Source organism: Ambystoma mexicanum, chromosome 11 (genome assembly GCF_040938575.1).
Source record: "Ambystoma mexicanum isolate Mex_15411 chromosome 11, UKY_AmexF1_1, whole genome shotgun sequence".
NCBI classification, from domain to species: Eukaryota; Metazoa; Chordata; class Amphibia; order Caudata; family Ambystomatidae; genus Ambystoma; species Ambystoma mexicanum.
In genome coordinates this window covers 859,008,758-859,585,473 of record NC_090934.1, presented here as the reverse complement: position 1 = coordinate 859,585,473, position 576,716 = coordinate 859,008,758, and the positions used below count along the sequence as shown (strand labels likewise).

Genomic DNA, 576,716 nt, shown 5'->3' with positions numbered 1-576,716 from the left:
TAGCAGCGCTAGCCAAAGTCTGGAGGGGAACCCTGATAGGCTCCACGTACTCCTCCTATGCGAGGGGAGTCTTGATATGGATTGCATCTTCCATCCCCTTCACCCTGACCCACACCAAAATAGACAATGAAGGCAGAATGGCCCTGATACAAGGCACCATAGAAGGAAAGGACCTCTGTCTGGTCAGCACCTACGCCCCCAATCACGACCCCACCGTCTTCTTTCGCTCACTATACACCCGCCTGAGCCCGAATAGTGAAGCCATAATAATATGGGGAGGCGACAACAATTGCACCCTAGACCCCCACATGGACAGATCGGACAACAAGCATACCAGCCCCTCCCCACCCGCCAAAATACTAAACTCCCTCACACACCAATTCACCCTGAAAGACCTTTGGAGAACCTAACACCCTGATACCAGAGCCTATTCCTTTTACTCCCCTCCACATAAAGTCCACACCAGAATCGATCACCTATTTGTGAGTGAGGAACAGACGGCTCGGTTCAACAACATGCAATACCTGGCCAGGGTGCTGTCAGATCACTCCCCCTTGATTACCGCTTGGACACTAACGACCCCCAGGCCTCCTATTCCGACCTGGAAACTCAGAAGCGAGGCACTGCTAGACAACGCTTTCAACGAGCAAATCAGGCAAGGCACTATAGACTACTGGCAAACTAACACAGACAGCGTTCAACACATACGCACAGCATGGGAGGCTTACAAGGTCGTGATGAGGGGAGAAATGATTGCTGCCGCCGGGGGAGCCCAGAGACATACTGCTGCCCTGCTTGCACGTACCGAAACAGAGCTGAAAGTCCTGGAGGCTACGCCATCCTCTGACCCGGCCCATATGCACAAAATAATAGAGCTTAAACAATCTTGCCTAACACATTGGGAGACGCTGGGGAAACTGAGCTACGCGAGTTACACCGCGAGAAACCACGGCCTGGGGGACAAGCCTGGGAAGCTGCTAGCATGGCTATACAAGCGCGAGACCCCAAGATCACCCATCTGCCAAATCAAGAACATAGACGGCTCCAACGCCCATACCCAAGCTGGGATTAACCTAGCGTTCAAAGAATACTATCAGGCCCTATACTCAGACCCCAATCCTCCCACTGACACGGACATAGAAGATGCCCTCGACACCATTGAGTTGCCCCACTTGGAGGAACATGTGGCGGAGTCACTGGACGGCCCCATCACTCCAGATGAGGTTGCGGCAACCATCAGGTCACTACCCTCAGGGAAGACACCGGGGCCGGACGGGCTTCCCGGGGAATTTTACAAGACCTACAAAGATTTACTAGCACCACTACTATCCCAGGTATACAACGAGGCGTACGAGGTGGACCGCCTCCCTGACTCCATGCGCGAGGCCACCATCATCCCCCTACTGAAACCCAACAAAGACAGCACTAACTGCAGCTCATACAGGCCCTTGTCCATGCTAAACGTGGGCTATAAAATACTAACGGCACTAATGGCAAGGAGACTACAGGCCGTCATCCCGCACCTGATCCACTTAGATCAAACCGGGTACGTGCAAGGTCGATCCATTACGGAAAACCTGCGCAAGCTGCACCACGTCATTTATAGCACCGAGGGCGGACCGGACAGATGCGCGGTGGCGTCCTTGGACGCCTCCAAAGCTTTTGACTCAGTCCGGTGGAAATGGATTCATGCCACACTGGCCAAGATGGGATTCGGCCCAGCTTTCTTAAAGTGGGTCAAACTCACCAACACAGACCCAACGGCCAGGGTGCAAACCAATCACACATTCTCTGACAAATGGAACCTCTCCAGATGGACCCGACAGGGTTGCCCCCTCCCCCCCTTACTCTACATTTTAGCCATCGAGCCAGTCGCTGCGTACCACAGGCAGGAGTACGGTGACGGGGGCATAACAATAAACGGGGTGACCCACCTAGTTTCCATGTACGCCGACGACATGCTCCTCTACCTTAAAGACCCCGAACACATACTACCTTACATACTGGAGACATTGAGGGGGTTCCAAAGATGCACAGGGATCCAAATCAACCACGACAAGTCTTGCCTGTACCCTCTAGCCGCCCTGTGCAACACCAAAGTAGAACACCTCCCCACACTAACCCTCAAATGGGAGCCCACCTCTTTTAAATACCTAGGCATCAAGATCCACCGCGACCCCAGAATTGAACATGCACTGAACACCGAGAACGCCAAAGCTGGCTTGATTAAATCGATGGACTTCTGGAGCAAATTGCCCCTTTCAGTCGCCGGCAGAGCGTGACTCCTCAAAATGGTAGCATTGCCGAGACTACTGTACTTCTTCACCAATGTCCCGTACAACAACCCCCGGCAATACTTCAAAGAGTTAAACAAACTCTGCAGAAAATTTCTATGGCATGAAGGAAGATACAGAGTCGCCCTAGATATAACGCAAAGACCGTATGACAAAGGAGGCCTCAAAATACCCAATTTCGAACTCTATTATCTAGCAGGCCAGCTGAAACAAGTGATCCAGTGGATGGCCGATGACCCCATCTCGGACACATGCCTATTACGACCCCCAGCCCCCCAGACGCTGGTAAGGGACTTACTCTGGATCAAGCCGGATGCAAAACAACAAAAACCATACCTAATCACGCTAGGCACCAGGATCTGGAGAAGAGCCTGCATGCTCGCCAAAGTGGCCGACCCCTTCTCCCCCCAGATCCCGATAGCCGCCACTATGTCGACCAGACCAGAAGACCAGAAAATGATCAGGAACCTATGGGAACCCCTTGGAATCGCCACCTTGGGAGACCCACTAGACGATCACGGCATCCTACCGTTCGTGGAACTGCAAGAGACTGCAGGAATGCCACCAGGCCAATTTCTCCTGCATGGAGCGGCAGTGAAAAACCTCAAGAAACTTTGGCCCGAGATAGAGACCCTCAATACTGGGCACGAGGCTATTGAGAACCTGCTGAGCACGGCAGAAGGCGGTCACGAAACCTCCCGGCTCTATGAGATCATGCTCAACAGTGCCTCGCAACAAGAGCTTAAAAGCAAGGCAAAATGGGAACAGGAACTCGGCACTTCATTCGGAGACAAGGAATGGGAGACCATAACATATTACCACAAAAAGGTATTAAGGAAGGCCCACTTTGAACTCATTCAGTTCCACATCATCCATAGGGCTTACGTCACCCCGCACGTCATCTCCAGATTCAGTAGCACGGGCGCCGTGCCCTGCCCCAAATGCCGAGAACTTTCAGTCGGAATGTCTCACATGTTCTAGGGTTGCCCGGTCATAAACGCCTTCTGGGCCCTAATCAATGAAAAAGCAGCCGAAGCAAACATCATACTGGACGTGCAATCACCCAAGGTGTGCATTCTGGGCTCATACCCTAGGAGCAAGAAGAACAGGCCCCTGAACAGGCTTAAGGAACTAGTGTACATTTTGGCTAAACGTCGCATCGCAATGACCTGGAAGAGCCCCGTAGCTCCCAGCATCACGACTTGGTGGGCGGACCTACAAAGATGGTCCACAGCCGAGACACGGGCATGGGAACTGGCGCAGCGACAACAAAGCACAGGCACCTCTGACGACCTTTTACAATGGGTGGCCCTCACTACGTCACTGTTCTATAGCATTGATAACAGCCCTTCCAGAGAGGACCCAGACAGCCAGCATTGAACCCCGTCGCGTTTGAACTGCAGCCCACTTATGTGGTTTTGGTCTAAGAAGGGAGGGAGGGAGGGAAAAGGGGAGTTAATGTAATCATATAATTGCTTCGAGAATGACACTGTGTTGTATTGTTTCATTGGAAAATAAAATAAATGTAATAAAAAAACAATGCTTTAGATGTGCACTGTTCAAATGGTGATATCGTCGACACAATGGTGTTTCGGCCTCGAGGAGCTGTGTGATGCAGCTTTTTGGGCAGGCCTTCATCAAGATGTGTGATGGAATGAATGGTCCCGGGGTCTCTATCTATGAATAACAAATGGGAAGGGGTAAGTGGAATAATGACCTCAAATAAAATGATAATTCACAAGGCTCCCGTAGGATGCTTTATTAAAAACAGGAGGCTTCCTGGTAGAGGAGCCTAGATCTTACCAAAAAACTCATCCAGTGTAAGGGTAAGTAAGAAAATCCATCATAGGTATAGATATCTTTGAGGCATTTAATGCGTCGTTGAGGGAACAATTTGTTTACCTGTAACGACATGCAAAGATCTGTAAGAGTTCTATACAGATCGTGGTGTCTTTATAGGAGTAAGGGAAAATTGGGTAGAAGTGTCTTCTAGGTTCAGAATGGTGGAGACACCCACTGTAAATCGTGGTTGCTACCCCAGATTGTCCAAACGTGACAGTATCTGTGTGCGAGAAACGTGCATGAGTTAAGGAAACTAATCTGTGAGCCAAAATGTAGGTCTGCAGGTATAATGAGGACAAAGTGCTGTGTTGGGCACTGTTACATGGCCTAGAATGAGAGCACATAGGATTCGCTTTCATTCGTACCTTCATGAGTTCGTCTGGACTAGGCGAGGGTGCGCAGCGTCTCTGGACACGAGCGTCTCTGGACACGAGCGCCTTGAAAGTGAAACTGTAGCCATGACGACCTCGGGTAATCAAACCCGTCAGTCGTGTTGATTGGTTAGGAAGTGGCGCACCCGTGGTGAGGCGTCGTCCGTCCAGTAGCCAATCGTACCCAGCCACGGGGGCTCAAGGGGGCGGACTCTCTGGACGCCTCAACTGGGAGCGAACAAACTGTGTAAAGTGAGGCAAGCGTAGTGCGCGTTAGATGCACGTAAACTGCAGGGTAAAAGGGACAGCGAGCAAACGCCTAGATTTTAGCAGAAGTGATGTCATGGAATAGGCGGAGTTTGTGTGGAGCCGCCCAATTTTGTCAAGTGTGGCTTGCAATCTGTAATCAATCTAGGCATGTAATTCACTTATGCATCATATTTCAGAGCAAACAGAAATAAATACAGATAGCAATATGTCCACGTTGATTCATGTGCACAAAAAGTACCATACAGTGCATCTTGTGACAACCAACTATGTACAATGAAAATGACGTATGGATGAAGGGTCGTTATTCCCCGGTGATACAACCTCATAATGGATGAGTTTTTTGGTAAGATCTAGACTCATCTACCAGGGAGCCTCCTGTTTTTAATAAAACATCCTACGGGAGCCTTGTGAATTATCATTTTATTTGAGGTCATTGTTCCACTTACCCCTTCCCATTTGTTATTCATAGATAGAGAACCTGGGACCATTCATTCCATCACACGTCCTGATGAAGGCCTGCCCAAAAAGCTGCATCACACAGCTCCTCGAGGCCAAAACACCATTGTGTCGATGATATCACCATTTCAACAGTGCACATCTAAAGCATTGTTATCTGTTGTTGTTATTGCATTGTGATCCAGCCTGTTTTACTGGATCATACCTATATGTATTGTTTTTTCTAAACATCTCTGGGTGCTCTATCCCCACCAACTTTATCCAGATGTCATTAAATACATTTTGTGAAAAATGATGCAGTAAGAAGTGACTGTCATATTTACTGTCATATTTACTATAATGTTGGAACTTTGTGACCTCTCACCCTGAAGTTTCTGTTAATTTAAGTATACCCACCTAGGTTTTTCAGGGCTCTGCCAGGTGCCCTTATCTTCAATCCACTTCAATTCACACCAATTCTTATACTTTGTATTTTACTTTTGCTTCTGCCACTTCTCAGCTGAATGTCTTACAGAGACCTTTGATTGAGCACATGCGCAGTGCTGGAGCACTCTGTCACGATTATTGTATCTTTTTTGCTACAGTGCAAACATCCATCAACTGTTAGGCTGTCCTTGCATCTTTCATCAAACGTGTTAATCTTTATCCTTTCTCTTTGTATACAATGTTGCTGCTTGCAACCTTGACTTCAACACAGACCGGTCTTGCATTGGTTTCCCCAACTCACCAGCTTTGTTGATCTTTCTTTGATCTTGGAGCCAAGGACGGTACCACAGCGGCTGCTGCTTCTCTCCTACCCGATCAGCTGTGCAGGAGAGCACCGGGTATCTCAAACTCACAATACAGGAGTCTACAGTCTGGTTTCTTGGCCTTATTCTCCGAAAACCAAAGGTGTCTAGAAAGTAACGGCTTTCCGCTGGAAAGGTCAAGGGTATCTCTCTCCTTGTGCACCCTTCATGGTTTGCCATCTTTCTTCCCTCGTTCAGCTGCCATCTTGAAATTACCGTTCATTCATGTGCTTTGATTCGCTCACAGTGTGCTCCCGTGCTCTGCCTTTTATCCACGTGGGGAGGTTTAACGGAAGTCAGGTGTGAATGGTTACCACTAATTGCCTGACCTTGCCTGACCATAGTAGCAGGACATATCAGGTACATGGCTCGTGTCTGAGGCTGTTTTCTCCCAGAGCGGGCTGTCCGTGTGGAAGTGTCCATGTAGGAAAAGAGGGGGTGGGCGTAGAGTTTCCATATATCCTACTGTGTAGGATGGGGTAGTGAGGGATACCGCGTCTCGCCATCAGGTGTCCCACTCCCCAAACACCCCTCACCTAGGTGAAACGGTGTGGAATTGTATAAGGAACACCGCTTTGCCACAAACCCAGCCACCCACACATTTTCACTTTTATAAATATAGATAGATTGCAGTCTGTCAAAACCAATGCTTATTATTAAAACATTTTTTAAATCATATTCCAGTGAAATAAGTAACAAATAGGCAGATGTTGCAAGATGGTGAGAAATTACACTCTGTCAACAGGGAAAATAGAAACACTTTTACACCTCCTTTTCCATTTCCCACTGTGCAGAGCGGAAAGTCAACATTACTTAAATAATCACTGGCCATGTCTGGGGATCTAGTGACTCAGTGCAGTTCTGGTATCACACGCTCCCATTGGTCAACAGAAACACATTAACGCAATTATTGCATATTTGAAAGAGAATGGGTTGAAGGTAAATCTCCTAAAACGAAAACAATGGTTTTTCGGACAAGGGAAAATAAACACTGGCATATGAAGAACTGCAACTGGCAAACAGTTCACAAATTCTGATACAGTGGACTCATGTTCACTTATAATATTAAATGGACTACCCATATAACAACCCAATATACACATGCTGTTTCAATTCTAAGAGTTACAATTACTTTCTGTCATCAATTTGGCGTTTTATTGGGCACAGTGTTGGGATAGCACAATCTAGTTTAAAATGGAAGCACAAGTATGGAAATATTGGCAACCAACATTATGTTTAATACCTCTTACACTGGTTTTACAAAAACAGCTGGAATTAGGACTCTAAATTACAAAGTACGCATAGGTTTGACATCTGCTTATCAAAACATATAACTGTATAACTGACAGCCTTGTTACAAACAAAGAAGTATGCTATTCGATAATATTGCTACAGTTTTACGTATCAATGATGAGACAATTGATACATTAAGTGTTTGCTAGGCATTTTGGGAGGGCACCCATAAGAGGTTCAATCCTTTGCTGCTAACTTCAAGGCCTGTTTAAAAAATGTTTTATCTGCAAGTATATGATATGATATGATACGATATGGCATTTATAACGCGCCTGTACACAAGTGTTTCAAAGCGCGACAAGGCAAGGGAGGGGGAACAGAGGGAAGACAGAGACAACGATCTTACTAGGCCAGGTGACATTGCGATCGCGCAAGTGCAGGGGAGGGGGATATGGGAAGTGCATGGGGGCAGGTGTAGTAGGCAATGCAAAACATAGGATCAAACATAGGATCAACAGTAAAATAAATAAGATAAATAAAACAGTAGGTAAAAGCACGGCCAGCTAGTGGCAAGTGCAGGGGTAAGTGCAGACATCAAGTGTCAAGAGCTGGTGGGGACTGTAGGATACAGGAATTGCAGGACGTGCCCGGGAGGCAGTGCAGGAGTGCAGCTGTCAGGGGAGGGGACCTGGGCCCGAGATCACAGTGTAGCCAGGTGACCTGTGCAGTTTCATTTCAGTCAGGAGTTCAGCAGGGGAGAGGAGGAGAGAAAGCAGAAGCAAAGAGGAAGGTATTGAGGTGCTTCTGGACCTAGAGATGGTTCTTCTCACGTTTCAGGGAGGCAGGGAGGCTGTTCCACAGGGAGGCCCCAGCTGAAGAAAGAGATCTACCACCAACTTGTTGCTTGGAGAAGCGACTGACCCTGAGGGAGTTGGAGGCGGATGAGCGAAGAGCTCAAGAAGGAAGATATTTAGGAAGAGAGAGTAGGAGGTACTGAGGCCCCAGGCCCCAAACAGCCTTGTGGACAATGCAGAGGGTTTTGAACTTAATCCTCGCAACCCAGTGGTTGTCCCAGTGGAGCCAGTGCAGAGATTTCAGTCCTGGAGAGATACGATCCCTGGGCTTGAGGCCAAGGACAAGTCTCTCAGTCCTGTTCTGGATAAGTTCCAGAGGGCAGAGAGTAAAAGCATGCAGATTTAGAAAGAGGCTATTGCAGTAGTCAAGCCTAGAGAGAACCAGAGCTCTGGAGACAGTGAGCTTCGCGGTGAAGGAGAGGAAAGGAAGAATAGCTCTGAGGAGGTGCAGCTGGTATTGTGACTTCTTAGAGATGTCAGAGATGTGAGGAGAGAAGGACAGAATGGAGTCGAAGATGACCCTGAGGGTTTTAGCTTCACAGATGGGAGAAGGTAGAGGGCCAAGAGAGGCTGGCGAGAGAGCGACAGGAAAGGAGGGAGCAGGTATGATGATGAGGAGAATCTCAGTCTTACTGGCATTAAGGCAGAGATCGTTGGCGGCACACCACTCCTGGATAGCGGACAGATAGTCAGAGACGAGAGATGGGGAAGAGGTGGCGGAAGGGGGCCTGAAAATGAGCTGAGTGTCGTCCGGATGTGAACAATATAGCATACAAATCATTGTGTCACCTGTATCTCACAGTCCAACGTGTTAAGGTACCAAATAATGGTATTTAAAAGAGATTAGCAAAAGTAGCCGTTCTCCGAACGGGTTCTGTAGACAGACATGATAACACTCTCATCAATTGTTGAAAATCAATGATCCTGTAGGTCGCTTTTTGGATTCGCTTATCGCTTGATGTGCTTAGCATCTTCAGGTAAACTGCACTGAGAAAGGGCGCGTGTGGTTGGCTGACATACCCTGGAGCAGACGTTGGGGGAGGCAAGAGTTGGTGTGCTGCCGTATACTGGGACCTTCTGTGCTCTCTCCCCACCTGTCACCTCACCCTGGCGTGGTGCAATTCGTTGTGGCTCACTGTGGTGCAAATATCTCAGAACCGTGCATCCTCAGGCCTTGAAACGTGGGTTCCGAGGTCCCTATGGGACCTCGAATTTTGTTCTTCATGTCGGGACCAGTCCTTCTACAACCCCATTGATGTTTTGCCGATTTCAGGTAACCGTCTCATGTGTGAATGTGCTGAAATCCAGGTAAAGCGGTGGGGTGTCCAAATGTCATGTAGCCAGTAATGTCCGGAAGGGTCCTAATAGGTAACTATGCAAACCTTGGTGCAGATTGGTGAAACAGTGTGGAATTGTATAAGAAACAATGCTTCGCCAAGCCAAAAACCCACAAACAAATTTGTACTGGTGCTGAAATTCAGGGAAAGGGTTGGGTGTCCACATGTCATGTAGCCAATAATGTCTGGAGGGGCCTGTAAGGAAGGCATGGTATCAAACAGTGAAGACAGATACAAGTGGTCACAGTTCAAGGGTGTTTATTGAACTTCAATGGATTGGTTGAATGCCTTCCGAATCCTAAATCTAAGGATGGGAGCAAGCTACGACCTCAAACAATAATAACACAGTCCTAATGGAGTCTCAATCAAAATAAAAGGGCCTACACTAATAAAACTATTGTCAATCCTTACTTCTAAATACAAAATGTGTGGGTCAACAATGTAGGCAAAAGAAATGTGTTTGAGAAATAATATGTCAGGATAGTTGAGCAGTTGGCTTCCCTTCCCTACGCTTTCAGCACGGGACAAGGCGGCGTTGGAGCTTCACACACACTCTGACTTCTTGGCCACGAGGAAACAGTTCAAAGCATAGGTATCAGCGCCTTCTGCAAAAGTCTCTCTCCCAATTATTGCAGAAGGCCTGACGTAACAAACAAACACCAAAGTTCCTTTCTTTTCAGGATCTTCACATTCACAGGTTCGCAATTGGTCTCCCTTGTTCAGGCTCAGACCACGGATCCCCCTCGTTCGGGCTCAGATCCCTTTATACCAAAAACCGAAGACTTACGATTGTGCTATTGGTTTTGGACCACTTCGATTCACGCCAATTCTTATACTTTGTCTTTTACTTTCGCTTCTGCCACTTCTCAGCTGAATGTCTTACAGAGACCTTTGATTGAGCAAATGCACAGTACTGGACCACTCTGTCACGATTTTTGTATCTTTTTTGCTACAGTTCAAACATCAATCAACCATTAGACTGTCCTCGCATCTTTCATCAAACGCGTTAATCTTTATCCTTGCTCTTTGTATACAATGTTGCTGCTTGTGACCTTGACTTCAACACAGACAGGTCTTGTATCGGTTTCCCCAACTCACCGGCTTTGTTGATCTTTCTTTGATCTTGGAGCCAAGGACAGTACGACAGTGGCTGCTGCTTCTCTCCTACTCGATCAGCCATGCAGGAGAGCACCGGGTATCTCCAACTCACAATACAGGATTCTTCAGTCTGGTTTCTTGTCTTTATGCTCCGAAATCCAAAGGTGTCTAGAAAGTAACAGCTTTCCACCAGAAAGCTCAAGGGTATCTCTCTCCTTGTGCACCCTTTGTGGTTTGCCATCTTTCTTCCCTCGTTCAGCTGCCATCTCGAAATTGCAGTTCATTCATGAGCTTTGACTCGCTCAGAGTGTTCTCTCGTGCTCCGCCTTTTATCCACGTCGGGAGGTTTAATGGAAGTCAGGTGTGAATGGTTACCACTAATTGCCTGACCTTGCCTGACCATAGTAGCAGGACATATCAGGTACATGGCTCATATGTGAGGCTGTTTTCTCCCAGAGCGGGCTGTCCGTGTGAAAGTGTTCATGTAGGATAAGAGGGGGTGGGTGTAGAGTTTCCATATATCCTACTATGTAGGATGGGGTAAAGGTGTTGCAGGGAAGTGAGGGATACCGCGTCTCACCATCAGGTGTCCCACTCCCCAAAGACCCTTGCCCAGGTGAAATGGTGTGGAATTGTATAAGGAACAACGCTTTGCCACAAACCCAACCACCCACACATTTTCACTTTTATAAATATAGATAGATTGCAGTCTGTCAAAACCAATGCTTATTATTAAAACCTTTTTTTAAATCAGATTTCAGTGAAATAAGTAACAAATAGGCAGATGTTGCAAGATAGTGAGAAATTACACTCTGTCAACAGGGAAAATAGAAACACTATAACACCTCCTTTTCCATTCCCACTGTGCAGAGCAGAAAGTCAACATTACTTAAATAATCACTAGCCATGTCTGGGGATCTAGTGACCCAGAATGCTCGGTCCTGACTGACAACCAGGAATTCAAGGCATCACTGTTTATTAGTACTGCAATACTGAAAAGTAGTTCTCATGAAAAGAGAATCCATAATTAATTAATGATGCATGTGAACACATGGCTGCTTTTAGGATCAATGTTCTTCTGCATGCTCTTAGATTGCATTTGCATGGAAATGGCTAGATGTTCCATATGAGCTGGTAATAATATTATATAACATATGTGAGGAACCAGGAATGAGACGCGGAAACAGAAGGCTTGTTGTGATTGCCATTAACTTTTATTAAATAATAATAAGGTTGGAAAATGCCTCACTATTCGTAATCTACGAGACATTTCCCTACCTCAACCAAAACTAAGTGTGTGTCAGGTGTCAAGATGTCCAAAGCAGAAATGTACTGTGTCGGAAATCATATCCTAGCCCTCACATTCTAAAAACGAACTCTAAAGTGTTAAGGATATTGTCTTTGGCTTTGAAAGTGCGCAAATGTTCAAGTTCAACAAAAGGTATAACTCCAACAAAAGTTCCAAATGGATAACGTTCACATTTCCAGGGGAATGACCCCCTTCCCCAGGTTTCTCTCCAGCAAAAACAAAAGTTCAAAAGAATTAACAAGTTCTTTATAGCCCAAGAGGATAACGCCCTCCTCTTGGTGTTGCAATCCACTCCAGGGGAAACAACTCCCTTCCCCAGGCCTTTTTCCACATTCAATATTATTCAGATCCTAAGGGCATTGGTCTTACTTGGGATTCTCTTTTCAAGATAAAACAACTTGGGTATGGGTTGCAGACTCACAAAACACCTTGTATGCTCCCCTCTAAGGTTGTCTTATTAAGTTTCTTTACACAATTTGGGTGGGGGTCCCAGACTCGCAAAACACCTGGTACATTCCCCTACCAGGTTATCTTGTACAGTTCCTTATGGATGCAAATCCCAGATCAGCAGTGTGACTGTAAACTCTCCTGCCAGGACTTTAGGTTGCAATCTCTCTTTCTCATTCAGTGCAATGGGTCATCCCCAAGCTGTTTTACTGCAAAGTACTGTGACTATGAAGATGACAGTGATTGCAATGAGGATTACTCTTTCCCCCACTCTCAGCAATGAATTCATTCTTTCAGGATCTCTTTGCCTCAGTTTCAGTGACTCATTCTTCGCTCGTGGTTCACCGATAAAATATACGTTCTTTCACTCCACTCATTCAGTTACTTGCCTCAGTATTTGCTGGACTCGAGCCGGCTTTCCCCAGTCAGCGGCACAGAGTGTTCTCACTCCTTGCGTCAGAACGAAGCCCGCCCTGGCTTCCTGTTCCCACCGCAACTTACTTCATCTTCAGCTGGCAATTCTGCTGCCAACCGGCACCGCTTCTCTACGCAGCCGGTCTGGAGCTCGCTTCTGCACTTCTCTTGCCGGCAGTGCTCTGCGGCCACGGCTCTCGGTCCCCTCTGCTTCCTGCTCTTTCCGACGGGGCAAGAGTGCTTGGATCGGCTCCCTCACTCACCACCTCCACTCGACTGCCTTCAGGGTTCCCTCACGGATTGCAACAACGTCTGTTCCGCACTGCAACCTGCGTCTCCTGTTGGTTTCCAAGTCAACCCTTGGAAAAGGAAGCTCTCCCCATCTGTCAGCAGTGGCTGATTTAAACTCAAGCCTCAAGGCTCGGAAATGTCTTGGACCAATCACATTCTTCACAACACTAGACTGCGCATTATAGTTCACATTCTTTATCATGGCAGTCCTCTTCTTCGTCTCAGTACATGCTATTTTACTAGGTGTAAAGTTTTCATAAATTCTGTCAGCAGCTTTTGCAGGATATTGTAGGTTGTTAGTACAATATGCCATCAAGGCATGTGGAATGGAGGGGATATCCCTAAAAGGAAAGAGAGAATACCATGTCTCATCTGATAGCACCTGCCCATCCTCCTGATGTGATCACCCCCTCGCATAGCCACCCACAGGGCCACATGAGGTGAGGCTACCTTCGGGAAAGGAGTGGTGACAGCATCAGATTCAACACATCCTCCACTTTTCTTTGGTTGCTGTTGGTATTCTTGTTCAGAGGAAAGGTATCTTGTTTTTTGGTGCTTGCTGGTTTGCCCTTCTGGGTGCACCAAAACGGACATGCTAAAGGATACTTCTACTCTCATATGGCATAGTGGGCGAAAATGTGAATGTGAATGTAGACCCTCCTTGGGGAGACCATTCTGTAGAAAAGGTTATTTGCCCTTTTCGTTCTCAGTGGAGGGGGTCTTGGACAGTTGGAAAATGTTGTTCCTCGCTATTTAATAATTCAACCTTTCTGGATTGTCGAATCATACTTTCTGTCCATCTATCCTGTTCTCGCTTATTCAACTCTTCAATTATCACTTGACATATAAATGGTAACACCCTTTTTTCCCCTTTGCTTGTCTTAAATTATGTTATATTTGCACAGTTTGCTTTTTATTGCCAATCTGCACTTTTGCTCTTTGTGCATAATTCATAGGTTTCATGTCTGTACCTTAATGTTGGGCCTGTTCCAACAGCCAGATTTGTTAGTATTATAACATTGGAAGGTTAAATCTATGGACATTTTTCTTCTAACACACAATGCCTGCATTATGCACTTTATATTGTTGAAATTTCAAACTTATATTTCAGCATTTGGCGTGCATAGAATATCTTACCATCTGGTTTTTTTTGCAAATTTGCACATTTCTTGCTTTGAGCACTTTTTAGCAGACCATATTGCTGCATGGGTCTGTATCAAGTATCTAGCTAATGTGGGAATTTTAGATGTGTATTGTATTGCTATTTTGCACATGGTTAAACTCATAGGGCCTTATTCTGAGTAGGGGGGAAAGGGATACTGGGCACTGGTAAGGAGTCCGGTGCCAGAAATCCCTTACCGCCCTACTACGAGATCCCTTAGCGGGTCCCTCCTTTAACGCCTGGTCTGACCAGGCGTTATGGACGGGACCCGTTAAGGGACTTCAGAGCTAATAACGGTACCGCAATTTGCGGTACCGTTATTAGCGCCTTCCCCATTCCCATTGAGGCCCATAGGGGCTTAATGGGAATGGGGAATGGCTTTTTCAATGGGGACTTACCTGTCCCGCAAAGGTCGGACTACACCGGTAAATCCCCATTGAACCATACCGGTGCCAGTACCGTTTTTGGAGGCAGTCATGGCGCAAAAAGCGCCATGACTACCTCCAATCTCGGAATGAGGCCCATAGACATGGTTTTGTCTAATATCCAATGTTTGCTGCAATCTCAACCTAAACATTCTGGCATTTGGTGTCAGAATAATGCTGTACCATTTGCCCCCACCCCCTTTTGCGTATGTGCACCCTGTATGTATTCAGCACTTTCTAGCAGTCCATGTAGCTACTATAGGATTGCATCTAGCATTTTGCTAAATATGGAAACACTATGGGCCTCATTACGACCCTGGCGGAAATGGAAAAATGATGGCGGAAATGCAATACCGCCATCGAACACCGCTCGTTGCGATTATGACCCGTCACCGTAAAGTACGATGCCATTAGCGACACCGCAGTGAACGGCAACGCTAACTGCACCAAGTACGCGCACGCGCGCCTTGCAAAACCGGAATCACCGCCATGGCGCAACGGTACGCGAATTCTGACCCTAGCGGACATGTACTGAACGCCATCAAGCACGTCGTAAAGTACCATTCCGCCATGGCGAGAAATACGGCATCGTGAACCAACCGTAAATGGCCCACTGAGTGCCTGTACTCCACTCCCTGGCCACATTGCACAACTCCTGGCAGGCGCAATGTACTCACACTATGCAACCAGTGAAATCTACAAATCACCCATGCATGCCAACGTAGAAATGCATGCAGGGGCTCAAAGCGCCCCGTGAGTGGGCATCCATGTACGGCATGTCACCATAGCCGTACTGATGCAGCACAGGCATGTGAAGGTACAATACATCAAAATGAAAATCAAGAACACATGACACAAAACAACAGTAGTCCCCCATCGCTTGCCACCAGCGCAAGGCAACATCCAAAACAGCATCCTGAGGGGGATTGCACCAGCCCTGTACTCTTGCCAGTAAACAAACCAACCATCAGCAGAAGCATGTACCACACAAGTTGGCAGAGTGACTGAGCAGCCAGGCTCATCCCAAGAGGGGCCGATGGGAGCTGCAGGGCACAGATGGCATGAATACAGAAGCTATTCCAATGGACATGACCCCAGTCCCCCTCCAACAAACGCACGCAAACACAGGCACCTGTGACCAGCCACATTCTGAACATCCCATCATTCCACCAATCGACCTGGCTGACAGGCACCAGTCGGCCAAAAGCCAATCCCCCGCCCCTGAACAGCACATCATGTAAACAGTCACAATGGCAGCCCCTATCCATGACCATACTGTGCTACGTAGGCAAACGCGGCCAGTACTGTACCACACAACTCAACTCAGAAGGCGGAACACAATGCAGATCATCTCGCAATACATACCGCCACAAATCGAAAATCGCCACATCACCTGCAAAGAATAACGCAACAAGACAAATATCGGAATACAATTTAAATGCACATCCAAATGACAAAGGCCCCACAGCAATTTGCAAAATAACACCAAAACATCCATCATCACCGAGGGCTGCATCTGCAATAATTGACCAGCTTCCACTTGTGTGACGCCCTGTACCATCATGGCACACAGGGCCTACATCAACGTTCCAAAAGGCAACATGGAAGCGGCAAGAACCGCAGGTCCGTCCCATGAGGCAGCCACTAGTCGAGCTGAAAGGCCGAAATGTTGCACCTAGCCACCAGTACAGCGTAAGGGCATGTGGCCCATTGGCGATCGTCCCATAAGATCGAAATGGTGCTCCACTGATTCACCCGAAGCTGCAGGTGTCGATAGTAAAACCCATCTGGAGGAGTGGCGTAGAGATGGCATCTGCAATAGGGCAGGAGATACCTGTCACCCAAAAGAAACACAAATTAACCGATTGCATTACGGGACTCATGATGCATTACAATCTTCATTCAACACACCAAATCCACACCCATATGCATGCTAGCCCACTCCAAAGGAATATACACACCCCTAAATCAGTATCGATTCATAACGAAATCAATCGAGGTAAATACACCATTGGCAACGTCGGTTACTGTGCATGCGTCCGTCAAGATAGAACCCATGACATGGGATTAGTAACGTGCCTAGACACAAGTGTATGAAGGCGCGTCGAGACAGGGAGGATCCGACAAGGGCAGATAGACGTAAGTCCCACTATGGCAGCCTTGCATCACATAGCGCAGGGGAAGGGGAGTGATTCCAAAAACCCATGTACATGGCAGACCCTAAATGGAATCATCTGTCCATGCATCCATTCATCATTCCCTCATCCCGCAATGAAAACGCATGAATATACACTCACATAATATGCGAAACTTCCATCGCGTCTGTGCGTAATGCAGTCTGCAAAAACCACTGTGCTCCTGGCCGGATCTGTAGTGTTGTGAAGCAAGATGGATTTGGGAACGTCCTGCCTTATCGTCCACTACGCTATTGCGCATCCCATTCAATTCATATCATTCATTGCTTGCTCGTTATGGGCCATGTCCCAAGGACATTCTACAATAGAACGTTACATTTCCAGCCAGACCTGTGGGCGTATCCTCGCCGCTACTTCAAAACCAAAAATGCTGGCCTTCGAATTCCTCACTTGCAACATTACGTCGAAAAGGCTTCTGTGAACGCTTGCATTCACAATTACATCAATGTAGTGCGGCTGTGTGTCATAATGCTAACTGGCTGCAATCACAAATGGGACGCCACGCCCGTCGGTGAAGTACGTTACTGTGCTGCATGAGGGTCGGCCATCGATCGAGCCCTACATACCACTGACTCTTCACAGGTATGTAAGCGGCTGCAATTATAGCATGTGTAACAATGGGAGCATAGCATGAAAATCAGTCAAAGTACATCACACTGCCATCGGGATTTGATACATGATTCCAATCCCAAGATGCCATGCGGCCAAATGCAGCCTTACGTGCGGGACGTGCTCGGCCAGAAGGGATTGCATCTGCCACAGATTCATTCAATCAGCACAGGTGGAGGCCATACAGGCCGACAGCACATATATAGCAGACCCAAACCCCTCCCACAACCACTCCCACTCCAAAATGCTACCGGCAGGACTAGCGATGTTGGGCCTGGGGGACCAGATAGCACTGCAAGTGCTACTACTACAAGAAGACGACGAACAACAACAGGTACAACAACCGGGCGCACAGGGGAGACGGAGGAGAAGGAGGAGGAGGAGGGCAAGGCAGGGTCAGCAAGGCCCACAAGCACTGCCACTACCAACACGCAGGCGGCCCGCAATCCCACGCCTCCGAGCTGATCCGTTCAACCTCACTGCTGAGCAGATCCACACCCTCTACCGTTTGGACCGGGACACCATAATCGCCATTGTGGACATGACACATGCTGACCTCGTGAGCATGATAGATAGCCCAACCGCCATCCCACCCCTACTGAAGGTGGTGTCTGTACTCCACTTCCTGGCCACAGGCACCTACCAGCACACAGTGGGACAGTTGCATGGCATTTCTCAGCCACTGTTCTCACGGACACTCTTCCAAGTGCACGATGCCCTCCTGAAGCACGCCGACGACCACATCACACTACCACGCACGTACCAGGAGATTACCAACGCAAAAGTGGGATTCCATGCACTTGGCGGCATCCCGGGTTGCATTGGTGCCATCGACTGCACCCATGTTGAATTGGTTGTCCCACATGCCATGGAGGTCCAGTACCGCAACCGGAAACAATTTCATTCAATCAATGTGCAAATGGTGTGTGACTCCAACAAGATCTTTACGCATTGTTGTGCCAGATTTCCAGGATCTACCCATGATTCTATGGTCCTGAGGAACACAAGAATACCACGCTACATGGAGCGACACGCAGGGCACAGATCCTGGCTACTCGGTGAGTCTCATTCCATGCATGACATCGTGGCCCATTTGATGCGTCAATGACCTTGCAGGAGGGGGGGGGGGGCTACTTAGCACTATCATTCCACTGACACCCTTTATTCGTCTCATACAGGTGATGCCGGGTATCCACTGAAGAGATGGCTCCTTACACCAATCCGGAACCCACAGAACGAGCATGAGGAGGACTACAACCATGCCCACTCACGTACCCGTGTGGTCATTGAACAGGCATTCGGCCTACTGAAGGCTCGTTTCCGCAGCCTCAGCAGGTCTGGCGGGGCACTCATGTACAGCCATGAGAAGGTTTCTAAGATGGTCATGGCATGTGTCATGCTGCACAACATGTGCATACGTAGGAATGTGCCCATGCCCCCTGACGCTGTACTGCATGCACCTGAAGATGATGATGATGATGAGGGTGGGGATGTGGAGGCACCTCAAGGAGTCCATGAGGCACAGGATGCACGTGCAATCCGACAGAGCATCATAGATGCATGCTTCTAGCAACCACGCATGGTGCCTATTACACGGAAAGGGGACCTGTGGCACTGTGTGTGTGTAGTACAGGCACATTGTGGACTGTACGCCTATGAAGGCCTCGTACGCAAATATCAATGTCCACACATGTCATTGGATGATAATGAGGTGCTGTATTGTTAATGTGATTTGATTTATACACCCTATGGACCCGCCACCCAGTGAAGCCCAACACACCCCCTCCACCCTACTACCTCCCCCCCCAACACCAGTGTCCAAATATGCATGCTGTCCGTGGGTAGACGCTATTGCAAGCCCCCTCTACGGGTATCAGGGGCACCCCTGCCCGTGGAGCGCAGGTTCCTGCCAGATCTGCGTTGGGGGCTGCCCTGGACGGAACTTGCCACGGATGATGTCTCTGCCTGCTCGCGTCCATGCATGTCTCTGAGGGTTTGTGAGAGCTCCGAGAGCACACGGCGCACAGCAGCAAGTTCAGCACAAACGTCTTTGGACGTCGCATGCAGTTCCCCCCTCAGGCTCTCGGTGCTTTTCTCCATTTGTGCTCTCAGGCTCTCGGTGCTTTTCTCCATTTGTGCTCTCAGGCTCTCGGTGCTTCTCTCCATTTCTCCCCTGAGGCTCTCACTACTTTTCTCTATTTGTGCCCTGAGTGTCTCGGTGGATGTTTCCATGGCTGCCCTGGAACCCCCGCATTCATTTGCATGGTCCTTGAGTAGCGTGGACACTTCCTGCTGTTGCTCGATCAGCAGGTCGAGGGACTGTTGCCTCTGCTGGGCCATGGACATTTGCGGTGGTGTGACAGGGGGGCTGCTCAACACATGTTGCCTTGGCACAGGACTTGTGGGGGTTGGCCAGTCGTCGTCTTCAGGGTGCCCCTGCGTGGTTTCGTCATGGTGTAGGGGATGGAACATGCAGGGGGATTGGGAAAGGTCATGGATGGTACCTACGTCGCCAGCACTGTTTTCCGTGTCGGAGCATGCTGGCATGACAGCTGTGTCACCTATGGTGCTGCTACCACCAGAGGCAGTGCCATCAGATACGTTCTTTGGGGGGACCTGTGGTGCTGGGGTTGTGGACTTGCTGGCTGCTGGGGTGCCTGTTGCAGTCCCCTCCAGTGTGCTGCCACTTGATTCCTGCTGCTGCCGTGTCTTGATCCTTGCACCTGAGGTGGAGGCTCTTGGGACGTTGGTCCTGGCCCTCTTTGCAGGCGTGCTGGTAGGGGTGTCCTGCAGCTCGTCGTTGGTATCGGACCCTGTGGTGGAGTAAAGAGGGGCGAGCGTTAGTTATGGGTCTGTCGGATTTGGAATGGCAACGTATCAAATGCATTGGGGTGGTACATGAGGCTGATTTGGGACTGGGCCTTGGAGGTGGTCTCATTTTCGTGTGGATTGAGGATGCATTCATTTGGCTGCCTGCAGTTAGGGGGTGCATGCTGCACATGTAGGGGTTGTTTATGGCATCTTGATTGATTTGTTTATTCATTCTGACTTTTAGAGGGCGCTGTCAGGGCAGAGTATGTATTGCACTATGGGGTCACATGGTACTGCACATGTTCGTGTTTTGTGGATTTCGCATTGTTTCTCTTGGCCAACCTACCTGATTCTCCGGATGTCGGCACTCCTTTCTCCATCCCTCCGACTCCCTCTATGCTCTCCATTCCTATGGTGGAGGCGCAGATATCCTCCCAGGGGGTCAACTTGATGGGCGACTCTGAACCCCCCCCGGTAGCTGTGGCGATGTTCCTGTTCGCAGAAAGTATGCTGCGTACGCGGATCCGCAGGTCGTCCCACCGCTTGCGACATTGCTGTGGCGTGCGGGGTGTTGTCCCCACCGCACTTACGCGCTGTGCCACCAGGGCCCATATGGCCTTCTTGTTGGCAAGGGCCGTCCTGGTCATTTGACTGGAGAAGACGACGGCGGCATTTTCCTGGAGGGTCTCGGTGAGCACGGTCAGTTCCTCTCGGGAGAAGTGTACCTGCCGCTTGCGATCACACGCTTTCTTGGCTACCTTTCCCATATTTATTTTTTTAACTGGGGTTGCTAACGGGTTGGGATGTGTGTCAGGGTCGGATTTTTAATGGTTGTGTTGGGATTCGGATTTTATAGTTGTGCGGCGTGCTGTTTCCCGTTCCGGCCACATGCTTTTACTTCCGTTTCCGTATATTTACGGTGCCCGTAATTTGCGGTGCCCGCTCGTTACGGTGACCGCTCATTACGGTGACCGCTAAGATGGGTGGCGGTATTGCACCTGGTGCAGCGTACGGCGGCGGTAAGGGCCGTTTTGGGGTCATTTCCGCCATCGCAGCCTTTCGGATTCCGCCATGGCGTAATGCTCGTGCCCGATGGGTCGTAATTAGCCGCACTTTGCTCCTTCGTGCAATGGCGGAAACGCTATTTACGCTGTTGCGGTCCGGTCAGTCACTTTCCGCAAGGGTCGTAATGAGGCCCTATGTCTGTACTGTATTGCTATTTTGCGCATGGTTTTAGCTGCTTTGTTCTGTTTCAACTGACAACAAAAATATTGGTTTTGCAATAACATTCTGTCTCATAGATGGAACATGCCCACACCACATATTGGATGGTAAAATTCACAGAAATGAACTATTGTAAATTGCAATGTATGCAGTATGCACTTTATATCCTTGACATTTTAGAATTTTAACCTATGTCATTTTGAATTTTCGCAGCATATTGCATGTTTTGCACATATCTTGCTAATTTGCACATTACAGCAACCAAGCGTTTTTTCAGTGACTGTGTAACTGAACTGTGATGCACTGCATATGTGCTAGTGGCGGATACCTTGTATTTTCATGGCCATTAGTTCCTCGATTATTCTTATCTACCGTACATCAACACGTTTTACAAATTGGAATGCCGCTGTGTTTACAAATTAGAATGATACATTATTTAGATATCAGCAAACAATCGGTATTGCGAACCCATGGTAGAAATTTAATACATTAGTGCGAAGTGTTGTATATTACTCTGTATTTAATGGTAGATTGTATTGATATCAACAAGGGCACACAATAGGTCTCTGACAGCTGATACACTGCAGTGCATTACGTTATAATGCTATTTGCAGCACATGATGACTATAAAACGGATTGGGTTGGTTGCTCATTCTGACATTACAAGATGTCCGACAGTTTGCTGATTTATCTTTGCTAATACCATAAAGTGTATGAAAATCACATGTCCTAAATCACCGAGTTCAGACACTATTTACTAGTCCATTGTCCATGTTGTTACCTACAAACGTGACCAAGCGGTTTGTTACCGAAAATTTGTTGTTGCTGGCATTTTGTCTCCATGGCACTAAGAATAAAGAAACAATTCTGTGGTGGATAACGTTGTGGCTTCTTTCGGATGCGGACCAGTGATTTCTACTAGTCGGTTGCTCCTTGGAATGCAGTCCATTGAACGTACTTTGGTACATGGTCTTTCTATATATATATATATATATGTTCCAATTTCATGGGGAGACTAGTCAGAAAGTTCATTCGATGTTGGTACTCTCCCAATGGGATTCTATTGTTTTTGGAGGTGATCATGTTAACTTCTTGCTTTGTTGCTTGACTGAAACTCAATTACATAACAGAATACCACAATCTGGCTGATCCTTGTTGTTGTGTGACTTTCCGTAGGCAAGAAGATTCAGTCTATTCTAATTCCCATCAACACTATTTCGGGAATGACCATCCCATTTTAAGCCAAGATATAGTTAAGCCGATCATTTGTACACACAAGCCTACTGTGGTCTGACCATTACTAACGTAACTATTGGTGTTGAAGTGATAGCCATTGGTCCTCAAATCCAGGCAGAGGACATTTGACAAGAAACGCCTTGGACGAATCCATGGACGTTGTTACTTCTTCCCTAGGAGGAGCCCCTTCCGATGAGGCCAGGGAGGAGAGGTCACTATCCAACAGTCCACCTGGGGGTGGTACTCAGTGGGTGGATCTCATGAGTCGGGAAACCCCCTATGGGATTAGTGATGACTTGCGGAGAACATGTTAACTCCACAACCCACCTTATCCTAGCCCACCTTCCTCACCCTATCGATATGGTACCATTCCCACCTTTCCAATGTGTCCAGCATAGGAAGTACTGAGAAGAGGAAGAGCAAGGACTATTCAAATAAAATTCCCCTTCAAAATATCAATGTAAAGAAAGGCGCTATCAATTCCTGGGAGACTGACCCATTTAGTAATGGGACGAGGCAGAGTAGCGACTACCCAAACATAGTTCCCCTTCCTAATACCAAGACGAGGATGAACTCTGTTAGTTCTTGGGAGACTGATCCATTTGGTATTGAGATGAGGAAGATGCGCAGAGTACCTACGAGATCTTGTAGTTCCTTTCTGAGCTAACTATGTGTGGAATATTAGTACTTGTCAAGGAGTCACAATGGATACATCACACTATTATGAGACACAGCTCTATAAACATCCTGCTCGTATTACCTCACCTAATATTTAGATGACCATGAGATGTCCAGAGCTTCTCACATAGTTCATTAGTTTTCCCACCTCCCTGGTAGGACCTTTTAACATTGTTAAGAAACTTCAAGCTTTGGCTTTAGTATTGCAGTGATTATTATTGGTAATCATCATTAGACCTAGTCCAATTCGTCATTGTTTGTTTGTTTGTTTGTTTGTTTGTTTTATTGTTTGTAATGCGCAAACATACCATAAGGTATCAAGGCGCAGCCTTTATATGAATTTGCGAAGCTTAGTTACATCAACCATAATATATACAAAATACCATGGAGATACGCAAGAATATATACAAGTGGGCACACGTGGTTACAGTGTGTGCAAGTGGCACGAGTGGGACAGTTTGGGCACCTGAGTGTGTATAGGGTCCTACGTTTTCAGCCATAAAACTACCTTGGATCGGAAGTTTTGGTAGTGCAGGTCCGATCTAAGGGTTGGCGGCAAGGAGTTCCACAGTTTAGCTGCTTTCACAGGTAAGCTGTTACCACCTATGCGGGGAGCAGATGAGTGGAATGCGTGGAAAGCACGAGGGCATGAATACATAGAACAGTTGAGTGAGGGGAGTGGTTGAGTGCGGGGAGCAGATGAGTGAGGCGAGTGGATGAGTGAGGCGAGCAGACGAATGCGAGGAGCGGATGAGTTGAATCCGTGGAATACATGCAGCGGATGCGTGCATAGAGCGGACGAGTGCATAGAGCGGATGAGTGCGGGGAGCGCATCAGTGCGGGGATCGGATGAGTGCGGGGATCGGATGAGTGCGTAGAGGGGGCGGATGAGTGCGTAAAGGGGGCGGATGAGTGCGTAGAGGGGGCGGATGAGTGCGTAGAGGGGGCGGATGAGTGCGTAGTGGGGACGAGTGCGTGGAGGGGACGAGTGCATGGAGGGGACGAGTGCGTGGAGGGGACAAGTGCATGGAGGGGACGAGTGCGTAGAGGGGACGAGTGCGTAGAGGGGATGAATGTACAGAATGGATGAGTATGCATAGAGGGGATGAGTATGTAGAGCAAATGAGTATGGATAACAGATGAGTACGGAAGTGAGGAGAGTGTGTAGATCGCTGGAGCAGATGAATGTGCAGACCTAGCGGATGTGTGCATAAAGCGGATGAGTGTATTGATTGGATGAGCGTATAGAGTGGATGAGCGTATAGAGAGGATGAGCGTATAGAGGGGATGTGCGCATAGAGTGGACGAGTGCATAGAGCGGACGAGTGCATAGAGCAGACGAGTGCATAGAGCAGACGAGTGCATAGAGCGGATGAGTAAGGAGAGCAGATGAGTTGAATGCGTGGAAAGCACAAGTGCACAGAGCAGATGAGTACATAGAGCAGATGAGTAAAGGGAGTGGATGAATGCGGGGAGCAGATGAGTGATGCGAGTGGACAAGTGCGAGGAGCGGATATGTTGAATGTGTGGTGATCACGAGTGCATTGAGCAGATGAGTGCGGGGCACGGATTAGTGCGAGGCGCGGATGAGTGCGGGGGCGGATGAGTGCGTGGAGGGGATGAGTGCGTGGGGGGGATGAGTGCGTGGGGGGGATAAGGGGATGAGTGCGTGGGGGGGATGAGGGGATGAGTGCGTGGAGGGGATGAGTGCGTGGAGGGGATGAGTGCGTGGAGGAGATGAGTGCGTAGAGGGGGTGAGTGCGTAGAGGGGGTGAGTGCGTAGAGGGGGTGAGTGCATAGAGGGAGCGAGTGCGCAGAGGGGGTGAGTGCATAGATTAGATTGGGAAAATGAGCAAAATAAGTGAATGCATAATGCGTGTGAGAGCATAAAACAGACGAGTGCCTAGAGCGGGTGAACGAGCAAATCAGGTGAATGCATAGTGTGTGTGAGGGCATATAACATATAACAGACTAGAGCGCGAGCAAATCAGGTGAATGCATAGTGTGTGTGAGGGCATATAACATATAACAGACTAGAGTGTGCGAAGCGGACTGGAGCGCATGAGTGCATCGTGCAGACCGGAGTGTGTAGAGCAGACTCGGGTGCATGGAATGAATAAGAGTGCATTGCGTGACACGCTTAGTATGGCTTGGAATGCAGGGAACGTTTGGAAGAGCATATAACCCATCATATCACACCACCACGCTTACTCTCTTCTTTACACCACCACTCAACTAGAACACAGAGATACTATGACACAATTCGGTATGACTGTTCTCATACCAACATCTGCCGCTCACTCCCCATCACTCTAAGTAAACACTGCTGGTTACACACCCCCAGCCAGGCGTTCTCCTCAGGCCTAACGCAGCCACATTCGGACCTGATAAATCCTGCCAGAACAAACACATACTTCTGATCTCTCTACCACCACCACACCTACCGCTAAAAAGCAGCTATTACACAAATACCGCAGCAGCTGCATCCATACCGGTGCTCACATGCACCTTTGACTCTATCTACTCTCTCTACTGACCTGAACTTCGGTTCCCAAGGGCGTTCAACCTACCAGCGCCTTCAGACCATACCAATGGTATATAAGGCGCTATATGTAACGCTCACCTGATTCCCGTAGAGGCGCCGGTCTTGACTGGGCGTATACCGTATCTTCAAAGGTGATGTGTAACACACGGCTGGCTCTTTGGGCTGGACCTCTGTGCACTGTATGTCTGACTCGAAGGGTAAGATGTCTGCAGATAGAAAATATGGGATTAAGGAACTGGGTTATTGAATGTCTCTCTCTTCTTCCCTTTCTCTTCTCCTGTAGAACCCCAAAGGTTAACGCTCTCACCTTAGGTAAGTGAACGCCGTGCTCTCCATCTGCCTCGGGGCAGGGTGCTGTAACCAGTTTCTTCACTGGATAAGGGGAGCAGGCCTCTTGACTTCAGAGGACTGCTGTCCGTCGTTTACTGCACAAACGGTAAGTTTCGAGTAATTCTAATGTCTTTAAAGTCTTTAGTAATGATGTTTCTTGTTTTGCAGGGTTCCGGCGATGGCGGATGACGGGCTGAAGTGAGTTGAAGATGGAGCCCGTGTGATGAATAGAAGCGCCTGGAAGCACGTAAGTAAGCGCTTGTTGCCTGCTTCACGATGCGCTCTAACTGTCTTTTTATTTTGCAGGTACAAGTTCGGAGCGGCTGCAGGGTGCCGGAATACCCACTGGGTTAGATGTGGAAAGGAGTAATGGCACGTGAGTATTAAAGTTCCCCAATGTCTTTAAACGCACCTTGTTTTGTCTTTCAGATGCGGGATGCAGCGCCGAAGGCCTCCGGAGCGTGCGAAGAGTTGGTAAGCTTTTGTCTTTCAGATGACGGAATGCAGCGCGAGGCGTTGGTGACAGCCGATGGACCAGGTAAGTGAAGAGCTGTCACTGAAGACCGTTATGCTAACCTGTTCTTTCTTGTCTTTATAGGTGTTGCTGAAGACTGGATTCAGGATGGTAAGCCTTTTTCCTTAGGCCCAGGATCAGATGCAGAAGACACGATGAGCGTTCTGCTGCAGAGGATGCAGAATAACGCAAAGCAAGATTCATCCATCGGGTGTGGTTTAAATAGCCTCCTGTAGTGCTTAGGTGTCTCCTTCCACAGCCACGCCTAGGTAAGAAAAGAGTTCCTGCTTTCCAGAAGAGTTCCAGTGTTCTGAATCTAGGGAGTGGCTCCTGCCCCACCCAACAGGAAAAGTAGTTCCAAACAGAAGAGGATCAGAGGCTCAACTGGCAGGCAAGTAAGCAGCATGGTCTGCTGCAGGTAAGTCCACCCAAGCATTATGAGCCCGGCGCTTCCAGCGCTGGGACTGGGCATATTTATGAGCCTGGTGCCACTGGCGCCAGGACTGGGTCCAAAAGGTCCCAATTGGGACTGGTTGGCACTCGGAACCTGGGTTATGGATCTGCTTCCAAGGGAGTTGGGAAAACCCTGACCTTTTGGAAGCAGAGATCATGACAGTACCCCCCCTCAAGGCCCCTCCCAAACCGGGCTTCTCTGGGGGTTTTGGCTTATCAGGAAATGTTCGGTGAAATCTTTTGATTAGGCGAGGAGCGTGGACATATTCAGCAGGTTCCCAGGATCTCTCTTGGGGGCCGTAGCCTTTCCAGTCAATTAGGTAAAATAGTTTAGATTTGGAGATCTTGGAGTCCAGAATGCTTTTGACTTCAAACTCGAGTTCTCCATCAACTAGGATAGGTTTTGGAGATTTAGTTAGTCGGGTTTGAGGTTGCACGGGTTTTAATAGAGAGACGTGGAAGACCGGATGTATCTTTATGTGCGGGGGAAAGTCCAACTTGACCGCTACTGGGTTTACTATGGTAGTGATGGAATAGGGACCAAGGTATCTTGGGCTGAATGTGCGTGGCCCTTTTAGAGGTAGATATTTGGTGGATAACCAGACTTGATCCCCTACTTGATATTGAGGGGCTTCCTTCCGATGTTGATCTGCTCCTTTCTTGTATTGTTCTTTAGCCCTTTGAAGGTGAGAAACAGCTTCCTTAAAGGCTTGGGTGATTGTAGAATGCAGGTAGTCTACTGCTGGTGTTTCAAGATCTTGGAGGGGATCCAACTCCGAGGTTCGAGGGTGACTGCCGTACAAAAGAAAAAACGGGGTTTTCCCAGTTCCCGAATGGACAGAGTTATTGTAGGCATATTCGGCTATCCAAAGGATGTCTTTCCAAGTTTTTTCAATTTGTTGCAGCATGCAGCGTAAATACTGTTCCAGAGTTTGATTGGTCCTCTCGGTTTGTCCGTCGGTCTGAGGGTGGTGACTGGTCGATAGTCTCACATCAATTTGAGCCGACCGACAGCAACTTCGCCAAAAATGAGAAATAAATTGACTACCTCGATCTGAAATTAGAACCGAAGGAAAACCGTGCAGTCGGACGATGTTTTCGAGAAATTCTCGGGCCAGAGTTGCTGCTGTTGGCAAGCCTTTGAGCGGAATGAAATGCGCCATCTTGGAGAATAAGTCCACGATTACTAGAATCGTATTGTATCCGGAGCATGGAGGTAGATCGTGATGAAGTCCATAGAAAGCGTATGCCAAGGGCGAGGTGGGATGTCAATAGGGCGTAAGAGGCCTGCTGGTCTTTCCTTTTGACTCTTGTTTTGGGCGCATACTCCACAGGACATTATAAAGTCTCTGATATCTTTTTTCCAAGACGGCCACCAGAAGTAGCGCTTGATCTTTTCTGAGGTCTTGGCCATACCGGGATGTCCTTCCATTAAAGAATCGTGATAACAAGAGATTACTTTTTTCTGTAAATCTGTGCTGGGTAGGTATAATCGTTCTTGGAAATACAATAAGTTGTCCTTTACTGCAAAGTCCTTTCCCTGCAGATGCCAATTCTGTATGTCTGCTGGAGTTACAAGTTGCCTGGCTTTATCCTTAACTTCCTCTATGGATTCTGTGGCGATTACACCCAGAATTCTTTGTTCGGGAATGATTGGTACAGGTTTAGGGTTGATCAAGTGTTCTTCCACTCCCATCCGAGAAAGGGCATCAGCTTTACCGTTCTTTGTACCAGGTCGATAGGTAATTATGAAGTCAAACTCGGCAAAGAATAATGCCCAACGGAGTTGTCTAGAGGATTGGGCTTTTGCGGTTTTCAAATATTGCAGGTTTCGGTGATCCGTAATCACAGTAACGGTGTGTCGGGCCCCCAGCAGATAATGCCGCCAAGCCTTAAAGGCAGACTTGATAGCCAGAAGTTCCTTGTCAGTAATCGTGTAATTGATTTCAGGAGGCGAGAATTTGCGGGACCAAAATGCCACGGGATGCAACTGATTGGTTACCGGGTCCATTTGTGATAGAACTGCCCCCATGGCAAGGCTTGAAGCATCAGTTTCCACGATATAGGGGAGTTCGGGGCGAGGGTGTTTTAAGATTGGTGCAGAGATAAATTTAGTCTTCAAATCCTGGAAAGCTTGTTCCGCCTCGGTAGACCATTCAAAACGTTTGTTTTTCTTTAACAAGGCAGTGATGGGCTGGACTATTCGAGAGAATTCGGGGATAAACCTGCGGTAAAAGTTAGCGAAGCCTAACATGCTTTGCACACCTTTTACGGAGGATGGTGATGGCCATTTGAGAACTGCATCGACCTTCTTTGAATCCATACGCACTCCGCCAGGTGATAATATGAATCCCAAGAATTCAACTTCAGTCACATTGAAAACACATTTTTCCAACTTAGCGAAAAGTTTGTGTTGACGCAATCTTTCGAGGACCATTTTCACGTGTTTCCGATGTTCAGATTCCGATGAAGAATAAACGAGGATGTCGTCAATGTAAACAACAACACACACATCTATGAGCTCTCTGAGGACATCGTTCATAAAATATTGAAAGGCGGCCGGGGCATTGCAAAGTCCGAAGGGCATGACCTGATATTCAAATAGCCCATACTTGGTGCGGAAGGCCGTCTTCCATTCATCGCCCTCTTTTACTCGTACCAAGTGGTAAGCTCCTCTAAGATCCAGCTTTGTATATATGCATGCTTTTCTGACTTGGTCCAGGAGTTCAGGGATCAAAGGTAACGGATATCTATTCTTAACGGTGATCTGGTTCAGGGAGCGATAATCTATACAAGTTCTAAGGTCTCCTTCCTTTTTTGGAACGAAGAACAAAGCTGAAGAAGCAGGGGACTTGGAAGAACGAATAAACCCATTTGCCAGGTATTGATCCAGGTATTGTCGAAGGTGAAGGTTCTCAGGCTCGGTGAGGGCATAAATTCTACTACAAGGAGGAGTAGATCCAGGTATCAGGTCTATCTGGCAGTCATAAGACCTATGAGGAGGTAGAGAGTTAGCCTGATCCTTCCGGAAAACATCTTGGTATTCTAGGTATTCGGGAGGTAACTGGGGAGTCTCTGAAGAAATTGCTGCCAGTGCAACACCAGGTGGAGGGTGACAAGTAGAGACACATTCTGGAAACTGGACCGTTCTTGCTCGCCAATCGATCAGAGGATTGTGTTTCTCTAACCAAGGTATTCCTAGAATAATCTGAAACTGAGGGGCCTTGATCACATCGAACATGATCTTCTCATGGTGTCCATCTTGACTTACTAGCGTCACCTCTTGAGTGGTATGCGTTACTGGCCCGGAGGCTATCTCCGTACCATCCACCGTAGTAATGACGTCCTTTACAGCCTTGGGACAAAGAGTTAGATTCATCCTCAAAACCATTTCATGATCCACATAATTGCCGATGGCACCGCTGTCGACGTAAGCTTCAATTGCATGTAATCGATCCGGATTATCAGGGCTAATGAGGACCATAGGTATCACGAAATGCGAGGTCACGGAACTGGTTTTCACGCTCGGCAAGAGGACCTCTATTCTTGTCGGGCAAGGTCGTTTCCCTGCTCAGAGTTTGTAACTTTGGTAACTGCAGCTCCTACTGCCTTCTTGGCAGGTTTCACCGGACAGTCTCGAAGAAAGTGCCCTGAGTTTCCGCAATAGAGGCATAATTGCAACTGTTTTCTCCTTTCCCGCTCCTTTTGTGTTAGAGGACCTTTCAGACCCCCTATTTGCATGGGTTCCCCGGAGTCTACTCCTTTGGAAGGAGTTGGCGGTTTGGAAAATACTCGAGCATCAAACCTGGAACGATCGGCCTTCCTGTTCTGCAGTCTGTGATCTATTTGAACGACTAAGTCTATATAGTCCGAACAATCTTGTGGGGGATTCACTACTTGGGCTAACACATCTTTGAGCTCTCCACGTAGACCTCTATAAAACAGCGTAATCCTTTTGTCCTCAGGCCATTGAGTTTCCACTATCAGTCTGTTGAAAGACGCAATATAAGCCAAAAGGTCTTGATTACCTTGTCGCAACGAAAGAAGCTCATTCTCCAAGGCCTGCCCCTGTGAATGTCTTGCGAACAGTTTTTCCATACTGAGCTGAAAAGCTTGAAAATCATGGAGGACCGGATCATCTTGATTTACTAGAGGGATCGACCAGTCTGCCGCATTGCCACTAAGGTACGAAAGCACGAAAGCTACTTTAGCTTGATCAGTTGGAAAGGCTGCTGGCCGGCATAAGAAATGCAACCGGCACTGATTGATAAATACTGCAAACCTCTTTGGGTCACCAGAAAATCGTTCGGGCGGAGCCAGAGGTACATTCCCAGGTAGGTTGATCTGCACTGGATTCATAAAGGATGTAGAAGGAAGATTTCCCCCAGATGCGGGTAACGGGGTCTGTCCGGCTTGTGACTGTAGCAATTGTCTAGCGAGATCATCTGTTCGCTCCTTGGAAATAATCAGTTCCCTTCTTAGAGCGTTCGTTTCCTGACGGGCTGCATGCACTTCTGCCCTTAGTTCCCCAAGTAACTGGGCTAGCTGGTCGGTATCCGAGGTTTCCATAGAGCCTGGACGGGAGTTTTGTGGTAGGCTTTGCGTTCTGTAACGCTCACCTGATTCCCGTAGAGGCGCCGGTCTTGACTGGGCGTATACCGTATCTTCAAAGGTGATGTGTAGCACACGGCTGGCTCTTTGGGCTGGACCTCTGTGCACTGTATGTCTGACTCGAAGGGTAAGATGTCTGCAGATAGAAAATATGGGATTAAGGAACTGGGTTATTGAATGTCTCTCTCTTCTTCCCTTTCTCTTCTCCTGTAGAACCCCAAAGGTTAACGCTCTCACCTTAGGTAAGTGAACGCCGTGCTCTCCATCTGCCTCGGGGCAGGGTGCTGTAACCAGTTTCTTCACTGGATAAGGGGAGCAGGCCTCTTGACTTCAGAGGACTGCTGTCCGTCGTTTACTGCACAAACGGTAAGTTTCGAGTAATTCTAATGTCTTTAAAGTCTTTAGTAATGATGTTTCTTGTTTTGCAGGGTTCCGGCGATGGCTGATGACGGGCTGAAGTGAGTTGAAGATGGAGCCCGTGTGATGAATAGAAGCGCCTGGAAGCACGTAAGTAAGCGCTTGTTGCCTGCTTCAAGATGCGCTCTAACTGTCTTTTTATTTTGCAGGTACAAGTTCGGAGCGGCTGCAGGGTGCCGGAATACCCAATGGGTTAGATGTGGAAAGGAGTAATGGCACGTGAGTATTAAAGTTCCCCAATGTCTTTAAACGCACCTTGTTTTGTCTTTCAGATGCGGGATGCAGCGCCGAAGGCCTCCGGAGCGTGCGAAGAGTTGGTAAGCTTTTGTCTTTCAGATGCCGGAATGCAGTGTGAAGACCTCCGGAGCGCACGAAGAGTAGGTAAGCCTTTGTCTTTCAGATGCCGGAATGCAGCGCGAGGCGTTGGTGACAGCCGATGGACCAGGTAAGTGAAGAGCTGTCACTGAAGACCGTAATGCTAACCTGTTCTTTCTTGTGTTTATAGGTGTTGCTGAAGACTGGATTCAGGATGGTAAGCCTTTTTCCTTAGGCCCAGGATCAGATGCAGAAGACCCGATGAGCGTTCTGCTGCAGAGGATGCAGAATAACGCAAAGCAAGATTCATCCATCGGGTGTGGTTTAAATAGCCTCCTGTAGTGCTTAGGTGTCTCCTTCCACAGCCACGCCTAGGTAAGAAAAGAGTTCCTGCTTTCCAGAAGAGTTCCAGTGTTCTGAATCTAGGGAGTGGCTCCTGCCCCACCCAACAGGAAAAGTAGTTCCAAACAGAAGAGGATCAGAGGCTCAACTGGCAGGCAAGTAAGCAGCATGGTCTGCTGCAGGTAAGTCCACCCAAGCATTAGGAGCCCGGCGCTTCCAGCGCTGGGACTGGGCATATTTATGAGCCTGGTGCCACTGGCGCCAGGACTGGGTCCAAAAGGTCCCAATTGGGACTGGTTGGCACTCGGAACCTGGGTTATGGATCTGCTTCCAAGGGAGTTGGGAAAACCCTGACCTTTTGGAAGCAGAGATCATGACACTATATAAATGCAAAATAACATAACATGACATAACATAACATAGTAGAACGTTTGTAGTTAGGGACAGAAAGGCAATCTTTGTAGGCTGCCCCAAAGGGAGGACTGTCTATGGAATCTGTCGATCAAATACATCGGGGCAGCGTTATTAAGGGATTTATGAGTGAGAGATGCCGTTTTTAGGAGAATTTTGTCTATGATGGACAGCCAGTTGTTCTGTTGGCTGTAACCTGTGATATGCTCTGTTCTGGAGATGCCCAGGGCTGCTCTAAGAGCGTTGTTCTGAAGAGTTTGTAATTTGCTAGTGGTGGCTTTAGAGGATCCCAGGTAGAGGGTGTTACAGTAGTCTAGGTGGGATAGTATGAGGGCTCTAGCGAGGGTAAGGCAGCTAGAGTCGGACGTTTACTTGTGTGGTAACCCACAGCGTTTACTTGTGTGGTGACCCACCTCCCCCAAGAACCCTCTTATATCTCTATTGTTTTAGTCCCCTTTGCCCAAACCCCTCCCTGAGATTATAGTCCTCTGTTAAGCATAACTAAGCCATTGCCTCATTCAGCCATGTTGGGAGGATGCACAGGATTCATGCACTGTGAAGAGGAAGGGTTGGACTAGGAGTAATGAAGATTACCCTAGGTAATCCCCACCTTACCTTCATCGCCCCAGTACTTACTTGTGATATATACCAACTGGATGCTCTCAACGGGTTTAAAGAAGCACACAAGCCACTGATGCCATGTACAACCCTACCACGAGTATATGAACAACAAAGTTCTCAGATAACAGGGTGTTGAAAGGGTACTCACACTCAGGACCACTGTTTGAAATGTACCAGCCCCTGGCCTGTGTAAGGTGAAGCGATAGTGCCTTAATGAAGGTGTTAGGGTTTGCAAACTTGGCAGACCTTCAAATCACTTGAATGGGTACCCTCTTTGCCTCTGCCTAGGAAGCAGCCATTGCTCTAGTGGACTATTCCTGGGTTATCATAGTGGTAGCCATACCCGAGAATTGCTATGCAGTGAAGATAGCTTCCCTCAGCCAACTGCTTACTATGGGGCCTGTTACCTTATAACCAAGACTATCCCTCCACCCAAAAGTTACAAAAAGACTATCAGATTTGTGTTTCAAATAGATCAGGATCGCCATCCTAACATCCTGTATGGCTGGGCCCCTAATCACCTGAACCCAAAGCAGGCCCACCGCTTAAGGAACAAGTGCACTTTTGTATGGAATGCAAGTTTATTGTACAATCATCCGGGGAGGAGCTAGATGACTCTGTAGAGTCAAACTAACCCGAGTCACCCTGAACCACATAGGTTGACACATTATATACATTTTTGGAAAAGTTCAAACACGACCCATATATTTTATTACAATCCACCCACATACATGATTGGTCAAAACCTACACAAAGAATTCCAATCTTTCTCCAATTCCTCCATTCCCATTGGTCACTGTTATCATAACTACTATCTTTAGATCATATTCATAGCACACCCTTTTTTGGGATTCATCCGTGGTAGGTCATGACATCATAACACAATTAAACATTCACATACAAACATAAGTCCAAGCTGGTCTGAGGCCTCTTAATCCTAAATGTCATTTTCACATGGTTTGCATGGCTACTTCAAAGGACATGAGTGAGAGCAGAATAAACAGGCTCCCTTTGAACTGTCTATAGTCATCTCATCTACCTTGGTTTTACTGTTGTCCTGGAACATTGTAATCTAAATGACTACCATTTCAGCATGCACGACAAATCCTGAGAAAACAATCAAAACCCCTGAGTATCCGTTACTCTGCCTCGAGTGTCACCTCACCCCACGTTTGTTGTTGGTCAAAATTCTGTGAACTACCAGGCCATAAACCCTCTGGCCAGTTGGCTAGCTGCCCATCTGCTTGGTTAATCATTAATCCTCCTTCAGCCTCCAACCCTGCAGAACAAGAATTTCCCAGTCACTAAAATTTCACTTTGTGAACTGCTGACTGCAGAGTTTTAATGAATTCATAAAAGCACACTACATATAGATTTATAAATTACCTGTGTATGTATCTCAGTGTGCATGCATGTTTAATAAATATTGGGCCTCATTACAACTTCGGCAGTAGCCATGCCCAGGTTCCCAGAGTGGGAAATTACTGTGCCATTCCAAGTTTGGAGGGCCTGGTAATTCCTCCCTCCAGGAACCCGGGCCCAGACCTTCACCATTCCCATCTGAGCCCCCATAGGGCTCAATGGGAATGGGAGAGGGAGCAAACAACGGGCCGATTATGAGTGGCCCGTTGTTTGCTCCCTCTTCCCCTCACCTGACCCGGTAAGGATGCCTGGTTTGACTTACCGGGTCTCACGAGGGGAGCTTGTAATGAGGCGGAACAGGTTTAACGGGTCCGCCTCCTTTAGCGGAGCCCATTAACCCGTTCCGCCTCACTCGTAATGAGGCCCATTGTCTCTTCTTTACACTGTGTCCTCCATGACCAGTCCCCTTCCTCTCAGGTGCATTATGAAACTCCTTGTCGCCCAGCCTCTAGGTACTTCTTCGCACCCCATATCTGGATTGTGTTTTATATTTCATTTGACGGTTTTGGTATTTATCTTTCTACGCGCCTGCAAATCTAATATGTATCAATCTTGAACACAAAGCAGCACTTAAAGTAACACATCCCATTCACATTTAACTACACTGGATACATATAAAATTACAACATTGCGCCCATTTCGCTGCACCCCTATTCACAAATATGGCATCCTCAACATGAACCCCTCTTCATGATTGGAACCTTTCCTGACCACCCTAACAATCCCGATGGCTCCACCCCAACTTCTCTGGAGAACATGATTTGGAAAAGGAGGATGGAAGGACAACCTCTTTCATGACCATTTTCATGAGGAAAGCTGGGTCACATCTATGGAAGAGAGCCTCCTCTTGAACCACCAGATAGTGGGTCTTTAGGCTAATGCATAAAGTTCCCCCAGCCAACTTGCTGTAGTTATGGCAACCAAAAAGACACACTTAAGACACTGGAGTTTCAAGGCAATGTCCTCCAAAGGCTTAAAGGGAGGCAACTGTAGTGCTTTCAATACTAAGAGAAGGTCCCCCAGCGGTAACCCTGAACCAGACACTGGCCTAGCCAGAACAAACTCTTAAACAGTGTATTAACCAAAGTACATTCCCCAGAGCATAACCCCTCAGATTCTGAAACTTCCATTATTGCAGCCCACTTGGCCCTCATGGTGGCAACAGCAAGCCCAAATCAAAACCTTCCCTTAGGAATTGCAGGATACCAGGAGTCAGGCTGTGGGCTGTCTTGACCCCCTTCTTAGTACATTAACCTTGGAACAGCCTCCAGTGCCTGTCAATTGCTTTCAAAGTAGAAAGCCTCTTATCCTTTTGAACGGGTACATCTAGTCTTCAGGACAGAGTCTGTCGCTGCAACCTCTCTCACTCAATTTCCAAGCCAGAATCCCCCTGCCCTGAGCCTGAAGGACTGGCACACAGGAGGAGGAAACAGGTGCCACTGCAATGTCCAGAAGAAGGGAAACCCAAACCCTTGCTGGGCCAAAAGGTGACGGCCAAGATGACTAGGCCGAAACATGTGTTTGGGGTTGCTGTTGGTACTCTTGTTCAGAGGAGAATTGCCTAGCATTTCGGTACTGGACTGCCCAAGTGGGTGGAACTAGACTGCTATGCAAATGGATATTTCTCCTCTGTGAAAGGTACACTGAGCTAAAACTTGGTTGTAGATCTACTCGAGTGGGCACCTTCCCACAGAAGAGGTTATTTGACCGTGTTCTTGGTAGAGGGGCTCCCAGACTTTTTTTTTTTTAACTCTTTCTTATCTGTATTGTCCCTGGTGGGGCAGAGAGGATAACATTTCAAATCACAAGCTAATAGCCAGTTATAAAAAAAAGTTGCTTGCTCGCTCAGTTCCCCACATACAAAAAACCCACCATTTCTTATTTGCAAAGAGTCAGTTACCACTAGCCAATGGTTAGTTGCAAGTGCACATTTTACGGCCTGTTGTCCCCAAAAGCAGCCTCTTCAGTTGCCATCAATGAGCGGGCAGTTAGTCTGGGCAGAATCCCATCCATTTCTATATTTTCTGGCATTGTTTTTGCCTCACCCTGCTGAGGGTATATTTCTAACATGAAGCATGGCATTGCTATCTTCTCAGGCTTCCTTCTGTCTGTGAAGATTATGCGATTGATTTCCAAAAGCACAGGCAGCCCCTTCCTCAGAGAATGTTTTGAATTGAATACTTTTTGGTTCATCTTACTTCCTTTTTGCATCTTTTTCCTTGAAGGCCATGCTTTTGGCAACCTGCTCCATCACAACTGCCTCTCATCCAAGAACATCCCTTTCGGGTCATTTTCTTCAGTTGGCCCCAATTTGCTCCTTTATGATTGAGAAGTAGATCCTGCTGACTAGGGAGCTGCAGATGTTGACAAAGAGGGGTGACCTTCTCGTATGTTTTTTTTTAGCCTTCCATCGTAATATTTTTCACCAGTTCTAGGATTTGTTTAGATTTGGGGGGTTTCTCATGCTTCCACACTCTCCGTCCTGGCAGCAGATGCAGATTCTGTGTCAGACTTTTCTACCACTTGCTCGCTTTCCCAGATGAGCCCTTTCTCAGTCTCTGCTCTCTTCGATACAATGTTGCACTGGATTCACCTTGTTCCTTTCATTCCAGCAACCGCTGGAATCCACTGCGCGTGCACTGTTAGAATAATTCACTCCCTATTCCAACATGGCTGCCCATTCCTGCACTCTTGTTCTCAGTCCCTACATCCCGGCATATTTTCCATGTCATTCCTGGCATACCATTCTTAGAAATCATGCTGCCAGTGGGTTTACAACCCTTAGCCCAATCACACTGTGGCCGCATCACCTGCTCTGCATGAGACAGGGACCATTTAATAAGTTGTAATTGGAGACATATTGGACTCGATATTAACCACTTGGGCCATGGGTAAAATCCTAATCCTGTGCTAATATGTGGAGACTTAAATGCTAAATGTTTAGACTTGGAAGGTTGTGGGAATTATGCACAGGTTATCAATAGATGTAGTCTTCCTGTTGCTAGGAGCACACCGAAAGGTAAAATGTGGCTGGATATTTTATGGTGGGCGACTCCCCTGGCAATTATACATGGGCCGTGGGGGCAAAATGCTCTGTATTTGATTATATAGCAGCGTCCGAATGCCTTATCGGACATGTTCTGCAATTAAAAATGTCCTTAAATAATTTTAGTGACCATGCGATATTAAGATTGAGTATGGAGGGAGAAGACAGGCCCGTTTTGAAGGGACCCAGCCAGGGGGTGACGTCTAACCATGCTGGAACAAGTATACGCTGGACAGAGCGAAAAATCGATAAAATGAATTTAATTTCCTTTCCAAGCCACATTGAAATTAAACAGCAGCTTTGGGGAAAAACCCCTGAGGCGATTGAACAGTGGATTACTAGCACCTGCCAGGGCCTGTTTAAGGATATCCCTACCCCTAGGATAGGGTGGAAGTCAGGTGGACAGGTGGTCTTTGATGTTAACATAAGGGATAAGAAACGGGAAATGAGACGTACCATCAGAGTACGCAGGAGACCCTTTGCGACAGGGTTGGCCTGTAGCTCAATAAAGGATGATATTAAGCAGGTAAGAAGCCGATTTCGGGTTTGGCTGCGTCGTTATCGTCTAGACCAACAGAAAGAGTAGTGGCAAAAGTTTACGGAGATAGTTTGCAATAGAGATACCTGAGCAATATGGCAATGGTTGGCCAAAGCAAGAGGGGAACAGAAGTTGAAGGTCCTGAACCCGATTTCTGGGGAAAACTGGTCTATTTATATTACTCATAAATTCCATCAGGAAGGGGCTATTGCTACTCAAATATCTCCGTACGAAAAGTCTTGCCCGCTCCCCCTCAGTCATAATATCATTAAACAAGCTATTTTGAAACTAAAGTCATCTAACACGCCAGGCCCAAATGGGCTGGCAAATGCAGTGCTGAAAAAAGACCCCAGCAATTGGGCCCAGGTCTTACTCATCCTTTTTTCTCGTATTTGTAGAACCTGCTGTGTGCCAAAGACCTGGAAGACATCTCTGTTGATACCTGTGCATAAAAAGGGTGATAGGGGATCCCCCGCTAACTATAGACTACTGTCAATGTTAAATGTGACAAGTAAAATCTTTAGTTTTGAAGGAGGTTGAAGCATGGGTAAGGGAAAATCAGATCCTTGATTACGCACAAACTGGATTCAGACCTGGATCTAGACTACACATAATATCCAGGTCTTGGACCAGCTGATTAACAACACCTCCAGTAGCAAGGAAAGCACCTTATATATTGCCTTTATCGATTTTAGTAGTGCTTTTGATATGGTGGGTCGTGACACTCTTTGGTGTAAGCTTAGAAGCATGAACTGCCCACCCTGGATCCTTCAGATATTAATAGAGCTACATAATAATACCTCAACTAAAGTTTGTCTTAATGACAATGGTGATTTGTCGATATCTATACCTATTAATGTAGGGGTGAAACAGGGTTGTGTGGCGGCGCCCATGCTTTATAATCTATACATTGCAGATTTATTGAAACGCATGTTTATTAAAGCAAACTGCCCTCCTAAATTGGGTGCGACCCCCATTATCGGCATGCTTTATGCCGACAATTTAATTTCTTCGATCAAACTCTATCTGCTAAATGAATTGGCATTACAACTGGCCTTGACTATCAATTTGGATAAGTCTAAAGTAATGGCTATCGCCCGGAAAGGCCCCACCCGTACTGGTATTGAGACCAAGTTGGGAACAATAGCAGTTGTAGAATCTTATTCTTATTTAGGCCTGGACTTCAAAGCACCGGCCAATTATAAGGGCATAATTACTAGCAAAAAACGGCGTGCTGAGTTATTAACTCTGCAGGTATGCAAATTTGCGAGGTCTACGGCAGGTTTCAGTATGGCAGGAATATTAAAACTTTACCAGCAGTGCTTTGTCCCTGCCATACTCTATGGTCTAGAGGCCTTGGCCATGCAGGATTTAAAGTGGTTGAACATTCTTGAGGGCCACTTCTTGCGGGCGGTACTAGAGCTGGGCCTGTCATGCTCAGTCCAGTACCTACAGCTTGAATTGGGCCTTATATCCTTGCGTGGGATGGCGCTACGCGCAAGATGCGTTTTTTACCTTGAAGCGCGTCTCAACCCTCTGTGTAGACTTTTGAAGCTAGCTGTGGAGAACTATGAGCTAGAGAAACATCCTCGTGGATCTAACTACCAAATGCTAAACAAAGCCCTTTTTAAGGAGATTGACTGGTGCCAGGAGAATAAATCACATCTATCGTTTATTCATATGAAGCGCTCTTTTCAAGAAAAGTTGAATAGATGGGACTGGTCCATGAACCCTGCACATTTGGCTAAACTAAGAGGATACGAAGCTGTGGAACTTGTAATCCACAGATATCGGAAACCTCAACGCTATCTGCTGCTGTGCCCGGCGCCAGAAGTGAGACATTTTATATTGTGCCTCAGGACAAATCAACTTCCGGTACTCGCGATTAGTGGGGGCCGTATGAAGATACCTCTGGAAGCGAGAAATTGCCGGATCTGCCAAAATGCTGGAGTATTGGAAACCAGTCGACATGTGTTAATGCTTTGTCCTAAACTTGGTTCTGTATATATGTGTGCTTTCACTAAATGGGTCCATAACTATGAGTATATTATGAGTATAGACTTTTGGATCAGCTGTTTAAACTCTGAGACATTGGGATTTCAGCTGGCCCTTTATAGGACGTTGACCCAAGTTAAATCATTACTGGCAATTGAATAGAGAAGAGATGAGCATATTGTCTGTTTTATGGCCTACTGTTTTTATTTCTTCAGCACCTATCCCATCCCATTCCATCTGTCTGTTTGATCAAATGTGAGTTCACCTATGGTAGAGGTTGTAACATTCGATATCTTGATATTTTGATACTTTGATATTTTGTTATATTATTATATTATTATTATTATGTATGTCAATGTTGGCATTATTATTGGTGTTTATGTCTATGTTTTTTAAGTTATGTATATATATCTAAATTGTGTAAAATCCTGATTTGGATTATATCACAATAAAGTATTAAAAATAATAATTTATACATCCTTTGCCCCCCGCTATGTACTTGACATATTCTATAGAGTTATTTGGCAGCCTCTTATCTGACTGTGCCTGCAATTTATCTGCCAGCCTGTCCTTCCTCTAAAACCCCCTGCCAAAGGAGGCCTTCAGGCATCTCACTGGTCTTTCTCCCTTCATAGTTTCACGCTCAGCTTTATTTTCCTTTCCTCTGTACCCTGAAGGATTTATGCTCCTCGCCCCCTAAAGGCTGGTGTTTCCCATGCCCCGCCTAGTCCTTGCCCTGCAAGAGTTGTGGAGTGAAAGGAACTTTTCACTTTCGTTGCTGCTTATGCCCCGCAGTAAAGGAGGAAGAGTGATACAGCTCTGCCACCATTCTGCATGGCCCTATCTAGAGAACAGGGCCTTTTCTAACTGTCATATTGTGGGTAGATTTGGAGTTCTAATTCCGAGAGAGAACAGGGGCAGGGCCTGAGAAGAGATGGGGAGTAGGGGCTGGATTGGGTGATAAGCTCGTACATTTACTGGGACAAGGAAGAGGAAGGTGGGAGCTAATGCTAGGTTCCTGCCCAGTACTGCATCGTTTCTGGCTATTTAATATTTAGTGTGTTGCATGTCTGCACCTATGTCCTCAAGGCTTTGCCTTCCAAAGCACTACATTCTGTAGAGAACAAACTGCGGACAACCAGAAAGAAATCTCATTGGCCTCTTTGATATATAAGTTTATCTGTGTATCTATTTTATTATTTGAAAATCTGCTTTTATTGGTTCTTCATGTTGACGACTTGCTTAGGTTGGCACTTTTATAACCGTGAATGTGGCAGTTTCTACTGTGAGTGGCTAATGCCACCTTTGCTCCCCTTCTCCACCAATTGCTAAAAACATTTTTTTTACACACCTTCCTCCCGATTTCTACTGCACCCCATGCAACGTAGCATTTACCACAATATGCAAAGGCATCAGCAGCCGCACAATGAAGCAGCCTTACCCACGCTGTAAAGCGCACAGGGTTGGCCCTAGGATTCGTGGGGCCCTGGGTGGCAAAGGATGTTTGGGCCCCCATAATTTTCTTAAATAGTAGCATCAGTGATATCACAGAATAAGCCTTTAATACACAAAGGTATCATGGGAAGAGCATGTTGCCATGCATAAAGTAGTAGACAAATACACTGTGGCATCCAGTATATACATGATCAATTTTAACAATATCAGAAGTGAAGCATTTTTTGGAAGTAGCAGACAGCTGAATACCTTGTACAGACTTGTAATTTTGTCAGATGAGGCATAGGGCCTCATCACGAGTTGGGCGGTAACGCCGGCGGTATTAGCCTTACAACCAAACCCCCCGTCGCTATTTGCGCTGGATCACGGGTTTGGCGGTAATATAATTCCCAATTCCCCACTGAGCCCATTCGGGAATGCCCCTTTCCCCATTGGGCTGAATGGGGAATTTTCGCGCTCTTACTGCCGGCGTAATAGCGCACATTTTTGGTGGATTTCCCGCCAGCTCAGAGCTGGGGAAAAATCTGCCGAAGCCCTGATTTGGCGGACCCTTAAATCCGGCGGTAATAGCGCGACCGCCGGATTTAAGGGTTACCACCAAACTCGTGATGAGGCCCATAGTGTGATAAAGTTGAGGGGGCACAAACTTTGGTTAAGTGGCGAAGGACGGATTTGAGATCATTCTGCAATTCAGGAACTTGAATGAAATACTGTTTGCAAAAGGTCTTTTGAAACTTTGGTTTAAAAACACGATCTATGGAAGGCATTGCAAACATATGGTGATTGTGTATTGCTAACTGAAACTAACGTCTGTTTTCTAAGTAGTTTGACAATTGTTTTTATTTTTATTGTGTGTATATTTGGTTATATTGTTCAAATTAGCAATAAGCTTTTATTTCAGATAAAGATTCTTTTGACTGTCAAAAGAATAATAGCAAATAATAACTATCTTTATCAAGTGCTGCTCACTAAAAAATGAGATGGTAGCCTCATTAATGTACCCCCTGAACCTTGATAGGAAAGGATGAGCAGGCCAAACCTGTTCACCGGGTGTAAAATAGCAGGGGATCCTATGGCAGAATGTTGCAAAGGCAACTGAGCAGATTGGGAGACTGTTGTTGAGATTTTATACGTTTAGACTTTCCTGTAAATTATGTCTTCTTTCCTATTCCTGCAGCAACATGTGCTGTAAAATGTGGTGTTTTGACATGGGAATGAGTACGGCTCTTGCGCTTCTCTCGTTGTGAGAACTTTTGCCCCCATAGTGAAAATCAAGAATATACGCACAGTAAGTGAACATATCTGAAAGTGAAATATTCAGATTCAGTTCACTTGACCTTTCCCCTTAGAGGAAAGTGCAAGAGACAAAAGAGCATTGGCCTTTCAAAAAAAGTAATCAATAGAAAAATAACCTGAGAGAGGACATTTTTCATTAAATACGCTGACCACGTATAAAAGGTGCTCACCTTTTTAACCCAGCAACATGTGGGGAAATATTCCCTAGAAAACAAAATCCCAATACGATCATGTGCTTTGGTGATCATTTTATGTGTCTTGTGGGTAAATGTCTGCACTAGAAACATGACAACCTAAGTGAAATAAGCCAAATGTTTGAGCAAGCTTGTCAACCTCAAAAACACCCAGGGGGGTTGCGTCCGCCCTCTGTTAAAAGTTACGTCGTTCACCCACATGTATCCTTTACTTGTGCCGTGAAAAGCAGCAAATGGCCACAAACAGGAAAAATAAACTGCATCACTCTCCAGATTGCAGCCTCTCTTGCCACATCCTGGGCAAATATTCAGGACTTGCTTGCCCTCTCATCGCTCCCCCTCCTCAACCCCACATCTGGCTTTCAACATTACTCTGCTTTATAAAGATGACTTCAAAAGTACACATACCATTTTAAGGTACCCATTCAAATATATAAATCATTACAGCAATATGTTAAGCAGAACGTGTACAATGGTGGCATTACTCACCCCTCTTGACTGGGAGACTTCAAATACCAGAATGCAATTCAGCAAAATGCAAACAAAATTTCCTTTGTGTTTTGAAAATGTATTTTCAAGAAGTATAACAACATTAATGTGTGATAAGGCTACCTGTTTGTGTTTGACAAATGCAGAGTTAATTTATGATGTGATAAAAATATCACATTCTACCAAAAATAAACACTTTTTGGTGCGTTAAATATGAACGTCTAAAAATATTGTAGCTAATTTAAAACTGTTTTGTTTGATATATTGGAATTGTCCTAGAAGAGAAAGTGTAGATTTAGACAGCTCACTTGTGTTTTGTGTGTGCTTTCAGAATGAAAATGCCTATTTGCATTTCTTAACACAGAAATGTTACGACCATCTCCTCTAAAACAATCACCTGTAAATCGCCTCACTTTCAAGTGCTGCTTGGATAAAGAATGTGATATGTAGTCATTAAAGGGCCTGCAGCATCTGGTGGGCTTCTGAGAACAGGTGTCTCTTTCTAGAGAGCTACAGGAGGGTGGGAGGTGCCCCCGTGGTGTGCGAAAGCACCTGGAGCGTTCCAAGTGCCGAATGGAATGACCAAATAAATTATCTCATGCCCAAATAACCAGACAGACTGAACGATTATGGCAAAATTCTACTTTATTATAAGTTCAATACACTATTGGAAACCTGACAAATAAACAGATTGTAGCTCACACACTCTCCACGCATTTCAACTACGCAAAAAGGCTTTATACCTTGATTTACGTCAGCTATGAGGTCATCCTACAAGGCAAACAGTAACAACCTATCTGGCTGAGTGATTGATTAATGAAAGTTCATATAAGTGTTAGTATCATCATTGGCTGCAATTTTCTTTCTCTGGTAGGCATGCCTTGACCAACCTCTTACTATGTAAAATACTGATAATAGTCTGCCATTACATAGGCCGTCATGATTTGCTATGCACTCTCCTCCAACCTTGGACATTTGGCTTGTTAGCAGCAAGCAAGCAACAAAACCCAGGTGCAAGGGAAAAGTGTCAGACAACTTCCCTCCTTAGCTAATTAGCCTACCATTTCTCATCAGTTAGGCCCTAAGCCAAGGCATCTTCGCTGTAGTTGACCTTGCTGACTATTCTCTTCCTCAGAACTTTAAAGGGAGTGAAGGTACATTGCTATTTTGGTCTGAAGCTGCATGAATAGGCCTTGTCTTCAGGTCTTGTACCACGTATAAAAAGACCATGATTTTGGTGCATTCTGTCCTTTTATTGAGTGCTATTTGATTCAATTATATAGGGTGCTATTACTCTCCTCAGGCTCTGGAGACTTGGTTGCTCTGTCTTGTATGTGCTTTCTGCATTTTTGATTGTTCAATACTTGGCACTAACAATTATTCACTCCTTTACTTCATTTAAGAGAAAAATGTTTTATGCACAGGGCTTATCCTCTTCGACTCCTTACGGCCCTTGCTGTTTCTACTTGCTGAGGCATCCTCGATTCTGAGCCAAACAAATATCCTTGATTCTTGCACAAATCTGTATTCCAGTGCCTGTCAGCTCTGCAGCCTTGGCCTTGATCCTCGAGGCTTCTCGCTTACTTTTATACGATTGTCTTATCTCCCTTGCATTTCTGCGTCTATACATCTATTACTCTCTTGTTACTTATCTTCTAAGTGTATATGGTTTTCTTCATCTTCGCATATATGCTTACTTCATCACTTTAGTCACATCTTCATTCTATAGATATTCATACATCAGGTTTAGTGCGCTCACGTGTCTTCTCTTCTTCATGGCGTCACTTCATACCTGTCAGACTTTACTTATAGTTCTTCTATGTCCAATGGTGTCTGCAGACTCATGTCTACTGCATCAGTTTGAGGGTACATTTGAAACGGTTGTCTCAGTGCATAACGTCTTTCAGACCTTCGATGTGGTATTAGGATGATACCAGTTGTCATGCTGTTTTCTATTGCTGTTATTTCAAAATGACAGAGGTTAGGGGGTGGGCTCAATAGATAACATATACATCTGCCTCTCTACAGTGGCCTCATGCGAGCTTCATACATGGAAGTTGAACAGCAGTTGAGGCAGACACTGGTGTCTTGCTGGGCCCATCTGACAGCTTCTGATGGCGGAACCCTGGGTCATCGCATAGACTGCCCATGCCTCGGACCGGCTCTGGCAGCGCACCAAATCTTAGCACGAAGAACCCTAAAGTGAATGTTGCTCAACCCGACCATGAAGGTCATTGAGCCTGAACCCGTAGGCCCTTTAAGTGAAGTAGCGCTCTATGGGATGGATGGTGATGCAGATTTTACTCTTACACCAATAATAAGACTGACTCAGGAAGTTGGCAAAACAGAACTGTTTTATTTGCAATTGTCTAGAACAGGGAGTACAACGGAGGTCAACGGACATTCGCTCAAGTCTTTCCAACTCACTCTCAAAGCATTTCATAAGAAATTACATTTAGACAGTGAAAACTCATAATTACTGATGTCATACTACGTGGCAAAATAAGAAAACCTACGTGAGATTGTGATTGGTCTACACAGAACATCTAGCTATACTTTCTATGGGGGATAGGATTGTGATTGGATCTCTAAGGTCAGGTGGACAGCTATACCGACCCCTAGTGCAAGTCATCTTTGATGTCATGAAATAAACAACGTTTCATTGGCTTTCAAACTATAGGGCTCTTTACTACATGGCCCTCTATGATTGGTTGGCCCGCTTGTACCCTTCTGGAATATTCCACTCGCTAGCAGCACACAAGCTGGTACCCCCGGTGCTAGAGGGTCGGACTTGACCGTGCCTCCCCACCCAATTAGCTCAACATCCATCATCACTCCTGCTGTCTGCCATTCGAATTAGTCTTTGACCTCGCCCTTGCAAAGTATCACTGCGCCTGAAGGCAGTGTGAGCATGGTCTTATCTTCATGTCTCGGTGTAGCTTGCCCAAAGTCTATTTTCATCTTGACCATGTGACAGGAGACCGTGTTTTGAGCTCCATCTTCGCATTTAACACTATTAAATTAATAAAACCTGGCACTTCTAGTGTTTTTCCACTACACCTCAACAGGAGCTCGCCTCGCTTCTCACGTCCATTGTATCTTCTCGAATAGATAACCAGTTTCTTAGCAGCCCCAACCCTTGACACCGGGCCAGACAACCTTTCTCGAATCTTCCCTCGTTGTCAGCTGTTTTCTTCTACTGCGCCACACTTTCAGCCAATCTGTTCATGGGGTCCTAGTTTACTAAAATATGTTGTGGAACATCCAAATTCTATACATATATGTATAATGGCAGCACCACCTGCAGTCTATTCACTACGTATAGTCAGCCTTATGATTACTTAGTCTACTTGTGTTTCACCATCTGTACAATTATAAAACGACTTGCATTTTCTTCAGTGCTTTCTGCACGTGCAATCTTCGTTCCTCACATGAAATGTTGTTCAATTCTTCACTTCGCCATCTGATTCTATAACGTCTACATACTCTCTTCATTGACATCTCCTCTGGGTGCGTAATTTCTGCTTCATGTGACGTCACCAGTCTTCTCTTTTATTCATCTTCACACTTCTTCCGGGAACCTCCTTTTAAAAGACTGTAATTTCTCAGCGGGTACATCATATAGGGTTTTCTCAACGCATACCTTGTTTCGGGGATTCTTCCCGGTATAGGGACCATTATTGGTTTTGTGCATGTCGCAATTTACGGTTTCCAACATATAGGCAAAATTGGGGCGGGACATCCGGTAGAGGCACTTGGCTCCTCCTCTACAAGCCAGACCAAGAAGCTCTCTAACATCACCCCATATTAAAACCCACTGACCCCACCATGAAAAACTCTGAGCCACACCAAGAAAGATCACAGCCCCAACATGGAGCACCACCAAGCTCACATTGATGAACCCCCCCAAATGAAGGATGCCTAACTTCTCCACATAACACATCAAGCTACACCTTGAAGGATACTGAGTGCCCATCAGAAGTCCCCCGAGCTGCACCTCCGCCATGAAGCACCTTGAACCGTTCAAGAGGGCGATCCCCCACATCGAACCTCAATCCCACCATCAAATACATCTGTACCCACCGTGAGGTACCTGAATATCCAAGAAAGTCAACATTCAAATTTCGATGTAGTGCCTGAATTTTAGGGCAAATATCTTGTGTGTGGTGCAAAAAAGGGAGAGGGAGGGGAAGGACAATGGGGTGGTGTGGGGGGGAGAGGGAGGCCAAATTGGTTTGTGGAGGATACAGACCATAAGTCTGTCAGTGGGGTTGTAATATAACCCCAGTACCTAGAGGCTGCATGTACGGAAGGGTGAAGAAAAGGGGCATGAAAGATTGGCACTGGTAGATCTCTATCTCTGACACATGCCGCAAACTTGTTTTTTCAATGGGTGCCCAGGCCCTGGAGCACCCACATACTCTGCCCTTACCAGAACCCCCATCGCACAGGACCTCCAGACCCAACCATGAAGCATACCCTAAACAACCCTTGAAACAAAGTGAGAGTTTTATCATGAGGGGGGCATAAAACCTATTGAGAAATGTTATGTGTGTCCCTCCCAAGTGTATTGACCTTTTAGGATGGTGTGTCCCTCCCAAGTATATCGCCCTTTTAAGAAAGGCCATGACCGTCTCATGGCCCGACCTAATAAAAGGAGAACCTGCATGCACGTGCCTCAGAACGGCTGCAGACTCCAAGAATGGATCTGTTGTCTCTGTCACTCACTTTGTGACCACGGTCCTGCAGGTCCCTGCTGGTCTGGGCCCCCCAGATCAGCCCGGTGCCCTGGGTGCAGCCCAGGCACCCACCATCTAGGATGCACCTGGCATCCGTGGTTCCCCCGGCACCCACGCCATGCCTCCATGGCCTAACAGGGTCCCGACCTGCAACCACTGTAAGTCCGGGTGACCCCGGCAAACCCAACACAGTGCTGGGCCCCCAGCACCTGTGAGGCTGGCTGTGTGCCCACAGCCGGACCCATAATAATGGCAACAAGGGAGAGGAATTCCTCCGATGTGCCCCGACCCCTGCTGTCCCTCATTTTTTGACAAAAAAGAAGGGAAATGGAAAGCTGGGCCCAGCCGCCGGCGCAGTGTTCCCCAGAAGAAGAGGGGATGCCCAGCGCCCTGCTGGCAGATTGCCCCTGGCCGCAGCCCTCTGTGAACAGAGTGCTCGTGCAGCCAGGGTGAGGGTCAGCCCGCAGCCGCTGAGGTGCCCACGGCTCCCACAAGAGTGAGAAAGTGTCCGGCTCCACCACGGCACTCCAAAAGTGGAGAAAGTGAGGTGCCCCCCGCTGGGGAAAGAAGCACAGTCTCTGCTGCAGCAGCAATGGTCTCCTGCGTGGGGGAAGTGGCAGTCGCCAGCGAGAAAAGGAGAGCGCCGGTGGTGGAGACTCCTTAACAGATAAAACTTCTCCCTCCAGAAGGAGGGAAGCAACAGTGAGTGCCGACCCACCAAGGCTCCTACATAATTCCGGGCAGGCGTTTGGCAGAAAGTTAGAATGCTCGAGGTCGGAGCGAAGACAATCAATAATCCAGTCATGCGCATGCATGGGTCACTGCTGCCAACCCAGGCCTGCACTCTCATGCTGCCGGCAACCTTCATAGGCACACCAGGGCCGCCAGCGGTAAAAGGAATAAAGTGATGCAAGTCGGGGCAGAGAAAACCTGTGGAAGGCCCTGCGGAGATCCCGGGCCAGGCGCTGAGAAAATGGAACGCTCCTTGTCAGAGATGCAGGACATGAATGTGGAGGCTAGAGATCAGCTAAGCCGGCAAGGCATGCCGGCCGTCTGGGCCGCCTGTGGTGAAGCACAGCAGCAGCTCCATGTCGGAGCGAAGTTGGGAAAATGCTCCGGTGTCGGAGCTGTGAAAGTGAAAGCCCCAGTAAAATCCCGGGCCTAAGAGGCAGTGACTAATGAGGTCCTGCATGGAGTGTGCATAATAGAATGCACATGACGATCAAAAGACCCTGTTCCCAACAGGCGGTGACCATGGTGAAGTGATCAATGTGGAAGCATGTGCAGGTCAATGCATATGACCATTTGCAGACCCCCGGCCCAACAGCCGTGAAAGTGGAAAAAAACACAAGAGAAAACTTGGGAGAAGAAGTGTGTGTGTGCTCTGCCACAGGCCCATGTGAGCCAAGAAGTAAAGTGAAAGGAAGGTTCAAACCACAAAGTGAAGGTTGCATCTCAACATGATTGCTTGTGTGCCCTTGGGTTGCAGCTCAGCATAAGTGCTTGTGCGCCCTTGGGTTGCAGCTCAGCATGAGTGCTTGTGCGCCCTCTGCTACTGGAATCGTCCTGCCCACACTCCTGCCTGGGGGTGAGAACTAAGAAGCAAGCAGACGCAGCATCCTGCCACTAGTGTCGCTCTGCCTGCCCTAACATCCATGGTCCCCGCTGATGTGGCCCTGGGTGTGGGTTGCTGCCAGCCCTTGAACTTGGATCACCTGCCTAATTCTCCTGCTGAGAAAGGAGGGTGAGTAACATGCTCCCACCCCCTGCCTTGCCAACACCCAGAGGCATTCTTGCCTGGGGGAACCTGAACGTGGCGCAGCCTAGACGCTCTGCTTCCCACGTCTTGCTGCCTGCCGCAACATCAAGTGACTGAGCCTGAACGTGGAGCAGCCTAGACACCCTGCTACCCGCGTCTTGCTGCCTGCCCAAACATCAAGGGACTGACTGAGCCTGAATGTGGCGCAGCCTAGACGCCCTGCTACCCACGCCTGTCTGCCTGCCCCAAAATCAAGGGGCTACCCTTACCCGCGCATTGCTGGGGGTAAGGATTGTCTTCTGCTGACTTTACTTGAATCACGACGAGTGATTTTAAAAATGCTTTTAAAATTGCACTTTCTGATGGTGCTTGACTTTCGTTTGGTCCTGTGTGGCCAGCATGACGTGCTTTGTGTAGAACCCACTTGGGTTCATCAACATTCTATTCTTGCCGTATGCTGCCTCCATGCTTGGAGCCCTTCTAAGATGGCCGTTGTGTTTTCATGTTCTCGATGCATTTGTTGTCCTGATGTGGTCCAGCCCCTGTCCCCCTCCCATTGGCTGCCATTGCCCCCTTTAGCCAATGGCTGCAGCCGGGAGGCGGGAGCCGGCCACACCACCTAAGACCCACAACGAAGGCCCTGTCTACCGCTGTCCACCACAGTACGCCGGATCGCCGCCCCCTGTGAGTCTCTGTGTGCCCCATTACCCCCCGTGAGTGTCTGTGTGCCCCCTTACCCCCGATGAGTGTCTGTGTGCCCCCTTGCCCCCGTGAGTGTCTGTGTGCCCCATTACCCCCCCGTGAGTGTCTGTGTGCTCCCTTCCCCCGTGAGTGTCTGTGTGCCCCCTTACCCCCCCGTGAGTGTCCGTGTGCCCCCTTCCTCCCGTGAGTGTCTGTGTGCCCCATTACCCCCCGTGAGTGTCTGTGTGCCCCCTTACCCCCCGTGAGTGTCTGTGTGCCCCATTACCCCCTGTGAGTGTCTGTGTGCCCTTTACCCCCCGTGAGTGTTTGTGTGCCCCCTTACCCCCCGTGAGTGTCTGTGTGCCCCATTACCCCCCGTGAATGTCTGTGTGCCCCCCCTTGCCCCTCTAAACTGCCTTTCTGCCCCTTACCCCCTCCACTAATCTTTCTTTTCTTTCACCACCTTCCTACACCTCACCCCTCTATCTTTCTTGCTCCTCTCTTACTCCCCCCCCACTTAGCACTTACTCTTATCATTTGTTCCCGTGACTTTTGATAGCAGCTTGTCTGTCTCCCCTCCTCCCCTCCTCCCCTTCTCCTTCCTCCCCCCTCCCTCCTCCCCTGCTCTATTAATTTGTTGCTGACAAATTTGCACAGTAGCGTGTCTTGTTATTCCCTTTCTCCCCTCTCTTATCCCCCCTTTCCCCCTCCCACCCCTCCTCTTGTTTACCTCTTGCACTACATCAATTGTCGTCAGGCATAGTAATGTTACTGCTTGTTTTGTTCTCCTTCTTTTCCTTTCCCTCTTTGCCTTATTTGTTCTATGCACTTGCACTATCAGAAATGTCGATAGGCCTATTTCGATAGTTATTTTTCACATTCTGTATTGTTTCAAGGACTTTTACTGAATGTAACTGTATTTTTCCTATGTTCCCTCCCTCCTTGAAACGCTTTGAAACACATTGTGTATAGGTGATATATAAATAAACAATCAATCAATCAAAGCTGACGTGGCCCCCTGTGTTCCCACATGCAGCTTTGCAGGCCTTTGAACTATGCCATCAATGGACCTTGACCCGTGGTAGTGATTATCCTGAACGGACACTGATGCAAAGTGAACTGGTCTCCTGCAGTCCTAGAGGTGCTCGAAGAAGACTCAGTAAACACATGTTTAGATGGTGAGCCAGGGTGTAAAAGATAAGTTTAAAGTGGTCCCACTTAAATGGATGGGTAGCTGAGCTCCCATAGTTTGTAGGCATGCTCTAAATGGTACCAGCAGCTAACAATGACGTCATTCAATGGTTGAAGTTGTGAATTCGACCATAAGCACAGGGAGTGTGCGCTCACCTGGGCTTTTTTGATTTTTTTGTATACATGAAAATTAATGATGGGAGTCAACCTCCAAAAATGTGTGAGGCCAATCCGCACACATTTTCTAATGTTCGCCGCACAACAAACACATAGTCCAGTGTACTCTGGGGGACACAGCCTACAGGAGCAGTCCTAGAGACGGGTGCATGAAAACATCCAGAGGAGAAGGGCAACACCTTCCTCCTCCCATAGCCAGCCTAATTAAATATTCAAGGCTCCATGGATCCTCCCTGTGCTATTGTTTAAGTTCTGTGTGGTGGCGGTGTTTACTGATGAGAGTTAATTGAAGCAGGCCTGCGAATAGGCCTGGTCACAGAACTTAACAATGGACAGGAAACAAACACGTCTTTTATATGCAATGGAAGCTAGTTACCACCCGCTGTATGAAGGACAGTGATTGGCATGTCTGGGTCCACTATTTACTGTAGGCAACCCCTGAACAGCAAACTCCTTTTAGAGGGCGAAGTATGTGATTTGAGGGAGACAGAAGTCTGTTCTCACCACAAACTTCAAGGGAGACCTGCGCTTTGATCAAGAGCCACAGAGGGCTCAGTTAACCAGAGAGACACTTTGATCTTCAACAGACAGGAAGATGGGTGAGACTTAGGAGTACATGTTGTCACCTCTTACCTTTCCTGTTGCAAAGCACTCTGGTCCTTACCTCACGCATAACAGAAGATTATTTGTGGGGACCCCGGATTGGTTCCTTAAGGTAGGATTAGCCCGCACCAATCACTGGGGCCCATTTGGCTTTAAAAGAGGGCTGAGCCCCTCACTTAGCAGATCATCCGACGACTTCGAAAGGAGTGAGAAGAAAAACTCAATTGGACCCTGGCTGAAGGTACAGTCTGCCTTATAGCTTCCGCCAGTGAAGGAAAGCCAGGATTTCCAAGGAGGAAGCAAGATCCCTCCCCCTAAACATCTCCCAGGGAACAGAGGGAGGTACACAGAGGGAGACACCAGACTCAGAGGACCTGTCCAGCAGCCCCAGAACCAGTACCCAGTCAGCACTCAGCATGCCCTGCTAGGTTCTGCCAGCAAGCTTCCTAGGTGGGTGGGAAGTGCCAGGGAGTCTATGAACAAAGGACAAGACCATTGCCTGCAAACACTCTCCTCAGCTTTGGGTCATCCGCCTTGAAAGGACACCACAAGCCCTGCGAAGAAGCTAGGAGGAGTACCACACAAGCATCAACCAGCACACCTCTTTAAATGACATTTTCGAGGCAGTCGAGCCCTCGAACCGCAACCGGCTGCACCACTGACTGTTGTCACGCTGCAGTCAATAAAGCTGTCTGAGACGCCTCGACCAGCGTTCCAGATCCGCCAACCAGCACAGAGACAATCATTCTTGACCATGAGTCACCGTGTAGGCCAGCCTTCAGCTGTCCCTACAGCCTTGCTTGCCGAACTGCCTGCCGCCTGATACTCGCTGCTGTCTCCCGTCTTGAACTCTGTTGCAGGAGCCGCAAAGAGTCCTGGAACCGACTTGATGCTGTCGAGCATCAAGAACATCTCAAGGACCTGGTACATTGTGGTTCTGTCCCCCTGGTCCTTCTCCGAAGGCCCCTAGTGACATTTACGACCCCTTGCTCCCTAGGTGAACAAACCAAATAACCTTGAACAGTTAAGACTGATTGCTTTACCGAATACCCTCCTGTCAGTATACAGAGTGCATCCCTTTCCTTCGTGAAGCTGTCTGTCCGCTGTGTTCCTTTACAGTATGGGTTGTATGTTGTAGTGTGCTAGAACTGTCTGTTGTAATAATAATAAAGTAGATATTTTAATACAACCTTAACTGGACAGTCCCTTTTATAATTGGGTAATAATTGTATTTTCAGTGTGTTGCAACTAACCAACGATCCACGACCTTGCAGAGATAAGCCTGCCGTTCCATCCACGTTACCGAAATTGGAAAAGCAGGTGTATAATTGGTTTGTGTTTCCAATCTGTTGGTAACCCTTCTGGTGTACTAGAGGTGTGGAGCTTATTGATGGTTTAGAAACCGATATTCATCCCTGGACCACTGGTGCCCCAGAAGATGATTCGTCACAGAAGTTCCACTTAACCCAGGTTAATAAATGGTCTTGTAAAATGTGCTATAACTGCCAACACACCACCAGCAGTTTGCCAATCCCAACTGTCACTCGCTGAATTTGTGTAGAGTCTTTGATATGTGTTATATGTCTGCAACTACCTGAGTCCCTATGTAGGTATCAGTGGTCTATCCCACTATTTGTCTACCCTACAATTCCCAAGTGGTATAAATATTGTCGTTCTGTAACACTGTAACAGGGCAATCATCCATGTTTCAGTAACATTTGTTTTGTTCATTATGAAAAAAGAGGAGTGTTATGTGTGACCCTCTCAAGTGTATTGCCCTTTTAAGATGGGCCATGACTGTGTCATGGCCAACTTAATAAATGGAGCCCTGCATGCACGTGCCTCAGAACGGCTGCAGACTCCAAGAATGGATCTGTTGTCTCTGTCTCTCACTTTGGGCCTGCAGGGCTACACTGTGTCATCACGGTCCTAAAGCCCTTGACTGCAGGCCCACACTTTGTGACCACGGTCCTGCAGGTCCATGCTGGTCTGGGCCCCCCAGATCAGCCTGGTGCCCTGGGTCCAGCCCAGGCACCCTCCATCTAGGATGCTCCCGGCATCTGTGGTGCCCCCGGCACCCAGGCCGTGCCCCCATGGCCTAACAGGGTCCTGCCCTGCAACCACTGTAAGTCCGGGTGACCCTGGCAAACCCAACAGGGTGCTGGGCCCCCTTGCACCTGTGAGGCCGGTCATGTGCTCACAGCCGGCCTCACAATATGAAGGCCCCCCCCAACCGCCCTGTGAATTCCCTTAAGCCACTGAAAAGAGGACCTCGACCACTGGCACAGAGTTCCTGAAGCGCCCATCAGTGTTCATTTGACTAGTATATTTATCCAAGGTCTTACCGGCACTGCAAACATATACACACATGTTAAAGTTTGGTGTGGTTTACCTATGGCATGCTGGACCCATGTTCTCCATCCTCATGCGGAGAAACGCTCCTTTTGCGCCCTCCGCAGACGTGTAGAAGGCGTTGGAAGGATCAATGCCAACTTGCCTGCATGCATGTGTCCAATAGCTGTCAGCTTATGTTTATAAAGCATCTGGCAGGACTGGGAATCTGAGGTAGGTTTAGCAGCCGCCCCGCCCTGGTTTGCTTTCTCCAGTGTCCTCCGGTGATGACGGGGCGCGAAAGAGAACTTCCGTCAGCGGCACGGTTCATTGCAATGTGAGGAAAGAGGCAGGGCAGGGAATGCAGGCACACAGGCTTGGGCAGAGGCGAGCCACGGGCGTGGTCCCTTTACCGTCTGTTACACGGATTCAGAGTTTAGACACATCCAGTTAAGCAGGAGAGAGTGGCACTTCTCAGCACAACTGCACCGAAGCGTGCCCAACAAACAGCCCTGGATAAGCAGGGTGAGGTTAGAAGCAAGGCAGGTGTGGAGGTGCAGCAGTCAGTTGACGAGACAAGAACAGGGGAGATGGGATGAGGAGGTATAAACTACCAGCAATCCACATGTAGGCAGGCTTTGAACATGGTCATGTGCCCACACTGACCCTTGATTTCTACCAGATCCGAGAACCAACGAGGACAATTTCTATCGGATTAAAATCCTCTAAAAATCGGTAAACGTAGCAGATCAGCAGCCCTTGGCAGGGCTTATGCTAGGCCAGAAACTCAAGTTTATACTAGAACAATCCACCCTGGATGCAGCACTATCTACATCATGTCAGTAAAGCACCCCAATATGAGCCAGCTAGAATGTCATTGCTTAACAAATCATGGAGACTGAATTCGGCTCACCAAAGCCACTTTTGCAAAGTCCAGTATGAACCATTGTGGCATTGGGCTGGAATTTTCTCACACAGCTGTGTAAAACGTTAATGTTAAAGGATATTTGTAACAGGCACTATCGCTACCAGAATGGTCCCCTGGCGCTCTGGCGGATCTGAAAAGGAAAGGGGGCGGGTGGTGAGTTAGTGGGAATGAGCGGGATGAGTGCAAGAGAGCAGTGATGTGCTGTTGGCAGCTTCTGTTTGGTTAACACTGTTCGCTGAGCTTGGGGGTGCTTTCCGGTCGGTAGCCGCTGTGTGCTGTTGTGCGAGGCTATGTGTGGTTTGTTTGTTGTTGCGGTGTAGTTAAGTTTGTGCGGTTTGCTGTGCTTTAGGGTTATGGTTGTGTTCGGTTAGAGTTTGAGAGGTGTATGCAGAGGGGTGAAATTGTTAGTGGGTTGGTTATTGGCCTCGCTATCTAGAAGTGATGTATGCTGAATTTCGACGTTCTTTCTGGATGTGGCACGTGAATATCTCTGCATTTCAATCTAGATCCGGCCCTGGCTAATATTCACAATCTTGTCCATATATGATGCGCAGCAATATTCACAATTATATCCAAATGTGGCACTGCGCCACCTTCAACATCCTGTTTCAGTGCTAAGCAAGCTAGCTTTCATAATTCTATCTAAATGTGGCAATGGCTAATATACGCTATTCTATCTGGATGTGGCACTGGCTGACATTCACAGTCCTGTCTAGATGTGACGCATAAAAAGTCACAAAGTTGTGACAGCTGTGTAAAAGGACACAGAGTTGTGATAGGCAGGTGGGGGAGGTCTGCCGTTCTGGAGCAATATTAATGTCCTGAAATTGTGTTTACTATGCTGTGGCGCACTGGGAGTGTAGCCATCAGCCAGTACAGAGCCCCCTAGGCCTCCTTCCTTCTGTGACTCGGTCGTGGCTGCCAGGGAACATCCCTAGGCAAACAGCCTTTGTTCTGGATCTGTGTGCACCAGAGCAGCAGCTGCGCTAATCCCCACTCAAACGTCAGCAGGTAAATCCTGGTGAGACACTCCCAGCTCTCCAAGTGAGCCAAGGATGATCGCACTTCCGAGTTTGAGACCTGCTTTCCAAGTCAGCCGCCTTTAATTCCTGGATCTCACAATATGCCAGATCCGGGACAGGGCAACAGGATCATCCATTCAAAGCAGCCTAATTCCTAGCGATGGCAACCCACACCCGCCTGCCACAAAGTCAAGACACAACCTACTACAACTCAGCATGAGGGCACAATCATAACGCCTCCCCTGCCCCAAAACCAAACAGAGACGCAGGGCAAGTGGTGTGTGGGTAGAAACCCATCCATGGCGTGCTTTATTAGGCAGGAGTTCATGTACAGGTGCTCCGTGTAATGACATCATAGTGTCGGGATTCTACGCTGAACTGGTGTCCTGGCTGTGCCTTTGAGGAAGTCCTTAACCTCCTCATGGTAACCTTGGCAACAGCCCGAGGGTCGGCTGCTCGGGCACTCCACTCTGGGGGAGTGAAAGTGACCCCTTACCCACGCGGTCCCTTTTCCCCTTTGGCCCTTGCCCGTTTGCATGACTATGATCACTGTTGGATACCAGCTTGACCCCACTGCCTTTCAACTGTCTTTTCATTAATGTTCACAATTGCCACCCCTCCCCCATATTTCTTACCTGTTGCATGCCCAGTAGCTTTGACAAAGGTCTTGTACTTCCGGTTCCGTTATCTGACTCTTGGCTGTACTGGACCCTTGTGATCTCAATGAACACTTTTAAGCGGATGTACTCTGTGACTCAGCCACGACTCGGAGGTGGCTGCCAAAATCAAAGAGTCTCCCCCCTCACAGTGCAACTCTTTTCTCACACACCACTAGCTCAGGGCGCACCACACCTGGGGTTAATACCATTACATTTCCAGGTTTTGATTGAGAGACGACAAGCTTTATTGTCAACGACAATCATAGCTTTCCAACATATGACGAATGCCCATGTATAGAAACAGCATACCAACCTTGGACAAGAGTACACGGTCTTCAGCAAACCAACCTATAATAATGTCCTCATATCTGCGTTAATCCTTCTTTTGGACCCTTCCATCACCTGCCCTGGGTTAAAGATTCGTGCATACTTCGGTTAGATTGCAAAACTTAGTGCACAACTAAAAACACCTCTGACCTTCCCAAACATGTCCACATGCCCAGGGCCCTGCCATCACCTGCTGTGTCCCACCATTCTGCTGGAGGACCAATCAGACCAAGCGCTCCCTGCTGCTGCAGTTAACACGTTCCCAGCTGGACCCGCGACACCTGTACTTTCTTCCTTCCCTCCCATCCCTGCAGCAGAGTAACTTTGCTGAAAACGTTGGGGTGGGGTACGCAACAGCCAAATGAAAGGGGGCCCTGTCAAATGAGTGGGATAAAATGGTGTGCTACAAAAGTTGTGGGGTCGACACGGGCCCAGCATTATACGCGTCACTAGCTCCATCCGCTCCATGAAAAAACGTTTCCAATCCTCTCACTTGGCGTCTTGCTAGAGTGGTTGCGGTCACACAATCTGATCTACGTTAAAACGCATTAGGTCTTAATATTGCTCATGTTATTGCGTATCTATCTCCCTTTTATCAGGGCCCTCTTCCTCATACCAGTACTTACTTTGAGGCCCAGCCTCCACTGACAGGAACCCTTTTCCAAATAAAACTGTTCTGCCCCTCCCACGAGGTACAATGCCTCCCTTTCCCATTCCCTCTCAGTACATTTTTTCCTGTCTTCCAGACAGGGACCGTTATCCTCTTTCTGCTGCACTTTGAGGGGCAACGTTAGGTGGCAGTGGATGAACATGGCGAGCAAGCATCAGGTGTATACCTGCCGGTTGAGGTGTAAAACTGCACCACTGGATAAGGCTGGCGCTTCCTGGGGGGCTTTGAGGTTCCCCAGCCCGGGGAACATTTATTTATTTATTTTTGGATTTGTAGAGCGCACTACAGCCCACGGGCATTGAGGCGTTGTAAGAAAATGTACGAGAGCTTGCTTAAGGGTTACAGTAAAGTGGCCCAAGGACAAAGGCTTGATGCAATTTGCTTAGTTACAGTAAATTAGAGAACATGTTCAAGGTTGCATTGCAGGATACATTACATAGCATGAGAACAGTAGATGGCAGAATACAAAATGCAGGCTTGAGGGGAGAGGCCCATCATACAAAAAGCCTAGTTTTTAAGGCCTTACGGAAGGCTGCATGAGATTCGATCAGTCACATGTAGAAGGAACCAGGTCGGCTTGGGGGGCCTGCACGGCCTCTGCACATCTTATCTTTCTTATACGTACCGAGCGGGCAGTGCAGAGTCCCGCTCAGTGAATCTGTATGGCAATGTTGTTTGCTGGTTTGCTTCACAGCTGGTAAAGAGCGGGCAGCAATGGATCCAAAAAGGGCCTGGTCCTCCGTGGTCTGCCTGGTTTATAGGTGAGCTTGCAGTATGTGGACCAAGGGGTCGAGTCCCAATCCCGCTAAGTCTGTGGACCGTGTGGGCAGCTGAATTTCACAGATTGCTGCACAGCTGCCATGGATGGGGCTGCATGGCATGGGAATTGGGCTCGACCTGGTCTGTTGGGGCCTGCCCGGTGCTCTAGGGAGCTTGTGATGAACAAACCAAATGGACAGGGCTAGGCTCTGCTCGGTCCGTGTGTGGGTTTCAGTGTTTCTGTCCCTGTGCTGCCGGCCAATGGAGGGAATCTACTCTGTCCCTGTTTGAGGTTTTTAGGTGCCTGCTAGCATGAGCAGGGAGCTCTGCTCTAGTCAGCACGGCAGGTGAGCCTGCACTTGTGCGTTGCCCATACTTATGGTGCTGCAGAGGTTTGCTGCAGTTGCTTGGGAATGTCTCATTCAGATCCTGGTGTGAGGAATTCGACTATTCACACGATGGGTGTGCGCTCACATGGGATTTTTTTGAAATTTTATATCAAATTGAATGATGATAGATCAACCTACGGAAAATGTGTGAGGCTAATCCACACACATTTTCCTATGCTCACCTCACGACATACACATAGACCTGTGTACTCTGGGTGGATACAGCCTACAGGCACGTCCCCCCTTTCATATTTAGTTGGGATCTGATAGCCAGCATTGCACCAATTCTCATTACAGAAGGGGGAGGGCCAATCCTTCCTCCTGCCATGGCCAACCTAATAATTAACAAAGGCTCCATGGATCTGACATGTCCTTTTGTTTATCTCTGTGGCTGGTGGCAGCTTTGCATACTAATAAGAGTTTAATTCAAACAGGCCCACATGGGGCCTGGCTGCAGATGCTAACAAAGGAGACAGGACACTCCAACAACCTTTGATATGAATGGCGTCAATCTGAGGCTAGCTCCCGCCCTTACTATCAATGGACAGTAACATATCATGTCTGGAACTGCGTGTATCACAGTAGTCATCCCCGCAGGGTGACCCCATTCAGAAGGTACGAGTATGTGGATTGATGGCACCAGGAAGTTTGTATCCACTGCAGCTTCAAGGGAGACCTCCTGCATTAATAAGGAACCACAGAGAACTCCAAAAACTAAGAGAGACCCTTTGATACACAACAGACAGGAAGATGGGTGGGACTTAGTATTACATGTTTTCACCCCTTTACATGTTCTGTTGCAAAGCACTCTGGTTATGGCCTCATGCATACAGGAGATTGCTGGTTAATTTGTATTTTTGTATTTTCTTTTTCTTTTATAGAGCGCCTTAAACCAAAGCGCTGCACATAAAAATTGGGACACGGTACAATAAAATTGAGTAAGCAGTTAAATCCAGAGGGCGATCACTCAGGGATGTTGAAGTAGGTGTGTTTTTAGAGAACCACGGATAAGAGAATAGACAGTGACGGAACCAAGAGAAAGTGGCAGAACAGGCCAGTGGAGAAGCAGAGAGGAGCAAGGAGTTCAAAAGATCAAAAGTGAGACTCAGCACAGGCGGGGAAGAAGACCGGAGAGGGTGAGAAGGAATATAGAAAGATATGAGTACAGTAAGATAGTTAGGAGCAGGACTACAGAGAAATTTGAAAACAAGGCAAAGAAAGTTAAATTTAATTTGAGAGTGGAAGGGCAGCCAACCAAGTGTTGAGAGAGAAGAGGACACAATAGACAAATAGAAAATTTGAAGACTGATCTTAAAGGGGCAAGACGAGATCTGGGAAGGCCACAACAGAGTTGTAGAACAGTAGAAGAGTCAAAAAAAAGATCAGGGAGGAGATTAAAAGTTTGGATGCTTGAAAAGTGAGAAACGGGCAAGCTTTGCAGATTTTATGGTGATGAAAGCCACAGGAACGAGAAGTAAGGGAAATATGATGAGAAAAGGAGAGATTTTAGTCAAAGTGGAGACCAGGATTACAAACTGTGGTTGAAATTGGGAGCTTAGAAGGTGGGAAGATTATAAAGGGAGGTGGAAGATGAGGAGGAAGAGTGTTTGCAAGGAAGAACAATACCTCAGTCTTCCCTGCATTAAGGGTGAGAAAATGAGAGGACATCCAGGATTCAATAGCGACAAGGCAAGCTGAAAGAGTGTGATGAATATCCCAGGAAAAGGATGAAAAGGATAGGAATAGTTGAGTGTTGTCTGCGTAGAAGTGATGTGATAAACCAAAGGAGGAGATAATAGCAGCGAGATGTGAGGTGTATAAGGAAAAGAGAAAGGGGACTAGAACTGACCCTTGAGGCACCCTATGATCGAGAAAGACATGGAGGTCTTGCCCGCCCAGGAGACAGAGAAAGTTTGCTTGGACAGATAGGAGTCGAACTAGGACAGAACAGGACCTTTGAGACCAAATTAAGAAAGTGACACCAAGAGTAAAGAGTGATCCACAGTGTCAAAAGTAAGGGATAGATCAAGATGTATAAGAAAAGAGGAGTGCTTGGAGTAAATGGCCGAAAGAAGAGAGTTTAGCACAGAGATCAAAGCAGTTTCTGTAGAGTGGAAGGGATGAAAACCAGATGGAAATGGAGGAAGAATTGAGGAGTCAGGAACAAATAAGGAGATTTGGGATTAAACAAGACATTCTAAAAGTTTAGAAAGATATGGTAGAAGAGAAATGGGATGGAAATTGGAAACAATCAAGGGATTGGATGTGGGTTTCTTTAGGAAAGGAATAATAGATGCGTGGGTAAAAGATGCAGGAAAAATAGACATAGAAAGACAGATGTTAAAGAAAGAGGCACATTAAGGTACAAGAAGAGGATAGACCTTGGACATGAGTACGGAAGGAATTTCGTCAGGGGCAGAGGCAGTAGGGTGAGCTTTGACTAGTAGAAGGACATTGGCATTGGAAACTGGAGCAAAGCAAGAAATGAAGGCATGAGGAGTAGGTGTAGGAGGAGGTGATGTGCCTGATGGAAGAGAAGTTTCGATATCATGACGAAGAGAAAGGACTTTTGAAGAGAAGAATTGAGCAAAGTCAGAAGCAGAAAGAGTAGAGTTACAAGACTGGACAAGGTGGGAGGAGAAAGAAGTTGTGCAAGGGTTTGGAAGAAACCCCTAGGGTGGGTGGATTGAGTGTGCAGAAGATCAGAGAAGTAAGCAAGCTTATCAGAAAATAGACATTTGTCACAGAGAACATGATAAGAAAAGTAGGAAGAGTGATTTGAATCTAAGCCAAAGACTTTCAAGTCGGCAAAGGAAGCGACGCATAGAGCGAAGGTGAGGGTATAGCCAAGCTTGAGATGGTTTCTGAGTAGGGTGAAAGACGGACAGATGATAGAGCTGATCTAGGGAGGAGGAAAGAGATGAGGAAATAACAGAAGCCACCTCATCAGCATTGAGGGCGCAAAAGAGTGGAGAAGAGGGAAGGGCAGAAGTACAGCTAGTATTAGAAAGCGTGGGAATGAAGCTTCGTAGATCACGTCAAAATAACGTTGTTGGGAGAGAGACAACAGGAGAGTTTTGAGAGGTTGGGGAGAATAGTGACACTGAGAGTAGATAGTGATCCGAGAGATAGATAGGTAAGGCTAACACCGGAGAGACAGTAAAAGTTGAGATGAAGATTAAATCAAGAGAGCAGCCAGATATGTGTGACATGGGAGTTGTAAGGGGCGAAAGAAAGTGAGAATCAAGAACAGAGAGAAATTGAATAGTAGAATGTATAGATGATAAGTGAAGATTAAAGTTGCCTAGTAATTCGACAGCAGTCGGGCTAGGCAAAATGTGAGACAAAAGATGGTCAATGTCTTCACAGAAAGAGCTGACAGGGCAGGGGCGTGATACACAATGATGAATGAGATAGAAAAAGGTTTAGCAAAGATTTTGTAAGTAAAGTCAAAGGAGGAATAAGATGGAATAGTAACTGGGGAAGAAATGGCAGAGAAACAGAAACAATATAGAATGCCGGTGCCCCCGCCGCGGCTAGTGGCACAGAAGACATGAGAAGTCAAAGAAGTCAAAGATGTGGTCACAGAGGCAGGAACAGTTGTATTGTGAGACAAAGTCCATGTTTCTGTGATACATAGGAAGTAAAAATTAAGTCTTAGAAATATGTCCAAAACCGCTGTATATTTTTTGCATAGAGACCTGGCGTTCCAAAGACCTAGGTCAATAGCGGCAGTGTTTATGGTGCCCAGGGATAAATGAAAATGTTCTTGATACAGGTACTTGTTGACCTAGCATCAGACTGAATGCTTTCTGGAGGTGTTAAACTAGGTATAGTTAGAGTCATGAATAATAAGGCTAGTACTTTGATGGAAACAAACCTGATACCAGGAGATGACTTGCCTGGATGTACTGGGGAAGTGGTATAGAGGCAGGATGGCATTGCTACAGAGTGTAGCGCGTTCTCACCGTGGACAGCTGCAGACAGAAGGGGCTGACTTTGCCCGACTTCACCTAGGCTTTGTCCACGCCGGATTTTATCACGGGATGAGAGTGAGGCTGGGGGGCGTGGCCTCTGATGTTGCTGTTGTTGCTTGGCAACACTAACCCTCTGCACTGGTAGAGCAGGTGGGCACAGCAGGGAATGCACACTGATTGCAATCCAGATGTAAAATGCAGCGCTGTGCTTTAACACACCCTCACAATTAGGCAGGAAGTTCCCAAAAGCAGCCCCACTTCACCTCGAAGGCTGCAGACAGCAGGGGCTGACTTTGCCCGACTTCGGCTAGGTAGGTGTTCCTTAAGGTAGGTTTAGTCTACACCAATCACTGTGGCCAATTTGGCTTTAAAAGAGGGCTGAGACCCTTTTTTGGGCAGATCATCTGAAGACTTTGCAGGAGTAACAAGAAGAACTCAGCATTGGACCCTGGCTGAATGTTAAGTCTGCCTTACATCTTCCACCAGTGAAGGAAGGCGAGGACCTCCAAGACGGAAGCAAGATCCATTCTCTAAACATCTCCCAGGGAACAGAGGGAGATACTGAATCCAGAAGACCCTTCAGCAGCTCCAGAACCGGTACCCAGCCAGAACACCAGTGCCTCGACAAGTGCTTCAGAACTGCCGACCAGCACTGAGACGACAATTTCTGCCGCTGAGCCTCTGGGTAGGCCAGCCTGCAGCCATACGTCCAGCCTTGCCTGCCGAACTGCCTGTCGCCTGATACTTGCAGCTGTCTCCTGTCTTGAGCTCTGTCGCAGAAGCTGCAAAGCTACCTGAAACTGACTAGACCCTGTCGAACACCAAGAACTTCTACAGAACAAGGTACATTGTGGTTCTGCCCCCTGGTCCTTCTCGAAGGCTCCTAGTGACATTTTACAACCCATTGCTCCCTTTATGCTGAAACCAGGTATCCTTGAATTATTGTGATTAATTACTATACCGGCTACCCTTCTGTCAGTATCCAGAGTGCATCCCTTTTCCTTCTTTGAAACATTCTGTCCTCTGCATTTCTTTACAGGGTGGGTTGTATTTTGCAGTGTTCTAGAACTGTCTGTTGTGATAATAATAATAAAGTAGATATTTTTATACAACCTTGACTGGACAGTCCCTTTTATCAATGAGTAATAATTGTATTTTCACTGTGTTGCAACTAACCAACGATCCACGACCTTTCAGAGATAATCCTGCTGTTCCAGGTTTATTATAATTGACTTGTGTTTCCAATCTGTTCAGATCCCTTCTTGTGTACTAGAGGTGTGGGTCTGATTGATGGTTTAGGAACCAATATTAGTCCCTTGACCACTGGTGCCCCGGAAGTTGATTTGTCACATCTGGTATGATATGATATGATATGGCATTTGTAACACGCCTATACACAAATGTTTCAAGGCGCGACTAGGCAGGGAGGGGGGAACAAGGGGAAGACAGACAACGATCCTACTAGACCAGGGAAAAAGTGCAAGGGGAATGGGGGGGGAAGTGCAGTACAAGGTAAGTAGTATAAAATAAATAAAATAGGGCCAGCTGGTGGCAAGTGCAAGGTAAGTGTAGACAAGTGCTGGGAGGAGGGGCTGTAGGGATACAGAGACAGTCCCGCAGTGCAGGGGTTGCCAGGGAGGCAGTGCAAGTGGAGAGTGGCTGTGCCCAGTACCGAGGTTGGTGAGAGTGGCCCAGTTGCAGATTCAGTGCAGTTTAGTGAAGAATTTAGCAGTGGAGAGGGAGAGAGAAAGCAGAAACAAAGAGGAAGGTTTTGAGGTGCTTCCGGAACCGGAGATGGTTCTCCTCAAGTTTCAGGGAGGCAGGAAGGCTGTTCCAGAGGGAGGCCCCTGCCGCAGAGAGAGATCTACCCCCAGCTCGTTGCTTCGAGATGCGGCTGACCCTGAGGGAGTTGGAGACAGATGAGCGAAGGGCTCAGGAAGGAAGATATTTAGGAAGAGAGAGTTGAAGGTATTCAGGCCCCAGGCCCCAACAGGCCTTGTGGACAATGCAGAGGGTTTTGAACTTAATCCTCGCAGCCACTGGGAGCCAGTGTAGAGATCTCAGTCCTGGAGAGATACGGGCCTTGGGCTTGAGGCCAAGGTAATGAGTGTAGTATGGGTTTCCAGTGTGGGAGTCCAGGGTTGTTTCAAGGGAACTCTGTGGAGCTCCTTGTTTGTAGCAGGATAGTTGGGTGTTGGTGGGCTCGGCTGTGGCTCTGTGCTCTGGGGTTTCGTGCTTGTTCATGGTAGAATGTCCCATACTGGAAGGAAGTATTCTTTCAAGTGCAAGCATGTGGAAGTGCTTTCTGAGGAGCATATGCCGGTAAGATAGCTTAGTAGGTTGAGCGCTCGCTGCTGCGATCTGAGCGTGATCTGCAGGTCGCAGGTTTGAGTCCTGGCAAGGCCATCTCAACCTTTCATACTCCGAGGTCGATAAATGAGTACCAATTTCGGTTGCGTGATATTGTATGTAAATATGTGCTCTGTAAAGCACTTTGTATTAAGGCGCTATATAAATAACACATCATTATCATTCTGGTTCCTTGGTGTCTCCTCTGGTCCTGGGGCAGACGAAGGGACATGGGAAGAGTTGCCATGCCTCTTTCAAGGGGGTGCAGAAAATTGTCCTGCAGACTTTGAAGGAAGCTCAAAACCATCCAAGTGAGTGGCTGTGTCTTCCTCTTGTTCAGATTCTTTGTCATCCAGTGGGTCTGTGGATTTGAAGGGAGGACGGTGACCCAGAGGCAAATGTTTCGATGTGGAAGGTGCTGTCTCAGATCACAGATGGCGTGGATTCCCCTCTCACAAGGTTCCTGGGTGGAGGGCGGTGATCTGAGGGTTCAGAAGTTCAAGAAATCACCCAATTTAGGATTGACACTGATTCCTGATAACAAAGACCAGGTTTTGTCAGAGTGACATGACCTGGATTGGATCTCTAGGCAGAGGTTTAGGCCCAAAAATGATCCTTTGGAAAGGGAGGACCTCTGGTCGCTAGATGTGGTGGAGATTGATCCCATTTTGGCCAGCTTGGTGGGTAGATATTCTATGGCTGTGGAGGAAGCAGCAATACGTGATCCTGTGGATAATAAGGCAGATGCAGCTTTTAAAATATCCTGTGCTTGGGCGCATCCAGCTCCGGGAACAAATATGTATGCTCTTATGGGGCCCACACTGTCTTGGGGAGGGTTTGCAGAGACTGGAATCAGCAATTGTGGAGGGGGCTCTTTGTTCACTCATTCTGGAGGACATGTATCTTAAAGTGAAATTCTTGTCAGGCCTTGCCTTAGAAGGGCTGTGGGCTCTAGCTATGGCATCTGCATATTAGAGACTGGCACTCAGAAGGTTTCCAGATGGTGACTACTTTAAAATTACCTTTTGTGGTGGCCAAGTTGTTTGGGAACCTGCTGGAAGACAAGGTGCACAAGGTTTGTAAGGCAGATAAGCATGCTAATAAACTCAGGTGTACAGCCAATCTCTACGGCCTGGGTTTCACAGGTCTGGCAGGTTAGGGTTTTCCCTCTAGTTGCAGCAGGCGCAGAAGGGGAAAGAGGAGATGAATCGGCTCTCCTCCAAATGATGTCCTCAGCAAGAGGGCAGAAGTCCTGACAGTCAGCAGAGCTCAGTTGGGGGATCACTTTGTTGTTTCTGTGATGAGTGGGACATTTAGTTGTCCGATGGCTGGCCAAATTGAATGGTGAGACTGGGGTACAACATATACTTCCTCGTACCTCCTCTGCACTTGGGATCCAATCTGACATTGTGGCCCTGGCATAAGCCGAAGAGTCTGGCATAGCAGGTATGAATGCAGGAATTGTTGGACAAGACGACCATCCAGAGGTTGTCAAGGGCCAGTATGGGTCAGGGATTCTATTTGATCTTTTTTCTGTACCCGAATGGCCCAGGGAAATTCGGCCTGGTGATAGATTTCAGTAGGCTTGAGAGATTTGTGTCCAAACTTTAGATTTGTGTCCGAACCTCCTTTCAAGATGGAGATGCTTCAGGTGATTATCCCTCTGATAGGGTGAGGGAACGTCTTGGCCTCCATAGATCTGCATACTTCCACATCCCAAAGCAGAAGCCGCATCAGCCGTTTTTTGCATCCTTTTCAGCTCTGGGCGCTCCTGTGTGGGTTATGATCAGCCCTGAGGGTCTAGGCTCCAGGTGGGGCCTTGTTGAACTTGAAGGGGGGTCATGTCTTTCTCTACCTGGAGGACTAGTTAGTGAAAGCTCCCTCGAGGTCTGGATTGAAGGAAGGGGTGCAGGTGGCATGCTCTTGTCTGACCTGTTTGGGGTCCTTGATAAATCAGGGGAAATCAGATCTGGTGCCATCACAGGACCTGACATTCATAGGGGCACGATATCGATTGGACCTGGAGTGAGTCATTTTCCCATTGGATGGAGCGATTCATCTTCAGGGGTTGTTGCAGGAATTGTGCAGAATGGAGGTGGCATCCGCTAGAATGATGCCCAGGGCACTGGAGCATATAGCATCATGTGTGTTTGTGGTGGCATGGGAATGGTTGTACCCTAGGCCACTGGTGACTCGCCTTCACCGACATTGGTTCCAGGCTGTGCAGGATTTTGAAGCACTGCTGCCAGGGTCCCAGGCTTTGGAGGGCAGTTTTCACTAGCGGTAGAGTGTTTTCCTTGGCGCAAGGACTGCTGATCTCTCTTAACGCAGATGCCAGTGGCATGGGGAGGGGAGCCTCTCTGACAGATCATGTTCATCCAAAGTTGTGGACTCGGAGGGAGAAATCCCATTTCTCCAACTGGAAGGAGCTGTTGACAATTGCCAGGGCCTTGGTAGTCTTTTCAAGCAGGGTGCAGGGGTGATTTGTGTTGGTGCAGATGGACAATAAGTCAGCTGTTGCATACGTAATTTGACAAGGGGGCACTCAGTGACTTTGGGCGCCTCAGGCAGAGTTCTGGGGACGTGATAAGAGTCACACTTGGAATCCCTGACAGCTGTCCATATTAGGGAAGTTGACAATGGCAATGCAGACCGCCTCTGCTGGGTGGTAAAGCACTGCGGACTGGCTCAGCCGGGTGTACCCTTACTCTCAGGAGATATCCCTACAACCAGTAATGTTCCTGGAGATTGTGGCAATGTTTGGGTTTCCCAGCCTGGACCGCTTTGCCTCTCTGGAGAAGGCTCAGCTTCCATTATTCTGCTGCAGGTTTCCGACCACATGGCTCTCGGAACTGAATGCATTGTTCTTGGAGTACAGAGAGGGGGAGAGTGTAGGGGTCTGCTGCATGCATTTCATCCCATTCCTTTGGTTACTGGTGTGTTGAGCAGGTCTCTGGATGGCCAGGCGAAGCAGATCTTGGTGGTGCCCAATCGGCTGTGAGAATGGTGGGTCCGTCTTCTGATGAGCCTGGTGTTAGCTCCGGTGTGGGTGCTGGGATGGTACCCATCAATGTTGAGGTCCTCGAGTGGCGGGCAGGAACAGCTTCTAATGAGGTGGTCAGTATGGAAATTGAACCACATGAAAAGTAAAGTGTAGATTTTTCCAACGTCTCATTCCACTCATTGCAGACGGCCAGCAACGCTGGAGTGCTACAATGGGCACTGGAACCATTTTCTCACCTGGTGTGATCAGAATTGGGGTTAGGCCATGACCTATTGCATGGTGTCTATAGTGCAATTCCTGTTTGCTGGTTTTGAGAAAGGCCTTGATGTTTCGACTTTTAGGGCTCAATGGGCAGCAATGAATGTGTTTTGGGAACCTTGACGGGAACCTTTCTGAAGGGGATACTCTTGTAGCGTGCATGTTGAAGAGCTTTGCCCTTTCTAGGCGTGCAGAACACTTGGGCGGGGCTCACCCTACGGTCCATCTGCTCATCTTGAAATGTCTCCAGTTACCTCGCATTGAGCTGGTGGGAAAAATTGACTTGAGGTTGTTGACAGTCAAGGCTGTCTTCTTAGTGGCTATTACATCAGCAGATATGTTGGAAGAGTTGGTCAACCAGAGGCATGGCAATATTGTGGGTGGGTGGCCAAGGGGTCTCCCTGCAGGATATTTATCCAGCGGCCACCTAGGCCACCCCAAACACTTTCATTAGACATTACCAGCTCAATGCGGCCAGTCACAAGGCCTCTGCTTTTGGGGCCGGTGCTCTGGGTGCTGGCACGCACTGAAGGAAGTGGGTGTCAGGTGTCTGTCAATAAAGTTGGTGATGGGGTGTGTTGCATCATACAATTGTGTTGTGTAGTGGTTAATATGCCCTATCATCGTATTCCTCAGAAGTTCTATGATGAGGAAAAGAGACGTGGAGGCAAAGCCTACTTTCTGGTAATCCTCATTACTCCTCGTCCTAGTCTTCCTCTTCACAGTACTTGTGGCCTTTCTCTGCATGGGATGGCAGGGCCTATGATCCTTGGTTGTAAATGGTTAACGCGAGGTATTATACCTCCTGGGGCCAGGTGGAACAGTTTTAATTTAATTTAATCCCGATCAGTGGTGGCTGGGCATCGAAAGTAAGTACTGCATCGAGGAAGAGTAGGACTAGTGGTAATGAGGATTACTGGCAAGTAATCTAGACAGGTGAACAGGGGCAAAGCTTTCTCTGCGATATTGGGGAGGATGTGATTGTGACTTTTGACCACCAAGCGATGGGGTGTACCCAACTAAAAGGGATAGTACATCGACATGTTAGGAACTTACATATTTTTATATATGTTTAATAACTGTATTCGGAGGAGGAATCAGTGCTGGAATTGAACACAATGTACTCTGGGAACTTCCCCGCCAACCTTTAGGTGGAGGTGGCGGAGGGGGGCGGGATTGTCAAAGTGATATGGACAGGGTTGAGGGGTGGAGCTAAGTGTACATGAATGTGGGTTTCCGTAAATGCCTGATGCTGGCTGCTTTGCATCAAATCAAAGTGCGTTTTGGGAATTTCAGAATGAGCACTACTTTGGCAAGTATGTCTTTGCAAATAATTCAAGCATGCAAGCCTTCAGAGCAGGTGATGCCCACTGGGCGTGGAGCTCATTTCATCAGCTACAATACTCTCTCTCTAATGAGCCATATGTACTCCTTTGCACCACTTCATCATTTGGGCTTTGGCTGCCCTGGTGAGCAAAGGATTTTTCAATGCAGCTTCATACATGCCAACATTCTGTGACCAAAAATCTGTAGGAATCTTAAAGTTTCAAAAATAGTCTGGCGAGGAGGTATTGATAGGAATAGGGCGCGTCAGCAGCCCATTGTCATTGAATGAGCCCGCCGCTGCGGGTGCATTCAATGACATGAGACGCCTGCCACGCCTTCTGCCACCATGCCAGTTCAGGGGAGCCCTTGAAAGACTCTCTCGAGTTGAGCAGGCATGGTGGGGGGCTAATGGCACCTTTTGTCAAAGGCACCTGCGGCGGAGGGGCGCATTTAGCCCGCCGCCATGGGCGCCTTTTACATCAAAAGCCTGCATTCCGCGCCTTCTCCCACTACGCCAGCTCAATGGAGCCCTTGAAAGACTCCATCTAGCTGGCGTGGTGGGGGCTAATGGCGTCCTGGGGGGCGTGGTGCCCTGGGCGGTCGCCCGGCTTGCCCCCCCTAAGGCCGGCTCTGCACTAGAGGATGCTGATCATGCTGTGCCGGGCCTCAGGCAGCCAGGCCAAAAAAAAACATTTTTTTTTTAAAAATCGGCATTTGTTGCCACTAAATCGGTAGGCGGTAGGACTGCTTAAAAAGCGGTATCCTACCGCCTAAATTGGTAGGGTTGGCAAGTATGCAGCTTGCGTGTCACAGCAGTCTCCGGGAGTGCACGTTCAAACTTAAATACTACACAGAGGAAACTGAAGTTAGGGGGGCAGAGAACGTCCTCAATAAGGGCATGAGGGCTTGTTCAAGAAAGGTAAGGAATGGTGCTCGGCAAGACAATATCGGGTCTCATTACGAGGTCGGCGGTAACCCGCCGGTAGCCGCTGACCTTGTAACACCGTTCTCGCCACCGGATATCCCGGTGCCACCGGGACATTACAAGTAGGGCGGCGGCCTGGGATGCCACGCAGTGGGAACTGTAATTCCCCATTCCTCCATGGGAATCGGGACACAGAAGCACTGGCACCGTTGCCATCGGTGCTTGGCAATGGTGCCAGTGCTTCTGTGAGAAACATGCCTGCAGTAGCTGGTACTAATGGCAGGTCAGACCTGTCGGGAGATCCGGCTCCTGCAGGCATTCTCGTAGTCTGGTGGTCCGGAAAGGGTGTCGGTATGTTGCTACTGGCACCCTTACTCGGATCGCCAGATTTAGAATGAGGCCCAATGTTTACCAGAGTGCTGCTCCATCGTGTTTCAACCCAATTCCTCCACTGGCCGGAACAAGACAGAGCTGTGTTCCGCAAAGTTTGTCTCGTCTGACCATCATTCCGTGGAGACCTGAGGAGGGGCGGACTGGCCTACAATGAACTCTGGACATTTCGCAGTAGGCCCCGGCACCCTGGGCCTTTTTTGTGTAGTTAACCTATTTTATTTCCACATTTTCTCATTGGAAAAGGGTTAGCCTTGCTGAAAATGGGTAATATGCGGCCTCTTTATTTCTAGGGCTTCTTTTGGTTCCTAGTCCACCCCTGGACTTGAGGCCCAAACCCCTGGGTAGCCAGGCCAGCAGTTTCCCAGCTCTGTTCCCAAGAAGAGGCTCCCCCCAAAAAGCATTGCTTCAGGAGACTTGCAAGACTGAGTAATGTATAAGCTCTGTGTGGAAACAGCCCACATCTATTGAGAGGCTGTGCACATTAGCAGGCATCAGGATGAGTATTGTGACAAATGAAAGCAGGAAGCTCAGTTTGCATTTCTTTCTCATAAGGGGTAAATTCTTTAGTTACTATCAAATATAAACTGATGTGGCCTTTATTATGTTCTCGATTTGCTCTTTGCTTTCATGCAAATCACCACTGCTCAGTCCATTCTGGAGGTGACCCCATCTCTTGATTCCGTTCCTTGAGGAGATTGGGAATGCGCAACCTGCACTCGAGCTCCGTCCCTCTGCGCCACCTACATCACTCTGCCCCCTGCCTGCAATAAGGTGAGGTAGGATTGCCCTGATTAAACTTCAATTTCCAGCATTGATATTTCTACTGCAGCTGCTGTGCCTTCATATTTTCCATTCTTTTGATGGATATGTCTCAGACATATTTATTTATGCTTGAAGCACTTTGAGGGAAATTCAAACCAATCGAATTTCAGGTGGTCTGAGGAGCCTGGAAATTCCAAACTTTTAGAACGATTTATGGCTGAAAAAATGAAAGCTTTTAAAGCAGAAGAGGGCAGCGTCGAGAAATGCACTTCTCTGCTTTGAAAGCTTTTATTCTTTTAGCCATAAACCATTCAACACGTTTAGAAGTTCTAGGTCCTCACAGCACCTTTTTTTCTTCTTTTTCAAACTAGCACTGCCCACACTACACATAGAAAAATACTTTATCTAAAGCAAAAGTAAGCTCTCTAGCACTGGGAAAAAATGAAACACTTTTCTGTTTCCAGCGCCAACATGTCCTCATGCTTTTGTAGCATGAGAAGGTTGCTGGCGCTAGAAATAGTAAAAACATTGTTTCCCTTTTTACAGCGCCCACCTACGCTAGAAATAGAAAGATGTTTTTCTATTTACAGCTCTGACTTTTTTCTCTTTCGAACAAGTGTTCCTGCCAGGACTAAAAGTAGTATTTTTTTCTATTTGTGAGTGGCAGTCTACACTGGCGCTTTTCCCTTCTAGGTGGGGGCCACCCACCTGGCCACGGGGATTCCTCATGGCGCTAATTGAGAGTCTAATAATTTAAGGTGCCGACAGCCGGGCAACATGTGTACGTCTTTATTCCTGTAACATCTACTCTCTACTGACTCCTCCCATTCCGCCCACCCCGCTACCCGTGCCTTCCGTCTTCCTCCGGACACACGTGACTATCTCCCCAACGTCACAACGTCACAACCTCCCCCCTTTTTTTTATAAAATGTTAACATTTAGTCCATCTTCTCAATTAGTCTACGAGCAACGTTGCGGGCCCTCTGAGGCCAACTAGGGTCACTCACCTGTCCGCGGTCGGGGCTGGGTCTGCTCAGAGAGTGAGCGAGATCCTCACCCAATTCCTCACCATCTCTGGAGCTGACGACGGAAAACGTCCTAAAAAATGGAGGAGGCAGCAGGGTAACCCCTGCGGGGTCATGCCGCCGGGAGCGGGGACCCTCACCCGGGAGGGCAAAGGACAAAGGGGCGGAACGGCGCCAAAAGCCGAATGGCCCAAAAGCCCGCGAAGGGGAAACAAAAGGAAAGGGGCGGGGCTTGCAGGATATAAGCAGGCGGGACCAGGGACCAGGCATCTCGCCCTTGCACTGGGACCCGGTCGCCGCCACCTGACAAGTGCAAGGAATTTCGTTAGAAGCCCAGCTGATCGGACCTCGGAGGGTCGGGAGAAGGAGAAACGCAAAGCGGCGGCAGGAAGAAAAGGCGAAGGACTGGCAGCTGGATCGCCCGCCCAGCAGAAGGAAGGAGGATCAGCGGCAGAGGAACCAGCAGGCGGGATCGCACAGCCGGTGGAGGACAGCCGGCGGGCGTGGAGGAGCAGCCCAGCTGATCGGGAGCCGCGGCGGGAGAAGGCGCGCTCAGCCCGGGACCAGGAACGAAGCGACGAAGGCGGAGCGGAGCTGCGGGGACCGCAAGGAACCAGCAGGCGGGATCGCACAGCCGGTGGAGGACAGCCGGCGGGCGTGGAGGAGCGGCCCAGCTGATCGGGAGCCGCGGCGGGAGAAGGCGTGCTCAGCCCGGGACCAGAAACGAAGCGACGAAGGCGGAGCGGAGCTGCGGGTGAGCCCGCCCAGCAGCAGCCGGAGGACAGGCGGGAGGACAAGGGGCCAAGGGGCAAGGAAAGGCGGCTAGGACACACGGGGCTGCAACCCGGTCGAAGACCCAGCCGGAACAGGACAGGGGGAACAACAGCCGCCCAGCGCCAGCCCAACCCCCCCCCCCCCCTTCTCACACGCAGACGCCCACGCCCTCCCTCCAAAGGAAAGAAATCATACGGCAGGCCGCAAGGAGGCAGCCGCGGGGGAGGAGCAGAGGCACCAGAACAGCCCGAGAGCCCGAGGATCACAAGGAACACGGGCAACAGCAACGAGCGGCCCAGGAGGAGCAGGAAGCAGGTGGCTGACCCATTGAGAGGCCGCCAAACAATGGATCTGGCGTCATTTATGGAAATGGCCAGGGTGGCAGCAGCAACCCATGGCCCAGACTGGATGTCCAGGATGGTGGCCCAACCTAGCCAGGAAGGGCGCAGCCAGAGGGTGGAAAACTCCCCTCTGATGTTTCAGGACAGTGGCAGCGAGGCCACCGTGGTCGAGGCTGAGATCCACAGCCTGGGGGAGGAAGAAGAAGAAGAGGAGACCCAGGGGAGCAAAAGGAAAAGGACAATGACGGCCAGGGCTAAAGCGAGCAAGGAGCAGGCCAGCAGCACCAAGAGACCACGGCAGAAGGGGAGGGCGCAGGAGGATGCGGCCTTAACGGCTCCTACACCTGCTGAGGCTCCAGGGAATCGAGTGAGCCCACCCAACACTCCTGCGACCAGAACGGTGGATGTCGCGGGTGGAGGAACAACATCCCTGGAGACGGTAAAAGGTATGGTGATGGAATGCATGCAAGCATGGGGAAAAATGGGACAAATGCCGAATGTTGTGTCCAGTACTGGTATTGTGGTAGGGGGAGTGTCTCAAGGAGGTATAGCCACGCATCCGGGGGCGTCGCAAGGGCTGGGAGGGCCTTGGTGCAGCGGTAGCACTCAAGGCTGGGCACAGTCGGGTGGACTAAGTCAATTGCCTCAGAAGAGGGGGATACCGCCCGGGGGTTTCTTATCTGTCGGGCTGCCTAGTGTGGGCCCACCTATGGTAGGCGGGCATCAAGTGCAGATGGCGGGGCTCCCTTGGGGTCAAGAATGGACAAACCAAGGGCCAGGGGCGTCAGTAAGCATGGGGGGGGCCCAGCAGTTGGCTTCGGGGTTACCTGCAGGGGCTCAGGGGATGCAGAATGAGGCAGGGCCTGGAGCGGTCTTGACAGGGGGGCTGAGCGCGGCTCAGCCGTCAACAGCAGGCCCGATCAGCGGGGAAACAGGGGGATTGTGGGGCCAGACAACCCAGTATGGGAGGCCAATGCCAGGGTTCGCACCTATGCGGGCTACGGTGAATTCTTTGGTGTGGCACATTCCATGGGGGGTCAAGGAGAGGTTGTGGAGGAAGGAATTCATTGACATCTTTGACTTGTTGGGGATCGTCCCCACGGGGGGAGGCCTAAAGGAACTGTCAGAAAAGGAAAAAGAGAAAAGGGACAGGGAGGCCACCAAGGTGGAGCGTTCCATTAACAACTGGCTGAAAGCTTATAGGATGTATATGTCAGTAATGTTGGAGAGGTACCCGCAGGATGCACTGGCGATGATAGCATATGAGCAATACGTGCATGATTTGTATCAGAAATATGGCTGCGAGGGATGGCTAGAGTATGACCGGGGCTTTAGATTAAAGATGCAGATATGGCCAGCAATGTCATGGGACGAGATGGATGTCGGGGGGTACATGGACAAAGTGGTCCCCTGCAGGGAACCCCAGGACGAGCCACTAGGAGAGAAGTCTCGGGGTGGGAGAGGCAGAGGTGGGTTCCCGCAACGGGGGAGAGGGTCCTTTCGCGGGCCCTCCTCCTGGGTGTACCGGGCAGCAGCCCACCAGGGGGAGCAAGAAGTCTGCTGGAGGTTTGCAGAAGGGTATTGCTCATACGGGAAGACATGCAGGTACAAGCACCAGAGGGGCGGTGGTACGGGCTCCCGCAAGGCCACTCCGGGAGAGGCTAAACCCAGGGATGGTGGGAAACAAAAAAATAAAGGAAACGTTGAGTGATGCGCCGACAAAACAAGGCAATACTGGGGAAACAATGAATGACAAATGTATGATTAAAGGGGCATTGCCCACACCAGTTAGCCTTCTTGCCATGACTCCCTTTCTAAATGAGTACCACAACAAGGCAGACGCAAAATTGCTATGGCAAGGGTTCAGGTGGGGCTTTAGGATCCCGGGGGCGGGTACTCAAAGGGGAAGGGAGGCGGCCAACCTGCGATCTGCTCTGGAGAAACCCGAGGTAGTAGAAAGGAAGGTTGACAAGGAGGTGGGGCTGGGGAGAGTGGCCGGCCCATTTACTAGGCCTCCTATGAGCAATCTGGTGGTATCTCCGCTAGGATTGGTGCCAAAGAAGGAAGAGGGTCAATTCCGCCTGATACACCACCTATCCTTCCCCGAGGGTCAATCAGTGAACGATGGCATCCCAGAGGAACAGTGCAGGGTGCAGTACGCCTCCCTGGAGGATGCGATACTAATGGTAAAAGCGGCAGGAGAAGGGGCATTGTTGGGGAAAGCAGACATAGAATCAGCCTTCCGTCTATTACCAATCCACGAGGATAGTCACCACTTGCTGGGTTTTAAGTTAGGGGACAAATACTACTATGACAAATGCCTCCCCATGGGGTGCGCCATTTCCTGCTCATATTTTGAGGCATTCAGCTCCTTTCTGGAGTTTACGGTAAAACGGGAGAAAAAAGGTGGGGGAATGTTGCACTACTTAGATGATTTTCTCTTCGTGGGGAGGGAGGGGACGGAAGAGTGCAGATCCCTGATGGAGGTATTTCAAAATAAAATGGACCAGCTAGGGGTCCCCCTAGCTCCAGGAAAGACCGTGGGTCCAGCAACGACATTGACATTTCTGGGGATCGAGATCGATTCAGTTAAAGGGGAATGTAGGCTCCCGCAGGACAAGGTACAAAAACTGAGGGGCTTGATTCAGGAGCTGATGGGAAAAAACAAAGCGACCTTGCGGGAGTTGCAAGCACTGGCTGGAAACCTCAATTTTGCAGGCAGAGTGATACCAGCGGGGAGGGCATTTGCCAGAAGTGTGGAGCTGAAAACTGTGGGCTTACAACATGCCGCACAGCACGTCCGATTGGGTTCAGAGGTAAAGGAGGATCTCAGGATGTGGGATAGCTTCCTGACAAGTTCCAGCGGGGTGGCAATCTGGAGGGCAGACTGGGCAAGCAGTCAGAGGCTCAAATTGTTCACGGATTCATCTGGGTCCCTGGGTTTTGGGGCTATCCTGGGTGACAGATGGTGCGGCATGGCGTGGCCGGAGGAATGGCATAAGGAAGGGGTCACGAAAGATATCACACTACTAGAGCTGTTCCCCATAGTGGTTGCATTTAAGTTGTGGGGCGGGCAGCTGCAAAATTCTAAGGTCACGCTATGGTCGGACAACTTGGCAGTGGTACAGATCATTAACACAGGGTCGTCCAGTAACCCGAGGGTGCTGAGGCTCCTCAGGGAACTCACCAGAAGTTTGTTAGAGTTAAACATTGAGGTTAGAGCACGGCACATGCCAGGGGTGAAAAACACGGCCGCTGATTCTCTGTCTCGTTTACAGTGGGACCGGTTCCGGGAGAGCTGTCCCGAAGCAAGGGAGGAGATGACCCCATTCGAGGTACAATGGTGGGGGATGATTGGGGCGATCTGACCGCATTGGTAGAAACTGCCCTGGCACCCGGTACAACCAAGAGGTACAGGGCTTGTTGGAGTCGGTTTTCACAGTTCCAGGAGGAGGTACTAGCAGGGGACCCCGGGGAGAACCCGGTGAGAGCATTCATAGGCTGGTGCTGGAAAACAGGGAAGACCCGGGCGTGGGTAAGCTATCACCTGGCGGCCATAGCACATTATGCAAAAGTGCACGGGGAGAAGGACCCCACTAAGGAGCATTACGTCATGCTGGCCATGAAAGGCTGGGCGAGGCAAAGCATAACAAAACCAGATGAAAGGCGGCCAATCGATATTGGGAAATTGCACGGATTAATTAAATGTCTAGGGGAAGTATGTAAGGAGGAATCAGAGCGTGTGCTCTTCTCGGCTGCTTTTACGGTGGCATTTTTTGGGGCGCTCAGAATCGGCGAACTGGTGCCGGAAAACAAGAACGGCAAAGGGAATGGGTTCTTGCGCGTCAGGGACATCCAAGTGGGGAGCGCTCAGGTCATCATTTATGTGAGGAGGTCAAAGACGGATCAGAAAGGAAAGGGGGCGGCGCTGACCGTACATGCCATTCAGGCGAGCAGGGTTTGCCCGGTGGCGGCAACGGCAAACTTTATGCGACAGAGGCGGCCATCAGGGGCAGAGGCGCCATGGCTCACGCACAAGGATGGGTCCGCGCTAAGCCGTTTTCAGTTCAAGAAAGTGATGTCGCTAGGTCTGGATAAAATGGGTCTGGCAGGGGGCCAGTTTGGGACACATTCTTTCCGGATTGGGGCCGCCACCTCAGCATCAGTCGGGGGACTAGGGGCGGAGGACATTAAGAGATTGGGGAGATGGTCGTCAGGATGTTTTAAACGTTATGTCAGGCCAGAGAAAGTGTAAAGATAACCATGCCGTTCCCTCCATGTCATTTACCAGCAGTGCACCAAAGGAAACTACACACAGTATGGGTGGTGGGGCACTCATTCATCTCAAGGGCAAAGGCGAGCTGGAACCAGCAGCAAGAGATCTTGACGGCAGGAGAATTCAAGATCGAGTGGCACGGGGTGCCAGGGATGAAATGGGCCCAGCTGAAAGGGCAATTGCATAAACTGCTAAATAGGCGGCGGAAGCCGGATGTGTTGGTGATACACTTGGGAGGGAATGACCTGACCAGCCTAGGGAGGGGGGTCTTGCTGAGAGACATCACAAACTCATTACAGGAAATATCGGCACAGGTGGGGGAGACAGAGATCATTTGGTCCGAGGTGATCCCTCGGGCGCAATGGAGAGGGGCAGAGAACCATTCAGCGGTAGAGAAATCGAGGAGGAAGCTGAACGGGGCAGTTGCCAAATTCTGCAGGGGCAGAGGTTTCCATCAGATCAGGCATGGCCTGATTGAGGGGAAGACCCCCGAGTATTTCTTAGCCGATGGGGTGCACTTGTCCCCAAAGGGAATGGAGCTCTTTTTCTGGAACATTTGCACCAAATTGCTGGAGTTGTGAGAAGGAATGAGGAAGGAGGGAGCCAACGGTGGGCGGGAACCCACCGGTTGGCGTGGCGGTGTTTGGGCAACCAAGCACAAATGATAGACTCCGGACGAGCCAGAAGGAAACGGAATGGGTCTTCGCTCTTCTGGACCAGCGCCTCTTGGGGGCCTAAACGGCAGGGGCGTCTGGTAGGAACAAATAAGGCTCAGCTTCCCCCCCAAAACAAACGGCGCTCTCCCCACCCACGGACCCCTGCACGGGCAGGATAGGAACAGGTACAATGGGTCGGGGGAGTTGGGGGCCTACTATACCAAGTATAGGGGGAAGCAAAGGAAATCCGGCAAGCAAGCGCCACACGTACAGAATGAGGTCACTATTGTGTACAAATACTTCTGTTGTCATGGAAATAAAACTGCGGCCAATTTTGCCAATTGAAATCTTGTGTCATGCCAATTCATGGGGGATAAAATCTGTGTGCATGCGCAAAGATAATTGGGAGTAAAGGCAAATGGACGGCTGCAGGGGTTATGGAGCTGACGACGGAAAACGTCCTCAAAAATGGAGGAGGCAGCAGGGTAACCCCTGCGGGGTCATGCCGCCGGGAGCGGGGACCCTCACCCGGAAGGGCAAAGGACAAAGGGGCGGAACGGCGCCAAAAGCCGAATGGCCCAAAAGCCCGCGAAGGGGAAACAAAAGGAAAGGGGCGGGGCTTGCAGGATATAAGCAGAAGGGACCAGGGACCAGGCATCTCGCCCTTGCACTGGGACCCGGTCGCCGCCACCTGACAAGTGCAAGGAATTTCGTTTTCCACCCACCCACCCACCCACGAAATACAAGGAGGAGGACACCTGGGCATTGCTGTCGCAGGGCACCCAGGTCAGAGGATGACAAGTTGGCGGTGTTTGGGCAACCAAGCACAAATGATAGACTCCGGACGAGCCAGAAGGAAACGGAATGGGTCTCCGCTCTTCTGGACCAGCGCCTCTTGGGGGCCTAAACGGCGGGGGCGTCTGGTAGGAACAAATAAGGCTCAGCTTCCCCCCCAAAACAAACGGCGCTCTCCCCACCCACGGACCCCTGCACGGGCAGGATAGGAACAGGTACAATGGGTCGGGGGAGTTGGGGGCCTACTATACCAAGTATAGGGGGAAGCAAAGGAAATCCGGCAAGCAAGCGCCACACGTACAGAATGAGGTCACTATTGTGTACAAATACTTCTGTTGTCATGGAAATAAAACTGCGGCCAATTTTGCCAATTGAAATCTTGTGTCATGCCAATTCATGGGGGATAAAATCTGTGTGCATGCGCAAAGATAATTGGGAGTAAAGGCAAATGGACGGCTGCAGGGGTTATTTCGTACGGGGCATCCCACTACTCAGGAACTGTTTACACGCCTCCAGCTTCTCTTGTGATGACCCCTGGCATCTTCTTGAAATGTGATGAGTTGCGGGACACCTTTCTTTTCGCACTCTCAGCAGTGATAAGAGATACCTTCACCTTGATGAGTGTTAAAGGAACGCTGATGTATGCCTGTGAGACCGAGGTTGTCGGACAATCACAATGTCTCCTGGCAGTAGGTTGCTCTCGCAGGCTTGCCTGGCTGTATCGGCCTGTTGCTTTATGTCCACCTTCGCCCAAGCATTGTGCTTCGTCATGACCTTATAATCCGCATAGCTTTCTTCCTTGAGAGTGACTTGGGGTAGCCGTGTCCTGATGCTGCGGCCACACATGACCTCCGACTGCGCTATCCCTGTAGTGCTGTGAGGGGTGTTCCAGTAGTCATAAAGCAGTTGGTATACCATCATTTCGATGGGCTCCCCAGTTATATGGGCAATGTGGACATTTCGCTTTATGTTGCTCATAAAGTGTTCCACTGTCCCATTTGCCTGTGGCCATGGGGTGTGACCCTCTGGTGTTTGAACCCATGTATTCTGCAAATGTTTTAAAGTTGTTGTCCAATTTGACAACCCTTGGTACTCCGTATGTGGTGTACATTCTATCCAGTGCTGGTATGGTGTGAAAGGCGGCTGTTGAGCTCACCAATTGGACTTCCAGAAAGCGATAATATTCATCCATTGCAACTAATATGTACCCCCACCCACTGGTGGGCCTGAAAAAGTCAATGGCAATCTCATTCCATGCTTTTTTTTGGCATTCAGTCATGCACAAGAGTTCTGGCCTGGTGTGAGGGTTTATGGGTTTATTACAGCGCAGGTGGGACAGTTCTTGAGAAGGGCTTCTACTTGTGTGTCGAATTGGGGAAACCGCACCTTTTGTCTCAGTAGTCTCTTGGTGGATACTATCCCCCTGTGACCTTCGTGGGCTACAGCTAGTATCCTTCCTTGCAGAATGACAATCCTGTTTACTTTTAGCAGCAGGCCTTCCTCTGACCAGGTTAATTCTTCTTTAACTAGAGTTTAGCTTCTGATATCTCTTTGTACTTCGGGACTAGCACCCTCTCCCGCCTGTTTAGCCTGTTTCTAGCAGCCCGATGCAAGGCACCCGAGGATGATCTGAATTGCCTGGTCGTTTTCAGTCTCTTGCACAATGTTTGGCAGGTCAACCCCCATCGGGGTCACTGCTTGCACAATGTAGTTTATGTACTGATCAGCGATTGATGGGTACGACTCAGCTGAGGCGATCCGATGGCGGGACAGGAAGCCCGTCGGGTTTTCTTCCTTCCCCGGTAGATGGACATTCCAGAAAGTATAGTTTTGAAGCTGGAGGCCATCTTGTGATCCGGGGAGGCATTTTCACCTACGGGTTCCCATATATGAACAACAATGGTTGGTGGTTGGTGACCACTGTGAAAGGTTTGCCAAATAAAAACAAGTCAAAATGTTTGCAGCCACGTACTACGGCCAACCCTCTTTCTTGGCCTGTGAGTATGCCTGTTCCGTTTTTGAGAGACTCCAGCTGGCATATGATACTATGTGTCGCTTTCCTTCATAGTCTGGGTCCACTTGCATCAGAATGACACCTAGCCCTACGGGATTGGCGCCCAACATGAGCCCTGTCTCCCTCGCGGGGTTGAAGTATTCCATGTTCGGCGCGGAAGAGCTGCGCTGTCGGATGGTCTCAAAGACTTAATGGTAAGCCCCCGACCAGACCAACAGGGCTTGTTTTTTTGTGAGAGCCCTCAGTGTCTCACTCACCGATGCAAAGTATTGAATATACCTGGTGCTGTAGCTGGTAAGCCCTCAAAAGGAGTGCAGGTCCAACAGATTAGATGGTGGTTTTGTGTTTTGTAGCACTTCTACCTTTTCTGGGTCTGGTGTCATGCTCTTGGCTGAGAACACATGTCCAAAGAAGCAGAGTGTTCCTTTTCTGAACTCACACTTATCTCTGTTGATTGTGAGATGGGCCACTTCCAGTGCGATGCACACTCTTGTCAGTGTGTTGTCATGCTGATCCTGGTCTTTCCTAAATTCCAGGATGTCATCATTGTAATTGAGACAGTGGGGAATGTGCTTTATGACATTGTGTATTTCTGTCTGAAAGATTTCAGCAACCAAGGGCACCCTGAAGCTGAGTCGCTTGTATCTGTACAAACCTAGGTGTGTGATAAACATTGTTATGTACCTGGACTCTTCACTTAGTTCGAGCTGGTGGTAGCCTTTGTTCAAGTCTATCTTGGAGAACACATTGGCTCCATTGAGTAGATGAATCAGGTTGGTGATTCTCAGGGCATGGTGTGTCTCTCTCTCACAATGGCCTCATTGGGGCGGCGCATGCTTATGCATAGTCTGATGGCATCTGAGTCTTTCTTGGGGATTGAGACTATCGGTGAGACCCAAAGGGTGGGCCCATCACAGGCTTTGTGATGTCCTGCACCAGTAGTTTGTGCAGCTCATCTTCCACCTGCCTTTGGATGTTCACAGGGATTCCCCGATAGTGCTGCATCACAGGGCGCACCTCTGGGTTGATATGAAAGTGATCTGTCTGTCCATTAGCTTTGACACACAAGCACCCACGTCACCTCCACAGGTGCCATTTGGATTGGGTGGGTTGGCTGGATACATGCCACTGGCAGGTCCCTATGGGGCACTGATGTGCTACCGTCATGGGTGTGTGGTACATGGCACTTGGAGAGGTATCTTGGCTACCCTCCCCACTGCTCTGAGTCACAAGGGCGGCCTTGGTGCACTGGCACATGGCTGCTGCGGTAGGTGGCTGCTGTGGCACCCACCCACTGCACCCTCTCGTAATGCGCAGCTCATGGGTCTGTCCACTGGGGCATCTTGAGCTAGGCATTCAATGATGCATGCACATTTGCTGGGGGAGGTAGGGTTGACTCACCTTCTGTGTTCTGCTTGCTGGCACCCACCTCTGCACTTCCAACTCCCTCGATGCCCTCCATGTTCAACACCATGCTACACTTATCCTCCCTTGCAGTGAATAACAGTGGTTTCACAGTCCCTCCTCCATTAGCCATGCTCTCCTTCTGGTGCTGGGACAGCAGTCCCAGTCTTGGCCGTCCCCGGGGACGCTGGACACTGCTGTCCTCTTCTGGCTGATCGTATGCCAGATGGCTGTCCTGCGCTGGGAAGATGTTTTGTGTTGCCTGGCCCTTAGAGTTCATCATGGTGTGCAACCAAATGGTCAGCAAGCACCACCACCTCCCCCTCACTGAAATTTGGATTGCGGATACAAGCTTGGGCAGCCTGGCCCCTGACTCTCTCCTGGGACATTCTGTGTTGTTTGCAGGTCTGGATGGCTACAGGGAACTGTGATATTTAATGGATTGTGATTTTAAAAACGCTGCCGCAGTGCTTCTCATTCCAGCCGTGAAGCGATTCCTACCAGCGCTATTAGTGCCAGTGACGGAGCAAATCACTATTTGTGCTGGGTTTTCGGCGGTAGCCCTTGTTTCGGCGCCATTTTCTGCCAAGCGCAAATAGCTTTACCGCCACAGCCAGATGGCGAAAGCAATGTTCCGACGCTATTTACGCTATGGGTCACGGCAGTAATGCTATTTCCGCTTGGCAGAAATAGCGCTTGCTTACCGCCCAACTCCTGATGAGGCCCTTTGACTTGTGGAAACAGGATTGGCGACCCGTCTTCAGTCTAGGCACTTGACCACATAGCTTACCAGATCTAATTGGTCCACATGTGTTAATAATGGATTAAAACATCTCCTGTTTCTTAACAAATGTACCATAGCGATTTTGGAGGTGCGCATAGTTTCTGCTTAATTGTTAGTATCTCTGCAGGCATCGGCTCCTTATAAGAGTGCACCAAAGTCTCCAACTCTGCTCAACTTTAAAGTGTCTCCAGTCGTCACACTGTACCTGCTCCATGTTACATCTCCAAGTTCAAACCTGTTCCTGGTTAGCTCAAGTCGCTTAATTGTCTTTTTTGGAGCATCATACAGGGACAGTGTGCATGCTCCATGTTGGACTCCCTCCAGTCTCACCATGTCTGTGTTTCATATTCGAGCATCTCGATAACACTATCTTCTCCACGTTAGTGTCTTCAGGTCCCACTAGAATGGATTAAGGTCTGGTGCTGCAGAGGCTGTGTGTTTGAGCATTTCTCTGCCTCACCCCCTGCAGCACCTCAAGCACTCTGTCTGCTTCCTGTTAGTTAGTGTCTGTAGGCTCCACATTGTATCTGATTGAACAAACACAAGTCCAATGCACAGAGGAATTATGAGGAGTCCTGGAGTCGCCAGGCATGTTGCTGCAAAGCGCCTTGCTCTACCTGGATGAAGATACAGCTCTTGCAGGCGGCCGCCCATATGACAGAGACGCGGAATGAAAAGGCCTGTATTACAATGTGAAGGCTTTTAGATTGATGCATTACACACTGTTATGTTATGTGCACCGTGTTTTGCTGTGCAGATTGTGGCATTGATGCTCCATTTGTGAGGAGCCAATGCCGTTTCAGTGCAGGTCTCTATCAATACTGATCCTTCCAGTGATTTGTTTAAGCTTGATAATAATTTGATATAATGATCAAACTATTGTAATTAATGTGGATGCAAAGAAACTCTAAGCTGCAATTTTGGTTTCCAACACACGCAGTCAGTTTATTTTCATTGCAATGTGAGAAAACCTGATAGAGTATCCCCGTCAGAGAGAATGAAAAACACGGATCCCCTTTATAGGTTTTTCTCCTAGGCTACCGAGTTGACTGAACAATGTTCAATCTGTTGTCTGCATATCTTCGCTTCTCATGAGACCACATGGGCCTTCCCCTTGCACCTCAGCACCTGTTTATCATGAAACGTATTCCCACGTCTGCCATCATAAATACGAAACTAAGAGACATATTCCTGTAACAGTGCCTCGATGCCCACGGGCTGTGTGAGCGCCTTAAAAATAATGCAAATAAATAAATCCTGGCAGTGCCTGATGGATCCTGACACTTGCTATAGGGTGTCCGGACATTTAATCGAAAAAAATTCATCGACAGGACATTTGGTCGACGTAATTTCGTCGAAAACCAAATGGTTGCATTTTTTTTTTATTTATATATATTTTTTAGGTTGTAGTTTAGGGAAAAAAAGGGGGTTAGGGGGACCCCCCCCAAAAAAAGGGGTAAAAATTAAAAAAATAAAAAATTCGACCATTTGGTTTTCGACCAAATTGGTTCGACCATTTGTCCAGTCGACCAATTTTTTTCGATCAAATGTCTGGTAACCTTACTATAGAGAAAAGCCGTATGTGTTTTACACTCCTGAGAGCCAAGCCTTGCTCTAAAATGATCCCCAGTACCAACATACATGATACATGGCTACCTTTCTAATGCCTAATTGTACAGTGGTGCGTGAATCCCTTTCTAACTTGATTTCACAATGGCGGTTCATATATGCATCTTTTGTGCTAACTCATTCCTTTTTATGCTTCTGCACACTTCCATACAGCAAAAATAGATATCTTTCTCTGCACACTAATGAAAGAATTTGTGACACTATCCTTAACTGGGTCGATGTACACTGTCCTTTATTTTACTGACCCTGCCTACACAGAGTTTTCTAATAGAAATGTACACACGTGCAGTGTGTATCAGCTGGTTTATTTCTACCTATAAAGTAGAGGACAGTCTCTTCCTTCCATGGATTCTGTGCAATTCGTTTTTTTTTAGTGGTTAGACATGTTTTTTATTTTTATTTGTGTTGGTTTTACAAAACCTTTACAAAATGAACACAAAAAAGGAACATAAAAATTCCTATAGTAACAATAAAACAATTGGTATTAATAAAACAGTTCTACTGATCTATACACCAACAGAAAAAGCAAAACAAAATCTGTAGTCAATTTTTCCATAGGCATTTTTGGAGACCTTGATCATATTTTAAGTTATTTTTGGTTGCTAAGTATCCTGTCTTTCCAGTATTTACTTACAGTCTTAGTTTTAAGGTCCTTTGCCATGGAAGTCAAAAGGCCTAATGTATGAGTCCAAAATGTTTTAGCAGATCAACTACAGAGAATGTCAAGAGAGTCTCCTGACCAGAGATGATTCTGTTCCTGAATGAATCGGAGATCAGCCCTTCAACATTTCTTACATATTTCCTAAATAGCAAGTTTCTCAGGGTCCAGGTGCCTTCGCATTCCATTAACAGGTGCCTCAGAGACTGGTCTGAGGGGTTCTCACACACTTTACATCATTTTTTTGAGTCTTCCTCTTGTCTTCTCTGTACTAGCACTTCTCCACCTGGTAGAAGGTTTAGCCTTAGCCTAAGAAAGTTATTTCTCGCCTGACTATCTGGGAATTTTATCAGGTATTGGGCTAGGAATCCCAACTTTTTGTCCACAGATTGGAAAACATTTGGTGTATTCGCATTTCTGACCTTTGCAATTGTTTTAATCCAATCAGCTCTTTCACCAATGGCTTTCACTTTCTGGGGTATGTTTATCAAGATCTCAAGTTTAGAGTCGTATTCTGGCAGAAAGTCTTTAACTTTGTTTTCCAAGTGGGTTAAATGTTCAGAACTCAAGCATTCCAGATGAGTTTTGACATCCCCATACAATGAGTTGCGATCTGCTGTTATTATCTGGCGGTAAAGTGAAGCCATGTAAATTAACTGGATAACGTTTCTTTTCCTGGTGGTTCTAATTAAGCGGTGCCCAAGGTCTTTCTCTCCTCTGAAAAGGCCCAGGTGCTCAATTTTAGGTCCTTCATTAGCTTTACAGGGTTTCAGGAAACAGAAGCCAGAAAGGCGGACAACTCCCCTTCAACACAGCAGAGTGCTAACTCCAAGGGGTTCTTTCAGGGTTCCACTTCAGCTGCCTCAAACTAAAGCCCAACCAATGACTGACTTGTTTGTCTCGTGTGGCTCTGGTTTGGAATCGAATCTCCCTCCATTCTTACGCAAGGGCAAGTTCTTCAGATTAGTGAGTTCGTCCTGAAGGAAAATGGGGAAATTGCCTCCCCATCCTACCTTCTTCCCCCTCCGATTAGCCTCTCCCTTTTTTTGCCCAATAAATTCAGAAGCTCCTGAACAGGAGAGCTGTGAAGGAGGTTCCTCATTGGAAGTGGGACTCTGGGTTCTTCAAGTTTGTCCACAGTGCTAACAATCAACCGGGCAGGCCTAGACTTCATCCTAGGCATTTCACTTTTCAATGTCTCTTGATAATTGGAGAAGTTAAACATGATGACTTCAGCACAGTGTTGAGGACGTACCCCCTAGGTATGCCAGAGGGACCGTGAAAGTTTGCGGACCTGGAGGGACCAACCCCCTCCCCAAGGATACATGGAGGACTCAGTCAACGGCAAGTTCAAACTGAGGTTTATTACAGACAACACAAAGAGGGATCAGCACAGGAACAGAAAATATTCATCCACATCATGCTCTTCCTCAGCTCGCAGGCCGGTTTTACTCCTAAATGGTGTCAGCACTTCGTCACAACCTTGGTCCTGCTCCAGAAAACCTATCAGGCCAGGTGATTGGTTACTGGGAACTCTATAACCTATACAGGGCGCTGTAGATGTTATTCTACTGGCCCTTGCATGTCAGGTGGCTGGCCTGTTCCATCCCCAATTCATTAACTATAACATTGTTGCAGTGTTGTGAACTTACCATTGATTTTTGCCTGTTGCTTCCCACCCCTTGGGTACTAAACTGTGATTGGTTAGAGCGGACGTCCCCATGTCTGGGATCTGCAATGATTCTCAGCTCACTGTGTACCTTTTCAAGGTAATGAGAACAATTATGTGTCTGTATTGTAACTTGTGTGTACCACCTTTGCCTTCTGAGAGTACTCTCCTGTCCGGCGCAAAACTTGTTGCATACTGTTCCATACTTGTTGCGGTCTGTGTCTGGCAGCCTGTGACCGGCTCTCCTTTCCCACCGCTGATCGCTGTCCATTGTCTGCTTCGGCCGCTCACGTGTTCAGAGACCACAAATTTGAGCTCTGCAGCTCTGAATTGTGAGCATTCATTTGTATTTTCTGCAGCTGGTCCCTTTGTTGTCTGGAGAGTGGAATGTCATCCGTATCTCTTGACCTTTGTTGCAAGTCCTTTCTCACACGTCATGCTCTCTGTCCAGCCTATATCAGCTTTGCTCGTCTCTTGCTCAGAGGCCTGAGACCTGCTGTACTTTTCCTAAGCCTTATTATGCGGTTTCTACAGTGTCTATGTTATACTACATCTCCATAGGTTAGTCACACTTGGCTCGGTCAGGTCCCATAGGTGATCCTGCAGTTTCATAGGGTTATTCGCGTTTAAGCAGCTGCAATCTTTGCTCAGGATCTCTTGTGCCTTGCAGTTTCTGCGTTACTGAATTTGGCTAGTGGCAAAAATAAAAGCAATGACAGTATGTATATGTATCTGTCCTCTAACTACAGAACTGTGTTTAGACCAAGCTGTCCATACAGGTGTCTCTAATCATGGCCTCCGGCTCTTCATTCATGCATGGATAGATCTGTATTTCCATTGGTTGGTATGGCTGGATGAGGGAATACCTCTCAATGTTTTTGTCAATCATAGGCCCATTAGGAACTCGTCCAAAATAGAATGGGTGATTGCAGTGTTTCCTGGCCATCTTCCTTGTCATGAATTTAGTTGGGGGGGTGATGGTGGCAGGATCCCCCACCGTTCTTCAACAGAGTTCATTCACTTTACCCCAAGGAGATTGGCTCTATGTGGTGGATATGAAGGATGCCTATCACTGGTTCCCCCTTAGGGGGCTTCATCGTCACTTCCTTCAATTTTCTTTTGGCAGCTATATGTGATATGATATGGCATTTATATCACGCTGTACACAAATGTTTCTTGGCGCCACAAGACAAGGGAGGGAAGACAGAGGGAAGACAGGACCAACAATCCTACTAGGCCTTGTGTCATTTGGATCGTGCAAGTACGACAACGAGAAGTGCAAGGGGAAAGTAGAGGGAAAAGTGCAAGTGAGAGGAGAAGGAGATGTGCAAACAGGGCAGCTTGATTCTGAGTAAGTGCAGCCAGGGCAGCGTGGCTCCATGTGAGTGTAGGAGGCAGGGGGGCTGTTAGAGGGATAACTTTGCTCAAAATGTTGGGGGGACATGACATCTAAATGAAAGAGGCCCCTGCCAAATGAGTGGGACAAAATGGTGTGCCACAAAAGTTGGGGGGGAGAAGCACCCTTGTCTCCCCCTAAAATTGCGCCCATTCACTCTGGCTCTCCATGTACGCAGAGAGAAGGCCTGCACCGCTATGCGAGTTACCTCGAAGTACATCTTGTTGTTTTACCTTTATTGCAAAAATTTTGTTGCTAGTTTTTAGGGCCATATAGGTTTATTCCTCGGGCTATTGGGGTCTTAAAATCTAGCACCAACATATAGGTTAGCCTAATAGAGATATCATCTCTGCAAGATTCTGTGTTGTGTTTCTTTGTTTTTTTATTTAAAACAACAAGCCGCACCCTTTGTGTGCCATGGCATTCCAACCACTTTTTGTTATTTCTTTTGTACGTGTGAGGTAGGGTGTGCAGGGCAGGGCAGTGTTTGTGGGTAATTTAGTAACTAGTGTTCCACTAGCAGCTTCATCAGAACGTCGGAACCATTGTTTAAATTGTCCTAGCATATCTCTGCTAGGTCACTGTCATCTGCATTACTGAAGTCTGAAAAAATTTAAATGCAAAGTCCTCTAGGAATCTGGTCATTTTTTCAATAGTTGGTCAGAGACACTTTCTCCCAATATTTGTTTATTTCTCTTTTACAGAGACATTCAAGTTTAAGGAATTTCTGTCTGAGGTCTTCCCTACTAGTTCTCAGTGACTGGAAAGCATTTGCGGTGCTCCCACGTGGCATAAAAAAGCTGCAGTGTCTTCATCTCATGCCATCGAGTATTTCCGCGATATTGCTAGTGCTTGATTAAGCTGCTGGAGGTCCAAGCTTAATATTTGAAAGTAATTATGGGGTATTTGCTTGGTATCAATGCGCTTAGTAGCGTGTATCCAGTTAGTTGTGGACTCTGCTCTTAGACGGTGCCTGAGGTTTTCCCCAAGCCTCTGAGGTAATAGGTCAAAAGAGTGCTGCCACTTCTGGTTGGCGCATGTCCTTTTGGTTCCAAGTTGTCATGTATCCCATAAAGTATCAAATAAGGTGCGAACAGTGATTGTTTGATTCTTAGATCACTACTTTATTCAAGCCAATTAGCACATGCCCATTCTGCAGTATTTAGCTGAGCCTTGAGAAGGACCAAGTGTTGGTCGAAACACATGTCGGTAGAATGGGCATGTGAATATATTTATTTTCAGATAGTGGAAAGAGGTGATATTGGATATGAGACAGAGGTGCAAAGGGGAGATAGGGCTTCTCTCCATTGTTGTACTGTTTAGTTTTAGTTTAGTTTATTTCTTATATAAGTGCAGCACGCCCACAGGCCTCAGTGAAAAAACATATAGCAAATCAACAGCATGATCAACTAGTAAAAAAAGAGCATAGGGTCCATTATTCCTACAAATAACATATACATGAATCCAGGATAATTCTCAGGTTAGTGTGGGATCAGATAGTCCGCAGGTTTACAGTCCACTATTACCTGGACAGATAGGCAATCCCTGGAAAGCTGAAGGGGAAAAGGGAAGTTGAATTTGGAGGAAACAAAACAGGTATATTTTAGGATTCATCAATCATGACCACTTCTGAGGGGAGAAGGAAAGTGAAGGGAGGGGGGTTCACAAAGTAGAAGGTAGGGAAGTATGCCATCCTGAAGGAAAAAGCTTAGAGTAATGCATATATTTAGAAAGCTTTATACCCTTCCACCTAACGAGAAAGTGGAAGGAGGGTAGGACAGATGAGATCTATGTGTAAGTAGGTATTCATGTTTTAGATTCTCATAATGTAGCCGTGCAAGTCAGGAACTCCCCTGCATAGTGTAATATGTCAATTGTCATGATAGTTTTAGTTCTTAATACTTTTCGTACTTTGAACAAAACTTTGTACTAATAGGATTAAAGGGGGTACAATTGACCCCCTATTTATTTTATCTCGAAAGTGGTAAACTGGGGAAAGTATCATTTGTATTTATGGCATTATGCCTTAAGGACATTACTCTGAGCCTTCTATAGCAGTTGGTGTGTGGTCAGGCTGTCCTTCCAAATGGATGGTTATGACTTCAAAAATGGTGGATTGGCTCGTTGAATGTGAGGGGCTTGAAGTATCCCTCTAAATGCTCCATAGACATTTCAGAGAAGCTGGCATAGCAATACTGGTGGCACAGAAAACGAATTTAACAAACAATAGGGATTTTTTCACTACACGGTGGTAGACTTATCAGATATATTTAGCAGTGGAATTGGGGGAGAAAAGAGGGAGTACCCTATTATTAAAATCAGATTTTCATTTTTATATTACACTGACATTCTCCGGGCTGTGAGGGACGGTTTCCTTTTATTATGGGGGAACATATGGAGAAATGACTACCATCAGTTTACTGTATGAAACAGTCAGACAATTTATTGGGTAGAACCTTGACCCATATTGGATTAATATGTGGGGGGATAGGGCTTTAATATGGTTCTTCATGTGTAAAAGAACGGGTGGGGTCCAGGCGGAAAGGTCTGAAAGAAGCAAAGGAATGTGATTCTATACAATTTCAAAAAGCCTGTTCATATGATGTCTGGAGGGGAGTTCATGATGAGGAAATCTGGCATTGTTTTTACTCACAAGCATATGATTCACATGCCAAACTGTATTATATATTTCTCAATGCTAGATCATTACAGTCGGTTACAGGTCCCATCATGACATGGGGCCTCATTACGGCTTTTTGTCTGGGTCCGGGTTCCCTGAATGGGGAATTACAGGGCCATTCCGAGTTTGGAGGGCCCGGTAATTCCTCCCTCAGGGAACCCAGGCCCGGACCTTCCCCATTCCCATTCGAGCCCCCATAAGGCTCAATGGGAATGGGTGCAGGGAGCTGACAACGATTACGACCGGCCCGTTGTTAGCTCCCTGGTCCCCTCGCGGGAACCAGTAAAGACGTCTGGTTTTACTAGGCGTCCTAACCGGGTCCCGCGAGGGGACCTCGTAATCAGGCGGAATGGGTTTAACGTGTCCGCATCCATTTGCGGCACCCGTTAACCCATTCCACCAGGGCCGTAATGAGGCCCATGGTGTTGGTTATGCTAAACAATTGGCCGGGGAACAGACCCAGAGCGAGATGGATTTGTAATGATCACTTGTTGCTGGATAAGGTACGGTTGGAGGAAATTGTCAAAGATAGTAGGAAATATTTTAAAGAAAATGATTCGGGTGAAGTAACCCAAGATTATGTGTGGGAAGGCTTCAAAGGTACTTTTAGGGGGATTCTCAGTAAACACGGTTCGATTACTAAAAAGCTGAAATCAGCTAAGTAGAAAGAGTTGTGGAAGGAGATATGGAGGCGTGGAAATATAATGGATGGTGTTGAAAGAATGCAGCAAATTCAAAAGGAGTCCATGAAGTCATTGGCCCTCATTACGACCCTGGCGGATTTTTTCCGCCATCGACGGACTTTTCCGCCATGGCGTAAAGTCCGTTTACGCCATGGCGGATGGCGGACTTACCGCCCCATTCCGAGGTTGGCGGGGCGGTAAGTCCCCATTGACCCATTTACCCTTCCCCATTCCCATTTCGGCCCCATAGGGCTCAATGGGAGTGGGGAAGGCGTTAATTACGCCACCGTACATTACGGTGGCGTAATTAACACCAAGGTCCCATAGCGCCATGGATTTTTACGCCCGCAAAAAGCGGGCGTAAAAGTGACCATGGCGCTTTGGGAACTCGTAGTTGGCGGTAAGGGGTCGGCGCAGCTAACGCTGGCGTAAACCCCTTACCGCCAGGGTCCTAATGAGGGCCATTGTAGTATGAATTGAAAGATTAGCAGACCTTGCGACTGAATCTAAGCTGTGCTTTGTAAAGCAGAAATATTGTGAGAAAGGAGAAAAAGGCCACCATATACTTGCCAGCAGATTGCATGCTCAGAGGTGAGACAGAACTTTAGCTGGAATCCATAATAAGACTGGGACAATAAGACTGGCTAGGACTCTTTTTGTTGAACATTCTTTTTCTTTCGATAGTGAATTGTATGGAGCCGAGACAGAGAAGGACAGGAAGATAATTGGACTTTCCTTTCAATGAGGATGAACTTAAATATGCAAATAATGGAATGCACAGGAATAAAGAGCTGGGAGAACGATGTCAATGTCTGCATCTATAAAATATATGGGAATTTCTTTGTTCCCTTCCTAATGCAACTCTTTTATGGATTTTGAGGAATTAGCCTTCAGAGGGGTATGTTGGAAGCCATGATTAAGGTTTGGCCTCAGTGGTTTAAAGATTTCTTCGATTGCAATATAATCTGACCAATATTGCTGTTAATATTAGCAAAGACCTTAGCTGATAATTTGGAAGATCGTTTACAATGATTGGTTCATGGTGAACAGGTGGGCTTCATCTGGAGGGATCAGGGTGCTGATTATGTCAGGAAGACACTTGGAAGAGTGTGGGGGCTTGCTAAAGACTTGACTTTATATGCGGAAAAACATTTGACCAAATGGAATGGACTTTCCTTGAGGTGGTTTTAACGTAAGTTGGCTTGGCACTGAATCTAAGAAGTACTGATGTTGTTTACTTACTAAATCCCCGCCTAGGTACAGAAACAGATACCTCCTTCATCCATCCATTCATGCATCCCCTCTAGTAGAGTAGGATTTTACAGTGGGAGGAAATAGGACAGTACAAGGCTGGCTCCTGACTGGAGGTGCAGCACTGTTTACAAAGGGCAACAAACACAGGTTTCATCTCTCTTCTGTGAGCAATGGTTACATGCAGGGTAAAAAAGTACAGGTACAATGTACGTTCTGGCAGCAATGTTTGTGGGCATAATACGCCCTTTGTGGTAAATAATGATTGGCACAACGTACAGATTCTAAAATATACGCAAATGGAAAAAAGTACAGAGGATGTGTTTTTTCATTGCCGTTCACTTTAGTAATGTGCAGTCACCTAATTTCTCACATGTGACCTGGGCTTTTCATGGTGCCGGACAGCTGCGCAAAAGAAGCACAGGTCAGCACTCTTGCACGCTCCTAAAAAAATGTATCACAGGCTCCCAGTACACATGCAGGTGCATTTCACAGTGAAAAGCCCTTGAAACAAAAATAAAAAAAGATTCTATCCCTGTTTGAAGGATAGAAAGAAAAATTGAACAACAGTGGTTCAAACCGCTGCTGCTGCCTTTAAAAAAAAAAAAAAAAAAAAGCATGTCACGGTCACGAATACAGGAATGATTTTGCCGAATGATTTTGCCATGAAATGCTCATCCCCTGCATCTGTTCCAAACAGGTGGAGGGAATTGTCTGTGAACTCTGACTGTACCTTTAAATATGGCAAAACACCCCTAATTTGTGCAAGTATAAAAAACAGTCAAAAGGACATTTTTTAGACGCAATACCTCTTCTTGGACCAATGATTACTGGCATATTCATCTTCATGGGCAACTATTACAGGAACTAAGCCTCCTCTGTTCACAGAAATAATGACTGATGAGCATGTTTATTGATATAGTAATTCTAATGGATCTGGTGCTAGGCAAAACAGTGGTATACATATGCCACAGATCTTGGGCTGGTGTCAGCCATTCAATATGGCGGTGGGAAATCAGACGGGGGAGCTGCAAAAAAACTCTGGTGGACCTAAAATCAAAGGTCTCCTGCTAGATATGGGGAGATGGAACACGTACACAGAACACCATCATGCAACTAGCCACTCTATGTATTTAGTATTTTAATTTTAATTAGGTCCTGGGGCCTCATTGCGGGTCCGGCGGTAAGAAATCGTAAGTACCGGCGTGCCAGTAAAAACACCCCCCAAAATCCCAACACTGCCACCCTCTGTGCCGGTGACTCCGATTCCAGCATCATGTGCCCAGTTCCACCGGCACCAGTAACTACGGTGCCGCTATTACCATGACCGGAAATACAGTGATCGCTGGAACAGGAAATCAACCGGCGGCCATTAATAAAACACAATCCATTGCAATCCTCAGAGCACAGGACTGATACACATATCCAGAGCACTGATCTTGCGAAATAAATATATCAAGGGTACCTGCAACCTGGAGGCGCAAGCCACGCTTTAGCGAGGCAAAACTCAACATGTAGGCAGACAGAATTATGGAGCATGCCGACCAACTTTTCAGCACAGACCTACGCAGACAGGCACAGCTGAGAAAAAGGCCATCTGGGAGAAGGTGGCACAGAAGGTTACTGCAGTTGCCACTGTGCAGGACTGCCATAAAAGGTGGGACGACCTGCACTTGATGGTGCGCAACCTCCTGTTGGCCCAGCGCACCCAGGGTATGGCCACCGGAGGCGGCAGTGCACCCCCCATCCACCTGCAGCCCTGGGAGGAGACCTGCAGCAGTGTGTTGCACCTTGAATCCAACAAGGGAGTTGGTGATGCGGAGGGCGGAGGCGTGACATCTGAGGAGGCTGGTGAGTACACGTAACCCCAATGTCACATCAACTTCCCTCTCCACCCTGCACACGCTAGAGTTGCCAAACACGTCAAGTGCGTTGTGCACAACACCAGTACAGCCCTGCCGGGCACCCCCCCACAACCTGGTTGCACACATCGACATACACCTTGCCCCTAAACCGCACGCATACCCCATTCACAGAGTCAACATATCACAGGCACAGAACGTTCTCCTGCTGGCACTCAGACACACATCTCCCTGCCACAGCATAACTTGTGTTGTTTACGGCTTGCTAGCACAGGCACAAAGTGACGTCAGCGCCAAGCACCTACACCACCAACAAATGACCAGTGTCACACACCAAGGAATCATGTGGTCCCCTTGTCCCATCCAGCATGACCCATGATGCCAAATTATCACTGACGCAGTAAGTGCCACAGGCAGCAGGCACATGTGCAACACATCCATGGCACAATCCGTCACAACACAACATCATACAGCTTGTGTGCCACACCCCTAACAACCTACCCAGAAATCACAAGTACACCACAGAAGTATCTCTGGCACTGCACACACCATGTAGGCACATCACACATCCACACACACAGTATCCCTGACACAAGCATGTTTGCACCATGCCATGTCCCCCACCATGTCCCTGACACAGCACTGTCATCAAAAAGTCAAAGCATTCATGCCTGTCTCATCAATCCACGCGCATCAGTGATGCCCTGCCTTTCTGACTCCCTCAGGTACATCATCTGTCAATGAGGACGGCCAGCCCAGTACATCAAGGGGCACCAGGCGTCATCGCCAAAGGACCACCACCACCTCAACACAGGACTCCACAGCCTCAACAGGCAGACGGCCAAGTGCTACCCCAGCCACATCTCTCCAGCCACTGCAGGACCCTGTGACACCTCCACCACAGCCACCACAGATCCCTGTGGCACCTCCACCACAGCCACAAGGACATTCACAAGGGTGTCTTGGGGAGAACTCAGCTGACAAAGGTGGTCCTGAAACTGGTGACACAGACTAGAGCATTTAAGAGGTCCAGCCCTTTAGTCCCATGGGCTCAATGAGCCCCCAACCTCAACCCTAGGATTATAGAAGGCCACCTGACCAGGATGGAGCAATGCCAGGATGCTCTCACATTCCTGGTGCAATAGCACCTTAATGAGCACAGCTAATTCGAGAGAGTCTGCAGGCCAGCTCCAGGCGAATTTCCATAGTTCAAATGTCACACAGGGTGAGGGAGGGCAACAGCGTCATGTGTTCAATCGCTGAAACTATGGCCATGTTGCTCGAGGCCTTCCTGGACCGAAGGCCCCTGGCAACATCACCCGCTCCCTCTACTAGCACCACACCAGGGAGTTCAGTCCAGAGCAGCCAAGGCGGCGCTCCACGTGGCTGTCTCGCCCTGCACACAGCCACACACCAGAGCATAAAAGGGGCCGCAAATAGCCCATGGACCCATAGGTGCCCTGTCAGTGACTTTTCCCAATGTACATATTAAAACAGGACAGGAGTTGGCTAGAGACAGTTGGGGAGGGGGTGTGGGGAGGGATAGTTGGGGATAGGGTGTGGGAAGGGATAGTTGGGGAGAGAGTGTGGGGAGCGATAGTTGTGGAGGGTGTGTGGGGAGGGATAGTTGGGGAGGGGGTGTGAGGAGGGATAGTTGAGGAGGGGGTGTGGGAAGGGATAGTTAGGGTGCACAGTATTAGGAGTGTAGTTATTTCACAATTGTACATATTTTCAATTCACAAAATATAGTTGGTGTTGCAAACAGAATTAATGACTGGCCATTGATTATTCTGTGTGAGTGTATTTATTTACGTGCAGTGCCCAGTGCGCTAACTGACCTTTGCCACGTGTGTGACAGGTGATTGGAAGTAGTGCTATATAAGTTCATCTCGTGCAACATGTCCATCCATGCCATCACAGTGCTGGGCAATTGCCTGATCATCATCACTGTCCTACTCAGCCTCTGGTGGGTGCATGTCTATGTCGGGGGTCAGAGGGACGTTGCATCTGATACACATGTTGTGCAACATGGCACAGGCAAGCACTATCTTACCCACCTTTTCTGGGCTGTACATCAGTGCTCCCCCTGATCTGTTCAAGCAGCGGAAGCTCACCTTCAACAGGCCAAATGTCTGTTCAATGGTGCCCCGAGTACGTACATGGGCATGATTGTATGCCTGCTTGTGGATGTTGTGTGGTTGCCTCAAAGGTGTCATCAACCATGGAATCAGGGCGTAACCAGCATCACCTGCACGGGGGCAACAGAAAGTGTACAATGTAATTCTTCTGGCAATGTCATGTTGGCACATGCTCTACAGTGTTCATTTGAGTGGACAGACAAGCACATGCAAAATGTCGTTCAGCTAGCATATGTCCTTTATCAGGTACCTGAAATGCACTATGTTCAAATGTGTGTGGGGTGTGTGGTCTGCAGTGGCACTCACTTGGGCCATTCACAGACAACATGAACTCTGACCCTTTTAGCACAACTGACACAAATTGAACTGCTGGATCTGCAATTATTGTGTTACAAAGAAACAATAAGAAGATGTCCATGTACTAGGGTACTTTTAGATTTAAAATGAGAGGCATGTGTGATTGTGCGGTGCTATCAGGAAGGGTACCTGGACAATTGGTGTGCTGACAAACGCTGTTATGTGGGTTGGTGCAGAAGTACTCTCTGTCTGTGATATGATATGATATGGCATTTATAATGTGCCTACACACAAGTGTTTCAAAGCGCGATGCGGCAAGGGAGGGGGAAACAGAGGGAAGACAGAGACAACGATCCTACTAGGTCAGGTGTCATTCAGACCGCGCAAGTGTGGGGGAAGGGGGAAGGAGAAAAGTGCGGAGCGAGAGGGGGCGTGGGGACAGTGCAGTACATGGGGTAAAATAATAAATAACAATGAGACATAGGGCCAGCTGGTGGCAAGTGTAAGGGTAAGTGCAGACATCAGGTGTCAAGTGCTGGTGGGGGACTGTAGGGATACAGAGAACAGTCCCCAAGTGCAAGAGGAGTTGCCAGGAGGCAGTGCAGGTGTGTAACTGGCGGGGAGAGAACCTGGGCCCGAGATCCGAGGGAGGCCAGGTAACCAGTACAGTTTCAGCCAGGAATTCAGCAGGGGAGAGGAGGAGAGAAATCAGAAGCAAAGAGGAGGGTTTTGAGGTGCTAATGGAACCGGAGATGATTCTCCTCAAGTTTCAGGGAGGCAAGGAGGCTGCTCCAGAGGAAGTCCCAGCCAAAGAAAGAGATCTACCACCAACTTGTTGCTTGGAGAAGCGACTGACCATAAGGGAGTTGGAGGCGTATGAGCGAAGAGCTTGAGAAGGATGGTATTTCGGAAGAGAGAGTTGCAGGTATTGAGGACCCAGGCCCCAGGCCCCTGAAGGCCTTGTGGACAATGCAGAGGGTTTTGAACTTAATCCTCGCAGCCATTGGGAGCCAGTGCAGAGATTTCAGTCCTGGAGAGATACGATCCCTGGGCTTGAGGCCAGGGACAAGTTTCACAGTCCGGTTCAGGATGAGTTGCAGAGTGTGGAGAGTAGAAGCAGGCAGATTTAGAAAGAGGCTGTTGCAATAGTCCAGCCTAGAGAGAACCAGAGCTCTGGAGTCAGTGAGCTTCTGGGGGAAGGAGAGGATAGGAAGAATACCTCTGAGACGGTGCAGCTGGTAGTGTGACTTCTCAGAGACGTCAGAGATGTGAGGAGAGAAGGAGAGTTTGGAGTCGAAGATGACCCTGAGGTATTTTGCTTCACTGGTGGGAGCAGGAAGAGGGCCAAGAGAGGTCGGCCAGAGAGCGACAGGAAAGGAGGGAGCGGGTGTATCGATGAGGAGAATATCAGTCTTACTGGCATTAAGGAAGAGATCATTGGCGGCACACCACTCCTGGATAGCAGACAGACAGTCAGTGATGAGAGATGGAGAAGAGGTTGCCGAAGGTAGCCGGAAAATGAGCTGATTGTCATCCGCATAGCACTGAAATTTGGGGCACAGAGCGGCAATGCAGTAGACAAGAAGTGCCTGGTATTGGTTGAACAGCCAGGGAGAGAGGTTAGACCCCTGGGGGACATCACAGGTAGAGATAGAGACAGAGGAGAGGAAGGACCCAAGTTGGACCTGGGAGGGTCGATCAGAGAGGAAAGAAGTCAGCCAAGCCAGGGCCTGACAGGTGATACCCAGGTTATCACAGAGACGATTTAGCAGGATGGCATGGTTGACTGTGTCAAAGGCAGAAGAGAGATCTAGTAAGATGAGGACACAGGGGGTGTTGGAATCAAGATGTTGGAAACATCTTCACGGATGTTCAGGAGAGCAGTTTCCGGGCTTCTGGCAGCTCTGAAGCCAGACTGATGGTCATGGAGACAACCAGCAGATTCAGTGTGGAGATTAAGCTGGGAGATAGCCAGCTTTTCCAGGAGTTTGCCCAGGAAGTGAGTGATGGAGATTGGGCGATAGTTAGCCTGGTAGGACGGGCCGACAGAGGGTTTCTTAAGAAGGGGGTGCACAAGGGAGTGCTTCAAGGGGGATGGGAAGACTCCAGTGGCAAAGGAGTGGTTGCCGAAGTTGGCCAGAGCAGGAGCCAGGGAGTCAATGTGGTCCTTGATGGTTTTGGAGGAACAGAAATGAACCTGTTTTGATGAGACTTTCATACATCAGACATGTCTAGAAACATCATCTGGGGAGAACAGAGGAAAGGCAGAGAAGGAGGGAGGAGAGGTGGCTGAAGAAGGGCCAGAGGAAGAGCAGAGGTTAGAGGGGGCAGAGGAAGAGAGAGAGGACAGGATGTCCTGAGTTTTAGAGATGAATTGAGAAGCCAGAGCCGTGCAGAGGGACTGTGAAGGGACAGGAGAGGTAGAGACTGCAGCAGCATTGGCCAGTTCCTTGTGGATTTTAAAGAGTTCGGCCGAGTTGTAAGATGCCACAGAGACGCGGGCTTGAATGTGGGCTCTCTTCTTGGTGCGGACAGAGAGCCGGTACTGTGCATCAGGTTTTGTGTGTTTGCTTGACTGTGTTAGTGCTTCTTGTTCTAATTCTGTTGTGGTGCATTGTAGTACATGTAGTTCTTTTGTTTATAGCTGTACAGAATTGATGATCTCATGCATGCACTGGATCTATTTCCTAAATCGTGGCACTACTGTCAAGGCCTTGCACTCAGGCATGCTATTACTATGTAGCACCTTGAGTGACACCTGTACACTTTCACGTTTAATGCACACACAACACAAAATAGATACTTCTCCGCTTTCATTTAGTAACTATATGTGTTGTACTATTGACATGAATTATGATCATTACTCTTATTCATTGTCATCCTTCTCCTTTAACCTCCATATCCAGCCCATTTGCAATTTCATGGTGTATTTGTAATTTTCGGAGTGCAGAGAAGTGGGATGAAAGATTGATTGAAGCATTCAATGTGCGCAGCCACTGGTGATGGGTGTTACACACGGCCATGATTCAACTGTGCACATGGCCTTGTAGTTAGACTCACCCAGCAGCCAGGTACGCTATGCTGTTTCCTGCCACCCCCCACCCCAATTCAACTGTGCACATGGCCTTGTATTTATACTCACCCCCCATCAGCCAGGTACACTGTTGACCGTGACGTGCCATGTACCGAAGCAGCGTGGAGTTGCGCAGCACCATGGAGTCATGGGTGGAACCAGGAAATCTGGCACAGCAATGGCCATCACACACCATCTGCACGTTCAGTGAATGATAACGTTTTCTGTTGCCGTACACAGTTTCCACAGCATGACTGGCTACAAGGTCCAAATGTGTGCAGTCCAAGGCACCAATGACGTTCGGCATGCCTGCAAGGGCATGGAAGGCTATTTTCATGCCTTTGATCTGGTCTGCTGTCCTGGGTAGACTGATGTGGTCTCGAACGTGACGCAGGAGTGCATCAATGACCTGGAACAGGACACGTGAAAAACAGTGTTGCGATATCCCATGCAGCTCACCAACTGTGTGCTTTTAATGCTTGTGGCAAGGAAGTGTAGCACAGACACTACCTTGAGCAAGGGGGGAGAGAGGGTTGAAGAGGTCTCTTAGGAATGGAGTAAGGGAGTCTGCATATGTTTTGAAGAATGTGGCTGTATAGCCGTCCGGTCCCGGCACTTTATTTTTCGGTAGTTCTTTGATTGCTCTCTCTACTTCCTCTGTTGTTATTGGTTCGTCCAGTGTTTTTTTCTCCTCCAGTGTTATGGCCGGGAGTGTTATGTCTCTGGTGTAGGCCATCTGTTCTTCTTCTTTCGGGTCCTCTGATGTGTATAATTTTTGGTAGTAGTCTCTGAAGATCTCTTTTATGTCTCTTGATTGCGTTTTGATCTAGCCATCTCTATCTTTTAGTGCCTTCACTGTTTGACTTTGTTGTTTGCCTTTTAATTGTCTTGCCAAAAGTTTGTCCGCTTTGTTTGCTTTCATCACATACCAATGCTTTAGGTGTAGGAGTTGATTTTCCACCCTTTTCGTTCTGATGGCCTCGAGCAGGCTCTGGACGTGTTGGTAAGTTCTCTTTAATTTTAGTGAGTGATTATTTTGCATTTCTTCCCTTATCTCCGCTAGATTGTTTTCCAAATCACTTTCCCATTTTCTGGATTGCTTGTCCTTTTGAGCTTTGAGTGAGCTCATGTGTCCCCTTGAATGCTTCCCAAATTGTAGTTTTTGTCATTTAGTTCAAAATAATCTGCTATTCGTTCTCTAATTGTTTCTCGTATGGCTGTATCTTGTACAATTTCTCTTGGTAGTGTCCATCGCCAGAGACTTATTTGTTTGCAGAGTTTGGGGAGTGTGATCCACAGGGGGGCATGATCTGATAGTGATATCGGGCCTTTTTCCACATCCTGTATCTCCCCTAATATGCCCATTGAGGTCCAAATATAATTGATTCTTGAGATTGTGCTGTGTACTTGTGAGTGACATGTGAGGCCTGGGGTTGTGCCCCTGACCCTCCGCCATACATCTTCTAGGGCCATCCTTTCCATATGTCGTTTTAATGACTGTGTCGGGGTCCTCTGTTGGGATAGCTTGGGATTTGAGCGATCTTCGCTTGGGTTCCATGCCAAGTTGAAGTCTCCTGCCAAAATCACTTCTCCTTCTATGAAGTTTTCTAACTTGTTCAGAGTGTCTTTAAGGAATCCGTCCTGGGCCGCTTTGGGGGCGTATAGTGTTGCGAGTGTTAGTGGACAGTTTTCAATCTGTACTGTCACAAATAGGTATCGTCCTTGTTTATCTGTTTGTGTATTTTCGAATTTGTACGTTGAGTGAGTTTGCGAATGCTATCAAGACTCCTCTTTTCTTTTCCACGTCGTTAGCTTGTATGATTTGGTTGTAGCCTCTTATGCGTGTTTGACTTTTTCTCTTTTTCTGTATATGTGTTTCTTGGAGCATTATTATCTCATATTTCTCCTGATGTAGAAGATGTTCTATCTTTTTCCTTTTGACTGGGGAGTTCAATCCTCTGACCTTGTAGGTTAGGATCTTCAACCCCATTCTTCTCCGTTTTTGTCTGGTTTCTTCAATGTCCCCTGTCTCTTTCGGGTTGGGTTGATTCAGTGTCCCTGGATGACGGTGGTTTCCCCATCTTCCCCCAACTTTCCCTCCTTCCCTCCCCCCAAACTTCCCTGAGGAGGGCGCTGGGCCCTATGATCGCTCGGGCGTGTAGACTTTGCGCCATGCCCTCACAACGCTCAGGTGTAACTGGTGTGTGGGGAGTCCTAAAACCCACTTGTGGTCTTTGGTCTTCCTCTTCCTTTCCCTTCTCCAGCTGCAGTTATGATGCAGTCTTCGGTCCTCTTCTGATTCTTTTCTCTATCTTGTCCTCTACCTGGTGTTCTTCCACTATTTCCCATGTGATGTGTGGAGTGGGTGATTGTTCAATTCCACGTTGTGTGCCTGGCTGCCATTTCTCTTACTGACGGTCTGCCACCCCCGTGGTGTTCTCCGCTCTCGGGCATTCTCTCTGCCTACGGATTGATCCATCGTGGGCACCTGGATGTTCATTATCCTCAGACCTTCCTCACATGTGGTAATCCTCTGTTGTTTGCCGTCCCAAGTGAATAAGAGGCCAAAGGGGAATGTCCACTTATATCGGATTTGCCGTTCTGCAAGCTCTCTCGTGACAAGTTCCATGTCTCTGCGCTTCCGGAGTTGCACTGAGCTAGGTCTTGGTATAGGAGTTACTCTATACCATTCATCGTGATGTGATCTATTGACCTGGCCTTTCTGAGAATGTGTTCCTTTTGTGAGTACCGTGTCATTGCGACTAGGACGTCTCTTGGGCGGGTCCCGGGCTCTCCCTGTCTGCGAGGACCCACCCTGTGGATTCTGACGATCAGTATTTCTTCTTCCGTTCCGTCTTGCAGTATATTTTGGAACACTTGTTGGACTGCTGTTCGTAGGTCTTTGTCTTCCACCGTCTCTGCCATATTTTTAATTCTTATGTTGGACCTCCGTGAGCTGTTTTCTAGGTCCTCACATTAGATCTCCAATTCTTGAGAGAGACTGGCTAGGCGTTCTTTCGCTTCCACGTATTGTTGCGTTCCTCGTCTAGGTTCTGGACAGTTCTCTCTAGTGTGTCCATTCTTTCTTCGAGGTTCCCCATATCTGTCTTTAATTCTTGTATCGCCTGTTTCATGTCTCCTTTCATAGTTTTGAATTGTGTTTGCACGGTGGCCATAAATTTGTCTTGGAGTTCCATAAACCAGGACTTCATATCTTCTTTGGTTGTCATATCGTCGTCCTCTGGAGAATTATGTGGTTGTTCTTCTTTCTCTTTGTGGGTGTTGGGTTTCGGATTAGAGGTTGGATCCACCCCCCAGAGGTTTACCAGGTTGTGGTCCTGTTTTGCCTTGGCAGTTGTTGCTAGTCCCGCTGATTGCATCTGCTTGCCCCTGGATTTTGACATGTGTGCTCCCTGGATTTGGTTTCTATGCTCACCGTGCTCTGAGAGTGCAGTCCTTGGTGTGGGATATGGCTATGGCTTTTTTTTCCCCCTTATGGGTGCTGGCGCGTGGTTTTCCTTTTATCTTGCTCCCGACCCTGGAGGTTCTGTGCTCCTTACTGCCTGGTGATGGTTTGGGAGATTGGTCCACTCTAGCCTTTCTGTTCTAGTGGCTGTAGTATCCTTATACTCTGTTTTCTCTGCTCCTAATCTTTTTATTCCTTGTCAGTCCCTGGAGTTTGCGGTCCCTGGGGTGGTTAACGCTTGTGGGGTTTGCCGCTGTTTCATTCTCTTTTGAGCCTTGCTCTAATTCCCTCCTTTATGTCTCCTTTGTCTAGGGGGAGGGTTTCCCCGCTGCCTATGTTGAATCTCCTGTGTCCTGTGTGAATTCCCTGTGCCCCGTGTGTTTGGGAGCTTTCTGCTTGCCTCGGAGTGGGGGGTTGTCTCCTTACCATGTGAGGAGTTCTTTGGTGGTTTGCTGTCCGCAGTAGCTCCTCTGCTTCTATGCCCTTGGGAGGCACTGTCCGGGCAGGGCGTAGCAGTGCTGCTCCCGGTGTGGGCCTTCACTCTGCGTTCCTGCTTGTGTTTCCCGGAGCCCTCCGTGCGGGGCCTCTGGGTCTCACCGCATCCTCCCTCCGTCGGTCGTGTGGGGGGGACTCCTGCCCGCCTTCTCTGATGCTGGTTGAGGTTGGCAGGTGGCTCCTGGGAGGCACCGGTTCACCCGCCACCAAACCTCTCCCGCCTTTGTGCTGCTTTCCCTGGGGGGGGGGGGCTGGTTATTCCGGATCCTTTCTGCCCCTGGCTTTCGGTCTCCGCTCTCCTCCTTTTACCGTCCCGGCTTCTGATGCATTCTCCAGGGGTGGGAGGGAGACGGGAGGGGTTCCCTGTTCCCCCGTCTGGGATTTCTCTTCACCCTTTCGTGTGCTGCTCCACTTTCGGCATATATCCTGGCTGTCCGGGTGGCGGGCTAGGCTGTTTGCTGCTTCGCTGCTCTGTGATCTAGGGGGCCTCCATGTCGGGCTGCGCTGTGGCTCTCACGTTATTAACAATATATTTTTCACTCTGTGTTGTGGATTGACTTTGCTCAGCTTCACTCGACTTTCTCCACCAGGGGAGACGCTCGCTGTGGACCGAAGATCAGCTTCTATAGCGCTTTAGTGTTGCGGCCCGAGCTGGGAGACGGAGCACCGCTCACACACGTCTGCCCGGCTCGGCCGCCATCTTGGAAAAAAAACCTGTGAAGCCAATTTTAACAGAGTCAAGGACATTTCCCCCCTGTTGGCAGAACCTAGTACAACTTACAATTTGGGAACCTTATGACTCCCTGAATAGGCTGTTTTTACTTTGCTAGGTTTGGCAATAGGAGCAGATGGAATGGGGCCAATCCTACTTGCTATCTTAACGACTACTGCATTTGCCGTGGGTGCACTATTTACCTTAAAATTGAGGGTCTGCAGCAGTAGGGGGAAAGCTCTTGATAGAGTCCTAACCCTTTCGGTCTATTATGGGCCGTGCCCTTTTGCTGGCAGGGGCACTAGAGATATCAGCACTTGCTCTGTTTCTGCTAGTGAGCTCCCACCCACCCTGGAAAACTCTAGTGTTGTAAGGCAGGTTACAGGTGAAGATATTCCAGCAGTTGCCAATATGTTTAAAGTCCTTTTCCCATACTCTGAGCTGTGTGGTGGACCCCCCCTTATTCCCTCCATTCCCAATTATTTTAAACAGGGATAGGACTAGTTTCTTTAATTTCAAGAGTTTGGACAGAACAGTACTGCATTGGCACTCTTTGGTCACGGGGCCCCCTCTCGGCGGACTGGTCAGGAGTGCACTTTTCAATTTGTTGGAAGGGGGTAATGGGCAGGGTGTTCTGGTGACCGGCTGGTTTTCGCCAGTTGCCACTGAACATAAGGTCCTTAATCAGTAACATGTCATGCAAAGGATGGGATGCAGAGTAACTCTTACACCAAATAATCAGACCGACCCAGGAAGTTGGCAAAGTCCAAATTGACTGTTTTAATATCAATTGTCTAAAACAGGGAGTTATAATGGACATCAACGGACGTTCGCTCAAGCTCTCAATACATTTTACATATAAACACACTTATATCCAAAAAATTCATCATAAGTGATGTCATACTACGTGGCAAATGAGAAAAGCCTACGAGGGATTGTGGTTGGCTCAAAGTGAACATCTAAATATACTTTCAATACAGGGCCGGGTTGTGATAGGAACAAAAGCTTCACTGGAGCTGATTACTTTATTGGGCCGTTAATGCAGCCTTAACACTCTCCCTACAAGGGACACACTAACCTAGCCCTTCATGATGTTCCTTACCCTAGCAAGCGCTGATGCACCGACTATGGGAAATGAGCACATGGGGGCAATTCTCACCCTATATCAGCTTACAATGCAACGATTTACACAATGTTAATAATTTTTCTTTTTTCACAATATTTTTATACAGCCATAGATAGTTGGCCCAAACATATTAAAACAGAGGCAGTTACGGAAAAGACAATTTCCCGACTGCACGTTTTGGGTCAAACTGGCAGATCACGTGGGACTCAACGTCAGAAAAAACTGACAATTTGATTGCCCTCCGTGAGGTGTGCCTAGTTGGCCCAATGCTAAATTCTAAAACATCTTTAAGACTATCAACATCACAAACCACTCTCATCGCATAATAATGCAACGGATGTTAAACTCGTTTTCTAAGGTGCATGAACAAATGAATTGTGCGGGAGTGCGTAACACATCTAAAACAAAGAATCACAGTATCTGTAACATTGATTCAAAACAGTTCTTTCTAAAAGTGCATCAGTCCACTTGTGTCACTCTGAATATAGTGATATCTGTGTTGTCTGGTCGACCGGTTTCAATGATGTCTTTCGTGTATCATATTCTTCAGGACCCATTATTTCTTCCTTACACCCAATCTGCAAGCCCCACAGAGGTGAAGTTGCGACATGTTCTGTGAAACAGAATAAGAGAAAGTCAGTTTGACTTCTCTCATATGCGGGGAAAAAGGTGTATGGCATTTCTTAGTTATTCTTATGTATAGAGTGGAATAATTTATTTTCCAATAAACTGAACAGGTCAACTAGTGACATTAAAAAGAGGCTATTTTCACCACACCCCACCACCATTGAGTGTGTGACATCATATCTAGTGTTACAAAGTCCTACCTGTCTGTCTGTTGTATGTGCGAAGGTATGGCACAGTCACTTTCAACAGTGTTGGTACGTTCAAATGGTTGGATAAAGGCACCAAACCTGGCGCTTAATCTGCAACTCAGGGGGTCTCATGTTATATATAAGCTGTTCGCATACTCACAAGATAATGAATGGCCTTATCCAGAAGTGTGCTATCTCCATATTTTAATATGGAATCCAATTACCTCACCACTCGTCAGTCTCCCTTCGAAAAGGTGAACCTCTTGCGATATACCGATCTTATGGGTAATGCCTTTTGGGATGGTCCTGCAAGGAAAAGAATGTAGAACCCAAGTTGCATCAGTAGTCCCGGACCATAATACTATGTTATGCACTACCTTCATTTGGTACATTGGGTCTGCACCGAGGATGCATCCACAGAATGCTAATTGGTAAAAATGGTAAAGTTGCTTCCCCACAATGTCCATCCCCTCCAAAAAGGGGAAATGCCTATTGCGACCCTCTCGTGCGGTAGCTCAGTCTGACATCAAATGTACCAACGGGGCTTTTTTGTGGGCTGCTCCATTGACAAACGAACCAGAAATAATGGGTCCTGAAGAATATGATACACGAAAGACATCATTGAAACCGGTCGACCAGACAACACAGATATCACTATATTCAGAGTGACACAAGTGGACTGATGCACTTTTAGAAAGAACTGTTTTGAATCAATGTTATAGATACTGTGATTCTTTGTTTTGGATGTGTTACGCACTCCCGCACAATTCATTTGTTCATGCACCTTAGAGAACGAGTTTAACATCCGTTGCATTATTATGCGATGAGAGTGGTTTGTGATGTTGATAGTCTTAAAGATGTTTTAGAATTTAGCATTGGGCCAACTAGGCACACCTCACGGAGGGCAATTAAATTGTCAGTTTTTTCTGACGTTGAGTCCCACGTGATCTGCCAGTTTGACCCAAAACGTGCAGTCGGGAAATCGTCTTTTCCGTAACTGCCTCTGTTTTAATATGTTTGGGCCAACTATCTATGGCTGTATAAAAATATTGTGAAAAAAGAAAAAATATTAACATTGTGTAAATCGTCGCATTGTAAGCTGATATAGGGTGAGAATTGCCCCCATGTGCTCATTTCCCATAGTCGGTGCATCAGCGCTTGCTAGGTTAAGGAACATCATGAAGAGCTAGGTTAGTGTGTCCCTTGTAGGGAGAGTGTTAAGGCTGCATTAACGGCCCTATAAAGTAATCAGCTCCAGTGAAGCTTTTGTTCCTCATTCTGTTTTGTGTGCTACAGTCTATCTGATAACAGAAAGGACACATACCTGGTGGTTGAGGTAATGTGTATTTTAGTCAAATCCCTGTGTGTTTAATGATCGGGTTGTGATAGGACATCTACTATCAGGCGGACAACTTAAGCCTGCCTCTAGTGCAAGTCATCCTCAACACTTATTAAGTACATAGGATACTATTGGCTGTTAAACTATAAGGCCCTTAATTATATGGCCCTCTACAATTGGTTGGCACATGTGCCATGTCTGGAAAATTTGGCTCCTTAGCAGCACATAGGTTCATACCCAGGTCCCGGGAGGTGGACATGACTTTGCTTTCCCACCCAATTAGCCCAACATCTCTCATCGCCCATGCCTTCTGCCATGAAGATTTACCTTTGAACTTGGCCTTGCAATGTATTCTCATCTCTGGGAATATTAGGGAGTACAGTCACACGCTTATCACAGTTCTGGTCTGCATGCCCAACTCCTATTTCCATCCTTGGCTCACGTGACAGGAGACCGCATTTTGCCCATTTTGCAGCAATGAATTGTCTTAAATTTGTAAACTTGGCACTCATGGTGTTCTTTCTTTGCACCTTAACATCGGATGATTCAGCGTCTAACAGTTTCTGTTCTTCAAGGATAGATAACCAGCCTTGGCATGCTCCAACTTTGATACCAGGCCAAACTGCTTCACCCTTCAAGTCTGCGATCTCCAGCTAATTCTTTGCTGCGACACACAGCTCTCGATCCTTCTTTCTCCGTAGGTTTGAACTTACGGAAATTTGTGAAACCGATGTCCAGACACTATACAATGTCTTTGCCTGCAGTCTTTTCACTACGTATAGATAGCTTCTATGATCACTTACTCTACTTGCATTGCTGCGTCTGCATATTCATTGAACGGCTTGCATTTTCTGCAGTGCATCATTCACACATGCAATCTTCTTTTCCGCATAGGAACGTTCACTCAATTCCTTACTTCATCATCTGTTTTTATAAGGTCCATACATCATCTTCTTCTTATATTCCTAGAGCGTCACTCTCAATTCTTGTGACATCACCAACTTCTCTTTCTCTCATTTTCATATTCCTTCAGGGACCTCTTCCAAGAGATTGTCTTCTCTTCGTGCATACATCTGGTATGGCTATCTTAACGGATACCTTTTTTTGAACACTCGTCGTGGTATGGTCACAACTACTGGTATCAAGCATGGTGCAGTTTTAGGCTTCCAACATACAGGCAGTATAGGGGTGGGACTTCCTGCAGAGGCATTCGGCTGCTTCTCTACACTCCCCCCTCTGGTCGAGTCATCGACCACACCTTCATTAATCTCCACATCTTTTTGCCTTCTCTTGAAGAAGTGCTTCTTCGGAGTCCAGATCTTCATCACTCCCTTCAGGGAACCGGCTGATTTGACATGTTCATCCACACTCCAGATCATCTAACTGCACTGTCCATTTGGATTAAAATAGACCCATAGTCCCACATACTTCTTGTGATTTTCTGGATACAGGAACGTCAATCCCTCAGGTGCTACGATGCTGGCCTTTATGTATCATCTGATTTCTTCATCCGTCAATTCCTTGGGTCCAAATCCGGATTCAACATCAATCATGATTCTCATTCCCACTGCTTTCTTGGCTGTCTTCTTGCACTGTGCAATTATTATCCTGATCACGCAAAATCCAAACATCACCATCACCATCACCAATATTGCTACAAGAAGCTTGAAGATGTTTGCCATCCACTGTGGAACCCATGAAAAGATAGATGCAAACCAACTGTCGTGTGCAACATCCTCTGTCTCGTCTTCCATCTTTTTATGCAGGTTCGTCAGCAACAGTATGGCCTCTGTCAAGGTCCCATTCTCATCATCGTGAGAAGGCATACATGTGCAACATGTTGGCCCGATTCTGGGGCAAACTCCTCCTTCCATCGCTGTGATCATATCTAGAGCATATCTGTTCTGGAGGGTCATTAGTTGTATGCCCCTCAATTCTTCCTTGATAGTATTGAATCCTTTTATGGTAGTGTTGATTATCTGCAGAAGCTGCCATCTGGTGATCTTTAACCATTTGGCGTTGGCCATCATCTGGATCCCAGGCATAAATATAGTTTTGAAGATTGAAGCTGTTTTGCTGAACAGCCTATGCTCATACGTGATAGCCTCATATGCTTCTATTGATTTTGCTGAGAAGTAATTCTCTCTCTTGGTTCGATTGAGAAATTCAAGCAATCTTCTCCTTCTCAAATGGGCATCTGCTTTCAGAAATTCTCCAATGATCAGGCCACTCCAAGGAATCACTAATGCTGGAACATGGATAAGCACTAAGGAACATGTTGCTCCCAATCCTTGGATAGCTTCATGTAGGCTCTGAACCCACAAGTCCAATATCGATCCATCAGGACGGCTGTCCCTGCTCCCATTCTGGAGACATCAACTGTTGTCTTGCAACCTATGTTATCGCCCACATGCTTCTTTCCTTCTCTTCGAAAGCACAAGGCCGCATTTGCCAGTGGAATCACAACCATTGGACCTGATTCATCTTCTACCCATGTCAGCAGCTTGGCATGTTTGGCCCATGACTTCAAACACCCAGCCTTTACTCTTTGCACTTCTTGCACATATTCTGGCTTTAATAGATGGACTGCACATGACATCAATCCTTCTTCCCATCCTTTCTTGGAACTCACTCGTCCATAGACTAGTAGCTGAGATCGTTCCCAGCATCTAGGCGTCCAAAGTATTTTCTGTTCTATCAGGACAGTCCATTCTCTTAATTTCTTCTATAACCACTTCATCCTGTCCTGCCCTAGGATACGTGATCATCTTGCTCTTCCATGCAAGCTCCTTTTCCGTCTGTGTAGTCTTGATATAATCATCCTGGAATGGAAATGACCATTTCGATCTCCATCGCAGAGTAGCCCAATTTCGTTGGAATTGTCCTTGAGTCATGCATGCAGCAAGATGAATAAGACATCTGGCATTGTGTTCTGAAACTTCTCTGGAAATGAAAGATTGGGCAGCATTCATGGCATAGGGTATGAGAGCGGAAACGTAACAACTCTCCTTCAATATTCTCTCCCCTATACTTCTCATGTGTTCTCATGTGTTGATACCATATGTTATGACCCAAGTGTGCTGCTGTTTCCAGGAATGTTCCCCTTATTATCTTATTATCTTCCTCTACACTTCTCCTTTGTCTCCCTAGCAGAATGGTTGCAGCCCATGGAAGCAACTCTAAAGTAGGTAATGAGCAAATCAATAATAATTCCTGGAGTGTAACGCTTACCTGAACTCTGCGGGAGCGTTGGAAGCCTCCTCTCAATGGGTACTGTGGGCGACCTGGCCGGGGTTATGTGCGGGTTCTGTTACCACAGGAAATATGAGTTCCCCAACCTTGTTTCCCCCACTCCCGTGACCCGGCCCCCTGGATGTGGTTGTACCAGCTCACCTGCATGCTATGAAGGGTGAGCTCTCCATCCTGTGCCTTGCAGGGCCGCTAAGTTCCTGGTGAAATGCTGTTGCCAGTTACTTCACTGGTGCTCTAGCCCAGTCCTGCTGTGACTTGAGGTACAGCCTCTATGGTAGTGGTAAGGTTTGTACAGTTTAACTCTTCACAAGTGTTAGGTTTATTCCTGCTGGAGGGTGGAAGCCTTGCAGCAGCCTTATAGTGACAGTGAGTCTTGTCTTTGCTATGCGCACCCTATGCGCGAAAGTCTGACTTAGTTTTATTCCCTTATGTCTTTTTCCCTTGTACAGGTGAAAGAGGAATGGTAGGCGGAGTTGGGACTATCTCCTTTTGGAATGCGCATGTTGCTCAAGGTAAGTTCCTGACTTTGGATTTAGAGCACTTTTGTGCGTGTCTTGCTGTCAAGTTTGCGGTTTCCAGATGTTGCCTTGCGGCATTCCGGCCGTCCTGGTGCAGTGTGATCTGCTATTTGGAACGTTACTTTGAGGCAGAATTCGCGCAGTAAGGTGCAGCGCGATCTGCTGATGCTTTGCAGGATGCGCGTGGAATTGGTGCGGTGTGAGCCGCTGTCTTTTCAAATGTTGTTCGTAACTGTGTGCTCTTTACCTTCTTTCCTTCCACGTAGTTGCAGCAGTGGCGAACATGGAGCGAAGAGAGTCGAAAGCCAGGAAGTGCAGGATCAAGAGTTCGAGGAAGTGTGGAATTCAGAGCCCAGCTGTATGAGTGACGGCCAAAGGATCCACAACCTGGCTGGTGAGTGTAAATTCTGATGCTGTTGGCTTGAATGTTCGTATTAATCTGATGGTGCCTTTTCTCTTACAGGTCCGGACGGAGCAGCGGTGAGCATTGAGCTGCATTGTGCAGAAACAACGCGAAGTACAGACTGAACTTTAGGCGTTGCTTAAGTAGGCAGCCACGCTCAAAGACTAGTGTTCTCCTAAGAGATGTCTGAGGCCAGTTGAATGGCCATCTTGGGAGAACAAGGAAGTGCTTAACACACAATGGTGTTAGGTGCCTGTGACTATAAGAGGTGCCAGGAATGCCAAGCTAACACCCATCTAGCCCCCCTGTGGGTACTCTAAGGACCCCTAGAGCCCAAAGGAGAAGAATGCTCTGGCAGAATGATAGTGCTCATGACAGGAGTGGGGAGGATCAAAGGGATAGCTGCCTTATTTGGACCAATGAAATAGATTGTGAACCATGCGAAACAGAAAGACAAAGATAGAAATTGAACATTCATATATCATACACCAAAATACCAATATCCACCTTTCGTTGCATTTTGAGATTGGTTGGGCTTGTTCATTACCTAAAATCACATTTACCTCATCATTGGAGACTTGTCCTTGGCCTCAAGCCTTGAGATCGTATCTCTCCAGCTCTGAAATCGCTCCACTGGCTCCCAGTGCAAGGATTACATTCAAAACCCTCTGCATTGTCCACAAGGCTTTCTGGGGCCTGGATCCAAAATACCTTCAGCTATCCCTCCACAAATACCTCCCCTCTCGAGCTCTTCGCTCCTCTACCTCCAACTCCCTCAGGTCAGTCGTTTTTCAAAGAAACAAGCTGGGGGTAGATCTCTTTCTTCGGCTGGGGCCTCCCTCTGGAACAGCCTCCCTGCCACTCTAAAACTTGAGGAGAACCATCTCCAGTTCCGGAAGCACCTCAAGACCTTCCTCTTTTCTTCTGCCTTCGCTCCACCTCTCCCCTGCTGATCTGTTCTCTCTTGGCACCGTGCATCTGGTCACCCTCTGTCCTTTGGGCCGAGGTACCAGCTCATCCTGCCACCCTCCCGCACTGCCTCCGGGCCACCCCTTGCACTGGGGTCTATATCTGTACCCATACAGCCCTCCCCTTTTTCTTCCTGCACTTATCAGACCTACCCTGTCTGCTGCCTTAAACCTAGCACTTGCAAATTGCTGGCTGCATTACCACTGTTTGTTGCCTTTATTATTTATTTATTGTTATTTATCTGTTTCTCCTCTGTGTCGCACTTTCCACTTCTCCCCCCTTCCATGCACTTTTCCCCTCCCCCTCTCCCATGCATTCTCAAAGTCACTGGGCCTAGTGAGGTCACTGTTTTGTTCTCCCCTGTTCCGCTCCCTTGCCTTGTCGCGCTCTAAAACACTTGTGTACGAGCACGATTAATATCAATCAATCAATCAATTTCTCATTTCTACTGTAATCAATTAAGGAAAAAACACTTTTACTCCTGCAGTTGTAATTCTTGCTCAATAATTGCTATTAGCAATCTTTTAATCACTGGCCCATTTTTAGGATCCTGTAAAAAAGTGCGAACATCAATGTCTCTTCTGACAAGAGAAGGATAAGCCTGTAGGATAAACACAAAAACATCAAGCATAAGAGAATGCACATGCATGTCGGTTAGAACCACAGGGCTAACCAAATAGATACTCCGTGAGAAACGAGTCGGGGTATTGCTCTCGTTTCCAATCTTCAAACTCGAAATCAAGGTTAGGCATATTCGTGATACGTCAATATTTTTCCAACGTTCATTTTCTGAATTCCTTTGACTCTTAGCAAAGAGATTTGCACGCTTGCTATAATATCTATAAGGATTGTCCAAAGTGATTCACAGTCTGCATCTATCAGTTGGTAGATTTATCATACTTCTTCCTGGTCATCAATCGAGTCTGCACACACTGAAATTCTTCTTGTCTTGCTTCTGGATTGGCACCAGTGGGAGGTACGGTCTCACCTCTGTACGGTTTAGTGTCACTTATACGAAGCCAAGCTCACCTGCCTAGAACTTTTACTGCTGTTGGGGCTATGTTTTCAACAATAAAACGACCATGGAAATGTGGCTTGTGCCACCTACGGGTGAAATTTTGAATAAACACAGTGTTGCCAATAAATAATTTAGGTGTCGATAATAGTACAGTTGATCCGGTTGCTTAATGGTTTTCATGTGTTCTGAGACTAACACCCTTGGCGTTTGGGTTGATCTGCAATGAGAGAGATGCTAGACATCATACATGTCAAATATTCATTTAATTAATTTCCTAACATTTTTGCTGTGCTCTGGGCATTACTTCGACTCCTCGATGGAGGTGTAAGAAGTGTTCTCATTCACCTCCCTGTTACTAGTTCATGGGGGGGTGAGGTGGTGGTCCGAACCATGCTGATTCGGTAGGGCATATAAAGTTTAGGGCAGGCAGTATAGCCACCCCCTTTTCAGTGTCAGTTTTATCTTGGCTATCCTTTCCTTAAGGAGGCCATTGAGTCTAGCACATATCCTGTTCGCTTACAGGTGATAGCAGAAAAAAATGCATGCTTAATGTTCAATAAAAGCCCTATCTCTTCAAATACTTAATTGACAAAATGTGGCCCATTATCATATCTCAGCACTTCACACACTTCCCTTCTTGGAAAGAATTCGCACACTAGAAACTTCCCTGTTTAAGTGGCATCATCGTCTGTATACGGACCTGCCTCAGTCCACCTGGAGAAGGGACACACCATCACTATTAGATTCATGTATCCACTACACACCTGCAGCATATCAACATAGCCAATATGTAAATGCTGAAAAGGACCATTCGGTTGAGGAATTACTCCTCTAATCATTCTCAGTGTATGCCCAGCAATAAACCTTTGACATACGATGCAGTTTAATACATAAAATGCAACGTGTTCTAACACATTTGGAATAAACCAGTCTTCTGCAATTGCTGCAGGAAGACTTTGCCTAGTTACATGTGCTGGGTAATGCAGCTGTTCAAGTGCAACCTTTAATAATGCTACTGGCATCACCGGCTTTCCAGTGCTTTCCTATCGCCATAATGCTTCTGTGGGGGATAAGGAACACCCCCTTTGCTTCCATAATTCTTGCTCTTCCTGTCGTGCACTTCTTTCAATCTCCATTTATTGGGTCGTCAGTAATTTATTAAACCCTTATTGGACCACCATAACTGTGACTACTTTCTCTTTAATATTCAGTGTATCAAAGCTTGAAATATCTGGCAAATATGCAACCCTCTTGGCTTCTACATCTGCAGATTCGTTGCAGCAAGAAATAAAGTCTGTTCTCTTAGTGTGAGCTGCACACTTAACGAATTCTATGGCTACTGGGAGATGTAGTGTTTTAATACGCCTGTCCAATAAGGATACAGGCTGCACTGGAGTGCTGACCGCACGGAGATAGCCCCTCCTTTTCCAATGCGCTAGCCCTGCGTGTACGGTTGACATCACAGAAGCAGAGTCACTGTACACTGTCACTTCCTGCCCTTCAAGCACGACAATCAGCGCTACCAATTCTGCTGCAAGCGCCGAAAAGTGAGATGGTAGTTTTGCACTTGCTACCACTTCAAATTCCCCATTCAGTCTATGCCTTATTACAGCTGCACCAGAATGTCTTTCTCCACTTGTCGGATCAATTTTCAAAGAACCGTCAATAAAGAAAATGTTCCCTTGTGGCAAAGCATTTTCTTTTACACAGGGTATATCATCATAGAATTCAATATAATTTGCACAATCATGTACATGGTCACCCTCTGTCACTGGCTAGGTTATAACCGTGGCAGGATTCACTATTTTACACCTAACAATTTTGATCGCTGTGTTTGAAATCATTACTTCATAGGCAGAAGCTATCTGAGATGTCAATGTGCCCTTAGTTTTCTCTAAGATGGCAAACAGAGCATGCCCCACAAAGAGAGTCATAGAGCAGCCCATCACAATGCTTGTAGACTTCTCAATTGCGACCGCGTTAGCTGTCAATGACTGTTCGCAAGGAAAGTGTCCTTTCATAACTGGGTCTAAAATCCCACTGTAATATGCTAAAGGTTTATACCCCAATGTGGTCCTCTGTGTAAGCACTGCAGTCATGACTGTCTCATTCATTTGCGAGAATAAATAAAATTCCTCAGCATAATTGGGAATCCCCAAAACAGGAGCAGTACAAATAGTTTTTTTCAACTCTTCAATTCTTTCCTCCATTTCCTCAGTCCATTCTATTGTAACTTTGTCCACTTGTGCCTTTTTTAAAGCTTGCAGAAGGGGTCTTGTATATGAACTGTAATCAAACACCCAGGCTCTAACATAATTACTTAGTCCCAAAAATGGTTGCATCTGTTTTGCTGTGTGCGGTTTTGCGGTTTTCATAATTGCCTCAGCCCTTTCAGGTGTCACCTTCTTTCCCTTATGTGAAATCAACTGTCCTATGTATAACACCTCTTCTTGGCAATACTGCAATTTTTCCTTGTCTACCTTGTATCCCTTGTCTGCTGGATAGTCTCCCTTGTCTGCTGGATAGTCATCAGCTGAATTGAGTCTTGTCTGCACTTCTGTAGTGCTACAAATTAAAATTTCATCTTCGTACTGTATCACTGTAATTTTCAAGATCCTGGAGGTGGTGGGGCTTCAATCCTCAGCATGGCGGTAGTCGAGGGACACAATAGCAGGCACAGGCACCCTGCTGGGCAAACACCTGTGCCCCGCCCCACAGGCTTACCATGTATTGGGACAATTGTGGCTTTCGTCCAAGACTTGGGGAGTGTTCCTGCTACGAAAAATGAGTTAAAAAAATATGGAGTCCAGAATCCTATTCAACGCTTAATCAGATCTACTGGGGCACCATCCGGCCTGGAGCTTTCTCTGGCTTAAATGACTTAATCGGCTAGGGTAACTTAGTATTGCATAAAAACTAAGGAATATTCATTATCTACATGTGTAAGTCACTGTATTAGGCTGCTATCAAGCGACTGAAAGTGGTCTATCTTCTTTGTATAGCTTTTAAAAATAGTTAAACCAAACCTCCTTTGGTATGCAGCATTATAGGGTGTTTGATGAGAATTAGTCCCTGTTTGGATGAGTCTCCAAAAGTATTTGCTGTCTCCAACTTCAACTGCTTTTAGGAGGTTTTCCCATTTTGTTCTGAAAATTCTTTTTTTTTTCAACTATGACGGTTTTATAATTTAGTCTAGATTTTCAGAGATACTCTGTATTAGCAGGATCAATAATTTTAAGTAAAGAGAGGATTTCATTTTTTGGCCTATGGCATTCACTGCTATACCACCCTTCGCTGAGGGGAATGATGTTCCTTTTTGTTGGCATTTCCTTGTAAATTCAGTGCCTATTATTCCAATGATCTATTTGCATGCGTCAAAGAGGTTCACTTGATTATTAACATTCCATTCTGATTGGATGGCTTCAATCATTGGTATTATTTATTCCGGGTTTATTCTGTGCCATTTAATACACATTCTAGGGCTCAATCCAAAGGCATCCGTGGTTGTTCAGGGTCCACTGTTAGGCATGGGGGATCGTGATCGCTATCAGATATGTTCAGTACTTCAAAATGGACTATTTTATGCCAAGATTCAAAGTTTAGCAGAACGTAATCATTTGAATACCTGACATAACATTTATTAAATGTGTGTTTTGCTGGTTGGTCGCCTTTTAGTCTCCTGTTGCTTGCATGGAGGCCAAGTTTCTCTAGCACTTCTGCTACAGGAAAGGCATATTTGTGCTCTGTTTGGGGCGGGCTGAGACTAATGCAGCTATTTCCTAAGCTTGCCCCACTCCGCAGATTATCTCATGTATAGTACCTAGGGGCTGGAATTTCACATTAACATCACCCACCACTATTATAATACACTCCTCTTTAACGTCTGCCTTCCATTGATCCCAGTGGTCAAAAATCGTTTGGACAGCGGAAGTTGCCATAGTCCCATCATGTCGATTATAAAGATTAATTAATGAAATCTGTGATTTTTGATTGGTACTAATTTTGAGCATCTGGACATCTGGTGAATTACGTTAATTCCAAACAAGTAAATCCCCCACTCCCAGCCAGGTCACAAGAACCTCACTAGAGCAAACCATTTTACCTTTACTTTTTAGGATTGGAAAGCTTACATAGCCATCGTTAAAAAGGTCTTCAATTGCCCAGGTTTCTTGGAAACAGATGACGTCCTTCTGATCTTTGAACTGGATTCAATCATCATTTAAGTTTTTCTTTAAATCCATAATGTTCCACGAAACTATTGTGGAATCGGGGAAATGTCTTTTACAGATACATTTAACAGCATACTAAGGGTATGGGCTGAGGTGGAGGGGTATCATGACCGTCAATGATTCTGGTCCAAGCTACCCCCACACTCATCTTCCTCACTTGTGAGGGTTTCTTTCTCCAAAGCCTCGTCCTCGCAGGTGTTGGTTGGGGTGGTCTCAGATTATCATTTCATGGCTTTGTCACTGCACTTTTCCCTTGCGTTAAGTGATCTGTCTGATCCAGTGGATTAATACTTGGCAGTGGAATCTTAATTTAAATAATTGTAGAGGAGGGGGGAAGGTTATACAATCAATTGAAAGTAGACCTTCAGTAATGCGTTTGTCTTTGAGCGTCACTTCTAGGTAATCAAAGCCATTTGCTGTGTAATCGCGATGTCACCCCTAATTATCGAGTAACAGCCTTTTGTTTCCCGGAGCCAGTATGTCATTTTATTCATTCAAAGGTCTGGGAGTCTCTCGGGAGGGTCTATGACCACATTTTAGTTTACTGTATCTTTCTCAAAGGAATGAAATAACCATTTGCATATCAGTCTGGTCTAACCCACCTGCGTAGTGCAGCACCAAAATGCTAGGCAATTCTCCTCTGAACCAGTGGCGTAGCACAACATCTGGGGCCCTTCCTGCGAGCCATACTGAGGGGGCTAACCTGAGAGCCATGTTGAGGGCACACCCACTCCAGCTCAGCAACATTTCACGGGTCCGGCCACACTCTGGGCCGACCTAGACTCCCAGGCCCAGAATTACCTCCACATTCCTCCTCCTTGTCCCAGTGCTTATGTATGAGGTACCTTGCCTCTTAGGTAAGTACTGGGACAAAAAAAGGGTGGGACTAGGAGTAATGAAGATTACAGGTATTTAAGCCAGGCATTACCTCCATATCCTTCTACCTCATCCCATTACTCGTGCAAGAGGCAAAGTTCCACATACACATACACAAGTACTGGGATGAGAAAGAGTCGAGCTAGGAGTAATGAAGATTACCAATCATTAATCCAGGCAAACAAAAGCACAAACACCATTCACCATACACTCACACACACCCAGCCACCCGTACATTTACATGTGCACCCTTTCACCATACACTCACACGCGCACAACCAGGCAACCATCCATACATCATGCATTCACACACATTACATTATATCACACACCCACGCCTTGCGTGCCCTCGCCCCTCACCAAGGCTCCCACTTACCTGTTACCATCCTGTGTCCTGGCACCTGTACCCATGCTGGTGTTGGTCCTCCCGACGGCAGATGCCTCATCCCGGCACCAGGGGCTGCATCACCATGGGCACCGCCATTGCCAGCCTATCGCGCATGCGCGATATGGCGGCAATGGCGCTGGTTTTCAGAATCTGTCAACCAGTCTCAAGAAAGCTTCACTTTCATTCCGCAGGCTTATTTAAGCCCACGGGTACAGCTACACAGCGCATCTTATTGCACTCCTGCAGGCATCTAGGTTCCTACTGTTCCTTATCCTAGGTTCCGGCCCCTCCTTTTCTGCCAGCTGTTAACTCTTTGCCTTTTGCCTTGCCTTGTCCTTCCACTGCCTGCTTGCCTCTCTTCTACCTGCCTTTGACCTCTGCCTTATCTTCCTGCCTCTCTGCCTCATCCTTCTTCCTACTGGGCCGCAAACTTCCCTTTCTTGGCTATTGACCATCATCTGGCTGCGCCTTTTCATCATCTTGGCTGCAAACATCTGGAGTCCTTTGGCATTTGGCTGCACCTTTTCATCACCTTGGCTGCACCTTTTCATCACCTTGGCTGCTGACGTCTGGAGTCCCTTGTCATCGTGCCATCAGACCAGCAATCCTACAACTTCCTCCAATGTCAGTGTTCGCACTGTCCTCGCACCACGTAAATACAGGGGAGGTCTATCGTGGTGTGGGGAGTTGGGTTGGCAAACCTAGGTACCAGATCCCTGGGGTTTTTGTCAAGCCGAGTCCCTACAACATATCTGGATACGTCACAACGGATCACAACACCAAATCAGGTATGAAACTTTGGAGGCACACCGCCTTTGACAGAATAAGACGTCTGCAATCCCCCGATATTGAAGCCATTCAGGAATTTAGGGATGAACTACAGAATCTACGCCTGGAAGTGGCTGCTTTGAGTCAGGAGAACACTGCACTCAAACAAGTGGTCACACAAGGACCTGCAGCTTCATACTCGGTAGGAGTAGTGGCTCATGGTTCCTCAATGAAGTATGATGGGGATACCCGTAAGCTTAATGAGTTTTGCAACCACTGCAGAATACACTTTCTTTACCGTCCTATGCACTTTCAGCAGGACAAAGCAAAGATTGGGTATATCCTGAGTAATCTGACCAGAAACGCCCTCTCCTGGGCTACCCCTTATGTGGACGCCACAGTCATATGCTAGACAGTTTTGCCAATTTTGAAAAGGCATTTGTGGAAGTCTTCCAATCACCCAACCTTGTTTCCTCCACACAGAACCAGCTGATGGACCTACACCTTGGGTCGATGGACTTGGTCACATACGTTGGCCGTTTTTGTCTGTTAGCGGCAGAAGCTCAGTGCCCAGAAGTAACTCAAAGAGCATCGCTCAAACGCAGCCTACGAGAAGAAATCAAGGACAAACTCGTACATAATCCCGAACCAGAAACCTTGCAAGCCTTGATAGAACTGTTTCTACGTATTGATCACCGCCTCACGGAGATGAGGAATGAGCGCAAACAATCAGAACCGTTCCCATTTTCTCATCCTCCAATGATGACACCAGAGTCTCCCGCGTCAAGTGGCAACTCACTGGAACCCATGCAGTTGGGGGTTATGCACTGGCCCCTAACCGAAGCAGAATGGAAATGGAGATGGAAAAATCACTTGTTTATGTATTGTGGGGGTACTGGCCATTTCCTTGGGAATTGTCCTCTGAGACCTCCTAAACCAGCAGAAAACTAACTAGCCTGTTGTCTATTGAGAGGGTGTCAACAGGCTCCGATATTCATCAATCCCACCAGAAAAATTAACCCATGCCGACTGCTCCTCTATTTGTTTTGATAGTACTCCCGACATGAAATGCCAAATCCTTTCCCACAGAAGCACTGTGGACTGCGGGGCATCCAGGAACTACATCGACCAAAAGATGGCCTTAGGAGTAGGTATACCGATCATTCATAAAAATGTCACCACATCTGTGGAAGTCATCGATGGAACACCACTGGCTTCAGGGCCCATCAAACAACATACCCAGCCAATACAATTGTATATTGCAGACCATCAGTAACTTGTTTCTTTGGACATAATTCAATCCCCGTCCTATCCTGTGGTGCTTGGTCTGCCTTGGTAAACCAGACACAACCCCTGCATCAATTGGGAAACACGCACAATCATCTTCTGCTCCAATCTGATTGCGTTGCTACCCGAAAGACGAATACCCCATGGTCGAATAATGTACCCTCTAAGACATGAAAAAGATGTTACGAACGTACATCTAGGAAAGTTTGGACAAAGGATACATTGTAGCTTCCAAATCACTGGCAGGGACCCCCATTTTCTTTGTCTCCAAGAAAGAAGGAACCCTACGACCATGTGTGGACTATCGTGACATCAATGAGTTAACCAAGAAGGATCGCTACCCATTACCATTGATTTGCAATATTATGGAATCCCTACAGAAGACAAGGCATTTCACCGAACACGACCTAAGAGGTGCGTGTCACCTTGTATCAAAGAAGGTGCTGAGTGGAAGATGCATTCAAGTCACATCAGGGCATTTCGAGTATAGGGTAATGCCCTTTGGCCTGTGCAACGCCCCGGCCGTCTTCTAGTGGTTCATGGATCATGTTTTCTCTGACCTGTTTTACAGCGGTTGATCGACCATCACGTGTATGCCAAAGCATAAAAGTATCCGTTCCACCAGTCACAGATAGAGTTTCTGGGATGCAGCATCAATCAAGACGGAATCCAGATGGACCCAAAGAAAATCCAGGCAATCCAGAACTGGAGGAGCCCACAGGATGTTAAAGCCATCCAAAGATTTTTAGGGTTTGCCCATTTTTACAGGTGCTTCATACCTGGATTCACCCGTCTCACTCTGCACCTGGCCCATTTGTTGAGTCCAAAAAACAAATTCCTGTGGGACACTCAAGCAGAACAGGCTTTTCAACATCTCAAGCAAACCTTCACTGCTGCTCCCGTCTTGCATCATCCCGATGACACGCTTCCAATCATCGTGGAATCTGATGCTTCTCACAGAGAACTCAAGGCTGTGCTCCTTCAAACTGCACAATACATCAAAGAAGAACACCCAGTGGCCTATTTTTCTGGAAAGCTGACCTGTAGTGAACAGAACTACTCGGTCAAAGAAAAAGAACTGCTAGCAATGAAGAGGTTTTTGATGAGTGGTGCCACCATTTACTAGGAGGTCCATTTCCAGTCAAAGTAAGAACCGATCATAAAAACCTGCAGTATCTCCATTCTTTGCAATGTTGCAACAGCAAGCTGGCCAGATGGGCTTTTTTCTTCTCCCATGATGATATCCACATCACTTACATTCCCGGTACTCAGAACAAGAAAGCTGATGCCTTCTCACAGTCTTTGGGCGACCAGCACAGGTATGAATCTTCCAGCACATCGAGTCTTCTAGATCCGTCTAAACACTTTGTGGGAGCAGTATTACCATACCTCCAGCGCATACATTGAGATGTGGCTCTCGACCCTCAGATGAAAGAACTAATTGGAACCCCAGGGATTGAAATCAGAGATCGCCTTGTTTTCCGTTACGAAAGTTGTATATTCCTACCAATGACCTCTCTACTACTGTAATGGCGTGTCTCCATGACTCCCAGTTAGGGGGTCACTGAGGAAAGAAAGACACATTAGAACTGATGTTCAGAAAATTTTGGTGGCCCAAGATGGCGCAACATGTTCAATCTTAAACCTGGAGCTGCCCAGTATGTCAAATCAAGAACAGTAGAACCAAACCAGTCGGTTTGCTGCAACCACTTGAACAACCTCCTTATCTCTGGCATAGAATTTAAACTGATGATTTTATCGTGGTACTCTCAGTCTCTAACGGGTGTACCTGCATTATGGTCGTGGTGGACTGCTTTAGCAAAATGGCTCATTTCATTCATCTACCCAAACTCCCGACAGCTACTCATATGGCAAATATTTTTCTGCATGAAATTTACTGTTTATACTGACTCCAGGAGAAAATCATTTCAGACAGAAGATCACAATACATTTCCTGGAAAGCCCTATGCCAACATTTGCAAATCCATCATGCCCTCAGTTCCGGCTATTACCCACAGGGTCAAACCGAATGCACCAACCAAATTCTGGAACAATACTTGCGTTATTACACCAACACCACGCAAAACAACTGGGCGCATAACTCGACATAGCAGAGGTGCCTTATAACAACACCCTACATTCAGCCATCGGACGCAGTACCTTTTTGTGCATGTATGGCCAGCATCTGAAGATTGTCCCGATGGAGACCCCTATACAAAGTGTGATTCCTTCTGCAGATGTATTGATGACCAGAATCCAGGAACAACACCGTTTGGTGGAATATACCCTCGCTCTCACCGAGCTGAGTGACAAAAGGTAGGTCAGACAGACGCAGGACACCCCCAGCCTGACTTTCAGGCGGGCTATAAGGTTTGGCTTTCAGCAAAGAATCTGCCTCTCACTAATCTACCTACCAAGCTGGCACCTCGCTTCTTGGGCCCTTTTTCATCACTCATTGCATTAGCCCTGTCTCTTTCTGTCTTCAGTTACCACCCTCTTGACGCGTGCACCCTGTCTTTCTTGTCTCCCTACTGAAACCACATTGTCATGACCATTTCAGGTGTGTTCTTCCTCCACCTCAAAATGTGATCTGTGATTCGGTACATGAATATGTCGTTCATGAGATTTGTGACTCCTGCATCAGGAGGGGACGATTGTATTATCTGGTGGACTGGGAAGGCTATGCCCCCGATCACTCCTTGGAACCGACCACATACGTCCATGACCCTCACCTGTTGCGGTCTTTTCATCAGCGGTTCCCGTGGAAACCAGGCTCCCTCCGAGAAGTAATAGCGTCACACCCCTACGCCTTGCGCCCCCTCGTCCCTCACCCAGGATCCCACATAACTGTCAACATCCTGTGTACCCACGGTGGCATCGGTCCTCCCGACGACGGATGCCTCATCCCGGCACTGGGGGACGCATCACCATGGGTGCCTGCATTGCCGGCTGATCGCGCATGCGTCAGGGCCCGGCTCCCACATTTAGCGCTTGCTTGGTATGACGGCAATGGCGCTGATTGTCCGAATCTGCCAACCAGTCTCAAGAAAGCCTTGCTTTCGTTCAGCAGGCTTATGTAAGCCTGTTGGTGCAGCTACACAGCCCATTTTATTGCACTCCTGCAGGTACCTAGATTCCTGGGTTCCCAGTTCCCCCTTTTCTGCTAGCTGTTCCAGCTGTTCCTGCCTTGTCTGCTGACACTTTGCCTCTTGCCTTGCCTGGTCCTTCCTCTGCCTCCTTGCCTCTCTTCTGCCAACCTGTGTCCTCTGCCTGTTCTTCCTGCCTCCCTGCCTCATCCTTCTTCCTGCTGGGACACAAATTGTCCTTCCTTGGCTATTGAACATCATCTGGCTGTGCCTTTTCATCATCTTGGCTGCAAACGTCTGGAGTCCTTTGTCATCTGGCTGCACTTTCTCATCACTTTGGCTGCTGACGTCTGGAGTCCCTTGTCATCCTGCCATCGGATTCCTATCAGTGCCTCCCCTGTCAGTGTTCGCACTGTCCTCGCACCATGAAAATACGGGGGAGGTCTTTTGTGGTGTGGGAGTTGGGGTGGCAAACCTAGGTACCAGATCCCTGGGGTTTTTGTCAAGCCGATTCCCTGCATCGCCAAAGCAACACATCTGGCTACATCGCAATGGATCACCACACCAAATCAGTACGAAACTTCGGTGGGACGCCGCCTTTGACATATTATATACATATACACACACACATTTACATGCACGCACAGTTAAACAAAACACATTTTCTTACCTTGTTGAATCCATTGGTCCAGGGAACGAGGCCTTCAGCTTCCTGCAGCAGGAAGCTTGTTCCTGTCATTGCAAAGGAGCTGGGGGGTGGGAGCTATGACTGCAAAAGAAATAGTCTCTTTTTGAAGTTACTCTACCTTTATAAGAAATTATTTCCGAACTGAAATAATTTCTTTATGAAGGCACAGTGACTTCAAAAAGAAACTCTTTCTTTTTTAAGTGATAGGGCTCCCCCATTCCATGACACAGAGGCATCGAGCCTGGAGTCTTTCATGTCATGAGGTAGTGGGAGCCATCGAACTTCAAAAAGAAATACTTTCTTTTTGAAGTCACTCTGCCTTAATGAAGACATTATTTCAGTTTGGAAATAGTTTCTTCATAAAGGCAGAGTGACTTCAAAAAGAAAGTATTTCTTTTTGAATTCCAAGTGGCCCCTTCCCAGGACATGTTGCAGCGAGGCCCCCCGCATAGTAGGGGCTGTGGGCCCCTGCTACACCAGTGATCTGGACAAGAGTACAAACAGCAACCGCAGACACGTGTTTCGGCCTTGATGGGCCTCTGCAGTGGGGTGAAGCTGTTCCTCTCTAAGCACAGTGAGCAAGGGGTCCACTTCCGGATTACCCTGGGTAACCTAGGGTGAAACCATAAGTCTGTAAACATTCATACAAATATCCCAGCCACTGCTGCAAAACCTCAGAGTTCAAACGTAATTTGGGATGCAGGCCTGGTGGTGATGGGCATCATTTTGAAGGTGTGACAGGGGCTAATAAAGAGGCCGACCCATTTCTCCAGTGCTGGCATCAATAGATCTGCATGTGGATTTGAGGCAAGTGGTGCTGGGCACTACTGTTTCAAGGAGAGGTGCCTACCATTAACGCAGTCTGAATTCTGTCAGCATCAAGAGTGTTATCCAGGACACAAGGTGGAGTTGCTGGTCCAGAAATAGGTCACACATTTTTTTATTATTATTTAGATCTTTTATCATGTGTTTGCGAGCATGTCTCCAGGGAAAAGCACATTTCGCTGAAAAAGGAAAAAAAAAGATCTGGCTGAGAAGTGATCTTATGGGGTCGGGTGGAAGGGGGTTGGGATGTCAGTCACTGAGCTCTATTAATGATTGTTCTGAACTGTATGAGAGGTTTCCGTGCTATTGATTTGAAACGAGTGGGCTTCATCATACTGAGAGTCAGGGCATTGGCGTAACCCCCCCCGAAAGACATGCTGAGTCTCCCTCATTCCGCAAGCTCGGCAATAGATGCGTAATGCACGCGATGATCATGCTTCTGAAGTGGCACGCCGGGCAAATTGGTGAAGGAAGCAAGTATGTGTTTTAATCAAACTTTCAATCTTATACCTAGTGTAGAAACAAGGAGGCTGCACCTGGCTACTGAGTCTTAACACCCAAATGCACTAGCCAGTCGTGTGTGTGCCTAATAATAGTATGCACAGTAATGATACCATAAGATAACATGTTCATGCTGGCTCTGTCAGTATATGCAGGTATCTCCATGTACAAACTGTCTCTTGTTGGCTTTGCCCTTAATGCCAGTAAAAGTCTCCTGCCACAGGAAGAAAATGTGCTATTGCTGATGCACAAATGCTTGCCAAAACTTTGCACCACCATATAAGAATACTCATCATGTTGACTTCAGCCTCAAATGCCATAAAACATGCATTGGTACATTAAGGTACCAATTGCACAAATGCCTCAACCCACCATGTGAGAACAGTCATCGTGTTGACTTTGCCTTTAACACTAGTAAAACATGCAATGCCACAATAGGGAAATATTTACTTGCTGACTGCACAAGTGCCCCCACCGTCCCCATGTATGAACGCACATCATAAGGGCCTTGCCCCTTTTGTGACAAATGCCATGTAACAGAAGGAAAATGTCCAGTTTGACTGCCCCATTGTGTTATAAACTCCCCACCCCCAAACCCCTCCAATAATAAAGGGTAATAAAAACCACCCTTTTGGCTTTGCCCAAAACAAACATAGCGGTAAAATGTGTACAACAACATCCATGCCCTTGCCTGGGCCCCAGCCATGCATGCACACATTCATACCCATTCACCCACCAGTCACTCATTCAGTGGTGCTTGGTGAATTCTTTAATTGGAGGGCTGTAAATATTTCTAACAAATATACCAGAGTGATGGAGCACAAACCAACCAAATGGAGCTCTGGGAAGTGTCTATCCCCACCCTGCCCCAATAATCTTTTTTGAATAATGGATTAAACTGGTTGGGTAAACAGCCAGACAGTTTGCAATTGATTTTGTAGTGTAACTGCAATCCAAAAATCCAATAGCTGCAACTGACGAACAGTGCAGAGTAGCATTTCCCAACACATTTACATGATGCCTTTACCCACAATATATGCCAGTATAAAAACATGTTCACGCTTGCTGTGCCATTGCATATCCCAAATGGCGGCACTAATGCATGCCATTATTCCCATCTAAGAATATACTCATGTTTGCTTTACACAGAAGGCCAGTGATGGTACTATAAGAAAACATGGATGGGCTGCCTTTGCCAATATATGGCAGTATCCCCATGCAAGGAAATAGCCCTGTCAGCTTTGCATTAAAAATGTCATGACACGGTAAGGAACATGTCCAAACTGGCTGCACCAAATTGCTGTTCTTGCCACATAATAATCCTTATCATGCTTACTTTATCATAGATGCCCTGTGAAAAATGCCATGACAGAGTAAGAAATTGCTAGATGGCTGAACCTAAATGCCAGTCTATCCACATAACATGCTTATTTAGTCATGAGTGGATGCCCATTGAAGTTTTTGGACTAGTGCACGCCACCCCTCACCTGCCAAAATAAGCTCTTTGGCACCGGCTCAGCACAAACACATACATACACCCATTTGTACACCATTCACGTGCTAATTCACACCCCCCCCCCATTCACCCATACATCCTACACTCACTCACACATTAGATTATTCATAACACTCCTTTGCATGCACACATGCATGCACACACTTACAAAATGTGTTGTCTTACCTGCTCAGGACCCGAATGTGTATTCCCAGAGGAAGGCATCCGCTCCACTGCATGCTGTAGCTTCCACCATGCAGACCGGAGGCAGGGAGAGCTTACTAGTTCCTGTCATGCGCAATGCGGCCAGAGCGCTGAGCGCTGCAACCGGAACATTTCTTTTGGAAGCCGAGTGCATTGCGCTCCGAGTTCAGAAACAAATGCTTTCATTTCTTTCTGAAGTGGAAGAGCATCTACTCCGACTTTGCAAAGAAATGAACGGATTTCTTTCTGAAGTCGGAGCGCACCAGGACATGCCACATTGGTTGAGAGTTCGAGGTTAAGAGATTTGACTGTGGATTTTAAACACATCCATCATTTGAATTGCCATCTTTCCAGTCAGCGAGGATTGCTGCACTCTGTTTTGCTTGCTTTACTTCCTACTGCATGACCAATTGCACGAGCCAAGATTACTGTTAAAATGAATTAAGTGATGAAATCAACCTTGTCCTGGCCTCCGCGCTCCCTGCCCTTGTCAGCCTCTGGCCTCCAGCTGCAGCATTGGCTGGTTTAGTTCGACAATGATGCAGCTGCTCTGGCTCCCTGAACACTGGATAAGGCTCGACTGGCAGCCTCGTGGGCCTGGGCCCTGTGCATACCTGCCTACATTTGAAAATCAAAATTCCTGAGATGTATGCCCCGACCACAGTCACACAAAACCCCGCCCATTTTCACATTACCCCGCCCACATGTCAAAAAGGTCAACTTTGTTGTAATGTGATGGCAGAAATTTGCAGTTCAAATTGAAATATGCATATTTCATTAAATTGCCTTTTCACAACCAAACAACCACGTTAAAATGTGCACATGTAAACTCCAAGACCCAATAGTTTTCCCTGTATTTTGCAGTACTGAACTTGGACATTTCACCTTAGTTGTTTTTCATCATGTTATGTAGTGCAGTGGTGAGTTGTGCAGCCTGCAAACCTGATGGCTGTGGTTCAATGGGGCTGAGTCCACCCTAACCTGGGCAAAAAGAACGAAAGCAAAAGAAACTCGCATTCGCATTGAAAGTCGGCAAAAAAGAATGAAAGGCGGAGCAAAATGAACGCACGTTATTTTGCTTCACCTGCATTCTTTTTGCCAATGTGCTGGAAGCGTTACAGTCATTGCTGCAGAGATAAAGCCACACTCAGTCAGGGAGTCCGAGGCGGCTCAGTCCTGCAAGCATAAAAAAAACAAAAAAAGCAATCAGTGAAAGCTGTCCCCCACCAAAATTCCTGAGATTGCAGGGTCTTACCTGTAGAAATGGTTAAAATTCCTGAGTCTCCAGCTACCCGGACTACACGCTCCTAGTGCAGCGGAATCGAATGAACTTCGGAGCGGTAAAGAGGAGGCTTAGAGAAGCAGGCCACCGCTACATGTTGCTCTATCCCGCCAGGTTGAAGGTGTTTTACAAGAACAAATCCCTTTTCTTCGAGACTCCTACTGAGGCGATGGATTGGCTGGATTTGCAGGGCCGACCTCAAGAACAGGATGCCCAGACGGATGCGGCCGAAGATAAGTAGCACGTCACAAGAGCACCCTAAGTGCCATAGTTATGACACTGGGACTGGAATATAGAATGATATTGAGCTTGTAGGAGGGGGGCTATGGTATCTGCCGGCGGGTCCCGTTGGACGCACCTCTCCTAACATAGATGACAGAGCTCCTAGGAAGCGCCCTCAGACCCCAATAATAGTTCATTTAGTTAGGTCACCGTTAGATCGGTGACGCCCTACGGGGTCCTTGTTCTCGGATACGGGACAGGTCCAGAAGTGGGTAGGCCTGAGATCCAGGGATGGAGCTGGGCAACTGTTGGGGGTTGGTAGGGAGGGGGGAGGGAGGGAGTTGTGTGCTGTGGGGTGGATATGGGGGATGGGGAAGGGGGACTTTGTTTGTAACTTGTCGGGAAAGAGCCGGAAAATTGATTAGTAGGGGGAGCATCGGGAGAAAGGTTGGGATGGGAACGGCCCGAACAGATGGCGTCGGGTAATCTCAGAGTTGTGACCTGGAATGTACGGGGCCTCAACAGCTACCTGAAACGAAATAAAGTAATGCTGTATTTAAAGAGAATGCGCATAGATATAGCCCTGCTACAGGAGACACACCTTACTAGGGAGAAGCAGGAGGTGGTTAAGAAGAAATGGAAGGGCACACTGGTAGGGGCTGCATATTCGGTGTATGCTAGAGGGGTCATCACGTGGGTGGCGCCGCATGTGCCGTTCCAGGTGCTTGGCTCCACGGCAGACCCGGAGGGTAGGATGGTGGTGGTCACGGGCCTCTTGGAAAACAAGGAAGTGCACATTGTAAACGTGTATGCCCCTAACAATGATACGGCAGCTTACTTTAGGACTCTTTACAGTAAACTAGGGCCCCTGGCAGGGGGTACGGTAGTGTGGGGGGGGGACTTTAATTGCACTCTGAATCCCAGGATGGACAGATCAAGGGACAGGGCGGGAAAAACGGCGCCGGCGGCCATATCGCTGGGAACATTATTGAAAGACCTAAGCCTAGAGGATGTATGGAGGAGGTTGCACCCAGAGGATAGGCAATATTCACACTACGCAGCGCCACATAATTTGCACACCAGGCTAGATTATATATTTGTAACGGCCAAGATAGCGGGAGACATAGTGGGAGCGGAATATAGGGCCCGAGTATTGTCTGACCACTCGCCCTTGGTAGTGGAGTGGAGACACCAACCCCCAAGACCGCGGATCCCAACATGGAGGCTCAGAACCGAGGCGTTGCAGGACGAGGGGTTCCGGGAGGGCCTACGGGACGCCATCGAAGAATATTTTGATATAAACACGGGTAGTGTACGTTCTGTGGGCACCCTGTGGGAAGCGTTCAAAGTGGTGGTGCGCGGGGTGGCCATTTCTAAGGCTAAAGGGCTCCAGGGGGGTGTAGAAAGGGAACTCCAAGCAGCGGAAAGGGAGCTAGAGGAGCTCGCGCGTTATGAAAACGCCGCCCACGACAACAGAACTAGGATAAAAGAATTACAGGCTACCTGCAGTGAACTCTGGGACAGGCTGTGCAGACTTAATTACAGGAAATATACAGAGAGGATACATGCAGGGGGCGACAAGCCGGGCAGATTGCTAGCCTGGCTGTATAAGAGTGAGACCACCCGCTCGGTGATCAGTGAGGAAAAAAGAAAAAAAAAAAAAAAAAAGAATTCCTGAGTCTCCAGGAAAAATCTGGAGGTTGGGCAGGTATGGCCCTGTGCTAACTAGCTCACACACTCGGTGCGCTCATGTTGTGGTGAAGCTGTTAAGTGCTGTGAGGGTGTTGTGGTGAAGCTGTTAAGTGCTGTGAGGGTGCTAGGGGATGGCACCGAATATCTGCCAGTGCTGAGTTTACCCACAAGCGGGGCCGGCCTTTCAGCAGGGCTGCACGGGTGACCGCAGAGGGAGCCATTAGCCCCCAGTACACCAGCTTGGGAGAGTCTTTCAAGAGATCTCCCCCAAGCTGGTGTGGTGGAAGAAGGCGCGGGAGGCGCCCAATTGAAATTAAATGCTCCTCGCTCTAAGAAGCAGAGCGCATTTAATAGGGCGTTGCGGCACCAATTGAAAAATGTGGCACCCGCCCACCCCCAGAATGACTAGGGGCTGCGCAGGGTTGGGGGGCCCAAATTTGTGTGTTGCTGCCCAGAGCGCTACAGCCTCTAAGCCCGGCCCTGCACACATGACTTCCTTACATCAGGCGGTTGCTAAATTGGCTTGGCTACATCTGAAAGGCTAATCACGAGCCCACCAACATAATAAACTAAGCCTCTCTAACATAACAAACAAATAAGAAAAACTGCCATTTTGTGCTGGCTGCAGTCATGCACCGACTCTTCTTCACTGGCAGTGTAACATTAGCACTCAATGTGTAAATACAGCAGTCGAACGCTAAACAACTCCACAATAATATGGCATTAACCACCTGGGTGGTAACGGTCCGGGGCCCCGAGTTAAAGGTCTGGGCGAAGTGAGGGCATTTAACGAGGGTCTGTTTGGTAAGAATTGGTGCAGTCACACTGTGTGAGACTACACAAGACGTATCTGCTTGGTATTAGGTAGCCCACTTTTTGGTATAGGTCTGTACTACACACGTTGGTAGTGTGACTGAGCAGCCAGGGCTTTTTCAAGAGGGGTAGATGTGAGCTGTAGAGCTGTACAAATGAAATCCGTCAATACAAGTAACCAAATAACACTTATACTTAAGATTTCAGTTATAAATAATTCTTTAACACCAGTTTTAAATAAGCATTCTTTAAAAAGGCAATTCTTTGTAACAGTTCAATTAACTTTTGCAATACTTTTCAGAATCAGTCAAGTTGGTGAATACTCTTTAGATATGCACAATTCACTTCTCCTACATCCTGAATTGACTTACATCACAAGTATAGTATTTGCATTTATATATCACACCAATATACTTTTTAGACTTCGAGTTGCAGAAAGGAAGAGTTAAGTAAAATAAAAAGGTTGGAACAGTTTCTTAAAAAGGTGAGGACTACGAAATCCACCAATGAAGTCTAGGTAAGCCTTTCCCAGCAGTAACTGTTTTTAACAAGCTGCAACCTATGAGTAACAAGCAATGCCAAAGTCAATGGATTTAGAAGAGTGCCTTTAGTGAGCTAGGACAGCCAAATTCATTTGGGCAAAGTCTAGAGTCAGATGAACTTCTTGGATAAAAGTCTTTCACAAAGTCAGATTTTCCAAGGGAAATCACTGAAGACACACAAGCAGTTAGGCCTGTGCAAAGTGGATTTGAAATCAACTCTGAAAGTTAAGCAAGTGCACATCTCAATTGGGACAGCACGACTTAAGGCAAGAAGGTGAGTACACCCAAGCCCAAAACAGTACCTCCGGTTAGAAGAAGTGGTCCAGCTGGATGTTGCCTTGATACAGCTATGGAGACCCTGGTTCCTGAGCCTCAGTCATGGGGACTAGATGGAGGATGCATGGAGGGCTCCTGCAGCAGTACTCGGGCCGGTCGTCGGCAGCAACAGGCTCTCTTCATTTCGCTGCACTTTGAGGATTCAGCGCTTCGCAAACAGCACTGATGCAGAACAAATCTCTGATTGGACTTAACTTCCTCCCTCGGTCCTGGACTGTGGTGAGGGGACTCTGGGTCAGAATTTCCTGCTTCTGGAGTGTCCTTAGGAGGCTCCTGGAGCTTTTGGCCAGATTCGTTCTGCGGCAGATATTGCACTCGATTATGGACACTCGACCCCAGGCATTGGGATTCTGTGAGAACGGAGTCAGGGTTTGCGCCATAGTTGAGTTTGTATCAGGGTTAGTTGGTCCCACTTACCCAAGGGAAGAAGTCGTCCCTTCCGGAGCTTCTCTGCCGATTTGAAAAAGGAGGTCAGCACAGCAGTAGGGCTTCACCGGGCAAGTCAAGGTCCAGGAGGTTGCTGGATTCTCTTCATGGTTTCTTTGTCAGATGTTTCTTCCAGTGGCTGACTCAGTCTCAAGTCCCAAAACCCTTGCCTTTTAAGCAAGATTTCCCTTTCATGCACAGCCTAGGCTGTCAATCACACAATAGAGACAAAGGACAGGGGAGTTTTGGGACCCCCTCTCATATCATGTCCTTCCAGACACACTGGAGCCAGGGGTGGACATCAGGACTGACGCCCACCAAAGGCTTGGCAAACAAAGGGCTCAAACCTGTCTCAGGGCACAGAGTAAAAGCCAAGAAAGGCCTCACAAACAGAAAATGTCAAAAAAAGAAGACAGGGGCCATTTTGACAAAATGGTCATCCATGGGTGCTGTATTTCAGCCTGCGGTAGAAAAGCACAACGTTAAGACAAAGTAAACCACTGCCACCAGCCATTTAAAGTAGGGGGGGTAACAAAGAATGTTACAAGAGAAAGTAGGATAAGGGGCTACTAAGTAACCTCCACCACTCCACATAAGATGGTGTGTGCTGGACCCACAAAGGGAAAAGCTAAGTAAGATCAATTTCACCTTACTATTCTTGGGAAACATAGTTCACCCAAGAAAAGGCATTGAAACCTTAAGAGAAATCCAAAAGATTTCTCAGTGACGCTGCACTGAAGGTGCTGTGTCACTATACAAAAAGCAGATGCCTATGGAGTTTGTCCGACTCCAAAAACAGTGAAACCACAAAATCCAAATCAGGCAGAACACATGAGAGTGAGAAAAAGTTCCCACTCACTCAGGAGTTAAAATTAAAAAGTCCTAAATCCAGCAAAAGAGCTGGCGGTCTCTAAGGTGGGAGGAATTTAGCAAGGAAATGAAAATTCTCCCTAACAGGGTCCCAGGACGTTACCACCCATTCCAGCCTTTGGAACAGGTGGTTAATGTAATTAGCACCCGTCCATGGGCTACGATGGGGCTAATTTAAAGTATTTTCGTTCAGTAAGCGGGTTGCCTCGAGGCATCCGGTTCACAGAAAAAAATACTGTTCAAGGATGGCTACCATGGAATGGAAAGTAGAGGCTCCGCAAGGAGCCTCTCTTCCATTTCCATGGTGACCAAAGCGGAGTGGAAGGCGCGGCAGGAGCTGCGGCGATGGCACTATCTGATGCCGCAATCAGGTAAGTTGGGAGGGGGGATTGAAAAAAAAGTGAATAGGTGGTGGGGGGAAGATGGCAGTTGGGCAAACCGCCCACTAGGCAGCTTAGAATGCGGGCTGCGATCGCCAATTTCAGCCCACATTCCCAACCACCTGATTGGCTGGCTTCTCCTGACCCGCCTCAGGGTGCTCATTTGCAGTTTGTTCACAAGCATTGGGAGATTCTGTGCTGCCTACGGAAGGAGCATTGGAAGATGCTGTGCTGCCTACGGAAGGAGCATTGGAAGATGCTGTGCTGCCTACGGAAGGGCAGTGGGCACCCTGGGGAAGAACAGGCATAAAACCCAATAATGCTTCCAAGATTAGTTCTATCGGCCCAGACTAGTCTCAGATGCAGAGAGTTACTGAGGGGAATTGCACTTTCCAAAAAACAACACCGGACCAGACCTGTGGCCACTGAATCCTGTCAAGGGCGTATACCGAGTAGCCTAACAACCATTTTGCATTGTACGGCTAGGAAGCAACACTCAGGGATGAAAAGGCCACCATCGCTGAATAGGCTTACAGGAATGTTTGTTGGCCAATCAGAATTCATCCACATCACGGAAGACACTCAGATAGCAGCTACGGGAAATTCTGCTGGTAGTGGACCAGGGCAACAAAGGCATGCTGCAAATCATACAGGCAAATCCGGGGTGATAATGCCTTCAATTTGCCACCATGCCGGTTCACAGTAATAACTACACTCAGAACCCGCAGCTACATTCCCTGATTACATGCGCTACAGCTTCCCACAGTGGAAATCAATTTCAACCACACCTGAATTTATTTATTTTATTCATAAGGAGCCTATATAAATGTGTTTCCAGGCACCACATGTTGCACACAATTACTTGAAACAGTTAAACATGGATCCAAGGGTGATCTGGGCTGGGGGGGAGTGGGACCCTGGTTGCCCCTTTAGCTGTCATGGCATTCCTTACCTGATACCTACTACCAGATCTGTTTTTTTCCTTCAGATTTGCACTACAAACTGATACAATGATCAATTAATTGAATAATGAATTCCTCCGCCCAGGAAATTAATGCATTTTAGGAATCTTATGAAGTTCATGTATTTGAATCTGTTTTCTTTTCATCTTAAACTTAGATAGGCTTTTATACTCTTATTAGTGAATAGAAGTATATTTGTTTTATTACTATCTACATTTGTGCATTGGCACTTTGTATTAATAGCTCACTGACTTTCCCAATTCTGCTACAACACGGCGAAGAGGAAAGCTAGCCTAGGTAGCCTTGACGACCAGCCGACAAAGACAAGCACTCTCACCACTGCCCCAAACAGGGAAAAGAACAACTTAATGTGGGAAACTGAAATTGTTCCCTCGGACTGTGGAGCGGAAATTGGAATTGCACATCCAGCAGAGAACAAGCAGACTCATGTTTGTACGCGTGCAGGCCCAAAATAACTCAAGAAGATTCTGATGGGAGGGGGCTGAAACAACTGAAATTGATAAGTGGGAGTACTAAAAATGCAGATACCAATGCGCACCCCAACCCAGGGCAGATAATAGGCAGTGGTCGAAGTGAGCGGGAACGGTCGGGAGCCGTGTTCTACTACTTTTATTTTTTATTGTTAACAGCTCCACTACTTTTTGCAACCATTTTCAGCATTCCGAGACTGTTCTTTATGACGTTAAAGCACACTTCGACTTTACCACCAGATGTCAGTTACACCTAAACTGAACTCTATTTCAACTCATTTGGCTGTCAAACAGCATGACTGCAACCCTTGACAAATGTGTTGTTGTGCGCTGCTCCTTTCCTTCCTACTTTGTCCCCTGCCAGAGCCACAGTTTCACTACTTTTTTGGTTCACTTCTATCACTGATAATAGGCCATTTTAATGTGCATTGCACTAATACAGCAGAAATAATTAGCCTCTATGAAAGTGCAAAAAACGATAGCCAACTTGGAGGCAAGCGCTAGAAAATCCCAGTGGACATACACCTGGCAGGACCAACCTAGAATGGCTCCTGTAGAGGACACTGCTATACCCCCACAAGAATTTAACACCAAGGGAGTATCACATGCAACAATCCCACTGTCAACCCGCTTTGACATTTCAATCACATAAATTTGGATCAGGAAACAATGGCAAAGCATTACAGACCAATACACATGTGAACAAGAAAAAGCAGGTCTCTGACATTATATCCCAAAATAAACCCAGAATAAAGAAACTCAAGGAACAGCAAAGTACTGAACGGCGAGTTCCGTCATTTGCCCCTCCAATAAGCCATCAATGTGCTGAACTAAGTAGGGAAGAAAACATGCTAGCTGGCAATGGGGACTCAGTGTTAGCAGAACTCCAGAAATTGAAAGATATTCCCCCCAAATTGAGTTCTAAGGGGCAGCCATATCCTGGCGCTACATTGGACGTAGTAGAGAGTAAAGGCCGACAGACGTGTACTGGTGACATTAATCAAAATAGTAGTCTAGCAAGCCCCTGTCCAGTGGTGGCAAAAGTGAAAGCTTCACCGACCTGAGCTCACCTTGATCCACAAGAAAAAATACTATTTATCATTGATGCTTACACAGAAAACAATGCACCTAGATTGAACCATAACCCTAACAATAGAAGCAAAAATGGGAGGCCAATCAGGAGTGAGACAATCATATTTAACGAACTTCGGGAGCAAATTGGATTCTTTAAGATTTCATTAGCACTGCGGCGGGGGGAGCCAGCCAATCAGATGGCTAAGAACGCAGGCTTGAACCCCCAGTAGAAGCCTGCATTCCATGCCACCTAACGGCCGGCTCCCCCTGCCGCCATCTTCCCCCAACCCGCCGCTGTTTATTTTGTTTCCCTCCCTCACACTTACCTTATTTCCGCAGTGGCGAGTACCGCCGCCGCATCCGCCCCTTCCCATTTCCTCTGGCAGGCTGCCATGGAAAGGGAAGGGGGGCTCCGCATGGAGCTCTGCTTCCCTTTCCATGGCAGCCATTTTGGTAAAGGATTTTCTTTCATTGAACGGCGCGAGCGAGGCATCCCGTTCAATGAAAGAAAAATCCTTTTTTTAGCACCCTGGGTTACCAAAGCGGTAACCCGGGATGCTGATGTCATAAAGCCCCCATTCCAAGGGCTCGTACAGGGGTTAACGACCCAGAGCCCTTGTTATCCGCCTGCACTTCACTCTGGCCGATAACTTGGGCTGCCGGGCCATTAACCCCCATTCCAGTCCTTGGAATGGGGGTGTCATGAACCGTTGTCTGCGTCCCTTCTGGACTTCGTGGTCCCTGACCCAAAGGTGATTGAATACAATAATCCTTCCAACATGGCCGCTTGATAAGGAACGCTGCTTGCCAGTCTCTGCGCTCCACGCTCCACGTTCTACAAAACAGACACGCCCGCGGCTCTGTGCGTCTCAACGCTACCGCTTGCTGTAGTTGGACGTGTGTTGACGGAGTTCGCTTGGAGCTTCCTTCTGATTCTTGGTTCCCGGTTCCTTGAATTCCCCTTCCTTCCGCCCTTTCCTCTGCCTTACCTCCAATCTTCCTGGATTTAAACCCGCGCTCGGGTCACGGCGTTCTGTGCCTCCGAGTGCGAGCATCATTTCTTCCTGGTCTCCGTCCTGGTCATCTGAATGTATCCTGGAGTTGGATTGTGAACATCACGCTGGAATCCGAGGACCAGCACACAGGTTTATACAAATCCCGGACCGTGAGAAATAAGACGCCACAGAAGGTTGCAAGCAAACAACAAAAACAGGTGAGAAGGGGAGAGATTTGTGACAGATTGAGACGACTAAAAAACGATACTGATACAGAGATGGAAGCCGCGGTTAAAGACCTCATGCGAGGCATGCAGGAACTAACCACAGAAGTCCAGAATCTTAAGGCTGAGAATGCTGCATTAAAACAGCTAGTTTTGTCACGTGACTCTGCAACTAAGGAAAGCGTGTTATTGGGAGGAGTAGTGGACAAATATGATTGTTCTTCAAAGACCCTACGTGCCTTCCTTGATTCATGTTTAGTGCACTTCACCTTCAAACCCTACTACTTTTCCACTCCTAGAGCAAAGGTGGGGTTTATGATCTCACACCTCACTGGTAATGCCATGACCTGAGCAACCCCCCTAGTCAATTCGGGTGATGCCCTCCTGGATGATTATGATGGGTTTGTGGAAGCTCTAAAGGCCATGTTTGATCGCCCAGAGCAGGTTTACAGTGCTCAAGAACGTTTGCCTGAATTTCAACAAGGATCCCAGGATATGCTTACCTATGTGACACGCTTTAAACAACTCATGAAGGAAGCTGATTGGTCTCAAGAAGCCAGATTCACCCTCTTCCGAAGAGGTCTGAATGAAGAAATAAAGGACGAGTTAGCCAGGGTAGCTCGCCCAAGCTCCTTCCAGGCTCTCATGGACCTTTCCTTACAAATAGACTTTTGAATTCAGGAAAGAAAAGCAGAGAAAAAGAAGTCCAAGTCAACTCCCCAAAGGGCCACCTCAGACCATCCATCTAGACCAGAGCCCACAGCTTCCCCGACCTCGGACTCAGAACCCATGCAACTGGGGGCCTTCCGTGGACCCATTACCCCACAAGAAAGGATGCAACGGATTCACACTGGTCTGTGCATGTATTGCGCTTCTGACAAGCACCTCGTGAGAGAGTGCCCTATTGCTCCTCCACGGCGTTCGGGAAACGCCAGCTCCCGATCCTAGATGGGGAACAGTTTCGGGAGAGAGATGTCTGCTCCACATCAATTCCATCCTTGAACTCTCCTGGACAAAATAATCTTGTGATTCTACAGGCCTTTCTATCACCCTCCAAGAAAGAATCTTACCCCATCCTGGCTTTAGTGGATTGCGGAGCCATGGGCATATTCATAGATCATGATTGGCTCACTACTCACAACATTCCTCATGAAACTCGAGAGACTATGCAACCTGTAGAGGCTATTGATGGGAGACCCCTGTCTTCAGGACCCATAACCCTTCAAACTAAAGAGATCTTACTCTCTATAAACCACCATCAAGAGAGGATCAAATTTGACATTATAAGATCTGCCCACTATCCAATGGTCCTAGGCATGCCATGGTTACAGAAGCATAACCCCTACATCAATTGGGCAGCAGGCTCCTTGTTTCTTGGTTCTGAACACTGTATGTCCCACTGCTTATCCCTAGATTCCTTACCAAAGTCCGCTGAAGACTCTCAAGTGATTCAGCAAAGTCCGGTCACCGTCTCTAACATCATCCGGATTCCCAAGGCCTATCAGGCCTACACAGATGTATTTTCGACCGCCATAGTTCAAGCTCTCCCTCCTCACAGACCTGAGGATTGTGCCATCGATACTGAACCTTCAACAGTGATCCCTTTCGGGAGGATGTTTATTTTATCAGAACCTGAAAAAAGGGCCCTTCGGGAATACCTGGATACTAACTTGGAAAATGGCACCATACGACCATCTAAGTCCCTGGCAGGTGCTTTGTTATTTTTCGTTCCCAAGAAAGACACCAAGGAGCTCAGACCATGTCTAGATTACCGTGGCCTTAACCAGTGTACTTTCAAAGACTGCTACCCATTGCCTCTCATCTTGGATATCCTGGAAGCAGTCAGAGGTGCCGTAGTTTTCACAAAATTAGATCTAAGGGGTACCTACCATCTTATTCGTATAAAGGAAGGTGACGAATAGAAAACAGCCTTTAGAACACCCTTTGGCCATTTTGAATACCTGGTTATGCCTTTTGGACTTGCTAATGCCCCAGCGGTCTTCCAACGTTATATGGACCGGGTGCTTTCTGATATGCTGTTCATCTTCGTCATTGTATATCTGGACGACATACTGATATACTCTAAGGACCATCTAAAACATGAAGAGCACTTAAGGGCAGTCTTACAACATCTACGGGAACATAAGCTCCTGGCCAAATTCGAGAAGTGCCTTTTCCATGTATCAACTGTTCACTATCTCGGTTTCGTTCTTAGTCCAAAGGGGATTGGAATGGACTCATCGAAGGTAGACTCCATTTTATCCTGGCCTATTCCAACTACTGTAAAACAAATTCAGTCCTTCCTGGGGCTAGCTAACTTCTATTGGAAATTTATACCAGCCTTTTCAGAGATTGTGCATCCTATTATAACATTGTTAAAGAAGGATATCCCCTTTCAGTGGACCTCAGCCCAAGATATGGTGTTCCAACGGTTGAAGTCAGAGTTCACACAAGATCCCATCCTAGCTCAACCCGAGACTGATCGAACTTTTCTTGTTGAAACTGATGCCTCCAACTACGCCATTGGGGCAGTCCTAAAACAAGAATTGGGTGACAAGCTAGAACACCCCATCGCCTATCTTTCTCACACCTTGACTCCCAGTGAAACTCATTATTCCATCCGGGAAAAGGAATTACTAGCCATCCGTCAAGCCTTCACTGACTGGCGTCATCTCCTACTGGGAGCCAAACACCCGGTACAAGTCCGCACGGACCATCGGAATCTTCAAGTCCTGCAATCCTTAGAATGTAGAAACAGTTGTCAAGCCTGTTGGGCCTTCTTTTTTGCTCAATACCAGTTTTAAATTCACCATGTCCCTGGAACACACAACATAATAGCCGATGCCTTATGCAGACGTCCTGATTATGAACCTCTTGAAGATTGGACTTTTCCTAAGATGTTTCCCCACACAATATTTGTTGCCCAAGCAATCACCCTCCTGGAGGATATTTGAATTCAAACTCAGTCCTCTGAAACCTGGAAGGAGTTTAAGAGAAACAATCGATGGAATCTCAAAACAAGGGACGGATATCTGTTCAAGGACAATCGCTTGGCCATTCCCACTCCTGGACTGAGACAAAGGATCACAAGCCTATGTCATGATACTTTTCATTCAGGACACCGTGACATCACCAACACCCTCCATCTAATACAAAGACAGTTTTGGTGGCCAAAGATGAAGGATGATATCAGGACCCATATCCAGACACGTGCATTCTGCAATCAGAACAAACATGATATAAGAAACCGACAGGTCTCCTGCTCCAACCAGCAATACCAACAAGACCCTGGGAAATCATAGCCACAGATTTTATTGTGGAACTACCAGCTTCCAGGGGCTACACAACTATCATGGTTACCATTGATTTGTTTACTCATATGTCACATTTTACACCTTTATACAAACTGCCTTCCTCATGTGAACTTGCCGGAATCTTCCTGGAACACATATTCCGGCTTCATGGGATACCCTCCAAGATCATTTCTGACCGAGGACCCAAGTACATATCCCAGTTCTGGAAACAATTATGTTGTATACTGGGAATCGAACGTGCCTTGTCCTCAGGTTATCACCCACAGACCAATGGAGCCACTGAACGTGTAAACCAAACTCTAGAACAGTATCTTCGTTGCTTCGCCACCAAGGTCCAGGATGATTGGTCACTCTTAATACCTGTGGTCGAATTTGCTTACAACAATTCAGATCATTCAGCTATCAAACCAAGTCCTTTCTTCTGTAGTCAAGGATTTCATCCTTCAGTTCTACCATCCATTCTTCCACACCCTACCCCAGTTCCTGCGGTTGATTCCTGGATTGAAACCCTTATTAATGTACACAAAGAAGAAAAGGAACACTTAGAAAAGGCCCGAAGAGACGTTAAACATTATGCTGACTCTAAAAGAAGGCCTGGACCTTCCTATTCAGTAGGTGATAAAGTCTGGTTATCCTCAAAGCTCCTTCCCAGACATCTGCGAACAAATAAATTGGCTCCCAGATATTATGGGCCCTTTTCCATAAAAGAAATCATCAATCCAGCGGCCTTTCGACTTTGACTACCAGAATCATGAAAAAGGATCCATCCAGTCTTCCATACCTCTCTGTTAAAACCATATCTTCAGCCATCTCAAACAGCTCCAAAATCTACCCCAGTGATTGTCAATGACCAGCTCGAATATGAGGTGTCCAGAATCTGTGACTCTAGGTACCGACGTGGTCAGCTACAATATCTGGTCGAATGGAAAGGATACCCTCTAAGTGAGTGCACCTGTGAACCCATGTCAAACATGAATGCCCCCAGGCTGGTTCGAAGATACCATCTTATCCATCCGGGCAAACCCAGAGGAGCTGGGCTTCAGAGGAGACATACTGTCATGAACCGTTGTCTACGTCCCTTCTGGACTTTGTGGTCCCTGACCCATAGGGGATTGAATAAAATAATTCTTTCAACATGGCCGCTTGATACGGAATGCTGCCTGCCAGTCTCTGCGCTCCACGGTCTACAAAACAGACACGCCCCGCGGCTCTGCGTGTCTCAACGCTACCGCTTGCTGTACTTGGACGTGTGTTGCCAGAGTTCGCTCTGAGCTTTCTTCTGATTCATGGTTCCCGGTTCCTTGGATTGCCCTTCCTTCCGCCCTTTCCTCTGCCTTACCTCCAATCTTCCTGGATTTTCACCCGCGCTCGGGTCATGGCGTTCCGTGCCTCCATGTGCGACCATCATTTCTTCCTGGTCTCCGTCCTGGTCATCTGAATGTATCCTGGAGTTGGATTGTGAACATCACGCTGGAATCCAAGGACCAGCACACAGGTTTATACAAATCCCAGACCGTGAGAAATAAGACGCCACAGAAGGTCGCAAGCAAACAACAAAAACAGGTGAGAAGGGGAGAGATTTGTGACAGATTGAGACGACTAAAAAACGATACTGATACAGAGATGGAAGCCGCGGTTCAAGACCTCATGCGAGGCATGCAGGAACTAACCACAGAAGTCCAGAATCTTAAGGCTGAGCATGCTGCATTAAAACAGCTAGTTTTGTCACGTGACTCTGCAACTAAGCAAAGCGTGTTATTAGGAGGAGTAGTGGACAAATATGATGGTTCTTCAAAGACCCTCCATGCCTTCCTTGATTCATGTTTAGTGCACTTCACCTTCAAGCCCTACTACTTTTCCACTCCTAGAGCAAAGGTGGGGTTAATGATCTCACACCTCACTGGTAATGCCATGACCTGAGCAACCCCCCTAGTCAATTCGGGTGATGCCCTCCTGGAAAATTATGATGGGTTTGTGGAAGCTCTAAAGGCCATGTTTGATCGCCCAGAGCAGGTTTACAGTGCTCAAGAACGTTTACCTGAATTTCAACAAGAATCCCAGGATATGCTTACCTATGTGACCCGCTTTAAACAACTTGTGAAGGAAGGTGATTGGTCTCAAGAAGCCAGACTCACCCTCTTCCAAAGAGGTCTGAATGAAGAAATAAAGGACGAGTTAGCCAGGGTAGCTTGCCCAAGCTCCTTCCAGGCTCTCATGGACCTTTCCTTACAAATAGACTTTTGAATCCAGGAAAGAAAAGCAGAGAAAAAGAAGTCCAAGTCAACTCCCCAAAGGGCCACCTCAGACCATCCATCTAGACCAGAGCCCACAGCTTCCCCGACCTCGGACTCAGAACCCATGCAACTGGGGGCCTTCCGTGGACCCATTACCCCACAAGAAAGGATGCGACGGATTCACACTGGTCTGTGCATGTATTGCGCTTCTGACAAGCACCTCGTGAGAGAGTGCCCTATTGCTCCTCCACAGCGTTCGGGAAACGCCAGCTCCCGATCCTAGATGGGGAACAGTTTCGGGAGAGAGATGTCTGCTCCACATCAATTACATCCTTGAACTCTCCTGGACAAAATAATCTTGTGATTCTACAGGCCTTTCTATCGCCCTCCAAGAAAGAATCTTACCCCATCCTGGCATTAGTGGATTGCGGAGCCATGGGCATATTCATAGATCATGATTGGCCCACTACTCACAACATTCCTCATGAAACTCGAGAGACTATGCAACCTGTAGAGGCTATTGATGGGAGACCCCTGTCTTCAGGACCCATAACTCTTCAAACTAAAGAGATCTTACTCTCTATAAACCACCATCAAGAGAGGATCAAATTTGACATTATAAGATCTGCCCACTATCCAATGGTCCTAGGCATGCCATGGTTACAGAAGCATAACCCCTACAGCAATTGGGCAGCAGGCTCCTTGTTTCTTGGTTCTGAACACTGTATGTCCCACTGCTTATCCCTAGATTCCTTACCAAAGTCCTCTGAAGACTCTTAAGTGATTCAGCAAAGTCCGGTCAACAACTCTAACATCATCCGGATTCCCAGGGCCTATCAGGCCTACACAGATGTATTTTCGACCGCCATAGTTCAAGCTCTCCCTCCTCACAGACCTGAGGATTGTGCCATCGATACTGAACCTTCAACAGTGATCCCTTTGGGGAGGATGTTTATTTTATCAGAACCTGAAAAAAGGGCCCTTCGGGAATACCTGGATACTAACTTGGAAAATGGCATCATACGACCATCTAAGTTCCTGGCAGGTGCTTTGTTATTTTTTGTTCCCAAGAAAGACACCAAGGAGCTCAGACCATGTCTAGATTACCGTGGCCTTAACCAGTGTACTTTCAAAGACTGCTACCCATTGCCTCTCATCTCGGATATCCTGGAAGCAGTCAGAGGTGCCGTAGTTTTCACAAAATTAGATCTAAGGGGTAGCTACCATCTTATTCGTATAAAGGAAGGTGACGAATGGAAAACAGCCTTTCGAACACCCTGTGGCCATTTTGAATACCTGGTTATGCCCTTTGGACTTGCTAATGCCCCAGCGGTCTTCCAACGTTTTATGGACCGGGTGCTTTCTGATATGCTGTTCATCTTCGTCATTGTATATCTGGACGACATACTGATATACTCTAAGGACCATCTAAAACATGAAGAGCACTTAAGGGCAGTCTTACAACGTCTACGGGAACATAAGCTCCTGGCCAAACTCGAGAAGGGCCTTTTCCATGTATCAACTGTTCACTATCTCGGTTTCGTTCTTAGTCCAAAGGGGATTGGAATGGACTCATCAAAGGTAGACTCCATTTTATCCTGGCCCGTTCCAACTACTGTAAAACAAATTCAGTCCTTCCTGGGGCTAGCTAACTTCTATTGGAAATTTATACCAGCCTTTTCGGAGATTGTGCATCCTATTATAACATTGTTAAAGAAGGATATCCCCTTTCAGTGGACCTCAGCCCAAGATATGTTGTTCCAACGGTTGAAGTCGGAGTTCACACAAGCTCCCATCCTAGCTCAACCCGACATTGATCGAACTTTTCTTGTTGAAACTGATGCCTCCAACTACGCCATTGGGGCAGTCCTAAAACAAGAATTGGGTGACAAACTAGAACACCCCATCGCCTATCTTTCTTGCACCTTGACTCCCAGTGAGACTCATTATTCCATCCTGGAAAAGGAATTACTAGCCATCCGTCAAGCCTTAACTGACTGGCGTCATCTCCTCCTGGGAGCCAAACACCCGGTACAAGTCCGCACGGACCATCGGAATCTTCAAGTCCTGCAATCCCTAGAATGTAGAAACAGTCGTCAAGCCTGTTGGGCCTTCTTTTTTGCTCAATACCAGTTTCAAATTCACCATGTCCCTGGAACACACAACATAATAGCCGATGCCTTATCCAGACGTCCTGATTATGAACCTCTTGAAGATTGGACTTTTCCTAAAATGTTTCCCCACACAATATTTGTTGCCCAAGCAATCACCCTCCTGGAGGATATTTGAATTCAAACTCAGCCTCTGAAACCCAGAAGGAGTTTAAGAGAAACAATCGATGGAATCTCAAAACAAAGGACGGATATCTGTTCAAGGACAATCGCTTGGTCATTCCCACTCCTGGACTGAGACAAAGGATCACAAGCCTATGTCATGATACTTTTTATTCAGGACACCGTGGCATCACCAACACCCTACCATCTAATACAAAGACAGTTTTGGTGGCCGAAGATGAAGGATGATATCAGGACCCATATCCAGACATGTGCAGTCTGCAATCAGAGCAAACATGATAATAAGAAACCGGCAGGTCTCCTGCTCCAACCAGCAATACCAACAAGACCCTGGGAAATCATCGCCACAGATTTTATCGTGGAACTACCAGCTTCCAGGGGCAACACAACTATCATGTTTACCATTGGTTTGTTTACTCATATGGCTCATTTTACACCTTTATGCAAACTGCCATCCTCATGTGAACTTGCCGTAATCTTCCTGGAACACATATTCCGGCTTCATGGGCTACCCTCCAAGATCATTTCTGACCGAGGACCCAAGTACATATCCCAGTTCTGGAAACAATTATGTCGTATACTGGGAATCCAACATGCCTTGTCCTCAGGTTATCACCCACAGACCAATGGAGCCACTGAACGTGTAAACCAAACTCTAGAACAGTATCTTCGTTGCTTCGCCACCAAGGTCCAGGATGATTGGTCACTCTTAATACCTGTGGCCGAATTCGCTTACAACAATTCAGATCATTCAGCTATCAAACCAAGTCCTTTCTTCTGTAGGCAAGGATTTCATCCTTCAGTTCTACCATCCATTCTTCCACACCCTACCCCAGTTCCTGCGGTAGATTCCTGGATTGAAACCATTATTAATGTACACAAAGAAGCAAAGGAACTCTTAGAAAAGGCCCGAAGAGACGTTAAACATTATGCTGACTCTAAAAGAAGAACTAGGCCTTCCTATTCAGTAGGTGATAAAGTCTGGTTATCCTCGAAGCTCCTTCCCTGACATCTGCGAACAAATAAATTGGCTCCCAGTTATTACGGGCCCTTTTCTATAAAATAAATCGTCAATCCAGTGGCCTTTCGACTTTGACTACCAGAATCCTGGAAAAGGATCCATCCAGTCTTCCATACCTCTCTGTTAAAACCATATCTTCAGCCATCTCAAACAGCTCCAAAATCTACCCCAGTGATTGTCAATGACCAACTTGAATATGAGGTGTCCAGAATCTGTGACTCTAGGTACCGACGTGGTCAGCTACAATATCTGGTCGAATGGAAAGGATACCCTCCCAGTGAGCGCACCTGTGAACCCATGTCAAACATGAATGCCCCCAGGCTGGTTCGAAGATACCATCTTATCCATCGGGGCAAACCCGGAGGAGCTGGGCTTCAGAGGAGGCATACTGTCATGAACCGTCATCTACGTCCCTTCTGGACTTCGTGGTCCCTGACCCATAGGGCATTGAATACAATAATCCTTCCAACATGGCCGCTTGATACGGAACGCTGCTTGCCAGTCTCAGCGCTCCACGGTCTACAAAACAGACACGCCCCGTGGCTCTGCGTGTCTCAACGCTACCGCTTGCTGTAGTTGGACGTGTGTTGCCAGAGTTCGCTCAGAGCTTTCTTCTGATTCTTGGTTCCCGGTTCCTTGGATTCCCCTTCCTTCCGCCCTTTCCTCTGCCTTACCTCCAATCTTCCTGGATTTTCACCTGCGCTCGGGTCACAGCGTTTCGTGCCTCCGAGTGCGAGCATCATTTCCTCCTTGTCTCCGTCCTGGTCATCTGAACGTATCCTGGAGTTGGATTGTGAACCTCACGCTGGAATCCGAGGACCAGCACACAGGTTTATACAAATCCTGGACCGTGAGAAAGAAGACGCCACAGAAGGTCGCATGCAAACAACAAAAACAGGTGAGAAGGGGAGAGATTTGTGACGGGGCTTAACGCCACAGTATATTTAGTTAATGAACCTGCTTAGAATCCTGGTTCGTGGGAAAATGGAGATTCCCTACTGACAAAATAACATTCATAAAGAGGTCTGGAGCCCCTCTACTTAGAATGAACACGGCCAAATAAACTGTTCTATGGGAAGGTTCCCACTCGGCAGTGTCTACAACCATGTTCAGTGGTCGAAGTGTATAAAAAGAAGTAGTGGAATTATGTGCCGTGCTGGCCTGTCCGTGCGCCCCACAAACCCCATCACCACGCCGCCTCCCGGTGAGGTGATGGGGTTTGTGGTGATGGGGTTTCCTTAAACAGCAGGCACATTTAAACAAATGTGCCTGCTGTTTAAGGAAATGTTCAGTGCAGTACAATGAAGTGCATGTTTTAACTTTTTCCTACACTTTTATTTTAAAACAAAACCATTGAGGAATTATTTTTTTTAAAAATAAAAGCATAGGAACAGTAAAACCTAATTTAAAAAAGTAGAGGAGCACCGCTCCCAGCCGCTCCCACCCACAGACCATGTTTTATTCTTCTCCTTCACCTCACTGAGGAGGCCCAACAAGGCTGAAACACGTGCCTGGGGTTGCTGTTGGTAGTCTTGTTCAGAGGAGAATTGCCACAGGTCTGGTCTGGCGTTGTTTTTTGAAAAATGGAATGTGCAATTCCCCTCAGTGAGTAACCCGCTGCATCTGGGACTAGCCTGGTCCAAAAGAACTCATCTTGGAAGCCTTATTGGGCTTTATGCCTGTTCTTTCCCGTGGTGCCCACCTTCTGCTGGCAGCACAGCATCTCTAAATACTTGTGAACGGACTACAAGTTAGCACCCGTCGGGTAGGAGCCAGACAATTAGGTGGCCAGGAACGCAGGCTGAAATTGGTGATCTCAGCCCGCTTTCCAAGCCAGCTGATGGTCGGTTCGCCCACCCACCATCTTCCCCCTACCATCCATTCCCTTTTTGTTTTAATCACCCTTCCCAACTTACCTGATTGCAGCAGCGGAGAGTGCCGCTGGCATAGCTCATGCCGCACCTTCCACTGTGCTTCGGTTTGGCCACCATGAGGGCACTTAGTGTGTGAGCTAGTTAGCACAGTGCACAGTCCCATGGGGGTGCCAGCCAAGCATGATCCAGTGTTCAAGGAGCTAGAGCATCCGCATCACTGTCGAGTTAAATACGCCTATGGTGCAGCTGGAGGCCAGAAAGAAATGAAAGGATGTCTTTGTTAAGTCACAGTGCAGTGCACTCTGACTTCAAAAAGAAATGTTCCAGTTTCGGCGCCCAGTGCTCTGGCCCCATTGCACATGGCAGGAACTAGTAAGCTCTCCCTGCCTCCGGTCTGCATGGTGGGAGCTACAGCATGGAAGCCAGCTGCTGCAGTGGAGCGGATGCCTTCCTCTGGGAATACACATTCGGGTCCAGAGCAGGTAAGAACATGTGTTTTACAAGTGTGTGTGTGTGCATATGTATGTATGCGTGCATGCAAGGGTGTGTTATCTATTATCTAATGTTTGAGTGAGTGTAAGATGTATGAGTGGCTGTGTGTGTGTGTGTGTGAATGAGTGAGTGAATGGTGTGCGAATGGGTGTATGCATGTGTTTGTGCTGGGCCGGCGCCAAAGAGCTGATTTTGGCAGTTGAGCGGTGGGGTGCACTACTACAAAAAAATGTTATGAGCACCCATCTGTGATTAAACGGGCATGTCATGTGGATAGACTGGCATTTTGGCCCAGCCATCTAGCCATTTCCTACTGTGTCATAACATTTGTAATGCAAAGCCGACAGGCTTACGTCCTTACATGCGGAAACTGCCATATATTGCCAAAGCCAGCCCTGACATGTTTTCTTATAGAACCATTACTGCCACTATGTGCAAAGCAAACATGAGCATATTCTTATATGGGAATACTGGCATGCATTGGTGCCACCATTTGGGATATGTATGGGCACAGCAAGCGTGGATATGTTTTTATACTGCCATATATTGTGGGTAAAGGCATCATGTAAATGTGTTGGGAAAAGCACCTATTTGGTGAGTTGCAGCTACTGGATTTTTGGATTGGAGTTACACTACAAAACCAAGCGCCAACTGTCTGGCATTTTACCCAACCATTTTAACCCATTATTCAAAAAAGAACATTGGGGCAGGGTGGAGATAGACACTTCCCAGAGCTCCCTTTGGTTTGTTTCTGCTCCATCACTCTGGCATATTTGTTAGAAATATTTACAGCCCTCCAATTAAAGAATTCACCAAGCACCACTGAATGAGTGGCTGGTGGGTGAACGGGTATGAATGTGTGCATGCATGGCTGGGGCCCAGGCAAGGGCATGGATGTTTTTGTACACATTTTACTGAAATGTTTGTTTTGGGCAAAGCCAAAAGGATGATTTTTATTACTTGGAGGGGCTTGGGGGTGGGGACTTCATGACACAACAGGGCAGGCAGACTGGACATTTTCCTTCTGTGACATGACATTTGTCACAAAAGGAGCCACGCTCTTATGATATCTGTTCATACATGGGGACAGTGGGGGCACTTGTGCAGTCAGCAAGTAAACGTTTGCTTTCTGTGGCATTGCATGTTTTACTAGTGTTAATGGTCGGTTGAGGCATTTGTGCAGCCAAGCAAGGAAATGGCTCCTTACTGTAGCAATGCATGTTTTACTGACATTGAGGCTAAAGTCAACATGATGAGTATTCTTACATGGTGGTTCTGAGGTTGGGCAAGCATTTGCGCAGCAGCAATAACACATGTTCTTCCTGTGGCAGGAGATTTTTACTGGCATTAAGGACAAAGCCAACAAGAGAACGTTTGTACATGGAGAAACCTGCATATACTGACAGAGCCAGCATGAACATGTTTTCTTATGGTATCATTACTGTGCATAATATTATTGGCCACACACAGAATAGGCTAGTGCATTTGGGTGTTAAGACTCAGTAGCCAGGTGCAGCCTCCTTGTTTCTACACTAGGTATAAGATTGAAAGTTTGATTAAAACACATACTTGCATCCTTCACCTATTTGCCCGGCGTGCCACTTCAGAAGCATAATCATCACGTGCATTACGCATGCATGGTGGTCCAGGCTGGGATGGCCCGTGTTTCTGTTGCCGAGCTTGGGGAAAGGGGAGAGACATGTCTCGCAAGGAGGGGAAGAGGGGGCCACAGTTTGTGTTACACCACTGCCCTAGCTCATATTGTGAAGCCCACTCCTTTCAAATCAATAGCTCGAAAACCTGTCACGCAGTTTAGAACAATCATGAATAGAGCCCAGTGACTGCCATCCCAACCCCCTTCTGTGGTGTCACGTGCCCCGCCAGTGGAAGGTCACGTGGCACACAGGAAATAAAGGGATCACCGGAACTGGCGTCAGGGCGCCAGTCCGGGTTTATGCAACGATCGAAGTGGTCTGTGCATTCTTTAGCTGCACCCAGCCTTCCCGCGCTGCGCACCAGAGGCCTATCCACCCGCGGCCTAACGCTGAGCCCGAAGCTCATAGGGTGGGACATCACACTGGCGACGAAGCGGAAAGAACCCGTGTCTCTGCAACGCACAGCCGATCGTTTTTCCCTCCGCGTGCCACCGCGATGCAGAACCGTGTATCATCCCTCCGCCTGCTACCGCGGATGACCAACTGCCTTGCACAAGGCCGACGAGCAGCAAGCTCTTCCCGACGCAACTTCCCCATCACATCACCCCGACACAGGGAAAAGATATTGGTCGACAACGCAAGTACCCGGCACGTCGGAGAATCATTCTAACTACGACATAACCAGCAAGGCCGCAAACTTTCGATAACATGTCCAGCCCGAATACCAGCCCCACGAGAGCCAGCACCGGCCCATCATCCAGGAGAAGCCTCACCCTGGACCCTCTGGATCCAGCGCAGACGACTTTCATGCCGCCGTTTGATCCTTTTACCACCGGGGCAGCTATTAGGTGGGAAATCTGGCTACAGCAATTTGAAATGCATCTAGATGCAAGAGACATTGCCATAGCGAGGAAGAAGCGCACGTTCCTCCTACTCAACATCGGAGCAGCCACCCTGCGCCTGTTTAACGCAACCCCAAATCGTGGCAACAACGATGACTACGACGCAGCCAAAGCGGCGCTCACGAACATGTTCAAGCCCGATCTCAACCCGGATTACGAACGATTCCACTTTTGTATGGCACGACAACGCGAGAAAGAGACCGTCGACAAGTTCCATGCTCGCCTTCGAGAAATGGCGGTAGGTTGCGAGTTCCCAGACGAAGAATTTGCCATCCGTCTCCAAATCATTAATGGGATATCCTCAGAAAAACTGAGAAGAGCCATCCTGTCCGAGAGGAATATAAGACTCTCTTGCATCCTGGAAATGGCGCGCCTCCGTGAACAAACTGAAGATCAGGTAGCGACCATTGAGGCCGCGATCCAGAGACTGCCGCTAGACAACCCTAGACCCTCCGAGGATATCGCTGCCATCTCTAAACACCAGAGCAGTCGCACGAAACAAGGCCGAAGGTCCAGCACAGCGCAGGGACAAGACAGGAACTGCAAATGGTGCAGAAGCCCATGGCACAAAGGTGAATCTTGCCCGGCATGGGGGTCCACGTGCAGGAAATGCAACCGCCTCAACCACTATGCCGCAGTATGTCTGAACCCGCCAAACAGAAATGACGCAGCGCAGCAGCCTGCACAAGATCGCAAGAAAAAGTTTGCACCCAGAGAATCCCGCCAACAAGAGCGAAGAGGAAAAGCAAGAGCCGTGGACGACTCCCAAAGGTCTCCGGACACGAGCAGCAGCGACGACAGCGACGACAGCTCGTCCCCAGAAACGAGAAACAAAAACAGGCGGAAAAAGTGGAGTAAACGGACACACCGAGTACACTTGATCTCGGCCGTCGAGCCGCACCGATCGCGACAGAAAAAGAGACCGTCATGCACCGTCCTGTCCAACGGAGCCCCGTTGAAAGTCGTCATCGATACCGGCGCAACAGTAAACGTCATGCAGGTGACAGCGTACTGCAAACTCCACTCGAAGCCCACTCTTCATGAGAAGAAGGTCCGACTCTACGCCTATGGAAGCAAGAAGCCTTTGCCTGTACAAGGGTTGTTCAAATCAGACTTCACATACAAAAACGCCAACCACAGAGCTCGCATCTACGTGGTAGACGCCGGATGCAAGACGCTATTGAGCTGCCGAACCGCAGAGAAGCTGGAGCTGATCCATTTCGCATTCAACCTTCAACAGGATGAGCTTGATAGCCTGCTAAGACGACACAAGAAGCTGTTCCAAGGTATTGGGTGCCTGAAAGGAAGGACCATCAAGCTCCACATAGACCCAACAATTGAACCCAAAGCAGTTAGGCATCGAAGGATCCCGTTCCACCTAAGGGGAGCGGTGGAAAAAGAGTTAACCAAACTAGAGAAAGCAGGGATCATAGAAAAGACGTCAGGGCCTACCCCGTGGGTCTCACCTATGGTAGTTGCTCAAAAGCCCAAACAACCAGACGCAGTACAAATCTGCATTGACATGAGGCTTCCCAACGCCGCCATCGGGAGAGAACGTCACGTAACACCTACGATAGACGAGCTCATTGTAGACCTCACAGGAGCAACGGTCTTCAGTAAACTTGACCTCAGATCAGGCTATCATCAACTGAGACTGTCCAAAGAGTCGAGATATATCACTACATTCTCCTCTCACCTCGGCCTGATGAGGTAAAAACGACTCAATTTCGGAATATCATCAGCTGCGGAAGTGTTCCAGCACGAAATCCGCAAAGTCATCACGGGGTTGGAAGGCACCACCAATATCAGTGAAAATATTCTCATATACGCATCAAACAAGAAAGACCACCACTAGCGACTAGCAGCAGTCCTGACAAGACTCGAAGAAGCAGGACTAACACTCAACGCCGAGAAATGCGAATTCAACAAGGATGAAATATGCTTCTTCGGATACATTTTCAGCGCTAAAGGCGTATCCCCTGACCCGTCCAAAGTACGAGACATAAAAGACTCCAAAGCACCCCAGTCAGCCTCCGAAGTGAGAAGCTTCATGGGAATGGCGACGTATTGCGCACGCTTCATCCCTGATCTCGCCAGCACGGCGAGCCCACTCAGGGAGCTAACGAAGAAGGACCAAAAGTGGGAATGGACCACCTCCCACCAACAAGCGTTTCAACAAATTAAAGACACCCTATCCGAGTCCACCACCATGGCGTTCTTCAACACAGAGAAGCAGACTGAGCTTCTGGTCGACGCCAGTCCGGTTGGCCTCGGGGCAGTCCTAACACAAACCGACATCGAAGGAAACGTAGTCCCCATCGCGTTCGCCAGCGGGCGCTCACAAAACCTGAACAGAATTACGCACACATTGAGAGGGAAGCACTAGCCATCTTGTGGGGGTGCCATCACTTCAAAGTGTACCTGTTGGGCAAACAAGCAAAAGTCCTCACAGATCACAAACCCCTGATCCCGATATTCCGTGGATCCTCTCCCCACCCGCCTGCACGCATCGAGAAATGGATGTTACAGCTACAACCGTACAACATCGAGGTTGACTATCGCCCAGGAACAGACAACCCGGCAGACTACCTGTCCCGCGACCCGCCACAGACAAAGAACAGCGCCAAGCGAAGGAGACCGACGAGCATGTCTGTCACATAGTAGCCTGCGCGAGACCACGAGCCCTGACCCTATAGGAAGTAGCCAGTGAGACAGCATCGGACGCCATCCTGCAGCACACCACTGCCACCATCCGATCAGGAAACTGGAAAAACTATCTCACGTCGATGGCTCAGCGCACCTCGGCGGCCCAAGTCAAGCTCAGGGCGCTATTCGGGATCAGGCACGATCTCTCGATAGCCCCAGAAGGCATCGTACTCAAAGGACACAGAATCGTACTGCCTGAGTCCCTAGAAGACAGGACTCTCCGCCTAGCGCACAGTGGTCATCAAGGCATAGTCAAAACCTCTGCATATCTCAAGTCCCAGATGTGGATGCCGAACATACAGCAAAGAGTAGTGGAACTAGTCGAGTCTTGCGCAGCATGCCAAGCATCCAGAAGACCAGAACACCCGGAACCGATCAGCAGCGCCCCAAGAAGCCAGAAACGCTGGGATGCTGTCAGCATGGACCACTGCACAGTAGCCGGCGAAGGGTACCTTCTCGTAGTGATAGACGAATTTAGCCGATACCCGGAGGTAGAGCACGTGCCATCCACCAAAGCGGAAACCACTATCCTCGCACTAGAGAAGATATTCGCCACGCATGGAATACCGAGGAAGGTGAAAAGCGACAATGGACCTTCCTTCACTAGTCAAGAACTACGCGAGTACTTCAACGAGGTGAATGTCAAGCACCAACGGATCACCCCAAGGTGGCCCCAGGCGAACGGTGACGCGGAAAGATTCATGGGGTCACTCAACAAGGTCATCAGAATAGCCAAAGAACAAGGGCGCCCGTGGCTAAAGACAGTGTACCGGTTCCTGAGAACACACCGGCAAACCCCGCATTCCTCTACAGGGGTCAGGCCGGCAGCCCTCATGCTGGGCGTGCCCATACAAGCAGAACTACCCATACACCCCCAGTGGATAGCTCCGGAAGCAGACATCCCCACCATGGACGCCACACAGCTGAGGCGAAATGAGCGAGAAAGCGTCACCAGACGAGCCCGCCACTGAGAGCTAACACCAGGAGACACCGTCATCGTCAAGAATCGAGCCCCGCCTAAAAAAATGAAGTCCAGCCATGGACCGTCAGTACCACAAACCACAGCATGATCACAGCCACCCGAGGAGGGGAGACAGTGACGAGGAACGTGTCCCATTTCAGGAAAGTACCCCCAGAACTGTGGGAAGAACAGCCAATACCGTCGAGGGAAGAAGCAGAGGTACCGCACTCACCCCCCGGCCAAGTAACCCCGCGAAGCCCAGGCACTCCCCGAACCTCGGGCAGTCCATGCCAGCAAATAGAGCCAAGCAAAGCTGAGACTCCCAAGATGGACGCCCCAGAGAAGAGGAACACCCGGTATCTTCTGAGAGAGAGGCCCAAACCGTCATCCCGCCTGAATGGATATGTCGTGGACAGAAAAGGCCAGCCCAAACATTGAGAAGATAAACTCGATGAGTGATAATTTGTACACAGTCGTGATGTGAGACAAGGTATGCCAATGGCCAGTTAGTAATGTATATAGTTGAATTTGTTTACACCTGTGCAAACACCTCCAAGTTGGGGAGGAATGTGGTGTCATGTGCCCCGCCAGTGGAAGGTCACGTGGCACACAGGAAATAAAGGAATCACCGGAACTGGCGTCAGGGCGCCAGTCCGGGTTTATGCAACGATCGAAGTGGTCTGTGCATTCTTTAGCTGCGCCCAGCCTTCCCGCGCTGCGCACCAGAGGCCTATCCACCCGCGGCCTAACGCTTAGCCCGAAGCTCATAGGGTGGGACATCACACCTTCCATCCGACCCGTGCGACCACCTTTCATCCAGATTTTCCTTTTTCAGAGAAATGTGCTTTCCCTTGGAGTCATGCTGGCAAAGAAATGACAAAACATCTAAATAAATAAAGACATAAGATTCATGGCCTATTTCTAGACCAGTAACTCCAGCTTGTGTCCTGGATATTGCCTCTTGATGCTGGCATAGTTCAGATTGCATTAATGGTAGGTACCTCTCCTTGAAACAGTACTGGCCCAGCACCTCTTGCCTCAAATCCACATGCAGTTCCGTTAATGCCAGCACTGGAGAAATGGGTCGGCCTTTTTATTAGCTCCTGTCACGCCTTCAGAACGATGCCCATCACCACCCAAGCCTGCATACCAAATTACTTTCGAACTCAGGGGATTTGCAGGAGTGACTGGGCCCTTTTTTGCTTGGGCACATCTTTCGGGACTACTGCGATGGGCTACGTCTTTCTGAAAGTAGGCCACAAATATGCGTGAATACTTGCAAAGGCTTCATGGAAGCTATATTTAGAGTCTGACATGCCTTTTCCCCTAGCAGATTCAGCTCGCAGGCAATCAAACGTCTGAGCTTTTTAAATTATTTACATGCATTACTCATCCTGCGTGCACGCGGAGAGCTGTTTACGCCATCACAGGACCTCTGTGATCAGCTGCAGACATTTTATGCCAAGAAAGATGGCAACGATGAACTCAACCGTTAAGGGCACGCCGTGCCCTGCAAATAGTGGGAAGGGGTTCTTACCCACACAAAGATGCGGGAGAGACGCCTTTGCCCAGCGACCTATGTGCTCTGCTACGATATGAAATGTAATGGGATATTACGTACTTGTGCGAAATAGGATAGAAACAGTGTTTGTCCCGGTCACCATTGGCTGTGCATAACTTGGAGCATAGAGCTTTGTCATTCAGTTCTAAGTTGCCCAGTGTATCTCAAAGAAAGTGTTTTAAAGTATGTTGACAGTCTAAATGACGTTTACTTAATACGTGCTGGGAATTGGGTTAAAGACTGATAAGCAATCATTCTGCAGTGAATTGCACGCATGAAGATGTGATAGCCGGCGACCTGGACTTTTACTAGGCGGGGGACTGAATGTTTCAGACAAAATGTACTTTTCTTCTCCTTGGAGGGGCCGGGGACCGGCTGTTGTCCAAGGACATATGGGTACTGCCATGATGAAAGCACGCAAACATAATTAAGCAATAAGCCCCTAGCAGGGGGGAATACTGCTTCAGGTAATGTTCCGTGGCCCATAGTTGCCTGAATCAGTAATGCCCCCTGCCCTCCTGCAAGGGGCTTATTGCTATTAAGACCGGAATACTAATAGTTTTTTTTTCAGTTGCGAGACGCCGTCTGCATTTCGCAACTGAAAAAAAGACTAAAAGACAAAAAATGGCTGTGACAGAACGGAGAGAAGGTTGTTACCCGGGACTCAAGGGGTTAACGCTCGGGAGCCCCCTCCGTTGGAAAGGCGGAGTCTGACTGTGCAAGGGGGTTATGGGGCACGTGCGCTGCGAATGCCACTTCCTTTTAGTTGTGAAAGAATAAAGAAGTTCCTCCTATCTCTCCGTGTGTGCGTCCTTCATTTGGGCCTAGATCCCTAGGCAACATTTGGCGACGAGGATCTCTCCCGCGCACCGGAGTCCTCCTCCGACGGCAGTCCGCCTGTGGTGGCCGATCCAGCGAGCCTCCTCCTCCTGCTCCACCTCCGCGCAGCACGGCACTCCGCCGAATCCGCCTTGTCGGACCTCCTCCGTCGGACCTCCGCGACGGCGACCCCGCCCGCGCAAGGACGGGCCTTCTCTCCCAGGGGCCATGAGCACCTCCAACCCGGGGTCCAGCCAAGGCTCGCCTCAACTGCCGCGGGCGGCGAAGTCGATTCAACTACGACTGCCCCCGCCGTTCACTATGACTCCGCAGGCCACCAAAGGCCCCAGATGGACCGACTGGATGGACGATTTTCGACACTTTGTGAGAGGATCCGGCGACGGGGACTCCCCCAATATGAGGGACATTTTCCTTAACCTGGTAGGGGGAGAAATAAAAACGGTCGTTAAGGCCATTCCACCCGCAGACCAGGACACTTTTCCCAAGCTGATCGGCGCGCTGGACAAACTGCTTATTATCGAAGTCAATCGGGACTATGAAAGATACTTGTTCAATCAATGCACCCAACTCCCGCAAGAGACCGTCGACGAATTCATCACACGTCTACGGGTGAAAGGGGCGAACTGCCAATTTGATGCGTTCTCGTTAGAAGAAGCTATCCGGCTGAGGGTGATCGAAGGGTGCCTCTCCCCTGCACTCAAGAAACAGCTCCTCAAGAAACCGCTCACCATGCCCGAGGTCAGTGAACTCGCCCGCATCCACGAGAGGGTGGATGCGCAGGCCTCGGCCATGGGTCACTCCAACAACGCGAAGGTGGGCTCAGGGGAATTTGTGGCCGCCATACTGCCCCCCCGTCAAGGCCCCCAGCCGTATGGACCATCCACTGCCCCGCCGATGTCAACCCCGCGGCTGCAAAGACAGTGCTACCGCTGCGGGATGTCTTTCCCCCACTCAGGGTCCTGTCCAGCCCTGTCCCAGCGATGTACCAACTGCGGAAGAGAAGGACACTTTCACTCCGTCTGCAGGGAGGGCGTCCCATTTCCACCGATGCGGCCCCAGGCGGCCCCCAGAATGCCGTTCCGCCCGCAACCCCTGCAATACAGCCAGCCGAGACCATATCAACAGGGCCTCGGCCAGAGGCGTTACGTTCGTGCGATGGACGAATACCTAGCGGCAGGATATGCCCCTCCGTATGACCAGGCCGAACAGCCCAGACATTTCACGGATGAATACGACAACCCGCCTGCAGAATACAGGCCGGAAACCCTCTGCCATGACGACCAGGCGGCGGCCTACTATGCGCCGCAGGACCACTACGACCAGGATGAGTTCGTAAACCTTATCCTCGACAACAAAGAGGCCAGGGAGGCCCCGCAGATCCCGCTCAAGATGGCGAACTGCCAATTTCAGTTTATGATTGACTCTGGGGCCACAGTGAACATCATGGGCGAACAAGACTACGTCAGGATACCATGCCCGCCACAGCTCAGTCCGTCTCGCTCCAGAATTTTCCAGTGGGGTGCCGCCACCCCGCTCCAAACGTTGGGTCAATTCACCCAGTGCCTTCTCCTGAATGGGCGGCAAGTTGATGCGACCATTCACGTGATACGGTCCCTCGCCAAAAGCCGATGCCTCCTTAGCTACCTCACGGCGTCGCACCTCGGACTGATTGAAATTCACGTGAATGTGGGTGACGTGATCACTGCCGCAGCGGCCAAACCCGGCCAGGGGTACACGGAAGATGTGATTGCCTACCATCAAACTCAATCGCTCGTCTCACAAGAAGACATCGCGGGGGCCTTCCCCAAGCTCTGCGTGGGGCTAGGAAAACTACGGGGACCCCCAATCCGGCTCCATATTGACCCCAACGTGCGTCCAGTGCCGCAGCATCCCAGAAGGGTCGGATTCCACCTTCAGGAGACAGTTTCGGAGGCGCTCCAGCAACTGCTCCGCGACGACATCATTGAGCCGGCGACGGGTCCGACGCCGTGGGTGTCCCCCCTTGTGGTGGTACCCAAGGAAGGGGGCAAGATCCGTTTGTGCGTGGACATGCGGGTGGCCAACACGGCGATCCAACGGGAACGACACCCGGGACCATGTATTGAGGACATGATTGTGATGCTGAACAGTGCCCAAATGTTCTCTAAACTGGACTTAAATCAGGGATACCATCAGCTGGAGCTCCACCCTGACTCCCGGCCCATAACCACGTTTGCGACACACGATGGACTCTTTAGATACCGGAGGCTGAACTTTGGAATCTCATCTGCCGCTGAGATCTTCCAGGAAACTATACGCCAGATCATCCGACCTATCAAAGGGGCCCTCAATTACAGTGACGATATTCTCGTCTTTGGATCGTCCAAGGAATCCCATGACAGGGCTCTACACGACACCTGCGAGGCCCTTCAGGGTGCCGGCCTCACGCTCAACATATCGAAATGCCGGTTCGGCAAAACAAAACTCAAGTTCTTTGGACATATCTTCTCCAAGGACGGCATGCTGCCTGACCCCGAGAAGGTCGAGACGATCACCAACCTCGCCGAGCCCCGACAAGTGGCGGATGTCCGTTCGTTCCTTGGCATGGCAGGATACTGCGCAAGGTACATCCCCCACTATGCCTCCATCACAGACCCACTGAGGAAACTGCTACAGAAGGAGTCGCCGTTTGAATGGACACAGGCCTGTCAACAGGCTTTTGCGGACATCAAGCAAGCTCTCGCCGAGGCCCATCGCCTCGCATATTTCAACCCACAGTGGCACACCGAGGTGGTAGTCGATGCCAGCCCAGTAGGCCTCGGCGCCATTCTGGCCCAAACCAGTGGCGCAGATGTTAACCCCAGACACGTGATTGCATACGCGAGCCGAGCGCTATCAACGCCTGAACTAGCCTACTCCCAGGCCGAGAAGGAGAGCTTGGCAGCGGTCTGGGCGTGTGAGCATTTTCATAACTTTATAATCGGAAAGAAGTTTACGCTGATCACCGATCATCAGGCGCTTCTCTCATTGTTTGGGAACCCGCATACCAAGATGCCACCGAGGATTGAAAGGTGGGGCATCCGCCTCCAGGAATACGATTACGATATCGTACATCGCCCGGGGGGCGACCTTAACCCCGCCGACTACCTCTCCCGACACCCAGTAGGGGCCCCGCTGGCACGGAAGGGGGACGTTGCGTATGTGCAATATGTGGCGGCTCAGGCGCTGCCCCCGGCACTGTCACTCGAAAGGGTAGCGGCCGCGTCGGCAGCCGATCCGACGACAGCCCTGGCGATCAGCCTCACGACCGCCAACAAGTGGAAAGATCACCACAGAGCCACTCTAGCTCACCCGGGGGTGAACAAGCAAGAAATCGAACGGCTAGCCAGGGTCCATGGTGAACTGGCGGTAAAGGACGATAACATTCTGCTCAGAGGGTGTAGGATCGTCATCCCTGCCACACTCAGGAGCGAGGTGGTTAGCATAGCTCATGAAGGTCACAGGGGAGCCGAGAACACAAAGAAGCAGCTCAGATGCCATGTGTGGTTCCCCCTCCTGGACGCAGCTGTGGACGAGTGGGTGAGGAACTGCCACGCCTGTCAGTGCACAGCCCCTGCAGAACATCCGCCCCCGCTCCAACACACTCAAATACCTGAGCACCCTTGGGAACGAGTAGCCATGGATTTTTACGGGCCCACTGAAGCGGGCGACTATATTCTGCTCTTCGTGGATGAACACTCAAGATTTCCGATTGCCAAGAGAGTCAGCTCCACAGCGTTCTCTCAAGTTGCGGCAACGATAGAAGAGGTCTTCAGTGAGTGGGGGATCCCCAAGTGGGTCAAGTCCGACAACGGACCACCGTTCTGTGGGCACGAATTTGGGACACTGGCAGAGCACCTGGGGTTCAGGCACATGAAGATCACACCACGCCACCCCCAGGCGAATGGAATGGCGGAGCGATTTATGGCATCGATTAAGAAGGCCATTCAGAGGGCACGGCTGGACGCCGTTGATACACACCAAGCCCTATGCCGCCTGTTAAGAGACTACAGAAACACTCCCCATGAGGTCACAAACAAGACGCCTGCTGAGCTCATGTTTAGATATGAAGTGCGAACTCGCATCCCGAGGAGTACGGTGCAGGCTGAGCCGGCCGACCAAGATCTCCTCCAGAGAGATGCGGTGGCAAAAGAGAATGCGAGGCGTCGCACCGATGCTCGAAGAGGAGCGGTACTGCCGGGGCTCCAGGTGGGAGATGAAGTCCTGGTACAGCAGCCGGCAAGCAGGAAGACAGACCCGAGGTTTGCTCCAAGCCCCCTGAGGATTGTTGCCATGAAAGGCACGATGGTGACGGCGGAAGATGAGAACAGGACCGTCACCAGAAACTGTCAACAGTTCAGGCCATATGCAAGGAGAGAGCCCACGGAAGGAGCTCAAAGGGCACTCTCACCGGAACCACTAATGCAGAGGGATGATGAGTGGTTTCCCCCGGAAGGGGACCCCCGGGATGTGGCCCCGAGTGAAGTAATTGAAGAGGAGCCCGATCTGGGGACTCGAGGTGAGAGGCCGAGACGGCTCATAAAGAAGCCGATGAGACTTGTTGAGGAGTGTTAAGTTATGTGTTGAGACACAGGGTGTCAAGTTGATGTTTGGACATATTGTCCGGGGGTAGTGTTACCCGGGACTCAAGGGGTTAACGCTCGGGAGCCCCCTCCGTTGGAAAGGCGGAGTCTGACTGTGCAAGGGGGTTATGGGGCACGTGCGCTGCGAATGCCACTTCCTTTTAGTTGTGAAAGAATAAAGAAGTTCCTCCTATCTCTCCGTGTGTGCGTCCTTCATTTGGGCCTAGATCCCTAGGCAACAAAGGTCCTTCTCCCTTTCCATAGCGGCCATTGAAAAAAGGAAAAAAAAGAAAAACAAAGAAAATGGCCACCATAGAAAGGAGAGAAGGAACTACAGGTAGTCCCTTCTCCCTCTTCATGCCGGCCACTCCGCGAAGGAACCGGGGGCCGCGGCGGTGAGCAGCGCATTGTTGACCAGGTAAGGACCTGGCGAGGGCCAATCAGATTGCGTGAAACAATCTGATTTTCCCTTGCTGGATACTAATAAAGTTTCCTGTTAGTGCTTGTGGTGTCGAAGCGCCATACGCGTGGGAGGAGCGTTGTCACCCGGGCGCATACATTCACGCATCCATGCAATCATATGTTGCTCACAGGGAACGGCTCAACGAGCAACGTAGAGTGATCCTCGTTTGTTTGTCTGTGTTGCCCTGCTCATTACTGCTAGAGACCCCACTGCACCACTAAGGGGCCCCACCTGCTGAATGGTTGCTGTCTCGCCATCTTCTACACCAGCAGCCCCTGACTGTGACTTGAGCCAGGTAACCCATCAGAGAAGCCAGAAGCCAGGGTACAGGGGGCTTCTGTCCCATCAGGCGAGGACACAACAGTGGTTTCCCACAGTCCTCTTCTCAGGAAAACTGTGTCGCTGGGGCCTATCAGCCTCAACCTGGATTGCCGACTTACAGTCCTCCCACGAGGGGCCTACTGCTGAAGAGTTAGCCACAAGCTGTCCTGTCTTTACCTTTCAGAGGAACCAAAGGTTTAATTTTTGCTAGCCCTCTAATTTCAGGAAACATGCGAAAAAGGCTACAAATAGAGGTGCTACACTGTGCGCCTCACCAGTACCTTCATGCATAACGCACAGAGCAATTCATAGCGAAAGAGCAGAATTCCTAGAAAAGAAAATAACCATCTACATAGCGACAAGAACGCTCAGATCAAACAATGACATCCTCCTGGAACCAAAACCATACACAAGAAAAACACGTTGAGGCTCTTCATTCTCCCACCTGGCAGCCAAAACATGCAACACCCTTCTGAAAGAAATACGTAATACAAAGGATCACTTAAGATTCAGAAAATCACTTAAAACTTGGCTCTTAGGCTCACAATCAGACAGGAAAGAGTAGAAAAAAAAGACACCACTGAAAATAAAACATGCCACAACGAGCACACATGAAAGGAAGAAGTCGGGGAGGTAGGGAGCCCAGGATATACCCACTCCCAAGCCAACACCTAATTTAGACATCGCCTAAGGACAGACACCCTAGCTGCAGACGAGGGAGCACTAACCAACAACAGACACCTGTAATGCAGGGAGCACCTACAATTCGGAGGAAAACCCTACAAACTCAGTGAGGAGATGGCAGGCAACCCCCTGGTGACCTATGAGCAACCCTAGCACCATTAAACAAAACAGTATAGAAGTCTCTCATCTGCCACTTACTTGATGTCTTGTTGATATAATTAATTCCTAAAAAGAAATGCAAATTGAATATCTGGAGTACAAGGTATGTAAATCCCAAATTTAATGTGAAATCAATTTCAATTACACGAAACATAACTCAGAGTGAACTAACAGAGCCAAATTTCCAATACATCAGACATCACTCATAGTGAACTAACTGAGCCGACGCATGTTTCGAAAAATGAATCTCTTCCTCAGGGCTTTTATCATCCTACAATTGAATCTTTTCATGAACAAAAAGTAACAGAACACCTAACATACAGTCTGATATGTGGTGTTAGTAAAGTGACCCAATTTTTGTCAGTTCCATGCAATTTGCCTAAATCATTGTAATACACCAAGTATATGTAACGGCCACACAATAATGATAAGTAGTTGATCATCATTGTCAAAATAATTCCAATTTAAAGCAGTGTCCATATGAATGAATGCATAATCGGAGAGAGGGACAAACAAACAAAGAGCAAAAAAGAAAAAAAATATGTTTTTTAGAGAGATAAGTAATCCTGAGCATCTCAAGTCACATTTCCATTGAGGCCGATGTGTCAGCTTCAAAATACAAAGCACGCAAGCAGTCATGTGGAAAACCCCTTGGTGTGTCTCCGGACCCCCATCAGCCACCAGATGAAAACAGGAAGTGTTATTTCATATTCAAACAGCTCGTGCCACTGCAGAATATAGGGGAGAAATCCACCAGGGACGAAAGGTGTGCACGGAGTCTGTTTTCCCTTTCCATGGCGGCCATCGGGAGCGGACGCGCTGGAAACAGAAGTGTTCTCAGCGCGTCTGCTCCCAAAAAAAAGGAGAAGAAGGAGAGTGGGGTTGGGAGGAAGGTAGGGAGGGAAAAAAAGCCTTACCTCAGTCCCCACCGTGGGGCAAAGGTAGCCTTTCAGCCGTGGGGAGGCTCGAAGCGGTGATGGCCCCGCTTCAAGCATCCTCTTTGGCTGAGGGGCTGCCACACCCCCGCCGGGTACAATGGCTGTGGAATCCTGGCCGAGGGATTCCCGGCCAGGTAATGCCTCAGCGAGGGCCAATCAGAATGGTTGTTTCATTTTGATTGTGCCCTCGCCGGGTACTAATAGGCAAGATGGATTCCTAATGTGACGTCGCTCGCGATAATGCGCCTGAGGGATCTGTCAGTCTCTATCGTGAAAGCATGCATCTACTGTGAAACTGCCAGTGAGTGATCAGTCACTGCTAATACTGACCGCGTCATGCAGGGCGTTTGATATAATAATCAGAAAATAGTGCTCTTCTGAAGCGGCTCTTGTATGGTCCAATCAATCTGTAAAAATGACGTAAATGAGTAAAAAACACTAGATTGTGCCTATTGATAAATAGCACTGGTATTAGCTTAAAAATGAAAACGTACTCACTTATATTACTGCAAAAACACATCTATAGAAACTCTGTGCTCATTTTCACAAAAGGGTCTGGCTCCTTGCAGTAGCAGCATTTTCTTATAAGGTTATAGCAATCGAGCCTGTGTTCCAGTCCGTAAGTATAGTTTACACTCTGTGTGACCTCTGGTCCGCACCAAACCCAGCTCGACCCAAGGCGGCGGACGGATATCCAAAGCAGCAAGGTAACAAAAGTCCCACTATCCAAACTGCTAAATCTCAACTCCCCTCTCTGCATATACCTCTCAAACGCTAAACACAACCACATTCTTGCACAGCAATCCGCTCACACTTCATACACTGTAACAACAAAACAAACCACACATAGCCTCGCACAACAGCACATAGGAGTCTAACGATTCATAAACCGCACCAATGCTCAGCAAACAGTGCCAACCGAACTGAAGCTGCCAACAGTACATCAAAAACCTCTCACTCTACCTCTGTCCTGCTACGCCCCACTAACCCACCGTACCCTCTTACCTTTCAGAGCCACCAGAGTGGCAGGGGATCACTCCGGTGGTTATAATGTGCTGTATAGACATCCTTTAACATTAATATTAACATTAACGTGCACAGTAGCAGCCCTAGTGATTGCAGTGTCTTCAAGGTTACTTTCCAGATCACAGACCTGCCATCTAAACCAAGTTTGCTTTATTCAAAGGGGTACAGTGCAAAGTCGTGTTTTTCACCTGTCCTTCGCTGCAGCCACAAGTAACAAAACGTTATTTTCTCGCATTTTTCTCTAATACATTGGACTGCCCTCATGCTGCCGAGACTTGCACACCGCTTCATGCATACACCACAGAGTCATTGCTGAGGGGCATTCTGGGATTTGTAGGTGGGGCACCAAATTAAATCTGACTACCAAGACTATGGGGAAGTGTTAGGGAGTGGGTTGGAAGGTTGATGTCATTATTCGAAGTACTTTACTAGTTGAAGTAATGTTGATATGTCCGTGTCGTGGAGTGTGCCAGGTAGGTAGGGACACAACATACGTTGACTGGAATAAACCAAGTATTTGATTTGTTGACCAACGAATAAAGTGGTTCAGGTAGGTGAGCAAGAGGAAAAAACCTTTCACTTATGAGTTTGAAAATATGTTAGTAAAAGGGTAAAAGTGGGCCTCAGTTCAGCTGTGTCAATGTTCTCTGGGGCTTTCAAAACCTCACTTCGCAACAGGGAAGACAACCCAGTTAGGAGGTAACGTGCAAAAGCAGGGCTGAGAACATGCTTAACTTTTATTTATTTGTATGTGGCGCAGCCATAACGGCCTGGAGGCATACGGGCTCCAAGACCAAAGGTCCCAAGACACAGAACATGCTTCTGCCAGTAGTCCCAAAGGAACAAGCAGAACATGAAATCTGGAACAAGGCACCCTGAGCAAAGAAAAGGTCTCTTGCAAAGTTCCTGGTTTCAGGTTATCTTGGCCCTGTTTCAATGTGCACTGTAGGACCCTGTCCTTTGTCTTTGGGTTGCAGGTTTATGGGGTTCCCAAACCAACTTCTAGAACGTTGGTACTAATGGCCCTCTAAGGGCAACGCCCCATGGGATTGGCAGAGTCTCTTAAGAAGTGTGGTTCGTGGGTGGATGTTTCCCAACACTGGTGCATTCTACCTGGGTTTAAGGCTCGCGTTTGAGTTGCTTGTTGTCACCTGACTACCCCTGTTCTAGTTTATTGGTCACTGGGGCACTCCCCTGTCGAAGCCGCCTAATTCTCAGTGAGACTGCACTGTCTCATACCTCTTCTCACCTCGAAACTCTGCCGTGGCCGGACCCAGTCCCTCGGAACCTCCTTGCTCTCAGAAGGGATGGGGCGGGGGTGGCTTTTCGCCTTCTTTCTCAACTCTATCTTCCCATTTAGCTTCTCTCCATCCTTCTCCCCGATGGTACTGGTTCTCTCCCTTCTTCCACCGGTTCCAGTCCTCCTCTCCAGATGATCGTCCCCTCACTCCAACCGGCTCTTTATAATTTCCTCTCGTTTGCGCAAAGTGCAAGCCCAGCGTGGTTATTTGCAAGCGTTGTTGGCTGTTGGCTCCAGTTTGTTGCCGTACTTGATTTGCACCTGGTGCCTTTGCTCGGCAAAGGATTAGGAGGAGCTTGGAATCCAGGTGAAGCGCAAGCCACTGCAGTTACCTGCAGGGGAGCGGAAATCTTGCGTAGCAGGAATCTTCAACTTTCAGCCATCTTTCTTGGCAGTCTTTTCTTATTATTGCTCCAGCTCTGGCTGATAAAGAACAAACAAAAATGTTCCTGTTGGATTCATATATACACATAATTATTGAAGTCATACTTAAGGCAATTTGAGATCTAGTGCCTAACAACCAGCACTATGTGGAGAATTTAACCCTGCCTATGTCTGTGGCCCTATAATTTAACACTACATTTACATCTGCTAGTTGTCAAATCTGTTTATGAGTTTATCGCAATTACCAGTGATTCATTAAGATCATTTATTGAAATAATATCATGAACAAAATCCAATTAATAAAAGAAAGACTCAGCTAATAAATCAGACATCTGTGGACAGAATAGGAAAATACATTACTAAATAAAGCATAATCAACAGTGAAATTCACGGGAGAAATTGAATTAATGAAAAAATATTTGTACGATAGATTACACCATACATGCTAATAAAGATGTAATTCGTCATTACTTCACATGTTGCGATTATTGTATCGTGACCAGTGGAACGTAAACAAATGTAATCCATCCTGACCTTACAGATATGTATCCTTCTACCTTAAGTCTGAACAAGTATGCAACATTATTGTTTCCTGTTCAGCCAGACATATTGAACCACATATAGATTTTCTTTGTACCTTAAATCTGAACAGATGCATAGCGGCAAACATTGCTTTAATCAACATATGGATTATTGTGGTGCCCTGGATCCAAATGGATATATCATGTTTTGTGTCCTTGGTAGCCTCATAGTAGAACCAACATTTTGAAGGCCTGTCTTTAGAACACCAGGTATGTGTCGAACAACACAGTAAAGCAAGCATAACAGGCATATCAACACTTGCCACTTGAATTGGTCATTGAGTCCCTGAACATGAGAGTACATTCTGTGATTCCATTGATGTTCTCTAACCAGGAGTTTAGAATCTCTGTTAATGTCGAATATTGACAGTGTCCACTATCCACAAAATGATACCATCCTCATTGTGTTGTGATTCCAAATACTGTTTAACAAGTGGTGCTTCAATATTGCAACATCGTATCTGGATCTACTAGCTGTTCCCGGCGTGTAACATATCCCGTTCTAGCATGTTTTCCTCGCACTTCAGGTCAAGATTAATGTGTATTCTGGGCTGATCCCTCCACCCCAATACACTGTCACATTTCTTTGTCATGTAAACATTTATTGTAGCCATCCTTACTTAGATCTCTGACAGGGTTACGCAGTACCCAATAATCTTGATCATTGACCCTTCAAAACCTGCAGGGTTCTTTATATCTGATCATCAGGCATTGTTTTACCCATCCATCTTGACTATGCAATTTCGACATTGCACCCTGTCTCATCATAGAATATTGTATTCCTCTTTGCTCATAACTACTTGCTGGCCTGTTTTACTGGACTGTTCTGCTTGTAAGCACAAAGTGTTTCTTTTTCTTCCTGCAAGTCACTGAGAAATCGCCTTTTGTAGTTTATCTCTGACTGATGGATAGAGATACACAGAGGTGCACTTCGCCATTTGGACAGCAGAGGGCAAACGTATACTGATATATTGCACCAGCTTAGTACGCAAACATACCTAAGTGTTTTATACATAGAGATTCTCAATAATTCTATTGTTGGCTGCTCACTTTGTTTGCCCAATGTATCTGAGGCCACATGGGCACTCAATACAGAAAATTGCATATTGTGCCTTGCAATTAGTCATGGAATTTAAAGACCAGGTACAATTCCCAGTAGGGAAAATTGTTATTTTGTTAGTAAACCAGCATACACTGCACATAATACATGGATAGGGCCCCTTGATTGGCTGTTGTTTCAGGTGTGTTGCCTTACCTGGATTGCACCTGGTGCCTGACTTTGCTCAGTGAAGGAGTATGAGGATCTATAAAATCCAGGGGACCTTGCGAAGTGCAAGTCACTGCAGTTACCTGCAGGGGAGCAGTGATCTTGCATAGCAAGAGTCTTTGAAGTGCAGCCATCTTTCTTTGAGGTCTTTTCTTCTTGTTGCTCCAGCTTTGGCCGATTGCAGAAGAACACCTGCCTATTGCAGGTATGTTACAATCTTTTGTTCCCATTCCCTGGGCAAAGCTTAATTTCCCACTTTGTTGCTGAAGCCCCATAGGCTTTAGACCATGTTGAATATTGCAACTTCTTGATATCATTTACGGTCAAATAGGTGAATGTGCACTTTATATTGACTGGCTTGGTTCCTCTGACGATTTGATCAACGCTCAAGCAAATCAGGATTCCATGTATTCCTTCATCTTTTGACAGTTTGCTGTTGCTTGTAGAAACAGGATCAGATTGTATCAGTAATGCATACATCACTAAATACTTTACCAGAGTGACTTCCAGATCATCTAAATGTGTGGTAGAATTGCTGTCTGTGCAGGATAGTGTGACCCTGGAAAGCCCAACATTAGTAAATGTACCTAATAATCAAACAGTCCTATTTCCACAGATGATTAATTTTCTTTTCTACAACTATGTGCATATTTAGAAAAGACATCTGTGCTAATTAGGCTCAAGCCAATGAATAGTTCATAGGTCGTGTTTGATTAGTTCCTCCTGCAATCCCAGTAGGCTCACTACCCTTATGAATAATTAGGTTTTTGATAAAAACGATTATATTGCCTTTCATAAATGTCCCCGTAGGATTGTTTTACTATCTTAATGTAATGACCCTTAATGGCCCTGTGAGGTCGCCCTGGTCATTCAATTTGTGCTCAGCATCTATCTCTTCTCTTAGCTTGGTTTTGGAACCACTGGCTTGTCTCTACAAGAACATTACATCAAAGGTAAAGAGTCACTCCTCCACTCAAAAACAGCTGCTTGAGAAATTACACTTAACACGTAGCCCAGAAAGTCAAACAGAATTGCATTGGATAGTCCTTCTATCGCATTAGAGCAGCCTACCTCCGTTATTGCTAACAGGAAGGCACGCTTTGATGCAGAGAATTTCTCAATACATAAGTCCTAAATTTAGATCATTCGTCCTTTACCAATGAAGTCATTCTGCACCACAACCTTTCAGCACCTGGAATTATTTAAGTGGAAAATGCTGAACTTTGGCATAGAAACTCAGTTCATCAGAGTTCTCAACCAGCCAAAAATACGAGACGGAACTAAAAAAACTAAACAACTTAAACAATTATTGTTCAGGATTTCCAGAACATGTCTGCCTTTTCGCTAAATATTGATGACAAAAAGAGAGCTGACTTGTGTGTCTTCTAATTCTGCATCTGCACTAAAACATAAATAAGAATAAGGGAAAAAGAGGGCAGGAAAAACAGTTAAAGGCATGATATCTTATCTAGACTACATACAAATGCCTACTGGTCAAGAGGATGTTTCTATCAGCTCTGAAGGATCTTTGATGGAGTATTCCCCTGTTGCTGACACCTTGAAGTCTTCTATAGATCGGTCCTCTCCTAGAACAGGTAGATTTCAATTCGAGGTGAAGGGACTTCATTGGATAACACAGTAAGAACGAGTACAGAAAGGCAGACGTTCCCATTATTTCATGCCCAAGGTCTTCACAATAAGCTTGGAAGGACCCATGTCAATAAGTCATTTTCTTCTTCATGTAGGGACTTAGGATTGCTTCTCAAAATTATTTTGTGGACGCTGTATTAAATTGTGCTACCCTTTTCCCCTTACTTGCAATGATATATTGACTTTGAGTCGAGTTTATAGACCCCAACAAGTTTGACATTGAGGTTCTCCACTTACATTCCAGACAAAGACCCCAGGGGGTATCTCACAAGTGGGCTTATTGTTGCTATTGATAATCCCTTAGGCACGGAAGTTAAATGATGAGAACAATTACATGAAGATCTGATAGCGTTAAGTCTACTTCACTTCTCATTATGACAAGGTTCTCATGATGAAGGTTCCAGACAAACCTTATTTATTTAGTTCACTGAAATAATACTTTTGATCCAGCTATATAAGTTATAAAGCACATTTTGTGTAGGAACTTGAGAACATTTAGTGGGAGGTCTTTATCTGCAGAATGTTATTTAGTTTGAAGGAGGAAACTAAAGAAGAGCTATGAATGTTGGACCATTGTTCATAAACACAGCCTAATCCTACGTGGTCTACAACACTGGGAGTTCTGAAGCAAAAACAATCTTCTTGTTTTCAGAAACTCCTAAACAGTGCAATCTATGTAGCCAGATATCTTGAGACTCTAGTCCAATTTCTGAATCTCATTGGGTAGAACATTCTGCATACTTATATGCCCCTATCATCACATGTATGGATTCGATTAAGTGGGACCGGTGGTCAAACTGGGAGGTCTCTTTTGATAGCTCAGATATTGTAGACCTAATTAATAAATGAAAGTGACCAGGGGCTGTAGGTTCTAATGGGCTCTCTAATTTAACCCTAAAAGGCAATCCCAGTGCCTGTGCTGAGATCTTGTACATCCTGTTTAGTCAGATAATGGTGAAATCAACGCTTCCACACACATGAACATATATAGTGCAGATTTATTTAAAAGGTGATGAAGCAAAACCTTTTCATTACTGTCCGGGCGCTTTACTCAATATGGAAATGTTAAATCTTTGAGTTGTTAATGCCTCATCATTTTCAAAAATGGGCAGTAGGGTCAGGTGGATTGTTTAAATTTCAAACGGGCTCCTGGAAACATATGGGCATGGATTTTATGGTTTAATCTATATTTCTTTCAAAGCCAGGCTTGTACGAAAGGTAAAACAGCGGGTTATTTAGTTTGTATTGACCTATCAGCAGTTTTTGATGCTGTAAAAAGGAGGAAATGGTGGAAGAAATTGGAGTCTTGGGTGATTCTTGAGGGTCTCCTAAAAAATGATTATATTGGGTCAGTCCCAAAGATGCCAAGGCTGACTCTAGTTCTAGTTCTCTGGGATCATCCTGATGTGCATGCCAGAAATTGAAATCGCCCATATCAATAAAGCTGGAATGCGGTTTAAGGCATGCCACCAAGTGATTGGAAAGGGCTTAAGTAAAATCCGCCAGATGAGAAGGTGGCCTGTATATCACTAAAAGGTTGAGTGTGGCCTCGGCATTAATGCCTATCTTAACCTGGATGGACTCAATACCTTCCAAGATATTTTCTGTTTTTCCCAGATTGTGAGCTGTGATTTGAAGATCAAGGCCACCCCACCACCTCGTCCCTTGATCCTGTCCGCTCTCAACATTTAGTAGCCTTCCGGGATCACCAAGTTGAGTGAAGGGCCTGCAGCACTATGTGCCCAGTTTTCAATAAAAGCACAAATATCTGTATTAGAATCTTCAGTGTGTGCTGCTATCTCAACAGCATGCTTTATGAAAGAGCGAGTGTTGAGCATAAAGCATGACATATTGTGTATAGGAGTTACTGTACATGTGTGTTTTAGGGTTTTATCCATCATATCCTGGGCCACTGGTGGACAATTTATGGCCAACAAGAGGGAGGCAGAACCAAAAGGGTGGGGCTTCTGTAAGAGAGTTCCTCCATCCGCGCTTGATATGGGTGATAACGGAACTTTCAGGGTAAAAGGGATAACCGGAGTTCCCTGGTCCCCGTCTGGGCTAGTTGTATGAGCCGCACCGGTGCTTACGCGGCTATTGCGACTACAGCGGGTAACTGTTAAAGAGGATGGCGGCGCGATAGAGGGTGAAACCGCGGTGCACTTACCAAAGTTCCTTTTCAATTGCTGTTTAGAAAGTTGCTCACAAACACAAGATTTGTTTCTTTCTGCTTCGATCGTCGTGAGAAAATCATGTTCTACGCCACTACGCCAAGACATTTGTAGTCAACAAATCGTGCAGATGGTGATTCCATCAGACTTGGGCAAAGAAACAAGCCTAGAACCGAATGATGATGAAGTAAACTTTCTCCCATTGGTACAAAAGAAGACAAACATCTTAGACCCGAAATATTCCTGCTGATCTCGATTCCAAAAGAGAAACTCATACTCCCATATGCAGCAAAAGTCCAAATATTGGTAGGAATGCCCATTCAAGGGGCCCTGTGCATTCTTCTCCAAATAAGACACAGAGTACAACATGACCAGTTGCTAATAGAGATGACCCTAGAGCTAAAAACATATCTCTGAAGCAAACAGACACACCCATTTTGACCATGAACAACAGGTACACAAGAGACCCCTTTCCATATTAACGGTCTTTAAATCCATATCCAAGTTAAAATTGATCCAGTCTCATGACATCAAATACATCCAATTTATCAATACTGTAAACATGGATACAGTGAAACTCTCGATTCCCTCACAGATAGTTAATGTATTGATATGGAGCACCAGAGACCAATTAAATGACCAGGGCTTTTATTTAGAGGTGAGCAAAGCATCGCAATTAGTTAGATGGCAAGTTACGACAGACAAAAGAACTAGCAGAAGGGACATGCCTAACGCTGAGGCATCAGACCCTCTAATAATCAACTGTGAAGGCACACATGGGCAATTTAAACATGAAGTTTACTTCAGAGATAGGCAACAATCACACCAAGACACAACGTGGTCGTGGCTCAAAAAAACTACTAGTGACACCAAACATCGCAAAGGTCATTAATGCCAGAGAATGCCAAGTCCTCTTTTGAGGAAGGCAGTGTGGAACACAAGGGGTTTTAAACACTTAATGAGACCAACTGTAGATAATCCTTTGGCCAATTCCGATATTATCGCTCTGCAAGAATCCTGGTTAACCCAAGAACCTACATGGCCAAGTTACGATATATGCTGGATTTCTGCTACTAAGCGTGACAAAGGCAAGCCATCAGCTGGCCTTCTAATAGCAATAACATTGAACGCGGATCTTGAACTTATAGCTTGGGCTTCCCCGCACCCTTGCATCCAATTGGTTAAACTACATTCACATGATCCTCTGTGCCCTTTGAGGTCCCACAGAGCCATCTTTACTAGAATCCTGCTGCTATTACGGATGATGTGTTTTTTTATTTAGTGGTCAAAATGTTAGATCTCATTGTGAATGTACTAGAGCAATACACAGTGCTCATATATCAAGTGCATTAAGCCTACTGATGCATCGCTTTCGACCAGAGCATTGAGATGGATGACCTTGATGAATGAGAGAAACTTTACATTGTTGAATGGAACAATAGATGATGACATCCCCCTCCCTCATATTTTATTTATTTGCATTTTTAAAGCGCTCACACAGCCCGCGGGCATCGAGGCGCTGTCACAGCAAGGGTTTGTTTTTTAGTTGCGTAATCGTTTTTTTTTGTCTTAGTTGCATATTTATAACACACTTAAATACCCAGAGGTTTCTAAGCGCGGACCCGGTAATGGCATAGAAATTCCTCAAATCCATTATCTCCTTAAACTCAATAAATACTATCCAAAGGTTTACTGTTATACTGATAAACGGCTAGCTGAGTGTTCGAATGGGAACTAAAGTTGTGAGCCAGAATATGCCATTTCAATGTGTTTCGGGGAGAACCTCGCATCCGATATAACAAGAATCTCAGCTTGGGAGAAAGCATTATAATATATCATAACTAGGAATGCATAGAGCGGCTTCCATTGTAGGAGTACTTGAGATTGTTACTGTGAAAAGCCTTGTCAGATATGTCATTGCATATGTATCTCGTGAACTTAGTGGATTCATTGTATTTTGGTAGTGGCAAAGGGGACGCATAGGGTAGCCAAGTTAAACTCGTACATTTAAAGCCTGCTCCAGTGATTTACTCTGATAATTAGACTGGTGAGAAAGAAATTACATCATACGTTTAAAGGACTGAAGGGTCTGGTAAGATTACAAAGTGGAATTCGGTCAAAATGTGCTTTTGTTTTTAATGGTATTCAAAGATGTTGCATATTGTAGTCTGATTAGATTCACAAAAATTAAAGCTGATCGGGTGATCTCTTCTGAAGATGAATAGTGCTGAAATATAAACGATGTTAAAAGCATAAAGAACTGAAAGGTGTAAACACATTTTAAAATGTTAATACGACAATTTGTAATCTTGTCTGTTGTTTAAAAAAAGGAACGTAATATCTCAATATTTTATTATTGTGTGCTTTTTATCTGTTTTAATGTAAAATTTGAAAGTTTATTTACAACCAAAACAAATAATTAACTAAAACTAAAAAAATACCTGCCATGAACAGGGTCCCTCTGTTTTCCCAACATGTAACTCAAAAGTCAGAAACCTTTTGGTAAACAGGGAAAGATGTTGAGAGTGAACACAAAGCTTTTCTCCTGACAAAACAGCAACTGCATAATCTCCACAAAGCGAATAGTAATGTGAGAAAAGCGTTTGTTTATGTTTTCTTTTGTGTGGGCAACCGCGTTACTTGGTTTGTTTGTCGAGCACAATTGCATATCCATGGGAGTCCCACTCTGCCCCTTTCACTTGAATGCTCTCTGTGGAAGCCTGAGAACAGGGCTTGTTTTCTGTTCTGCGCAGGTCATGCAGGTAACTTTCATTTCATACTTAATATCCACGTGAGTCCTGTGCTCTGCTCTTTACCTTGGGGGCTTTCTTTGAAAGTGATGCTGAAGAAAGACATATATATCATGACATCCAAATGGATTCAGAATGTTGAAACCCTGTTCCTTTAGGAGAAATGCATTCATTCTAACGCTGTGTATTTGGGTCTAAGAGAGCATCACATCTCTCCAGGAGTACACGTACTATGATTAAGGCTACCTGCAATAGTTTTGCATCTGACCAGCTTGCCACAGTCTCAAACCTAGTTGCGCTCTTGTCTTTAGCCTCTGTATTGCATGTGGGTGTATCTTGAACCCTGTCACTGTCTCAAATCTAACGACACTCTTACCTTAGCCACCGTTTTGAATACAGGTGTATTTTGATCCCTGCCAGGACACACGGATACGTATTGCACTCCATGTTGATGGAAGATAGCCACAGTCACGGCCACTCACACACACCTGCTATCATACACTATCTATAGATATATCGCACAACACCTCTGCCATTAGAATGCAGTTGTATCCCACAACAAAAATGTGTTCTACCTGGACACATAATCAGTCTCCTGCACTTGGATACTCTCCGACAACCTCACAGCACCCACCCACAAGCCAGCTCAACATGGGTCGCTAGCAGGGACATGGCCATCCCGATCAAACCTTCATATTGGCTAAAATGCACACACACATTCTAAAATCCTCTGACAAATCTTCCCATACATTGGACTTCGGTTCCCTACACAGCTTTGAGGCCATACCAAATGGCGAAAGGTGCTATACAAATCATAAATTACATTACATTACATTAGTGTTTGTGGATGTAGAATTGGGACTTTTGTCTGCCCCCATGCCTTAGTAATGTGAGATCCAGTGGGGGTGATCGAAATGTCTCCTGTATACCTCCACCAGGTCCAGCATCCACTAGCTTAGGACAGCCCCCAGCCTCTTTGACCTCGCTATAGATTCCCATGTTTAGGCACCCGGGATTGACATAAACAGTGCAATGCAGATTTCATTTTCTGGTGGTGTTTATTGCATTGTCTGTTATTGTATTGGCCGGGCTAGTCAAGCTGCTTTTCCGAAAGGATTGAGTGGTTTGTTATGTAATATCCATAAAGGTTTTTTTTCCGCATGTTGGTCCTAATGTAAAGGTGGGTGTATGCACTGTTGATCTCTCGTATTCATATTCGCTGTCTCAACGCCTCAGGTCGTATACCCCTTGGGCATATGCCAAGCCCTCTTCTGTGAAGTACAGCATTAGTGCCAGAATCAGTTTCTTATGTTATGTTAAACCATTTATAAAGTGCAAACTCTCACTTGGATGGGCATCAAGGCCATTAAGGCAGAGCTATACAAAGACAGAATGACAAAGCCGTAAACCACATCCAAGCGTTAGGCAGCAAAAAGCCAGGTGTTCACAGCCTGACTAAAACTGAGATTATCCTCAGTAAGACGTAGAGGCATGGGAAGAGAGTTCCACAACCGTGCAGCTGCGACAGAAAAGGAGCAGCCCCCCACACAATTGCGTCTATTAAGTTGAACCAAGTTACAAGCTGTATTGGCCGACCTCAAAAACGAGCCGGCAAATACCGGCGAAATTTCTCCTGCTAGAACTCAGGGCCGATATCATAAAAGGCACGGTGCACAATGCACAGAGCCTTAAACTTAATTCGGCTGGACCCGGGAGCCAATGAAGTGATTTTAGAGCACCTGAAACAGATGAACCAAGAGGCCCCCCTGGCAAGCAGTGCCGCTGAATTCTGAAGAATCCGCAGGCGCCGCACCAGATAGGCCAGCTGACCCATGTAAAAAGAATTGCAATAGTACAGCGAGCCAGCAACCAAAGAAGAAACCACCAGGGGGCAAAGTCCCACGGGAATAAAGGGGAGAACTTTGTGAAGAGTGTGGAGGTTAAAATGAACCCCTTGGCAAACAGTGATTATTTGAGGAAGCAGGGAAAGGGAAGCCGAAAACTTGACCACAAGATTTTTAACTACAGCAACCAGCTGGTGCACAGGGCCCAGCTCGGGCGGCCAAAAATCAGCACAACCAGAGAGATTTCTCAGGTGGGACCCAACGATCAAGACCTCAGTCTTGTCACCATTGTGCTGGAGCCAGTTGTAGCCCATCCAGAACGAGATTGCCAAAAGGCAGCGTCGGCAGCTCTCCGCTGTCGATGGCTGCACCAAATGAAGGCGCATCGGAATCTGGATATTATCAGCCTAGGCACTGGGTAATCAAGGGGTTGTAAATACTGCAGCTGTGGTACAATAGCACAAACTTTTTCCACATACTAAGAGGTTCATGACTGGAATTAGCAAAGCAATAGTTCCTCACATGCTGAAAATATTCAGTGCAGGGAGCAGCAGGGGAAGCTTTGAGGTCCAGAACAGGCACCAGCAGTGCTGATCTCTGCCGCCCCCACACACTTCAGAGTTAGACAAGAGATAGCATTAACACTTGAAAAATGATTGTGCAGCCCTAAGCAAATGGTAAATATCCTATTCAAATTGAATGTGTAACTGGACAACAAATACAGTGAAACAAAGGGTCCAAAGCAATAGATTCTTCAGTCAAAAAAACGCTTGTGAAACAGATTACATGAGTTAATGCAAAAACAAGACTGCCGACACGTGTTTCGACCCAAAACAACGGGTCATTTTCAAGGCAAGACTGTGGTGTTGGTATGATTCATATACATTCCAATACAGCAAACTATTATATAATCATGCCATAAGGATAAGAACATTTGAAATATAAACAGAATTAACAGAATTAACCAGCAGAGGAAGAAGAGGGGGCCAGAGTTAAAGAAGAGAAATGCAACCAAGAAAGAAAAAGCCCATATGGACATTATATCATGTCAAAGAGCAAAGCAACCATTTCACTGTGAAACATATTTCAAGTAAATAAGAAGTAAATAAAAAACATTTGATTTGTTACCATATGTTGTCATGCCAAAAATCGCAGTCGAAGTGTCCATATGTGAATGTCCATATAATGAAAACAAAATAATATTTAAAAAAGAGACAAAACACCATAAGCCTGAATCCTAAGTGAATAAACAAGTGATACATTTTAACAATTTATTAGTCCCATGTACACGCATAGTGCAAAGGTAACAGACTATTGTGCCAAGGATCAAAATGCTCATCCCTCATGTGCCTCATGGTGGTAAAATGTATTATTACATTGTCACCCGTGTGTGATATAAATGTTAAAATGAATAAATGTTTTACCGTATGTTATTCAAACTGAGTTGGAAAACCCAAGCCCTCCTTAGGGGCAGATATATGGGTCAATTCTAAAGTAGTTGATTCTCCTCAAGAATATAAACGGCAAATAACTGAACAATACATAAACAAAGAAACCCAAGACATGAGTTGTCTTGACAAGAGATCGACACATGACTTAAATGGGTTGTCAAAAATATCCAAATGCGTAAAAATAATGGACAGCGATACCTGAAGCAGTCTCTGTTACTGATACATTGTGGTACATTCCCAGAACATGGGAGTTTGTTCAAACGTTGCAACTGCCAAAAAAAGACAATGCATCAAAACCCAATTCCGCAGGTAAGTCGAATAACATATATATTTGTAAGAATCAGTCTAACAGTGTGATACTCTGAAAGTACTGTCAAGCCCATACCTGTAAGTTCAGGGGCTTGTTCCCCACTGTGGCCAGAGTCCAAACGCTTCACGAAATCAGTGTTGTGCAGTTCATTCCTTCCATGTGTTTAGAGAAAAGAACCTAAAAATGTGTCACGTGACTCAGTCATGTGGTTAAATTTAGCGCAAGGAATTATGGTAATGGTAGTCCTTGTATTAAGTAAGGCAAGCACTTGCATCTTGTTTGTGCCCTAATGTCTACATGTGTTAACACAACTATTAAATATTAAATAAAAGTCTAATGCATAAGAAGCTGTAATGACAGTGTGCATGCAAAATAAAAAAAATAAAAAAATAAAAATTGAAAATTGAAAAAATTGAAAAATCAAAAATCTCTGAAATGTTTAATGGCGCGAGGGACGGATGAGCAATTTGATACTGGCAAAGATTCCTGACGGTCTTGGTTGTTTAAATTTGACTAGATGTAAATACATGAAAACAAACAAAGAATAATGAAAATGCAGTTGCTGCAAGTATAGGAAATATGCACCAGCATTTTTATAAAGCATTACAAAAATACATTTAGTTCTGTGTCTGTGTTGAGACCAAGACTGGTACAACAAAGTTTGGCGATGGTGCGTGCCTCAAGCTGACGTAAAAGTAATTGGCGGTCCCCACCTCTTGGGTGGGAATGCGCTTGAATGAGCCCGATGAACTTAAGATCTTTTACTGAATCCATTTGATGACTCTGTTGCCAATGCAGGGCAAGTGGCAGCTTCGGATCTTGGCTCTTCAGGTGTGCAAAATGTTCTCGAATGCAGACTCGCAGTTCTCTTATAGTAGAACCAACATATACTTTGCGGCATACGCATAAAATGGTGTACACCACAAATTTCATTTTACAATTGATAAAATCGGAAATGTGAATTGACAAACCATAGTGGCAACTGAATGTATTTTGGATAAGAGCATATTGGCAAAAATTGCATAGAACACATTTGAAAAAACCAACAGGTTTGGGTGGAAGCCAAGTTAAAGGCTGTGCATGAGTAGGCTTTGGTTGTAAGAACGAAGGGCAGAGTTTGTTGCGCAATGTTTTGTTACGAGTAAAGATGAGTTTGGCTGTAGCCGAGACATAAGGCAAAAGGTCTGGGTCAAGTCTCAACAAATGCCAATGTTTGCTTAACAGGCGATAGAACATGCAATGGTCTTCTGAATATTTCGTTATGAACTGTACATACTCCAGACTTGGTCTGGTGGGTTCTGTATTCGTAACCAACGTCTGATCCTGAGTGAATGTGTTGATACGGTTGAACCCTTGCTTAATGCATTGACTACTGTATCCACGTTCATGGAACCTCCGCCTAATCATGCGACACTCATGTTGAAAAGCCATGTCAGTACTGCAATTACGTCTCGCACGATAGAATTCTCCAAATGGGATGTTAGAGATGACGGATTTTTTATGGCAGCAGGTGGCATGCAACATAGCATTAACTGAGGTGGGTTTCCGAAAAGTTTGAGTTTGTAGTTCACCATTCACAATGTTAATCTGAAGAACAAGAAATTCCATAGACTGAGAGCTCACATGTCCAGAAAATTCTATGCCAAAATTATTACGATTAAGATATTCAGAAAAATCAGCAAAGGACGAAGACGTCCCATTCCAAATGACCAGGACGTCATCTATGTAGCGTCTCCATACTGTGAGATTCTGTTTATATGGGTGGTCTGTGTATATGTGTTTGTCCTAAAAAAAACCCATGAATAAGTTAGCCAAAGAAGGGGCATATTTCGCGCCCATGGCTACACCTTTTGTCTGTAAATAATATTGATTGTTAAACAAAAACTGGTTATGTGCTAACGTGAAATGCAAGAAATCTTTGATCATGTAAACATGTTGACTGTGTAATGCTGAGTGGTTGCAAAAAGTGTAATCAATGGTGTGAAGAGCTGATCAATGTTTGTATCGATGTGTACAATGCTTTAACATCAAACGTGGCTAGAAGATAATTGGAGTACCATTTTAACTGATGCAAAATCTCCAATGTTTGAGTGGAGTCTCGCAGGTAGGCTGGTAATGCTGGTACAATATCCTTGATTGCAGAATCAATGTACTGGGAAAGTCCCTCAGTGGCCCATCCTAAGCCACTCATAATAGGTCGTACCTGGGGTAATGTTGTGTATGCCTTGTGAATTTTGGCCAGAAAATACATTGTAGGAATGACCGGATTAGGTCTGTAAAGGAAAGCCTTTTCCTCATCTGTCAGTGTCCCACGTGAGTGCTAGTCATTTAACAAAACTTTCAATTCAGATACCGTCTCTTTGGTAGGGTTGCCAGGTAACAAGAGATAAAATCCAGGAGTGCTCAGATGTTCATTGGCCATAGTAATATAATCTGCAGTATTTAAAATGACAATATTACCACCTTTATCAGCTTCTTTAATGACAATACTCGTATCCTCAGCAAGATTTTTAAGAGCTGTTTTTTCGGAAAAAGTGAGATTGCTCTTGGTTGACTGAAACTGGGAACGATCTATTTGTTTGTGAATATCTTGAGTGACTGCCTGATAAAAGGTGTCTATAACAGTAGCATCAGTAATAGCTGGTACAAATTTGGATCTGGGTTTGTGCTCCATCATTTCAAAATTATGTTGGTGAATGCCTAATTCCTGTTGTAAGACATTGGAGGTGCTTGCAGTATCAACATTAAGTGACATGAGAAGTCGTGTGTCTTCTATATCAGAAATGGTTAAGCTACTAAGTGATGGAGAGGCAATGTGTGGTCTGCAGATTGCAACTTGTTGATGGAAATACTTTTTAAGTCTAAGCTTACAGATAAATTTGAATAAATCAATTTGGAAATCAATAAGATCAGAATGACAACTCGGTACAAAAGAAAGACCTTTATTCAGAAGGAACAGTTCAGCGGAGGACAAGACCTTACTTGATAAGTTACAGACTAAGTGCGGAGTATCGATTTGGTTGGCAGGTTTTTGGAGCTGGAGCGAGTTTGCCTCTTGTTTGCGTTTCTCCCTTTGTCTGGCCCTTGCTCCTCTTCCGCATCCTCCTCGGAAGATGTGGCGGGAGCTGTGGTAGGTCACCCTATAGGGACAGTGAAGCGAACCATTTTGTTTGATAGAGCAGTTTGGCTAGGGATGTTGCCTTTTTTGTATCGTTTGATTTCAGCTAGAAAGCCTCTGAGTTGATGCGTAAGAGCAGGAGTAAAACTTTCCTCCCCTTTATCGGTAGCACTGGGTTGATCTTCCTCAGATTCCGATAAAACCGGTGTGGTGGTGGGAGTTGTGATTAAAGATTTGATGTTATCTTGATCAAATTTCGCCTGAAAGGTATAAACTCGATCATTGTTATAATCCCTTTCATCACGATAAAATTTACGAAATTTCCGTATTTTCACCTCATCCTGATAGTCCTTGAGTAAAGCATGCATTTTGTCATAATTTTTATCTTTGACTCTGTTGGGATTGGCCTTTTCGGCTATTTCTTTTTGTAACGCATCAATTTGTGTAGTAACACGAGCGTGTTCACGTTCAGCATGGATAACCAATAACTTGAGCATTTTCTCTGAACTGAGCGTAAGATTTTCTTTCCACTCCTGGGCTAGGTCTTGATCGTCATTGTGAGTGAAGTCCGGAAAGATAAGAATACGCAGACCTCTAGGAATCATGTTGTGCTCAATATAGTTGTCAAGTGATACCATCTCCCAATATTTATTTATTTCTCATTTGGAAAGTCGTTCCAATCAGACAAATTTATTAGACAGTGTTTCTGTAGCTTTACCATAATTGGAAAAGGCATTGCTCATGCTACCTTTAGGGGTGAAGAGTGCTACTCTGTCCCTTTCACGATTAGCAATATATTATGCCATGGTTAACCCCTATATAGGAGAATGCAACATATAGAAAAAGTACAAATACAAAAGCTATGGTAACCCTGCAAGCCTCCAAGGCACGGTAAACTGAAAAACAAAATTGAGGTGTGCCGGTGTGGTGATGCGCTGGGTTAGAACTAAATTTGAAAAGACAAACTAAAGTCAATGTGACCCTTACAAACCAAATAAGATTGGGTTGCTGCACGCAAGAGGGACCAGCAGTCACCTCAAAAACTGCTAATAGATGCAAACTCTTGAAAAATGTCACCACTAAATGATTGCGCAGCCCTAAGTGAATGGTAAATATCCTATTCAAATTGAATGTGTAACTGGACAACAAATACAGTGAAACAAAGAGTCCAAAGCAATAGATTCTTCAGTCAAAAAAACGCTGTTGAAACAGATTTTATGAGTTGAGGCAAAAACAAGACTGCCGACACGTGTTTCGACCCAAAACAACGGGTCTTTTTCAAGGCAAGACTGTGGTGTTGGTATGATTCATATACATTCCAATACAGCAAAATATTATATAATCATGCCATAAGGATAAGAACATTTGAAATATAAACAGAATTAACCAGCAGAGGAAGAAGAGGGGGCCAGAGTTAAAGAAGAGAAATGGAACCAAGAACGAAAAAAGCCCATATGGACATTGCATCATGTCAAAGAGCAAAGCAACCATTTCAATGTGAACATATTCCACCTCATTCAAAAAGTCTGGTCCACAGCTCTTCCATACCTTCTCTGGAATCAATGTATATCTGGCCCCCGAGTCTACCATCATAACCATTATAACAATGGGATGGCCGTTCACTGTGATGATTGTTCTCAGGCTAACAATTTCCTCACCTTCATCTGAAACCACAAAGACACATTCTTCTTCATCATCATAGTCACCACAAATCCAATTTGTGTTTGATGATCCTCGCCTGCCTCTACAACACCTGGCAAAATGACCCCTGCCTCTGCAGTTTCTGCAGATAATCTTCAAAGAAGGACACAACACACTGCTTGCCCAATGCGATGGGCTCCCACATCCGTAACAAGTTCTTGCCAATGTTCTTCCTCTACCTCTTTGGGCATATCCACCTCGGATCTGGTGTTCCACTTCTTATCTTTTATTCCTATATTTACCATCTTGAACCTCTCTCTTCTCAGGATTTGGCCTGTTTTCAATCTTTATTCTCCTATCCACTTGACAATAGGTTTTTGCTCCTCTAACTTCATTTTCAATAATTGCAACCATGTTTTCCACCTCTGGCTGCACAGCTCCAACCGATACCTTGGTCGACATTTCTTTCATTCTGCTTTCTAAAGGTTTCACACACTTTTCCGTATGTTCTACTTCTTTGGCCATTTTTAGTACATCGTCCAATGAGGGATCATCCTCAGCCCACAGTTTTTTCCTGACTTTACTACTACCACATTCAAGCATGAACTGATCTCTTATTCTTTCTTCCAACTGTTGATCAAATTTGCATGTCCTTGCTAACTTCCTCAATGCCGTAACATACTGCTCCACTGTTTCACCCTCTTCTTGAACTCTCTTCCCAAATTTGTATCTTTCCAGAATCGTACTGATTTTCTTTCCATAATGTTTATTCAATTTTTGAATTGCTTTCTCATACTCATTCATGTCCCCACTTTCATCTACTCACAAATCTGGTAAAACCTCATATTTCTCCTGACCAGCCGGTCCGAGACAGTGTAATATTAAATACTTTTTTCTTTCAACACTGTAATTGGTTCCACACACCACACTGGCATAGTTTTCAAATACTTAAAGCCACCTCTTACAAGGGAGTATAGGTTCCCCTATGTCTGGCATGAACATTTGAGGGGCTGGTACACCATGCATGGACATATATCCACTGCCTCTGTGAGCCGTGCTGTCTATGAATATGTTTCTGACTTCTGCTCTCCCCTATTTTCACTGTGGCTTGTGAAATTGGCTGGACTCCACCTTTCTTTATTTTACATCACAGTTTTAAAAGCAAGAAAATACTGTGATGAGTATGAGGATGATCAATGATGATTTCCTACTCACTGCTCGACTGTAATAATGTCCAGTAACTTTGTTTAACTGAGTACTGCTGCGAGGATGAGGGTGATCGGATGACAATTACTGGGTAATTTAGTGATGTACTGTTGTGAGGATAAGGGTGATCGGATGACGATTACTAGGTAATTTATTGATGCCTGACCTTATGATGGCCGGCGGATCAATCGTCACGTAATCTACTTCCCAACACTTTCAGTTACTTTCAGTAAAAAATGTGTATTTAGGCGCATGCGTACGATGCTCTTGACCTTCCCCCTTTTTTTTTTAGGAGGTTTGCAAATGGAGTCGCTAGATGTTACGCCCCTACCTGCAGTTGGGAACGTCCTCGTCGCCACTGAAGCAGGGGCATACACAGGTAGGTGAGTTGGGAGTTATTTAATGGGTAAGTACATATAGTGTACAATTAGTAATATTTTAACTGTTTGTATATATATATATATATATATATATATAGTAATCCTAAAAGGGCGTAATGTGGAGAGGAGGAACATGAATGTCTGTCGGTTTATGGTGAAAAGGTCGAATACAAAGTTTCGAAATGCAATTGTTTTGAATCAAAAGGACCGGGAAAAAAAAATCGAATGCTCGAATGCATTTTTATTTCTTTTTTTTGGGGGGGTCTCCCGCAAACCCCTGTTTTTGGGCAAAAAACACAAATTTTACCTATACCAAGCCCAAAAAAAAAATACATTTAAAAAAAGGCATTCGATCATTTTTTTCGATCCTTTTGAGTCGAACGTATTGTATTCGACCCTTTTGAATTCGACCCTTTTGACTGACACCATGTCCGTCGTGTAGCTTCCCCATCTCTTCTCCAACGGTCCTCGCTCGCTACGTGTCCCGCGGCTTCCCGTTCCTCTCACGAACCTCCAGCTGACTCCTGCATTCCATTTACTATGCTAGATGCTACATCTTCCCAGCAATGACCCACTCTCCCAGAATCTTGTGCTGGGATCTGGCCTGCTTTTCATGTTTAGCCATTTCCCTACCCTAGGGCTCTGGTCCACACTACACCTCCTTGCTGACCGCGTTTAGTGTAAAATCCCTGGCACATGGTTATATTTCAGTGTCTCATACTTCCTGCTGCCTCCCGTAGGTTCTGTCATTGTGTGAACTGGATTTCTGGAACCTCTCTGCTCTCTCATTCTAGAACTTGAACCTGTTTTCCCCCACCTCCTCATGTGCAATTGTTGTATTTACCCCTATAGTCCTTCCCTCTCTGCTACCAATGTAAAGGGCTTTAAATTCCTTATCCCTCTTGGTCTCTTACGCTTCAGGTTGTATTTCACCCACCTCCCCAGTCCCATCCTTTCTAGATGGCATAAAGTCTTTTCGAACCGCCTCACAACACTCTTGCTTTCCCTGATGGTCTGCCACCTTCATGTGTCAACAGCTCTTCTTCTCTTGATGACCTCTCTATCTTCCTCAAAGCTCCTACCAACTCTCCCCCTAACCTCCAGCTCCCTCTTCTCTCCTCTCCGTACTCCTTCCAGCACTCTCCACTAAACTCTTTCCATCAGTTCTCACTCAAACGCCCCAAGGTGTCAGTCTAGACAGGCAGCGTTTTAGAGTGCAGTTCCCCCTCCCCTTGGGTAGTGCTTAAGGACATTGAGGACACCTGTGTTCTGAGGGTTGTGATCATTTGTGATTGTACCATGTGTTGATTAACAGGTAGTTTGGAAGGTGGCTGACCTGAGATTACATAAGGCCCTGCCACCATTTTGGAGTTTAGTCTGGGGTTTGACTGGTATGGGGTCTCCTTCCCTCCCCCTTGCTTCTTGCTGCCCATGCCTATGTCCATCTGGGTTACTCTGTTCTATCAGCATGTTTGCTTGATGTTTGGAAATCCTCTATCAAGCAGGAGATGCTGCCGCCTGTTACTGTTACAATGTTTTTATTACAGGGAATTTGCAACTTTGTGAACTCTGCAACACTAGAGAAGCCGGATTTATGGGTTTTGTTTACTTTTTCACTCATGCAATCAGTCAAAAATAATGTCTTTCTTGTTCAGGTTACACTTTGTAACCGTAGGACCCTTGCTGTCTTTGTGAGTGTCTATCACAATGTGGAATGTTTCCTTCAGCCTCAGCATTGAGTAAAACAATGTATTTCTTTGCTACTCAGGTCCCTTGAAATGTTGCAGAATGATTGCATGGTTGATTGTGGCTAGGGTGCTTCGATTGCTCTCCTAATGTGTCAGTCTCATGAGAAGAAATCTCATTAGGGGGTTTGGTCATTCTCTTAGGAGTCGTCCCGGAAGAGGTATGAGGGGAATTTGTTGACCTCCCCCTTCCTGAATTTAGTTGGTCAAGTGCCTTTTTGGACAGTTGGTCGGCTTGAGATCCAGTATCCACCAAATCTGATGATTCGCAATGACCCTGCACTTGACCAGGGCATAATATCTGCCCTCTTTCTCCTTAATGGTGCAAAGAAAGTGTGAGTTATTTGCCAGTTGGGCGGTCATTTTCTTGATATTGAACTCTGACACTGTGTGCTCTTGGGTGATTTTCCATGTTGGAGTTCGGGAGTAAGAACATTTTTACATTTGGCAATTTGATAATTTGGGGGATCCTATTTCTTCCCAGATTCTTTGCTGTCCCCCTTTACTTGAAGATAGTTCTAAGAACCGGTTTGTGGGGAGGATACCCTTTCTGTTCTATATTATATGGTCCCAAGACTTTCTTGATCTGGGTCGGTCGCCATAATTATCCTGTCAAACCCAGGGTCTTTTGGGACCCATTTTTCTTTGGGAGGAATCCCTCCATTCTTGAAAGAGAAGATATCCTTACCTGAATCCTGTTGCTTGTTGGAACTTTTGTTCAATAATTCACCCCCCCCGGGCATCAGACTCGGGTGTTGGGGGATTCTGGGAAGCAGGGTTAGGTTGAGGGTTTGACTGATATCTCAGCCTGCGCCCCAGGTCATCGGTCAGTTTATGTACCTGTCGCTCCAGTTGTGAAACATTTTCTGGGTTGTAATGAGGTCTCTGTTCATATCTTTGCTGCTCCTTAAAAAGGGTATCTGTCCCTTCTTCTGGAGTAGCTCGAGTATTGGAAATTTCCCTTATAATTTTCTGTGCTGATTCTCCCTTCTCCCTGGTACAAGGATCTATTATCCTTGAACCGGGGAGAAAGAGGGGGATTCTTCTGAAGTTCTGATTCTGAGGGTACCTGTTGATAAAATGCAGGTTGGGAGGTGGAGTGGTACTTCTCTCCTGCAGGAATATTGGAGTAATTTTTCCCAGGGAAGTAGTTACCTGGTTTGCCCACCCCTTTGTGCTGGGGGCATTTACACATACCCCAGCATCGGTTTTCTACCCTTATACTGAGGGCTTACATAGGTAGAAGTTTGAGAGGGGTCATTTTTCTGGAATCCTTCCTGTCTACCATTTGACTGGGGCTGGGGTGGGGGATACCCTCTGACTTTCATTTTGCTTCTTGGCAGGAGGAGTATATTTAGCCTCCCCCCAACTCCAGGTCCAAAGAAGGAGTAGTTTTCACCTCTGCCACCTTTGCCGCAGCAGGTGTGGTAGATGCTTTTGTAGTTTTTGGAGTATTTTATATTTTCAGTGGGCTTCTGGACCCCATATATCCTAGTACCCAAACAAGGATACTACTACGCTCATGAAAATCATGCACTAATTCAGTAATTATGTATTTGGGGAGTGCATTGAAATATGTGATCACAAACGTCCTACTATTTGTGTTCACCCCTGAGAAGTCTGCGCAAATGCATGTTTTAATTCCTGCACAAACTTCCTAAGTGCCTGATCTTTCCCACACTGCAAGTTATATGCAACCTCATGGGCATCTTGTGGGTTCCTATGGGTGGACATTTTGTTTCAAAATGTCTGCCTTATAGGTGGACTATTTATAATGATTCTGGTCATCCAGTCTTCCAAACTGGAGTACTCGGGGGAGAATTTCCATTTGGCAAATTCTATGCAATTTACATCCTTTTTTATATCAAATGATGACATCATTTGCTCATAAAGATCCAAGTGCTCCCACACTAAATACTTAGCATTCTTATGGTATGGGGCCAGGAAGCATTTTATGGCCTTGATTTGTCTGATTGGGTCTTTAACATACCCTTTCTCTGTTTTGCTGTCTTTCTTCTTCTCTGCACCTGAGTCACTTCACCTTGTGAATCATTGCTGCTATTTGGACTCCATTCCCTGTCCTCTAGTTACTCCCTATCTCCGTAAGATTGGGAATACCACACAGACTCATAGGATCTGGACTCCCTTGCCTGTGCCGCTGTGAACTCTTAGGGTCACTTTCCCTGTTGTCACTTTTAGGCACAGGATAAAACAATATCTTCATCCCTCCTTCCAGGTAGCCTGGGGAAATCTCGCCATTCTCCTGAATGTATGGAGGTTTTTAATATGCCCTTCCTAGGCCAAAGCTTTGGCTTTTCTCTTCTAGCGAAATGGGCCAGGTGGTCTCTTTGTGATCTAATTTGTTGTAAATCTAACTCTTTGATTTTATCATCATAGGGCTTTCAGGGTCAGATGTACTCACCAGATTATTTTTGGTCTCCCAGTACACACTGGTCTGGCCACATTCCCATCTGTTTGACAGAGATGAATACTTTTCAATGTCATATAAGGACTGGCCTTCTGGATCCTTGTTGGCTATACCTGGGTAAGTCCAGCTGCCTCATGCTTCCCTGTTCTCTGTAAGCGGTATGCCTGAGGTCAGTTCCAGTTTGTACATAGGAGGTTGTGGTTAACTGGCATGAGGTTACTAATGGGAGGGGCATTTCCCCTTGATCAGTGGGCCCTATCCCATAACTTGATTGGCCTGGGTGCCTCAATGCCTGTATATATTTCACTATTTCAGTGGTTAAACGCTCACCCTTGATTCTCTCTGTCCTGATTTCTTGTTTGTATTCAGAGATCTGAATGTTTAACTCTGACACCAAGGCCTCAATGGTCTCGTGCACCCTTCTTTGAGCCACTAACCGATCCTTTATTTTCTGTACTTCATCCTGAAGTGCTTCATGTTCTCTCTGAGAGTCCTGTATTATGCATGCATATTCAAGGCCAAGCTCTTTCTCTTGCACGTTTCCACAATGCACTCCCTGTGATACGTCAGCTTCTGCTTGCTTGCCACGCTCCTCAAGCTCTATATTCTCTTCCCTAATTCTGGTCGGTTCCTGAGAACCTGACTGACGCTTTTCTGCATCCATTTTCAACCATAATACATTTTGGTGTTTGATCAGCTGTACTTTCTGTTGATTCAGCATATTTAAATCCTGCCATATTTGATCAAACCCCTGTTGTGAATCAATATCTTTTATTACAGATTCACTGTTTTCATGTTTCAATTAATGTATGTTATGTTTAAAGGCCATAATGTCATCCAACAACCCTCTATTGTAAATAGTATAATCCTTCAATTGACATTGAAGCTGGCTCACATTCCCACAGTTTCTGCAGGAAAAAACAACAGGGCAAATTGGGGCCTCTTTAGGCAGAAAGAAATATTATTGTCATCCCTAACCCTAGGGGTATAGTTGTACACAAAAGACGGTTATGTGTGGAAACAAGCATCGAATGGGCGGGGTTGCCCTCAATAAATAATCAAGTTTCGAAAATCCAAAAAGGACGCTAGATCGGAAAATGTTCTGCCAAATGGCAACCACCCATCAGGTCATAGATTGCTTAGAGAGGGGAAAACATTCTCTTTCATTTGTGATGACTCAAGTGCCTTATGGCTGACATGAATGGTGTGGGGGCATTAGGATTTTCATATGCTTCCTTTATTGACCCAAATGTCTCGAAATCCTTTTCATGTGGGTGGTTGTCACAGTTAAAAACTTTCACTTAAAAAAGTGGTGATCAGAGTAATCACAAAAATAGTTTGTTCAGAAAAATCAAAGTCACTTTGTCCGCACTGGAGGTGCTAGGAACCCATTGGGTACTGGGTTGTGGTCTTTAGTGTCTGAATATCCCCTCCTTGTTTTGGAGATATCATGCGTTGTTGTGGAGGGGCCAAAACAGGTCAGGTCGACCGGTTTCGATGGTTATATACAATTGAGAACCATCTTCTTCAGGACGTTGAATTTCTTTATATGATGGCACAGTCACTCGCTGTCCTCGTTAGTAGGGCAGCGTGCACAGCCTGAGCAGGCTACACAGAATCCTGTATTAGGAAACATAATGAAACATTGCAAAAGAGGGCATGAGAAACCTCTAATTGCAGTGTTGCATTGCAAACTATTGCAGAAAAATTGCAGTCATGTCTACATAGCTATTTTGCAAGGTACATGTGCTCATTAAATTAGGGAGCATGGCCACTTAGTGTTGGCTCGGGTAAAAAACCACTAGAACCCTGTGCCCAACAACACTGAGGTGGGGGACTTGGGGGAAGAAGGGGTGATTCAGTGGGGGTGCCATGTGTAGGGACGGATAACCAGAGGGAAAAATGAATGGATGGAAATGCCAAGTGCAAGTGCACGTGATGGAATTGGGCGGGGGGTGTGATAGGCCGGTGGGCCAAAGGGCTCCTACCTGGTGTAGGGCAAAACGTGCGCTGCAGAAGCCGTGGATAGACTTCTGAAACACGGAGAGATGCCGCGGTGCTCGTGCTGCAAAGACAGGAGAGACGCTTGTTATGGAAAACCGCCTAGCAGGCAGTGTGGAATGGCTCTGCTTGTGCTGAAAGGGAATGTGGCTCTTACCGGGTGTACTGGTCAGAACGGCATAGGCTGCGGAGTGATGCGTCAGGTGCCGAACGCAAAGGAAGCGAAAAGCTAAATATGCTGCTTCCGTGTATAACGCGTCAGAAGGGGGCGTGGCTGAACGCCCGGTGTGGACCAATGAAATCTCCGGGCTTGAGGGCGTGTGTGTGCACGTGTCACCGCTGGCTGCATCAAATGGCGATTGGTTTTGCCACGGATGTGTGCAAGCGGCGGGGCCTCGGAAGGTGCGTCTGGGCTCTGCTGGTGCTGGAAGTGAAAGTGGCTCATAACAGGTGTACTAGTCAGAACGACGGAGGCTGTGGAGTGATGCGTCGGGGGCCGAACGCGAAGGAAGCAAAAAACAAAAAGTGTTGCTTCCATGTGTGGCACGTCAGAAGGGGGCGTAACTGGACACCCGGCACGAACCAATGGGATCTCCGGGCTTGGGGGTTTGTGTGCACGCGTCACCGCTGACTGTATCCAATGGCGATCGGTGTTGCCACGGGTGTATGCAAGCGGCGGGGCCTCAAAGGGCGCATCTGGGCACTGGACAGAGTCCATTGCACCAGTGTCAGGAGGTTGAGTGTGAGACATCTGGCCTGCATGGTTGGTACTAGCAGTCAGAGCACGGTCGGGGGTGGGGGGCGTGTGAATGGAGAGGGGTGGAGGAGAGGGTGGGGGAAGAGGGGGAAAAAGGGAAGGAGAACACACTGACACAAGGATGTGGGGGAGGGGGTGTGTATCACCACCCCTACTTGTGAGTCCACAACTGGGGGGATCCAGAGTGGCGGAGCATTTATCTGTGTGGGCGGAGACACCCGGGCGGGCACAAAAGACAACATATCTAGCAGAAACAGATGTCAATATATCAGGCAGTGCACAAGCTGTTATACACTCCAGTTGGTATGGGCCAAGGCCTGAAAGTTCAATAAGAAAAATAAGAAAAGGATGCTCTTAGCGCAGAAAGATATGGAGACACATAACATGTGTTGCGTTCTCAATTGACTGCACATTAATTTAACATCAAAGAGTACCACAGTTGGTGAAGTGTATGCAGCGCCAGGTGGTTTGGTGCTACAACACTTCTGCCACTGCGTCAATTGAATGCACATCAAGTGAACATCAAGGAGTTCCTTAATTGGTGTACAATATATATATATATATATATACATATATATATATATATATATATATATATATATATATGCAGCCCCAGGTGGTTTAGTGCTGCAACACTGCAAGCTCTTGCCACTGCATATCTTCATTGAGGCCTCGATTGCATGTGTTCAGGCGGAAAATCCACTTCTGTTCTTGTGTGAACAACATGGCATGATAGTTGCCTCCCCTCTTAGGCCGATTAATTTTTTCAAGAATGGTCCATTTGAAGGACTCGGCTGTGTGGCCTTCTGCCAAGAAATGGGGACCATTGGTGCTGTTACTTTCTTGGTTATGATGCATGATCTGTGTTCTATCATGCGCTTTTTTACTTCACGGGCCGTCATTCCGATGTACCTTAGATTGCATGGACATGTAATCATGTACACTACCCCTCTAGTGTTACAGTTGGTGAAGATTTTTTGAACCCATGGATTTGTCCAACCAATGTCGATGGTAGTGCTGAGAGCAGTTTGAGTACACATGGAACACTATCCACATGGACTGTGTCCCATGGGATGGACTTGGTTCCATAGAACATTCTGCGTGACTCGTGCTATGGTGGCTTCTGGGCGTATTGTATTAACAAGAGTGTCTCTCAAATTGCGTCTTCTTTTGAGCGCAAACCACAGGGGTGCAATGTTTGATGTCCCTGTGTTCAGAATCGGCCATATGGATTTGATCCCTTTCTTCAATTTATTGAATGCTGGTGAATAGCTGAATACTGCTGTTATTATTTTGTCTTCTGTTGGCTTTTGATGTTGCTCAAGGGTGCATGAGCCAGGTATGTGTTTGGCCCTCTTGTAGGTATCATGTATGATTTTCATCGGATAAACACGTTGTGCCAGTTGGTTTTTTAGAGTTTTAGCCTGATTGATGTACTCGTCCGTTCTGCTGCAGAGGCGTCTGTAACGCAATAATTGGCCAAACGGGAGGTTATCTTTCAAGGATTGAGGATGGTAGCTGGTATATGTCAAAAGGGCATTTTTGTCAGTATCTTTCTGGTATGCATTGGAGATGAGTCCTCCTTCTGAGGCTGCAATAGATAGATCCAAAAAATGGGTGTGTACCCTATCTTTCTCCATCGTAAACCGAAGATGAATATTCTGTCTGTTAAGCCAATAATGGAATGCCTTGACCTCTTCTTCCCTGCCCCTGAAGATGACGAAAATGTCGTCAATGTAGCGACACCAGGTTAGCAGTTTGGTTTGAAACAGATTGGTAGCTGGATAGATATGGTGAATTTCAAAAGAATTGACATATAAGTTTGCCAAACTGGGTGCGAAAGTCGCACCCATGGCAGTACCTGAGGTTTGTTGGAAAAATCGATCATTAAACAGGAAAACATTCTTTGTTAATGCTATCTCAGCCAGGGATAGGATGACATTTGATGGTACTCCATGGAGATCAATTCCTGAGTCCAACAGATCTTTTAGCATTTCCAAGGTTTCCTGCTGTGGAATTCTGGTGTAGAGTGATTCTATGTCAATAGTTATTAGCAAATCTTGTTCAGGGTTGAAAGGTAGAGAGTCAAGGAGAATGAGCATGGCTGTTGAGTCCTTCACGTACGATTTCATTTTTGGAATCTCATCTTTGATGAAAAAATCTACATATTTGCTGAGAGGTTCTAGGATAGATTGTATTCCTGAAACAATTGGGCAGCCAGGTGTAGGAAGAGTGCCTTTATGTATTTTCGGTAAGGCATATAGGACTGGTGATCCTTGGATGTTTAGGTATAAGGAAAGCTGCTTCCCTCGGGCTCACATAGCCTTCTGCTTCTCCTTCTTCTATGAGAGGTGCTATTAGGGCCTGTATGCTGTTGGATCGTTCTGTAGGAGATGGTAGCTGGTGTTGTCGTTTGTAATCTTCAGTATTTTGGATAACGATCGCACCTCCCTTGTCCACTGGTTTTATTGTTATGCTTTCATTCCTTGCCAATGATGTTAGTGCTTCTAGTTGGTCTTTTGTGCAGTTACTATGTACAAACGGAATGCTTGCTTCTATCTCTGTCAGTTTTTTCATCAAAGCCTGTTCAAATGTAATGGATTCGGCCGTATAGGCACTTGAGGGAACGCAAAATTGTGATGGCGGTCTTAGGCCTGTGGTGTCATTTTGTGTGTTGGCTTTATCTTCGAAGACTATTTCACAAACTATTTTTGTGATTACTCTGATCACCCCTTTTTTTAGTGAACGTTTTTAACCGTGACAAACACCCACATGAAAAGGATTTCGAGACATTTGGGTCAATAAAGGAAGCATATGAAAATCCCAATGCCCCCACACCATTCATGTCAGCCATAAGGCGCTTGAGTCATCACAAATGAGAGAGAATTTTTTCCCCTCTCTAAGCAATCTATGACCTGATGGGTGGTTGCCATTTGGCAGAACATTTTCCGATCTAGAGTCCTTTTTGGATTTTCGAAACTTGATTATTTATTGAGGGCAACCCCGCCCATTCGATACTTGTTTCCCCACATAACCGTCACAGTTTCTGCACTCTCTTTGCATGTTTCTTGCAGTGCAGATAACTGAGTTTATCACTCAACACTTTCTTGCTGCTGTGTTTTCAGCTCATTTTGAAGTTGCTCAAGGAGGCTTTCTTGTTTTCATTAAAACATGTGGCTCTGCTGTGCTTTATCTTCTAGCTGTGTGAGTGCTTTGTGGCCCTGTTTCAGGACCATAGTCTGATTCAGCACGCAAGCCTCTTTATTCTGCAATCGCTCTTCAACTAATTGCGAATGGAAGTATAAATGAGCTCTCAGTTGGCCCATTTGAATCTGCTCTTCATGAACAGTTTGGGTCATGTAGAATACTGTCAAAGCTTGATGTAAAATGCCATTATTCTGCCAAATATCAGTTCCTACTGATGTGATTTCCTGTACCATTTTAGTCTGCTAGCTCTCATCTTCATTTTCTGTACATTCACCATGAATAAATAGCTTAGCTAGGAGATGCTTCCTGGCCTCATCAATTTCTACGGCAGTCATTTTAAGAATGGCTTTTTGCACCCTTCTGCACTTTCTCTGCACAGGGGCAAAAATCACCCCATTCTTGCTAGAATTCCACAATAAATGCCAAATCAAATGTCAAATCAGATTACTTTTGCATTAGTACTCTGCACAAACATATTTCTCTATACACCTCCTTGACTCTCAGGGGTCAAGTCACAGCGGTACTTTAACAACTGCATAAACCACCTTATATTCACCTCAATACGGTTACACCAGAATGAATAGCCTGTCAACTATTCACTTGACATGAGCCAAAAGGAGTAAGCAAGATCCCTGACAAGCACCTAATTTGTGGCAATATATTGAGAGACCACCCTTAACATAGGGAGTCCCTCCAAGATTTATTTTCAACCACTGCTAGATATTTTTTCCCAGTTCAATCTGTGTTATCACTCTTACGCTGATCCAGTTCAATCTGTGTTATCACTCTTACGCTGATGATACACAGATTTATGTTGGGTTAAAATAAGCACAGGAAGCTATGGAATGAGTGGTAGTTTGTGCTAGTGAAATCCAAACTAGGATGCTGGAGAACAAGCTCCAGCTAAATCCAACAAAAAGGAGATGATTGATTTTGGGTCCTGCAAGAATATAGACAATCTCCTACATTCAACTCCTTGTCCCACATTGTTTGGAGCTCCATTAAAAAAACGGAGGAAGTAAAAAAACCTGGGCTGTATATGGCAGTCAGACCTGGGTTGTAATTCACATGTAAATCAGACAGAGAAATCAGCATATTATCAGTTAAAGCTTTTGAAGCCATTGCTTCCTTTGGTTGTGAACAAAGATTGATCCGCTGTAGTGGGGACACTTACCAATGCTTGACTGGACTACTGTAATGCTCTTTTGATTGGTATTCCTAAGTATGGACTTCTAATACTACAGGGTGCTCAGAACTCTACAGTGTGATTAATGTTTGATCTAAAATAAGAACAACTGTTTCTTCCTTCAAAAGCAGACTTCACTGGCTCCCAATAAGGCAAAGGGTTCTGTTCAAGATACTGTGTATGATTATTAAGTGTATGCATAGTCTAGCACCGATTTATTTATCATCTAAGATCGTTGTGTACTGACCTAACCATACCTTGCAATCTGCTGCACAGGGCCTTCTGGTTGTTCTTCCATCCAGAACCTCAAAATGGGGGGACAGACGTTTCACTTTTGTGGGACCACGATCTTGGAATGGTCTTGCTCGTAGTTTGCAGGAAATTGAATCATTGATTGTGTTCAGAAAACAATGAAAGACCTACTGGTTCACCTAAATCATGGTACTATTGAATCAAGTGTCAAATACTGTTGAGTTTTATGTACTGTCAATCTGTGCCTAGATGCAACTTGTTGCTGGGTTTCTGTCATGGGATATGCACTATACAAATGTTCAAATCAAATCAAATTAAGTTGCCACACAATAAATCATTTATCTGGTTCAAGCTAGCCCTATCAATGATTCATAGAGATGCATTTAAATCCCTACCCCTGTGCCAACAATGAGCCAAGAACCAGAATGGGGCACAGAAAGAAAATATATTTATTTAAAGGCCAGGGTCAATGAATATTTGCACCAAATGATGACACATTCTACCTTCTCTGTGGCACAAAACAAAGCTTCAACACAAACATTTACTTTTGGGGATGTTACTTTGAAATGTCACTTTCATCCATGGAACACAGGCTAAATAAAAAGTTCCACCCTCTTTTCTCACAAACCCCTTTTATGTCAAAGTTAAACAATACCTTGGAGCATTACTAGATCATGAGCATAAGTGTTCCTTGATAAGGTGTAGATTTTTATAAAAAAATAAAAATTTCACATGCAGCATTTTGCATATACACAGGGTAATTCATAGAATCCAGCGCACAAGTAGCGCACGCGGCTGGCGCACAGCGTGCGCCTGCGATAGTCTGCGCCAGGCACGTGCGCTAAAACTGATTTCCGCGCACAGCGTATTCATGGATTTCATGCTCCCAAACCAGCCGTGGCGCAGAGAATCGCAGCGAGCCTGCAGCAGCGCCAGTAACGCCCCCAAGAACGCCCTCGCGCAAGGAAAAGCCATCAAAATCGCCAAATCATCGCTAAGGGCTGCGCTAACCCTGGACCACTTCACAGGGCAGGCAAACAAGGAAAGCAAAGCGGGCAATCTTCAAATCAGGAGTACGCGGGAAGTTCTACACGCGACTAGGCAGGGAACGTGAATTACAGGGGTACGCGGGAATTATCACACGCGAACAGCCAGGGAACGCGTATTACAGGGGTACGCGTGAAGTAGAACACGCGATAGGCCAGGGAACGTGTATTACAGGGGTACGCGTGAAGTAGAACACGCGATAGGCCAGGGAACGTGTATTACAGGGGTACGCGGGAATTATCACACGCGAACAGCCAGGGTGCGTGTATTACAGGGGTAGCGGGAAGTTCAACACGCGATTGGCCAGGGTACGTGTATTACAGGGGTACGCGTGAAGTAGAACACGCGATTGTCCAGGGAACGTGTATTACAGGGGTACGCGTGAAGTAGAACACGCGATAGGCCAGGGAACGTGTATCACAGGGGTACGCGGGAATTATCACACGCGAACAGCCAGGGTGCGTGTATTACAGGGGTAGCGGGAAGTTCAACACGCGATTGGCCAGGGTACGTGTATTACAGGGGTGCGTGGGAATTATCACACGCGAATAGGCTGGGTGGGCCCTCACAGATGTACCATGTACACCCTCCACGGCCCCTGCAGGCAGCCCACAAAACAGGGGACTACCCTGCACACCTGATCATGTCCCCCTGCACCCCCATCCACCAGGGGCACCCTCCACCAGGCCCCCACCCATGTCTCCCACCACCCCCACCCCCCAGCAGTGCAGGGGCACCTGCCAGCAGGCCCCCACCCATGTCTCCCAGCACCCCCACCCCCCATCCACCAGGGGCACCCTCCACCAGGCCCCCACCCATGTCTCCCACCACCCCCACCCACCAGCACTGTGGGGCACGTGGCCAGCAGGCAGTCAGGCAGCAGCAGATGGCAGGTGGGAGCGTGCTCAGGGCTCTGGGGGACTGTAATTTGGCCTCCTGGCCAGGAGCGTGGTCTTTCGTGTTTGAACGCGTGGACAGCCTGATAGGGAGTGATTTTGCACGTGAAAACCCCACACTTAGCGAATCGCGCGAAAACCCGTCACCAGCATATGTGCGTCTATAGTTACCTGCACGTGCAGTGTCAAAGCGTGTGATTGGTGAAAATGGATCTACACGCAGGAGTGACAAAGCGTGTGATTGGTGAAAATGGATCTACACGCAGGAGTGACAAAGCGTGTGATTGGTGAAAAGTGAGCTACACGCAGGAGTGTCAAAGCGTGTGATTGGTGAAAAAGGATCCACACGCAGAAGTGACAAAGCGTGTGATTGGTGAACATGGGGCAAGCACGTACACGCCGTAAGTGACGCTGTACGTGTGGGCCTGTATATAAGGTAGTGTAGAACACCATTTCCTTGTACGTGCTTTTCGTGGAGAGCGAGTGGGTGAATTCTGTACTTCTTGTCGTTTCACACGCGATTTACTTCACGCCGTTTCCAGTTCGTACTCCCTGTTACCTCTGACAGCTTTTTCTCTTTTTCCTCTTGTACTGGTTTACCTGGGCCTGTTCCCTCAAACAGTGTCCCCTTCTACTGTTGTCCTGTCTCCTCAGACAGCGTACACATCTTCTTTTGGCGGAGGTGTTGCCAACCAAACGCGCTCATTTTTCACGCTCTTTTACCTGGCAGACGGTGAGTCACGCACGTATCTAACTTCTGTGCTTGCCCCGTGTGTAGCCTACCCCTTCAGAGGTCATTCTAGGCTGCGTGTGACACGCATACGTTCATTGTGTTACTGGATGCCACAGCGTAGTGCAGGGTTTTCCATCAGCACACGTGGTCTAGGAGGGGTATTGTGCACGTTCCTTAACTTTTCTGGGGTGCCTGTGCGTTGCGTGACCCGTCATCTTTCCCCAGGGGTGTCATATAGCCTTGCCACTGCACTAGGGTACGAATACCATCTGGTACCCAACCCCTTTGACACCCAATTGCCCAGGACAATTGTGCACACCGACTCCCATACGCACAATAACATCAGTGCCATGGTTGGGAGGCGTGCAAGCCGTAAGGGTGGCAAAGGTGGCCGAGCCACACGTGGTGGCCGTGGAGGATCCACTAGGGGACGTGGTTGTGACTTGCAGGGTGCCCCTGTCCCCCCCAGTCTGGAGGACCAGTCAGGGACACCCATGCCCCCCCCCCAGTTGAGGGTCATGTGGCTGATACCAACCCTGATCAGCCCTTGTCGGACCAGCCCATTGTGGCAGCAGACCTGTCCGAGGGTGATCCCATTGCTGACATCCAGGTCAGCAGGTCCACTGCACGTGCACCGGTGCACATTGGTGTCATCAGGGCACGCGCATCTATGCCAGATAGGTCATCTGCTGGCCCCCGTAGCCAGGGTGTGGCTCCATCCACCCCACCTCTCATACACCCTGCCAAGACTGTGTCGGTCCTAGTTCATGCACCTCAGATCAGGCCTGACCCCATCCCACTACCCCCAATGCCTGCACCTACTCCCATGCTGAGTGTGCAATCCCACACACCCAGTACTGAGTCCACCACGGCTCCTGCCCCTAGTGTCCACAGCGGCGTAGGACACTCTGGATCCCCACCCCCTTCCAAGCGCAAGAGGAAGAGTGCACGTCCGGCACAGGCTGATGCCCCAGGCACGGCTGCACAGTCCGGCCCATCAAGGAAGCCAAGCTTCACAGACGCCGAACTGAATGCACTTGTTCAGTATGTGTCAGATCATGATAGGGAAATGGTCATCGTTGCAGGGTCCAAGACCACACATGCCAGACGCCAGGCACACTGGCAGACCATTGCTGACAGAATAAGTGCCCTTGGAGTAGTGAGGCGCACAGCTAGTGATTGCCAGAAGCGCTGGAATGACCTTAAGCGCAGGGCAAAGGATAAGCTGGCCTCAAGTCATGCCGCAACCTTGGTGACTGGAGGTGGGTCCCCAGCACAGGAAATAGAACTCACACCACACGAGTCCGTAGCTGGATCCTACATCACCGAGGGACAACTCCAAGGTGTGGGAGATCTCCCTGATTACGAGGCATCATCCGGTGAGTGCACATGCATGTGTGTATTATCCATGTGCATGGTGTGTGTGTGAAGCATTCATGTTGGGTGCCTGTCAAGGGGGTGTGTGGCAGAGTTGATAGTGGCACCCATGTGCCTCATCCAGTATGTTCAGTGCAACACCATCTGCCCACAGCACTATCCCAACTGGCAACAGTGCACATATGGCCCTACACCATGGAAGTTGCCCTTGAATTGTCATTTTGTCACTACATTGTTGCTCATACTCCCCTGTCTATTCATCTGATGTCTTACATACCATTCCTATACTTTCCCCCAGCCAATCAAGTTTCATCTTCACATGCCTGACATGCAATGATACCACATGCTAATGCGTCCTCTGTATATAAATGCCAACCAACATGCTGTCATACTGTGGATGTTGCCTTGACATCCACCTCCTACCTGTGTGCTTTGGTACCGTCTGGTTTCGAGCCCCATTCCCTCACACTCCATGCTGCTCTTCATGGTCTATCTTCCCTGACTTCTACAGTTCAGACCATCGTGCCCTACTCACGACACCTGCTTGCTAACAGTCAAATGAGGGCACCCTGCCCTCCAATGCGACCCACCCTATTGCTGCCAAGTGCATCTGAGCCTACTCAAAGCCAACTCTCACTGACATCTGCTCATACATGCCTTTGCCTGTCCCATAGACCCTTCACATGGTCCCTGTCCTCTCTCCTTGCTCCTCTTCCACCATCAATGGTGGGACCCGTTGGGGTGTACTCCTGGCCTCCTTCCAATCCTCAGAGGCCACAATTGATGTGCATGGTAATGGGAGCATCTCAGTCCAAGGCCCTTAGGCCAACCTCATTCTCCTTGAGAAATGCTACCCACATCTCATCAACTTCCTTTCCTCTCCTGCTGTCCCCCCTCCTCTCTCCTCATCAATCCTGCACTGCCTCCCTGCACCCTCCCATGATCCTTCTCCGCCTCCCACTCCAACTCCTACACATGCTGCACCTCTGATCTCTAGCACTCCCCGTAAGTCCTCCAAGGCTGTCAACCTCCTCCACAATTACACTCCTTTCACTGCGGCTGCATCAGGCATTCCTCCGATATCTGTCACTTACATGAGGTTATGCACCTTGACATCCTTGGTCTCATGGAAACATGTCTGACGGCCAGCTCTGTCTGCATCCTTCACACACTCCTACCTGATGTTCAGGAGACCCTCTCCTTGGCCCGCCACTACTGTGCAGGGGGGGTGTGCCCTTGGCTTCCCTGAGGGTATTCCTGCCACTGTCACTCCTACTTAGACCTACTCCACTCTGGAATGGCTTGTGTGACGTCTCTCTCTACCACACCTTGACATTCACAAACTGTGCGTACTGTGTCTGGGAAAACTGGTCAAATGTACTACTTCCTTTCTGAGTGTCCTCACCTCTCCTCCTCACTCATGTCCCCAGACACAGAAATCCTCTTCCTTGGTGCTGTACGCATCCACCTGCATGCTTGTTGACCCCCCCACGTGACCTTTCTGTGACCTCAGCAACTCCCTCTCACCCTCTAGACTCCCGTCTGTCCCTACTCATTCTGCAGGGCACACTCTTGATGCTCTGATCTCATCTGACTTTCCCCTCTCCGTCCATCTCTGCACTCCTCTCTCCTGGAGTGATCACATTCTCCTCTCCTCCCAGCTCACCCTCACCACCCCACAGGCAAAGCCACCCTCACCACTGTCACACACCTTCTTGGTATTCCAACCCATGAAGTGTGTGTCAGTCGAGGCTCATGCTGCCAAAATCTCCCCCCCATCCAGCTCCCCCTTAGGCTCAGTCCCATCCTGACAGGGCCCACTCCATGCTCCACTCTATGTCAGGTACACTGGATGTCTTTGCCACGGTCATGACCACCTGTCTGAAGCCCCATGCCAATGCAGAGTCCTGGCATGACTCGGATCTTGTGAACCCAGACCACAGGTGCCGGGTGGCAGAGAGGGAATGTCCTGCATCATGCTCATCCTCTGGCAAACTGGCCTGCCACATGCTCCAAAGGCAATAGCGCCTCACCCTTTTCACCAAGATGAGATCCCCAATCCAAGGGCACATATCTGCGGCATGTGACAACTCTGCAGGACACATAGAAATCTGCAAGGACCTTGCCGATCCAGATGCAGTGTGTACCTCCCCTGTCCCCTCCGAGCCCACAGCACTGCATGATTGTCTCTGTACCCCTATAGGCCACCCCCCCCAGCACTTGTCTGCGCCTAACACCATCTGCCCTTGACGTTAAGTCCTACTTACCTTGTACAGCACTTCCAGCCACCACTTCACCTTGCACTTCATTGTGCCACCCACCCCTGCACTTGCGTGACATGAATGACACCAGCACCAGTAGGATTGTTGACTGGCATCCCCTACTGCCCCACCACCCCTCAGTGCTCTGCTGTACCTTCATACATTTCTGGACCGGTGCTTCACGAATGCTATATGATTCCTTTACAGGTGATGGGGAGGTGGAATCTCATTGTTTACTGCATTTTGTTGATGTAGACAAGGCACTGTGCATCGTGGCCAATTTGGACTAGCAGATCCATGTACAACATGTTAACTTATTGATGTGATGATGCAATGTCAGGACCAGAGTGGTTGAAATCCAAAAAAGTTGCCCTCCTCTCCCTCTTCACTTGGTGGCTATGTCACATGCCATGGATGTGATGGCATGTGCCTTTGACATGGCAATCACCGGCCAATGTGTGATGGCAGTGCTAGGCAGCATGGTGAGCAGGCGTTGCTCTCCAATCTGTACATTGTATGCCCTGAGCCTCCCCTACAGACCCAGTGATGGTGAATGCATAGGAGGTCTCCCAGTCATGTGGGACATGTGTCGTAGAACTACTGCCTCTGTTGTTCATCAGCCCTTGTTGCATGCCATGGTGCTAATGCCTGTTTCCATTTTTCTCTTTCATGTCTTTGCAGGGGACGAAGCACTTGTTGATGCTGGGGATGTGGTGGTTGAGCCGTCCCAGGAGGGCAACCCGGGCCGACCTTCCACAAGTGAGGGACGTGGTGTGTTTGTGGGTGAAAACCCACAAGTGCTGCAGGTCGTGCTGTCGAGGGGTGTCTCTGGGGGTTCCTCCCCCGAGCAGTATTCAGGTGTAGACTCGGAGGATGACACCTATGTGCAGTCGCAGGTGAGTGTTCTTGGGAGAGAATCTCCTCTGTCCGACCCACCTGCAGCCGGGCCATTGCCCTCAATGGGGATGTCAGTGTCGGCAGCTCAGCCTCCGGTGGTTACGGATGCAGGGCCACACCACACAATCTCTGATCCTGTTCCTGGGGCTGCAGATCAGAGAGGGAATGCAGTCCTGCAGCCTGAGGCCTTGCCGGCACAGCAAGGCGCAGTCCGCCTTGCCCCAGGCAGGTGTGGTGCCCGTCAACGTGGTGGCCGTATGCCACCTGGCAATACCGCTTGGGTGCAATCCATCTACGGTATGGCCAACCAACAGGCAGCATCATCATCGAGATGATTGCACAGGCCATGGATAGGGTGGCCACTTCCATTGTCCCCCCAGAAAGGCTGATGGAGCGACTGGAGCAGGCTACAGAGTCCATCTGCCAGGCACACAGGGAGAATATGTTGGCGTCCAACAAGGACAGGCGGGCGGCACTGGCGACTCTGCGGGAATCACTTTCCATGGAGTCCCAGCGCCACAGGGAAGGCCTGAGGGAAGAATTCCATCACCTCAGGTCGACCCTGTTAGAGCTTGAGGCTTCATCCCATAGAAGGACAGAGGAGCAGCTGGAGCGTCTGACACGGGCGCTCTCGGCCGAGATGCAGGCAACTCGTGCGGAGGTCAGGTCATCCCGGAAGTTACTGCATGGGGACCTCCGCATGATTATAACCCAGAACCAGAACTACCAGACCCGCCTGCTTGCAGCCATGGAGGAGCAAACTCGTGCTTTGCGTGGGCTGCCTCCCATTGTCACACCATCTTCTGAGGCAGCTCCCCCACCTCCTGAGTCAGCTGCAGGGTCTGGCCAGAGCGATAGCGACTCATCTCCCACAACAGAGTAGCCGTGTGGGCCACGAGCCTATGGGGTGTTTTAGTTTCCCATGATCCACACAGGTGGATTGTGGCGTGCATCCTGTCCTCGGACCTCATAGGTGGCCCCCCCCCCCGCCGGCCCTTTCATGGCCATTTTTTCTCAATTTTCTTTTTTCTTTTCCAAGAGTGTTGCCTTGTGTGGGTACCTGGGCATACACTGTATTGTGGCTGGGCACATGCAGGCTTGTCCTGAGTTTGGTTTCGATGCTTGGGTAGCAGACATCCACACCCCTCCTGCTTCCGTTTCCATGGGCTTGCAAAGGGTGTGCCCAAGTGACAGCAAATTACACGGTGACATTGGACTCCCATGAGCTGTTGGCCAGTCCATAGTCAATACTGTGTAGACATTCATAGTGTACATTGTTGTTGCACCTAACTATGCATGATGGTTTGATATGTGCCTCTACTTACATATGTTGCTCATGTTTTGCAGGTATTTCACACAGTTCTTCACACGGGCATACTCTCTGGAGTCAGACTACATGTCGGTAGATGTGCACTGACACTTTTGCGTGGCGCCATCACTGTACATCTGGACGGTGAGGACATACCAGCAGAATCAGGTAATGAGACTACCATTGATTACATGCATTGTGTCTTGTTTGGGTGGGCTTCAGGGTGGGTTGGTGTGTAATTTGATTGAAATTACTCTTACACAGGTGTGTAGTAGTGGCTCCAGCGCGGTTAGCTGTTCAAGTGCGGCTATGTTCCATTTGGGGCACTGCTATTTGTGACACCGGTGTCATGTTGTGATGGCCAGTTTGTTTGCTCTCACATACCATGACATGGTGTCCTCAGTGGCGGGACTGTGAAGGGAATGGGTGACATGGCAATGTTGTCATGTAGTGAATCGCCTGTGGCAATGCATATTTGATTGATGGAGTTGTGTCTTTTCGTTGTGATGCATTGCTGGTGTATGTGTAGGTAGGGGTGCACACATAGTGACACTTCCATGTTAACAATCTCAGGCTGATGTGTATCTGACAGTTTATTGTCAAGTAATTTTGTGACATTGTCAGGTAGTGTCATCATTGATTGTCAGATGGTATGTGCCAGAGCAGTGTGCACTAGCCAGCACTGTGATTCCTAGGTGAAGAAGTTGGCCACCAGTTGCGTACGGGCTGCCACCCCCCGTGCCCTTTCCCCTCCCATGCGCAGCGGGCGTGCATGTGGTTGTGGATGTGGGGGCACCACCATGTCCACGGGCAGGCCCCGGCGTGTTGCAACGTTGTGCAGGACACATGCTGCCACTATGATCCTGCACACTATTCGGGGAGCATATAACAGCTGCCCGCCAGAACGGTCAAGGGAGCGAAAGCGTGACTTCAGCACTCCGAATGTGCGCTCCACTATGCCCCGTGTTGCAATGTGGGCTGTGTTGTACCTTACCTCGGGTGGCGTGGTGGGGTTCCGGATTGGGGTCATCATGTGGGGGCTGATAGGGTAGGCACTGTCCCCTGCGGAGGTGGTGATGGGTATCATTAGTGGTGTTGTGTCATGACCCAGTATCTGACATGCATGCATGTGCAGTGGCATTAATGCTCACCAAGCAGCCATGTATCTCCATGCTGGCCAGACTCTAGGTCCCGGCATAGGGTAGACATTCTGTAGATGAAGCTGTCGTGGGTGGACCCGGGATAGTTGGCATATACTGATGTGATTATTCCCTTGGCATTGCATACAACTTGCACGTTGATGGAATGCCAGTGCTTGCGGTTTCTATAGATGTGCTCTGTTGCCCTGGGTGGACGTAGAGCCACATGTGTGCAGTCAATTGCACCAAGCACTTTGGGGAATTGAGCCACACCATAGAATTCCTGGATGCACGTCCGCCTTTCTGCATGAGTCCTGGGGAGATATATGTGCCTGCGGACTGATGGCCGTGCAGTGATGATGTTCAAGACCTGGTGTAGGCAGCGTGACTGCGTGGCCTGTGACACACCACCCACTATGGCACTTGTCCGCTGAAAGGATCCAGTGGCCAAGAAGTGCAGTACATTCAGGACCTTCTGCAGGGGGCTGAGTGCTTGGGAGCACAGGGTGGGTGATGTGAGGTCATCCTCCCACTCACTGACCAGGTCCAGTATGATGTGTGCTGGAAACCTGTACCTCCCATACACCTGGTCATCAGGCATCCCGAATAGGCTGGTTCTGGGTGTGAATATTCTGGCCCTGACTCTCCTCCTCCTCCTCCTTTGGTAGCCCACTGCCACTGCTGCTAGGAACGGTATGTTCATCCTGGCATCTGGCTTGTTTATTGATAAGTGCGCAAATTAATGCCTTGCGCGTGTTCTAGGCGAGCGTGTGACCCTCGCACCCCTGGAATCTAGTTCCCACTCCAATAGCGTGTGGAAATTCCCACGCAGCAGGCATACAGGTGCGCTGACGTACTTGCGTGTGTAAGTGCCCGCGCACCCCTGAAATACACGTACATAGGCCAATGGCGTGTACGCGCACTTTCGGCCAATTACACGCGATGAAATACACGTACATAGGCCAATCGCGTGTACGCGCACTTTTGGCCAATTACACGCGATGTAATACACGTACATAGGCCAATCGCGTGTACGCGCACTTTTGGCCAATTACACGCGATGACACTCTGACGTGCAGTATTTCCACGTGTGCTCCGTCATCACGTGCTGAGTGGGGAACGCCCGTGCGGATCACGTCAGACGCGCTTACGCGGTGAGGGACTCTGGTCCAATAGAATCGCGTATGCGTGCTGACGCACTTACGCGCTAAGGGCCTTTCCTCGGATTTCACGCTGACGTGCAGGAATTTCACGTGCCAAATCACTCCGTATCAAGCTGGCCACCCGAAAACACACGGAACACCACGCTCCTGCCCAGAAGGCCGAGTTACTGCCCCCACAGTGCCCTGAGCAGCCTCCCACGTGCTATCTGCTGCTGCCTGCCTGCCTGCCTGCCTGCTGCCACCGTGCCCTGCCATTTGGTGCCTGCACATCAGCCATCTGCAGGGGTCCAGTTGCTGTGTCCACCCCTGCTGGAACTGAAGACTCCCAACTGGGATTACATCGCTCCACAGCCCAGCCCCAGGACCCAGTTGCCCACCCACACCTGCCTCTGGGGTTGCCATGTCGGGCACTTCCACATCTGGCACCAGTGGCAACCCCAGGCCAGAGGGGCAGAGGGGCACCAGCTTCACTGCCACCGAAGTTGGTGTCCTGGTGGAGCATGTCCTGGGGCAGTATGATGCCCTCTTTGGATCGTCCCGCGCCAGCAAGGAAGGACGGGAGAGGATCTGGGCCGACTGTGTGGTTGCTATCAACGCGGAGGGGGTGGCAACCCGCAACGTCCAGAAGATCAAGAAGCGCTGGGAGGACTTGAGGTCCAGGACCCTTGTGAAGGCCCGGCGCCTCGTGGAGGGGGGCCGGGGCCGCATGAGTTCCATCCAGAAGAGGGTCCTGGAACACGTACGCCCAGCGCTCCACGCCCAGGTCCTTGAGAGGGAGGCCCGTCTGGAGTTGAGCGGTAAGTGTGCAAGCATTACTGTGTGAGACAGGGCATGTTGCGGTGTGCTGGTTCTATGATACTTGCCTGTATGTGTGCCATGGGCCATGTATGCATGTATGTGTGCAGGGACATCATGGTAATGCATGTGCGACCAGTGATGTGTGACCCACATGGTTGTTGCATGTGTTGAAATGCGGCATGGGGAGCCCTATGCAGATTTAGGACATGAGAGCATGCCAGTCTCTGTACCTGGACATGGATGGGGGTGAAGGATGGGTGCTGATGCCAGGTACATATATGGTAGCCATGTCTGTGTGCCTGACCTGCGTGTCTGTGACTTGTGCATGCCATGGATGCATGACACATGTGTGTGACAATGCACAGATTCAGTGACGCACCCAACTTACCCTTGTTTCGCCTGTGTTCGTAGTGTTTGGGGCCAGATGGATGTAACTGAGGTGAAGTGTGTGCATGTGATATGCATGAGCCATGATGCATGTGAGTTACATATCATTGAATGTTTCAAGAGTCAATTGGACATGCATGGAAATGTGCATGGCATGCACCATGCCTGTTACTGTGTGTGTTTTGCCTGGACTGACCCATGTGCTGTGGAGGGACATGATGGAAGTGTACTTTGACAGGGGTGCTCATCTGCTATTGCTTCCTGTCTAGGGGACCATTTTACAGTAGCCTGATGCTTGTGTCCTTTGTCTCCCTCTACGCAGCGGCTAGTGAAGAAGAGGGCGGAGACGGCGCTGTGGAGCAAGGCGGCGGGGATGCCCCCACGGCTGCAGCGGAAGGGGTGGGTGAGCCCCCACAAGGGCCTGCTACGGCGGAAGACGGTGAGGAGCCATCCAGGTTGGTGGTTTGCACAGAGGAGGAGGAGGCCGACACTGGTGCACACATGGGGCCTGGTGGGAGCATCCCTGCTGGTGCAAGTGGTGCAGTCCAGGGCCAGGGGCAGGAGGCAGCACAGGTCACCGTGGAGGTGCCTGTGCATGTCGCTGTCCCTGACCCTGTGAGTGCACCACCATGCACCAGCAGGGATGCCCCGTCCCAGGCCCGTCCGCAGGTAGAGGGGATGTCCATGTCAACTGACTCCCCTCCACCTGCGGCCGTGGGAACCCCTGGCCGCGTGGAGCAGGTCCTGATTGGGGTCGCGATGCGCACGGCTGTGATTCGTGATGCCGTGCGTGCTTCCCGGGAGGAGCACGCACGTCATCACGAAGTGCACCGTGCCGACGTGGCCCAATTGGGATCGGCCATGTTCGGGGGGTTCCTGCATGTGTTGGCCAATCTGACGGCCCTCTCCTCCTCTGTGCAGGCTATCCACCGGTCGTTCTCCTTGCCGTCTTCCGGCCCAGATGCCACCATGGCCCCCTGTGGACCTGCCCCGACCAATGCAGCCAGCTCGGTGGGGATCCCATCCCTGCCACAGTTGGGAGTCGGAGGTCCAGCAGGGGTGGACAACACAGCAAGTGGACCCCAGCAGATGGAAGATGTGCCGGCATCATCGGGCAGGGCACGTGCACGACGGCGTCGGTGGTTACCATCAGCCTGGATGCCATCGTGCTGGCAGAGGCAGTGGCGTCGGAGGCAGCAGCGGGCTCGACGTGGGAGGCATCATGGCTCAGGGCCATCAAGATCAGAGGGGCAGGCATCGGCCGGAGGGCAGGGCAACCCTGGCATGGCGGTGTGTTCCGTGTGGGAGGAGTTTGGCCAGCGGATAGGTGCGGAGCGGCAGCGGGCGGAAGAGGAGCGGCTCGCCATGGCCAGGGCGGAGATCTCCATGCGTCGGGCATTGAGGCGGGCTGAGTGCCTCGAGGAGGCTCGCAGGGATTTTGGTGAGCACATGGGGTTGTCCCTGCGAGACCTCGGGGCCAGGACAGAGTCCCGCCTCCAGGACATTGACATGGAGTTCGAGGATGCCCTGGCCAGCATCACCAAGTGAGCTGCAGGACTAGCCCGCTGCCTTTGTATATAGTTTTTTAGTTAGTTAGTGCTAGGTTTCCTTTATTTATTTTAATTATTTTGGACCGCTCGGACAATGGCCACTTTTTTGTACATATTTTTTTTATTAGTTAGTATTAGGTTTCATTTGTGGTGTTGGGCTCATGGACCCTGGAACATTCCTGTATATATTGTTATTTTTTGGGAGATACATTTTTTTATTTTCTTATTGTTTACACCATGACGTAATGGTTTTTCTTTGATTTCCTACTACATGGTTTTGCTTTGGACAAATTCTATTGATTTTTTAATCCTTTGTTTTTTGGTTTATCATTTTTGTTCTCGGACATGGACCTTTTATTTACTTTGCCACATAGTTGTATGTTTTATTGGTTTACTTAATTTTTGTTTTTAATACATTTTTATATTATCTTACACTTGTGTTATTTTCTCTTTGGTTTCTTACATGTCATGATATGGGTTTTGACATTCACTTGCACCCATTGTGTATGTGTGTGTGACGGACATGTGTTCTTTTGCATACTTGCCTTTGGGGTTGTGTCATGTGATTGCATTCACTATGTGGGTGCATGCAATCCTTGCCTGGGTGTTTGTGCTGGGTATGCTGGCCATTACTGCCATGATTGTGTATCGTCAGGACCTGGGGCCAGGGGGACATGGGTGGGGGCCTGGTGGAGGGTGTCCCTGGTGGATGGGGGGTGGGGGTGGTGGGAGACATGGGTGGGGGCCTGGTGGAGGGTGTCCCTGGGGGGTGGGGGGTGGGGGTGGTGGGAGACATGGGTGGGGGCCTGGTGGAGGGTGCCCCTGGTGGATGGGGGGTGGGGGTGGTGGGAGACATGGGTGGGGGCCTGGTGGAGGGTGTCCCTGGGGGGTGGGGGGTGGGGGTGGTGGGAGACATGGGTGGGGGCCTGGTGGAGGGTGTCCCTGGGGGGTGGGGGGTGGGGGTGGTGGGAGACATGGGTGGGGGCCTGGTGGAGGGTGCCCCTGGTGGATGGGGGGTGGGGGTGGTGGGAGACATGGGTGGGGGCCTGGTGGAGGGTGTCCCTGGGGGGTGGGGGGTGGGGGTGGTGGGAGACATGGGTGGGGGCCTGGTGGAGGGTGTCCCTGGTGGATGGGGGGTGGGGGTGGTGGGAGACATGTGTTGGACATGGGTGGGGGCCTGCTGGCAGGTTCCCCACAGTGCTGGGGGTGGGGGTGGTGGGAGACATGGGTGGGGGCCTGGTGGAGGGTGTCCCTGGTGGATGGGGGGTGGGGGTGGTGGGAGACATGGGTTGGACATGGGTGGGGGCCTGCTGACAGGTTCCCCACAGTGCTGGGGGTGGGGGTGGTGGGAGACATGGGTGGGGGCCTGGTGGAGGGTGTCCCTGGTGGATGGGGGGTGGGGGTGGTGGGAGACATGGGTGGGGGCCTGGTGGAGGGTGTCCCTGGTGGATGGGGGGTGGGGGTGGTGGGAGACATGGGTGGGGGCCTGGTGGAGGGTGTCCCTGGTGGATGGGGGGTGGGGGTGGTGGGAGACATGGGTGGGGGCCTGGTGGAGGGTGTCCCTGGGGGGTGGGGGGTGGGGGTGGTGGGAGACATGGGTGGGGGCCTGGTGGAGGGTGTCCCTGGTGGATGGGGGGTGGGGGTGGTGGGAGACATGGGTTGGACATGGGTGGGGGCCTGCTGGCAGGTTCCCCACAGTGCTGGGGGTGGGGGTGGTGGGAGACATGGGTGGGGGCCTGGTGGAGGGTGTCCCTGGTGGATGGGGGGTGGGGGTGGTGGGAGACATGGGTTGGACATGGGTGGGGGCCTGCTGGCAGGTTCCCCACAGTGCTGGGGGTGGGGGTGGTGGGAGACATGGGTGGGGGCCTGGTGGAGGGTGCCCCTGGTGGATGGGGGGTGGGGGTGGTGGGAGACATGGGTTGGACATGGGTGGGGGCCTGCTGGCAGGTTCCCCACAGTGCTGGGGGTGGGGGTGGTGGGAGACATGGGTGGGGGCCTGGTGGAGGGTGTCCCTGGTGGATGGGGGGTGGGGGTGGTGGGAGACATGGGTGGGGGCCTGGTGGAGGGTGTCCCTGGTGGATGGGGGGTGGGGGTGGTGGGAGACATGAGCAGGTGTGCAGGGTAGTTCCCTGTGGTGTGTGCTGCCTGCAGGGGCCGTGGAGGGTGTACAGGTAATGCCTGGGAGCACACAGCCAATTCGCGTGTGGAACTTCCCGCGCACCCCTGAAATCCACGTACCCGGCCAATTCGCGTGTGGAACTTCCCGCGCACCCCTGAAATCCACGTACCCGGCCATATCGCGTGTGGAACTTCCCGCGCACCCCTGAAATCCACGTACCCGCCCATATCGCGTGTGCAACTTCCCGCGCACCCCTGCAATCCACGTACCCTGACTAATCGCGTGTGGAACTTCCCGCGCACCCCTGAAATCCACGTAGCCGGACATATCGCGTGTGGAACTTCCCGCGCACCCCTGAAATCCACGTACCCTGCCATATCGCGTGTGGAACTTCCCGCGCACCCCTGAAATCCACGTAGCTGGCCATATCGCGTGTGGAACTTCCCGCGCACCCCTGAAATCCACGTAGCCGGCCATATCGCGTGTGGAACTTCCCGCGCACCCCTGAAATCCACGTACCCGGCCATATCGCGTGTGGAACTTCCCGCGCACCCCTGAAATCCACGTACCCGGCCATATCGCGTGTGCAACTTCCCGCGCACCCCTGCAATCCACGTACCCTGACTAATCGCGTGTGGAACTTCCCGCGCACCCCTGAAATCCACGTAGCCGGCCATATCGCGTGTGGAACTTCCCGCGCACCCCTGAAATCCACGTAGCCGGCCATTTCGCGTGTGGAACTTCCCGCGCACCCCTGAAATCCACGTACCCGGCCATATCGCGTGTGGAACTTCCCGCGCACCCCTGCAATCCACGTACCCTGACTAATCGCGTGTGGAACCTCCCGCGCACCCCTGAAATCCACGTACCCGGACATATCGCGTGTGGAACTTCCCGCGCACCCCTGCAATCCACGTACCCTGACTAATCGCGTGTGGAACTTCCCGCGCACCCCTGAAATCCACGTACCCGGCCATATCGCGTGTGGAACTTCCCGCGCACCCCTGCAATCCACGTACCCTGACTAATCGCGTGTGGAACTTCCCGCGCACCCCTGAAATCCACGTACCCGGCCATATCGCGTGTGCAACTTCCCGCGCACCCCGGTATACACGCACACGTTTATTTTTTCTCTCAGCGCGTGTCTGTGTTTGTGGGTACCCCTTTGTACGTCATTTGTCCTGGAGGGCCACAGTATTGGACATTGATCATGTCTGTATATAGGTGCTATTTGTTGGCGCACCTTTTAGCGCACATTTCTTGCAGGCGCAGAGACGCTACCGCCTGCTTTCTTGTGGCGGTCGTGTTTGTGCCTGTTTGTGCCTGTGCGCTGCTTTGAGCGTGCGCTTTTTTGCCCTATTCTATTCCATGAATACGTGTTGTATGCGAGCGTGTGGGCGTTCCGCGCACTTGCCTCCTAAACTTTCCCCGTGCCGCCCACATTCTTCCCCATTCCGAGTGTTGTGCCCCATTTTATTCCCCATTCCGAGTGTCCCGCCCTGTGTTCCGCCTACTTTAGAGCTGTGCGCTGCGCTCGGAGTGATAGCGCAGTGGCCGTGGCGCACGACGTTGGTTGACCTGTGCGCCGGCCTGCGCCGCGCGCTTTTTCAGCGCACGTCCTCTGCTTTTCTTGCGCACGGACTTCCATGAATCGACGTGCGCTGGTTTCCCTGCGCTTTTCGCTAATTTTCGGCGCAGCGCACGTATTGGCCCCTCTGCGCCGGGATTTTCGGCGCACATTTATTCCATGAATCGGCCTGTTAATTTCTCTGCACACTTGAAAATCCTAGCAGTTTTGAAATCACACCGACTTTTGATAATACGTTGGATTGATAGAACCCTCCTTCCTACTTCACCCCGAAGCAATACAAAATCTTTCTGTGATCATGGTCACTTTCTCACTCTCAGGAAAGAGTGCACATTTTTCAATAGAGAATTACTCTTGGTTTCAATTGGCAACCCAGCACCAAAAAACAAGGCTTCAGCTGTATTCAGCACCAGTCTGCTTAAAGATCAGTTCTGAGGAGGGGTGACAGCTAGGATTTCGCTTTTGGACAAGGACTCCCCTTTCCTTTAGGGAAGTCTGGGATTGACAGGAAAGATAGGTGTAACTAATTGCATTAACAGACTATAGTTTCTAAATTACACTGGGCAAGAAATTAGTTAATTTCGAAGGTTAAAGAAATCAATCCTTGGTATTTGGCTATATGGGAATTAAGTTATTAATATTAAAAACATACTAAGGATCTACTTCCATGTTTCCATACCCCCATCCATTAACTAAGGAGAAGATATTAAATCAACACATCCCCACCCTTTGTTTGTTGGACAAGCTACTTCCATTGGAAACCTCTGGATTTAGCACATAGGAAAAACAGCAGTGTTTCAGGAACCTCTCTTAGGGAAACACAGGGATCTGGTCAGGTACTTCGGTCAAAGATAGCTAACAGCACTCATCCCTCTTTTTGGCTAAACTAGGTCATAGGATCCTGTCAGCTTTTAGACCTTCCCAATTGCGGACTCCCATGCAATGTTAAATCTCCATCCTGCTTTCAATAGTGGGACCCAGATGATATTAGATAGCTCTCATAGCAAGGTTAAATTCTGCCACCTTCTTTCAGTATTTCACCCAGGTGATTTATAGGCAAGTCTCCCCCTCTATGACTCATACAGCCACTTTTTAACCTCTAAGTCACACCTGCGAAATATTGAAAACAGGAGGTGTTAACTTATTAGCCTTGAATTTTCATTGGACCCCATATTGTCCACTCCTACCCAAGGTCCAACCCCTCTCTGACGATAGGCTGTTAGAGTTCTGAAACTGAAATCCTGGGAAGAATGAATACACCCACCCGAATGACCATTTACACTTTTCAGATTTTTCACCTAAAAAGTCACTATATGACAAAAATTCGCATTTTACAAATAAACATGACAACATATAACCGGGGTGACACATGCCCCCACTCAGGAGAGCCACACTGCTGGTTTTCCCCGCTCCCCCCCACATTGGGATTTACATTTGTAATTGGAGGGTGAGTTTGTTCCTGGCTACCTGCATTGACTACAGCAACCAGAATTCCCTGAGGCAACACTTGGTATTAACCAGCCACACCTGAACCAAATGCCTCCCTGAAGGTTGCAAGAGACATGAAAGCACTTGGAGGAGAAGATCAACTGGACTGTGGAAGGGATTCTAAGCTGGGAACCAGAGTGCGCCCCTTGCCCCCCTTGTTTGGAAATATATATATATATTCCGATTCGGCTAATCATGGCAGATTTCTCAAGCTGGCTCCCGATCCAGCAGGATATTGCAGGATGAAATGCACATTTCTCACACTTTACACAACAATTATAATAGTTATGAATGTGAAATGTTCTACCCAAATATCTAATTTAATAACCCACCAGCTCCCCAACTTTTGACTTCATAACATCTTCCCGAGGCTCTACGGCATCATTGTTAGTTTATGCCTGGACTAAACTCATCAGCCTTTGTTCTCTCAAAGCTAATGGTGGTCATTCTACTATTTATCTCAGAGAACAGGCCCCAATAAAATGTCTTGATCACTGCTTGAGTGTTCTGGAGAGCAACTGGCTCCTTTTCAGGAAATCAAACCTTACAGTCATGCCTCTAGCAACAGCACTAATATTGGTGAAGGTTACATTTGCTTGGGCCCATAATGCCTTTTAAATGTTGCATCTGAAAGAAAATATTGCCTTTTCAATCTGTTGCATTTATTTTTCATGTGATGCCTTTTATTTATTTTTAGTGAATTGCATCTCACCTCATATCACTGTACAAGGCCCTTCTCATGATATGTTCATCTTGGTAAGGGAACATTTTTCTCCAAGTATTTGTTTCCAGCTGTCAAATGCACACGCCTTTAGAAATTTCAGTTTCAGTGCAAAGCCCTGCTTTCCATGTAAAATCATCCTTTAATTTTCCTTGGCTTTGAATTTCACCTGCAATGCCCATTTTGTAAGTGAATTTCTGAGCCCACTGGGCACCTTAAAAGTGTTGAAGATTTGAGGCTGGCTTTTCCATCTGCCAGTGTGCCTTTCCTTGAGAAGATATTTCTGCACATTTTGGGCCTACACGGCCTTTCAGTTCATGTCATTCTGGGGCTGTCATTAAACTCCACAAGCCTCTACTTCCCACTCTACAACTGCCACTAATCAGTCACTATCCAGAGCTGGCTGACATGTAAGGGGCCGTGGCTGTACATTGGTCTATGTACATGAGGCCTGTTGTGGCTCTCGATGCCCGTATTTGGGAGTACACAGCGCTGCTGTGCTGAATATGCCAGTCTCACTTTCGGCTACACCAAGTAGTTTCAAAGTGATCACTCTAAGCTTCTCTAGTTCAACCCCAGTGTTTAGTTTCCTGCAGCTAAGAGCACTGAAACAGTGGCACTGTGTCCCGAGTATAGTTATTTTACCTTTACTCCTTGCTATAAGGTTCCTTGCACACAAGTGCTCCAGTCTCTTTATAGTAAAACAAAAAGAGGCTGCTCTGGATCGGGAAGGACTGGAGGGCTGGAGAAGCTATAACAAGGGGGTTGTCCTACCCTCTATGAATCTAAGGGGTGTACAGAGGGAATTCAGTGTACACTGATTTTTAGACCCTAATGGGAGCACATACATTCTGAGCAACCATTATGGAAAGCAGCATGCTTGCTGATGCCAAACACATGACTCAAAATTATAAAACAAATTTTTAATTTAGCTTTCTATTATAAGCTATTTTTCTTTGTGCAGCATATTTAAGTTATTTCTTTGCATAAAAATACGTGATATCCATTGATGAAAACACACACCTAGTTGAAAATTCACTATGGCAAAAATGCAAATGGCATGGGGTATGGGTTAATCATTTGTACATAAGACCAACAGCTTGTAAATCAAGTGTCCCATGTCATTGGATGTGAAGAACACACTGTGAGAGTGCAAGTAGAGGAGACGGTGAAGATAGGTCTCCCATGCCCGGCTAAAGTCTGACCTTATATTTGGTCAGACTTTAGCCAGGCATAGGAGACCTATCTTCACTGTTATCTTCACTTATGATAATGTGGGCCGAGGGTAGGCTATACTCCCCATGCGTGAGCTAGCAAAGAAACATCCACACAGCAATGGTACTGTGATACCAAAATAAAATAAAGAAAATGTCTAATCAAGGTTCCTTAAAATAAAATAGGACATTATAATCAAACTGAACATTCTTACACACTAATAAAAACACACATTTCTCACCCCTGTAAAGCAAGGCAGAGCATATCCAGACTTTGGAATGAAAAGGGGCACTCTAGGTCTGAGAACCGGGGAAGGCATGCAATAGTTTCTTGAGCAATGTGCAAGTTCGAAGTATATAGGGCCTCATTATGAGGTTGCCGGTAGGTCTACAGAAATCCACGCCATGGAGTCCTATGGGACTCGATGGAATGGTGATTTACTGCCCTTTCCGCCACCTGTAATATCCCAGTAATTCTGGGATATCAGGTGGCAGAAACGGTAGGTCAGTTCGCTGGTATTATGCCAGAATTATGGGTGGGATACCAGCAAACTTGTAAAGAGGGCCATAATCTTAACCACTGTGGCAGAGGACTTTGCCAGGCTGCAACCCAATAACGTTCCAGGCAAAACCTTATTCTGATGTCCAAAGATGATTCAACAAGTGGACCTGGGGGTTCACTCCCTTATCTAGTCCATTTGCTACAACGGATTTCAAGCCTTCTGCAGGAGTTTAATCCTGCCTGCTGTGTCAAGAGACATTTCTTGGTGATGTCAGTCCAAGAGTGCTTTGTCTGCAGTAAGTGTGGAGGGGCACAGGAAGGGTGAGGCACACGAAGTGTGAGTGGCCTAAGGAATCCCTAGATAGTGCATCCCCCCTCTTGGCTGTAACTTTCCTCCTGTTCTACTCCCTCTCCACGTTCTGCCTTACATCAAAGAGACCCCAATAATTACCACCCTGGTGTGATCTCTCCATTGTCCTGGCAAGTCCTCCCTTTCAAGCACTGATTTCTAGCGTATGCCCTGCCATCTTGGGAAGGGTGCAACCTTTCCAGAGAGAACAAAAAGAGATTCTAGGGCTTAAACCACCTTTGGGTGCAAATCAGCCCAAGATAGGGGTACAGAAAACTCTGATAGTTGAATAGGTCACTAGAAACCAGGCTGACAAAGGACATCAAAGGGGTCTGGCAGAGCAGGTTTTCCTAAGAGATCGGCACGGGTCAGCCAGAAGCATTGCAAGGTTCACACAAACACATGCACCCCCTATGCACACACAGCACTGCTCTGGTACAGCTGGAGAACAATATAAGTGACTAAACACAACGAGTACCTAATCTACTTGGGGATGGGCAGCACAATCTTCCTTAAGAAATAGAACAAGTACAAACACAGGATGCATAGAGATAATTGCCATTGAAAGTAAGATAGGAACAGCATGAGCAGGACCAGTGCAAGTGTCCCCCACCATAATGTGCAGCATCAGAAGTGGGAGTGAAAACCTTCTTCCCAAAAGAGGTGCAAGCACATGTTGGGTCATTGAACGCTTCCCACACTAACAGGTATGAATATGGCAAGTAATATAATCCAACATAAAGAGATTAAGGGGTATCAACCACAAGCATCCCCTTAAACCGAAGGGATCAACCCTTTATAACTCAAAACACAAAGCTTGTGATCTAAAGTTGCTACCTTATATGGGTGGATTCTCTTACAAAACCAAATTCATTTATGGTACTGCAAGAAACATTGCATGACAGCAGGTTTATAGAAAAATACACATATTTTATTTATCATTTGCAAAAAATGTTTTTTAAATTACTCACAATGCTAAAGTGCCTGTACCTTCTTCTACCGACAAGATGTAGAAGACACGTGCACTATTTTGTCTGCATGTATTAGCACCCTTTAACAGGTAAATATGTTAGTTTGGATACTTGTCTGTTAAGGTGTCTTGTGTTGTGCTACTAATCACACTGGGCCATACCTCATTAAACACAACTCACTCAATCACATTCCATTCATTCTGTCTTCATTCACTATCAAATTTCATTTCACAACCACAAACTGTGCCCGACATGTTTCTTTCCGCGCTTGGTGTCTCGTATCAAATACCGGGAAATTCTTCAGGGGCTTGTGTGAAGGGTTAGTAAGACATGCAACATCTAACAATGTAGCTCAATATTTAAAAACAAATAGAATTGACAATCAAAAACATTTCTTTTCCAGGGTTCTTGTTGGAGTTGCAGTGTTGTTCTTTCTCCGTGGGGTTTTAATCCCCTTTAGGTCGAAATGATGCGGAAAAGAATCTCCACCTATCAAGGAGCAATCAGCATAGAACAGGAATGTCAATAACCCATTCACGCTGCTCCATTGTCTGACAACTGTTAATAAATCACAGAAATCTTAAGTCCAAGTCTAATCACATGTTTTATGCAGTGAGACAAATCCACCTGCATCCAGTACAGTTACTACTGCCTGTGTGGAGTCCCGAGGAGAGTCCAGTCACTCGCCAGTCAGCCGACAGCTGGCAACCGGTGAGTGATTATGGATAATGACAAGGATGGTCTATTAAAGAAAGCAATTAGGAAACTGAGTCGCCGGGATAGGATAGAAGCCGGGGAACCATTGGAAAGAATGCAATCCCTTACAAGCCACATGCCAGAAGCCTCCGCCACCTCACCTATGAGCAGGTTCCTGCTGAAAACATCTTGCCTGCCAGTATTCCAGATTCTGCACTCTGCTCCAAGTCACACTGCGCAGCTTCATACAGATAGCGTTAAATCTAAACCTGTGCTCCTGAACCCGCGGGGTCACCCCACGTCAAAGTTTGTATTTCCGGCTGTCCCTCGAATGCCTGAGACTAACCTTGCAGATCTTGAAGCCCTGCTTAAACCGGAAAAGGAACTGGGTCCACGGACAGAAGGGGAATTTTACAACAGCTTTAATCTTTCCACAACATTGTCTAATTCCTCTACGGTCCACCCTGTCCCCCTACAAACCGCTACTGATGGCATTCCAGCTTCAGGCCCCACTGTCAATGGATATTTTGAGATGATTCAGGAAGACCAAGTGGTGGTTAACGGGGGCCTGTCGAAGGGGCCGGATGTTGATTTAAATGGTCTGGTTTCCTTGCCTCTAGAGAAGGGCACGGAAGGATTGAAACCTGCTTCACCCGTTGCTCTGCTGGAATATACTGGAGAGCCCAGGCCTTCACCCCAAGAAAAGTCGGGATGGGTTGGTTTGGACAATGATGGAGGCCCCTCCTTGTGCATCACACGCTGCTAACTCTCCCACTATGGAAATTGGGCCAAGGTCTCCCCTCCTACAAAAGATGGGGAAATGTGGTCTGGGACCGGTACCACAGGGGCACTTGCAAGAATGGGACGAAAGGCATTGTCAGCCAACGGAGGTTGCCTCCTTCGCTGCAAAACCAAAGAAGAGCCACCCTGCACCTGATTGCAGACCATTATTGATGACCTCCAATATGACAATGGGCCCTTCTAAACACCCTCTCTGGATCCAGAAGGAAACATCTGACCCCAGCAAGAAGGAGCCGGCCTATAATGGCCTCAGAGTGAAAACTACTGACAAATGTATTCATAAAAATAATTTGGGATACTGGGAGCAATGGGGAAATTCTAGCGGGGCTGGCAGAGTTCGAAGATTGGCGTAATCCACTGAATGATACAGGAAAACAGTTGGATCGCCTGCCCAGAAGAGACCAAGGGTTTCTTCATCAACATCATCTGTATAGCTCCGATTTAGTGTGTGTGGACCTCGGAAACCCTCCTGATGGCAACTCATCAGCGCCCCCCAAAAGACCCAATAGTTCTCCCGAGCCATACATATGTTTTGAAGCAACAGGATCCCGCAGTACTTCCGGTACCAGACGAATGAGTGGAAGGAGGGGTCATGGACAAGCCCTCTTTCCAGGCCCAAAGTCTGGAGTCAAGCATCTCGACTGAGAGGACTCAAGAAGATAATGCTATGGTCGAGCAGGAGAAACCGGTCTCAGCTGCTCTGAACAGCACCTCGGATCCCCTGTCTGCTACCAGGGGGAATTCTATGAGTGAGCGGTCGCTTATACAGCCGACGAGAGGCAATAAAATAAAGAAAACAGATAAAGGTAACAGCGACCTTCTGGAACAGATGTCAGTGATAACCATAGCCATGGTGCCATTTACAAAGCTCTATGAAGCTTTAAACGAGATTTTGAAAGACCATACAACTTGATGTTTTTCTTGGAGGGCTTTGTGATAGCAAGCGCAAAACAAGGGGATGTGACAACTCAATGTACACCATTGGGCACTAACTTGAGTGTATGCGCACGCTCGACCTCAACTTCAACCAGAGCCCTTAATGGTAAAAAAAAGCATTAAAGATTAGGCCGGGAGGGCAGTTGAGAGGGACCCCGAACTAGAGGCTCCTTGCTCTACTATGAACCACACTGTCACAAGTGATACGTTGCTGCAGGAAAAGGGATGGCACTCTGAGATAGGGGAAGAGGAGTAGAGAAACCTACAGCAGGAGGCGCTGGGCGGTCAGCAACAGCAGTGCCCGGCCATCCAAAAGCAGATGAACTGCAGCGGCCAGGTTCAGGAAAAGACCAGGATAAACAGCTTCTCGCTTTTTGTTAAACCAAATAACGGTCTGGCAGAGCAAAGTGGAAGGAGAAAAAGCCATGGCTCGCTTGGAAAGCAAAAGAATCCCATACAAAAGCCATATCTGCCAAAATGCCAATCCAAGGGAGAAAAAAAGAATAAAACAACCTGAATTGGCTGCCAATAAGGCCGATGCGATATACATAGAGGATTTGGGGAATGAGAGACTTCTAGAGAGGTTTGAACTAAATTCAAAGGACCTGAACACAACCTCCCAGGATTGGGAGGTGGATGATCCCATCTCTCTAACAAACACTTCCTCATATTCGACAAACGAGGGGATGGAAGAGCTGATAGAAGCCCAAATGGCCCTTGACACTCAGAGTGAGATGAACTCAGAATCCTCTATGCGGGTAGTACAGCCTCACACTAAGAGGAATAGTCTGTTCCTTACTTTGGATGAAAGAAGGAAGCAAGTGTTAATGAAGCCCTGTATTGACACACGAACTGAAGTCCAGATTATAATTCTTAATAGGCCACAAACAAACGAACTGGAAAACACTGCTGCGCTAAGCAGCGGTGCTCCAGAGAGTGATCAGGGGGAAGGTTACGGCCGCAGGGTCGATAGAAAGTCCATGACTAAAACCGACTAGTTTTTTCAAATCACAACCTACTAAGCGAATGGACAAAAGCCGATGCCAGATGCCTAGTGATTTATGCAGAAGGGGGTCTTATCATTGGAAACCCCAGAGGGACTGGGCCCGCTGTATTGGAATAGAAAGAGTGCTGGATAAAGGACAGGAGTGTATCCTGAATAGACATAATCTTATGAAATGATGCCACTGTATCCCGAACCCGAGACAAATAGTAACGGATGACATTTCTATTGTGGAGTTTCTGGATGAAAATCATACAGATGAGGTGTTCTTGCATCTGCGCTCTTCAATCATCAAAGACCCGTTTTTGGAAGCACCATCCAGTCTGCTAACCTTTGGCTTTGATGTAACTAACCTGAGCGGCATAGAACCCCCAAGAAAATGTAATTGCAAGTAGAGCTAGGCAACCAAGACAAACAACGAGCCTTGAGAAGATCTACCCTGAAATCCCCCAGGATAATATGAAGTTAAGAAGATCCTCTCTTACTGTGTGGGCAGATCGACCTTTGATCGGCCCAAAGGTCAGGACCACCTAAAACAAGCAGGGAGAGAAAAAACTTGGTCCAACAAATTGAAAAGAGGGGGGAAAGCCAGGAGTGCAGAACGGTGACAACTGTGGCTCGCCATTTAGCAATTCACGTCTCAAATTATATGGAAAATAATATCTAGCAGCAAGCAGAGGAGAAGGATGGGTGCCCTGCTTTCTCACTGGTGTCCTGGAATACAAGAGGTTTCACTCACCTGACAAAAAAATGTGAAATTGAATGGACTACCGCAGAATTCATATGTCTACAAGAAACGTGGCTTTGAAGAAATCCTGCCTGGATGTCTAAGTGTCTTTTATAAATCCGGCAATAACACATGTAAGAGGTCGCCCCGCTGCTGGACTGCTGATTCTGCTAAAAAATGGGTCTATGTTTGACCCTGATTAGTTTGATTAACTACGGTTCTTATTTGCAGTTGCCGACTTTAAAATCACGTGAATCTATTAATTGCAATACACAGAAGAAATTGAGATTCTTAGCTCTAATTAACATATACTGGAATCCTGAAAAAGAGAAGAGGCTCAAATGCTGCAAGATGTAGCTATGGCCCTAGATGAGGGCTACAATCTAGACAACGCCTATATTTTACTCTGTGGCAACCTAAATTCGATTTGTGAGGCGGGGACACCCATGGCCGAACAAGAAAGGAAGTCGTTTATGGGTCAAAGAAATAAAAGAGGAGCACGTTGGGTGCAAAATGATGAAATAACGTGATATGCATATGTTAAATGGAGCATTTGAAAAGGCCAAGATTTGCAATCCAACTTGGCATTCTGGAATGCAGGCCTCAGTCATTGATTACATCTTTGCCTCTAGAAGCCTGATGGGAAATATTGACTCATTGCAGATAACTTACACGCAGCAGAGTGACCACAATCTTCTCAGAGTTCAATGGTTTGTGGAGTCAGTATACCAACCCAAAATTTACCGTGGTAATGTGACGGTGGAGCCAAATGGCATAAGGCTAAGGCTCCTTAAACAAGACGTTAGCAATTTGGCCACCTTTCTGAGTTTACAACTAAAAGGAAACTGTCAACAGCCAGGTGTTATGGCAATTCAGTACTTAGCCATATTGGAAGGGTATCAAAAACCAAGGCAAAACTGTAAGTCAAATCAAACTGATCACAGACACGCATACGAATCAGAGGTAGCAAAGAAAGAAATCACCTTAAGACGAGCGCTAAAACTCCTTAAAGGACAAGGCAAGAGTCTAGCCACAAAGAATACTACATGTTTGAAGAACACCTATAGAAACTGGCTGAAAGCAAACAAATGGGAGTTAAGTATAAAGGATGCCCCGGTGTTGATGCAGCCCTGATGAAAAAGAACCATGCAAGTGAGACTTGGCCAATTATAAACTCCATGGTAAGCAGCCAAAACCATGCTTTAATAAATGGATGTCTATGGGCCTCATTACGAGAATGGAGGTAGCCATGGAGCTATTAGCTCCATGGCTGCCTCCGTTCCAGGCTCCATTACCGGGTTCCTGCAATGGGGACTTACCGGGTTACTCCGACATAGGAGGTCCCGGTAATTCCTCCTTGCAGGAACCCATCCCCATTCCCATTTGAGCCCCCATAGGGCTCAATGGGAATGGGGAGGGAGGTAATAACGGGCATATTACATCTGGCCCGTTATTGCCTCCCTCTTCCCTTCGCGGGACCAGGAAAGCACGCCTGGTTTTACCAGGCATGCAATCCGCGTCCCGCGATGGGAAGCGCCTAATCGGCGCTCCCGGAATGAAGGGGGCAGGTCCTGTACTGGCCCCCTTCATTACGGGAGCGCCAGCCTTATGAGGCCCAATGTGTCTTTTATAAATCCGGCAATAACAAATGTAAGGGGTCGCCCCGCTGCTGGACTGCTGATTCTGGTAAAAAATTGGTCTATGTTTGACCCGATTAGTTTGATTAACTACGGTTCTTATTTGCAGTTGATGACTTTAAAATCACGTGAATCTATTAATTGCAGTACACAGAAGAAATTGAGATTCTTAGCTCTAATTAACATATACTGGAATCCGGAAAAAGAGAGGAGGCTCAAATGCTGCAAGATGTAGCTATGGCCCTAGATGAGGCCTACAATCTAGACAACACCTATATTTTACTCTGTGGCAACCTACATTCGATTTGTGAGGTACGGACACCCATGGCCGAACAAGAAAGGAAGTCTTTTATGGGTCAAAGAAATAAAAGAGGAGCACGCTGGGTGCAAATGATGAAATCACCTGATATGCATATGTTAAACAGAGCCTTTGAAGAGGCCAAGATGTGCAATTCAACTTAGCATTCTGGTACGTAGGTCATTGAATATATCTTTGCCTCGAGTTAACTAAACGGAACTGCTCGCCCGACCTGTTAGCACAGATCAAAGCACTCCACATGGACACCACTGTTAGAATAAAGTTGAACATGGAAGGATCGCTAACAGATAAGTTAAAAACAGGCCGTGGAGTAAAACAAGGATGCCTGCTTGCTCCTTAGATCTAAAATTTGTGCATTTCAGACCTCGCAGCATTTATGAAAGCCTGCATCTGCATCTACCCAATAGTAGGGCAATGCGAGCTGACTCATCTTTTATATGCTGATGATCTCTTGATGGACTGAACCCCAACTGGGCTACAGAGGCAATTGAATCACCTGGAAGCGTGCAGAGAGCTGACCAAACTTTCAATCAATAAAAAGAAAACTAAGGTGATGCAATTTCAACAGCCTAAAGGAAAGAACACTTTTAATTGGTATATTGGTTGGGAAAAATTAGAGAATGTTCCGTTGTTTAAATATCTGGTCAAGATGATCTCTGCGAAACATGGCAGCCTACATACAGAAAGTAGAACTATGGGCCAATCAGGCGATAATACTGAAAAGAAGATTCCGTGCTTGTTCTTTGCAACCTGTCATTGATTTCTGTAAAGCGAAAGTGTTGCCAATAACAATCTACGGAGCAGAAGCACTAGTGTCTGTCCCTAATCAATTGTGGTCATTACTTGAAGGGATGTTTGAAGGGATGTTTTGGAAGCGAGTGCTTGGAGTACCAAAATCAATACCGATACAAATAGTAAGATACAAATAGTAAGAAAATAATTAGGCCTAATTTCACTAAGAGCAGCAGTGGACTAGATATTTTTTAAGTTTCTATAGGAAATATATATCACCAAACCTGGCTCCCTGCTTCGAAATGATACAGGCCGAATGTGTACATTGGAAGAACACACTAGGGCTACTGTGGGTATATCTGTGCAGAAAGTTACTAACCACAATTGAAGCCTCCTCAGAGGAGCTGCTGTCGAATCAAGACAAAATTAAGCAGAAACTCTGGGAACGAGATTGGATAAAGACTGGGGAGGAAGGCAAAGACTATAAACTCTTTAAACAGCTGCGGTCTGAGGAGAAATCTTATGGCCAACCACTGAGCTACATAAAGAAATTCCCAGATCCTATTTATAGAGCCAATTTGATGAGGATTAGGTTTAACCTGCTACCAACTATGGAGATCTTGGCAGCAAGGGGAAAATGTCTGACAATATTGCCTATGTGCAGAATTTGCAGATTGGTAGGATCCCGAGAAACACTGCAACATCCAATGACTGCCTGCGAGGCTCTAACGGAATTGAGGTCAAAGCATTTAGCTAAAGTCATCAAAAATTAGGAAACTTTAACTCCTGATGAATTGTGGCAATTGGCCCTATGAGGCCAAATTATTGCCATGATTGACTTTATTAGAGAATGCCTAAATTAAAAAAACTAGACCTGATGCCAGCCTCTGATTCTTTTCTCTAACTTTCACGGATAAATGGGGTGATGTCCCCCTTCAAAAATAATGGGCAGATGGAATTAATTGATGAAAGGAAACTACGATTGAAATTATGTATCTGTCTTAAGAAGTATTGGGCCTAACAGGGGTGTTTGAAGAAGAGTTCCCACTCTTAGGGCTTTTGGAGTTGAGGAACTGTCTTAGTTTGTATTTTGTAAAAGGTTTTTTTAATAAACTAATATGCAATAAAAAAAATGTTTCAATAAAGAGTGTAAAATGTAGCAGAAGAGAGTTTGTGTTAGGAAGGTCAGGACAGAGTCTCTAATTTTGGAAATGTTTGCAGCAAAGTATTCAGCTAGAACATTAGCTGTGAGAGTGGAGTTTATAGTCATAGAATCAGGAGGAGTGAAGAATGAGTTTAGGGTGCTCTGTAGCCAGGAGAGCATGGTTGAAGTGAGAATCAATGAGGGTTAGGTAGAATTCCCTTTTTGCTCTATCAAGAGTGGACTTGAGAGAGTTCAAGGCCGAGAAGTAGATTTGCATGTCCTCAAGCGAGTGGGTATGTCTCCATGTGCACAACAGCCAACGCATGTCTGTACGGATGGAGCGTATCAATGGGGTGACCCATAGTTGAGGATGCTGAGACCTAGGGGTGAAAGTAAGCAGTGGGAAGTGAGAGGAGAATGAGTCGCACAGTAGGGGTTGGAAGCTAGTTCAAGGTTTACATTTCCACAAACATGTATGTGTACACCATGGGCATGTCTGTGAAAGCTTCTCTCACATAAGACAGGGCAGGTGCAATTTGGACATGTCAAGTGCGTGCTTCCTTGAAAAAACACAAATGATCTGGGTGACCCAACGTGGTGTGCACACTCCAAATGATACTCATTCATGTGGCCAATTGGCCTTTATTGTAATTATAGAAAGTGGATTTAGGTTTTTACCAGGTGCTTTAATGCATACATAGGTTTTTTTTAGAACAATAATAATAACAGAACATACATTGTAGACAATATAGTATCTAAGAATGATACATCAATACTTTCCACGCTATTTAACAGAGATATGATTATAAAATGGCATAACTAGTCCCTCACATCATTCTGGGATCATCGTGAACAATATATATATATATACATAAAGTAAAACACATTACACAATTTACAGTGTTGACATTTAACACTGGAAGGAGAGTCGACACAGACACAACAGTGTTTCGGTCAATCAAGAGTTGATCTATATTGCTAACGAGTGGATGGCCTTCAGCAGGACGAAAAAGAAAAGTGGGATGATGTAGTCCTGTTTCCCTCGTGATCTTGGTACTTTCACAGGGTTTTCTGCAAATCCCAAATTCGGCTTTAGTATATGGGATAGGTTAGAAGGGCTGATGGCTCTCAGTGTTCCCTGTGTAGTTGTCACAGCAAGACACTAGATTATATCCCTTTTCAAACACAGTGGTTGGAAGTTATACTCTGCTCGGCTGGAGGTGTTTATTGTCCAGTCATTTTTATTATTCCTCGATACGGGCGCTGCAGGAAACGTATGCGGTTGCCTGAGTGCTTCCCACATCCATGGATATGAAAGTAGCATCTGCCAGTCAAAAGCACTATTCTCTCACAAACTGATGATGTACAACATGGGCAGGGCCAATGCAAGTTTCCCTCAACCACAGTCACAGTTGTAGAATGGACAGGGCCACTAATTGCAAACTTCCTCACAAATGGTTACACGTTCAGGCAGCATGGACAAAGTCACTGCAAGCATCCCACACTGACACAATTGGCAAATCATAGACAGAGTCAGTACGAGTTTAATTTGCAAGGAAAATGTACGCCATTGATACAGGCACCCATGCAGCCTGCTAGTTTCCATATGTGCCCATTCATATGTTCTGCCCTTATCACCCCAGTCATTGACCATGTGCAAAGATGGGTAAAGGAGTTGTGACGAATCAACTTCCAGGCACCAGTGGTCCAGGAATGAATATCGGTTTCTAAACCATCAATCAGCCCACAACTCTAGTATACCAGAAGGGATCTGAACAGATTTGAAACACAAGCAAATTATAAACATTCTTGTCCAATTTTGGTAACATGGACTGAACGGCAGACTTATCTGCACACTACGAAATACAACCCATCCTGTTAAGGAATGCAGACGACAGACAGTTTCAAAGAGGGAAAAGGGATGCACTCTAGACACTGACAGGATGGTAGTTGGTAAAGTAATAAATCACAAAAGTTCAAGGATACTTGGTTTCAACAGAAATGGGAGCAATGGGTTGTAAAATGTCTCTAGGGGCATTCAGAGAAGGACCAGTGGGACAGAACCAAAATGTACCTTGTGTTTGTAGAGGTTATTGGTGCTCGACAGTGTACAGTCGGTTTCAGGGCACTTTGCAGGTTCTGCAACAGAGTTCAAGATGGGAGACAGCTGTGGGTATCAGGTGGCAGGCAGTTCAGTGAATGAGGCTAGACCGAGAGCTGCAGGCTGGCCAACATGGAGACTCAGGGTCAGGAATCGTTGTCTCAGTGCTGGTAGGTGGTTCTGAAGCACTGGATGAGGCGTTACAGACAGCTTTGGCAAAAGCAGCATCACAACAGTCAGCAGAGCAGTCGGTTGAAGCTCAAGGGCTCGACTGCCTCAAAAATGTCCTTTCAGGCAGATGTTGGTAGATGCTTGTCGATACACTCGTCTTAGCTTCTTCACTGGGCTTGTGTTGTCCTTTAAGGTGGATGGCCCAAAGCTCAACAGAGTGTTGCAGGCAGCTGCCTTGACCTTGGTTTGATTCAGTGACTCTCTGGCACTTTCCACCGAGAAAGCTTGCTGCAGAGCCTAGCAGAGCACACTTTATGCTGGCCCGGTACCGGTTCTAGAGCTGCTAGAAAGTGATCTGGATTCAATATCTCCCTCTGTTCCCTGGGAGATATCTAACGTAGGGATCTTGCTTCCCTCTTGGAGGTGCTGGCCTTTCTTCACTGGCTGAAGATGTAAGGCAGACTCTGTGCTATTCTTGCCACTTCTTGCAAAGTCTTTAGATGATCTGCCCAAAAGAGAGGCTCAGCCCTGTTTTAAAGCCAAATGGGCCACAATAATTGGTGTAGGCTAAGCCTACCTTAATGAACCAATCCTGGGTCCCCACCAACAATCTCCTGCATGCATGAGGTCATGGCCAGAGTGCTTTGCAACAGAAAAGGTAAATTGGTAAAAACATATAATACTAAGTCCCACCCATCTTCCGGTCTGTTGTGGACCAAAGTGTCTCTCTGGTTCATTGAGCTCTCTGTGGTTGCTGATTAAAGTGGCAGGTCTCTTTTGAAGCTGCGGTGTGACCAGACTTTCTGTCTTCTGCAAACCATAATCTCGTACCTTCTGAATGGGGTCCCCCTGCAAGGATGACTACTGTAAACAGCTGTCTCAGACTTGACAGTGCACTGTCCTTGATACTGAGAGGAGGGAGCTGGCTTCAGGTTGACACAGATGCATATCAAAGGTTGTTGGGCTTTCCTATCTCCTTTGCTAATCTCTGCAACCAGGACCCTGTTTAAAGTATAGTCTATTAGTATGCTAATTATGTTAAATGATGCTACCACACTGCAGAGCTCAAAAAAAGAACAGGCCGGATCCATGGAGCCTTTGATAGGTAATTAGGCTGAGCATGGCAAGAGGAAGGTTTTGCCCTCCCCCTTCTGAGAGGACAGGGTGTACTATTGGCTGTCCTATCCCAAGTAAATATGACAGGGGGGCAGCGACTGTAGGCTGTGACCACCCACAGTACACAGTATATGTGTATGTTGTGCATAGGAAAATGTGTGCAAATTATCTAACATCATTCAATTTCATATAAAACTTTTAAAAAGCCAGATGGTCGAATTCCTCACAGGAGCCAAAGCAAATGCACCTTGCACAGAGGGCACAACATCCTCCACTCTGTTTCTTTGCTGTGGGATCAGTCTGTGGGGGGTGTTGGTGTGAAGTAGATGACTAGGGGTTGGTGAGCACCAGGGGTGCTGATACAGTCAGGACTCAGGGCTAGCTAGCCTTTTGAATATAGCCCCTGAGCCTCTATCTGGGGCTGCAACCAAAAGACCCAGCGCTATAGACCCCTTGGCCTCCACGCCCCCAGCAACGCTTCTGGTGAGCGCGACATTTGGTGGGGCTGCATGGACTCTTGGTGCTGGTAACCTAGTGACACGATGAAGAGCTGAAGGATGTGGTTGTTGCACAATGCAGTAAACCTCCATCCTCAAGTCTTCCTGCTAGCCGATACGACTTTTCCCGGTTCAGGTGCTCGACAGATGGCCAGGCAAAGAGGCTCAGCAGGAGCACAACTCATCCTTAGGACCACTAGTACATTTCATGCCAAGGGAGTTTCCAGTGCCCTTCCCCGCCTCCCCTGTATTCAGTGTCCTCCCACTCACCAAGTGGCTGCTCGGTCCTGCTCTTAAGTGACCTTCTTTTGGAGTGTAAGAGCCTCTTTTTTAATCATCAAATTACCACTTGCCTCCAAAGATCCTACCAAATAACATCCACAGCGCTCTGAGCAGTGATGTTCAGCATTTCTTGGAAAGTTAGCACAGAAAAGCAGACAAGTTATTTTTCATATAGAAGCTCTATTTAATTGGCCTGTTTTTCATTAATAATTTTCCAGGGAATGCCAGGCCAGAGAGCCCATGCATCTGTGAATTCACCCAGATATGCTGTTTGTAACATGCAAGTAACACACTTTACCAAAATAAAGTCAACGTATTCATGCCATAATTGTGAAATTGTTAAACAGACCTTCCAGAATTTTGCGGCATGAAATGGCAAAGTTTGTGGCATGAAATGGCAAATATTGCGGCACAAACCTTTATTTACTATGGTATTTTTGCAGGACAATTTTTATTAACTGGAGGGTGTAAGATTGCCACATTGCTTGAAAGAGGCAAAGTGCAAGGCTACAAGAGAGCCAGGGTATCATTATTATGTATCTTTTGTATTAATTTAAAAGGAGTCCCAGATGTCTCTGGCTTGGCAGAACAGTGTTTGATTTGGCTACATTGTTGGTTTAATGTGCATGCATATTTAATAGTATTAACTAAATTGATCAATATCAGTTGTAATGCTGGAAATATTCCCCTTCTAAGTTCTCAAATCTCCGAAAGACCAACACACCTCACCAACACACATCACACATCTCACCAACTCTCCATCACAACTTGCATTCCTGAACCTCTGTCATACAAATACTCACATGCTATGTCACTGTCAAGTCACAATTTGCACTTCCCTACCCCTGCCACACTCCAATTCATACTCCCAACTCACACCTTACACTCTCAATTCCTCCCGCAATATGCAGTCCTTCATTCTTTTGTGCTGCTTCTGCACCTTGCATCCTTTCTCCCATTCTATCGCACTCTTCCCTCATTCTTTTTCCCAATCTGCAGCTCACTGCTTCTTTCCGGCCAACCGCTTCCTCTCTGCTTTCTGGCTCACTGACCACACGCTCCCTCTACTTTCTGTACCTGCGCTCGCTCTCAGAATTCTGGGCAACTGCATCACTGCTTCCTCTGCTCTCTTGTGCACCACTTCCTCCTCTGCCCCACCGCTCTTTCACATCTCACCCATTACTCTCTCCCTCTCTCTCCTTTCCCTCTCATAGTGTGACCATTTTTTCATTTTTTAAAAATGTAGATTTTGACCCAGATCCTCAAAAAATGGGGCATTTAAAAATAGAGCCGAGGATATGCTATTTTTAGACAACCCATTTTTGGAAATGAGCAGGTCACCTTATTCTCCATTTCCACTGGCTAGAGCTGTAGCGCAAATTGTGCGCTGGCCAGCTGCCTTGAATAGGGTTCTGGGTTGTTTGACTGAAGTGTAATTATTTGCGGCCGAATTGACCGTAGTCAATTTTGCCGCAAATTGATTTGCACTGCAGCCAAACAACCCAAAATGTACCTTTCACCACCACCCACCACCTCCCGTACTTAACTGCTTGGTTGCTGCCGTTTCCCCTGCAACCCTATGGTGTCAGATCTGTCTCTAGCGTGGGTCGGATCTGACTCCGCAGGGTCCCTTTTTAGTAATTTTCTTTTTTTTGTCCCCTGCCTCCAATTCTGAGGAAGTGGGGGACACCCCTGCAATCACCAAGCCCAAAAATACTGTACATGGGGAGCGGCCGCAACACATGTTCTATATTTATAAAAATAGATTGAATGGTCCTGGCCGAAATAGGTCAAATTGTGCCATTCAATTGATTTTTTGTGGGTCAAAATGCATAGTACCTTGAATAAAAGCGCTCTCCCGACAGTGTTTTGCAAGCTCCCAGCGCCTTTCACAGTGACCGGCCCTCCAGGTGCCTGCCACTGTAAAATGCGACTCAAAAAACTGATTTTTATCCTGTTTGAGGAACAGAAATGCAAGCGACACAACAACGGTTCATACCTTTATAAGAAATGCATGACAAGGTCAGGAAAGACCATGTCATGCAGTGGCACCCCAATATCCCGTGCGCGTAGGGTTGCCTACAATTTCTGCACATTTAAAAGTGCACCTTGCTTGGAAATGTGGGATGCGCTTTTAAATTGGCAGAAACGGTCCCTGATTTGCTCAAGTAGGTGAAAAAGGGCATCTGAATGGGCGCGCGTATAAAATGTGCCCATTCAGGTGTCCCTTATAGATTGGGCTGCTCTTTTTTTGGGCGCAAGTGATGAGATGTATTAGCGCATTTCATTTTTTACATAACATTTTTTGGGGAGAACCTGGCACCCGGAGTATTTTTTTTTTAAACAGTAGTTTTTGCAGATTACATTTTTATTTTAAAAAAAGAAACGGCTGTTTTTGCAGCATTTTGCGCAAAACAGCAATTTTTGCTGCATTTTGCGGGATCGCAAAACTGCTATAAGTTGGAGGGGCTGGTTAAAGTACATATATTTAAAATGGAGAGCACACTCTGAATCAAATCAATCAGGGCGTCTGTACTTGAGAGGCGCTTATTTTAATCGTTCACGGCACTAAAAAGGATAGAAGACATGCACCACAAGCACAGTGCCTGTATTTTAAATGTAAAGGCCACTGTCAATTTTACTGCACCTGCGTGAGACCACTCACCCCTCCAGACCCACCAGGCGTGTACCTCCATCTTTTCTACTTGTGGGTTATGCACGCCCAACCATTTAACGGTATACCGTCATTTCATCGCCGCACTTTTCAACGTGGGTTTTTTTGCCGCGATTTTTTTTTCGTAAAAAAAAAACTGAATTTTTTTGGGGGGTAAATTTTTAAAAAAATGGGTTTGGGTGTTAGGGATGTAAAAAAAAGAAAAAAAGAAACCCTGCGATGAAAAGTGCGCCGATGAAATCACGTAGAACCCATTTTACTTACTAGACCCTACGGCCTGGAATCCAAACAGGCACCAAAAGGAAGTAGGCCAGCCTTCACTACCTTAAAGAGTGAAGTAACGGGACCCCTAGATTTGTGAGCACTGTCATTTACAGGAGGGCGCCCTATGTTTGCTGAAGGGCTTCTTGCAACACCCAATCACCAATTCAGCTAGATCTTCTAATTTGTAATTCACAACAGAAGAGCAAAAAGGAACTGTTTGGCTCCCTCTGCTGGCCGGCGTCCTAGACAGCAGTCCACGCACTGTGCAAGCCACATACTTCGTAAAGGGCATGCCCGAGCACCAAAGGTGTACCCAGAGGTCGAAGTGGGCGGGAGCGGTCGGTAGCGGTGCTCCCATACTTTTTATTTTTAAGTTTCACTGTTCCTAAACTTTTATTTTACAAAGAAACCGTTCTGGAAAGGTTTCGTTTTAAAATAAAAGTGTAGGAAGAAGTTGAAGCTTGCACTTCAGTGCCCTGCACTGCACATTCCCATACATAGCAGGTGTGTTTCTTTGGGGGGTTTGGATTGTGTGTGGAATGGGGTGCAAGGATGGGGTTTCAGGGGAGCAGGGCAGAGCACATAGCTTCACTACTTCTTTTCGTACACTACATTTCGGTTTGGTCGGGGGTCTGTGGGAAGGTTGGGGCTAACCCTTCAAATGTTGGGAGAGGGGCTGACTTCAGAGATTGTGGAGGAGGGGCAGACTCACTTGATTGGGGTCATCTAACTTCTTTACACATTCTAATGAGCCTATTCTAGTGCAGAGGCAATGTTACAAGCAGCTAACGCTCTCCTTCTGAAACCACACACTTAAGGCCTGCTGTGAGAATGAGCTGTGTGCTCCCCCCCCTACCCTTCCAGTAACACACCTGATATGCAAGTAGCCAGTACTAAACCCCCATCACGATTTCAATTCCGTAAACATGCATGCATTCGAATGCAGGTGCTAACAATGAAAGGTTTTAATTATTAATTGCTGGGCATTTGTTAGCTGCGCGTCTGAAGGCACATGTTATTTTCGGTGCCCTGTTCTGTCCGGCCACGGCTCTTTAGGTAAGACAATTCAAGTCAACATAGCCTCAAATTACAGTTGGGGTGCGGGATGGGGGGGGGGGGCTAAAGCCTGATATGCCCAAGGGCCATTGCGCCACAGGTGGGCACTTTCCCAACGTAGCCCCGGGCCTTTTCCAGACCTAGCAACACCCTTCAACATCAGCAAAGTGGATCATTACAATGTTTAGGCTGGGTTGGCCTGTGAGTTTGCCTTATACCCAGGCTGTAGTTAGTTAATCTGTGGCAGGTTGCAAAGAAGCATAGCCCAGCCAAGAGAGAAGTCACTGCGCATAAGAGTGAGGAGCGAAAGGTCAGTTGTTATTAGACAAATATTTCAGTTCTGCTAAAACATACATTGCTCATTAGTACACAAATCACACCATAGTAAATATCACACATTGTTAGTAGCATTGCATAACCAAACCGCATAGCATAGTGTAGCAAAACATAATGTGACATAGTAAGGAATAACCTATCCTAACAAAGCATAGGACCTCATTCAGAGTGGCTTTGTGGTAAAATAAAAGTGGCGTGAACTGCATAACACCACATTTACTGCACCTGCACATTCAGAGTTTCAGCACTGAAACTGTTTAAAACTGCCTGGTGTTGCATGGAGGAATTTTTCTCCACCCAAAACCATTATTGCATGCAGTAATTACCACGTACGGTAATTACCGATCCCCATGGAGTCCGGTGGGACTTCAAAATAAGGAATAACTGAAGTGTCCTCGTGACTCTAAATCAAGTGGACGCATCCTGTTAATGCATACATTAATGGTAATTGCATTTGATGGCATTGGGCATCATCACAACCTTGGAGATATCCCGGCGGTAAATCCGTTGGGATACTGCCAATGCAAATAGCTATTAGTGCCGGATCCAGAGGTGGTAAGGCTGTTACTCCCCATTTTTTGCAGAGTCCATAGGACTCTATGTGGCAGTAACGGCGCTATTATCGCCGGCGGTATTAGTGCTGCGGTAATAGCGCTACAAATGGGCAGAAAGTGGAGAATTTTACCTCCAGCAAAAAGCTGGAAGTAAAACTCCAACTTTCCACCCAAACTCTGGATTGGGCAGAGCGGTAATGCAGCAGAAATAGCGTTACCGCCGCATTTTGCCGCTCCATCCAACCCTGGATGAGGCCCATTATCTGAGGTGTTACCGCCTAACTCTTAAAGAGGCCATAGTGTTACAATACAGCATAGTATACCATAGCACAGCAAAACCAATATATCATTGAGGATCATATTAACCTACTCACATAAGGCATACTAATGCCTGAAATAACATAACTAAGCGTAACTTAGCTTCGTATCATAACCTGGCATAGCATGATTGCATAAACACGCATATATTTTAACAATGAGAAAATGAATATGAGATGGGTAAATCGAGGCCCCACTTCACAGGGTTGTTTGTGTTATAGAAGTGTATCTGTAAAGTGGGATGTTTGTGTTATGAGTGCCACCACTCAGTGAAGTGTGTTATAGAAGTGCTGGAAGCGGGCGACTTTGAGTGAGGTCTTTGAGTGCAATGACATGGGGCAGAATGTGTTGCAGGATTGTGTGTCTTAGAGGCTTGTTCTTGCACAATTCTGTGTTGCGTATGAGTGTTAAAACAATTTTACTACATGGAGAAGTATGAGCTATAGGAGTTCAACTGCACACAGTGGGCCTCATCACGACTTGGGCGGTAACGGTAACGCTATTAGCGCGGGCGGTATTAGCCCTACCGCCGAACTCCCCGGCGCTAATAGCGCCGGATCACGAGTTTGGCGGTAATGTAAGTCCCCATTCCCCACTGAGCCCATTCGGGAAGGCCCCATTCCCCATTGGGCTCAATGGGGAATCTTCGCGCTAATACCGCCGGCGGATTTCCCACCGGCGGTAATAGCGCAAATTTTCGGCGGATTTCCCCCCAGCTCAGAGCTGGGGCGAAATCCGCCAAAGCCCTGATTCGGCAGACCGTTAAATCCGGCGGTAATAACGCTACCGCCGGATTTAAGGGTTACCGCCGAAGTCGTGATGAGGCCCAGTGTGTTTTTGTTTGTGTGTACACATAATTGCCCGAACAGGGGAGTGGTTTTACATTTATTTATTTGTTCAAGTGTTTTACATAGTGCCACATCTCGCTCTGGTCTTGTTTATTGGACCCTGTGATTGCCTGATCTGTCCACGAGTTAATTCATCGGTTGTTCCATAGCGTTTGCCGGTTTGTGGGGAATAGTGCTTTGGCTAGCAGTGGAGTGGTGCTGGTCCTTTCTGCTAGGGGTGAAAGGTATGCCTGTGTTTCCCTGCCTGCAAAACAAAAATCTATGAGCACTTGGATTTAAGTTCGGGATTTAAGCACAAATCATTTCGGGTTTCCTGGTAACACGCCGGTTATTACGGTATATTACTGGTGGAGGAGTGGAGGAGTGACGGTAAGCTCCCCTCCCCATGGCGTCTCCATAAGATGGGATTGCCGGAATCACCAGGACCAGGTAGTACCGGTGACAGTAATTCCAGCTTTTTTCTGCCAGTAAGGCCCTGAACTACCAGCAGGTCAGGCCTGCAGATAGATTAGTGCCCCTAACGTCAGACTTGTGCTTGTGCTTTGCCAGTTCGGAAAAAATGCTGGTGCCAGAATTACACACTATTTTTCCGGCATTTTTTCAGGACCTGCTAAGTTGTAATGAGTGTGTCATCATGTGACCATGGGGCTTGCTGTAGGTCAAGCTGCACAAAACGGCCCTGCAGTGCTTTGCCTTTGCACGGTCATGTACTGGGACTGTGAGCACTGACAAATGGGGATGGGATTTCATCTGTGGCGCCCAGGCAGGGTCCTGCAACAGGCCTGCTGGAAATTCTTGAGGCCAACTAGGAACTTGATGGGAATGTCTTTAATTGTGTGAGAGAATGGCTGACACTAATTCACCAGCACCCTCTGTGTTTGTACCTGTTTACATTCAGCTTCTGAATTTCTCCCATAATATCATGCCTGGTGCAAGGCCGTACAACGCGATAAGCATTAATAAGGATACGGTCCTGCCCATGGAAGCAGCAAGCAAATCTGCTTCCCTTTTGGAGTTGGATCCATCCAGTCCCCATCCCGTTGCAGTGATTGGGGAGGAAGCCCTCCAATACTCACCTTCTTGTGCCCCTCGAAGGAGAGGCAGCAGGCTGTCGGATGTTTTGGCATGAGGCCTCAACAAGAACAACTCACTTTCTTTAATCTCTTGCTTATTAGCAAAGACCTTAGAAGGTAATTCATGAAGGATGACAATACATCCACGCTCCCAGCACCCATGCCCAAGGGCTTACAGTCAAAGGTAGTTAACCCCCACGATGACCAACGAGCGAGAAATGGGTCCTTCTCAAAGCATAAGAACGTCAATGAATCAGAAGATTCCATTCAGATGGGTGCCCAGCCTGGGGTTATTTAATTCTTGCCTTCAGGTGAGCAGACTGGGGAAAACTCAGCAGCAAATATTGTTGATGGCTTTGCTGAATCCAAGACCTCAACTATGTGGCGACTCTCTAAGAAAAAGATGCTGCGAGAGCTAGCGGCCTGCTCAAACTTTGAAGACCATCAGAGATGGGTGGCGTCGGTAAACCCAAACACTTGTACCCTCCCCTTGCCTCACCCGCAGCAGTCTAATCAAATAAAGCATAAAGGATTTGAAAAATCCTCTCAAACTCCTCTCTTCCAGTATGGTGTTCGCCAGTGTTGACAAGCAGCCCCCACAGAGGTACTTCCTGCAGGCTTGCCCCTGCAAGCCAAGCCTGTTTGGTCCGCCCACGGTTTGGTGGATGACCCACCACGGGAACTCCACGAAGTGCCTGATCTTAAACCTGGTGAAACTCCTGTTATACAAAACACACGGGCGAACACTAATCCAAATTATGTGACCTCTCAGAGTCCACAAATGAGGAAGTCACAAATGCCTAAAATCAACAACTTGTTGTGTATCAACATTTTTGTCATGGACCAAAGGAATTTTTTTGATCACCAACATCGACAAGGCAGATGGAAGTGAGTCCAGGGAAGCATTGCGAAATAAGGTGCTTGCATGGTTACGACAAAGAGCTGGGCCTGGAGTCGTCAGATCGTCGGACCTTAAAATCTTACGTAGAATCGATCCGAGTGACTGGTGTTCACAACAAGCAACTGATTGTGTATTAGTGGGTTGTGGGCTTAGCACCTTACCTCCCTATCTCAGATAAAATAAATATCTCCCTAGGGAATCTTCTATCTGCAAATTGATACTATGATGCCCCCCCCCGTTCTTGAATGGCCATAGCTCCTCCATGCTTCAGTGAGCTCCCTATGTTATCGTAATGGTTGCGGCAGTATAGTTTCTTTTCTGTTTCTTTGATGCATGTGCTGTTTCTGATATTTTGTATCTCCGGTTATGTTTTCTGTTTTATATTGTCGTGTCTTGTTCGTTCTTTATGCGCCATCATGTCTCAGGGTGCATTGTGCGCGGTATAAATGAAGTAAAGTAAAGTAAAACCTGGGGCTGAGACTGGAGTCTCCTCTTAAATATCTGCATAAACAGCCATTTGCACCCTCCTCCAGCTGGGCTGAAGTTACTGTCGCCTGCGTTAAGAGAGTAGTGTGCCGGGTTTCAATTCAGTCCCATGACCTAAAGGAACTGCCACTGGCCATGCTGGGCCTAAAAGTACAGAAATACTTTCTTGTAATTTGAAAGCACACTGAGCACTGGCAGAGAAAAGGTCAGCAGTTCATTTTCAGGAGTAACTGAAGGGACAGCCCTATGAGTGGGAGTAATAAGGACTTAGTAAATTATGAAACAAGGGGGGCCTCCAGCCACATATATTTTTATATTCACATTCATTCATGTACATTTTTAGTATTTTCATCCATTTCATTGATGGGGGCTTTTGTTAGTTAGCACATTAACAACCATGACAAAGAGGACTCTGTGTCTACTGGTATCATCATGCAGGTATAATAACACTGTACTAAATCAAGATCACAAAACATTTATCATTTAGCTTGTGAGCTTATTTCTTCGACAATTATTTCATCATTTTTCTGTTTGACTTTTCTTTTGTCATTATTCATTTGCCATTAATCATACAACACATAAAATAGTGCAACAACATATACAAAAAGGTTACCATGCAGGGAAACTTTATCCATGCTTGTGTGTACAGGACAGTAGGTAATATGCATTGCCGCCATAACCATGTGAGACAGCATGTATGTTCCAATATTACATTATAGTGCAACACAAATAATCACATACAAAAGTGTAGTCGCAACTTTGCTAATTCTGGTTGCTATTGGGAGAGTGCTCAATGTCAGACTCCTCTCTCTTGACCTCTCCTATGGTTAGGTCACCCTTCTGACCGGCATTTTGACCTCCCCGAAGTCCCTGATTTAAAAGCATAACCTCTGCAGAGAGTGAGAAAGTGACTCTTGAAAGAAGAGAGGTTCTTCATCTCATAGCGGCCAAGGAAAAAGGGTTTCATCTATGTTAAAAAGTGTTTTGTTATTAAACTTTGGTTGTGCTAGAACACTGTTAGCAGTGCAGACTGGGCAGGGAGATCGTATGTCAAGAAAAATGTTACCAACAGAAAAGTGTTGCATGTTGCATACATTATGGTATTTTTGGAGTGACCAAAAGCAGTTGAAGTGTTTAGTTTGCCTGTATATCGGATTGTGCTGTAGATCCTGTGATTTTCAGTTAACTCACAAAAGCAAATTGTGTTCTACTTATTTGCATTGAAGCCTTGTTTTGGTGCCACCGAGAAGGTGGCGTGGCGTCTGATGTTGTGCAGATATGAATTTTACATATGAATTCATAAATATATATTCTTTCTACACACTGGCTTGGTTCTTGGCTCCCCTATCGCTTAATGGGGAGAGGTCTACGTGGCGTGCTATGGTTCATACAAAGATCTAGATTGAATTATGTAACCCGGTGTACTGGTGTGGTGCTTTTGATGCGGAGGACAGGGGGACAAACTCTCTGCAATTAAATGTTGGTCCATAGATATCTTCTACAGTAGCAGAGTAATATTCAGCACTACAGGGCTCCGCGGTGAGCCTACTAGAGGGGGTGGGTGAGTCTATGCCAATGAGCTGCTGCTAAACTAGGCAGTTCCACTTTTTGATGTACAATGGAAGCAATTGTAACAGTGTGGGGTGGTATGCAAGACCGCAGACATTTTAGGGGGTGACTGGCAGTTGCGTTTCTGAGCGGGCCCCTTGACAGTCCAAATGGAGGATAAAACCGGCACCAGGCTACTGATGTTCCAATTGAAATAGACTTGTCTGGTAAAATGTGGTGGACTTTGTAGACAACTGAGAAGAGCAAATCAAGTGTTCTTTTTAATGCAGCCCTCATTCTCACTTCTTTCCTCATTTGTAAACACCAACAGGAATCTGTGGGTATGGCCTTCACATCCTAGCAATAATGAGCCCTCAGCCCAGGGTTCTCATCCAGATGTTAAACAGGCTCAAGTAACTTAAACCGGGCTCCTGTGTCAAAGCATCATTTGGCGATTTACATCCATACACAGGCCCAGCATTAAATGCTAAAAACGTGGCCTTTTGCTAAATACCCATAACATACTTCAGTAGAAGTTCATATGTTGGACTAGTGCTCAGAGGCCAAGTGTTGCAGATATGCACTCAGCAACATATATCATAGCAGATCATGGCACAACATACCCAAGCATAGCATAGACTAGCAAAGAAAAGCACACAAGAACATAGCCTAACAAAATATCAAAGTAGCAATGCCGCTTTGAGGAGCCAAACATATACTTCTCTGTTTTTTATGTATGTATAGTTTTGCCTAGTTTGCAAATGATTACCACTGTACACTATGCCTAGTTAGCACCTCATTGTTGGTTTTCAGGAAACCTGTTTAACCCATCATTACCAGTTTACATTATGCCCAGTTTTCAAATGGTCACATACTCGCTTAATAAATCATTGTTTCCATTTGGTGCATCATGGCCTATTTGCATGATGCCTACTTGATGCATCATTGCTAGTTTACATGATACCCACTTTGCACATAAATGCCACTTTCCATTAGGTTTACCATCATGGCGGGTTTCTGTTATATTCACTCACTCCATCATTGCCTGGCCCTAATTTCCCTCTCCCAGAGGTTTTACCTTATGTTTCAATGTTTGTGGGAAAGAGGAATTTCTCCCCTTGGTGGGCTAAATACACAGCCAGCGGGGATTCTGCAACCAGCGGTGGACCCAGCAGTAATTGCTGTACTCCCAGGCAACGCCTGCTATTGGCTTGCAGGCTGGCTAGGGTGAGTAAATCAGCTAGGCCGAGCCCGGCCCAGTCACCTTGCAAGCAGACAGGTCTCGGGGTGGACTCTGACAGCGCTACCCTCTGAGAATGTCCTTAAGGCACTGTAACATTGCTAAAAATGACCCCTCACACAAACCCAAGTTTACAAATATTTGTTTGGTTTGTCAGGATGGGTCTCAAGTTTTTGGCCTCCACAAGGTTCTTGTCTTCCCCATGCATTAGTGTTGTGTGGAAGTCGATATGTTTTAGGCTGACTGATGGGGCCAGAGGAACCATCAGGATCAGGAGACACCACCATGATACCATGGACCTGAGAGGACAGGGGCTGGGCCCGTCACCAGCCAGGGACATGACATGGTGGCTTCTAGACCTTGAGGGCCTTAAAGCTCAACAGAGAGGAGAACGGATAGGGTGGGCGACCTTGGTAGAAGTAAGCGGGACCAGGACCTGGAGGTGTGGGGCCTATAGAAGGGAAATAATCTCTTTGATCAAAGACTAGGAAAGAGCCCTGGGGGAACAGGGGAGTTAAGACCATCCCTCGCCCCCCCTTTTATTCACTAGGGATCACTAGATCGTGGAACCCACACCAAGAAAGGTGCAGACTCTCTGTTCCCTGGAAAAGACATCAGAAACCAGAAGGTATGGTTGGTCCAGTTGGTATGAATCCCCCCTCCCAGAAAGTGTCACCTGCTAACCCTATTGATGTCCTTTCCCCAAGGAGCTCTCAGGGAAGGACAGAGGTCACAGGATTTGTCCTACCCTTTATGAGAAACCCCTGGGGCTTCATTACCACATTAGTGGTTTAACGGCGAGAATCAGCAGGCTCATACAACAGAGGACAAAATGGTTGCAGCAGGGCCTAGGGTAAGGGCGACGACTGTGGGGTCCGCTGTACACATCCGCCCAGTATTGCACACTTAGTTTTGTGCGCAGCAAATATAACACAACTACCCTGTGTTGTCAGACTGGGGATTGGAAGGAGCGCCCACACAGATGGGCGAAAGCAGCACAGGTAGGCAATGCTATCAGGATGATTTGATTTGCTATAGCAGCCCCGAGGCATTTTGGGGAAACGGTGATGCCCTTCTTCATAGTTCACCATGTAGTGCTGTGTTGCCATCTAGGGTCCAGCAAGCTGGTTATTTGCACTGGAATTTGATGAACCAATCATGGTGCCAGGTGGAGTGTGCTGAAAGAAGTTGGCAATTTGAGGAGAGCGGTGGGTCTGTAGCATAGCAAAAGATGCCTGGAGTGTCCGCGCAGGATGGTAGGTGTTTTGAGGCTGACAGCAGTGGAAGGCAGGGAAAGAGAAATAAAAAATCTGGAAAGTTGAGCAGATGGGAGAGAACCAGTGCATGGAATGGGCTGGAACAGTGCTCGGCAAGAAATGTCTTGCCCGAGCACCGCTACTTCCCCCAGACCCAGTGGCTAGCACAGGAATGTTCCAGACCCTATGCCTCAACGAGCAGACTGCTTTCAGAAGAATCTTCTGGTCAAAGCGCAGGTTGCGCACACTTCCACAGAAATCGACCAACCAGCTCTGAGGCTGCACTTATTCAAGGCAGTTTCTAGCCAACGTGGTGCCCTGGGCGAAACACTAGAATGGGTCTCCCTTCCCCCCGACTGGTACACGTCACTCTCAAACTACACCTATATGTCCTGCGACAAAACCCCTCCTCAATATGAATAAATAATTACTATACAAATGAAGCTGGTTTCATTACATTGTAATGCAAGTACATGACAGAAGAATTCTAATGTGAAAACACAGCTGTTGCTGTCCAAGTAAATATTATTTCTGACACCTACTTTTTAGGGAAGGCCTTGCCTGAATGCGGTTTCAAACTGTCCATAGTGGCACACTGCGGTGTGACCAGCGTATTGGGGTCTGAGGGCCCACTGGCCCTGTGCTGCTGCAGGTGTTCTGTTTGTACCATCTCACTTGTATTTCTCATGGGGCAATACTAGACTAATCATATGAATTATTTTCTGAGGGAAGGCTATCATTCCCAGATCGACAGTCTGGTACACTCTGATTCTACTCTTTCAAAATACCTCTCTGAGAGTAGGAAAGGTGACAAATAGCACCAGAGACGGTTCCTGTATGTTTTGCATTACATCGCAGAGCATTTTAGGACTATAACAGTGATCAGATGTCTGTATATTGGATAAACACGTCTGTGATAAAAGGACGGTATGTGTGAATCTCTAAATTCATAACAGAGGCATGGCTTGGTGCTCACATCACTGTTCACAACAATCACCCCAACATTAAAATGTTTGTAACCATAAACCATACATACTCATTTGGACAGCTTAAGTTTTTGGATGCGAATATAAAATGGCTGCAACATCAGACACTCAAATGGGGTACAAGGGCTCTTTTGCTTCTTGTTTCTGAGGACTTTTAGGTGAGGAAGTGCTGGGTCTCAGTGTGAGCATGCCCAACTCCCAATACAGAAAAAATCTTTTGGGAATGATATCTATAGGCAGGACAGGATACAGTAGAAGAGAGACCCAATAAACAATGCACAGAAAGGCTACACATAAAGGATTGTAACATTTTTTTAATTATTTATTTATTTATTTATTTATTTATTTATTTTAGGGCTTTTGTCAAACCTTTAAAAGGAGAGAGGCAAAGTAACAAACAAAATAACAGACAAAGCAAAGTACGTCTCTTTGCATCCAGTTCGTTGTCTTGGCCACATCTTTCGTCGTCACGGAGCACTTAAGTCCATCCTCTCAATTAGTGAACAGGCTTTGCATCCAGGGTCTCCTTTAGTGCACGAAGAAAAGTGACCAAGGCATATAACACAGGTCTGTTTGAGCCATCAAACAGGGCTCTCCACCAATCGTCTCGAGAAAAAAGCTGAAATTTCTTTGTTACTGGGCCAAAAATTGTGTTTCTTTGTTGTTCTAGCCCAGAACTCGTCATTGTCAAATGTTTGAGAGTTTCATTTGTCCGAGTCATTCTGCTGGGACCAAAAACTTAGACGCTCCTTTGTAGGCAGTGCGTTGAGCCTGAACTGCATATACAAGTTTCTTGACCACTGATCCGGGAAGCGAGTTAAATATTCTGGGAGCAGGCCATATGCTCTCGCTTCTTCGGGGGCTTCTTTCATTGATCGTGATTCAGATCTTAATTTACATGTGTTGACCCAATCAGTTCTCCACATCTTCAATTTTGCAGAGTCAGGGTTTTCAATCAATCAGTGTTTGTATCAGGATATCATATGTGTCTAGTACCTCATGACACAGCACGTTCCATTGATACAGGATTGTTTGATTTTTTTCAGACTCTGAGTTGTGGAGTATAGCAATTTGTGGAGTCGGAATCACTTGTATTGTTTCCCTGAAAAGATTTAGCAGATTCCAGGAAACTCTTGCTTGGATTGAGATGTACCCAAGTTCGTATCTTACACAAGCTGTTGCAGTCCCCTTGGGGAGGTGTAGAACTTTGGACCAAAGGATGTTTTCAAGCGAGTTCCAAACCTCGTACCCACAGCCAAAAGCATTTTCTCCACCGTAGATCAGTGCCGGGACCACCTTTTGTTGCAAGAAGATAACCGTGGGTTTTAGGGAAACTTTCCCAAATTTTTTGTTGATCAGAGACGCCTGACATGCCAACTGCCGGCATTTACTTTTTGCTGACTCAACCCAGGAAGTACCATTTCTACTAGCGCTAATTCTCATCCCCAAATAGGTGGTATTCTTCACAATCCTAATTGGTTCTTTGTCTACGTACCATTTGAATTTCTTCCGGGTTCCTTTAGTGCACTGCAGTTTTTCGAAGACCATAATTTCACATTTACCCTTGTTGATGTTGAGGCCATTTTCTGTTAAATACTTTTCTGCAATGGTAAGTTTGCGTTGAAGGCCTATAGGTGTTAAATCTAAAAAGGATTATGTCATCCGCGTAAACAAGGTAATCAATGTGAGTGCCATGTATTTTCGGTGGGAACGTGGTCAACTCTTTGAAGATGTCATTGATGTCGGATATGAACAAGTTGAAGATGCTGGCAGCTAACGGACAACCTTGCTTTACGCCCCTGAATGTGTCAATTGGGGCTGATAGATTGCCCTTAAGGTCTAGTCTGACCCTAATAGAGGTGTTTGTGTGTAGTTCACGGATGGCAGCCAGCAAACTAGGTGGACAATTCCACTTGCTCAGCTTTCCCCACAGTAGATCTCTGTTTACACTGTCAAACGCTTGTGATAAATCTATTAGCGCCAAATAGATCTTAGAGTTTGACCGATGAGCTTCCATCTTCAGTAGGTTCAGCAACAGGAGATTAACGCGACACCCAACGCCCTTAACATATCCCGTCTGTCTCGGGTCTACCCGATTACATTTAGTAGACCACTCCAGGAGTTGCTGTTGGAGGAGGGTGACATACACTTTCCCTAACACATCAAGCAGAGCGATGGGTCTGTATTTCTTTGGATTTCTGCGATCTCCTTTTTTTAAAAATCGGTACGATCACAGCAGATTTCCATGCTTTTGGGGTGTTGCGGAATTCTTTTGAACAGAATTTCACAAAAATTTGACCATTCTTCTGGATGGCGTTTGATAGAAAAGTCCGTAAGCCCATCCGGGCCAGGTGCTCTGGAGTCATGCACGTTTTTAATGACTCGCAAGATGTCTTATTTTTCAAACACAATCTCCCAGTGCGTTAGTTTAGGGGGATCCCATTCTTTAGTAAACGCGTCTTTATGGAAAAGATCAGAGTAGAAGGATATCCACTCCGTCTCTAAGACTAAGTTAGCCTGCACAGCGTGTTGTGGTGCAAGATTGTTATTTATTAGTCTCCAATAATCAGCTGAGTTAGTACTTGCCATTTTCAGCAACATAAGCTCGGGGTCATCTTGTAGCATGATGGCCTTGTGAGACTTGAGCCAGTTCTTATAGGCTTGTTTAAGCTTTCGTCTTTGTTCGCAGGCATCTAAGGAGGGGGATTTTCGCACCATTCTTAATTGCCAACACAGAGTCCGTTTCCGTTTAGAAATGTCTAGATCAAATTTGTGTTTGAAGGTAAATTCAACATTTGTTAGGTTTTTCTTCTGTTCCAAGTATTGAGTCAGAAGATGAACGTATTCCAAGGTTCCAGAATTCTGCAAGTCCGCCGAAATAAGAGATACGTCATCCGTGTCGAGATATAAGCAAATTCGACCGGCTCCTGTTCTAACTGAATAAGCCCAGCGCTCCTAATTAGATCGAGTACAGGAAGTGAATTTTAAGATCGCCATGTCATGGTCACTATGAGTCATTTTTGTGACTTCACAACCATTAGTTCTCCTGAGAATATTTCGTGATATGAATATATAGTCAAGTGTGGAACTTTGGTCACCTCTTTTCCACGTCGGAGCAGCCGGGATGTCCCCTGGTGTTTGGCTGTTTAGCATCGTTAGCCCACGTATTTCCAAGCACCACTGAGTTGTCAGTTGTTCATCAAGTTTGCTTAATCTCTCCTTATTTTATTTATTTTATTTATTTACATTTATAAAGCGCTCACACAGCCCGCAGGCATCGAGGCGCTGTTACAGGAATTGTTTGTTTTTCTTAGTTGCGTAATTGTGTTTTTTTTTTGTCTTAGTTACGTATTTATAACGCGCTTAAACACCCGGAGGTTTCTAAGCGCGGACCCGGGGATCGAACCTGTTGCTGCTTCGTGTCGTCTTGCTTCCAAGACGCGCACGCTGCCGCTGAGCTATCCTCCCGGGATTTAAGAGGCTGATGCAATCAATGTTAAGATCACCACAAATTATCAAGTCATTTGAATTGACCGTTTCAATTAGGTCGTCAATAGCAGTTGTTACTTCGTCGATAAAGAATTTCGCACCAGTTGCTCCATGATTCCAATAGAGATTGATGATGTAGAATTTGCAGTCATGATCTTCTGTTGCCCCTAAACAACTGACAGTCACCACCTGGATAAACTGAGAGATGTTTGTGGAATTGACGATCCTGCAACCGGAGGATTGTAAGTTTTATAAACTTGAACCTTATCAGTAATAAACTGATGAAGCGTTTTAAACATCATCGGCTTCTAATACATGGTAAAGGGTCCACAGATCCTCAGCCACAGCCTCCTCACTATTACGTAGGCCGCAGGGGTTATTTTTTAAATAACAGCAGGCCCATGCTCTATCTAACAGAGCTGGCATTAGCATCTCTTATTAGTGCTGTCCCTCAGCTAGTGAAAATCATGGTGTGGCTGTGTAGTAAGGGCGTTTGGTCTAGTGGATGTACAATTTGAAGCAACTTCTTTGATTGCTTTATGTGTTTAAGTGTGGGTAGTGTATGGCATACTCGTCAGAGCCACATACACAAAACGTTGCAGTATGCTACTGTATGGACATTGGACGCATCAGACAAAAACAGGCATATGTGCTGTTGCATATGGGAGCACCACATAGACGCCATTAACCAACAGGCTGGTGGCTTGTGCAGCGTAGAAAATATTGCTGCACACATATCACTGCATTGATTTGCCATGGACTACTGTCTGCATGGTGACACACAATGAATTCTACTTTCCTAATCAATGTGTCAAATGAGTAAAATTAAAAGACCTTTGATGCTGAGCGGATGCATTTAGTCCCTGTCCCAAAGCAGCCACTAGAATAGTTAAGCAAGACAATGACAGTTAACCTTCACAGGGATGCGCCATATGTAACTAAAAAGTAATATGCTAAATAAAACGTGCTGGTGTGTCAAATAAAGAGACATGAAAATAAGGAAAATAGTTTTAAACTATTTCTGTGTGGCATTTTCATTCTCTTTGAGGAATGCAAAGGTTTGGTCAGCTAACTGATACTTGTGCTGGCCTGGTGAATAAAAATGCCCCAGGTTCTGTTTTTAACACTGAAATGTTAAGCACATACTGTGTAAAAACAAGGGCTTGTTAAATGAGCATTCACTTATAAACTGCCCCACTTGAAAGGCTTTAAACAAAAAGAATGAGGGGCACAGGGTGTATGACTCCAGAGCATCTCACACGCTTGTTTTGGAATATGCATTCCTTTGTTTGAATATTCCGAAAGCATTGCAATCATGCAAAAATCAGAACATCTCTTGTGCGGTTAGATCAGAGTCTGCTTTCTTGGTGATAATGGTTGCAAAAAGTAGTGGAGTTGTTAAGAGCAAAATATTTAAGTAGTGGAACACCGGTCCTGACTGTTCCCGCTCACTTCGACCACAGGTGTTGCGCCCCTTGGTCCTGCCCCCTCCTTCCCATAGGCCTGCCCCTCCAAAGAGGTGCCAGTTCCCCCAGTATTTATTTTCCATTTCCAGCACTGGAGAGAACGATAGAGGGAGGGAGAGCACAAATGCATAGTGAACTAGGAAGAACTGCAGACAGGGGCGTGGGTGTAGCCAGAATGTGGAGTTAGCAGGGAACAGCGCAGGTGAAGGGAGAAAGTGCCATCAGGGTAAAGGTGGAGTTAAAGCACAGGTAGCCCTGACAAGGGCAGTAGAAAGTAAAATGGGTGAGAACGTTTTGGATTGGAGCGGAGGGAGAAGCACAGTGAGACACTCCAGAGGAAAGGAGGAAAGACGGGAAACAGAACCTCAAAAGAGAGAGAGAGAATCTCAGTATTCAAAAAAGTGGAAATACCTTGAATAGGGGTCGATGAAAACCCATTGTGTTTGATTGAACTCTACCTCCTTTTATCTCCTTGTTAGGGAGAATTCTCATAAATGTGCTAATTTCCCTTAACCTTTTGAGACCCCTAGCAACATTGCTGGATTTTTAAGACTTTAATTTTTACCTGGAAAGAGTGTGAGCCTTTTTTCCTACTCTTTCCTGTATTTTGATGTGTGTTTTACTTTTGTGTTCTTTGGATATGGAGTTTTAGACAACTCCATAGGCATCATCTTTTCTTGTGTTACACACATACCTTCTCTGGGACTGACTACTGTCTCCCAGTGAATGTAAAGTTAAATTGACTTTGCTAGTCTTTTTAAATTGCTAGACCCAGCACACACTGCCTTACAGCAGAGTGCTGGAGGGAATACCTATTCCCTATGCCTAGAAAGCTTGTGTAGCACTCGAATGCTACCCTTTCCTCTCAGAATGGCTAGTGGCAGTGGTATTACCATGATTTTCCCGACCGTGACCGGTTTAAACGCTCCGGTAGCTAAAATCCAGCAGAGCCATGTTTTTTAAGATGGCATCTGAGCCCCCTCTGTAAAAACAGGTTTCGATCGACTTTTTTCACCATTTCTTTTTGGAAGGATCCTTCTAGTGTTTGTCTCTGCGCGCCAAACTAGGTTTGGTCCCTTTGTTAATTTGCCTTTGGCGGGCTTCAGTACTGAAGACCGCCTCTGGCGCCTGAGTGTCGGGGGTGGACAGGATGTGAGGGAGGTGCCTGTAACTCCCTGTGCTTAGTCTCCTAGGAGACCTGAATGCACTCTGGCGTGATTGGCTAGCTGACTGTCCGGCAAGGGCAGCCACCCTGCTGGGTGAGTGACAGCTAGGCTGGAATGAATGGGAGAAAACTGTTTAAAAGAGACTTTGAAGGCAGAGTCGACCACTGGAACGGAAGAACCGAAGGCGAGCTGAAGGAAGACGACTGCTGCAACTCCTGGACCATTGGTTTGCCCGGTGAAGCCCTGCTGCAGGTCCGAATAGCCTGAAACTCCCTCGACAGAGAAGCCCCTTCAAGGACGACTTCTTCTCTTGAGTTGGTGGGAACAACCAACTCACAAGCCACCTGGAAACCATCTCCATACTGAATTTTCTTCAGAGTGCTGTTGAAAACCAGATAGCCAGTCAGAAGGATACCAGTTTGTAGACTTTAAGGCACTAACACCTTAAACCAACGTTTTGCCAAGCTTGTGGATCCATCCCTGTGCAGTGCAGGAATCTCCCAACGTCCTCCTTCTTGTCTCCATGACTGAGGCCCAGGAACAGCGAGATCTGCAGGTACTGCCAGGAACAATTGCCTCAGCTACAGCTTTTCTTCATTATAAAGGTACTGTGCAAACGCGGTTGAGAAATCCTCTCTACCCCTGTGAAAGTTTGGGAAAGTTTCCCAACTTTTCAGTCTTGTTCGCTCCTAATCCGACATATAACTCTTTTTCGCGCAAACTACTTCTGAGAACATTGGCAAAGACTTAACCGTTTACTACCAGAACTGTGCTATCCTATCCAAGACACTGACCATTGACTTTGGCCCAGGCCTATTGAATTGAACTGCCTCTTGTCGTGAACTGAAACTATTTGCCCTGCCCAAGAAAGTATTTGTGTTTAATTCTTATAACTTGTGTCTTTTTACTCCCTTTCAAAGATACCGAAGTGCCATTTTGCTCCCACTTCTGGGAGCCTAACTTATTCAGAAACATATTGGTTGGGTACTGGAGTGTATTATAGTGTGATATTGAGCTGCTTATTGCTAGTGGAATGTTTTCCAAATGACTGTAAATAAATTAATATTTGTTTACCAAGAAACCTTGAGTGTTTGTTTGAAGCACTGTGATTGAAAGTCCTTTGTGTAACACCTTGTACTGCTCAGCCCTGCTACCACAAAACTGTGTAGTACAGATTTATACCAATGGTGAGATTGTGCTTACACCTGTAGTCTTAATTGTGTGTAGTGTTCCCAAAGGGTACTGCATGTAATTCCCCCTAATACTCGTTCTGCCTCTTTTTCTTAGAGCCTGGTACTCCTTTTTATTCTTTACTGCCTGTACTTCCCCAACTTTTCGCCCTGCCTGTTAAAGGGTGGTGTTTCCCTTTACTTTTCTTTCACTTCTGCTCCTCTTCCCTTCTCAGTTTACCATCTTTCTTTCATGAATCTCCTTGTCGTCCTACTAGACATATTCTCCCTTCACACCCTCTCCCTACTCGTGATCCAACAGCAACCTTCTTCTTAACCTCACCAGCTCTGATATCACATCTCTTTCTCTCCTTATTCCCCCTCCTTGGGTCTTGTCTTGCGCCACCTCCTTAATTTCTCCCTTTCTTGCCTTGGCGGCTTCACTACTGTGCTCTGCTTTTATTTCACTTTGCTCCACTCTAAACTGTCTCCCCTTCCTCGGTGTGCCTGCCACACTTGGTCCTTCTGCCTCCCCTGTTCCTCTATTCTACTATTTGGGCTATCCCTTCCCACTCTCTTCTTGGTTTCTCCAGCCTACATCCAGCCCGCCTCTGCTTGTTTTCCCTTCTCACCCTGCTCTCCACTCTTTCATTCTGCACTTCCTGTTGGTTTCAGTTCCCATCTTCTTCCTGTCTCCACCTTGTGATGTACACCCTCTTTGGTTCTCTCTTTTCCCTGTCTGTTACTTCTTTCTCCTCTCATGGCCTAGGTTGCTCCATTTTTCAGCTCACTCTGTAAAGCACCATAGAATTCCTCGCTATCTCATGTCCTCCAGCTCACAGCAGTATCTCTGTGGCTACATTGACATTGAGGTTGGCTTCTGCATTGGCGACCTCGGTGTTCCTTTTCTCTTCACACCAACTCTTGGTCTTTCTTCTCTTTTGTGGGTCTGGTACCCTCTCAGTTTGATCTAAAACCAATGCTGGATTTCCTGGAACAGATTCCTGAAGGCTGGATCCCTCATGACTGTGGGATTAGATGGATGCCTTCTCTATAGGAAGTCTGGCTCCACTTCCTGTCACCTATGAACCCGCCGGCAGTGACATGGTAAACCTGGCAACCATCTTCCGGCCAGGTCTATTACCAACACTGCAGCTTTCTGCCATGTTCCATGACCCGGGCCTTTCCACCACCACATTAGAGAGTTTCACAGGAAGGGTATCTAGCCATTATATCACCTGGAAAGAATATCTTTGGGGAAATTATATTTTTGTTCTCTCAAAATCCACCACTTTATCAACATATACTAGGACTGGAGTTTGTTTATATAATGATAGCAGTCCTACAATATGCCCCCTTTCCTGCTGTGACATCATCATACTACAAAACAGACACCATGGGCCGAGGGTGGTCCACCACTGGATTATGTCCAGGTGTGAATCTTTTGTATCAGGTTTGGCACAGGATATATTCCTGACAGTCCTGTTAGGAACCATATCGACCAACCTTTTTCGAAGTTCCCAGAATGTCTTTATGGAATGAAACATGTTGGCATATGAATTACGACTGGCGTTCAGGGTCGCAGAGTAAGAGCAACCACATGTGGGACCTATTCTCCAACCCTGTGAGATACTAATGTTCGATTGGCTCCAGATCTTCACATGAAGATGGAGTTTTCACACTGACAACAGTGTCATTTGGCATTCTTGTGTAAACACGGTTCTATCTGTTTACATTGAAAACAATTCAAGGAATACGATTTTGTCGATTTTTCTTTACTTTAATTCAATTTGCCCACAAATATATGCGAGGGGAGACCCCCGGATGCCCCACTCACTTCCTCCTATCTTTATTATCACGAATACCCACCCCCACATATATTTTTGGCCAGATTTGATTTAAAAAAATAATCAAATTCGTATTTGACGAATTCTTCCATGATGTAACCTCCTTATCCCTTAACCACATTGGGTGTCCTAAGATCTTTCCATATCATCAGGATTGCTCATTTATATGACTGTTTCTCATATGGCTGTTTCTTTATTTGCTCTTTGTGAAGTGATTTTTCTTAGTAAGATGTTGTCTTACCTTACTTTGTCTTATGCACAAAATAGTGCCTTTGTAATTCGTTATCAAGCTTGTGAAATCATTTTGTCATATTGTTGTTTTGATTTAAATACGAAGTAAATTCATGATTCACACATTTTTCATTGTGCAAAACATATTACATGGCCTGCGGTAGCGGCCATGTAGTTATGGTTAATTTGCTCAACTCATAGGAAGAGCACTTTTTGGGTGGCTTATAACTTTGCTCCCCCTGGATGAATCCTCTCCAAACTTTTGGAAAGGAAGTATATGGGCCACTCTGAATTTTTTGCCAAGTTTGGTGAGGTTTCGTCAACGGGGGGAAAAGTCTTAGGGCAGGTCCCAAAAAGAGTTTTTTTCCATAGACATAATGGGAAATAACTTTGCTCACGCCTATAGCCCAAACCGCTGGACGAATGTTCACCAAATTTGCGGCAGGAGCGGCAGCTTGGTTCTGAAAGCGTGCTTTTGTTAATTTGGTGTAAATCCGTCCAGTAGTTTATTTTTTTAAATGACCAAAAAGTAAGTAAAAAAATGTGTGATATCTGTGTCCGGACTGTGATTGGCTTGGAGGGCAATGTGATGTCAGCGGACATCGGACGCGCCCACTGATTGGATGGTGAAAAGCGTGAAGTGCGTCGGATTTTTGGAAATGCCCGCCATCTTGGATTCGCAGACAGTGGCCGGTGTCCGCGGACATCACGGTAAAACCATATTAAAAAACACAACATTGCACTTGTCAAACTTATCAAATAATCACTGGGGAGGTGAGGGGTGAAGAGGATGGGATGGGATATGGCTGGAAGAAGCAAAAAAAACGGGTGTTTTGCACTGTAAAAGTCTGCAAACAGTTTGGATGTTCGTGGACAGTCCTGTGAGGTTCGCGAAGACCTCTGCGTTACAGGGTTGGTGAAAAGCAGTTATTGGATGGCTTATAACTTTGGCACAACTTAATGAAACTGCAAACATCTTGCAATTATGTTCGCAACTTGATTCTGAATGCGTTTTTAAAGTTTGGTGGGATTCTGTCAAGAGGCGGAAAAATTAGAGGGGGGTCTCAAAATATTATAAAGGCTTATAAATGAGGTGCATTTTGACAAACCTACACTTAAGTTTGCAAAATGATTATAGATCTAGATATAAATGTTTTTGCACAGTTTTGTGGGATTCTGTGAAGAGGGGGAAAAATGAGAGGGTGGGTCCCAAAATAATGTAATGGCTTATAAATGAGGTGCTATTTGATGATCCTACACTTAAGTTGGCAAAATGATTATAGATCTAGATATAAATGGTTTTGCAAAGTTTGGTGGGATTCTGTCAAGACGGGGCAAAATTAGAGGGTGGGTCCCAAAATATTGTAAAGGCTTATACATGTGTGGCCATTTAATGATTCTACACAAACGTTTGCAAAAAGATTTTAGATCTAGATATCAATGTTTTTGTAAAGTTTGGTGGGATTTTCTCAAGAGGGGGCGAAATTAGAGGGTGTGTCTCAGCATTTTTAGATGGCTTATAACTTTGTTGCCGTTTGACGAATGTGGGCTAAAGTTTTCAGAAAGATTACAGAAACAACTTTCAATGTTTGTGTAAAGTCTAAATGGATTTTGTCAAGTGGGGGCTAAGTTATATGACTATTTTATGTACATACATTTTGACACTTTGAAAAAATAAAACATGGGCGGATTTCAAGCAAACTCGTGTAAGGAGCATTGGCAAGGACATTAAAGCAGGGTTTTGCAAATGTGCCCGTGTTTTATTTTTTATTATGTAGGTACAAAAAATAGTGATATACCTTTGGTGACTGAGGTATAGCCTGTGGCCATGGGTAGTGGCCAGATTGTCCGGGTCATGGTATAAGGTCATGACACAGACAAACTGGCTACTGGCCATGACCGCGAGGGACGAGAAATTGTGTTAAATGGCCATGTCTACCTGGGACCGGCTATGTGGTAAAGTTATTCGAAGGTAGGATAGGTTTGAAAGGGAATTGTGCTTGTGGTAATATGGTCATAGGGTTGTGAAGGCTGCCATGGCAAGGGAAGAGGTGCTGTGTATGGAGCCCCGCCTTCTCTTTCCCTGTTGGCTGTCTTGGAAAAGGATTTTCCGTCCTACAGCGGGACCCCACAGGGGTCCCGCTGTCGGATGAACAATCTATGTTTTAGCACCCCGGGTTTCCGCTTTGGGAACCAGGGGTGCTAATGGCCTTTATCCCCCATTTCAGGGGCTGCAATGGAGGATAATGGTCCCGAGCCCTCGTTATTTATTCATTTATAATGCGCCGAAGCCCGCAGACATCAGGGCACACACAGACACACTTTGCTTGGGCCGATAACTTGGGCTGCTGGGCTGTTATCCCCTGTTCCGGTCCCTGTAACGGGGGGTGAACGTCACATTTTTCCCATTAGCATAACACTAAATGCTAATAGAAATGTTGGAAAAACGTATTAAATCTATGTACTTTACTGTGAAATGTAAAGTAGATGGAGTCTATGAGATTTTTTTTTAGTTCTATTTTTTAACCGTGAAAGGTCGTTCCAAAAGGAACCTTTCTTTTGTTGTTTTAAAAAAAAAAATGTTTGCAGGAGAGCTTAGAACGTAAGGCGAGGAGGGAAATGAGGGAAGAAGCACCAAGCACTAATATGGGGGGGAGGCAGGTGGACAGGGGAAGATGTTGCACGTGTGTTACTTCTAAGGTAGTGGGCAGTGTTTCTCTTGCTCCTTGATTACAGCTTCAAACGCATGTTGAAATTTCTTCCCCCTGCAAAGTGGCCTGTTGCAGTATATACAGAGGACTGTTGTCTTCCAAAGACATGGATCAACAGCCTCTTTTATTGCTTGCAAGGTATCTGGTGGGATTTTGTGTACCACAGAGGTAGACTGTGTGGTTACAGTATTGGTTGAGGAAGATGAGATGGAGGAAAACAGCTTACTACTTTCTGAGAAAGGAACAACCGTTCTGAAAGCATTGCAGTCGGTGGATTTGGTTGGCGGCGCATGGAGTTGGTCCCGTAGGAGTACTGTCCAGGTAGTCTGCGACTGAGTACAGTGCATTTCGCTTTGGTAGCTTTAGCCTTTGGTACACTCCTAACAGTGGTAAAGAACTGGCACACCCATGATTCTATCAGGGTGCTAGATGTAGGCACTTCCTCTACCTCATCTTCTTGGTCCTCTTCATTGTCTTTGGAAGTACTGCACTTTTTTTGTTGTGAAGGTCCTGCAGCTGGTGGTGGCTCTTGGGGAGGAGGGATGGCAATAACTGATGCCATTTTTAAGATAAATAGCAGTTTTGCTAAAATTCTTCCAAGTATGTGCTGTATACTAGATTGTTAATGGATAATGAGTATGAATAGGTGTAGGAGCTGTGCAAGGGAAATTTTGAAGTTGAAAGTTCCTAGATCAATAGAAAATGCAGTTCCGAACTATCTTCGAAGCATGGATCTGATCGCGAAGTGTGGACGCGTTCGCGAACACATCATCATGCGACGCACAAGCGTTTGGTCACGTGGCACCGTCCGGAAGGTCCGTGATTAAGTCAGACGTTCCCGGCCGTCTATGGACGTCTACGGACGCAAAATTAGTTGAAAAAGTTGCCCAAAGTGTATAGAAGTGTTAAAAATGATGCTAGAAGGTGGGAAATGGCAGGGTTTTAAGGTGAAACTTTGTACATTGGACATAAATATTGCTATATTGGGTAAGTATGATATCAGTAAATTGTAGGACAATAGCATACACTGGTAAAAACCCATGAAATTCACTGAAAAATCTTTGTTAAAGGGACGTTACAGTTAAGTTGCACTACTAAAAACCTATGAAATTCAATGAGAAAACTTTGTTAAAGGGACGTTATGGTTTAGTTGCACTAATAAAAACCTATGAAATTCAATGGAAAAACTTTGTTAAAGGGATGTTATGGTTATGAGTAAAACCGAAAAGCCCCAGAAATTCACCAGTTATGGTAAACTAAGCAACCATAACTCGCTCCACCACCGTGCACTGCTAAGTCTAACACCCAGGACATCAAAGATGACATCACAAATGTCATTGATGACATCACTGATGACATTCCATGTGAAATTAATTTTGATGAAAAGTCCCTATAAGGGATTGTGTTTATATTGTTGGTAACATGATGTCAGGGGTGATCGGGAGACCTATTATGAACTACATAATCTATTCAAGAATGTACTCATCTAAAATCATTGTATTGGAGTGTTGTTGTTAATACACAAACCTAATCATATATAGGCAATGACTGCAGCATGCACCATAGAATTAGAATATTTATAATCTTGTAATTTTGGATAGTACATTAATGAATGCTACCTCATCAGAGTTTTGAGTAATGTTAAACATGTAATAACTAGCTAACTATTCAAGACTTACTACACTTGTGCTAGTACAAACAATACATATGAAGAACCACAATGCATACAAATCAAAGGCACAAACTGGGAAACTAAAGTAAGGAAGAAAGAAACAACATCATCAGAAAATGTTGATAACATTAAAGTTTATCTTCATGTATACAAATGAATTGTGTGTTTGAGGCCTGCTTATTTCCCCATGTATATGCACTATGAGCTGAGACCAAACCCTAAGGAAAGTACTTAAAGAACATATGACAAGCTTAATGTCTAGTTATATAGCACCTTTGAAATTTTAATATTCTGCCTGTCAGTGAACAAAACCACCTGGCCAAAATGTGTCAGTGAACAAAAACAAGTGGCAGAGATATGTGATGTCATCAGTGATGTCATCAATGACATTTATGGTGTCATCTTTGATGTCCTGGGTGTTAGTCTTAGCAGCGCACGGTGGTGGCGTGAGTTATGGTTGCTTAGCTTACCATAACTGGTGAATTTATGGGGTTTTTCGGTTTTGCTTGTAACCATAACATCACTTTAACAATGTTTTTTCATTAAATTTCATAGGTTTTTATTAGTGCAATGTAACCATAACGCCCCTTTAACAAAGTTTTTTCAGTGAAGTTCATAGGTTTTTACCAGTGCATGCTATTTTCCTACAATTTACTAATATCATACTTACCCAATATAGCAATGTTTGTGTCCAATTTACAAAGTGTCACCTTAAAACTCTGCCATTTCCCACCGTCTGGAATAATTTTTAACACTTCCATACACGTTTTGCAACTATTTCAACTAGTTTTGCATCCGTAGACGTCTACGAACATCTGACTTCACAGCGGACCTTCCGGAACGTGCCACATGACCATACGCTGGCGCACGGCATGGTGACGTGTCCGAGAACCCGTCCTCACTTCATGATAAGATCTCTGCTTTGCAGACAGTTCAGAACTGCATTTTCTACTGATCTAGGAACTTTCAACTTCAAAATTTCCCTTGCACAGCTCCAACACCTATTTCTACTCATTATCCATTAACAATCTAGTACACAGTACATACTTTTAGCAGAACTGCTATTTATCTTAAAATGGCATCAGCTAATGCCATCCCTCATCCCCAAGAGCCATCACCACTGCTGTAATCAGGGAGCATGAGAAACACTGCCCCCTACCTTAGAATAACACACGTGCAACATTTTCCCTTGTCTACCTGTACACGAGGGCGGTGTTTTCCACTGACAGGCCCATAGGTCATTGCTCACCCTCAAGTACTTTTATGACAAGATAGCTGCACCAAGTGATGTATGGGGGTGCAGGATTCACTTACTCCAACACGACTCAATAACGAGGACTCAGTAGTTTGGCAAAGGGAAGTCAGTTTAATGACAAGTACATCAAACAGGGAAACAATTGGAAATCAGCATCATGGCGATCGCCTGTCTTGATTCAACTTCCTCGAACTTCAGTTGAACAGCAACTTTTATACATAAAACTCGTCATCACTGATGTCTAACTCTACAAATTCGTCATGCAATATAATTGGTTAGGAAAGGTAACTTAAGTATAGGTGCTATATCTGTATATGGTAACAGAGGATGCGGATTGGATAACTCTTATCGGGTGGGCGTCTACGCCTAACCCTCTACATCACGCGTGATAGACGTCACTACAACTACGACGTCCTATTGGTTCTACTATCTATAGGACCCTAGATAACTTGGTCCACTGTGATTGGGCAAGTTACACCCCTAGACGTAAATCTCTATTTTAATTAGAAGCATGCAGACTGCACACCCTGGTGCCTAGTGTCCCAAGATTCACCCTGCCTCCCTTCCATCAATCAGGGCTTTAGAGCTATGTGTCAATTAGTTGGCTGGGTATGGCCTCGAAACTGTAGCCTTTTATCTGGAGAAGTTATGGCACCCTTGGATCTGGGTGACATCAGACATTGGTAATTCTTCACGCCTGACTGGTCACATGTCTGTTCACCATGAATCTGCTTCAGTTTCCAGCTTTTCGTGTATTTGATTCTCCTTTAGCCTCGCCACCTGCCTGGGCCCCTCTTATCTTGACCTTCACTGGGCTGGCTGGTATGCTCTGAAGCTTCGATTCTCCAGCGTTGCCACTCTCCCCCTTTCCTTGGGGGGTTGACCTGGACTTCCCAGGCATGAGCTGCTCTTTGTTGAGTTTCGATTCTGCTCTCCTTTCTGGCTTCAGCTGGAATATGAAACCTGGCCTAGTAGGCCTCTGCCCGCCTGGACATACTTCTGCTTAACAAAATGGAGTCGCACTTGTTTAATGTGCCTAATTGAGGTATATATACGGTTGGCGCTTGCCGCTCTATTTTTCTACTAAGCATTTCAGGCAGTATCGTTTTCTTAGCTTCTTGCGTTCCAAGCCTATTTACACATGTTAACTGGTTGGTTACTTTCATCTTGTCTCATCACAACATTTCCTTATGGTTTAACATCATCTCTTTCCTGTGTCCATTACATCTATTTTTCATAGCTGCTCGCACTGGCGTGCTATCCTTGATAGCCTTTTCGTTCATTCGCGAGTCTGTCCAGGCCCTTGTGTCATTTCCACTGGCCCTCCATTAAGGCTCTTTGGGTCTCTTCATAGACCATCTGTAGGTACTCTTCATTTCGTCTCAGCTGCTGATATGGTTGCTTAAGAGGGTATTGTGCAGACCATGGCTGTCTGGTTATGGGCTCTTCTGATGTACACTCGGCAGAGTCCCAGCGCAGCTCTCTGTTGGTTCATTTGCTCCTCATACATCACATACCTTGGCGAGTATGCTCCTGGTACCTCGAAATGGGGGGCAGGGGTGCAGGCCATGTCTGGGACCTCCTCTACACTCCCCCCTCTGGTCGGTTCATCAACCACTTCTGCTTCTTCTTTTATATTTATTTCCTTAGACTCTTCATTGTCTTGTTCATCGTCTTCAGGGTTTGTACATGAAGGTGTGAATGTGTGCGTCTTTGGAGTCCATATTTTTATCACACCCTTCAAACTTCCTGCTGTTTTTACATGTTCATCTTTATTCCATGTCATTAGCTGACATTGTCCATTTGGGCTGCAATAGATCCATTTCCCTTCATACTTTTTTCGTTTCCTGGGATATGTAAACTTTGTTCCTTCTGGCGCAAATTCACTGGCCTTCACAAAGTCTCTTATTTCTTCGTCAGTCAGATCTCTGGGCTTCCATCCTGGCTCGACATCGACCATTATTTTCATCCCAATGGCTTTCTTCGTTGTTTTCTGGCACTGTGTGATGATTATTTTAATAACACAGAATCCTAGCAGTATCATTGCTGATAAGGCCCCCAGAAACTTATATGTCCTCTTCCATTGTGGGACCCATGAGAACAGGGCTCCAAACCAGCTGTCATTGTCCACCTCATCACTTTCATCGAACATCTGGTTCTTTAGGTTTGTCAACATACTTATGGCTTCTGTTAGGGTTCCATTTTCTTCATCGTGCGATGGTATAAAATGTGCAACACGATTCTCCGATTTTTGCGCAAACACCTCCATCCATTGCTGTGATCATGTCTAGTACATATCTGTTCTGGAGGGACATGAGTCGGATTGCTCTTAGTTCCTCTTTGATCACGTTAAATCCCTTTATAGTAGAGTTGATGGTCTGCAATAACTCCCATCTGCTGCAACCATTTCGTATTTGCACCAACTTGGACATGGGGCAGGAGTAGTGTTGTGAATACTGTTGGAGTGAGGCTAAACAGTCTGTGCTCGTATGGGATTGCATGGAATGCTTCTTCTGATTTGGTAGAAAGTAATTCTCTCTCTTCATCCGAGATATCAGTTCCACAGATCTCCTCTTCCTTAGATGAGCATCTGCTTTCAGGAAACTGTCAATACTCAGGTCATTTTTCAGGATCACTAGTGCAGGAACGTGGACATTCCCTAGTGTGCATATGCCTCCCCAATTTTTCGTCAACCTTATGTATGCTTTGGATCCACACACCCAGTAATGGTCCATAATTACTGCGGTCCCTTGCGTCATTCCTGGGGCTTCAAAGATTCGTCCGCAGTTTTGATTCTCTCCCATCTTCCTTGTGCCATTGTTTCTGAAGCATAGTTTCAGGCTCTCCAGTAGCATTATCTGCAGGGGTCCCCCTCTATCTTCGACCCATTTTAATAACTTTATTAACTTTGGCCATAGGGGTTTGCACAGTTTTTGAGAGTTTTCTATTGCTTCCTTGCAGGCTCCAAGGAACATCCATGCTCGGCATATTATTACTCCTTCTTCCCATCCACCAGGGGAACTACTGTCCCCCAGATCTGCTTTTGGCCTCTGTTCTTCCAAATTTTAGCCTCTTCTGCAGTTGTTCCTTGAACGTTCAGTCTCGGGTTTATTTCCCATCTTATTCCTGATCCTTTGACGCTAGGGTTCTCGTATCTGATCACGTGATTCCTGGTGTGCGCCCTGTTTCTTGTTTTAATATCCTGGACGTAGCCATCTTCATCTGGGTAATCCTTTTCATTGGCCCATATCAGTGAGGCGTCTCTTCCCATAAATTGCCCTCTGGTGTTGCAAATTGCTACGTGTGCCATACAGTGTGCTGTGGGGACATCAATTTCTACAGCTACGAAGATCTTGGATTTTCCCATGCTGTACAGTAGGAGTGCACAGACAAAGCATTCTCCTTCTGATTTTCTTCGTCCTACTTCCTTCATGTGCTGATACCATATGTTATTTCCGAGATGGGCTGTGCTGTCCAGGTAATCGTTGAGTGCATTGTTATCTTCATGCGGGCTTCTCTTGATTCTCAGCTTTCTTCTGTAGTTTGCTATGACTATGTCTTTAAATGCGTCTGTGCTGCTTTTCCACTCTGGGTGTCTCCGTGGAGCCGGTTGCCTTGGCTGTATCGCTGTGGTAGGAGAAGGTTTTGTGTTCCTTTCCTTCCCTTTTGTAATTTTTTATAGACTTCCTCTAACCACCATTTGCTCACCAACTTCCCAACGCATGGCTGTGTTGTAGGCCTGGTGCTTGTTCCTTGTGTTGGAGCTGGCGTGCTTGCTATCACAGTCTCTGTAGTTTTATTTCTCAGCTCCTCGTGCAGTTTCTTCGCTATAATTATGGACGGGAACAAATGATTTATCAGCAATTGTGCCTTCTCTGGATTTCTTTTGTGATTACTTTTGAGGGATTTTGCGATGCCCTCTCTCTTTGGGTTTTCGCTTGGCTCCTCTTGGTTGCTTCCACTATTTTCTGGAACTGGTTGTTCGGTAGGCAGTCTCTTATTTTCTGTTGCCATTGTTCGAGGTTCTGCAGCCATTGACATTTGCCCTTGTTTGTGTGCATTCAGTGTGTGCGTGCGTGCAGTGGTCAGCGCTACATTCTCATTCACTCCGTGCTGACCCTGTCTCCAGCTTTTCTCTTCATTCATCACCTCGAGTGTGTATGTACCACTGTTAATTACATTCAATTTGAGTTCATTAACTTTACCATCAGCTTTCCTTGGAACTGGGATACCTATATAGGGTCTGGGTGCTTTCGTGGGACCCAGGCGTTCATTATCTGGCAGGTGCACTGAAATTGGGACGCTTCGTGCACCGATAAAAAATGCAGTTCTCATAGTCAAAGACAGAAATACAATGATAATTACTACGCATATACACATTATAAACTTGTATGATAGTTGGCAGCATTTCCTTCCAGAGAAGCGGGGGCGCCCCTCTGTTGGTGGTAAAACCAAGTTACTGTTCAGGGTTCCCATCTCGAACATGAGTCTATTTTCAGCGTTTACTTCTTTTATTACTCTGATTTCGTTGCTCAAAAGTTTGTGAATTTCTAAAGTGACGAGTGCTCCTCAAGTGTCTCCCCTCTTACAAGTGATGACGGTAGTCTCTGGATATAGAGTATAGTTATTTTGCTAGACTATGGAAAAAGGTTAGGCTATCATCTTTGGCACGTCACATTCATTATGCATATCTACGATAGGTAAGATCCCGGTGCAGTCCTCGAATTTGCTTTGGTCCTGAGGACCAGCTGGAACCTATTCAATGCGAAGGAATGAAATGATGGAACTGCTAAACACCACACAAAAATAAAATGTCGTAAAAATAAAAAATAAAAAATAAAAGTAACCATGGAAAAAATAAGAATAACAAATAAGAAAAATAGAAGAAAAAATAAAAGCAAAAGAAAAATAAGATGGTGAAGTTCTCGTTTCTGCCCTTCTCGATCTGTCCCTCGGCAACAAGATGATGAACTGTGCCTCTATCGCCTCGATCTGTCCCTCGGCGGTCAGTCGATGAATTGTGTCTCTATCTCCTCGATCTGTCCCACGGTGGAAAGTCGATGAATTGTGTCTCTATCTCCTCGATCTGTCCCACGGCATAGAGTTACTGAAATCTCCATAAGTATTCTCGCTGGAAAGTGGACAGCTCCACCTGGAGCATTATGCTGTGGAGGAGTGTGTCCATGTGTGGGATACTGGCTGGATCTCTGAGGAAGGTGATGACGTCAACATCTGCAGGCCTTCCCACCATTCCCGGATAGTCTGTGACTAGCCTGAATAGGACATTATGGGCCAGCTGGGTGTCCTCGGGCGATAGGGATATGTGTCCAGTTTTGCTGGGTCCTGATCACAAGCTTTTCTTTTGACTCGAACAGTCTCTGCACTTTCCTGTTGCGTGGATTGCCACTAGGTAATTTAGTTTAGACCGCAGCTGTTTCAATTGCGCTAGGTTTCTTGGGTCTCTGATTAAAGTGCGTGTGCCCGTGGTTCTTCCGACAAGTGCCGGACACTTCTCGATTATCTGAAAGAACAGTGTGAAGGTGAGGTCATCAATGTCTACCGGCGGTGGAAGCATGTGTGTCCTTTTCACCGTACTCGGGCAGTACAATGAAGGCTTCCGCGACGACAGTCAGTAGTTCCCAGATTATTTTCTTGTTAGCAGGATCTTGAATAAAGTCTGTGACACTGGTTTCTCTCCCCACGAGTGATGGATATGATATCACCAGCAACTGGAAATATGTGAGCACATCCCACTTGGGATTTCTGCTGGGAGATACCATAAGTTCTGAAAACAAAGTCTCGACATTGGTTGCTTCAGGATGCTGTGTTACGCTCTCAGAAAATATCTTATTAGCAGTCTATCAGAGTCTTGATTCTTTATACTACTTGAGCGTGACGTGATTTCAAAAGTTCGTTTTATCAATGTTGTTGTGGCTTTGTATGTGTAGTTCTCTTCTTCACCCCGCAACTGTAGTGCACAGAGTGTCTGTATTATTGTTCTTTATCACCTTTCTCTGGTTTGAGGAAATGTCTTGTTTAAAAGCCACAATTTAGAACAGAGTTCTTTTGCCTTTATTTTGCTGCTCATGCGTCCTTCTTCCTCACCATGGATCTTGTCTGCACGTGCTGAGGTTCTTCCCCGTTGTCTGTGGTTTCTTCGTGGTTAGATGCAGCTGGAGGGCTTTTCCCCATATATGGTTTAATGTCATTTAGGAAGAGCCATGCCCTTCTTCCCTGAAGCTTGGCGGCTGAAGGGGTGCAGTCCTCCACGATGAAAGGGCCATAGAATCGTGGCTCATCTCACCTTTTCTTCGTAAAGTTTCTTATAAGTACAGCATCACCAGGGAAGACGAGAGGTGCATGTAGAATTTGCGCGGTGTCTGTTTCAGCACTTCCTGTTGAGTTTTGTGCTGCGCTGCACCCTTTTCTGCGTCGCTGCAGCTGGCCTGAAATGACAGAGACGCTGGATGTCATACAGTTCAAGTAATCCTGCATCTCTGTCCCCAAGACCTCTTTTGTTGGCTGGGCATCACATCTAGCTCTATCTTGGGGGGCAAGAGGGGTCCTCATTCTTCTGCCCGTGACTATCTCCTGCGGTGTGAGATGATGGTCGGAACCAGGTTGGTTCCGAAGTGCATACAATGCCAGTGGTAGGCATTGCAGCCATCCCTTTTTTAATGTGAGCTTCAACTTGGCTATCCTCTCTTTTAGAAAGCCGTTGAGCCTCTTACATATGCCATTCCCCTCCGGATGATACTCCGACGAGAACTTGTGCTTTATCCCAAGCAACAAGCTGATTTGCTCGAACACTGAATTGACAAAGTGAGCCCCATTATCTGACCTCATTACCTCACACACCCCCCATCTAGGGAACACTTCCCTCACCAGAAATTTGGCAGCACAGGCAGAGTCTGGGTGTGTACAGGGACCTGCTTCTATCCATCTAGAGAATGGACACACCACCACAATTAAATACCTGTACCCATTGCACACTTGAATCATGTCGACATAGTCGATGTGCAAGTGCTGGAATGGCCCGTTGGGCTGGGGGATAACTCCTCTCATTACTTTTAATGTGTGCCCAGCAGTGAATTGCTGGCAGATAATGCAGTTCACCATGAAGAATGCAACATGTTCCGCTAAATTCGGTGTAAACCAGTCTTCTGCGAGTGTTGCAGCGAGATTTTCTTTTGACATATGTATAGGGTAGTGTAATTGCTCCAATGCTACCTTCAGTAGGGCAACAGGCATTACTGGTTTACCAGTGCTGTCTTGCCTCCACAATCCGTCAGAGGGGCTTAAAGAGTACCCTCGACACTTCCATAAATTCTTTTCCCCTGGAGCTCCATCAGCTGAGTCTGCCCCATGTTGCTATAGGCCTCTGGTGTGGCTCGTGATACCATCGTCCTCTCATGGGTACGTGCCACCTCCACGTCCACGCGACACGAAATCTGTCCCTTTGGTGTGGGCGGCGCATTTCACGACCGCTATGCCCACTGGGAGCTGTAGTGCTTTTAACAGCCTGTCCAATAAGGCTGCATGTTGTATTGGCGTTTTGTCTGCTCAGAGGTAGCCCCTCCTTTTCCAGCGTGCTAGACCTGCATGTACGGTGGATGTCACATAGGCAGAGTCACTGTACACTGTTACTTCCTGGTCTGCATGATTTTCGATGGCGAGTATCAGTCCCACTAGTTGTGCTGAATAGTGAGATGGTATCTGCGCACTGACGAGTACCTGAAACTCTCCATTTGCCAGGTGTTTCACCACGGCCACGCCTGTGTATCTTTGTCCATCCTGTTGGTCGATTCTTGATGAAACGTCAATGAACACGATCTCACCACCTGCCAGGGCATTTTCCTTCACCCTGGGGATTTCATCATAGAATTCCTCATAATTCGCACAGTCATGTACAGGTTCTCCCTCTGTGACTGGCTCAGCTATGAACGTAGCTGGGTTTACTGTTTTGCATCGAACTATTTTGATCCATGGGTTAGAGATACTCACCTCATAGGCGGATGCTCTCTGAGATGTCAGCGCGCCCTTTGGTTTCTCTAGTATGGCGAATAATGAGTGTTCGACGTACAAAGTCATGGAGCAACCCATCACAATGGATGATGCCTTCTCGATGGCGAACGCGGCAGCAGCTAGATTTTGTTCGCATGGGAAGTGGCCTCTCATAACCGGGCCCAGACTCCCTCTGTAATACGCTAAGGGCTTATACCCCAGCGAGGTTCGCTGAGCGAGTACCGCCGTCATAAAATTGCCATCGGTGTGTGAAAACAGGTAGAATTCCTCTGCATAATTTGGAATCCCTAGAACTGGGGCCTTACAAATCGCCCCCTTGAGTTCTGCAAACCCCTTCTCCATTGCCTCAGTCCATTCAATTTTTTCTTTTGTCGCCTGTGCCTTTTTTAGGGCATGAAGCAAGGGCTTGGTATACGAGCTGTAGTCGAATACCCATGCTCTGACATAATTGCACAGGTCTAAGTAGCTTTGCATTTGTTTTATCGTGAGCGGTTTAGCTGTGTTCATGATAGATTCAGCCCTTTCTGGGGTTACCTTTTTTCTTTCATGTGAGATTAGCTGGCCTATGTATAGCATCTCTTTTTGACAGTATTGTAACTTTTCCTTATTAACTTTATATCCTTTCTCAGCCAAGATAGTCAGTAGCTGGACAGAGTCGCGCCTGCATTGTTCCTCAGTGATGCTGCAGATCAGAATGTCATCCACATACTGCAAAACAACACTGTCTACCGCAATATTGCTTAGGTCCATTTGCAGGACTCTGTTGAAGATGGACGGAGACTCACAATACCCCTGTGGCAATCTTGTGCTTTTCAGACGCATTTGTCTGAAAGTAAATGATGTCAGGTTTTGCGAATCACGGTGCAACGGGATTGAGAAAAATGCATTTTTCAAGTGAATCACTGTCAAATATTTTGCCTCAGTGGGTATGTTGCATAAAATTGTGGATGGATTAGGGACTAGAGGGAACTCGGCTTCAACAATATCGTTTAATGCTCTTAAATCTTGGATTAAACACCAAGACCCTCCTTTCGATTTCTTGACGGGGTAAATCACTGTGTTGCAAGGTGATTCTGACGTCACTAGGATGCCCTGCTCCATCATGGCGGCAATTGTCTTTGTGATCCCTTCATCCGCTTCTCTAGACATGGGATATTGTCAAGCTCTTGGTAAAATTGCTCCTGGTTTCAGTTTAATTTTTACTTCACCTGCCCCCTTGAGGAGGCCTACGTCATAGGGCACTGTAGTCCAGACTATGACAGGTACTTGGGCCATGTCATCTTCAAAATATTCTGGACGTATCAGTGCCAACATTCTCTGTGGAACCTCCCATTTTATAATTTTGACCCAAAATATGAGACTCACTTCCACCCTTGTCTCTTCTAGGTCATGGTGTTCTTCGAACAGATCGTCATCGGTGACGTCAGTCACTTGATACCCTTCTTCGATGGCGATAATCGCGCACCATTGTCTACCTTCGTCATCGTATCCCTCGACCAATACCACTTTCCCTCGCACTGCGGCAGATTGTATCATTAAGGGAAATACTTGTCCCTCTTCTTCATGCATCGGTATTCTTGGTCTGAATAGGAACTCATCAGGTGTCCTCATAGTTCTATCTGTGAGGCCTGGCAATCCCACCATGAGCACCCGCACGCCATAAGCAAAGACTTCTGGCTCTAACGGTATACCTCTCATGGCTATACGTCCTGAGTATGCTCTAATCATTTCACACACGTTTGAATAATGCATTCCTGGAGTGGAGCACACTATACCATTCTCGGTAAACGAGATTGTCATATTCAACTTTGTCATCAAGTCCTGACCCAGGATGTTTACTGGGGTCTGACGTGAATACAATAAGGGCACATTCATTTCTCACTCTCCTACAGAGCCTGGGAGACTATCCGTAAAGGGAACTCTACTGTGAACTCCCGTGAAACTCTGAGTATCTATGGCCTCACCGGACAAGGAAAATTTGCCTTCTCGTATGCACGAGCGCGTTGCACCTGTGTCAACTAAGAAGGAATATTCTTTACCCCTTATGACGACATTCACCCTAGGTTCCCTATTAGGGTCTGGTGTCACTGATAGGATAGAGCACATCAGAGTCCCCTGTGAGCTGTCATATTTCATGTATAAGTTTGGCCCATTGTATACTTGTGGATTCCCCCCATTTCCAGGGTTGACTCCCCCTCCTGAGTTAGAGCCCTGAGGCATTTGCGGCAGTGCCTGTTGGGATTGTCCCTGTGGCAAGTTCCCCATGTTCAAGGGTTGATCCTCTTGCTGCGCACTTTGCTGAACTGTATGATTCTGTGCACCGCCTTGTTGTGGGACGGCAAATAGATTCACCATGCCTGTTCCCATTCCTTGGCCATTCTGCCACATGCCTTGGTTTCTGCACAAACATGTCCTGTCATTCCACACAGCCAACACACTGGCGGTGGTCGAGCCATCTGTCCATCTGGCGTAGCTGGACTGCCCATCTGCGCATTTTGAAATCCACCTTGGTTGATCTGAAAACCTCCCTGGTTACCTCGAAACCCTCCCTGGTTACTCTGCCATCCTCTTCCTCCGAAACCCCTACCCCTCAGGTAGAATCCCGCGCTACCCTGGTTATTTTGGGATGGGTTAGCTGTTGATTGTGTGCTTGGTTCAGCTGGGCTCGTCAACATGGCTCCCTCGAGAGCATACTTTGAGAGTTTCTTTTGCACCAACTTCGCCTCCTCACCCTTACGAGTTGCCTCCTTTTTTCGTTTTTTTTCTTGTAACAATCTACAGCAGTGTGCAATTGTCAACTGTATTTCGGCCCAAGGTTTAGCTTCAACACCCACTAATTTCTTGAGCTGTTTTTGCACCGGTTCGGGCAACCCTTGACACAATATGTGGTAGAATACAGGGATAGATTTTGTCCAAGACTCATATGTTTCGAGCACCCACACGTCTTGAAAATTCTGGATGTAAATCAACGGATCTTCTGACTTTCATTTTTCGAGTCATTATAGCTCCCATATCAGAAGTGTCTGGGTATAGCGTTCGTAGCGCTTTCCACACTGCTGCTCTACAATTGTTAAATGGCGCTCCATCATGGAGGTGTTAATTATGGTTACCCTAGGGTACCCTGCCTGCTTCCATAATCATCTGCCCTTTCACCAAGTATGGCGATCAGGAGGCCCTTAATGTCCCCTATAGCTAAGGTGACACCCCCTGTCATTTTCTCTAATTCATGTATCCGCTTCCCGGCTCCCGATGTCAGCATTGGAAGCTTGTTTTTCAGGTTTTCTCGATCCATGTGTGGCCATGGAATATATTGTGGTCTTGCTCCCCTCTTTTCTAGCAGCGGGAATTGGAATGCGCTGTCTTCCTTCTCTCTTCCCATAGCTCTCCTGTCTAGCACTGGGGTAGCATTCTCGCCTTGCCGTCTACCTGGCAATGCCCTCAATCTGTCTGCATAGGCAGGGGCTGATGCCCCCCTCTGAAGGGGTGTTCCTTCATGTTGGCCGGACTGTGCGGCTGACTTCGGTGTCCTAGTTGCGGAATCGCTGGCGTCTGACCATCGTACCCCTCGGTCCCTTCAGAGCCCCTTTTTGCACCGTCTCCCTTCTTCGTGCGCCTCATCCTCCATTTCTCCACCGGAGTCAGATTCTGAATACTCCCAGTTTACACAACTCCTTGCATCTTCTTCGTTCTGCCCAATCTCCAGCCTGTCTAGGGACAGACCCCTGCTCCCTCTACTTCGAGTGACATCCTCAGTGTCATACAGCTGAGTGCTCTCTAATCGCTCGTCTTCCCTTCCCCCTTGGGAAATTTGTTCCAGCCCCATCTCATCATATATTTTATCAATCGTTTCCCCGATGCTTCTGGTGTCAAAGTCATCTTCAATATTTGTCCCACTTGTACCTTGCACCGAGTCGTTCACAGGAAAGAATTATTCTATGTCTTCCCATTCTACAACAGGATTGGGTTTTTTAACTTCCCGCTCCAAATATTCAAGATCCCGCGCCCTCTGTCTGCGCTTATGTTCTACTTCCACATCTATTTCCTTGCGCTTCCTCGCTTCTTCTCTAGCCTTATCTACTTCCCTCATCCTTTCGTTTCTACGTTCCTTTGCCCTTCTAATTTCCTCATCTTCTCTTCTCTTCACTCTCTTCTCACGTACCCTTTGCTCTTCTTGCAACCTTTGCTTATTCTGTTTGTGCTGGTCATAGGCTGCCTTCTGTTTGCGATCGAGCTGTTTCTCTTGCTCTTCGCAATATAGTTGCTCTCGCCTCAGCCTATCCTTCCTTCTTATCCTTTTGTCTCTTATTTCCATCTCTTTTTCTCTCTCCCTCCTTTGCGTCTCATCAGACCTCTCTCTCCGTCTCACATCATCACTTCCTTTTCCATCTAGTTTCAACAATATTTGTCCTCCCATCCATTCGTTTTTTGCGAATGCTGTCTCATCAGTTCTGTCTCCACTTCCTTTCCATTTCTTTCCCTCTTTCTCCTTAATGAGAGGTGCACAACTCTGTGCCTGGTCCTTCCTTTCATCATCGCATCTCTCCTTGTCCCTCGGGACTGCGGAGGCAACATTGTTTTCCTGTTCTTTTCCTTTATTTTCATCACTACTGTACGTAGGCGACTCATATGCGGGATTGCTATACCCCGTGGCTGTCTTAAGTTCTCTTAGCGGGTAGAGTCCCTGTGACTTACTTCCCTCGATGACTGGCTCAGGCGGGGCTGGTGGCGCGGTAGGCATCTCACCCCCTCCATGCTTACGTTTAATATCCAGTCAGTGGGCGGTTCTTCCTCCTTCGTCTGTTCGAACATTTTCCAAAGTTCTAGAACAGCGAGGCGTTTCTCTAGTTTCTTGCCTGCATATGTGGCATGCAGATAAGTCGTCATATGCTGTAAGACGGCTTTGGATAAAGACCCGTTCTGTGGCCAGGGCATAAACATTTTGCAGGCGTACCCTTAATCCACTCGGCACTGTACTTTTTAAGCTTAGATGCATGCTTGGGTAGCTGCTTGCACAAATGTGCGAGTGGGGTAACCTCCTCCATTCTCAATTTTGTCACCAACGACATTTATGCGGTTTGTTATCCTTCCAAAAGTATGAGCGAGCACCAAATACGCAAGCTCCAATCCAATCTTTTCCCGCCAAAATGTTATATTATCAATTTACTCAAAACCATCAATTCATTGGCGATTCCCTCTTAGTTACAGAATCGCATAAAACCGAATTTCATTTCAAACAATCAACAATACAGTTCTTTTACATTTGACGTACAACAGAACACATATGACAGACACTTCACAGACTAGACGGACACCAGCTGGTCATACATATACCTGCCTTCTAATCAATACCCCGACATGGGGTTTAAACGGACCCCATTTGTGCCGTCTTGAATCGTCACCGTAGCCTAATCGTCCCCTATTATGTGGGCTCTGGGTTCACGTTTCTTCTGACCGCTGTATTAAAGCGCAGGAACAAGGCGAAAGCTTACGTTTTTATCTCAGGTGCCCCCCTGGTATCCTCTCGTTTTTATCTCAGGTGCCCCCCTGGTATCCTCTCGTTTTTATTTCAGGTGACCCACTGGTATCTACTTTTTATCTCAGGTGTCTATCCCGGTAACCATTTTTATCTCTTATGCTCGAGTCATTACCCCTTATTTATACACAGTCTTCTCTACTTCTGACTATTTTATTTTTTCTCCGCCACCCACCGTTAGCTTTCCCTTGCTTGTTCTAATGCCTACAAGACATTTGCCAAAGTAACGAGTTTATTGTTTCACTCACCGCTCGTATCTTTTCCTCTCTGGTGCTTTGGGATCACCGCCCCTTCCTCTTCAGCCTCTTGTGGTCTTTTTGTCCGATTGGCTGCCCGTGGGAATGAGAAGGGTTATGCTTGGAAAGGCGGGTTCCTTCAGACCCACTGCAGATTTTTTATGGACTTACACTATCATTGTCCACGGGAAGCTTCTCAGTCTACTCAGCCGGAATGGCAAAAGGACTCGTGATATTGCCGAAGGCCTAGAGTTACTTCGTGCCGTCCGTCTATAGGTGTCTTAGAATTATATAATCAATAAACAATAATCGATGGCCGAAACATCCTCAGGCTACCAAGTGTACACGAGGGCAGTGTTTTCCACTGACGGGCCCATAGGTCAGTGCTCACCCTCAAGTACTTTTAAGACAAGATAGCTGCACCAAGTGAGGAATGGGGGTACAGGATTCACTTACTCCAACACGACTCAATAATGAGGACTCAGTAGTTTGGCAAAGGGAAGTCAGTTTAATGACAAGTACATCAAACAGGGAAACAATTGGAAATCAGCATCATGGCGATCGCCTGTCTCGCTTCAACTTCCTCGAACTTCAGTTGAACAGCAACTTTTATACATAAAACTCGTCATCACTGACGTCTAACTCTACAAATTCATCATGCAATATAATTGGTTAGGAAAGGTAACTTTACTATAGGTGCTATATCTGTATATGGTAACAGAGCATGCGGATTGGATAACTCTTATCGGGTGGGCGTCTGCGCCCAACCCTCTACATCACGCGTGATAGACGTCACTACAACTACGACGTCCCATTGGTTCTACTATCTATAGGACCCTAGATAACTTGGTCCATTGTGATTGGGCAGGTTACACCCCTAGACGTAAATCTCTATTTTAATTAGCAGCATGCAGACTGGACACCCTGGTGCCTAGTGTCCCAAGATTCACCCTGACTCCCTTCCATCAATCAGGGCTTTAGAGCTATGTGTCAATTAGTTGGCTGGGTATGGCCTTGAAACTGTAGCCTCTTCTCTGGAGAAGTTATGGCACCCCTGGATCTGGGTGACATCAGACATTGGTAATTCTTCGCGCCTGACTGGTCACATGTCTGTTCACCGTGAATGTGCTTCAGTTTCCAGCTTTTCGTGTATTTGATTCTCCTTTAGCCTCGCCACCCACCTGGGCCCCTCTTATCTTGAACTTCACGGGGCTGGCTGGTATGCTCTGAAGCTTCGATTCTCCAGCATTGCTGCTCTCCCCCTTTCCTTGGGGGGGTTGACCACCACTTCCCAGGCATGAACTGCTCTTTGTTGAGTTTCGATTCCGCTCTCCTTTCTGGCTTCAGCTGGAATATGAAACCTGGCCTAGTCGGCATCTGACCGCCTGGGCATACTTCTGTTTAACAAAATGGAGTCGCACTTGTATAATGTGCCTAATTGAGGTAGATATATTGTTGGTGCTTGCCGCTCTATTCTTCTACTAAGCATTGCAGGCAGTATCGTTTTCTTAGCTTCTTGCGTTCCAAGCCTATTTACACGCGTTAACTGGTTGGTTACTTTCATCTTGTCTCATTGCAACGTTTCCTTATGGTTTAACATCGTCTCTTTCCTGTGTCCATTACATCTATTTTTCATAGCTGCTCGCACTGGCGTGCTATCCTTGATAGCCGTTTTCATTCATTTGCGAGTCTGTCCAGGCTCTTGTGTCATTTCCGCTGGCCTTCCATTAAGGCTCTTTGGGTCTCTTCGTGGACCGTCTGTAGGTACTCTTCATTTCGTCTCAGCTGCTGATATGGTTGCTTAAGAGGGTATCGTGCAGCCCATGGCTGTCTGGTTATGGGCGCTTCAACAGGTACGGCTCTTCTGATGTACACTGGGCAGAGTCCCAGCGCAGCTCTCTGTTGGTTCATTTGCTCCTCATACATCACATACCTTGGCGAGTATGCTCCTGGTACCTTGAAATGGGGGGCAGGGGTGCAGGCCATGTCTGGGACCTCCTCTAGACACCTACCCCTCCATATTATTGTTTGGTTCCTCTTCCCTCATTTTGCTCCCCACCTTTCGTTCTCAGCTCTCCTGTCAAAAAAAATACATAAATCAACAAAAGACATATTCCTTTAGGAACCACCTTTCACAGTTAAAAAATAGAACTAAAAAAAACATGTATAGACTCCATCTACTTTATATTTCTCAGTAAAGTACATAGACTCAATAGGATTTTCCAACATTCCATTTGCATTTTGTGTTATGCTAATGTGAATATTGTGGTGTTCATCCTCCGTTCCAGGGACTGGAACGGTGGATACTGGCCCAGCAGCCCAGGTTATCAGCCCAAGCGAAGCGAGGGTGGATAACAAGGTCTCTGGACCATTATCCCCCCATTCCAGCCCCTGAAATGGGGGATCAAGGCCATTAGCACCCTAGGTTCCCAAAGCGGTAACTCGGGGTGCTAAAAAAGAGGATGTTTCTTCCTACACCGGGACGGATGGAAAATCCTTTTCCTAGATGGCCACCATGGAAAGGGAAGGCGAGGGTTCCATACAGGGCCCCTCTTCGCTTTCCATGGCAGTCTGCAGAAGGCAAAAAGAGAACCCTATGACCATATTACCACAATCATATTTTACTTCCATTTCATATCTATCCTAATTTTGAATAACTTTACCACAAAGCCAGTCCCAGGTGGACGTGGCCACTTTAATCCTATGTTGTGTCCCTTATGGTCATGGCCAGTAGCCAGATTGTCCGGATCATGACCTTATTCCATGACCTGGACAATCTGGCCACTGCACATGGCCACAGGCTACCACCCAGTCACTAAAGGTATACCGCTATTTTTTGTAGCTACATTATGACACTTGTCAAATAATAAAACACTGGCACGTTTGCAAAACCATGCTTGTAGGTCCTTGCCAATGCTCCTTATGCAAGTTTGCTGGAAATCCACCCATGTTTTATTTTTTCAAAAGTGTCAAATATATGCACATACAACCGTCAAATAACCTAGCCCCCACTTGACAAAATCCATTCAGACTTTACGAAAACATCTATATCTAGATCTATAATCTTTTTGCAGACCTTTGCGTAGATTTGCCAAATGGCACCACATTTATAAGCCTTTACAATATTTTGGGACCCCCCTCTAATTTTGCTACCTCTCGACAGAATCCCACCAAACGTTGCAAAAACAGGGATATCTAGATCTATTATCAGTTTACCAAATTAAGTGTAGATTCATCAAATGGCACCTCATTTATAAGCCTTTACATTATTTTGGACCCTCCCCTCTAATTTTGCCCCCTCTTCACAAAATCCAACCAAACTTCGCAAAAACATTCACATCTAAATGTATTATCGGTTTCCCAAATTAACTGTATATTTGTCAAATGGCACCTCATTTATAAACCTTTACATTATTTTGGGAACCCCCCTCTAATTTTGCCCCTCATGACAGAATCCCACCATTGCATACTCACTCAGAATCAGGTCAGAAATATACATGGAAAATGTCATGCAGTTCCATTAAGTGGGCCAAAGTTATAAGCCATCCAAGAACTGCTTTTCACCAATCCTGTAATGCAGATGTGTCCGTGAACTTAACAGAACTGTTCGCAGACTTTCGCAGCAAAAATCACTCATTTTTTTGCTTCTTGCAGCCATATCCCATCCCATCCTCCCATCCTCATCACCCCTCACATCCCCAGAGATTAGCTGATAAGTTTGACGAGTGCAATGTTGTGTTTTTTAATATGTTTTTACCGCGATGTTCCGCGGACACCGCTCTATGTCTGCGAATCCAAGATGGCGGGCATTTCCAAAAATCTGACGCACTTCACGCTCTTCACCATCCAATCAGCGAACACGTTGCATGTCCTCGGACATGACGCAAGCCGATTAACCAACATAGATATCACAAATTTTTTGTGAGCTATTTTTTGCTTGTTTTAAAAAAAACTACTGGATGGAATTTCACCAAATGTACAAAAGCATGCTTTTGGGACCAAGCCGCTGCTCCTGCTGCAAATTTGGTGAAAATCCGTCCAGCGGTTTGGGCTGTAGGCGTGAGCACATTTTTTCCCCCATTCAGTCTATGGGGAAAAAAAGACATTTTGGGAACCCCCTATAACTTTGCCCCCCCCCCCCGGATCAAACCTCACCAAACTTTGCAAAAAAATTCTGAGTGGGCCATGTACTTTTTTTTGGGAAAGTTTGGTGTGGATTTGTCCAGGGGGAGCAAAGTTATAAGCCGCCCAAAAAGTGCTCTTCCTATGGGTTTAGCAACTTAACCATAACTACACCGCCACTACCGTGGCCGTGAATATATATATTGTGTGAGAATTGTTAACAGCCTCGGTTATTGTTTTAAAAAATATGGCCTTGTGTAGCATATTGGTAGAGGCCCCGTATCGCCCTCTTCTAACTTCATTGTGCACACTTGGACCATTTCACTTGATCCCCTTATTGGTAGATGTGTACATCATCACAGCACACAATAGTTTATGAGTGTTGAGCACTCGCATCTTGGTACCAAGTACAAGGGGAAATCAAGCCTTCTTGGACCAGATTTGGAGCAAAGAATTGCAAAGCAGCTGAGAACACCTTTAAACATAAGGTACCGTTTTGTGGTACATCGTTGCTAGATTTCTAAAAGAGACATTTACATCTCAGGAACTGAGTGAACCCCGCCCTCTGCGGTATCCTTTGTAATCAGTCAGCCCCTTACCCCATCTTTCCAGGCCTGTTGAAAGATCGGGGCTCTCTGAGGCCCCTAAGTGAAGTCTCACGGGTGTTACCTTTTCTTTGCAGGGTTTTCCTCTGTTGGCGCTTTTGGATGTTCTGGGATCTTGAATCCAGTATAAACTATTTCTACTACCTGGCCTTTTTTGTTATAACAATTGATACATGGGCCTTATTTTATTAATGCCCTATTTTGAACCTTAGCATCTTTAAATTTCTCGCACTGGGATTTTTGATGCCTATATTCTCCCAAACCTCTAGTCCAGTTAAGTCATGAACACGGCCTACACTACCTTCATGTGAGCCAAGGGCAATAGAAGGAACTTTTTCTAACTGCTTCACAGCAAGTTGTGTCTGGAGCCATTCCACCACTGCACGCATCTGCTTTTTCTCTACCTTCCCCCAAGCCCAACACCACAACTAATGAAGGCTCTGAAAACAGGCGCAGTGTGGTTACTGGGCTCGCTTCAGAGTTCAACACAGGCAGCAGCAGGCCACGCTTCCTCCTGAACAGGAGCTCAGAGGAGGTGCAGCATTAAAAGCAGTGCAAGCTTGAATGACGCCAATTCAAGAAGTACACGGCACAAGTGGCTGCAATGCAAACTTCCTGCAGAGTGAACAGGTACAGGGGGAGGCTACAGGGCTGTGTGAACAGCTCTTTGCTGTTTGTTCCATGTAACGCGTCACCTGCAGCAGAGCACACTTGAGCTGTCGGCACATTAAGGTGTGGAGACAAGTCTGTGGAATCCAGGGCCCTGACCTGCAGGGCAATGAAGCACCTGCAGGTAATTGCTCTTCGGTGAAGTAGCTCTATCTGGAATAGGAGGAACGCAGGGAGTGATTCCGGGAATAAGTCTGCTAGTTCCCAGGGTGTTGTGCTACTTCTTGTGAAGTGGAAGCTGTGGGAGCCGCTTTTAATGTGTGGCGTTTTGGGGGCAGTGGTAACTTCTGATCATCAGTCAGGTGGCCTGGGTGTCCACCGAATGTGACTGGCCGTCTCCAGCCCTGGCGCCTTCGCGGAAACGATCATGTGACACGCGGCTGTCGCAGTCCTGGCCTAGCGAGTCTCTCACAGATGCTGCAGTGACATGTGACTGACTCCTCCCCAGCCCCACAGACTTTTCAGGAGCAGCAATTTTAGAAGCCGACACAAGGTCCCAGTAAATGTAGTAATCACCACTGTGATGTCCTGCCACGAGGCTTGTCCGGGAATCCTATTGTGCCCGCGCCTGGTGAAACTGGTCTTGACTGGTGGAGAGGGAAAGGAAAATGGGAAGGGGGAGAAAAGAGGGATAACAGGAGCAGATCGCCTAGAAGTAGAGAACTTACAGGAGTCGGGAAGGCTTGTTTCCACAAGGATGCGTGGGCCCTCACGACAATTATTTGAGCAATTGAGGGTGGCAGCGGTGAACCTCGAAATGATGGATGTTTTAAGCGGTCTACTTGCTCTATTAAGGTACCATCAGTGGCGTCACCAGGAATCAATTTTAGGAGGGGCACAGAGGGGGCCAAAGGCAAAAGTAGGGGGGGCACAGACAAAAGTAGGGGGAGAGCATGGTCACTGCTAGTCGAGTAAAGGGGGCACAAGGGGGGGCACAGGGTTTCACAGGGGGGGGGGGCCTTGGCCCCCCCAGGCCTACCATGCACGTGTGAGTGGTCATGTGGTGGACGTGATATGTGCTCAAGTGGACCCTGGAAGCTGTGGAGTCGTGGGGTTCTACACATTGTCCTAGAGCTGCCTGGGTTTGCTACTGTCAATCCCAGCAGAGCCCAGAGTTGGCATTATACCATTATGCACAGGTGAGTACGAGGGGGAAGCGATTGGGTGAGCAGATTAAAAAAAAAAACGGGACAGGGCAATTAACATAAAAGTAGGACTAACTTTCGACAGCAGCTGTCCAGGCACTACAATTCAGTAGCGGCTGAGGGAGACGTGGGATTAAGTGTTACTGTTTGAATAGACACATTATAATTATTTATCACAGACTACCACTATCTTAAGTTTTTAAATGCAGCATTCCTGCCAGCCAGCCACGAAGACCAACTACCAATAACGGGGACCTCTGAGTTTTCCAATGGAAAAAATAATCTTGAGAAAGGGGGACTGAGCACCCAATTCCAGGACAGTCACGGCAAAACAGGGACGTCTGGTCACCCTAGGGCAGTAAGTAGAGCCTAGGCAGAGAGGAGGGAGAGTATGAGCTCTAAGGTCAAGTCCGACAACTCCGAACCTGATTGGCACCCTAGGGTTATGACCAGTGGAGGCAAAGAACCGCCCGGCGTGTGTGGTGTCGGAGTTTAACCAAATGGGTTGAATTTGTCATAGGAGTCCTTTCCAGACGTTCTGAAACAACCAACCTGGCACGTAATGCACTCTTCCCCCAGCCTTTCACATGGGACGGCACCAGGGCCTTTCAACTTTTTCGGTTGAAATAGTTCTCAACCCTCAGAGGTCCCCCGCTAATCCCAGCAGCTGCCCTTACATTAGCAGTCTTATGGCACAGCATCATCTTCTTAAACTCGCACAGTAACATCATTAAATGTGCGGTCCCTGCGCGCAATTGACAGACTGCCTTTGCTGCTACGCTTAGGCTTTCACCTCGCCCTCATTGCATTTTTGCTCTGGTTTCATCAATATTGGCCCCTTGCTGAGAGAGCAATATATAGCTTTTCAATGGACATTTACTGTTTCAGCACCCCGCTGGCTGCCTGTCCCGTGAATTATTTGCCCCCATTAACTCCTTGCCGCATTCCTTTGTGTCTATTATAATGTAAGCACCCCACCGGTGCCTCAGATTGTTTTTCCCACACGTAGCGAAGAGGCCCCCAGATATCATGTTAAACTACTCTACACACTATCTTGCCACCATTCCACCTCTGCTCCTGTAACTCTCTCTCCAGTGGTATAGTTCCTGAGCTCATTCTCAATGCCCATTCAATGTTTGGCCTCTCTTCTCAGCCTGAGTTATGGACCAGCACCTCGCCCAGAGATTGCAGCATGCAGCAAGGCGCAAAGGTGGGACGGTGATGGAAATTTGGAGCTCTCTGGAGACTGTTATAAAGTCATAGAGAGACCAGGTAAACTATGGTGAAATCCCCGGGTGTAGAAAAAAACCCTGCAGACTTGAAGAATAGTAAAGACTTTCAATTCTTATTACAAGTGAAAAGAGGGATGGACATCACCAAAGACGGCATCAGGACCGTTCAACCATTTCAGTTGAAAGGGGCCTGTGGGGAGGCTCTCAGCAACTGCCCCAGTGTTGGCAGTCAGCAGTCTTATGACACAGCAATATTCGCCTTTCTTTCAGGACTTTAAAATGTTGCCTCAAACCTACGTGGTATTTTTTTTCTCTGCATCAATCCCTTGCTGAACAAGTACTTCTCACAAGACAGCCAGCAAACAAGGAGCTGTGAGAATAAGCATCCTGTCCAGGAGACTTTTAGTGTTTCAGATCCTGCTTGGCGGCCATCTCGTGATAATCAACGGCTATTAACCCCCTTGTCTCCATTATAATGTACGGACCCCACAGGGCCACTGCTGCCTTCGAGTTTTGTTCCCCGCTCTAAGCAAGGGGGGCATTCAACTATTCTGTTGAAATGGACCCTCAAAGGCTCTTCTGCCGGCCTTGGGCATCACTATCTCTGCTTGCACCGCTGGCGATTGGGCCGGCTCTCACCGGATCTGAGATCTGGCACCGGATGTGTAGCTGGATCTTGGGACCCGGCCAGAGTCATCGCTGGGGGAAGAAAAGAAGAAAGCGCCCGCGAGCAAACTAGCTTCCTCTGGTGACCCTGTGCAAAGGGTCACAAGAGGAAGTTACAGTACTCAGCCACAACCCGTTCCTCGGCTACGACCCAGTTTATTTATTTATTTATGTGTGCAATGGTTGTCGGGTACATGGACCCGGATTATTTATTTATGCCATGTTTGTCGGATACCTGTATCCGACAAACATGAATCAATCAATAAATAAATAAATATACAGGTATCCGTCAAACATGGCATGAATAAATAATGACCCCTATTAACATTGGAAAATATCACACATGGTGCAGCCACCCAACTGCTTTCAGAGGGGAGCTGCAGGCGCTGTGCCAGGTGTGCTTCAAGTAAATGAAAACGTTGCTTATGGCGAACAGAAATCACCCTGTTTGAATGGTACCCAAAGGGGAGATTTTTTTATTTTTATAAAAAGGCATGCAAATTGTGCATTTTAAAGAATATTTAGGCAGCAACACAGTTCGAAAGTATTATCCGCACAGTGAAGTAGCTCATCACCAGTGCCATGGAAGTGGTTTCAAGTGGAATTCATATGTTGTTTGAAAAGGAAGCAGCATGAAGGAAATAGCTCCGTTTTAAACTATTATTTTGGACATTTCCTTTTTGATAGGTCAATTGCCGCTCCGCTCCCCCCTCCACAATTTTTTTTCCATTTCCACCACTGATCTCTGCTCCGCCTTTTTTCCGCAGGCACAGTCTCGTTCACACCGGGTGCCGTCAATATACGCCACCTTTTTGGACATGCTTACGGAGGTTATGTGCTCACTGGAGATGCTTTTTAACATAACACAACTTTCTTTAAAGCGCCTGCTGTTAGAGTGATGAGGAGTTATAATTTAGGAGTACATGCTCTCCCCAATAACGGTGGTCGTTTTATTGGCTGCGACTGGCGTAGCTGTGAACTGGGCCCATGTAATCAGGATCACCTTTGTCCATTTCTTACCTTTGACGAAACAGCAGCTTGCATGCTGGGATATGCCGTTTCACGTGTTCCATTATAAGTACGGGCCTGCAAGTCCCTCCTTGCAAATCACTGTTGCCTTCAAAACTAGTGCCGGGCATTTGTGATCCAAATAGCATGCGGCCAATTGGCAAATAGTGGTATGAACTAGGGACATGTAGGCTTTGTATAAAGTAATCAGCAGGTGTATTAACCATCGGAAATATTTAGCTAATGCACAGACGAAACATCTACTCTCTCTTTACTCCAGGACTTCCTTTGATTATAACAATATTTTGCGTTATTTCTTTCGGCTATTGAAACCCAGAAGTGGGTGTTTCTCATTGTATATGTTATAAACGCGCTACGATGTCATGAAACTGCAACAAAATCAAAGATTGCTTGCTAAATTTATATATATGGCCAGTTTATCATTTCCCGTTGCAGAACTTTCTCTTGTACATACGAGGGCGCTGTGAGACCATACATCTGACCAGGAACGTGACTGACACTGTACGCTACTTTTTGGCGCGAGCCTTTGGGCGCATGCTGTTTCGGCGCACCACTTTGACCGCAGCGACCCACTCGGCGCAGCCAGAGTGGTGTGAAGGCCTATTTGACGCAAGGGTCGTTTGGACGTGGCTCACATTGCATCCATGTCTAATGGATCTCTTGCAAATTGTTAACACACAATTTGGTACAGATTATTTCTTTGTAAATGTCCCACGTTCACAGGTACCGTGCTGCACACAGCCTGTGCCCATGTGAGATTTGCAGGAAATCATTTGCCGCTTATGGTGCGGTTTTCAAAATAAGCTGCAAGGCCAGCTGCTAAATGATCACATTTAGCAGCTGCACCTGAATGCTGTTCTCTAGAACCAGGCATTTGTGATGAGTCTTAGGTCCTGTGTGCTATGAGGGATGTTGGATTATAATGCTCTGAAGATTTGTGGCACCTCCTAACCCTTCTGTAGAGATGTTTGCTACCTCTGTCATCCGTCAGACTCATACCAGTGCCTCTCTGGTACCAGATCAGCCAGTGGGACTACCAGACTCCCGACGACCAGGAATCCCACAATGCATCTAGGCTGTTGTGCGTCAGGAGCTCTCCCTACACCGTGTGAGCGAGGCTCACAGACTCCCTTCATTGTTTGTTTTTGTTTTCATGTACATGTGTGAGGCGGGGAGAAACAGTATGCAGACAGCCTCCTCAAAACACAGACTTGAACCCGTGAAAAGCACTGATGTTACCAGCACACTGATTGCCGAGTGCCCTACCATGGGTACCCACCTGCTATTGTTTAGTGGCTGAACCCCATCCCCTTTAATTTCGTTAAATAATCTTTCTTCCCAACAGCGGGGAGTTTGGGGGGGGGGGGCTTCAAGACGTCACCAGCCGCACTTACAACTTCCTAGCAGAGTGTTCACCAGATGTCCCCAGCCTTTGCTAAAGGGTCCTCCGCACCTTGCGATGCCACCATCCATTTCAAATGCAGCCTTCCTATTGGCCACTTCGTTAAAGCCCTATTCAGGTAAACGATTACCGGGTAACTCATCTCAGGCGCACATCATTGCGGTGCACGCTCAGTGCAGCTTAAACAAACACGCCTAACTCATTAAAGTTTATAGTTCACAGGCTGCAGACATGTGTGCAGGTAGTTTTGCCCAAAAGTTCAAAAACAGAAAGAATTTTCAAGAACGTGAAAGTTCCTTTTCTTAAATCCAGTCCTAAAATAGTTGGTTTTGGAAGGTTGGGGGGGGGAGCATATTTCCTTAAATATTTGAAGTATTGGTTAATTAGATAGAAAGAGGCGGGTCTGATTCTGTTGCGCCAATTGTCTTCAATTTGATACCAAATTCTTTTGTCCAAAGTCTGGATTTCATACAGATTTGTATTTGTTTTTGTAGCGATTTCTTATCTCCTTATGAAGTCGCTGTAGTTTTTCATCGTGAGTTTTATATTGTTATGTTATGTTATGTTAATGGTATTTATATAGCGCACCGTCACCAACGGAATTGGTCCCCAGGAGCTCTGGCGGATCTGTAAACAAGAAGGTGGGATGGGTTAGTAGGGTGAAGAGGGAGTAGGATAGTGAGAGGAGTGGTGTACTGTTGGCAGCTTCAACTCGGTAGACACCGGGTGCTGAGCTTTGGTGCGAGTATTGGATCGGTGTCAGTCCGCGTGTGCTGTTGGTGCGGCTTATGTGTTGGTGTGGTGAAGTGCATGCGAGAGATGGTTGTGTGAGCTTTTGAGTGAGATAAGTATGCACAGAGTTTGTGCTTATATTGGTTAGTGGGTTATATGACATTTTAACATGCTAACATTCATAGTACTGTCTAAGTGTAGCATCTGCTGACCTACATGATTCCGTCTAAGTGTGGCACTCGCTAACCTTCACAATATTATCTAGATACGGTGCAGGCTAATGTTCTCACTTCTAAGTTTGGCACATGCTCACATTGAGAATTCCAACTAAGTGTTACTGGCTAGCCTATATCCCGCCAGATTTACCAGTGGGAAACCAACACATTCATAATTACCCCCCAAAGCATCTAGGTTCACTCTGTGCATTTTATAAAAAGTAAACCCCAGCAGTGACACGTGTGACACACATGGAATCCAGGCTCTGCTGAACAAGTGCACAGCATGGGGTCTTAGACACTGTTGGAAGCGGTAAGAATGTGCCAGAGTCTGGCAGTCAATACACAGGCAAGACTCCAACACATTCATTCACTCATTGTATCTACTGTGCACTGATTAGGCTTCAAAGTTGTACATTTAGTTACATTTCTACTTTGCTACATGAGTTATTCATTCACTCATCTCAAAGAGATCGGGTTGTTGATGTGGTGACGCAAATTTCACGTCACCGCGTCATCACGTTCATATATAAAGCGGCCATTTTTGCATTTGTGATGCCGAAATGCCGCAAAGAAACGCTAGCGCGTAGAAAGACAGCAATTTGAAACTCAAAAGGTAAGCCATAGGCTTCAATAATAATACATTTGAGCAAACTAATTATTAAGAGCTGCTCATTTAGCAATACACATGAAATAGCTAGTAATTATGGTTAATATAGGGATTAACAAATCTGGCATTTCTTTTACCCCTCCCCCCCCTCTTAGTAACAAGAAGGGAAGATGTATCCAATTTAAGGAACTAATCAACCCAACCATGGAGACAGCAACATATGTCTTCTAGCACAGCTACAATATATCTATAAAGCCAAAAGAGTACAGAAAGAAAAGATGATTTACACATTTAATTAATGAGCTCTTTAAGGTAGGATTTAACGATATTTTATAAGATACTTTTGAAAGTTAACAATGAAAGAAATGACCACAAATGTCATTGCACGCAACAAATCACAATAGCTACTCCTAATTCTCACACAAACTCATATATATATGTTTAGTAAACCACAGGTGCAAGTGTCATTAAGACAGAGTCAAAGCTCCTCCTGATGAATCGCCTGACTACATAAGACGGGCAAACACGTGTCGAGGGACTTAGAGAGGAGTGAATGAATAACTCATGTAGCAAAGTAGAATGTAACTAAATGTACAACTTTGGAGCCTAATCAGTGCACAGTGGATACAATGGAGTGAATATAAAACTCATGATGAAAACTGCAGCGACTTCATAAGGGGATAAGAAATCGCCACAAAGACAATTAGGAAGGTGTATCAAATCCAGATTTTGGAGAAAAGAATTTGGTATCAAATTAAAGACAATTGGTGCAATTGGCGTGACAGAATCAGATACGGCTCTTTCTTTCTAGATAATGTTTTCCAGGCACTGGACAGCCTCAATGCCATAGGGTCTGATGTTGCAGCCTTTTGAGCAAAGTAAAACATCTTTAAATTTGCAAACTAATCTATCAGGATTCGCCAACTGTTGCAAAAAGGCTGTACTTGCTCGAGGCACAGGAGTGGCATGAGCCAACTACCCCCACTGTCAGTCTGTCACAAAGAAAGGTGTAGCTCATCCAGGACCATAAAAGCTGTGCACTAGCAGCACTAGAAGCTGGGCAAATACATTATATCTTCCCCGGTGCTAACTGGTAACTAGCAAATGGTAGGAAATCTACCAGAGGCACAGCAATCAGCATGCCGTGCTGAATAACCACAACCAGAGATGGAAGTGTATTATAAATCAAATTATACACCGTACCACTAGTCCTTATCATTTTTAATGTGTAACTTTACGTCAAAGGCTGAAGAAGAAACGCGTCCGAGGTGGTCTCTCTTACTCCTGAGCCAGTTATAGAATCGGCTCAGGCCAGACATTCAAGCACTGCCAGTTTCCCAACTCACGGCGAGGCAGACAAAGACATAGCCAGCCTCATTACAAGTTTGCTGGTTCGGAAACAACAGTGCCGGTAAGCTTACCGGCAATGTTGTTTCCGGATGCACAAACTACGAGTCTGCTGGGGGGTGCCGTTTCGCCCGCCAGATCTTCCCTGGTGGCGAAGCGGCACCCACCAGAAGACTTTGACAGAAGCACCGGATCTGTTGCACACAGTGCCGCTGCTTCCATCCTCAGGATTTACAATTACCAGCGCCTGATTTGCTGGACAGCCAGAGTTGTAATGCCCCGGTATTTCCGGCAAGTCAGGCGCCGGTAAATCATCACGGGTCAGCGTCTACCTGCCGGTTTAACCGGCATGGTTACCGCCGGACTCATAATGAGGGCCAGCGTCTGTGGCTCTACAGGGGGTGTAGGTGCCGAGGTTGCAAACTTTTATCAGTGTCACTGTGGGAGAGCCTTTCATATGCATGATGGAACAATACATTTCCAACTCAAATAGCTTGCAAAGCGCCGCAAATCTGTGATATTTAAAGTCACTAATGACATGTTTTGAACTACATCATGCATAACAACGAGTTGGAAGTTTGCGACAAGCAATCTGCATATCTGTCTTCGTTTCTTACACACACAGCGTCTGGTATTGCATGTCTTTCATCACTGGAAGTACAGTGGGGTTAGGTTGACTAGATTTTTCCTGCTGGCCTTCTCTTGCATTCTGGGACTTATAGTTTACCATTCAGGGTGTCAACATTAAAGCCAGAATGATATTCTTTTGGGCTAAGCTGTTGTTATCAGGATTGACATGTTGTCATGTGGCTTTATTATGCGATTTGTGTTTTTTTGTAAGTAAACTCTGTAAGTCATTATTACTGTGTAGACTTGGAATACCAACAATTTGAGTCAAAGTGTGCGATCCTACACCCTCGGCCTCACACCAAAGCCCACCATTCTCTTCCGCCCCTCATCCCCACTTCAAACCATTTCGATACAATATGCTTCCATGATCGGGGCGGCGTGGACATAGAACTCATTACTTCCTAGCTAGTTCTGGCTAGTTCTGGCGATCCCTTTGTTCGGCTGCATAAACTAAAATTAAGAAAGGGGAGGCCTGCCACTTGCATCATTTTTCAAAAATTCTAGCCCCAAAATCGTCAAAAGGCCAACTATGAGTTTGCTTGCTCTGACATTAATCCGTCCAGCCGATCTGTTTTTCCTATTATATACATTCCTCACAGCACAGATGTTATTCCCCTCTCTCTCTTTTGCCTGCGAGACTAATTCAGCTGCCATGGAAAGTAGGAATGCTTTTATGATTATGGGAAAAATGAGCGCAAACGCGGGAAACTGCGCTGAAGCCGCCCAGATGCGTGTTTGAACTGTTAGTTGAATGCCTCGGCTCCATGTAATCTGCCTGCCACCACTTTTTCACAATGGGCCACATTTTGCATTATTATCAATCTGACGAGCAGACATTCCAAAGGTTGCACTTTGGTGTAGGTATTTGCTGCATGGACTGCTCTGGCTGGAACGGGTTCGCAGGTTTGCGCTGCACCAGTGTGGGAAACTGTGCAGGACATCTCAAACGTGCACCAGGGCACAGTTAACCTGGTCCCCCCGTATTGCAATAAATAAATAAAGATACATAACACATGTGCGAGGCGGACGTGTGAGTCAGGCAGAGCTTCTCAGGGGCTGTCAGGGCTGGTGGAAATGGTGCCATTGAGGAAAACTACCGGTTCACAGATGCCCCATAGGAAATCAAGCCAAGAGTTCAGCACAAGAGCAGTAGGCGGGGCAAGGAGCAGCGCGAAGGAAAGGCTGAGGGCCAAGCGAGACTAGCAGGGAGGGGTCGCTGACCAATCAGCAAGCGCTTCTCTCCACCCTCTCACCCAGGCATGCACAGACCAGTCTACAGGGCAAGAGGGCAATGCCCCGAACCAAAAAGGCAAAATGCTAGTGTGGGCCAATTTCTTTGGACAAAGTGGGCCACTTTTTTGGCCAACATGGGCCAGTAACAGTTTAATGAGTTAATTCACTATGCGGCTAGTAGTTTGACCATTGTTGCTTAATCAATATTCTTTAAATTGCACAATTTGCTTTATGCTTTATCAAAAAATCTCCCCTTGGCCGGGTACTATTCAAACAGTGTGTCACAAAAGGAATGAATTGCAACTGGGAAACTTTTTCGTTGGTGCCCGAGACAATTGTATACCCAGCCCAGTCCGACCCTAGACTCCCTTGTCCGCGTAGTCATATAGTGCCTGCCATCGACAGTCCACCTGAATCACCCCCACTTACTTGCTGGTGTGACACAGTCATGTCAGAGTCGAGTAGACGTCTCGTCATCATCGACAAGGAGTGCCAGCCCAGTGGTGGTGGTGCCAGACTCGGGCCCCTGCCCGAGAATCAGTGTGCACGTGGACCAGCAGTGGGTGGCCACTGGCCCAGGAGTCCACGGCTGCCATGACACAGTCTGCAGGCAGCCGCCAGTGCCAGACACCTGACCTGACCCCAAGCAAGCCAAAGTAAATGGTGGCGCGACTCGAGTCGACGTCTCCTCTCCTCCGGCTAGAGCTGCTGGCTGCCTGCTGCTGAGGCAGGTGAACTAGTGACAAGGTGTGGCGGGCGGGTGGCCGTGCGCTGCGGTAGTGACTGCAGTGCTGCCTCGCTCCTGTGTGCGTCCAAATTAAAATGCCCAGGTGGCAGGCCCAGCCAATAATCCACCCACCACACCCCCACTGACTCAATTGATTCAACTGACCTCTCAGTCTCCTGCTCCAGGCAGAGTCCTCCTCCCCTCGCAGACAATTTAATTGGCTCGCTGCTGCCTGCTGCTTGGCAATTTCCCTGGCCCCAGGGCACTCACACAACAATGTTGCTTTCAACTTTGCAAGTGCAACAACAATTTGTTGTTGGCACCTGCAAAGTTGAAAGCAACTTGCAAATGGACAGTGTCTTTGTGTGCAGTGTGTGAGGTGTTACCGGAGCGGCCTGCCACCTGATTGGCACCAGCCACGTCATCGCCAGCAGATGCCATTGGCATCCAGGCCACTGAGGCAGGCCAGCGAGCACGGCCCCTCTATCATGATAATTCATCAAAGCAAGGTAACCAACGTGTGTCTGTTACCTTGCTTTGATGTCTGCTGCAGCCATCAGCCAGAGAAGAGTAGCGTACATTACTTAAAGTAATGTAAGTTACAAAAACAATATTGCACCTAAAAAAACTGGCCCATGGTGGAAAACGGGCCCCCAGGTCCTCAGTCGTTCGGCCATGGGCAGAATGACCAATAACCCAGTCTACCTGTGCTAGCCAGCCTTTTGGTTGTAGCCCCTGAGCTTCTATCCAGAGTTACACAAAAAAAGATCCAGGGCAAAAGCCCCTCCAGCCCCTCCCTTGTGACGCCTCTGCTTTCTAGTGAGTGACATTGCAGTGTCTGGATTGAAAGCTGTACTGTCTGCTGGCGATGCAGCAATGGATAGAGGAAACCGGGCGGCCCTTCTCTTGCTAGCATGCCCTGATGTCGTCATTCATTGCTTACACTGCTTTACAGAACTCATTGGGATGTCACCAGCCACTGCTATCGCTGCCTTCCCTTGTGTTTGCCATTAATTATGCTGACCATCCAGAAACCGGGCTTTTGTCATCCTTGTATTGAATGTCATCACACCACTGTGCACGTGTTTTGATGAAATAACTGTTGTTGCTGTGCTGGGCCAGGAAAAGTTTTTGTTTTTGTTTTGTTGCAGACAGTCATATCTGGTATTGGACCAACATGAAAAATACTAAAGTGTCAACATCTATTATTATTTATGTTGGCCTGATGTAAGAACTGACATCTGACAGCAGAAAGAAGGATGTTTGTATAAATGCACCCCCAAAGACAGGTGCTGTCATTGCCGGCGCCAAAACATCCTTGTGCCAAGAGGTCTCTGTGTCATGCTGGCTGCGTCCAACAGGGCCCGCTGAAATGGGACCTGCGGCCAAACAGCCCCACCAGAACATCAGGCGCTGAATCATAAACGCCCTGCCCCGTGACTTTCACATTCTGCGCCACGCTTTCGGCGCAGCTCCCCTTTAGACTACCCTTTTGGCCACAGCAAACTGCGCCCCTGAACAGTGCTGTTCATTTAAATATATTGGGCCTCAGTATACGGTAGGCAGTAAGGGTTTACCGGTACCGGTAAACCCTTACCGCCTTACTACGAGTTCCCTTTGCGGGACTCGACCTTAACGGCTGGTTTTACCAGCCGTTAAAGTAGGGTGCCGCAAAGGGACCTCGGTGCTAATTACGGTACCGCAATTTGCGGTACCGTAATTAGCACCTTCCCCATTCCCATTATACCCTATGGGGGCAAAAATGGGAATGGGGAAGGGCCTTGGTGAATGGGGAATTACCGGCCCCGCTCACCTTGGAGTCGGGCGGTAATTCCGCCATCCACCAAGGCGGACATGTTAAAATACCGGCAGCAACCATGGCGCTAATAGCGCCATGGTTACCGCACAACGTGTAATGAGGCCCATTGTCTTCCGAAGCACTGAAAAATGCAGTGCTTTGGATAACATTATATTTGAGCAAACACTAGCAGCTCGTACATGGAGCTCTATGCTCCATGCATAAATAGTTTACAGACACAGCAAACTATTTGTGAATGGAGCGTTCAGTAGAAACACAGTTCCCTGTGCCCCAATGGCCACGGCTAACAGGGTGCGTCTACAAGGGACCTGCACCTAAGGTGCCGTGCCAAAACGGCCTGGGCCAAAAGCGCTGCACCCTAACACAGACTACAGGGCTGGCAAGAAGGGCCTGCATTACATCTGTCAGGAAGGAAACAAAATTTGGCGCACCTACCCCTTCTCGGCACCAACACCCTCCTCCACTCGGGCATTGGTGCCCTGCTGGCGCTGGGGTGCATTTTATTACAATAGGGTGCCTGCCACGCCTTCACCCAGCACGCCAGCTCAGGGGAGCCCTTGAAAGACTCCCCCTCTCCCCCAGGCCAGCGTGGCAGGGGGCTGATGTGGCGCCCTGGATGTCGCCCTGGCCATCCGGCCTTAAAGCCGTCCCTGCTGGCTAGTATTCTATCCACACAAGAACCACAGTTCACAACCAGGGAAATGTAAGTGCCCTGGGGACGAGGGGAGGTGCGTTTTGACTAGATAGCAGTGGTGATAAATCTGTAGAGCAGTTTCCCCATCACACGTGCCTCCTGGCTGAAAGTCACGGGCTGTGGGCAAGCGTCCTTGCGGCCCTAAAGCATTATTCCCTTAAACCTGTCAAAAAGTAGGTCCTCTGGTATTCTGGTCCAACTGGAAGTTGCCGTTCACTCATGTTGGGCTGGACCATTGAGATATTTGCGAGCTAGCATGATCATTGTAAATCAAAGTAAAGTTAAGACCTGGCATCTAAATTATATGATGTAAATAGTGGTAGGAAGGGAGTTTCCAGGCAATATGGCGCCCACTGCAAACAGCTGCAAACAGCTAAAATGTCACCAAATCATCCCAATTGAGGGCCCCGCCTACTCCCATACTGCAAACTCAGCCACTGCGCGAACACTCCCAAGCGTCACACTCAAGACACGCGTGCCCCACTGACCTCAGGCACAGACATGGCAGCAGATGCAGCTTCCAGTGCTACAGGCCCAAAGACCTGGGGAGTGGGAGTGGCAAATGAAACTATGCATGCAGCATCCCTACTTCTGCTGAGACAGAGCAACTGCTACCCAGGAAGCACTGCAGTGTCCCACTCACATCACCCTTCTGTCAGCAACGGACAATGGGCCGCACGTGATGATGCCATGTGGGAGACGGGGACAAGCCAACTTCTGGTGCACACCACACACATGATTAACATGAAATATGAAAAATGTTGCAGTCAATAAGCCCATGCATGACTATTCTGTGTGTGTACTGCCGAATGATGTATTGTGGGCTCGAACATATCCTGACATTTTTCAGATGTTAGCCAGTCAGATGACGGTTGACATAAATGACGTCGATGAGAAATATATTTTCAGGATCTCATGAAAACCAGCCAGAGAACCAAGAATAGTAATGATAAGAAAAGGCAGAGTTCTGACACTTGACCAGGCAAGCCACCACCAAATAGGTAAGATACAATTTCTCCAGGCAAAAATTTAGCCTGACGTGCAGTAGGTGGCACCGAGACCCAGATGGCGGTGAGCACATTACAAGACTTCGATTGAAATTACACTATGGTTACTCAACCGTAGTAGCTCTATTGAAAAAGGACTGCCTGAAGAGGAACTTGACTTGCTTAAAAAATTCATTGTTCCAACCGATATATCTCCAGACATGAAGTTTCCAGCTCTGCCACTGCAAATAGTCTGTTTCTTCCCATCCCTTCTCCTCTTCAAGCCCATCCTTGCTCACCTGGTTGCCTCTCATGCAGCCCTCACTCCACCTACCTTTCCAGTGTCTACTTCTACTGCTGTCCTCACTCACATTTCTTGCCCTCTGTCCCCAATCTTGCCTCCCCCGCTTGCATTTCTCTCTTATTGACCTTCTATCCATTCCCCCTCCTCTCTCAGAGAAGGAGTAGGAGACAGTGAAGGATGAGGAGACTGCTTATTCAGTGTCTCTCCCCATCGCTCCACCTCCTTTGGCCCTTCTCCCTTTTGTTTTACACATGCAACTCTCTGACCCTCCTGTCTCTCTCCTGCACATTCGCCTCTTGCTTTCCCAGCCTACCTCTTATCCGCTACTCCACTCTATGGACCTGGCTCTTTTATACCATTCGCTCTTCCCTTCACCGCAGTCCCACTCTCATTTTATCTATCACAGTCGGCCCCTCCCCTCCAATCATCTCTCCAGATCTGTCTCTCACCGTGACCTGAATCTGTGCTGCTTTCACCCTTATCTCTGGGTTTCTCACACCTCAACCAGTCCATTTTCCTCTCAGCGCGACTGAGTTCCTAATTCTTCCCCTTGTCCCCTTGTTTCCTATATATTTCATCACTTTCCCCATCTCTCCCTTGCTGTTTCTTATTGTTTTTCCTTCTTTAGTTTAGAACTCATTCTTCAGCTCATCACCACCTCCATATTTCCTCTTTTCTTTCAGACCACCCTTTCCCCCGTTGGTGCCTTCCTTGTACATACTTCCTCCCTTCCTGAATGGTGAAATCGGGTACTCATACAGAACTTAATCAGAGACAATGGGCTTGTCAACATGAACATTTGCTGTTATTGAGCTCCACTGATTTGTCTTGTATATCAAAGCCTTAAAGTTTTTCTTTTTTCTGTTTTTGTACCATGACTTCTGTTTGTAAACTGAATAAAGACAAATAAAAAAAAAAAAAAAGCCATGTCCGCCCTCCTGCCAGGGCATGAAAGCCATATAAAGCATCAGTCCCTCTTTGGGTTTGCCTGATGCAGGGGGCTGCGTCCCACCTGCCTCTCCAATGCCCCTCCTACTCTGAGAAGGAGGCAGCCACCCACTTTGCCTGCTCCTAGAAATATTCCTGAGGTAGGTGGGATTAGTGGGGAACATTTGACATGGTCCGGGTGCCTCCTAACTGAATTTTGAGAGCTGACTATGTCTTGGAAGGACCAAGAACTACCTTGCAAGATAAAGAGGGTTTGTGGCTATTCCAACTGGTGTACAGGCTAGAGCCTGAGGGGGCTAATCAAATGCAGAACCAATAACAGCCGAAGAAAACACACGCAAAGGCAGTGTCCTAAATGTGAATGCAGTTGACCTTCCTTATATTGGACAGGGTGAAATAGCATATGAGATGGGGTACAATATTAGTAGGGTGGGATACCTTTCATCATGCGCTTCAGTTGACAGATGGCCCTGCCCCTTTAAAACACACCTGAAACCCTATACATTTGATTGAATGCCTATAAATGTAATGCCCCCCAAAAATGTATATACAGTTTATATAAACACAATAAGAACACCGCTGTAATGTATATAACATTTGATAGAGAAGTATCCAAAGCCCTGCAAATTGAATTGAACCCCAATAAATGTGATGATCCCCAGAAACATTATATTCATTTCAAATGAATTTTAATTACATTTGATAAGAAGGCCAATTAGCTTGGTATGAAAATGTGCTATAGATTCACCAGGACTGCAATATATTCAATTGAACCCCAATATATTTGGTGACCCCCAAAACGTTTGTATACATTTATATGAATTTTATATACAATTGATAAGAACCCCAATACATTTAATGACCCCCAAACATGTTTAGATACATTTAATATAAATTGATTGAACCCCAATACATTTAATGACCAACCAATTTTTTAAAATAAATTTGCTATAGATTGGTTGAACCCTGATAAATGTGATGACCCCCAACATTTTTATATAAATTCAGTATACATTTAATTGAACCCCAACACATTTAATGATGACCCCATTTTATAAATATAATCTTGATATAATTGATTGAACCTCAATAAATTTAACGACCCCCCCAAAATTGTTTATATAAATGTGATGACCCCTAGACATTTTTTTATAAATTCAATGTAAATTTGATAGGCACCCAAGAATTTGATATAAAAATACAGCATTGAGAGAGACCCTATGGGTTTGATATTGAACTATAAAATAAAAAAGCACACATGTAATACAAACTATTGCTATCATCTGACACATTTCACAGCAATATTTAGGTATTTGGTTGCCGGCCACCATGTTCAGGATGTTATACATATTTGTGCAGACTTTCTATATCAGTGTACAACTGAATTTATGTATTTCACAAAAGATCAATTCTCTTTATAGTGATATATAACTTTTCCAACTGTTGTTCTAAGGTATAGCTGTGCATAAATGCGTGGGTCTAACAGTATTTAGAGTATGAGGACATTTTTTGTAGACTCGTGTAATAAGTGCATTTTAGATGTTGCTGTAATCAACAGAGCATGTTAAGTTTTACAGGGTGGTGTACACTAAAAAAAAACAAAAAACAGCTCAAGCTAAGGCGGAGGGTCAATGGAGGGTCGCATGAGACAGCACAATTGTGATCCCCCAACCCCACTGTAAGCCATGTAGACTCAATCTGATAAGCTTTTAAGCTTTAACAGGGAGTTAACATAGCCTTTAAAAGGCAACTTGGAACTGTGGGGTGGCACACTGACAAGCAGTGTCAATGTACCATGGTGATATCTCATTCCTCCGCAGGCCCCTCCCTCTGGAATGGCCTCCCTGCTCCTTTCAGACTTGAGCCGGATCTCCTTAAGTTCTGAATGCTTCTCAAGACCTTCCTTTTCTCTTCTTCCTGCCCTCTCCCCCTCCCTTGTTAATGTCCCCATCTGCCTGGCTGCCTGGCTGCCTGGTTCCTACAGAGTCTTACAGGGCACAAGACCCCCTTAAGCCGGTCTACCCCTATACCTGGCCTCCCCTAAACCCCCCTCAACCTACACTTGCCCTTCTGGGCCCCTCCCCCCGCTCTAGCCTGGCTGGGTCTGCACCCTTATAGCCCTTCTAAGCCTTTACCTCACACTTAGCTCATGGAGCATCCTCCCCCTGCACTCTCTGCTTTCCCCTGGCTCTGTCCACCTGGCTTCCCCTGGCAGTCGCATTTTCTCCAAGGCCTTCCACCCTGACCAGCACTTCCCCCTCTCTAATCTCCCCTGCACTTCTTTTTGCTGCACTTGCACGATCCAAATGACAAAAGGCCTAGTAGGATCGTATTTGTTTTGTCCTCCCTGTTCCCCCATCCTGTTGTCTTTTTGTGCCTCGAGACAAATTGTGCATACGCGCATTATAAATACCCAACAAAAATAAATAAATAACAATGAGCTGGACCCTTTCCTTGAAAGAGCAACACCTTATCCGAGCACAGGACACAACCCTCTGCTGAAGTCCAGGTGGAGATAAACAGCTCCTCTACAGGACAGCACTGCAAAATTTGACCGGCGACTGTCCAGGCTTTAAACCCTCCAGGTTGAATAGGTAAAACAATAATCCTTAAAATAGCCAGAGACCCAGTGAAGTGTTATTCATCTGTAGCTATATTACATTTTTAAAGACAACTGTTTTATTGACATGTTGAGATCATATTTTTAAAATAAATCCAAACCTTCTTTGTCTCTTTAGACATTGCAATTGCCGGACAGAGATAGCAGCCAGCTTGGGGTCTGTGAAGAGATAATAAGCCTTGGGAGCCTTTGACCACTGTGCATGACGTAAAGTTGGTGCATGAGTACAATCAAGGATTGATAGCCCCCTGCTTCACTGGACATAGCTGTAAAACACGAGCACTACATCCCAAATGGACAGCCCGTGTGAGAGAATGTTCCCTAAAACAGACATATGTTGTGCCTTATGTTATTAGTCTGTAGTCTATAGCAATTTTAAACTTTTGAAGACAGCAGTTTTATAGACATGTTCAGAGCGTGTTTTGAATCCAAACTCTCTTAAACTCTTTTAAAGTTACAATGGATTTCATACTTGGAGCTGCACAGCCATGAAAATATAGCCAGAAGTCATGTCTTGTGTTATTAGTCTATAGCACTGGTATTCATGCTTTTACTGCCATATCTGCTTATATTTTTTATTGAAAGCACTCAGATGGAAGAGCCTTGCTATTTTTACACTTTTAAAAACAACTGTTTTATAGACATGTTCAGAGCGTGTTTTAAATTCAGACTCTACTAAACTCCTTTTAAAGTTACAATGGATTTCATACTCAGGGCTGCACAGTCATGTAAATGTAGCCAGAGGTCATGCCTTGTGTTATTAGGCTGTAGCAGTGGTATTCAAACGTATTTATGCTTTTACTGCCATATCTGATTATATTTTCTATTGAAAGCACTCCGTTTGAAGAGCCTTGCTATTTTAAACATTTGAAGACAGCTGTTTCATTGACATGTTGAGGGCGTATTTTAAATCCACATTCTCTTGTACTGTCTTTAAAGGTTCAATGGATTCCATTTGTGGGACTGCATGGTCATCAGTGTTGGATGGACAGAGTGAGGCTAACACCATGAAAACAATCCTAGATCTGTTAAAAGAAATCGAAGAGCACCCCTGGCACCTCTTGGCTACAGCTACAGTCTTTTTTGAGAATTTTTTTTTGACACATCAAGGGCCACTGGAAACGTGCCATCCAACAATGGATCAGAGGGCCTTTTTAATGGAGACTGATCTGCATCATGGTAATGCCGCAGTTCGCAGCCTTGCTTCCTCAAGGGCCACTGGAAACGTGCCATCCAACAATGGATCGGAGGACCTTTTCAATGGGGACTGGTCTGTATCATGTAGACGCTCCCTGTTGTAGCCTTGCTTCATCAAGGGCCACTTGAACCTGCATGCCTATAACGGATCAGAGGGCCTTTTTAATGGCGACTGATCTGCATCATGGTAATGCCGCAGTTCGCAGCCTTGCTTCCTCAAGGGCCACTGGAAACGTGCCATCCAACAATGGATCAGAGGGCCTTTTTAATGGACACGTATCTGCATCATGGGGAAGGTGCAGGTCACAGTCTTGCTTCTTCAAGGGCCACTGGAACCTGCATGCCTATAACGGATTAGAGGGCCTTTTCAATGGGGACTGATCTGCATCATGGGGAGACTGCAGGGCACAGCCTTGCTTCATCAAGGGGCCTTGGAACCAAGGTTTCTACAACAGATCAGAGGGCCTTTTCAATAGGGACTGATCTGCATCAAGAGGCATGGAACCGGGCCCCCTACAATTCCACAGGATGACTTTATGGGAAGCACTGATCAATGTCCTATGATCAAAATACCCAAACATTGTAGATCGACAGTTCCTTTGCACATACAACCCAATACTGGATGTGTGGGATTGGGACTGCTAACAATGCCTGTGCCATCATGTACGATAGCGTATAGTTTGGGCTTAAAATGACACTTCAAGAGCAATTAACAACCTCAGGTTAGACTGGAGCTGAAGAATGAGCTGGTGTGTGTAGATACAAACGCTGTTTTAACTATCCAATCTCACAAAAGACACATGCCTCAATCCCCAGTACAGAACGATGTTACAAATGAACATGTTGCTGAAGTAGGGGCAAGGTCTAAAAGGACAGGCTTGAGCCGTAAAAGAAATAAATAAATGCCTAGCAGTGGGGCAGGAGGTGTTACTCTGACAATCAACTTCCGGGGCACCAGTCGTCCCGGGATAGATATCGGTTTCTAAACCATCAATCAGCCCCAAACCTCTAGTACACCAGAAGGGATCTGAACAGATTGGAAACACAAGCAAATTATAAACCTCCTTGCCCAATTTTGGAAAAGTGGATGGAACGGCAGGCCAATCTCCGAAAGGTTGTGGGTCGTTGGTTAGTTGCAACACAGCAAAAAAAATACAATTATTACCCAGTTATAAAAGGGACTGTCCAGTCAAGATTGTATACAAATATCTACTTTGTTATTATCAAAACAGACAGTTCTAGCAACACTATGAAATACAACTGACTTTGTATAAGTATGCAGAGGACAGGCAGTTTCAAAGAAAGAAGGGGATGCACTCTGGATACTGACTGGATGGTAGACAATATGGTAACTAATCACAGCAGCTTAAGGCTACTTAGCTTCAGCACTGTGATGCTGGAAATGCCTTATGGAGGGACAGGGCCTCCTGTCCTTGTCTTGCCACTTCTCTGTGTGTGTTCTCTGTATGTTTTCTGCCACTGAAGTCCAGCCTGGACCTCTGGCAGTGACAGCTCTTCATTTGATCTTTTAGTGAAGAACATGCATGGGATACCCTTATGGCACCCATGGATGGGGGTATACCCTTGTGCACCTTATGTGTGTTTTCTGGGCACCTATGTAATGCCCAAAGAGCATGGTATGGGCTGGTGGAAGATACATGCTGACCTGGCAGTGTCCTCCATTTTTGGGACACCCAGGCCCTGCCATAGGAATCAATGGATTCCTGATAGAAGGCAAGGGTGGCCCCTGTGGCCTCTTGGATTCTATTGCCTTTTACCGTGTTTCCCAAACACCTGGGAAGCCCTGAGTCTGTCCCTTTCTCCTAAGTGACTGTTGGGTGGAAACACCATAGATGTCTCTGTTGTTCGTGACCGCTGGAAGCTGTTGCTGCCTACCACCCAGAAGAGAGGGAACCCTGGCATAGTGCTGCCGGACACCCGGAGCTGGGAAAGTTCCAAACTGCCTAAGAAAATCTCAAGGGACATCCTCACCATCACCAATGACCACATTTTCCCACCAGAGAGAGTCCAGGGTGGCTGGAAGAAGAGGAAGGTCTGTTGGTGGATTACCCACCAGTAGAAGCTAAGGAAGACGTCCCAAGGGTCCAGACTTGCTGAGGGTCCGAGGACCACTCCAGTGGTGGAGTCCAGGTTGCCAGAAGTTGTCCAGACTTCTGTGTTGCAGCTGCAGCACTGAAGAACCTAAAGACGGAAAACCGCAATATTCCAAAACCCGACACCAAAAGTGACCTATACAACGGTCACTGCCGAAAGTCATTGAAGAGTCCCAGGGGTCTTACTTTCATCTGCCAATCCTTTAAGGAGCCCACAGCAAGTTTCACCTTCATAGGATTTCTACAGTCGGAGAAATAGTCGACCAAAGGAGAGCACTGCGAAGAGCCAAACTGCTGACCTTCAGAAAGACTTTGGTTCCTTTTTCATTCTTGGACTGAGCATCTCAGTGGCTCCCTCTTCCAAAGGGGGTCCATCCTCAGAGGGAATCGTCGAGTAAAGGCTAAAAACTCAGCCACTTCACCTGCAAAGCACCAAAAGTACTTTGACGAGGAAGAGCATTTTCTAGCATCAGAAGTCGTCCAGGGGTCCCAGATTCATCTTGGATCCTGCTCTCCGGTTGCCTCTCAGATACTTTGGGGGTGGTAGAACCTTTTAAAAGAAACCACAAGATTATTGAACATTGTTGGACTGGGCTTTAAAAGACACCATAAGTTACTCCCTAACCTTTGCCTTACAGGTTGCCCAGGTGGGGGGATCCTCACTCAGAATGACTTGTCTAGTCTAAAGAAAGCATTCTGCCACTGTTAATAACTAACCCGCCTTTCTTGCCTATTATATGCTGTTATACCCAACTGAAGAATCCGCCTGCCTATTTAAAACTGTCTTCGCTTAGTGCATCTATGACTGGATATAAGTCATGTGTGGTACCACATAGAATGTACATATGTATTATTCTTTGATTAAGTATTCCAAGAACAAAGTTTTATTATTTATTTGTATATTTGGTTAAGTTAGCAAACCTTATTTTATATGAAGAAGCTGTGTCATCACCTAACATAGCGTGTGGACATTCCTTTGTGTGGGCTTTGGCGAAACACTGTACTTAAGAACCAGCCTGCATCACCTCCTGAAAGCTTAAGCCTGGCTGCTCTCCACGTTTTACCAAATTGAGAGCCTTGCTGGGGTGTTCTGTGCCTTTACCCTACCATGTAGAGGGCAGATGTACAGATACCCCCTCCAGTCTTTACAAGCACAAAGGGAGCAATGGTTCTTAAAATGTCTCTAGGGGCCTTCAGAGAAGGACCAGCGGGAGAGAACCACAATCTACCATGTGCTGTGGGTGTGCTCGACATGGGCAAGTTTGTTTCAGTGTGCGTTGCAGACGTCTGTTACAGAGTTCAAGATGGGAGACAGCTGTGAGTATCAGGCGGCAAGACAGGTCTGGCGAGCAAAGCTGGACAAATGGCTGCAGTCTGGCCTACACAGCGGCTCGGGGTCAGGAATCATTGTCTCAGTGCTGGTCGGTGGTTCTGAAGCACTGGTCGAGACGTCTCAGATGTCTTTAAGCGACTGTGGCATAACAACGGTCAGCGTTGCAGTCGGTTGCAACTAAAGGAACTCGGCTGGCTTAAAAATGTCCTTTAAGGCAGAAATCGGTAGATGCTCTTCGAGGCACTTCTCCCATCTTCTTCACTGGGCTCGTGTTGTCCTTTAAGGTCAGACAGCCCAAGGCTGATGAATGTGTTGCAGCAGCTGCCTTATCCTTGGTTTTGGGCTCAGAGACCTTCTGGCACTTCCTACCTGGTAAGCATGCTGCAGAGCCTAGTAGGGCATGCTGTGTGCTGGCTGGGTACTGATTCTGGAGCTGCTGCAGGGCCCTCTGCATTCAGTATCTTCCTCTGGAGGTCCTGGCCTTCTTTCACTGGCGGAAGATGTAAGGCAGAGTGTACCTTCAAGCCAGGGTCCAATGATGAGTTCCTATTGCTACTTCTTGCAAAGTCTTCAGATGATCTGCCAAAGAAAAGGCTCAGCCCTCTTTTAAAGCCAAACCGGGCACAGGGATTGATGTAGGCTAAGCCTACCTTAACAAGCCAATCCTGGGGCCCCATCAACAATCTCCTGTATGCGTAAGGTCAAACCAAAGTGGTTTGCAACAGAAAAGGTAAAGGGGTGAAAACATGTGATACTAAGTCCCACCCATGTCTGTTGTGGATCAAAGGGTCTCTCTGGTTAATAGAGCTCTCTGTGGTTCCTCCTGATAAAAGTTGCAGGTCTCCCTTGAAGCTGCTGCAAGACGAGACTCTCTGGCTCTTGGAAACCAAATTCCCATACCTTATGAATGCGGTGTCCTTGCGGGGTGGACTAATGTAAACATGCAGTCCCAGATATGACAGGTCCTGCCATCGATACTGAGAGGCAGGAGCTGGCTTCAGGTTGGCACAGTTGCATATGACATTTTGTTGGGGTTTCCTGTCGCCTTTGTTAACCTCTTTAGCCAGGACCCATGTGGGCCTGTTTGATTTACCCGCTGATTGTTAAGCGAATTTCTGCTACCAGCTGCAGCACCCAACAAAAGAGCAGGGCGGATCCATGGAGCCTTTGTTAGTTAATCAGCTTGGTCATGGCTGGGGGAAGGTTTGGTACTCCCCCTTCTGGAGATGCATCGTGTACTCCTACTGTCATATCCCAACTAAATGTGACAGGGCGGACTATGCGTTTGTCATGTTGTGAGAATAGGAAAATGTGTGTGGATTAGCCCCACACATTTTCTGGAGTTTGATCTCTCATCTTTCGATTTAAATAAAAATGTCAATAAAGCCCAGGCGAGTACACACCCACCGGATGGATGATCAAATTCATCACAGTTAAGCTGGCAAACAGCATCGCTATGGCCTATGCCAATGCATCTGGTCTTCAGGCTACAGCAACAACAGACGACTGCTATAGCCGGGCAATGGCACAGCCCAAGTTGTGCTGATCATCGATGATGATGATGATGCTGTGATAGAATGTAATACCCTCACTGCTAAAACACTGTCTACATTATTAACTAATGGGCAAATTGTAACAGGTACTGGTTGTGAATTATACAATAATATAGGTAACTGTTAAGATCAAATTATTGCACATACTGTTTTCAATGCCCCAATGAATCCATCCAATAATGTCACCAGACCCCAGGCCAATCATTCACCAGCACAAATATGATCTATTTACCAGTATGAGCCTGATCGCCATCCTTATGAAAACGTCAGCCTGTGGGAGGATATGGGTGTACTTGTGGGAGCTTGCAATAGATCTGTTAATGAGGGTGTGCAGTTTGATTGTGTAGATGCAGCACTGGGTGCTCTGCAAGTTGATGAATTACAACCCTGTATTAATATGTTGACTCAGGAAGTTGTGAAATGGCTTCCAATCTCTTCAAAATGACCCCTGGAACATTTGTCGATGACCTGAGTACAATTGCTAAACACACAAGTGCACATAATGATCATGATGTTGAAATGCAAAAAGCATCTTATCAATGATTCCGATTATGTGTGTGAAAACCCTGATGCTGCCCCCACTGACATTCAAGATGTTGGGGCAGTCAGTATCACCATTGTAAATGACACAAATGCGTGCTTTGATCATGATGTTGAAACTTAGAAGAGCAGTGTTAATGATTAATGTCGCAGAGCGGATGTGTGATAACCGCCAGGTGGATCAAACTGGCATTCAAAATGGCCCTAACTCTAGTATTATCATTATAGTTGTCACAGCCGATGTATGCGGAAATATATCTGTCACATGTGCGGGACCCAGTGCAGTGCGAAATGATATATGATCTGATATATGATATATGATATGATATGATATACACAAGTGTTTTCCCCCAGCTTCAGAGAAAAAAACATGTAGACAACCCCACTTTAAAAACAGAGCTATACAAATATGCTGGCTGTGGTGAAAACCTTGAAGCTCTATTGTAAAAGTAAATTGTGGGATCCTGAAATAAGGGGTTATTTTAATATGAAGAGCAGGCAGTTACTATATTAATACAAAAAATACAGCTCGATGATAGCACTGTAGCCTTAGTGGAGGGGTGTTGTGATGCATCCATGGTACCGGAGCTCAACTATCGTAATAGCACAACATGAATGCTCATAATGTGGAACATAGCATACTATAATAAGTACAGCTAAAACAGTCCCCGCAAAGATTATGAGAGAAATCAAGGCTAAACAAGACTCTCTCAAAACAGCAAGCGTTCTTGCAAATTACAAAAAGAGCTTTCAAGACCTTGACGCATCCATGAAAGATTTCAAAGAATTTAATCTAAACAAAAAGGTGCTTAAATTGAAAAAAGACCTTGCAACATTCTCACAAGAAAGGGTGTACCAATACATCACGGAAGCCTACTATGAGGACCAAAGTAAGTAAAATGGGGTGACAAGCGGACAACAATTTAATAAACTCTCCAAGAAACAAGCCTTTACTATGAGCCCTAAGCCAAATAACTGGACTTTTTTGAGTGGACGCTTGGATGGCAGCGGACCAAGTACATCAAGTGCCAGTGGATCTACGAGTCATCTAACCAAATGAAGTGTGGGCTTTGCAGATCCAAATAATGTCAGCAGCAATGGAAACCAATTCCCTTTTTTTCACAGGGGCAAGGCAAAACAAGGAACAAAAGCAGAGGAAATTGGCAAACACAATGGCAAAACCAATCACCCCGAATTACACAGAGTCAAGGCCGCAGATGGAATGCACCACGGGTATGATTGAGACAACCGGAAATAAACCATCGAGATCCAGAGAATATCGACTACAGACACCTGCATGGACAGATGATGGGTTGGATGCAACACTACACATCCAACATAAAGTACATAACACTACCAGGGGGGCGTGGCTACGAGGGCCATGTAGGAGGACGCGATCTGGAGGAGCTCCCGAGTTCCTGAAATGATCCTGGCAAAATAGTGCATAACAACATGCCTACGACTGCTGAAAACACACATGTCGATGTGTGAACGGTCTGACTGCGCTTGGTGAACTTTTCGAAGGCATGGGAGGAACGGTGGTGGAGCTTTGTGCAAAAAAGATAAGGAGCGCCGGAGTCGGAAGACGAAACAAAATGGCCGATCAACGACCGGAACAAAGGAAGGAGCAGGCCGCACGGTGGTCGGGCGATAGGAGCGAACTGTGTGCGCATTTGTAACTTGCACGGAACGCAGGTCCTCTGGGTCATGTCTAATAGAACAGTGAGACCGAAGGCGAAGCAGCCCACGTTGGACGACTTCGCCAAGACGTCCCCTGGTCCGGAAAGTTCCAAGAGCAAGGATAAGTCGCCTAGGGGAGGCATGCCTGCGACGGGTACTAACCAAGAGGTCCTGGCTGCGATTGCGGACTTGAAGGCGGCCTGGGAAGCTAAGCTTGAACTGGCCGTAACTGAGCTGAAAACGGCATTGGACCTTAAGGTCGGTGAGGTGCAGGAGGAGGTGAATTTACTCCGGCAGGCCGTCCGGTCCTTGGCGGAGCGCACTGAGACCCTCGAGAAAGAGGTGAGCCCGAACACCGCGGATTGTGCCTCCCATAAGGCCGAATTGCATGCCCTGGTGCAGAGAGTGGGCAACTTGGAGAACAGGGCGGAGGAGGCGGAAGGACGCGCCCGACGGAATAACATTCGCATCGTGGGCCTGCCAGAAGGATCGGAGGGCCACGATCCCACGGAGTTCATCGAATCTATGCTGTTGCAGGAGATACCCGGAGGAGCCTTATCTCAAGGATTCGCGGTGGAACATGCGCATAGAGCTCTAACAAGGAGGCCGCCACCGGGAAACCCGCCTAGGCCAGTAATTGCCAAAATCCTTAATTACCGGGACCGGGAGAGGATACTAGAACACTTCCGCAAGGGAGAAACGATTACACGAGGAGTGGCAAACATAACGGCCTACCCGGACTACCCCCTGACTGTGCAGCGTAGCCGCATGAACTTTTGGACGGTAAAGCGGAGATTGAGAGAGGCGGGCCATAAATATATGTTGCTGTATCCGGCGAAATTGAAAGTTTTTCATAAACACAAAACTTTGTTTTTTGAGACTCCGGAGGACACCATGGGATGGCTCGACACGCAGGGATGTCCCCAGGAGCCTGACGTTCGGACGGGAAGAGGAGATGGAGGAGATAAGTAGTGCACGAGGAGGGTGCTACAAGATGGTGTGGAATAGCTCTCTGGGACTTGATTATAGTCATTTGAGCGGCCTTAGGCAGAGAAGGTCAGACTGTTGCACAATATATTATAATATATTATGAGCACTGTGACTATTGCTGTATTTAGGGGAGCCTTGCAGAGCGGATCTCCTTACCCCACTTAGTAACTTTAGTTAAGTGGCCATTAGGGCGACTTCACCCTACTGAGCTCTGGGCATTGGTTGGTGCTTGCAGGGCTAGATGTGGGGGTGCCTGAGTTCCATGGATGGAGCTGGGCAGCAGTTGGGGAGTGTGGTGTTGGGGAAGGGATGGGTAGAGGGTGGGGAGGGAAGTGGGGAGTTTGGGGTGTGTATAGTTATGGGGAGTTCGAGTTTGTACATGAGGCTACAAGAAAAAGCCAGAGGGCTGTTTCTGTATCGCGTGGGCAGGTGCGGATTTGCTGCACAGAAGGGGGGAGGATACTTATGAGCTATGGGGGATCTTAAGATCGTAACGTGGAATGTCAGGGGACTCAATAGTTACTTAAAGAGGAACAAGGTCATGATGTATTTGAAAAGACAGAAGATTGATATTGCACTGTTGCAAGAGACGCATCTGACTCTGGAAAAGTTGGAACTGGTGGGGAAGAAGTGGAGAGGTACTGTAGTGGGCTCTCCGTATTCTGCCTACGCTAGGGGAGTGTTGGTCTGGGTGGCACCGCACGTTCGGCTTCAACTTACACAAGAGGTGGTGGATACGGAGGGGAGGATGATCATATTGAAGGCACTGGTGGAGAATAAGGAGGTGTGCATTGTAAATGCGTATGCCCCCAATCAAAACACGGCGGCATATTTTAGGACTCTGTGTACCAACCTGGGTGCGTGTGTGGGTGGGGCGGTTATTTGAGTAGGGGATTTTAATTGTGTGCTGAACCCCAGGGTAGACAGATCTGATGATAAGATTTATAGGCCCACCCCAGCGGCCAGGGCATTGCAGACACTGCTCGACGAGTTCGGGCTGGCAGATGTTTGGAGGCTGAAACATCCTAATGAGGAACAGTATTCGCATTACTCAGCCCCGCAACAACTGCATACAAGACTTGATTATTTTTTTGCCACGCCAGATCTGGTGGTAGAGACCACCCAAATAGAATACAAAGCGAGGGTCCTGTCGGACCACTCGCCTCTGGTCCTGGGATGGCAGTACTGCCGCCCCAGAGCGTGGATACCGACGTGGCGCCTCCGGGCTGAGGCGCTCAAGGATCCGGTCTTCAGAGAGGATATCAGGGACGAGATCACACATTATTTCGAAGAGAACGCTGGCAGTGTGGATTCGGCGGGCACGCTCTGGGAAGCCTTTAAGGTGGTATTGCGGGGTGCTGCCATTGCTAAATCAAAAGGCCTGCAGAGTGGGGTCCTAATGGAGTTAGGGGAAGCTGAGGATGAACTGGAATGGGAACTCAATAGGGGAGGGGGGGATGCAGAGCCAGTACTTAAACTACAGCAGCGGTGTGCAGAACTTTGGGAAAGGCTCTGCAACCTCAACTATAAGAAGTATGTTGAGAGACAGCATGCAGGTGGGGATAAAACGTGCCGTCTCTAGGTGTGGTTATACAAGAGTGAAACCCCTAGGCCCCCGATTAGGACGATAACCAGAGAGGATGGAGAAGTAGCGAACACCCAAGAAGGAGTCAATGAGGCATTCTTAGATTATTACAGGGCACTATATGAGGACAAAGGGGGGGGGCAGCCGAGAGGAGATAAGGGAAACTTTAAGAGATATGGGATTACCTAAGATTAGTGCTGAAGAAAGAGAGGATGGATGCACCGATTACTTTGGAGGAATTGGAAGAGGTGGTGAGGCAGCTGCCCACCAGTAAGACTTCAGGTGTGGACGGACTCCCTAGCGAATTTTATAAAGCATATAGAGAGGAGGTACTCCCCCCCATGCTAGAAATGCTTAATGAATCGTTTGAGGTGGGCATCGCTTAGAGAAGCGATAATAATACCGCTCCCTAAGCCCAACAAACCAGGGCAAAGCTGCGGCTCCTATAGGCCCTTGTTAATGCTGAACCAGGACGGCAAGATATTGACGGCGGTCCTGGCCAATAGATTGCGGAGAGTTATTAGTAAATTGATACATCCGGACCAAACAGGTTATGTCCCCAACAGAAATATAACCCACAACCATAGGCGACTCCACCGGGTGATTGAGTGGGGGAGCAAGAGCGAGGGTGAACTGGCGGTTGTGTCCCTAGATGCATTCAAAGCTTTCGACTCAGTGAGGTGGTCGTGGTTGCTGGAGACCCTGAAGGAATACGGGATGGGGCCGGGCTATGTTAGGTGGGCGAAGTTGCTGTACAGTGAGCCGCTGCCTAGGGTACGTACAGGAGCGGTGATATCCGAGAGGTGGCAATTTAGCAGAGGCACCAGACAAGGATGCCCCTGGCAGTGTACCTTCGGCAACAATATGACATGATAGGCATTGAGGTAGGGGGAGAGAAACACCTAATATCCCTGTATGCTGACGATTTGCTATTATATTTGAAATATCCGAAGGAAAATCTTCAATATATTCTGGAGGTAATGGAAAGGTATGCAGAACTGTCTGGCATAGCGGTGAACCCCCAAAAATCGAGCATGTTCCCATTGGGTAGAACCCTCCCGGAGCGGTTGCCAGTGTTGCCGATACCATGGGCGGTTAGTTCCTTCCGCTACCTCGGAATAGATGTGTATCACACGGTAGAGGAGGAACATTTGCATAACACCGAGGTGGCTGTGGGAAAAATCCATATAAGCATGAAGTTTTGGGAGAAGTTGCCGTTGGCGATGATGGGATGGGGGGCGATGCTCAAAATGGTGGTCCTACCCAGGCTCTTACATTTTTTCAGCAATATTCCGTACATGATACCTAAGAAGTTTTTTGCCAAGCTGATAGTATGTTCAGAGACTTCCTATGGCATGGCACTCGGAATAGAGTGGCGCTATGGAAGTTGCAGAATTTCTATGAAAAGGGGGGTATTAAGCTGCCTAATTTTGAGGCCTATTATGTAGCTGGTCAGTTGCAATATGTGGTCAAATGGCTCTCTGATGAGGTAACTCCCGAATTTAGGCTGTTTGGACAGGACTGCACTCCGTTTTACCTGAAGGAAATTATTTGGTTGCCTAGGTCAGAAATAAAGTAGCGCCGGGAATGATGTTGCTGGGGTGGAAGATGTGGCATAGAGTATGTCGAATGATGGAGGACCCGTACCCGTGTTCCCCGCAGGTGCCGTTGGTTGCTTTGGCAGGGGAAGACAAACAACTAAGGATGATAATCAGGACCTACTGGGAGTCGGTCGGGCTGGTTACATTGGGGGATGTCTGGCAAGAGGGGGCCATTAAGGATTTTGAAGGACTAGGGGAAGAGGCGGGCTTGCATGGGGGGCAGTATGTCACGTATCTAAGGCTGGTGCAGGATATTCACAAAATCCTGCCTGAGACTGTATTGACGGAGGAACCAGACACCACTATGGGGACAATATATGACATATCAGAAGGAAGGGGGGCATGAGATCTCTAGATTGTATGAGATGGTGATGACCCGGGTTGGGAAGGAATTGACGCATTTGAGGTTGGATTGGGAAACAGAGGTGGGAGCACAGATGGAAGATGGGATGTGGGAGCGTGCTATGGGATACCACAAGAAGGTGTCAAGAAATGCCAGATTACAACAAATACAGTTGTATATAACGCACAGAGCTTACATGACCCCGATGAGAATATCGAAGTTTGTAAATGCGGGACGACAAGCGTGCCCAAAATGCGATAAGGAAGATGCTGATATGACACACATGTTTTGGTCTTGCCCAGTGATTGAGAGTTTCTAAGGAGAAGTGGCGCAAAAACTAGCAGACAAAGGGGTCACGCTCACTACAGATACGGTCTGGGCCTGCCTGTTGGGAGGGTTTCCCAGACCACAGAAACTTAAACATGTTGGGAAATTGAAGAACTTGGCATATGTGCTCGCAAAACTAAGGATTGCCATGGGATGGAAGCAGTGCCATAAGCCACGGGTGGAGGTATGGTGGCGGGATTTGCAGAAATGGGTGGAGTCTGAACAGTGGTTTGTCAGGAGGCATGTAGCAAGTGTGGGGAAGAAGAAGTGAGTACCCTGCTGGCATGGAGAGTATTAATAGCAGGACTGGTTGGAACAATAACAGATTCTGCAGTCTCAGAAGGAGGTGATACCCTGCCACATGCAGCAGATACGGAATGAGAAGGACAAACAAGCTCTTGAGGGGGGAGGGATTGGGAGAGCAGTGGTCTTGACTAATTGATGTTCATGTGTTTGTTGCAAAAAGCGCTGCCAGTTTGGTTTGTATTGTTTGTTTGTTTTAAAAAATAATAAAAACCGTTTAAAAAAAAAAAGTACATAACACTACCACCCCGATGTCTTTAGTAACTAGTCTATCGAAAATCACACTGAATCAAGATCAGTATAGGATCCTTACAAAAGGCCTGTCCTATATACCGACGGTGACTCATGACCCCTTCCAGACTCGGATTGAGATAGCACAACTTGTTAGAAAGATTTGTCTCAAACTATTTTTTAAAATAATCAACCTGTTAAAGAGAAGAGTGCTACGAATCCTAAGAATAAATCAACCTTCTATGCTCCACCTAACGGAATCACCCCTGAAGCTATCACTTTTGAAAAAGCTTTATTAAATAAGATGGAAGAATTGGAATTTGACCAGACAGATGTTTATAACAATTTTTCAAAATAGGACAAGATCGCAGTACAGCTGTTGACTGACAATGATGATATTGTCATAAAACGCCCGACAAAGGCTAGCCACAGTTATCATGGACACTCTGAATTATAAAAAGATGGTTATGGATCTTTTGGGACCTCACAATAGTTACACACAACTAGGCAGTGACCCCACGGAAAGTATACGCCAACTTGTCACACTGATAATAGAGGAAGCAGTGGCAGAAGGACACAGCAGTAACAAGGAATATGAATTCCTTATCCCCAAAAAACCTAGACAGCTGGAATTCTATGCCTTACCAAAAATACATAAATGCTAGATTCCCCCTCCAGGTAGACTAATCTTTCGGGTATAGGATCAATTCTTGAACCATCATCTCAATTTTTGATTTCTTTTTAAAACCAGAGGTCACAAAAATGAGATTGTATCTCAAAGACACAACTGCAGTTTTGCATCTGTCTGTCCTGATTCGCAGTTACTCGTAACTTTAGATATAGAGTCTCTGTTAACTATGATACCGCAAATGGCAAACCTTCAAGTTATTGAAAAAGTGCTTAGAAATATAGACCCTCCAGTAACTACACCAGTTCCATGAATCATGCAACTAGCTGAGATTGCTTTCACTATGAACTACTTTATGTACGAAAAGCAGTTCTTCGAACAAATATCTGGGACTGCGATGAGTGCTACCTTTGCACCTAGTCTGACAAATCTTTACGTGGCAGGTTTAGAGGAGAGACTCATCTACTGTGCCAACAATCCCTGGTCTCACAAAATTGATCTGTGGTCAAGGTACATTGACGATTTACTGATGTTATTTAATGGGAACGAGGAAGACCTCAATCCCTTTATGAACTGGCTAAATGATCAGAGCAGGTTCCTGACTTTCACACAGACACACAGCAGAGAGTCTATTCACTTTCTGGGCCTAGATCTAAAGGTGGCAAATGAAGAGATTACAAGTATGGTTTTTAATAAACCTGCAGATCGGAACTCGTTGTTACTCTTTAACAGTTACCATCCATTGAGTCTCAAGAACAACCTTCCATTTGTACAGTTCCTCCAATATCAGAGGAACTGTTCCAATGTGGTTGACTATGAAAGACAATCCAGTAATTTGGCAGAAAAATGTAAATGCCTGGGTTACCCTAAACACACCATTAAACGAGCCCGAAAAAGAGCCAAACATATCCCCAGGGACATCACTTTAGAACAACATGGAAGGAGATTAGAGACCAGCGAAACTATCACAGCAGTGTTTAGTTTTTCACCAATGGTGAATACAATCAAAAAAGAAGTATTGAGACTTTGGCCCATCCTCAATGTAGGAGATTCCCAGCTAGAGAAACCTAGATTTGTGATCAAAAGGAGACGCAATCTACAGGACTCTCTAATTCATACATATAAGGAGCCAAAAGAACAGGAACAAAACACCTTATCGAATCAGTCACCACCAGTAGGTCATGCACCGTGCGGTCAATGTAGCACATGTGAATACAGTGACATCAACTACAATTGACATTGGGTGTGGCGATATCCATGGAACCAAACAACTTTTACCAACTGCAACAGAAGTAACATAATATATTTGATTACGTGCCCATGTACACTTTGATATGTAGACATGACAACACGCCCCATAGAGATCAGACTGAGGGAATATCGTTCCTGCATTCGGACCAAGAAATTGACGGCCCGACAGTCGAGCACTTTATCTTAAAACATCATGGTCCAACGGATTTCACCTGTACCATTATTGAAAAAGTAGTTGTACCCAATAGGAGTGGTAATCTATATAACTTATTGTATAGGAGAGAACAATTATGGATTTTCCGTTTAAAGATGGATACATTTGGCCTAAACGAACAGACCAGCTGGCAAACCCTTGCCACTCTCTGAACTATTTGACTAGTAGACGAACCATCGTCAAGTAATCCTGTTACGTCATAACAATACCTCATATTCATGTACAAGCGATACACTCTTAGAACCAATGAGTCCTAAGGTGACTAGCACGACATGCGATTAACATCAGTGTAACGTGAAATACTGATCTACAAATTTCAAGGAAAGAAAGAGACTAGCCCGAGCGCACTCATCACCCCCTATCTGGTGCGTTTTACATCACGTAAACCATACAAATTGATTATGGCCCATGACGATGCAAACTGATTTTAACCTGATGCATGTAGAAGGACACTGCGAGATAAAGTTTTATCGGCAAATAGAGAACTGTCTTTACAGCACAGTGTAATTTGTAGCATACCCCTACAACAATGTGAACCACTCCTGCAAGACACCAGGAGTAGTGTTTAAACAACATCAGGGCATAGCACTTATTGAACCAGAAGCCTTCGGGATAGGCAAACAATTCCTGATATAGATCCTTGAGAAAGAGTCCGTGGCCCATAACGAGGTAAACTAATCAGTGCCTGACGTACGTAATGTACACAGAAGGATGTCTTGAGATACAGTCTTTTTGACAAATATAGAACTGTCCTTATCCTACAGTAACAAGAACCGCTGCTGCAAGGCATCAGGAGCAACTGTCATAGAACATCAGTGTTTAGCACTCATTTTATCAGAAGCCTAAGGGAGAGCCAAGTATGTATACCCCCATGTGTTTGCCAATATAGTTTCTCTAGATAATGCTTGCAGTTACCTGGCAATAATGATTGCATTCATCACCATGCCATGGATGGCAACATGAACATTTAATTTCGGATAACCATCGAGCCGCAGCAATTTGCAAACACGTTTAAAATTAAAATAAAAAAATGTCACTGAGCGGATCTGGGTGTTTAGAAGTGACAACAGCCTGAAAGAATGGCATTTAGCAAAACAGGTTGTAAACATTTTATGCTAGAGGCAGCCACCCCAAGATGGAGGTGATATGCCCACTGTCAAATCGATGTTTGACTTCCGTGCTCACGCATGCTTATAGTGCGCTATGAGAAACACGGAAGTACCGCTGTAGTTAATGCATTGACACAGGGATGCCTTATGTTCGGCGGCGAGACACAGCAGATTTTTTTCGTTCGAAGGAAGAATCCCTCCTTTCTGATTGTACCTGCAAAAGAAACGAGGTCAGCTACACAGTCCAGATCGGATGCGTGTATGCAAATCGCGGCTTCCTATTCAGAGGAAGTGTAGAGTTAATACATGGCACATGTAGGTTTTGTTGTATGTAAATATGCAACATTTTAAATTTTGCACTAAATATGAACAAACGGTAGTAATAGAACAAATGTTAACCCCTCCAACGTCCAGAAAACCTAATGGATAAACAATGCTGTATTGTCCTAGGTTGAACAGGAATGCGAAAGAAACTGCACCTGAATACAAGCAGTTGCATAATTCCAAATTGATGTTTTTATTTTGTCTGGCAACATACGTAACAGGGGTAAGGAATTTTGTATGATTCAATATGGAGATAGTTACCTATTCATAATAGAGAACCCAATTTACTTAGTGATGTTTTGTGGTCTCTCCCACCCCTTACCCTGTTCTATTACCTACAGGTGCGGTGACCACAGTCTTTTGAAAAAACTCTCACGTTTCGGTTGGCAGCACTGTAGAGCGTGCTGTGGCCCTGAAGAAAGTGGTCAATATGTTACACCACTGAAAATGGTAGGCCTAGATTGACCTTTTTCCTCAAGTAAAAGACCACTGGGTTGGTCCAAAGATCGCTCTTAGAAGACAGTTTGACTCCTCTTAAATACGATACCAGAATCCCGAGTACATTACCTTTGGTAATGTTGAGTTGGGAAAGTGACTACGTTTGGTTCACTAACCAATGAGAGCTGTTCCAGATGTAAATCTTTTTTATGTGTTTGTCCTTGTTTTAGTTGCTAAGCAAGGAAAGAGAATAAAGTAATGAGGTTTCACTTGCAAGGCATGTGACACACAATTTAAACTTTGAAAAGTGTGCCTTTTAGAAATAATGTTATTAGTGACTATGATATAATAGCGATAGGGCAGGTCCTTGTTCTATCCCCTCACCCTCGATAAGCGGTCCATCAGCGCTACCTAGGGACAGCCACCTCACTAGGGAATAGTATGAACTGTTGGAGGGCAAGTTATGCTAGAGTTATAGAACTGGTAACTTTAAAGAGAAAGCAAATTGAATTACTTACCTGATGTCTTTTTGTGTGATATTGTATTTTACACAGCGTGAGAACCACTAGAGTATGCTCGCATTTAACCAGTGCTCGCTTTAACAGGAGTGATCCAACGTGTGAAGTTGAAAATGCGAGCATTGTTACAGCCGGTAGGTCCCTACAGAGTGGGGATGGATACCCAGTTCAGAGGAACCGTAAAGACAGTGAACAATCCTTAATATGGTGCAGATCCAGAGCCCAGCTACATTGAGTATTTAAAATCTTTAGAAAGGGCAGAGTGGTTATGCCCAGGCATGATCATCCTCATGTGTCACAAACCCAAACCCCAAGGCCTGATGCTCCTATGTACTTAGAAATGGTGCAGACTTGTCAACCGGTGAAGAAAACATTTGCAGCTGTTGTATGTTAAGAGGAATTCTGATTTGCAAACTTGGATCAGGTACGGTCCTTGGGACACGGGCTAGCTGTTATAAAAGAAGCCGCAGAAACACTTGTAAGGCACATATTAGAAACTGTTGGACAAAACGATTTCATCCAGCTATGCAGGGGTGCTGATGGTTTAACCAGGCCCTTATTTGCAAGGCAAATCACTTGCAATGTCTTCTGCATTCTAACATTTCTGGAAAACCTGAGGAGGGTCAGGCAGAGTAAGAGCGAAATTATGTGTTTTGCACCATTAAGAATTGTTGCGGTAGTTGTCAGGCCCCGCTCCAGAGGTATTTACAAACCTTTGAACAAATTCATTCACAGACATATTATAAACTCTAAAAGCAGATGGCTATTACATTTCAATCACAGGCCATTAAATCTGTGTCTGGCATCTAGTCTCATAGGTTTAATTGATCCGCAGAGTTGTACAGATGCAGATACCGATGCCAGGAATTAAGTGCTTACTGTAAAGAAGATGCCAACATGTTAATACAGGCATTTAAATTGTTCAAGGATGGAATCCTTTGAACGATCTGTCAGGAAGCATCTATATAGGGGATCTGGGGGGGCTACATGTATCATACATTGAGCTTTAAAATTGTCATGCTGGCTAGGTATTGCATGCACCTAAAGACTGAAACAATCACCCTGCTGCCCCAGGATTCATAACACGGGCGCCGAAAAAATTATTCCACAGCGGTTATTCAATGGCTCTTATACATAGCAGAGACTGAACACATTGCAATATAACACGCCCTAACTGGTAGCAGTGAGAAATGCTACAGTAAATACTGGCTGGATGGATATGCTTTGGTTCAAGGTGTGGAAAAAGGCTACGTATTCAACTGTTGTTTTTATCATGAATGTCCTGAATGTTATCCCGCCGGGGGTTTCAATACTCTGACAGGTGCTTGCATACACCTCCACTCGGCAGCTCAAGGCCATTCTAGCTACGTCCTCTGGTGATCTGGTGGTCGCTACGATTCTGGTGGTTGCCCAGAACACTTTAAAGGGACACGCCCCATAAAAGACCGCCAAGTAAGTGTGTTAAAAAAGAAGAAGGGCGCCATCAAGAAACTGGTTAATGAGCGGCTATCCATACAGGCTAATATAAAAGTGGTCTCTTAGGCTGGTGGATTCATAGAATCTCTCATAGGTATGGTCCTACCGCTAAACACCAGATTTCTTGGGGGTCAGTGATGGAGCATGATCACAAAATGCATTTGATGAAAAAAACGCCAGTTAGAAAGCCTGGCAACCTTACCCAGGGAGGATTGCAATATACAGAAAGTTGCAACCATGTGGCTAGTCTCTGAAATGAAGGAGTTTTTAAACACGCCTGATTTAACGGCTCATGATAAAACAGCATTATACACAAATATTCTGAATACATGCTTAAATCACACTAGGCACTGCAATGCAGAAAATAACAAACTAACATTATACATGCCTCCTGGATAATCTAACAGTGTGAAGGTTCCATGGGCAGGAATACACTAGCCAGAGCTATAGACCTAATGCAGAACTACTGTTTAACATTCTATGATCTAGAAGTAGAATGTGGAGGTTAGACTGTTAGAATTGTAGAAGGTCAGTTATAGAAAGTTTCATTAGATGCCAGTGTGGTTTGACTGAGGAACGGCATTCATAAAGAAGATTTTCTCACCTGAAGAACACATAGCATTAATTTCAATGGCAACGAGTTGTCTGGGTGCCAGCAAACCCACTGAGTCGCTGGCCGCTGCCTCCGAAGCTCCTGTGACACATCACGCCTGAAAGTGCCAGAAGATGGATGGTGGGGAGTGCCATGTCTCCGTATCTCTGTGCCCAGAGCACACAGGTAAGGGCCCAAGTTGACCTGTTCAGGGCCACAGGCGAAGGACACTAATTGGAGTCTAGTGCTCCTACCATGCCTGCTGTTGGTGTCTCGTGCTCCAACAGCCATCACCGTCCATTCATTTCACTGTGGGTGTGCCAAAAGAAAGCGTGTGGCTAGAAGAAAGGACCTTTGTGTGTGGCACGCACAGAGGATTGTTTGTATTGGTTGCCCAGCAACACCTTACAAAGTAAACCACTGTCGAACGCAGTGCCATATTCAGACTGACTTGAAGTCTGTCTGAATAGGGCTGCTGGGTGGAGGTTTTACAATTTACACACTGCTCACAGAAGATTGTTTGTATTCTTCTTCTTCTTCTTCTTCTTCTTCTTCTTCTTGAGCTCAAGTTTTATAATTCACACGTTGCTCAGTTTCAAAAGATACAGTGTTTTATAGGATACAATCATCTGTAAATAATTTTTCCGTGCAGTGCATGTCACTGCCTGGCCTGAAGAGTCTTGCTTGAAAGAACATTATTATACAAATTAATATAAAAAGCCCGACAAAAAGGGAAGACATTTGCAAGAGATATAAGATACAATGCAAGGAGTTCCACCTCTCAATTACTTTCTAGAGATACACAGGGAATCAGTGATACCATGGAAGCAATGGAAGAAAAGCTTTGCTCAATATGTGCAAGCTGTGCAGGGTCCCAATTTCTCCAGTGAAACGAAGAAATGTCTCTTGATCCAATGCCTTGGACATTATTGGCAAGATCACTTTGAAAACTTGCCTGCTTTATCCGAAAAAGAGTACGCCAATATGACAGATTATGAGAAATGTATTAGAATGCTAGACATTATGAGAAAACCATGAGCATTGTTCTGGAGAGATATCATTTTGGGACGAGGAAGCGAGCAGAACGAGCCGATAGAACAATATGTGATGGCTCCGAAAGGGTTGGCCTCAACTTGTGAATTTGGGAATACGCTTCAACAGAGACTATGAGATCAAGTCATGCTCGGTGCAATGATATTAAGGTGAGGGAAGATCTCTGGTCAAAGAACATTCCATCATTAGAGGAAGTAATTAAAGTGGCAAAGGAAGTGGAACATATGCACAAGTGCGTAAAGCAACTGGAAAAGAGAACCAAACCAGAGGATAAGAAACCTGAAGGGGTGCAGGGTGTAGAGATATTGGTCTGTAGGGGAGAAAAATGGAGAAGAAGAAACTGCTAATTAAAAAGAAACCAGCCAGGCTCAAGGAGAGGAATGAGGAAGAAGAGAGAAATAAGTGTTTTCGATGTAACAGCATTTATCATTTTGCAAACAGTGTCAAGTGTCTGGCTCTGAAGGTTCAATGTAAAAAATACAACAGGAGAGGTAATTTCACAAACTGCTGCAGGAGCAAAGAGGAATCCAATGACAAATGAGTTATGTGAAGAGTTGAAAGAATGCATGTATGCAGAGAAGGACTTATCAGAGTCTATTGGAACAATAGATGGGACGCTGATGCTGAGAAACCCATGGAGGTGATCAAAATAGAAGGGAAGGAAGTACACATGTGATAGATTCGGGGGCAAGTACACGCTCATGCCCAAAAGGATCTTTGAAAAACATATTGGTAGCAGGGACATATTGAACAAAGTTGATATAAAGCCCGTATCATATGGAGGAAGACAAATTTAATTGGATGGTTTTGGAAATATTGGGATTCCAAGACATGCTGAATTAAAGGTGTATGTGTTGAGCAAAGGGAGTTATACATTATTGAGCTGGCCACATCAAAAAAGGTTAAGCATCAAGTTGGATCCCAATGCAGATGGAGCTGTTTATTCTGTAGAGGAGAAAGAATTAATCAGCGATAGGCATGAAATTCAACATGAAGTCTTCAAGGATGCATTGGTGTGCATGAAAGGATAAGCACACAAAATCAGAATGAAAGCTGACTGCACTCCAGTTGTGCACAAAGTGAGTAACATTTGCATCAAATTTAGACAGGAAGTGAAAGAAGAGCTGGAGGAGGCAGAAGAAGGGAGCATGGATAAAATAATTATTAATTATTATTATTTTATTATGGAGAGGCAGAGAGTGATTGAAAGGACAGACTCGTTTGAGCGATTCTCTCCTTGGGTTGTTGTATGAAAATCCAACAGGAAATTGAGACATTGCATTGATTTTTTGTTTGGTGAACAAGTGCATAGTCCCTGATAGACATCATCTTCCAAATATAACTGAGATGTTAGGAACAATGGGTGGAGTTGGCATATTTAGCACATTGGGTTGGAAATCGCTATACCACCGAATAGAGGTGCATCCATCATCAAGGAACATCTCTGCTTTCATTATGCCAGAATGATTGTTTCAATGGAAGAGAATGCCTTTGCGGTTGGTTTCCACTGCTGCTGTTTTTCAGCGAGTGATGTACCAATTGTTTCATGATGAAGAAGGTGTGCTATGCTTTCAAGATGATGTTCTTGTGTATGGCAAGGACTTAAAGGAGCATGGTGAAAGGTTAAACAGAACGTTTATTTATTTATTTTTATTTATTTATTACATTTATTGTACGCCCAGACCCTGAGGTATCACAGCAAAGTTACAGACAGCTTATTTATAGTACGATAGCATTCGAGGTGCATACATATATAATACAATAGTACAAGTGATTACATATAAAAGAACATTGGTTATAGTTACATAGGTCTTATTTACCTATTTACATATTCAGATAGCCAACCTCCTTTAACTAGGGAGGAGGGTGGCTGCCTAGTGTTAACTGGGTGTCAGCTAGCTAAAATTGGTTAAACAGCCAGGTTTTTAGTAGCTTTTTGAAGCACTGGAAGGAGTCTTCTTTTTTGATGTTTAGGGGGAGGGAGTTCCAGTATTTGGGGGCCATGACTGGGAAGCTGCTTCCCCCTGCTCTGGAACTATTGAAGCGTGGGATCACCAGGAGCAACTTTTTATTAGATCTAAGTGTCCTATTGGGTTCTTTTTTTCTTATTGAGTTATTGATATACTTGTGTGCTTTCTTGGCAAGACATTTGTGGGTGACACATAATGCTTTGAAGATAATTCTAGACTTACTGAGTAGCCAATGGGTCTCCCTCCTGATGTTGGAGATAAGGGGCCTCATTACACGGTAGGCGGTGGACCAAGGTGCTATTAGCACCTTGGTCCATGCCGGTAAAATACCGGCACTGCCTTGGAGGAAAGGGGAATTACCGCCCTATTCCAAGGTTGGCAGGGCGGTAATTCCCCCTTCCCCCATTGCCCTTCCCCATTCCCATTTTTCCCCTATAGGGCATAATGGGAATGGGGAAGGTGCTAATTACGGTACTGCAAATTGCGGTACCGTAATTAGCACCCTGGTCCCTAAAAAGCAGGCGTTAAAGTACCAACCCGCAAAGGGACCTCGTAGTAAGGCGGTAAGGGTTAACGGTCACCGGTACCATTACCGGTGACCGTTAACCCTTACCACCTTCCGTGTAATGAGGCCCATGGTCTGATTGTTTAAGTCCTCGAGATGCTAGTAGTGCTTTATGTTGCATTAGTTGAAGTTTGTCTAAATTAGCGTTGGAGGTACCTAGTAGGAGTACATTACAGTAGTCCAGCTTAGATAGTATAAATGCTCCAGCTAATGTTGTGCAATTTATGGGCGTGAGGAACTGTCGACTTAGGGCAATTCATTTAGAAGTGGAGGAGGTAGATGAGGATAATGCATTTACATGTTTCGTCATAGTTAGGTTAGCGTCGCGGTACAGACATAAAGTTTTTATCTGTTTCAATACTGGAATCGGAGTACCATTGATTTTGATTGATTTGTAGTCCGAGTGTAGGGCCTTAATCTTAGATGGGGAGCCCACAATGAGAATCTCAGTTTTCTCATTGTTAAGGCATAAGCTGTACAAGGCCATCCAGTTTTGTATTACTGCGTAGATTTTGTTGATGAGTAGAGTGTCACTGTCATAGTTCCCTGTGAGCGGAATGAGGATCTGAGTGTCATCAGCAAAATTGGTGTAAATGACACCCATAGCATCCAGAGCCGCAAATAGGAGCTTGGTACACGCATTGGAGACGGTGGCCGATAGACATGACCCTTGGGGTACCCCTATGGGAACTGGGATGGGGTCTGCAGCCACTTTACCAATGGATACTCTAGATGTGCGCTCAGCTAAAAAGGATTTCACCCAGGGGGTGGCTTCCTTTGAGAATCTAAAAACATTTGCTAGTGTAGCACAGAGTTTGTCATGATCCACTAAGTCGAATGCTGCAGATAGATCTAGCAGCAGTAATATGCAAAGTTTGCCAGTGTCCATAATGGTGTCCATCTGGATTTTCAAATCCAGGAGTGCCGTTTCGGTACTATGGTTGGGCAGAAATCCTGATTGTCTAGCTCCCAGGAGCTGGTTTTCTTCAAGATGGACTTGCATTTGGGTGTACGCTATATTATCTATGATCTTAAGCAAGAACGGGTCTGTAGTTATGGGTCGGTAATTCGTGGGGATTGTTGAGTCCAGGGTGGTTTTTTCAGAAGAGGGGTGACCCATGCTTCTTTTATACTGTCTGGGACCGTATTCATATTAAACAAGGCATTAACAAAGTTTGTAATAATGGGGTTGAGAGTGGGGGCACAGAGATTGACTAGGTGGGCTGGGAAGTTGTCCCCTTTACAGTTGGAGGCTTTTAATTTGGATATGGTTTCTTCTAATACAAGGTCTTGGGTCACTGGGGTGAAGTGGAATAGCATATCGGCACTATCATTGGTAGTGTTAAGAGTTGAGTCAGGAGTGTTTTTCTTTTAGTGGTGATTTGTTTTGTAGTAGATCAATTTTGGAGGCAAATGCATTTTAGATAGTTTTACACCAGGCTTTGCTAGAGTTAACCGGCATAGTGTCTGGGGTAGGATTTTCCAATTCTCTAACATGTGTTGTGTGCGTTGGCTTTATAGGTTATGATTGTTGCTTTATAAATTTTGTTAGCGACTATGAATGCATTGGCTGAGTCTATAGTGAGGGATTTATTTTTGGATGTGTTCAATGGATCTTTTAATGCGCCTAAGCGTAACTAATTCATCTCTGAACCAGAAACTCATTTGTTTATCAGCACATAGTGTTTTGGTTGTAATAGGTGCTACTGAATCAATGGTGGTAGTGAGACACTTGTGATAGATGTCTGTGAGGTGACCAGGGTTGTCACTTCTGGCACTATTGTTAGAGAGGGCTTCATTTGGGATGGGGGATAGGTTATCTGCTGTAAGCTTCCTAATGTTTCTTGTTTTGTACGTGTCTACTATCTTAGTCTTGGGGGAGAATTTCTCGTTATTACTTAGCGCGAAGTTGACACTATAGTGATCAGTCCAGCCAAGGGGTACAATTGAGTCGATGGATGCCTGGGAGTTGAGCGAGAGTATCCAATCAAGTTTTCTACGCTTATTATGGGTGGGATCATTGACTAGTTGTGTGAAATTCATGTCTTTGAGGGCAACATGGAGGGCGTCTGCTTTATGATCCTGTTTATCATTGAAGCCTAGGTTGATGTCACCAAGGATGATTCATCTGGCATTAGGTTTAATGTGAGCAGCTATATGAGCATTTTGAGGATGGCTGGATTGACACTCAGCAAGGAGAAGTGTAAGTTCCACAATGGTGTGATCAAGTACTTAGGGCATGAGATCTCAGAGCGTCGGATCAGACCGAAAGAAGATTTGATTAATAGTATTACAAGCTTTCCCAGCCCAAGCAATAAGGAGCAGATTGGGCCTCAGTATAAGTTTGCCGGTCCGGTAACAACGGTACTGGTAAGCTTGCTGGTACCGTAGTTAACGGACTGGCAAACTACGAGTTCTGTTTGCAAGTGCCACCCCGCCCGCCAAGTCTGACCTGGCGGGTGTACCGGCACCCACGGGCAGAGCATGTCGGATGCACCAGCACCATTCTGAATGGTGCCGGTGCATCCAACCTCCCCATTCCCATTGAGCCCTATGGGACTCAAAATGGAATGGGAGCATTTCATTCCGGCACCCGTGAATGGGCAATTACCGGGTCCGGCAGGGCCGTAATGACCCGGGAATTGCCCATTCATGGGTGCCGTAAAGTTTTGCAAGTTTAGCGGCAGCATGACGGTTTTACCGGCAAGGCTACCGCCAAACTTATAATGAGGCCCAGTGTCTTGTTTCTTGGAATGGTGAAGTACTACGCTAAATTCCTTTCAAATCTCACCTGCAAGACTCACAACATGAGAAAGCCCATTAAAAAAAGGTGTACAGTTCCAGCGGAATGGAGATTGTGAGTGAGAATTTCAAGAGGTCAAGTTAGCATTGAACAAAGTGCCCACCCTGTACAGTTTTGATTCCAGGAGAAAGAGTATATTGACTACTGATGCGAGCAACCACGGTTTGGGGGCTGTATTGATGCAAAAAGACAAAGGAGGAGAGTATGCAATAGCATTCGCCTCCAGAGTGTTGAAGGAAGCAGAAGTGAACTATTCCACAATAGAGAAGGAATTGTTGTCAGTAAAGTGGGCAATTGTTAAGTTTAGACTTTTTTTGTGGGGTTAGATATTTATGGCAAATCATTAAGGGAGATACTAACAACTAAGGGGTTATATAAAATATCTTTCGGGATAAGGAAATGGATCACAAAGTTGCAAGAATATATTTGAGATGTAGAATATGTACCAGGTGTGCTGATTGTCTCTCACGATTAATCAGTGTAGTAGAGGAATCAGCTGTGGGTGATGAGTGTGATGATCAGGTGTTGGAGATTAGTAAGGGTGGGGTGTTGGAGGAGGAATGGAATGAGGCCATGCTTTCACTCCAAGTCCTAATGGGGATAAAGATAAAAGGGGAGAGTTGGTTAAGGAGTAAACAAATAGGGAAAGGTATGGTTACTGAAGCTGTGAGGATGGCTTATGATGAATTGCATGTTGAAGGGAGTACAGTTTTGAGATCTTCTCCGGAAGGAGTGAGGAGTAAAATTGTGAAAGTGGTGCATGAAGGGCATCAAGGAATGTCTAAAAATAAATGTCTCATCCATCAAGATAATTGGAGGCCAGGGATGGATTTGCAAGTGGAACGTTTAATCAGAAACTGTACTGTATGTGAGAATTTAGCAAAAGGTTACGCCAGAAGGGTTGCACCCATGACATTGCTGACTATTCCATTGACATTTTGGGAACGTGTGGGCCTAGTCATGATGGGCCCACTAAGAATTCATGGGGTGTTGAGGTACTGTATTATGCTTGTGGACCCTGAGATGGGTGGAGATGTCATGGGCGCAGAATATCTGTACCTGGGACATCATCACATTTCTAGAGTTGGTTTTTAGGCGGGAAGGGTATACCTCTATCTTGGTGATGAACAATGGGGTGCAGCTGGTATCTGAGGAAATGGAGAGCTATATCAAAGGGAATGGTATAGAGCATTGCACAAGTTTAGTTTATCATCCCAAAATGAATGGTATAGTGGAGTGTTTAAACAGGGTTATTAGGGACCGCATTTGCAGTGCCATCTCAGAAGGAGGTGATTGAGGGCTGTGGATTACACTGTTGTGGTGCACAGGTTTACACCCCAGAATACTACTGGAGTGTCTCCCTTTGAGAGTCTCAGAGGGAGAAAACCTAACACTAGAATATGTCCTCCGTGGTTAGGCAGGGCTGGGATCATTAAGGTTGTTTTGGATACTGTCCAGGAGAAACAAGAAGGTAATAAGGTTCATTTTGATCTGCGTAAGGCAGCCAAGGGAGTGGTTGCTGGAGCAGGTGATTGGGTGCGTGGGAAACTTCAACCAGGAAGGAGAGATTTGGGCCTGGCTGGTCAGAACCTATCAAGGTGGTGAAGAGATTGCATGGGGCAGTTAGAATTTCAGATGGAATGTGAATAGGGTGTTTAAGAAGTCAGGGATGAGAAATGGGTGTTGTAGCACTGAGAGCAAAATGGGTAATGGAGGTAGAACGAGGGGAGAATGGAAATGGAAGTAGGAGTGGCAGACCAAAGAGGGAATGTCGCAAACCGAGTTATTTGAAGGAGTATGTGAGTTAAATTGTTTTCTACAGCTCAATGGTGATCGCACACATTGTACATACTTAGCGCTACTTATTTGCATGTTGGTTGTATATAGGTAGGGCATGAATGTTAATAGTGCTGCCTTGATGTGTTGGTGTGTTGTAAGGAAGGGAGGTGTGTAACATTCTATGCTCTAGCAGTAGAATGTGGAAGTTAAACAGTTAGAATTGTAGGTGTTCAGTTATAGAAAGATTCATTAGATGCTGGCGGGGTTTGACTGAGGAATTGCATTAATGAAGGGGATGTTCTCACCTGGAGAGCATGTAGCAGTCCTTTCATGCTGCTACATGAAATGGAGCTTGAAAAGGATGTGGCGGCATGGACAAATGGGGGAGAATTTATCTACAGAGGTAGGGTTGTAAGGGGCTCGAACCTGCATGATCTAGTATTACAAGTCGACAGCCAACCTCTACACAGAATGTCCCCAGCAGATGGAATGAGTTCACGCAGGCTGTTGCTCTTTTAAATATCTTGACATCCGTTGTAGGTAATGTTACCCAACAACGCCTTCTGGAGTGGTTAAAAGCTGTTGGCCCCGCTACCCAAGAACAACATAGTTCTGTAAATCCATCCTTGCCAAACACCCCTATAAACGGGTCCCGATTGCCCAGTGCTGAAACGAGGTGGCATACCTCGGGCTTCAAAGACTCTTTACCTACCAACGCATGATACTATGATGACCCTGCTACCTATACCTCTGAAGCGTTTAGCTGTATTAAAAATCGCGGTTATTACTATTATATATAACTGATGCCAGGGGCGGCTGGTCTATTGGGGCGATATGTGCAGTGCCCCACCAGGTTTTACAAATATATATGTTGTTATTTTAATGAGTGACTCACTAATAACTGGACTTACACCTTTCATTTTCATAGATGCGCGTATCAATGAAAATGAAAAATATGCAGCAAGCAGGACCTCATCCTCAGGCCGAGGCTGGCTGTGCTGCAGATGCAGTAGGGAGAGCACTCTCAAGAGCCATCCCCACTGGACATGCTCTGTACACGATGAGCCCGGAGAGACATCAAAGGGTCTTCAAACCGGGCTCAAACAGAGGCATGGGGGCATTCATATTGAAACGGCCCCATGGCATAGATGGCACTCTTCGCCCATCACCCTAAACTGTCTCTCATACAGGCTGTGCTGGGGTTGCAGTTTTCCGACCCCACTTCAGCCTATGTTAGAGACAGGATAGGGAATGGTGTCTAGTGATGCTGGCAGGGAGGTACTAGGCAGGATCTGGACTCCAGTCCACACCTCTGCCCTTTCTCAGCGTGTCTCTGCCTTGCGCTGTGTGGTTTTCAGCAGGCTCATGGAGGATGGAAGAGCCCCTCCCAGGTGCCACCCGCTTCACGTACCAGGCAGCATCATGAGTAAGTCCTGAATATTCTTAGGAGGACTGGACTGTGAACCGAGAACAATCGCTTATTAAGGTAAATTAGCAGCACCAGTACTGTCTGAATTTTAAAGTTGACTGCTGACTCAAATTATGTGACTGTGAGTCTGCATGATTATTGGTGGTAGTAACATAATTCAAACTTTTTGAGTCAGTCAGTTGCGAGATCTTAATGCACTGCCCAGGTACACAATACATCTCACAGTGATAGTCACATAATACGTTGTTTTAAAAGTATCACCGTCCATCCGGTATGCTTTTCGTGAGTCAATAAAAGCCTTCTGGACTGGTGCTGCTTTTAAACCCCTCCTGCTACAGAAGGCAAGTGTGTACAGCCAATTTGGACATAAAGGTGTGCTTTGCGGGTGCCACCTCATCAGTGATGTGCACTATGTGTCCTCTTGTACATCACTGCATTACTGAGGCAGAGCCCAACATCTAGCGTGTAATGAGTGGTCGGTCACATGTCAGTACACACTCTATGAAATGTAAGGATCCTGTCCTGTCTTACGGCAGGCGAGATGGCACATGTTAGTGGGACTTCATACTGTTCTGCCTCACGTGGTACCGAACTGTGAATACCACTACAATGTGAAATTGTTGTACTGTCTCTCACGGTAAATCTAATTACAATGAACTGTCAAAGGGAAATCTATGGTTTAAGGAACTATTCCTTACCTGCGAGATATACAGTGCAATGCATTTAAACATGATATATAGGGCCTCATTACACGGAAGGCGGTAATGGTTAACGGCCACCGTTAATGGTAACGGTGACCGTTAACCATTACCGCCTTACTATGAGGTCCCTTAGCGGGTTGGTGCTTTAACGCCTGCTTTTTGCAGGCGTTAAAAACCAACCCGCTAAGGGACCTCGGAGCTAATTACGGCACCGCAAAATTGCGGTGCCGTAATTAGCGCCTTCCCCATTCCCATAGAGCCCTATGGGGCAGAAATGGGAATGGGGAAGGGCAATGGCGGAAGGGGGATTTACCGCCCCACCAACCTTGGAATGGGGCGGTAAATCCCCTTTCCGCCAAGGCGGTGCCTTTACTTTACCGGCATGGTCCAGGGTGCTAATAGCACCCTGGATCACTGCCTTCCGTGTAATGAGGCCCATAGTCACATAAATTGACCTTTAATGAGTCAGTCCTGTCAACTCTGACTCATAAAAGTTCAAATTATATGTGACTGCCAGAATGAGACCCAAACACACACACTGCGTATTACATCTTGCAATCAATGTATAACCTTTGCTTTTTTGCAGGAAAACCATAGCAATGTTTTTACTAAAAGTAACCTTCCCTTTAATTTGATGTTCCCAGAATAAGGCAGGACTCTCAGAGCAGTGTCGATCGAGACTGTGTACGCTGTGTCCTCAAGTGAGCAATGGCATAACTAGTCACTCGGAGCATGTATCACTGGCATACACACCGTAAAATGTTTTCCTGGCGTGTCTGTTGTTACTCAGGAATCATTATATCTGTAGACAGTCCATTATATATCAAAGAGTATGTTTTTTTCGCTGCACATTGATTTCAAACGCTATTGAAAACACTCCACGCTAGAAGCAAGTGCGTAGCTGTTAAGTTTCTTTCAAACTTCATATCAGCTCATAAATTCCCACTCCTCAATAGGTTGAAATGGCCTGATGATGTGTTGTCAGGTGTTAGGTCGAAGGCCATTATCGTGTAGCTGTGGGCATAGTGATTGAGTGGGAATGTAACTGCTGCATCATGCATGTGTTGCCCCATAATAGACACCAGCCCCATGTACTCCCTGATTATGTTTGGAATTCCAAAGGTAGGTGTGCATGCTTTGGCTTGGATCAAGACACCATCCTTATGCAACACTGCATAGTTCATGTTACAGTGTTTGAAGTCGAAGGGCTCTCAAGCGTACGTCCCTGTGAGTGATGCTCGTTCAACAATCCCCATGATGATTATTTTTGGGAGTTGCCCCAGGAACAGGTTGTCTTGACTGGTACCCCGGCTACCGGTAGGAATGCTTTAGACTTTAAGGATACTTAATGTTAGATTAGCACACGCAGAGGCGTTGCAAATATCTAACGGTTGGAGAGATGCTCACACATTTAATAAACAAACTAGCCGATATGATGACTAGCTTGTATAGTTCTGCATTCCTGCTGATGAGATATAAAGCCTCTGTGTTTCAGGATAGTTTTACTTTACGGTCAACACTGTTGATCCACAGTTTATCCTGGAAGAAAAGGTCCAAATGTAGATGTCCTATTAAATCAGATGTTGTACTGAGCGTGGCAAAGAAAACTCTCTCCACAAACTGGGTGTTGCCACCATCCAGAGTAGTGGCATCGAACTGCCCTGCAGTGTGTCGGTGAAAGAGGCCGGCCGAGGGCTGGTTTTCCAAGGTACCGGGGACAAAATATAATATGCTCTTATATAGGCTCTGTACGCTTACATATTATCACTCTGTGTTATCTTTTGATCGCCCAGTGTTATGTCCACCTGGTTGAACATTGTGGCTATGGGGTATGCAATTGTAGCCACTCGTGAGCCAGTCGCGATGTTGGTGCCATCAGCATTAGTTATTTTACAAGACAGATGCAGCAATGTGTCATTTAAATTCAGATATATTTTGGTGGACAACGATTCAAAGAATTCTATATGGGCTAGGGGCAATAGCGCTGCCAGAGGCAACACCTTCATGAAAAAACTGTTCTCGATAATGGTTTTGGTCAGTGGTACGCTGAAGAGATCAAACTCTGATTTCACATACTCCATAGAGGAACCATGTAAGAAGGGCATTGTTCTTTAGAAGATATCATCACCCTTGTGTATTTTAGGGCTAACACTCTTCTTCTTAGTTTGATGTCGGCATTGGGACCTTGAGCTTCTTTTCTTGATGGATTTAGGAGGGCCCCAAAGATGTAATGTGGACCTCATCCTCTTAACACACCCACAAGGTCTATAAATGAAGCCTCATCCATCCTGCTCCTCATTTTTCTGTTTGACAAGATATGATATGATATGATTGGTTATTTATAACGTGCTTAATACCCAGAGGTTTCTAAGTGCGGACCCAGGGATCGAACTTGTGTTGCTCTGTGTCGTCTTGCTTCCAAGGAAAGCACGTTACCGCTGACCTATCCTCCCGAGGCTATTGATGATTGGCAACTGCTGTTGTCACACTCCCCATGACGTCTTTTACAATACTGGTGGCAGACGTGGTTTTGCTAATTCAAAGCACGTTGTAGGAAGGAGAAGGTGCATCTAAAGAGACTTCTAAAAATAACGCTAAATCACGCTCCATACATCAACGGGCTCCCACTAAAGTATGACTAATCACTGTAGATGGCTTGGATTCTTTTATATTCAATATAGTCCCTGGGTTCCTGATAACCTAGGCCATTGACCAACTGTTTTATTAGTCTTTGAGCCACAGTGGTCTGATGTGCAACTACAGCCATATTTGTCCATATTTTAATGATACAAACTTTATTGTCTCTTATCTGAATATTGATGGCGTTGAAATGGTTTTTATACACAGGGATGTAATCGGGTTTGCTGTATTGAAGGCTCACAATATCATTATTGTTAGCTCTGATCTCCGCGGTTGTAAGTAATGGTGTATAGCTATCCCCTGCCTTTTGATACTCCACTATATTTCTGGAAATTAGTAAACTGTTAAACCCCTCATTGATATCAGCTCGGGTATTGTCCCACAGTTCTCTACTTGCAATGTTTTGCATGGTTCTCAGTATGGTACACTGTCTCCCCTTTGTTGAAAACCTGACACGCCCCGTGGAGAAAAACATTCCTCTAGTGCAGGTCTTGATGTAACACTGTGTCACCATACTCTGGTATGGTTGATTTGCTTTTGGGGATGACACTGACAAGATCCTGTATACTTGGACCCCTCAGCGAAACGTTCAGATGAATGCCTCTCAGAGTTTGTTCATTTTATGATAAACATGGCATCCCTGTTGCCAAAGTATCCCAAGAACAGACAATATGAACTTCTGTGAGTGCCACAGTCCACTGTCCTTCCAAATCTATGGGTTTGGACAACTTCACAGTGAAGTTGGATATTTTGTTCTCTGGGAATCTGCGGAGGCATTGCTTGGGAGCATAATGTAAAAAGGTGTAACCTCCATGCCTTTCCAGCTATACAACCGTGGCTTCTAGAGAACTGACGTCAATCCCAACTGTTTCATTTCACAGGCCACCCCAACCATTTCACAAGATGTTGCTTCCTAGCACATCGTCCTTTACGAGTTATGGCTTTTTCTATTCTATAAACTCAGTGTTGGTCTTTGCTGACTTTGAATATCCTCCCTATAAAAAACACATTGAACAGATTCTTCTAAGTAATCTTTTAGTCTGTATATATATAAAGACCTTCTCGGACAGTCACTCCATCTATGATAAAGATTTCATCACTTTAGTTCTGCTCATAGCCCTTTTTAAAGACAGCCTTGATTTTCGAGATCTGCACATGATCATCCTTTTTAAGGATTAATTGTGTCTCCTTTTCAAAAAGTCTTTCGCATACAGGCTTTTCCAGACTTCCAATGAATTCTGGGGTGTTACAGCTATGGGGTAGTTTTAATAGATCTATGATGTGTGTTATTATACACATTTATAAATGCAGTTAGCTTGTGCACATATCTATGGGTGTTTTGAGCTGTGAAGAAATACCAGAGGGTGTTTTAAAAGTTTGTATAAAATGTTATACAATAGAGGCTTTAACTTCAAAGTGTATTATGAAATGGTGCACCCCATGTTGTTTTAGAAGGATCTGTAGCAGTTTATTTAGAAACTCCTTACCAGCGTCTGTTTGTAGTTTAGCGGGTACTCTCCCTGCTGTTAAATATGCGTTTAATAGGCATCTCTCACTGGGTCCTGTTGCGTCATTTAATGCATGAAGATAGGCATTTTTCTATAAAACATCAATGATGGCTAGAATATAACAGAAGCCATCATTGTCTGAACTGTCTCATATCCATAAGATCAGATTGCTATTGTTGATCGCTATCAGATACCACGGTCATGTGTCGATTAAAATGTTTTCAGACCGGCTTGTGTAGGGTGTAGGACCCCTGATCTGAATGCCACGTCTTGACAGTGCTCCTTGACACATTCTCCCTTTCTCCATGAGCTCTCAGTTTACGATACAATTGGGCTGGGACTGTTTCTGATACTTTATCTCTTAACCTCTTTTTCAAGGTGTGCATCAAGGCTGTATTTTAGGTACTTTTCTTTTTTCCCTCTGTATGTCTCACTGATATCATTTTGTTTTTTTAGATATCTCATCACTTCTATGCTGATTATACACAACTCTTTTTGTATTTCTCTTCTTTTACACCTTCCATTCATGATAATCTTTCATCTTGTCTTCCTGCTATTAAATATTGGATGTCGGATCATTTTCTTGTTCTAAATTCCTCTAAAATTTAAGTAATTTCTTTCCCAGCTAACACTCTTCTTCCTCCTTCTTTCCCCTCTTTTGTTTCTTTTCCCCCTTCTTACTTCATATTTCTTCTACTGCTAATAATCTGGGTCTCTATCTAGACACTGACATAGCTTTCTCTCCTATTTCTTCCATGTCTCGTTCCTGTTGATACCAACTTTTTAACATTCGTAAAGCTGGGCCTTTTCTTACCGTTCCTGCTACCTTTGGCTTCTTCACTTATTTTCTCACATCTATTTTAATGTCCTGCCTTACTCTTTGGTCATCCTGCTTCTCGCTTAGTTCCTTTAAAGTCTGTTTTGAATGCCTCTATTCGATTGTTATACTTACTTTCTCCTTGTGATTCTATTCCTCGTTCTCTATCTTCTCTCGGCTGGCGATTATTTCACTCTCGACTTAAATGTAATGTGCTTTGTATTGTTTTTAAATCGCTTTATGGTCTTGCTTCTTCTTATCTATCATCTCTTTTTATGTATCTTCTCGTTCTCTCCATTCTCAATCTCAATTTCTATCTTTTCCTTTTCATTGCTCACCCTCCTCCACTGGAATGTTCTTCCCCTCTCTCTTCGTCCTATTACTACTTATTCTTTATTCCATTCTACACTTAAGAGTCATCTTCTCCAGTCTTGATGTACAACTTTTGTAAACTTTATACACCCCTTTAACCTGATTTTATTGTTCTGTAAAGTTTGATCTCTGCAGCGCTTTGGAGTAAAGCGCTATATAAATTACAAATAAGTACAAATGCAATCCCTCAACACTTCCATAACTACCAACACCCCTTCATCGTAATATATTTTGGACAGCTTTACGCAGGACATTTTCACCCCATTGCCATTGGACATGAAAGCACAACAACATTTTACAAACAAAAGATTTTTATTGCCGTTTACAACTTCGTATTTTTATTCAGATTTACACCATCATATTTTTGAGACAAACCACAAACAGCAAGTGCTGACAAACACTTCTCCAGGTGGACACTGCAAGGCATGCTTTGCAGAAATGCATGCAAGAGAAAATTGGAGCAAATGGTGGCTAAACAAAAAGGTACTATTTGCTTCCTATAAAAACATTTAAAATCAGAAGAACCGGCACCGACGTTTCGCTGTATGCCACAGCTTAGTCATGGTTCAGATTGAATATGTGGGGTTGTCTGCTGCTGTACATTGATATACATTTACTAATCTGGCTGCAAATTCTGCAGTATGCTCAATTACTTCATACACACTCTGCCGTTCTGTAACCCCCGGTTGGAGATAAAAGAAAGGATCCACAGAGCGTGAATCCGCGCTGGGGATCCCGAAATGTAAAAATGGGAAAAAGGGGTCTCCGACACAAGCTATGCCAGGGATCCTGAAAATGAAATCTGATCCTGGTACGAGAGCCGCGCCGGGGACCAGGAAGTAAAAGAAAAAATTAGAGTAAAGGACCCTCTTGCGTGTGGGTGCAAGCATTCCTTTGCTCAAAAAAGAAAAAGTAAATGTTGCTGGCATGAGTGGAGCACCTAGGACAACAGAAAAAATCCTGCAAGAGGGTTGATGACGCTCTGCTCAGCGCCTGTAGCCACCACTGCCTGGGGCCTGTCAGCGCTCCCCTGATATGCAGGGGAGCACCTTAATCACTGCTGCTGCCCTCCCCCAGGTGGCCTCATTCCCCGGCACAGTTAATTACTGGTTCTCCTCATAGCAGTCGAGCACCCAATGTGTGTTTAGCCCTTCTGGGGCTTAATATAAGTGAAGGGGCCAGACCCAGTCAGGGGGCCCACCTGGAGTTCATGGGACACACCTGGCAGACGTGGCCCAGGTGGAGAAGTGCTGTGGGGGGGCTCATGCTACCTCTGAGTGCTTGGCTCCATCTGACATATGCAACCCAGCCCATATAAAGACTTTGGGGTCCCCACACACTGTTGCTGCTGCCTGCCGTCCACTGCCACAGCCACCATCCAAGAGCGTAGGAAGAAGAAAGAGCAACAGAGCAGCAAGGACCTTAAAACAGCCCTGGCCAGGTTGTCTTACAAGTAAGGCCTTTTTATATAGTGCACTGTATAGGCTTTGTATATACGTTTTAAGACGTTTTATATATTTAAAGAACTCTTTTTTTATCTTTTTGTATTTTTTTAGTAACGCAGCTGCTAGGTTTAGTGTAATCTGTATATAATGTTTTGTGCTCTGCTCTTTTTGTAAATAAACTCACCAAACCCTGCTGGTGTACTGGAAAAGTATATAAGAAAGCTTTAAACAACAAAAAAGAACTGTACACCAGCATTCCTATTGTCTGTCTCTCCTTTTGTGCTCCAGTTACTCTAACCTTGTGTTTTTTCCCTAGGGGTATCCAGGGAACCTACCTGCCCTATTCTCTTGATCTTTCCTACCCTTACCTTCTTCCTATCGAAGTACACCAGGGTGATCTTGAACCCAGGAGAGCGGGGTCTGGAGACAGGTAAGAGGCTGGTCAAGTTATAAGTGAAGAGTTAAGGTGTATATCGTGTTCCCCAACCCAAAAGGGGTGGGAACCTCAACAATCACTGGTACCTTGAGGTAGAAACATATAATAATATACAAAAAATGGTACCAGGAGGTGAGGAAAACACTTAGAAAGAGGGTAAATGGATGCATAAATCAATTTATCATTTTCATTTTATTTAGAATTACATAAAATACAATATTACAAATATATTTAGATCATAATAAAAACTTTTGCTACTAAGCCATTCAACAACATTCATTCAACTAATTTGCACATCTAAAAATTTGTATAAATATACTAAAGTGCCCTAAGAAATGTCATTTAATTCATTAGTACATTTCTTTTCATAGTGGATATGATAATTCCAAAAATACAAAACACGCATATAACAAAATTGTAGTTCAATCCAAAAAATGTATCGACTATTGGTGCCTTAACAAATCGTTCTTCTTTACGAAAAAGCTTCCCAGTTTCGGATTAGCGAGCATAAATCTAAGATTAGAACAGGTCAGCGGAATGCTCCTTTAACGTTACATTTTTTAGAATTTAACCACAAGCCAGAAGATTTGAGATGGTGGGTATTGGAAAAGGTGTTGGGCACTGATGCAGCGAACACCGCTGCACGCTTAGCACAAAAGGAACAATGGTGGATATATCACACCAATAGCTTAAATATTGGGCTTAACCAACAAGAGGAATGGAATTGATTTCCATTTTTGGACCTACTGGATTTTCATTTATGGAGCCTATATTGCCATACAGGAGACTCTTATAGTCCTTTTTCTAGCTCTTGTACTCCGGGACCACTGCATAGGATTTTTGGTCCTTCGTTTGTGTCTTAAACACCGATCCGAAATAAAAGAGGGACCGCCGTTTTACACGAGATCCGGTCGATCGTTCAGCGGATGCAGAACATCTTCAGTAATGAGACCATGTCAAGGTAAGTTAATGTGCATTAGGCACGCTATGTCTAGGTAGTTAGACAGTTCTCGCTTAACTAGAGCTAACTGGGTTTCTTTTCTAATCAGACCGTCGTTTTAATAAAGACAGGCGGCGAGCCACGAAAGCGGTGTACCGCTCGAATCCCATGGGTACGGCATTACTATGGACTGACTTCAGAGTGGAAGACACTCATTTTCAAAGAAGGTACTTAACGCGTGCCTGTTCTTAGACAATTGTTCATAGAACATCTTTATATTTCCAATATAACAACTATTGTTTTCCGATTTCTTTAGGAAATTTAGTATTAGACCTTAACCAGAGGCTGTTGGAATACAAGCCACAGGGCGAACCAAATGGAGGTTTGCAGGTAGGAGGGACGTTTGCGAATTTGGAAATTGCAATTAGTTGTTGACTATAGAAGAGTCTTCAGGTGTGACGGGAGTGGGCTGTTTCAGCACTAATGAGAAAGTGAAGATTTGTTTCTTTACAAGTTTTTTTCTTACAATAAGAGGTTTACAACACTAGACTAATTAGGTCAGTTTAGAATTTCTGTCATAATTGGTTAGATTTATTCCAGTATGTACATGAAATGGTGGATAAATGAGATGTCTACCTTGGAGTTAAAGTCATATGGATGCTTCAAATTTGGATGTTATATATAATATTGTTAAGAGGAAACACTGAGAGGGGTGATTATGGCTTGCATTTTTAAACAATATATTGATCTATTGTATGTTTGTTTGTTTTTAGAAATATTTGTTAAATGTTCATCCAATCCTGATGAAGACTTACACTATCCGTCAAGTCGAAACTATTTTACCAACTGGGAAGCTTTTTCGTAAAGAAGAACGATTTGTTAAGGCACCAATAGTCGATACATTTTTTGGATTGAACTACAATTTTGTTATATGCGTGTTTTGTATTTTTGGAATTATCATATCCACTATGAAAAGAAATGTACTAATGAATTAAATGACATTTCTTAGGGCACTTTAGTATATTTATACAAATTTTTAGATGTGCAAGTTAGTTGAATGAATGTTGTTGAATGGCTTAGTAGCAAAAGTTTTTATTATGATCTAAATATATTTGTAATATTGTATTTTATGTAATTCTAAATAAAATGAAAATGATAAATTGATTTATGCATCCATTTACCCTCTTTCTAAGTGTTTTCCTCACCTCCTGGTACCATTTTTTGTATATTAGTATATCGTGTTCCCGCCTACACTTGTCTCTCTATAAGGTGCATTGGAAGATCACCCTACCACACGTTCACCTTGTCGATAAGCAAACGTAAGCAAACATAGACTGTATAGCAGTGGCTGATAGAAATTCATAAAGCTCCCTATCAAACAGCCAATATCCTTTAACTGCTAGGAAATTATGTTGCATGCCGTACACCAGCAGATTCAATAAAAATGTCACAGGTAGCCTTACACCAACAAAACCCCCTTTGTAGCAATTTCGGCAGCAGATGTCCATTGTAGGAATATATGATTGCAATACATAGAACATTGTTACATTCATGATTTTATGCCTGCGATGGTGTTTGCAGATAACACAACATCCTTAGGGATATACTGCCTAGATGCTCTTTAAGTAAAGCCAACATTAATTGCTGTACACATCCACTGGCAGTTTTCACATTAAATTGGCAGCTTCCCAACAAATGGTAATTTCTAATTTCCTGAAAATAAGTGTAAATACATATACGTTATCTACATTCTCATCTTATGGAGCACCATGCACATTTCTCTATTATAATTACTTAAATATACTTTACTCTCTTTTATGGTGTGCCTCAAGGGTCTGTGCTCTGTCCACTGCTCTTTTCTCTCTACACTATTCCTCTGTCTTCACTCATCTTGTCCTTTAATCTGGCCTGTCATTTCTATGCAGACAACTCTCAAATTGTCTTTTCTTTTTTTGGAATTTACTGATTCTCTTCATTCTAGAATCTCTGCTTGCCTTAACGCCGTACAATCACGGATGTCTTCACATTTCCTTCATCTCAATCCATCCAAAAACCGAGGTACTCTTTTTTCCACCATCTTCTTCCCCTCTTTCTCCCTCGCCTTCTTTTCTTTTATTTCCTCCATCTCAGCTTTCTTTCACTCTTTCTGCCCGTAACCTTGGTGTTCTATTTGACTCTTCTCTTTCTTCTCCCTTTTCAATAGGGCTCGCAACTTTCAATTTCTTCTTTTCCACCTTTGTTGTACGTACCCGTTTCAGTCATTTCATTCCTCTAAACTTCTTATCACTGCACTAATCTTCTACAGACTTGACTACTGATATACACTTCTTGTTGATCTCCCTGTATCTCGTTTTACTCCCCTTTCGCTCTATTTTTAACTCCTCTATCTGTCTTCTTCTTTCCCCACACATCCATTACATCCTTGCTCCTTTCTGCCTCTATCTTACAATTTGAATACTGGTTTCTTTTCCACTTCCTGTCTATTGTCTTTAAGTGCCTCCATTTCTTATCTCTTTCCTATCTCTCATCCTTAGTTTCCTTATTTACGCCTCTCGTTCTCTCCATTCTCTAAACACCTTTCATCTTGTTGTACCTATTGTTGTACCTAAACGCCTTGTGGTACCTTCTGCTTTCACTCTTTCTCTCTTCTCGCACCTCTCTTCCACTCTATATCCATTCCTCATCTACCTATCCCATTTTCTGGACCCGTCTCAAACCCCACTACCTTTCTCTTCTGTCTCATTCCTAACCATTGACCTATTTTTGTACTATCATGATCTTCATTTTTTGTACTGTGTTTTCAGGTTTGTACATCGCTTTTGTGAAAGTGCTTAATAAATTCCAATAAATACAAATACAAATACTTTATCCTCCCACTTTAGAACCGTTTTCTCAATTATACTTCTAAAACAAAGTGGATACCCCCATCTAAACTGCTTCCTTTTCAAGAGGGGCTTATATGCAACTTATATAGCCACAATGTTTTAGATATACATTGGTCCACCCCTTTCCCAACCCTTAGCTGGGTTAAAGGCTCTATTAGACTCATCATTTTTACAGGCGCTTAGGGATCAACATGTAGCATATTTTATGTAAAGATTTAATTGTATAGGATATTTCCAAACATTCATGAGCCTCCTGCTGCAGATCGTCAATTTTATGCCTGGCGTACCAATTCTGAAAGTGTGGTTTTACACATGCTTTCACCATTATGGCTGTGATGCCCTGTAAGGCTAGGATACCAGCCCTGGCCACAACTGTTGTAACTGCATTGTCTTTAACAGTATTGATCTCTATTATCGAGATACATTGCTTACACAGTGTATTATCACGATTCCCATGGATTTTAATTTGATTTGAGCAGCAGAGTAAATATTAACAGTGTCTGCTACAGCTTGGTTCTCCTCATTGCCATCCTTTTTCATCAGCTAGAGGCTCTAGACAAAAATCCAAAAAACATGGTTTTAACTCTGGGTTAGGTTTCACACATCTAAACGGAACAAATGTTTGCTTAAAAAATATACCCACCGGCTGGCACAAGGTCTAATATCGATGCTCCACGTCCTTCTGTAGTCCCCAAATGTTCAGGGTATCGGGGTTACTCTTCCCCATCTCTACTCCATCATTCTGCATGATCATGGACTTGTATCCACTATCTTCATACTCCATTTCACCATGTTGCATATCTAAACATGATAGCACAGTCTCTTTGTTCATGGGCTGCTCGAGAACCACAGTGTCAGCACTGATAACCATTAGCAAATTAGCCATATCTTCGGCTGCACTCGTCAGAGTGTTTTGAATGACATCTCCAACAGACTGCCCTATGACAGCAGGGCAGGGCATGATAATCTCCCCATCTCTACCCATGCCGCAACCTTGGCCTCCACATTGACTCCTCTCTCTCCTTCTCCACCTACATCTCTCTAACCTCTCGTACCTGTTGGCACCACCTCTTCAACATCTGCAAGATCCGCCCCTCCCTCACCTTTCACGCTTCTAAACTCCTAATCTCCTCCCTTATTTTCTCCCATCTCTTCTACTGCTCCTCTCTTCTCTTTGGCCTCCCTATCTCCACCTGTCTCCCCTAAAATCCATCTACCACTCCTCCATCCATACTCTATGTCTCCTTGGCCCTCGAGACTCTATATCTACCTAACTCTCCCACCCGGGCTGGCTCCCTTTCCTCTCACAATTGAAATTCCAATTCCTCTGCCTTGTCTACAAATCTCTCCATGACCTCGCTCCCCCTATCTTTCCTCCATCCTCTCATTCTACTCACCCTCCCGCTCTCTCCGCTCAGCTGACCTTTACCTTCTCACTGTACCCCCTGCACCTTGTGCCTCCTCACGCTTCCGCTCCTTCCAACTCTTGGCCCCCCTCCACTGGAACTCCCTATCTCTCCCTATCCGCTCCACACCCACCTACCCATCTTTCCGCTCCTCCCTGAAAGCCCTTCTTCTCCACTCTCCCCCCTGACTCTCCTTCCCTACCTCTTCCCCAAAACCCCTCCCCCTTCATCACCCTCCTTCCCACTCCTCCCGATGCCCTTACATTGGATGCCGTAACCACCCGTGCGTGTCAAGACCATCAGAAAACACCCCCCCTTTTGAGTAAATTGTTCTATGTACTGTACCACTGGTTTGTATCAAGTTTGTAAATATGCATCTTTCTCTTGTATTGTTGTTGTTACACTGTAAAGTGCTTTGGTGTAAAGCGCTATATAAACTAAATAAACATAAACATAACATAACAATGAGAGGTGGCTAACTGCTCACAGAAATTGTAGATATGTTTTCACTGAGCTCCCGATCTTCACGGCCAGCCATCAAAGCCTGTGAGTGGTCCATTGCATCAAGACTGCTGTGTCTTCTCCTAAGGCAATAAGGTAAATAACTACATTGGGATCGCTCAGGCTGCGGGGGCTGTTTTCTCCTTGCCGTAACTGTAGCTGTTCATAACAGTTTCCTTGACACCAAGCTGGATATCTCGAGAAGTCTGATGAGTGCACGTGTTTTCAAGGCCTACAATAACAGCTATATGTCAGTATAGTGAGACCCCACCCCTGACAGCATCATAGACTTAGAACCGCCCATAGACATATACCTATTTATATCAAATCCATTGAGAATCTCATCAAATTGATGTACAATTCATATAAAATGTATGTAAGCATTTTGGGGATCATTACATTTATAGGGGTTCAATCACATTATAGAGGTTAAGGGGTGGGACCATCTGTCAACTGAAACACTTGATGAAAGGTATCGCACCATACTACTTAAAACTGAGGCCCTTTTTCTTGTTCATAGCTTTTTAGCCAAACTAACAATGCTAAATTGATCCAGGCTTTATTACACAAGGCCATAAAGCCTTCCTGCACAGAGGATTAGGAGACACTGAAATTCCTGGGGGGCTGGAGCGGTGGGGAAACAAGGCACAGCCTGGGTTGGATAAGTAGATCACAAGCGTTTTTAGGTTTCAGATTTTCTTGACAAAAGAAAACAATTTGAATGTTATGGAGAAAGTAAAATCTTATTCCCCCTTCTGGAAACCCTGGTTGGATACGGAAGACACATATATGGTATCCAGTTAATATGTCTAAAAAAACGTTTCGAATGACAAATATGTCGAAAACATTTTACCGAATTTTTTTTTTTCCAATGTGTTATTTTTTAATTTACATGTTTTTTTTGGTTTCGCAAGTAAAAAAAAGTGTTCAAAAAGGGGGGTTAGGGGGGAACAAAAAAGCCATTCGACATTTTTTTTTTCATCAAAATGTTTTTGACATTTTGGCATTCGAAATAATGTAATTCGAAATACTCACTATAAACCCATATATATATATATACTTTTTTTGAAAAGTTTGGTGAGGATTCATCCAGGGGGAGCGAAGTTATAAGCCACCCAAAAAGTGCTCTTCCTATGGGATTAACAATTTAACCATAACTACACACCCGCCCACTACCGGCCCGTGTAATATATGTATATATATATAAATAATGTGTCCTTCTTAGAGCAGTCCTAAGGGGTCCGTTTAGCTTTATGTTCATGTTCAACTAAACTGCTGCTCTAATTTTCATCACAGGATAGACTGGTTTCTCCTTCGTAGGGGCAGTTTGAATGTGGATGGGACCAAATCCAGAAGCCAGGTGGAGTGTTTGTCCTATTGTCCTTTTTCATTTAATTTTGGCACACAACTCTGCCACAACTGGCACCACACAGGGCACTGTTGCCAGTCTCAGCAGAGAGGCCAAGCAAGGGTTGAATGTGCATTTGAGTCAAACGCCTCTCTCACTCATTGGGGATGCTTGAGGCACGCAAAGTGTCTCACTGTTGTATGGATGCTTCCATAGCTATGGGCTGGTTTGCTCTATTATACATTCCTATTTCCCACCTCACTGTCTGCATCCTACACCACTTTGCTTCTTGCAGGCCCTTATGTAGCACGTGTTAATCTGAGTACAATAGTCTTCATTGAAATGCTTTGCCTACCAAAACCATGACAATTGTTGGATGCATGCAAGTCAATCCACTCCTCTCCCATCCAGTACCTTCATGGCACGATATCCACCTTGTGCTGAGAAGCGATTCAGCTCCCACTGCGGAATAAGCTAGAACACTCACCCAGTCTCCTGACGGTTGAAGGCACACACTCTTGGAGTGTACTTCTGTGCAATTGTAGTTGGCCCAGTCTGTCTGTATGCTAATATCTTGTGTATAACGCACAGTCACACTTGCACACTGAGAGAGAGAGAGAGAGACAGAGAGTGAGAGAGAGAGAGAGAGAGAGAGAGAGAGTGCAGCGCCACCTGTGGAACGGGGAACATGGTAATATTTTAGAATGTATTATTGACAAATACGAACCTAGTATAGGCAAATCTAAACCAGAAAAAGCAGGTTCCAGCAACGCTTAGCTTAATGTCTCCTCATTGCACAATTTGGTTACTGGGAGTGTGGTTGTAAAGTAAACTGCCCAGTTGTTTTTTCCAATTGGAGCTTTCTCTTTTGTAGTTGCCACTGCAGTACTGTGGGCTTAGCTCAAGCTAGTGCTTGATTGATGGGAAATGAATAGCTTTCTTTGCTGGGCCTACAAGTGCCTGGCAAACAAACACCCCCAGCCAGCGCTCGAGTCAGGGAATATTTCAAATGAAAGGGCTGAAAAGCTGCGACGCTGGCGCTCCCTTGATCCCTCTCTGCTGAGCAGCACTGCGTTTCGCCAGACAGGATATAGTTCAGACAGGGTCATAATAAGGTATTTTGGGACACGGCCTGCAGCCAAATTTGTCTCCCACCAAGTTAAATAAATTAAGCATTCCAAGACGTTCTGACTGCCCCCACCTTCGTCCCGTTCACAACCCATAGCTTGATACATTGCCATACACACAACATAAGCTTGGGAACTCCCTTGAAGTGTCCAGACTCCCCTTATCCGTGCTGAATTCAGAATAGTACATAAGTGGCATTAGAAGGGCAATATTGGCAGTCCACAATGTGGGCACTTGTAGGGTAAGGCAGCCACGAGGAAGGTGTAAAGGGATGCAGGGCTCAGTGGTGTGATGTAGATGTATGAAAAAGGTACACACACCCCAACATAGATACATACCTCTGACTGGCAGCTTCACAAAATGTACATGTGCTCAATCAAGCATACAGGAGACATATTAGAAGCAACACCTACCATAGCAAAGGTAGAGGATAAGGTGCATTACCAGGAATGGGAACATACCTGAACAAAGATTGAGATTAGAAGAGGGTTATGATTGTCAAGTAGTGTTGCCTCGAGTCAGCATGACTGTAGTCTAGCTTATATGGATCGCACTATGAATACATTTGAAGCAACACTAAAACCAGTTAAAGAAGACAGCCACCAGAGGTGACGCTGGACAGAGTGGAGAGGTAAGGGCCTGCAGCCTGCAGTACCCCCTACCCCTTTTCCCCCCCGTTGCGCGCCATTTGTGCCTACTTTAACGAAAGAGGCCAAGACATTTTAGCCAAGCGCAAACCACGCTCTCCCTGCACATAACCCTGACAGGCCACCATTCATCCCCGCTCTGCCCTCTACCCGGACTCCCCACCTAGGTTGTTTCTGTGGGTCACCTTAAGCTGAATCCCTAGGGAAGCAAGGCAGCCGGCAAAGGGCAGTGGATATCATTGATTTCTCTTTTTGCCTAGTGCCCAGCCCTTTGCTGCAGCCTCCTACTCCTTGTTGACCTAGGGGACCACAGACAAAAGGTTTTGCCACTTAGAATGTTGCTGCTTTTGTTTATTGCTACTGTGAGGTCTCATCAATTTGAGTTTTACCACGTTGAATCATCCTACTGTGAGGTTTTGTCACCTTGGATTTTGCTGCTTTTGAATTTGGCTCCTGTGAGGTCTCACCACGTTGAATGCTGCTACTGCGAGATTTCACCACTTTAAATCCTGCTAATGTGAGATTTTGTCATTTTGAATCCTGCTGCTGTGAGGTCTCTCCACTTTGAATTGTTGCTTGTGTTGAACCTTGGCACTTTGGTTTCTGCTACTGTGAGAGTACGACCACCTAGAATTCTCCTAATGTGAGGTCTCTCCACAATTTTGCTGTTTTAAATTTTGCCACTTTGAATCCCGCTTCTCTGAGGTTTCACCCTTTTCAATTTTTGCTGATTTGGAATTTTGATCACTTTGAATTGTGTTATTGATCCTGCCAAGTTGAAACCTGCTACTGTAGGGTTTGAACCACTTGGAATTTTGCTGCTTTTGAATTTCGCGACAGTGCAGTTTCACCACTGTAAACTTTGCTGTCTTGAACTTTGCTACTCTGATGTTTACCACAGTGAGGTTCCACCCCTTTGAAATGTGCCACTTTGAAGCCTACCACCCTGAATTCTACCACTCTAAACTCTGTTGTTTTGGAACCTAACTAACTTGAATTACACACTGGCCCTCATTACGACCCAGGTGTTGGACCATGGTGCTAATAGCACCATGGTCCATGCCGGTAACTTACCGACTCCGCCCTGGCGGAATGGGGAATTACTGCCCCATTCCGAGGTTGGCGGTGCGGTAATTCCCCATGCCGCCATGGCCCTACCCCATTCCCATTTTTGCCCCATAGGGCTCAATGGGACTGGGGAAGGCGCTAATTACGGCACCGTAAATTACGGTGCCGTAATTAGCTCCTAGGTCCCTTTGCGGGTTGGTTTTTTAACACCTGCTAAAAGCAGGCGTTAAAGTGCCACCCGCAAAGGGACCTCGTAATCAGGCGTTAAGGGTTTAACGGCGCCGCCACCTTTCACTGCGCCGTTAACCCCTTAACGTCTGGGTTGTAATGAGGGCCACTGTATTTTACTGCGCTGCTTTGAATTTACCATGTAACCTTCTACCTTGAAGTTCTGCCACCTCAAGCTATTCTACTCAGAATTTCCATCAGTTTGAACTTTGCAACCTGGAATGGCGACTCTTGAATTCCAACGCTCAGAGAACTAGCCCTTTAAATTGTACAATAAACCTTTGAAACCTGCCAGCCGTATTCTCACCACTGTGCCACCAGCCACTTCCATATTTGCCTCTGTGGAATCTTGATTTTTCATATGCACGAGACTTATTGACCACGAAAAGAGATCACAGGATGGCTTACTCCACTGGGAACCCAACTGTAATCGCCATGATTTTAAGCCGCTCTGAACGTTCCCACTATGAATTTCTGAAGAACTCCCACCACAAGGGCTAGCAGCTATGAGACAACCGCCACAAGGAGTTTTCTGCCCCTGGAATGCTAACATTATCACAGTAAGTTCAACCAATGCAAGTATTACCACTGTGAATTCTCTGAGACTCCCCCAATGTGAGGGTTAGCAACCACGAGACAACTACTGAAGCCAGACTCCCTGGGAATCTAATCTTTATCTCTGTGTGTAAAGCCGTTCCGAACTTTACCACTGATAAATTCAAAGAATTCCCCCATCATGAGGCTCTGAGACATCGAGACAACCACCACAGGAGGCATTTACCCCTGAGAACCATCTATGCTAGAAAGCATGGATAAATGGGGGCCCCCTCACAGTGATCCTACAACTGCAGTGAGGCATCTGTCACTGTAACTCCATAAATGCGTGGATCCGTATCGCAATTGCCCTACACTATTGCTTAGCCACCCAGATAATAGCCAACAGGAACTGTCGACCACAGCAAATCCTCCTCATACTCAGGAGGGCTTTCACCCCTGCCATTGACACTAGGAGACCTTGACACATGGCGGGCGTCCCCTGCCAGGAGCCTACAATGACAGTGAGGCATCCACCACAGTGTAGCTCAACAGATGCGTAATTCTGCTCTATAACTACCCCACACTATTGCATAGCCAGCCATATAACAGCCAAAAGGAATTGTCAAACACAGAAAATTCTTCCAATCCGATGAGCCTACCACCCACCCAGATAGCCCGAAGCCTTTGTCACTGTAAAGCACAATGAACACAGTTAACCATGCTTCTGTAACTGCACAACACTGCGGTATAACCACTGGGATTATAATCAACAGTAACTATCAACGACAGTGAACTGTCCCAACCAGGGAGCCTACCATTCAAATAACTCAATGCACAACCAGAGCCTCAACAGATCATCGACCAACAATAGCCATGAAAACTCACAACTGCAAATATGTCCCGATACAAGAAGGATAAATGAACAAGAATAGAAAACAGAACAAAGAAAAAAGCAACTGAACAACAGGAACGACCCACCAGAACTCACAATTCCTCTAAATCCCCACCAACCCCCACTAAACGAACTAAAGATCCGAAGATAGACATCACATATCTTGCACTACCTCTCCACCCACACACCAGCAATATCAGAAATCAAACAATCCACAAAAAGGGCTCAGTGAATAATACAGGAGATTGCACTATACTATCTAACCACCCACCCCATTACACAGAACCTGGCAACAGAGAAAGCAGTCTCGGAAAGACATCAATAAGAACCAGAGTTATACTAGTATCCCCTGCCACCTACACTCTTTAGATAACGAGAGATTGGGTAAAAGGACTACCCGGACAACCAAACACCCTACTATAACGACTTGAGTCAGAGAAACCCATTGCACAACCTAATGAAACTCCTTAATGAAGGGAAAGATGACATAACCACACACCCAGCAAGAAACAAGTCGATCCAACAGAGAGCTGAACATCTGACGGATGCCACCCACACTGAAATGCCAGAAATAACAACCAAAAAAGAATAAGTCAAATCATGGACACTACACTGCAGCCTACTCAACGTACCATCTATGGTAAAGCACAAAACAGAAATTTACAACATCCTACGTGAAGGCGGCATGGATGCTCTCTTTTTCACCAAACCATGTCTCTCAGAGAGCTACAAAGTAATTGCCCATGAAGCCATAACCAACAACTACAAACTAATACAATCTAACAGAGAAAATGGAAGAGGAAGAGGAATCGCTCTAGCACACCAAAACTACATCAACTTCACATCCCTAGCATCAACAGACATAGAAGACTGCAAATAACTCCTAGTCAACCTCAAGTTCAAAGACCAATTTAATGTACTCTTTATTCTGATCTACAGACCACCTACCTACAACCCTAACCTTGCCACAAAATTCACTGATGCCAAAGCTAACGTTTACACAAATGAAGACAACATCACTGTTCTGTGAGACTTCACCATCTGGTTCAAAAGAGACAATGAAACCACTACAATCTCCCTCAGGGCCCTTCTGGAAACTCTTCATCTCAACAAAATAGCGAACTGACCTACTCACATAGCTAGAGACACTCACTAGATGCAAGAATGGACTTTTGACCACTGCCCCACGAGTACCAATGATATAGAGAGACTATCACATGATCACTTTCACCATTAAAACCCAGAGCCATTTGATGCCCACAATCCTCAAGCTCCTGGTGACAAAAAAAAGAAACTGGAAAAGACTAAAGCTTGAAACATGAACACAACTACTAGACACTACCAAATAGCTCCCAGCTATACAAAATGACACCAGACACAGTAGAATAGAAACCCTACACCTGGATCACAGATGTGTAAGAATAATTAAAAACCTTAAAATCTTCAAACCCACACACACAAAAAAATGGCAGCAAGCTGGTTCACAGAGGAGCTGAGGGAACCAAAATAAAATAGAAACCAGAAAAGCAATGGAGGAAGCATTACACCAATTGGACAAAACCCACCACAAATGTTAAATTTGGCTATACAAAGCGGCAGTCCTAAAAGCCAAGAAAGCATACTATACCGTAAGACTCCAATCAGCAACAAATCCACAAAGAAAAGATGTTCAGAATCATGAAGGAAAACATGAAAACCTCATGCAACAACATCGTACCCTTTCAAACCTTATAGAACAGCATTACAGCCCAACTAAGAGCAAAAATAGAAGCAATCCAACAAGCCAACGATGAATCCCACAGGACCGCTTACAACAACCTTCTAGAAAAGAACACCACAGCAACCAACACAACCCTCAATCGATTCAAACCTATAAGTGGGGGAACTTTCTACAGCCTAAAAGATACTAACTTAGCTGGATCTCCCAGGGTTCCATATCCTCTGTATATCTGCCAAACGCTACTACCAAAACTTTTCAAATCAGCGAAATCAAACCCTTCCTAAAAGACGAGACGGGAAAAACAGATGACCTTGCTAACTATAGACCCATTTCAAACCTGTCGTACCCAGCGGAAATCCTGGAAAACCACATCCATCTATAAAGCACTACTCAATCTAGTAGAAAGCAACAGAATACTTGACCAATACAAGTTTGGGTTCAGGACCATGAGAGCATCCGAATCAGCCCTTCTCTCCAAATGGGATGAACTAAAAATAAACGCGGTTAACACCAAATGGACCCTCATGCTACTGGACATATCAGCTACTTTCGATCTGATCAACCGCACGACTCTAATCAATAGACTGGAAGAATCTGGTATTCAAAGCTCTGCACTACAGTGGCTGAAATCTTCCCTCACCAAACAAACTGAAAGAAAACACACACCACCATTAACATTGAACACAAAAAATATAATCTGCGGCGTACCACAAGGAACAAGCTTCTCGCCTAACCTCTTCAAGAAAAATACATGACGCCCTAATGAAACTCATTCAAGCTCAAGGACTGACAGCTTACAACGGCGAAGACGACAACCAACTCATCTTCAAGGTAACCATTGACCACAACCCTGACAATGCCCACAATAAATGCGTTAATGAAATAAACACCTGGATGGCAATCAACAACCTCATGCTAAACTGAACAAAAACAGAAAGTATGCTACAACCACCTCCACAAGCGGACCACTCTAACCTCACACAATACCCGACTCTACAACCTGTAAACCAGGAACAATGAAACACAGGGTAAACACTAGCAGAAAGAATTAATAATGAACTACACAATACCCAGAGACCATCCAAAACTCACGAACCATCCCACATCTCTCTTCCACACCCCCACGCCCCTGACCTACAACACACACCCAAAGGGCTATTTAAACAACCCACAAAAACACTCATACCACACATTACTCTCAAGCCAACACCAATAACCTTCAGCACCAATTAACTCAAACACTGGATGCTGCCCTTCCAGACAAAACAAGGCCCAGTGAACTTAAGAAAGCACCCACAGAAAGCTCACACACAACCCCCTCAGTTCCCCCTGGCTCTGCACGCACCAACAGATGAGCACAATGTGCATCCTATCCATCTCTCCCGGCTAACCAACCCAACCCACTTTCACTTTACCTTACAGAGCCATGTGGGCACCTAGAGACCATGGAAATGGCAGAAGTCTGCTTTATAAATCAACCTAGCATAACATAAACATTTACATTTTTAACCGCATGTCCCGAGAACTAAATCACACTTTAGTAGTGACCATTTTGAAATATTTAGGGACTGTAAATGTTAACAGGTTAAGCGTTATGGGAATAAATGAGTTGGCCCAGATCACACACCATGGTTAGGTGGTAATGCTGTGATTTGAGGCCAGTTTGTAAAATCCTCCTTTGATCACATTCTTTCCAAATTCTTCTCATACTGCTTAGTGCCCTTAATTCGTAATCCTTGTCTTTCAAGAACTAAAATAATATCCTGTCTTTAGTACTGACTTCGAAAGTGCACAATTAGCATGATAAACCAACGTGACACTATTAAAAAAAACACTCATGGAAACATGTTGTACTAAAGTAGCTTATAGCAATATTATAAAACCATCTAAAAAAGTCAAAACACTGGGTGTGTATCTTGACTCAACTCTCCCTCTCAAAAAACAAATCAACCCCAACATCTCCTCCACCGCCTACTCCAAAAAACTCATAAATGCCTGCAAAAATTTTGTATCCACCAACAGCCACCTCACACTGGCCAGGGCCCTTATTTTATCCAAACTAGACTACTGTAACACACTCTTCCTAGGTTCTGCAAACCACAACTTAAATAGACTGCAGATACTACAAAACAACGCACTTAGATGCGCCCTCAACCTCCCACGCAAGGGCCAGATTTCCTCGGCCAGGAAGGAAGTCCACTGGCTGCCTATCCGTGAGAGAATCAAACTACGAGCACTTGTTATTACTCACAAATGCCTCTACCAGACAGCCCCTCGATACCTATCTGACAAATTCACGAGACAGAACTCTACTAGACCAACCAGAACCCCATACCTTCACCAACTCAACGTCCCTAAGTTTAATCTGAAAACAGCTGGTGGATGCAGCTTTCCTGCCCTAGCAGCCAAATCCTGGAATGCCCTACCCATGACTATTAGAGCTGACACATCATTCTGTTGGTTCCGAGCCAAGGTAAAGGATTTACTTTCAACTCAGCATTAGATTCTCAACTACACTCAGCCAATTAGGACACATATGCTCTCCATGTTCTATAGAGGTATCACCATTTAGGCAACATATGCCATTGTAACTAATATATACTTCTGCTCGGACCACTCTGTAACCAGGTCCTTCATACTAACTATTGTGCTAAACGCTCCTACGTTATACCCTGTATGTATGTGCAACTTTCTGTAACACTGCTGTTCCTAAGAGAATGCGCCCAGTTAGCTGAGGGTTCAGCTGCGCTATACAAAAAAACAAACTATACGAAACTAAACTTTATTTTCCCTTTCATAAATGGAAGTCTAGAACTGCCATCTTAGCTGATGTAATCCTAAGAAAACTCAACTGGCATTCACATCCAGCAAATGAACATGTAAAGGACGCCTGCTTATATTAATGGTTTAAAACAGACGAGCTGATTGTTAGGTATGAGGCAACACACATTTACGATACAAAAAGCAAAACCCTGTTTGTGTAACATAAACAGTCCTGAAAATGATCTTACCAGAGGCCTGGGACATATGGTCACCTGTCTCCTGCCTACGGACATTTCCACTTAAGTGAGGTTTATGAAAAGGAAGAGCAGTCAGTTGGATGAAGAATGTCATCAGAATGTCTCCATAAAGACAGCACAGTCCTACACATTGAGATGATCTGTCCAAAGGAACAGCTGGGAAATGAGCCACGTCTCTAATTGGGCTACCTAACCTCCTGTCCATAGTTCATTAGGATGCCCTGCGTCCAGATATTTACAGCGCGTGTTTGGAGAGACAAGCTCTAGACCCGCAACAAAGGGATGCAAAGTTACTCTTTATGACTGGCACTTTCTGTTGTAGATGCCTTGTTTTGTGAGATAGTAGGAATTATTAAAGTGTATGTATGTCAGAGAGAGGTAAGGTCCAGTCTGCCTTGCTGGGATTTGGTTCTGTGAGCTGGCATGAGAACACCGATTTCTGCAACAAGTGCTTAACACACTGAGCTGCCTTGACAATTTTTTTCACGCACACTTCTCACTATGTATTTCAACTTCAGTTATTGCACGCAATCAGAATATTGCCTAAAGTAAGGTGAAACACTACATGAGTGGTTCTATAGCGAACACAAACTATGTGAAGAGTGAACACAGAATGCATTACAGGATTAGTTTAGCGTATCGGAACTTAGTTGCAACAACAGCCAGGCAGTAGGGTTCTGGATGCCGGTGTATACTTAGGAGTGTGAGGGGGATAACCCCCCTACCCACCATCCCCTTTGCATGCGCCGATGTTCCTGCATCAGAGGGATACCCTGACTCCACTATCCTGAGAAATGTTGCCTTGGTCTTGGTTCAATGCCCTGGTTTACTAGTCCCACTAGTATCAATAAAGTGTACTTGGCCTCTATGAGCACAAGCAAAGAACTCACAGAAGCACGCTAGGTACGCACATTTGTATTCCTCAGTGACAATACTCCATTCAGTAGCCAGTACAGTGTGTGTAGTGCCTTGGTTCCAAACCACTGTTGCAACAAATGCATTGCAAATGATGCATGTAAAAGCCCTACTTGTTGCCTGCCTTCGTGCATTATGCACTGCTTTTGCAGCTTCCATGTTCAGACCTAGCTTCTGAAGCTAAGTTGCCTCTCAACTTGTCCTTCATTATTGCATTCGAATGGCCTGCACGATTGGAGTGGCACCTCGGCCTGTGGCCAGGCCGAAATCGTCCCTGGGGAGTGGGGCCGGTTTGAAGAAAAAAAAGACATTTTTGAAGAAGAAAAAATACCTGCAACAGCACCATTCATCAAAGCAAGGTAACACACATTACTTTGCTTTGATGATTGATTTGAATGCATGATGTGTGCATCATAAATTATGATGCATGCATCATTCACATGCTGCTGCAGCATGCAAAGTTGAGGGGACGGGGCCACCGCCAGGCTGGCGGCTGTCACTGTGCCACCACTCCCGGGGACATAGTGCCCCCTGGAGTGGCTGTGCTGTTGTATTAGTGATAAATATGTATTAGTGATTTTAGTGATAAACGACCAATTTTAGAGTAGAATAAGCATCAATTTCTCCTTTCGCAAGTTGCAGTAATAGCATGTTTTTTTTCCTGCCGTTGTCTCTGTTACACTCATCATAAGACATTCCATCTCGGTGTCCTCGGTCACTTGACAAAATCCTTGTGCCTAAAAGTTTCTGTACAGTGTAGAAATATTTGACCATAGCACATCAAGTGGCCATTGACTTCATTGTGTCACAATGAATGCTTTGTTGTAATGTGTCTATCTTTCCTATCTCCCTGGCATGCTTTTCTGGATATTTGTTTGCATGTATGAGGTAACGAGTGCTCAGAGTATGGGATGTCCTGTGAATTCGTTGCTTTCCCTATTTTGCCAACCTCTGAAGCCTGAAAGTAGATGCATGTAGGCTTGACCTGCGGTCAACATTGCACCAGACAGGGCTGTCCTTTGTCACCCATCCTGTTTGTCATTGCTATGGAACTGTTGGCGGTGAAGATAAGAGAGGAGGAGAGAATTGAAGGAGTCCATTATGGTGCGGCCAACCAAAAAGTTTGGCTGTATGCGGATGACATGTTATTGGTGGTTCAAAATGTGGAGAACTCGATTCCTGTACTGATTGAGTTGATTGGTGTATTCAACAGAATTTCCGGATACAAGATCAATTGGGCCAAATCGGAAGCATTGCCAGCATCGGCCTCATGCAATATTTTGAAAATGAGGAATTTTGCCTTCAAATGGTGTCCGAGTAAGATGAGATACCTTGGGATTTGGTTGACTAGTGATATCTAAAAAATTATGGATGTCAACCTTGTTAGTGTGGTTCAATCCCTGGAGCTTGATTTGAAGAGATGGAGTGAACTTAAATTGAGTCTATGGGGGAGAGTGAATGCCATCGAAATGACTTCCACGCCACGTGTCAATTATGTGCTAAGTATGCTCCCCTTGGAAGTGAAAAAGAGCTTTTTGAAGAAAATTTAGGGGTTAATTCAATATTTTCTCTGGGAAAATAAGCAGCCGCGCCTCAAATTGTGGAAATTGCAGCTGCCCCAGGACTGCAGAGGTTTGGGGGTTCCGGACTTTGCAATCTATCATTTGGCTTTTGGAGCCAGACATCTGGTTCCATTTGTTGACAATTCAAATGATGTCTGGACGCTGGCGGAATCAAGCCGTTCATCTCCATTACCTCCTAGAACTATACTGTCCATGGTGGATGGATCTGGGTATCAGTCATCTCCGCCAACGAAATTTCTGAGAACGTGCTGGAAGGAGCTGTGGAAGAAAAGTAATCGCAGAATTTGTGATAATAATTTTATCCCGATCTGGTTGAATCCAGGAATACTGGTGAATGGAAGGCCGCTACTGTGGTTGAACTGGCTTCTAAGTGGTGTAATATGGCTGAGTGATTTGTTTGAAGATGGCAAATGGATCAGTTTTAAAAGACTTGCACGAGTTAAAGATCTCAGTGACTGTACAATGGGAGAATACAGGAAATTGAGGAGAATCCTGCGGAATGAGGGTGCAGTTGATGGTAATGGATGGCAGATGTGGTTGTCTGCGTATAAGGCAGAGGGAGGTATGGCGTCTAAGGTATACAAGAATCTGGTCCAACATCATGTACCGGCAGAGGAATTACTATCGAAATGGTCTGAGATACTTGGTTCAGATATGTCTGACGACAGATGGAGGTGTATTTGTAAAAATGTGTCTCTCGCTTCCATTAATTTGGGAGAGCAAAGCCGACAAATCAACTGGTCTGCTGTTAAATCTGTAGGATATTTTGTGTATATTAAGGGTTTGGCAGCATTTTCTCACGTCAAAATATGAGGGGTAGTTTGGTGGTAAATTATCCTTGCATTTAGATTGGGTTTGGCCTCATATCATTCTAGTGACCATACCTTGTTATATTATATTGGGGAATCTAGTAATATATATTATTTGCGGTATTTAGTGGTGATATATTGTTTGTGGTATTTAGTGGTGAGCATAGTTTGCGGTATTTAATTGTGAGCATAGTTTTGTTCCTTATATTATGACCCCATCATAAAACAAAACCTTCCTTTCTATTAGAGTACCTCCCAGTGTTCTATTGACAGCCTTGGACCTATGCATATGATGGAAACCCAACAATTTTATATAGAGCGCCACCTACAGTTTGCGGCTTGTATCACTGGCTTATCTACACCAGCAATCGATGCACCCTTGGACATTACTGGCTCATGGACCTCCAGCAATCTATATATTATATTATATTCCTTCCAAACAACATGCAAGGAAGGTGCGCGCACACACACACACACACACACACACACACACACACACACACACACACACACACACACACACACACACACACACACACACACACACACACACACACACACACACACACACACACACACACACACACACACACACACACACACACACACACACACACACACACACACACACACACACACACACACACACACACACACACACACACACACACACACACACACACACACACACACACACACACACACACACACACACACACACACACACACACACACACACACACACACACACACACACACACACACACACACACACACACACACCCGCCCCCCCCCTGCTTTATCACTGAATATTATCAGCTTATTCTGGGGTTATTCTATCTGCATGGGCAAATTGACAAATGTACTACCAAAGAGAATGAATCTCCCCTGTGTCTTGATATGAAGTCACAATTGCAGCAATGACACTAAATGATTTGTTTTTATATTCTGATTATATTATATACAAATACAATTCACAATTATCAGTTCTTACCATGAACATTGCACCATCATCTGTAACGGAAGAAAAAGAAACAGAGCAAGCAAGCCTTTTAAAACATGAATTAATTTTTTACATTCTAAACATGACGAAGTAAAATGCTGGGAATTTCCTTTGCTATCCTGCCTACACGACATTCTAATCCATGCGACCATACACAGTGACCTCACTTAACTTATCTGCTTACCAAAAGTGTTTGTTTGAAGTTCTCTCACACAACCTTGCTTTGCTCGTCTCAGAAAGACAGGCCCAGTCAGTACGAACTGCTCTTGTAATCTTAGGTGTCTGGGATGCACAGCGAGAAATTCTCAAGCCAGCGCTCAGTGACACCATGAACTTCTGTCTTCAGAGCCCAGTCAACACAAACTGCCTTCTCTCTGTAAGTTTTTCCACTAGAAAAACTCAGAGCCTTCCCACATTTGACGTGGCATATCTGCAGACACTTTATTCAAATCATATTATCAGAAAATGGGTTCTGTTACCACCCTCATATTCTAAACAATGAGAGCTTCAGAGCATAATAACTGTATCTCTTTGGTTTCCTATTGCCTTCCTCTTTGCTTTCTGCACTAACACAGAAAGAGAAAAGAAAAGAAATGCCAGTGCACGCAAACAAATTCCAAAATATGTATTTTCACCTCATTTTGAACATTAGACTACATTATAATGTTAAGGAAGTTAGAGTTAGTGTTTAGTAAATGTTAATTAAAGTTAGTCAGTTATATAAATAATGTAGTCTTCTATGTATGAGGTATTCAAGAGAAGAAAAAAAAATGCTTCACTTTATTCTCTGCAGTTTCACATTGAGCTTTTGCTGCATTATGAATTTTGTACCTTGCATGCCACCAGCAACATATTCACATGTTATACTGGCAACATAAAATAACTATATGTGTGTGCCATATTATTGCTCGCAACACAACAAAAAAATGCCAGCACATTTAGTGAAGCGCTATATATTCTTATAGAGCGCTATATATATTACTACATATCCCCTCCTTTTCCGACAATTAGGCAGTACTCAAATCCACAATTGGAGGAAACCCAAATTGCGCTCCTCTTTTTCTTTCCATCATAGCAACTCAATAAAATGAACATTTACATTTTTCATAATAAATAACTGCTTAATCACCATAAAAGCAAAATTCATCTCAAATGGGTCCATAAGTTCTTATAAAATATTGTACACGTTTCCTTCCAACTGAAGTGTCCATGTATTCAATTGTTTTTGTTCAATTGTGAAATCAACATTTGAAGTCAATAATAAAATAAAACAAATAAATAAAACAAAGAAGTAACAAAATTAATTAAAATAATTAAATAAAATAATAAAGTTGTGGGACTCCATTGTCCATACTTCCAGTCACATAGGGGATAATCTTCTCCACTCAGAACGCCGCAGAGTCAAGATGTCCTGATCATCGGCTTTTATCATCTGGTTCATTTGGTGCAATTCTTTCATTCTGGCGCTCTTGGATGGTTTTCCAGCATAGTCATCTCTTTTGGCGTCCCGGTTACTTTGTCTTCACCTCCATATTTCGGTCCAGAGGCATTACTTGATCTTCATCCCGTGGACTCCATGACTCCATCATCTCCCGTGTCCTCCGGTCCTGCAACCTCCAACCCAAAATGTATATTAGTCATTCTAAATCAAATAGAAAAAAGACAGATTAAGTACATAGCACAACACCAATTTTACCCTTTCTACCAAAAATATAGTCCAAAACTTTTCACCCTTTTTCTTCTGGTTTCTGAAACTAAGCACATGTTAGAGAGAAAACAAACATATACATAAAATACCATTATATATTAAAACATATCTCAACATTGTATCCTAAAAATTCAATCTGCTTCAGCCCTTTATGTCAATGTTTATCACCTATGATATTTTTATTTACATCAATTTCACAACAAGAATCACATTTATCTTTATTTCTCTGGTGTTGGATACCATGAAGGCAGCTATTTTTTCTTTCATGTATTCAGGGCACTGGAGCTGTTTCTACTTGCTCAAACCTCCTGACTTCATGTTTGGGATGACAGGGCTTAATTTGGTTACCATGAACAAATTGCTCTGTTACCGTTTCACTGTCTGTTTTTAATATTTTGTATACTACTGGGGATGATTTATCCACTATTCTAAATGGCCCTTGCCATGCTGCAAGAAATTTAGAGTTTTTGTGTTTACCTTTTCCAAAATGACTTTGCACTGTCAGCAGCCCTTTCCAAATTCCGCTGCACAAAATCAAATGCATGCTGTAAATGCTTCCTTAGTTCTTCCACCTATTCGTGAACTGTAGATGTGCTTACAAGTGTCTGTTCATGTGTTCTGTATAATAAATGTTGTGGCAGTAACATTTTCCTACCTGTCAATACCTCATGAGGGCTGATACTTGTCGCTTTGGCAGGAGTTGACCTGATTGCCATCAAAAGTAGGGGTAATTGTAAATCCCAGGTGGAACGTGCCTCTGCTACACATTTCTTTAATATCTCCACAACAGACCTGTTGCAACATTCAATATTCCCAGAAGAGGTGGGTCTGTATGCAATATGCAGTTTTCTTTTCACCCCCAGTATCTCCCACACCTTACTCATTAAAGCGCTTGTAAAATGACTTCCTCTATCTGATTCTATTCTTTGTGGTAACCCAAATCTTGAAAATATATGATTTACTAGTAATGTAGCTGCAGTTTGCGCACTACAATCTGGTGCAGGAATACACTCTATCCATTTTGATATCAAATAAACCACACTCAAAATATAACGGTTCCCCCTGCTCAACCTTTTTACAGGCCCTACATAGTCTATTTGCAAATTTGACCATGGAAGGGTTAAGCATCTTTCCATCAGTGGGGCTCTATGCACTGGTGAAGCGGGTTTAAATTCGGCACATACTAGGCACCCCCTAGTATATAACTCCATATCTTAGGACATATGTGTCCAGTAAGCATAATCTTTCAGTATCTCTAATGTTTTTTGTGAACCTCTGTGTCCTGCAGTTATTGCATCATGCACATGGTGTAGCATTAGCCCTCTGAATGACAGGGGTACCACCCATTGTATTTGTCCTGTTATGGATTCCCTAATCATGAGTCCATCCTGTAGTCTGATTCGTTTTTTATTATTTAATAGCACCCTTGACTCTTCTTTTCCCGTACAATCATTTTCAGTTAAAGGATTTTGTTTGAGGTCCATTAAATGATTATAATAGATCCCCAATGTTGGATCATCTTTTTGTGCCTTAATCAAATCTTGATCTGGTGTATCATAACTCCATTGCACTACTGGTTGTTCTACCTCTTTTGGAGCCTTAGAGTGTGTAACTGCATCAATCTGTATTTCACCAATTAAGTGTTCAATAGGTAGCAATTCTCGCATCACAGTCCCAATTTTGGCTGAATTATCTGCTTTATCATTTACCTCCTTATCTTCTCCTGGAGTTTTTAAATGTCCATGAATTTTCCTCCAATATATTGTTAAATCATTCTCTGACACTAATTTGTCTATGGCCTGTATCATTTTTCCATGTTTGAGGGGCTTTTTATTGTACGTAATCATGCCTCTTGCTTTCCAGCCAGGTAAATATTCCACATAGCTATTTCGTGCATAATCGGAATCAGTCACCAGGACAATTTCACTGAATTTTTTATCAACTGCAGTAGTAATTGCTTTATAAATGGCTGCCAATTCCGATACCTGACTACTGCTAGCCCCAATTCTCATCCCTATACTAGGAACGTCTTCACATTTCAACCAGACATTTCCTATTCCTGATTCCAATTGTTTATTACTGTCATTTTCAATGTGGAAAGCACAACCGTCAACATATACTGTTTGCAAATTCTTGCATGACTTTTCATCAAACGTTTTGTGTGATGATTGTTCAAACTCCTGCAAACTAGATTCCACCTCTACTTCATCTGATACAGACTCAGCTGCACAGTCATGTAAATTTGCTAATCCTTGAGCAACTGGGCTCTTTTTATTTTGGCCATACCTCACTTCTACAGGAAAGCCTTGCAATGGCAATGTCCATGAAGTAATTCTGGACTGTGCTAGGTTGCCTGACCTAATCCTTTTACTCTCTAAAAACTGCAATGGTTGTTGATTTGTCTCAATGATTACCTTTTCTCCCTGAACAATGGGGTGGAAATGCTGTAACACCCACACAATGGTCAAAACGGCCTTTTCACATTCACTGAATTTAATTTCAACTTGAGAAAATGCCTTACTTGCATAAGCAATGGTTTTGTGATTCAAATCATGTTTTTGAGATAACACTGCTGACATACATTGTTCATTGAAACCTATCTCTATAAAGAAATCCCTGTTTTTTATGGGGTATGCTAAACATGGTGCCTTTATGAGACATTCCTTTAATTTCGCAACGGCTTCTGCTTGCTCCTTTTCCCATTTCCAGGGCGTATTCAGCTTCAATAGTTTAGTTAATGGTTGAGTAATTTCAGCATAATTTTCAATACATTTCCTGTTATAGCCCATCATTCCTAATAAACTTTTTAAACCTTTCACATGTCTAGGGTCTTTTAATTTCTGTATGGCCTGCACCTTTTTCTTTTGTGGGTTTAGTCCATGTTCAGTCACTTCATGGCCTAGAAAATTCACCTTTTTCTTGCACCATTGTGCTTTCTGTAAAGATACTTTGGCACCCGCCTTTTGCAATTGGCCAAGAACACGTCTAATTTCATCAAAATGGCTTTTTATGTTTTCGTTTTTTATCAGGACATCATCCACAAAAACTATATTTCCTCTTTCTGCTTCACCAGGCATAGCCTTTCTCAAAAATATGCCAAATTCACTCCCACTATTGACGTACCCGAATGGTGTTCTAGCCCATGCGTATTGCGTCTTATCAAATGAAAATGAAAACAAATTCTGAATATCTTCTGCCAGTGGCACACACCAATATCCATATGTGAGATCTAATGTAGTAAACACCTTTGAGCAATGCACCTGAGCAAGGCCTTGATCAATGAATGGCAGTGGCCATCTGAACACTGGCACTCTTTTATTTAACTCTCTCAAGTCTGCACACAGACACCATTGACCATTTGGCTTTAACACACCCAAAATAGGAGTGTTGGATGTACTATGAATGGGCATGATAATTCCCTGAGACTCCAAGTTTTTAATTATTTCTGCCAATGACTCTAAACATGCCAGTGGTAATCTACATTGGCACACAAATACTGGATTTCTACCACACCCCTCCGGTAATGTGGCAACATGTAAATTAGTTAGGCCGTAATCATATGCATCTTTAGCAAAAACATCTTTAAATTCCATAAATATTTTTCTCAATTCATTTTTATCCCCATGGCTATCACATGCATCTCCTAACAAAATCTGCTCCTCTACCATTTTTGAAAATTCTGTGAAATCCTCCAGTGGAGGAATCTGTGTGCTTTTTTCCAACTGTGTGGCTGTATCTCTCTGTAAAGCTGCCACTTTCAAATATTTTTGCATATCAGCTTCCACTTCAACGTGCTTATTTTCAGTTTCATTTTCATTTAAGTCAAATACTATACAATTCTCTTGGTGAGAGCACAATGTCTCATTTGAATCATAAGGGTACACAGATTGAATTTTAAAGATCCATTTGGGCTGAGAATCCAGATATTCTGGCATCACACCCTGTGCATCTCCATATCTCTCAGGAATATTTCCAACTACCATGTTATTGAAATCTGCAGTGTAATGGGATTTTTGTATGGCCATTCCTAATGAACAATTCTCTTCTAAATGAATATCCTGACACCCTTTATTGTTCACCATAATTTTGACAGATCCTTCTCCAATATCTATCAATGGAGCAAATTCATATTCCAGGCCTTGCTGTTTTATGGATTCATTCAAGCACACAAATGCATCAGAATCTTTAATTTGCTGTCCATTCTTGCACTTTAGCGTTATTGCAACCTGCTTTGTGAATGCAGGAAAAGTAGTATTCTTCCTCACCTGTAATTCAATTGCATATGGGACCAGTTGTGTGCAATGATAAGCCTTTCTTTTGTCTTCAAATTCAGGTGCAGGCCCACCCAGCCGGAACCATATTTTTTGGTTAAGGAAATCTAACACCATACACATTCTGTGCATGATATCATTGCACATGTAAAAAATCATTCTGTGTTCCACTCACTATCCACACATTGTGGTAGATTGTTTTCTGTCCAATGTCAATCTTTAACATGCATCTTCCTGCAATTCGGTTTTCAAAGTCTAGATTGTCCAAACCAGAGACATATTAGTTTTCAATTCTAACTTTTGTGATCTCCTCCCTCTCCATTATTTTCTGCAGTAATTTCTCATTATTAAAGCTCCTTTCCTGTTCAAGCACTAAGGTAGCTTTTATCACTTTAGAATGGTCATTTATACCAATGTGAACCCATGGTTGCTTATCTTCCATGTGTATTTCAGCAAGAGTGGTAATGTGTTTTTCTTTGTCTGTTTTAGAAATAGTATTCTGTTTGCATTTCTTCTCTTTTAAATAGAAGCACAATGTGTGCTCATCTATTTCAGTTTGCCATTTCTTCCTAGGATCCAAATAAATCTGCACAGATTGTTTTTCTTTTTCACTTTGCATTTTATCCTGACACATCAAAATGACAGTAACGCTATGTACACAGCTATTTTGGAGGTATACCTCCACTGCATCATTTGTTTTGGCAACAGTGTGGCATTCATTTATACTGCTGTTTTGTGATATTATTTTCTTAGGTCTCAATGTTTTTTTGGTTAAGGACCACAGTACTCCATTCACCCCATCTATGAGAGGAGACAATCTTTTCAGGCAATCTGTCCCCATCAGAAATGGAATTTCACAAATAGATATGATCAATACTTCCTGTTTCATTCTATGCTTCCTATCTTTATGTCAACCTCAGTGACACCCACGCTAGGCACCGCCTCACCGTTAAAATTATGCACTGGGCCTTCACTCTGCTGCATTGTGATCTGGTTCTGTGGCGATCTCCCTTCATTGATACTTTTTACCAATTCTTTGGACATAATTGTTGCCTGTGCGCCTGTGTCAATCATCGCAAATGTATTGCATTTCTCTTCCACAGTGATGGGAGCATAATACCTGTCTTCAACTTCTTCTAACACACACAAAAAGTGTGAATTCTTGCTAATTTCGGAAATAATCACCTTTCTCAGACCTTTTTCACTTTTGGGTAATGACATTTTTCCCTCCTTTCTGTCCATTTCTGTGTGAGAAATCTTACTCATTTCCCCATATTCAGAGGTCCTTTGGAGTCTGGCCACTGTTCGCCCTTCCATCCGGCGATCATCAGAGTTCACACTACAATCCTCCAACTGAATATGCGTAGAAACATTACTTGGTGATTTGTCATTTTCCAATGCTGGGCATTTGTGGATATTTGGCATGGTACCAATCTTTTGAACATCTGTGGCTCAAAGAACTCTTCAGGTGATTGATCTCTATCCTCCTTTTGAGTATTTATTTTTTCTGCCTGTATTTGGTTAGTGTTTTGATTGTCTAGGGAAAGCGTTCTAGCATCCCCACTTACTCCCTGTTCAATTGTATTAACCATGCATGAGTTATCTTTCTTAAATCTGTCTCTTTGTTCTTTTGGAGATTCAGGTTTTCCTTTTTCATTTGTACAAATCTCCAACGTTTGATTTAACTATAGGTTAAACCGAACTTCTTTTTTAGATGTATTTGCAATTTCTGTCACATGTTCATTTGTCAGTATTTTCCTTTTTAAATCATTAAGCATCTCATAATCATTATTCAAAACCAAATCAGGGCAATCTGTTTTGTTAGCATTGCAGGTATCATTAATATTTTGTCACTTATCAGAAACCTCCTGGTCATTGCCTTCTGCCCCCTCCTTCGATGACTGTTTTTGTGCCGTACAGAGTTTTCCTATTTGTTCAGCACATTTTCACTTGGGCCTCGAGACATTGGAATCTTTCCATTTCTCTAGAATCTTCTCTCTGTGGCCTAGGTCGATATTGGTTGTTTTCCCCCTGATTGAATCTATTCTGAAATCTCTCAGGAGAGTGATTTCTATTGGGGTTGTTTCTGAACTATTGATTCATATGTGGAGGAGAGCAGGGTGCACCCATCCTTTGGTTGTAGTCCCCTGGTGGTGGTGATTCATTGTATTGACGTGGGACATAATTCATACTCTGCCTCATGTCCTGTCTTTCATTTTGTGAGTATTGTCCCTTATGCTGATTCCCATTTTCAGTAAATTGATCCACATATCGGGGTCTATCTTGATTACCATATATCATGGTGTTAGGGTCAAATCTGCTCTGTGTCCCCAATGTCTGGTAAGGACCATTATTTCTTTTATCCTTACTTTGCCTCTGGTTATTGTTCATACCTGACATGTCAGGCCGGTATCCTGCTCGGGGTCTGTCTCCTAAGTACCTAAGGCTAATGTTGCTCTCCCTATTGCTAGGATCATGTGATTGAAACATCGGTGCAGGGAATGACAATCTCTGTTGATTACCCCTTTGTTCAGGTGTCAAATTATTTTTACCTGGACTTTGAGCGGACTCAAGAGACATTTTGGCTGGCCTGATCTCCATCACTGTTGCTGAGGGTTCTTTAGATGTTCGTCTAGTGTCTTTCATTTTATCACTCTCTCTACCCTGACAATAGAGTACTTCATATAGTTTTGTACTTTGCTGTACAATCCATTCAAGGGACTTGACACGGTCAAATTCACAGACTAACTGTGATATGATGTCTTTCTGAAGCCCATAGAAGTAGGCAGTTTAAAGCTCATTGGAATTTGGGTCAAAAGATACATCAAAACGAGAAAAAGCTCTTTTTAAGTCTTGCAAAAATTGGTGAGGTGACTTATTAGGCCCAGCCATACTATAGAGAGCCTTGGACCTATGCATAGGATGGAAACCCAACAATTTTATATAGAGCGCCACCTACAGTTTGTGGCTGGTATCAGTGGCTTATCTACACCAGCAATCTATGCTCCATTGGGCATTACTGGCTCATGGACCTCCAGCAATCTATATATTATATTAGATTCCTTCCAAACAACATGAAAGGAAGGCACACATACGCACACACACACACACACACACACACAAATCTGCTTTATCACTGAATATTATCAGCTTATTCTGGGTTATTCTATCTGCATGGGAAAATTGACAAATGTACTACCAAAGAGAATGAATCTCCCCTGTGTCTTGATATGAAGTCACAAATGCAAAAATGACACTATACCATTTGTTTTTATATTCTGATTATATTATATACAAATACAATTCACAATTATCAGTTCTTACCATGAACATTGCACCAGCATCTGTAACGAAAGATAAAGAAACAGAGCAAGCAAGCTTTTTAAAACATGAATTAATTTTTAACATTCTAAACATGACGAAGTAAAATGCAGGGGATTTCCTTTGCTATTCTGCCTACACGACATTCTAATTCAGTCATCCATGAGACCATACACAGTGACCTCACTTAACTTATCTGCTTAGCAAAAGTGTTTGTTTGAAGTTCTCTCACACAACCTTGCTTCGCTCATCTCAGAAAGACAGGCCCAGTCAGTACGAACTGCTCCTGTAATCTTAGGTGTCTGGGAAGCACGGCGAGAAATTCTCAAGCCAGCGCTCAGTGACACCACAAACTTCTGTCTTCAGAGCCCAGTCAACACAAACTGCCTTCTCTATGTAAGTTTTTCCATTAGAAAAACTCAGAGCCTTCCCACATTTGACGTGGCATATCTGCAGACACTTTCTTCAAATCATATTATCAGAAAATGTGTTCTTTTACCACCCTCATGTTCTAAACAATGAGAGCTTAAGAGCATAATAACTGTATCTCTTTGGTTTCCTTTTGCCTTCCTCTCTGCTTTCTGCACTAACACAGAAAGAGAAAATAAAAAAAATGCCAGTATACACTTGAAAACGAATTCCAAAATATGTATTTTCACCTCATTTTGGACATGAGACTACATTATAATGTTAAGGAAGTTAGAGTTAGAGTTAGTGTTTAGCAAATTTTAATTAAAGTTAGTCAGTTATATAAATAATGTAGTCTTCTATGTAGGAGGTATTCAAGAGAAGAAAACAAATGGTGCACTTTATTCTCTGCAGTTTCACATTGAGCTTTTGCTGCATTATGAATTCTGTAGCTTGCATGCCACCAGCAACATATTCACATGTTATACTGGCAACATAAAATAACTATGTGTGTGTGCCATATTATTGCTGGCAAAACAACAAAAAAATGCCATCACATTTAGTGAAGCGCTATATATTCTTATAGAGCGCTATATATATTACTGCAAATCTTTGTTACCAGTTTAATGGTATCCACTACAGAATAATTGCTCATTTTACTATAGCCGATATAATAGCTCAGTGGGTTGAGCACTCGCTGCTGCGATGTGTGGTGATCTGGGTTCCATGTCTTAAAATCGCACCAAAAATGTGCGTGAATACAAAATATTGCAGCAATAATGCTGTGTTTTTGCCGCCACAATCATGTAAAGGATGCGGGGGACACCCCCGGACCCATTACACGATTTAAGGGTAGAGGGGGACACCCCCGCAACCCCTGCTCCGCTTAAATGGTATAATGGGGTACAACTTTACCGGGTCAAACCGCAATTTGTTTTACCAGCAACATTTGTTCTTGCGATTTTATTACCTGATACCGTGATCTGCAGGTTCGAATCCCAGCAAGGCCATCTCAGCCTTTCATCCTTCTTAGGTCCCGGTATTTCAGGCGCTTAGGTCCCGGGAGGATAGCTCAGCGGCAACGTGCGCGCCTTGGAAGCAGGACGACATGAAGCAACACAGGTTCGATCCACGGGTCCGTGCTTAGAAAACTCTGGTTATTTAAGCATGTTATAAATACGCAACTAAGACAAAAAAAAATCAATTATGCAAATAAAAAGCAAAAAAAAAAAAACTATTCCTGTAACAGCGCCTCGATGCCCGCGGGCTGTGTGAGCGCTTTAAAAATGTAAAATAAAAAATAAATAAATAAATAAATGAGTACCAACACAGGTTGGGTGATATTGTTTGCATATTTGTTCTATATAAAAGAGCTTAAGCATAAGTGCTGTACAATAATATATTACTATTTGGCCTTGGACGTCTGCTTGGATTCACAGTAATTTGACAATATGGATCTATACACACAGATATTAATGATACATATGGTGATCCATTCTTGTATGAAATGTATATCACATTAGTGAAATCATAACCATATTTTTCGTAGTATACTTAGGAACAATGCTATTTGATGCCATTTCCTGTTTTGTCAAGGTCGTGCTTCATTGCTTCCTGGGATGTCACTTTGGGGTGGGGTCAAATGATATCACTTCCAGTGATGTTATCAGAGGTCAAGGGTCGTGAGGCGAGGGGTGGGCCACTTTTTTGAGGCGAGGGGTGGGCCACTTTTTTTTGGGTGTCCGGGCCTATTTCTTGTCCCAGTCCGACCCTGCTGGCCTGGTATACTCTCATCCTCAATAACACTACAGACCTGATAGGAGTTTAACGACTTCCTCAAAAGAATGACACGCTGAGCAGAACTAAGCTAGGGTCTCGATTGGGTTCACGGGTACTCCCTTCCCAGAGCTCTGCTTTTTCCCAGGCCGGATATCCAAATGCATTTTTATTTGGTATTTCAGGCGCTGATATTCCGCCCTGAATCCTGCTATTTTGCAGCCCAATAATAAATGTAAAAAAACACATGCAGAGGCCGCAGTCTTACAGATGTGAAATTTTTCGGGCAGTGGCCAGTCACAGTGGTTACATTTTTGGATTTGTCCTAGGTTGGGACATGTCTCCTGAAAATGCGATCTATCCCTTCTGGACCCGTCTTCCCCATTGTTACTCTTCAACGTGCTGAGCACATCGCCACATCGCACCTGTCATCTGGATAGAAAAGCCTTGTCCAACCAGTAACCATCGAGATTAGGAAGGTGTTAAAAATCCACCTGTTCTGTTGTACGTTCTCAGCCCACTGTGGGTTATACACTATTACAGCACCTAGATTATATTTAGGGTGACCAGCCGGCCCGGTTTTGCCGGGACTGTCTGGATATTTGCACCGGGGTCTCAACACTTTTTTAAGTTTGGGGATCGGGTGGATACCATCCCGGTTTTTGGCCAGATGTCATATTTTTGTCAAAAACCGGGATGCTATACACCCGATCTCCAAATCCTGGACGGGTTTTTTAAACTTAAAATAGCCTCGGGACCCCTGGCGCTGAAACATTACACGAGACAGGCCACCCACATGGAAGTAGGACTACAGTTTCACAGCTGAAGCTGTAGTCCTACTTCTATGTCAGTGGCCTTGCCCAGTTTTTTATTTTCGAAATCTGGTCTCCCTATTATATGACACTCATTGAAGAGCACCAGCGGAATCTATGTACTCACTGGTTCATCAGTCAGTGCCTTCACAAGACACAATGTGTTACGCGAGCGGCTTGCTGTTAAAGCTGCACGTTTTCTAACAGACACAGGAGGTTCCAGACTAGTAAGGGCGAGGCCAAGGGGCGGTTTAGGGGCTCGGGAAACATTTGTCAGGAGGTGGGGATGAAGTAGTAGGACGAGATGGGGAGTGGGATAGCTGCTAAGAAGTGACCCCATGTCATAAGAGATTTGAAGTTGGGAGAGTTCATATTCTGTGGTAGTGTGCTTAAGGGTGCAAGTGTGTGTGCCCAAGCCCCCCAACGCTTGAATAGCTGCAATGACAGTTATCAATTGAATCATACTAGAAAGGGGCAGAGAACCCTGCACATGTACCTTCAGTTTAGGATGGTGCTTGGTGGTCGGTGTGCTGCTATGCAAATGTCTGCAGTCAGACAGACAGCCAGCAGCAGGTCAGGTGACAAGCACCTTACACAGTGCTCAATCTTTTGCAGCAGGCCATAAGCGGGTTGTAGCCCAGTTCAGTTGCACCTGGTGGTGGCTGGTGGGCTTGCTAGGCACAGCACAGTGGCTAGCCTGGCCTTCTGACCTGCTGAACCTACTGCTCCTGCCTGGGTCTTGACTCAGCGAGGCTGCACTGCCATAGAGATTAATCTCTTCGAGTTAGTCCGATGAATGAGCTGACTGAGCAGATCAGTCCAATCAATTATGTCCCCCAACTAGACATCCGCGCATGCGCTGAGGAGGAGGCACGCACGGTCTTTCCAGGCATGGCAGGGCAACTTCAGCAACAAATGTTGCTTTGAGGATCATAAAACCAAGCATCCATGGCTTGCAGACCCCAGATGCACTGCTAGCCTGGCTTTGCCTGAATGCTACACTGCTGCTGACAGCAGGCATCATGTAGTGCTCTCAAACTGAGTCTGATGATTTTTTTGTAGCACCAGCCCTGGTCAATGAGCCGGCTCTTGCCGGATCCGAGATCTGGCACCAGATGTGTAGCCGGATCTCGGGATCCGGCCAGAGTCAGCCACCACAAACCCCAAACCCATGATCTGTGTTGGGTTACATTGGTAAAAAAATTGAAAAAAAAAGTTAATGCCAATGGAAAGGTCGGAAGTGGAGGGTTGGGATAAGCTTCGCCAGGCTTGGATGGAGGACCTTGACATAGATATTCCTGTGAAGGAATGGGAATATCTGCTTCACATAGGGGTGCAAGCAAAAATGGATCTGGGGCTACGATACATTAAGCAAAGGATCCTTTATAGATTATATTGGACAATGTCTAGGATGTCAAGGTTGGGACTTTTGGAAAATGATTCCTGTTAGGGTTGTGGATGCGGCGGAGGTACTTTAATGCATATGCTGTGGGTATGCTCAAGAGTATCTAACGTTTGCTCTGATGTATTAGATAGATTGGACATTATGGTGGAGGAGCATCTTCCACGTACTTTCTACTCGACAATTTTATTATCAAATAGAAGAAGGGGGGATAAGGCCAGAGTAAAAACAGACTGGATTAATAGAGTTTTGGTAATGGTGGCAAAGCAAATACCACGAGTTTGGGATTCAAGAAAGAAACCAAATGTGGACGAATGGTTATTGGATGTACAAACCCTGTCAAACTATGAAAATGTTATGTTATTAAAACAAGGAAGAGAAGGATATTATTCCTGACTTTGGGGGTCTTTTAATGAATTGTACAGTTAGAAGTCCTATACCATGTATATACTCTGTTCACATTAATTAGGGGGTTGGCTTGATGGATATATGGAGTTGTCTGTGGTGCATATTACTGTTGTCTTGTCTTGTTTGTTGTACGTCAAAGATCTATATATTGGTTGTAAAATAGTACTTTGTGATTACGATTAGTTTCTCTGTTTTATGAAATTCAGTATAATACTGTATGATTCTTGGTACCGTTATGAATTTTACAATCTGGATGCAATGTAATGGTATTGAGATTGTGTTGTTGTTCTGTTCTTTGTATGAACATTCTAAATAACAAATAAAGTGAATTAAAAAAAAAGAAAACACCTGCGACGGCATAAAGTAGGGGGGCCGTGCAGCTCAGCAGCTCATTGCCGCCATGAGCGCTCTGCTGGCTCCGCCCCCCTACAGGACTTTGACACGACCCCGTTTATTTGTTTATTTATTTATTTATGCAATGTTTGTCGGATACATGGACCCAGATTCTTTATTTATGCAAGGTTTGTCAGATACTTGTATCCGACAAACCTTGCATAAATAAATAAAAATACAGGTATCCACAAACATTGCATGAATAAATAAATAGCCATATTAACATTAAAACTATTGCACATGATGCAGCCACCCAACTGCTTTGAGAGCGGAGCAGAAATCACCCCGTTTGAATAGTACCCAATCATTTTTCTTTTTATTAAATTTTATAAAATGGGATGCAAATTGTGTATTTTAAATAATATTTACTCAGCAACACTGGTCAAAACTATTATCTGCATAGTGAAGTAACTCCTCACCAGTGCCATGGAAGTGGTTTAAAGTGGAATTGATATATAAATAAATGCGCTGTTTTAACGCAGCTGCCTGATGCACAGAGCAGCCCTGTCCCTTCACCTTGCTAGACAGAATATGCGTTGCATCAGACCAGGAAAGGACAGCAAGTTCATTTAGAGATTTTGTCCGACACAAAGCCCTGCGAGTTTAAACCAAAAATGGCTTGCCAGCACTTAATAATTGGAGTTAATTCATCAAGATAGGTCAGAAACTCTAATCACTCTTGTCTTCTCTTGTGACCAAAATTCGTTAAAAATTCATATGCACTTTCTGTTCCTCTATGGCTGCTGCGTTGAGGTAAAAGTGCCAGAGTGGGAAGAGTTTACAACGATTTTCTATGCAATTCCGGAAGAAAGCATTTTTACAGTGCTTGACTCATTGCTACGCACTCAGGGCTTCAGGAAGTGCGGGAGAGGCAGAGTGCTCCCAAATGATGACAAAAGACTCTGAGCCATACGGGCCCTAGACAAGTATTTACCTACAGTGCGATGACCTGTGCACTTGCTGCGGAACTGAGTGATTGTAACTATAGCAGCTAGATGTTGTAATGCTTGTGATCTGTGCAAGTTGTGCATGAATTTGTTTATTATAAATGTCATGTTGATTTTAATTCAAATACATCACTGTTGTTGAGTAAACATGGTCAGTCCCCCTTAAAACCAATGACGACCTTAAGGAGGAGAGCAAGGACATGGACACAGGGTCGGAGGGAGGAAGGGGAGAGGCTGGTAGAGCCCGTTAAACGGCAGATTGCCCCAGGCCCCGTGTGGCACGAAGTGCGGCACGATAAAGGGCCTGGGGGGTTAGGCGCAGGGTGGGGGGAACACAGACAGCGCAATTAAGAACGGGAGGGGCAGCCAGGCGGCGCCCCCACCCGCAGCGTAGCCCAGGCGACCCAGGATCTGAGAGGGGAAAGGTGTGAGAATTAGCAGCATGGGGGCAGGAGGAAGTCCTGCCCCCAGCTAGCAACAATAGGCCAAGGGGGAATAAATACCCCAGAAGAAGAAGGAGAGCCACACTCAGGTAGGGAGCTCACCTAACACGGGTAGGCTCCCAGGACCTGGATTAAGGGGAGAGAAGATCGTTTTGCCTCTGCGGGCTTTTCGTGTTTTTTCCCCCTTTTTTCCCACAGCTGAGAGGACCAGCGACGTGGAGAGAAACGGTTGGAGGGTCTGGAAGCAGGAGCGGCGGGCGTTTCGGGTCTTTTCCGAGGACGCAAGGAAGGCAGGACCAAGGAGCCCGAGGAAGCCTGCAGCAAGCGGCTGCACACGGACCTCGCACATCAAGAGCCGAGGAGGTCGGCACAGCAGTGAGCGGCTACACACGGAGCTCGCAGAGCTCAAAGAAGGCGGGTCCCCGAGCACAACACAAGGAGTGAGCGGGGCTGCAACAGCAGAGCCTTCATAGCACGGCAAGCAGAGCGTCAGGCTCAAGCGCATAAGGACATAGTTTCGAGCCCCTGAGAGGGCGCAAGAATTTATATTTGGGCGCAAAATTTTTTAATTTCTCTCCGGCTCAGGGAGGACACAGATCTCAAAAAAGGTGGGTCCCCGAAGAGCCCGAGGAGGTCGGCGCAGCAGTGAGCGGCTACACACGGAGCTCGCAGAGCTCAAAGAAGGCGGGCCCCCGAGCACAACACAAGTGCTGCAGGATTGGCAGTCACGGTTTAGCGGCAACAAACTGACTTGCGGTGGTAGCACAGGCACTGAGGCTAACTACAGATCAGAAGATTGCGAGCTCAAATCACAGGCTCGTGGAAAAGGTTTTGTGACAACAAGATTCAAGAGCCAAGTGTGAAGCAATGGCTGAAGCAAGGGCAAAAAGAGCGCAGGAATTTGGAGCATGGGCAAAAAAGGCGGAAAAGGAATATGGAGCGCAATGGGTACTGGAGATAATGCAGAAAGAGGAGAAGGCAAGGGCAATGTCGCCTTTGCTACTGGAGGAGTCCAGCTGCAGCAAAGATGAAACAATAATACCTCAAGGCCAGAAAAGGGCAAGGGAGGTAGCAGAGGGAACACAGGAATAGCCGGAGGAGCCCAGGAAGAAGCAAAAGATGACCAACAAAAAAGGTAAAGAAAAGATTGATAATAATATTGGGGAAAAAATTGTCAAAATGTTGAAAGAATGCACAACGGTTCAGGGTAAGTCGCCCAGAGCTCAAGAGGGTAAAGAGAAAAAGCGAAAAAACCACAGGTCTGAGCAAACAGCAGTAACATCCGAAGAGGAGGAGAGTAGCGAGGATGAGGAAAGAGAGCATTTAAAGGCTTGGGTGAGATGGAAGGGGGTGATACGCAAGGATAGGCAGAAGAAGAACAAGGCAGATGGGGCAGGAGGTGGTCAGGGAACTGATGGTCTAGGCACAACAGGCAGCGAGGTACCCATCACGCAGGGGGATGGACAAGGGGGTCTACCAGGTACTACCCCTCAAGGGGCGAACACAGGCATACCGGTGGCACCGACCGGGCTCACAACCATAACAGTACAAGAGCCTGCCACGGTAATGACGAAATATGGCAGGGCCAAAGTGGGGAAGGACGTACAGGGACGTTCAATGAAGGCCCAAGCATGGTACATTAACGAGAAAGTGAAGGAGAAGATATGGAGGAAATAATTCATAGATATATTTTCATTTCTAGAGGTACAGAAGAGAGGCCAAAATGTAGCACTAGAAGACATAAAAGAGGATGAGAAGGGTTTACTGAAAAGGGCAACAGTAGATAGGAATTTCGATAATTGGACAGCAGCTTTCCAAATTATGTCCACCATCATACTGCAGAAATATCCGGAAGATGGTTTATCACTAGTAACATACCAGCAGAGGGTGTTAAAGGTCTACAAAGCATTTGGGGGGGAGGCATGGAAAGAATATGACCATGAATTTAGAAAGGAAATGGATTGCTTCCCAGACATAGGTTGGGACGAAGAGAACTTCAACCTATACATATTCAATGTGCTAAAAGAAAAATGGGACGCTAGGGAACAGAGCGGCTCGGGGGGCTTTCAAAGGAAGCAATATTGGCAGTACGATTCCAGAAGCGATTATAGATATGGGAACAGAAGATACGAGAATAATTATGACAGGCCGAGAGAGCTCAGCGTTCGGAGCAGGCAATACAACACACAGAGGAGTTGGCAGAACAATATATTGCCAACAGCACAAGGGGGAGGAAGAAGTGCCAATGGATCAACTAGAACAGAGGCAGCACAATGCAGAAATTTTGAAAACGGGGTACCATGCAGCTGGGGCAAAAAATGCAAGTTTAGCCACAGATGCGAGAATTGTAAGGGCGAACACAGCACAGCAAAATGTACCAGAACATCAGCTAGCACACACAGGGCTCTGGAGAAACGCAATTGAAAAAAGCATGGAAAAGGGGGCCACGCCCATAAAAATTGAAAGAATGGAAAAGTGGCTAAGGGTATTCCCAGACAATGAAATCGCAGAGACAATCAGAAGAGGCTTCCAGGAGGGCTTTAAGATACCTTTTGAGGGGTCCCAGGATATCCCAAAAAACTTGAAATCTGCATTAGAAAACAGGGCGTTGGTGGGCCAAAAGATCATGAAAGAGGTAGAACTGGGAAGGATAGGGGGACCATACAGGTCTCCTCCATTTGAAGTATATATATGCTCACCATTGGGTCTGGTCCCAAAGAAAGAACCGGGCGAGTTCAGGCTAATACATCACCTATCATACCCCCCTGGGGCATCGGTAAACGATGGCATAGCACAAGAAGCAGCATCAGTGATATACGCAGACTTTCAGGATGCAGTGCAGGTGGTCAGGAAAGCAGGGAGAGGGGCATGGATGGCGAAGGTAGATATAAAATCAGCTTTTCGCTTCCTACCGGTCAACAGGGATTCCCAAAGGTGGCTATGCATGCACTGGGAGGGCGAATATTACGTTGATAAATGCCTACCAATGGGTTGTGCTATTTCGTGTGCATACTTTGAGAAAGTGAGTTTGTTCTTACAATGGTCACTCACAAAAGAGATAGAGGAGGCACAAGTGGTCCACTAGTTAGATGATTTTCTATTCGTGGGGCCACAGGGTTCCGAGTTATGTGGGGCAACTTTAAATAAATTCATGTCATTAATGGAGGAGTGGGGTTTTCCGTGGCAGAAGAAAAAACAAATGGGCTTCACACAGAGAATACAATTTCTGGGTATAGAAATAGATTCACGAAAGGGAGTGTGCAGGATCCCAGAGGGAAAAGTAACAGACCTCTTGAGTACAATCAGAAGCCTAAGGAAAAAAAAAAAAAAAAACAAGGCCAAGGTTAGGGAACTACAATCACTGGCAGGAAAACTAAACTTTGCTGGACGGGTTATACCACAGGGCAGGATATCTCAGAGAAGGTTAGAACAGCGAACAAGAGGGGCAAAAGCTCTATGAGTTGAATAGCAAGGAACTGAATGTGTGGTCAGACTATATGGCGGTAGTGCATGTGGTAAACAATGGAAGCGCATCATGCCCGCTAGTATTAGAATTGATGAGGGCAATTACACTAGAATGTCTGAATAATAATGTGGCACTAAAAGCGAGGCATATCGCCGGGGAAGCGAATGTGGTCGCTGACGCCTTATCTCGTTTCCAGTGGGGCACATTTCCCCCCCCCAAAAAAATAAATAAATAAAAAAAAAATTAAACAAAAAATAAAAAAAAAAAAAGAAACGGGAGCTTCGGCCAGACGCAAACAGGGAAAAAACGCCCACGCCGCTAAAGGCATGGGTCCCTTTAGAAGCAATGGCGAAAGAACGGTAAGCTACCAGGTTGACTCAGAAGAGGAGGTACAAGGCCAGGTGATAGAAAGATTGGCCAGGAACGCCATAACATACAAGACTGGTAAGCAATACAAGAAAAATGTAAATAATGTGTTAAAAGAAACTGGTTTACAAAAAGTGGGGGAGATCACAATCTCCAAAATGTGTACATTCCTGGAGAAAGCATTTGCGCAAGGGAAAAGAAAAAGCTGGGTGGCAGCTCATTTGGCCGCCGTCGCATACACAGCTAAGGTGGCAGGGGTGGCAGACCCAACTTGCAGCCCTCGAATAAAATATGCAATGAAGGGCTGGGCAAAATTGGAAGGAAAGAAGCCGGATGGGAGGAGACCCCTTAATTTTTACAAAATGATAAAACTCTTCAGCTGTTAGAGAGCACGTGCAGCGATAGTTACGAGACAAAGCTGTTCAGGGCAGCATTGGCCCTAGCGTATTACGGGGCGTTCAGGATTGGGGAACTAGTAGCACGCAACACGGTGGTAGGGGACGGCCTGGCAATGGGAGACATCAGTATGGGGTCCAAGGGCATGTCAATTCTACTTAGGAAATCAAAAACAGACCAAAGGGGAAAGGGTAGTCGGCCATTCATTCGCATCCCAGGCAGGTAGGTGGATCGAAGATTTCAGAGAGGGTCTACATTTCAAAAAGACAATAACTTCCTGGTGGGGCCTTCCCGGGATGCATTGTGAGGACGTCCACGACCGGTTGTCAGATTTGATCGGTTTCAGGGATCCACCCGAATACCTGGTAATCCACCTGGGCGGGAATGATTTGGTCAAAACAAATAAAGGGGAACTGCTGCGCAACATATGTGAGTCCCTAAGGGCGATAGCGCATTGCTGGTGGAAAACTGAAATTTTCATGTCGGAGATTATCACACGCAGAATTTGGTATGGCGCGCACAGGAGGCATGCAATCGAAGTAGCAAGGAAAAAGCTCAACAAAGCTGTAGAAAAGTAAAGCAAAAGCATGGGGCTACAGTTCATAAAACATGGGTTTTCGCAGAACAACCCAGACCTTTTCCACCAGGATGGGATACATTTATCCAACAAAGGAATGGGAATTTTTACGGATAACATTTTTTAGAGCCTTAGCGGAACGGGGTTGTAAGTAGGGACGCTTTTTTGGGGGGGACCTGAGCGGCCGAGGCTTCACCCACTCAGGTGTGGCGGCACGTGTCCAGGAGCGGATGCCCCGGGGAAAAAGACCAGCCAAGATGTGGGAGGGGCATCTGCACATCCGGGACATGATGGGCCCAAAAAACGAGTGGTGTCATTTATTACTTGTCATGATATTATTGGTACTATTGTTTTGTAGAAAATAAAACAAGCCTACGGCCATAATTTTTCCAACAACAAGAAACTCTGTCTGTTTTATTACTACTGTTTCTTGGGGACCAGGTTTAGGGGATCTGAGCGAAGGGGAACCCACACTACTCAGCCTATGGAAAGGGAAATGAAAGGGGTTACACCTATCCGTGGCTCCATGTGTCCTTGGAAATGTTACTACAGGGGAAGGCGGGTGTGGGGAAGTTGGGACCCCTGCTATAACACAAGCCATAACATCTGGCGCCAAGGGGTGACGTTCGCGATGACAACAAACAACAGCGAGGCTGCCCGCCCGCCAAGCTCAGGTCCCGGAATTTGAACAGGGCAATCCGCATGTGGTGAAAAGAGCAGTCCGCCCATTGATAGGGGGTAGTCTACCCAGTATAGAATGGCCAATCCCGGCCACAGCAGAGTTGAAAAGGCTATCTGCACAGAATGAGTGGAGGAAGTCCGCCCAGCTCAGACGACAGGCCCCGGCCGCAAGAAAGGAGGAAGAGCGTGGCGCGAACTAAGGGAGAGCAGCAGCGGGAAGCCCAGCAGCTGAAGAGGGAGGGCGACGCGACCTGTGCTTGGGAGGGGGGGTTGGGGGCGGAGCACAAGCCCGAATAGACGGTAAGGGCAATTTGCCCCGGGAGGACGTGCACTCCACCCAACACTACTGGGCATTCCACTCACGAGGAAACCACTGAAGGAAGGGGAATCTGCCCACCCTAATGAAGAAGGCAAACGCTGCACAAAGAAACCAGCACTGCGCCACAAAGGTGGGGGATCGGCCATCTGCCCAGCAGCAGTGCTGATCCAAACATCATCCAGAGGGTGAAAGGAGCAGTATGTCCTGCTGAGTTCTACCATAGGGCACTCCGCCTACAAGGCAAGGAAAGGGCAATCTGCCCTTAGAGCGAGGGCACTCCGCCCAACATTGAAGCGCAATCCACCCACAAAGAAGGGTAAGGGAAGTCCACCCATGGTGCGTGGGCACTCCACCCAACATTAAAAGGAAGTCCACTCACGAGGAAGGGAAACTGCAGTTGGCCCGGGGTGTGAAGAAACTGACACACCTGGCTAAAGGGGCAATACGCCCAAAGGAAAGAATGGGCAATCCACTCACGAGTGCAAAGGGGGGCGATATCCTACGAGAAAAGGAGGGAATAATTTATATTAATGGTTTGAAACAGACTAGCTGATTGTTAGGTATGAGGCAACACACATTTACGATACAAAAAGCAAAACCCTGTTTGTGTAACATAAACAGTCCTGAAAATGATCTTACCAGAGGCCTGGGACATATGGTCACCTGTCTCCTGCCTACGGACATTTCCACTGAAGTGACGTTTCTGAAAAGGAAGAGCAGTCAGCTGGATGAAGAATGTCATCAGAATGTCTCCATAAAGACAGCACAGTCCTACACATTGAGATGATCTGTCCAGGATCACATTATCATCCAAAGGAACAGCTGGGAAATGAGCCACGTCTCTAATTGGGCTACCTAACCTCCTGTCCATAGTTCATTAGGATGCCCTGCGTCCAGATATTTACAGCGCGTGTTTGGAGAGACAAGCTCTAGACCCGCAACAAAGGGATGCAAAGTTACTCTTTATGACTGGCACTTTCTGTTGTAGATGCCTTGTTTTGTGAGATAGTAGGAATTATTAAAGTGTATCTATGTCAGAGAGAGGTAAGGTCCAGTCTGCCTTGCTGGGATTTGGTTCTGTGAGCTGGCATGAGAACACCGATTTCTGCAACAAGTGCTTAACACACTGAGCTGCCTTGACAATTTTTTTCACGCACACTTCTCACTATGTATTTCAACTTCAGTTATTGCACGCAATCAGAATATTGCCTAAAGTAAGGTGAAACACTACATGAGTGGTTCTATAGCGAACACAAACTATGTGAAGAGTGAACACAGAATGCATTACAGGATTAGTTTAGCGTATCGGAACTTAGTTGCAACAACAGCCAGGCAGTAGGGTTCTGGATGCTGGTGTATACTTAGGAGTGTGAGGGGGATAACCCCCCTACCCACCATCCCCTTTGCATGCACGGATGTTCCTGCATCAGAGGGATACCCTGACTCCACTATCCTGAGAAATGTTGCCTTGGTCTTGGTTCAATGCCCTGGTTTACTAGTCCCACTAGTATCAAGAAAGTGTACTTGGCCTCTATGAGCACAAGCAAAGAACTCACAGAAGCACGCTAGGTACGCACATTTGTATTCCTCAGTGACAATACTCCATTCAGTAGCCAGTACAGTGTGTGTAGTGCCTTGGTTCCAAACCACTGTTGCAACAAATGCATTGCAAATGATGCATGTAAAAGCCCTACTTGTTGCCTGCCTTCGTGCATTATGCACTGCTTTTGCAGCTTCCATGTACAGACCTAGCTTCTGAAGCTAAGTTGCCTCTGAACCTGTCCTTTATTATTGCATTCGAATGGCCTGCACGGTCAGATTAGCCCCTCGACCTCTCGGCCCTGGGGAGTGGGGGCTGTTTTCTGCCCACGCCTGGGTCGGTTTGAAAAAAAACAATGACATTTTTGAAGAAAAGAAAAACACCTGCAATAGCATAATTCATCAAAGCAAAGTAACACGTTACCTTGCTTTGATGATTGATTTGCATGCATGATGTGTGCATCATAAATTGTGATGCATGCATCATTCACATGCTGCTGCATCATGCAAAGTTGAGGAGCCGGATCCGCCGCCAGGCCGACGGCTGTCATTGTGCCGCCACTCCTGGAGTGGCTGTGCTGTTGTATTAGTGATAAATATGTATTAGTGATATTAGTGATAAACGACCAATTTTAGTGTAGAATAAGCATCCATTTCGGACTATGTATTTTGCCTTTCGTGAGTTGCAGTAATAGCATGTGCTTTTGCTCTTCAGGATGTTTGTTTGCATGTATGAGGTAACGAGGGCTCAGAGTATGAGATGTCCTTTGAGTGCGCTGCTTTCCCTATTTTGCCAACCTCTGAAGCCTGAAAGTAGATGCATGTAGGCTTGACATGTGGCCAACTTTGCATCAGACCTGCAGATAAACTTAACTGGTCTGCTGTTAAATCTCAGTTACCAGTTTAATGGTATCCACTACAGAATAATTGCTAATTTTACTATAGCCGATATGATATGTCAGTGGGTTGAGCACTCGCTGCTGCAATGTGTGTGTTATCTGCAGGTTTGAATCCCAGCAAGGCCATCTCAGCCTTTCATCCTTCTTAGGTTGATAAATGAGTACCAACACAGGTTGGGTGATATTGTATGCATATTTGTTCAATAAAAAAGAGCTTAAGCTTAAGTGCTATACAAACACATATTATCATTTGGCCTTGGACGTCTGCTTGCATTCACAGTAATTTGACAATATGGATCTATATACAAAGATATTAATGATACATATGGTGATCCATTCTTGTATGAAATGTATATCACATTAGTGAAATCATAACCATATTGTTCATAGTGCACTTAGGAACAATGCTATTTGATGCCACTTCCTGTTTTGTCAAGGAGTGAAAGTTTGTGTTTCAATGCTTCCCGGGATGTCACTTTGGGGTGGGTCAAATGACATCACTTCCGGTGATGTCATCAGAGGTCCAGGGTCATGCCGCGAGGGTCTGTCCACTTTTTTGAGGCGAGGGGTGGGCCACTTTTTTTTGGGTGCCCGGGCCTATTGTCCCAGTCCGACCCTGCTGGCCTGGTATACTGTCATCCTCAATAACACTACAGACCTGATAGGAGTTTAACGACTTCCTCAAAAGAATGACACGCTGAGCAGAACTTAGCGCGGGTCTCGACTGAGTTCAGGGGTACTCCCATCCTAGAGCTCTGCTTTTTCCCAGGCCAGATATCCAAATGCATTTTGATTTGGTATTTCAGGCGCTGATATGCCGCCTGAATCCCGCTATTTTGCAGCCCAATTATAAATGTAAAAAAACACATGCAGCAGCTGCAGTTTTACAGATGTGAAATTTTTCGAGCAGTGGCCAGTCAAAGTGGTTACATTTTTGGATTTGTCCTAGGCTGGGACATGTCTCCTGTAAATGCGATCTATCGCACTGTGAAAACATAAAAATTGATATGAGGCTGGGAAGCCCAAAGGAAACACACCAACAGAGGTTACAAAGGACATACAAGTGCTTTATTTAAAAGCTACAACAGTTACCAAAGTCAATTGACAAACAGATAGCTATTCGGCTCTCAGAGTAACATAACGAACTTCAACAAAGGTTCGATGCATTAGTAGAGAGACCGTACATTGGAATATTTGGGTCTTTTATATGATTTGTCCAGCCCTTGGCCAACCCTCTCGCGGGTTAACCATTCTTGGGATCAGGCCTAGGGTTCCTTGCCAGGTCAATCCTATAATGTATGCATTTTGATCAGTTTCGCTGATATAGTTGTTCATTTACACATAGGTCAGCAATAGGACAAGGTCTCAGTTCGCAACCCCGACAAGTGGCCTGCAGGCATATTAATTATTCGTGTGTGCGGAGGTCACAACGGCCAGAATCTCACTCAGAATGTCATTCAGCCTCGATTTTGATGTTCGTGGTGACTTCCACATTTACAAGAGGACCTAAAATGGCGGCTAAATCCAAGATGGCGACTTACATTACTTTTCGTTAAGGTCAAGACCTTGCCGCGGAGTCTATTTACATGATATTTTAGACAACTTGGCGTAGGCCAATACACATTCAATTACTGCGACAGGAGGCATAATATTATTTCAATTCCAACAGACCCTCCTTTTGGCCTATGCCAAGTGCTAATATCATTTCTAATACTTCTGCAAATAACTCCATGCATTGTCATCCATACATCCCGAATCATTGTCTGTAATGTCTATAGCCATTAGGTCTTCGTCAGAACCTCTTGCTACACAAACTCTTTAGATGCTGTATCTGAGGCATATATTCTATGCACTATTGTGCTCACTGCTTGGGCACAACATCCCCCTAGCATTCCACATATACTCGGAAGACATTGAAAACAGCAACAAAGGAATAGCAGGATCCCCAAAATAACCAGAATGACAGAAAGCACCTTCCAGCCCCAAGATTGTAAAGAATCCCAAAACCAGGTGCTAAGATTCCAATCTCCTACAGGGATATGCACTTCAGAACTAAGGATATGCAAGTTCTGTATTGCTTTAAAAATTGTCGGCGAGGAATCTGGTACGAAAACACAGCAAGCGGACCCCACCAACTTGCATACTCCACCTCGTTCTGCCAGAATGACATCTAATGCCATCCGATTTTGGAGTGCTACCAATCTTATTGCTTTTTGTTCTAGTGTCATATTGTAAAGTATGTCCGTGGTCCGGTTGATCGTTCTCTCCAGTACCCTTTCTAATCCCCTAATGTTCTCAGAGTTTGTTATCTGTCCCCAAAAGGGCACAACTGATTTTGCTATATCGCCCAATACTTGCCCAGGGGTATCTCCGTTCTCGTCCCGCCGTGGGCGAGCCTTAGAAACCTCCAATGTACTAGCTACAAATACCCCAGGTAACAGGATTCCTAAATAACAGGTTCCCTGCCAATCCTTGGGCAACCAGGGAAATGCTAAACTACCACAAACAAAATAAACAGGCCCCCCTACATACAGAGGCCTGTTTTCTCCAGTCAAATGTACAATGTTCACACAACCTTCAAAATCTCCCATTGACCGAGTGCCATTTCTTTGTACACAAAAGGGGACCGAATCAGGGCTATGATTTATAGAGTAGGAAGGAGGCACGGCGTCCTTATTGCCTATCTGAGCCATTTTAAAGGAAATTAGAGTTTGAAAGGGAAGAGATAGTTTATCAGACGGCCTAATAGAAGCGACGTTAGGTTTACTTCTATTTGCAAAAAGCAAGCATCCCAGGGGAGTCAATTCACGTTTCTCGAAATCATTCAAATTAGTTCCATCAAAGTTCCCTGAGATGCTATCATTCCATCGGTCAAAGAATAGTGCTGTAAGAGAGGCATAGCAAGCAGTCGTTAAAGGTAAAGGGTGAATGTACCATCCTAGCCCCTTGTTCCCATGTTGCGGTAAATGAGTGCAAATCCAACAATTACTCTTATTAAAAATGGCATGCGTTGCATTCATTACTATCATTAAAGTGTTATTATGATACTTTCGTCTATGTTGGGAGTCTCTAGGGGACAGAGTGTGAAGGTGTACATAGGGAGTCAAAGCAGTTGGTACAATCTCAATCGGTAGTAGAGGTTTTAGAGGATAGATTTCTTCAAAGTACCAAAGTCCTACAGCAGTAATTGCAAAAATACCAATTATCATTATCAAAACACAGCAATGCGTTTTCGGGGCCCAGGCACATTGTTCATTGTCCAAGTTGGTCACCCCCCTATTCACGAGTCCAGTGCGGGGAGCAGCAGTGGAGGTGGCAGGCATTGTAGTTCCTCAATCGACGACCCCAATGTTCGTTGCTGGCGACGCTATGGTCGCGCAATTTCTTAGTCCTTCCCAACCCCAGCCAGCAGAATCCCCTTTTTGTTCCTTTTGTTCAACAGAAACTTTCTTATAGAAAAGAAACACTTTCAACCACTTCTCTTTTCCAAATGCACGGAAAGACCCGTGCCGTAGTTCTATTTTCTTCGTCGAAGGTTGTACCTGGTGGTACCCAAGACTGTCTGATCCGAAAATAAGGTGTTGTCACTTCCTGAGGGAAGCGACATATCAGAGGCGACGGAAGTCGCAGAACTTGAAACAGTGTTTTCCGGAAGTAATTTTTCGACCGAGTGCGGAGACGAAATGGACTGTTCCCCAAGCTCCACGGGCTCAGAGAAATTCTCCGACGCACTCACAGCGCTGTTTGCTACTCCAAGATCAGAGACTGTAGCATCAGCGAGGGGATCTGCTTCTTCTGTAACGTGTGGCGTCGGGTGAGGAAGTTTCTTGACATGCGTCGCGTGGGTCCAGTGTTTCTTCCCAGCCACCAGCACTGCTGTCCGGGTGACCAACAGCACCTGGTAGGGTCCCTTCCAACGAGGAGTGAGACAGGAAGACCTTTCGTAGGCCTTCACTAGGACCCAACTTCCAGGCTGTATATCGTGACCTGGGCCCGTGGACCGTACAGGTAAAGCTGAATAAACCTGGTGATAAATGAAATACAGCTTTTTAGTTAACTGGTTACAGTAGTCTACAAGCAATACATTTTCCACCTCTCTCAGGGCTTTAGACTTTGGGAGACCCCAAATGTTAGCAGGCCTCCCCATCACTACCTCAAATGGAGAAAGCCCAGTCTTAGTTTGAGGTGTGGTACGCATAGCTAATAATACAATAGGTAAGGCATCTGGCCATTTCAGTTTGGTATCAGCACATGTTTTTGCAAGCTTATTCTTTAAGATACCATTATGTCTTTCCACCAACCCAGCACTTTGAGGATGTCTGGCTGAGTGAAATCGTTTCTCAATATGTAACGCTGTGCATATCTGCAAAATTACTGCTGCAACAAAATGAGGACCATTGTCTGACCAAATTACCCTTGGGAGCCCGAATCGAGGAAAGAATTATTTTACCATAATCTTTGCAGTGGTCATGGCAGTAGCATCTTTAACGTGGAAAGCCTCGACCCATTTTCTCAAAGCACAAATAATTACAAGAACATATTTTAGATTGTTACACCGTTCCATCTCAATAAAATCAAAGTGAATGACCTCGAAGGGAACAGAAGGGGGCCCAAAGCTTCCCCTTGGAGTTACTGTCCCCTTGCCCACATTGTGCTGTAAGCAGATCATACAGTTCCGGACATGACGTCGTGCAGTCTCCAGAATCTTGTTATTCACCCAAACTTGTTCTAACATTTTCGTGATCTGCTGAGCACACACATGTGTAGGACCGTGTGCCATCGTAACCATTGCCAGTACATATGAATCAGGGAGCAACCATTTTCCTTCAGATATATCCACCCAACACTCATCATCATCTAGTTTCCCCATTCCTTCGGCCCACCTTTTAGATTCTTCTACTGTGGCATCAGTTTGAATATCTCGTACAGACCCAATACCTTCATCCATTACATAGGCATCTTTTGTTTCCCTTAGCACATACATGTCTGTGCTAAGGCCTGTGGCCGTTTGCCTGGCTATCAGGTCTGCAAAAGCATTCCCTTTTCCCACATCATCTATGACCTTACGATATGCTGCACATTTCATGATCGCTAACTGCCTAGGGAGCGAGAGTGCCGAGAGCAATTGCACTATCAAGGGGCCATGCTGAATCTTGGTCCCATGTGAGGTCAGGAACCCTCTTTCCGACCAGAGCATCCCAAAGTTATGAGCCACCCCAAAGGCGTACTGGCTATCAGTATATATATTTACTATACGCCCTTCGGAGAGTTCACAAGCTCGGGTCAATGCTATAATCTCTGCGGCCTGCGCAGAGTTATACGAAATTCTCTACGTTTCAACAACTTTACTCAACGTAGTAACTGCGTAAGCAGCTGTAGATGTACCATCTGAAAGTTTGAAGCAGGAGCCATCACAAAAGAGCTCCCCTTCTGCATTGTCCAAAGGAGTATCTATAAGATCTATCCTGCCCTTCGTTTCTTGTTCAGTGGTATACAGGCAATCATGTAATTCTTCGTCACCGCAAACAGTGTTTTGCGGGAAAGGTAAGAGTTCAGCCGGATTAAGAACAGAACACCTCTTAATTTGAATGTGAGGGGCAAACAGAATTAATTCATACCTTGTTAGCCGTGCAGAGGTGAGGTGTTGCGTTTGGGTTTTGTTCAATAGGATATCTACAGAGTGAGGTACCATCAAAATCAAATCGTGGCCTAGGACCATTCCCTCACTCTGTTTTACAGACGCGGCAGCAGCAGCGACAGCTCGTAAACATCTTGGCAAAGCGCATGCGACAGGATCAAGGGCGGAGGAGTAGTAGCCGCACGGCCTATTCTTCCCTCCATGTTCCTGTGTTAACACAGCCAAAGCACATCCATCACATTCATGCATAAACAACACAAAGGCCTTGTCATAATTTGGAGTACCCAGAACCGGTGCAGAGCATAACGCAGTTTTTAGAAGCTCAAATGATCGTTGATGTTCCGATTTCCATGGCAGTGGCAGAGAAATGCCCTTCTTCGTCAAAGCCAACATCGGTTTTATCACTAGTGAAAAGTTTGGGATCCACAACCTACAGTAAGAAGCCATACCTATTAAGGCTCTGACTTCCTTCTGTGTATTTGGAACAGACATGCCAGAAATGTGTTTTATTCTTTCAGGTGTCAATCTTCTCCCCTCCTTTGACAGGAGGTAGCCTAAATAGGCGACCTCCTGACAACAATATTGACATTTTTTGAGCGAAACCTTATTGACAATTTTTAACTAGATGAACAAGCAACAGTACAGTGCCTTCTTTACAAGCGCTTTCAGAGTCTGCAGCCAAAAGCAAATATTCGACATATTGAAGCAATGTACAAGTAGGTGGCAATTCAAGGGTGTCGAGCTGCTCTTTCAAAGCTCTACTATAAATGCTTGGACTTTCAGTATACCCTTGAGGTACCCTAGTAAATGTAAATGAACGTCCCCCCAAGGTGAACGCAAACAAATATCTACTTTCCTTATGTATAGGAATGCTAAAGAAAGCATGTTTTAAATCCACAACGCTGAAGTGCGTAGCCGTAGCAGGGATCATTGTCAATATCGTTGTTACATCAGGCACGATTGGAAATTGTGGGGCGACAACTCTGTTAATAGCACGAAGATCAATTATGAACCTGTATGGATTGCATTGTCGCCTTTCTTATATACAGGCAAAATCGGACTGTTACACAAACTACCTGTAATCTCCTCGATCACCCCACGATGCACAAAATCAGAGACAATGCATTTCAAAGCACGCTCGCCCTCAACTGATATTTTATACTGCGGAATGCGTGGTAGTTTATCTCCATGTTTCAAAACTATTTTAACGGGCTCAATCTGTAGTACCCCAACATCATTGTCGTCAACCGCCCATAAACATTCCGGGACAATGCTAAACTCAGGAGGCAAAGGTCGAATCAGAAACTGAGAACTAGGAAGTTGCTGTGGTGAAACCGTCAGCCGCACTCCATCAGAGGAACAATGAATTACTGCATTCAATTTCTTTAACAAATTTAACCCCAGCAAATTCTCTCCACAGTTCGAAGTCAAAAGAAAAGGGCAATGGTCCGTAAAGGGACCCAAAGAAACAGACACCAGTGAAGAAACCGGACAGACAATTGGTATACCAGAAAACCCTATGGAAACATTTGTTTGCCCTGACAGTGGAATGTTTGGAACCCGAGAATGATCAATGGAGCACTTCTGTGCTCCAGTGTCTATCAAAAACTGGTGTTTCCTATTCCCCACTAATAATTCAACGTAGGGGCCTCTCTGATTAACGGGAATAGGTGAAGGTTCCAAACCCTGCTTCGGGCAGTCCTAATGAAATAGAGTATCATCGGAAGGAAGCTCTTCAGAAAGGTAGGCAGCAGAAGGGTGATCAAATATGTTCCTCGAGTCCACTCGAGGTCTGATTTTCCTGTGAAAAAGGTTGCTGAGGATCTTGCAAAAACTGTCCTCTATCAGGGCCCCCTGCTCCAGGGCGGCCCCTAGGTCGTCTACCCAGACTCCCAAAAGCACTGTTTGACCTTTGTCAAAGGACGGGGCACTGTGCTCGCCAATGACCTTCCTGGCGGCAATAAGCACATTGATTAATATTCACAGAACCCAAAGGAGCATTTCCTTTTGGGAGATACTGACCTCTGGTCTGTGTCGTGCCTCCTCTGGGGTTTCTAACAATTTGTTGTAATAATACTTTGTTTTTCAAATCTCCTTTCCTCTTTTCTATTTTCTCCTCATTATTAACACGGTTCTCATAATACTGAGCCATGTGCAAAACTTCAGATTGAGATTTTGCCTGCCAAGCGCTCTCAGAGGACATAATCTGTGCTTGGATGTCGGGCAACAATCCACGTACAAATTTGTCCACAAACAACCTTTTCCCAGACTCTGTACCCAAGTCCTGCCCACTGAGGTCAGAAAATACCTGCTCGAATCTGTTAAAGAATTCGGTGGCGCCTTCAGTTTTCCCTTGAACACAGGCCGTAAGCTTGTCCCAAATAATTCTTTTCTCTGGAATTATAGTTTTTAATTTTGCGACAATTCTATCAGGCAAAGTAAGTATTACCTGAGGTGGTTTCTCACCTGCTGGTCTTTCCCCATCAACCCTAATCATATTAGCCCTCGTATCTCCCAACCCTGGCACATCGTCTATTGTCCGAACCTGCTTCCATACATCTACGGGTAGGAGTACAGGGAATAGCAAGTCAATATCACTTAAGGTGAACACAGAGGACTGCAAGACGGACTCTATCTCTTTGTAAAACCCTGTCGGGTTTTTCCTGATATCGGGAATTGATTGTCTAATAGTGTTCACTTCCTGTCGTGAAAACGGGACGTGAACAAATTGTGATACATAATGCGCAGGGATATCCACAGCGGGTGCACCGGTCCCAGTGTTAGCGGGAATCTCAACCTTTGGGAAAAAGGTCGGAGGAACCTCTCTCATAGGCAACTGAGATATAGGTACCTCCGGCCGCTTACTAAGCAACAGAGCCAGGTCGAGCGCTAAGGCAGCCGAAGAAGTGTCGGGCGAAAAAGCCCTTTTACAAATCCCCAACAACTCTATGGGGCAACTAACCTTCTTTCTTACACATTCTTCTTGCAGGTACTGTACCATTACCTGAATCACCTTCCTCTGCATTTCTACTGTATACTCACTATACGTATCATATACTTCATCTGGCGGGATCGATGAATCCGAGATCCATCGAATCGCATCTTTGGTACAAATTCGTACTTCCTCAGGTGCCGATCTATGACACGGAAGGAACCGTTTCTGTACATACATACTATCGTCTTCATCATCCTCATCTCGTGACTTTTCAAAGTCCTTCTTATACTCAAACAATCTTTCAACATGACCATGTACTTTCTGCTCTGTGTCCCTCGAAAGTGCCTAAGCATTTAGATCTCTTACCCCTTGTGGAAGATCCGAATTTTGTAATCTACCCCACATCACACATAAATGAGTCCCCAAACCCTCGATAAAAACATTTTTCTCGGGAAAACTGTTCAAATTGGATAATGTGGAAAAAACATCAACTTGATCACCTTTCTCCTTACAGTGCTTAGCCCATGCAAACAATTCCTGTTTCTTGTCTACAGAAACAGTATTACGAGTGACAATCTTTGACCCTGCACCTTGATCAACTTCAGTCAATACGGGACCACTCGGGAGCGGAGGTGCAGGTAAATTTAATAAGAGTGCAACTATCGGCGCAGGAGGAAGGGGCGGTGCGATAGGTGGAGGAACAACAACTAGAGGAATAGGAACAATAGGTTGTACAGGGGGAACAGGAATAACAGCAGGGACAACAGCAGGAATGGGCAGAGCGCCCAAAAAAGGATCATACGGAGGTGGCGCAGAGGCACCAGGCCTGCATTCGTTTAACAATTTTTCAATACATTTTTCAGAAACATGGAAATCTTTAGAGGGGTAAATTTTCTGGATTCCGAGTGAAAAAGCCCTATCCATATTTTTAACTGATTCTGAATGTTTTTCTTTATCGTATAACAACGCTTTTTCGGCATTTGTTTTATGACGGCGTGCATGTTTATCCCTACTTTTAAGCTGCTGCAATGCTTCTTTTTTCCAATTCTGTAAAACATCAAAGGCTGCAGGTCTAGCCTTCTTTTTTAGCAAGACCGATTCTAGGTATTCAATACGGGGGATCTCAAAACTGCCATTGATTGGCCACTGAAATTCGGAGGCATGTCTGGTCTGTCTGTGCCAAATATCATTAAATACTACACTACCAATGCCATACTTACAGTACATAGTACATGCCAGCGACCCCTCCTGTGGTGCCGGTCGGCTAAATTCCAAAGATTGTCGATCGCTGCGGAACAGAGCCCTAAAGCAGCTAGACAATTTCCCAGGCATTTCACAAAAAATTGGTGTTACCTGGTCAATAATTGTGTCTGCAGATACAATACGCCAAATTCAAATTGTCAGGGTTAAATTAAGAGCCGGGTCACGACTGCACCTGACCAAACCTAAGGAGGACCGTACGGTTTACCAAAGAACTTACCTAACGAATTTTACCTTGTGTTTGGTGTTTTCGACAAATCTGCACGCCTCAAAAAAATGGACCCTCGTCAAGATGCCGTGTTAGACCACACGACTATTGTCCAAGGATCGGATCGTGCAGCGCTGCCGAGGTATCGCGTCTCGTTCGGTCGGGCCCGCAGTATCACACCGTCCGATCCCGGTTCGATAGTCTGCGTCAACCTTCAATGATCCGGCATCAATCTTGAGGGTCCCTATTCGGGCACCAACTGTGAAAACATAAAAATTGATATGAGGCTGGGAAGCCCAAAGGAAACACACCAACACAGGATACAAAGGACATACAAGGGCTTTATTTAAAAGCTACAACAGTTACCAAAGTCAATTGACAAACGGATAGCTATTCGGCTCTCAGAGTAACGTAACGAACTTCAACGAAGGTTCGATGCATTAGTAGAGAGACTGTACATTGGAATATTTGGGTCTTTTATATGATTTGTCCAGCCCTTGGCCAACCCTCTCGCGGGTTAACCATTCTTGGGATCAGGCCTAGGGTTCCTTGCCAGGTCAATCCTATAATGTATGCATTTTGATCAGTTTCGCTGATATAGTTGTTCATTTACACATAGGTCAGCAATAGGACAAGGTCTCAGTTCGCGACCCCGACAAGTGGCCTGCAGGCATATTAATTATTCGTGTGTGCGGAGGTCACAACGGCCAGAATCTCACTCAGAATGTCATTCAGCCTCGATTTTGATGTTCGTGGTGACTTCCACATTTACAAGAGGACCTAAAATGGCGGCTAAATCCAAGATGGCGACTTACATTACTTTTCGTTAAGGTCAAGACCTTGCCGCGGAGTCTATTTACATATTTTAGACAACTTGGCGTAGGCCAATACACATTCAATTACTGCGACAGGAGGCATAATATTATTTCAATTCCAACACCCTCTGGACCCGTCTTCCCCATTGTTACTCTTCAGCGTGCTGAGCACATCGCCGCATCGCACCTTTCATCTGGATAGAAAAGCCTTGTCCAACCAGTAACCACCGAGATTAGGATGATATTAAAAGTCCACCTGTTCTGTTGTACATTCTCAGCTCGCTGTGGGTTATACACAATTACAGCACCTGTCCTAGATTATATGTAGGGTGACCAGCCGGCCCGGTTTTGCCGAGCTGTCGGGGTATTTGCACCCGGGGTCCCAAGACTTTTTTAAGCTTGGGGATCGGGTGGATACTATCCAGGTTTTTGGCCGGATGTGATGTTTTTTGTCAAAAATCGGGATGGTATCCACCCGATCTGCAAATCCTGGACGGGTTTTTTAAACTTAAAATAGTCTCGGGACCCCCAGCGCTAAAACATTACACGGGACATCCCACCCACATAGAAGTAGGACTAGTTTCACAGCTGAAGCTGTAGTCCCACTTCTATGTCAGTGGCCTGTCCCGGTTTTTTATTTTCGAAATCTGGTCACCCTATTATATAACACTGATTGTAGAGCGCTAGAGGAAATTATGTACTCACTGGTTCATCAGTCAGTGCCTTCAGAAGATACAATGTGTTACACGAACGGCTTTGTTGATAAAACTGCACGTTTTCTAAATGAAACTAGAGGGCCAGGCTAGGACGGGTGAGGCCGCGGGCCGGTTCAGGGGCCTGGGAAACATTTGTCAGGAGATGTGGATGAAGTAGTAGGACGAGAGGGGGAGTGGGATAGCTGCTATGAAGTTACCCATGTCGTAAGAGATTTGAAGTTGGGAGAGTTCATATTCTGGGCTAGTGTGCTTAAGGGTGCAAGTCTGTGTGCCCAAGCCCCCCAACGCTTGAATAGCTGCAATGACAGTTATCAATGGAATCATACTAGAAAGGGGCAGAAAATCCTGCACACGTACCTTCAGTTTAGGATTGTGCTTGGTGTTCGGTGTGCTGCTGTGCAAATGTCTGCAGTCAGACAGTCAGACAACCAGACAACCAGCAGCAGGTCAGGTGACAGTCACCTTAAACAGGTCTCAATCTTCTGCAGCAGGCCATAAGGGGGCTGCAGCCCAGTTCAGTTGCACGTGGTGGTGACTGGCGGGCTTGCTAGGAACAGCACAGTGGCTAGCCTGGCCTTCTGACCTGTTAAACCTGCAGATCCTGCCTGGGTCTTGATTCCCCCGAGCCCGATGGAGCCTCAGCGAGGCTGCACTGCTATCGAGATTAATCTCTTTGAGTTTGTTCAATGAATGAGCTGACTGAGCAGACCAGTCCAATCAATCATGTCCCCCAACTAGACATCCGCGCATGCGCTGAGGAGGAGGCACGCACAGTCTTTCCAGGAATGGCAGGGGAACTTCAGCAACAAATGTTGCGTTGAGGATCATAAAATCAAGCATCCAGGGCTTGCAGACCCCAGGTGCACTGCTAGCCTGGCTTTGCCTGAACGCTGCACTGCTGCTGTAGCAGGCATCATGTACCGCTCTCAAACTGAGTCTGATGATTTTTTTTTGTAGCACCAGCGCTGGTCATTGGGCCGGCTCTCACCGGATTCGAGATCCGGCACAAGATGTGTAGCCGGATCTCGGGATCCGGCCAGAGTCAGCCACCACAAACCCCAAACCCATGCTCTGCGCTGAGTTACATTGGAAAAAAAGAATTTGAAAAAGAAAAAAAGAAAATACCTGTGACGGCATGGAGTAGGGGGGGGGCAGAGCATCTCAGCAGCTCATTGTTGCCGTGAGTGCTTTGCTGGCCGCCTACAGCACTTTGTATCAGGTCACAGCTGCGGGACAAGCAAACTGTAACTTTCTCTGGTGACCCCATGCAAGGGGTCACCAGTGGAAGTTCAAGTCCTCGGCCACGACCCAGTTTATTTATTTATGTAATGTTTGACGGATACATGGACCCAGATTATTGATTTATTTATGCAAGGGTTGTCCGATACTTGTAGCCGACAAATTTTGCATAAATAAATAAATATACAGGTATCCAAAAACATTGCATGAATAATTGAAACTATTACACGCGATGCAGCCACCCATCTGCTTTGAGAGCAGAGGTGCAGGAGCTGTGCCCGGTGGGGTTCAAGCAAAATAAAACGTTGCTTATTGCAAACAGAAATCCCCCCCGTTTGAATAGTACCCAATGGTTTTTCTTTTTTATAAAATGGGATGCAAATTGTGTATTTTAAATAATATTTACTCAGCAACACAGGTCAAAACTATTATCCGCATAGTGTAGTAACTCATCACCAGTGCCATGGGAGTGATTTAAAGTGGAATTGAGATATAAAGAAATTGCGCTGCTTTAAACTATTATTTTGGACATTTCCTTTGATCGGAGGTCAACTGCCAGCTCCACACCCCAATCCAACTCTGTCCCCAATCCCGCCTCCTCCGGCGCCGCCCTCCCAAACTCCGCCCCCACCCCGGACCTTGTGGGTTCACCCACCACATTTTTTTCCATTTCCACCACTGCGTAGCACTTTGTTTTTATGTACAGAGGAGTTTATTACAATACAATTAAATGCTGCAGCATGGCGCCCCCTACATGCTGGCAACTCACGCAGCTGCCTGATGCAAAGAGCAGCCCTGTCCCTTCACCTTGCTAGACAGAATATGCGTTGCATCAGACCAGGAAAGGACAGCAAGTTCATTTAGAGATTTTGTCCGACCCAAAGCCCTGCGAGTTTAAACCAAAAATGGCTTGCCAGCACTTAATAATTGGAGTTAATTCATCAAGATAGGTCAGAAACTCTAATCACTCAGGGGGCTTCTCTTGTGACCAAAATTCGTTAAAAATTCATATCCACTTTCTGTTCCTCTATGGTTGCTGCTTTGAGGTAAAAGCGCCAGAGTGGGAAGAGCTTACAACGATTATCCATGGAATTCCGGAAGAAAGCTTTTTTACAGCGCTTGACTCATTGCTACGCACTCAGGGCTTCAGGAAGTGCGGGAGAGGCAGAGTGCTCCCAAATGATGGCAAAAGACTCTGAGCCATACGGGGCCTAGACAAGTATTTACCTACAGTGCAATGACCTGTGCACTTGCTGAGGAACTGAGTGTTTTAACTATAGCAGCTAGATGTTGTAATGCTTGTGATCTGTGCACTTGACGTGCAAGTTGTGCATGCATTTGGTTATTATAAATGTCATGAGTTGATGAGTTTTAATTGAAATACATCACTGTTGTTAGGTAAACAAGGCCAGCCCCCCTTAAAACCAGTGACGACCTTAAGGAGGAGAGCAAGGACATGGACACAGGGTCGGAGGGAGGAAGAGGAGAGGCTGGTAGAGCTCGGCAAACGGCAGATTGGAAAGGGAAATGAAAGGGGTTACACCTATCCGTGGCTCCATGTGTCCTTGGAAATGTTACTACAGGGGAAGGTGGGTGTGGGGAAGTTGGGACCCCTGCCTTAACACAAGCCATAACATCTGGCGACGAGGGGTGAAGTTCGCGCTGGCAACAAACAACGGGGAGGCTGTCCGCCCGCCAATCCCATGTCCCGAAATTCAAACATCTGCCTGTGGGGAAAAGGGCAGTCCTCCCGTTGATAGGGGGCAGTCCGCCCAGTTTAGGATGGCCTATCCCAGCCACAGCAGAGGTGAAAGGGATATCCGCCCAGAACAAGTGGAGGAAGTCCGCCTAGCTTAGACGACTGGCCCCAGCCGCAAGAAAGGAGGAAGAGCGTGGCGCGAACTAAGGGAGAGCAGCAGCGGGAAGCTCAGCAGCTGAAGATGGAGGGCGACGCAACCTGTGCTTGGGAGGGGGGGTTGGGGGCGGAGAACAAGCCCGAATAGAAGGTAAGGGCAATCTGCCCCGGGAGGAAGTGCACTCCACCCAACACTACTGGGCAATCCACTCACGAGGAAACCACTGAAGGAAGGGGAATCTGCCCACCCTAATGAAGAAGGCAAACGCTGCGCAAAGAAACCAGCACTGCGCCACGAAGGTGGGGGATCGGGCCATCTGCCCAGCAGCAGTGCTGATCCAAACATCATCCAGAGGGCGAAAGGAGCAGTATGTCCTGCTGAGTTCTACCAGAGGGCAATCCGCCCACAAGGCAAGGGAAGGGCAATCTGCCCTTAGAGCGAGGGCACTCCGCCCAACATTGAAGGGCAATCCACCCACAAAGTAGGGTAAGGGAAGTCCACCCGTGGTGCGTGGGCACTCCACCCAACATTAAAAGGAAGTCCACTCACGAGGAAGGGAAAGTGCAGTTGGCCCGGGGTGTGAAGAAACTGACACACCTGGCTAAAGGGGCAATACGCCCAAAGGAAAGAATGGGCAATCCACTCACGAGTGCAAAGGGGGGCGATATCCTACGAGAAAAGGAGGGAATAATAAGAACAAAGGATGTGGGGGCATCTCCCCAGAGGACAAACGACAGGGAGTCCCACACCAGGAGGTGTCACTGTGTCACTGACGGAGGAGCCCGGGGCCGGTGGGTGGAAATAAGAACCACAAGAGAAGCAACAGAGAGGAGCTGCATCGACAAGGTGTGGCCGACAGCACAGAATGGGGGGACAACAGGGAATCCCGAGAACGGGCAGCGCAGCAAGTACGAAAAGAGCAGCATTTCTGAGTCGACTGCAGCCATTCCAGTTGCAGCCACAACAGGACCAAGGGCCCAAGTGGGAAGAGTGGCTGGAGGAATTCACTGACTACGTGAAAACACTGGGGGAGGATGATCCCACGACACTCCTTGGAGTATTCACTAATATTCCAGGGAGAGAGATGAAAGGGATTCTTAAAACGTTCCCACCACAAGTGAGTGCGACCTACGGGACGGCCATCACCACATTCAATAGGAAACTACTCCCTAAACCAAACAAGGATTTTGAACGGTACCTGTTTAACAAATGCTGACAGTTACCCCAGGAAACAATAGGAGAATTTGTTATCAGATAACAAAAGTTGATGGTGCACTGTGAGTTCGCAACCTTCTCGGACGAAGAGGCAATACGTCTCTGGATAATATGAGGAAGCAACCCATCCATATTTCGAAGGAGCCCCTCTCACTCGCATAGTTTTTGGAGCGGGCACGAGTGCATGACAGGGTGGACACTCAAGCAACAGAGAAAGGGAAGCCGAAGGAGAGACGGCAGGGAGCAGTCGTATACACACATCAGACAAGGGAACAACTGGGTTTTGAGAGAACACAGCAACACCATGCCATGCAGCCACGTGGTGAGGAAAGTATGTGCTACAGGTGTGGGATGCGATTTACACACAGTGGACCATGACCGGCAATAGGGCAAATGCCGGAGAAGTCACCACTCTGAGCTAGTGTGCAGAGAAGGGATCCCCTTCCCACCAAAGGATAAACAAGAACTTCAGAGCAGCAGAGGCAGGACAAAGGGAGACTTTCACCAGTGGGAACACAGAAGGAGGGAAGACTCACCAAACAGAGGCTACTGAAGAAAGCCCTATGAACCGGGCGGGGGGGAAACTGGAGACCAGGCAGAATGGAACTAAGGAAGAAGATCTGATTGACAACGACCCCACAAGAGGGAGTCCACCCTGGAGTGAGGACATGAGGAGGCACCTTCAATTCAGTGTGAAGAACAGTGAACGAGATCCAGAAGCCCCAGAAAGAAAGGGGAAATACTGACCCCACAATGATGATAAGCGGGGGGGAGGTGTTGTGGAGTAAACAAGGTCAGTCCCCCTTAAAACCAGGGATGTTCTTCAGGAGGAGAAGAAGGACATGGACACGGGGTTGGAGGAAGGAAGAGGAGGGGCTGGTAGAGCCTGGGAAACGGCAGTCTGGAAAGGGATATATACGGGGTTACACCTATCCGTGGCTCCATGTGTTCCTGAAAATGTTGCTACAGGGGAAGGAGGGTGTGGGGAAGATGGGACACCTCCTCTAACACAAGCCATAACAATCACTTTTAGGTGAATTGATAGTACGGAATTTGAAGGGCTGCAGCAAGGGAGGGAATTTGACAGTGCTAGGGAGTATCAGTGAGAGGGAGGCGGGACATTTCAGAGCAGGAGAGAAGACTGAGAACGGTGAAGAACACAGCGCACGACACCAGTGTTTGGACATACTGCTTTTTGTATTGGAGAATCAGCCGTATTGGCCCCATATCTCGACGCTCTTTTGGCCCTAGAGCATCTACACTACTCATCGTACGCATCTTTCGGAGGCATTGTTTATCACTCCACCACTAGGTTCCTCCTTGCCATTTAGCGGGGATGGAGTCGCCTGCACCTTCATGTGCTCGCCCTGGCCACTGGCGTGTGCCCTATGATACATGGCCTCGTGAACTGAATATCATTGGCGTGTGACCTATGATACATGGCCTCGTGAACTGAATATCATCTGACACACGATGTGCCCTGATGCGAGACCTGTCTCTCGTCGAGTGACCGCTCCTTGATTTATTCGTTTATTCCCCGTGCCAGTATGCCAAGGCACCTGTCCACTCTCTCCATGGGCTGGCGCTAATCTTCTTGATACTACAAATGAAGCCAGAAGAATAGAAGAGCATCAATCCATCCTCCTGCCTGAGTCACAATGGGCTCTGCTATGTCTGTGCTTCTGCGGCCTCGCGTGCACAGCATTAGATTCTCAAAGTGGAATTACCCTACGATTGAACACTCATGAGACCAGGGTTTCAATACCACCCACGCCATCGCGTTTTTGGAATTAACATTGCGTTTTTCTATCTTTTTATTTACAATAAACATACTTCGTTATAAAAATGTGCAACTAATCTCACGGCTTGGACTGCCGAGAGAAAATGTCGAGCAGGGGCTAAAAGTGCCCATTATTTGTTGTTTGCCATATTTTGAACCGCTTTGCCGTCCAATGACGATTGTATTTGCTATGCATTTGCGTGTCCAAGCTTAATCCGAACAGTTGCACTAGGAACAGACATGTGCTACACTACCTACTATAATCATGTCATAGGGAGTGCAGTCTGCTGGTGGCTTTCCTGAGCGTGTGCCCTCACTGCTTCACAAACAAAGCCATTCATTCAGCTGAAGTCAGGAGAAGGGTGGCCGAGCCCTCGCGAGATCAGGGTTTCCATACCATCCGGCCAATGAATTTTTGGAATTGGTTTAATACTGTTTCTTGTATTTTGGGAAACACAGCAATACCATGCACATATTTAATTATTAAGATATTCAACTAATCTTGCGGCCTGGATAGCAGATGGGAAAAATTGGATGAAGCGATCAGTTCTCTTTCCACATTATTCATCATGTTTTGAACCATCGTGCCACTGAACCCTAATTTTACTTATTTTGTTTATTTACTTTTGTAAAGTCAGCTTAATATGCAAATAGTACAACCGGCAGCAGGCATGTGCTACACTCTATCATAATTGTGTTACAGGCAATGCAGTATACTGGTTGCTAGTTAGAGCCCGGGGAAATGTGTTTCTTTCACAGTAGAGTAAGAGCTCCAGACGAGTGGCCCCGCTGGCTTTGGTCTCTTTGTAAAGGCATTTGCTCCTTCTTATATTGGCAATTTGTGTCTGCCTGCCGGAAAAGTTTCAATTGTATTTAAGGCTCCATAGCTTGGTTACTGCACTTCACAGCACACCCCTCCTCCTACCGATCGACACCATTTAGAGTGTCCCATTCTGGGGAGAACTGTAGAGTAATTAATTGGATGATGCATCTTGTGAGCTACTGTGACACCAAATGCCAGTGGTTCCTAATGGCATCAGCCTAGAGCTCAGCACCAAACTCGGGGAGCTTTATGGTGCTGAATGTGCCATTAAGGGAACCCATCAGTGATCGATCACTCCCTGCATTTCCCTCCTGCAGCCTGGCATTTATCACCAAAACATTGGCAAAGCTCACCATCAGAAGAGAATCATCAAGCATGAAGATAAGTGTTGCACAGCTTGATTGTGCTATAGTCTGAAGTAGAAGTGTAATATAAGGAGTATTGTGCCCTTCTCAGCCAATATGTTATACAGTGCTCTTTTCCATTATTCACAAGGCAGTTGGAGATTCTTCAACCTACCAAGCCTAGCTTTCATTGGCAGGATTGTTGAGGAAAGTTTGGGAATTGAACATTTTATGTACTCCCCTTGCACATTACTGCATTATAATATTAAGCAAATACTGCAAACTGCCAAGCTTAAACAACGGTTTCTTTGGAAGGCAAGGCTTTAGACTGTACTGTGCATGTCTCTGCAATGAAGGCTCTTCGCTTAGTGTGTAGCTAGGCTCGCCTTCACTTCTCTCACTTCTGACACATTTACCTTTTGGCATATGTAAGCATGTTTTAGGCTCCCGCTTTCCTAGGAAAAGCAGCATTGGCAGACGGAAGTAATCATATTACATTTGTTCTTGCCTGCCTCAGAGCGTGTAAATCTTTAAGAAATATAATCACCTTCAGTAAATGCTTCATCTTGTGCTGTCCTCCCTGATAACACTGTCTAAAATGTAAGAATGCAGCTGGTATGAAAGGCTAGCATAGTGGGGCATTCTTTCCTGCTTACAACATTGTTCCAGTATGATTGCTTGCATGGTCTGGACTACCCCTTCTATTGAAATTCATGTGTTCCTTTGGGTATAAGAGAACTGTGCACGGATGGAGGGGGTTCTTACTTGCGCCAAAGTCTCGTACTGCCTTGGCTTTGTTTTTGTCCTCTCATTGCTTTTTTCTAAAAAGAAAACTCACCAATCCAAGGGAATAATCAGTGGTCCTTTTACCAGGACAGGATCCTGCAGGTTGTAATGTTAAACTCTCTTACATCTTCCCTCAAGCTCTCCTGCCACTTGGCAGCTTTAAACTGCAAGGTCTCTGCTGTATTGTGTTGTGTCTCTTTGTCTTTCCCCTTTCTCTCTCCACTTCTGCTCTGCTTTGCCACCTCCTCCTCATGTTGCTCCTGCCATTCACTTTCCCTCTTTTTACATTTTCTGGCTTTTCTGTCTTTATATAGGCCTGGCCAAAGGTTGTTCATTCTTTTATGGACTCTTCAATTTTTCCCAAATAAATCACACTGTTGTCCTTGTCTTCTAGCACACTTATAATTCAAGAAGTAGCAAGCACCTTTTGTAGAACTCTATGGTACTATGTATGCATGGCTAACTGTGATACAATGTGTCCTACATTTGCTTGATGCACTAATATATTCATACACTTATGGTAATCGTAAGCTACAGTGCTGTACATAACTATTCCAATTTTCTATCCTTTACTTTTTTTTAACTGCACAAGATTATAGATGAGCTTCTGCAGCAAGATGAGAGCATGATATGGCAGCTAAAGGCCATCTTGTTGAGTGATCATGTGATCCATGTCAGTATAGGTGTTATGTACCAAGCTTGCTGTACTCTGGGTGGGAAGTGGAGGACTGTATGTTCACTTACTGTTCTGTACTTACCTGCTCTGCCTTGTTCCACTCACACATCCCCAGGTCCGGAAGCGATCCCAGGGAGCCTTGGCAGGGAAAAGCTGTAACACAGCTCAGCCAGAGGTCCAGGATGGCAGGGAGTTCTGCCCTTGACCTTGGGTGCCTGTCTCCCATGTGGGTTGACCATCCCCAATTCCAGCAGCAGTCCCAGAGAGCCCTGGCAGGGTCACAATGCCTCCCTGGAGGGAAAAGCACTAACACAGCACAACAAGAGCTCCAGGAATGCCGGGGGTGCTGCCCCCAGCCTTGGTTACCTGTCTACAATGTGGGTCGACCATCCACAAGTCTATCCACAGTCCCAGGGAGCCCCTGCAGGGTCCCCATCCCTCCCCAGCAGGAAAAGCTGCAATGCAGTGCAATCAGAGCTCCAGTACAGTCAGGGGAGATGTCCCTGGCCATGGGTACCTGTCTCTCATGTGGGTTGATCGTCTCCAAGTCCAGCGGTGGTCCCAGGGAGCCCTGGTAGGGTCACCATCCCTCACTGGAGGGAGAAACTGTAATGCAGCTCAGCCAGAGGTCCAGGATGGCAGGGAGTGCTGGCCCTGGCCTTGGGTGCCTGCCTCCCATATGGGTTGACAGTCCCCAATCCCAGCGGTGATCCCAGGGAGCCCCGGCTAAGTCCACACCCCTCTCTGGAGGCAAAAGCTGTAACGCAGCACCGTCAGAGGTCCAGGACGGCTAGGGGTGCTCCCAGGTGCCTGTCTCCAATGTGGGTAGACCATCCATAAGTGCTGCGGTGGTCCCTGGGAGTCCTGGCAGGGTCAACATCCCTACCCAGAGGAAGAAGCTGTAAAGCAGAGAAGCCAGAGCTCCCAGATGGTTGGGTGTGATGTCCCCAGCCTTGGTCGTCTGTCTCCCATGTGGCTCGAATGTTCCCAAGCCCAGGGGTGGTCCCAGGGAGGCCTGGCAGGGATCCCATCCCTTCCCTGACTGAGAAGCTGTAACACAGCCCAGCCAGAGCTATAGGATGACTGGGGGTGCTGCCCTCGGCCTTAGGCATCTGCCTCGCACGTGGCTCGAACACCCCCAGACCAATTGTGGTCATGGGGCAAACCAGTGGGGTCACTATCCTTCCCCAAATGAAAATGCTGTAACACAGCATGGCCTGAGCTCCAGGGTGGCCGGCAGTGCTGACCCTGGCCTTGGGCGCCTGTCTACCTTGTGGGTCGATAATCCAAAAGCCCAGCGGTAGTCCCAGGGAGTCCTGGCAGGGTCCCTTCCCTCCTCGGAGGGAAAAGCTATAACGCAGCCCAGCCAGAGCTCTAGCACATCTCCGGGTGATGTCCCCAGCCTTGGGTGCCTGTTTCCATATAGGTCGACCATCCTCAAGACCAGCACCAGTCCCAGGGAGCCCTCGCAGGGTCCCAATTCCTTCCTTGAGGGAAACCTTGTAATGTAGCAAGGCCAGAGCTCCAGCATGGTTGGGGGTGATGTCCCGGCCTTGGGCGCCTGTCTCCCATGTGGGTCGACTGTCCCCAAGTCCAGCGGCGTTCCCAGGGAGTCCGGACAGGGTTCCCATCCCTCCCTGGAGAGAGAAGCTGTAACGCAGCCCAGCCAGAGTTCTAGGATGGTGGGGGGTGCTGTCCCCGGCCTTGGGCATCTGCCTTGTACATAGGTTGAACGCTCCCAGACCAACGGCGGTCATGTGACAACCCAGTGTGGTCCCCATGCCTCCCCAAAGGAAAAGGCTGTAACGCAGCATGGATAGAGCTCTAGGACGGCCAGGGTGCTGACCCTGGCTTTGGGCGCCTGTCTCCCATTGAGTTGACAGTCTACAAGCCCAGCGGCGGTGTCAGGGATCCCCGGTAGGGACCTGATCCCTCCTTGCAGAGAAAAGCTGTAACAGCTCCCCCTGAGGTCTGGGATGGCAGGGAGTGCTGCCCCTGGCCTTGGGCGCCTGCTTCCCATGTGGGTTGACTGTCCCCAATCCCAGATGTGATCCCAGGGAGCCCCGGCTAGATCCAAATCCCTCCCCAGAGGGAAAAGCTTGAATGAAGCACAGCCAGAGCTCTAGGACGGCCCGGGGTGATGCCCCTGGCCTTGGGTGCCTGTCTTCAATGTAAGCCGACCATCCACACGTCCAGCGTCGGTCCCAGGGAGCCCTGGCAGGGTCCCCATCCCACCCCAAAGAGAAAAGCTGTAGCGCAGCCCAGCCAGAGCTCTGTGGCGGCTGGGAGTGATGTCCCCGGCCTTGGGTGCCTGTCTCCCATGTGGGTCGGCGGTCCAAAAGTCCAGCGGCAGTCCCAAGGAGCCCTGGCGGGGTCACCATCCCTCCCCAGAGGGAAAAGGTGTAACACGGCATAGCAAGAGCATGGCACAGCAAGAGCTCCAGGATGGTCTACAATGTGGGTCGACCGTCCACAAGTCCAGTCACAGTCCCCAGTCCCCATTCCTCCCCGCAGAGAAAATCTGTAACGCAGCCAGGCCCAGAGTTCCAGGACAGTTGAGGGTGATGTCCCCGTCCTTGGGCACCTCTCTCCCATGTGGGCTGACCACCCCCAAGTCCAACAGCAGTCCCAGGGAGCCCCGTCAGGGTCCCCATCCCTCCCTGGTTGGAACAGCGGCAACGCAGCACAGCCAGAGCTCCAGGACATTTGGGGGTGATGTCCCCGTTCTTGGGCTCCTGTCTCCAATGTGGGTCGACCATCCACAAGTCCAGCAGTGCTACCAGCGAGCCCCAGCAGGGTCGCCATCCCTCCCTGGAGGGAAAAGCTATAACGCAGTCCAGCCACAGCTCTAGTTTGGCTGGGGGTGATGTCCCCAGCCTGGGCACCTGTCTCCCATGTGGGGCAAACATCTCCACGTCAAGTGACGTCCCAGGGAGCCCCGGCTGGGTCCCCGTCCCTCCTAGGAGAACAAACCTGTAACGCAGCCAGGCATGAGCTACAGGATGGTCGGTGATGTCCCCAGCCTTGGGCCCCTGTTTCCCATGTGGGTCGACTGCCCCCCAGTCCAGCGGCAGTCAGAGGGAGCCTTGGCAGGGTCACGGTCCCTCCCTGGAGGGAAAAGCTGTCATGCAGCCCAGTTAGAGCTGTAGATGCTGCCCCCAGCCTTGGGTGTCTGTCTCGCACGTGCGTAGACCGCGCCCCAGCCCAGCTGTGGTCAATGGATGACCCAGAAGGGTCTCCATCCCTCCCTGAAGGTAAAAGCTGTAACGCTGCATGGCCAGAGTACCAGGACAGTGGAGGGTACTGCCCCCGGCCTTGGGCGCTTGTCTCCCATGTGGGTCATGCACCCCCAGGCCCAGTGGTGGTCCCAGGGAGCCCTGGCATGGTCCCCTTTCCACCCCAGAGGGAAAAGCTCTAACGCAGCATGGCCAGAGCTCCAGGACAGCCAAGGGTACTGCCCCCGGCCTTGGGCACCTGTCTCCCATTTGGGTCGTATGTCCCCAGGCTCAGTGGAAGTCCACGGGAACCCCGACAGGGTCCCCATCCATCCCCGGAAGGAAAAGCAGTAATGAAGTCCAGCCAGAGCTCTAGGACAACTGGAGGTTCTGCCCCTGGCCTTGGGTGACTGCCTCACACATGGATTGACCACTCCCCAGCTCAGTGGCAGTCACAGGGAGCCCCGGCAGGGTCCAGATCTCTCTCTGGAGGGAAAAGCTGTAATACAACCCAGCCAGAGCTCTAGTACGGTCAGGAGTGCTGCCCCTGGATTTGAGCGTCTGCCTCTCCCATGTATCGACTGCCCCCCAGCCAAGCAGCATTCATGGGACCTCCTGGCAGGGATCCCATCCCTTCCCAGAGGGAAAAGCTATAACATGGCATGGCCAGAGCTCCAGGATGGCTGGGGTGTGCTGCCGCCGGGCTTGGGAGCCTGTCTCCCATGTGGGTCGACCGTCCACAAGCCTAGCGACGGTCCCATGGAGCCCCAGCAGCATCCAAATTCTTCGCTTGAGGGAAAAGCTGTAACGCAGCCCAGCCAGAGCTCTAGGATGGCCAGGGGCTATCCCCCAGCCTTGAGCGTCTGCCTCACACGTGGCTCGACCGCCCCCAGACCCCCAGCCCATCGGCAGCCATGGGTCGACCTGGCAGAGTCCCCATTAGGCCAAGTAATCACCAGCCTATGGGCCGCACTCCTTTTAGTAGCACCACTCTGACCATTGCTTAACTGTATTTTATATTTAATTTGGATTTAAATTGGATTTTGTATTTAATTTACAGCCTGTGCCCAGTTAGTATTTGTTTGTGTGAAAATCATTGGTCTCTGTATCTCCTCATCCGCGTGTGGGCCCTCCCTGTCGAGTCCGCAATTTCAGTTTTTTTCAGATTAACTTTCTACTTGCGTGCCCGTGCGTGCTAGTCAGGGCTCAAGTGCAGACTCAGTAAGTCGAAGACACACCCTGGCCAGGTGCCCACGGGCAGGTAGGCAGGAGCACCGCCACCAGCAAGTCAAGTCATCAGAGGCCCACAGAGGACAAGCAAAAGTGAGGTGAGAAAGGGAGGACCAACTGGGTGAAAAGGCTGCGGAGGAGGAAACCCAGCAGAGATGGTGTATTACTAAAAGGTAAAACAATAATTGTAGGATTTAGGGGTTGAGGACCAAGAGGGAAATAAAGCTGTTGTCCCCTCCAGCTAAAACCTGCAGGTGTCCACAGGACGTTGTACTCTGGGTGTCTTCCACAGTCTACATAAGTCAGTCCTGTGGTCTTGGCGACCACACGGGGAACACATCTGTGGCCCCCACCCCGCAGAGTGCCAGTGTCAGTGATGGGGTCCTAGTGTACCCTAAATTGGTGATTGGGTCACCAGTCTCATTCTGGGGGCTCCTGTGCATGGAGCACTGATTAGCCTTGATGCTCTGAATGCCCCCATGCAGTGGGGGCTTGCGATGGGCCCCGTGGCTCTTGCTCAGTGCTGTAGTCACCGATTTTGGATCCTGGGGTGGGCTGCCGGCAGCACTGGCATGTGCTGGTACCCTGCCCCCGAGGGGTGCTTGGGGCAGGCTCCCTGTTATTTCTGGCAGGTGAACCGGCCTGTAATGGTATCCTGGGTCCCCTGCAGGGAGCATAGGTCTGTGACTAGCTCCCGAGACCCCTGCTAGCTGCACGTGTCGGTCGTGGGTACCTTGGTGTTCCCCAGGCTGCACAGCATCAGGAGATAATTTGCTAGGGGGGCCCCCAACTTTTGACTGCTTAGGGGCCTGTGTAGAGTTTAATCGAGGCACTGAGCCCAGAAGTGATCCCATAGAACCCCAGCAGGGTCCCCATCTCTCCTCGCAGGGAAAAGGTCTAATGTGGCTGGGCCAGAGATCCAGGACGGATGGGGGTACTGTGACGGGCCACGGGTGATAAAAGCCTCCCAACCTCAAAATCTTTTCCCTGGAGGCTTAGTGCTCCTTACTGCTTCCCAGGGTTGGCAAAATGGAACCAAGCCTCCAATGTTGCCCCCCCCAGGGCATCAGAAAGCACAGGCCAGCCCCCTAATGCCCCCAAGCGTGCCTTTGTCAACATTGTCCTATGTTGTTTTGCCTTCCTTGGGCGCAAATGGGTGCAAAACAGCACTAATTTACCCCCAAAGAAGGCAAAATGACATTATGTCATCTTGTTGGCATTCATGGGGGGTGAGGGCCTAGTCGTCCTGGATGCTTCCCAGGGGTGGCAAAGTGGGGCCAGAACCCCAATTTTGCCCCCCTCCCAGGGAAAGAACAAGGGCATGCCTGCCCTTGGGTGGGGAATACTAAGGGGGCTGGCTTACAGGCACAGGGCCAGCCCCCCGATGTCCCCAAGCGCTTCACTACATGTGGGTGTAATGTTGTTTGCCTTCCTTGGGGGCGAATCGATACAAACTGCACCAATTTGCCCCTAAAAAAGACAGAACAACATTATGCCATATGTTGGCATTTTTGGGGGGAGGTGGGCTGATTGGCCACCCCAAGATCATATCCCTGGGTTGGCAAAATGGGATCAGACCCTTAATTCTGCCCCCACGGAAGCAGCAAGAACCTGCCCCTCCCTGGGGGAATTTCTGGGGGCTGGGCCACAGGCACAGGGCCAGCCCCCTAATGCCCCCAAGTGGCCCTTTTTTATCAAATGGCTTGTTTGCCTTCTTGGGGGAAAATGGGGTTAAAACAGTACCCATTTTCACCCAAAAAAGGGAAACCATTGTGCCCCATTTTTTGGGTGGGGTGGGGGGGCCATTTGGCTCGGGTGCCCCACCCACAAAATTAATTCCATGGCGGTCCAATGGTGATTACTGGCTGAGGATCGAACAATCCTCGACCATCAATCTTCTCGAGTGAGGACTTGTTGGAAAGGGGAGAGTCTTCAGCATGTAAATATCACTTCCAAATTATGTTGGTGCACGTAGCGTGCGCCTACATCATGCGCCTACATCATGGGGGCGGACCCCTGATTCCCAGCACAGAAGGGAAGTCTTCCGCTTCACAGCCTGGGGTCGGGAACATCGATTCCCCACAAGTAGGTACTGCGGAGGACGAGCTATTTTGTCCTCTGCACTAGGGACGCACTGCAGTTAAGGGGTTAATATACAATTCACTCAGATCAGTAGCCATATGAGAAAGATACACATACCACAGCATAGATGAAGTATGATTGTGGACAGGAACTAAAGAGCTGTGTTAGATTTTAGGGGGCTTCAAACATGTGCCTCTGCAGTAATCATACATAGGTGACACCAGCTTTGGCCTGCCAAACCACAATGTATTTTGTAGCTTTAGCCTAGATGAGTGGTAATAACTCCTCATATGTCCCATTGCCTACAAAATAAAAACAACAAAACAAAATAAAGTAAAATTTAAAAAAACACAGGGCTAATTCAAAAAAGCAGAGGCAATATTAGAACTGAGCCCTCACAAAACTCTCCACATGAGTAGGCCTGTGCCCTAACCACTTCACAATCCAACATGTAACCTCTGGTCCAGTTGGGGCCAGCTAGGATAGGGTTTACATGGGCAAAGGCAAATGAAAATGCACATTCAAAAGAAAGGCATACATGAGGGCAGTGATGTATCACATCCCCGAGTTGAGGTAGTGATGTCTATTATCAGTGGAGCGTGAGCCCCCTGTGGAGCCCACCGGCACAGAGGATTCTTTTGAAGATGGAATTTGGAGCCCCTCCTAACTGAGGGGCACAGGATGTGACAGCCAAAGCGGACTACAAAAAGAAAGGTACTGTGCCCTGAAGGTGCTTGTGTCAGCTTGCATGAAGACAACCAAAAAGGGCCTCGTTTATATTGAATTGGACGTGGCTGTAATGATTATGTGCAGTGCCATGCGCCATGCCCAAACTGAGGCATGGCTTACTTTTAGAGTTTGTCTTGCCACCAGCATGGGCTACTCATGATCGTAAGGTTTTGGCAGAGGGGTACATATCTTAAATGCAGCCCCTCCGCTGCAGATACTTTGTTGTTGCTGCAGCTGTCAGATGGATAACCATGACCTCTAATCCTGCTCTGTGTTACTGGTAGAGCAGGCGCTGCAGATCAGGATACGGATCCAGCATGGCAAATGTACGCACTATGCTTTTGAAATGGTGCTTATGAAAGAGGAATCTGAACAGCAGATTACCCTTTCAGAGATGCAATTACCCGCATTATTTTATTAGCTAATAAAAATCAAAAAAGCCAGGGCGTTTACACTCTTGCCAGGTGGCAATTTCTCTCACGCCCCAGTCAAAAAGGTTGAGAGACTCCCTTCTAATGGTCCGGCTCATCTTTCGGGTGAAAATACCTAGTGAAGCCATCTGCATTGGAATGCTGCCACCCAGGTGTGTGCTGGATATCCACGTTCAATCCCAGTAGTGATATGGCCCAAAGCATTAACTTGGGATTCTCTCCATGCATGGTCATAAGCCACCGTAGTGGTCTGTAGTCAGTCTGTACAGTGAAGTGAAACCCAACGATGTAGGGTTTCAGCTTGTGTAGCCCCAAACTGCTGCAAATGCCACAGTTCATCTGTGCTAATACTACTTGAATTTGTAGGCGTCTGTTTGTATTATGAATTGTTGTCCATATTCTGGGATCTTGAGAACTGGGGTTTGCACAGACAATCCATCAAACTCTGGAATGTTGTCTGACGGGCAGGGGTCCTGGTAACCTTCTTCTGCAATTTTTTTGAAGTGATATCATACAGGGGACGAGTAAGTGTCCCATACCCCTTGAGAAAGGGCCTGCAATAACATGTGAGGCTCAGGAAAGCTCTCACTTGAGTCTGAGTAGTGGGGATGTCCCAGTCCACCACTGCCTGGACTTTGGCCTTGAGAAGCTGTTTCTTACCGCCACCCACTTGGTGTGTCAGATAAGCAACAGTCCCCTGCTCTATCTTGCACTTGGATGCCTTAATAGTCAAGCCAGTCTTCTGCATGACTTGAAGCACCTGTTTCAGGTGGGATAGCTGGTCTTTGCAGTTCGGGCTGAATACTGTGACAAGGTCTATTTAGACAATGCTGAAGTCTTCCAGTCCTGATAATACCTTGTTTATCTTCTTCTGAAAGGTGGCAGGGGCATTCTTAAATCAAAGGGACATAACAGTGAACTGGTAATGCCCTTCTGGGTTGGAGAATGCTGACCTCTCGTTTGCAGGATCAGTCAGGCTGACCTGCCAGTAGCTGGCCATGAGGTCAAAGGTACTCAAAAACTTGGCAGCATCAAACTAGTTGAAGAGCGTGTCTGCCCTATGGATGGGGTGTGTGTCTAACTTGTTGACAGAGTTGAGCCATCTGTAGTCCACACAAAGTGGACTTCAATGTTTCTGCTACTGGACTTTTTAGGGACCATATCACTAGGCTAGCCCAGGGGCTACGCAAGTGTGCAATAACCCCCAAGTCCAACATCTTTGAGACTTTCTCCTTGATGGTGTCCTTGACCTTGTCAGACATCCAGTGAATCTAACTCTGTGTCCAGTATCTATGTCATGGATGCACCAATCAATCTTTCTTGGAGTTGGGGTAAACAGACCTGCGTACTGGCTCAGCAGCTGCTCGCAATCTTACAATTGCTGCTCAGTAAGGCCTGGGGCGAGTTGAACTCCCTCTCAAGACTCGTCATTGGACTTGGTATGCAATAAGTCTGGGAGGGGCTATGTCTCCTCCTCTGTCTCATCATCAGTGGCCAGAGCCATCAGTAAGTCATCCCGGCTGTAGTGGGGCTTCAGTCGATTGATGTAGAAGACCTGACACGTCTGCCTCAGGGCTTTGGTATCAATGAGGTAGTTCACTTCACTGATTTTCTCTAGCACTACATAAGGCCCAGTTCATTTGTCATGAAGGGCACTGGGCTTGACTGGTTCCATGATCCAGATCATCTGACCCGCTGTGTACTCAGTCATAGTAGCCTTCTGGTCATGTCAATGCTTTATGAGCTGGCTATCCTTCAGGTTCTGGGTGCTCTGTTCTGTGTAATTGGCTATTTGGGATCAGAGACCAAGGACATAGTCCACTTTGTCCTGGGAAGGAGTTCAGGGATTTCCCTCCCATCCTTCTTGCACCAAACTCAGCAGACCGCTAACAGGGTGCAAAAAGAGGAACTCGAAGAGACTGAACCCAACACCTTTCCGGTAGCAGAAAAGTAGGCATGGCAGGTGAATATCCAAATTTCTCCTTAGTGGCTCTTCCAAGCCATCTTTCATGCCCTTTAGTGCCTTGTTGAACTGCTCAACATGCCTGTATGCTTGGGGATGAAAGGCGATGGAGAACTTGTAGGTAACTAGTCTTCATCCCACATGGCCTACATATTTGTGGATATGAAGTTGGATCCCCTGTCAGAAATGATTTCTTTGGGGAATCCCACCCAAGAGAATAGGCCGTTGAGTGCCTTCACCACTACAGAGGCTTTGATGCTTCCCAAGGGCACAGTCTCAGGATACCTGGTGGCATGATCCATTACGGCCAAGATGTATCGGTTTTCTGAGGAGGTTTAAAGATTCAAATGGCCCACAATGTCCATACCTTTCCTCTCGAAAGGTCTCCCAAACACTGGTAGTGGAATTAAATGGGTCTTTGTGGCTCCGCCCACTAAGATAGCTAGTTGGCATGTAGGCCAGGCCCGGACACATTATCAGATTTGTACTCCCAACTCGGGCCAGCAAACATGGGCGTGCAGCCTGTCCGCTATCTTGGTCCTTCCTGAACGACCTGCCAATGAAATGTCATGAGCCAATTCCAGTAGGAACATCCTATGGCATTGGGGGACCACCAACCACAGGCTGGTCCCTGCCTCAGAATTCTTGGGCTCACTGTACAGAAGACTGTTCTCCCAGTACACCCTGAACATCCCAGGGGCCTCCCCTTGGGCCTGCTTCTCTGCCTGTTCACATTGATCTGTCAGAATGGGGCAGTTGAGCTGTGCTTGGGAAAAGTCAGCATGGCTGGGACCTCCAGCTAAGGACAAGTCACTTAGTTCTGTCAAGCCCTTTAGGTCTGAACCTACCGTGTCCTCTACCCCACCCTATAAGCAATGCTGGGGTTTCTGAATCTGGTGCCTCCACGGTGGTCGGTCAAAATATCAAAAAAAAAATCTCGAATGACAAAAAAGTCGAAAAAAAAATCTCGAAAAAAAAAGTCGAATTTCTCTTTTTTTAAAATTATATATTTATTTTGGGGTCCGGGATTAAAAAAAATGGTAAAAAAAAAAAATTAAAAAAGGGGGGTTTGGGGGGAACCCCCCCATTTCGAATAAAAAACGTCAAAAAAAAATTAGACTTTTTTTTTCGGCCTTTTTTTCGAGATTTTTTTTTTGTTGAGATTTATATTTTCGGTATTATGACCATAAACCTCCTCCACAGCAGGCGCCTCAATGGCTACTAAGCACTCTGCGTAGGAGCAGGTGCCTCTGTGAGCTCTGCATCTGGACTAGGCAGCACTGGTAGTACCAGTATTTCTCCATCTTCAGCCAGAAGCACCTCCTGACCCATGACTGCTTCCATGGACCTGGGTCTTGTGATCACAGCTGTGGTTTTGGCTTCAGGCTTGCCATTCCTTAACAGATAGTCCACCAGAATTGCATCTTTGACAGCGAAGCAGAGTTGAGACGTTGTTAGACAGCAGTGATACTTGCAATAGCATCACAGAGTGCTAGGGCTTTTTTCCTATTTATGAGCACATGGTCCAAAAAGATCTGCGTTAGCAGGGGCTGTGGCCACAGTTGGGGATCCAGTACCTATCCTGCTCAGAAACACTAGAGTACATCTAGCCAGCCCCTGGCCTAGTGGAAAATCATTGTCTATGATATTCACACTTACAAACTCCTCTTGTTCTTCTCCCTCCTCATGAGTGTGACGCTAACCACAGCCGGCTTAGGTCTACCCTGCAGGCAGTTTCTCCCTTCCTATAGATTCGGTCTAAAGATGTAAGGCAACCCTGTGTGGCTGTAAACGTGGGTGGCCCAGTGCTAGGGATGCCCTCACTCTTCCTTTAAGTGGGTGCGGAAGATGTAGATGTCAGGGATCTCCCCTCAAATCTTTGGGGCCATTTCCTAGCAGGAGGGGAGGACATTTGTCCTTTCCCTCCTTTAGTGTATTTTGATCACTTCTCTTGTCATCTGGATCGAAGGATTGGGCTAGACATCCTCTCTAGGGTCTGTGATAGTCTCTAAATGCTGGTGTAACTCCATCACACATTGTTTAAGGATGCTCTCACGTGCAATTAAATTAATCATGCCCTCAAATGTGGCAACCTTCTTACCTGTAACCATCCACTCTGATATTTTAGAGACTGATGTGTAGATGCCTGAAAGGTTGACTCCCGTTTTTGGTGAGCTCTCTAAAGTGCTTTAGGTATTGTTCTGTGGTCGTGCATAACTGCCTGAGGACAGCGTTCTTCATCTTAGTATATATGGATCTTGCCTCAGGACCTAACTGGGTGATAACATCAATTCCAATTGCCGGGAAAGGCTTGTAAGGGCTGAACCCCACAACTCCTCCTCCACCTCCTGGAGATGGAATGCTAACTCCAGTTTTTCAAACCAGTCAAAAGTATTTCTCTCCTCCTCATAAGGTTGGGCCATGTCCTTGGTGAGGTGGCCCCTAGGCTTTCCTTGGGAGACACCACTGGAGGTACCACCCTCCCTGCTGAAAGTCCTGTGTTCCTGCTGATTCTCTAGTTCAAGTCTGTGTAGCTCCATTGTGACCAGATCCCTCTGTTTCTGTTCGGCTGAAGCTGCTGCAGCCTTCTTTTCTTCCCTTTAAACCCCAAGTTTCTGATCTGCTAGAGTGGCTTCCACCATTTGTTTCTGCCTCTTATCCCTCTGCTTGTGTTCCTTCAAGGCCAACTTTCGACCTTCTAGAAGGAATTCTCTTTTACTTCTGCCCACTCCTGTGTGCCTTAATTGCCCCTATTGGAGGACTTGGATTTTACAGAAGTTTGAGATTTTGCTGAGGCTTGAGATCTGTGGGACATCTGGGAAATCACAATACCCTCTCCCTGGGCAGAATGTTTGGAGTCATCCTCACTGTCACCTTCCCCATTTCTCTTGCATGCCCCCCAGAGCGAGAGGTAACTGAGGTGGGGGCTAAGTATCGCTACTGACCGCATGTGTACTCTCCATCCTCATATCTTCCTCAAAAGCTTTTAGGCTTTTCGACAGCTCAGTTTTCCTAACCTCGACATGGCATAACTTACACTGCTCATCTACTGACAAGGTAGACGTGGAGATCATATTAAGGTCCGTGGTAACAATAAAAAAATACCTGTCACTGAATCTAACATTAACTGCACACTTTGATTTTGGCTGGCTAGGATGCAGGCCCAGTCTGTTTCAAATCCCCACCGCTCCCACCAGTATGATGGAATGACTTCTCCTATGCAAGGCAGTAGGGATGAGTAATGACTAAATCACCTACTCAGCCCTCAAACTCCTAAAAAACCAACAGTGATCCCAATCAAAGGTAAAACAGGACCAGTCAATGGCTATACCTCCTTTGCGTTTTGTGGTAAAGTATGCCGAGAGCAGGCTATACGCTTAAGAAGGATATGAATGTGACTCAGTAGTAACCCAAACAGCAAAGAATCACAGCTTATAATGAAGGTAATGTCCAATGAAGGATCTATACAAAAATGTACACTTTAATTAAAAACGCCATCTGAAAGAAAACTAAATAGAAAAACTGTACAAAACACACCCCTGTGGAAAGAACAGAGAAGATGCAGTGAAGAGAGAATCTGGCACTCTGGATGAGAATACTGGGGTGGAAAGGCAATTTCAATGATCACAATGTTCTTTGTAAAAGGATATGTCTTGGGACAAGGTGCATCAGGTGACATAACCAGTCCTGAGGGCCCAGAATGGACTAAGGGGCAGATAGGGACCAATAGTACCTTATTTGCAGTTCGATCATTATACAGCAGTGTGATGCTGTCTGTGCAGTTCTAGGCAGTTTGTGGGTGGTGGTTGGGCTGTCCCAGGTGGGCAGCAGTGTCGAGTGAGGGTTGAGTGGGGCTTTTGCGTATCAAAGTCAGTGCTTGGAGACAAAAGGATCGTGTTGGCTACCACAGTCGGTTTGACAGTCAGTTCAAAGAAGCTAGTGACGGAATGTGCTGGTTGGCTGGATTGGTTTGATGAAGCGCTTGAGGAGTGGTGGATCGTGTGAGAAGCCAGGGTTGGTTTAATGGCCGGATAGATGGTGACGATGCTGGTGACTGGATGCACAGGCTCGGTTTGAGTGGTTCGATGCAGCATATGATGGTCGGGCACCGAGGGTCCACCAAGGACGGTTCAACTGTCAATGGGGATCAGCAGTGCAACTGCTGGTGGAGCGAGCAGTGATTTGGCAGTGGATGATGCTACAACGGAGCTTGTAGTTTGAGCTGAGGCAAAGACACGCTCAGTTAGCGTGGTGCAGTAGTGAACAGAGTCGAACATGCAGTTCAAGTTCAGAAAAACCTGTGTGAGTGTCAAAGGCAGCTCTGAAGGGTCCTCCTGATTTGAAATGCAGTGAAAGAGGTGTGACAATGGTTTGACAAGCTTGATCTGAGGAAATAGAGGACTCTTGGCTGTCTTGGCTGTGGCAATGCTCTGAATTCCACTCAGGCATTTCAGGGGCAAGTTTAGTCCTTGTTCTCTGGGTTCCAGCAAGAGAAGCTTGTGTACACCTGCAGAGGTCCTTCCCCAAGTTGAGTTCCTGGCTGCAGTGTGGCTGGCAAAGGGGCAGGTATTGTTCTAGCAGCATGTCCACCCCCAATGTTCCATGGGGATTGGTAGGGAGCAGAGCTTGTCACTGCATTTGACATTCGGTCTTCGCCTCACTGGTGGAGGGCTCTGGAAAGTAAACTCGGCTAACAGAGGTCCAATTAAATCTTTTTGAAGGGTTGGAGTACAAATGATTATCTAAAGAAGTGGTGTGAGGCCTCCTCTTTTACAGGGAAAAGTACACAGGTGATGGGACTAAAGGTAGCCAGCTTTAGGGGTACAATACCTGGTCTTGAATGAAGTGGACTTTTCCCTTCTGACATCACACCCAAAGTGCTGTGTGCTAGAGGAAGTGGAGGTGACAGGAAGGAAAGGCAAATGCAGAGAGAAATAAAAATGGTGGAGATCATCTTCAACTGGACAGAGCTCTCCCTGTCTACACTAACCCCCACCCCCTTCCCTTCTCAATAGATCAAAGGGCTCTAGATATACAGCACACTGGTGTGTGGCTTTTTGTGAATGGTTGTGCCCTTTTATTCCTGTTCCCCAGCCAAATGCCTGTTGAGTGGCTGTTCCTGGGACATGTCGTTACCTGACCTTACAAAGGAACAAAGAAAGCCAATTCCCCCAGGCTAGATTCCAGCCAGTAGGGCAAGGTCATGACTGTCTAGGGAGAATACACATAACCCTTCCACAACTCAACAGGGCTTACAGGGGTGACAAATGTATGATGTCAAATTGGATGTGGCTTTAATGATTATAAGCAGTGCCATGCACCATGCCCTATCTCAGGCATGTCTTTTGTTTAGAGCTTACCCTGGCACAGCAGGGGCTACTCATGATAATAAGGTTTGGTCCATGGGTATGGATCTTAAATGCAGCCTATGCACTTCAGAGACACGGTTGTCACTGCAGCTGTCAGATGGATACCTGTGACCTCTGACCCTGCTCTGAGCCAAACGTAAAGCAGGCACTGAAGATCAGGATACTGATGCAGCAGGGCATAGGTACGTACTAAGCTTTTGGCTTGGAGCTTACGAAAGGAGAATCTGATTATTTATTTATTTATTGTGCATTTGTAAGGCGCTTATGCATCAAGTAAATTGTGTTTCAAAGCACCCACAGGGCAACAGGGAGGAAACATGGGAGTGCAATGCAAATATAACAATGAAAGATAGAGGTGGTCGTACTAGCATTGTGAGCATTCAGAATGTGCAAGTGCAGAGAGAGAGAAGGGATGGGGGGATAAGTGCTAGGTGTACCACTGGGACGTGCTAGTTTGTTAAGTGACTTAGCAAGTGGTCAACTGCCAATAAATAAGTGCAGGGCTGTCATAGCACAGGCCAGTGGGTGCCAAGGCAAGTGCTGACAGTGGGCGAAGGCTGAAGGCGATTGAGTGTGGGAGGCCAGGACACCGGTGGACACATAAGAGCCCTGGTCACCAGCTCTCAGCAACTATGGGATTTAGTTTTAGGGAGAGAGGGAGGGAAGGAGGAGGTGAAAAGGAAGGTCTTGAGGAGCTTTCGGAATTTGAGGAGATCCGGCTCATGACTAAGAGGAAGGGGGAGGCTGTTCCATTGAAGGGAGCCAGCTGTGCATAGGAGGGTGCTAGTCGAGATTACCCTTTCAGAGTTGGAATTATCTGCATCATTGTTATTAATTAATAAAAGCCAGGGATTTTACACCCTTGACAGATGTCAATTCCTCACACTGTTAGACCTGGACATTGTACAGGGGAAAGCAGACTGCAGCTAGTTCCTATTTGTTAGGGAGGAGATTAAAATTGGTAGCTAAGTTGTTTGATTGATAGCCCACTGGTGGTAGATAGAGGTCTGCTGAAGGGCTGCCCGGTAGGGAAGGTTACCTGGATGAGTTAGCGCTTAGCTCTAGTATTAGAACAGCCAGATAAGGAGTTTAGAGAGTGAGGGCATTGTTGTTATTGGTTAAGTGAGCTATTGCAATACAATCAGTGGCGTCGCTAGAGGGGATCTGGGGGGGCCGGCCCCCCCTGTGAAACCCTGGTCGACCCTTGTGCCCCCCTACCTAAGACGAGCAGCAACGCCACTGAATACAATGGCCCACTAGGGCTGAACATTTTCCCCTCACGTGGTGTGCATTTATTGCAAACTTAGGAAGTAGCCCATCTCATGTGGTGGTGTGTCATTTATCGCTATGCAGGTTGCCTAACATGCTTTCTTCTTTCAGCTGGAAGGTGGTTTAAGTGGTCCATCCATAACCTGAGGGCAGTCGTGCAAAGGCCGCCAGTGCAAACACACAATGGCTACACGTGCATATGTATCAAGGCCATGGAAGAGAAGATGCCCCTTATCCCACCCTCATACTTTACCATGGGATTGGTTAGGACCAAACCTTGTGCGTGGGCAACGCAGCTGCCACCTAGAACCACACTGTGGAGAGAGTGGAGGGGTGAAGTCAATTTCTCTTTACACAAATTGAGAATGGAAAAAATAAATCAACCAGAGGTTACTGGACAAGACAACAGGGTACATCGGCCAATATTTCAAAACTTGATGACTAGTACTGTAGCTGCCATATCACTCTGTATTCTAAGGGTCAAAGTCAGAAAGTCCCGCCCTTTCAGAAGACAGAGAATTCCATGTAGGAAACGGTAGAACCGCAACTGTGATGGAAAACGCCAAACTACAAGTCCAAGCATTCAAAATGTTGTTAACTGAAAATCCAAGAGCCAATGAGGATGGCACATGTGCCATGGGGACCACTTGTCAGCTATGAGGTGCTGAATGGTCATAGTTTCATAAAGGAGGAGGTGGTGGGGTGGCGGTGGGCACAGAGGTAAGTGAAGATGTCAGAAAGGGTTGAGAGACAGAGAGAGCGGGGGGCGAGGGGGGTTCTGGGCAGAGGGGTGACAAGGGAGTGTAAAGTGATAGGGAATAGCAAGGACGCAAATAAATAAATAAATAAATAAAGGAACGGGATGTCTCCCCACCCCTCCACACTTTTATTTCTTATCTCTAGAATCCTTTTCCCCATCCCCAAGGCTACTCTTTTGTAGTACTCTCCATCTAAATTGCCCCTTAATTCAGCTGTACCCTTGCTGTTCCATAAATGCCCTTCATGTGAGATGCTGCCTTCAGGGAGGACGAGGAGGGGTAGGAGAGTGGCTAAGGGACTGTAGTTTCCTAAATGATCAGTGTGCAAACAGGTACACGTCAAAGCCTCCATGAAGTACCTTGGGCACACCAATTGTAGCAGAACAAACTCAAGGCTTGAACTCCATCAATGTGCTGCCGGGGGCTGGGAGTAGCCAGAATAAATGGTGATACAATTAAGTAAGCAAAACCTTCAAAAGAAAACAGGGATATTTATAAACATTGTACACATTTATTAACAAAGTATCTGTAACACGTGTGTGAGAACATTAGAAAACTAGTTATGTAAGTATACTTGGCCATTTCTGATTGAAATCAAAGCGGGCCCTCGTTATAATTAATATCTGTTGAAGGGTTTGTTATAATTAAACTTGACAAGAGGCCCATTCAGATACATCTAACATTCTCCAAAATGTCTCCATGGAGTTTGGACTATACCGGCCTGAACTGAGAATTGGGCTTGGCGACAAAAACTGCTATCAGACCTATCTTTGTTTGTATGGGTGTGGGTTTGTGTGAATACTTTTTTGGTGGGAGCTGGTCCATTTTGAGCACGCGGGACATGCATGTTGTGAGACCAGAGTAAAGCCTTAGCTGTGTCTACCTTCATTTCTGTACATGTTCATCCTGTAACATAGGACAGAATGCCAGTGTTGCAGGATGAGCGCTGTATGTGCAATATTTTCGTTTATAAATGGAATGAGCATGTGCTTCTGTAATACATGCAGCTGCAGGTTAGTCAATCGTCGAGACAGGTCTTGGTGCGAGAGGGGTCAAAGAGCTCCCTATGGAGCACAGATCCGTGGCATTTCTCAACTTTGTTGGAGACAGGGTGGGGTATCGGCATCTGGAAGGAGCCAAAGTGTGGGGTGAACCCGTGACTGCTCCTTCCACCCATCCATTACATTATATAATTTATGTTGCGCCAAAATATCAGGCCCCTAGCTATAGGGGCTCAGAGTAGAAAATAACATAAGCAAAGGGACAACATAGAAACAGGGCAACCATGGAAACCTTATTCAAAAATATGGGTTTTCAAAGAACGTATAACAAGATCCAACGAAACAATGCCTCTTAAATCAGGATGCAAGGCGTTCCAAAGCCTCGGGGCAGCGGGAAAAAAAGCACAGTTGGTAACCAAGGAAAGCTTTGTTATTGGATCGCAAAGTCCTGCAGATGGGAGCCAATTCAGTCATTCAGATAGATATGCCGGACTGCAGCCAAACAGGCAGTTATTGTCAAGAGCCTAAAATAAATGTGAAACTGGGAGCCAATGTACTTCTCTTCTGGACATCCCTAACACTCTCCTAGGTACCCCTAAACTCTGCCACTGCGTTCAAAATATATTGTTTATGGAGTTTAAGGGGGAACTAAACATTATTCTTGGAACTATGTAATAGCATAAATCGTGTTCTACTTGAGAAGCCAGTCACTCACATGGTGTCAAAGTTATTCTTCACGTATACAGACTTTTCCACATCAGCTTGATGATATAAAGCATCACACTTGGGTCACTGATGGGTGGGCATTTAAGCTGGGGGAGTAACATTGTTCATAATGTTGCAATGAGAGATATAATGGCTGCTAGAAGAGAGCTGTTGCAAGGTACTGGCAACACACTCGAGCCTTGCAGAAGCTAGTGTTAGTGATGTTATTGGAACACCCTTTCCCCACTGACAGAAAGTGGACTCCTGTCATTCGGGGCCATTCTAAAGTGTCTGAATTGAGGTTGCATCATATTCATAGGGACATTTCTTAAAAGGAATGATGTCATGTTTGCTGTTGAGAGGAGTGTGTAATTGGCTGGTTTGTCTATAAGTGTCTCACTTTCCTGCCACAAAGTGAGCATTCTAAAAGTTACAATTGGTCAAAGTTACTTCCTCTAATCAACAATGGGGGCATTTATATAATGAAAGACGGGGGCACCCACCCACCCCCTATTATGGAGGCATAAAGGCTGCATACATGAACAGCACTCATGTGAACCAGCCTTGGATCTAAGAGCTTCAAGGTCGATTTATGTGGGCGCTCCACAGGCAGAACCATCCTGTGCCCAGGAGCGGCTCATGTCCGCTAGAGTGTAGAAAGAAGAATACAATATATTGCATTCAATGTCCGTGTGGACTGCAACATATTGGCAAGACCACATGCATGGTAATCACGAGGATTGTTCAATGTGGCTACTGAAGTAATAACCACAATGGGGCGGGGGGGGGGTGACAATTAGTCCAGCACTTCAGTGGTTTAAGACATCCAGTGTATAACATAACATGGTGGATTGTTGATTTTGCCCACCCAAGTGCGTGGACATTTTCATCAGAGAAGAAATTAGACTATAAGGAATGAAGATGTATTCATAGACTTAGGAGCACTGTAAATGTCCTCAAAATACTTGGTAAACAAGAAGTATGTTAAATATACCCTTTAATGACCTTACATATGGCATGGGTCATGCATCTTCTATTGTCTGCCTATCATTCAGACACATGCAGACTTAGGGGATAAGGCACACAGTCCGTACTCCAGGGGAGTTTAGATAGTTAGTGAAAACATTTATATCATACCCTTGATAATAGTATATTAAAAATTCAGCTTTTTATTATTGTTTTTCACAGGCTAGGATAGTAATAGAAATGACACACAAAATGTAGGTAAAACTATATATTTCTATGAAATAATACCACTTAATATGTGTTATGGCAGCCCCAACAGATAACGTGAAAAGGTTAAAATCATCTCAGCACTCTAGCTGTTGTCATGTTGACTATGTGCACATCAGCCACGCAATGTCATGCACAAACTGTCCTAGCATGACGTGTGCAGGTGGACCCTTAATCACCTTAACCAAAAACAGGGCCACCACTTAAGAAGCGAGTACATGGTTGTACATAAAGCAAGTTTATTCTACAAAAGCTCCAGGGAGCAGTTTAATGGTGTTGCAGGACCAGCCTAACCAAAGTCTCAACAATACAACATCAGTTGGCAGTTTATATACTTTTTTGCAACAAAAAACACTCCCAGATGCATTTTATTACTATCCACCCACCAAATGTGATTGGACAAGACCTCTTCAAAGAAATCCCATCTTTCCCCAATTCTTCGATTTTCATTGGTCAGGCTTATCTTCATTATTATCTTCAGATCATATTTTAAAACAAACCTCCTTTTGGGATTGGTTGTAGTAGGTCCTGACAATGGTGCATAATTCATTGCTAGCAATAACTGGCCTAAAACCTTTAATCTTTGAGTATGATTGCGCATGGCATCACTGACTTATTTCAGCAAATAGAGGAAGGTCTTCTTAACCATTATTTCCTTTGTACTATAGATAACCATCTCCATTCCACAGATTTCTGGTGCCTTAAAAGACCCTCTAAGTTTGTTCAGCTTCATGCAACCTATGATGACCTGGAAAAATACTTAACCAGACAAATGACTTATCTCCTCTAAAGATTTCAATACCAAGGGCAAGGTAACATCTGTTCCCTTGCAACATTTCCAATCTACAAGGCTCCCACTTTATCGCACAAATTGAAACTCCTAAATATCTTTAGGCATTTAGCTTATCCTGTGTTTTACTACTGACCAGAATTAACAAAAAACTCTTTTGGTCATGCTCTCAAACATCAGAAGGTTATATCTACTACCTGCGAGACTTATCAGATTATAAACTCAAGGCTATTTCTGCAGATGCCGACCGCAAAAGGTTGGGATTACTTATTTACCTGCCTTCTGTGTATGAAAACCTGTTTAGAAGTAAAAAGTGCATTTTGCAAGAGAGCCCTAACCACTATGTTCTGATTCATTGTAAACGGGCACTTCTATTTGAGATTAATGAATTACCCATGTATTTATATCAAGGTATATGTATGTTGGTACATTTGGTAGATTTGATACTTCATCTTTCTGCGTGCATGCAAGCTAATATTGTATCAGTACTGAACAAAAAGTAAACCACACTCAATTTGCCGTACCTCCAAGTCATCTATATGGCACTCGCAACATGAATTCCTCATAATATAAGGAACCCTCTCTGACCACCCTGACAGGCTGCTTGATGCCAGTGTGATCCTGCGGTATCGAACAGCATCTCTGGAAGCTCAGTGAGTGGCAGCTGGATGCAATGGGATTCAAGTGAGCTAAGCTGCCAGTGTTCACAACAGTTGTTGCTCCTTTATTCTGCAATATGATGCGAATTTCCTTTTTATGTAGAAATCTATTTAATTTCTCGCACTACTTCTCCTTTTTTCTGAGCAAAGTATACATTGAATGGTTTACCTTTGCGTGTGCTTCCTCGCGTCAAGGTGACACTTATGGAAGGAAGTCCAATTGTTTCAATTGTTTATGGAAATCCTGTTTGCCGCATCTCATTAAATAATCAGATGAGATTGTAGCAGGTGACTCAGAAGCGTTACATTGTAGCAGGAATAATAGATGGAACTACATTAATACAGAATAGATTGATTATACATAATATTGGAGTATATTTTATTTTTCCTTTAGCTTGTTTTCTTTTGGAGTTCTTGACAGATATCTCTGAGTAGAAAACGCTGTCCTCTGATACATTCAAAATTGTTTTTTTCATCATTTAATATCCGACTACTACTACCCTAATCTTGTTTGCCAGTGAGTTACACTTTATGACCTAAATCGAATACAGAGGTTGTCTTCACTTGCCTTCTTATCTACGGTTTCTGTAGACCCTTTTGCATGGTTTAAGGCTGAGTATATACATGATAGTTTGGTTCTGAAGAAAGAGTTTGACACAGGAACACGCCGAAATGTTCCATCAAAAATTGAATAAGGTTTCATTCATCAAGTAAGACTGCAACTTGACCTCATCAGCAAGCATATTTAGACCCTACTTGCAAGCATATTTATAGCAACGACTTTGGATTCATCTCTGTTCATGGATATGGGAGGTCTACTTACTATCTACTTGGGCTAATTAAAGAACAGATTATTAGAATTCTGTATCAAAAACATTGTAGAAAATTGGATCCTCAATATTCATTATTATTTGATGATCTACTGTTGTCTTTTTGGATTGATTTATTGATTTCTTAAGTCTGTTTTGTATTTATTTTTTCCTATGTTCTTTGATCATGTATAGTTCTCAATTTTGTAGTACAGTGTACATCCTTAACTCAATGAGATGTTTTATTTTTTTGTTATTGTACATATTTTCTGCTTCATGAAAATCTTTAGTTTTTTGTCTGTAGAATACAGAATTTTACCTAATAATCATGCAGTACATTTTCATAATTAAGTTGATTTTCCTCTTTTCTGGGCAAAAAATAATATCCTCGTATTAAATGTTTGGTTTAAAAACATGCTAAAAGGATAGATTTCAAAATCATGTTTGCATTCAATATACCAGTAGGGATCCCTTTTTTATGTATCCTATTTTAGAATCAAATGTGGCAGAAGTGGAGTAATGAGTGTGATGTAGGTAAGCTGTATGAAGTAAGAATGGCATGGGGCGGAAATGGTGCTATGAGAGTACCTTGAGGCAGAAATGGAGACAGAGAGTGGCATAGGGCAGAACCGGGGGATGTATGCAAGGCATGGGACAGACTTAGGATAATGTTTGTGATTCAGGGGCAGATCTGAATGCAGAGTGGTAATAGGCCAGAACATAGGCAAGGTATCAAGGAGTAAAGCTTCTGCCGATAGTGAAGAGATATGGGACAGAGTTGCCAGAAGCACAGAAACTGCTCTCCTGAACATCCGTGAAGACCTGCTCTCCAACCTTGACTCTAACATTCCCTCTGTCCTCATCCTCCTCGATCTCTCTTCTGCCTTCGACATGGTCAACCATACCATCCTGCTCAACCATCTCTGTGAAAACCTGGGTATCACTGATCAGGCTCTGGCCTGGCTGACCTCTTTCCTCTCTGATCGACCCTCCCAGGTACAACTTGGGTCCTTCCCTTTATCTATCTTTTTCTCTACCTGTGGTGTTCCCCAGGGGTCTAATCTCTCGCCCTGGCTTTTCAACGTATACCTGGCAACTCCCGCCCACTGCATTGCCACTTTTTGCTCAAATTTCCACTGCTACGCTGATGACACTCAACTCATTTTCAGGCTGCCCTGTGCCACCTCCTCTCCCTCTCTCATCTCTGATTGCCTGACTGCCATTCAAGATTGGTGTGCCGCCAATGATCTTTGTCTGAATGCCAGCAAGACGGAGATCCTACTCATCGGCACACCTTCACCATCCTTTCCCCTCACTCTCTGGTCGGCCTCCCTTGGCCCTCCTCCTACCCCCACCTGCGAGGCTAAGAACCTCAGGGTCATCTTTGACTCCACCCTTTCCTTCTCAGAGGTACTCTGCCTTTCCTCTCCTTCCCCCAGAAGCTCATGGTATCCCAAGCTCTGGTTCTCTCTAGGTTGGACCATTGTAACAGCCTCTTTCTAAATCTACCTGCCTCTACTCTCCGCCCTCTGCAACTAATCCAGAACAGGACTGCGGGATTTGTCCTTGGCCTCAAGCCCTGGGATCGTATCTCTCCAGCTCTGAAATCTCTCCATTGGCTCCCAGTGGATGCAAGGATTACATTCAAAACCCTCTGCATTGTCCACAAGGCTTTCTGGGGCCTGGGTCCAAAATACCTTCAGCTATCCCTCCGCAAATACTTCCCCTATCGAGCTCTTCGCTCTTCTACCTCCAACTCCCTGAGGGTCAGTCGTTTTTCGAAGAAATGAGTTGGGGGTAGATCTCTGTCTTCGGCTGGGGCCTCCCTCTGGAACATCCTTCCTGCCACTCTAAAACTTGAGGAGAACCATCTCTGGTTCCAGAAGCACCTCAAGACCTTCCTCTTTTCTTCTGCCTTCGCTCCTCCTCTGCCCTGCTGATCTGTTCTCTCCTGGGACCGCGCACCTGGCCACCCTCTGTCCACTGGGCCCAGGTACCTGCTCACCCCACCACCCTCCCGCACTGCCTCTGGGCCACCCCTTGCATTGGGGTCTGTGTCTGTACCCATACAGCCCCCACCCCTTTTTTTGCTGGCTGCACTACCAGTATGTTGCCTTTATTATTTATTTATTGTTATTTATCTGTTTCTCCTCTGCTTCGCACTTTCCACTTCTCCTCCCTTCCATGCACTTTTCCCCTCCCCCTCTCCCATGCACTTGCACATTCTCAATGTCACTGGGCCTAGTAAGATCACTGTTTTGTTCTCCCCTGTTCCCCTCCCTTGCCTTGTCACGCTCTGAAACACTTGTGTACGAGCACGATAGAAATAAAATATCAATATCAATGGGAAGACTTAGATCCAATGACTGTGGCATGTGGCAGAACTGGAGGCAATGAATGGCATGACTTGCAACTGGTAGTACTGAGAATGCCATGAGGCCTACCTGGGCCAAGGAAATGAAAGCAATGAGAGTGACATGTGACTGAAAAAGGCCATTAAGAGTGACATTGGGGGCAAATCCATGGGGCAATACAGCCAACAAGTCTGAACTATTGTAATATTGTATGTGTTCCATACAGGACCCTATGAAAATCCTTGGGCTTTGCCATCTATTTTTCTAAATGATCTACATTGTACAACATTTTGCACAATTTCTTTAAATGATTCTTGGGGTGAAAAGCCCCACAACACCTGAATTGATTTGGCTTCACTGACTGTACTTGTGCACGCCAAAATATCGACGACAAATGTATGACCCCACCACTTCAAAAATGTACCAGCCGCCACTGGTGTTGTCTACAAAACTTGCAGTAGTTCTTCCATTATTGCAAGGTCAGCATCCTGACGTATGGGCAGGTACAATCTTCAAATGCTTGGCTAAGTCTTAAAAGAGACAGTGGTGACTGAATAATTATTGAGAATCCATATCCATGTTGTCTCTCAATGCTTGCTGAAGCTGTCTGTAGGTAACCTGGGGCAAGAAGTATCATCTCCTGGTATCCCCTTGAAGGGCCGTCTGTTAGGAGTGCCATCAATTTTGGCGAGCCTGCAAAGCCTTCCCTGAACACCCCATGACCTGTTGTGATCTGTAGTGCCTGTGGATATCAACTCTCATCCTGGCTGTTGCCAAAAGATTGGTCTCCCACTTTGGATGTTGTTGTTGTTGTGAAGAAAGCCTTGCTGAAAGGACTGTATCCTGCAGGTAAAGATCTAGTGGTGCTTAGCATCTAGAAGTCACATGCATCCATCACAGCCATCGCTGTGCCGGAAGAGCTGCACAGGAGTAATTTTGCTTGCAAACTGTTTGCACCCTGAGGAGACTCTTATAGTCTTGTAAACAGCCTGTGTGCTGTCTTTCATTTTTGGAACATTTCATTGGACCACAAACTGCGGAAAAATGAAGTCACACAAAGTCCATGAAAAAACGCAAAAGAACGGCTGGCTTTTTCATTGCTCTTGTTTTAAAACTTTTAGACTGGACTGTGAGCACAGTGTCTTCATACAAGTCCAAACAGGCTCAACATTGGAAATATACACAAATAAACCTGAACTTCCTCAAAAGCCTAGTACATTCCTAGAGTGAGAGACCAATCACCCCCTTCTTTTTTCAGGAGAAATATTCATAATTTTCTCAATTGCTATTGCTTTAACTGATTGTCACAGTGAGGATCTCTTGTATTTGTATTGTAAACCCGTTTTTGCTATTGTTTTAAAACCAGTTAAGCGTGACTATTTTCATGTTTTTTGATTACCAATAGTTTTGAAGTAAATTGTATAATATTTGTCTGTGAATAAATGTTTTTTATAATATTCTCTCAAGAGCGGTTTTATTTGTATTCATTGAGATTGCATCTGTGTGTTATGTTGTAATCTCGCCATCCCTTTTGCACACTACACAGTGCATCTTGAAAACTTGTTTGCTGTGGCATCCCGGACCTGAAAGAAAGCCACCTTTGCCCCCCACCCCCAACTCCCTGTGCGAGCCACAGACCAACTCACTGGCCAACAATTGCTAGGCCAATTCTACCCGATCTTAAACTTCTAGTCAACAGGTTCAAGTCATGCCAATCTTTCCCTCTGCTCTCAGCTTTCCTTCCTTCGAGAGGTCCAAGTCAAGCCTATCTTTGCCTCTGCTGTCGGGTTTCCTTCCTTAGATTAACAACGAATAAGAAAATGGAAAAACTCAAAAAAGATGTATCTAATTTCGATAAGGAAGTCATTCATCCATATTTGTGTGCTGATAATGTAGGCCCACTTCCATATGATTCATATAGAGAAAATCCGTTTGGTACATATAAAAGACGGCAAGTAACATTATTGGATACCTCGGCAGGTTCCGGTGGAGAAGGTTACTTTCAAAATTATAGAAGCCAGTTTAGAGGAAACAGAAGACTCTCTTTTGGTAGGTAGGAAATATCCACAGAATCGAGGTAGAGGGAATGTACCCCCTCTAGATCATACTTTTTCCAGGAACTCATGCCACCCTTGCCTCCTCCACCCTATCAACCCCCCAGAATTTTCGAGATGTGCAGGGGGGCTTACAGGAGGTAACTTCGTCCTCTGCAGTGTTGAATTTATCATCCAAGGAACTTTCCGAACTCTATTTGACGGTATTGAATAAAGGGATGTCTTTTGTCCCTATGAAGGGTCCATCTAAAATGCAGCTCGAAGTAGAATTCAGACATTTTTTCTGGAAGATCAGATTGAGGGATTTCTTTGGCACTGAAGAGAATCAGGATATAATTTACAAAGGAATTACCCTATTTAGACCAAAATCCTGTTTTACTCCTACCAACAACATCATATCAAAAGAAACACTTCTGAGAAAGTTATCATCAAAGGGTTCCACAAGATATATAACACCAAACTAGAAAGACATGGCCGGACATTTAATCTCAACAAAAAGGAATTGGAGAGAGTTTCATCTCTTGGGAGAGATGACTCGGTTGTAATCAAGAATGCCGATAAGGGAGGGGGCATCATTATTCTGGATGGCCAAGCATATGATACTGAATTTTTATGGATATTAGAGAATGATGACTATTATCATAAAGTGACAGGAGACCATATTCACAAGATTCAGGAATTAGTGGCTGGAATTACAGCAAAAGGGGTTGAGATGCAATTTTTGAATTTCAATGAGTTTGATTTTCTTAACCCCAAAGAGACCCGCATGCCACTATTCTACATTATGCCCAAAGTACACAAGAACCCGGTCCCCCAGCCAAGTCATCCAATCATTTCACTTTGTGTTTCTCTTTTTGAACCAAGTGGGAAATGTATTGACTTCTTTTTTAAACCAATGGCGTGCAAAACAGCTTCATACTTGGCGGATACCACATATGTTATAAGACAAGTGGAAGGTTTCGCATTTGATTCGCCATCTGATTTATTGGTGACATTAGATGTCAAATCTCTATATTTGAATATTCCCTAACGGGAAGCTTTGAACATCATGAACATCTTTTTGGAAGAAAGGGACAGGCCACATACCGTGCCAAGTGATTTTGTGATCGATCTTTTGGAAATCACGTTGACTAAAGATTATTTCCAGTTTAAAAATGATTTTTATTGGCAAATCAAGGGTAATGCCATGGGTACAGAGTTCACTCTTAATTTTGCTAGCCTATAAATAGGTAAGTTCGAGAAATGATATATTTTTACAGTTACAAATCTGTTCCTTCCAGCACTGAAATTTTTCAAACTCTATATTGATGATATCCTGATGATCTGGGATTCCAATATAGGTTGCATTGATGAATTCCTAACATGGATTCATGAACTGAACATGAATGTATAATGTTCTCTAAATCAGAGTAGACATGAGATATCCTTTTTAGATTTGAAAATTAAGGAAAGTCATGGTTCATTGGTGGTGAGTCTATTTAGAAAATAAATGGATAGACATACTTTATTACATTTTAGCAGTTTCCATCCATAGGCGTTACGCAACAATGTTCCTTATGGGCAGTTTCTATGGGCCAGACGAAATTGTACCATGTTAACAGATTTAAAAATCAAGGCAGATGGGGGGGCGCTGTTGCGCCGAAACAAGATGGCCGCCTAACCGCAGTGCTCCGGACTGGGAGAGCGCAAAAACCTAAAAAAGTGCCCTAATATACTACGATTCTACTCTACACTGGCGGTGTTTGTAGGTGAACCTCCAACCTACCCCTCTGCCAACTCCTGGACCTGGGCTTCCCTGAGCTTTGAGCCCCGCTCGGATTGGGGCTGTGGTGTCATCTCCGAGCCGTGCTGTGGCTCCAGGAACTGCAGCTCTCTCTGACACCAGAGAGCGCGGCGCTGCAGGCCGCTGCGGGGGAGGGGCGTTAAAGACCTCCCGAGCGGGCCGAGCTTCCACGGCCGGCGGATTCACCCGGCATCTCCCGGATCCAGGCTCCTGCTCACCACTGAGGACCCCACTCTGATACCCCCGCTGATCGACTTCGTGGTGGCCTGGGGGTTCCGGAGTCTCCGCTTCCCGGCCTCGCACGGCGGGCAACGAAGACATTGATGCAGGTTCTCCTTCCTTTACCCTGCTTTCCTGCTTACCTGTTGTAGGCCCCGTTTGGACTGGGGCCGCGGATCGCTAGCCCGCTCCGCGCCGCGGCTCCTGGATCTGTGGCTCTCCCCGACACCGTAGGGCACAGCGCTGCGGGCCGCTGCGGGGGAGGGGCACCGCCCTGGACCGGAGCTCCTGCATACCACTGGGGACTCCACTGGCTTCACGACCACTGCGGCCCGCCAACTTCGTGGGGGCCTGGAGGCCCCGGATTCCACCCGCCTCCTGGTTCCACACGGCGGGGGACGGAGACACCGCCGCGGGTCCTCTCTCCTCCAGCTTACTCACATGCCCTCCCTCCGCTGCCCCCCCTCACATGGAACACAGAACGCTGCTTACGGCAAGGTAGGGGGTACGGGGGGTTTGTCTTCACTGGCTCCGTGGCTCCCGGACTTCCATCCCCGTTCACTGTGGGGGAGCCGCGTGGCCCGTTCCCCCCTTTTCCTGCCACTCACCACGAGCTGACTGTACCGGCGTGTCATATCAAGCCTGCGACCACCAGCTTTACAAACCTTTGGCCTCCCTGTGCTCTTGCAGCCGGGGGGCAATGTGACTGGCTTACTGGGCCCCGGAGTCCCCCGCCTCCTGATCTCACACGGCGGGGAACGGAGTCACCACCGCAGGTCCTCTCTCCTCCAGCTTACTTACCTGCTCTTCCTCCGTTGCCCCCCCTCCCATGGACCATGGAACACAGAACTCTCCTCACGGCAAGGTGGGGGACACGGGAGTCGTCTCACTAGCTCCGGTGATCCCGTGCTGCCCGCTCCGCTCACTACAGGCGCGCCTCGCGGCCCACAACGTCTCTACTCAGTTCTGCGCCGAGCCCCCGCGCTTGGGGCGCCTCTCCTGAAATTGCTCTCTCCCTCCCCGTGCACTGTGGGGGCACATACTGCGGCTGGGGGCCTGCGCCGCACTGCACTGCTGCCGTTCCCCCCCTTTCCCTACCACTTATCACAAGCTGACTGAACCGGCGTGCTGCATCAGGCCTGCGTCTACCAGCACTACAAACTTTTGGCTTCCCTGTGCTCTTGCAGCCCAGGGGCAACACGACTGGCTTACTGGCGTGACCCTGCCGGCCACCACCTCTCTGCTCCCGGCGGATCACTCCCCTGGTCCCATACCGCCATTGCTGGGTCTCTCGCGCCCAGCTCGAGGTTGGCCTGTCCACTGTCCCCCGGCGCTGCCCTGCCTCTGTCGGCCCATGGCAAACTAGGGGAGCATAGCTTGTTACCTACTCACTGGCTTGGTGTGGTCCCTGCCATATACCCTTACTTACACACGGCGACGTGCCTGGGCTGCGCGGGGAGCCATCATGAGCGCGGTGGTGCTGTGGACTTTGTGTATCTCCTGGTTCACTTGGACCTACACCGGCGGCCGGCCTGTACTACTGCTGATTGCCCTCCCGCCTGTTGCCGGTGCATTGTCTGCTCGCCTTCCCCCCCTTGTAGTGTGGCATCCAACCCGTACCACGGGAGCTCTGTCTGCTCGTCTCATTCCTCCTCGCAGTGAACCGCCTGCTCTAAGTTCCTCACGACTGTGCTCCCACCGCTCCCCATTTATAGCACTCCTGAACTTATAGCTCTGCTCTCCACCATGACTAAAGGAGCCGGCTCCAATAAGAAGCAAAGTTCACTAAACATGTTTGCTAAGACCCCCTCCAAGTCACTTTCTGATCCCCCGGAGGAATCACCGACCACCACTGCACCCTCCACCTCTGACAACTCGCAGAAAATGCTAGAGTACATGCGAGAGGGTTTCACCACACTCCATACTAAGTTAGACGATATGAATGGGACCATCTCGTCTATTAAGGCCCATATGGAGAGGACGGACAGCAGGGTCGCTGAAATTGAGACAAGGTTTGGCACCGCAGAGGATGACCTGATTTCCTTGCGTACCGCTGTAACTACCTTGACCAGCCGGGTCTCTGCGGTCGAGAAGAAAAATGATGACCTCGAATCCCGCTCCAGGAGGAATAACCTCCGCATTGTAGGTATACCGGAGGACAACATTCGAGAGCCTATGGAGGAGTACGTGGAGCGCACCCTCCTGACGCTCCTGGACAACCCCAAGCTGTCAGCACAATTTGCAGTGGAGAGAGCCCACCGATCCCTAACTGCCAAACCCAGGCCGGGTGCCCCGCCCTGTCCCATCATAGCCAGAATCCTCAACTTCCACGATCGCGACTCCCTGCTCCGGGCGGCCAGGGCCAAGGAGGAGCTACATATGGGGGCGGCTAGAATACACTTGTATCCGGATTACTCGGTGGCTGTTCAGCAAGAGCGTAAAACCTTCCTTGCGGTGAAAAAAAGACTTCGAGACTTGGGAGTCAAGTACTCCATGCTTTTCCCTGCCAAACTGAGGATCGAACATTCTAATCAAACGTATTTCTTTACCATCCCGGAAGAGGCTTCGAAGTTTATAGACGAACACATACCTGGCTGATCTAAGCAATGTTAATATGTTTCACATGCTTCATCATCTATTATCATACCTGTGCCATGGGATCGGGCCGCCATGGCGCTCCCTCCCTCACTGTGAGAACTACTTATCGTAGCCCACTACTGCACAGGTTGCTTCTGTTACCCCTTCACCTTTCCGTATAGGCGATGTTTCGTTACCATGCTGTCTCATCATAGTTCCTATTATCTGTTTCTTGTTGGACTCACAGCCTGGACCTACCCTGCTCTCTCAACCCATCCACTTCCGTATCATGTTCCTGCACCCTGGTCCCTCATTAACCATGATTTTGCCTGTTCCTTTCTTGCGCTGTATCGGATCGCACGGCCTCATCCTGTTTCTCTGCGGGCCCTATCTTATGGTTCTGGTACCATGATGACCTGCACCCGCTCTATGTTCTCCACCTTTACCTACCACGTAGTATAAACCTCCTTACGCTCTCTCCAGTCCGGCGGCCATTGGCCGGCTGCTAACAGTCCCCCAGGCGCTGATGCCTAAAAGTTCACGGTTGTTCTGGTTTTGTTCGGGTTTCGTCCCTCTGATTGGGGGAGGGATGTGGGAGGGGGGTTGGAAGGGAACGTTCTGGTTTAAAAATGTCTTGACAGCCTCCGGAGGCCCCGCAGACACCGCGCCCAAGCAATCCACATATACAGTCCACCATCTGCATACACCGAAGGTACACAATTTTCACGACCCTGGAATCCACCCTTGTTTATTCCACTGCCATTCATATGAAAATGGCTGATACCTCCCTGACTTTTATGAGCTGGAATGTCAGGGGATTAGGCAATCATAAGAAGATGCGGCAGATCCAGCTCCACGCCGAACGCCACGGAGCGAAGATCCTTTGCCTATAGGAAACCCACGCTCGCTCAGAGCAATGTGAGCGATTCGCCAGACAATGGGGCTCCCAGAGATATTACACTAACTATTCCACTCAGAGTCGAGGCACCCTTACCCTAATACATAGTAGTCTCAAGTTCACCTGTCATCAATCCCACATAGACCCACTTGGTAGATTTGTACTCATCACTGGTATACTGCAGCGGCAGGAGATAATCATCCTGAACATATACGGTCCCAACGTTGACGACCCCGACTTCTACCATCACCTAGTCCTGTTACTTGAGAGCTACCCCCTGATCCCCATTTTATGGGGCGGGGATTTCAATACTATATTAGATGTCACCTTGGATAGGGCCGGTTCTCGCCCCCGTCAACTGTCTAGAGCGGCCTACTCGATCTTGACCTCGCTCCCCCGCTTGGCACTGGTGGACGCTTGGCGCCTAATGCATCCTGATGACCGTACTTACTCCTTTTACTCCTCAGTACACGATTCCCACTCTAGAATAGATAGATGGCTGGTCACAGACTTACTGATTAGATGCGTAACTAGCTTAGCCATTCTCCCCAGGACACTATCGGACCACTCACCAGTACTCATTTCCTTAAATTGGGGACCTGACGCCAACAAACCAAGGCTGTGGAGGTTGAGTCCTCACGCGCTCCTCGACCAGGTTTTCGCCTCCGAGCTTGAATCCTCAATTGAGGAGTATTTCAAGATTAACTTAAATTCTGTCTCTACACATGCCGTGCTATGGGAAGCCTTCAAGGCACACACGAGAGGAGTCGCCATCTCTAAGAGCAGTGGTATCCTTAAAACCATCCGCGCCGACATCGCCACCAGTGAATCGGCCCTATCTGCTTATGAATCACAGTACGCTGTAGATCACTCCCCGGCTACCTTGGCGAATCTGGGCACTGAGCTGGACAGGTTCCGTGGCCTTGCAGAATGCGAGGTTAAGTTTCTGGACTCCCCTCGTTTGGCGAGGAAATACGGCGAGGGTGAACGCCCCGGCAGAATGTTGGCTAGACTGCTACGCCGCAAACTTGGTGCCCCTAGCATACCGGCCATTGCTAGACCAGATGGCACACTCGCCACCTCCCCTCAAGACATCAACTCCGAGTTTCTCGCATTTTATACCTCCCTGTACTCAGAGGTCGACACCTCCCAGATATCCGAAATCAACTCCTACTTAGAGAACCTCCCGTTATCAGTCCTATCAGCCGAAACTATTGCCTCCCTTGAGCGGCCCTTTACTCTAGAGGAAATCGTTGAGGCCATCCAGTCACTGGCAGCGGGGAAGGCCCCCGGCCCCGACGGGCTCCCGATGGATTTCTACAAATTATACAAAGCCCAACTAGCGCTGCACCTGCTGGCCCTGTGGGAGGAATCGTGCGAAATGGGCATACTCCCACCATCTCTCCGTGAGGCACTCATCACGGTGCTCCTCAAGCCTGGTAAAGCCCCCACGCAGTGTAGCTCCTATAGACCCCTCTCCCTGATTAATAGCGATATTAAAATATTTGCCAAATTACTTGCCAACCGCTTGGGACCGTATATGTCCCACATTGTTCATCCAGACCAAGCGGGCTTTGTCCCGGGCAGGTCCACCTCCCTAAATTTAAGGAGACTCTTTAATATCCTTAACAGAATCGACCCGGCCACACATGCAGTGGAGGCCACATTAGACATGCAAAAGGCATTTGATTCAGTTTCTTGGAAATACTTGTGGTGCGTCCTCGAGAAATGTAAATTCGGCCCCAACTTTCGCGCCTGGATAAAGCTCCTTTACACTGCCCCGTCAGCCAAGGTCCGTACGGAAGACAGATGCTCTTCCCCTTTTCAGAAATTTAGAGGAACATGTCAGGGATGCCCCTTCTCTCCGCTTATTTTTGCAATTGCCATGGAACCCTTCGCTGACATGATCTGGCAGTCACACTCACACAGAGGGCTGCGCACGTCTGGCCAGACCGACATAGTCTCCCTTTATGCTGACGATACCCTGTTGTTTGTTCGATCCCCTGAAATTAATCTTTTACCGATACTGATAGATGTGGCTCGATTTGGGGACATATCAGGTTTGACGGTCAATTGCTCCAAGTCTATACTATTCCCGCTCACGGACTCGACACAACCCCCTCAGGATCTGCATGGGTTCACCTGGGCTTCATCTAGCTTTACCTACCTGGGAGTGGTGGTCTCCAGGCACACGTCACAGCTACGAGACGACAATTATCACACTTATTTAACCAAGCTTGAAACTAAAACCTCAAGCTGGACTAAGCTCCCCCTTTTGCTAGCGGGCAGAGTAGACATACTCAAAATTATCGTATTACCTCAATTACTGTATCGTTTTACCAATCTCCCTCTGTGGCCTGGGGATACCTTTTTTCAAACACTGCGCACCACATGCAACACATTCCTTTGGCACTCCGGGGCCGTTCGGCTCAAATTGACTACACTAACTGCCCCTAAGGCGTTCGGCGGCTTTAGCGCACCCGACTTCATCAGATACTGGGTGGTGCCCAATCACAGTTTGCTGCATTCTGGTTCAACACTATTGATCCCCCCCCCTCATGTTCGCCTTGAGAAGCTGGCTGTCTGTGACCGAGTGATCGGGTCCCTGGTCCTCCGCCCAATCTCCCCTTCCTTAAACTCTGCGAACCCGGTGGCTTGTACGTCTCTGGCGTTGACTAAACTCTGGTCCATGGTCGGCTCACCCCGTCCGTTTCACGGGGACCTGCCTCTGTGGAACTTCCTTCCCGATGTTCCACACATCCCACTCTTGGTAGTCACTCGCTGGGCCACTGCTGTCTTCCTGACTTTACGCGATGCCTTTGAACAGGGGAACTTCATAGAATGGTCTGACCCCCCCCCTACTCAGGCGTCGACCTTCGGTGTGGCTACAGTACTCTTCACTTCGAGCACATCTCAAGTCCACTTATCCAGACTTCCCTGCCTTGCCCACTGATGAACCTATAGTGGAGGAGCTCTGCTCCTATCTCTCCTTCAGGGGTAAAGTGTCACGGCTCTACTCCTTACTGCAGACCAGAGCGGCCCCCCACTTTGCCAAGCTGAGACGCAGATGGGGGGAAGACCTTGATGCCGAAATAACTGACGAGAGGTGGGCTCGGATGTGCGCCCGGACTCACGAGGTCTCCTACAATACTAAATTTAAGCTCATTCAGTTCAAAGTCTTACACAGGTACCATCATACACCCGTGAGACTCCACCGCATGTTTGGTGCCATCCCCCCTACCTGTCCTAGGTGCGGCGCAGATCAGGCCTCCTATACACACACGCTGTGGTTATGCCCCCATTTGTCCCAATTCTGGCTAGACATCTGCTCTACATTATCAGACACTCTAGATCACCCAATCACCCCCACCCCACTGCATTGCTTATTCCACGATTTCCCACAGCTCCCCCGCGATGCTAAGAAATTGGCAGGCCTCTGCATGCTACTGGCAGTTCGCTGTATATTATTCTGCTGGCTTCGCCCTAGAGCGCCTACCTACGCCCAGTGGCTCAGATCGGTCACATGGGCTCATGATACTGAGCAGTCCTGGAGTGCTATACAACATCTCCACTCCAAACCAAGGGACATCTGGCCGAGATTCCGTGACTATATCTCTGCCATGACCTCTCCCTCCACCTCTTCTTCTACACCCCCAGATGCTTCCCCCTAAATAGCATACTATCCCGGGGCATGTATATTACTCTCTGTATATTGCCGATTATTGATATGCTACATTCATGCAATTGTATATGTTTCTTCCTCATACTGTTTGTAAATTGCGTTGGTGCCTTGTGGTCTTCCTCTGGTCCTTTGTTGTGCTGTCAAGTCAATAAAAAAGAGTTTAAAAAAAAAAAAATCAAGGCAGATGTTATTTTTCACAGGTTAAGAGGACGTGGTTAGCCTCATCGACTGTTGCGGCAGGCATGTAAAGGGGCACAACACCACGATCGGGAGCAGTTACTTTCACACCAAGAACATTCTAGGATGGATAGACTTGTTTGTGCCACAACATTTAACACACACAGCAATCCAATTACGAAATTAATACTGAGGCATTGGCATCTTTTACAATTGGAAAATGATCAATTAGCTTCCCCCCTTTTGCATTACAAAAAGGACGTAACTTTGAAACAGTTTTTGACAATAAAAATAGATAGTCCATTAGGCCACATACCACATGCAACAGCGGAAATGTGATTTACTTGTTAGAATGTCCTTGTAAGAAAGTATACATCGGTAAAACAGTTAGACCAGTCGGAATTAGAATCATTGAGCACAGATCCCGCATTAGAACGGTTAATTTAACCTTGCCATTAGTAGAACACTTTCAGAATATAGGCCATGGCCCAGATGACCTAAAATGGTGGGCTATTGAAAATGTCTATACCCAGGACAGACACATGATGGATGCCAGGCTGGCGATGCGCGAACAATTGTCAAAGGTCCCTTTAAGCTGTAAGTATGTTCAACGTGATTGTGGCATCCAGCCCCTGTTCTAAGGGCTGGAACGGCAGTTAACGGCCCGGCAGCACAAGTTATCACCTGAGTGAAGCGAGGGAGAATAACAAGGGCTCTGAGTCATTAACCCCCGTTCCAGCCCTTGGAACGGGGACTTAACGCCATTAGCACACCAGGTCACTGCTTTGGTAACACAGGGTTGCTAATAAAAAAGGATTTTCATTCATTGAACGTGACGCATTGTGCGTCCTGTTCAATTAATGAAAATTCTTTACCATGATGGCTGCCATGGAAAGGGAAGGTGGGGATCCGTACAGATCCCCTGTTACAGATCCCCTGTTCCCTTTCCATAGCAGCCTCCTGGAGGAAAGGGGAAAGAGAGGATGCGGCAGCGGAAATAAGGTATGTGGAGGGAGGGAAACAACAACAAAAAGGGGGCAGAGGGTGGGGGGAAGATAGCGGCGGGGGGAACCTGCGTTACTAATCATCTCATTGGCTGGCTGCCCCCACCCGGGTGCTAACTACGAGTTTAGCACGTCCGAAGAGTTTACAATTGATGCTTTTTCGGGTCGTGGAACTTATGACCCACTCTGAACCGATATGGCGATGGTAGATTTCCTGAATGATGGGGACTAGGTGAGTTTGGCGAGCTTGGATTGTGGATGCTTTTTTATCAATATTTGTGGCCATGTTAGAGAGCTCGCTTTCCACACGATTAGCTTTATGAACATAGTATTCTTCATTTTTCGAACTTGCATTGTCATTGGCCTAGGCCGCTCATTTTTAGATGCGGGCCGGCTACCCTTACCGTTTATGATGTTTTCACAACCAATTTTAAGAAGAATCACACAGATTGTGGGAAGCTCTACCCCGCTGGGAGATGTGATACAGGTGAGAGAGAGGCATGGGTAGAAGGGAATACTATCAGCACGCACAGGTTAATTAATACTACGTGCGTGTAGCCATATTCAAATTCAATAATAATATTGCAGTCAGAAATAGTGCCGGATTAAATTGGAGAAAATTGGGAGATTTATTTTAGCCGTGTTTTAATTTGAAATTCTCTTCACATTAAGGAGAGGTAACTAGAGTTTGTGTACCTTGTGGCGGCGGTTTGTTCACACACCGGTGTCATTTGATTTGGCCTTGGTTCATGTTGTATGTTTGTTTTATTTATTCAGATTGTTTGAGAGGCCCTGAGGAAACCTGTCACACTTGGGACGTTGTTCCGGGATCAGTTGAAACTATCACGGTGGGAGGTCCTAATCATTGCTGTGATGATGCCTTATGACCGAGACATCCTTGGACCTTAGCTAGCAGACCTCAAGAGATGTGTATTTGTGATTCCTTCATTTTAAGGATTCATGAGCTTTATGGATTTACTTTTCTGTTTTTCACATGCACTCTGGCACTTTCTAAAAAACAATCATTGCCAGTAATCGATGAACTTTGAATGGTTTTTATGTTATATGTAGTTAGTAGTGTCCAGTTAGTGTTTGCCTTGTTGAAATGTTTCATCATACATGGGTATGTTTTTATGAGTGTGGAATTTGAATCAGTTTCTATTATTATTAAATAAAGTAAAATGTTTCTATTCACTGTGAATATTAAATAACATTTATAGTAGTACATTGGTGTGTGAACTCCTTCCTACTAGGGCGAAACAATTATTGAAGTGTTGTATATATAAAATAAATTTAAAAAAGATTTGGACAGTTTTTGGACAGATTGAATTACCCTGGTGTCACCAATTCAAGCCGTCTTTCCCTCTGCTGTGGCTTTCCTACCTTTTTGAAAGAAGACTCCTGGCCATTTATTTGAATTTTTCAGATTTTTAAGCGGCGTGGCACAGTAGCTTGAGTGAGAATTCAGTTAACTTTCGATATATTCATAGTTACCATGGGTATGTTTAGGTTTGATTTGAATAGTATCGTGCACACAATAAACTGAATTGCTCCTTGGCCCTTCACCCGTCACAGATTTAGCACAACAGCATGAATTGGGGTTGAGGTTAGATTGTGTTGCTTAAATATTGAATATGCATAATTTTACAGATTCTGTTCTTTGAAACAGAGGTTACATGATTCAGTGCAAAGTGCTTGTGATGGTGGGATCTGCACCAGACCCGCACTGGACACTACTGTGGGACATGCGTCTGGGTAAAAGGTTGGACACTGAGGGAAGCTTTGAATCACAAGAGAGTGGTTAACCTGCAAAAATCAGGTAGTACGGTATTCCCTCATCCACCTTCACTTACTCCCACTGCATGCATGAATCACCTTCAAGTCTAGCTGCATCATCTATACGGCAGTCGCCCTCAAGTCACCCAGCTACCTCACAGGGAAACTCAGCATCTGGCGAGTAAAACAAGAGAGTACGGCACAAAATGGATCCACACGAAATGCCCAAGTGAACAAATATACACCCATGCCTATATAAACATACACAGTTTGCTCATATCTACAGCCAATACTCAGTGTCATGCCCACCAATGCATCCTCCACACTGACCACACAGTCACCCACAACCAAGTCCAAAATGAACATACTCCTACCCCTGTGCAAATCCATCAGTTTGGTGCACATAGAACCAAATTAAATATGATCATATTGCAACACATGGCATGACAGTGTGCACATGAAAAACATGCTGTGCAATAAGCATGACATTGTTGCACAAGTCACACTGCACAGCTTTTGGCAACACTTAAAAGTTGTACAGGTGGTGTAGGGTGTAGGCAAAAACAGACATCAACCTCCTACATGAGAAAATGGTGATGCCATCTATGTGTGGCTTCCTCCAGGCAGGCACCACTTGACAGCTATCCACTGGCCCGAATGCCACACATATTCATGGCAAACCGCATAGTCATATGGAGAAGCAGCCAGTTGCAACGGGAAGCCACACTGCCAGTACTTCCACCAGTTCTACCCATGGCACAGTTGATGCACAGAGACCCACACTGACGTAGCGGAGGACTCTGTAATCTGGCAGTGGTACCACCTCGGCAACATTAACAACCACCACTCAGATGTCAGAAGTCACCTCACAGGTGAGGGTACCAGTGCAGGAGGAAGATGTGCCACCATCAGACCTTGTGGGTCAGGAGCCTGCAAAGGAGGGAGACAATTACGGTTGGCTTGAATATGTAAATCATTTATTTAATGACCAGATCGACACTTGGCCCAACACTCCACAACAAATTGTAACCTCCCAGCACACACCACCTCCACAGGATAATGCCATGTTGGTTACAGGCCACCGTGAGCTTGCCCAAAAGGCAACAAGGCAGGCAGATGCGGCTATACAACTGCACACACAAGAGATGATCCTCCAACTGCTTGAGCAGCACCAGCAGCTCCCCACAGGCATCATGGAAGGAATCACTGTACAGGCACAATGCAGGTCTCATGACCCCTCAAGCACAGTCAAGAGAAGACCACATTGTGTCCACTTCGAGCAGGTGGAGGCTGCAGTGAATCAATGCTTGACTTGCTTCCTAAAATCAAGGATTCACCCATGCTCTGTTGGCTGTTGGCAGATGTCCTGCTGCAAGATGCCAAGACATGGCCCGCTGTATGGAGTCCACCAACAGGGTTCAGGAACATCTGACATCTGTGCTGGACCGCCAGGACCAAACACTCCAACTAACACTTCTGCCGCAAGCACAATACTGCATATCTCATGTGTCAAGCAGGGCACCTCAGAAGATAATCCAATTGCAGACCCAGAGCCACTGCACTCCCACACCATCTGGGAGCACGACAGGGGCACTGGAAGCATCGGCAAGGAGAGGACCCAAGGGGTAAGGTTACCACAAGAATTAACATGACGTTGCCCTGTTCTGTACTTCACAGGGACATTGCCATTTGGAACAGGTAATGGAGTGTGTGTGCAATCAGGACCCTGACCCCCTGCATGTGATACAAAGGGTATGCATGCTGGACGCTGAGCTCCTATTGGGTAATTGTGAGGGCATCCAAGTTATGCTGCATGTGATGCAACATTTATGCAGGCAGGACTCTGAGCCCCCAAAGAGCGATTTTTAAAGGCACCCAAGGGTGCTCTCTGTAACACGTCCTCTATGGCGAATTGTCACCCTCTCTATGTGGGCAGAGTTCATCATTGGACTATCCTATGCACCCTCAAGGAAATGTGTTTATTCATTTATTTTTTACATTTATAGAGCGCACACAAACCCGTGAGCAACAGGGAGCTGGTTCCAGTTACAAGGGCCCAGATTGGGCAAAAGCATAATTACAATGAGCACATGACAGGCTGCCTTAAGCAGCATTGCTGGCAGTGAGGCGTTAATGCAGGGAGCTTGTTGCATAAAACGATATTAGGTGATAATGTCCCCATACATAATGTCGCCGGGAAAAGCCATTGGCGACATTATAGAGGTGACATTATGTATGGGGATGGGTTGCAGGGATGGCCCCTGCTCCCATTGTTAAAAAGAAAATAAATTAGGAGATGCGGGGGTCCCGCCCCAATGTTCAATGTAATAATGACCTTGCAAAAAACTGCGACTTTTTTGTCAGGGGACATTTTTGCAGGGACATTATTTCATGGAACCCTTAAGAGGCAGTACAGAAGCAAATACAACCGCAGTAAGGCGTTGATACAGAGATCTTGTTACTTAACAGGCAGTACACGAGCAAATACAGTGGCAGTTATGCAGGGTCATATGTGGCAGCAGGCAGTTGGGGGTGTAGTCAAGTAGCGGACTAGAGGTTGTGGAGTTACGTAAATAATCAGGTTTTGAGGTTTATACGAAAGACCCAGTAAGATTCCTCCGCTGGTAGGGCAGGTGGGAGAGAATTTCAGTATTAGAACTGGGAAGCTGGACCCTCCTGTTTCAGCTCTTTTGAACTTGGAGAGCATCAATTTATGTGAGTGTGGAGTTCTGATCGGTGTATTGGAATTAACTTTGTTGAAGTTTTGTGTTAGGTATGGAGGGGCTGTGTTGGACAGACACTTTTGTGTGATTGAGAGGGTCCTAAAAAAGATTCTGTCCCAGATAGTTAACCAGGGGGAAGCTCTGCGGGCAGCAGAGATATGTTCGGAGTGTGGATGGTGAGGGCAGCCCTTAGGGCATTGTTCTGGATAGTTAGAAGTGTTTTGACGTTCTGGGTGGATGTACCAGCGAAGAGGACATTAAAATAATCTAACCTGTTGCAGATCACTGCCTGTGCAATGGTTAGTCAATTGTCTTTGGATAGGTAGTGCCTAGCTGCATTGAGAAGTTTGGTTGAGTATGCTGCTGCGGTGGAGATGGTGCTGACTTGTCGAGTCATGGAGAGAGTGGCATCCAGGTAAACTCATAAAGTTTTTACTGATTGTGAGACCGGTATCAGGGATCCATTAATATTGAAGAAAGAGTATTGGGGGTCAAGTGTTTTTAAAGCAGCAGCTGAGCTCAAAATGAGGAGCTCTGTCTTCTCATCATTAAGACAGAGGCCATGGGTTGACATCCAGGCTTGGATCGTTGCGTAGGTAGTGTTAGGGGAGGATGAGTCTGTATGGTATGACCATGTGAGTGGGAGAAGAATTTGTTTATCATCCTCATAATTCGTGTAGGTTATGCCTAGGGAATCCAGCCGGTCGAATAGGGACTTTGTGAAAATATTGTAGAGCATGGGGGAGACACATGAACCTTGTGGGACCCTGCAGCTGATTGGAGATGGTGTGGCACAGGCATTGCCATGAGCAGCTTTCATTACTCTCCCTTCGAGGAAGGATGAGATCCAAGCGGCTGCTTCAGGGGAGAAGGCAGCCAATGAAATAAAGTGGTGGCACAGTATGTCATGGGCAACTAGATCAAAGGTTGCGGGCTGGTCCAGAAGTAGAAGCATGGCCAGATTCCCGTTGTCTCTTTGGGAGTCCAATTGAATGTTCAGTTTAAGAGGGCATATTCTGTGCCATGGTCTGGGCGGAAGCCAGATTGGTGGGTGCCTAGGATTTGATTAGTTTCTAAGTGGCATTGAATTTGTAGGTTGCTCTGTCTAAGGTTTTTAGAAGGAAGGGGGCCGTGGTAATTGGTCGGTAGTTATTGGCAATGTTAGGTTTGAGTCTGGCTTTTTTAAGTAGCGTTAGGACCCAGGCTTCTTTGAGGGACTCGGGTACTATGCCCATGTTGAAGGAGGCATCGATGAAGGATGTGATGAAGAGGGCTAGTCCATGACGACAGTCTTTAATTAGTGGAGCGGGACAGATATCTCCTTTGCATCGTGAGGGTTTTAAACTTTGGAGGATGCTGGTAGTTTCCTGTATGGTGATATTATTGAAGTGGAACATAGGGGCGGCTGAGTGTGTGTGAGCTGGCAATGTGAGTGTGGGCATAGACTGTTGAGAGATGATAACCTTTTTAACCTGAATTTTGTGTTTCAGGGCCTCGATTGTAGTTATTAGAGTGCTTTGAAAGGTGTTGCACCCGATGGAGTCTTTGTTGATCAGGGAGACTTGGGGGCTGGGTGTTTCAAGTTCTTTGAGGATGGTGAACAGTTCCTTGGAATCTGAGCTAGCACTAGAAATCCTAGTATTGAAGGAGGAGGCTTTTGCAAGTATAATAGCTTTTTTTGTACTGCTTTGAGAGAGTGAAGAAGGCCTCTTTTTCAGATTCCGATGGGGAATTTTTAAAATTCGTTTTAGCTAGTCTCTTCTCAGTTCTGAGAGAGGTTAGTTCTTGAGTGTACCATATGTTAATGTGAATGGATGGTTTCATTTCTTTTGTGGTTAGGGGGCAATAGGACTAATGGCTGGTGTGAGGGAGGAGGTATAATGTTGCACTAGGAATGTAGGACCTGTGGTTTCTAAGTTGTTCGGATTGAGGACATTGAGGAAGGGGAGGAGGTTGTCTTTCGTAAGTTTACATGCACTGCGGGCAGACGTCAATGGAATAAGGTTAGTGAATGGTTTTGGTAGTGGGCTCGCTGGAAGTGAGAATGTGATGATATGGTGGTCAGACCATGGGCACGGTGAGTTCGTTTTAATGGTGGAATGGCAGTTCATGTCAGCTAGCCAGCCTAAAGTGTGTCTCTTGTTGTGGGTAGGATTGTTGTCACGTTGGCTAAGTACAAGGGAGCCCGAGGGCATTGGCCAGTGTGGTTGCTGGGTGGTCTGTGGGGTAATTGAAACCCAGGTTAAAGTCACCTAGGAGGATTATTTGGGATGTGGGTTTAAGGTTGACGTTTAGGATGAAGAGCAAGTCTTCTTCGCAGGAGGTGGCTGGGGACGAGGAGGATTGATATAGTGTTGGTTGGGGAGGTGGTCCATTTGAGTGAGAGAATGTCACAGTTGTTCAAGAGTGTGGCCGAGGTTTGTCTTATTGCGTGGTGGTTTTTTACGATGAAGGCCACTCCGCCTCCTCTTGAATTAGGCCTGTCACTTCTGTAAATAGTGTAGCCTGTAGGGATGGTGCTAGCAAGGGGCCATATGCTGCGTGTAGCCAGATTTCCGTTATAGCTAGGGCATGTATGGTGTTTTTAGTGAGGAGGTCGCAGATGTCTAGGGCGTGCATGGTCAGGGAGCCGGCTTTAATGAGGGCTAGATTGAGATCTATGGTTAGAGTGGAGGGCAGGTTCTGTCCTGAGGAGTGTACGTTGTTAGAAGAGGTGGAGCTGGTGTTAGATTTGTGTTGAGGAGGGTTGTGGGTATGGGACATGGTTACGCTACCAGAGTTGTGAGTATGCGAAATTGCGGTCAAGGCCGGTGTACAGGTGATTAGTATAGATTTCAAATTGGCGGTTAAAGCCAGAGCTGTGCGCCCACTGGGATAGTGTCTGGCATGATATTTGGAATCAGGGTACGCTTGGGCACAGTATTATGCGCAGGGTCAAGAGCAATTACATTTATGGGCACAGAAGCAGTAGCATTGCATTCACTAACAGCTGGGTCTGGGCAAATACAGTCATTGGTTACAGAGGCAGTAGCATTGCATACAATGGCGTTGAGCATAGAGGCACTAACATTGCATACAGTAGCGTTGGGCATAGAGGCAGTAGCATTGCATACACTAGTGTTGGGTATAGAGGCAGTAGCATTGCATACAATGGCATTGGGCATAGAGGCAGTAGCATTGCATACAATAGCGTTGGGCATAGAGGCAGTAACATTGCATACAGTAGTGTTGGGCATAGAGGCAGTAGCATTGCATTCAATAGCGTTGGGCATAGAGGCAGTAGCATTGCATACAATAGCGTTGGGTATAGAGGCAGCAGCATTGCACACAATAGCATTGGGCATAGAGGCAGTAGCATTGCATACACTAGTGTTGGGTATAGAGGCAGTAGCATTGCATACAATGGCATTGGGCATAGAGGCAGTAGCATTGCATACAATAGCGTTGGGCATAGAGGCAGTAACATTGCATACAGCAGCGTTGGGCATAGAGGCAGTAGCATTGCATTCAATAGCGTTGGGCATAGAGGCAGTAGCATTGCATACAATAGCGTTGGGTATAGAGGCAGCAGCATTGCACACAATAGCATTGGGCATAGAGGCAGTAGCATTGCATTCAATAGCGTTGGGCATAGAGGCAGTAGCATTGCATACAATAGCGTTGGGTATAGAGGCAGCAGCATTGCACACAATAGCATTGGGCACAGAGGCAGTAGCATTGCATTCAATAACGTTGGGCATAGAGGCAGTAACATTGTATTCAGTAGCATTGGGCATAAAGGCAGTAGCATTACATTTAGTAGCATTGGGTATAGTGTCTGTAATGTTAAATTCAGTGGCAGCTGGGTCTAAGCAAATACAGTCATTAGGCAAAGAGGCAGTAGCGTTACATTCAATAGCATTAGGCCCAGAGGCAGTGTCAGTGCAATCAGTGGCAGCTTGGTCCAGGCAAGTACATTCACTGCGCACAGAGGCAGAAATCGTATGATTGTAGTGGAGATTGAGATTGTGTGGGTAGGTCTGGTTGGTGAGTTTATTGCTTGTGGGTGCTGCGGTACTGTGGGGCTCTCCTAATAGACAGAAGGTGGATTGTGGGGCGATCAGGGTGTTTGACCTGGTGGGTTTGCCACTCAAGTTGGGACCTGGTTTGCTTCAGTGAAAATAGTGAGGTGTGAGACTTGGACTGAAGGCTGGGCAGCTAAATCTGTGTCTCTTACCTTTGACGGTACTTCTGATGCAGATTTGGTCATTGCGAACCGCAGTTGTTGGTGCTTTCATGCTAGCGATGATTGAGGGGGAGATACGGTTTCAGGAAAGCACGCTGCATTGTTGTTTTGCCTCTCGTTTCAGAGAGGGGTCACGGTAGACAGGCATTGAGGTCCGTGTGAGCTTGAATCTCGTGGCCATGGCCTTGGGTAGAAAGTCAGATGGTGGCATGGACAGGGCTGAAGGTAGCACTTGGGGCATGAAGAAACGGAAAGTGAATTTGGACCTAGGCTGGGGCAGGCACATCAGCGGCGTGCTCCGGCCAGGATCCGGACAAGCCCAGACAGGGGATAACAAGGGCCTTGCATGTGGGCCTTCAGTGTGGGCCGGCTAAGCCTGCCAGACTTCCTGGCTTCCCAGTATATGTCGGGGAAGCGGACAATCGAAATAATGTGGGGGCGGGCTGATAACAGAGCCTGGCACACTGTGTGTTTCCGTGGCGGCAGCCATCTTGCTGGGGCAAAGTTGTTTCTTGGAGGGCAGCCTAGTGAGGCTTACCTTCATGTTTCTGGCTTCTTTGCTCTGCGGCAGGCAGGAGCATAGAAAACACTCCTGTGCTTCTGATCTCCTGCAGGGCCAGACAGGGAACAACTAGGGCCTTGCAAATGGGCCTTTGGTTTGACCCGTATCTTGCTGATGGCACCATATGGCTACCAATCGGTACATGATATATTGCACACATCTTCTACCCACTGACAGGGAAGAAGGAAGGGGACAGGAATCATTGTGCAATCCCTGTACGAAGTGATTGTCCACTCACATTTTCCAGAAGAGTGATACTGTTTGTGTGCGGTTCCTATGTACCCTGTGATCGTCACCTCTCTGTGTGCCAACCACAGTGAGTGACAACGTACTCACCTCTAGAAGTAGTCATGGATCAATGCCTGTCTCATGGCTTTGTAGTCATGCTGGTGTGTGGTTCCTCCTCTGCGTTGTCCTCTGTGTTGTCTTCTTCATCCCCGCTGTTTCTATCTTCATCCTGTGATAATAGTACATGCACACCCATATGCATGGTAATGTTGTGCAAGATGCAGCACAGTAGAATGATGCCACCCACCTTGCCTGGTGTATACATTAGAGTGCCTCCTTATAGCGAACACAGCGCCATCGTTTCGCCAGTATTTCAAAGGCACATCCTATCCCCTGGGGTGTCTTTCTGTGGACCTGGCTGCTATTCGAGAACTGGGCACACGGGCCAGAAGCCATGGCCTGCATAAATAGGCAGCATTAGGAATAAAAAAGACACACATTGGATTGGTCAGTATGGAGTGGTCACGTGCTCTGCTAAAATACTTATGCCCTGCTTCATGTGCTCTGACAGTTACCAATCGGCCATGTCTTTCTGTTGCCCGTACATCAACCATGACGCACGGCATCATGTGTCCATACATAACACACAGCCTGCATGCTGAGCATGTCCAACCCTTTTCTATTGCGAAACATGCGTTCATAAGTCTTGTGGGGTATGAAGGCCACATGTGTTCCATCAATGACACCTGTAACATTGGGGAGACCTGCCACACTATAGAACTCAGACTTGATCATGTTGATGATGGTGGCATCTGCTGGGTATGTAATGTGCTCCCTGGCATGGCAGGTGATGCCATGCAGCACCTGCATGAGAATGCTACTGAATGCTGGTTTGGAGCTGCTGAGCCACAGAGGTCTGGAAACATTCATTGCCACAAACACGCAAGGCACTCATCACCTTCGGTATTAGTCGTATGGCAGGTAGAATCTTGATTTGAGCCTCTAGGCATGCAGCTGTGCCAACTTTCAGGCCCATGATGGTATGTTGTTTGACTCTGTAGGTGTCCAGTGTGTGTGCTCTGCTGACATCACCAGGAGACATGCTATTAGCAGATAGGTATGGCGTCTCTGCCCCCCTCTGTGCTGTGGCCTGTGAGGGGAGGAGGCAATGCATGTCAAAATCCATGTGTGCACATGCATGTACTGTTGCCATTCCTACAGCACACCCTACTGGTGAATTTCTGAAGGGTATCCCAAGGGCTCCACATGCAGACATGGTGGCTGTTACGAAGATTGTACATACCTGGACCATGCATCACATACATGCATGGTGCACAGCTCAAGTATGGGTGAAATGTGGCAGCTACCTTGCTGTGCTGCATGCAATATAACCATGTCCCTGTTCTTCCATCCCTCTCCGCGGCACATAGGACCCCACACATCCAATGTCATTTGCAAGACTCACGCCACATGCCGTGCTGCAGGGACACCTGGTTCTGTTCCTCTTTGGGTGACTCCTCGCCATCCAGTGCTGCACGTCCCATTAGTTGCCTTGCTCACGAGCCTGCATGAGTGCCCGTGTATGGCCACCAATGCTAAGTGTGCCCCTGTAATCACCATCTTACTCTAATGGGAGGGCGGTACATTATGAACGGGTTTTATCCCATTTCCGGTGGATCCTTTGTGGCTGTCGTTTCTGGCAGAATTGTCATGCACATTCATGGTGCCCTGCCTAGCTCAGGCTCAAGGGGGTGCATCACAAGGGAGCCCCCTGCTGGCGCTGCAAATAAAGGGCGCCTTGCCTCCAGCTCAGTGTCATGTAAACAGCGCATATGAAAGAATCGCGCTGCGTCAGGTGCGGCCCTTGAGCAGGCTTTTCAAGAATAGCAGGGGGCTCCGTTCTGTTGTTCTCTTGATACTAACAAGAACAAGTATCAGCCGAACAACATAACTTACCCCCCTGCTGTTCTGCATTTGTGGTGGGCTGGCACGATTAGTGACGGACCCAGGACTCCTCCCTGAGGGGTTCCTGACGCATCACTAATCGCACCAAAAAAGCAGTGAAAAGCGGCACTTGACTCAGGCCGCCCCTCCTTCTCACTCCCTGGATACAGCCTCCCAGGTCCATCAGGTGCAGCACATAGGTATGAGCAGTGCGATCAGAATGTTGGTGGGGAGGTGCAGTCTGTGCAAATCTTGCACAGGGTGCTGATAGACCTGGGACTGGCAGTGGTCCTGCCCACTCCTTTTTCGGCGGTTACATGTTTATTTATTGTGCATTTGTAAGGAGCTTATACATCAAGTAAATTGTGTTTCAAAGCACCCACAGGGCAACAGGGAGGGAACATGGGAATGGAAGGCAAGTATAACAATGAAAGAGTGAGGCGGACCTACTAGGCCCTGTGAGCATTGCAAGTGCAGAGAGAGAGAGGGGATGAGGGAGGAGGGTAAGTGCTAGGAGTACCACAGAGGAAAGTGCTAGGGAGTATGTTGCAAGCAGCAGTTAAGTGACTGGCAGAGATGACTTGGTAAGTGTTAATAAATAAGTGAAGGCAAGTGCTGGGAGCGGGCGGAGGCTGAAGGCGATTGGGGTGGGAGGCAGTTGGACACATAAGGGCCCTGTTCAAACCTCTGACCTTGTTTTAATTGAAGTACTTTGAACTATTGGTAAGGGAAGGACTCCTTTTTGGAGATAACCAATAATTATAATGTATATGTTTTTTTATCATCAACCCCTTTTTCTTTTCCCTCACTGCACCGAAAAGATTATTGCTTTTGCTTTGCATTGACATTTCAGGACTGTGTGAATTGTAAAGTGGTGTGTAACCCTCTTTGGCGTTACCAACTGTGTAGGTATATGTGTATATGGTTGTTTACCTAGTGTGTAGTGCTCATAACTTTTACTTGCACCTGTGTTATAGTGTAGTGTGTTTTTGAACATCTGTGTGACCTTCTCTATGTGTTAACTGTGCCTCTACATCAACCCTCCCTCCCCCATATCCCAAGTCCAAGCGTGAAACTGATCAGCCTACATTACCCTGAGAGTTTGGCTAGACCCAAGCGAGAAAGTCTTTGTAGATCCACTAGGTTGACCTCATAGAATCCCGAGCCAGCGCCTCCCGACAAGTGAGTCTGCCTGTAGGCCTCCTCAGGGAGATTTGGAGAAGGCTAGTGTGGGTTCTCCTTGAACTCAATGCCCCAGAACACCCTACACTCAATTTAAGGGCAAACAAGAGATTTATGGAAACACTGAGGCTAACGTTTGGCAGCGAGGCTGAACTCCAAGGCTATAGTGTGCAAAAGACGGAGGTGCCAGCTCTGAGGACAGTTTACCACATACCATTCAATCTAAATAAAAAATCATATAGCCATATTTTGACAGAAAACATTCACACAGCGTAATTTAGCAGAACTGTGGGTAATCGATATACATAAAAGTAAAGCTTCAACGGTCTTAAAACAACATCAAACACGGGTCTGGCTTACAAATAGTGCAGTATCTCACACCTGCGATCTTGCCAAGCAATGGTGGGTCTGAGTAGCTTCTCTTTACCAACTTGCAATACATACCAATATCATGGTACTGAGAATCAACAGAAATACAACGCTATCCTGAACTGGACCACGCACCAATCACTTCCTACGGAACAACGCAGCTTAAAACTCGCCTCCAATATCGCACCAATCACTTCCTACTTAACAACGCAGCTTAAAACTCGCCTCCAATATCGCACCAATCACTTCCTACTGAACAATGCAGCTTAAAACTCGCCTCCAATATCGCACCAATCACTTCCTACTGAACAACGCAGCTTAAAACTCGCCTCCAATATCGCACCAATCACTTCCTACTGAACAACGCAGCTTAAAACTCGCCTCCAATATCCACTTCTAGTGCAGCGGTGAGACTTCCACAGAGCTCTTACAATGCACCTTTAGTGAGTGCCCTCCTATGCCAGTTCTGAGGCTCCCACCGAGCCCTCTCCGTGAACCTTTCTTGTACTGTAGTGTGCACTGGCATTTAAATACTGGACATTCCACACAGCTTTTATACCGTCACTCTGAATGACGATAGGGTGTATTTTTTTCAACACTCACATTTCCGTAGAAACATCAAAGTGCACTGCCATTTTGATAGATAGCAGTTCTGGAAATAGAAACAATTAACTGGTGGAACCCTCCCCTCCATGGGTGTCCGAGGCCATGGGGAGGAGGAGGTGGGGCAGAGGTTGGATGGTACCAGGCAAGGCCACAACACAGTATCTCTTCATAGAACCCAAGCCGGTTCATTTGCATAAAAGCAAAGAGCATTATGGGAACATACGAATGCCCACAATTTTACATTTTAAACATGTCTGATAGTAATTCAGCAAGAAACCTTTTGAGCAGATAAAGTTGGATCTCTTCTTTTCATTAGTCACAATGCCTACCCTAGCAAAAAAAGCCTGCACATTGAAAGACATCAATACCAATTTGGACAGCTGTTAAACAGTATGCGAATTTTTGACTGTTTCTGCTTTCAGTCTCTGCACTGAGTCTTCTGACGAGCTCGTGCATGAGAGCTCAGCTGGAGGACATATCTGTGAGTTTCTTGGGCTAGCCCCTGGACATCGGAATACAGCAGAACTCTGGCAAGACAAACTTTGCCAGAGATCCACTCATTGTGCCGACCCTAAGTGATAGCATACACGGATCTCCGATATATCATAATACACACACTCACGCACGCTTAGATCTCACATAGCCACCTTGTCTGTGCACTACTTTCACAGGGCGGACACAATTCAGAACTTTCTTAAAACTAGGCTTGGCTTAATGCGGCAGTCGCAGAGGTCTCTGTAGCTTGCAGGTTCATATTTTTGAATTGAAATTGGCTTTCATCTTTCTGCGGTTGATACGCGAGCACCATTCAATGATCATGCTGTCTATTGCTGTCTATTTTGTGGACTGCAGTATTTATATGAAGCATAGTATAGAATAAGACTTCAAATCCTAATGATAGAAGCATCTGTGTATTGCATGAAAGAATTCAAAATAAGATGGTACATTTTTAAGTGATCTGCACATGCTGCAGAGATGTGTGAGTTTGCGCGTGTGTTTGTGTGCACGTACGTAACCTGCAGGGTCTAATATCAGAAAGACGCTCCAGGTGTTAATTTGGTTTTTGCAGAGCTGTCTGAAGCCTGATGGTGGCTGCTTCCAATTTTACAAATAGCTCAGGGCCTAGAGTCTGCTGCAGAGATCTGTATGCAGCCTGTAGATCAAAGGCTCCCAGCAGGGCCAACTCAACCTGCCATCCTTCTCGGGTAAACAAAGCAGGTGCCTGCGAGTGGCATAATAGTGGTAGCTGTATTATGGGATTGGGTACCCTCGTTGAGTTTCCGATCTTTAAAAAACGCACTTTGATATTATTAGGGGCCAATATGAGGAATTCGACCGTCCGCACGGTCGGTGTGCACTCGCCTGGGTGTTTTTGAAATTTTATATGAAATTGAATGATGGTAGATCAACCTCTGGAGAATGTGTGGGGCTAACCTGCACACATTTTCCTATGCTCAATGCACAACATACACATAGACCTGTGTACTCTGTGTGGACACAGCCTACAGGCACAGTCCTCCTTGCCGCATTTATTTGGAATGTGACACCTAGGAATACATCAAGGCACTTCAAAAGGGTGTGTGCAAAACATTCCCCCTGCAATGGCCAGCCTAGTTAAATAACAAAGGCCACATGGATCTGCCCTATCCTTTGTTGGCCCGGCAGAATGGTGGCAGCAATTAAACATAATTATCATACTAATAGAGAATACTTCTCTACAGGCCCACATCGGGCCTAGCTGCAGAGGCTAACAAAAGACAGGAGAAACCCCAACATCCTTTGATATGCACTATGCCAATCTGGAGCCAGCTACCGCCCCTCAGTATCAAGGGCAGTGAAGTGTCATGTTTGGTACACGTGTTTACAGTAGGCAACCACTGCATGGGGACCCCATTCAGAGGGTAGGAGTATGTGATTTGATGGAGACAGTAAGTTTGATCTTGCCAAAACTTCAAGGGAGACCTGCCTTTAATCAGTAACCACAGCTAGCTCAATTAGTCCACCTTGAAAACAAGCCCTATAAAGAAGCTAGGAGGAGTGCATTGACAAGCATCACCCAGCGTCTGTCAGAAAGGGCATTTTGAAGCCAGTTGAGCCGCACAAGCTGCAACCGACTGCACCACTGACTGTTGTCATGCCGCAGTCACTAACATCGTCCGAGATGCCTCGACCAATGCTTCAGACCAACCAACCAGCACTGAGACAAAGATTCCTGACCGCAAGCTGCTGTGTAGGCCAACCTACAGCCGTCCGTCCAGCCTCGCCTGCCGAACTGTCTGCTGCCTGATACCTGCAGCTGTCTCCCATCTTGAACTTTGTCGCAGAAACTGCAAAGCAGCCTAAAATTGACCCAACCCTGTCGAGCACCAAGAGCTTCTACAAGCACAAGGTACATTGTGGTTCTGCCCCCTTGGTCCTTCTCCGAAGGCCCTTAGTGATATTTTATGACCCATTGCTCCCATTTTGCTGAAACCAAGTATCCTTGAACTATTGCGACTAATTACTTTGCCGACTATCCTCTTGTCAGTATCCAGATTGCGTCCCCTTTGCTTCTTGAAACGGTCTGTCCTCTGCATTCCTTCACAGGCTGGGTTGTATTATATAGTGTGCTGGGACTGTCTGTTGAATAATAATAAAGCAGATATCTGTATGCAACCTTGACTGGCTAGTCCCTTTTATAATTGGGTAATAATTGTATTTTCGCTGTGTTGCAACTAACCAACGAGCCACGGCCTGGCAGAGATAAGCCTGCCATTCCATCCACTTTACCAAAATTGGACAAGTAGGTTTACAATTGACTTGTGTTTCCAATCTGTTCAGATCCCTTCTGGTGTAGTAGAGGTGTGGGGCTGATTGATGGCTTAGAAACCAATATTCACTCCGGACAACTGGTGCCCCGGAAGTTGATTAATCACTGGACACAACAGTCAAGACTGGCCCCAACCCCCAGCAGTGTGTGCTATCTGCTTGCGGGTTGGGCTGAACTGCCAGCCCCCTCAGCCAGTCTGCATACAGGCAGGTCTGGGTGGGTCACTTGAAAGCCCTTTCCTCTGGAAACATCTTGACCTAACACTAGAGTGTTGACACAATTTGCACTGATATTAGTGCTGGGCTGGAGCAGTGACCGGGTTTGTGTTGGTTGCAGTGTCAATGAAACAACTAGCTCTGGCTTGGTTTCGTCTTAGCGCAAAGCCAGGTTTTGCACCGTGTGAAGCACCAACACAGTTTCAAGTTTACTCATTAACTGTAACTATTTTTATGGTGACATGCAGGGACCTGTGTTATATGCGTACTGTGACTTTTTATTGTGTTACCTTAATAATAGGTTGTAGAAAATTATCTACTTTATTATTATCACAACAGGCAGTTCTAGCAGACTACAAAATGCAACCCACCTTGTAAAGGAATGCAGAGGACAGACAGTTTCAAGAAGTAAAAGGGATACACTCTGGATACTGACAGGAGGGTAGTCGGTAATTCATCTTGGTAAAGTAATGAATCTCAATAGTTCAAGGATACTTGGTTTCAACACAAGGAGAGCAATGGGTTGTAAAATGTCACTAGTGGCCTTCAGAGAAGGACCAGGGGTTAGAACCACAATGTACCTTGTGCTTGTTGAAGTTTGTGGTGCTTGACAGGGTTGAGTCGTTTTCAGGGTTCTTTGCAGCTTTTGTGACAGAGTGCAAGATGGGAGACAGCTGCAGGTATCAGGCGGCAGGCAGTTCGGCAAGCGAGGCTGGACGTACAGCTGCAGGCTGGCCTACACAGCGTCTCTGGGTCAGGAATCGTTTTCTCAGTGCTGGTTGGCGGGTTTGAAGCACAGGTCGAGGCATCTTTGATGGCGTGAGTGACTGTGCCTTGCCAACAGTCACGGGTGCAGTCAGTTGCAGCTCGAGGGTTTCAACTGCCTCAAAAAACGTCCTTTAAGGTGGATGCTGGTTGATGCTTGTCGGTGCACTCCTCCTAGCTTCTTCTCTGGGCTTGTGTCATGCTTTAAGGCGGACAGCCCAAATCGGAGGAGAGTGTTGCAGGCAAATGCCTTGTCCTTGGCTTGGTTAGGAGACTCTCTGGCATTTCCCACCAAGGAAGCTTGTTTGCAGAGCTTAGCGGGGCACACTATGTGCTGGCTGGGTACCGGTTCTGGAGCTGCTGGAGGTTCCTCTGGATTCAGTATCTCCCTCTGTTCCCTGGGAGATGTTTAGGGGAGGGATCTTGCTTCCCTCTTTGGAAATACTGACCTTCCTTCACTGACGGAAGCTGTAAGGAAGACTGTACCTTCAGCCATGGTCCAAAATAGTTCTTGTTACTCCTTGCAAAGTCTTCAGATAATCTGGCAAAAGAGAGTCTCAACCCACTTTTAAAGCCAAATGGGCCCCAATGACTGGTGTAGGATAAGCCTACTATAATGAACCAATCCTGGGTCCCACCAACAATTCTCTACTATGCGTGAGGTTATAACCCCAGTGCTTTTCAACAGGAAAGGTAACAGGGTGAAAACATGTACTACTAAGTATCACCCATCTTTCTGTCTGTTGTGAATAAAAGGGTCTCTTTGGTTAACTGAGCTCTCTGTGATTCCTGATTAAAGGCAGGTCTTCATTGAAGTTGTGGCAAGAACAGACTTTCTGTCTCCATGAAATCACATACTCCTACCCTCTGAAAGGGGTCCCCCTGTGGGGGTTGCATACTGTAAACACATGTACCAGACATGACACTTCACTGCTCTTGATACTGAAGGGTGTGAGCTGGCTTCAGATTGACACAGTGCATATCAAAGGTTATTGGGGGTTTCCTGTCTTTTGTCTTTTGTTAGCCTCTGATGCTAGGCCTTATGCGGGATTATTTGAAATATACTCTATTAGTATGCTAATTATGCTTAATTGATGCCACCATTTCTGCAGGGCCAACAAAGGATAGGGCAGATCCATGGACCCTCTGTTATTTAGTTAGGCTGGACATGGCAGGAGGAAGGTTTTGCCCTCCCCCTTTTGAGATACCTTGATGTACTCCTGGGTGTCACATTCCATCTAAATGTGACAGGGGGGATGAGCCTGTAGGCTGTGTCCACACAGAGTACATAGGTCTATGTGTATGTTGTGCCGTGAGCATAGGAACATGTGTGAAGATTAGCCCCACACATTTTGCATAGGTTGATCTACCATCATTCAATTTCCTATAATATTTCAAAAAAGCCCAGGTGAGCGCACACCCACCGTACAGATGGCCGAATTCCTCACATGTCCACTACTGGTTGCATTGACATCCTTTCTTTCTGGCTCCAGCATTGAGAAGGTAAAACCTTCGGGTAGAGAGATGTTAAGGCCATGCATTGATGGCCTGAGTAAACATAATGGAAACTGTCTATGATGTGGTGCATAACAGAAACTGCACAGGACGTGCAATGAGGGCTTAGTGTGAGGTAGCTATAGTTTGTTAAGTGTGCATACTGAAACTCTGTCATGCTTTATCATCAGGGCATATTGGAAATAGCCAATGAGAGATAAGTGGCCATGAGATAATTTGATAATTGGACAAAACACAAACTGGCAATAATGTCCCACATGGGTTTTGATGGAACCTGCAATAATTTGCTAACTGGGCATAATGTTAACTGGTAATGATGTACTAGCTAGAGTAATATGGTGGAAGAAGGAAAAGCAGAAGACAGGCCTTCTCTATGTACGCCTCCAGGCTCTGGAACTCCTCCACATCAACAGCAGACTCACACCTTCACTTCAACCCTCAAGGCTCGCCCCTTCAATAATGGCTCCTCCCTAACACCTAGGTCCACACACTCTCCACACTCCCACCTAACCTGAGACTGGGTGATCTGCTCCCCGGTTTCCTCTTCTGGTTGCCAGATTGCCTGCCACCACCTCCCATGTGTTAGCTCTCCTCCCTTGTATTTCTGCTTCCCTCGCTGTGCCCTTCCCCCTATGACTTGTAATGTGCTCCATAGCTTCCCAGAGCTAGGGCTGTGCTCAATAAATAACCTCATAATAATATGTATTCAGCAGAATATTAGATACCTCATAGTGCCATTGTCACTTTGATTTTTTTTAACTTACTTTATTTCAACTTTCTCAAATTTGGAGGCTGTGTGTGCGTATTTTACCTACTCTCCGTCACCCACTCTCCAACAGTAGAAACACATGCCTAGCAATATTAGATCGTTTTAAAGATAGCATGGGGGAGAGAGTAGTAAAAAGGAGTGGATCAGCAGTGCTAGGGTGGAGTCAAGTCAAAATCAAGTATGGATGGAGCAGGTTCAGGCACATTTCAGGCTCCCTTTGATTGACAGCTAGGGCTGTGACAGGCCATTGCCATCAGGAAAAGCTCTAAAAAGACCCGTAAGCCCGAAGCAGCCAGTCACTGATCGGCCGTGCATGCGAGAGCCTGCCACCCAACCCCCTTTCCCAGCCAGCGCCACACAACCCCCTTTCCCAGCCAGCCTTTAGCTGCACCCTCTCAACGTATTCTGAAATAATGCCTCCTTCAGCGCACGCTGCATTCAATAATACTTCAAGTCCTGCGCGGGAGAGGATGCAGTTCTATAAATACCAGCACAAATATAAAGAAATATGGCCAGAAATCTGTTTGGAGTTTAAGAAAATGGCAAAATTTACATCTTCCTATTTTCAGAGCCGGATGGCGTCAGTTGGAAGAATTGCAGAGTAGCGCACGGGCCCGTCTCCAATAGCGCTGCTGCCAGTCCCGGCCGAGCCCCTGCGGAACATCCGGTCGCGGCTTCTCGTGCAGATGGCGGCAGGCGGGCAGGGCGGGCGGAGCGGAAGTGGCCATTCGGGATGCAGGGAATTGCCCCCATGGGGGCCTGCTAGGGATAGGGTCGGAATTCCCCTATTGCCAGTGCCGTGAAGTGGAGAGCATTATGCAACAACAACAAAAACTCGCTCTTGCCTTTTGAGCATGCATTTATGTTTTTATTGTGTGGGAAGGTGTTCGTCGCTGCTGTGGGCGTCGGAAAGTGGCGCAAATACTGTATGACTGTGGTTAATTGTCCTCTTTGTGTGCTTTTAGCTTTTAGTGGGCGGAAAGAAAGAAAACAAACTATATAATAATGCAGTTTCCTGCTGAGTGCTCCTGCTCCAGGCTCCTAAGCTATCCTGAGCCACCAAGTGCAGGCTGCCTGGACTGGAGGAGGCGGGGGCGGAGCCGACTGCATAGGATCATCCCACACCAATCAATAACCTCCCAGCTCCTTACACCCACCATATAACAATGAATCGATCATCACTTTTAAAAAAAAACAAGCATTGACAATGCCAACAGTTTGGGCTTTTGCAGGCATCTACTAGCAGTGCCTGCAAAATGCTTAATACTTCATACACATGGTCAATCAACGGGTTGGCAAATAACCAAACACCTACAAGCTTTGTGTCGTCTCCAACATACGGTACTCACACAATCCAAAGAGATGCAACAAAATGGAAGCACAATTCAAAGATATTCAACAAAATGCAACACAATGGAAGCACCTGCAACTTCAAGTAATCAGTTCTGAGCTCTGCCTGGCTGCAACATAAGCTAGCAACCAAAAGAGCGTTTGCCGGTGCGCCTGCAAGAAAAAGATAACTTTCAACTCTGCACTACTAAAAATAAAAAAAAATATTCCGAAATGTGATTGTCCTAATTCTGGTCAATGACACATGGATACAATCCTGATTCCACCACAATGGGAGTCAAACGTGTGACCGATAGATTGAATTCTGTGGTCAGTCAGCAGCATGTGCTCAACCCAGCCATCTATCCTATTTAGCAAAGCTAATATTTTTCCATCGCCTCTAACCTGCCTCTGTATCTCGCTTCCTCTGCCTTCACCCATCACGTCAGACCCTAAGCGCAGCTGGCCGTACTGCCTACCTGCACTTATAAATGTACAATATTGGCTGCCCTTAATCTATGTGTGTCCATTTATCGGGGTGCAGCCTTGGAGCAGCAGCGAAGGTGCAGAGATAGTGTGGGGGCATTCCTGTCCTGGTGTTATGTGGGTTGGGCATGAGGCAAAAACGCTGGCAAGCCTCCAGATTGGCCAGCGATGCCTGCTGACTGAAACAAAAGCTTGCTTTAAGAGTGCCCCTTGCAGGAAAGCACTACACCAGACACCACTACTGCACAAGCAAGCCAACAAGATTGCTAGGGAGGGGGGCATTAGGAGACACGCAAGTCTCACCACAGTTTTTTAGTGCAGGTAACTGGCATAAGGCCTAGCTTCATCACAGAATGGCCAAGTAACCACCTTTGGTTGACCCGGAAATACTTTCCAGGAGTTGAGCCTGTACACTTACTGGCATTCTGTTCCACTGTCCCATTGATGGTATTGGAGGAGAGTTCAAGTCTCCTGTGTCTTCAGGTGAAGACACAACAAGAGTTCAACCTCATGTCTTCGACAGGTTCTCAGAGTCACCTGGGGGGAAGAGACACAACTTGCTCACTGTGTGGCGAGGGGAAGATGAACATTTAAGTTCTATTATGTTTCGGTCAAGGAGATGGCTAAGCAATGATACAGGAAATCGAACGTAACTCACAAACATGTCCTGCAGGCTGTCTTGCCCTACCTGCAATACTCACCAGCCACACCTTGCATCTCTTGTTATGTGGTATTTGCACTAGAGAACAGGTTAAAAGCTGCCTTAGCCAACAGGTTTGCTTGCTGAGAAAAGGGGAGCCACCAGCAAGGTCAAAATTGCCCTAAACCAACAAAAATGCTTGCTTACCATTTTAATAATAATAAAAAAAAATAACTTGCATTTTATCCCCTCCCCCAACCTTAAACAGTGACACTGAATATAGACTTTAAGTACACATCTTGCTTCAAGGGCATACCCGGCTCACATGGAGGAATTGCCTCCTACCCTGCCCTATGTGATTACCCCTTCTTCTATCGCACCTCCCATGGAGGTGTCGTTATGTTGCTAAATCTAAAGACCCCATACCATTTTCATGAACACTCTCGGAGCGGATTTCCTTCATAAATTTGCACCACAGGTCTGCTACTTCCCCATTTCAACAGAAACAGACCCCAGTCCTGGTGGAACCGGCCACCCAATCTTTTACCATTGCCGTCAGTTTTTCCATTCTAAACATGTCCCACAGCTTGTTCATCCAGTCCGCTTTTGAGGGTATGGTTGGACTCTCCACTTCTGGGCTGGTGCCAATCTCCCTGCCCTCATCATAGCCTCCCATATTCTCAGGAATAGGCACTCTTCCCTGTCTCCCAAGGGAACCTCCAACAACATTTGTATCGGGTCCAGGTTGAGTGCCACTCCTACTATTTTCTTTATCCAATTAAGAACCTCGGATCAATAAACCTTTATTTTGGGGCAATCCCATCACATATGGAATAGCAAACCCACCTGACCGAATGCTCTTGGACAAAGGGGGGAAACTCCACCAAACATTTTGAATAACTTCAGGGGTCCAGATGCCAACCATGGAGCATTTTAAAATGATGTTCCATTGCTGAGGTAAGGAGATTCCCATGAAACATAACCTTATAAACTCACTCCCATCTATCTTCTGAAATTTCGGACCCAATCTGTTGGGCCCACTAATCTTTAGAATTTTGTCTACCTGCCACGTCGGGTGACAACATAGCCTTGTACAACTTGGAAAGAATCCCTTTTCATGAGTCGGCACAGCTTATGACATGTTCGAGGGGAGTCAGGAGGCGTGAGAGCTCGCCACACCACCTAGAGCTGAGAAAAATACCCTTTAGATGGATGTATTCAAACAAAATGATTGCCTCCTGCCTCAACATGTCAGCCACCACCTCATACTCCTTAAACCTGCCCCCAGCCCCGAGAACAGCTGTTCAGCCCTCTCCAACCCTCTATCTGACCACAATTGGGAGCGTCGAAAACTTTGTGAACCCAAGTCCAGGGGGGAACCCCAAACTGAAGTTGAGACAGCCAGGAGAAAAGCTTGCTGTTTATGCACCCCTTCTACCATACCAACCAAAATACCCCCAAGGCTGGGTGACGCCTAACCGTGCCCAGAATCACCTTTTGCAGGGACAACAGTAGGTCTCTGACTATTCTTTGGGTGGGAGAACAAGTCTTCCAAGTACGTCCAATAGTTACCCAGGACATCCCGCATGTGCTCCAGCCTCACCTGCATTTGGGCCACTTTGTAATAATAATAAAAGTCCGGAAAGCCAAATCCTCCCAATTCTCTCAGAAGAGATAACGACATTCTCTTGACTCTGGGATGTTTCCCCAGCCAAATGAATTTAGCCACCATTGTATTCAGATTCTTAAAGAAGGACTCAAGGAGCTTAGACGGAAGAGCTGAAAAAAGATATAGAAGATTAGGCAGGATATTCATCTTGACTGCGACCATTCTGCCGTACCACGAGATCGTTAAGGGAGCCCATCGAGAGAGGCCCGCTTGAATCTCCTCTATCATGGGAGCATAATTGAGATCTGATAGTGATTCAAGTTGTCTTGACAGGGCAATTCCCAGGTATGTAATCCTTATTTGTTCAACTTTCATAACTCTAATGGTCTCAATATTCCCTACCCCGGAATCCCTAAGACGTAGCGGTAGAACACTGGATTTTGACACATTCATTTTAAGACCCGAAAACTGGCCGAAGGTTTCTATTGGAGCGAGTGGTGAACGTCTACCAAGTAACTCAAAATAGCGTCTGCAAATGGGGACAATTTAAATTCCACCTCCCCACATTAATCACCTTAATCGCTGGGTTCAGGTGGAATGTTTAAATGACAGTTCCCAAGCGGTAAGAAGGCACTTCTACAAGCAGTTAATTTATTCAGGAAGCATTGACATTGATTTTCACATTGAAAAACAATTATTCAAATCAGGCCTATAGTTATTACTAACAGATGGCATCGCCACACAATTTTGTTTTTGTGTGTCTTTATGACTTGACTGAAAAGCTGCATAATGCATAGAAGATTTTTTTAGGCTGTCATCATTTTTCATTCATATACTTGTATTCTTCCATTCCAAATAGGGAAAACAAAGCTATTGTCATACTATTTTTGGTTCACATAAGTATTTATATGTTTGTCATTTAAGTTTACAATGTGATTTGTGTACAAAATCCTGCGAACACACAGAGGACAGTGCTCAAAATCTGTGAGCACTGTCCTCTGTGCATTCGCAGGATTTTGCTCGCACTTCGGATTTCTAGTTCCCCACTGTCGGAAACGTGGCGCATGCTGGCAGCAGGGAGCTAGAAATCCGAAGTGCAAGCAAATTCCTGTCAACACATAGAGGACATTGCTCACGTGAGCACTGTCCTCTCTGTGTTCGTAGGATTTTGCTCGCACTTCAGATTTCTAGCTCCCCGTTGTCGGCAACGCGGCGCTGTGTATTCGGAGGATTTTGCTTGCACTTCGGATTTCTAGTTCCCCACTGCCGGAGACGTGGCCCATGCCAGCAGCAGGGAGCTAGAAATCTGAAGTGCAAGCAAATTCCTGTCAGCACATAGAGGACATTGCTCACGTGAGCACTGTCCTCTGTGTGTTCGTGGGATTTTGCTCGCACTTTGGATTTCTAGCTCCCCGTTGTCGGCAACGTGGCGCATGCCGTTTGCGGGGAGTTAGAAATCCTGAATGCGAGCAAAATCCCAAGAATACCCAGAGGACAGTTCTCGTGCTGGAGAGGATCTTGGGGATAAAGACCCTGAGATCCTCATTGACATGAGCATTGTCTGGTTTCATTTCTTATTGCACGTTTCTTATTTTAACACTTTACAGTTGGTTTAAAAGCAGGGGGAAGGAAAACAACAGAAAGGGAATGCATTGAAGGACAAAAATAGAGGTGGTGTGAGCCAGACAATTTATATGTGAAGCCGAGCACAACCAGTCGGATTGCAGGACCATGCGAGACAAGCATCTGCATGACCCTTCTCAGCTAACAGAGGCAATCATTGAGCCAGTAACGGTTCGAGCACTACAGGACATGCATCACAACATTGACGATTTTGTGCTGTAAAGACATTGATTCATATTAAAACTGATTAAAAAAGGACGAGCAACAGCCCCAGCTATATTAAAAAAAAAAGGAAATGAAACGCAGAAAGGACAAAAATAATTTCTGCTCTCAAAAGTATTGTAAATTACTTTAGCTATTTTAAAAAATATTATACTCACATGATTCAATGTATCATTCTATTTTGAAGATGCATGGTATCTTTCCTATTTAAAGATGGGTGCTATTTTTGACTTGTTTCCAGAGAACGCCCTTAGACGCAGTCGTTCAAGATGTATGCCTCCATGGAAGAGCTCAAAGAGTTCAGAGATGGGCAAGATTGAGTGGGATTAGCCATAGGGGCTAGCATGGCTAGATGCAGGGAATGGGAGTGAGTTAATAACCTAACAACTGTGCATCCCCCCTCAAATGTCATCTTCATTGGAAAAGCATTTTATTTGGAAGATGCATGGTATCTTTCCTATTCAAAGATGGCCGCTAGTTTCGGCTTGTTTCCAGAGAGCTTCCTTAGAGACAGTCATCCAAGATGGCTGCCTCCATGGAAGAGCTCAAAGAGTTCCAAGATGGGCAGGAATGGGTGTGATTAGACATGGGGGCTAGCATGGCTAGGGGCAGGGAATGGGAGGCATTCAATACTCTAACAACTGTGTATACCTCCTCAAATGTCATCTCTATTGGAAAAGCATTACAGACCCTCATTCAAAGCCCATATTTGCAGCTCATATGTTAAAGCTCTTATTTTAATGACAATAGGTTTGTCTTAAAGGTAGCGCTTTTAGCGCCACCTAATAGCCCAAACTAAGTAATGACACACTAAGTAAAACATGTAATTTGTGCAAATTGCCGCCACCATGTGCTATGCTCCCTTGTGTGCTTTTGCACACAAGAGCAAAATAACACAGACATTCAATGCAGGAATTACATATTGGTAATCTTTATTGCACCTGGTCTTGCTCTTTCTCGTCACAGTCCTTATCACCTGAAAGGGTTTGTATTTCTTCCCAGTCATCTTTGTAGCATTTCCCCCACCCTCCCTCCGGGGTACAAATTTGGTTCCCTATCCACAATACCCAAGGAGGGTACCCAGGTTTGGAAAGGTGGGTTGCAATGACTTTGACTAGCAAAAGCAGGACTAGGCGTAATAAAGATTATCAGTAAGTAATCCCTCCATTACCTTCACATCGTCCTCTTCCTCATCCCAGTCGTTACCATCTGAAGATTACCCAAGATCCAACAAGATGCCCCCTGAAAGAAAAAGACAGATCAACCATACTACAAAAACCACTGTACCTTTAATCAAACAACCCAAATTCAAGGGATAACTGCCTTAAATGCAGGTGAAACAAACATTTTATCTGCTCTTCACAGGATAGACAGTTTATAATGGTGGGTGAAGTTATTGAAAGAATCCCCACATAGCCGCTCTACAGATGTGCAGAAGGGAATCACCCCTCGCTTCTACCCTTCACCCCGGTAGATGACCCCACCACCTTGCCAAGAGTTGGGACCCAGAAAGGGAATATGACAAAGCAATTGTGTCCTTAATCCATCTACTGAAGGTCATAGAAGAAGCTTATCGACCCTTGTTGCCTCACCCTGAGGTGATGAGCGTACTATTGGAGGATCTCAATGCAGAAGTCCTATTCACAAAGGCAAGGAGAAACCCCCCTTACATCCCATCCCACCAGCTGGGACCTAACCTCCGAAGACAGATCCACTTGCAGCGGCAGTGTCACCACCTCCTGAGAAAGATCGAAGGTGGAGACCACCTTCAGAGGAAATTTAGGTCACATCTCAATGTCATAGCTTTTGGAGAAACAAGCAAGGAGGCGAGGAAAGATGCATCCCAAATTCTCCAATCCTGCTAGTCGATACAATAGCCGTCAGGAGCAGTGTTTTGAAGGTCAAATGTGTGATATCAGGTGCCTCTAAGGATTCAAAGGAGAACCCTGCAAAGCTTTCAGGACCAATGGAAGATCCCAGATAGGGATGAGAGACTTAATTCTAGGCCTCGTCAGAGAGAAGTTCCATACAAATTTGGCTATGATTTGATCTGAATCCTCTGAGTCTCGCACAAGGTTCCTGTGAGTGGGGCAGCCTGATGAGCTTGCAGAGAGGAGAGCGACAGTCTTTTGGAAAGCTTACTGGCTGATCCTATAACTCTTGAGATGAGGAGAGCCTTCTGCTGAGGATGGCAGCCAGTGAGTTAAAAACATCCCCGATGTGAGCTCCCTATAGTGACAACACGTTTCTCTCTGCCCAGGAACTCGGCTTGAGCAAGACAGGCACCAGAGATGGAGAGGCCATCCCCTGATGGTTCATGCAAGAGACTGTTGTATTGTCTGTCGCAATCTACACAGGGCAGGACATCATCTGCTGGGAGAACTAGAGAAGGCCGCAAACAGCTTCCAGCTCTCTCCAATTGAAAGAATGTCGGACTCTCTGGTGCACAATTTCCCTTGCATAGTTAGGGTACCAGAACCTACCCCGGAACCTACATCACTGCTGCCTGTAGTGAAAACTGGTGGTAAAGGGGGGTTGAGGAGAAACGCCTTGAGGAGATTGCTTGGGTTCAACCACGATTGCTAGGAGTTCACCCCTGCAGCTGACACTGGGAACCGCATTTTGAAGTAATTGGTGATTGGATGCCAAATGTGATGTGGGTCCCACAGAAGGGGCCAACGATGAAGACTTGCCCATGGTGTGACAAAGTGTTGCCATCATCAGACCATGAACATGCAAACCATTGCCTGGCCAAAGCTTCTCTTAGAGGATACAGCTCTTCCACTTCCCTCATAAGTCTTGACGCCCTAGCACCTTGGAAGGTACACCTGCCCCATGCTGGTCTGAAACCAGGTCCCAATAAACAGAATATCTTGCACCGGCTCCGAAGGGAATTTCCTCTGATTGATACGAAACCCATACTCCGTCAGGAGCACAGAGACTCAAAAGATTGCATTCTTCACCACATTGATGTGAGGCTGCCTGAATCAGAAGATCATCCAGGTATGGGTAGACTTACAGATCTCTTTTGTGCAGAATTCCCATAATATGTCCCATGTCTTTGTGAACACCCTGGGTGCCAAACTGAGTCTGAATGGCAGGACCACTAACTGAAAAAAAGGCCTGCAGCCACAAACCATGGGAACCTGGGCAGGATGGATGGATCGGAATGTGCAGGTAAGCATGGCTGAGGTCTAATGATGCCAACCAGCTCCTTGTTGATATCAATGCAATCATTGTTTGAAGTGTTTCCAACTGGAATAACATGTTGCATACAAACCAGTTCACTCCCTTCAGATTAAGAAGCAACCTGAATCCCCGTGACATCTTTAATACCAAAAACAAGCTGGAATAACTTCCCATTCCCCGAGACTCCCAATGGATCTGGAGAATGTCTTTCTTTTCCAGGAGCCTCAGAATCTCTGATTGAGGACTAGTCAAGGGGTCGCCACAACTCAAGCATCTGGAGGAGGTGACGAAACCCTGATGTCGTAACCTCCCTGCAGAATGTGGAGCATCCAGGGAGCTTTGATGTAAGAGAGCCAGATATACCTGAAATGACAGATCCTTCCTCCCACTGGGACTTCTGGGAAGGTTATCCACTAGTCAGAAACAAGACGTCTTTGGAGATCTAACCTTCTGAGCCGGGGCCCTATTTGTGCTCCTGAAGCTCGATCTGCTTGCTCTAGCTGAAGGATGGCGCTTCTCGACTGCCTAAATGATGAAGGAAGAGATGTGCTTGTTAGGCCTTCCTATTCCACAGGATCCCCTAGTGTTTTATATGCTTGAAAACCTGATGAACCTTCTCTTGTAGCTGGAAGGGCATCTTGAAGGCTACATTCTTCTGTGAATGTTCAGCCTGCAAGCCCTTAATCTGAATGTAGCTCTGCCTGGAACCCATCATAGGCTAAATCGAAAGTTATTCAAGCTGATGGTGCATGGTATCCAAGAGGGCATAACATTCCTCCCCCTCCCCAATACGAGCACAGTGCTCCTCGAAGTTCTCCAGCAGCACCTTCATGGTGTTGGAGTCCTAGGTACCTGAGCACAAAGAAGAATGGAAGGCTGCACAACTCTTCCTCAAATAAGAATTCACCCTTTTCTGCTAGTGTTGCAAACAGCTGCCTCTTCCGGGGACATAGATGGACGGCCCGTGAGCCTGGACGTTAAGTAAGGAATCAATCTCCCGAGAGGCAGGCACCAAGCACTTTTTAACAGCACCTTTATATTGATTATTATACACTGCTTCAGATATATAGATGGAAAGGAATTATGTTTAGCAGTGTTTGATAGGTTTGTTTTTAGACTTTTTATTATGTCTATATACATTTTATGATGTTATCTTGTGAATGATTTTTATTCTATTGTGATTTTTTGATAATATTAAAATATGATGATACAATTTAATACCTGGCCAAGCCTTTTCTCCTCCCTACACCTACCGGAGTCAATCATTAATTGAATAATGTGTGTATTTATCCATGTGACCACCTGCTTTCGTTAGTGAACTTTCTTCCGCCACTGGTGAGTCAGTTTAACCACAACTCTGGTAATGGAGAGTGTGTCTGACTCATTCCTTTCAGACAGAATCGTATCCCGAATATCATCAAGAAGTGGGAGAACTTTATTCACTGTCTTTTTGAACTCATGGATGCAGGATCGGCCTATATAAAGGGCATCCTCGAGGATCACATGCTCAACAGCCTTGCCCACTCTTTAGGGATTTCTCCCTGGAACCCATTTCATCTGCAGAATGATGGGAGTTTGAGGAAGAGCGGACTAAGCTTGAAGAAGAGGATGAACCCTGTTGTCGAATTCTTGCAAGTCTACTGAGCACATGAATGCTCCTCCTGCATTGTCTCTCTGATCAGAGCTTTTAGTTGTGCTTTAGAGCCCTCCCCCTTTCTGAGCCTCCCCTGCCGAGAAGGTAAGTCACTTGTATCAATGGAGCTGTCTGTGTGCCTCCTCTTGGCCCTCCTGTGTAACCCTGCGCTCCTCCACTGTATCCTATAGGGATTTGTGTGCTATAATTCCCCCCCAGCAACAAACCAACTACAGAGGAACAGTGCTTTTTCTGCACTTATCTGGTTCCTTTTTAGCCATGACTCCAGCTGGCCAGGCCGCTCTGCCTCTGTGATATTCGTTTCATGTTGCTGATCCACTAAGACCTGGCACCCCCTCCTCTGCCAGCATTCTATTTCATGTTCTCTCAAGGTTCCCTCCCAGACAAAACGTCCTGTCAAGCTGCACGACTGACACGTCCAGGTGGGCAGGCCTAGGGCCAATCTCGGTGTGCCCAGCTCGGGTTTCCAGGGCCGCTCCTCACGCAGGCTCTCCATGCCCTCCTCTCTCCACCTTCTACCAAGCCCTGCAGGGAAGAGGGGAGTCGTTCACCAACCTCAAAGACACAGCTCAGCAACAAGTACCCAGATGCCAGGAGAGGATGCAGCGCTGTCAAACAAAGAGGAGGTTTGTGGGCAGGGTGTCAATTTTATACCGGGGCAGTGGGGGAACTGGAGGAGGAAAGTACTACAAGGGTGACTGGGTTGTAGGCTAACTCCTTCCAATGATAAGGCCTGGGATGAGGAAGAAGGGGGTATTGAGGTATTGTAACACAGCAACGTCAATGTGGACCCCACAGTGCACTTTGTGCAATCTGGGCCATAGCTCCTAACTCAGTCTGCAGGATCCTCCTTCGAGCTTTACTAAGTTAATTCAGTTTTTATGGGATAAAAGCTCTGCAGCTTTACATAGTTGTGCCACAGCGACTGGCTTTCTTAAAACTATTTGGATATAATCTCTTTTGGAATGTTCTCTTTTTCCGTCACTCAATCTCTTATTTTCCATTAGTACCCGGCGAGGGCGCAATCAGAATGAAAGAGCCATTCTGATTGGCCCTCGCCGAGTCGTTACCTGGCCGGGAATCCCTCTGTCGGGATTGCACAGCCTTTGTCCCCAGCGGGGGGCTTGGCAGCCCCTCAGCCAATGAGGAGGCTTGAAGCAGGGCCATCCCCGCTCCGAGCCTCCCCAAGGCTGAGAGGCTACCATCGTCCCCCGCCGGGGACCCAGGTATGTTTTTTTTTCTTTTCTTTTTCCCCTTTCCCCTCCCTTCCGCCCTCCCAAACCCACTTACCTTCTTTTTTTTTCCGGGAGCGGACGCGCTGGAAACCTTCTGTTTCCAGCGCGTCCGCTCCCGATGGCCGCCATGGAAAGGGAAAACGGACTCCGTTTTCCCTTTCCATGGTGGCCATTTTCTTTGACGTCTTTTTTTTTTCCGAAACGCTGCAGCTTTTAGTGCCCCGGTCACGCAGTTTTTGCGGGCCGGGTTACTAATAGCTATATGCCCCTCATGGCGGGGGCATTACCGACTTTGGTAATGCCCCATGGTCTTTGTTAATGCCCTCGCTTCACTCGGGCCCTATAACTATGGGCCCCGGGGCATTACCTGAGTCGGTAATGCCCCTGCCGCGAGGGGCATATTGCTTAATTAATGCACTCCTTTCTTCTAAAGCTCTGTTCTCTCTCCTTCTCCTCCTCACATTCCATTACTGAACTCTCTTCCTCACACTGTTCTCTTCTATTCCTGAACACCCTTCTTCTCGCGCTCTTCAATTCCTGAGCTTTCTTCTTCTCACTGTGCTCTTCTTTTCATGGGCACCCTTCTTCACCCTCTCGTCAATTCCTCAGCTATCTTCTTCTCACTGCACTCTTCAATTCCTGAGCTTTCTTCTTCTCACCATGCTCTTCTATTCCTGGGCACCCTTCTTCTCACGCTCATCAATTCCTGAGCATTCTTCTTCGTACTGTGCTCTTCTATTCCTGTGCACCCTTCTTCAACCTCTCGTCAATTCCTCAGCTATCTTCTTCTCACTGTGCTCTTCAATTCCTGAGATTTCTTCCTCTCACCATGCTCAATTCCTGAGCTTTCTTCTTCTCGCTGTGCTCTTCTTTTCATGGGCACCCTTCTTCACCCTCTCGTCAATTCCTCAGATATCTTCTTCTCACTGTACTCTTCAATTCCTGAGCTTTCTTCTTCTCACCATGCTCTTCTATTCATGGGCACCCTTCTTCTCACTCTCTTCAATTCCTGAGTGTTCTTCTTCTCACTTTGCTCTCCTATTCCTGGGCACTCTTCTTCTCACCCTCGTCAATTCCTGTGCTTTCCTCTTATCACTTTGCTCTTGTAATCCTGGGCACCCTTCTTCTCACTCTCTTCAATTCCTGAGCATTCTTCGTCTCACTGTGCTCTTCTATTCCTAGGCACCCTTCTTCACCCTCTCGTCAATTTGAACTAGACCTTCCAGCCCTTTAAGATGAGATAGCAATACCCTTGCAATAGATGGGGATGCAACATTTTATTCAAATATCAATGATTGAAACAACTCAGGTAGTTGGCAAAAGAATGCTTGTTTTAATATCTAAAACAGAGAGTACAACGGACATCAGTAGACGTCTCTCATCACAATCTCAAAGCTTTTCATAAAAAGTCACACGTTAATATTCGTCATTGATGACGTTCACCTGCGTATCACTAAAGTCATCCTACGTGGCAAAACTCAGAAACCTATGGGTGAATATGATAGGGTCTAAATGGATCATCTAGGTATACGATCAATACTCGTTTGGGCAGTGAATAAAGTGATAGGCTTCTAAACATCAGGTGGGGCAACTAAGCCCTTCCCTAAAAATGTGTCACTATGAATGTCACTAAATATACGACATCTAATTGGCTACACAACTATAGGACCCTTGATAATGCGGTCCCCTACCATTGGTTACTTTCTAAACTCCATCAGCACCCTCCCAACCTACGTTAGCAGCATGCAGGCTGAGCGTCCAGGTGCAGATAAGCAAGTCTTAACCATAGCTTCCCACCACTAAACATGACCATCCATCATCATCTTAGTGGTCTGCTGTCAATTAGGGCTTTGAACTCATCCTTGGAAATGTTCCTTGCTACTGAAGAATTCAGGGGAGTGAAGGCACACTCTGCCCTTGTGCGTAGGTGTGACCATCATGCTCGTTCAGCTTCTCCTCCCCACGTGACTAAAGACCATGAAATTGAGCTTTCAGTGTATTAAAATGCTATTTTTCAATAGACCTCTGACGTCTTCTTGTTCTCATTCATGCCTTTTGAACAGGAAGCTTCGCTCTTTCACACGATTTGTATCTAATGTCAGCTCATCCCAGTCTGATAAGGCCTTGGCTCCTTGGCTCATCCAACCTCGCCTTTCTGAGTTTTCCCCTGTAATTCACATGTTTTCTAACTGCGACAAAATGAAAAAGCGGCCTTCCTTCTTTGCTCAGCACTGCTATCGTACGTAGTTGGCACATGCCACACTCTATTTACTATAAAGCTAGCCTCAAGAATATTTCACGTGCTTGCGTTTCTTTGCATATTTACACAGGTGAAATTGCTTGATATCTTCATTATTTTTGTATCACGAGTCTCTTCATCTTGGTCCCAAGATGTCATTCATCTCAATACTTTCTTGATGCCTTATAGAATTATCTACATCCTCTGGTTTCTGTATCTCTTCTCTATATACGTCAGCTTTGCATTTGTATGATGTCATTATTTCATTTTGTTTCTTCAATTTGTCCTGCTTTTTTCCGCACTATCACTCTGACAGCCATCATACTGTCTTATGTGCGGGTATGGTTGTCTCAATGGGAACCTTGCTTCCAGGATTCTTCTTGGTATCTGTAGTTCAAAGGGCTTTGTACGTGTGTCGCATTCTGTTGTCCAGCAGATAGGCAATATGGGCGAAGTGATTGAGGTGGGGTACTTAGCTCCTTCTCTACAAATTCCTCAGCTATCTTCTTCTCACTGTGCTCTTCAATTCCTGGGCACCCTTCTTCTCACTCTTGTCGATTCCTGAGCTTTCTTCTTCTCACTGTGCTCTTCCATTCCGGGGCGCCCTTCTTCTCACTCTCTTCAATTCCTGAGCATTCTTCTTCTCACTGTGCTCTTCTAATCCTAGGCACCCTTCTTCACTCTCTCATCAATTCCTCAGCTATCTTCTTCTCACTGGGCTCTTCAATTCATGGGCACCCTTCTTCACCCTCTCGTCAATTCCTCAGCTATTTTTTTTATTTTTTATTAAAATTATATAGTTTGTATATAAACCTTTCATTTAAATTGCGTAAGACATTTTACATTATTTACAAATTAGAACAATATGCTGCATCCTTAAGAAAAGAAACGAGGGCCAAGAGACACAAAGAGTTACTTTAGGCAACTTGTGTAAGCTCCAAGATATTGTCAAAGAATTGTACAACTGTGTATATCAGTTTATTATTTTTGCCTTGAAGGAGTTTTAGCCATCTTGAATCGCCTTGTTCTTGTTGATCTGAGATCTTGAATAGGTCTCCAAAGAGGAGTCTCTTGTCCGCTAGTGCAGGGCATATCATGATTAGATGCATGAGAGACTCTGTTATTTCTTTATTCTTGCAAAAGCGGCAAAAACTTTCCCCCTTTGATATATTTCGAATTTGGGATAGTCTTTGTCTGGTAGGAAGGATATTTAGTCGTAGTTTCATGAAAATTGTTCGAATGACTTGGTCCGGAAAAAGTTCCAAATAATGTGGAAGTTCATTCAGAGCTTGTAAGGCAATTGGGCATTCTAAGTTCATGGAGTATGCTGCCTTTTCTGCTATTGTTCTAGACCAGTCATTGCGCTGAAATTTGATCTTTGAAAGCTGTGGCCGGTTTATTAACATTTCCGTCGTGATTTCTTCTTTTGTAATTTGGTTGAACAGCTCATTCTTCCATGCTTTCAAACTGGTATTATGCATTGCTTGTGGCGTTATTATTCCTCTACTATCTTCTTCTCATTGGGCTCTTCAATTCCCGAGCTTTCTTCTTCTCACTCTGCTCTTCTATTCCTGGGCACCCTTCTTCCCACTCTCTTCAATTCCTGAGCGTTCTTTTTCTCACAGTGCTGTTCTATTCCTGGGCGCCCTTCTTCTCACTCTCTTCAATTCCTGAGCTTTCCTCTTCTCACTGTGCTCTTCTATTCCTGGGCACCCTTCTTCTCACTCTCTTCAATTTCTGAGCATTCTTCTTCTCACTGTGCTCCTCTATTCCTAGGCACCCTTCTTCACTCTCTCATCAATTCCTCAGCTATCTTCTTCTCACTGGGCACTTCAATTCCCGAGCTTTCTTCTTCTCACCGTTCTCTTCTATTTCTGGGCACCCTTCTTCTCACTCTCGTCAATTCCTGAGTGTTCTTTTTCTCACTGTGCTGTTCTATTCCTGGGCGCCCTTCTTCTCACTCCCTTCAATTCCTGAGCTTTCTTCTTCTCACTCTGCTCTTCTATTGCCAGGCACCCTTCTTCTCACTCTTGTGAATTCCTGAGCTTTCATCTTCTCACTGTGCTCTTTTATTCCTGAGCTTTCTTCTTCTCACTGTGCTCGTCTATTCCTGAGCTCCCTTCTCCTCACTGTGCTCTTCTATTCGGAACTGAAAAACCTGCAAACAGAAGACGTTTAGTGTGTGACAGACCCAGGGACCTCCCATGGTTGGCGAGCAATCATGGCAAGCCCGCACAACATGAGAGAGGCTCCCTTGACCACCGAGGACCTAGTGGAGTACCATACCCATCCTTCCCCAAAGAGCCAGGGCTAAGCCAAAGCCCAGAACACAAAAAGGAACCCTTGCCTTCCTCAGCCCACATCAATGTTACGCGGTGAGCCTGTGTGGAGAAAGCGGGCAGGGCTTAGCCAGCTATTTTATACTTGCACTTTACATGCACACACTCCAAGAGGAAAAGGTCAAATTAGTTTGGTTAGGGAAAGGGACCCAATCCTGGATAGACTGAGCGTATAAAAACCGAGAACAGGAAGTGTGGGTTATTCGGATGAGGTCAGCAGTGGAGGTGAAGGATGACCAAGAAACCAGCAGGAGGGAGAAAGGATCCATCTTCCACTGCTGAGCTCCCTTCTTCTCACTGTGCTGTTTCATCTTTGAACTCCTTCGATCTGCCTCTGCATTCGTTCACATCCTACTTCTCTTTTCCAATTCTGTGTGCTCACTTTCTCATCTGATGCGTGTCCCCCTCTTTCTCCCACTCACTGCTCTTCTGAGCTAGTGTGTTATTTTCTGAGTGTCATTGTTCTTCCTCCCTCTCGCTTCGATTCTGAGCACCTGCTTCAGTTGCCCCCTGTCGTTTTCTGAGCTTTATCCTCTGTCTCTTTTAAAACTTTATTCATTATACAAGCAACACGTGTTGTGAAGTACACTGTATTTCTTTCAAATATTTTCTGGGAGTGAGCTGGTTGGGCATCCATGCCAGGGTTGGCCACTCACTCAGTTCAATATGGCACTGGTTTCGCAGTGCAGCCCTGAGTGGGGGGGTGATGCAGGTGCTCATCAGTCTGTGGTGAGTCAATGCAGGCACATGCTATTCTGTATTGAAAGAAAGAGACGTGTGGCTGTCTGACAGGATGTAGATCAGGATACCTGTGTACAGGGAAGTTCTAGGTGTGCAGCAATGTAGACAGTGGGGAGCCAGCATCAACATGTTGAGGAGCTGGAGGACAGTTTTAAAAATCGAGCCACGAGGGGATCACCCATTGCCCCACCAAGTACCTGTATGCTCGGTTATCAGTTGTGTCTTTTCTTTGTGAACTCTGGCTTCAGTAACCCTCACTCATGCATAAGCTACTTCTCTGCACCTAACTACCCTGATAGAATTCAGGGGGGAAAAGTGGAGCATAGGGGTTAGTGTTGATAAGTTACTTATGCTGGGAAACCAACAATGCACCTTCTCGAGGTGATTGCAGGTCCCAGATAAGCAAGCACACCTGTACTAGTATCCCACAATGAACTTGGTGTGATGTTGCAGGTTGCTCATAGCTGCAGTAGGTGCATTAACCCATTGGTCTGTCAATCACACCTTCCTCCTTCCCCTGAGACCAGGATGGTGAATATCAAAGTAAGCCTTCATTTGGCCCATTAGATCAATATTTCACACCAATTCAGGGGTTTTTTAGTTTCACAAAGAAATGCTAATCATTTGGATGTGTGAGTCATCTAAAAACTGAGCAAAGCAGTTAAGGGTTTATTTTCCTGGTGTTATATAGATATGCACAGGGCAGGCTTCTGTCCTCTGCCACTGTTTTGTTGTTGCAGCATATTAATGATTGTTATCTTAAACACTGTGCTCTCACTTGTGCGATCTTTGAGGGGTTCTTTCTGTAGTGCTGCTTTCCAATCAGTGCTGTCGCTTAGCATATCTGCCTTCTGCCTTCAGATTCTTCAATTTCCCAAGACGCCAGCTAGCGCTGCCACTAAATCCAGCACAATCCAGGACAATCTGGGACAGGGAAGTCTGTGGCGGGTGATCTAGGCAGGGGGTCATTTGGGGACAATTCAGGTGAGAGACCACCTGTTCTGGCACCATTCAGATATGGGGCATTCTGTTCTGGGACTACCCAGCTGAAGAGCCGCCTGTGCTATGAAGTTCCAGGCGAGGGGCAGTCTGAAAGCATCCCTGTCTGGAGCAATATGGGAAGATCCAGGTGACGGGCAATTTGTGCCCTGCCAATCCATGCAATACAATGTAAAGTGGTCTTAATTTGCCCTCTTTTGCCACCTTTGTGCCATCACCGCATGTGAGAAGCAGTCTGTGCTAAAATGACCTAGGAGAGTGGCTGCCTGGCACGATCTACGTCAGCAGCAGTCTGTGCTGGGACAAACCAGACAAGGTGGTGCAGGAAATGGGCCGGAACAAGACGGAGCAGTGCTCTGGCCCCTAGAGCCAGGGGCCATCACATGACTCACCCAGGTCCTGCGCCGTGACGAGCAGACAGCTTTCAGAAGACTCGGCACAGAGTGCTGCCTAGTCTTCTGAAAGTATGCTTGTGAAAGCTTACACGTGCTATAACTCCACTGTGTGCTGCGAGTCTGAAGTTGCATTACTGCACGCACAAACGGTGCGGCAGCTATCCAAACTGATATATATCTCCTGCAATTTACAGACATCTCTTTATTAGTGTGAATAAAATGATCAATCAAAACAGAAGAATCCATTATTCATGTAAAAGGGCTTCTTACTGAATCAGTATAAGACATATTTAACATTTAAAATTGTGGACATTGTGATGTTCCTATAATGCTCTTTGCTTTTATGCAAATCGCTAGGATTGGGTTCGATGAGGAGATACTGTGTTGCGCAACCTGGCTGGGCATCACGCACCTTAGTCCGTCCCCACCTTCCCAACGGGCCACGCTGTTAGGAGTGCTCATGCATCGTTTATCTGTATGTTTATAATCTTTATATAGTTATACTTATGCATTCTGTCACATTGTATCTCCATTGTGAAGGGTTAGTGCTTTATGCATTCTGTCACATTGTATCTCCATTGTGAAGGGTTAGTGCTAGCTGGAATCTGGAGCCTTGTTGGTGAGGATTCCAGGTTCCAGCAGAGTCAGTTGGAGAGTTGGCCTGGCTGGGGGTCGCTGTGTATGCAGCTTACTTGGTCTCTAGTAAGCATGGCAATAAACAAGTTAATTTGCCCTTTCAGTGTGTGAGTTGGAGATACGACTGGATGCAAGGCATCCTGAGCAAGTGTTGGCGGTGGAGGAGAGTAAAATTGGTGTCATGGCAACAAAAACGTCGGAAATGGGGCAACAGGTTTTTGAGAAAAGACTATGCTGTCTTAAGGGCTTTGTACACCGTATTAAACTCAAGCGGGCAGCGGAACCCAAGGTAGACTAGTTACGCATAGTACCGTTAGCTCTGTGTAAGGATGTAGAGGAAGAGTTTGCCCGAATGGAGGCTGATGGTGTCATAGAGAAGATTCAAACCTCGGAAAGGATTTGCCCTATTGTTGTTGTGAGAAAGCCCAATGGCTCTGTGAGACTCTGCATAGATGTGGGACATTTGAATAGAGTGGTGGTGGAAAAGTTTCCATTTCCTAGGATTGATGACTTGTTGACTGGAATTGCGGTGTGCTCAGGTGTACTCCATTCTAGACCTCAGACAGGCCTATCACCAGATTGAGCTGCATGAAAGTTCCATGGATTTGACACCTTTTATTACACCCATTGGTTTAGGAGCTGTAGGATACCTTTTGGGCTTGTTTCAGCGGCCAGTGTATTTCAGAATGTTATGTATCGGTTGTTGGGTAATGAGAAGCCAGGATTATGTTTTGATTTGTGGGAGGAATGAGGAACACCATGATGGCTAGTTGAGGAGAGTGTTGGAAATTGTGGGTGAGGCAGGTCTAACCACTGCCAGAGAGAAATGTATTTTCAAGGCACGCAAGGAGGTGTATCTGGTGCATGCGATTTATCCGGAGGGGGTAAAACCAAAATATGATTCCTTGGAAGCTATCAGGGAGATGGCGTGTCCTAAAAGTAAGGCTGATGTTTTCCTTATTCCTGTGTCTGGAGGAGTTTTATAGCAACTTTACTGAGAGGTTGTCAGACAGGATGAGGGGCATGAGGAAACTTACCAGGAAAGGGGTGGTGTTTGATTGGGATGGTGTATATGCCAAAGAGTTTGAGGATATAAAGCAAGCAATCATAAATGTTCCAGTATTATCTAATTTTGTGGAGGGTAGGACAACCCTACTATAAGTGGACATCAGCAATTTTGGCCTTAGGGTGGTTCTTATGCAGGAGAGTGGTGAAGATTGGCACACTATTGCATTTGCTTCAAGGACATTAAAGGAAGAAGAAGTGATGTATTCAGTAGTGGAAAAGGAGGCATTGGCTTGTGTGTGGGTGGTAGAAACATTTAAGAGGTATTTGTGGGGACATGATTTTACTATACGGACAGACCACAAACCACTCATTAGTATTTTTTTGAAAGGTGGATTGGAAGGGGTGTCGAAGAGAATAATGAAGTAGGTGATTGGTTTCCAGGGGTTGCAATTTGGCATGAAGCATGTTCAGGGTGGAACAATGTGGTTGCAGATGCGCTTTCAAGGTCAGTGGTAGAAGGGCGTGGTTTTGGTGAGGAGGACAAGAGTGATGAGGAAAATGTGGGAGACATTTTTCAGGTGCATGAGTGTATAAAAGGGTGGTTTGGGATAGAGCATGTGTGGAGGATTCAGTGTACCAATTGGTCATGAATTTGGTAAGTACAAATTCCACAGAGATTGGTGATGAGAGGATGAGAGATTACAGGAGAGTGAAGAATGAATCTGTGTTAATGATAAGTATTTGTGAAGGGGGCACAAATTGGGGGTACCTGAGAAAATGAGAGGCGTGGTTATGGATTTAGCGCATTGTGGACATTTGGGGTTGGCAAAAACCAGAGGTCTGTTAAGGTCTGATTTTTGGTGGCGCAGCATTGATAAGGATGTGGAGGAGTTGGTAAAACATGTTACATACTTGCATGAGGGTGATAAGGGTCTCAGAGTTCATAAGATTCCCATTGTGGTTAGAGAGAATCCGAAATCACTGTGGGATGAGATTGCTTTGGACTTGTTATGTCTGTTTAATATTAAGGGAACCAGGGTTACAAATCTTTTGGTGGTGATTGACCTCTTACCTAAGTGGCTGGAGGTGTGCGTTTTAAAAGAGGTATCCAGTAGCACTATTGTAAGGTTTTTGGAACCTTTGTTTTGAAGGGAAGGTTTTCCTCATAGGTGTCTGTTGGATAATGGTACACAATTGATCTAAAGAGAATTTAAGTAGTTTTTGGAAAGGCATGGTGTGGAGCAAGTTACGTCTTCTTTTTATCACCCACCAGGCAATGTATGCGTTGAAAGGTTTAACCGCATGCTTATGGATGTGCTGAGGATTGCGGTGGCTACTGGGGGAGACTGGGTGCCGGCGGTTATGGAAAGAATATTCCAATAAAGACTTGGTCCTCATGCAGTGACAGGGGTATTTCCATTTGAATTGTTGCGAGGTAGGAAGCCTAATACACCTTCATGCCCGGGTTGGATGGGCAGATCAAACAGTGGCAGTGTGGTGGTGGAAGGTGTGAGAGAGAAACTGCTAACCAGTGGACACAAACCCAAGCAGCGGTATGACAAAATGAATTGTTGCAGACGTAACTCATGAGTTCCAAAAAAAAGATTGGTGAGGCTGACAACCCTGCCTCAAAGAAACCCAAGCAGGTTTCTGAGATGGAGGATACCCCAAGCCTTTCAGATGTCTATAAGACTATTCTTCAGGTGGCCCAAGATGTTAGTGATATTAAGCTGACCATGGCTGAGCTTAATTTGAAAACTGGACAGCTGGAATGGAGGGTCACTGATTTGGAAAAGTCCTCTCTGACTATGAGCTCTGAGATTGCAGGCAGTTTCCAGGCTTACAATAACCTGAGGTCTGACTTGAAGAAGGAAAAAGAACAGCGCTTGGATTTGGAGTTAAGGATCAGGGCAAGAAACATCAGATTGGTTGGTGTGGAGGACTCAGCTGGTGATGATGAAGACTTGCCTTCCTTGGTTTTTCAAATTTTTAAGGACAGTTTTCATTGCTCCACAATCAAGCTGGAAGACATTGATAACATCTTTAGGATTGGTAAAAATCTGGGAGACAAAGCAAGGCATATTTTGGTTTCTTTTTTGAATCTCAGGTCTAAGGAATGCTTGATGAAAGCTGCCAGATTGGTTGGGAATGCTTCATTCAAAGGTAAAGCTATATTTGTTTATCCTGACTTTCCTAAGGAAATCTTGCTCCTGAGGAGATTGTTTCGGGGTGCTAAAGAACTGGCCAAGCAGCTTTCACTGAGGGCCTTTCTCAGTAAAAATAATGTTTTTACCATTGCCTTTCCTGATGGAGACAAATGCACATCTGATTCTATACTGGCACTTGATTGGTTGGAAACATATAAGAGGGGCCTTCCTGTGCCTTCTCTTACCATGGAGTGAGCTGGATCCTGCTTGCACCCCCCCCCCGCTCACCATGTTTTTATTTTTTGAATTTTATTTACATGTTTTTTCACACTGTTTGCTATATGTTTTGGACATTTAAAATGGCGCCACTCCGGATGACAGTTAACATTCAAGCGTTTTATGACTTACTTAGGATTCTTTATCGCGGCCTCGGTCCGTGCTGTGTGCTACTTCTCTCTTGGTTGGAGTAAAGGACCTTTCTTGTGTGACGTACACTGCATTCATGTACACACGTCACCTCAATCAGCTGATTGGCCGGCAGCGTAATGGTGGGGGCCCGCCTATGGAGCTGCGCTTGATTGATGGAGGTGACGAGATGGCGCACGCATTACCTGACTGTGCCCCCAGTCAGTGTGTTGGGCTGTGAGGTATTGTGATTGCAACATAAATGTGGGACTCAGTATGTTGCGGCCTCGTGCGCAATTTAACTTGGCGGCCTTGTTAACTGTGGCCGGTGTGGAACGTTTCGCTGCTATTCGCATAGTCATGTTTATCACAGAGGAACAGCTGACGTATATACTTCCTACTGCTTGATAATTCCCACCATTGAAAGGGGCCTGCAGTCTGCTATCCCTGTTGATGCTTGCGCACCCGTTCCCCCAACGGCGCCCTTATTGGAATTGTGGGGTTGAGGTGGGTGCTATCTGTGGACGGAGCAGGGCCGAGACCGCTGCGAACTGCTGGAATGGTAACGAGTTTGCTGTTGGCTTTCAGCATGCAGAGTCAGCGGAAAGCCTTCTACTGGGGCCGATGTCCTTTTGGAGCATGCTTTCACCATAATGACATTATAATATTGTTTATTCCTAAGAGATGCTGACAGTGCGTATAGGCAGCTTATTGAATGGTCAAACATAGACATGTCAGACAATGGAGGGCGATCTATGGCTAGCAAAGCCATATGGTGCAGTTGGGAGATTTTCTTATGCATATGGGTTTGCTGTATGGGTCATTTATCACACAATGACTGCAGATTTGGATATGACTCTCATTTTGCACACCTCTTTGTTCCTCATGAGTGGGGATTGCACTGTTTATTCATTTGCATGTTTTTGGACTCTGCCCAGGGTGGTGGTCCATTTTTGGTTGCGTTACTGTGGCCATCCTCATTTTTGGTGCGGGGATGGTTGAACAGCAGTTCAGTCGTGATATACTATAGCTTGTTTTTCAGATGTGGCCCTTTTTAATTGTCAAATGTTCTTCTGGTTTATGGGGAATGGTGGTAAGGCAAGGGGATTTTGGGGTTCTAGAGAGTAGTCTTTCTTTTTTTTGGGTTCAGTTTATGCACTTTCTGGTATTTTTAGGTATGGATAACTTTTTGATGCTTTTATGATTGTTTATAAGGTGCCTGGGGAGGGGTCCTGGGGGTGGTTCTGAATGTTGTTTCAATTGTTTTTTGGGCTGAATAGACTTTGCAGTCTTAACTTTTATTTAGTTTTTTATTCTTTGTTTTATTTTTGTTTATATTTCAGTGTGTATCATTTCTTTGTTTTTTTTTTGTTCAGTTTTTGCATTTGATGTTTTGGATCTTCATAGTGTGATGATGGCTTCATGTACCAGTGGGGCACTCAATGATCTCTGTGTTATCTCTTGGAATGTGAATGGGGTCAATAATCTGCTTAAGAAAAAGAAAGTGTATCAAATGTTACAGGACATGCATGCTGACATCTGTTTCTTACAGGAGACGCATGTTTTGGCGGATGAAATTTCTAGGTTGGAAAAGGAGTGGGTTGGTTCTGCCTATGGCTCTTCCTTTTCTTCGAGGTCAAGGGGAGTGGTCATTTTGCTTCGGAAGAAGCTACCTAGTTTTAAGAGTATGTGCGGATGAGGATGGTAGGATGATTGCCTTGCTGGTTGAGATTCAGGGGGAATTGTTAACGCTCTGCAATGTGTATGCCCCTACAGTGGACGACGGCTCCTTTTTTAGAATGGTAGCACAGACCCTCTTGGATTTGGATAATTCTAATGTTGTGCTTGGGAGGGACTTTAATACTGTGGTTGATCCTATGTTGGATAGAAGTCAGGTCAGGCGAGTACTGCGTTGTGATCATCATCATCGGGCGCTTAGATCACTTTTGTAGGAACACAATTTGAAGGATATGTGGCATCTGGAAAACCTGGACAAACGTCAATATAGTTTCTTTTCTGGCGCTCATGGTGTGTTTTCTAGACTAGACATGATTTTCACTGGTGGGAATGTGTCGGAAAGTGTTATCTCAAGTGATATTGGTAATATTTTATTGAGTGACCATGCCCCTGTTGTAATGCATTTGAGACTTAAATATCGGTGTGCGAGGACTTTCTCATGGAAACTGAACACCTCTATATTATTGGATGATGATATATTAGAGCGGATTGTTTCGGAAGCAAACTATTTTGTTATGGAGAACCGCTCAGATGAGGTCAGTGTGGCGAACATGTGGGAAACCTTTAAATGCTGTATGCGTGGCGTTTGTTTAGGGCTTTCTAGTGGTAAACGGAACCGAGAGGAGAGGAAAAGGCAAAGTCTTGATCTACGTATTGGTGAGATCTCTCGGGATCTGATGCTCGATCCGACTGACTCGTTTAAATTGGCAACTTTGAAAAAACTTAAAAAGGAAATGGAAGACATTTTGTCGCTGAGGGCTGAGCGTGGCTTGTTCTATTCTAAGTGTACCTATTTTGAAAAGGGTGAACGTTGTGATAGATGGCTGGCATACCGGTTGAAGAAAACATTGTCGGAGTCAGCGATTGCTTCTATGGTTGACCGGGAGGGTAGAATTACTTTTGATCCCAAGAAAATTAACTCAATTTTTCATGACTTCTACGAGAATCTGTATAGCGATGAGATTAGCATAACTGGTAGGGGTGAGGACTTCTTTGGCAATTTGAATATACCGAGGATTCAGGATGTTGAACGTGATCATCTTGGTGATGTGATAACGGTTGAAGAGATCAAAAGTGCAATTTGAGGGCTGAATGTGGGTAAATCCCTGGGTCCAGACGGCCTCCCTAGTGAGTTTTATAGTATCCTCCCGGACTCGGCCTTACAGCTTTTGAGAGATATGTTTGTTTCTAGCAAATTGGATGGGGCGTTTCCTAAAAGTACTAACCATGCATCCATTTCGGTCTTTTTGAAAAAAGGTAAGTACGGTATTCATCCTGCTAGTTATCGTCCAATAAGCCTTATTAATACAGATAAGATTCTTGCCAAGGTTCTTGCGATGCGCCTGGTACAGTACTTACCTGCTTTGATTGATGTGGAACAATCGGGATTCATGAAAAGTAGGTGTACGTCTAGTAATATCAGGAGATTATTGCTTACCATGGAATTAGCGGATAGAATGGGCTGTGATGCTGCTGTTCTTTCCCTTGATGTGGAGAAAGCTTTCGACAGGGTTAGTTGGGATTACTTGTTTTCAGTGCTGAGGAGGATGAATCTGGGTGAGGATTTTGTTTCTTGGGTTGCTCTTCTATACACCAATCCTACTGCTGACGTCAAGACTAATGGAGTGGTGTCAGAGCCTTTTTGTTTGAATAGGGGCACGCATCAAGGTTGTCCTTTTTCTCCTCTGTTATTCATTCTAGCGATTGAGCCGCTAGCGGTTTGCATCAAAAATTAACCGAATTTACAAGGTGTTAGTTTTTGGGGGGTTGTGCAAAAGGCTTGGATTTATGCGGATGATCTCTTGTTGGTGCTGGAGAATTTGGAAGAGTCCCTGCCCTGTCTGATGAGGATTTTGACTGATTTTCGCATTTGTTCAGGATACAAGGTTAACTGCTTGAAGTCGGAAGTGTTGCCCCTGTCTAACCGGTGCGATAAGACTCTGGTTACGGGGTTGGGATTTACTTGGTGTGATGTGGGCTTGCGCTATTTGGGTGTGTGGCTGACGTATTCGGTCTCCCTTATGGTTGATGAAAACATGAGTGTGGTCATTCGGGATTGTAGAATGGATCTGGAAAGATGGTCGCTGCTTAATCTTTCCCTGTGGGGTAAAGTCAATGACCTAAAAATGAATTTGGCCCCCAGGATTAACTTTGTATCTAGCATGCTTCCATTGAAAATTAAGAGTTGTTACTGGAGAGATCTGGACCGTCTTGTTCAGGAATTTCTATGGGACCGAAAACCACCGAGACTTAGTCTTTGGAAGTTACAGCTGCCAGTCCATTTGGGTGGTTTGGGTGATCCGAACTTTAGGGCCTATCATTTGGCCTTTTCTGCTCATTCTTTTGTTCAATTTTTGACTGATGAGTTGGACAGCTGGGCGGTGGCGGAGTCGAATGCCTATGGGCCGCTGGGCCCTGAAGCCTTGTTGACCACTAATACTAAGGTTCCTGGTGGTAGTATGTTGACAACATCATTTTTGCGACATTCATGGATTTAAGTTTTGTCATTGCTTAGTCGTGACGCATATAAGTGCAGGAGTGCCTCTATCTGGCTGAATCCTAGGATTAGGGATAATACAAGGACGTTTTTTGGCCTCAATGGTTCTTGATGGATATTAAACAGGTCTCTGATTTGGGGAATGATGATTGGTAGTTGACTGCTGCTGAGCTGAGAGAGAGATGGAATTTTGATGGATTATCAGACTCTGCTTATAGACGCCTGAAGAGGGCTGTAGGTGAGGTGGACTGGTCTGACTCTTTGGATGTGAGTGCTTCTCTGACTGATCCCAGTGGGAAGGGAGGTGGTCTGGCCAGTAGGCTTTACAAGCTAATTGTGTCACATTATCAGAGTAATGACGGTTTACATAGAGTTTGGAGTGAGAGAATTGGGTCTGAGATTGATATTGATGCTTGGCAAAATATTGGTGGTAATGTCTCTATGTGTTCACTGAATCTGAGTGAAAGGTCTCGACAAATTAAGATTGTGAACCATGTGTATTGGTGTCCCGAAACACTTTATAAAAGAAGCATGTCTGACAGTGAAGACTGTTGGGGTTGCGTTCAGGAAGTTGGGTCGCTGGAACACATGCTGTGGAGCTGTGTAAGGGTCAGAGATTTTTGGAGTGAGGTCTGTGACGTGTGTGTCAGGCTTACTGGTGGAGGGTCTGTCCTTGATTTTAGGATGGTAGTCCTGGGTGATGATTCTGGGTTGGATGGTGTCAGCTCCACCCTTAAAAAGTGGATTTTTTGGGCATTCATTGTGGTCAAGAGGCTGATTCTCTGTGGGTGGAAAGGTCGGGTCCCTCCTTCCTTCGAGGAATGGATCCAGGAAATGCATTGCCTGTCAAGGACAGAGAAGTTGATTTACAAATTGAAGTGTAAATTGTCTTCATATGGAACGTATTTAACGATTCTTTTTAGTTTTTTTTGTTTTCATGCATTCTTTTTCTGTAGTTTGCTTGTTGATTTGTTATAGGTTTCTGTATTTATGTATATATTATAAATAAATAAATAAAAAAAAGAACTGTGGCAGACGTTTTTCAGTGAGGCCGGGGGAGATGTTCAAGGTGAGGTTGCCGGTAAAAGCAAGAAAGGGTAACTCAGTGTTTTCAGAGCCAAAGGAGGTGGTTAAGGATTTGGGTTCTTCCATTCTGGTGCTGGGATTTGGAACAAGGAGAGGTTGGCAGTATTGCAAGGGGAAAGGAGTGCCTGTTCAGGGAGTAGGAGGAAGAGAAGGATGAGTCTGAGTGAGTTGTGGTGTAAGGATCCTCTCACCACAGTTGTTGTTGAAGTGTTGGCCTCACACAGATTCACTGTCCTGATCAGGATGTTTTCATTCACATGTTCATCTTGTATATAGCTGTCTGGTGAAGACATTCACATTTACATGTTTTCATTTTGTATATAGTTTTCTGGGTAAGGTATGGAGGTGTTAGGAGTGCTCATGCATTGTGTGTCTGTATGTTTATAATCTGTATATACTTATCCAATGTGACACATTGTATCTCCATTGTGAAGGGTTAGTGCTGGCTGGAATCTGGAGCCTTTTTGGTGAGGGTTCCAGGTTCCAGCAGAGTTGGCCTGGCTGGGGGTCGCTGTGAATGCAGCTCATTTGGTCTCTAGTAAGCACGACAATAAACAAGTTAACTTGCCCTTCCAGTTTGTGTGCGGCTCTATCTATACAACCTAAGAGGTGACAGTTCCCTGCAAAAAATGTTTCAATTTCTAGCACTGCCAAGGATTTTTTATTTTATTTATTTATTTATTTTACTTTTGTATAGTGCACTGCAGCTCGAGGGCATAGAGGTGCTTTTTACAAGAAGGTGTAAGCAGGCAAGATTAAATTCAGATGGTGGTTACTTGGTTACAGCATATGCACAGGTTTACAAAGTACAGTTATTGGGTTACAGTAGTGTACAGAGTAAAAGGCTGAGGAGTTGACAGAAGCATTTGGGCAAATAAACTTGTTTTGATGGCTTTGTGGAATGCTAGGTGTGAGTCAATTCCCCTGATGTGCGCGGGTAAGGCGTACCAATGGGTAGCTGCAATGGCTGGGAAGCTAGAGCCCCCAGCATAGTATGTGCTGTGAAGATCCAAGTGAAGGGCAGTTTGAATGCATCCAGACAGGGTCAATGTGGAGCTATAAAGATGAGGAACAGTCTGGGATGATCCAGGTGAGGGGGATTTTGTGTTGGGGCAATCAGGTGAGGACCAATTTGTGCTGGGATGTTCCAGGTGAAGAGCAGTTTGTACTTGAATATGGGTCGGAGGAATCGGGGGTGATGCATGTAAGGGGCAAGCCTGGGACGAGGACAGGCTGTTCCGACATGACCAAGGTGAGCGGCAGCATGTGCTGAGATCATCAAGTGAGGAGCAGTCAGTGCTGGAAAAGTGCGCCTTCACGAATCTCTTGTAGAACAGATGGTTCTAGGATGTTGTGGGTGGAAATGTGTATTTTTAGGATCCATCAGATGTTCTTTGTCTCGAGCTTAGGAGGAGATGTGTTACCCATCTGGTTGGCACGTCGATAGGCAGGTCACAAAATGCAGCATGTGAAAATATGTGAATGCAGTGTGTGGGCGCAACTGGCATCAGTGAGCAGGAATCTGAGCCATTGACATGGCCTCTTCACCCTGTGATGTGTGTGTGCACACCTGGGTCCATTTATTAGGAATCTGAACCATTCAGGATTGAGATCAGGGACCAGGAATCTGTGGCAGTCACATTGATACTTGTGTCGCACAGTGTAGGGGCATGGCTGATACTTGCGCCGCACAGTGTAAGGGCGTGGCTGAGACCAGTGTCTCGACTTCTGCATCTTCACCTGTTTCTCAGCCATAGGGGATATGGAGGGCATGCAGGATGCATACGCCTCTGGGGGGATTTGGGCACTGCACCATTAAGCAGTGAACTGTTTCCCTGGGATAGAGTGTGTGACGAATCAAAATCTGGGGCACCAGTGGTCCAGGGATGAATATTGGTTTCTAAAACATCAATCAACTGCACACCTCTAGTACACCAGAAGGGATGTAAAGAGATTGGAATACAAGTATATTATAAGTCCTCCTCCAATTTTGGTAACGTGGACGGAACGGCAGGCTTATCTCTGCAAGGTCGTGGATCGTTGGTTAGTTGCAACACAGCAAAAATAAAATTATTACCCATTGATAAAAGAGATTGTCCAGTCAAGTTTGCATACAAATATCTACTTTATTATTGCTACAACAGGCAGTTCTAGCACACTACAATTACAACCCCCACTGTAAAGGAACACAAGAATCGTTGTCTCTGTGCTGGTTGCAGGATCTGGAATGCTGGTTGAGGCATCTCGGATGGCTCTGGCGACTGCTGCATGACAATAGTCAGTGGTGCAGCCGGATTCGGTTCGAGGACTTGACTGTTTCGAAATTATCCTTAAAAAGATGGACGCTGGATGATGCTTGTGTGGCACTCCTCTTATCTTTCATTCAGAGGGCTTGTGTCCTTTCAAGGCGGACAGTCCAAAGGTCAGGAGAGTGTTAGCAGGCAACAGCCTTATCCTTTGTCCAGGGACGTTCCGGCAATTCCCACCTAGGAAGCTTGCTGTCAGAACCTAGCAGGGCACGCTGTGTGCTGGCTGGGTACCGGTTCTGGAGCTGCTAGAGGGTTCTCTGGATTCAGTATCTCCCTCTGTTCTCTGGTAGATGTTTAGGGGAGGGATCTTGCTTCCCTCTTGGAACTCCTGACGTTCCTTCACTGGAAGAAGATGTAAGGTAGACTCTACCTTCAGCTCGGGTCCAAATGAGTCCCTCTTCTTACACCTTGCAAAGTCTTCAGATCATCTGATCAGTGAGGATCTCAGCCCTCTTTTAAAGCCAAATGGGCCTTAGTGATAGGTGTAGGCTAAGCCCACCTTAATGAACCAATCCTGGGTTCTCACTAACAATCTTCAGTGATGCTTCTGGCCAGAACCAGGGCGCTTGGCAACAGACGGGGGAAGGATGATAACTTACACTTCTAAGTCCCACCCATCTTCCTGTCTGCTGTACATCAAAGTCATAGCTCTCAACCATTTGTGTCACAAAAGCGGGTGAAAACACCCGATTTTATTTTTGGCGGGGGAGGGGCCCATTGAAACGAATGGGGGTACTGGAGGCTTGGCGGGTGAGTCAGCTGTTTACAAGGCGGGTGACACCCGCCAAAAGCGTGTGAGTTGAGAGCTATGCAAAGTACCTCCCTAATTAACTGAGCCCTATGCAGTACTTGGTCACAACATGGGCCTCCTTTGAAGTAGGGGGTTACAGGCAGACTTTCATCTCCTACAATTCACATACTTCCCTGCTCTGAAAGGAGTGGTTCTAGACAATGCATTCACTGCCCTTTCATACCAAGGAGGGGTGGTAGTACCAGGTTGACACATTGCATTACAAAGAGGTGTTGGTCTCTGGTGTCCAATGTCACTTCCTGCACCCAGGCTTTCCCTGAGCCTGCTAATTAACATTCATAGTATTCGCTGCTACCAGCAAGGTGTAACAAGGGAGATGATAATCCATGGAGCCTTGAAATGCTAATCAGGCTGCCCGCGGCCAGAGGCTTTTTATATACCTACAGCTGTCCGGTGTCAGCTACACATGACAGAGGGGCACCGCGCTGGTAAGCTGTGTCCTCCCAGAGTATATGACTATTTTTCTGCTGTGCGGTGAGCGTTGAAAATATGTGCGAGAATGGCCCCAGATATTTTCCAGAGGTTGATCTCCCATCATTCCTTCTTTTAAATAAATAAAAAATAAAAAAGCCCAGGCGAGCACACTCCCTGTGCCGATGGTCGAATTCTTCACAGAGTGCCCTCTCACTACATGAAGGGCAGTGGAAGGTTCGGAAACAAGCATTGGTTGAAATACCGTAGTGAGTTGTTCCCGAGCCTTCAGCAGCCCTTCAGGGACTTTATCGTTGCGGACAGGGTTTGTTTTCTCACTTACCAGATTAGCCGTTACTCAGAGGCGCTGGTTATAGGTCTTTGGGATTCCTTCTATGATGCAGTTGGGAGGGTCTCCTCGTGTGGTTTATGGCCGGTTGGTGGGCTCCAAGCGACCAGTGATGCAGCTAGCTGACAGGCTCAGCCTCTCGCGCGTGTGAAAATCGGTTTTTGGCAGTGTGCTGTCTGTAGCTCGTTTGTGTAGAGGACCAGTTCAGTCTGTCTAAATACAAACCAGATTTATAGGGATTGGTTTGGGGAGGCTTATTTCATGGACCGGAAGGGGTGGTTTAATTCCTCTGACCTTCCTCAGTTGGGCCCTTATCCTCCATTATAGGCGGCATGTAGCGGGCTTCATTTCCAAGATGTGTGGTGAGGACGTCCGTAGGGACGTTTCCTTAGGCTTTCCATTTCTGTTTTGGTTGCAGTGTGCCCTTTTGCCAGCAGGGGACAGCAGGCCCTGCTCAGGTCCGTTTGCAGACTGCTCCGTTTATTGTGTGTGGGGTGTTGCGTTGGTGGTGGGTTGTTTTCAGGGTATTAGCCCTTTATGGGGTTGCTTAGGGTGATAAATTAAGTTGTAGGCACGTGTAATTTGTTATACACAGGTGTACCCAGATGGGGCCCTAGCAGTGGTGGTTGCTTGTAGCCTGGAGGCGGCTGGGAAACAGATAGGGATAAGGAGGCGGGGTGGGGGTCAGAAGAAGTAAGGGGGAGAATGTTCCACGAGGGCGTCCAGGGGTTGAGGGCCGTTACAGGGCCAGATGGCCAGTATGACGACGGAACAAAGTAATATGTTGCGAACAGATTGCAGCCAGGGTACGGAGGTTGGCACTGGGGGGTAAGTAAGTGGGGTGAGGGGTTGATCCAGATGAACAAGGGGAGGAGGGCAGTGGGGGGATCTCAACAGGTTTCATCAATAAAGAAGGGGCAGGGGAGGAAGGTCCTGCACAAGAGCGCAGGGTGAAGGGGTAGGATGCCATCTCATTAGCGAGCCTAAGTGCGTGGGGAGCTGGAGAGTGTCTCCCGAGGATGGAAGGTAGACAGCAGAGATATTGCAATGGATCCCCCATGGCAGCAGAAGCAGGGGAAAGGAGTGTGACACCCTTACCCGTATGCACAGCCCGGGTGATAGCTCAGACGGCTCCCCCTGGCAGAGGATGCAGGATCTTGGGATGGACACCTCACGCTGGGATGAAGAGGGGCAACCAGGACCAAGCGATGATAGATAACAGGACTGGTATGCAGTGAGGAAAAGGGATTGGGGAGAAGAGGAATGGGTGGTGTAGGAAGAATGGGCTCACAGGGAATGGGTGGAGCAGGATAGTATCGAAGAGGGATAGGTAGTGGAGTAGGAGGTGGTGGGGTTAGAGGGCAGGAGTATGGCTAGGGCAAGGGAGAAAAGGGAAGCAGTTTGGCCTAGGGGTCAAGCTAACAAGCAGAGTAGGTCTGCTGATGTGTTTTATTCCCACATCAGGAGTCCTATAGCAGGAAAGGAGGCAAGGAGGAGGTGCAAGCATGATGGCCCAGATGGAGGGGGCGGCAGGGCCGCTAAGAGGTGAGCATGGTAGTGAATGATCAGCAGCCTGGGTAAGGTTGGGGGTGAGGCTGTAGCTCAGGATTGGGATATGAAGGATGTGGGGAGGGAAGGGTGCACTGGTACATGTGGGGTGTATTGAGCGAAACACAGTGGGGTACAAACAGACCAGGAAGCCCAACAGAAAGGGGGAGCAGGTAAAAGAGGGGGAAGAAAAGAAGGACATAGATAAGGGTGAGGAGAAAGTAAAGAAGTCGCCTTACAGGGGCATAGCAAAACCGTTATTGGCGCATCTAATGGAATCAATGGAGGTAAAATATGGCATGGGGAGTTCGTTGACATTTATAAGCTGTTTCATAGAGAGGTGAGGGCAAAGGAAGGGTCCACGAAGTAGGAGAAGGAGCTGGCATCAAGAACCAGGGTACTGGTGATAATTGAGAATTGGCCATCAGCATTTATTAAATATACGCCAGTCTATATTTAGTATTTTTGGATTTGTATTGTATTTATAAAGCACCTTAAGACAAAGCGCTGCACACAGTTAAAATAATAATGAAAATTATAATAATCAGACAACAACAATGCTGAGAGCTAACAATCGGGGATGATGGCGAGGTGATTTACCAAAGAGACACAAAAAAGAGAGTACACAGAGATAGACCGAAGAGAGAGAGGGAGAGTGTTCCAATGAAGGGGAGCGAGAAGCTAAAAAGACCGAGATCAGGACAGAGCACAGGGAGGGGGAAGAAAATTTGGCTTAAAGAGGGAAGAAGAACGAATGGAGCAAGAAGGAGTATAAAAGACACAAGTGCATCTAGATAATCAGGAGCTAAACCATAAAGAGATTTGAAGACTAAGCAGAGGAAATGAAATTTAAGTTGAGAATGGAAGGGTAGCCAGCCAAGTGAAACAATTGATGCTGTAATAGAGTCACATTAGGAGAGTGAACAGAGTACCCGAACTGAAGAATGAGAAGCAGATTTTAAAGCAGCAAGACAATATAATGGAAGACCAAATAGTGTAATAGAACAGTAAAAAAGCAGCAAGAAAATAAGAGAAGAGATAAGAAGTTTAGTGTTGTGGAAAGTAAGAGAAGAACAAACTTTACGAATATTGTAGGGATGAAAACGACAAGAGCAAGACATGAGAGAAATGTGGTGAGTAAAAGAGAGATTGGAGTCAAAGTAAAGACCAAGATTGCGTGCGTTAGAAGAGATAGAGAGAGTAGATGGAGGAAATGAGATAGAGGATGGTGAAGGAAGAGAAGAAAGAGTGTTAGCAGGGAAAAATAAGACCTCAGTCTTCCCGGCATTTAAAGTGAGAAAGTGAGATGCCATCCAAAATTTGAGGGCAGGAAGACAAGTTGTAAGGGTATGGTGTATTTCTGGAGTAAAAGATGAGAAGGATAGAAAGAGTTGCGTGTCGTCAGCATACAAGTGATGAGAAAGTCCGAAAGATGAGATAACAGGAGCAAGTAGTGCAGTATATAGTGAGAAAAGGAAAGGACCCAAGACTGACCCTTGGGGAACACCGTGGTCAAGAGGGAAAGGTGAGTAGGCCTTACCACCCCAGGAAACAGAAACAGTTCTATTAGACAGATAAGAAGAGAGCCAGGAGAGAACAGATCCCCTAAAACCAAATGAGAAAAGAATTTCCAGAAGCAAAGAGTGATCAATGGTGACGAAAGCTGCAGATAAGTCAAGAAGAATAAGAAAAGAGGAGTGTTTAGAATAGCGAGCAGAAAGAAGAGAATTAAGCACACAGGTCAAAGCAGTATATTGTGAGAAGTATAGAGCAGTATATCGTGAGAAGTATAGAGGAGTGCAGCACTTTTAAAGTACATGGACGTCATTAGAAAGGCTTTCATGAGTTTCAGGGGGTTTGCGTGGGTGAGATATGATGAGCAGTTTAGGGCAAGCGTGGGTGAAGATCAGAGTGCGGTGTGGGCAGAGATTGATATGGATTTATGACTGCAATGGATGACTCTGACACACCCACTCCAAAATTGTATACATTGAGCAGCCTGTCCGTGCCTTTCCGGCCCTTTCATGAGCACCCGCCCTCGACAGGGTGGTGGCAGGGGACAGCCATCGTCCGTATGCTGGGCCTTTGATAAAGAGGCTTGTTTCAGGGTAATTTGTAAATTTCAACCCGAGTTCAGCAGGTGCGCGGGATGGGGGTAGGATAAAAGGTGCAGGTTGGGGGGTTATGTGAAAAGGTTACAGTTGAACAGCCAGAGGAATGGCTGAATTTGTATCTGGCTAGAGTAGGTGTGTACATTTTGGGTGAATGTTTTCGGGAGGGAGTTAGGTTGGGGTATCAGGGGCCTAGGGTGAGAAGATGGGCAGAAAGTTTAAGGTCGACCGGAGGTAGTTGAGAGGAAACTGGTGTTGCGGAAGGGAGAGTGGTGGGCCCATTCAGGGAGTTGGAAGGGGATTAAGTAGTGTCACCACTGGGGCTTATGCCCAAGAAGGTGGAACGGGAGTTTAGGTTAATTCATCATTTGTCATGGCTTGAGGGGATGTCGGCGAATGACTTTATTGTGGAAGAAGATTGCGCTCTGACATATGCAAGTGTGGACCAGGCGATTGAGCTGGTAAGGGAGAGTGGTCCTGGAGCATTCATGGCCAAATGTGATATTACATTTGCTATAAGGTTATTGCCAGTGCATCCATTGGTTTTGGGTATTGGGAATGAATGTTAAGGACCAAATGTTTGTTGACAAAGCGCTGCCCATGGGGTGTGCAATATCATGTGCTCTATTTGAGTGATTTAGCTTATTTTTACAATGGTGTTTTGGCGGGAAAAGAGGAGGAGTGCAAAAATATATTGATGGTGTTACAAGGATTAATGGAGGAGTTGGGAGTTCCCCTGGCCCAGAAGAAAATGGAAGGGTCGGCTACAGTACTAAAGTTTTTACGAATAGAGTTGGATTCTGCAAAAATGATATCCTGCTTGACTGAGGACAAAGTGAGCATGTTGGTGGGGATGTTACAGAGCGCAGTGGGGGCGCGAAAGATGGAGTTGAAGGATATGCAGAAATTGCTGGGCCACTTGAACTTTGGTTGCAGGGTGATTGCTACGGGACCCACGGTTTGCAGGAATATGGGACATTACATAACAGGGGCTAAGCAACCACACCACAGAATATGGTTGTCAGGTGCACTCAGGGAAGAATTTAAGGTGTGGTTACAGTTTTTGGAGAGCTTCAACGTCGTGTCCATGTGTCTCCCAAGTGATCCATCGTGTTGGGAGGTGCAGGTATTTTCAGATGCATCATGGGCGGGAGGTTTTGGTGTGTACTGGCGATGGAGGTGGTGCACGGAGGAGTTGCCAGGGCGGTGGAAGAAAGGGGGCAGGAGTATAGCTTTCTTGGAGTTTTTTCCACTTTTGGTGGCATTGGTATTGTGGGGGAGCAAGCTCGAAAAATAAGAAAGTTAATTTTCATGTGGACAACACTGCAGTAGTGGAGGTAGTGAACAGGTAGTCTGCCAGGGATGAGAGAGTGTCCAGATTGTTAAGAGAGTTTGTGGTGGGGTGGTTTCAACACAATATTTTGTCATCTCCCAGGGAAGGATAATGCCATTGTCGATGCCTTGTCTTGTTTGCTTTGGCAGAGGTTCTGTGGGTTGGCACTGGAAACAGATCAAGGAGGGCACCAGATCACAATTGACTTGTGGAACCTAGGAGATTGAGAATTTTGAAACTCGTGAAGAAATCTTTGCCTACAAGTTCAAGGACAACGTACAGGAGAGCATGGCTGGAATTTGCAAGGTGGAGATCATCAAGGGCTGGGAGAGTGGACTTGGGGGTGGAAGAAGGAGGGAGGATGTGCTGAACTATATCATGAATATGATTGACAAAGGTTTGCCAAGGGTACTTTAGCAGGGAAACTGTCGGGGAGAGCATTTTATGGAACATGGTTTTGAGCCAAGAGAGGGGCGAAATGTGAAAAGGATACTTGAGGGTTGGGTGAGGCAGAGGGGGAAAAGGGGTGTTAGAAGGAAGACGGTGACAGGAGAGTATCGAGTGAGATTATGTGGAGTGCGGGTGGAGGTTTGTTGGTCGTCATGGGAAGGAGGGATGTTCAAGGCATGTTTTGCATTATTGTTTTTTGGTGCTTTTAGGATATTGGAATTGGTGGCAGGGGTAAGGGGGGTGGGTTTAGGGTGGGAAGAAGTTCTGCCAGAAAATAGTTTAGAGATTAGGATTAAGAGGTCAAAAACAGACCAGAAGGGCAAAGGAGTTTGGTTTCAACTGAGTAGAGGGGGGATGATTTGTGTCCGGTGAGAGTATTGAGAGCATGGCAGGATCAGTGTGGCTGCAGCATGGGCCCCATTTTTAGTCACGAGAATGGGGAAGGTGCAACTGCAGGGCAGGTTTTGGGGTGATGAGCGATTCCCTTCCAGTTTTGGGGGAAGTCGGGAAAGCATCTAGAGCGCATTCATTCAGAATAGGAGCAGCATTGGAGGGGAAGAAACTATGGATGAGTGAACAGGACATTATGAAATTGGGGCGCTGGACATCAGTGAAGTACAGAGCTTATATTAGGGACCTGGGTAAATAGCAGAAGTAAGGGTAAGTTGTAGGGAAGCTGTGGATTACTGCAAAATTCTCCACATTTTCTTTTTTCGCAGATGCAGCACCAGGGAATGGAGAGGTTCCTCAGATTTGGAATTGCCCGGCCAGTCTATGGTGAAATGGGCAGAGAAAAAAGTGGGATAGTGGGTGTTTGGGACACAGTTGGGGTGCAGCTGCAATGATGTAATGGTAAAATGGTCTGGTTTGGCCGCTTTAAGGTGGGACCAATTGTTACCCATGATGGCTGGGCTGCGTAGGGATAATGGGTATGCCGGCGACAGTAGTGATTCATGCGGGCGAGAGTGTTCTTGTGAAAGAGCCTGGGGTGGTGCTAACAAAGAGAATAAAATGGCACCTAATGTTTTTGAGGAAGGACTGACTGGCAGTGAAGATATATTTAATGGAAATTTTGCCAAGGAGAGTGTGGAAAGGGGTGCTTAGAAAAGGGGCAGTAGAGAAAACAAGGAAGAAGATTAATAGGGCGGTAGATACATTCTATTTGGTTTTGGGGGTGCACACCCTGAAACATCCAGATATCAGATGTGAGGAGTTTGCGCATGTTCAGAGAGGACGGTGTTCACCTGAACATGATGGGGAATTAAAATGACATGTTGGACATTAGCATGGCCGTAGAGGAAGTCTTGAAGAGTTGGAAGTGAATTGGGGAGGGGTGGGACAGAAAGAACACCTCTGGGGATGTTTTTTCTGTATGCCGGGGACACGGTCCTTTGCAGGATGGTTTGGGAAAGCCGACAGGGTTATTAGTGTGGTAAAGGAGGGGGTTAACACTGCATGGACAGGCTAGCCCGGTGGTGCAAGTATGGGGAAGAGGTATGGAAGAAGGACAGTCATTGGCTCGGGAAAAGGATGGGGGAGAAAGGTGGGAGGGAGGGTGAGGGGAGTTTTGTAGGGGGAAGGAGGCCTAAGTGGAAGATGATGAATGAATTATACATGTGTTAATGGCTTGTAGTCTGTAAGGCAATAAGCCAGGTTAGCGTGGTTTGTAAGCTGGGGCCTGTCACATTAAAGCAACCTTTTCCACTATAAGCGAGTCTGGGTGTTTTGTACAGTCTAGCCCAAAGAGGTGGCCTTTTCATTAATCGTAGGAGGACTCCTCTGGCAAGAAATTGACATTAAAACGTGATTTATGTTCCCCCTGAACCTAAGTGCCATAATGTTAAGCAGTGTATTTGAGGAACAATGCTCAGGGCACAGGGCACGCTAACACCAATTCGATGCAGAGGGACAAATTGTCCATTTTATTTTCTTTGCTTCCGCTCTCAGAAGCGGAAGGAGGTGTTTGTTCAACCTTTGAAAGAGTGGAATAGCTTTTCGTTCTTCCATCATTAGCACGCCCACCAAGACTAAATAAACGTGCAGGGCAGGAAACCAGTTTTTCAACATTACAGCCTGATTGCGAAGCTTCCATTTGCTCAGGTGGTCACGCCTTCGTGAACGTGTTGGAAGGCAGGAAAAGGCAGCGGAGCTGAAAACTTCACAGGAGCATGATGGGAAATTCCCATCCACCGCTGCCTGGTCTCCTTCTCTTCCAGATAAGGACCACAAGACGAGAGCCTGTGGACGGACACTGCCCCATATTCACACCGCTCAACCTCATTTTGTTTCTGGAGGGTGAGAGCCCATTGATGGATATGGGTGTATAAGTGGCTTGGCGGATGAATGAGCTGATTATGTGGCGGGGGGGGGGGGGGGGGGGGGGTGGTGGGCACCTGCCAAAAGCGTGTGAGTTGAGAGGTATGGACATTGCTATAAAGCTCATAACTTGTCTGTAAAAGACTCCAAGTCCCAAAAAATCCACTCGACAAATTCCAGATTGACAGTCCTCCATAAATAGCCAGGTCATACGTAGGGCAATTTCTAGAGAATATTGGGCCCAGAATATGCCCCCCAGGTTGTTCCTCTACTTCTACCCCCACTCTTCACTCCTTCTCCAAAATATTGTAATCATTGCAGCATATATAACAATATTTTAAGCAGGAATTCTTTTTTTATTTCAGGTTTTTGTTCATGAAGTGAAGGGCGCTCTCCTAGATGATGCTGTCGCAAAAGCATCTATTGCTGCTGCCTGATCTATGTTTCCATCTCAATTGAAAGTGTAGCAAGAGCCAATAGCTCTCATCACTTGGTGAATACAGAGCCTCGGCGCGCTGCGGCAGAAGAAGGGAAGATGGGTGTGAAATAAAGGGAAAGCGTTAGGCAGTGGTGAAAAGAGGGGCTATATGAAGTAAGGTTAGGGTACAAAAGCACATTTATACTACTTCAAAGGGCTATAGGGGAAGTCGAGAAGTAGGTGGGCTATGAGGTGAAGCAGGCATGTTGCCATATGCTCTGCATACCTAGATAAAGTATAACGATACCTGCCTAATGGTGTGAATGCATGAGCATTTAATGGGAAAACCTATATAAATAGCCGGTCTGATAGCACAGTGAGTAGAGCGCTCACTTTGACATCTGTGCAGAACCTGCTGAGGCAGGTTCAAATCCCGGCAGGGCCAAACTCAGCCTTTCATCCTTCTGAGGTCGATAAATGAGCACCACACACCATGGGTAATAATAAGCAGCGCTCAGATGCCTGAGGGTTTGTAGCGCTATATAAATGCTAAATTATTATCATATGGAAGCGTACCTGAGTAATGAATGGCAATAGCTAGAAAATGGCATGAGTACTTAGGCATGTGATGGAAACAACCACCTAATGTGTTGTATTCCTGGGCATATAATGTTAACTTCATGCAGATAGCTGCATGCAGGATGGATAGATCTTGTGCAGGGTGCTGGGTTTGGGAAGGGGAAATTGTCATGCAGCTAGTTTGAAACCCTTCTTCTTTCGTAGGGTGATGAATCAAGTACCAACAGTGAGTAATAACACTGATTCATACAGAGCTTAGACGTGGTCCATCTACACAAAGCTCTATAAAAATCACCATATTGAAAGGGATTGGTGTGATTACAATGAAAAATAACCATTGGGGATGAAATCGAGAGGTTTTCTTTTAGGTCATTTCAACAGAGGTATATGCGGGGAAGTCCTCCTGCAGCCTCACCTCATGCTCCCTTCGCATTAATTATAACTCTAACCGCCCCCGCATATATTTGCATTGAACTTCAGCCCAAAAGACTTGTTTTCTGCCACACAGTATTCAACGTATACCATTGCAAGTACAATGACAACATTTGAAATGCCTAGTAAATTGTGCAAATTACTCTTGTCTGATGGTAAAAGCTGGCCATTTCTGTGAATCCATGGCAATGACGTGAGTTCCTTACTGTATGATGACAATACCTGTAATGGGTTTATATTAACATATCCTGGCAAAACCTATGAAATGATGATAACTTGGACATGCAATTGTAATGCTAGGCAAATCATGAATGTGCACGGGCATGTGATCCCAATACCTACATTGGCAAGAAACATGTTACTAGACATGTCAAACTATTGACTTTGGCCCTCATTACGACCCTGGCAGAAAGGGGTTTACGCCGGCGTAAAGCATGGCGTACCTTTCCGCCTGACTACGAGTTCCCGTAGCGCCATGGTGATTTTTACGCCTGCTTTTTGCAGGCGGAAAAATCCATGGCGCTACGGGACTTGTTGTTAATTACGCCACCGTAATTTACGGTGGCGTAATTAACGCCTTCCCCACTCCCATTATACCCTATGGGACAAAAATGGGAATGGGGAAGGGTAAATGGGGATTGGGGACTTACCGCCCCGCCAAGGTCGGAATGGGGCGGTAAGTCCGCCAACCACCATGGCGGAGTTGGCAGCTTAGCGCCATGGACCATGGTGCAAATTGCACCATGGATCTCCGCCAGGGTCGTAATGAGGGCCTTTGTCATTAATAGTTGCTACAATAAATAGTTTTCTACATTTGCAAGTAAATTTTGTTCACAGTAAATAAAACACACACGCACACACAAACACACACATACCAAACAAAGGAAGTAATCCCCTAAAGTGCAATTCCCTCAGCCTTTAACCTTTCCATTTGTCCAACTCCTGACCCCCTTGCAAAAACTTAAAGGGCAGCGACACATCTTACGTGTAAAAATATTGCTTTTTTCCATACTTACTCAAATAGTTTTTGTCTCCCGGTGAAGAGCATAGTTTGGCACAGTGGCTCCATGTTTCCAGTCCTGTGCTTTTGTGTAACAGAACAATGCATTCTGGGAGCTGTAGTCTTTTGCTACAACTAGATTAACATACCCGAAAATAATGGTTTTTCGAAAGAAACCCCAAGGGTGTTCAGATCACATTAAGTCATTCCTTTGATTATCCTAAAACATCCCACAAACAAGAAAATGAGCCAAGTTACCTGCTAGAAGACCATGGGCCTCATTACGACTTTGGAGGTAGCCATGCCCTTATCAAGGGCATGGCTACCTCCAAACTCGGGTCCAGGTTCCCTGAATGGGGAAATACTGGGCCATTCCGACCTTGGAGGGCCTGGTATTTCCCCATCCAGGGAACCCAGACCCGGTACATCCCCATTCCCATTCGAGCCCCCATGGAGCTCAATGGGAATGGGGAGCATGCTAACAACGGGCCCGTTAATGACGGGTCCGTTGTTAGCATGCTGGGCCGCTCATGGGACCCGCTAAGGACGTCTGGGAAAACCAGGCGTCCAGAGCGGGTCCCACAAGCGGACCTCGTAATGAGGCGCTATGGGGTTAATGGTGCCGGCAGCTCTACCGGCGCCGTTAACCCCATAGCGCAAGGGTCCTAATGAGGCCCCATATATTGAATGCCAATTTCTCCCCTCCTCAAATTATGCCTTCCTTTGGCTATTTACTTTGGTCCCACACTCCTGGTTCAACAACCACCTACTCCTGCAGGCTATCTCTGGCCCTTTTGATTAAGCCAGCAAAAAAAGCAACCATTTCAGTAGTCCACCATGAATGCCCAAACCTCCATTCTGGCTTGCCAGTGCTATGCAGAAATTATCACACTGTTTAAGTATGCTGATTTGGGAGGTAGGATCTGTCTCTCAGCAGAGTATTAAGCTATTGACTGCATCACAGGAGGTGGATGATATGGGCAGGGCAGGCTTTTGTCCCCTGCCTCTCTTCGTGTTGTGCTCAAAGATGTTAAATGCAACGGCTCCCTACCCTCCCAAGCAGAAGATTTACAGGCTGCCGGGCGCGCCCCTTTCCTCAACTGTCCACCGGGCCATTGCCTGATTTTCCTGCCCCTATAAACAGACCTGAACATATGTTTTCTCAAGGGGGTGGCGAGAAAAGGGTACCTGCACGACCAAAGAGAGTGAAGGGTAGACTTTTAGATAGAGTTAGAGTGTGAAGGAACATAACGTATAAGAGAGGGTGAGCTTATTGCAAGAACATTCTGCCTCCTGCTCCTTTGGATGTCAGACTTTATTGGATGCTAACCTTTGAACCCTTTCTCCACTAATTCTGCAACAAAAGAAAGGTCAGTAGCGAGCTTTAAATTTGTTGTATATTGTAATAGAATCCTTCTCCATAGGTTCATCATAGACAGTGGTGTTAGTGAATTCAATGTTTTACTCTTGAGGCATTAAAGTAACACTCAGAGATGTTATTTGGGGATTGTAAGGGGTCGCAGCTGCGACCCCTGTGTTCCCCCTGGCTACCCCTGTAATTTCCCTTTTTTTAAACCCAAGCTCCTGGAGTAGCAGGGCCCATGCAACTCTTGCAGTGTAGGGGTCCCGCCAAACCAATTCTGGGGGTGCCCTGGCACAGTCTTCATCTATCAGGTTGAAGGCTGGGCCAGGGCTTGCAGCGTGAGAATGAAGCACTCTGTAGGAGGTGTGAGCTGACTGTGAAATGTGGCATGTGTCAGATGCCACGTTCAGCTCTAACCCCTTCCCGTCTGGCTTCCTTACAGTTCATATAAAGGAACCAGGAAGCTCTCCCAGCTTCATGGTTCCTGTTTGTGAGCAGCACGGTGGAGCCAAGGGTGGCTTGGAGTGACGGACCGAAGCTGGGAAAACTGTTTTTTTTTAATGTGATGTGCATTTTGCATGTGTGACGTGCGTGTCAGATGTATGTGTGTGCTATGGGTCAGTGAGTGGTGGGTGAATGAGATGAAATGTGATAGTGTGTGTGTTTGAATGTTCTGGGTGGGTGGATGTGTACCTGTATAGATAGTGCAGTGAGAGTGGATGTAAGAGAAGGTGTATGAGTGAGTGACTGTTCGGTGAATGAGTATGAATGTGATAGTGCGTTTCAATGTTCTGGATGGGTACTTGTCTGTGTGGAGAATGCAGTGTGAGTGGACGCGAGAGAAGTCGGTGAGTGATAAGTGAAAGAGTAGGAATGTGATAGAGTGTGTTTGAAGGTTCTGGGTGGGTGGTCATGTTCCTGTGTGGAGAATGTAGTGCAAGTGGATGTGAGAGTTTTATGGGCGAGTGAATGGTGGGTGGGTGAGTGAGTAGGAATGTGAGTGTGTGTGTATGTGTGTGTGTGTTTGTAAATGTTCTGGGCGGGTGGGTACCAGTGTAAGTAGAACATTTTTTATTCATCCTTTATTGACTTTGAACGTTTTACTGGTATATTCGGGCAAATCCAAGTTCATGTGCGTCATTACCTGGTTAGACTGGTATTTTGGTACAACCAGTCTAGCCATTGCTTACTGTGGCGTGACCTTTATTACTCATCACCTTTGACAAAGCAAGCATGATAAGTAGTATTACTTCACAGGACTGCTGTTTTGGTGTAGCGGCCTTTATATTTCTTACTGTAGCATGGATTTTTATTAACTGGGTATCTATGACGAAGCAAGGATGATAAGTTTTCTTATGGGTCTAAACTGGCTTACATTGGAACCAGTTTGAACATGTTTTCTTATTGTGACATGCAACATTTAATGGCCAAATCAACAGGAGTATTTTCTTACATAGGAGTACTAAGCAAAAACAAAGAGGTGATGGCTGGAAGGTTTAGAATGAATCTTAACCTCTGGCATTGCTCTGGCCAACCCTCCAGACCATCGTTCTTCGCCTGCCAAGCCATTACAGAAGGGGAAAGACCATATGCAAATCAGGCTTGGTCTCACACCAAAAGGGACAGTCCAGCCCGAACCGCTAGGTCATATTCATTCTGCACAAGACCACAAGCATCCCCAGACATGTTTCAGCCTTGTTGGGCCTTATCACTGAGGAGTAGCTTGGGTCTCTGAAAATATCTGAAGAGATCTGAACATCGTAGATGCATTGAGCCCCACTCTTGAGGGAAGTGCAGCCCCCCGATCACACACCGCATCCCATTAAAAAAGACTGAAGAAGAGTCATGTATCAAAGCCTAGGAAATAGGGTGTTATGTTCATCTCTGGGTTGTGGGGGACAACATGTTGTTGCTTGTCACATAACTTAAAGATAAATGCACATGGAGACAGATGGCCTCAGCTTACACCAGCACAATAGGTTTCTTCTATCGTAGTGGTAGCTGATTCATAGATACATTTTTTTTTTTTTTAACTTTTATTTTTGACGGCAGAGGTTCACAAGGCACATACATCAAGGCAACAAGTGTGTATAACAGGCATATCATGGAGCAACACATTAATCACATTTCATCAATCACAGCAGTGGCATCAGAGCGTCACCCAGAAGGAGAGGATATAGAAGTTCATGAAGTAGGGGCAGTTCCGGATGAGGCAGGGGATAAGCCTGACCTGGGTGTATCTTCACTCTGGTTGTTGAAATTCGTGTTGAATTCGACCCAGATGTTCTTGGGGCGCGAGTGGGCGGGGAGCATGGTCAGGTATTCCTCCTCGCAGTTTCGCGACCAGGTGAGCAGACCCAGCCATTTCTGAAAGACCGGAGGGGAGGAGCTCCTCCAGCTCTGGAGTATACGCTTTTTGGCTATCATGCAGCTTATGTTAAAGAATTTAGCTGAGCGTTTAGCGTCATCTGTCCTCCAGATCCAAAACAACACTGCTAAAGGATCAGGGTCAGTAATATCTGTGAGTGTGCTCAAAATGCTTTCCCAAAATTCAGACTGTTTGTTACAGGACCAGAACATATGTAAATGGTCAGCATCTTCCGCCCCGCACCGAGGGCAGAGGTGCACCGTGGTGCGGGTAAACCCTGAGGTCCTGTGTGGAGTATAGTAAAGCCTGTTGAGGAGTTTGTACTGCATGGCGCGGTGGCGAAAATTGAGGGAGACTTTTTGGGTGTGTAAGCACATTTCCTCCCAGACCTTGTCGGATATTTCTAGGCCCAGTTCAGCTGCCCAGCCGTCGCGTGCCCTGAGAGCTGGGGTGGGGGTGATGTCCTGTAGGATCTTATACAGTGAGGAGACGACGCCCCGGGCGCCGCACAAGTTAGCGATATATGCGATCGCCGGGTTATCTGGGGGCTCGTCTGGAAAGGAGGGCCGTTTGGTGCGGAACGCAGCACGGAGCCTGTAATATTGGAGGGTCTCTAAAGCGGATCTGGTGTGCCCCGGTTTCCAGGTTTGGGGGTCAATGAACCTGCCTTCAGGATAGAAGTCTGACACTGCCCGATATCCCAATGCCCCCCATTGTCAGGCCAAGGCAGTATCCTGCGTGGGCTCCAGGCCAGGGAAGGCCCACACAGGGAGCCATTTGTAGTACGGGAAGGATCCGCTTGTCGGACTTAGCAAGCGCGTCCAAGCACGCAGGGTCGCGTTGATTGGATCAATGGGAGAGTCAGGTGTGTAATGCTGATGCAGTATTAGGGACATTATGCCAATCGCTCCAGTTTAACGTGTGGACGCGCTGGAGAGCCAGGGTACCAGTGAGTGGCATGTTGGGCCTGGGCCGCAGACCAATACAGCATCAGATCCGGAGCTGTGATTCCCCCCTGTCTGTATGGACGCACCATGTCTGTCCACTTTTTGCGCACCGCACCAGAGTGCCATAGGAACTGTGCACATAGTGTATGTAGTTTGGTAAAGTATTCCGTTCAGGGCCATCTGGGTATGTTGCTGAAAGTGTATAGGAGCTTGGGGAGCAGAATCATTTTGATAAGAGAGAGACGGCATCGTGAGATCTTAGTCTCGACAATTTGCGCCACCGCCGAGTAGTTATCAGCAAGCAAGGTGGATTTGGCTAGAGATATCTGCACACCCAAATATCTGACACCACCGGGGACCAGCGTAGGGGGTATTCAGTAGTGGGTTGTCGGGTAGATTTAGTGAGAGGGAAGATCTCAGACTTTGAATAATTAATGGTAAATCCAGAATGTGTGCCGAGGCGAGTGATATCCCTCAATATAGGGTCAAGATGGGTTGCGGGATCTCTGACGTATAGTAGGACATCGTCTGCATATAGGGATATCATTTCGGGGTCATCTACCAATCTGATTCCCCTGCGGGCGTGGCGTGCACGGACATAGTCCGCCATCGGCTCTATTGCTAGTGCAAAAAGGATCGGGGAGAAGGGGCAACCCTGTCGGGTGCCCCTGGAGAGCGTGAAAAGGTCAGATGTCAGTGAATTAGTTCTTACTCGCGCCGCAGGAGAAGTGTACAGCAGTTTAATGAACCCAATCATGTTTGGGCCAACGCCCATTGTTTCAAGCACCAGCCACATGTAGCTCCAAGAGACCATGTCAAAGGCCTTCTGAGCGTCCAAAGTGATCGCTACAGCCTGGACGTCCTAGTCTATGCGGGACATGACATTGAACAATCTTCTGATATTATGGGAAGTGGACCTGCCAGGGACAAAGCCTGCTTGGTCCTCATGAACCAAATACGTCATAATGGGCAGAAAGCGATTCGCAATGATCTTTGCAAAGATCTTTGTGTCAAGGTTCATGAGGGAAAGAGGTCTATAGGACCCACACTCATCTTCGGGTTTACCCGGTTTAAGCAGGACCGTGATAACAACTTTGCACATGGAAGGGGGAAGGATCGAGAAACAAAGTGCTTCGTCCCAGACCTCAAGTAGCCGGGGGGCCAAAATGGCGATGTGTTCTTGATAGAATTCGGTGGTGAGCCCGTCAGGGCCCGGTGCCTTGCCCTTGGGTAAGTCTGAAATGGCCGTCACTATCTCGTCCAATGTGATTGGGGAGTCCAGCTGGTTCCGAGTATGAGAGGAGATTTCTGTAGTGGGGATCTGGTCGAGGAGCTCACGCATGTGTTGTTCGGTGTGTTCGGGAGGCTGGGAGTAGAGGGACCCGTAGAACTCAGTAAATATATCTAAGATTTGTTGGTCCGCCCACTGTACATTACCATGCTGATCTTTGATGGAGGTAATTTGTGTCCGGCGAGATTCCCCTCTCACAAGTCTCGCTAGCGTTTTCCCCGGTCTGTCCCCCTCCCCATATTTCCTGGCGGCCTGTGGGCGACTAAAGTATTGAACTTCGCTGGTAGCGAGAGCATTGTATTCCTGAAGTTCATCAGTGATTTGGGAAAGTACGGCTGGGTCAGCACCTGTGGAGCATTGTCGCTCCAATTGTTTCAATTTAGTTTCAGAGCATCCCAGGGCAGCTCGTAATGCTTTCAGTGCCCCAGCCTCCTGGGAGATAGACATAACCCTAATATACACTTTAAAGGCATCCCACCTAACCGCAGCCGATGTGTCCTGAAGAGAGTTGAGATCAAAGAAAGACTCGATGTCAGCCAGTATTTCAGCCTTAAACACAATGGGCCTCATTACGACCCTGGCGGAAATCGTGGCGCCAAATGCACCATGGAGCACGGCGGAAAGCTGCCGATAGCGCCATGGGGGTTGGCGGATTTACCGCCCCATTCCGACCTTGGCGGGGCGGTAAATCCCCATTCCCCATTTTACCCTTCCCCATTCCCATTTTTGCCCCATAGGGTATAATGGGAGTGGGGAAGGCGTTAATTACGCCACCGTAAAATACGGTGGCGTAATTAACAACAAGGTCCCGTAGCGCCATGGATTTCTCCGCCCGGAAAAACCAGGCGGAAAACGCTCCATGGCGCTACGGGAACTCGTAGTAGGGCGGACGGGTCCGCCGCGAATACCGCTGGCGTAAACCCACTCCGCCAGGGTCGTAATGAGGCCCAATATCTTTGAGGGCCTCATATTTAAAACGCCAGGTACTGAATGTCGGGATGGGAATTCCAAGCTCCACAGATAATGTAATTGGGGCGTGGCCGGTTGTGTGCGGGGCAAGATCCCAGATCCCTCCACCCTACCCACGGTTTCTCTCGACACCAAGAACAGATCTATCCTGGACGAACTATCGTGCACAGATGAATAATAAGTGTATTCCCACGTCTGGGGGTGGAGCGTCCTCCAAGCATCACAGATGTTGAGGGACTGTATGTGGCCGTGTAACCTGCATGCAGCACTGGACAGGGCTCTGGTAGCAGTGCCAGTTCTGTCCAGGACAGTGTCCAGGATAAGGGTCAGATCTCCCCCCCATATAACCTGAACTCCCACGAAGCCCAGCAGTATGGTGGTAACTGCATCGAAGAATTCAGGTTGGGGCAGTATGTATGGACTAGCAGATATTCTTTATTAACCAGTGTGCAGTGAAGTATAACATAGCGTCCCTCAGGGTCAATGTAGCTTTTATGCAGTATACATTTAATTGATTTATGGATCATTGTGAGGACGCCCCTAGATTGGGTAGAATAGGAAGTGAAGAATCTGGTGGGACCCCATGACGGGGCTATGGCCTTTGGCATGTGGCCATTAGAGTGTGTCTCCTGTAGAAGTAGTATTTTACAGCTATGTCTATTGGCATAGGCCACGATCCTGCGGGCCTTCGTGCAGTCGCTCAATCCCCGGATGTTCCAGGACATTATGACGGTAGACATTTCAGTGATAGATATCCAATCCCACGGTACTCACTTTAGTGAACATCCCAGGTCTGGCAACAGTGTGAGCTCCCAGAGTTGAAGTTGAAAGAGTGCTTGTGGCCCTTCACTACGCGCGCCGCTAAACCTTGTGTGCCTTTTTGGATTACCACCCCATTCCCGCCTACCACCCTCATCACCAACCATGGATTAGTAATGCAAACATCTCCCACCCTTAACTGTACGCAGCTGAGCTGTTCCCAACTTGGCCCAATCTGCCAAAAAGCCCAACTGGGGCTAACCCATAACCAAGGTGAATTAAAGACCAGTGCAATCGCAATGGAGTGCGCCGTTGCCGTGCTCTAGCACGCTTGGAGCCATATGGCTCCGTTACAAAACGAACAGTATTGGCGGTCCTGTGGTGCAGGCCCCTCCCTACCTGTCTCAGTGGGAAACCAGGATCTACATGTGAACCGTAACGGTTCCATAACAAAGTAGGCAGTTATAGCAATTACGTGGTGCAAGCCCCTGCATCCCCGAGTGGAAAATGGGGCCTGTTGCAGAGAGATTGAAACATTGCATTTAGACAACAGAAAACAATAAATGCGGAAGGATCAACATATCAATACAGCATTAACTCTGTGAAGTGTATCTCCAGGATGGCAACGAAGAAGTGCATAGTAGAGCTATGTATCACGATGTATACAGAGGCGTGAATGATCGTAGGTGCAGATAGTGCTTAGTAGGATGTCCGGCTCACATGCAGGCACGACACCTAGAGGGCGCGGGCCAAGTTTAAACACTGGCGGGGTAAGTTGTCCCCACACGGCCGGCATGCTGAGCATACCGTGAGACAGCATGTGCTGTATGGGGCATGTTACTGCAGTAAGCGGATTGTGTGGTCGGACCCCGGAGTAAGAGAGCACCCCCCAGGCCAGTCAAGATCCCATGAGGGGCTGGGACAGGTGAGCAACTCCCGGGGTCAGGAGAGAAGAGTGGCCAGTGTTTGCCATCCAGGGACCAGCCCACGACCCAGGTGCATGTCGCAGCAAGCCAGATCATCCCAGTGTACAAAGCAATGTTGCCATTAACGCATTGTGAGTCGAGGATCAGCAGGTATAGTGAGTTTCCCCAAGCCACGCTGTACGTGGTCAGTTGTCATTGGCGCGGTCGTCTCTTGGACCCTGGAGCGGTATTTGCATCTCAATGAATTTCACCGCTTCCTCTGGGACAGTGAAAAGATACAGTTTGCCATTTTAGGTGATTTTGAGCCATGCATGGAATAGGATGGCATATGGGACATTACGTTCCCTAAGCAGTTTCTTGACGCAGAGGAATTGGCATCTCTCCTGCTCCACGGCCACTGAGAAGTCTGGGAAGATTCTGATAGTGTGAGCCTCTAGTCGTAGGTCTTCCTTCTCATGCGACAGGCGAAGGATGAGGTCCCTGTCACGGTAATTAAGTATTTTGGCGATGATGGGCCTAGGGCTGTCACCTGGCCTGGGTCGTGGTGAGAGTGCCCAGTGAGCTCGCTCCACTGTGAAGTAGGGGGAGAGGTCCGGACCATCCAGCAAGTCTTTGAGCAACTTCTCTACCGCATCCTCCATCTGCCCCTTGAGGGCATTCTCGGGGACCCCAATAATGCGCAGGTTGTTTCTGCGGGAGCGAGACTCCAAGTCGTCGCATTTAGCCTTTACGCTCTTCATGTCACGCGACAGGGCGGCCACAGTGTCTTGGAGTGTGTGTATCTCATCTTCGTTGGTGGAGATTCTATTTTCGGCCTCCGTGATTCTGGATCCAGCCTGATCTACACGAGTTTTGAGTGAGGCAAAATTTGCATTTATGCCGCCAAGCTTTTCGTGGAAGGAGGCGAAGTTTTTAGCCATCGATTCCATCATTGTAGTAAGGTCTGGCGCCACTACCCCTGGATTGGGGTCATTGTCGGGTTCCTCCTGTAGGGATGACGTATGGCCCGCCTCAGCCCGGTGGACCGATTTAGCGAACTTGTCCATGGTGCCACCTTTGGTAGTTCCCTTGGAGCGGCTCGACATTGCAAAGAGTAGGAGCCTGGTTGCGATGCGGTTATACCAGGGGGAGGATGGCGGTATGAGGGGAGCGGACTCCGGCGGGGCTAGAGAACTCCAGGAAGCGTTACAGCGTTAGTGGGCTGCACTAGGTGCGACGGGGGTAACCAGTTTCATTGAAATTGTAGCACTCCATGTGGTGCGGGCCGCGCGGCGTAGGCAGGTCGAGCCCGTTAAACAAGCAGGGGTCCTGAACCTAGGGGGCCCAGCTGTGTGGCTCAGTTGAACGCGAGTCACGTTGTTGACCTCCTGGGGGGGGGCTCCACGTTATCTGGATCAGCACTCGTGGGGCACACCCCGGCAAATACTAATATTATGTTTAGGCTCTTGCGGTAAATGTGTGTTAGAGTGGCATGGGGAGGCCCAAGTGGGGACACTGTGCAGTCGATAGGTGGTGGAGGGCTCCCCCGTGAGCACACAATCACAGTGCAGTTGTGCAGGATGAGCAGTGAGTCGAGCAGTATATTCAAATGTGGCAGTGTCTTAGAACATCAAGGCGAGGCTCTGAGGCTGGATGCTCTGGAAGGGGGGAGGGGCCAGCAGCGGCAAGGATGCGGGATGGCGGTGAAAAATAGAACAGGGCCACCCCCTCGGCTCCTCACCTGTAGCTCGCTGTAGTACAGCCGCACACTCCCAGGGGCACAGCAAAGGCAGTAGAGCAGGTTGAGCAGTGAGTTGAGCAGTCAATTTAAAGGTGGCAGTGTCTTAAATCATCCAGGCAAGGGTCGGAGGCTGTATGGACTGCTGTCCAGCTCTGGAAGGGGGCAGGGGGCGGCAGCGACAGGGATGAGGGATGGCGGCTAAACATAGAGCAGGGCCACCCCCCAGCTCCTCACCTGTTGCTCGCTGTACCGACCGCAGGGTTGGTGTATCTCCTCAAGTAGCCTCAGGGTCGCAGCACGGGACACAGAGCCTGAGTGCAGCCGCGCACCCCGGGGGGTGCAGCAGAGGCGCAGAGCTCCTCAACAGCGCTGGTGTAATTCTTCACCGTGGAGCGGCTGTGTCAGTGGGCGGGCGTGGTAGGGACCCCCCTCGTGGAACTCTGGATCAGGAGAGGGGAACCCGCAGAACGCCAGCGGCCCGGGGCCAGGGTGCAGCAGCGGTCCTGCAAGTGTGCCGCGCACAGCCCAGGCGCGGCACCCGCCTCCGTCAGGGCGAGCAGCAGTCCCGCCGTGTGCTCTCTGTAAACGGCCGGGGTCCCAAGCAAGGCAGAGCCGTCGGGAGGACAGCAATCACAGGGCGGGCAAGCCCGCGAATGAGGCGTCTGCCTCAGAGGCACCAGGGCAGAAGCGGCAACCAGCAGATCCAGTGGGAGGCACCCAGTCGGTTCGCGCCGCTCCCGGTGGCCCGCCGAAGGCCCAAAGGCAGCCTCCCAAGGAGGCGTAGCAGCGACCAGACTACCTGTTGCGGGAGTCCGATTTCTTCCTGGATTGGGCGTATGGATAGCCCCAGCTGGCAGCAACGTAGGGAACCAGGTAGCAATGCAGGATAATATGTTAAACCGCAGATGTCAGCAGATGAGCGGCGGCTAGGCACGGAGCTTCTGCACTAGGCAGCCATTTTGCAGGCTGCTCAACAGCGCCCCCTCATAGATACATTTATAACCAGGGAATTTTGTTGATACTAAATCTTGGTCAATTACTGCATTTTTATGGCCTTGCTCGTGCAGCATTTTATTCCTGGGTACACAGACAGTGTACGCCTCCGCAGGTCAGTGCTTTTTTGGCTTGTTTACCACATCAATGCCACAGATAACAAGTACTTCTGTGTTCACTGATCTATAGACATTTTATACACTAGATGTAGCCTGCGTTAGAGATTTTGGTTACCCTGTTACAAGTACTGCATTATGGATGTATTACATATAGGCTCCACGTCGAATCTGGAAAACGACATTCCCTAAATGTGTGATCATGGACAAATCTCGTCTCCCTCTGTGCCTCGGTTGTTCTATCTGCTGAAATGACAGCGCCTGGAAACACGGGTGTTAGACGCATCTGAAGGTCGTGTGCTATCACTTCCCGTGATATCACTTGGGGGTAAAATGACATTACTTCCTGTGATGTCATCAGAGGTCAAAGGCTGTGTGATGTCACTGCCACTAGCCCTGTCATTTTGGTGAAATGACGTCCCTAGTAACACTGTTATGTTCAATTGGTAAGCATTTTATTTGTACAATTGATGGAGCCTGTATTACGTGTACACATGTGTACATGCGGGTTATAAATGACTTATCAAATCATATGTAATGTAAAGGGCTTATGTCTAGGAAACAAAAATCCTTTTTTCGATGCTTTAGCTTTCCCGTTCGGACATTAAATTGGTTGTTAGTGGCCATTTTATTTTAAAGGTGCAATGAAAGAAGATGCTCTGAGAGAGGATGAATTGAAGATTATGGCTGGCATTTTTACTTGAAGTGGAGCCTCTGGGTTCTCATGAGAAGTGTGTATTTCAACCCAAGTGGAACATGGTTGCAGAGGCAATTTTACCATTGTATGTTCTCGCACTTGTAGTGCTGATTTGGGATCTGTGTCCACGTTGTTCGGTCGGGCTGAGGAGAGTATGAAGAGACATGCTTTCTGCTCTGTCCTTGTCTGCTTCTGAAGTGTCTCTGCTTAGATTAAAGTCAATAATAGTATTTATCATTCAGAAAAGGTGAAACATGTATTATTATGCGAATGTGAGGCTCAGAATGGATTTCTGTAGTTGTCAACACAATACGAATATAATGTTTTTATCTAGCAGTTCTTACAGAATTTCTCCTGTGTCTGAAAGCTGTAATAATCGGTGTTATCACCCAAGTTATTTGTAGTCGGTTTGTCAACCTTAGAGCGAGGAAGTCCTGAGTCATCCCTGCTGCGATTCATTCCTGCTGTGTGAGCAAAGATGGCTGGGGCAAGTGTTTCACTCAGTGGGGTTATTTGCCGGCTGTTGCTAATGATAAGAAATGGATAATAATCTGTGCATGACTTTCCCTTATCAACTGCCTGCATTGGCCAGAATATGTGAGGGAATCTACTGTAGGCTCTCCTTAGCACTGCCAACGACCCCGGGATGGCCCGTTGTTTTCTGATTAGGCTAGCCTGACCCTCATGGAAGAGCATATTGTGGTTAGGAGATTTACCCCTTTGCCTGCTTCTTCGATACCTGGGCGTTACGGGTCGTTCACCAGGGTTATTGCCTCTCTTTTGCTCAACGCTCACCAGACAATCCTCCTCCAGCCATTGCTTCCCTCCGGAGCCTCCCCTGTTGGAGGAGGTCAGTCATCTTCTGGTGAAAGTCACAATAGAACGGGTGCCCTCAGCAGAATGAGGAAAGTACTGGCACTCGGTCTATTTTCAGATGCCGGAGAAAGATGGGGGCTAGCATCCTTGTTATAAGTAGAAAATGTCATGGTTACTCGTTGTGCCTTGCATACATGTACATAGTTAACTTTTTGAAATGTTTATTCTAGAAAGGAATACATGTAGAGAATGGTGTTTATCTGTGTGTACAGCAGTTACTGTTGTAGGTGAGCGGGAGAGGATGTCCCTGAGGAGGGCCTCATACCATATGACCCATTCAGGAGGGCCTCATACCATTTGACCCATTCAGGAGGGCCTCATACCATTTGACCCATTCACGTGTACTACAATAAACTGGTACAGTGTTCAGCTGGTCGTGTTGTATTCATTACATTTGGCAACGAGCTGGTCTTGGGTGAGGCTCACCAATGAGGGTTTGCTGAATATCTGCTGTGGTGCACAACTGGTCTGGTGGTGGTTGCTCAGACAAGGTGGTTTGCAGAACCGCCTGAAGAAAGGTTGGAAGGCACTTCTTGTCTTTGCTTTGTGCCTCATCTCCCGTGCAGCCCTTACTGCAAATGGGACAGCAGCCATGGTTTGAGGCTGCAACTGGATCGGAGCTGTGGAGAACCCGGTCTACAGAAGCAGAAAGCCGAGCATTTGTGTCGCTGTGCGACACAGGACCCAGTGTGCAGGTAAGCATTTACTGGGTGCTACTTGAGGCTGACAGTGCTGTGCTGGTGTGGCTAGAATAGTAGCAGCACTGATCCGAGTTGAGGAAAGGACCTTATGACATTGAGGAACATGCAGACGTGCATCACTTGTGTAAGGTGCACGAAACGACGCAAGTTACATCTCCATGAAGCAGTGATACTCCAAACATTTAGAGGGGCCTGTGTACATGCAGTATCAGTGTGACTAGAGTGTGTAAGAAAGAATGAAACACAGTGAGCAATAGCATAAGGACAGTGTTTTAAGAGCTGTTGCTGTCAGACTGTTGCAACACACAATCTAGAAAAGTGAACCACAATAGGTAATTTACCTCCACAGTTTTTACCATCCCCAGGGGAACCAACATGAATTGGGACGCGTGAAAGGAAGACCTCAAAGACTGTGTGCCTCATCACGGCCTTGTTGGTGTCCCGGTGGTAATTCCGCTGACAGCAATTAGCGCTAGATCCTTGAGTAGTGGTAAGGCTGTTACTCCCCATTTTTTTAAGAGTCCATAGAACTCTATGGGGTAGTAATAGCGATATTACCGCCAGCGGTAATAGCGCCGCAAATGGGCAGAAAGTGGCAGATTTACCTCAGACTCAGGACTGTCGGTAAATCTGCTACTTTCCACACGGACTCGGGATTGGGCAGAGCAGTACTGCAGTGGCAATAGTGTTACGGCCACATTCTTGCCATTCCGCCCAACCCCAGATGAGGCCCTATGTTTTGCCAATACATGGGCTTTCTTACAGTATTGAACGATACAGGGTTTTGTTGTTGCATTGTCTAGGATTCGAAAGCAGGAGGATTTGTGAAAGTTTGCCGGAATTGGAGGTGAGAAGTAATGGCGCTGGGACAGATGAAGGTGCCGTAGGAAACTTGGCAAATGCATTTCTAACAATACTACGTAAAATGGACAAACATTTTGAAAAAAGTGTAGTATTATACCAGAGAGATTTTATTTTGGCATAAGCGTTCAAAAGAGAGGAGAGTCCATTGAATATTGTATTGCTGGTCAGAGGGAGTTAGCTAACAAGTGTAACTTTGGGGCTACGTTTAATGAAAGCTTGAGAGACTAATATAGGCTAAAGGTAAAAGAAAACGAAATAAGAGAGGAGAGCTGGATGAAGGGTGATCCCAGGATGGATGAAGTATTAGACATTGCTAAAAAGAAATGGAGCACATGATGGCGTGTGTAAGAGAGCTGGAAAAGAAGGATTACATTATAGTGACTGAAGGTGGTGTGTCAGTAATTGGGGTTGGCAGTGTTGAAAATAAAGGTGCCGCAAAAGGGACGTCCAGAATTTCCTTTCAACAGAAGAAAGGAGGGAACACGCGTGCCGAACAACAGGAACAATGAGAGTAAAAACTCTGATGGTCATAAAGTTGGTATTAGAGTTAAAACATGTTTCCGGTGTGGGAGTACATTTCACTTTGCAAACTCTATTAGTTGTCCAGGTCTTACGGTGGAGTGTGTAAGGTGTGGCAAGAAAGGGCATTTCGCAAAGTACTGGTCAATTGGTATTGGTTTCTTTATTTATATAGCGCATCAACCCCTCAGGTATATGGGTGCATTATATTGTTACATAATGGTTACAAGAAAAGTCAGAATATATACAGGTAATAGAGAGTAATACATTACATTACCAATTGTGCTAGGAATGCATGAAGTTATTTACATGTGCATTGCTAGTATGTACAGGGTTAGCTGGTTGGCTCGTTAATTATGCTTCCTGGTATGTGAACATTTCTCACACAAGGGAATCAAGGAAATTAACATGGAAGATGATGAGGATGTTGGCGAAGACAGCCTTGGGTGTGAAAAAGAGAATGTATGTTGGTCGGTGAGTCAAGTAGGGGCAAGAGATAAGAAAGGTGAGAAACTGCATGCTGTAGTGGTTGTAAGTGGGGTGGTAGTAAAAATGCTCATTCATTCAGGGTCAGATTACACCACAATTGACCATACAGTAGGTTTGAAGTGTTTCAAAGGGATGAGGCTTTCTTCTCCCAGGGTGAAGCACATGGAGGCACACAAATTGAGGTTTTTTTTCTGGCTGAGTCGGAATGTAAAGGGAACAGGATGAAGAGTTATGTTTTTGTCTCTCAGGACGCTGGAAGTCTGTTTGGAATGGTGTGCGTAAAGTAAGATGGGCATCATTATTGATCCAGGAGTTCCAGGGAATGTGGCAAACATTGAGGTGTCAGGTGGTAAATCAGAAGAGGGGTTTGCCGATGTCTTCAAGGAGAGTACAGGCTGTTTTAAAAGATTTCACTACAAGATCAAATTGAAGAAAACTGCGTTGCTAGTAGTGGCCAGAGTGAGGAGTGTTCCAATAGCATTGAGTGAAGAAGTTACAAACTAAATTAAATGGTTGGTGACAGAGGGAATAATAGAGGTTGTAGAGGACTCAAAGTGGGTGTCGCCCATGGTGGTGGTGAGGAAAACCAGTGGGTCAGTGAGGCTGTATGTGGATCTTAGGGCTGTTAACAGATGTGTTGTGGTAGACACATTTTCCCTTACCTAATATTGGTGTGTTAGTCAGCATGGCAGCAGGTGCTAAAATTGTTAGCAATTTGGATTTGGTGTCAGCGTATCACCAGGTGGTGTTACATCCAGAGACTATACACCTTTGTCACACAGGCGTGCACATACAGGTTCAAGAGGAGGCCGTTTGGACTAGTGTTGGCAGCATCGTTCTTTCAGAGGGTTTTGTTCAACATATTGAAAGGGATCAAAGAGGTATTGTTTTTCCAAAATGACATACTTGTTACTAAGAATAGTGTGGATGAACATGACAGGATTAAAACAAGTGTTGCAGGCACTCAGCATGGTAGGATTAACCCTGCACAAGGAGAAATTCAAATTCAGGCTAGATACCATAGACTACCTAGGACACAGGCTCAGTGAGAAAGGTCTTGAGCCAAAGAAGGAATTGTTGTCGGCCTTATTGGGGTTGGAGCCACTGAAAGATAAACCAGCAGTGATGTTGTTTTTAGGCATGGTTGAGTACTATGCAAAATTTGTGAGGTTTTCAGACAAGTGCACTCACATGAGATCACTGTGCAAGAAAGTTCCTTTTCTGTGGCCGGGTGGGTGTCAAAAGGAATTTGAGGAAGTGAGTGAAGTTACAGCAAAAGCTCCTGCTTTGAGCAATTTTGATATGAAGTGTCAGACTTACGTTATGACTGATGCTATTTATATTGGTCTAGAAGCAGTTCTGCTACAGAGGCAGGGTGGAATGGAGAGAGTGGTAGCATTTGCTTCGCGCTTATTGTGAAGTGCTGAGGTAAGGTATTCTTTAATAGAAAAGGCAACATTGTGTGTGATGTTGGTTGTTAGGAAGTTCAAGGCATTTTTGTAGGGAAGGGCATTCAAAGTGTTTATCGAGAAGTATAGTGAGGTGGGTGACATCTATGCAGGGTCATCAGTTTGTGGTGGAGCATGTTCTGGGCTAGTGCCTTTTGAGGTGTTGAAGAGAAAGAAGCTTTGTACCTCGGTTAGTCCTCCATGGCTTGGGAGAACCAGTTTTGTGGGATGAAGAAAAGGTTCAGGGCGAGGTGAGGAATACATGTGTGAGGATGAAGGTGAGGTATGACGGAATTGAAGAATACCAAGGAGGTGCAAGTTTGGCAAGGGGAGGATGTGTGAAAAAAGAAACCAGGAGTTTCACGCAAAGGGGAGAGCAAGTATAGTGAACCTTTGGTGGTGAGAAGGGTTCTGGATGATGCTGTGGCTTCCTGAGGATGGAAGAACCTGGAATAAAGGGAGGGTGGGGTTGAGGATGAACCCGAGGCAGGGAGTGTATAGGGGAATGTGTGTTATATGTAGTAAACTCTGCGTAATCCACAATGATATCATGATTACTGCTTGTGCCTGGCATTTAAATAGTTAACTTGCTGAAAGGTTCTGTTCAAGAATGAAATAAATGTAGAGAATGGTGTTGATTTGTGTGTATGGTAGTTACTGTTGGAGGTGAGTGGGAGAGGATGTCGCCGAGGGGGGCCTCATACCATTGGACCCATTCACATGTACCACAATAAAGTGGTACAGTGTTCACCTGCTTGTGTTTTCCTCATTACAATCCTATTCTGCATCTGCTGCTCTTGAACATGTTTCTGTGTAAATAGAAGTTCAAGATGGTTTCACTAGCCCAGATCCTCCAAGCCCTCGATCTACAGGATTGGCTGTGCCGATTCACCTAAAGCACAGGAGCTATCTGAGATTTGTAGTGATCCATTGCCACTACTGGCTGAAGGTCCTGCAATTTGGTCTGTCTTCAGCACCCAGGGTCTAGCACAAGCAGCTCAGTAGAGAAGGCATTCATGGCTTTCACTACTGGATGACTGGCTCATCTGATCTTGGTTCCCAGACCAGGCATCAGCACATTTGTTCTTCTTGTTCAGTCCGTTGCACAGTATGCACTTCTCCCTGAACTTCAAGGAGTCTCTGGTTTCACCATCCCTGTCACTCTCATTTATCAATGTGGTGTTGTACACTCGCCTGGGCAGGGCCTTCCTGCCTGAGCACCGAGTGGCTAATATCTTCAAGATCGTTCCTGTCCTCTGATCACAGGGGAGGGTCCCAGCCTCAGCCTTCCTGAGCTTGCTGGGTTGCTTCAATAACTTCTCCATTGTCAGTGGTCTCAGTTCCAAGGGGTCACATCAGACCTTTTGCAAATCTCTACAAGAGTATTGCGAGACATAGCATTATGGTCCCTGTGCGACAACCTGCTGAGAAGGGTGTTGCTCTGACAACCCTGGCCCCAATTGGCAGTAGTCACAAATGCATTCTTGAAAGGCTGGGGTGCTCACCTGCAAAAGCTGATGGTGACAGCTTGTGGTCTATGCAGAGTCCTGAGAACACATCAACCTGCTGGAATTGAGAGCGATTAGGCTGGCCCTGGTCACCTTTCATTATTCAGTACAGAGCAGGACTGTTCTTCTCCTGACGACAACCCAGTGGCCATGCAATACATCAACAAGCAAGGTGTGGAGTCTTTTCTTCTGTGCAGAGAAGTGATGTGACTGTAATTTTGGGCTGTGGAGAACAGCGTGTCTCTGACGGCAGCTCACCTCTCCGGAATGGAGAACATCAAAGTGGATGTCTCGAGCAGAAATATTTAAGGCTCTCGCAAGTGGGAGCTCTGTCAAGAAGATCCGGAGGAGATTTTCACCTGGTGGGGGGCTCCTCAAGTGGACCTCCTCTCTTTTTGTATGAACAGGAAGTATAACTTCTTCGTCTACTGGGAATTTACTCAACAAGGTGCTCTAGGGGATGCATTGATGGTTGAGTGGACTTTTAACCATCTCTCTAAATCCCTTTTATTCCACTGGTTTTCAGGAAGCTACACCTGTTAGGGTCCAGGTTGATTTTGATCACTCTGGACTGGCTCCGGAGAACATGGTACCCGGAGTTGCTGGACACGTGTATCTGCCCTTCCTTGTGCTTTCTGCAGAGAGTGGATCTGCTCTCCCAGTCGGAACGGCGGGTACTCCATCCGAACCTCGACATCCTGAACCTTAATGCCTGGCAGAGAGGCTGATATATAAGGAGTGGACTTTGTCAAATGACGCCCTGGATGTGCTTCTCCAGGTTGAGGCCTGCCACAATGGTGGCCCTCAAGTACTATGTACCTTGAATAAGGGACAGCAGGAAAGATGGCAAGTTTTCCTGGGTTATGCAGGTGCCTGTGCTGTCAGGGCTGTATCAAAACAAACCCTGTCAAAGTGGATCATCCTTTGCATTTCAGAATGGTACAATCTGGCTGAAAGGAATGTACCTGAAACTCGCGTAACTCACTCAATCAGAGGACTGATACAAACTCTGTCCTGCAGAGAGGAGTCTCTGTACTGGTCATTTACCAGGTGGCTACGTGGCCCTCGCTACATATGTTTTCTAAACATTGCTGTTTGGAGTCCCAATCAGGGCAGGGCACTGATTTTCATAGAGCGGTTCTCCAGAGCTTTCTTGTATAGGTGGTGTCCTTGCTCTCCTCCCTCCTCCAGCTCTATGTACTGCTTTGGGAGTCTACTATAGATGAGGAATCTGTGGGAAGAAGGAATCCATTAGAAGACCATATTATTTACCTCTTGGTAATGTTCTGTCTGGTGGTTTTTCCTCCCACAGATTCCTCATTGCCCTCCCACCCCGTCCCTCTTGGTGGATATCTAGTACATCTTTCAGTTCTACAGTCCCTCAGAGTGCAAGGGAAAAAGGGTCGAACCAACATCACAAGGTGCTACTCCTCAATATATACTAGCACCAGTGTCGTATCCGGCATATAGAAGTGTTGAGATGGGTTGAGCTGCCTGCCCTGGAGGTGGAAAGGTTTGTGAAGAGCAGTTGCCCTGGGAGATAGATATCATAGATGAGGAATCCGTTAGAGGAATATCGATCAGAGAGAAGATTACTGAGACCTAATTTGTTCTTCTTCTTAGCAAGAGTACACCTGGTGCAACCATGGGTGGTGTTGGAGGCCACCAGCAGTCCGGGCCATATGAGGCTCCAGCCCAGTTCCAAAAAGTTTAAAGAGTCCACTACATACATCAACGAGAGCACCTGTAAGCGCCAAAGGTACAAATAAAATACATCTGGACCCATTACCAACATGTCTGTATCCCATGTAATAAAGTGATGCTCTCTCTCAAACACTTTTCTCTGAAACACCTTAAAAGGAAGTGCGTACAGGCAATGGTAAGAAATAAACATAACTGTTAATAGCCCAGTGCTACTTAACATGTTTCACAGCACTAGGGTTAATACATTGTTGCCCAGAAAGAAAAACTGATTTGAGCCTTCGTGGACTTGAACAGTTACAGTGTGAGCACAGACTTCAGAAGCAAGCACCTAACAGAGTGAGCTATCTGCCCTTTAGTTGAACATGAGCTGGGTATATGTGACTGACTCGTGACCAGCCCAGACCCAAGGGTATCACAGTGTTTGAACAGAATAAGCAGATAAGAATACAGTAAAAACCAGATGGTACAGCAGGTGCAGGGAGGGTTAGAGCAGCAGAGAGTGGTGAAAGACATTATTCATATTTATTGAAGAGCCAGGTTTTCACCAGCTTCTTAAAGATGGTGTAGAAAGTTTCATTTCTAATGCATGGGGGTAGCAAGTTTCAGAGTGAGGGGGCAGTGACTGCAAAACGTACACCTCCAGCTCTGGCCATTTTGAATCTTGGAGTAATAAGGGCTATGCTGTCAGCAGAGCAGAGGGCCCTTGGATATTGTTTCGGGGAGATGCACCTGTTTAAGTAGGTGGGGACGACGTTGTAGATACAGCGATGAGCCAGAGTCAGTGTTCTAAACTCAATGCAAGCTTTAATGGGGAGCTAGTGGGCTTCACGCCTGGAAGCTGAGATGTGGTCAGAGCGGCCCAAGCCCTGAGCAGCACAAAGAGCCTTGTTCTGGAGGAGTTGCAGCTTTGACAGGTTTGTGGCAGAGGTGCCCATGAAAAGAGCATTACAATAGTCAAGTTAGCTGACGATAATAGCTCTTGCAAGTGTAAGACAGTTCGTTGGGGACAGGAGTTTTCTGCTCAGGGAAATGAGTTTCGCAGTGTATGCTGTCGTGGAGGACAGGGAATTGATGTGCCTGGTCATGTTGAGGTCGGCATCCAGGTAGACCCCAGCGTTTTGCTTGTTGGATGACTGGGATGGAGGTGCCATCAATGGAAATGCAGGAGTATCTAAATATGGGTTACGGGGTGTAACTAATAGGCGTGCGCTAGTTGCTAAAAATTATAGATCATGGTCATGTGCAGCATTTGACAACATGAATGGCCCCCCAAGATAAAACTCTATAAATCAAGCAAAGAGGGATCCTTAATAACTTCTTTAACCACGCATTATGTGCCATTTGAGGTAAGAAAGATTTTAACAATGAACTGGAGCCACCCAGTAACTGGTTAGAAGTTATTAAGGATCACTGTTTGCTTGATTTATAGAGTTTTATCAATTTGGACGATTAACCTCGTGATTAATAGTGCCACTAACTGTTAGATTGAGGAAAGCTCCTCAACTCGGAACATACCACTGCAAGACTCATTTTCTGCAAAATTGAATGGTTACAAAACGGAAATGGTCCTGTACTTAATAACATGAGATTAGTCTCATGTATTTGTATTCTGTGACCATTACAGATCAAAGTAACAGATGAACTTGGCAGCATTGGCAGCATTCTGCACAGCACACACATTTTTCATGCATTCCTGGGTACAATGGGATAGCCCTTAGAATCCCACATGTAGCACTAAACACATGGGGCATAGGCATAGCTCACAATGTATACATATGCACAATGAGAATTGCTGGGATATAACCCAGATCAGAATTGCCAAACTTGTAAATGGCATTTCACAATTGCTAACACACCGATAAGGAAACACATTTGTGATCACTTTATAGGTGATAACTTCCGGCTGTTCTTCAACAATCAGGCCATTAATGTATCATAAGGGACTCTATAACAATTGCGTTACAGATGTTTAATAATGTGACAGTAATTTATGAGCTCATGGGAATTACTCAATATTGTAATGTTTCTCTGTCTCCCACCAACACACCAGTCTCGAACTATCTATTGAGTATGTACCTCATTTAATTTTTGTATTATACAAATGATAACAATTTTTGTTACCGGCATTTTGTTTTGAATTTATGTTTCACAGCCTTGACAACGACCGATTGGTCGAAACACGTGTCGGCTGTAGACTTTGGGACCTTCTGCAATAAGTTGTTTTGGATACAAGTGGTTTTTCTTGGATCTGCAATAACTATACGGATTTCTTTACAGATTGTGTCTAATAATTTAACTTTTGGGTCACTGCGCACACAGACAACATAGCAGACAGAAATGAAGGAGTGGTCTAAGGCAAGCTTGCTGAGGCGAAAGGAGGAATCCGCAGTAAGAAGTTCGGTTTTATCGTCTTTGAGACACAGATGGTGGGTGGCCATCCAGTTTTGAATGGTGGCGTAGATCTTATTGATAATGATGTTGTCTTCAGAGTGGCTCTTCCTGATGGAGATTATAGGAGGTAGTTGCTGCTGAAAGCCTCGCAGGCCCTTATGTGCATTTTAAATTGTTTTGTTTATGCTGAGGTAGCCCTTGGCTTGAGTGTTAAGGGACGGTTGATGACACATATGTAGGCAGCCCTAACTCGTCTGTGATACTCCTGGCCCACAGGGTGAATGCCCGACCTGTGAACTGGCCATTCTACCCCTCTGTACAACAGAAAGACTGGCCGGAAGCAGTAGCAGTCTGTCTTCTGTATTGGCCCCTGCCACCACCACCGCTCCCTGCAGCCTGCAGCCTGCAGCAGTGACTAATGGGTCTCATTACATTATGGCGGTGCAGGAAAAAAGCAGCAGTAACGGAATTGCTGCCACTTTTACCGCTCCACCATACTACGAGTTTGGCCCTGGAGTGGGGGATTTACTGCTAGCATCATGTTGGAGATGAATCCTCCCACTTTCTGCTGTAAAATCGCCAAAATCGGTCGAAATTACCGCCGGAATACCGCCTAACTCGTATTGAGACCCAATGTGCATGTAGACGCGAAGTAGTACATCATTATGCATGAATGCATTAGTGATGTCATGTAATCTCATCTATGATGTAATTTGCAATTGTCATCTTTGATATCATGTGTGAGTTGGTGAGCTGCTCGTGCCAGGTGGTGGCTTGAAGATCTGGTTGCCTAGCCAACAAGAACCGGGGAATGTAGTCGTTTTTAGGCTTTGGGCCTCATTTCACGCTAGGCGGTAAGGGTTAACGGTCACCGGTAAGGGTACCGGTGATCGTTAACCCTTACCGCCTTATTACGAGGTCCCTTTGTGGGTTGGTACTTTAACGCCTGCTTTTAGCAGGCGTTAAAAAACAAACCCGCAAAGGGACCTTGGTGCTAATTACGGTACCGCAATGGGTATGGGGAAGGGCCTTGGTGAATGGGGAATTACCGCCCCCTCTCATCTTGGAGTAGGGTGGTAATTCCGCCATCCACCAAGGCGGACACGGTAAAATACCGGCGGCAACAATGGCGCTAATAGCGCCATGGTTACCGCCTACCGTGTAATGAGGCCCTATGTATTGTAACAAACGTTTTTTTAGAATTTCCAACATTTCTTGTTAGCGCAGGTTCTGAAAAAACAGAACTCCCCATAACGAATTGTTCTGCTTTGACTGTGTCTCTCCGCTCAGCTGCCTGGAGGGCATGACCTGCCATCATATCCTGTGGGCACTGTACCAGGGGCATGGCGTACGCCAAGCTCCAGATGAAGCACCCGCAAGGCATGGCGTGCAGCCCTGTGGCCTCTTTGAACAAGGTATATGGCTCACAGCCACATCTTGTATTGATTGACTCTGTCCACAGTTCTAACAGCACAAGCAGAGAGAGTTCTTTCTTTTTTTTATCGTGAATCAGATATTGTGTATCCTGCCCACGTTCAGTGGCAGAAAAAACGGTCAAATAATAAAACCCAGACGTTTCTATCTACAACAGTTTTGAAATTATAATGAGCAGGATGCAGTGTAAAGTTGGAAACACAATTTATTTTTTATTTTGCATTTTTATATTAATCATTGTGCAATGTAATATATAGCAAAAGTAAGTTCATTCTTAAAACAAAAGACTCTGCCTAAAATAATTTGTAAGCGATGGCTTAGGTAGGACACTTGTCACTCAGGCATTAACAAACCATTTGGACCCATTTCTACACATGGGCCCTCATTAGGACTCCGCCGGAAAACCATGGTGCTATTAGCACCATGGTCGATGCCGGAGTCCGCCATGGTGGAATGGGGAATTACCACCCCATTCCAAGGTTGGCGGGGTGGTAATTCCCCATGCCACCATGGCCCTTCCCCATTCCCATTTTTGCCCCATAGGGCATAATGGGAATGGGGAAGGCGGTAAGTACGGTACTGCAAATTGCGGTACCGTACTTACCTCGAGAGTCCCTTTGCGGGCCCCTACTTTCAGTGGCGCCCCCAGACATTTTTCATAGGGGTGGCCACACTTGAAATCTTGGGGTGGCACACCAAAACAAACACTCATAACTGAATGGGCTGGTGGGGGGCCAGCATTTTTATAAGGATGGCTGTGGCCTGCCTTGGCCACCCCTTGAAGGCACCCCTGCCTACTTTAACGGCTGTTCTAGACCAGCCGTTAAGGTCGGGTCCCGCAAAGGGACCTCGTAGTAAGGTCTTAAGGGTTTAACGGCGCCGACACCTTTTACGGCGCCATTAACCCCTTAACGCCAGGGTCCTAATGAGGGCCCTGGTGTAGGTGGATCAGAGATTCATCCCATTGGCGCTGGGAAGGAGGGCTTAGGCCCTGCCAGATGGAGGAAGATGAAGGCAGACGAAAACACTCTGAAGTGCTGATTTGAACGGGGTGCAATAGAAGAGCCTGTGAAATTTTAAGGCAGCGTTTTCAAGTCGGCAGCAACAATAAACGCGTCGCCATGGAGGATACAAGACTCTTCATATCAATATCCCCCATTACAAAACTAAAAACGTGACTGCTCTGCTTTTAGAGACTCACACCATGTGACCATTAACATCATTTTGTGCAACTAAAAATTCACTGAATTGGGGAGAACGATGATCTAGTGGGCCGAAGGAAGGCGTACTAGATATTCAGCCGCCTGGTAACAGGAGGGCGATAGGGAAGCCGACAGTCAAATGGGTTCATGCACCTACAGCAGCTATGTACAGTTCCTGATGAGATGCAGATACACATGTGCTTACAATGCTGGGACCTGTAGTCATCTCATCACCTCGAGAAGACTCTTTGATTCCCAGTGCAAGAAACATATTAACCCTGACCACTATGCTTTTTTCAGGATAGTTGGGAGCAGAGACAAAGCTTATGTATGAAGAATGCAGAGGCCAGAATTCACTAAGCCAAGGCACACTAGTGGGCACGCAGACAGTTTGGAGGCATTGGGTGTTGGGTGATCACTCCTGGCCAGACTTGCAACCCGGATTTTAAAACTAAACATGTCCTTCAAAGAAATGGGACTTTGCCTGGTTACAAGCAAGCTGATAATGTACCGTTCATGCTTGTGAGCTGCATTGAACAGAGAACATTTAGTGACTTAGGCCCAAGGGTCACTCAACAATGTAACTAAACAAAAGGATTTGTTCTCATTCAGACTGCGCTCTAACGTATAACAAACATGTCTTAAAGTGTTGAATATACATTTGTTTTCTCTCAACCGTGCACAATTGTGATTGCTGAATCCACAATAAAACATCCCAATATTGATTATGCTCGAACGTGATGGTAATTATTAAAAATTTGTTGTAAAGTTCCTCTCAGAACCACTCAGTAAGCTAAAGCCCAGGTGACACGTGTTTCGACCTGCAAGGTCATCTTCAGGGCTATCAAAACACTTCTATGGCAATGGATCAATTAAAGGATGTTACTGCTTCAAATACAAATGCCTCCATATTCCAAACGTCATCTATGTCAGCCTATTATTCATATATCCATTGCTTTGTGGAATCGTCATCCCTTACTATTTGTGTGTAAATACAAAACGAAAAAAGGGTTACCCCAATTACATTTCTGATTAACTCATGATTCTATTCATAAATAACAAATCCTTATTCAAACAACCAATGCATTCATCTGTCTGCACCCAATATGTCCATATACTCTTCCATGCAACTCCCACAACATATATGTAGTGAGCCTCCTGTAATATATGTCAATGCCTGCCGATAATATTTGAGAATGATTGCATGATTGCATCAATTCCCATCACAACATTTTAGGTAAAGGAGGGGCAAATCAGATCCAACTGGCACATCTATACAAGGTGATCACTCTTAAAATGAACCAACAGTGTTGATAAAGACCACATACAGATAATAGTCATACATTGTCCCATGCATATTGTCAATTTACAATCCCCAAACCAGGTCAACTAGAGGCCATGGAAACTCACAATGGTAAAAGACAAGAATGAACTCTGTACATCAAAAAGGTGTAATGAAAACCTAGATATCCATCTAAGGAAAGGAATAGCAACCCATCAATCATTTCTGCATTGAAAGCACCCTATTTGGGGCCCTCGGTAGAGAATGCACTCAACCATCTGATCAGTGATGTTAATCAAAGAAACACTGCTATCTCATGATCAGGGTTGATTCCTTATGCCACAGTATCATATTTGCAAATCAGTTTTGCTTCTGCTCGACGTAAAATCAATTCCTTGTCACCTCCTCCGCAATCACTTCTGATGGTTCTCAGTCCCATGAAGCGTATCCTGTTCTTCTCATCGAGTCGATGTTTTTCTTGCAAATGCACGGGTAACGGAAGTCTTGGATCTTGCTTCCCAATGTTGTTAAAAAGTTCCCTAATCCTCACACACAAATCTCTAATCGTCCTCCCAGTATGAAACCATTTACGAACACATTAGATTATGTATATCACATATTTTGTCCAAGAATTTATGAATTCATCAATGTTAAACATTTGGCCACTGCTCAACTCAACACTCTTGCAATTCAGTCCATAACTGCACGCGGTACACGTTCCACGTTTTGGAAACTGATAATCTTTGATTCCAGCCACGTTTTCTTATTAGCCCCTTCAAACAAAGATGGACTCAACATAGAACAAAGAGTGGCGGCTTTCGGGAACACGATAGTAGGTAATTTCTTAATATACATTTTATGATCAGGGTATAAAAGCAAAATAAGCCAATGTTTCCTAAACAAGGGTATTGTGTGATTATTTTTAACATTTGAATAAATCCCTCTTTGCCTTTTATTTTAGGTCTTAACAAATCTTTCCTTTGCTTACGCCGACCAATGTGCCTAGCATGGTCAACATTGTATATACATCATACACTATGTCTCTAAATCGATCTGTTAGTACATCTAATTCAGACTCATATGCATCTATAGTGCTACAGTTTCTATGAGCCATGATAAACTCACCCGTTGGTATATTAGTAATAACGCTCGTCTGGTGCCTACTGGATGCCAAAAGCCCTGAATTATCTTCTGTAGTTGCTGAATGTACTGGTATAAAGCATATTGTCCTTTACCTGGAGATGTATGTCTAAACAATCCATGTCAGTAGCATGTGAGAGAGGAGTGAACTCTCTACCACAGTGATTGTTATTGAGATATAGAACAAAATCATGTAGCTGTTTTACAGATCAACTCCAACTCATGAAGGCATCATCAATATAGCGGAGCCATTTGTAAATATTGATCACAAATGGATTATTTGAATATATATGTTTATCTTCAAAGAAACCCATCCAAGTTAACTATGTGCGGTGCATAATGAGCCCCCATGGCTACTGCCCTCTGTTGCCTACACATCTTTCCATTGAAGAGAAAAACATTATTCCTGAGTGTGTAATCCAAAGGTTCTTTCAACATCAACACATGACACATATATGAAACTGATCTGTTCTCAAACAAATAGTCTAAAGTTTATAAGCCAAGTTCATGGGGAATCAAAGTATACAGTGCCCTAACATCAAGAGTCACCAACATGAAATCGCAATTCTGCCTTATGTTTTCTAATAGTTGCAGAAGATGCCGTGTATCCATCAAGTAAGCAAGTACCTTGAGTACCTCTGGTTTAATAATTGCATCAATACAGATGGGGCCTCATTGCACGGTAGGCGGTGAACCATGGCGCTATTAGCGCCATGCTTCATGCCGGTAAAATACTGGCACCGCCTTGGTGGAAAGGGGAATTACCGCCCCATTCCAAGGTTGGTGGGGCGGTAATTCCCCCCTTCCAGCATTGCCCTTCCCCATTCCCATTTTTGCCCCATAGGGCTCTATGGGAATGGGGAAGGCGCTAATTACGGTAACGCAAATTGCGGTACCGTAATTAGCTCCACTGGTCCCTTTGCGGGTTGGTTTTTAACGCCTGCAAAAAGCAGGCGTTTAATTCCCCAACCCGCAAAGGGACCTCGTAGTAAGGCGGTAAGGATTTACCGGTACCGGTAAATTACCGGTACCGGTAAACCCTTACCGCCTACCGTGTAATGAGGCCCATGGACATTTTCTCAATAATGCTTCCTTTACCACTTACTACAGGCAAGCCCTCACTAAGTGTATCAAAAACCTGGAAGAAAATGGGCCTCATTACAACTCTGGCGCTAGCCGTGCTGTTAAAAATGGCACGGCTGCCGCCGGAGTTGCATTTATTCCGGCACCCGCAAATGGGTAAGAACGGGGTCATGCCGAGCTTGGCGGACCCGGTAATTGCCCATTTGCGGGTGTCGGAATCAAGGGCCTCCCGATCCTCATTCTGCCCCATAGGGCTGAATGGGGATGGGGACGTCGGATGCACCGGCACATTCAGAGTTGTGCCGGTGCATCCGACGTGCTCTGCTAACCTGTCGGATGAGACGGCACCCGCGAGCAGAGCTCATAGTATGGCGGTCCGGGAACTACGTTACCAGCATGCTTACCGGTCCCGTAGTTCCCGGACCTCCATGCGCGTAATGAGGCCCAATGTATAGTTACCAACCTTGGATGCTCATTACTGAAAATCTCAGTATTCTACGGATTTTCTTCTGCTCCTCATAATTTGTTAAATTGGTAATCTCCCAAAATGGATTAATTTCCTTGCATGATAATCTTTCTAACCTCATACCTTTCTGGGCTAATGTTTCGTGTGAAGTATTAATCGTACTTCTAAAAGCATTAAGGGTGCTACCCCTTGGGGCAAAGAGAGTCGTCACATCTTCATCTCTTGACAACAGGCAGTCTGCCATGTTTTCAAATTGAAACCTCTACTAATGTGCTAATGTTAATCTATATTGTGTATGATCAATAATGTACCCTGTAAATTAGCCCAGCTCGCTTCAGTGCCCAAAAGCAATACAGAGTTCCACATGCCCCTCACAACAGTTGGACCTTGCCTGGGTACAACCTAGCTGATAAGTCACTTTTCATGCATGTGAGCTGCAGTGAACAGAGAGCAGCTAGTTGTCCTCATTACAAGTTTGGCGGCGTGGGAAAAATGTGGTGGTAATTCCGTTACTGCCACTTTACCCACATCGCCAAAGTACAAGTAGAGTGGTGGGGCATCTGGAATTACTGGCAGCTCCAAACTGCTGGTAATTCCAGAACCCCACCAACCAAAACTTGCAGTACAATTCCCCCCCCCCCCCAATGAGTCCGATTTCACTCCATGGAATGGGGAATTACCATCATGCCCAGGACTTGGAATATGCTGGTAATTCAGTCATTCCAATTGCCGGTAACAGCATTACCGTTTTGGTGGTGTCCCACTGGATTCTCAATTTTTTTTCCGCAGGCATTCACATATATTACAGAAGGCTCACAACCTGTATGTTGTTGGAGCGGCATGGTAGAGTATTGGGACATATTGGGTGCAGACAGGCAAGCGTATTGTTTATTCAAATAAGGATTCGTTATTTATGATTACAATCACGAGTTATTCAGAATTGCAATAGGGGTAACCCTTTTTTCGTTTTGCATTTACACACGAAGACGATGGGATGAAGATTACACATAGCCATTGATATATGAATAATATGCTGACATAGATGAAGTTTGGTATATGGAGGCGTTTGCATTTGAATCAATGACGTCCTTTTATCATACGTTGCCGTAGAAGTGTTTTGATGGCCCTGAAGATGACCTTGCAGGTCGAAACACGTGTCGGCTGGGTTTTAGTTTACTGAGTGGTTATAAGAGCAACTTTACAATATACATGTTTTGAGAATTCCCATCATATTCGACTATCATCAGTATTGGGATGTTTTATTGTGGATTCAGCAATCACAATTGTGCACAGTTGAGAGAAAACTAATGTATATTCAACACTTTAACAAATGCTGGTAATAAGTTAGAGCGCAGTCGGAATAAGAACAAATTGGATTTTAAAACTGTCCTTCAGACCCCAGACCCCAAATTTGAGGCTGGCTCCACCCCTGGACGCCTAGCTCACTGGTCCACTCAACAGCATACATGATGTGAATCCAGTGAGATCTCAATTAGTGCTCATGGCCGCCATTATACATTTCCCACCCTACCATTATGCAATTGCACATTGATTTTACTAGCAAAACCACCCAGAATCAGAATATGCAGGCCTCTTTACATGCAATAACTAAACACACCGATGGTGTACCCACGTGCATGTGGTGCTATTGCATGCCTCTCTAGGCAGAATGTGAGATGGCCCTACACTTCTAAAACTATTTATTTCTACCACACCAGCCAGTCTGAGTCAGGGTAAAAGTGTAAAGTTGGAGACTGAATATATGTTGTACTGGGTTTATAACATGCCCCCATGTATAGGTTGTGATTTAATTGTCTGGCATATTTCTAATGTGCTGGGCCTGAGTTCTGTGTACTTGAAAAACATACAGCCATCAGCTATGCCTTGTGGGCAGTGCACATGGAGCATGACCTGAGGCAATGTCCTAGACACAGTGCCCTGTTTCCCATATCCATACTCTATGCCATGAACCCTAGCCTTAAAGCTCTGCATGGTATGACCTGCATCCTGGGTCCTAACGAAAAAATGTCCATGCCGGCACCGCCCACGCGACATGGGTGTAGACCATGACTTTTAGGCACTGCACTTGGGGCACAGCCTGAAGCCATCATCAAGATGCAGGGATACAGGATATGGCCAACATGACCAGGCAGCAAAAAACACATATTCTTCACACATACTTTCTAGGGACTACATTTGTGGCCTGGACTGTGGATGCATTACCTATGTGGCATGCCTGCATGCTAGGTCTTGTAGCCACTCGCCCTACAGAGTCAGGGATCAGAGATATGGTAATGGTAGCCATCTGTATTGAAGGACAGACACAGGCACAGCCGGAAGTAGATGATTTTCCAGCACCTTCTAGTTTGGCTGGAGCCAACCTAGCCAACAAATGGGTGGGAACCCTCTATTATGAGCCATTTTCCGCAAAATGAATAACATGCAGAACCTGGGTGGTCCTGAAAGAGATTGGTCAATGCATGGTCATAGTAAAAAGATGTTAATGCATCCCTTTAACTGTACAGGCCCTCTTCTAGTATCTTACTTGCAGTACCCAGTGGACATAGCCTGTGCCCACGTGCCCCTATGCAGTATTCCTATGGCCCTGTAGATATGATATTGCAGGTAGGGTAGGCGTGTTGGGGGCGTGCTCTTTGGTTACAAAAAAGCAACCCAAAAAAGTAATGCATTTCTGATATAGTTCTATAATAAACAAAATTTTAAAAAACTTCCCAGCACCCAGAACACACATGGCCATTGAATGGACGTCATGGATGCAATGCAGAACCTAAAGTCCACTGAAAATATTTATTAGCAACGCCACCATAACTCACTCCCTACACTGCTTTTGACAAGGAGCAGTGTTAGCCCCGGTTGGTATGGGTAGTGTATAAGGGACATTGTTGCAGGGAATGATTATTGTGCCTAGTACCCCTGGAGTATAACCATATTGATTTATTTCATGTTGTCAGTGGTAATGCTGTATGAGATGTCAGAAATTGTGTAATTTGTCATGCCATCTGCAAGTATATATGGAAACATGTACAGATAGATGCATTATGGTGTTGCAGTAGCAACACTGTAGTTATCCTCCCTACCTGACTGACCCCACCACTCCCTTCAGTATGTAGAACAATGCAGTTTTGTATATTTCACAGTACTACTATTTAGTTTGAATCACCCCCCCCTCCCGTGTAAGTCACCTGTTTCTCATATATATTTGTTTGTTTGTTTTTGTTTTCTCCTTGGTCTATGTCCCAAGTAAGTAATTGTTAGTCATTTCTGATAGTAATTGACATCTCTGTTCTTCTCATGAATACACAAAACAGAAGGGTACATGACGCTTTACGTAGGAAAATGGGTATAATGTTCATTCATCCACAGTCATTTTTTGCGAAGTTTATTTTCGAAAAAACTCATCAAAAATGTATGGGGGTGTGCGCAAGGGCATATAAGGGGTGGGGGTAGGGAATAGTGTAAAATTAATTGGGGATAATGGGACTGGGAAGGGGAACCCCCTCCCGCCTCCAAAATAAAAAAATAAACATGTCAATGAGCTTTTTTTCTCGAAAAAACAGAATTTGGTGAAAAAAAACATTGAAAAAAAGACGGTCAATGGAGGTACATGGAACCAGGAAAATGAAAGCCTCATTGATCTTCTCTGTTTGGCAAGCAGCTGATCTGCCCAAAAGTGAACTCCTGCCAGGTTTAGTTACATGAGCATGTTAATGTCAAACAAGAATGTTGATGTCAAGGACCCAGATTGTCATAAAAGGGCATCTAAAATAGTAAAGAGGATGTATGTTTTTTAGATTCCACATTTTTGGAAATGCGCAGGTCACCATATTGCCAAAGGTGACCTGCACATTTGCAAGCGGGTGGAGAGCAGCGCAAAGGAAGCGCTGGCCAGCACCTTTCATTACTTTATTGTTGGGAGCGTTCAGGCACCCAGCACACACGTGGCTGCCGGGAGCACTTTTCACAGTGACTGGCCACTAAAGGGAGTCCTTCTTGTAAGATGTCATCCAAACCTTCTTTGATGTGTGGAAATGCAAATGAGGTAGCAGCCGGTCATTCTGCTGCTGTTCTACTTAAGAAAGAAGGCGTAGCCAGGATTGTCTAACAAGTGGGGCCTGAAGCTAAAGTAGTTGGGCCCACTGCTGTGGCATTAAGATCTGTTCATGCCCGCTCAGAGCTGCTGATTGGGCATATACAGATTTTCGGTGGGCCTTGCCCGCTAAGGCCCTACCCTCTCTATGCCTCTGGAAGGCATGCCAGGGTCAGGGATGGACCTGTTTCGAATTGCACATGCCCAGCACCTGTTCCAAACAAGCGGAATGTGTTTCATTTCTGAGTTCGGAAATGTGCAGGGAAATGCACTGAAACGCACCCTCACGCTCTCTGCTTGTGCAATAGCACACTGGGGCAGGGGGCATCTTCCTTTCTGCCAGGAAAAAAATATTTGACAGTGTGGGCCATGGTGTTTTTTTATCTTGGGTTTTCCTCGGGCTCCTGAACACACCCTTTCCAGGTACATATCTCGAAATGGTCCTGTTTGATGTTTGACATTTTTGGCACACACCTAACCCTTATCTTAAAGTGGTGCAGCCGCGACCATTTTGAAAATTACATCAGCCAATCTCGGGATTTTCCAATACAGCAAACATGAAAGATATCCCACACAGGAATTCCAAAGGATTCCTCAACAACCACATCAGATCTGGGCACTATATATCTTTCATGCACTCACTCGTACATAAGTATGCACACAAAGTGGAGAAAGGGAAAAGAGTTTAATGTTTGGCTGACAATGGTGCATTACTTAATATCGAACCCAAGGCTTTGCCTAAAACTCAGGGACATCATTTCACCAAAATGCCAGGGGTAGTGGAAATGACATCACATGACCCTTGACCTCTGATGATATCACAGGAAGTGATGTAATTTGACCCCACTCTGAAGTGACATCACAGGAAGTGATGGAACACAAACTTCCATCCCTTGACAAAACAGGAAGTGGCATCACATAGCATTGTTCATAAGTACACGACGAAAAATATGGTTATGATATGACTATAATGTGATGTACATTTGATACATGGATGGATCACCATATGTATCAACAATATCAGTGTGTATAGGCCCATGTTACCAAATTACTGTGAATGCATGCAGACGTCCAAGGGCAAATGATAATGATGTGTTATTATATAGCACTTACGCTTAAGCGCTTTATTTAGAACAAATATACATACAATATCACCCAACCTGTTTTGGTACTCATTTATCAACCTCAGAAGGATGAAAGACTGAGTTGAGGTGTTTAAGGACAAACTAAATCAGTGACTCACCCCCTGAAGTGTGCCTGAAATAAACCTTTAATGAGTCTAGCAATTATTGTATAGAATTCCAGAAAGACAAATTATTTGTTATTCCTATTCTTTCTTAGTTAGGGTCACTGCTCAAAGTGTTACAAAGTGTTACACTTGTGGAACCACAACCTCTTCAGAAACAAAGAGCCACAGCCCAGGAGCTTGCATTTAAACAAAAAATAAAAATAAATCCCCAAATGACTTCTCTGCTCAAACTCATTGAAGGACAGGCTATTTCAATTAGCAACAAAGAGCGAGATGAGGTGTTTCCTTTGGGTAACTTATTTCCACATATACATCCGTGACCAGGCACTGAATTTATAACAACCATCAGCCCCTGAACTACACTTGTTATATATGAAAATGTAGTGTCTGTTCTAAATAAAGGACTTGGTCCTTCTATCCCCAGCAGATCAATGCCTGGAAAAAGCAGCCTTGAATGCCACAAAAACACTGGCACATGTTGTCTGCCGGGAACCAAAGCTCAGGCCAAAGCCATGGCTTTCCAGAAACAAATCCAGAGGCAGAGATAAACTATTCCAATTGAAGGTACACAGGGAGTTGATCAACCACACAGAGGGAATGGGGAGATGATCAACCACACAGAAGTAATAGGGAGATGATCAAACACACAGAAGTAATGGGGAGATGATCAACCACATAGAAATAATGGGGAGAGGATCAACCACACAGAAGTAATGGGGAGATGATCGAGCACACACAAGTAATTGGGACATGATCAACCACACAGAAGTAATGGGGAGATAATTGAGCACATAGAAGTAATGGGGAGATGATCAACCACACAGAAGTAATGTGGAGATGATCTGTGCTTCATGTACATCCTCTGACAAACTGACCTGCCGCCTGCTCCAAAGGCAATACCGTCTCTCCGTTCTCACCAAGAAGAGAGCCCTTATCCAAGCCCGCATCTCTGCTGCATCTAACAACTCGGCCGAACTCTTCAAAATCTGCAAGGAGCTTGCCAACCCTGCTGCAGTCTCTACCTCTCCTGTCCCCTCCCAGGCCCTCTGCACTGCACTGGCCTCTCACTTCGTCTCTAAAACTCAGGACATCCTGTCCACACTCTCCTCCTATCACCTCCCTCCATCTCTTCCTGGCTCTCCACCTGGCCCTTCTGCAGCCACCCCTCCTCCCTCCTTCTCTGCCTTTCCCCTTTTTTCTGCTGACGAGGTTTCCAGACAAGTCCGATCTATGAAAGTCTCGTCTAAACAGGTTTACCCCTGCTCCTCCAAAACTATCAAGGACCACATCGACTCCCTGGCTCCTGCCCTGGCTGATTTTTGCAACCACTCCTTCGCCTCTGGAGTCTTCCCATCCCCCCTTAAGCACTCCCTTGTGCATCCTCTTCTTAAGAAACCCTCTTCCGACCCCGCCTGCCCAGCTAACTATCGCCCAATCTCCATCACTCCCTTCCTGGGCAAGCTCCTGGAGAAACTGGCCATCTCCCAGCTCAACCTCCATGCTGAATCTGTTGGTAGTCTTCATGACCATCAATCTGGCTTCAGAGCTGCCAGAAGCACGGAAACTGCTCTCCTGAACATCCGTGAGGACCTGCTCTCAAACCACGACTCCAACACTCCGTGTGTTCTCATTCTGCTCGATCTCTCTTCTGCCTTTGACACTGTCAACCATGCCATCCTGCTCAACCGTCTCCGTGATAACCTGGGTATCACTGGTCAGGCTCTGGCGTGGCTGACCTCTTTCCTTTCCAACCGACCCTCCCAGGTCCAACTGGGGTCCTTCCTCTCTGACATCTTCTTCTCTACCTGTGGTGTCCCCCAGGGATCTAATCTCTCTCCCTGGCTGTTCAACCAGTATCTGGCACTCCTTGCCCACCCCATCGCCACTCTCTGCCCCAACTTTCAGTGCTATGCGGATGATACCTAGCTCATTTTCAGGCTACCCTCGGCCTCCTCCTCTCCTTCCCTCATCTCCGACTGTCTGTCTGCCATCCAGGAATGGTGTGCCGCCAATGACCTCTGCCTTAATGCCAGTAAGACTGAGATTCTACTCATCGGCACACCCACTCCCTCCTTCCCTGCAGCGCTCTGGCCAGCCTCGCTTGGCCCGCTTCCTGCTCCTACTTGCAAGGCAAAAAACCTCGGGGTCATCTTCGACTCCACACTCTCCTTCTCTCCTCATATTACTGATGTCTCTAAGAAGTCTCACTACCAGCTGCACCTCCTCAGAGGTATTCTTCCCTTCCTCTCCTTCCCCCAGAAGCTCACGGTCTCCAGAGCCCTGGTTCTCTCGAAGCTGGACTACTGTAACAGCCTCTATCTTAATCTGCCTGCCTCTACTCTCCGCCCTCTGCAACTCATCCAGAACAGGACTGCGAGACTTGTCCTTGGCCTCAAGCCCAGGGACCGTATCTCTCCAGGACTGAAATCTCTACACTGGCTCCCTGTGGCTGCGAGGATTAAGTCCAAAACCCTCTGCATTGTCCACAAGGCCTTCTGGGGCCTGGGGCCTATATACCTTCAACTCTCTCTTCCTAAATATCTTCCTTCCCGAGCCCTTCGCTCATCTGTCTCCAACTCCCTCAGGGTCAGCCGCTTCTCGAAGCAACGAGCTGGGGGTAGATCTCTCTCTGCGGCAGGGGCCTCCCTCTGGAACAGCCTTCCTGCCTCCCTGAAACTTGAGGAGAACCATCTTCGGTTCCGGAAGCACCTCAAAACCTTCCTCTTTGCTTCTGCTTTCTCTCTCCCTCTCCCCTGCTAATTCTTCACTGAAACTGCACTGAACCTGCACCTGGGCCACTCTCACCGACCTCGGTCCTTGGCCCAGCCACTCTCCACTTGCACTGCCTCCCTGGCAACCCCAGCACTGCGGGACTGTCTCTGCATCCCTTACAGCCCCCCCTCCCAGCACTTGTCTGCACTTACCTTGCACTTGCCACCAGCTGGCCCTATTTATTATTTATTTTTTATTCTACTTACCCTGTTCAGCACTTCCCCCTCTCCCCTTTGCCCTTGCACTTTTTCCCTTCCACCTACCCCTGCACTTGCGCGATCTGAATGACACCTGGCCTAGTAGGATCGTTGTCTGTCTTCCCCCTGTTCCCTCCTCCCTGCCTCGTCGCGCCTTGAAACACTTGTGTATAGGCGCGTTACAAATGCCATATCATATCATATCATCATATCTAGCACACAGAAGTAATGGGGAGATGATCAACCACATAGAAATAATGGGGAGAGGATCAACCACATAGAAGTAATGGGGAGATAATCGAGCACGCAGAAGTAATGGGGAGATGCTCAACCACACAGAAGTAATGGGGAGATGATCAACCACACAGAAGTAATGGGGAGATGATCAACCACACAGAAGTAATGGGGAGGTGATCTAGCACACAGAAGTAATGGGGAGATGATCAACCACACAGAAGTAATGGGGAGATAATCGAGCACGCAGAAGTAATGGGGAGATGATCAACCACACAGAAATAATGGGGAGATGATCGAGCACACATACAAAATGACACCTAGATGAGAATAACACTGCAGAACTCTGTAAAGTTCAGCCATACCATGAAACAATTCTGTGTTGAAAATTCTAGACTACAAAACCTGCCACTTCTGGTGAATCTCCAGATGGAACTGTTCAGCTGCCTTGTTACACCAATGCTCCTCTACAGCTATACATTCAGGGGTTTTCACCTGCATCAAAGTCTTTACCAAATAGGGGATTAGCCTACCAGAAACATGCAGCTGAAGACTTGTAATCAGAAATGCGTGCACAGAAATGCCATAAAAATACCTGTCGAGTACAATTGGTTGACATCTATTACTTGGCATAATGAAAAAAGAAGCACAGCATGCTGACTTAGGTGCAGCGAAGGAAACCCCACAAACAGCACCATCTGTTGTTCAACACTACAAGAAACTGACTACAACTGGAGAGCCACAGCATTTCAAAACTGACATGGAAGACTTATGAAAAGGAGCTGAAGAAAGCTGCCGATATGCAAGAGAGGAGGACATGCTTAGAGGTGGTACTCTCAGGCAGATCTTTTGGGCAGCAGTGAGGAAGGACGAAGATATCAGGGTGAATTGTTATTGGTTATTTATAACTCGCTTAATATCCAGAGGTTTCTAAGGGCTGACCCAGGGATCAAACCTGTGTTGCTCCGTGTTGTCTTGCTTCCAAGGCGAGCACATTGCTATCCTTGCGAGAATCTACAAGATCAGGCCATCTGCGAGGCAGCACACCTGCAGACTACAATACAAGAAGTAGAGTAATCCGCACCTTGCCCGCAGAGCCACTTCATCCAAGTTAAAGTGGAGAAAAGGACGTTCACCGGAACTGGAGCGATTGAGATATATGAGTTTGTTGAAAGAAAATCTCGCTGATACCAAATGACCAAGTTTGGCCTGCAAGTCAGATAGTGGGAGGAAGAAGGTGCAAATATGGCTGTCCAAGCTCTAGCCGCAAACCGGATGAGAAAGCGAAAGAGCATGGAATGCAGGCTTAGCTGGAGAAAGGAGGGCCAGCCATGGGCAAGGCAAAAAAGATGCTCAGGAAATGAGTCCAGCAAGGAAAGGTTCTTTGGGCACACCCAGGCTGAAGGAAAACTGGTTACTAATTCACAGGTGTGCTAGCCAAGCATGAGTTAAACATTGATATCAGAAAAGGGAAGCGTGGAAATCTGGCTGATGGCTAAGCGGTACAATGACTGTGGTGTGTGATGTCATGGATTGTAATTGGTTATTTATAACGCGCCTAAGCGCAGACCCAAGGATCGAACCTGTCGGCGAGTGGTGGAATGTAGATGATGCGTGCATGAAGTTTGATTGTTTCCATGAGTAGCAGTTCAGAATGTGATCGATGATGGATGGATGCACCATGGATTGTGTACCATGTACTGATTTACCTGGCGACCCCCTTCTTTACTGAATCTTGTATCACCAATGAAGGATGGCCCTATGCTTTCTCAGAAGACTCCTGGGTGATCCCTGGACTGGTGACCATTTTATTTAATAACAACAGAAAACGGTTGCAAGTTGACATGGATTTTGCTGTGGTTGTGATGAAGCCTACAGCTGAGCGAGATTGTGAGACATTGAGGGTCTGATTCATGGAAGCGTTTATAATGACACAATCCCATAGGGAAACGTTCCATGAATCAGGCCCTAAGTATCTTGCGAATCGTAGTGAGAAGATATTATAGAGACATTGAGCTTCAGACATTGTACGTCTGGGAATCGCAGAGAGGCAACTTGCAATTAAATATGTGTATCCCAAGAATCGCAATGTGCCAACAATATATACTAAGAAAAAAGATGTACATCCTAGGAATTGTATCAAGAAGCCACTATAGAAATAATGAGAGTAAGAAATCATGCAACCTGGAAAATGTATAGAGAAAAACTGTAAAGAGATTGAAACTATGCGGTATGGGTGTCACAGTGAGAAACAACTGCAGGTAAACGGACACAGAAATTGTGTATTCTGGGCAACGTAGTCACAAGTAACTACATGGCGACTGAGGGAAAGAAATTGTGCATGCTGTGAAATATGGTGGAAAGCTACGTAAAGACACAGTAAGACATTGTGCATCCTGGGAATTGTTGTAAGAAGCAACAATGGAGAGGTTGAAAGAAAAAAAGTTGTGTATCCCGAGAACTGTAACAAAAGCTACTAAAGACTACTACAGATACATTAAGAAACTCCTGCCAAGAGCCGTACAGAGTGAACTGTAGCTAGATCTACAACACGCTTCTGTAACAAGTACAACCCTCTTTACAAAGCGCGCTAAAACAAATGCTTAGAAAAAATATTGTCCAAAGCAACACTACCAGATCACTATGGTCTACAACACAAGAAACTTGACACCCCTCTTCAATTCAAAACACAGCAGAATGGTCTAAACAAGATATCAAACTCACAAAACAGTGGAAGATGCTATGCAAATACCAGAAATATGGTGTAATGAATGATCACCAGAACACACGCACAAGACCAGAGTACACTTAAGCACCTTTATTTGTATCAGGATGAGCTGAGGTAACATGTGTAGTAGCATCAATAGAAATCAATCTGGAAACAAAGGATTGGATCAGAAGAGTGTTAGGGTGGGTTAAGTCAAAGTGAAGTGTCACAATAGACTAACTTTCAGAAAAACTGATCTTCACCTGGGATTCTTTCCTAAAGTTCCCAGAAAGCCATGGCATAGGCCCAGCACACTCTCTGGTCTTGGGATAGAATGTCCTGCCTGCTTCTGGACAAATCTGACAAGCAATGATTGCCTTTTTCCTGATTGTGGTGCTTGTCAGACGGAGTTCTTCTAACTTTTTTGCCATGAGTCACCCTGCTGGGCCAGTAGCAATACTCTTTAACATACGACAACCAACCCCTTGCTTAGGGTGCTTGGTTGCGATATTCTCATCCTCCAGCCAAGTATTGCCCCTCCGGGCACGTTCTTTAAACTTCCTTCTTCTTCCTGTGATCTGTCCTCTCCCTGCCTGCATCTGTGGTTTAGGTCCCAGCAAGCTCTTAGCTACCTCTCTCTGAAGTGGGGACTCTGCAACCAGTAACCCCTGGGTTGTTTGGGTCTGGTCCCTAAAGTCTGGGATATAGCTCCCAGAAAGCTTTCTTTCTCATGCAGTCTCAAGCCTGGTCTCTGTTCCTCCATACAATGCCAAGTGCTCTCTCTTATTGCTTAATACATTTCCTTAGGCCAGAAAATTAACACTTTACAATTGCACTAAAAAAATTAGCAAATTAGTTAAGCACCCATTTTGCTATTTGGATAATACGCAAAGGAGCAAACAGGTTTACACCCAATCTGTATTATTTAATAATGCTCTCACAAGTAGTAGTAGTAGTAGTTTGTCATTTATATAGCGCCTTTATCCCATTAGTATGGCCTCAACAGGCTTGTGGGGATGAACACCCTCGTTGGACTGGAGTCGAATGTATGAAACATCTCAGAAGGAATATTATGCGTGTGCGCATCAGGCCTACATAGGGAGTTAGGTGGGCTGGCTGTGTCCCAGTAAGCTATCCATGATGGTCAGGCATGTGAATGGGTGCTGGGGGTGTGGTCAGGAGAGTGTGCAGGAGCAAGAGACTTGTTATGTGTCCAGCTAGACCAAATTTGTTGCCGTTGGTCATAGCTGTATTCTAATGCAGGATACTCTTTATGTGTCCAGCTAAACCAAATTTGTCATAGGTCGTCGCTGCATTCTGATGGCAGAGATGTTGTGCTTCCTGTATTGGTCTGGTGGATGGAGACAAATTTGCTGGAATTATTTTGAGCTGTTAAACAGGAGCACCCAGGTAGAGGGAGTTGGCAAAGTCTAAGCGGGATAAAATGCTAGCGAGGATTGCTGAGAATCTGTGAGGGTAGGAGAGATAGGGGAAGTTCGCCTGAGGATGTGTAGGTCGAAATGACAAGTTCTTGATGTGAAGGGAGAGTTATCAGTCCAGGTCCAGGGTGCATCCCGGGATTTCTACAGAGGCGAATGCTGTAGGTGGGTCTGCTAGGGAGGGCGGCCATGGGTTGGGTTGGGGAAGGAGAGATTCTTTACAGCAGACTCAAATACATTTTTTTCCCAGGGTTGAGGAGGAGGTGGTTAGCCATCATCCAGCAGTCGATTTCAGAGAGGCAGGTGGCAAGGTCAGGGCGGGGGAAGCTTGGGACTTTGGAATCTTGCAAATTATCTGGGTGTCATCTGCATAGTTGTAGCAGGATTGGATATGAGCGCGGATGTGTGAGGGCAGGGGGAATGAGGAGCATGATTTTGAGAGCGTATGAAAGAAATACAAAAATCCATCTTAGAGCAGCATCCCAGATGCCTAAAGATGCATAGAGAGTTCAGCCGGTTAGTTAGGGTGGTCTGGTCGATAGTGTCAAACGACGCAGAGAGATCGAGGAGGATAAGTGCAGTACACCCTTCTGCATCCGCTGTTCTTTTTAAGTCATCCCAAATGGAGATGAGGGAGGATTCTGTTCCCTGATAGGGTCTGAATCCAGATTGGGAGGGGTCAAGAAGGCAGTTGGATTCTGTGTAGTGGCAGAGCTGCATGTATGCTGTGCGGTCTAAGAGTTTGGCAATGAGGCAAGTGTTGCATATAGGGCGGTAATTGGAAGGAAGGAGCGGGTCGAGGGTGGGCTTTTTAAGAAGGGGCTTCACGTGGGATGTTTTGAAAGCCTCAGCAAAGTTGCTTGAAGTAAGAGAAAGGTTAATTATCGACCACAATAATGCTGCATGCACATATGGTGGATAGGATGTTCTTAAGGAGTGAGTGGGGACAGGAATCTCCAGAGGAACCGGAGGGGCGGCTTTGGGGTAGTAGTTTTAGGAATTCAGGCTGACAAGTGGGAGTGAAGGCAGAGAGGACCTGCAGAGTGGGCCGAATGTGGGCTGAGACATGGTGAGAAGGAAACAAAAAGGGGGAAGGATGATGATAGTTTGGTGGTGATGGAGCAGTGTTTTCGATAGCGATGTTATAAAAGTGGTCTGAGAGGGCATCGCAGAGTATTTTGATAGGGGGTCGGAGGGGTGAGGCAGCTGGGAGTCTTCAATTCACTGATGATCCAGTGGAGTTCCCTGCTAGTGCTACAGAAGTTGGAGATTCGGTTTCCGTAGAAGGATATTTTGGCTTTCCTAATTCCAATTCTACAGAACAATGTCTGTCTGACATTACTGACTACTTTGGGGCGTGGGCTTGGCTGCCATGTGCGGTCCAGGTGATGCTCGTTTATTTTAAGGGATATTAGGGAGGGTGTGTACAATTTGAGATTAGGACCAGATCTCTTTGAGGCGCATCTCATTGGTGTGAGTGGGATGAGGATATTGGAGAGCCATTGGCTGAAAAATTAAATAGAAGGAGGTTCTCCATAAAGTGTGATGGCTTATGAGGGAGCATAGAAGGGAATCTCCCAGATCAGGGATTATAATGACCTTATTCCACAGAGGTACAGGGGAGGGAGAATAGGCACTAGGGAGACAGGGAAGGTCAGGAGAGAGAAGATGATGACAGAGTGGTCAGTCCAAATTAGAGGACGGGGAGGCAGGGTGGCGATGAAGTCTGTGGAGCTGACTAAGGTGTCAACGGTGTTACCTGTTATGTAATTGGAGTGTAATATCAGTTGGGTAATGTACAGAGCTTCCATTTGATTAATGAGTGGATGGTTCATAGGGTTGGAGGGAACGTCAAACCAGATGCTGATATTTCCTAATATGGTAAGGGACTGGTGTAAAATCAAGATGGATGATACAGAGTTGCTGAGGAATTCTGCAAATATTCTATTGTAGACAGGAGGTCTGAAAAGGAGTAAGAAGCTGTGGGTTAGAGAGGGAGATAGTTAGATTTTTACTAGTAATGATTTTCAGTCAGAGTTGCAGAGTTGTTTCTCAGTGTGTAAGACTGAGAGGTGTTGGTTGTGAAGGATGGCTAATCCTCCACCTCTGCTGGACTTATTCTGAATGATCAGGGAGTAGCCAGATGAAAAGGCCTTGTGTGTGATGGGTTCAAAGCCGTCGGTGAACCTATGGGGCAGAATGGGGATGAGGAGGCCCTTGATTCCGGGACCCGACAATGGGCAAGTAGTGGGTCCGCCTAACTCGGCATGACCCGGTTCTTGCCCATTCACGGGTGCCGGAAAAAATGCAACTCCGGTGGGCAGCCGGGCTGTTTTTAACAGCACGGCTACTGCCAGAGTTGTAATGAGGCCCTATGTGTTTGTTTTTGGAGACAGATCTGGCCTTGATGAGGATGCAGGATAGCAGGTAATGTTTGAGAGGGAGGATAGGTCTTGAAGTGGGAGGACAAATTGGCATGCGCGGGGAGTGGGAGGTGAAGGGGTAAAAGGAGATAATAGGGTCTGAAAAAGCCAAATAGCCCTCTAAACGGCATTTGTCAAAAAAGAGAAAACACAGAGTGTGGTATGCTGAGTGCAAGGTTACAAGTTTATTGCAATAGACTGGGGAAAATATCAATATGAAAGCCAAACTCTCACTCCAGAATTCTCTAATGTTTGAACAGACAACAGGACTGTATATAGTACAAATGAGTGTTGTGATGTCACAGTTGTGGAAAGCTATCGCTCCTGCTCATTGGCTCCCTCTACTAAGCTACATATGGAACCTACATGTGTGCACCCAGGGATTGGACAATCGTCATCTAAAACCCCACCATGGACCTTCCCCTAAAAAAGTGCTACCTCACCATATCTGGAAATTAATTGGTAGGCCCTGAATTTCTTCTGCAGTGAAAATATACATGTGCTAATCGGGTACAATGCGGTTACACTATCCATGAACTGGCTGCATAATGACACATTTGTGTAGGTGAGAGAGTGGGAGAGACAAGTGCATCACCTTATTTTAATAAAATCAAATAGCCTATGTTTCCCCTTCCATGCCACAAGTTCCGAGGCGCAAGGCCTTGTTCACAATCCGCAATCGCCATCCTGCACTTGACAGATTTATGAATAATTATTTTGCGAGTCATCCTGTTAAAATTTCATCAAGGCATTTTAGTTGTTTTTTCTTATGCCGCTTCTTGGTCGTCCCTTCATGCCTAGCCGGGCGCAGAATACATTAATCTGTCACCTCCTTCTGATTTCCTGGGATGCTATATACTTGACAGTTTGCCCTGTGTTTGCAACTTGATTTATCTGACAGCTGACCAAACACAATAATGTCTTATTCTGCCATGTACACTTCTTGCAAGGCTCGCTCCGCCTCGATATTCCTTTGGCTATTCACCATCCAGCTGGCTACAGCATTTTCCTGATTTGTTCGACCGTGTTCAACTGGGCTTTCCTTAAAGTTGCAAAGCTGAATTCTTTGCTGGATTCACCCAAAGTCTAAAGGAGCTTCACTCTAACCTAGATTCATAATGTCATGCTTCAGAAAAACGTGTCCTGATTCAGATAGAGTGGTAGTTCAGGTGCATCGCGCTTGGGCCTGGTGGCTAACTAGGGAACTCGGTAAGGTACAGCGTACTGATAAAAAACAGCATGAACAGGGATACAGTAATGTATTAGTTGCATATATAACTGGTTTTAAGAAGCAGGATGGTTTTTTGGAGCACAGTAATGTTATGTTATGTTATTTTGCATTTATATAGCGCCTTATATCCCATTGGTATGGTCTGAAGGCGCTGGTAGGTTGAACGCCCTTGGGAACCGAAGTTCAGGTCAGTAGGGAGAGTAGGGAGAGTCAACGGCACGTGTGCGCACCGGGTATGTGTGCAGCTGGTGCAGTATTCGTGAAATAGCTGCTTCTTAGTGGAAGGTGTGGTGGTTGAGATAAGGGGTATGTGTTCGTTCTGGCAGGATTTATCCAGACCGACTGTGGCTGCGTTAGGCCTGAGGAGAACGCCTGGCTGGGGTGTGTGTAACCAGCAGTGATTACTTAGAATGTTGGGGAGTGAGCGGGAGATGTTAGTATGAGAACAGTTATACCGAATGGTGCCATAGTATCTCTGTGTTCTAGTTGAGTGGTGGTGTACAGAAGAGAGTAAGCGTGGGGTGTGATATGATGCGTTACATGCTCTTTCAAACGTTCCCTGCATTCCAGACCATACTATGTACGTCGTGCAGTTCTATCAAATAAATGCAACTATCTCAGAGAGGCTATTGGGCACAACTTCTAAATACACTCATATGCTATTGGGTACACTTCTAAGTGCAACTTTTCTCAGAGAGGGTATTGGGCACAACTTCTAAATACACACATATGCTATTGGGTACACTTCTAGATGCAACTTTTCTCAGAGAGGCTATTGGGCACAACTTCTTAATACACACATATGCTATTGGGTACACTTCTAAGTGCAACTTTTCTCAGAGAGGATATTGGGCACAACATCTAAATACACACATATGCTATTGGGTACACTTCTAAGTGCAACTTTCTCAGAGAGGGTATTGGGCACAACTTCTAAATACACACATATGCTATTGGGTACACTTCTAGATGCAACTTTTCTCAGAGAGGCTATTGGGCACAACTTTTAAATACACACATATGCTATTGGGTACACTTCTAAGTGCAACTTTTCTCAGAGAGGGTATTGGGCACAACTTCTAAATACACACATATGCTATTGGGTACACTTCTAAATGCAACTTTTCACGGAGAGGCTATTGGGCACAACTTCTAAATACACACATATGCTATTGGGTACACTTCTAGATGCAACTTTTCTCAGAGAGGCTATTGGGCACAACTTAGAAATACACACATATGCTATTGGGTACACTTCTAGATGCAACTTTTCTCAGAGAGGCTATTGGGCACAACTTCTAAATACACACATATGCTATTAGGTACACTTTTAGATGCGACTTTTTACGGAGAGGCTATTGGGCACAACTTCTAAATACACACATGCTATTGGGTACACTTCCAGATGCAACTTTTCTCAGAGAGGCTATTGGGCACAACTTCTAAATACACATATGCTATTGGGTACACTTCTAGATGCAACTTTTTACGGAGAGGCTATTGGGCACAACTTCTAAATGCAGCTTTTTTCAGAGAGGTTATTGGGCACAACTTCTAAATGCAACTTTTCTCAGAGAGGCTATTGGGCACAACTTCTAAATGCAACTTTTCTCAGAGAGGCTATTGGGCACAACTTCTAAATACACATATGCTATTGGGTACACTTCTAGATGCAACTTTTCTCAGAGAGGCTATTGGGCACAACTTCTAAATGCAGCTTTTTTCAGAGAGGCTATTGGGCACAACTTCTAAATGCAACTTTTCTCAGAGAGGCTATTGGACACAACTTCTAAATGCAACCTTTACATGTATAGGACAGAGTTTCCAATGCAAATATACTGCAGATATAATTAATTTACAGTGATGATATTTTGTTAGATGAGTGGTAGGGTAGTATGGCCTGAAGTAGTTGCTTCTGGCCCCGCCCTTGCCACACTTACTTGTTGTTGGCTTCTTGCTTCTCCTGCGGAAACCTGCAGATACAATCTGAAGTCGTCACTGAAGGAGTCGTCCTTTGCCTCAGGTCCTTAGCCGATGGGCTGCGGGGCAGAGGGCTGCCCTAGGAGAGCTGGTAATGGAGGGGAATCATCTCGGCTAGACCAATCGGAGCGGGGTGGGCCGGCTCGGGAGGCGGGAGGGAGCGGGACCAGGAAGAGGGTGCGGGGTGGGGAAGGGAAAGCAAACGGGGGATGGGAGGGCCTGGAAAAGTTTTTAGAGAGGGCCTGGAGGGCTAATGGAGCGCTACAGGTGCGCAGGACACTCACCGGCGTGGGGCCTAAACTCACCTGCACTCCAGGGTGGTAAATGGGGTGCAGTTGGGTTTGCTAAGGTACTAAACGCTCGCAGAGCGAGGTCGGCGGCCAATGGGGGGGGCTATAGGGAGGGAAGAAAGACACAGGGAAAAGCGGTCAGAGGAGGGGGAGAAAGACAAGCACAGGAGCACAAAATACAAAAAAAAGGAGAAGAAAAAAACGTACATCTGCAAGGCAGAGGCTGCAACAACGGGGTGGAATGGGGACATGAGGAAAATGGGGCCTCAACTCACCTGCACTCCAGGATGGTAAATGGGGTGCAGGTGGGTTTGCTCACGCACTAAACGCTCGCAGAGCGAGGTCGGTGGCCAATGGGGGGAGGGCTATAGGGAGGGAAGAAAGACACAGGGAAAAGCGGGGAGAAAGGCAAGCACAGGAGCACAAAATACAAAAAAACGAGGAAGAAAAGAAAGGTACATCTGCAAGGCAGAGGCTGCAACAACGGGGTGGAATGGGGACATGAGGAAAATGGGGCCTCAACTCACCTGTGCTCCAGGATGATAAATGAGGTGCAGGTGGGTTTACTCACGCACTAAACGCTCGCAGAGCGAGGTCAGCGGCCAATGGGAGAGGGCTATAGGGAGGGAAGAAAGACACAGGGAAAAGCGGGCAGAGGAGGGGGAGAAAGACAAGCACAGGAGCACAAAATACAAAAAAAAGAAGAAGAAATAAACGTACATCTGCAAGGCAGAGGCTGCAACAACAGGGTGGAAGGGGGACATGAGGAAAATGGGGCCTCAACTCACCTGCACTCCAGGATGGTAAATGGCTGTGTTCCCCACCCCACCACCTAACCTCGGTGTAGCCGCAGGGAATGTAGCTGTCAGACTTCCATGGATGAACAGGGGCAAACAGGGAACGGGAGCAAAGGCTGCCTTGGCAGAGCCTCTGAAGAAGAACATTCCGGTAATGTGGGCCAGGGAGATGGAACAATTGGGGGCACGGAGGGTAGACGGTAGGACAGAGGAAGTCGGAACTGGGACGGGGCTAGGACACATGACAGTACAATACCAAAAACACATGGAGGAAAGGCCCGGACACAGATTGCACAACAAAGCCAGTCCAGGAGACAAGAACACTTACCCAAACGAGGACAAAAAGGAAGCAGACAGCTTTATTTGCTATGTTTTCTGTGTCACATGAAAAGAAATGCAGTAAAATAAAATCTGTGTATGTTATGCTGCCAACCTAGTACACAAAACAGTCTGGTTATTTTTTGCCCAGTGCAAACATGTTCCTATATTATGGATTGTGACAAAACCGGTTTGCTCAATTCTAATCTAAGCAATTGTGTAACATGGAGCACTGCTGCTAATTTCTAAAAATCAGGCCCTTGATGGTTTATTCAAGGGTCCTTTCCCGCTCCAGCGCGCGACTGGTTAATTCCCCTTACTCCGTGTTCCTTATGTTTTAGCCCTTTCCTAGTGGTAATCATTTGCCGCTCATGCTACACCCCTGTTGGTAATTGCTGTTTATCAGGCCTTGTGCAGTGATGGTCGATGAATTAATAGGCCGATCTGCCATTTAAAAGTCTTATAGGAGTTACAGCATGGACTGATGGGCCAACATCCTAACTCTGCATCTCTGTTCCTGTTCTCTCATGCATGGTTGTGTCGTCGGAGTTGGTTACCAACAGGCTAACCAATGGAAAAAGGCATCTTGCGGGGAGGGAATGTGGACACTCCTGCTTATTCCTGGCTACCTGGCAAGTCTCTTTTGGGGATGGCTGGCATGCTTGATACTTCTCTCATTGTTCATGGATGTCTGAGCAGGTGGGCTGTACTCGCTCATTCTAAAGATCTGATGCCTAGGTTGGAAGCCAGGCCCCGCTCCAGGAATTTTCGTCTGGGTAGACCAGGTTTGCAATTAGGCGGCGGGGCAATTTCCATTGGGTGTTAGTGTGGTTATAGGTGTAGGAATAGCCAAAACATTGGGTTAGATTTTGATCAGATGAGTGATCCGGCAAAACATTTTTCCCCAGATCCGTAAAAATCCATTTGCAGCCTTCACTTGGTTTGGTTTATTGGACTGCTTTAGCAGTGTAAAAGCTTGGATTCAAAGCAGTGGAGGATTGGCAACTTTTGGCTTCAAGGCAAGTACAGTTTTCTGGCCATGGCTCAGTCACCCAAGCACTCAATGCACGGCCCCACGTTGCAGAACTAGAATCAATCCCAACACCCCCCACTCACACATTCTCAAGTATACATACTAGCTATTATTATTGGCATTACTTTCCTTTTTATGCAACCTATCCTTCAGTTATGTTTGTGGATTCATAAAGGCCCGGACCCCATTGCACCTCCCCCTCATTCCAGATGTTGTCAAATGTTTTCACCAGGATACTATCATTTGGTGAAATGGGAAAGCTAGCATTTGAGTCCATGTTTCCTTGTGTCATAGTTTGCAATTTGACAGGAGGCTACATCTCCTTCCACCCTATCTTATCTTTACTTTTAGGCCAATGTAAAGAGGTGGATAAACTAGAGAGGTCATTGGTAGAGATATAGCTGAGCCATTGGATCCGGCTTTGATCTAAGAGCCAAATAAAAGCTTGCAAAGCAAAAGATGGCTTAAACCCATGGCTGCCTCACCACAACACAAAACACATACCAGACACCCGGTCCACCCACCCCTCCACAACATAAGACCCAGAGGGGGCATCCTGCCTCTCCACCAGTACACATTATACATTCTATAAAATGTTAACATTATAATCATTTGTCGATGAACATTATCAATTATAACCCCACATGAGTGAGACTTTTCCTACAGATAGTTAAGAAAAATAAGGCATAGTGATGAAAAATGATTTACTTAGGATGACATATTGTGTAGAAGATGTGGATTTGAGCCCTGGCTTCCCGGTTCCATCTTCAACATTAAAGGGGTTGTGCCAGTCCCACAATCGGGTGCATTGGCATGCAGGCTAGGCACAGATCTGAGCAACAGTCACATCATTTGTGGACCTACCTTTCCAAATATGCATCACTGTATCACGCTATTTTACTTACCCATCCACCTCCGTTGTCTTTTGCTTGCACCACTTCCTCAGTGTCCCCTTGCCACCCTTCCTTGCAATGAACTTTAAGACACCCATTCCTCTTTTGCTCCCTCTTCCCTTGCCCACATTGCTCAGTCACCAATTCCTTGTTACTCACCGCCTTCCATTGCCCTGGCTCACATCTTGAAAGTCAACCACCTTGATTTACAGATCAGCCTCTCCCAGACATTACAAGAAGCTGTGTTTGGAGTCTTGCTGGTAATTGTATACATGGGGTGTGCACTTAGACAACGCAGAGCGAAAGGCACTGGGGGACGTGCCTGTAACAGTGCTCTCAAATTGCACGTTCTTGGAAAGCTGGCTTCATATTTCAATTCACAGAAACAGAGGGAATTGTGAGAGGAGTCCACCTAGTATCTGATGTTGGCGAGGGCGTAAGAGCAAACTATTCAATTGATTTGTGCTTTCTATGAAGATGGAGTGTGTGTGACTGTGGGTCTGTGTGTGGGTGTGTGGAATTCCGTTTGTGTGACTGTGATCTTGTGTTTCAGTGTGTTTGTGACCGTATACAGTATATATAGTAGGATGTGCCTGTGCTCGTGTGGCTATAAAGCTATATTTTTTTTAAAAAATGTACATTTATTTTTAGTATATTTTAGCCAATGCTATGTAGCCAATGCAAGTACTATGCTAGTACAGAGAACGTAAATAATCATCAAACATGATCACATAATCAAATCCATAACTTATAAAGCCACATGATGGGAGACTCAAAGAGCCTCCTGGACGATATTCATCCACACAATGGGGATTCTTTGTATGTACGAATCAGACTAGGGATATTGCACCCTGCATGGTACACATGTTCATGATCAACTTCAATACCCGGTCTATGCCCATTGTGTGGATCTGTCAATGAAACATTCATGCATTATATGTTAATTTGCCCTGTTACCTTGGAATTAAGGCATCTGTTTTTGAAACCGGTATTGGTTGTCCAAAGGGCACTAAGCACTAATGAAGCTGTACAATTTTTAATATGTTCAACTGGTAGGAAAGTTGTTTTTGCATCTGCAAGGTATGTACATCGGGTAGGGCTATTTAGGCAAAGATGTATGGGAATTGATTCACTCTAATAGCCAACAATGATAAAGACATTATAAAGAGGCTGCGAGCGTGCTCTACTCAAAAGATGTGATAATAGATAACAGTGTATTATTTGTAATAGTGTTTTTTTATTGAAGAGTATTGGTTTTTTAGTGCATATTTAATTATTGTGTCTATGTATATGATTGCTAAAAAAAAGTTATGCTAAAGGGTTTCATAATGAATAAAGCTTTGAAAAATGAAATGTAGTTACTAACAGAGTCTACAAACAAAAAAGATTATGTGTATTGTGTGTCTTGTTTGGATGGAAACTATGATGTAACTCCTGGGTGCTTAGGCAGTGGGTGAAATGGTAATTATTTACTGTGGTGTCCCACAAGTGACAGGGTGGTGGGCAGGAGGATTGTCCACACTCCCAACCCCCTAATAAACATTTGCCTCAGAAGATTAATCATGAACACCTGGAAAATACCCCAAGAGAAGATTGTTTCCGATAATGTTGCTGGTAAAGTGTAAAAAGGTGAACCTAAAAATCTGTACCTAATGTTTTCTTGCAGAGTGCCTGGCAAAGGCTTGTCTAGTGCCTATACACAAACCAACACTGTTGGCTTTGCAAATGCTTATTTTAGACAGGACTGCAGCGCAAGCAAAAGATGCAAGGACAAACATATTGCTTACAAATCAGCTGGCTGAAGACAAGCATTAAGAGATTTTTATTACACTAGGAGCTTGTTTACAGAGGAAGACCTATCATTAAACACTTGAAAAAAGCATAGATGGAACAATGACAGTCCCCATACAGCACAAATGTTGAGGCTACGTTGTGATAGAGCTAGCTCAAAGAGTTCCTGAAATTGTATGTTTTGGAAAGTAGCAGCAGGTAGCTTGTGGGAATGCCATAGGCATTTACATGGCACTGGGTGGATAAGTGACCAAACACTCCCATAGGATATGTGTCCTTCCTCACATCCCATCTCCATCCTCTCTGTGTTCCGTTGAAAGAGTTCTGGTGTACACCTAATAACCCAAACTAAACAAGGATGGGGGTAAGGCTTTGACTCAATCATAACCAGTGGCATTGCTCTGGTCAGCCTTTTATACCACTGCTTGTAAATCGACCTCAGCCCTGCCACTTATGCTAGCAGCCCTGCCCAAACTGCTGGACCACAAGAGCTAAAATAACTGTGGTGGCTTGTGTTCCAGTCCAAAGGAGACGCGGCCTAGCAGTTGCGATTGAACTCCACCTTTTGGTGACAGAAGCAAGACTCATTTGCTAATGTCTTGTCACCTTTGGTAACAGCACAGGCATTCTAAAGAATCGCTGAGGGGCAATGACTTTGTCTTGGTAGCAAGACAGCGCAGCACAACCCAGGGCTCTGTGCAAAGATCAAATGGTGCTTCAACATAGAGAGTACATTGTCCTGATTTGCCCCGCATTGGGAACTATTAGAACTCTTTCAATGGGGCGATATATACACAACTTCGCATCATTTAACAAAGATTATTTCTTTGCTCGAATCTGTAGCAGTGAGGAGACAATGGCCACCATTGCTATTAGAAAAATTCAGCATAAGACGGGAGTGATAAAGTTGAGATGGTAACGTACACTGGCTAACCCACGCAATTTGTTCTTAGTTTTGTTTATGACTAACCCAATGTTGAGAATGCTATGAAGCTTCTAGAAAGATTGTGGGCTTCATTCACAGAGCGTTTTCCTATGGGATTGCTCCATCATAACACCCTTCTTTGAATCAGGCCCTAATACTCTTCTTTGTTTATTTCTTGACTTTTTTCTTGCTTTTTCTTTTGTTTAAGAAACCGCCTTTTGGGATTTTATTTGAAATTTGTTTTGGAAGAGAGTGCTGAAATTCCTTTTAATTGTTTTGTTTTTGTTATGATGTTTAAGGTTGAGTAATAACAAGCAATAACACAAAATAAAAAAAAAAGATTAAAATATCTTTACCTTGTTACTAAGAGGTTGGGAATGTAAGTAAAATGAACAGTGTAATTTAAAAAAAAGCAGTGCAGGATCTTGCTAGAAAGTTGTAAGCAGCCGTTTAGACGGAAGAGGCGTCCCCCTCGACCTGGCTTCCGGTCTGGTTCCTGGGGGACGCTTATAAGATGGGAGCTGCAGGCAATCAGTCTCTTTGCCCAGCAGCTCCCGCCGTGTCAGTTGATCCCCACCCACCCACACCAGATAGGATTGGATGACAGAGGATGACATGTTAAGGGTCGTATGACATGGAAGTTGTGCATAAAGATGTGTACGTAGTTTTTTAAATATAATAGTTGAAAGGATCATGGTGAGGCGTTCGTATCACCGACCGGTAATTCATTTAGGGATAGTAGTAATGACTTGAATGTAGAGATATGATAATGGTATTGTGTTGTGCGATTTGTTTCTAATTTTCTTCTTTGTTACAGGCGGAGTATCGGGGCAGTCCTAGCCAATGAGGGACCTCACGCTGCAGCTTCGGCGGCAGCAGCTCGGGATTGGCCGGGCTCGAGCCGATCCCTCCACGTCCACTGACTTCCCTTCCTTAGGGCTCTAGGCCAACAACCTCCTGGTCAGTGCCCCTGAGTGTCCGGCTGGTAGTAACCAGTGTTAGCTGGTAGTAACCAGAAGCTTGTCAGTTTTTGCCGGTGACAAATAGGATGACATGGTTCACCCGTAACCGGACTGTAATGATTATGTGGCTGGGACCGTCCCAAGTTTATTGTCTTGCTCCTAATAAACTGTGACCGTGTACTTTCCAAAAGAACCTTACAAAGTTGTCTGTGTTATTTATTCTTATGTCATTACTCTAGCCAAAGGAGGTGGGGGTGTCCAATGGGGATCTCCCCGCTAAGTCCACATCAAGCAAACAAACCCTAACCAGGCCTCCAGCAGTGCAGCCCTGCAGAATGCTAATCGCTTGAAGTTGCTGCCAGGCAGGTACATGGGAGTGAAATCCCCTCATTCACTAAAAAGGACTCCCTTCTGGTGTGAGGGGCGGGGGCAGGAGGTGGCCTTGGGTGGGCTGCTGCCCCATCCATAGCCCTCCTGCTGGAAGTGCTTTGCAGCCCCTACCTAGCAAATCATGACAGAAGGATTGCAGGTGATCAAGGGCGCAGGAGTTGGAGCCCGCTGGGAGCAGTTTTTCCTTCTGTGAGCTGCCGTACTGAAGCCCCGCCTACCACTCGCTTAAAACTTGTGAGCATCCCACAAAGACTGAAGCCCGCAGGGGATCAAGGGCACGGGAGTTGGAGAGCGCTGGGAGTTTGCACATGCTGGCGAGTACCCAGAGGAACTATTATTAAAGTTACTTTGTCTGCAACTTGGCACTCTGTGAGGAAAGTACAGGCGATTAACTGCTACGTTTATTTACAATTCTCCAATGATTGAAGCCTGCTTAAGGAAGCTTCGGTCTGGTACGATTGAACTGCCTACTGGAATCCTAACGGGGAGATTTTCGATCGATAGAAAATATATGTGGGTCATTGGAAAAAGTTATTACGGAACAGTTCCAACTCTTTGGTATTGATTTAGAATGTATTAAGAAGATGCTGTTAAGGGTGTTCTAATGTTAAGGTGCGGGCAGCCCAACAGGGAACAAAACAATTGGAAACCTAACCACTAAGCACCCATCCAAAGCCACACTGGCTAAAGAATGTCTCCCCGTTTGTAGGCCAATCATGGCGAAACAGACCGACAGAGAGAGTAAAGTACTTAGCCGGGTGACTGGGAGCCATATGTGGGAGCAGGGAAGTTTGCCTCGCACCTTGGGTGGACCCATGAGAGCGCCCAGTAGTATTCATGGAGGGTTCACAGAGGGCCGGGGAGTGCGCCCGGTAATTTGGTGGGTAATAAATAGACCTATAACACATGCACTCAAAAATACATGCAACCGTGGATCACTCCACCAAATACTACACCTTTGGGGAGTAGGACAATGGGACGACCACCATATCATCACGGTGGGGTTTGCTTTAAACATTTAATATCATTCCCCAATGTGAGGGCACAGCAAACATGCCCGTCTCTCACCTAATATAATGTGGGGAGGGTTGCATGTGGGTCATATGAGACACAGGAGTTACTGGTAAATAAGTGCATCCATTATTTCAGATTCACAAGAGGGTGTAAAAACTATTATTAGAAGCAATATAGTGAAGTGTGCAAGGTAGAGTGTGCCTAACGGTGATGAAGATATGATTTTGGTTTCTCTAAAAAACGATTGGTTAAAGGATGGTCTTCTCTCTATAGAATCCCGAGAATATCCTCTGATGGGTTCGAGAATCTCAGTTAGGCCCACAGTTAACATGCAGTCCAGGGACACTTCAAATATTATCAATGTGCCCACCACAAGTGTACCCATAATAAAGAACCCAAAGAAGCAGGTTATATCCAACAGCGAGTCCAATATTGGCCTAAGTCCTAGATGCTGTAGACTCACACATCTCTGTTCCGGAACAAAGCAACCTAAGGAGAGAGCACTGTGTTTAATCTCCTGGAACATAGCTGGTTTTAAGAAACACTTGATAGGCCCTGATTGGTGCAATTATATCCGGGGATATGATGTGGCATGCTTCCAGGAAACATGGGAGTTAGATTTGACCACTTTTCTAGGCTATGAGGTTTTCTGGGTGCCGGATGCGAAGGGACCTAAGAGTAAACCCTTTGGTGGGCACTGTGGATTAGCACTGCCTTTGATTTCCAAATCTCTAACGTTGAATCTGCTTCTCCAGTCAGTATTTGGTATTAACCTTACCGGGTATTCGATTAATATCCTTGTTTAATGTGTACAATCTGGTCACTAAAAACCCTACAAATAATGCAATTGAATTAGTCAGGAATCTCTAAGAAACAAGAATAAGCCATGAGAAATTGGAACATCAAATTCTACTTGTGGGTGATTTAAATTTGCAAATAGAGCCCCTCCCAGATTTAGAGGGGGCTTGGGATGAATTGAATGAGGTATGGGAAATACCACTATTGGAACCATCGTTGATGGGTCGGGCCCATCCGATGGCTCTTAGTTGTGCCGCTACTCTGCTTGGCATGGGACGTAGGCCTGTAATGGTCGTTTTAGAAAGGGCCAGCTGTCAAAATCCATCTTTCATGGGAATAGAAGTACCTCACATATAGATTTTTTTTTTATCAATGGAACTGTGGGCAAATGCAAACGATTTTGAGGTCTTGAATAAACAGGGAAGTGACCATAAGCCATTGTGCCTGAAGTTGATCAATTTGGACAGATATGAGAGCGATCTCTGTAGTGATTTTAGTTACCCTGTTTATATCCAGGGTCAATCCAAACAACTAATTAAGTGGCTTGATCTCGACCTGATGCAATTTAAACCACATATCTATGATACTACCTTGCCTGATTTGGAGCAACTCTCCTTGATGGAATCTGGTGTTGTAGAAACACTTTCTGTTTATGATAAGATGGTATTGTCCAACCACCTTTTGTTAGCAGATCTAGTAAAAATGTAAAGAAACGTGCAATAAAACATGTTTGGTTTGACGAGGATTGCAGGATAGCCAAGTCTGATATTTTGAATTGCCTAAAATGACACCAAGGTCCAGATAGGACTGAACTGACAAATCCCTGATAAAAGTTTAAAAGATAGCTATGCACAGCAAGAATTGGATAAACTGCAGGAAGCCTCTCGATCCAGGCACTCTCATATGTTCTGGAAGATAGTGGGAACACAGAAGGGCCTCATAAGGAGGTGGTAGCTCATATAAATCCGAATACATGGTAGACACATTTCCAGGATCATTATGGAATGGGAGGTACACCCGCTGTTCAGAGAATTAATTTGCAGGACTGGGAGAGAGGGAATATCCCCATCTCAATTCATTTTGAATTATGGGAGGTTTGCAATGCTATACCCTCCCAGAAGTGGGAAATGTACCCAGCCCAGACCTTATTCCAACCGACCTAATCAAGGAAGAACCAACAGTATGGACACAAGCATTATGGCTTTTGTTTAATATAATTCTCAAACATAATAAGGCCCTCCCCTCCTGGCAAAATGCAACAACAATCCCAATTTATAAAAAAGGAGGGATAGAGGACCCAGGACATTTTAGGCGATTTCGCTAGTGGATGGAGTGGGGGGAAGTATTTGTCAGAATCATCTACTAGCATCTCCAGCAGTGGGAGACAAAGGGAAACCTATTTGACCAACTCTTAGCACGATTTTTCCCCAAAGTAAGTACAATGGACCAACCCTTCCATCTCTATTTGATCACGCAGAAATACACGACTCTCAAAAGGTATTTTATGCATTTATCGACCTCAGGACCGCTTTTGATTGCGTGTCACGAGAGATGTTGTGGACAATATTGATAAAAAAAGTGGTGTAACCGTGGATCTACTGTGCATCATAATTCAACTTTACTCCAGTAATAGTGCATCAGTGCACTGTGGTTCGGGGCGGGGGGGCGAACGCAATCATTCAGGGTGACCAGGGGAGTGAGGCAGAGATATATCCTTCCCCCCCTCCTGTTTTTGTTGTATATTTCTGAAGTAGTTTGCCACGTTAGACTGAAATCCCTGGATCAACCGAAGTTGGGCCATGAAGTAGTTCTGATACTCCTCTTTGCAGATGATGCAGTTCTTTTATCTTCATCTGCAAGGGGGTTTGCGATCACACTTGATGCCTTTGTGGTGAAATGCTTGGAGCTTCATTTTGAGATTAACCTAGGGAAAACGAGATCATTGGTTTTTCGCCCAAAGTTTAATAATTCATGAAACTCAAGCTGAATATTAATGGCTCCCCCATTCAACAAGTGAGACAATATGATTACCTGGGTGTAAAATTTGATGACCAAGGCAATTGGTCATCGCAGATGCTTAAATCTAGCTTAACCTTGGAAAAATATGGGAGGCATAATAAGGAGATTTTTTTCTTACACATGTCCAAGGCCCCATTTCACCTGCCATTACAATGTATACAGCTCAGACTAAATCAGCAGCCACATAGGGGGCAGAAATGTGGGGTTATTTGACTAACTACAAACTAGGTTTGGCCGAAAGACTCAGGCAGCCAACATCACGCCCAAGAATCCCCATTTATCTAGAATTGGGCCTTGTAGAAATGAGGTTCTAATTAGACCAGTAGTCGATTGGCTTAGGTTATGATGGGTCCCAGAATTAAAAACATACCTTGAGGTTCTCATATATATATATTGGATGCCTAGGGTGGGAGATCCCTACCTTGTTTCCAACAGGTTAAATAATCTCAGATGGAAATGGAATTGGGAAACCTGTGGTTCAATTCCTCTGGATTTATCCCAGGTGATGTGGGCATGCATTGGGTTGTCCACAGGAATAACATATTTGACTAGTAAATCGACAATGGGGTTCAAAATATACTTAGATCCGGTTAACCCACCACTTGCATGTAGCATGTATCTGAGGTTTAGATTCTCCCAATTGAATCTACAATGTCACACAGAAAAATGGGACCCAGATGGAAACGATTTATGTCTGGTGTGTGGGCCCTCCAAATAATCCCTGAGTCCGCTTTCTATTATTTTGCCACTCGGTGCAAGTATTTAAAAACTATATGTAATACACATGGCATATACGTCAAACTAGTGATGCGCTCCTGCTTTTTAGGAGCAGTGATGACATAAAAGTAGTGTTTTTTTGTAGCAAGCTATATTCATCATGCTTGGCGAATAAGAGTAAAAACTATAAAAGCTGGAAGTCTTGAGATTTTAAGCACATACACCTTATTGTTCCTCTTGCACTTTACAGTGCTGCTATATATACCTGGTTATTAGTTAGCATCATTTATTAAGTGAACATTGTAGCAGTTTTTATGTGTTGCTTACTCGCAGTACCATGAATTATGAAATGTTGCTTTTAGGCTCCCCTACTCAAGTTACCTGTATTTTTATGTTTTGTATTGGATTCTTAATATATATGAATTTATCATAATTATCATGTATATTTTATTCTTTTTTTAACATTTATGATGAAGGCAAAATGACTATATTGTCGAATAAAAGCCTAATGATGATGATGATTGCAGTGACACATGGAGGCAAGAGTAATAATTGTGACCTCACATACGGAACACACAGGAGCAGCGAAGGCAGTGTTGGTAGTGGGTAGGCCTTCAGCCACCTTGGATTAAATGAGAAGAGCAGCAGGAGGGGGGCTTGGGGTGGCCCAAACTTGCTCTTGAGATTTTACTCATGCCACACTTCTGCAAAAAGAGGGTAGTGGCAATTTGTGGAAAAACATACTGATGATTGTGTGGGGGCTTGGAAGACCACCAGTTGGGTTCCCAAAATGGTGTGTAATCCCCAGCACCTCTTGTCATTAGGGGTGTACCAAATAGAAAATGTACTGTTCGACCGAATACATGATAGTTGGTCCAACCATTTGGCCAGAGCTGAATAGTTTTAAAAGACAAAATAATATGGGGTATGCGATAGCAGGGCATGGCGACACTCCCCCCGCCCCCAATTGTTGCAGGATCAGTGGGCCTTGTCGTGGTAGCTCCCCTTATTGTTTCGTATTTTAAAACTCTGTGCACAATTGCGGGGGTCACTGAGTCTTGCCCTGGTGGCCCTAGCAGCTGCATTTTTTTTTAATGGTCGGGAGGGGCACTAGGGCAAGGCCTGGAGACCCCTCCCCCAGCACTATTGTGGTGGTCGCTGGGTCTTGCTCTGGTGGCTCCCACAGCCACATTTTCTTTTAAAATTGGTGGGCGGCGATGCCGGACAAGGCCTGGAGACCCCCACAGCACAACTGTGGAGGTCACTGGGTCTTGCTCTGACAGCCCTCACAGTGGCATTATTTTTTCAATTGGTGCGAGAGGCAGCAAGGGAAAGCCCCGGTGAAACCCCAGCACGATTGAGGGAGGTGCCAGGTCTTTCCCAAGCAGGCCCCAGTAACGCTTTGTTTTTAAAAATAATTCAGCAATGAGGACGCCGCCAAAACCCTGGCAACCCCCTAGGGGAGGGGCTTGCCTTGAGTTGAGGGCTGGGGCAGGCTGCAGCAGCCAATGAGGAAATGCCGTATTTGGCTTATGCAGGCATCGTGTTATTTCCAGTGCTTAGGCAGGGTGGACTTAAGCATTGGCCTCATGGTGTTTGTCCCTTGAACCTGGGTGTACTTCAAATGTCAGCTGAGAAAGTGCGAACATACGCTTTCAGTCTGTTTGTTTTCACTCCTTGGACTGCTAAAGACCATCTCAGTGCAGTGGGGCCAATGTCAGCTCCCCTCCCCACCCTTCACGGACTGCTTTAAGAGAGTAGGCTGTTCTTGGACAGTAATAAGAGCATTGTGGAAATCTAATAAAACACGGACGCATTACAGTCATCGTCACACCAGTCCTCCCATGCAACCGCGACGCAGTGCCCCCTCCAGTCTCCATCTTGTGGCAGGCGTGGTCTGCATTGAGGCGCTAGGAATACAAGGGGGCGTCCTGCCAACAGCAATCACCAGTTGATATTCCATTGCAAGGAGATTATATGCAATTGTATTATTTCTTACAAATTGCCCAAATGTGACTTCCATCGGATTATGTTTAATTTAAAAAACACTCACAAGTCACTGCAGATGAAGGTGTAACACAAATATCACTAAAGACTATTTTGAGTTCGGGGAAAATAAATGGATCGCGCTGTTAAGATCCTTTGTGAAAAAATGTGGAAACAAAATGAATAAATAATTTCGAGAGAAAAAAAGTCAAACAGCAAAAACTAAAATAACAGCTTAATAATAAATGCTGAATGCATTTGAATTATCACAGGTGCTTTTGCTCCTTAATTGTTCAAAGGCCTAATTGCACATTAAAGTATGTCTGTGTGTACAAAATATGACATAGCATTGTAATATTTATATGAATGGAATATAAGCTGTTGCTTGCTGTGGGAGGACGCCCCCCTTGTATTCCTACTTTGAAAGCCCATAGTCCTGTCTCTCTTAGGGCTGTTACTCTGTATTGCGGCACTGACTGGCCGATCACACGGCGGTGTTGTGTCTTCTAGAACTTTCAAAACAAAAGACAAGGCAGACGGGCAGCTGGGCCATAAGTGAATGGCCAATCCGGCTGGGTCCATTATTGATGTATTTAGCAGTGGCCTGAGAATACAGCTCTGCATAAACTGATCCGCATTTATCCCTCACATTAGAGAGATTGACGACATTGGCAAGGTCATTTTCACAATGTTTTACCAGCCGAGCTGGCACAGCCTGTGCGATGCAGGTTATAGCTCTGCTTATTTTCAGCACGGACCACATGGAAGCTGCATCGATCCTTTGGAAGGAGAGCGAGGAGCCAAAGCTATTAGCGGCTGTGGTAATATTAGAGGGAGTACTGTCCGTACACACCGCCCATGGGAGGCACCGCCGCTGATCAATTATAGAGATCGCTTTCCTGTTGTTCGGGAGATTTTCTGGAAAGATCTCAGTCAAGCCATGAGATGGTGGTCTGATACTGGAAGCCATCGGCGGGGTGAATGGAGTAGGGGGTTAGAGCATTGATGGTTTTGCTCCTGTTCCGCGATCAATTTTTTTTCGACCCCACGGCAATGCTTTCTGCAACTTATATTGACCTTACGACTCCTTTCCTGGGCGTCAATTCGTCTCCAGGGAACAGATTCTACTAAATATCTCCTCTCGTGTTGTAATTATGTGTCTGTTTGCAGACACCCATGACCCACCAGCCTTGCTTGAGATTACTCATCTCCACTCATGCACCAACTTGTGCCCATTGACCCAAGTTGCAAGAGATAGTCATCACAATGGGGCTTCAAACCTTTGGGTCAATGCTCCTAATAACCAACTTGCTAAGTATCTGCTGCTTCTCTTACCTACCCCAGTCCGGGTCGTGCAGGGCATCAGCCCGAGATCGTTCAGGGTCACCTCACATCTGACTCCTGTCCGTGAAGGTACTTCCATATCTACACAAAAGAGCAGGAAGTAACAAAAGCCAAAACGGCCCGTTCATAAATCCATTTGCATGTGCAAAGAACAGTATGTGCAAATTGTGTCAGACGTTATTTACGCATTATTTTGTCCACATGTATTTGCGGCTGGAAAAAGCTTTATAAATAGGTACCAGATTATTTACAGTTTGGCCAGAACGAACATATTGTCACCAGAAACAGACATGTGCTAATGGTAGTCAAGGAATGGAACATCTGGAAACCAATTTCTACAAATGTAAAACAAAAAAAAAAAACACACGAATCAACACTTGGCATATTTGACAATAATCCTAACTTGAAGATTGGGGTTACAAAGTGAGCTGCACCTAAGCAGTAGCACTATGTTATTGTACCAGTTGTAGTTGATCCAGCAAAGAAGGATTGTTTTCAAGGCCAGAACATGGTGAAATTATTAAGAAAACCGCCTACAAAGTGAAAAATGGAAAAGAAAACAAGGAATCCACGAAAGAGTATCATCTTTAAAGATCTCAGTAATTCTATCCAACGAAGCTAGAAATAAGGGATGCACAGAGTGACCTGTGATGTTAGTTACAGCAGCTTTCACTGAATGTGAACAAAAGGTACTCTGGGAAATTAGACACAGGTAGCAGGCTATTTGCATCAATACCTACAGTGCTGCTTATCAGCATTTGTAATATTGGCCAACACCCTTTCCACGATTCAAGCCCTTTTGCCTAGCCTCTAACACATACATGGTGTGGGGCTAAACACGCACCACATTGCCAATGCGCATTGATTTATCTGTAACCAATCTCACAGTAGCCGGTGTCCTGCCATTTAGGCACTCAATGCAGACCCCAAGATGGTATAGAACGCATAGTGACATGAAGTACTGAGCTTGAAGCTTGTATACACTTCTCTGTGTTCTATGAGCACGGCACTGGTGGTGTAGAGGTTTGAACATTCACCTTTAAAAATGGAGAAGATGTAGGAGATGGGTTTGAATCTATAGTTCCATTTCCTTTTTTAATCTGCACTGTTGTGGCCTAAAATGGCCCATAATTGCATACGGTTACAAAAAGCACACTATCTTCAATATCATTTTCTGTCATAGAAATATTTTTGAGAATGTATTTTTTAATCACTGTACCATTGCTCGACAAAGGCTTACAATTAAAACACACTGCAAAATTGAAATGTGTGCTACAGTTTGTACATCAAATCTAGCCGAACCCAAACTTTATTCTAGACGAAATTTTAAACGGAGTGTCCCACAATGCATAGTTAGGAGAAAGGAAAGAAGAAAGAGGGAAAACAAGAAAAATATACACAGCAGTGGTCGTCAAGGCTGTCTTAACTTTAGGACTTTTACCCATGAAGGATTACCTCCATCTTTCCGTATAGTGGATCCCCTTTGTGACTAAAGTATGGACTATGAAAGCCACCAGCTACCAAAGTTCCAGTGCCATGGAAATACTTTATTTTGTATAAATGATCATAACTAAAATGTAGTCAACCATGTAAGAAGCATGTAGGTTTTGCTTTTGTCTAATTTTCAACAGATGGGGGTTCCCTGTCTCGATTTCCTAAGTGCATTTGACACAGTGTGCTGGAGGCTGATAAACCTAAAATAGTATTTGGGAGTGGCATGTTACAATGCTGCATTGCTGCCTCTTCCTCCACAGCAACCATACAAGCATGCAAGCAAAGGTTGTGTAGTAGTTAATGTACGTGGATCCAGAGGCATAGTGACTTACAAAGCTGACCTTTAAGCTATTATACGCTTGTACATGCTTCATGAGCAGTGCATTGATTGTGTAGAGGTTTGAACCTTCAAATTTAAAAAGGGAGCAGTCACTGGAGCAAGGTTCCGACTTTTCTGCTAATGCTTTTTTTGACGTGATTGGTTATGGCATGCTATGGCCTAGAGTTATCAAATAATAGCAATAGATATTAATTATAATTAATATGTGATGAATTTCCCGGGCTCACTGTGGGACCGCTAGTTGGGTGACCAAGAGGTCCTGATGCCTTGCCAGCTAGCAGATGATGGGTTTGAAGGTGGACTGGGCAGTATAACCTAGTGTAAGTGGTTTCAACCCAGCACTCCAACTAATTCAATGCCTAGTATGGGATGCTCAATGGAAACCCTTATTTATATATTTTAATGTCAAAAGTTCTTTTATTTCTGGATGAAGTTACCTTATATCACGCCCCTCTCTTTGAATCCCCTCCCTCCCCCCGGTCTCACTGAACCAAGAAGGAGGTTTGTTTTGCAAATTAAAATATTTATTTGAAGAACTGAACAATAGATCAAGCTTTTATAAATATGAACAATATCTAAATATCACAACAATATCAGCAACAATCTCTTTAATCAATTAGGAGTAGGAATAGGAAGAATAATGTAGCAGAGAATAACTTTGTATGGTTCAAGGAAATGTAATGATATGAAAGAATGCAACACAGAAATAAACTTGATATGAATTCAACCAAAGACAATACAATCACTCTTTCCCCCTGTTACTACTCACTCCCCCCAACATGCAATATGAAGAGATGGAATGGGGGCACACAGGTTTCAGGAATAACAATCAACAATTGCAGTTTCAATCCCGAACCCCCCCAGCAAGCTTAGAGAGAACAGTAATGATTTTAAAACAGGTCAATGGCTTTTAAATGTAATATGAAGTGATGGAAAAAATGCTAAAAATGGTTTTAATTCACTAAATAGGATTCAGAACTAGTGAGAGTTGCTTTGGATTGGTTCAGGTAAACACTAGCAATCATTGTTGAATGGTTAGCAGATGGAAAACGAAATTCAGAAGTTGAAAGCAAGAAATAGCTGTTTTTACATGTGGTGAAATTGAGCCAAATGCGAAATTGCGGCAAACTTTTCAGCGCACGAAAAACGCGATTACAGCACAACTATCAGGAGTTGGAATGCGGTTCTTAGTTCGTTTGAAAGCTGAGGATGTTAGCTTCAAAATGACATTTAAAGATTTCTTAACACTAGGGAGTCTATGGAGCTGCAAACAACATGGACAGCACAGCCACCTATCCAGAGGCACCTCCGGATGGTTTCTATCTGCCTGAGACGATTGCCTTTCTCCAGAAAATATATATTAGCGCCAAGATGCTTATCACTACAATTATCACAGGATTATGTGGATGAGAGAAGAATTTAGGATAGACAAAAGAGATTCAATAATACAGTCTGGATATGTTGGAATGGGTTGGATGAGATTACTTAAGCTAAGAGATGACTATGGGCAGTTCTATGCTAAATACTCACTACTATGGCTTTGGAATGAAATGGGCCCGTCAAAGATCTGGTCAAAGGTTTGGCTTGGACTTCACTTGCCACCGGACATGATTCAGGACACCTGGACTGCTCTCAGCAAGGCACTCTGGTCTGCACGGCCTCTTGGACTGGATCTGACGGGTTCTGGGTTACAGCTCTGCTGGACTGATCTGGATCTTGGGTTCTAGCAAGGGTTCTTGGCCAGAAGCAGCAAAACAGCTCAGCCAGGCTGTTCAATGGTTTAGGCCCTGTGGAAGTTTAGGGGTTAAAATCAGGTTGCTAGATGTCAAGGCCTGCTGAAAAGTGTTCAGCTTTTTGGGTTGGGCCTCTGCTTCAGGGTTCTGGAGTCTAGAGATGGGTTCTGGAGTCTGGATTCTCCCTGCAGAGCGCTTCGCCGGTAGATCATTGATGAGTGAATGTGTGTCCTCTGGGTCCTCAACAGTCCCTATTTATCCATCTTCCAAAGGGATTGGGAGGCTGATTGTACTATGCCCAACCCTCTAAGGATCTGATAGGTCAGAGAATTCCCCCTCTCCTGATTTGAGAAAGGAACAGTATGTCATGATGTGTCATCATGTGTCAGAGCGACACTGTGTTTAGGGTCCAGAAAAATCCCTCCCCTTTGTTCTTACCCAGAAAATCTATTTTTCCCAAAAACATATTTCCAAGATGCACAACTTGTTAATAATACATAATTACATGACAGATTGACTAAGGTATGTTCCTGTCCGAGCCTCCTCTTCCTACGAGTTTTGGTTCAAAAATGACAATTTCTCGTGCTTTTGGGCGGTTACTCAGTGTCAGTTCTGTACCAATTTTTACACATGCATACACATACCATCTGGGCATATTCCTGGAAATTTTCATGTTCCTAACATAATCACAATTGCTAGAATATGAACCTTTTCGTGGTTCAGTCGCTGAAAGTCGCAACATTTCCAGAATAGTTTCTACATGTGAGCAATATTTTCATTTTAATAATCTCTAAGTTCCATATTTTTGTCAGTTCGGTACAATATTTTATAAGTCTTTTCCCAAAACATACAGTTACTTCAGTTTCAAATCCACATTTTCATTCTGGCCCGCCTCCAAGGCTTGGCTGAGCCAGAAAGTCACATGGGCTTGTCTTTCTTGGCAGTTGGTGTCAGTCACACCCGAATTAGCATTTTCTTTCAGTTCAAGGAACCCATTGTCTCTTTCCCAGAGCAGCAGAGGATGTCTCCTCCCCTTCACATTAGCAACCCCATGAGATATTCTCTCCTTTTGGTGAGAATGAACAGGGTGGTGTGTTCTCAGTGGAGAAAAACCTCTTTGAAGTTTTAGCTGAATCAGGTTACCTTATGGTCAATTGGGACATTGTTCCTTGTGAAAAATTACAGTTACAAATTTAAAATAAGCAAACATATCTTCAATTCCAGTCTTTTTCAACATGAAAATCATGTGTGGCACCCTATATTGCATTTGATGGAAGTCCCTTCTTTGGCATATTTAGCTTTTTGAAACACAAGTTTCACCTGACAGATTTAGAGATCGCCAGCGTCTGACAGAGGCGAGTAATGGTATTGCACCCATTTTTGACATATTTCTTTCCAGCAAGCATCTTTAAAGTGGATTTTGTTGTGATAAATTATACTTCTGCTGACATTATATTTATGTGGATTCTTGAAGTAGAATGATGTTCACCCAACAAGGAGGTTGGATTTTTGTGTGGTTTGTGAGCCATGATTTTTGCAAATTTGACAACCAAGAAAAACGGATTTCCACACAGATCTGTGTTTCTTTTGCAATCATTTTGCTCTGTGGGCAGCCAAATGATGGGTTTTGACAGTGGTCTCCTGTGTTACCGCTGACATAGGCAAAAGTGGATGGCGGCCTATTTTTCAGATTTTTCCTGCACACTTCTGGGTGATTTTTAGCGAGCAGCATGCTTTCAAGCGGCCATTCTGATGTTCTTGATGCAAGCAGCGCACATGAATGTTGCAGGGCCTGGACTAGTGGTGTAAAAACACCCCACAAGCCCCCCCTTTTGCGATTTGATGTTGATCGTCCATCAATGGGAATTTGCAAGACTGCGATGTCAATTTCATCTCTTCTGATTCCACAAATGGCAAAGTTCATCGTCTTTTCCTCCATCAGGGGTTGATCGATTGGTTCTCCTCGCTAGTCCTGATGTGAGTATTGAGTGATACTCCAGGCCCCTCGGATATTTCCTCCCGGTCCCCGGGTAGTCCTCCTTGGTTAGTCTCCATGGTTTCCAATCAAAACTATGGGTGACAAAACAAAAACATATTTGTAGACATTTCCCCACCACTATTAATGTAGTGGGGCGGACATTTACAATTTGATAAATCAGGACACATTTTTATATTGTATTTTATAGACTATATATGGAATATTTTAGAGTTGGAATTTTATGGAGCTGGAGTGGCCCCCTCTGGGGTTCCAGAAGACTCCTCCACTTGCTGCAGAGTGTGCCTAGGATGGCAACACTTTAGTTGATTAATTTGGACCCACTTATCTTCTCCTTCTGCCAAACTGCCTTTGGGGATACAGATTTTGTGGGCGACTGGTGAAATTTTGTCTACAATTTCAAAAGGACCCCTCCAGGTAGGCAAAAATGTGCGCTGTTTGGCCTGGTCCCTTTAGAAATTGTATAAGTAGACCCGGTCTCCCACATTATATTCTTTTCTGGTAGTCTTTAAGTCATAGTGGGTCTTCATGCTGTCGCAGATCTCTCTAAATTTCGCTGAGCATAGGCAAAAGCATGTTGAAGGTGTTTTCTCAGATTTTCAACATACTCATGATTTGTGGAGGCATTGATCAATGTCTGCTCTTGGGTTCTGTAGAGCAGATGCTGGGGAAGCACCACCCTGCGTCCAGTCATCAGCTCATACAGTGACATTTCAGTTGCAGAGGAAGGGGTAGATCTGATGGCCATTAGAACAAGAGGTAATCGAATATCCCAACTTGGCCCAGAATCTGCCACAAACCTTTTTAATATGCTCACAATTGTTTTGTTGTATCTCTCGACTGCACCACTAGAGGCTGGCTGGTAAGCAATGTGTAGCTTCCTTTTAACCCCAAGTATCTCCCACATCTTTGTCATTACTTCGCTGGTGAAATGGCTACCTCAGTCTGACTCGATCCTTTGGGGTAGTCCAAAATGCGAAAAGATGTGGTTGATCATCAGGGCAGCTGCTGTTTCTGCCTTGCAATTTGGGGCCGGGAGACATTCCACCCATTTAGTAAACAAGCATGTCACGGTCAACATGTACTTGTTTCCCCTAGAGGAGCGAATCACGGGCTGATTGAAATTGACTTGCAAATCTGACCATGCCATTGTCATCCCCCTCTTTTGGAGAGGTGCACGGTGTGTGAGGGATGTCAGCTGAAATTGTGCACACACAAGACACCTCTTCAAGTATTGGTCGAGGTCCTGCCCCATGTGTGGCCAGTATGCAACCTCTCTTAAGATTTCAAGTGTTATCTGAAACCCCCTATGACCGGCTGTGGCCGCATCATGGGCGTGACTTAACATCAGGCTTCGGAATGAGGTAGGTACGACCCGCTGATCATGGCCAGCTAGGGATTTCCTCACCAACAAACCGTCTTGGCTTCGGAACATTTTTGGACATTTCATCAACACTCTGAGGTCCTCTTTCCCAATGTAATCGGTATCCATCAGGGGAAAGTTCTCTGGGTCCTCAATGTGTTGATAAAACTTACCAATTATTGGATCCCCTTTTTGAGCCGTAATCAAATCAGCATCTGGGGTCTCCTTACTCCATTGTGCAGTTGAGAGATCATTGTGAGCATTTGTCTGGGACCTAGTGATAGCAGTGACCTGGATTTCCCCCAAAAGGGACTCAATCTCTATTAGATCCCCTTGGGTGGCTCCGTTTTTGGCCAGCTGATCAGCTAGGTCATTTCCAGTTTTGTCTGGTCCCTCTACTTTAGAATGACCCTTGATCTTTTTCCAGTAGATGGTCATCCCATTCGAGGTGACTAGCTCATCAATATTCTGAATCAATTTCCCATGTTTCAAAGATTTATTATTAGCACATAGCATGCCTCTGGTTTTCCAGTTAACCAGGTGCTCCACGAACCCGTTCCATTCATAATCCGAATCAGTGATTATGACCAGTTTGTGGAATTGATGTTGGACAGCAATGAGGATGGCTTGATGCACAGCCATCAATTCTGCCACTTGACTACTCTGGGGCCCAATCTTGTACCCAGCGGAGGGTTCTGGGGTCTCATTCACCCATGCATTCCCTACGTCAGCCACAAGTGCTTTTTCCCCGTTGTTGTCAATATGGTAAGAGCATCCATCCACATAGACAGTGGGCATTACCTCACACTTGTCTTCTTCAAAGACTTTGTGTGGGGAATTGAGGTATGCCTCCATGTTGTCCTTGATTTTTAGACTTTCGTCCTCGAGACAGTTTTCTCTGGCACAATCATGCAAGTCAGCCAGACCTTGCACGAGGCGACTCTTCTTGTTTTGGCCATATCTGAACTCCACAGGAAAGCTTTGCATTGACAGAATCCAGGAAGTAATTCCGGTCCGGATTCTGTCACTTTGGAGATCTTGCAGAGGCTGGTGTGGAGTCTCCACTATGATGTGTTCTCCCTGGATAAACGGGCGGTAATTCTTCAATGCCCACACCTTTGCCAGGAGTGCCTTCTCACAATCATTGAATTTTTCCTCCACAGAGGATAACGTTTTACTCGCATAGGAGATTACTTTATTGACCTTGTCATGCTTTTGGTATAATACTGCAGTTAAGCATGTATTTGAAAACCCTGTCTCCAAGAAGAACTCCTTGTTTCTGACAGGGTAAGCTAGGCAAGGCGCTTGTGAGAGGCTTCTTTTGAGTTTTCTTACTGGCTCGGCTTGTTCTGGACCCCACTCACACTTGACCCCCCCTTCAAAAGATGAATTAGTGGTCTTGTGATCGCTGCGTAGCCCTCAATAAACTTTCTGCTGTAATTACTCAGTCGAAGGAGGCTCCTTAGTTCCAGCAGAATTGTGGGGTCTTTCAATTTCTGGAGTGCTTCCATTTTCTCTTCCTGGGGACAGAAACCCTGAGGAGTAATTTCATGCCCCAAGAAATTGACACGGGTTCTACACCACTGTGCCTTTTGAAAGGAAAGTTTTGCTCCAGCAGCCCTCAACTGTGTCAGAACGTAACAGATCTCCGGTATGTGTTCCTCCATAGTTGAGCTTTTGATGAGGACATCATCTACATAAACCAGGTTACCCCTTTCACCCAGGTCGGGCATGGCCTTTTGTAGAAAAATGTTGAACTCATTGCCGGAGTTGATGTGTCGGAAGGGAGTCTGGGTCCATGTGTACTGCTGCCCCCCAAAGGTAAAGGCCAGCTTGTATTGGTCCTCCCAACTGACAGGTACAGTCCAGTATCCATTGGTCAGGTCTATTGCAGTGAATACCTGTGACCCCTGGATCTGGGCCAGCCCTTGGTCAATGTAGGGAAGAGGCCATCGGGAAGTATGGTCCATTTGTTGAGCTCCCTAAGGTCGGTGCAGAGTCTCCACTGGCCTTTGGCTTCAATATCCCCAGCACCGGTTTACTGAAGGTGCTGTGGACTGGACGGATTATCCCACGGGACTCAAGGTTCTTAATTATTTCAGTAAGGGACTCCATTGATGCGAGAGGCAAGCGATATTGCTTCACAAACACTGGAGTCATGCCAGGGTCCGTGGGAATTGTTGTTGTGTGGATGTCGGTGCAACCACAGTCATATGAGTCCAACACAAAGAGATCTTGAAAATCCAAGAAAACTTGTTTCAACTTTTGCTTCTGCTCCAGAGTCTCACAGGCATCAACTAGGTTGACTCTCTCTTCAACCATCTGCCTGAAGCCTGGAAAGACTTCTGCTTTTGCTATGTCAGCGGCCTCCTCCAGCTGGGTGGAGAAGTCCCTGGTCAAAGTGCTGATTTGGACTGGTGGCTTTAGGTGGGGAAGGCAGCCCTCATGGACCTGGAAAATTACCTCATCCCTCCTGAAGTCACAAGTCACATCTTCCTTACCATAAGGGCAGGAAATGTACACCAGGAAGTTCCCCCCATGCCGGGTAAAGATCCTGTCTGGTGTTGTGATGTCATCACTGTGACTGTCAAAACAGTCCTTGGCGATTGGTCCTAACAGTTCATTGCCTAAATCAATGGAAAAATGTCGGTCATCAACCACCATTCCAATAAAGGTGCCTGCGGCTAGAGTGATACTCTTTAAGTCGCTGTTATCCACCTCTATTGGAATGGTGTCATTTTCTATGTTGACTAGTGGTGTTGGGTTTACCCCCAACCCTTGTGTTGGAGATAAGCATTTATATGAATATAGGCATCAGGGTTTTTCAATTTCTGTCCTCTTTTAACTTTCACTTCCAGGGAGAATTGTCGGGTCC

The 576,716-nt window shown here is 46.3% G+C and overlaps 1 long non-coding RNA gene across 2 annotated transcripts; it reads left to right on the top strand.

Annotated features, from left to right (window-relative positions):
• The first annotated feature begins 189,771 nt into the window (after window positions 1-189,771).
• On the top strand, window positions 189,772-558,840 carry LOC138504787 (uncharacterized). 2 transcript variants are annotated; one of them, XR_011279969.1, is made up of 3 exons: window positions 189,772-189,839; window positions 339,908-340,021; window positions 558,503-558,840. It is a non-coding gene; the product is annotated as an uncharacterized lncRNA (long non-coding RNA). The 2 variants fall into 2 exon arrangements; XR_011279970.1 differs by lacking the exon at window positions 558,503-558,840 and adding an exon at window positions 341,741-341,941.
• Window positions 558,841-576,716: the final 17,876 nt, after the last annotated feature.